Below are 547716 nucleotides of genomic sequence, written 5' to 3'. Positions count from 1 at the left end.
GAGGAAACCGGGGTACCCGAAAAAAAACCTGATGCAGACTTGGGGAGAGCATACAAACTACACACAGAAAGACCCCGGCAGAACCAGGAAGCTTCTTGCTGTGAGACGACAGTGCTACTGAATAACCTCGACTCCCTTCATCCCAATCAATGTTTCAATGTTTAATTTTAAATTACTCAGATTAAATCGAGATTAAACACCCAAATGTAGAAGACTTCTATAAAGTAAATCATCTTTTAAATCACTTTTCTTGAAAAGCATCAGGATTTACCCACTGAGCCCAGCAATCATTACCTACATAAGTTCATTATATTATATTTACATCTTACTTTAGGAGAAGCAAAGATGTAAATAATTAGAATGTATCAGTTCATTTATAATCTGTACTCTTTCATAACAGCAGATACAACATTTTCAGAATGGCATTTTCATATTCAAACTGTTGTTTATTTAATTAATCCTGTGATTTATAGGATTAGTATCACTTATTGATTTGCATATGTATTTCATGTTTGAATGCACAGCTGCTTCTTGCACAGATTTATAAAGATAGAAATGACAGAACATTTGTATTGGATGAGACAATACTGTTATATTGTGCAACTACACTTGATGAGAAGTGACAGACTGAAGTGGTCAAAGCTCGAAAAAAAACGAACTGACACTACAGAACTCTACAGAACTCTGTAAGTCAAACCAGTGGAAGTTAATCTGTAAAAGGAATAGTTCTGTGTTTTGAGAGGAAATGCGTTGAAATCACCAGTGTCAGCAGGAAACCAGAAACAACAAGGTTAAAGATGTAGGTCATGCAATTTGCGATAAATAATGTGAGAGCAGTAAAGGTCTAATTTCTATGAGGAACTAATGATCCTTGTGTCACCTGCTGGAGGAGAAAGCTGAAGTTGAATCCAGGAAAAAAGACATTTGCTCGTTTTCGCATCCACATGGTAGAAAATATATATTTGATACCCACACACCAAAAAAAATCTAATATAAATGAATTAAAAGTCCCATTTCTAACTACCTTAAATACAAACAGAAATTCAGCAGTGCAGAAAGTCAACCACAGGTTCCTTTTATTCAATAATATTAAGGTAAAAGTTTTAAGTTGGTGCATGTTAAATGTAAAATCAATTGGACTAATTGTTTGAAACAAGCTGCCTTTACAGGTTGTATCCCATGGAAGTATCAATCCACTGCAGTTTCTCGGATTTGAATGTTACTGTATATATTCACACATATAAGGTCATCTGTCATTACACTTCCTGTTTTATCTGTGTTTTCTCTCTGCCTTTGAGAACAGAACTCTCAACACATGATCACTGTACTTCCCTGACTGGAAACCCCACATTGCAGGAGTGCAGCCCCACCACTGTAATCGGCTGTAACGTGCCACTGATATGAGCAGCAGCAGCCTGACTGCTGGGATTCCCATGAGCCCATTTAGTGACAGCTGAGATAAAGCAGCTAAACAAACACTGGCAGCAAAGGAGGCACTTTCTGCATCGCTGGGCCTCTGCCTTGCTCTACGCCCAGTCAGCCCAGCCTCTATCTACTGTGTGTGTTTGTCTCAGTGACAGGAAATAAACACAGACGGGTTTGAGGGGATGAGTGGGTGTGGGGGAGATGTGCATTTATTACCATCAGCAGCTGCTGACTCAGCTGTCTGAGGAGGCAACTGTCACCCTTCAGCTCTGGCTGCAGCCAATCAATCTGGAGAATCAATGAAATTGTGTGTGTGTGTGTGTGTGTGTGTGTGTGTGTGTGCGTATGTGTGTGTGTGTGTGTGTGCGTGTGTGTGTGTGTGTGCGTATGTGTGTGTGTGTGTGCTGATATAAATGAGGGCCCTTTTGACATGGATGTTGTGAAATGAAGTCATTTATTTCTCAGATTTCAGTCACCATCATTCAAAAGATACTCTGGACTATTTGTGACAAATCAATGGTCACAGGTCAAACACAATCGTCACAATCATTTTATGAGTCAGATATTTTTATTTGCTATGAACAATTAGAAATAACCTGTCTATTATGTGGATTTGAATTCTGCTACGTGTGATAAATAAGGGGACATAGACACAACAGGGACAATAAAGAGGAAACAATCAACATGAGGTCACATGGTGTCTGTTGCCCTTTTACTTGTGTTTTGTTTTGTCCCCAGCAGCAATATCTGACTCTCTTTATTTCATTTGCTGGACGTGCCTCAGGCACACAATGTCCTCTAGTTTATTCGGCCACCTCCCCCACCCATCCCTCTCCCCCCCTTGCATCCCACCTGATAAGGGAGAGACTGAAGGGAAATGGGAAAAAAAAACCATTAATTACATTTAAAAATAACAAATTTTCCCATGCTCCATTAAGCGTTGTTTTTCATGAAATCCAGAAGGGGTCGCTGTTGTCCAGATTGAGAGCGACTTGTTGGGTTGTTGGAGATTAAACTGAATCGAATCGACCTGTGTGCACAGAATCAGAATCAGAATTGGGTTTTAATGCCAAGCAGGTTTACACATACAAGGAATTTGCTGTGGTGTATTTGTGCAGAGTAAGTATAAAATACATCAATCAATTTAAATTTGATAAGAATGTATGTAGTCATTGATCATATCATATTATTGATTTATCTAAAGCAGCAGTGGTGAATCACTTTTGTTTTTAGTGGCTGTGGCTCTTCTTGCATGTGTGTCAACATATGTGTGGCAACATAGTAGCCTATCGCTCAAAACAAAGTCAGATTCAACACATCCTACAGAGGCTACATAATAAAAACAACAATATAAAAATTTGATTAAACAAAGTAAAGTGAAATAAAATAAAGTAAAGTAAAGTAAAGTAAAGTAAAGTAAAGTAAATACAATTTAAATTAAGTTAAATTAAATTAAATTAAAACAACTAAATAAAAAAATAAAAATTAGTAAAGTAAAATAAAGTAACGTACTGTAACGTAAAGTAGCGAAAAGTAAAATAAATAGTTTTTGAAATTAGCAGACCGTCTTTCTGACAGAGAGAGAGAGAGAGAGACGCCGGAAGTGGGCGGTTTGTCAGAGAGAGAGAGCGAGAGAGGGAGAGAGAGCGAGCAGTGAACTGCTGGAAAACTGACTGACAGAGAGAGAGAGAGAGAGAGAGAGAGAGAGGTTCCTGTCGTGGGTCGGTATCGTCGCTGCAGCCTCTGCCCTCGTTTTATGAGAAAAGCAGCGCAGCTCCCGTCGCTCCTCAGAGGTAAGCTTGACATGCTGTGTGTGTGTCAGTGCGTGTGTGTGAGTGTGTGTGTGAGTGTGCGTGTGTGTGTGTGTCAACGTCTCTCGTCTTGTCCCACTCACTGTCCCTCCACCGGTTGCGAAAGAATATTCTGACAGCGCTTTGTAAACAAACTGCGAGTGTGTGTGTGTGCGCAGCGTGCGCAGGAGCCTCACACACACACACACACACACACACACAGATGGATAAACCCATTTGTGTAGAAATGTAGTTTCTTCCCCTGGTGTCATGAAACGCTGCTGGATCAACAGGCAGCTCCACATGCAGCGGGACCCATCTGACGCACACAGGCTGCTGGTTGGAGCTGCAGAAGTTTGGCAGGTGATCGTGGGACTTGCTGCTCCACCTGAGCTGCTCCTCTCTGTGTGGATGCAGACACCTCTCCCCTCACCTGCACTTTGTACTTGATGACATCTGTCTGACTGCTGTTGTTACCTAGAAGATAAAGATTCCCATGCAAATGTTATCTAGCAGTTTATAAAGTGGTGCCATGCCTGTAGGACCCAGCTGCAGCATTTCAAATGTTGTATATGTCAACATAAACACAGTGTTTTTGTGTTTGAATTAGAATTTACTGCAGCCTGACTGATTTTGGGCTGATGCAAATATTAAAAAAACAGATATAACAGCTGATATTGTATATTTTATAGTAAAACAATAGGTTTTTATTAGAAATAACTATAAATCGAAAGATAAACATATATAAAAACTAATATTGTTTGTTTGAGAGAGTAAACAAAAAAACACACAAAACAAACACGAATTAAAATGATTCCTAAACACTAATATCGATTTGTTTGTGAAAAGCTCATATCAGCCGCCTTTTACCGGTCGACCGATAATTTCCATCGGGCTCCACACTTTACTATTGACACTTCTGGAATTTATACACATTTAGTTTAATTCCAGTAAAAGATTTGACTGCTTGACTCTGTTGATCTGTACACGACAAACAGCAGCTACAGTGATAACATCATCAGACATTTTACAGGAATAATAGACAGATTTCTTAAACAAAAGATGTTTTCAGGTACGTCACGCTGCAGATACCGTGAAGGTTACATTTGAAAGGTGCTGAACGAGTGTGAGTGCAACAGGAGCATGTTGTTCCATCGCGATCAGCTCTGGTCCATCTAACGTTATCTCACCTAATTGTGCGTTACTGTGAAACAGAGTTTGTTTGCATTTGCCTGTTGATATGTGAAATGAAGAAGCATGAAGGGGGAGGTTCATTGAGGTCAGTGCAAAGGCGGCTCTCGAACACTTCAGAACCAAGACCCCGGTGTTTGCGATTGCTTACAAACAGAACCTGAAATTTCACCCACATGCTGTACGTGTGTGTTAGCATGTCCTTGTGTGTTTGTGAGTGCGCAGATAAACTTTCTCTACATGCATCCTGTGTCATTTGCTGAACACTTTGATAAGTCTTTGGTTGTTTACCTTTGGAAGATTTCATCTCTATACCCACAGTCAAGCTGGCAGAGACTTCGCCCCCCCGTAGCTGCTGGTAATTGAGAATTACATGTTGTGACAATAATGTCCTCCGCCTACTGTGATAATTTTCCCCCTTGAGGCTGCAGTGTGAAAAGTTTGGATGTGGGCTACGGCTACTCTCCGAGTCCTTTTCTCTCCACACGGCAATGGAAACGATTTGTTCGCGACACCTTTGTGTTTTGCTCTCAGCGGTGCTCCAAATAGTTGGTCAAAAGTCAACAATAATTTTGATAATTGACTCATCATTTGCTGCTGCAGTTTCATATGTTTAGAAATCGAACAGCTGGGTTTCGGACTAAGTCATCTTAAGACATCACAGTGAGCGAAGAGGCGACAGGGCATTTTCTTGACGTTTTGCAGACTGGATTCTTAATTCTTCATTCGAGATTCTTCCTTCTCTGTTTATCTTTTTTATTTTCTCACTAATTTTTGCACATCTGCTCTTTCTATCAGCAAAACATTTCAAGCAGGAAACAATGGTCGGAGTCAGCATTTAACCCTGTTGGCAAGCCACCATGTTACCCTGCATGCTCCCTCTGTCACTGCTGTGCAGGGTGCACTTGAAGGGAACGTTTTCCCTGGTTTCTGTGAAAAAGAGGTTCTCTGGTGTTGGCAAGGGAACATGGCGTTGCTGGCTTGGCATGAATTGGTTGGCACAGTGTGCCCCTTTCAGAAAGGCCCCCGATGCAGGAGCTGTAGCAGCAGGGGAGACCAGAGAAAGCAATGTTTTATCCAGGGTTCCTGCAGCTTAAGGCAAGTCAGATTTAAGACGTTTAAAGTTGCTTTCAGTGCCACTTGGAATACAATTTCAGACCTTCGGGGGCATTGCATGGACTGAGTCTCCTACTCCGTCACTAGACCTGTGTGATGATTTGATTTGTCACTGTGATCAGTCACCAACCGTGCATAAGCGCACACTCAAATGTATTCTGGAGATCTGAATCTGCTTCTCCTGGTGTTGGTGCTAAAGATGGGGGGTGGAGACTTGGTGGAGACTTGGCCGTTTTTTGATTCTCACTCTGCATGAGGGATTCCACTGCCTTGATTCCCATTGTGCAGAGTCTGAAACACTTCCTGTACAAAATGCACAGTGTCTTGTATCCTGCACATTTCCTGGTGCTGATTTCAGCCATTTTGCAGTGTATTGGTTGACTTGCAGAGGCACACCCAGTGTTTGCTTTAAATTACTTTGACCTTGGCGCCCTGCAGGAATACAAGTTAACCTGATTGATGTTCAAGTATGACTGTGACGCTTCACTCTTTAATCAAAGCTGTAAGACACAAAAGGAAGGTAGAGTTCTTGCATAGTGTGCGGGGCTTTATACAACTTGCGTAGCGGACATGTAGCGTGAGCTTAACATCACTAGCTAGCTGGTAGTACAATTGCTCTGAGAATCTCGGCCACAATATGAGTGTTGTTGGTTCCACTGTCCTGATCTGTGTGACCTTAATGCTAAAGGCTTTCAGAAAATTTCAATGCCAGAAAAAAATAAGGATTCCTTAAAATCTGACTTGCCATGTCTCGGAAAGACTGATTCAAGACCTTTAAATACCAAATCAATCCAAATCCTATTTTTAGATTCATGAATTAAATGGATCCGCAGGATCCCTGTTATCCGACAAGCCTGCGGTGCCATGTGCTCACAGCATGGCGTGTCCTTAAGCTTGTCTGTGCGTCTCACGTTTTCACTCGCCGCTGCCAGACAAGTGTAGGGTTCACTGAACTGGGAAAGGCTGATGAGAAAATTTGAGTACTGAAAGTATAGGGTGCAGGGGGAAAGGTTAGTAGGGAAGGACCGCACAGGAGACATGTTCTCAGTTCTGACATCATGAGGCGATTAGAAATGTGGTTTTGAGCTGAGTGAGCAATGAGTCAAAGGTGTCAGCATCACTTACGCACTAATGACTGTGCTCATCACAGGGCTTCCTGTTGCTCTGAACAGAGGAGGAGAGCATGAATGGATGAAAGAGGTTTAAAAGAAGAAAAGAAAGCATATCTTGAGATTCCTGGTCTCTGCTCTTTAGTGCAAATAACATACAGTACTGTACAACGAACAGTATAAAACTTATAAGTGTGAAAAGCAAACAGGGGCGAGTGTCAGAAAAAGGGAAATTCAAAGGGAAGTGATCAGGAAGCATGTGGTGACATGCACTCTAACCTCCTCCCCCTGTCAGTTGGGCTAACGCTAATCCACTGGTCACGTGACCATGAGCTTTTAGCCTGGTCTTGGCCAGTAGCTCTCTGATCCATCTGTCGAATAGCGTTGCTGATTGTTGGCATCCACAGCGTTTACTTCAGTCCCATGATCACTGCCTGCTCGACACAAGACTCAAATTTGATGCCATCAGGGAGTTTCTCCTGCAGGGTTTCATCTGCAGTTTCATGAGACGTTCCCTGTCTGTGGCTGTAAATTTCCCATGATCCTTTATTCTGCCTCTGTCTTTCTCATTGTCTTTTCTCATATTTCTCTTCTTGTCATTGCTGTGAGTAAGTGGGAGGGAAGACAGTCGAGCTTTGCGGACACTGAGAAGCATGATAAAGCCTTGGGTTATTATCTCAGTGACACAACAGCCAGACTAAGTTTGCGCTGAGCCATCTGAAGGAAGTCGCAAATCAAGAGAGGAGAGTATACGCTTGAAATCCGATTGATGTCGCCAAGGGTGCTTCCATTTTTGGTTGCTATGATTTTAACTTGTGTAAGGAGCCATCGGAAAGAGGTCAGCGCAGAATAGGCTAAGAATTGAAATTCGTGGTCTGGATTAATCATTTTCTCATGTTTACACAATATTCCCCTGCAGGCCTAAACACACAGCTGTTGCATTTTGCCGCCGAGGGAATGTTGCACCAAGCCTGACCCATAAAGCTCAAAATACCATACTTTATTTTCATCTGGAGGCTACTTTCTATTAATCAGAAGCATTCATGACTTCAAATGGTGCCAAGGCTCAGCGATATGAATAATCTGCATAGTTTTATCTTGTTAATTTGTGAAAACTGATTTCAACTTTATCGCTCAATCTATGGCATGATCCAGGTTGCTATGCTCACACCCAGCTGAGGATCGGGAGCTCATAGGTTACTGAAAGCCAGCTTGTGAGCCACTGGCAGGCCGTCTTTTCTTTTCAATTCCCAGAGTCGAGGAGCCTGAGTGAGAAAAAGAGGAGCAGTGAGCGCTTTCTGCAGGAATCCTAACCTCTAAATTACTCCAAGAGAAGCTCAGTGACCGACAACCTTGGCTGTGCCTTCAAACTCAGGAATGTGGTGATATTTATGAGAGTTTAATAAAAGTATGGCTTAGTGTAGAATCTTGGATTTGTCATTTAGTGAATTATTAATCTCCAACTTCCTTTTTAATAGTCGTGTTGGAAAGTTACACCTCGCAACTGCTTATGTTTTTTATCAATGCCTCAGGCCATGAGTCATGCTTGAACTCTCATGCATGAATTATGTGAATGAATGGCTTCAACAAGGCCTTGAAGGAAATTGTATCATGTGAAGTCTTGAATTTGAAAATGTGGGAAACCTATTTTGTTTGTTAAGTACAGAAAATGTGGATGTCATATTGCTGGCACTAGTGGAATTATCAGTCCCCATTTGACACTTAAGTGCAGGAGTGTAAGTCAGAAAGTAATGCAGTTGCAAGACGTACAAGCGGGAACTTATTGTTTTCTTGTGATTTGGGCCATGTTTGGCATATCTGGCACGTGACTTTTTGGAGTTCATCTTTGCAAATTGTGCAAGTTATTCAAGGGTTTTTCCACATTTTGCTAACATTGTTTTAATCATTAAGCCTGTTAAGTGTCTCTGTCCCAGTGCATCGCTACATGTATCAGCAAGATTAAATCTCCATGCCTGAGAATAAGTTCTTTCCAAAAACTACCTCATGTTAGTTCTGGTAGGTGTTGTACATTATAAATGTGCCCATAGACACAGGATTATGCAGGGTTATAACAACAGGTTTCAATGTGACACCAAAGTCTAACCTTATGTAGCGTTACCTGCTGGCCTACTCATGAAGTCAGTGCACTTCATCACCCATGGAGTGACCTGGAAGCTGCATTAAGAGAGCACTGCCATCTGACAGGGAGTTTCACTTTGACTGCAGCACTTACAGTAACACTGACACTGTGACATTAACCATATTTCAAGCAATAGCACCATTTAGAGCAATTAAGAAAGTAAGAGGTATTTTATCTTCTATCTAATCATAAAACTGCAAACTCTCAGGCTGCAAACTTTATCCACTTGTCCTTAAATGTTCCCTCTGAACCATGCTCTGAACCCATATATCTTGTTGGAATGAAGTCAGGAATGTGATCCTGTGCATGTGATTTATTTACATTCCTAAATGTAAGGTTTACACTACGGCTATATGAAGCACAAACAGTCTGTGTTACAAAGTACATACAGTGATACAGTAACCAAAGTTTGCACTATACATAATGCAGGTACTACAGCTGAGAGTATGAATCAAATATAAAACTCAAGCTTCTCTGTGGCTTTGCACACCAGGTGCATGGTCCCCAGGAAGGGAGGGGCTGTTTTGGTGTCGACCCAGCGTGAACTGACTGAAACAGTATGTCCTGACAACACAGATACAGATGAATCAGCAGCAGGTAGACAGGAGGGATCCCATAGCTTTACTCTCCATATGTTTGACAGCCTAATACTCTGTTTTAATGAGTGTAACCTTGGATAAAGTAACTGTTTGACTACTGCAGGTGGAGAAGAGGCAGAGAGCAGATACAACAGAAGCACACGAATCTGCCAGATCTCACTTTGTTGTCAAACAAGATTACTTTCATCACATTTCTGCTTTTTGACCCAACATATCCTACAAGACTCCACAGGAATTAAAAGGGTCAAGGCAATTCTCAAGGTCAGTGCTTAGATTAACAGTTAGAACTTAATAGTTAATGAGGAGCCGGTGTGCAGGCAGGTGACTCATCAGGAAGGCACTCATGTGATCAGGGGAGGAAAACTCAAAGAGGATGACGGAAGTGGGTGTGTATTCATTGGTGGACCTGATGGTCAGGTCAAACTAATGGAACACAATCCCATAATGTGAAATATTTAGGGGGTTCTCAGCGGGATAGTCGCTGATAATGACCAACAAAGGAGTGACTATAAGGGCAGTCGTAGAAAAACTATTCATTGTTTATCCAGATCTGGCTTCTTCCTTGGATCATGCCCCACCCCTCTACAACATTTTATTGAAACCGGTTCGGTAGTTTTTGCGTTGATGAAAACACATACCTTCAGGGTGCAGGTAAATACGCACTCAGGCAGGCATGGTTCTTTCCTTATTGTATGACCTGTGACATTTTTACTTTATTACATAAGATATTTTTTACTCATCCCCTCCCCCGTTGTGCATGAACAATTGGTAATCTACAATAGCAGGAAGGTGTCTCTCCACCAAGGCCCAACAGTCTCATTACATTTAATCGAGCTGCTATAGATATGAGTCCCCTAAATACGCCTGTTATTTTTCATCAAGATCCATGAATTATTCCCATGGAAATTGGTTAAAATGTCAAAAAAATTCCTATCTCACTACAGACAGTGAGAGAATGTGTTCTTCCCTGACCAAAACCATATCCTTCGATCCAAGTTTTCTTTTTTTTCTCCATCCTGCCAACATAGAAAAACAAAAGAAAACATAACCTCCATGTTGGAGGTAAATATACACATAACACATTACAACCATCTGGAAAACAATGGTCCAGGTTTATGGTAAAGCTCACCATATAATACATTTGTAATGCCCTGTGATTAACAACACATCTAAGCTGCTTACAAAACCAAAACATGGGGTTTATGCCAGACTGGTATTATTTCTCTGCAGTACTTTTTTCTTTTTTCTTTGAAGGGATATAGCCTACTGTGTATATACTGATGAATGTCACAATACATTTCCTCAAAAGTCAAAAAAATAATGGATATCTGACGCCAATATTGGTTTATTATCTATTTTGTCTGATGTGTTTGAACATAAAATACCTCACAATATAATCCATGCAGGACACAGTACATTTTAATTCGTAAGCTTGTAAATCAACCAACAAACTCTGTTTCCCAAATGACCTTGAGCGTATGTTTGGCATTTCAGTTCTGCAGTTATTGTACCGTGTCAGAGTCTGTGTCCCACCTCCACCCTCCTGCTGACCTGCTCACTTTACACTTCGCCAATGAACACCAACACTAATCACAAGTTATTAGGATCTGAGCAGTGCTGATGTTAAACTTTCAGTTTGTTTGATTCGCTCCAGAGTTTATGTTATTATGAGCATGTGTAATATAAAAACATTGGACATAAAGTCCAACATTTAGTGTGCATGCAACACACACAAGATGAGAATCGCACAGCCAGAACATCAGTGTTTAAGTGACCGGAAAGATTCTGATTCATTCATGATCCAACATCATTGATTGATAACTAAATAAATGTGATCGTAAGTTTTTGTTTGTGAAGAGAGACAAGCAGAAACACACACACACACACATAGGCACAAACACACATAGGCACAAACACACACACACACACACGCACACACACCTAGAGGAAACGCAGGAATACTAACCTAATACAATACAAAGCTAAAAACTAATCTAAATCATAACCGTCCCATTCTGTTTACTGAGCTGGTCACGTATATCCTGTGCCAAATGTTGAATATTTATTCAACAGAGCCAGAGAGTCCATTCTATTTATTATTTTGGTTGAGTGTGGTTTATTTATTTAGGATATTTTGACATTTTTGATTCAAATTCAAATGTCTAAAAGTTCATACCTCTTTAAAAGGGTTTACTTGCATGATTATCCTATGATATTATCATTATACCAATGGTATAAAATGGTTTCAAAATGATGACAAAAACATAATTTATCACAATAATTTCTGGAACAAAATATAGTCCAACAAAATGTATTGTCATGACAGTCCTACCTTAGTATTTTTAATAATGCGTCAAGTTAAAAGTACACAGTGCACAGTTTCAAGCCTTATTTCTCTGAGAATCTTGTTCATATCCAAGCAGAAATTGCATTGTACGATGAAATACCTTACCTGAATTGATATCGAATCAGAAATTGAATCTAGACCTTGTGAATCTGAATCAAATCGTTTTGGGAAATCAGTGGCGATACCCAGCCCCACTTAAGAAATCACCAATGTACATGTGAACTGTCAAGAAACAGTATAATAGATGAATTATTGCGATGCCAAAAGACGCAGTGAAAAATTGTAGGCGCACCTAAATTATGTGCTGGTGCACCTGAATGAAAAAGTTAGTCTGGAGCCCTGCAGCCTTGTTGAAGCTGAGCACGTCAGCCTTCCTGACTTATTCGTCAGGATGTAATTTCCTCAAATGCAATTTCATTTTGCATGAACTTCTTGAAGGAGCAGAATTTGTAAGATTGTTTGAAGACAGAGATGACAAGGGCTGTGGTGATATAGGGTCACGCACAAGGTTAACACAAATCTTAAGTTCTCTTCATTGTTATTTTTTTGATAGAGGACAGGAAGGTTACATGATGTAGATGTCAGTTTAGGGCCAGACTTTTAACCAACACCAGTTCTGCTGTTATTTTTGCATAACAGCATTGTAGCTAAAAGCAGTCTTGCTGTAGAGTCTGCATAGAGACACTTGCGTTTTAATTGAGCCGGATGAGAGGTAGCTGCTGCATGCTCCCACTGCTTTGCTCAAGCCTATTACAGGCTTACAACAAATGAGACGGGCTGGAAATGGATAGCCCACCGATAAATAAATATCTCTGTTTACAGACAGAGATCGGGGTAAAGATAGTGGCTCTAAAAACAGACAAACATGCGCTCAGTAAATTCAATAATGCCTCTATATGTACCTACACTACAAGGAGCTCTGTGTATGCACATGGGACGGAGAACATAAACAACTTTGCTCTGCTGTTTGTGCGGCCATTATTCATGACCCTTAAAATTAAAATGCATGTGTGTGTAACATGTAAGAATGTGTTTTGTTTAGCTAGATTTAGGTCATGAATGCTCCTTTGTGTCTGCTGAACATCTGTGTAAGATTAATGTAAGGAGCATTTGATGAAAAAATAATTATGAAGACTTACAGTTCTCAATTATTGATACTTATGTCGCTTATGTTTTACGCTGGATTAGAGAAGAAATAGGGCTAAAGGATCAAATGTGCAAACAAACACCTTATTTCTTTTAGAAGGGTGTGTGACGTTTTGCACGCTTCATCATCTTCAGTAAAAGAACCCCACAGGGACGTGGTGCTCTCTATCTGTCTCCTGCTTGCTCACAGAGGCACTGGCGGAATAATACGAAGTCAGTGTTTGGATTTGTGGAGCTGTTATCCCATATTGATCCAGTGAGCTCATCTGTGCCCTCGGCAGCATCTTCGAACAAGCCCACCACTCCCACAACAAAACAACAAAACCCTTTTTATTTGCTATGTTTAAACAGAAATAAAATATTTGCAAATAATCCACATTCAGTGCTTTCTAGATGGTTGTCATGGTGCCAGATGTTTGCTTCCCATTTTCTCATTTTTTGTGCCTTAGTTATAAAGCATAGCATAAATACACAGGTCTATGATGTGGTCTGAGTGTCTGAGTGAAGGATGTGTCAGACATACAGTTACATTAGGGATCCCTCTCTGCATCTTTGACAATTAGATCCCATCTGTTGCTCCGTTCACTGCCTCTTGCTACCGCTGAGGCATGTGAAGCTGTGTGAAGCTGTTTTCTGACATAACCTGCGGGTAAAATCTGAAGAATTGGTGACGGAGTTTACCCGCAGTCTGCCTTTCACACATGCACAACACAGCGGGTTCTCTGCACAGACGCTTTCACAACAGCAACAAATCCTCTGCATTATTCAGGCGAGAGGAGGAGCAGCTGTGCAGCAGGCAGTGACAGGAAGTGACGTATCAACTCTGCTGCAGAGATCACGTGATTTTCTTGACAACGCACACGATGTCGGCTTTTATCACCACAAACTCTCTTGACATCTTCGTCAGTGTCTTCTACATGTGACGCCGCCCTTATGGCGATATTTGTTTTCTTTTACTTTTTTTTTCATTTGTGCATCTGTCGAGCGTCATCAACACCCCCACACGGCCGTGGTGATTCCAGCGGGGGATCCCCCGTTGTGTTCGCACTCAACTTCTCCCGGATTTCTGCTGGATTTCTACGGACACTATATATGCACCTCTGGATAAAATACGGAGAAACTGCAGGGTTCATGCATGTCTGAAAGCAGCTTGGGTCAATCACATGTACAGTTAAATATATGCTGGGGCAAACATTGTTTGCATTTGTTGTGTAAATAGCCTGTGTAGCATCTCCATGGCTCCGTGGTGTGTGGGATTACCATCAAACCTCATTAGACACATTTTCCACTTTCACATGATCTGATGCCGCTGCTCTTTGTTTTGCTCACAGCAAGACGTGAGGCAGCATGTGAAGAGACTGGTGAATTATGAATGAATTGAAACTGAAGTAAAAAGCACAGTATGGTTTGTCTTGTTGTTTTTCAAAGGGGGCATGTTTTTTTGAGCTGCAAAATAAAGGATGGATATTAAAGATTTGTGGGGCAGAGGTGGTTAGCAGCATCACCTCACAGCAAGAAGGCTCCTGATTCTGTTCCCAGTTCAGCTGTGGTTTTCAGGTGTGGAGTTTGCAGTGTCTGTAGGCTACTGTATATTAGCCCCTGCAATCTTCTGGTGAACTCACTCTTCCTTTGACCCTCAAGAGGAGAGATTGATTTTGATTTTTGAATCCAAGAATATCTGTTTTTTCTCTGATGTAATATTTTATTCATATCGATTCATTCCTAACTCTTGGCTACAAAAGTTGCTAATTTTTGTTGTTTCCCAATTCAGGGGTTGCATCCTGTGAACCTGAAAATGGAACTGAAATGAGACGGTCTGGACGGTCTATTTGCATCACCAGCTTGTGGTGCACTTACTCGGCTGCCCATATAGTTAGCTTGTTAGCCTCCGAAAGGTGCAGCCCCTGAGTTGGGACAGAATGCAAATGCTATTCTATTCTATTCTGATCTATTCTATACATGAGGATTCAATTGTACTATGTCTATTAGCAACCATTAAGAATGAAAAATTTAATTTTGCTCAAAAAGCACTACCAGCTGGATTAGAACAGTATCTCAATCAGGGAGAAGCAGGAGAATTAGGGACGAGGCTGTAGCACGCTGTGTTACTTTAGTGTTTCACCCTCACTTTATCCCTGTGCTACCCCATAACTACACACTCTACCATGCATGCAGCATCATTAGGTTGATGCCTTATGCCCCCTTTTCTTTGTTTGGTGTGGCAGTTTCTCTGCTTCTGAAGGATGGCCCCTCTATCATGATCAGCTTTTTTTTCTATTTTTATTATTTTTGTTTTCCTAGGTAAAATTGCAGAAAGTAGGCATATCTAGAGAACTAATATCAATGAGTGTGAAATTTGGTGCAGCTTTATTGAATTTAAGTGGACTGGCATTGGAGAGTTCCACAGAGTTCGATTTGCTTTTATTTTTTAATATTTTTTAACTCTGAAGCAACTGTTGATAATCATGCTCATGAAATTATATAGTCTCTTCTTTGTTTATTGAACTTTCTATGGCTTCAAGCAAAAATGGGGATTTTCTGTAATGCTCATGAAGGAAATGAAAGAGAAAATAACTTGTATGAACAAACCCAGGCATGATTTCATTTTAGCTTTATAAGCCACAGAAAAGACTAAAATATTCAAATACTGTAGTTTTATCAAGGAGGTTACTTGATGCTCTAACTTTAAGGCTTTTTAATTCTAAAATAATTACTTTCCTGATGAAAAAGTGTACCCAGGTTCCCAGCACTCAGCTCTGGTCACTGTTAACGAAACCAACCCCAACTGTCAGAAGGTGGGTGGTGCTGTTTTCTCTGGGGTAAAGGTGGAGTTGACCTTTAGCTTGAAGCACTGAGCTGGCCATGACGGGAGGGGGAGACATGGAAAGGGGAGCAGCAGGGCAGGGAGCAGGGAGGAGGTGGGTCCAGAGCTCCAGTGACTGTGTTAGAGACTGTGTGTGAGAAACTGCAGCTTTCTGACCTCTGACACATGTCAAGCTGGGAAGATCAAAATGGCATGGCTCTCAAAAGCGGCCTGCATTGGTGTCAGGAGCAATGTCGAAGGAAAAGAAGGAAAGAGGAAGAGTTAAGTGAAGACAAGGTTTGAATTTAGAGACGCTAAATTAAAATGAAAACGCAAAAAAATGATACCTGAAATACTTTCCAGTTTATAGCAATAAAACGTGAAGAACACTCAGGCAGCGCATACCTCTTACAAGGCCCAACAGTCCCCTAATGAAAGCACATTTAAATTCACTAGCTCCATATTATTTATTTGGATCTTTTTTTCCCATCAAGATCCATGAATAGTTATTTGAGAAATCTAATAAATGTTGAAAAATGGCATTTTTCACAATGTTATAGCAATAGAGAAACCATTCCTGGATCCTCCCCCTAAACTGGATCTGCACCAAACGTTTACGTGTTCTTTCCTGACACAACCGACTTATAAACAAATGAATGAAGACAAAACACAAATCTCCTTGGCGGCAGTAACAGCATGCTCTTTCACTGTTGCATGTTGCATGTCACTTCAGTCATAAGACCGGTTTAAAGATGTTTAAACAATACATAACCCTTATTTGCCAGAGCACCATCCTTTCCATTGACACGAATGAAACACACACACACACACACATACACTCTCCTCACAGTCTCACACCATATTGCCTGTGGCAGCATGACTGAGAGAGGAGATGGATGATTCCTTTAGATTAGGGTTAATAGGGTTATGACCTTCTAAAACAAATGAATTAGGTGTAACTTTGAAAAGATTTCTCATGATAACTATGTTAGAGTTAGGCTAATTCATGTAATCACATGCACAAGTGACTGGCGCCAGTCAACTAATATAGCTGCACATCCCCTTTTTTCCAGCTGATGAAAGGCATTGATTGGATGGCCTGAATGTGATTGTTCTTCTTATGGGTGTGAGCTCACGCAGGGCATATAGTCGACTCCTCCCGACTCCTGCATGCAGCAGGACGGCTAAGTCCACACCAGCCAGGGGTATATGCAGCAAGATCCTCTTACCATATATCTGCAGGGAGGTGACTGTTGCTATAACCCCCTGACACTAAGATACAAAGAGCAGAAAGAACAGAGATGACCTGCCAGATGAACGAGATTAAAAAGGAGTGACCTCGTCAGCATTAGACTGACCTCCTGACCTCCTGACATAAAAATACAGTAACATTGCAGTCTGTCAGCCGGCAGATCAACAATGATCCGTCTTTTCATCCTCACAGTCACCACCGACAGATACTATAGCTGCAAGTCTGCAGATGCACATTTGAGAAGTGTGTTTTTTATTAACTCCACCACAGGACAGGCGAAGTCTTGCTCTGAAATCTGCCCCCGGCTATTTCTTTAGCCCCTGTGTCTGCAGGGCCGGCTCCTCTGAAGCTCAGTGAACTCAGCTTAAGGTCGGTTTGTAGTCGTTTCTGCTCAAGCTGAGTTACTATTGAAAACCCTTCAGGAAGTGTTCAGCTGTGATTGGACAAGTTGTGAACAGGGAGACATGGGAAGTGTGCAGTGTCTTTAAGACTGCACAAAATTATTTAAATGCAAACAGAAATATATATATATATATATATATATATAATTATTCTATTATGACACGGAAATGTATTTAAGGCTTTAATTTAACAGTTAAACCATAAACTTTATTATAAATAGCTTTATAAACACAAATACAACCAAATATATAGAATTTTAATACAACAAAATTAACCTAATTGTAATGCAAAATGAAAAATGTTCATTCATTGTTTATTCAAGTCAGGCTCTATCATGCATAGACATATTTACATAAAGCACATTTTTGAATTGCCAGTCACAAATTTGTTATTAAATATTGTCATTATTTCCAATTAAAAATTGTTCATTTAGTGTGCACACATATATGTAGCTTTTTACACTGGAATGCCAAAGGCCCACCCATGAAGGTTCATGTCTGCCTGCTTACTTTCAGATCCAGTTCATTTTCTAAGTTCCATCTCCTCCTCTCTCTTACAGCTATTTAAAAAACCCTGGGCTTACATTCTGCAAGCCTGGGGTTCTTAAGGGCCTCCACGTTTGCCATACCACAGAAATATGTAAACAACATCCTCATCCGGGGCCTCATTACAACTGCTTATTGCCTGCCCCCAGAGACCCCCGACATCCCCTTCTATACAGCTTCTGTGTGGGTTTCCCCCAGCCCGATGGTCTCAGTTGGAGACACGGGGGAGGCCCCTGTGATGTTTGTTCACTTGTCAGATGTCGTTTAACACGCTGTTTGGGAAGACAACAAGGACGGCGTAGGAGCGATGGGGTGAAGTGACGGGGAGATGCAGGGAGGTCCGATGGTTCAGAATCAATGAGGATGTTTTCAAAATGAAATGAACCCAAGAAGGTCAACATATCCACACTCTCTTGGGGACCAGACTATAATTCATCGTTTAATCAATATCATGTATCACGAAACGTAGTGTAGAGTGATTCTGTCTGCTAGCTTTTAACTCAAACACTTTTAACCGCAGGAGTAAAGGAGAATATACATTATGTCATCTTATATTCCACCTCATAGGCTATGGTCGGACTAGATTGAGTTGACCAAATACTTGATGTTCTCTGGCAAATGACACCATGTGGCAGAAGTGTTGCACCATGAAAGGCTAAAGGTGCTTCTGCTGGGTAAGGTCTAACTATTCCGTGTACTATAACAAAAACTAACATCAAGGGATGTGATGTTTAACAATTCTGCATTGTCCCTCTCATGTGATGAGCCTCTATAACAGTTCAAACTCACCAAGATTTTTTATTCTTTAATTCAGCGCAGATGTATTTTAACCTGTTTTTCAATTAATTAGCATTAATCCAATAGTTGGTTACTTTAAATCACTGCTGTGCCCGGTTTTAAAATGATGATGATAAAATAGGTCCCTGATGTTTTTGAACTTTGCTTCAAGAATCAATTTTTTCAATTTTTTAAAATCTGTGTTTGTGATGTATTACAAAGATTCTACAATCAATACCAATAGAATAAAGTGTGGTATGGGATTCTTTTGCAATGTTATGTTGTTGTATAAATTAGTTTCGTACAATTGACATTGTATACTCTCATCTTTGGATTGCACATTATTATGTACCCAGACTCATAAAGATATCAGGAAGACTTCTTTAAGAGTCCAATTTTTATATGAATTACTAGAGACGGAACCTTTATGACCTCCTGATTTCACAAAATCTTTCCTTCAATTGATTTGCACAAAGCCAGTATAATGTTTTCGCTATGAATCTGACTATACCACATATTTTATGACAAAGGAATACAAGTGTTTTTCTTCTGTGTGTCCCCTGCTGTGTGTGTGCGTGCGTGTGCGTGCGTGCATGCGCACCAGGTACTAATCTGTCTTGGTCTCCTCTTCAGAGGCCTCTAAAAACGAGTGGTGGCAGGGGGCTGTGGGGTCCCTGCAGCAGGGCCTGACTCTGAACAATAGCTTCGGTGCTAATGCTTTGCTCTGCTTCACTAGCTCATGAAAATAATTTCAACCCAATTAGAGATAAACATGTGTGATCTGGCATAAATAATATTGCAGAAAATTTTTGTTTTGTCTTCCTGTGTCGATTGAAGATTCAACTATTGTATGGTCAGAAAAAATAAGAAATGCAGACTTTTCTCTTCATCCACTCCACTGAAAGTGGCTTGATTATATTCAGTGAAATTCTAATATTGAGAGATACGTATAGATTCTTTAATCTTTGCAGAGGACATGCAGAAACATCCAGTCATGCTGCATGTGGAAAGGACACAGCAGAAGAGGTTTCAAACCATCGTGTTGCCAAAGGTCTGTGCAGATTAGAGTTCCCACTGTAACTGTTTGGTTAAGAAGAGGGACGGGATGTTACAACAGTTACCCCAAATGCCCTCAACTAGCACATGGACTGGTGAACTTATTTGTCTGGCTCCGTCGCATGTTCTTTGTTTCCTATTCATGCCGTATGTAGGTTAAGCTGCTTGTCGGGTGATTATTTTGTGAGGGTTTTTTTTTTTTCTGTTTTACCAACAAGCCTCTAGCCTTCTGCTTGTTGCCTGTTGTCATCCCAGAGTTTGTTATTCAGATGGAGGAGCTTCTCTGTTGGTTATTTATTACATAACAAACAACAACAAATGTTTTGTCAATCAAGATGTTTGCCTGGAAAACATTCATTTAGGATCGCAGCAGCCGGATGAATCTTGTCTTGTTGGGACAAGTTTTGATGTGATGATGATGTGATGTCTTCAGAGACATATTTTGAAACTGTTTCACGATGATATTTCTGTAAAGGAGCACACTGTTAATCATTCATCAGGCAGGCCAAGGGCTGGCCCTTTGTTTGTTCTTGTTCACACTACAAAAACAATGTCAAGTAAGTACTGAATGTCTCTGGGTTTTGGCGCTTTTGGTTTCCCAAAGTGAAACGTTTGATGAAGTCATGTTGGGTACTTAACTCTTTCACTGTTTTAGAGCCAATGATTCATCAAGAAAAGAGTTGGAAGATGAATTATCACAAGTTTAGAGGAAAGTGTCTCTGTGCTGCAGTGATGAAAGAGTCAGGTGTCTGTTTTTAACGTGCAGGGAATTGTTAAACCTATTATGTTGCATTGCAATGGGCAGTTTAGATGGTAATATAGAGAGAAATTATGTAGCTCATCATTATTTTATTATAGATATTATAGTTATCTTTAGTAAATGGTTTAAATATCATAGTTAAAAATACAGGAATTGTGTACAACCTCTTCAATCACTGGTGTCATTGAGATCCATCTCTTGCTGCTTTATATAAAAGCGCCACTCCTTCTATCCAGTCTAGGTTGAATTTACTTGGTTGAACTTAAAATCAAACAATGAGCATTTTGATTTAGAAGATGAAAATGCATCCTGACAGGTTATTCTGACAGCACATGGCTGCTGTCTGGTGGTTGTACAGTAAAAAGTAGCAGGTTGAGCTTAAGTCTGTTTTCACAAGTGGACTAACACTATCTTGAGCTGATGTCTGATTATAGCAGACTGCCGGACAGTGACAACTGGCTACCCGGCTATCCTCTCTGTATGTATCTCTGCTCGCTGGGTTTTTCTGGCTGCAGGCCTGTGCCCCATAGTGGCTCCACTCCAGCAAGCCGGCATTCCTGCTGCCGCGGACTTGAGCTTGCAAGCCATATCCACATTTAACACTCCCTCTGGGCCCCCACATTATATAATGTCACCCACTGGTCCTCTGTAGTTGACACCAACACGCACGGATGCACATCAATGTGTGGACGCACATTATCAAATACACACACACAGACGTGCACTGTCGACCAATCCTTGTGCATGCATGAATGCAGAAATGTGTCATAGGCCAAATTCTATATCCAGAAGCGAACAGAGAAGCTCAGTGTGTTGTCAATGTTACAGACAAGGCAGACAGAGATGAGACATATACAGAAGTCGATTATTTGGGGGGATTTGTCATTAATCTTGAAAAATAATGACTTCTGAATTTCACCAGATATATGTGGCTTTTAATGTCTGCAGCTTCAACTGATAAAAAGAAAGAAGTTAAACAGTTTTTTTTACCTCCTCAGTCCTAAGGGGAAGTGTGGACGAACTGTGTGAAGCAAATCATTAGCACTACCTTTGTGTTTTTCATGTATGCCGACATGAAAAGGAAACACACTGGAGATAATAAATCTGCTTTATTTTCCTTCCTAATTACAAATTCTGATTAAAACCTCTTTTCGGGTGCGTTCTAGGACACTGTATCTGAACTTTTGACAGAGGAAGCAAGCAGAAGGAATGACAATAACAGTTTGACAAATATAGTGTTAATTGTAGTGTGAGTGCAGTGGAGGGCCCATCTCTGCTTGTTTGCAGACAAAATCATGAGCCATAACAAACACCGTGTTCATATTTATCAAAAAAGATTCACTGTAGCCAGGTTCATTTGTAGTAGTACAGCTGTGCTCCTTCTGTCCAATATGAATGTTGCGCTGCACTTGAACAAACAAAAGAGATCCAGCCTCACATCTGAAAGTATTTAAAAACTTGACAGTTTCCTCTTCTCATATAGGCTGCAGCCTTTCTCACCTCAAATAGCCTGACTTTCTCTCAGCGTCCAGATGGTTGGAGAGCGTGAGCCGCGGGAATAAAGCAGATCATTGGCTGGTCGAGCTGGCTGGAAGAGGTTTAGGGCGGGGTGGTTCAGAGGCTAGCGGGCCAGCTGAGCACAATGAGGTCACACTGCCAGGGACTCAGCGAGTGCACAGAGTACAGCAATAGCGATCTGCAAGCGGCATTAATTCCCTCCTCCCTGTGAAGCGCTGATAGACACTGCACAGTGTGTTTATCTAACCATGTTGTAAATTAATGAGACATTTCAGTGCAATGAATTCAGGAATACTTACTTATTATACTGTTTTATTCAAAACTACCAAATGTGGCACATTTGCTGAAGTATTCTTGGTATGTGTGTTATAAATGAAAAAGTATGTTTTGAGTGATTCTTCTAAACTCATAAAAAGTCAGTCTTGAGTTTAAACTGTAGATTACAATGAAATAATAAAAAGATATTTTAACCTCTCTACCAGGCCAACTTCTTTAAATAGGTTGTTGCTCCCCCAAGGTTGTAAAAGGCCACCATTGCGACATGTCATCACCAGTGAACTAAGGTGTCTCTGTTACCTAAATAACACTCAAAGAGCTCCTGCAGAGAGTTGCATGAAGGGACGACCGTGTGCAAAAATGCCTGACTTGTGAGTCCCAGGCTGCGTCGCACCAGAGTGCTTGTCAGTGATGACACAAATGGTTGTTTTTCAGGCTGGGCAGCAGCTTCGGGAGGGTTGCTGTCACCTGCAGTATATTATGACTCCCTGATTGATCCCACCTTATACTGACTGCAGCTCAATTACTCACACACACAGTTCCAGCCAGTGACAGAGAAATAGAATATTGTTACGCTCTGGTGTTTCAGGCAAGGGGAGGTACAATAGGAGGAAAGCGGAGGCACCGCAGTTGGTCCACTGTGATTGAGACAAAGATTTTCCAATTCAACCCAAGTAACTTTCATTTGTCACCCTCCCCCTCTGTGTAGTTTACTCCCCAATAGACTGTAAACAAAGATGGACGATGCGTCTCCACTTCCTCCTACTGGCCAGAAATAAAGCCAAAATATCCTGGGTTCAAATTCATGCATCTTGCGCTGATGGTGTCATTTAGAGTCAGAGCTTGAACATGTAGGGATTGGGTGACGGAGCTCCTTAGTTACTTTTTTTAAAGCATGAGAGCAAGCAACACATTTCAGATGGGTCATTTCTATTTGTTGCAGCGTAGTAAACAAAACCAGGATTTCCCTCTGCGTTTTGTTTGTGTGCTCCCTCTGACAGTTTAAACAGTCTCACCATAATAACGTGTAAGTCCTACAACCCCAGGGAAGTTACTGTGAGGCTGTGATTGATAATTATTTTCTCTCAGGAATGGGCTACTAGCACTGCACTGACGACTTTTTACTGTGTGCCGCTCAAACATTTGTACACGCGTGGAATTTAAATTATCTGCGGTCATATCTCCCTGGCCATCAGCTCATCCTCTCGTCTGTCAGTACCTGGTCACGGCAGTGCAGAGGTTTTCAAACTGTGAGGCCCACTCATTTGTCTCACTCATCAGAACATGGTCTGCAGTTGCAGCTGCAGTAACGGCTACAACAAGTACCTTCAGCTACTTGTTGCCAGAACGTGCACAGGCCATTTGCTCAGCCTGTGCTAATGCTGGTTGCGGCCTTCTTCAACAGTTTCCCCACATAATTTGGTGGAAGGATGGGAAATGGGCCAAGAAAAGTTTACATTACTGATACTGATATCAACAAGTATGTGCAATTTGGTGATTGAATTTAAAGTGACTTTTGAGCCTTGGCGGAGGTACAGTATGTGCTCTACCATTCTAGTTTAGTTTGTTTTCCTCCAAATCAGAGCAATCCAGGGATGCTAATCTCTGAATCAATTGGAATGTTGCAAATAGGAATATCATCTGGAATAAAATAAATGGTCCCCATTGGCCAAAACAAGCTAAACAAGTTGTGAGATCAGCACACTGCTTCTTTGGCTTTGAGTGATTTAAGGTGAAGGGAATACTCTGAGTGTTTTGAGACTTTCAGACATTCATATCAACACAACAACCCCCCACAGGCCTTGGATCACCTGTGTGAAAACGGCCATATAATCATGTCTGAGAAGGTCTTTTATTTGCAGGGGCTCATCATCACAGCCAGAAAACAAACAGTAACCTCACACCCCCGCTGCAGCACTGCGGGTAACTGGCTCCCTGGAGGCATATGTCAGCCACTCTTAGGTCTTTGGACAATTACATTTGGTCTGTCAGTCTGAGGAGTGTCTCTGGGTCTTTTTATGTGTGTGTCTAAGAGAAGAACACTAACGGCTAAATTAGAGCTCTATACTGCAGAAGTGAACATAATAACAGAGGGATTGTCACGTTGCTGTGACTGACTGAGGTGGGCTGTTCAGTCTGAAACAAGGGGTGATTTTTATTTAGTTACTTGTTTGTTTTTTTAAATGACATTTTAAAACCATTAACAACTGCTGATGAAGTTAATATATTGGGCACAAATTAGTTTTTAATTTCAGTTACTTATCATTTTGGTTGTCGGCCTGTGCTTTTAATTTCAAAGAACTTGCATCATGTCAAAAGTTGCCCATGCAAAGACGCAAATGTTGACTCAATTAATGGTTTAATTAGTTTTATTTTTCACTTCATTATTAGAAATATATATATATATTGACTGGCATCCGTAATACTACAGTCCAAGTGGACTGCTATCAGGTCAGGTTGACAGTGGCTCTTGTGCTACACTGTTTTGTCCTGCATCAAACTGATAAGCAACACTCTCTGTCCATTTACACCCTCAGCCCTCTGGCCCTGGTCCTTTTTAACACATTTTTCTGTTTGCTTTTCAAAGATCATTAACAACAAGACTCTTAGAAAATATACTGTAGCTGTAGGCAGATGTTCTTTTTCATGAAATGTGTTTTTGTAAGTGGCAAATTTTCATTCATTTATCTCACTGCCACTTCTCTTTTTGTTCCCCTTGGTTATTTTCCTCTTTTAGTGGCATGAGAATGTGCACATGCGCACGTTTTTTTTCTGGCTCGCCTTCAGCATTTACTCAATGAGTCTGTCTGCTGTGAAAAAAGTATGCACTCTCGAGTCCTCTCAGCTCCATAAATCTGTGTGGTCATTGGACTTTAGCATTGAATCAGTGACGTGTGGTGCACCAGATTCCCCTCAGTTTGTTTTGTCAAGTTCAGTTACAGATTTCCTGAATGTTTCAGAATTGCTTCAGTCCAGAACCTGTCAAATCATATTTTTTACGCATCTGCAATTTACATTCTTTTATTTGTGATTAAAAAAATTATATTTGTAATTATGTAACCCTGTAACAATGTTAACTGTCAGACAGTGGACTTAAGAGAATCACTCATGCTCTTGAACGTCAAATGTCACATGTTTGTCATGTAGTTTCTTTTAAGAGCAGGGGAAATCAAGAGGCTCATAGCTCACATGCTGTATCTAAAGTGACCAAATACACACACACTCACACAGTCACATTCTGCCCGATGATGGCTGTCGGTCTGCATGCACAGTCTTGATCGATTCTGGCCTTCGTGACAGTGGTGGCACAAGAAGTAGCTCATCTATCTAATGTGAGGATGTGACGGTGACAGCAGGTCGTGTTTGGCGTGTTGTGCAGGGAAATCACGACAGGAGCTGACGCTGATCGCAGAGGCCTGCAGGGCAGAGTTCAGCTCTAAATGCGATTTTGCCATCAAATGTGTTTCGTTTTTTAGTGTTAATTTAGTCTTGTGAGCCATATTTAATTAAAGTTTTCCACATTAGTACGTGAGACAAGATGCGAGCCGTGTGGCACCACCTGCACACGCCAACATAATATCCGCACACACATACACAGACACAGACTAATGAGCGATCTTCCTCACGTTGACAGCGTGATGGGATGTGGGTTGGAGCATAGCAACAGGACCTCGGGCAGGTTTGAAAGCACAAAGACACTCTTGTAGCTGTCTGTCCCTCCCTTTCAGCTCCTGGCACATTCGCTTGTCATGCGCTCCTCTGTGACAACGAGTCTCCCCTGTCTTTTTTTTCCCCATCATTCTTTGATTTCATGCGTTTAACGTGAATTGTTTGTCACATTTGCTCGACTGTCTCCTCTCTGCCATTATGATCTCCACTTCTACACGAGAGGCTGAGGAACAGGTCAGTAAAGGCTCCAACCTTTGTGTGCGGTGAGAGACAAACTAAAGTGCAGGTAGATGTTTCACAACTGGTCTAGCTGCTACTTTTTATTGAGATAGAATCGGTTGTGAACATGTTCCTTAAACCTTTGTGGAAGTAAATATGAAATTCAAATAATCCCATGTGTGATTCTCTATTGGAGAAGTTGACTAGTTGTCGATACCCAGCCTGTAGTGTTTGCATGCAGGGGGCAGTTGTCCAGATCTGTGATGGTGATGTAATGTGGATGTTTGTCCTGTCTGGGATAATGTGTTGCGTCCTGACTGCCGGTCTGCACTCCAGCGCATCTCCAGGTTTGGTTGTACCCCTGTTCCTGCTCGGCCTCTTGACCCCACCTCGTCTCTCCAAACCCCCGTCCTGATGTTTAAACCCCGCTCAAACATGGTCCCTGTCTTGTTCCTGCTGCTTGGGTGTTGGTGTGTTTTCTCTCTGCAGATTTCACGTTTTTTTAGATGCCACCACGTGGGCATGGACATAACACAGGAAGTGAGATAAGGGCTTGATTTTACACTGAGATGTTATTTATATATGCTGCCTCAGAGAGGGTGTGATAAGGCATTGCCTCTGTCATGGAGCAGCTGGACTGTGAGAGAGACTGAGGGCATGGAAGTGTAATAGCTGGGAGGCAGGGGAGAGGGCAGACAGTGGAGTCACTTGTTTATTTTAGGTGCCCTTTATTTAGACATATTTATGCTATTATTCGCAAATTGTGTTTTTCCCTGCTGCTGATCTCGCAGGGCAGGATATGTCCTGTTTCTTAGCCAAACTTCTCATTTCTTTCCAAACCATTTTTCAAAATAAATCCTTACAAATGCCAACAGTAAGCCCTGAGACTTAATTATTGACACTGTGAACTAATCAGAATGATGTCAAGCTTCAGGCTCCAACTTATTCGATTTCAGATAAGCACACACACAACTCAGTCACAAAAAATACAAAATCTGTCTTTGTATTATATTGATTTTTGCATGAACAGATAATGCAGCAATACATGCTCTTTGCCCTGTAAAAACCTGTAAACTATGTTCCTTAATTAAGTTATTGTTTGTTGCACACACAGTCTACTTACAATTTACAGGAAAATCAAGGCATCAATGAGCTGCGTAACACCAGTAACAACTTCCTCATTTTATTAAATGTTTTGCATGTCATTGCCAATTTTATGACACTCTGTCTATAAGCAGTATTTCTACCTTTCACATAGCACTTAAAATAGTTGGACACCCCACACAGACCAGCCTATTTCCACTAACACATGTACAAACTATATTGACAGCCATAAAAGAGCACAGACAGTATCGCATGGACCTACTGAATGGACAACACGCAATGACAGAGGTTGCCAACCCCCTGAACACAAAGTATTATGATGGACTGCACCAAAACACAAAAGATGATCCGCCAGGTTCTCTGTCTTCCTTGTTTATCCTGTATTACATGGACAGACAAAATTGGTGAAAAGTGGTGGAAGGAGAGATAAACACAATAAACTCTGCCAAAGAAAAAATACCAGGATAACCAGGTCTCATGTCCAGTCACACAATTCCAGTGAGAACGACATGAGGCGACCAGTCCGAGTATAAATTGCGAATCACCCCCCACAGTTTTACCTCTTGACTGTCAACAGCAGCTGGCTCAGTCTAGAATAGACTTGAAGTGACTCAATAAAAAAAAAAAAAAATTACTGATATCTGATTTAATTCCAAAGTAGTGGGCCAAACTGTTGCATGGAATGCAGATGTTTAAACAGGATCACTTCATGTCAGTATAATATGAAAATCAACTCTCACAGACTTGATGATCGCCGTATGAAATGAAGTTATGAAGATAGCTCTGAATCTTCCGGATGATTCACTACCACCATCTGAAAACATCTGACAGGTATCACGTCCACAAGCCACAGTATGAGATGTGCATACGTGAAATTAAAGCAAAAAAAATGTTAGTGTATCATAACGCTAGTCTGCACAGTTACTGCAGCACTTAATTATAACTTCAACGAAGACCTTAGAGTGGCTAAATGTTTGTAGTGGTACATTTTGTCTATTTCAAGTAAGGTTTAAAGCAGTAAAATTCAATTCAACCAAAATGCCAAACACAAGTTTAAAACTAGGTATTTAATATCCAGTTGATTGACAAGTCTGTTGATTTAATCTAATTTATTAGTCATTAATGTCTCAATTTATGTCAGTAATGTTCTTAAACCATCATCAGCCTTTCACAGACACATATAATGTCACATAATACTTCACTCTATTTCTATTTGTTTTGTTGTGGGTTTTTTTGTATCTATAGTTATTTATAATCAAGTTGGTGGTTTACTTTTAAAATATCACGCCTGATAAATTAGCTGCTATATCGCTTCAGAAATGTTTCTCTCCCAAGTTAGGCCATCAGCATCGGCCCTCGAACATCCATATTAGTTGAGCTCCATAAAAGTCTTCAGACATACTGTGATGTTCGAAGGCTGCGGTTGTCTGCAGTGTTAAGCACAAATTTGAATGAAACATGCAAAGACCCAATGAAATCATAGCTGCAGCATCACACCACGTGTTGTTTATAAGTGCCCTGTTGATTCTGGTGTAGGCAGGGTTTTGCTGTAAAGGGGAACAGGGAGGTTGGTTTGAATGGTGGGTGGCACTTGGGTTTCCTGCTTACGTTGATGAATGACAGTTTTTTTTTTTTTTTTTTTTCAGAGGAAAGAGTGGGTGACACGCGTTTGTGTTTAATCTGCTTTGCTTGTGCAGGAGAATGGGCTTGGGTATTTTGAGACCGAGCTGGGCTTTAAAACACACTCTTCACAGGCTGCAAATACCAAGTTGTGATTGCCGCTAGTTAAATGAAGACAACAGAGACTGTGATTAGTCAGAGTTCCTGGGGCACACACACACTCCATGTCTTGATGACTTCAGAGGACATTACAATGACTTACATGGAACCCCTGGAGATTACTCTAACCCAAACCATATAGTTACTACTGATTTACCCTAATTCTAACCATAACACAACCCTAACCAAATTTGACCTTAAGCTAACCATAAACCAAAGAATGGAAGTTCCCATAAAGTGACTGTAAAAACGGATTTACGTCTCCACAACATTAGTAATACCTGAACGACACATACAAGCACAAACATGCACATACACATCTTCTCCCTGTTTCATAGTTTACTGAATTCTCTGTATCATTCACATGCAGAATAATCCACAGAGGGTTAAAAAAAAAATGGAATTTCTTCATGTCGGTTTGTCCAAATTCAGTGCAGGAGGTCTTTTTCTTATCTGTGAGGATTTGACTCATAGAAAAACTGGTTTTCAGTCGGCTCCAGGAACCAATGAGATGACAGATCCAGTGCTTCGACAGCCATCTGTGTGTCAGTGTATCAAAGCTTGTTCAGAGTAGAGTCACAGTTTACACACTAATTTTCCATTCAGGCAATTGAAGCCTCCCTCTAGTCACTCAACAGTTGCTCAATATGAATTTTTCTGCTTTTTAAGGACGACGATAGCGAGTGAACCGCTCAAGATGAAGGTTTGAGTCGCTTATTCTGGTTCCACGTCAACTGCACACATACAGAGAATGTTACAGATAGGCTGCATTTTTGAAGCTGTGCCATTGATAACACGGAGGGATTTGTTTCCTCAAGAAAGCATGGGGATCAAGTTCACTTGGTGTGAACTGGATTGGACCTCCGCCATTGATGTTATGTTTTCATCTGTGATTTATTTGTTTGTCTGTTATTAAGCAGGATTATGCAAAAAAAAAAAAAAAAAAAAAACCTCCTGGACAGATTAGCATGGAACTTGGGGAGGGGTGTGGTTTGGGACAGGAGAGAACACATTACATTTTGCAGCAGTTCCAGGAATGTTTTCACATTTTTTTCAACATCGTGATCTAGTGCTCTTTTTTCTTACATTTTCATTGATTTCTCACATAATAATTCCTGGTTCTTGATGAAAAAACGTACTGATATTTATGAGTGTGTGCAATTTGTTGCAGATCCAAATAAAAATCGTGTTCTTGTGGTTTCATATGGGGACTGTTGTTGGGCCTGGGCGGAGGTATGTGCTCTTCTGAGTGCCATTTAGCATAGTTTTAAGTTTTCTAAGCTTTAGTTTGGGAAATGAGTGAAAATGAAGCAATGGTCTTTACTGTCACTCTCTCTGGGATAGTAAGGAGAACCCTGTGCAGCCTGAATTAGGACAGGGGTTTGGATTAGTTTGTTTTTAACTGTTGTGTAATGTTAGCTGGAACCCACTCTCCTGTTTTCAGACCCAGACATTCTCCACTCATAAATATGCCATCTTCCTGCACAGTGGGCGAAAAAGAAAACCAGCGCAGTTGTTCCCTGCATCTCTGCCAACGCTGTGTAAAAGGGGGCTGAAGGGAGAAAACTTTTTTTTTTTTAACCTAATGATGAACTGTGTGTTGTTCGGCAGCTGAGAAAATTAGACTCAAAACACAACGTGGATTAATTTCTTTAATTGACTGACTGAATGACTAAGTGACTGAGTGACTGACTGACTGACTGATGTGTTGGCAGTGTATATGTGAGTGTGAGAACAGCTTTGGAGATGCAGCCAAGGTCTTCTCTCCCTCTTTTGGAACAGAATGGCAATAAAGATAAAGGAGAACAACAGTTGATGATCTCTGAAGGGCGAGTCGAGGTAAAAGTCAAAGTTTGTGTGTGAGAGACAGAGAGTGGAGAAAATACCAGCAGCGCCTTCCAGAGTGCTGTGATCCGACCAGAAACGAAGGTCTGACAAACACAGGGTTGAGTCATCAGCTCTTTGACAACTGAACATTATATACTTCACAAATGCAGCGTTTACAGGAGGGCGGTCGTATTTAATTGCGTCATATTGCACCATTATTCTGCTCATCTTGGTCTTCTGAGAAGATGTGAAGACGAGAGAGTTGTCCAGCTGAGATAAAAACCTCCTGTGTGGAGTCGGAAGGCTTTTCCTTTCAAGCAGCATCACTCTGTTTCCCGAAAGCTAAGCCAAACGCTCCTCATATAGTTTGAGTTATGGAAGGAGGAACACATTAGGCATCAGTAAACCTCAGTGAGGATGGTGCACTTCTGGCAGGTCACTGGCGTTTGATTGTGTGTCATGGCTTTTTATAGATGGTAACTTTCACTGCTGATATCAACTATAGCCCGACCCATTTTGGCTGATCGGACGATGTGAGCCTTTCACACGTGTCGTTCGTGGCGTTTATGTTTAGTGATATGCAATTTTATTTTACTGAATAAACTATGCAGAAAAGAATTGCATTTATGTTTACATTTTAAGCATAAGAATATGTTTATTTTCTTCTTTATTTTTCATATTCTCTATATTAAGTTGTATCTGTTATTTAATTGTATTCATTGTTATTAACAATAAGATTTATTTTCCTATTTGTGTTGTACAATATCAATCCTCAATTACATTTCTTAGTCATAAGTCATATGTTTGAGCATCTCGGGGATTAGCAATTATATTATTAAATTGTTATTACTATTCTTAGAGAGAGAGACCATGCGATCAATATCAGATTTATTGCCCGATATATATATATATAAATATATAAATGGCAATGGCTCTTTAGATGGCATTATCAAACCCTTATGACAAAGAAACAATTGAGGCTTCACAGTTTACTGTTTAACCATAAAGGAAACACAAGTACAATAAAGTATGTACAACTTGAATTAAGAAAATAAACATCCATATCAGGCCCATATCAGATGATATTATCAGCCAACTGGTATATCTATATAAATTGAGTGATATATTATCGGAAATATTTACTCCTAATATTAATATTGGCATCAGCCTCCAAAAATCTATTTTGGCCGGTCTCTGGTATCAACACATTTTTTGATCGACTGAACAGTAAATTTTTCCTTTCCCCGTATTATGTGTTTACTCTCTATTTGTTTTGTGAAAGTTGAGTCACAATATCATCAAGCAGGTCATATTTTGGTTTGAAATGAGCCGTGGGTTGATGTGGGCTCTATATAAGCAGTGTGACCTTGGAGCTGCTGTGGAGGTCATAGGCAGTGAGACACAGACAGCACCGTGACAAATTCTAGACACAACCTCTAAACTTTTAGATTAAATTCTTTCTCTGTTGGGATTTGCTGGGGAAAAAAAGGCAGTGCATAGCTTGTCAGTTTTTTTTAAGGAAGCAAAAGAGTTAAACCGAACAAACAGAGCGGCATGGCAGAGAAAAGTAGGATTGAGCCAAGGAAGACGGATCCAGACAGCAAAATAAAGATACTCACATATTTGTCTGGAGATTTCTGCCAGCATGTGGGTTCCTGATGTTCTGTTTCTCCAGGGTCCAGCCAAGACTGAGAGCTTTTTCAATGACAATAAGACTAACTTCAGAGACTTTGTGTGTATGGGGATGACAGCAATGGCGTTTTGTCTGGCTGTTCAAACCATGACGCTTTCCAGTCTCTCAATCCAGCCAAACACTTTCTGTGTCCTTAAAACAAGCATGGGAAACAGAGCAGGAGGAATTAGTGTAACAAAACATATATTACTCACTTGATACAGACCTCTGCTTTTATTTGGACATTCCTTTTACTCCACATATGTTTTTCTCAGATACATTATGAGAAAAAAAAAGGCTTTTCTTATTTTAGTTCTCTTGTTTGTGCCAGTACTGTACTTACCAAGAGGTCATGTGGTTACTTTGCTAATGGGGTAAGAAACCATGATTGTCACCCTCTTCTGCCAAACTTATTTAAAAGAGAAAATGAGAGAAAATAAAAATGTTTTTACCTAAATTGTTTGTTATTAGCCTTCACCACAGTTGGACGGTTTAACTTAGGATCTGTTTCTATTGAAACGTCTGACAGTGAGAAGAGTATGAAATAATTATTTAAAAACTGTGGTGCAAATGATACCCGTTAATCAAGGGTCATTCCCCATTTGCTGTGTTCATAAAACATTATTTCTTGTTTGTGACTAAATCAAGATGAATACAGGGGGATGAAAAGGAGATGGGCTGTGTGTTCACAAAAAAGCGATTGATTAGAGAAGGCTGGAGATGGCAGAAAGATTTTCTTAGTGTGTGAACATCTGAAACATAGACTGTAAATAAAGATGGACGACACATCTCCACTTCCTCCCATTCTATGAAATTGTAAAATATATCCCAGCTATGTGTGCTGTCATCTCAGGCTGGTGATGTCATTCAGATTCTCGACCAATTGCAAGTCAGTCTCTGCTGTCAATCATGACCTTTCACCTTGTTTTTTTAGCATCAAATAAAAAATTAAAACCACTTAAAAATGAATATATATCAGCGTGATAAGAACCTAGAATTCATTTGTCACATTCATTTTGTCGACTTTTTAAATCTGTCCATCCGCTAACATGGAAGAGGGTTTTTATGTGCTGTGGCCAGCCAGCAGGAGGCGATCAAGATGTTTTGGCTTCCCGTTCAGGGAGTTTCCATGTCGTCCATCTTTGTTTAAAAACAACAAGCAGTGTTTTAAGAATTATTATCTCTTCCACTTTGGATAAGCTTTGATTATGGGTGAGAACATCGCTGGCTTAGAGAGGACACAGGGCTGAAACAGATATAAATTTGATTGTAACCAACCTAATATGAATTCAACTTTTGACCCTCAGTACTTGCTGTAATTTTACACAATCACATCTATGTTTTGTCTAGATGTCCATGTTTGTCTATGTTAAGTTTTTTTTTAACATAATAATGTAGAATATCTGTTCAGGTATTTATTGCTTTTAGAGTCCTAACAGCAATTCTTTTCCAAAGAATGGCTCTTTAATTGCAGCAGATCTTCCCAGATCTCTGCATATCATCACCAAGAGAGCGTTGCCTATTTACTAATCACTGAGGAACGCATGGGAATTATTTGTCCATCCTCATAAATTATGTTATTTTATTGACGTTTCCAAGACTGCAGGAATAAAGAGAAATCTGTTCAGTGGACTTTCCCTTTCACCCTATCAGCTCGCCTTCAATCTCTTGGGCTTTGTGTCAATGCACTGGTCCTTGCCTCAGAAGTACCTAATTTTGACTCACTTCCTCCTTCTGCTTTCTCCCTCATGCTTTCTCTCTCACTCTCTGTCTGTCTGTCTCAGGTCTGTGGTGCTCCTCTTTAGAGTTTCCTGCTGTTACATGGTAACACAGAGCTGAAAACAAGAGGTAAGCTGGATTTTTTTTTTGTTGGCGGTACTGCTATTGGTAAAATGGATTACGTGGTGAAGAGAGAAAAGCGTCAGAGAAAAAGGACTCTTTAGTTTTCACGGCATATCTCAGGTTCATGCCTGGATGTTTGGATGTTGTGGTTAGCCACAGTGAAACAGATGTTGGAAGCATCTCCTTCTCCCGGTGGAGGTGACAACGGAGGCGTTAATGGCGGCAAGCCTGGATCCTTCACCCTTGAGAGCTGTTATGGAGACAGACAGATTTGTTAACACACAGTTTCTCTGTCCGTCTTTTGGCTGCACAACATACTCTTTAGCTCCCAGCATGCCCTGAGTGCGTTGTTTGTATGTCTGCATAAAAGGGGGATGGCACAGACAGACAATCCAGCACCGGCCGTGATTGTCACAGAAAGAGGTTTTATGCTCTTCCTGTTTAGTTCCTCCTCCAATCAGCTGATGATCTCACAGATAATGAACTGGTGAAAAACACTCCACTTTCTGTTGTTTTGCGTGTAAGCAAAATTACATAAAAACAAACAGACCAGGCTTGGGTTAGGGTTAGGGTTAGCTTGATGCAATTTACGAGTACTGTTTGGCCTTTGCAGAATATGCTCTCTATTGAGCATCCAGTTGTCTTTTGACTATGGTGTCTTATGTCTGTAATTTGACTCATTCTAAAAACAATCTGCATACTTACTCAACTGCAAAGATAAATGAGCATTACATATATTTTTCAGTTTTTTGTATCAGTCAACTCGGTAACTAATTTACTAATGTGATTAAATTATAACCTTAACTAATGGCTTTCTCAACACAAGATGCTTAATGACCATGTCTGTGCAAAGTGACTTTTACTGGTGACCGTCACAAGTCATCGGCCATGCAGTCAACACACAGTTTACCAAAACCACCTGTCAGGATTTATGGAGCAAAGCTTGTTGTCTGTGGAGAAGTGAGCCGCTCATACAACTAATAACAGTTCACTGAAGTCTGTGCGTGAGTTCTTCAGTGGATAAGAAGAAGCTGGGAGGTCAAAGGGTGAAGTTAACACTCAGTGTGATAGTAGGGGCATTAGCAAGGGCTGATAGGATTCAGTGTCTAAGGACGTGAATACCATGGAGTGGAATTATCGTTCTGAGCTCATCTCACCTAGACACACACATATACAACTCAGCAGAGTGCATACCTCTGCCAAGGCCCAACAGTCCCCTTAAATATAATCAAGCTGCATCGAATTGCACATGCACCTTCAGAGATAACTCATCAAGATCCAACAATTATTCCCTGGGTAAAAAAAAACCTGGCTTGCAATGTTAAAGAAGGTGAAAAAAAAAAATCTAAAGATTCTTCCTTACCCATACCACATCCTTCCACCATGGTTTGTGCTAATCTGTCTTTTGTTTTTTGTTGAATCCCTCAGACTAACTATCCCTCCAAATAAACAAGGCCCAACAGCCCCCTCATAAAACAGCATTTAAATTCACAAAATCTAAATATTTCTTTGGATCTGCACCAAACTGCATACACTCATAAATATCAGTTGCCAAAACACGCCTGATTTTCATCAAGATCCATGAATTATTTTCTGTGAAAAAAAAAAAAAAATCAATCTTTGAATGTTAAAGAAAGTGAAAAAACTAATCCTGGAACCCACGACACATCCTTCCATGAAGTCTCTTGGAAATCCACCTAATCTTGCTAACTACCAAACAAACACAAACAAAGGCAGATGAAAACATAACCTACTAGGCTGAGGTGAATAACGTGGGTGTACTCACATGCACACAGCTATGAGGGCATGAGTTCTTTGACATGACACGCACACATGCATCTGCTCTGTCTGGTGACCAGATGAAAAGGAAGGTAATGACAAGGTTTTGAGGTTTTCATTAAATTGATTTATTATGCAGCATCATTAGACAGATAACTAAAGCTATTCTGTGCAAGTCATGGGATCCGCTTTGATGCCATGCAGTTTCTTTCAGAGCAGGGCAGCAGTTTTCCTGTTTCATGCAAGACCCACTACAATATCCCAGATAACTGTAAACTGCTGTTACTGACTAGCTTAGAGAGGAAATGCATGTTTAAAATAGGAAAAAGGAAACATCCTTCCTAGATTGACAATGTATAGAATGCCTTTTGGGTATCGTGGATATTATAAACTGGAGTTATGATGAGTGTATGAAATGAGCCACAGAGAGAGAGAAGGAGAGAAAGAGAATAAGAGATGAAATAAGAGGCAGACAAAAGAGATAAAGTAGATCAACTTTCTTTTTACTGTCTGTGCTGCTACGTGTTGACACACAAAAGACACACACACTGTCACACAGAACAATGTACACAAGCGCCTACAATTACACACATGCACGTACATACACTAACCACACACACGCACACACATATAAACACATTCACCGCAAACTTCCCGCGTACTCTTTTCACTCAGTCTTTTACTGACAGTGACTGTGCCCCTTTTCAGAAAGAGTGAGTGGGTGTGTTGACTGGAAACAGGCAGCAGTGACCCAACAACACACAGCCACACACAATGTACAGCAATTGTTTGACATGTTGAGAGGAAAGACGCACCAGCTCAACCGCTGCAGTCATGGAGATGAAACCTGAATTATCCGTATGTTGTAGGTTTCGTTTCCCCAAAGTGTGTATGCTACGTAAGCCTGTAGTGGTTTGTCACAGAGTCTGCTTTAGTTATTTATGGATTCATTGTTGATTCGTCAATTTGAAGTTTCCTTCAAATTAAACTGTCAGTTACTTCTGTTTTTTTTTTTTTTTTTTTTAACATTTCTCACGGTGAATCAGTTGACTGTTTGCTGAGTTCTGCTTCCGTGTCATGCTTCATGTTCACACAAATCCAGTTTACCAGTCCAGCAGTCCCCTTATGCAACCCCATTGAAGTTCACTAGATCTAGATTTTTATTTGGATCTGCAGCAAATTGCTCCTACTCATAGATAGAAGTCCCCTAACATACTTGATTTCCTTCATCAAGATGCACTCATTATTCTCTGAGAAAATTAAATGGGTTCTTTCACCAACTTTTATGATAACCCATCCAGTAGTTTTTGCATAATCCTGCTAAGTAACTGACAAATAAACGCCAGGGAAAACATGGCGGCAGATTTAGCACTTCAAATGCCTGGTCATTTTTTTAAACAATAGAAAAAACTAAGAAAAACACTCAAACTGAGTATTTTATTATATAATAAGCATGTTTGGATATCTTTGTTTGTGGTTTGCGTTTTTGAATATGGTACTCTTTGTGAGTGAAAAATCTAGAGTGAGGAGGACTAACCAATGTGTTTGTAAGGTAATGCATTGGCATGCTTAATGTTGGCTACGGTTACCGGAGTGTAAACCTACCCCAGTCTAATAAAGATCAGGACAGAGCTGCTAATGTTACCCCAGACTCTCACAGCATTCAGGACTGGCCTCCAATTTAAAAAAAAAAAAAAAATGATGGACTCTTCTTCATATGTTACACATTTTACAATGGTCATCTTTTCAATTATACAATAACATTGTGCTTTGAAAAGCAAATAAGAGACAAGTGTTGAAAAGGTGTTGAGGCGTCACGCAGGTCCCCTCAGTATATTGTCAAGGAAGGGTTGCCAGATATGCTTAAACCTACTTGCTTTCCCTGAGATCTCATATCGGGCTCCATATATAAAGCACCAGAGAGCTGTGTGAGAAAGATTTCAAAACATGGGGACATCTCCTTGTTCCAGACATGAAGAATGACCATCTTTCCAATGACCATTTCATACTTTATCGACAGAGTTTGCAGTTTTTAACTGTTGTGACCAGCCTAGAATGTCTGTGTTTGTGGATTGGGAGGAAGATCGTTCCCATAGACATCTGAGTAGCAATGAAAAACTTCAATAGAGAACTTGTGGAGTCTGCTGCAGAACCAAAACATGTGAGCCAGGGTTCTATTAGATTGTTTGCATTAGAATGGAGATGAGGATGGGTGGAATGAGTTTAATTTAACCCGTGAATAATGGAGTCTGTGTATGACCTTATATTGAATTAACTGATGTCTCGAGTTAATTCAGCAAGAGTGTAGGCTAATGACATTTCCACTTGCATGTTAATCTCAGATGCTGCATTGATAGAGCAGTCTGACCGGAGTACACATTTACAAACTTATAGAGACCAGTCTTTTGGTATCAGGTTCAGCTGTCAGTGAGGTGCATCAGGAGAATTATAAGTTTCCAAGTTTGAAATATTTCCTCTGGCATAGTTCCTGATTTGCATATACCTGAAACAATCTGATGACAGCAGTATAAATTTGGCTTTAAGCTGTGCCAATGAGGAGAATACATTGTTCGTATACAAGTCACTGATGGTAGAAAGCATCTAGTTGTGAAGTAAGAAATGCATACTGATAACAAATAGGGGATAAAGTAAAAGTGTTTGGAAAATTTTAATCAAACTGTTATTCTACAAATTTATTTCAGTTGAAAAATCACATGTTCCCTATGATGCTTGAGCAAGCTAGTTTTTAAACCATTCACTCATACCCACAAAAATCTTTGGATATCAGGCATCTCTTTTTATGTAGGCAGCTTCAACAGGTGGAGAAATCTCAGTCTGTGAAACTTACATCATTTTTTCACATTCTGGGGCTTTGATTCCTTCCTCATCCCCTTTCATTGCATCTCTTCCTTCAAACTTCATTCCCTGCTCTCTGATTTATAGCCAACCCCCTTTTCCGCCCTCAGGGTGTTGAAGATGGCAGTGTGGATCCAGGCCCAGCAGCTCCAGGGAGATGCTCTGCACCAGATGCAGTCTCTCTATGGTCAGCACTTCCCCATCGAGGTGCGGCATTATCTGTCCCAGTGGATAGAGGGCCAGCTCTGGTGAGTTGCTCCTCAGTGCAAACAGAATGTGTCTGCACAGTTATGCCCACATATGCCCCAACAAATATTTGTGTTGTGTGTTTGTCCATGATAGCGTATTCGGACAGTCCTATTTTTTTTCTTGTCCACTTCTGTTTGTTCTTTTCAACACATCAGAGTCACTCACTATGTGCATGCAGTTATACATGTCTGCATGGCTTGTATGTGTCTCTTAGGGATGTCATAGACCTGGAGAACCCGCAGGAGGAGTTAAAGGCCAAGCGCCTGCTGGACAGTCTTATACAGGAGCTGCAGAACAAGGCTGAACACCAGGTGGGAGAAGATGGCTTCCTCCTCAAAATCAAACTTGGACACTACGCCAACCAGCTCAAGGTGTGTCTCTTAAAAATATGTCTCAAACACCATCAGAACTATACTGCACAACCAGCAATATTTATAGCACCTTGCTAGATTTATCTTTTGGCTCAATGCCATTTGCCAGTGAGCGGAAAAAAATGCCACTGTGTCCTGTTCATACACAGTGTTTGACCGAGAGGCTTTTTACCTTTTGTTTGCAGTTAGGTAGGAAAACTGAATTTTGAAAAATACCAAACTCTGCTCTTAGGTTTTGTCAGATTTATCAGTAAAGGATAAATTCCCTGGCTCTTGAAAAACAAATCTGTTAAAAATATCATTTGATGGGTCTTTGAAAAATGAAAACAATGGAACATCAAGCACCTAGAGTTCACAAACCAGAAGCAGCTCCAGAGGGATATTTAAAGAAATGAGATCATCTCAGGCTGTTGTTGTGGTTTCAGCAAAACACTTTTGATTGTTTACAACGTGACAAGATGTTAAGCAAGTGGATGGAAGGCACAGCTGCTCGGTTCAGACGCCTCCCTTGTCATGGTTCTGAGGAAAAGCACACAGTGAACGAAATGTTTTAAGAACAGGTTGTATCCACCATGAAAAAAACAAGAGGACAGCTCAAGTGAGGGCCTTGGTAGCCGGCCAGCACTGCTATTTATGATCAAGCTCCCCGTTCACAGACCTGTTTGTCTTCTCCCATCTGCCCAAACACCAGCCAGAGAAACAGGGTGAGAGGGCTGCTGAGCACAATGAAACTGCATCCTGAATTCCTACCAGATAGCTTTTTTTTTTGTTTTCATCTATGGTAGTTTATATCACTTTCCAAATGCTGGCGATCCACTCTTGCCTTAAAAACTCCTAATAATGCAGGAGAGCAAATACTGTTGATGCTTAGTCATCTTTGTCTCATAACTGTGGTGTCACCTTTTAAAACGTTATGATTATTAGATTTGTAGTGCAACTTAATTTTTTCACTTGAAGCAGGAAACAACAAGAATAACTGACACCAACGGTATTTTATTAAAAACTGAAAGTGAAACTGTTATTTAAAAAATCTTACTATCACACATAAACCACTCGACTCTGGTGTGTGTGTGCGCCTGCTTGTGAGAGAGACAATGTGTGTGTATTTTAATGAGTCATGTCTCTCTATAAAGTGTGTTGAGCTTGAGAGATGGGTCTCATTAGGCTCATTTAATGGGTTTTAGTGTGCCTGCGCCACTGGCTCCAGAACTCAGCGAGCTTCCTTGATGTGACTAAATTGGCGAGTCCTGTTTGCAGCGGCCGCTCCACTCTTCAGGGGCTAACCGGCCTTAACACGGCACATGTGCTCCTTGTCTTTCAGAGCACGTATGACCGCTGTCCTCTGGAGTTGGTCCGATGCATCAAACACATCCTCTACACGGAGCAGAGGCTCGTCAGAGAGGCCACGAACGTGAGTATGGTGCATGTGTACGCTGTGAAATAAAGGCTGACACCTGCATGCACACTTCTGCCAATCGGTCCCCGCGCAGACATCCTCACTGAAATATGAACTTGCCAACACCTTTGGCTTCGTCGTGCATTATTCATTTCATAGCCCGCAAAAAGCCTGCTAACACAAACACAAGCTCCAGCATATAATGGTAACTGATTCAGAGAGTGGGTGATTGTGTAACTACCCTCTGTTTCCCCCATTTATCTCCAAAAATCTGCAGATTCCCTCAGATTATTATAAATGTGATATCTACAGACACTCCCACTTACTCAATCATGCTGGAAAATGGCCTTGTAAAAGCGGCCCTTTGTATTTCTCCTGTGCAAACGCAGCAATATGGAGGGAAATCGAATATTTCATGGTTATAACAAGCACTGAGTTATAAAACCATAAAGCCAGCAGTGCGTAAAACATCTGACTCTCAGCAGCTCCTGGGGTGAATTGATTTCCAGTCACAACATGCCTTTTCTATTAGTGGAATGCATATTTGGGCTGATTGAATTCCACCCTGTTAGCTCTGAACCTTAAGACACCACAGTGCTCTTGTTCAGAGCTTTAACTGACCATGCATTCTGCCTCAGTATGATAAGCAAATGCATTTCCTCCCTCTCTATTTGCAGTGTTCTCACTTTGCTTGTGGCCACTGGGGATTTTACAGTCAAATAGCACCACTGCCACGCACAGGGGTCAATCCATCATGTCGAGCAAAATTTTGTTTCCCTACTCCATCCCCCACCGACGAGCTTAGCTTTCTCCTCAACAGCCATTTCCCTGAACAACCATCATAAAAATACGATGACAGTCAATTCAGACAATTTACAGCTGATGGAGAACCAACCTTATCAATTTCTGTGCCCTATCTCGTCATTTCCTCTACCTCTCCCCCTCCGCTAGCTTGTTTCTCAATCACGTTTTGTAATTGACAGTCGAGCTCTCCGGTGGGCGGGATGATGGACAGCATGTCTCAGAAATACCAGCAGATAAACCAGGCCTTTGAGGAGCTTCGTCTGATGACCCAGGACACGGAGAATGATCTGCGCAAGCTCCAGCACAACCAAGAGTATTTCATCATCCAGTATCAGGAGAGCCTCCGCATTCAGGGTGAGACTAGAGGACTAATCATCGAATAGTCATCAAACATTATTTAGCAAAGTCATTTACCACACATGCCAAACAATTACTGCCTTTTCAAATCTGGATTTTTTTTAATCTGTTTTGCCTCAATGTAACTTGATTTTCACTATTGTGAGCTAGATTGAATAATTGATTGATATCCCTTTGTCAAGACCCAACAGTTCCTTTAATTCAATCAAGCAGCACCACATTTTTCACATAGATGCAGTTCCCTAAATAGCACAGATTTCTTTTTCATTAAGATCCATGAATTACTCCCTGGGAAAATGTTGAAAAACTTCCTATCTTGCAATTTTACAGAAAGTGAAAAAGAAATTCCTGGACGCCCCCACTGATCCAGATCCACACTTAAATTTAATTGGTTCTTCCCTGACTCATCTTTTCATCAAGTTACATGGAAATCCATTTTGTTGATTTCGTGTGATCTCACTTACAAACAAATCAACATACAAATAGAGGGGAAAACATAACCTCCTTGACCAAAAATAGTTGAAGTCGTCAGTGATTGGTGTTCAGCTCACTGACACAGTGTGACGGTGCCATGCTGCTTCATGCAAAAATGATTTTAAATAAATCTTTGAGATATCAAGGTGTAAAATAGTATGAAAAGAATTCTTCATCCATTTGACAGCTCTCTGAACAGTAGAGTAGCTAGAGCTTCCATAACAGAGCGGCCTGCATCTTATGTGGCTTCACTCAGAACACAGCACCTCGCTGTCGGCTGCATTATCCTTAAAAAGAAATGTTCTCCTGAGGAAATCATTCTTCCTCTAAGGGGATAGTGAAACATGTATGTGCACAGATTAGAGATTTTTACTTCCTGTCATCCATGTCTCACTTTTCCCCACCCTTCCCCCCTTTGGGTGACATGAACCCCACCCCCCAAACCCTCCACAGCTCAGCTGACTAGCCTGGCCACACTGCCCCCTGCTGACCGACAGCTACGGGAGCCCGCCCTCCTCAGCAAGAGAGCCACTGTGGAGGCATGGCTGACCAGAGAAGCCAACACACTACAGAAGTACAGACTGGTATGACATGAAGTTCATGTGTATAAGTGCATATGTTTAATGACCGTTTTTGATTGGATGTCAGCCTCTCCACAGAGTACAATAAACCTTCACAGTGGTTCTGAGGCTGTGCGTTTTCGTCGCTCTGTGCGCAGGACCTTGCAGAGAAGCACCAGAAAACGCTGCAGCTGTTGAGGAAGCAACAGACCATCATTCTGGATGACGAGCTAATCCAGTGGAAGAGACGGCAACAGCTGGCAGGCAACGGGGGTCCGCCGGAGGGAGGCCTGGACATCCTGCAGTCCTGGTGAGTTTCTTTTCCACCTCCCACCAAGATCACAGCCACAAGATTCCCTCACAAAACAAAAGGTCACAGGTTTACAAGCTTGAAATTGACTACCACTGGGTTTATTTGGCTCCTAATAAGAGAGAGACAGGCAGACATGCGCTGACATCTTGTAATCCCTTATTATCCACCGACTGTTCATCTGCTTATTTATCCATTCAGGGATTTCATTGGTGCTTTAAACTATCCTGAGCTATTTATGGACATGAACACCGGAGACCGTCCGCACAATGTGGTCCAGACTTTCTCTTGAGTTTGCCGTTCATACATGATCAATGCAGCGAGAGATTCTCCGCTCAAATGTGTTCACAGCAACGCAGATATATGTTGAGGGTGAGGGGTGGTGCAGCATAAAGGGAGCAGGAAGTAACATATTAATTCTGCTGCTGAGATCACATGTTTTTGTTTACAGCACATCACCAAAAGCTCTCGGATCTCACTGTCTCTCCCAGTTTACATATTCGTTGGTCTTCTACAGCGTCACTTTTTCAACCTGAGATATGAATGTTCTATTATTTTGACATGCATCTGTAGCTTGTTTGCGTGTCCCATGCCCACCTGCTCACTGTGAATCCTGCGGAGAGTCTCGCACTGTTTTCTCACATGGGCTCATTCAGACATTCTCCAGAGTTTTTACTAGGGGGCTGGCCGGAGAAACTCCAGAGGGAGTACGGAGCCTAAGCTGCTGTGTTTCATTTGAATTGATACTGTTATTGTTGACCTTCTGCTGTAAAATTCTTTGTTGAGGCCTAATTCCTATGTGTGTGTCTCAGGTGTGAGAAGCTGGCAGAAACTATCTGGCAGAACAGGCAGCAGATTCGGAGAGCAGAGCACCTCAGACAACAACTACCAATTCCTGGCCCCATTGAAGAGCTGCTCAACGAACTCAACAGCACTATCACAGATATCATTTCAGCATTGGTCACCAGGTATGTGTGTGTGTGTGTGTGATTGTGTGTGATTGTGTGTGTGTGTGTTTAAATCAATCTATACATCTGAAAGACAAAGAAATATTTAAAATTAGAGTAAGCAGATTTGGGGAAAAGACTGTGTTCAGCATCTTGCGGTGGCAGCGAGGTCCTGTTGATACACATGCTCGACCAATTTTGAGTCAATTATGACATTTCACCCCGTTTTTTACAACATCAAAGAACAAATTCAAAACAAACTTACCAGAAAAACATTGTAACATAGGTATTGGTGTGATGAGAACTACGAAAAATGACAGAAACCATCTTTGAGAAAAAGTTATTTAACGTGTGCTATGATCTTTTTTTTTTTTTACCTTGTCCAATTCAGACAGGGTTTATGACCTCTGCTGGAGTTAGTCACCAGGGGGCAATTGAGACCCTTTGGCTTCACTTTTTTGGGGGCTTTCATGTCATCCAGCTTTATAAACAGTCCATGTTTGAACTCAACAGCAAAACAATTCCCCCCAACTCCCTCAGAAGCTCCACACCTGGAATTTATGGATGCTTATTGCCATGGCGACGCCACTGGGCTAGCAAAACAGCAAAAGAGAAATATGTCAGAATCTTATACGTTTTGGGATTAGAGATTGTTTCTCAGGTCGTGAGAAGATACTCACAGACTTTAAGAAGAAGCTGTATTGGATTATAATCACTGTCTATACATATGTTTGAGTGGGTGTGTTATAAACATTGAGGCATTGCCCTTTCTTGCAATCAGTGCTGGCCTTTAAGGAAGCAAATCTGATTCACTCAACTTTTTTGCATTTGGAAGCAACAGAGCGAGAGATATGATCTGTTGCTAAAATATATGAGCAGCGAGGAACTTTCCTTTAGATTAAGAGCTGTCAAAGTTTTGAGATATTTCAGTCCTGCTGGATTTGGGAACAGCCAGCGCAAGTTATTTCTAATTCAAAAAAAGAGCATCTTTTTTTTTTTTAGATAGAACAGAGGAGCAACTGGTGCACAGTTACTGTTTACTGTGTAGCCAAACAAACATTGCTTCTGTTGAAGTCAGTCAGAAATAATGGCGAGCACAATCTGATTTCATGCTGTGCGTGGTGTGAGTAATTTTCCATGCAGCAGCAGCAGTGCACATGGAGGTTTGCTGATGACTTGAAGGTGTGCGCGCACCCTGTTGCCTGCAGCACTTCATCTAACAGCTCGATGTGGCTAATCCTTCTTTTCTCTTTGCTCCCTTTGATATTTGTCTTCTTTTGCAGACACAGTTTTCATGAACAATAACTTAGATATTGTTGTTTTCTGTGTGCTATACAATGAAAGCTTTTCATTTTGGCTGATTTTATGTGAAGCAATGGCAGTAGGATATGTTTGGTTTGCATTAGCAGTGTTTAAATTAAGCTATGTTTTAGTGTTTAGATCCAGTGTTTAGAGCATAAATCATGAAGAGTGAGGCTGTTATTTTGTGCTTTACATGCTGCATCGTTTCCTGTGCGTGTCAATGCAGTTATTGTCCAGCACGCGGATGGCTTTCCCCACCACTAACAATGAAACCTACCACTATTATCTGCAATGAAGATCTCATTAAAAAAAATAAGATGAAACAGAATTTTCTTTATTATTGTTCACTGAAATTGTTCATTGATAAAATTGAATGATTTCCGACGAGTTCAGAGATCTGTTAAGCAATCGACACATGATCAGACCCAAGTTCACATTTTTTCAAAATAAAAGATAATTTAGCTCAACAAATGTTGTGGTTTTACTCTAAAGACAAAAGGAAGTGATTCTTTGAATGTTGTTGCAATGACAGAAATCAGCACCTGTTTTGTGTCCGTGTCAGTCCGATATGGTGAAATAGCAGCACACTGCCAGACCCCACTGACTGCAACTGTGTGCTGGTCGCTTTTATTATCTTCTATGTCAAAATGGCACTGCACTGCACTTCTCTGGGCAAAATACAAATACACATGCCAATTGTGAATTCAGAACTGAATGTAAATGTGCCCCCGAAGCAAAGGATGGTGGTTTGATGCACCGAGAGGAATCTGCAGAGACGCAGAACATGCTGTGTGCCAGAGATTAAAATAAAGTGAAGCAGAACCATCCAAAAGCTAACATGCAGTTGTCTCCCTGCATCATTTCTGGACCCAGTGGCACATCTGCCAAGGTCTTTAAGCCTTCCACCGTCTCTGAACAGGAAGTAATCTGAGGTTTCTAACAGCATCCTCTCCCACTCTCGAAGAAGATTGCCCCTCTGTGGACCCATAAGATATTGAGAAGCCGTGTCACTGTCACAGCGATTTTTTTATTGGCTGCAGACGGGCCTGTGACTAGACAGTAATGCACCGCTATCACGCACCGAACCAGGTCTTCTCAACAAAATCCTCCATATATTCTGCTGAGGTCTCGGTAGGTTTCAGGCAGGGAATGTGAGAGTGTTGTCTCCTCAACACCACTTAGTCCAGCTGCAGACGAGAGGGCTTGAAGGGCTCATAACAACAGAGTGCGTTTGTTTCTGAGCTACCTCTGAGCCTGCAGGCTTAATTATTAGGTTGCGTCTGCTGTTATCTTGCTTCATGCTCTTTGTCTGCTAATGTGGAAATCAGAAGACGGTGAAGCAAACCAGCATCATCAGAAGAAAATATCTTTTTACTCTGGTAGTTTGCTGAACAGTGATTACTTTCATGTCATTCCGCTTACACACATGGTTAAGGTCATTTTGAAAGGCAAATGTTCAAAGACTCAAATGTGGAGGTGATGAGACATTAAAAGAACCCTGGGTTTTTCATCTGTAGCGATCAGAAATGTGTCATTCAACATTTCACACCAAAATGACTGCATCTCAATGGTGTACTTGTTTTTCTATATTGTAAACATACATTGTTTGCATTCAGTTTGCAGCCCTTTGTTGTAGGGCTGCAAACAACCAATATCAATAATTATCACAATGTATTTCACATCAAAAGATATAAAACTTAAGCTTTAGCGGCAAAACCACAACCTTCATTCAGGAGCAAACATGAGACTTTACACAATTTTTGGCCACGTTGCCCAGAACTATTCTGCAGTCTTAAGTAAAATTCAGTCGTTATTTAATCCCAGTTTGATTTTGAAATATGTGCAACACTGTCTTTAGCTAATATCTACCACAAAAAAAGAATCAAATAAGCTTTTAACTATATTATTATGCATATTTTAATCTGCATTTCATTAGTTTCTGAGTTATGGAAGGCAAGATGACATTCAACAGGGTATCATGGCAAGAGTTCAACTTACCATGTAATATAATGTGCACTTAAACTAAATGACCCTCCAACACACCCGATCAACATGTCTTTCTTCTGTCTACTTCACCTTTGTGTCTCCACAGCACCTTCATTATCGAGAAACAGCCTCCACAGGTGTTAAAAACCCAAACTAAGTTTGCCGCTACAGTACGACTCTTGGTGGGGGGGAAGTTGAACGTGCACATGAACCCTCCACAGGTCAAGGCCACCATCATCAGTGAACAGCAAGCCAAGGCCCTGCTGAAGAACGAGAACACAAGGAAGTAAGTCCACTGCTTTGAAAACAGAAAACATTAGTAACGATTGCAAAGGACACTTTGTAATCGACAATTTTCTGACTCATTCATCTGCTACTTGGCGATATTAGCAACATGGTTTATTTGATACAGAAAATCAGTTCTGAAGCCGATTTCAGCCGTTTCAGGGAGTCATGCATGTGCTTTCACATTGTAGAGGCAGCATGTGATCTATCTGTTTCCCTTTCTTTGTATGAACATTTCTTTTTAGTATCCCCGCTTCCTTTAGTTGGGACACTGCATTGATTTCCCATGGTGCCATTAAGACAAGAATTCTCAGTTTTCTGCAAAGATGATTGGATCCCAGGATGAACTCTGGCCCAGTGGGTTTCCAAACCTCACCGCAGAGACATTGCTGGAACTTGAATACTTTCTCAGAGGAATCTATGGCGTGGATGCAGAATCCACATTTAGCCTGCTCCGCAGCCTCGGTCCACATTCCTCCTGGCTAATAGAAACCTTCCAAGACTGTAGGTCAATCTGACAGCAAGTGGTTAAATAAGGGAGCAATTCAACAGCTCTGCCATCATCTGCTGTTTGTCATCTGAAGCACTTGGTGCAGCACAGTTCCACAGCCTAGACACATATGCCTTCTGTTTTGTCATGTAGAGAAGATAAAGAAGGTGGTTGTTAAACTCTCCATTTATATGAAAAAAGGAGAATTAACATCTTTCCTGTGCCCAGTGTGGTTTTTCATTCTGCTCCTGGCGTCTAAATGAGAATCACTTTGTTTTAATTTGTTCTGGAATGAATGTAATTCTCAGCACACGGAGTGCGTCACAGCAGACAGTGCAGCTTATTGACTATTTGATTGCCTTTCTCTTTCAGTGACAGCAGCGGGGAGATTCTCAACAATAACTGTGTGATGGAGTACCATCAGACCACCGGCACTCTCAGTGCCCACTTCAGGAACATGGTGAGTGTCTGCAGCCAGCAGAGGAGTTTATTCTTCCAGATGCAACAGCAAATGAAATGACTTCTCTGTCCTTCAAACAGCAGAAAGTGGCTGAAGAATTAATTTTAAATTATATCAATGCATAAATATTATATTATAGCCTTGTCCCTGTGTGACAGAGTTTGAGAACACCTTAAATGTTCTAGTTTTCTTTTAGATTTAAAGTTTAAGAATTACAGGTCTGCTGAATAATCTTGAACTGGGGGTTAAAAAAGGTTCAGGTCAACAAAATCATAAAAATCTTTGGGGAATAAAGAAATTATCGTACAGCTTTTCAATTCAGACAGGTTACCTAACTTGTTGATTAACTGGACAAACTCTGTCACTTTCTATAGATGCACTATTAGGACTGTATATGGAGCAGGACTCAGTACGATTGCATTGATCAGAATGGTGAGAAAAAGGTAGTAAAAGGAAGACAGGCTGGCTGGTCAGGGGTTCATCCTAAAGCAAGATAAAGCCCCAAACTTAGGAAAACAGCAGGATGGTGGATTCCTGTGATGGAAAGAGAAGCTATGTCTCCAGACCAGACTGAAACACCGTGGTGCTAGTTTGGGATGAAATGAAAAATTAAATTTATATCAACAAGATGAGTCAGTGATTCCTTTATTTAAAAGCTGCAATCGTTTATTTGCTCTATCCTTTAATTTCCCGGAATCCTGAGACATTGAATAGTGTAAAACTGAATAAAAAAAGTTAAATTTCCTTGGGCATGGAAGATGTAAAGTAGGTCACTGTTAAGTGAGGCAATTACCGACCATTATGTTATTCAGTGTTATGGAAATGTATGGCAAAATGGTCTTGTAGCTACAAATTATATAAAATGTTTTGGTACAATAAACTAGAATGGCTCTGAGTAGAGTGTATACCTCTCACAAGGTCCAACTGTCCCCTTATGAAACAGTTTAATTCACTCCTTTCAGATTTTTATTTGGATCTGCACTAAATTGCAGTCTCCTAAACATGCCTGATTTTATTTTCATCAAGACTCATGGATTATTCTCTGGGAAATAGATAAAAAATGGTGAAAAAACTCCTGGATCCGCCCCCTGATCTGGATCCACACAAAAATTTAACGGATTCTTTCCTGACCCATTCTACATCCTTCCACCAAATTTAGTGGTAATCCATCCAGTAGATTTTTACATAATCCTGCTATCTGATAGAGGTTATCAAAATGTATCCACTTAATGAAATATCTGTATTTTGGATTTTTACAATAAAGTGATTAATCTACTGGGATCTTGCAGGATTTAGAAGCAACACTCTTAAGATGCACTGCACCACCCAGTGTCATTATCTCGTGATAGTGCAGTGTGGGTATTGCAGTACAGTATGTGCTGCACATACACATAGTAACTCAGCAGTTCTTTTAGAGGATCAGTGTACAGCATCTGTAGAGCATCTCTGTACATCACACAACTTGTTTACAACAATCTCCTGAGCCCTCCATGGATTATTTACATGTCAGCCCAACTGTGAAGTGAATTATGCATGTGTGTACCATACTGATTGATGTGTGTTTTATCAGCCTAACTGCACAGGCAAAATGCGCAGTATAAACCTGAATGTTACACATGTCATCTTTCATGTAGTCTTTAAAGAGGATCAAGCGATCAGACAGGCGAGGGGCAGAATCTGTCACAGAGGAGAAGTTCACCATCCTGTTCGAGTCCCAGTTTAGTGTTGGAGGCAATGAGCTTGTCTTTCAAGTGAAGGTAAGAGGTTCCAGACAGACGGGGTGGAAGAAACAACTATCCGAACCTTGACACACACAAACATACAATCTGTTCGTGCTCCTGCAATAACAGGAATCTGTACGAATCTCTCTCTCTCTCTGAACAGACGTTATCACTTCCTGTGGTGGTGATAGTTCACGGTAGCCAAGACAATAATGCCACGGCAACAGTGTTGTGGGACAATGCTTTTGCAGAGCCGGTGAGAAAATAATTGTTTGCTTAATTGTGTCTGTGTTCACAATTTTATTTACATGTGTCTAATGAAACACCATTAGTTGTTGTGCATGGCTTTATACATAAATATTGTACATTTACAAAATAATTTGTGTGGTGCTGAGCTACGATGATAAAAAATGAATGAAAATATCAAATATAAATTCCAAATATAATATATATATATATATATATATATATATACGTATATATATATAATATATTCCTGTATCTCAATGTTTTTTAGGTACTAATGGCCCCAGAAAATAATAATAATAAATCTTTAATATAGCAATTAAGTTATATAAAATTTTTCAAAAAAGTTACAAAGTGCTTCACTTATAAATACACTGTTTATCTCTGACGTTGTTTTCATCTTCTGCTGCTGCCTTGCTCCCGACACTGAAGCTCGTGTAAATCCTCCGCTGTCTCCCTTGTGTCCGCAGGGAAGGGTGCCTTTCCTTGTGCCAGACAAGGTGCTCTGGCCTCAGCTGTGTGATGCCATCAACATGAAGTACAAGGCTGAGGTGCAGAGCAACCGAGGCCTGTCCGAAGAGAACCTGGTCTTCCTGGCTCAGAAGGCCTTCAGCAGCTCGAGCAACAACCCCGATGACTACCGCAGCATAACCATGACCTGGTCACAGTTTAACAGGGTCAGTTCCAGTGTCTTTTTCACTCGTGGCTCTCCACAGCTTCTCTTCCTTGAATGCAAACACACAGCTTGTATGAGGATCATTCTATCTGCGATCATCACTTTTAATGAATGGGGTTTTATCATGCTGCACTTAGAATGTGGTTTTCTCTATGCATTTTTAAAATACCAACAGGCCGGTTTTAGTAAACCACTCTCACCGCTGCGCATGTTCTCGACAGAATGATTTACTATTGGTGGATTATTCACATATAGAGATATTTCTTGCTCCATTTACGTTGCCCTGCTGCCCTGTTCTGCAGATGCTGCAGTCGAATTGAGTGAGAACGCCTCATTGGCAGCCATGTCTTTATCTTAATGGACCTGTTTGTCCACACACTGAAAGGCTGGAGGCCTCATTTTCTGGCTCAAAGCAGCTGGCGATGGCGGAAAACGCACTCACATTCACTACACACCATCAGTCTCATTAGATTACAGGAACATCAAGTTTCAAGCGCTTCACAGACTTGTGGCTACACACACACACATGTTCACTCAGTTAAACCATAAATACAACTAGGATGAGGACATTTTTGTTTTTCTCTGTATTTCTGGACTGGGTGGACATAATATCGTCTAAACACGTCTGTACGCTTTTAGTAATATTTTTCCCCCCAATTCCCCTTTTCTTCTACAGGAAAGCTTGCCAGGGAGGAACTTCACATTTTGGCAGTGGTTTGATGGTGTGATGGAACTCACAAAAAAGCATCTTAAACCACACTGGAATGACGGGTAAGGAAACTGCAGAGTTTTTTTTTTCGTCTTGTCAGTTTCAGTATTTGGCTGAAACGTGAGTCAGAACAGAAAAATAAAAGCACTACCTCTCTTTTTTCATTTTGACAGCTGGACTGCATGCTCTGTGAAAGTATTTTTTTCTCCTGTCCCCATTTTGTCAGTCATGAAAAACGCAGGCAATGTTTCACTTGCATGATTTTCCACGGCACCCTGGGGAGCCGCCTAGCCACTCTCGCCAGTAAACTTGGATTGAAACGCGCTGAGGGGGAAGCACAAGATCATTTTTCTATATGTCTCTCCCTTCTCCTTTTTCAGGGCCATCTTGGGCTTCGTGAACAAGCAGCAGGCTCAGGATATGCTGATGTCCAAACCCAACGGTACTTTCCTTCTGCGCTTTAGTGACTCTGAGATCGGAGGAATTACAATAGCCTGGGTGGCAGAAAATCCTAATAAAGCAGGTATGATATGCAAATGCTTGTTATAAATTTGAGTCAAGTTTATTTATAGATAAAAATATAAGATAAAATAAAATAATGCTGAGAACACTCAAAAGCCTGTGAGAACATGAGGGTCTTCAATTTAGTCTTAAATATGTTTACAAATGGGAACCCTTACTTGTACAATGCCACAGCAAAACTTGAGAGGTCATTTTCTAACTAAATCAACTGTCACAATCTGTCAACCATCTTTTGGCTAAATTAAAGCTGCATTAGGCAATTTTTGGCCACTAGAGGGCAGTGAGATAAACTGTAACAGTAACAGAGTATCGCAGATGTCGCCCTGTGTTTATCTTATTGAACTCATCTCTTTTACACCAGAAGAAGATAACTGTAATAACTCCTCACCTAAGTAGTTTAAAGTAATGAGAAATAGAATGGCCCGACATTCCCCTTCAATCCTGCACCAAATCTGTCATGTTCATTTAAGTATATGTCTGAAACTGTGAAAGAAACATATAAACTGTTGATTCCTGACTGAACATTATCTCAGCTACACATTGGTGGTAGTTAGAAGTGTCTTGTCCTGTTTGTTACAGTGTAGCAGCTGAAAACCCTAAACCCCCCCATGAAAGCAAATTTTATTGAATTTAAATCAGCTAGATCCCCTTAATATGCCCTATTTATTTTTTGTTTTTCATCAAGCTGGATGCATTATTCCCTGTGAAATTGACCCAAAATGTATTGGGTTATTTATTGGCCCATGTCTCATCGTTCCAAAAGGTTTTGTGGAAATGTGCTGTTTCATTTTTGCATAATCCTGCTGACAAACTAACGGACAGGGGTGAAAACATAACTTGCTCGGAGGAAACACCACTGCAGTAAAACTGGAGAAACAGTTTGCTGGAGGGACATCAAGATTGTGTTACTATACTATATTATACTGACTCTGTGGTGGGGGCGCTGTGCTTCTCCAGGTGAGAGAATGGTTTGGAACCTCATGCCCTACACAACCAAAGACTTCTCCATTCGCTCTCTGGCTGACCGCATCAGCGATCTCAATCACCTCCTGTTCCTCTACCCCGACAGACCTAAGGATGAGGTGTTCTCCAAATATTACACCCCACCCCTCTGTAAGATACCCTCTGTTTGCATTGGCTGTTTTACTCTCAAAATTTCATATCACGGGTGCAAGACCCCCATTGTGAAGAGATGTCTTCACTGATGTAGAGTAACTGCTCTGAGCTGTCAGTCACTCTCTCTCCCTGTGCTTGTTTGTTTTAAAGCCAAAGCAGTGGACGGCTACGTGAAGCCGCAGATCAAACAAGTGGTGCCCGAGTGAGTATCAAGCTTCCTGTTCGTCTTTCCTCCTGCTCCCCCTCTTTTTATTTCTCTCTCGAACCCCCAGTGTTTTTTTTCTCTCTGTGGCAACATTTAGAGTTAATCACTCAATATTGGAGCCTGAATTCAGATCAGCTATTAGTCAGCTGTTACAGTTGGAGGAGGCCAATTAAGGGTGGCCAAGGTTCCTGAGAGAGCTTGTCTTCCGCTCATCATTAGAGTTAGGCTTGTTAGTTAGCGAGCCCTGCTCCGTGCCTTTCTCCATGGTTGCTTCATCCGCACCACAGAGAACGGCCATAATGATGCAGCGGGGCCTGGAAAACACGCTGAGGTTAGTTGCTTTGGCAACTGATGAACATAGACTTATCGTGAGTGTGTGTGTGTTTGTGTGTGTGTGTGTGCAGGTTTGCAACAGCCAATCCAGACCCAGCAATTGGGAACCAAACCTACATGGATCACGGTGCATCGCCAGCACCTGTCAGTCACCCTCACACCTATGGCATATACCCACCTATGTGAGTCCCTCTATGAACTGCTGTGTGTGAGCGTCTTTGTGTCATTTGTCTTGGTAAAGAGCGAATTGTTGCTTTTGCTCTTTTTTTTTTGGTGATGTGCTGCCAGCGTGTCTGAATGTGGGTGACTCCTCTCTGTGTCCTGTGGCAGGAGCGACTCTATGCTGGACGCGGACGGAGACTTCGACCTGGACGACACCATGGATGTGGCGAGACACGTGGAGGAGCTGCTCCGGCGGCCCGTAGAGAGCCAGTGGGGCGGCCAACAGTCATGACCCTCGGACCTTTTTAACCTGCGACAACACCAAACGAACCCTGCCTCCCAACTTGCCCCACTCGCATTGACATCTCTCATGGTTTAATTCCATCCACTGCTCTTTTGTTTCTGATAGCTATAATGTGAAATGTTAATAATGGTTGTGATCTATTTTTTTTTTTCTTTTCAGCATGAGAGCATGCACGTCAGTGACTTATCTTAGTTTTATTTGTGTCCGTTAGTGTTTGTAAAACAGACTAGGTATAAATGCAAAACCTACAATGTTACAATATTGTGAAAACAGAAAAAGAAGAAATAATGTTCATTCACATTGTGCATGCATTTCCAGTTGATTTTGAACAGATTTAAACAATATGCTACTGTATGAAGTCATTTTAACAGCTGAATGTTTTTATTTTGTTATATTTTCTTCTTTGTAAATGGGTTATCAGTATTTTGATAGTGACAAGGAACTTGCCCTTTGACAAAAAAGAAACTAGTGAAGAAGTTTCACTCTAAACAACATGATCTGAGTCACTGCTCTGCAGAGTTAGTCAGTTTTTCAAATCTGTATGCACTAACCTAAAGGCAGAGTCACTCTCATAGCGACTGACAGCACACACATCAGCATAGCATGGTGTGCACACACATACACATACACATGGGTTGAGTGTATAATGTGTTTTTTGTTCTGATTTCTTCACCAGCTGAAATGCAGGAGGGAGGTTTACGCTCCTCCCTCGCTCTCACAGGGCTATCTATCTTCTGTTTGTACACAGAAATGCAAATTGAAGCATTTACCCGCCGCTGCCTGCTCGTCCTCTCAGGTCCCTCTGTTCCTCTCATCAATGCTACCTCGCATCACTCTACTGACAGTCGTTGTTACTTTCCGTTGTTGTTTCTGCACCACATCCACACCAGCAGGTACGGTCATTGGTTTTTTTTTTTGATTTTGTCATTTGAATTGGCTTGCGTGAAGACGTTCCCTCGCTGACTGTTGGCTGGTTGTTGTTTTATTTGGTTTTGTTTTTATGCTTGAAACCACTTACCTGAAGAAAGTGTCATGTCCGGTCGGCATGTTTGACTACCAGGAGGCAGTGCTGCTCCCTTCTGACTTCTCTGCCTCTCCGTCCGCTTGGTCCTGTAGTTCCACGTCTCTGTGCGGCCTCTGCCGCCAGCAGCTGAAGACGCGAGGCATAGATAGATGGATGGGCACAGGCTTTGGATGCTTGCACACTCTCACCAGGCCACATTTAGAACACGAGCCTGTCCAGTTGAGTCAGTCTGCCTCTTCGTCTGGCTTTTGTTTTTCGAGATTTCCAGATCAGTTTTCATTGTGCATCACCTGTTTGTGCTACACACTAAAGATAACAAGTAAATTAGTGTGGTAGAGAATGCTGAGACTATTACCCCACTGCCTCCACTTGATACAAACATATTCACACACAGAACACTCACTAGATTACTTGTCATTGATAAAAGCCTTGCACCTCAGGAATAAATCGCTTTGCTCAGCTGATGTATAAGCCAAATAGAAAAAGATCTATGTGCACAGAATATATGAATTTATTTTCTCTTTCATAATTCTATGTTATTATTGTTTCTCTGGCACTGCCCTTATGAATGTAACCCCTTTGCATGACCCTGCTGAGGATTTACATACAAACAACCCCCCCCCCCCCTCCGTCTGAGCAGAAGTTCCGTGTTGCCAGAAGTACCAGTTGAAAACAGGACAAAGAGCAACTGGAAATTTGAGAAGAATTGACGACGTACTTTGTTTTTGTCCGACAGACATTACATCACAGTATTTAAAGATATTCCCTCATGCTATTTCTTTTTCTATCTCCTCCTCTGTTTTTCAAATCTCAGCCTGCACAGGCCGTCTCGTGATATATCCTTATTACCATAATTCGTCATTCATTTTTTTCTTTCGAGCTTTGTTCCACTATAGACTGTGTACTTTTTCAATGACGTAGATGGCGCTGTGTGCTGTTTGATGTATGTACCATGTTTCGTGGGTCGGGTTTATCACTTGGAGGTTTTCCAAGAGAAACAGCTGTTGAGTTGAAAAAGAAGAAAATAAAGTTTTATAAATAATTTCAACAAAGCCTGTAGAAGTACGGACGATCTTGATGTCACTACAAAATAAATGCTTTTTTTATGTGTGCAGTCACCATCCACAGATTGAAAGGGTTGTGTGTTTCCATGCCAACACTTATATATACATCATATATACATTAGAAAGGCATAGCTGACTTTCACCATATATAAAATGACACAGGGATTTTATGACTTGACATATTACAAATTTCACTTATGGTACAATGTACTATATGAGAGTTTTCATATCATAAATTGTTGTGCTATTGGTTGAAGGAAATCTCTTTTACAGTTTCTCATTTTGCAGAGAAACCCTCTGTACCATCCCTTCAACACATCCAAAATATAATTGATGGGGAGTTTATTGTTATAGGGTTACCTTAAAGGAATATGTCACCAGTTTTTTCAGCACAGCAGACTTATCTTTTTAAATCATGCCACCTGATATCTCCTCTGCTGTCAGTCACTGGTTTCCTGCCACTTATGCACAAAATGAAGACCCACTTGCAGATGACGGATGTCTCATGACAGGTAATGGAGAGGAAATAATAGAAATGAATGTCAAGCAAAGTTTTATTTTGTCAAAGTTAGTTATTTCTCAGCATTGCAAGTGTTCATGTGCAGGTGGAAAACTGACATTTGAGATTTTTGACATTTGGATTTGTGTTAAGCTAAAAGTGCCCACAAATGTGATATTCACTTCTGAATACTTAACTTTCTAATTTATGCATTTACACACAAAGCATCTGCAATCATTTTTGCATCATCCAATAATCATGGTGGATTTTCATAGAGCACTAATGTAAATTTAGTCAGTGGTTTTACAAGGATCATGAAAACTGCGTCTGACTCTGCTGGATGTGTCTCCCAGTTTATGAGAGTTTTTTCTCTCCACAGTTTCCAAAGTGCTGCTCATTGTTGGAACTGTTTGGTTTCTCTATAAATTTTATGCTCCCGATCTTAATATGTTATGATTTGGCTCTTAAAATTGAACCGAATTGAATACCTTTTGTTTTAGTCCGTCCATTTTTTGCTATGGATTTTGTGAAGCATAAAAACATAAGATCACGGCATAATTGATATCACATGTAGTAAATGATACAAGCTGAACATTCAAAACAAAATGTTTGTTCAAACCAGGCAGCTGTAATATCTAAGTGTAAGAGAAGTATTTGGCAAATTAGCAAAGTAATGATGCTTATATATGTAGAAAGGCAAAATGAGAGAGCACGTCTGTTTGGAAATAGGTTTTAAAAATGCCTCAATGTGCTCCATTGTTAAGAGTTTCTGTTTTTTACCACATTCAGTAGCAGCACTTTTCACTGTTACGAATTGTCTTACTAAGCTCATTTTTGCCATCTAGTGGAGATAAGAAGCACGACAGGTTTTTTGTGAGCTGTAGTTTACAGTGACCTCCACTTATCTGCTCTGTGTCATGCCTGGGAAAGATGATAAGAAAATCTAATTTGCATAAAATACAACAGTCATTCCTTATATGATTTTCATTATCAGATTATACCTCAAGAAATCAATTGGCTGCTTTCTCAAGAGGCACACAAAAGAATAATTGCAGTTGAGTCAAATGTACTGGATATTTTTTAATAATTCACATTTTACGTATAGACTTTTATGTCAAACACAAAAAATATGCACAAGTCAATGATTCTAATCCAGCAGATCCAGCTCCTATAGGTCAGTGGTGGGTTGTTGTGAGGAAACTAAACCTGCATTTATTGCAAGAGCTTTAACAGGGAGGTGAAGCATGAGCGCTGTAGCTTCCATCTGAAGTGATAATCAACTCAAACAAAGGTTTTCCTGCAGCAATTGCACAATACAAGCCAGGTAACGTACACAAACCAATAAAATACAATATATACAGTGGATATATGTAATTGAAATGAAGAGAACCATGGAAGAAAAGCTATAAAAGGGATTGTGAAGATCAGTGCAGTTTGTGTTGTATATCAAATGTTTCAGTGTCGTACATTTCCTTCTACTCGGTTGTAATCTGGTTGATCCACACTGTGTAAAGGTTGTGATAAGGCTTTGTATTGTTTGAGCGTTATCGCAGCCTCATCACCACATTTGTTTCACCGGCATCTCCTCTCACAAACAGAGCTGTGTGATGGTGAGAGCTGGTCGCTAGTTTGAGAATCTCATTTCTCTTTTTGGCTCCTTATTTAAGGCAGAAAAAATCAACATAGTTTAAATATTAAAATTTAGAGATTCAAAGATCCCAATCCCTGTCAGGAGAATCTGCAACAATCAACAACATTTATTTCATACTGAGCAACAGGCCATAATAAAAAAAAAATCATCACTATAACCCAATGATTATGTTTCCAGCTAAAAGATGCCCAATGCCTTCAGTGTCTGTTTTGTATTTTTATCTAATGTATTTCACCACAAGGTGTCAGTGAAGTCCAATGGATCAGCTTCTACATGGGCAGACATAATGGTTTACATTTTATGAAAGAAACAAAATCAAAGAATTAAGAATGTAAAGTAAGTTGTTATGTGTACGCTCTATTTTGATTTTCAACTTGCAGCCTGTTGCTAACACATAAGCCTGAGGTGCCTGATGTCCTGCTCGTATAGAACAGAAAAGACCATTGTCCTGCACATTGATGATATATGTTAAATGTGTAAAATGTTTGCTTTCATAACCATTCATTAAGTCTGTGAACCATTTAATAATGTCTAGAAATTTTAGGTTTCTTCTGAATTTGCCAATCAATTCAACAAGAATTAAACGTTTCAGTTACACATGCTTGATTGGAGTTAAACCCATAAGGTACGGATGCAAAATCAGCATCCTGCAATGATGCACGTCTTTGTTAGTCAAAATTTTAAAATGAAGGCTGAGGAACAAATCCTCGATAGCATCGCGAAACATTCATCAGATCTCGTTTATGCTAAATTTAATAATTAGTCCGCGTGACTAAAAAAGAGCAACAAAAGCAGAATTAGACTCTAAGTCATACTCATATACATGAAAAGTGCTTGTGGGGAAGGATTTTACGTACGGTTTCTGTTCCTGTTGGACTGATGATCACATGGGGCGGCACAGGAAGTGCGGTGGCAGAGCTCAGGAAGACACACCCATCTGCTTCCCAGCTGTGAGCAGTGGGGACTTCCTTTACATTCAGATTCAAATCAGTTCCACATGAATCAGTCAGATGCACATCTGGTTCTTCTTCTATTTTTTCCCCTGTGGTCAACTGGGATTTGGTGACTTGATCAATCATCAGCTGTCATTAATACAATGACCTGGCTTCTGTGGAAGTACCCTGCATTGTGGGAGGAGGAGGAGCCATCAGAGGCCTGAAAGTATGCTGACAGAGATCCGTTGGTCTCAGACCGTCGCCTCCTGCAGCAGGAGGGAGCGGTGCATCACTCTACACACACATCCTGCCACTGGAAACTATAGCAGCCCTCAATGAGAACAAAGGGTTGTTATTTTAGAGTGTCGTTGCCATTTGAGTGCTCAAGAGCTCTGATGCAGCCCACACTCTCTCGCTCACTGTTCTATTTTATCTCTTTTTAGCCTCAGTGGAAGAAAAGTTATGTTTATGTTGTTACATCAATGGTGATCCAGTGACTCATCAGGCCCTTCGCTGAGTCAAGAAAAGTTCTTCAGTGCAGCAGATCACACAGTGTATGTGGGTGCATCATGGAGAGAAGCCCCTTTAATGAGGCAGACTGCGGTCACATCTTGTGTCCTAACGTGAACCAGTCTGATCCCCCCCCCGCCTCCTTTAGTTTGAGTCCACGTGGAGCTGATGTTTGTGTCTGTTCATCAGATGCCTTTTCACATTAAAGCGAGACAGCTCGGCCGATCGAGAAGGCTTTTAAAGACAGAACTTTTGCTAAATTATTTCTCAGAATGCATAATGCATAACCCTGAGAGATCATGGGAGGAAGAGGAAGAGGAGGGTGTGTGTTCATCTCTCCAGCCTCCTTTTTCTGGACATTTACTGTCTCACAGCAAGTCCTACATCCCCTTTTCATCTTTCTCCTCTATCGCAACAAACATACAGAGATTTCCGTCACTTCTGTTGACTGTGCGGCCCGTCCTTGGGCTGGGACACCACACACATGTCCATAAGCCCCTCAAATTCACAAGATTGGATGTGATTAAGAGACGCTGTGTTTTGTTTGCAGATTAAACCAATTACTACCACCAAGGTCAATGGACAATGCCGGCCCCCTCAAATGAGACCCTGAACTTCTGTCCTACTCTCACACATACAAGTTTACAAAGTACAGAACGACTTTCCTACAAATTGGCGGTGATTTAATTTGCCTCATCATTGGGTTATAAATGTGGTTGCATTATCCCAGCTTATTGGCCATGTCCCGTCTAATGATGTGAGTTGATCTGATTTCAAACGTTTCGCCCTCAGAGGCTCAAGCAGATGCTGAGGTTTATGGTGAATGAAAAGAGGGTGCCGAGGTTAGGTGCCACGCAGTGATGTGGCACAAGTGCAGTCTTTTCAACTATCTCTGAATACAAGGATGTATATTTTGCAGACTCTTCTTTTTTGTCTTTCCTCCTGTTGATATGTCTTCAATACGTAAGCGTGGTTAAGTGACGGAAGAGCATCCCTGTATCTTTGATAACAAAGTGATACTGCGAGATTACAGAGTCAGTTTATCTGCTCTCCTTTGGTTGCAACGTCTCCTCTGAACACGTGGCAGATGAAAACCTTTTAAAACATATTCTACTGACAGATACATGCTTTATTATAAGCATTTGTCTCTTCTGTGCCCATTAAGGTCAAACAAAGATGAAACTGCATCTACGGTTATCATTACAAGAAATGTGTTCTCTCAAATCTCAAAGATAAAGCTGCTGAGTTTGTACTGTGAACTTTTTAAAGATGCAATAAATGAAGTTAAATTAATAATTTTTCTGTAAAATTCTGCTCTAAATCACCTGGAGGCTGCAAAGCACCTGCCAACGTGCAGCTTCAGACCTGCAAACACAGACAAGCATGTTCCAGTCCAGCCTGCGGTGACTTTAAGTACCAGCTGCACCAAGCTTAACACTTGTGCTGCTTGCAGGCAAAAACTCGTACAACTTCGAAGTTTTTTTTAGCTCATTTCGTTTTGTAGATTTTGGTTTTAAGTTGTATTCAACCTTAACTGAGGGCAAACCATACGTCTTAAAATACTAGGAGTGCACAAGCCAGAGGCAAAAGAATGCAATGAATGAAATACAAAACACGCACATATCTGTCCTTCATTGGTTTATTGATTGGTCTAGACATGTTGCCTCCAATAAAGATGATTAATTATATATGTGCTTGTATGATGGTCAGAGGGTTTGTGTTGGGTCATATTTGTCTAGAAAGTGAAAAACAAACTCAGCTAGAATAGCACACATACGAGTGCATACCTCTGCCAATGGCCCAACAGTCCCCGCACACATTTTCAAAAACTCATAGATATCAGTCCCGTGATGAAGCCTGATTTTCCTCATCTAGAACCACAAATTATTTGCTGGGGAAAAGAAAAAAACAAAAACATAAATGCCTTGTCTCTCAATGTTAAAGAGAGTTAAAAAAAAAATCCTTGTTCTGCTCTCTGATTCGAATCTGGGCTGAAATGTAATGGGTTCCTCTCTGATCCATTCCATATCCTTCCGTCAAGGTTCATGATAATCTATCATGTAGATTTTGTGTAATGCTGGTAAGTAACGAACAACAAAATATAATACTGATTAAAATGAAGGTAATGATTTGACACAGAGTGTAACACACTTTACCTGCAGGTGGCGTGTGAAAATTGCAGCAGCAGTCTGTACTTGACAGCAGGGGGGTGCAGAGCTTAACTACTACTGCTGCTGCTCTTACAGCAACATTTTGTTTCTTCCCAGGAGGACACTGGATTTTGTCTTAGTCGTAAAACTAGTTGAATATTCTTCAGACAACAGATTTCTATGCAGATTTGTTTGAAGTGTTTGAGTCCACAAACAATTTTGGAGTTTCAGGGGTAAACAGTGTTTCAGCCAAGGCCACCCTCTTCTTCAGACATAACAAAACAAAAGAAAGAAACATAACAGCAACTGGGGACAAATGCCTCCGTACTGCGTCTGTGGTGAAATGAAGTGTTCCCAAGCTGTGACTTTCAGATTTGACTCGAAACTACTAGAATTTTAAATTTCTCAGACTTAAAAAAACTTAAATTCTCACAACTCTTTCTGTAGGCCTCCTCCAGCTCCCTCTTGCGGGGAGCCCACTGTCTGCTGAACAGTTCATAAGCTGCACTTTACATTATAGATAATGTTGATATTTTCTATAGCAAAACTGCAGAGGCAAAAAAAGGTGAAATACTTGACTTAAACTCAGCCACACTTCCAAATATAGTCGGTTTGCGTGGGATTGCGCGCCCCGGAGAGTGGTTTTGATTGTGCACGCACGCGCCGGTGTGTGCACACGCGCTTGCCGGTTCTTTGCGATTGCGCCCTCACAGTCTTGAATTTGTCCCGCGGATGCACGACAGAGAGAGAGAGAGAGAGAGAAAGATAGAGTGTATGAGAGAGAGAGGGAGAGAGAAAGGGGGAGAGAGAGGAAGCTCTGCAAAAGTGTTGGAGACGCGAGGAGATGCGCGCAGCGGAGAGTCCACAGAGAAGGACGCGGTGAGACAGACACGTTTTTCGAGGACAAGCAGACGACAGCTCGACCTGTGAGCAGCAAACCTTCATCTCCACTCAGCGTTTCCACTGTTTTTTCTCTTCGATCCGAGCTCACCCCTCCAGAGAAGCTCCTCGGAGAAGGTGGGACGCCTCAATGTGACCGCCCGCTGCCCGGCTCCAAACTCGACCAGTCCGTGCGCTCCCCGGCGGTGATGGGCAAACTGTGGTGAATCCGGCGAAGGAGACGAGCTTGCCCCGGACACCAGCGAGTCCGCCGAGCCGTGCCGTGAGAAAATGGGCTGTTTTTACTCCGCGGAGGGGAGGGCTTTGCTGTAACACCGGCGGAAACATGGCAGGGGTACACACTTCAGATGCTGTGTCGGGACATTTTTTGGAGCATGCCCCGCCAGCTCAGGGTGCTACCAACGCGGCGGGGATCACCGGCGACGCCACCGCACTTCCTCCCGCCGGTACCCGCGCGTACTTGGAGGTGTCTGCCGCTGCCCAGGGCTGCGGGGCCGAGGGAGTTTACACCAACGGACGGTACAGGGAGCTGGGCAGTCCGCGGATCGGGAGTGGCAGCCGCGATCATTCCGCCGAGAGGAGTCAGGGAGCTGGAAACGCACCTTGCGGCATCATGAAGGTTGGTAGATTGAAACACTTCATTCTTCCTGTCAAAGATTCTCAAGGTGACAAGAGACTGAGCCACAACAGAGCAACACTGAGCAGTAAATAAAACCTGCAGTGACCCAAACCAGGCTCCAGACACTTTCACCCCAGAAATATGACAATAAATCTTTTATTCTAACAACTCTCCACAGAAGTTATAAGAGCATTAGCCAGAATTAGACTTGATGAGTCCACGGTGACAGAAATAGACCATAATGCACTAATCAAGTAATGAAGGATTCAGCAAATCCACTTTATTTGGGCTTCACATGTGGACCATCCCATGAAACTCACTGATGAGCTGAACACTTTGGCATGATGTGAACCAGATGTGCTGCAACAATCATCCAGAAGACTGAGTTATTAAAGTTCCTGAACTCTGCAGACAAGCATCTTAACTGCCAGTGTAACAGCAGCGTGGTTAAATGAAGCCTGGCAGGTCACTGCACCTCTTTCTCTGTATATAATACAGTTACACTGCAGAAGAAGAGAGCTGTAGTGTTTCTGCTCTTACAGTGAGAGTTTAAAGGGACAAATGTCATCAGTTAAAATATTTTTTATAGATTTAGTGAAATTGTCTGTGGTGAGAGTTGAGTTTAAACACCCAGAGTCACATTTTTAACTCTAAAAGAAGAAGTGGGTCTTGGTGAAATGAGGAAAACAGATTTTGGTGTGTGCTTTGAAACTCAAGCCTCATATAAACCTGATTTGTGGACCGTCTCTCTCCATACAGCTCTATCAGTAATGGCCAGTGTGATTATCAAGCCCAAATTATGGCCCCCATTAATGGAGGTTAAGTGACTGGTCTTCCACATACTGACACAAGGAACATGGCACATTTTTCTTATTGGATTTAATGTCCTGTTTTGGGGCCTTTTAATGCACAGGAACAGATTGTTTGTACATCACGCCGTGCAATCTGTCAGCGTTACTGCCTGCATCATGGGGTCCTTGGTTGGAGACAGAAGTGTTGCGTAGGTGCGACGCACTGGAGACCTGCGTTGTGTCAAATCAGAAACTAGTTTGCTTAGCAACCGACACAACCCCCCCCACCCCCCCACCTTATTGGATTCCCTGTGGATGTGAGCAAAAGCACTGCACTCTCCCACCAACAACGTTTACATACATGGATGCACAGTCTGCAGTGTTGACAGCTCAGTGGAATCCCCATTCACAGTTTTCCTCCCGAGGCTTTTCCTTGGCATTTACTAATACGAGTAGCCTTTGTTATTCATATTAAAAAATAAATAACCCCCCCCCCCCCCCCTCTCCCCACAAAACAATCAGTCCACCTCTGCCAGGCTCATGAGCAGAACATGACAAGGAGGCTGGAGGGGATTGTTCTGTCTAAATGTGATTGAAAACAAGTCTCCTCAGAATGCTGTGTTCATACGCTGTTAGAAAGTGATCCCACAAAGTCTCTTATCCTTGAATAACCAGAGACGGCACAGCTCCAAACATGAATTCATCAGTCTATGTCCACAAAGAAAACCCAGTACTGTACCTGCAGCTATAGTTTCTGTTGCTGATCGTACCACACTGGAGGGAACTCACCTGTGAGATATATTTGGAATTTTAACAAATCAGCCTCCTGCAGGTATTTGAGCGTCTTCTCACCTCGTGTCTCTTGAGTGTGTCTCTCTACACTTGTGTGTAATGGTGAGACGTTATTCTTTCTTTTGAGAGGTGCAACCACATCCGCGAGGCTCTTCCAACTAATAAAGTGAAAGCTTGGTTATTTAGAAGACTGATGAGGCACAGGAAACTCTTTTTGCACAGTTTCTGGAATCCTCTTATTTTATGTTTCCGCTCTTTAAGCAACACTGAGAGCTATAAAAAACTTTTTAACTGCCAGTTTTTGTTTGAATCTTAATCCACTCCTCAACATCCCTCCCTTCTCAGTGAAGGTTATGTGAATAAAACTCCCTTGGCCATATCCAGTTTGCAAATGTCGCTGTAGTTTATTTGTCTAATGTTAATCACATGATGGTCTCGTAGAACAAGCTTGAGCATTAAACACAACGCCCCTGCAGTCACGACAAACACCAAGTTCAAAACAGAGCCTGGTGGGAAACTGGGTCAGTCCTTATGCAGACCTGGGTTCATGCTCAAGCACCAGTACATGCACGTACCCTTGAGAAGCACTTTGCAATGTGTGCGTGTTTTGCAATGTGTGCGTGTTTTGCAATGTGTGCGTATTTTGCAATGTGTGCGTGTTTTGAGTGGAGCTTTAAAAGGGGAAGGGGCTTAGGGTCCAAGTGATTGGAGAAGCAAAGGAGCAAACACACCGCTGCATTACCTCGTCACTTGGCCCTCAAATCTTGCAAGAGATGAATTTGTACGTCCGTCCCTTCAGCGGCCATCCAACCTTGTTCTCTGGTCATTTCCTCATTGGGGTGACAGTGTCGTGATGGAGAGCCCGCAGAGTGGCTAGAGGGGGGGTTGTTTGTGAAGCAGCCTTGTTATGTAATGCTGGACTGTGGACAGCTGCAAGGCCGGCTCCAGCCTGGCTGCTGGGTGGAGGGAAGTGACAACCAGCATAACTAGAGAAACTGGAGCAAACACATTTTTTACCAAAAATTTAAGGTTTTAACAATTTCCCACCTAAACAGATTCTCTAAGGATTTGCCCCTCTTTGCATTTGTCCTTTTTCCTTTGTCTTCTTTGGTCTGTGTAGTCCTTAACCTCAGCTGCAGTCGAAACAGCCAAGCTTTTATTTTCAGAGTTCTGCTAAAAAAAAAATAGAGGTCATGGTTGTGTTAAAATGAGTTTAAAAGTCAGTGTTGCCTCAGTGATATAACATTGTTAATGGCCATTGGGGATGAGGATCAATAAAGATCACATGCTCTTCAATTCACCTCTGCACTCCTCCTCAGTGATTGGCATGATATCAATTCACCCTCTCATTCATGACCTCATATAATAGATTTGAGCTAGTGTGACCCAGTGTGACCCCTCATCAGCTCAGGAATGTACATGGATGCTTATTAAGGGGCTGACACGAACAAATGGCTCCTACTGGAGTGAATCCTGTCGACAGAGAGCGAAAAACCTCTTTGAGCCAGTGAAAATGAGAACATCTGAGAGGAGGAAATTAGTATAGGTGATACTTTGCCTTTTGAGGTTTTGCTCTTCAGGTTGTGATTCTTAGATTTAGTTCTGGCATCTGAAGTGTGAAGGAGAGTTTGTGAAGCCCGCCCTGTTTCCTGGTGGAGAGAAAATCCTGGCTTTAATAGCAGAAATCAGATGTGATTGTGGTTCACTTGCATCTTCTGTTCAGCCTCTGGTAACATGAAGCGTTCTGCCACATCCAAACTGGCCACAAACTGTGATGTCAGATTAGCACAGGCACTGAAATGGTTCCAATCTGAAAGTCATCCTCTCTGAAAAACAGCTCAGTATGACCACCTCTGGCCCTGATAACAGCAGCAACAGAGGTCCGCTTTAACAAAGGGACACTGTAGGTTCCCTTTGTTAAAGCTGACTAGTGAACACACACGCATGACTGACTTTGGTTAATGGGTGAATAGTCCTTTTTATGGTGGATTCAAGTTCATCCCACTCGGGGTTCATTAACATTGATATCTTGGATGATGACCAGGCCATTAATGTCTTTTTATGTTCCAGGGATCATTCCAGGATGGTTCTTGCACTGTGACAACTTTCATTGTCTTCTTGAGAATCTGTCCCCCCGGGTGTTATGGTGACTGAGGGTCCACTTTGTCATAAAAGCATTAATGCTAAAGATTTGGCCACCAATTTGAACCATGACGTTAACTGTCTGTTTATACTTTTCTCCAAACTCACGTGAGTTCTTTCTTCACATGCATAAAAAGTATGTAAACGTCTGTATGCGTCTGTGTATGTACTCACATACAGACATGTGCAAACAGAAGCTGAGAGCCGACTTCTTCTGCCGGGCATGTTGTTTGACTTTCAATGCAGAATTCAAATCTCCTTCATGAGCCCCTGGGTGTAGTAGAAACTGCTCACAGTGATCACGTCTGTGCGGGTCACATTAAGGGATAGACGATAGTTATGTGCTGTTAAATTCCCAAAATGAGGAGAAAACTAGCTCAAAACTAACTCACTTAGCCACAATGAGCGCTGGGAGGAAAGGCACATGCATTGTACACACACACACACGCACGCACACAGTGAACTTGGAGAGCAGGCAGGGACAGTCGTTGCACACTGTGACAGTCGAGAAACCTTGTACAAATAAGAGGCTAAGCGTGTTACAGCTTGCTCTAGTAAGCTTACAGCCATTGTCGATTTTTTCCTCCTCATATGTCGTCATGAATAAAAATATCCCAAATGAACACTGTGAGCACACAACACGACTCTATAAGGAGAGTATTTAAACTTCACATATATAGAAATGATTCTGTCCCAAGCTTTTTGATCACTCAGTGTTTAAACTCACTTGATGTGGAAATACTTTGTCTTTAAAGAACACATAAGCTGATGGTTAAGTTAATTTTGCTTGGAAAGATTGGCAGATGTGCAGAATCTGAAACATCCATCATTTACAGCCTCTAAATTCATTCCGACGTGTTGTTGCTCTGTATTTTTTAGGCTGTTTTTGTTTTAGGGCTACAACTAACAAACGTCTGGTGAACTGAAAAACTGTAAAATATGCCCAACACAAGACCCTAGAGCACAAGGTAGTATATTTTATAAATAAACACATTAAAAACATTTACAAACTGCATTTAAACAGTGTCAAGTATTTTTTATCTTACGCAGCAATTCAGCAGAAATAAACAGATTAAAGATCAAAACTACCATTATATGCAATTTGTATAAAATGCAATTTGCAGTACAACAAGACTAATTTTTTCTGGTGCAGACATTGGTTTGTACTTCTAGGCCTTCTATTCAAAAGTCCTAATTTGCGATGCTTCTCTGTGGTATTTCAAAGGTTTGCTTGAAACCTGTCTGACACCTGGATAGAGATTCGGCTTCAGGGGATCTGTCAGACATAAGCACAGATTTCTGCCCTCTGATGGATCCCTGTCAGGCTGCCTCTGCTCCTGGCTGTTGTTTCCCTAAAGTAAGATTTGGCTGATCCCCCTCGAGGACTGAGGACGCTGCAGTACAAGCCTGAACAAATAACGCTGATTACATGTTGTGGGATTGTCACAGTTGATGATGATGATGACGATGTGGTGGTGATGAGAATTGGAATAAGGGCCTATTCACACCTCACTGCTCTCATCACAGGCTTCATGCAAAGTAAGAGCTCCCTCCAGAAATTTAATATAAGGTAATGGATCATGGGTAGAGATCACCGAAGTTTAGTTAAATTGCACTTCTGTTTTAAGAATTTTTAAGAGCACAAGTGATTCCCATTTCTCCTGCAGCAGCATACTGCTGCATGCTCTGATATTTTTGGAAAACAGAGATCTGCACTGCGTTGAAAAGGAGGCAGCAGAAGATGTGAAGTAGTGATTACAGGCGTCTGGGGCTGCTGAATCATCGCTTGCTCTCTTGGCTGATTCTCTCAAAGCAGCAATCTGCAAAATACAAACATCTCGAAGAGGCCTCGTTGTGTTTGAATCCACAGCTCAATGTCGAACGGACAGCAGACACCATCGATACTTTCATTAAGGTCAATCACCCACAGAGAGACACTGAGCTCAAGAGCCCCAAAAGCATTCCTAGAACAACTGATCAGCATCTAAATAAAGAAGAGCTGTGAGCTTTGCATTTTTTTAATGTATTTGTTTAGCTTTTTATTTCAAGGTTATTTTATAGACTCTCTCTTGTCTCTCGAAGATGTGTTTTCAACTCAAGGCTGAATCACAGATGGAAAAGACAAAGAATCTGGGGAGAGGGAAAAGTCAAAAACATCAGAATCATACTTTGAGTGTTTATTAGAGATATGGAAAATCTGAGTTTTTGGGAGATTAATTTTAAACACATTCTGCAAAAATAGACAAGTAACAGAATTTTCTCTCTTTATTCTACATCATGTACAATATCAATCATAATCAGACTACAATAATAGTAGCACAATGATAAAAGAAACTGTAATAATATCATAAACAATGTATAAATAATTTAAACTATGTAATACAATAATAGATCAATTAAAAACAAGTTAAAATATAAAAGTTTTGCTACCATCGACTGTATATAAAAAGGGACGTAGTTTGCGAGTCCGGAAAGTGAGGCCAATGCGGAAGTGCTGGAACCCTGTCTAATGACCAGCAGAGGGCAAATCCACTGGTGACAAACTAATTTTGTAAATTATGGTCTCATTTAAAGCCAAATAACAAAACAATAAAACACTGTATGCATTGGGGCATGGATACTATGTAACTGACAGCTAGTACCGTCCAATGGGTGTAGGTCGCAGGTGTAGGTGGGTGTGCAGCGTCCTCGTGCTCTCAGTCAGGCTCAACCCTGGCTCCTCAAAGGAAGATTACCAGGTCCAGAACATTAAGTTTGAGTGCTTCCCAGATCATCTTTATTCTATCAACTAGTGACTCCAGCCAGTCCACAGAGCAAGTGTTGAATAAAGATGTCAAATATAAGACCAATAGTTGGAGAAACTTTAGCAAACAGCAAAGTACTCCCACAGCTCTGTCAAGGATTTGGTGTAATTGACTTTCCCCACAGACCAATAGAGTTTACTTTGTCCTTGCGGCTTTCCATCTGCTGTTTCATGGGGGTGGCATTTACCAAGGCTGCCTCCAAGTCCTTCATCCTCCTTTATTCCCTTAAAGGATAACGACTTGAGCTGGAACCTCAATTAGCCATGTGTCAAATTGGGCCCCAGTCAAAAAGAGTTCCTTGAAACAAGAACAATTGATTTGATTGGACAACACCAGGGTGTATTTTGGGTAATGCCTTATCTTGATGATCCTTGCGGGAGGGGTGCAGCAGTGATGGCACTGCAGTGTGTGTGTGTGTGTGTGTGTGTGTGTGTGTGTGTGTGTGTGTGTGTGTGTGTGTGTGTGTGTGTGTGTGTGTGTGTGTGTGTGTGTGTGTGTGTGTGTGTGTGTGTGTGTGTGTGTGTGTGTGTGTGTGTGTGTGTGGTCCTCGTGACAGGGACAAATATTTGAGCACAATAGCCTGGTCAGGACTTTGGTTTGAACAAGCGATGACACAGTATTCAGAGTCTTGTGTGATGAACTTGCCTCTCCCAGAAGAGCTGTTGTCATCTCAAGGACATAAGTAAGGTGAGTAATATTCAGATTTGTCAGGCTGGATGTTTCCTAGGTTCATGTCAGCCCTGGGAACAGGGGTCTGATTGATGAACAGAACAATATGTCAGTGACAGCCGCTTCACCTGGCTTTGCTCTGACATGTTTTTACTGTCTGTAAAACACGAGTCATTTTTTTCCCTTTATCGATGCGCAGTGAGACAGGAAATGGATGTAACCATGCAGTCAGAGGAGCGCTGTGTGACTAAGGGTGATGAAACATTTTGAAATCATGACAAAGAAATGAAAAAGTTTCTTGTACATTTGAATTCTGTGTCACAACTTGATTGTACATCCTGTCTGAATGACACAGGATGGAATATTTCCAGGGATCTTTATTTCCTGACCACTCATAATTTGGGGTGTGCAATTTTCATAAGCCTTTCCACAACTTCAGACAGTCTCAATTTAAATAATAGCTCATTATTCAAATCATCCAAAAGATTTCTCAGGTCTCTGTTACTGTAATATCCCTATCTGAGATGCATCAGCCCATCTAATGCAGTGACAGGAATCTTAAGCTTGAGTGCCATAAAACTGTTCCTGAGTCAGTAAATCAGTTCATTTACAAACCCGGGGAATAAACAACTATAGTGGTAAAACTTCCAGTAATACAAGATAATCTTCAGTACACTCACTGAATGCTTTCCAGCATGACTGATAACAGAATATATCTCAGCAACATGAACTTATAGTCCTTTCAGAGACTGTTAGCTCTTCTCCAAACTCACTCACCGTACGTGTACAGAATCTGTAAACATCAGAACAAATGAATCATCAGCAGCAGCAAACATTACATTTTTTGCTTCTGCACAGTCATATTCGTGTTCACTTTTCAACCGTCTTGTAAAGAAAAAAAGAGAAATTTTTTTTTTTTTGCAAACTTACTCATCCGAAGTGGAGAACGGCTCCACCAGAAAACGAGCGAGTCACTCAATCAGAAACTCTTTCTGCCTCATGTTTTGCTCTCCTGTCATTTTTCGCTGGAGCACTTCTCACGTCATTTAGAACTGAAAAGTCACGGTGTCACCTATTGATTTTAGTGTGTGAACATTTTCCCCTATAGGCTGCACTTGTATAGGGTGGGGTTGATGCAGGTGGTAGGCACAGTTGCATTACAGCAAGAAGGTTTCTGGTTCAAATCCCTGTTTGCATATTCTCCCTGTGTTTGTGTAAGTTTTCTCTGGGTAATCTGACTTCCTCCTATATGCAGATTGGGGTTAGGTTAATTGAAGATGTTTTAAAGTGTAAGTGTGAGCTTGAATGGTTGTTTCTCTTTGTATGTCGGCCCCGTTATACTGGAGACCTGCCCAGGGTGTACAACGCCTCCCACCCAATGTCAGCTGGGATTGGCTCCATTTCCCCAAAGACCCTCAAAGGAGAGACGGCACCGATAATGGATGGATGGTATAAAGTGGGATTGGGAACTCTTTCTCTGAGCCTCAGGTTTCAAATCTTGATACATTACAGACATCACAGTGAATCCCTTGTCTTCCCCTAATCCCACTGATGGGAAAGCAAGGAGCCAAGTTTGTCTCTTTTAAATTTCTTTTAAAATGCATCTTAAATCAAAAGAGTAAAAAAGGTAGGAAGACGTGTAATCTCCTCTACAGTCTTTTGTTATTTCCTCAAACAGACAGTCTGTTAGTCTTGACCCTGCAGGAGGGAGCCCACTGTCTTCATGTCCATATAATTTCTTTCTTCTGTTCCTCCTCCTGCTGCCAGGGTGGTCTGGTGCAGTTATCTCTGTGCCTGAGATCTGTACAAGGAGAGAACAATTAAAGAAGGAACAGTGTGATGGATGGATAAGGACTGTGTGTGTGTGTGTGTGTGTGTGTGTGTGTGTGTGTGTGTGTGTGTGTGTGTGTGTGTGTGTGTGTGTGTGTGTGTGTGTGTGTGTGTGTGTGTGTGTGTGTGTGTGTGTGTGTGTGTGTGTGTGTGTGTGTGGTTATTTTCAGTCGCAGCCTCTACGGTATAGAAAGTGACAGTAGTGAATGTTAATGCTGAATAAATATAGCAGCCTCCATTGGACAGCACCATAGCAGCTTTCCTCACTGAAACCCCTTGACAACTGCGTCCTGAGAGAATATGAGGCCAGAGAACTGCAGGAAGAAGGAAGGAAGGGATGCACTTTCTGACCATCTGACCTTGTGGGTGGATTTGCATCGAGGCATGTCAGAGCTGGTGAGATGTTAACCCATCACAGACATTATTAGGTGATGCAGTATTTGTGCGTGTTGCATATTCTGCAAGGTTTGCTCTGTAACTACACACGTACTGCTGCACTTTTTGGTCATATATCACCACAGGTCAAATTCAGTGGTTATGCAAGAGCAGTGTATGAGGTTGTGTTTGGAGGTTCGAATTCCCATAGACTCGAGCAGAGACTTTTCTTTTAGAGCTACTGGAGAGAAAAAAACTCTGGTTATCTTGCACTTTGTGGTTTCTACATTTTTCCTCCCATGCCAGAGTGGTTGCCGGTGTTGTTTCAGGGCTCTTGCTGCTCCCTCTTGCTGAATTTGCTTTCATCTTTTCATTGTGTGCTTTCCACGCTTGTGTTCCGTGTAACCTTGCACTGCGTCAAGATGCTGTCATCCACCAAGCTCAACCTACTTATACTTTTTGTAATCGTGGGCTCAATTCATCATTCTCCCACTGTGAATGATGTATACACCCACTCTGAATGACAAACAACACACAATCCTGTTTTTTGCTCCAAGGTATTAAAAATCAGAAAAAAAACCTGCAGCATTTTCACGTTGCTGTTGATCTCATGAGATTAAAATATGATCACGTTGCCGTTTTCAGTCACATAACAAGTAGAGATGCGTATTTTCTAACTGTAACAACGTCCATTGAAATTATTTAAATAGTATTGTCGGCATTGAATGTCTGCTTTTATTTGTCATCATTTTTTTTTTTAGGTTTGTGTTGTCAGTTAAATTTAAGCTTTTTAAGTGATAATCCACAGAAAGAAGGAGCACGTTCATGGGCACTATTTTCTTCTTAGTCAAGGCTTTATATCAGAATGCTCATGCTAAACTGAGATGGTGATCACTGTAAATCATGAGGACTTTAGCATGGTCACTTCTGGCATTTTACCAGGCTGACTTCCTGTTTTGGCTCTGAGCATTGCTGTAGTGAAGTGAAGCCTCACAGACACAAGCTTGGCTCAGACTGGTGCAAAGTGATGCAAAGTGCATGATGCATTGTGCAAAAGTCATCCTGAGAAATCTTGCTGCAAAAATGTGATGACATGATGAACTTTCTAATGTGTGGCTGCAGCAACAAGATCTGAATGAACTTCTAACTATATTCTTTTTTTAAAGTTCTATTGTGACTGAAACCGTAGATCATATCATGGATATGAATGAACGCCTTGGGCCAGTGTGCATGAAGAGGCTTGTTGTCTGCAGGGCTATTCTGTATTTCTTTTTGCCACTATGGTTGATTGTAGCCAATGCTGATCCACAGATGGTGTCATTTTTCTCCTTGGCCTGGCACAGATGGCAGGAGATGAGGAAATTTTGGGCTGTTAGCTCATGAGCTGAGTATGTAGCCTACAATACAACAATTAAATTGTCATGTCTGGTTCAATGACTGACTGATAATATTTTACTAATAATAAAAGATATGTGGGTTAACCTTCTACATACATGCATTGGGTTTTATTTTTAAATTTTCAGTTTCTGTCTACCATTAGTTGCAGTTTTGCTAGTCCATCATCTTCTCGGACATGAATGCACCACAGGGTTGTCAGTTTGGTGTTTATCTGCAGTGGCTGCACACACCTCATGCACCTTTATTGATGAGCCGTTCTTAAATCACGACACCTGAACTTGACATGGAACCAAAAAGACCCCAGACTTCTCACTTTCCTTCTCCATATGAGCAACTGTTGATCTCAAATCCTGCACAGATGTGACTGAGGCCATCTGCTTGTTTTAAAGATGTCAAGCTGCTTGTCGTGCCATTGTGTCCTCATTCATGCTGCCTGTGACCTAGTGTGCATTGCCGCAGGGTGTCTTTCTGCAGGTTACAGTACAAGCACGGACATGTCACTCACACATTCCACTAATACTGTAAACTCATGCACGCGCACTCACTCCTAGAATGTCCTATGCATGTTGGCACAGAGATAGCTTTATGTGTGTGTGTCAGTGTCATTTGTGTTGTGTGTTCATCTCTTGTGGACACTGCACGTGTCTACATGGTCTCTCTACTGTATGTTTGCAGCACAGCACAGTACGTGAAGTTACTGACAAAGGATGGCTTTTACTCAGCTTATGGAAGAAGATCTGCGTTTTGGGGTCTGGAGGATTTGTCGCACGGGTCTCATGAAATCCCAGTTTTCTATCTGCTCTGTGCCTTGGCTCTGCCAGAGCCCAGCAAGTTGAATGTTCTGTCTATCAGTTTGTATATTTATGTCTTCTCTGGAGGGGGAACCAGGCTGGGCTTTGCTGTGACTTTGAAATGAGGGATTTCATGTGTGTTCTTTGTAGGGGTCTTGAGAGAGACAGAACCTGATTTTACACTGTGGAATGTGATACTGTGCTATCAGCTCTCCCCTGGAGCTAGGAAAATAAGGGAGGGAGAAATGCATTAGACCGTGATAACAGAGGTGGAGGTCACGATGTAGATTTTCTAGATAAAAATTAAGTGTAGTCAAATTCCAAGTTTGGAAATACCCATTTTCTTAAAGTTGAACCTTCATCATATTTAATTGTATCTATTTTACAGAGTAATGCAAAAGTTGCTTCAGGTAGTAGCTTAACTAAATAGCAAATATGGAATAAAATAAAAAGTTGAATAAAAAAAAGTTTGGCCCTCCATATGAATGCATCTGCAATTACTGATATAATAACAAAAGCAAACATTTTAAAATGTGCATACACCAGAATTTACTACAAAAACTGAAATGTAAGATTTGTAGCTAGTGCTGTCAGTCAATAAAAATAACCTCCCAAATCCAGCCTCTGCAACCATATGAGCTTTGTATGTGAGCAACCCAGTGTGACAGTTGATCCTGGCCAATGCTGAACTATAAGTGAATATTATTTCCACCTACTCATGTTCATTTCTGATTCTGTGGCAGCTGCAGCTCCAGCTGAGCCTCTCAGCGAGAAGAAAGCACCTTCACAACACAGACGGAGGGAAAATAAGTCAGGAGGAGTCGATAAAGTCAAAGCAGTTACAAAACAAGTGCTGAAAAGCCCACATCCTCTCAGCACAGTAGAATTCATGTGGTTCAACTTGCACATCCCTTTGAAAAACAGAACTATTAGTTTCTTTATGTTTAGTTTGTACTAGACTGCCAGTCGTTTTTGATAACATGTCCGTCGTTTCATGCCTTTGATTGGCCAAGGACTATGCTGACTCCAAGTTTGGTTGTCATCCTGTGGTAGGACCTGTCCTGGATGGTCAGCTGAAGGATACTCTGACATATGACCTCTTAAAGTCTTGATGTAAGATTTTTTCAATCTAATCGGCAGCTGATATACATTTATATTTTAAAAACAGCCACTGACACAACTTCATCTGGAATTAAAAAAACATTGAAAGCACAAAAAGCAAAAGTTTTTAAATAATAATAATTATAATGATAATCATAACTTTATTTGTATAGCCCTTTTCAAAAACAATTAACCAAGTTCTTTACAACAAACAAAAAATACAATTATTAATAATTATAATTATAATAATAGAAATAAAGATATAGATTATTAAAGCAAGAGACATCACATGGTAAAAACCTTTTTGAAAATATATGTCTTAATAAGTGAGATAAAACGGGTAAGCTTAAGTCTATGTCCTTTCTATTTCACCACCTTATTTCTTATTAATGCTATTGTATGTGTAATGGTAGATTCCAATTAGCCTGAACAGACAGAGCAGGTCAGTCTGAGTGAGTGGGTACAACTTCTAAGCCCAGGGTGACCCAGTTGTCAACACCTCTCGCAGGGTGTGTGAGAGGAGCACTCGTTATCAGGAGCCCTTTTTTAGATGGAGGCAGAAGTGTGTTCACTCACAGTCTCTAAAACTAGAATCCAATTTTATTTTCTCTTGATGTGTGAGATTCTTTTTAAAGTCCTGGTGGCTGAATACACACTAACCAACAAGATTTACGTCCCCATGGGTCCAGGTTGCTTTTTGAAGGTTAAGGCCATGTTCGAGGATTTAGGTTACATTTAGAGCAGAGTTCAAATAAGACATTTAGCCCACTTAGTTGTCCACACGGGGATAGAGGGAAAAATGTGCATGTCTGTGTGCATGCTTGTCTCTGAGCGGTAGTCCTTACTCTGAGTGCATGATTTGTATGAATGTGTGAAAAGGTTAGACATGCGACTGGAAGGTCGGTTTGGTAATCAAGGAGAATCGAGGTCAGTGTGTGCGAATGTGATTGTCAGCAGGTTGGTGGTTGCCAAGAGGTGTGGGTGGAACACAGCACGCTCCGAAAATAAACACAAGAATCTCAATTAAACTAATTCAGAGCTTACAACAGAGATTGTGGATTCCGAAAGCATCACATCCGAAACGTTTATAGCTGTTAAAGTTGGATTGTGTTTTTAAATTCAAGCGTGACACTGAAAACTTCAAGTTAATTCTTGGTAGACGACAGTTTGTTTATAAATAAGGCTTCTCAAAGGAGAAGATTTTGTTGAGCTGTCCGCTCTTGAGGTGTTCTTTTAAATAAGAAAACTAATTTAGATAATTAAGAAGAGAATGAGTCTTTAGTTTGGGTATTTTTTGCGAAACAAGCTTGTTCGTTGCTAGTTACAGGAGAACAAAATTCAGCACTTATATCATAGATCACATCTACAGGACATTCATGGTCACAAAAATGACTTATTGATCTTTTTAGACCCTGTGGGTAATAAGGGATATGGATGTTTGGGGGCCGATGCGGGAAAAATATTTCCAATACCAGAGGAGGGCTCCAGGAAAATGTTTTTTTTTAAACTTTGTTTTATATTGTCATTGTCATGATTGGCGTTTTTCAACATATTTCGGTGACTGACATTTATGAGCCATATAAACAATTCAATCTTGTGAATTTAAATGAGGTGTCATAAAGGGCCTTGGAGGAGGTATGCACTCTACTTAGTGTGGCATTCTAGTGATAAATAATATCTCTTTTTAAACTTATATAATTTGACCTTATTTACATAAATATTTTTTTACATGGATACATATCTTTTCTGTATGAATTGTTCTGTAAAAATTGTCAGGCTCTAGCCCTTGCAGCACTTGGACATATCTCTCACTAAATACTGCCTATTGTCCTGGATGTTAAATGCCCCGTGCTGGACCAGCAGTTTGGGAATAACATACAGATCAATGTCCATGTTGCTCACCAGTGGAAAGATAAGAAAAGTGAGAGAAGAGGAGAAAATCAGTCGGAGAGGGTGAGAAGTCTGAAAAGGCAGAGCTGGACAGAGATGGCGGAATTAGCTGAAGTGAAAGGACACTGTCTGTTCTGCAGCCAAACACCATTAGCACCTTCAGCTGGCTGTAATGCTGAACAGGCTTCTCCCACCAGCTCAGTCACGAAGCAGGGAGGATGCAGGCAGAGTCGGGGAAGTGAGGCGCGGATGAAGAGAGAGAGAGAGAGAGAGAGAGAGCGAAACCATACATTTTGCATGCACATGCCTCAGTGAAGCCACAAGGGTGCTCCTCTTCCTGCCTGCCTGTCCTCGTTTCAGGTCTTGTCTCTCCATCCATGAGAGGTTTGAAATGACAGAGGCGGATTTTCCACCAGATGTTTTCAGACTAAAAAATAGTACTTGTGTAAGGACTGGGTGGATCCTTTGCCTTGACAGTGTGAGTTTTTGTTTTTTTTGCAGCAGTTGTTGTGTGCCATCTTGAAACTACTATGTAATAAGTGGTCCATCAGACAAAACATAACAGATTGAGATCAGTCACAGGGATTGTTTTGAGCCGTGTGTGTTAGTGTGTGTGTTTTATTTTCTTAATAAGTGACACTATTGATTACTTTTATTTCCAATTTAAGTGTCAATTATTTCTTTATGGAATAATTGCTGCTTCCAGAGTTCCAGAGACCTAGATGACATCAATGCTAATGGTTTGATTGGTCTACCAACTAAAAAAAAAAGGTTAAGTTATATAAAGACAAGTAAGTAAGACATTCATTGATTAGTATTAACTGATTATTAAAATATTTGCTGATTCAATTTTTATCGATTGACTAATTATTGGACAAATTGAGTTTGAAATAGCGAAGCAAATAAAACAACTAATGAAATATCAAATATTTCTTGTCTTACCACTCCTAGGGACTAGTTGATGAAGAAACCAGTTTGTGTTTCGCTTTCTGCTTGTGCTTTCAGGAATCCTAGTCTCACTTCTCTTTTTTTACCCCGTCATTTGATTTTCTGTTTTATTCAAGTCACACGCTTTACCCTCATTGTTTACCCAACAGGCAGAGTGAATATCCACAACCAATTAGAAGCCAGATCAGCAGAACTCCCCTTCTCTCCACGGACTCCATGAATTTACACAGACCGATGCTAAAATGACACGATCTTCATAAAATTGGCCGTTATATCATATTCTTATTCTACAGCATAGTGCAAGCAGCAGTGGACATTATAGGCAGATAACTGGACAGAGTACACACAGTATGTGAGTGCACCCTTATCTCTCTGTATCAGCCATTTTCTAAGAATTTCTATAAATGTATCAGGTGTTCATGTTTATCTAAAACCATTGATTTATTCAGTTCGGAATTGTGAGTGTGTGTGCTCAGTGGTGTGACTGCAGATGAGCGAAATAATCACAACTGTTGTTACCAACTGAAGTTCAGGCTCTGTGAAAAATAGGGGATATTTCCAGGAAACTACTGAATCTGGTAAACAAAGAAAAACAGAGCAGGCTCATCTAATGCATTTCATTCATCCCGTCACCCCGGGTGGTCAGTATTCACACTGTATTTCCAAACACCTAATTCTGAGACTGATGTGTGTGTGTTAAAGTGCTGGAAACAGGTGCACATCTCCTGATTTGCCCATCTTCGTTTACATAGCTTGTGTGTGTGTATTGTTTAAACTGGGCGAAATAGTGGTGCTGGCGAAAATGTCTGCCCCCATGGTGCAGCCTCTCTCTTACCTGCCTTAACACCGCAGACTCCAAAGACCCATAGACCCATAATGTGTGCCTGTGTGCTTGCTTCGATTTGTGGAGCCACCTGCTATCGTAGACAGAGCAGATGCCAAAAAAAACAGTGGAGATGAAAGGATGAGAAACAGAGGTCTGATGAAAGCAGGGGGGGGGGGGGGGGCAGGTGATGGCGGAGATAGAGAATCAAAGAGAGAGAGATAGTTGACATAAGCCTGGATAGGTCAAGGTGAAAGCTGTAGGGAGTGAGGGATGCTGTACAAGACAGAGCGTGATACAGTTGGATGATGGGAGAACACAAATGGACAAGACGAGGAGGAGGAGAAGAACTTCAGGGAGGAGTTGGACGGTTGACGTGATGGTCAGCTAAATCTTGAGGCTGGCCGGGTGCCATTAGATTAGTAGATAACTGCACAGCAATCCAATTAGAGGCTAGTTTATCAAACAGTGATGCTTGAAGCACTGGAGTGGAACATAGGTGAAGGCCAAACCTGCACATCCCAGGGCAATTTCAGGCTACAAGCACAATCATACATTTAGCTACACTCACACACATACATTGAACGTGCGCTGTTTGCTAATGTTGTTGAATGCATGTCCTTGTAACAGGATGTGCCACTCCTCCCTCTTCTCCTGCTCAGCCCCTCCCGGTCTCGCTGCCAGACAAGAAGGAGACAGATAGAGGAGGAGAGAGGATCACATTTCCTACAGTCAACGCTGTATAGGTGATGTAGGAACCTGGCAGCCGGGTATCAGTCAAGAGCATCTTCCAGCCACCACCAGTCACCTCCACAATCTCCTCCTCTACCTCACGTATTGATTTTCAGACTGACAGGAGCTGTGATCGCCAGCGGAGATGCAGTGGCATGGTTTCCCTGCCCTGCGTTGTGATATACCTCTGTATGTCATGGCTGTCATGTATGTAGGGCCATTAGCGTGCTTGTGGTATCAGGTCAATTGCTACATCTCCTATTGATAGAGCCCTTGACTGGAAATAAATTGAAACAGATGCCTGCACTGTGGAAATGTTATTGACCAAGCTGGGGCTGTATTGTTAAGTATATATCCCAGCAGCCCCTGTACAGTGGTGGTGGTGGTGGGGGCATGCACACCTAGGGGACCCTGGCTTTCAGCAATGCAAAATATCAGCACCACAAACCCTGTGTGACTGACATTAAATCCTACTCGACACACCACGCAGCAAATGTATAATGTGAATGCCAGCAAAAGACACCACTACACTGATAAACAGGTTGAAAATACACGACAGTTAGTCCCAGAAATGACACAATAAACAATTAAAGGTAGAATCCATGGCCAAACCTCCTAAAATAACAATGTGTGGAATGGAAAATCCTGTCAGCTGTAAAAATTGCAGGCCATCACATGATAACGGGTCACTATTAACTTAATAGCCCACTCACAGCTGAATAAGTGGGTCCTTTCCGTCTGGCAAAGTATAAATATAAACCTGCAGCACCTGGCAGTTTATCATTCGCTTAGAACCTTTCCCTCGGTGATGCAACATCTGTCCAGATGATGCAGTTTACTTTGGTAACGTTGGCGGATTTCTAATTTTTTTAATTAGTCAGACAGCAGTTGATGAAAGCGGCTTCTCATGTCTCACCCACGACTGTTTGCCAGCTGAAACGACAACTGTTGGTGGCAGATTTTAGTAGATTGTTAATTAAGCTTTAGAGTTATTGTTTTTTTTTTAAATTTAATTTTGTTTTTCTTTCTGGCATTTTAGCTTTTACTAGTGCAGTACCTTTTCTCAACATGCCTGTTTGGAATGGGCTGTTTGCTGGTTGCAGCTTTTCTCTCTGAAACTGAAAAAGCGACCTGCAGTAATTGAGCTGCGGCGAGTAAACACAGATTTCTGAAGCTGCACCATTTCTGCTGCACAAAGAGCAGCTCGCTCCCAAACTGGAGAATCAGCTGTGGTTGCCATGAACGCGTTTGTTGTCACAAGCAACAACATCACTTTTGGTATTTTTTTCTTATTGATGGGTCCCAGAGGCTGCTGTAGAGTGCTGGTCACCTGTTTATTCAAAATGTATTAATAATGAATGCATTGCGCGTTGAAATTCCACAAAATCCGACCCCTAAAAATACACATGCCAAGTGTGAGGCTGATAAGATGAACGGATATGTGTTCTTCCACAGACAGACAGATATTTCTGGAAATAGTAGACAGATAAAAACAGTTCAGGTCCAAGGCTTTGTCTTAAAATTATAGTTCTGCAAAAGGGATCTTGTATAGTAGATATTTAAAAGCAGCTGCACATACTGTGTTGTGTATAGGTTGGTATAAATGACACCCACGGGGAAATCTTAAGGCCACATTCTCGCCTGCTGCATATCAATGAGAGTCATCTCTCCAATGTCTTCACATTCGCAAGGTGTTTGATGGAGGAGACACATAATCTCATGCCTCTGGTCAAACATTTTCATACCCAGAAGGCAGACTGGCAGTGCCACCTGACTGCTTCACCCACTGATCTTCCATCAAAATCTATCGCACTGCCAATGGAAGCATCTGCATCAAGCATCAGCTGTGGCGTGTGCCAAACTGTATCGTCACTCTTATCTGTGGTGAAAAATTAACCCGTAACTATGCCCACGAGCTTTGTCAGTTCTCAACCAGTCATACTTGCAAAGAGACTCCCACACGCTCTTAATGACAGGTAACAGGCCATTAAATTAAAAATAGCGTTGTGTAGTCAGGCTCTACTGAAACTGTACAAGCTGAGGGTTTCATGTATTTCAATATGAATTATATGTTTTTAATAAATGGAATAAGTTTAAAATTCACTTTGAAATGTAACCCTGTTTAATCAGCTGAGTGCGTGGTAACAGGTAGGGATACATTTATGACAATAAACAATTCAGAAGAGTCACCACAATAGTATTCAGTTTGGCTGTTTTGTTTAACTATAGAGTCACGGCTTTGTCTGCTTCAAGAGCATATGACTGAAAGTGAAAGAGGATGTGTGACTGGAAATGGTTTTCTCTTCACTTTTGAAAAGCAGAAGCCAAAAGACATACAATCAGCTGGAAAAAGTGGCGAGTCGGCTGTACTTGTTAGTGCATGCTTTGTCTGAGCCACACAGAAGTCTGGACATCTGTGAGGTGATTTTTCTTTTGGAGGGATGAGGGACCCTGCTTGGAAGGGAGAGGGGAAACTAAGAGACATGTGGACCTGGGACCCAGGTCTTCAAGTGAAGGTGAACGATATGCATGCTCTGAGTCTAAACACGGGTCAGATGGCAGCACTGTGGTGCAGTGGTTGGGCAGCTGTGACTTCTGTGCGGAGTTTCTATGTTCTGCCTCTGTCTTTGTTTGTTTTCTCTGGGTACTCCATCTTCCTGCACAGTTCATGCAGTTAGGTTAATTGGAGAATTTAAATTGGATGTAGGCTTGAATATGAGCATGTCTGTCTTTGTATTCCTGTTGTCAGACATGCACTGAACTCCAGGTAATCTCCTGATGTTTATGTGACAATGCAAATGTCCGAGATAGAGGTTAGAGGTACATTCTCTCGAGTTTCTCCTGCCAGCCCCCTAGTAAAGACTCTGGATAATGTCTGGGTGAAGTCATGTGAAAAAACGGCAGGAGATCCTCCACAGGAGTGAGTGGGAATGTTGATGAGACAAAACTGAATGAAGAAAACAAATATCTCAGGATAAGGATCGTTTTTGTACCACAAATGCAGATACACTGACGTCTTGTACCCCTTCTCTCGTCCAGTGTCAATCGGGATTTGCTCCAACATCCGGTGACCCTCAAAGAACTAGTGCTATAGATAATGGAATGTTTTTTTTTACCAACTTTTGTGATATGGTGTAGGCTTTGGTGAATATTTCCACCTTGCATGCTAGCATCATGCTGACTCAGCATTCTGAGACAGACAGAGAGAAACAGAGACGGTCTGTGAGTGCACTAATGGAAGCTCCTTCCTCCCTGCATCCTCACTCATGTAAAAGATAGAATTTAAAATGGATCTTGACAGACTGTCGAGAACATCAAGTGAGTGAGGAAAAAGGTGCGATTTAAAAACATTATTTAATTTCTTTTCCAACTCTGCTCCAGCTCGGACCCTTCTGCACTCCCATCATCTGAACTTTCACTCATGTCTGAATTAGCGACTGTTACACAACAAAGAGGCAAAACACCCACAGCTTCACCTACCTTCTCTCACATCCCATCAACCTTTGTATTGATTCCTCTCTGCATTTTCTCTCAGTTTATGCAGAGGTAAAGCAGGATGATTCATGTCCATTGTTTTCCTTCATGCGTCGCTGGTACACACTGACACCGCTGTCCTTCAGACCACCTCTGCACTGCTCAGGAACTGAATGTACGAAAATCAGTGAGTGGTGAGCTGGGCCTCTGTCTCACCCACATCTTTTTACCTTATCATGATCATCATAAATCTAGCATAGAGACTGTAGAACAAATGATTAATTTAGTTTAAGCCTATTCATTTAGAATTTCTATACTGTTGTGAATAACAGAATTCAAGTTTTGCTTAAAGCCTGTGTCAACTATTGAAATGTTTGAGGGACATTCATCTCAGTGACATTTAACCTGGTTTAATAGATAGACCTTAGAAACCTTAGTAACCATTAATCTCTTCATTATCTATACCACTTGTGCTTAGAGGGTTGCAGGGAGGCCAGAGCCAATCCCAGCTGACCTTGGTTCAGAGACAAAAAAAAATCATGTTCACATTCACACCTAGAGATATTTTAGTCTCCAATTAACCTGCATGTCTGTGGACTGTGACCCAGAAGCCCAGATAAAAAGAAAACTTCACACAGAGATGCGTTGTTTGGCCATCAGGTTCAAACTCAGAACCTTCTTGCTGCAAAGCGACAGTGCTAACCACTATACCTCCATACCGCCGCCTCAGTATCAAGCCATATAATTCAGTAGGACCAGAGACTACAAACTATTGTGTAGGGGCACAGATATGCAGATATGTACATAAAATATGCTTGTCAGTATTTGCTTGGTCACAGATCTGATAGAAAATGTATTTGTGTCATTTAAGTGGTACAGACCTGGACCAGTAGTGGTTGCTACTAGCAACAGGCTGTTCAGTTGACTCATCACTCCCCCTCCCTCTGCACCCTATATAACAGACTCTCAATAGTGAGAAGTAAATTACAATTTCATTATCATTTGGTGACAGCTGCAGAGACACAGCAGTTTCAACATGTGTAAAATGAAATTTCAGTTTATCCACTGAATTATTAGTACAGAAGTGAATAAGAAAACAAAGCAGTGATTTCAGACACAGAGAAAGAATCCACACACTCACATTAAATGGTGGACAGCAAATTTAATGGGCCATATTGTCAATAAGAAGTGATTTCAAACGCGCCCCAGCTCATGATGGACAAATAAACCAGCTCTTATAATATTCACTTCTTTCTTATGACTGCAGTTCATTTAGCAAGATGGTTATATACTGTGTATTTACAGCATTATGTACAGTATATATAGCAAAAATTTTAAACCAAATATGATTAATCCCTTTCAAGGGTTTATCAGTCTCTCGCACTGTTTTGGTTTAAAGGTGACAGTAATATGTTCCTCTCACTAAAAATTTTACTTTGTAATTATTATTTACTATTTTTATTAAAAATAAAATTCGATAGTTTTTCAATATATTACCAGTGATATGATTATTTTGTACTTTTAAATAGATATTATTAATATAGTTTTTTAATATAGATATTTTTTAAATGTTTGAGAATAGCTACTTCTTATGTGCTCAGAATAAGTGGACCAGCTCTACCTTGCTGCTAAGTGTATTTAATTAAAACCATCTAAACTGCATCAGCAGGGTATTTCAGATGAGTTGTTCTTTTCATTTCTTGCTCTGAGTTGCTGTTTCAACAGATGACCTACTGTAGGACAGCATGTAAATGGTCCTCAACTGCGTCGACATGACGCAGAAGCATAAACTAGGCTTAACTTGAATCCACTGCTCTCGTAACCTTAGCCATGGCCTATAACATTGCAAAGGAGCTGCACATTGCAGGTTCTGCCATCGACATCTTCAGCTCAGCCATGGACTGCAAACGAAGATGAATAACATGTCCCCACTTCCTCCCACTGTAGACAAAGGAACCCACAGTAATGCAGATATGGGTGCTGCCATCTTGCGCTGATGACATAATTTGGAGCCAGAACGATCATGTGGTGATAACGTGGTATCAAGGTCTCATCGATACATGTGCTCGACTTGTGGCATTTCAGATCAGCTGTCAATCATGAAGTTTCACCCTCTTTTTTGTGGCATCAAATCAGTAGCTAAAAGAAGAACAAACTAAAATAACAGAAACCAAAATTAATTTGACTTCTCCTTTGACTTTTTAGTTTTGTGCATTCCCCATCCACCAACATGGAGGAGGTAGGGTATATGACATATACTGCAGCCAGCCACCAGGGGATGATTGAGATATTTTGGCTTGACTTTTATGTCATCGATCATGTACAGACTATGAGCAAATTCAGCTCTTAATCAAATCATCAAATAACCTTGTTACACAGAAATATAATTTCTATGATAATGCCACATGTTTCGATGTAAAGGTTCTTCCTGATTTCTCCAAAAACCAGCACTGAGCCACTTTAATTTGTTAACGCTATCTGCAAGTGTTGTTATTCCTGGGAAAACAAATAATGTGGGAGGTATAATAATAAAGAAAGACTGAACAATCATTTATTTAAGTATGTTGTAATTACAAAATGGAAAATTTGTAAATCAACACTCCAGTACTCGGATGTTGTTCTAGGCTCTAAAGAGAAGAGTGAAATATTTACTTTAGGTGAATAAAAGGATGCTGAGTCCAGTTTCACATTATTTGGGAAGGTGTGGGGGTGTCGTCTTAGCCTACACAGATCATGTAAGCTCTTAAGCTGTTACAATGAATAGTTGTATGAACATCAGTAGGCTAAGCTTCCTCAAGAAAGGAACAACAAAAGCTTTATCTCGACAGGCTCCTCTCTTCTCGTGACAGAGGGAAGCAGATCAGGCCACTTTAGTGCCTTCTTCACCCTTCTACTTAGCTCATCTCCAGTTTCATAAGGGTTCACGGTTAGTTAGCATGTACTGTGTATTTGAATTGGCCTTGTGATGTCTGAATTCAGGCTTTGATGGGTGTAGTCAGACGCTGAGATTCTCCAAATTGAGTGACCTTGTACAGTAGTTTGTGGAGTCAAAAGAATAACCCTCATACGCAGCATATTCGATTGAGTCTCTTTTGCTAAATGTATTTTTAAAATGCTCTCTTGTCTGAAACGTCACTTTACCGTGAGATTAAAACCTTGTAACACAAACACACAGTCTGTCGACATACCTGCATTATTGTACATGTATCAAAGTGTTTTTCAATCATCACCTGAGGAGTTCTGTTATCTGCCACACCTCTGAACTCCATTAGCCCAGAAAATCATATGGGAATCTCCCTCTATTTCTGACATTATCATTTAATTAATGTGTTGACAACATGCAAAAGAGAGAGAGAGAGAGAGAACTTTCTTTATTAGGTTTGTCTCGTTTCCTTTTCCTCGCTCATAATTTCCCTGTTATCTGTTACAGACAGGTTTGTGAATAAGATAAAACGCTGGATTTCAGCTATGCCCAGTTTCCCAGAAGAAAGGTCACCTCTGATGAATTTCAATTACTTGTGCGGCAGAAATTGGCAGTTGATTGTAATCTTGGTTCAAACATAGTCAAACGCATTTTCATTGATAACATTATCTATGAAATATTTTTAAAAATCAGGGTCTGAAGGACAGGATGCAGAGGAAGCTGGTTAGGGTGTAGGTACAGCTCAGGAGGCCTCTCTGAGTTTGCACGATCCCTCTGCTACTCCGGGGTGAAGCGCTGTATGGAGTGAATGTGTATGTGGTAGTTTGCTTCCTGTTTTTCTTGAAAGGAACAAATCCCTAGTCTCATCTTCCCAGAGTCCTGCTTTAACATAATGTTTGCTCACTGATGACAATCTTAGAGGATTATGCAGATGGTTGTTTTTTTCTGGCTTCTTTGTGTTTGATCAGATTAGCTGTTGAGCATTTGCATTTGTTGTGTGTGCGATCTAGGTGTTACTTATGTTGTGGGGACCTAAATCTGTTTACACAATCACTTCATGAGGACTTGCCTTCTTTTCTTTCCCAGAAGAGCCTTTTAAGAAGATAATTAAATAGTAAAGTTAGAGTGGGTGTAGTTCACTTACCAGAAGGTCAGTGGCTCTATCCCTGGCTCCCTCATTCCACGTGCAGAAGTGTCCTTGGGCAAGTTAACCAAAATTGCCCCTGACAGCTGGGTGAGTGATGTGTGGCAGAGAAAGTGTTTCATATAGATGCACTGTATGACTATGTGTGTGTATGGCCAAACTGTTGTGTCATCAAGACTTGAGAAGTGCTATATAAATACAGAGCATTTTACATTTACCATATAAACGTGTCAGTCCCCGCAAGACCCCATTAAGTGAATCCTATTTTATTTATTTATTTATTTAAATTTATTTATTTAAAATTAAAACTATGAACCTAATACATCTCTCAGAGTCTTTGGTAAAGTAAATCTAATGTCCTCTGAAGTCTAATGTCTGCATGTCTGTCAGATGACCTCACAATGCAAACCTAAAGGGAAGAAGAGAAATAAAAGAGAAGCATTAGAAGGAGGCCTTAAATTCTTCCTCCTCAGGTTCACTGCAACCATCATGTTGTAAAACTTGGTGTGGTATTATTATCAGCTTGCTGCAGTGTTACAATACTGTTAAATACCTCCTGCACACTAAGCCCACGTAGTGGAATAGTGCAGAGCTGGTGTTCTCCTTAATGAGTGTGGTAAATCAGCCTGGATGCTCACAGATGCAGCATGTTAAATCACAATAAGACAGAGGAGCCTTCACCTGCACAGCCCAGTAATTGAACAACTTATATTAAAAAGTGTGTCTGAAGAGAAATAACATGAACACAAGAAAAATAATGGTCTTATTTAGGAGAGCATGATATCTATGTTTTTCCAACACATCTGCCGATATGTATATATTTTTTAAAAGGCCATGATTATTAAAATGTAATTAAGGTTTGTTATTTTACAGTTTAACCATAAACTAACAGTACATAAAAGGAAAGAAAATTAACCAAATATAAAGAGCTTGAATTAGGAAAATAGACAGTTTGGGGTCAAATGCAATTATAAATAGTCACCCTTTCTGCAAAGGTTTATTTTGCAAAATAAAATGTTGGATGGATTGAAAGCAGATGGAAGATCTCACTAGTTGTATCATTAATGTATGAGTGGTCACCACCCCTAAAAACCCTCTGCACTCGAACACTGAGGTTTTTTTTCAAGCTAACATTGGAATTCCATTCACATTGTGTGTAAGCATACAGTACATATCTTTTTCTTATGGCAAAATAATTGTCTCCCATTGTTAAATGCACAATTGCTGTTTTCAGCCATAATTGAGCTTGTCACTGGAGAGAGGAAATAGTTTATTCTAATGAATAGAGCTTTGAGTTGTGTTTCTCTGTATTTCTGCATCCACTGAACCCACTCCCCCTGCCCCCAAGCCCTGAGCAGCTGTTCTGACCCTGGTTTCCCTCCTCGATGCCCTTGCAACTCCCACACACACCCACACCATTGGCCCCTCACCTCCATAATTAAGCAGATGCCCAACAAAAAACGTTTTTGTCCTTGAAGATATGGGTCATGCTTTGACTTTGGTCATTGTGTTTACCTTTGAATAAGGTGTCTGTGGGCTCAATTGGATTTCACATTCCATCTTTAAAGGGACTCAACGTAAATGTTAGTGCAGAATGGCTAAGGGGTGCAGGGCAGCTGGTGGTTGGGGCTAAAGTTTTCCTCAAGGCAGTCTTTGGTCAACAGGTCTTTTTGCTACCTAAAGAGAACATTAGTGATGGCTGCCGAGAGCTCTGCAATGCCAGGTCCTCCCTTAAAACACTGATGTGGTTCTCCTATTCAAACTGATGCTTCTGTGGCTGCTGCCAGAAGGCACACAATGATTTTTGGGCTCCGCAGGGAGCTGTAAAGTCAACCACATGAGGAGATAACACAACAGAGAACCAAAATAGCCAAATGATGCTCCGCTCACTTATCGCTTAGTGCTTCCTCCCTTTGATACAGACTTCAGTTTCTCTCTGAAGCACTCAGAGCGCAGTGTAGTCATGTTGAGACGATCATTTCCAAGACAGTTTTACAACTCAGAATGCAGACAAACATGTAATTGTAATAAATAACCTCTGACACTGACTCTATTTGGCACAGCCAAAAAAGGCAATAAACAATTATTTACCATAAAGAGACTGCATGATAACAAAGTCTCTCTGAAAGAAAATTGAGATGGGGATCTGATGGAGCCTTGCCCAGATAGGATTGAGACAGTCCGCAGATTGAATTCTACATTCCTGAAAGCCCCGATCAGAAAGAGTGCCTGTTGCAGGTTTTATTTTTTGTAGTTGTTATTAGGTAACCACTGAGTCATCGGTTCTCAACTGTGGTTTTGTTGTAGGTGGTTTGAAGTAAACTCTCACATGTTTTTTTTTAATAAGCATAAGGAATTAAGTGCACTTGATCTGCATCTAAGGGTGAAAGGCTGTTCATGTTCTTCAAAGCAAAGGTCTGCCTTTATAGCACTTGCAAATATGTTAGGTGATCCAAGTGCCCAATTCATGAGGACCTTGGGGTGTGCAAAACGCCTACTGCCTATAGAAAACAAAAGATGCCTCCCGCTGCAAAAACTAAACTGTATTTGTGACCTTACACAGCAGTTTTTATACAAAACAACGGTGGATCGTGTTGTATAAGATTATATGTTCCGGTTGTTTTCTGCTTACAGCATCCCCACAAACTGAGAATAACAATCTGACCTAAGGAATAGAAATGAAAGAGTGAGACACTGTACAGAACTTAATTTAGAAAAAAACAGCAAAAGAGTTAACACCCCAGATTAATGGCAGCATCTAGATATCTCCACTCGTCCTCAATCTCCTACCCTTTGTCACCTTCACATGACCTTTAGCACAAGAACACATTCTTGCAAGGAGAGATGAGTCCGTGTGGGACATGGTGTTCTTTGTTTTTTTTTGTTAAAACTTGGTCAGCTTGCACCAAGGCCTGCATATCAGCAAGGTTTTCTTATGCATCCTCATCAGATTCACCTCCTCTCCTGCTGTGCAGTTCTCTCTTAGGGAATCCTCGCCCCCCCCCTTCTCAGGGAAGGAGTAAGGCCAGACCTAAAAATAGGAACTGCTGTTCTCCTTCCTCTTAACCTGCATGCCAACCGTCTTCTTTCTTCTAGATGCATGCGACCTCCCCAGTTTTGTACCCATATTATTCCTCTGCCAATCCATCATTAGTATCAGTCCACCATGCCAGTGCAAGATGGAGCTGATTCTCTTCACTGCATCGCTGCCAGTCAGGATTTCCAGGCAAATGCCAAGGTCACCTTCACCCAGAGCTCTTGTGCAAAGTGAAGCACTCTGCTCCTGTGTCCTCCACCCTCCCTTCACTTCACTTTGCATTTACACAAACACACCCTCTTCCTCCGGGTCCTACATTTGTCTCCAGTACTGCAAGAAAAAAGCTAATGAAACTCATGTCAGCAGCAGCTCTCCACTCATGCTAATTATTGCTAGTCAGCGTTAATGCTGGAAGACAAGTTCAAATCCACATGTGTAGAGAAATTACACATCAAAGAAATACATGATTAAATTCCTGCATTCAAAGTACACATAATGTGAAGTGGCCCATGATACTGTTGACTTCATTATTTTACATGACATTGGATTGTTATTACTGATGCAAAAATGGGTAAGCAGCATTTTAGTGTGTAGTCTAGCCAGTGGGGGTGGAGCTATTTCTCACTATGTATATTTGTAGGTACTATTCAAGCTTATTGCTGTATTTTTACATTTTAATTTGTATTGTACATGTGATCACCAAATTAATAGTATGAAATTTAAAAAAAGGATTTCGCAAAAACTACTGTATAGATTTCCAATAAACTTGATAGAAGAATGGAACATGGGCCGAGCAAGACCCCATTGCATTTCTGTCTGGATCAGTACAAAGGGACAGACCTTTTTTTTTAACCACTTTCTTTAACTTAGCTAAAAAACATTGCATTTTTTGATATTTTCAATTTTACTAGGGAACAATTCTTTGACCTTGAGGAAAAAAAGGCATGTGTAGGAGGCTGATACCTAAGGGTTCGTGCAATTTAGTGCGGATTAAAATAAAAATCTGAATCTAGGAGATTTGAACTTTTTGTCCTCTTTTGGAGGTATGCACTCTACTGAGAGTCATTCTATCTGAAATGTAGAGTAGAAATTTAGAATACTGTAATGTGGATATACTCAAGTAAAGTGTAACTCAGTGAACTGTTACCTTTCACAAATAATTTGGTCCAAATATACTTAGCCAGTGAAGCTTATTTGTAAATGTTTATGTAATAGAAAAGCAGAAGAATGGAGCTGCATAAGAAGGCTCATAATGCTGCAGATCAGAGCGAGTGCAGATACCACGCACGAGTTCTCTTTTCTTTTTTCGTCCATTGGCACTGGATCAGCCCACGAGTCGGTTTGCCAACCTCTTGACGAGACAGAAGGAGCGCAGCCAACGATCGGGCTCACAGGGATTATTTATAGAGTTGAGTGGGCTTCGCGGACACAGTCGTGGAATGTGTCAGAGAGAAAATGCATCATTGATCGAAAACCTGCTCAGAGATGTTAGCCATATTTTTGCTGAACGCAGAGCGGAGACGGGGTTTGGGAGAAAACAATCACCTTAAACCAAAGGCTCTGTGTGTGCTGTGCTATAGTAAGCTTGCCTGCTCTTCTACCCACACACAGGTGACTGGACTGAACACGTGCCAATTTTCTCCTCCTTCTTTTCTCTACTCCAGCTTCTACATTGTTTCTCAGCTCTGGTGGGTGTATGGGCAGTGAGTGTGCTGCACATGGAGGCAGGTGTGCACCTCCACAAAATTATTAGGGTTTGACAGCAAAGCGGTGGGTGTGTAGGTGCACATGAGGAGGTGTCTAATAACAAAAAAACCTTTTCTTTTAGATTGTGACACTAGAAGTGTGGGTGTTGATTACAGTTTGTACCAATTGTGAATTAATGTAAACCTTAGAGGAGATGGAGACAGACGCAGTATCACATTCAAGGACAGGTTGTGGTTGTGTATATGTGTTTGTGTGATGATCTGTGAATAGCACCAGGCACATCTGTCAGAGGACAGTTCAGAATACTGCCCCCCATTTGTCCCCCCCTCTCTGGTCCCACTGAGGGAGTATAGAGGAGTGGTGAGGTGTAGCCATGGTGGAGGAGGGGAGGGGAGTGCAGCAGAGGTGTCCTGTACTGCAGCAGCAGCACAGCTCTCTGGTGGCACCCACAGGCACATGTCTCTCCCCTGCCATTCACTGCAATGCAGACGGCAGTCAAGGTTATGCCTGTATGGCCACGTTATAGGATGGGAGTATTGAGGATGCCGGTGCTGGCGATTCTACGCTCAGCAATTCAGCTCCAGGAAAGTTGTGGCCTCTATTTTGGGTAATGACGATTCCTGAATCAACTTTTTTCTTTCTGGATCTATAAAATTTAAATAAAGTTGTTTCGTTTGCTTCCTATTGCATAGGCAAGGTGGAAAGAGCTGCTTTCTTATGTGTCATCATGTTTCAGGAAAATAAAAAGCAGATGCAAGAAAGGAGAAAATGGCAGACGGTCCAATGATCTGACCTCCACCCTCACATTTGAAAGTTTGGAATAAGATCTTATGTTCGGCTATTTATTGTTTTCTGGTGACACCTAAAAATAAAATAAATCAAACTCAGAAGACTGAATGTGATGTGATTGGTTTTTGGAAAATATAACTCATGATATACAGTTCTTACAAGTGTTTGATTAAATATGGTCTAAAAAGGCATACAAAAATTAATCAATTAATCATAATTTTGAATCACAATACATACCGTATCACCCAAGTATTGTAATAGTATTAAAATAGGAGATAAGCATCACATCCCAGCAACATCTGGCTTATTTTTTGCTTCTATATTTAATTGTGTGAAGCACCTTGTAACTGGTTTTGAAAGGCGCAATAGAAATAAAATTAATCTTTATCATAACTGATAACATCACTCATATATTCATCTTTATAGCAGTTACCTTGGACTCATGTGGCAAGCTGTCATTTCCTACAATCATTGTGTCTGAGGTTGGGGTAAACTCTGCAGAGATTTGTGGCACAGGAACAGCATGGTGACATTTGTTGTTAACCAGCCTCCCGCTCATCCTTAGCTTCCTCTGCCTGGCTATAAAAAATCTGTCAGTCTCAGCTACACTGCTGCGCTGCGGGCCACAGGCTGTAAATATGGTCACTGCTTCAGAGAAGTCCCATACAAAGTTTTTGGTTGGAAGGATCACATCTGGCGGCGCTACCACTACAACATTCTCACATCTTGTTCAAAGTGAGCTGCAGTCTTAAGCAGACATATTGAGAAGAAACCAAAGAGGAATGCCAAACTCCCACATCCTGTACATATCTGTGTGTATGCTTGTGTACTCCAACAAATTCCTCTGGCTTCTCCTTTTGTTGCGCCTGACGTTCAGGCAGACCATTCATCGTGGGCAGGTTCAAAGCAGCTGCCCCTGTCAGATGTTATTGAGGAAGTGATAGATCATTTCCCACAGGGTGGAAACGTCCAGCACGCTACTAGTCTGACCTTAATTGGTTTCCTGTATCAATATCATCTCTTTATTAGTGTTGTAGGCCTATATACGTCAAGAAACAGACAGAGAGAGCAAGACAAAAATAATAATATCAGGTGCCGAAAGACTCAAAGGTTGAATGACAGAGAGGGAGACAAAGTGGGAGAGCAAACAATAGCGAGAGAGTAAAAGAACAAGCAATACACAGAGAGGAGAGGAGTGATGACAAGACCCTGGTGTCAATGTGCCATTGTCAACGATTATCCTTTCACCAGCATCGGTTTTGCAAACACACTGTCGTCCCCTCAACATCCTTTATATCTTTGTTAAACACAGCCAAGATCCGCTGCTTGTGGCTGGAGACCATTTTGGACAAATGAGACGACACTGTGGTAATGAATGTAATGAGAGGAATGCTCTGAAACAAGACAGCGCTGTTTAATTAAAGCAGTGCAGACCATGGTGGAGTATTAAACATAGTTACGTCTCAATGAGTGCCTCCAGCAGTGATGGCTGTGAGAGGCTTGGCACAGAGCTGTCAGCTTGTTAGCATACAGCCGTTATCGGATAAAAAAAAAACCTGCATCTGAAATTTGAATGACTTTTTAGATTTTATTTGATTTGGAAGATAAAATAGCTGTGTGTGCTGTGAGATTCAGTCAGTCTTTGGCTCAGAGAAAGCAGTACACTGGGCTTGGCTTTAGAAAAGACTACAGACACCCATGAGTAAGAGCTACCTGAAAGCATTTCTTGGCTTATTCTCCATTAGGCTACTTTGCCTTATCTTGAATTATGTAGAAGTTTGATATTCCTTCTGTCGCGCTTGACATAAATCTTCTTATTTTATTCATTTTGGCCTTAAACAGTCTTAAATTTAACTTGTTGAAAACTGCAGCAACTCTGATTGTATGATATTGAAAATGCAAACCAGCCTCACTTATCTATCACTTATGCCCAGTCTCAGTTCCTCTCCTTTGGCCCTACCCCTAGATACGAAGTGGCCTTCCAAACGCAGCCACAAGGGAGAGGGCTAGAAAATCGTCCCTTAGGAATTGGAAATCAATCGCTACATCATCAACAGCCAACGTTATTACAGTGACAAACACTATCAAGTAACCATATTATATTAATAACTGTTATCAACCAACATTATAATAGTGACACATCTGACAACTGCAGGACAGATGGGAGGAATTGATTTATTGATCAGTACACAGTCAGTCAGCACATTTATATCAATGTAAGATTAGTCCTGTCCATAGGAAGTTCTGCCCCACACTGAAAATGTTATAACATGAGCAGGAACGTTTTTTCAAATCTCATATACGGGACACGAGAGTAACGTGTGTAACTCGTTACTCTCACTCGGACTGTTTACATGCTGGTTTTGATGGCCTTCTTGTGTCTTCAGTGTAAAGTGATCAAGGAACAGCTAATCTGCTTATTATGAGTTTTTTTCTTTTTAAACTTTCAAGCTTTTTCTCCATCACTCAGAGATCGAAACACCACTGTGCAGTGGGTCAGAGTGCAGCTTTGATGCTTTGAGAGATAAAGATTTTGCATTTGACAGCAGTGGCCAGGGATGCCATTTTGTGAAGGGTCTTATGCAATGTGTCTGACAGCAGCTGCATGCATTTTTAGATGTCCGGGTGCACCGAGAGAGAACTGAACCCCATCGTCTCGGCTTGTTTTTTGCACACTCAGGGGGCGCCGGAGTCTTTAGAGAGATGGAATCACAGACTGTATTAAATAGTTGGATGATATAACAGCTCCCATAAGTGGGGCCAAATCATCTTTAAGGACTTGGCCATAATCCTCGCCTCCTCTATGTTAGTGGATCTGACATGGGCCAAAATAAAAATAACACATTAATTACATTTTTCAAAGATGTTAATTTTTCAGTGGAACCACAATACCACAGCTCCATACCAAGATTACTGTGTAGACTGTGCAATATGGTGGCAACCAACATCCAGCATCTTTTTGCCAAATTTTGTACAGTAAGCGGAAGTGAATATGCATTGTCCATCTTTGTATACATTCTATGTTTGGATTAGTCAGAGGAGGAGATGTAAGGTAGGACTCCTTCAGATGAAAGAACCTTTTAACATCCTCAGTTAACTCCAGGGAAACAATGAACAGTAGATTTGCCCCTTCCTGCCAGACCCCTCTAGGTACAAGGATTATTTTGTTAGAATTTAACACAGCTTCTACAGAATTACCAACATGACCTGACAGGAACACAATCACTCGGAGAGAGTGGAGGCTGAGATTAACAGTGGACACCTTCACTATGGAATAGCTTGGCTACAGGCTGATAAGACAGCAATCTCACTAGAAGTGGATGTGACTTGACCGTGCAAAAGAGACTCCCACTGACTCTATCTGTCACCAAGCATGCACTTGAGCTCACATGAGCCTAACCTGCAGAAACTCACCTGAACAGAGCTTATGAAATAGGATCTGCGTGAAATAATTGGCCCCGATGGTGACATCGAGGTTATGGAAAGCATGAGGAGAGCAGCTGGGGACAATGAGGTTAGCGTGATAGAGAGGCCACAGGAGAGCCTGACAAGTGTGTGTGTGCATTTGTGCATTCAAATGTGTGTTGAACTCAGGTAGATTAGTGATTTGATTTATGACCCAACCCGTAGATACTGAACGTATTGATCGCATTCCATGATTAGTTTTCGAAATAAATGTACTTTAAACATAAATGCTTTGTGATTAAAGTATCTACACTGGACTATAGCACTTGGTGCTTTTTCCCCTGGTTCCACAGCTCGATAACATTGACCTCTCCTCTCTGTGGGCCAGTAATTAGTGAGAGTGTTTGGTGCTCTTTGTTTTTTTGTTTTTTTCGAGTCCTCTCAGGGATTTCCACTTATAATATGAGCACAGGAAGCAAGTTAACACCAGAGCTGGGGCTTTACATTTGAGGCCCAGCGATTGTTGTGCACAATGTACCACCTGGATGAAAATGTAAATCCAGTCGCTCGCCGGAACAAACACACAGCGTGTCTGCACACACTCGATTCAAGCATCTCACATTCCCTCTCAGACCTTCGATTTTCTCGCCTATTCACACATTATGTTCGTGTTCTGCAAAACCCGCACTAAGATGGTGCGATGAGTTGCACGATATGCGGCTGAGACGAGTGCTGTGGGAATTTAAGCAGTCGCCCACATGAGAGATTACTGTGACAAACGATGACAGGCCCGGCTTCTCTCTCCCTCTGACTCTCTTTCCCTTGTCTGCCTCACTTTATTCTCTACATCCCTCCCTTGACTCCTCTATTTCCAAAATCTGCATTCACTTTGAAGATGCTTTATTGGCTTGACAGATAACAATGCCTTGTTGCCAAGGCAAAATGTTACTGGCATCGCATTTATCTCTCCTTCCTTCTTTCCCATATGTAAATTTAGTTCCTCAATTCAGTTGAATTTGCTTCATTGGCATTAAGGTTGCACAGCATTGCCAAATCCTCTAAACAAATTAGGGCAACATTAAACTCATTAAACATAGCGTCTTTTTCAAGTTCTATCAATCACGCCTTCTATCTTTCTTTCTTGAGACTGCACAACCTTAGCATAAATCCACTTTACCTCTTTCTCTCCCTTTCTTTTTCATCCTTTTGCATCCCTCCATGCAGTTTTGAGTAGAGTCTGTTAGAGACTGAATGACGTCTGCCCTGAGCTGTGTGGCAGGATTCAGATGTCAGTTTGTGTAACCATCTTGGATGCGGGAAGGACGAGGCAGTGTCGTGCCTCGGGGTGGTGGTGGGCAGCCTAGACTTTTGGAGAGGAGAGGGGTGGGGGTGGGTTGTTCTCATGGTGACCTCACACATACCTCATCCTCATGTAGACCAGGGCTTACTGAGCTATGACGTCCTTCAAGGCAAAAGCCAGAGATCTCAGATTAGTCATGTCGAGGGCTTCTGCGGAGAATGGTGTTTTTGTGCATCTTCACTTGACTTTCGCTTGAATCTTGCCCTACCTTGTTTGGGAATATTTAAGGAATGCAAGGCACACTGATGTGTAATAATGAATATAGGATATTCATCACAGAAATGATTTGACCTTGGCACAGTAAATTATTGCTCCATATTTTAACCAAATAGACCAAATTTACAGTACAGCCTAAATCATAATGTTATTACTTCTGCCAAGAAATAATGACAGATTTTCACTGCTGTTAGCAGGATTTGGCCAAATTTACGCAACCGATTTTATTGAAACTTGGTGGAAGTGTGAGGTATGGGTCAAGCAAGAACCCATTAACTTTTGGAGAGGATTTGATAAAGAGCGCAGATCCAGGAACTTCTTTTCACTTTCTTTAACATTAATGAAAAGTCTTTTTTGGAGGGAGTGATTCTATTTATTACTGACATTAATGTCAGTAGTTTGCAGAAAACTTGAGATAGAGTAACACCTCACCATCAAAACAAGGTAAACAGGCTCTGTGACTGTGGGGTTTGATTTCTCTATATTTTTCATGTCATCATGTGCATTGATGTGGCTTATCTGTGACTCCCTGTCTGCCAGGATGTTCTGTGTGTTTGTAGACATTGATCCTATGATCCTCCAGGACACATACACACACTATGACTCACATTTGGAGAGTTTCTCATCAAGAAGGCCTTGCCTTGCCTTGCCCTGTTCTGTTCTGTTCTGTTCTGTTCTGTTCTGTTCTGTCTTCACTCCCCATTACCCATGGTCCCCGGTTGCTTTATTCACCGATTCACATTGCACACACACAAATGAAACAGTAGCTCTGTAGGCGAGAGCAACTGAGCCGTGCCTGAGTTACTTTCTGCAGACCCGTTTTAGAGTTGAGATATGATAGGAGCAAGGAGTAGCGAGTGGCAGGCCGCCAGCAGCACAGCCGTGACGTGGAGTTGGGATGGTTGGAGGTTTTGGTGGAATGGGGAGGAAGTGGGTCAGGGTAGTGAAAGAGGCAGTATGTCTGGGGTCCCACAGGAAAAGAGAGTCATCCTCCATGTGTTCAGAATCAGGTTGAGTAGCTCAGCACTCTGGTCATACAAACATTTGATAGTCCTGTGAGACACAGACACTCTTTTTAGCCCTGAAATGTTGAGCTACAGTGTGTAACATTATGTTCTCACATTCACTCATGCAGTCATTTTAGAGTCTCTGATTAACCTTCCCCCGGTTTTCATGTCTTTGGGAGTAGCTGGAGTACCCAGAGAAAGCCTAAACAGACCCAGGGAGAACATGCAAACAGAAAACCACTGTGCCGCCTAGATTTAACCATACTATGGAACCATGGAAATATAGTTATCCTAGAACTATACAAAATAGGAAGTCTATAAAAGAACCCTTACCATTTTAAAGCATTATTGTTTTTGCAGACTCCACTCAGTGGGGCACTACAGTGCAACAGGCAACCTGAGAGCTCATGTTGTATTAATTGCGTCCCCAGAGTTGAGTTCTTCACGTCTTGCGTTGCCCAGCCTCAGGTGTGACAACAGCGACGGGAGGTAGAGTGTGTGAGACATACCTCTGCCCTTCAGAGGATATTGGGGGTCTTGTTTCACAGCCTGCCTGGCCCCAGCAGTTTCCCCCTACCATCAGGGAGTGTTTGACCCAGCCTGGGGCGGCCAGCGACACGACAGGAAAGGGGATGGGGGTGTGGAGGATCACCAAAATACCCTCACATCACCGCGGCAACAGCAGCAACAGGCAGCTGAGCCAGAGGCACACACACACACACACACACACACACACACACACACACACACACACACACACACACACACACACACACAGGAATACTGACATCTCTACCAGGAAAGACCCCAGGGGCTGTGAAACAATGGTGAGAGCGTGTGACCAAAGCATCCTTAATCAAGGGAAAAGTGACAGCGATATATATATATATATAGATGCTATATTTTAAATAAAATAAGAAAGAAAAGTGTTACAAAATTTAAATAAAATAATCATCAGGACTAATTAATTTTTGTACCTCTAGGTCACCGACCTTATGATTATACATTTAAATTTAAATAGTGTGTGAAATGAGCCCTATCAAACCCACAGTTTGCCTGCTTGGTTATGATGGAGGGGCTGAGGATAGCAGTATGTTGTCTTGCCTGGACATCCGACTAATTGTAACAGTGAATACTATTGCCGTGTCTGCAGAGCCTGCAGAGCTTTCTACACGTCCCCACTACCCTAGTTTGTGTTCATGTCCATCTGGCTGATATTACAAATCAGAGATCAAATGAGTTTTTGTTCTGTTTTTAAAAATAGACCCCTTAAGAGATGTGTTACCTTGGTTTCTAGGTTACCTCTCTTCTCACACAGCAGCCCTTTTGACAAAGGTAGTCCCAGCACCACTGGACACAAAACAGCATCTTGCAAGATCAGTAAAGGCCCTAACTGAAATTCTCAGAAGGGATTCTCATCCCTATATATCTCTGAAGAATTATGTGGATGTGGATTACGTGACATGAAAATTATGACAGCGAGTACTTATGTGTGAGGTAAAGAGATAGAGGTCATAAAACAAGGGCAAAAGCAGATAGTGATGATCATGTCATTTCTTCAGCTTTGTATGAAGTGGCGCTCATTAATTGTGATGAGGTGCCAGGCGTCATCTGCCTCTGACCGTCAGGTGGAAGACAGATGGCCCTGAGGTGTTTCAATGTGGCTAGTGTTGAACCACGCTCTGGAGAGATCCATCAAACCTGTACAGGCAGTCACTGTCTACAGGGGAAGACATGCTCTCTCCTTCATAGCCCTGGGGGCCCTTTGCACTTTTTATTCTTCTCTTTCTTTGATACTAAGAAAAGATCAGGAGGTGTGGAACAAGAAAGAGTATCAAGATTACTCCGCTTTGCTTACATTTATTTCATATTGTAATCAGACATAACCACTTTCATGTCACCATTGTAAAAGAGTTTCATGACAGTCTCACACACTTTGTGTTTTAAGTGTAACAGTAATTTGTGGAAAGGTTTAGAATTTATGTTTATGTAGTGTTCTCTGTGGTATGTATTCAACAAGCCCATGTTCCAAGCCCAGAACCAGATCATCTGCATTTATGCTATGTAGCTAACCACAGACTTGTGTGGAAATAAGACAGCACTGTCTGTCTTCTTTCTGCCAACTCAGCTCACAGAAGATCAGCCATGTCATGGCAGGTGGTGTTATGAGCATCTGTTTTAATACTTTCACCAGTTTGGCTCTCGTCTGGGTTGTTGTAGAGAGACGGTCTCCTCGGAGTTTCAACAAACACTTCAATGACCCTGGAATTGGCTAGCAAGCAATTCATGTTTCCCACATTGGGTCTCCCACATGATGAATATTAATCCAGAAAATCTTATTTGCAATTTTGAGGTGACATGAAACCGGTTTTGAAGTTCCTAAAACTGCTGATGACACTGCTGTGAGTTCAGCCAAACCAAGACAGAATCTCTAGTTTTGTACCCTATCATTACAGCAGTCCTGTTCTAAAAAGAAACAGGCGTCATGCAGTATACTGTGATTTGTCTCAAGGGAATACCCCAGAAATTCCCTGCCTTCACATGAAGTTATGCAATTTTGACTATAAGCAGAATAATTAGACAAGGAGATGTACATTTGAAATAAACATGCAATTATGCCTGAGGCCATCGGCCTGCGATGAATATATTATGGAAAAAAACTGATCGTCTTTACAATTTCAATAGATAAATGTCAAAGAAGACGCCACATGGTGCCCACTCACCACATGGTGCCCACTCACCACATGGTGCCCACTCACCACTGCTAATGGTTATAATATAGCACCTTTCAAAACAGTATTGCAGTGCTTAACAAAGGCAAATTGAAATAAAAACAAAGCCACACCACCATTAAAACATCCAGCATATATAGGATAAAAGCAGGAAAATAAACAAATAAGACATTGTGCAAGATGAAAAATAAAACTAACATTTATAAAAGGCCTTTTTAAAAAGGAAGTGATTTAAAACATTTTACTGATTCTGTGAGTCTTACAGCCTCAGACTTGGAGCTTCAGAGCTCAGGGCCCCTGAGTGCCAAAGCTAGGTCACCTTTAATCTTTACACTTGAGAACATCCAGAAGGCCCCTGCCTCAAGACGCAAAGATGCACACTGGTTCATAAGAGAGCAGCAGTTCACCGATTCAGTCTGTCAGTAGTCATTGAAGATAGCTAAAACAGGAGTGATATGATGTATGGTTATACAAGTAGTTGCATTTTGTACAAGTGCCATAGCTGTTTGCTCTAGCTATATATTTTTATTTATTACAACAGTATATTAGCAGCATAATAGCTTGTATTTGGATGTAGGGTTTTCTGTAACAATTTAATGTACCTGTCTTGCTGTAAAGCTGCTCTCTAATATAATTCTGAATAATTTTTTAAGCTGCTATTTCTTAAAATTCAGATACAATTTTAAGTCTAATCAAGAACTATTTCTCTTCTCCCCCCCCCCCCCATCCCATTTTGTTTCCAGGATGGTTCCAAACAGAGGCAGGTTAGGAAGAAAACGGTGTCCTTTAGTTCAATGCCAAGTGACCGCAAGATCAACAGCACAGCTGCTTGCATGGCCTTCATGATGGAGGGCTGTGAGATGAAGAAGGTGCGCTCCAACTCACGCATGTACAACCGATACTTCCTGCTGGACCCAGACATGCACTGGCTCCGCTGGGAGCCATCCAAGAAGGATTCAGAGAAAGCCAAACTGGAGATCAAGAGCATTAAGGAGGTCCGTTTGGGGAAGAAAACTCCTGTTCTGCGCAGTAATGGTCTCTCAGATCAGTTCCCTGATGAATGCGCCTTCTCAATCATCTATGGGGATAACTATGAGTCGTTAGATTTGGTAGCCAGTACGGCAGACGTTGTAAGCACCTGGGTTATGGGCCTGAGGTATCTGGTGTCTTATGGCCGCCACACTGTGGACATGGTGGAGCCCAGCCAACCGAGTCTGCGAACATCATGGATTGGCTCAGTATTTGAGCTTGCAGATATGGAAAAGGATGGACAAATAGACATGTTTAGGGCCACCCAGATAATCAAGGGACTCAACCCTGGAATGAAAGAGTCTAGGATAGAGCTGAAGTTCAAGGAACTCCAGAAAGCTAAAGACCAATATGGAGAGGCAATAAACATGGACACCTTTGTGGAGGCCTACTGTGAGCTCTGCACACGGCCAGAGATTTTTTTCCTACTGGTGCAGTTCTCGAGTAACAAGGAGTATCTGGACAGTAAAGATCTGATGCTATTTGTCGAGGTGGAGCAGGGTGTGGAAGGTGTAACGGAGGACATGTGCAGGGATATTGTTCATAAATTTGAGCCATCCGCTGAAGGCAGAGAAAGGAGCTACCTCTCCATTGATGGTTTTACACACTACCTCCTCTCCTCCGAATGCCACATCTTTGACCCCCAGCACAAACGTGTGTGCCAGGATATGACCCAACCTCTGTCCCATTACTACATCAACTCCTCGCATAATGCCTCACTTCTGGAAGACCATTTCTGGGGTTCATCAGACATCAGCAGCTACATCCGAGCTCTAAGGATGGGCTGTCGCAGCATTGAGGTCATTGTATGGGACGGCCCTGATAATGAACCTGTGGTGTATGTGGGTAGTTCTGTTGCCTCACAGCTAGCTTTCTCTAAAGTCCTAGATATTATAAACCAATACGCTTTTGAGAGCTCTGAGTATCCCCTAATTCTCTGCCTGGTGACCCACTGCTGCCTCCCCCAGCAAAAGGTCATGGCACAGCATGTGAAGAAGATTCTTGGCGATAAGCTGTATGTTGAACACCCCAACAAGGAAGAAAACTACCTACCCTCCCCTGAGAAACTCAAAGGCAAAATTCTACTCAAGGGTAAGAGGTTGCCGCCCAGCTGCACTGATGCAGAGGGGGATGTGACAGATGAAGAGGAGGGTCTGGAAATGTCGCGAAGACTTGGGTCTGATGAGAGGGACCAGATAAATGGCTTGTGCTTCAAGAGACTTAGACTGTGCAGGGAGCTGTCTGATCTTGTATCTCTCTGCAAGTCTGTCCAGTTCAGGGACTTTGATATCTCTAAGAGGGACCAAAAATACTGGGAGATTTGCTCCTTCAATGAGGTAGATGCAAACAGGTTTGCCAATGAGTTCCCAGAAGAATTTGTCTGTTATAACAAGCGCTTTCTCTCCAGGGTGTATCCCACACCTATGAGAATTGATGCCAGCAACATGAACCCCCAGGATTTCTGGAAGTGTGGCTGCCAGATTGTGGCCATGAACTACCAAACCCCAGGTTTAATGATGGACCTCAACCTTGGTTGGTTTAGACAAAATGGCAACTGTGGGTATGTTTTGCGACCAGCCATCATGAGAGAGGAGGTGTCGTACTTCAGTGCCAATGCCCGGGACTCCCTGCCTGGGGTGTCTGCCCAACTTCTTCACATTAAGGTCATCAGTGGGCAGAATCTGCCCAAGCCTCGCGGCTCTGCTGCAAAGGGTGACGTGGTGGAGCCCTATATATATGTGGAGATCCATGGCATCCCAGCTGACTGTGCTGAGCAAAGAACCAAGACTGTATCCCAGAACGGCGATAATCCTATTTTTGATGAGAGTTTTGAATTCCAGATCAATTTACCAGAACTTGCAGTACTGCGCTTTGTGGTGCTGGATGACGACTACATTGGAGACGAGTTCATTGGCCAGTACACCATCCCATTTGAGTGCCTGCAGCCAGGCTACAGACATGTCCCTCTGCAGTCTCTCACGGGAGAGTTCCTACCGAACACCACCCTGTTTGTCCATGTAGCCATCACCAACAGGCGAGGTGGAGGAAAGGCACATAAGAGGGGTCTGTCTGTCAGGAAAGGTAGGAAGGCGCGGGAGTACACCACCACCAAGACCACAGGGATCAAAGTTGTAGATGAGCTCTTCAGGGCATCCACCCAGCCCCTCAGGGAGGCCACAGACCTCAGAGAGAATGTGCAGGTAAGGAACTACAGAGTGTATTCATGAGACATTGACACAAAATCATTCCTGATATTTTTTCTGTTACACTGGGTTACATGGAATAGGAGTTTTATTTTAACCTTTTTCCTTTTGATTGCCCTGATCTGCTTTGTGATGATAGGGTTTGTGTTGGCATAACTGGCCTGCTCTATTAAGCTTTCATTGACACCCATTTCCTACATTTGTGTATTTAGTTTGAAGTTCGAATTTGAAAAAGCAGAGGTGCTTTTGCCACTATATAAAACTATATAAAAATATTATGTTTGTTGAACAGTTCCAAGCTGATGTAACTCTTTCTGATTGGACTAATTTCCCTTGCTCTTGTGGATAGGGGCTTGTCTCTAATTGTGCTCTATTAATGTTGCAGGAGAGAGCTGTAATAAAGTGGCATTGCTGTACAATTATAAGGTTTATGAATAGTGTAATCATTAATGAGGGACAATTACTGCCCCGGGGAGATGACTGGGTTGCTAGGCACTTAGTGCTCTACTCCTCTAGATGAGCAAATGAAGATTAGTAACCATGGAGAATCTTTGGCACATTTGAAGAATCAGAAGTCTTTCAGAGCAGTTTATTATTTAGTTTGTGATGACTGAAGGATGTGATGCAAAGCTTTTTTCATTTTCTCACCCTACAAATTAGGGTTAGGGAGCGTTTTTCATGGCCCTTTGTGTTACTTGGTTGTCAGAGTGGCAGGCTTGGTCTTGCACTGATAGTTTTCTAAATAAAAATAATTTTGCAGTGTTCACTTTGAACTGTTGACAAAAATGCTCTGTCTACTCAGGGAAAAATGTGTCAACACAATCACGTTGTATGTAAATGAGATCAAAAGTAAATAAAAGTCTTCATTTTGAAGATGTTACTTAAGACGTGGGTAAATCTGCTTTGATCCAACAGTCAAATCCTCAAACAAGCCTTTTTCTTACTTATTTAAGAACATAACAGTCCTCTCATAAAACATTTCAAAATACATAATTGCTAATGTGCAAGTATCATAAAATAAAAAAATGTCACAGTAGTGTAAAAGAATGAAGTAGGAGATCATAATTTATTTTACCTAAAGACTGATAAAAAAACAATAGTGAAATATAAAAACATTACTTCACAATGCTGAGCAGACAAATGCATATGAAGTTATTTCTCATTAATATAAAAAACCTTTTCATGTATTAAAGGTACAGTGTGTAGAAGTTTGTGATATCTAGTGTTGAAATTGCATGTTGCAGCTAAACACCCCTCACCTCACCCTCCCCTTCTAAACATGAAAACGAACCTGTGGTAGCCTTCAGTTATTGTTAAAACCCAATAGGTGTTTAGTTTGTCCAGTCTGGACTATTGTAAAAAAACAGTCGAGGGGACCCTCTGTAGAGAGGGTCTCTGTAGAGAGGGTCCCCTCGATGTAAATATAAAGTATTTGAATAGAAAGGGCCTTCTCTGGGGTAGAAAAAACAACAATTCATACAATTTAGATGAAATGAACTACTGAAAACATCATGAGGATTATTCCACAAAGGATTTCTGCCAATAGTTAAATCTTAGACACTGAACCTTTAATGGAACACGTGTCTTACTTAAATGTATGTGGTAATGAATAATTGACAAACCCCTGATACCTCACCAGTTACCTGCTGTCTTATGAATGTTTGACTGACACAGGTATGCAATCAAACAAATGTTAATGTTGCATATAATGAGACATCAAATTAGACTCAGAATCCATGTATAACTTTCTTTTTATTAATCTAAGTCATAAATACCAAGCTGTCCATCTGTCTTTATTGAGTGGTAACTTCAGTCTAATGGCACAGCAAACAAAAGACCAAACTCAATGAGATGTGATTAGAGAAACTGCGGCATGTTGTCAAGCCTTTTCTAGCCATTGAAATGGGCATGTTATAATCATTTTACACCCCAAGACAGAGGGAAACATCCATGTGTTCTGAAGGGGAAATTGATCCTGTAGCATTCAGAAGAGTAATATTTTCAAATCACACTCAGATTAGACTCTAAGAAGAAGCTAATGTGAGAATAACCATTCGAAATAAAAGTGTGAATAAGAACAACTAATGAATAATCCTTATGAAAGATAATGCTGTGGTATTTTCTGGCTGAGCCAAAATTATTCCTATTGAATAATTCTTAATTTGTGACAAATGGGCACCATAGCAGTTTGATATCAGATCCCAATCTTTGCTTGGATGTGATTCAGCACAGGAACATTTAATGAATAAGACATGAAACATGGCTCACTGTGAAGACAGCCCTATAAATCTGACACAGACTAATCAAAAACATCCTAACTTCTGTAAAACTCAAGTCAACTAACTCTTATTTAAAATGGAAATAATCAGACATGTCATGTTTCACAGGCTTTGAATTGTCTCTCATAATAAATGGCTTTAGAATTCAATACATAGACCTTGATGAATAATGTCATTGGGTGGACAGATGATTGAATGTGAATCAGTGTTTTTAACCTGATCAAACAGCATTGATTCCAAACCACACCATCCTCAGGTTTGAAATGGAAATGTTTCTTTTTGAAATGAAGAGATCAAAGTTGAAGGAATAAATGAAAGAGGTGAAGTTATGAGGAAGGCTATGAAAGGGATGAATAAAGGTGGAATAAGGCCTTTGCCTTTTAAATGTATAAAATGAACAGTTGTGAAGGCTTTGTGGAGGCTATTTGTGGGGAGTCTGGTGCTGTGGTCAGTAACACGGCTTGAGGCCAACAACCCACAAGGTAGCAACCAGATCGGAAGCTTCTAAATCTCCTGACTTAAAGCCAAGATTCGCTGTTAACAAGAGATAGGAATATCTTTCATACCCATCCATCTGTTCATCTAGCCATCCATCCATTACAGCTTAAACTTTGAGGGTTTGGGTGGGATGCAGCCAATCCGAGCTGACATTGGGCGAGAGGCAAGGCAGGACAATATGCCAGCATATTGCAGGGTTATATTTATATGGCAAGTAACCATTTACACCTAAGGGCAATAGGGCTGCAAGTCTTTGACTGCGGGAGGAAGCTGCAGTACGCAGGAGAAAACCCACACACACGGGGAGAACAAACTCCACACTGCCTGGTTGGCCGACAGGTTCAAACCATAGGCTATATTTAGAGATTGACAACACATCTCCACTTCCTCCCACTATATAGAAATTAAGCCAAATAGACAGAGACAAACCTTGCCATCTTGTGCATTTGGAGCCAGAGTCTGCGCATTAAGGGATCGACCATTGAGGTCCTACCAGTAAACACCCTCAACCAATCATGAGTCAGTCTCTGCTGTCAGTACTGACCACTGCATCACCATGCCACCCATCTTTTGTACGCTTGGTCACTTACACTCACACACACTTTAGATGTTGCCGTCAAAGCATGATTTCACCTCACAAAGCTCTTTTATGATTCCTTTTATCCTCAAACAGCAAAGCATCCAGGTGACATGCTTTGAATTATCACTGGAAGAAGAAGTCCATTTGATTGTCAAAAAGATTAAGGAAATCCATGAACACTCAATAGTGGGCAGACATGATTGGTTGCCATGGCTCATATGTAGAACTCCAAAACAAATCAATTATTTCTGTGGGAGATTGTGTGCTGCCGCCCGTGGACCTCATAAAGCGTGAATGGAGCTAGGGGAGAGTTGACCGCCTGAAATTTCTTTTTTATTTTCTGTAATGTGTGTTTGTGCCATCATGGGCCCATTCTGCACAACTCAACGCTGTAGGGAGAGAGAGAGAGAGGTACACAGATAGAAGCAGAAAGAAAGAGAAAGAGAGGGGCAAAGAGAAACAAAAGCAGTGTTGTAACCGGACACAGAGCTCTCATTTGGGAATGTTGGAAGGGGAGTAAAGTGGGGGGAAGGGAGTAATTAAAAACACAAGCCTCTCATTGGCTTTTGTAACGCCATGGGTTGGAAACAATATGGCTTTTATGCCGCAAAAACATTTATGCATGTGGTTCCTCACACACATGCATGCAATTATACGAAGCACAATGAATGCTAATGACTTCAGCTCAGACCACACTGAGACATAAACACATACATGCTCACATTTCGCACATGGCCATAGTCACACCGGCATGTATTCCAGAGCCTCAGAGCTGTTCCGCGTCCACCATTGTGTTCCAGCGCGGCCGTGCTCAACTGCCCCAAGAGGTGTTAACTGTAGCTGAGGTTCAGCATACAGATGATGACCGTATCCCCTGGCCACCCTCTCGGTCTACAGGAAGGTCAAGCCTCACTATGACATCCTCTCAGGTAGAGAGAGGGCGGTGGAGGGAGATTTTTCTGCAGACCTGGAGGTCTAGCCCAGGGAGACGGCTGGTTCCCACACTGCAGAGTGTGTGGACTGTTTCCCAAAAACCAACAATGGCTTTTACTCTCTTGTTCTGTCCCATTTCTCTCTCATAATCGTTTTATGATTTCTTACCTGACCTCATGTTTCCTCATCATCACATGCACTCTTCCTAAGTCCCTGCATTTCTGTCTTATTCCAGATTTCTCTTTTCCACCTTTTTTTTTCTTTCTCCGTCCCTTTCTCTTCTCCCAGCCTTGCTCTGTCACACTTGTTTTTTCATGCTGTCACTTAACCAAAGTGTACAGCTTAAATTCCCATGCTGGCAGAAGAATGAAACACTGTGTGGGACAGTTGCCTGGTTGCTGGAGCAGCAGTCTTTGAACCCAGACGCGCAGAGACTCTAGCCGTGTTGGGGCTGGAAAACAGACAGCAAAGGCGGAGACTGAGCCAGAGACAGAGAGAAAAACTGAGGCTGGCTGCACAGTTGAGATTAAATTGAGTCAAGGCGGATACATTCTGTTGAATATGGTGAACTGACAGTACAGTCATTTAAGTTCATCCAAGTTTTGTCGATCAAATAGCCATGTTACCATAGTGTTTGTGGGCAAATGCAGTTAGAAGTTAAAAATTGGAAGGGACAAGTTGTTGTGAACAAATTTCAGCTTGTTACATGGCAGTGATGACATGAAATACTACTGGACTGGAATAAATGAAAGACATAAACAATTGGCACATATATAAGATGAGATAATCGTTTATTGAATCTCATGGGGGAAACAATTGAAGAAAGTAATGCGATACTAAAATATTAGGCAGTGCAAATGCAATAGACAATATATTATAAATAGCCTATGGTACAATAATATAAAAGTATATACCACTGGCATATGTCTTCACTGTCATTCATTATATTAATTTGGCAGATGCCTTAGTCCAAAGTGATTCATACGCCATATACATGTATATACCTTAACATGTGGAGAGGAAGAGCTCGAGGTTTGAATCACTTTCCTTGTGACTGATGGTAGATTTTCTCTACTAAGCTACAGCTGCATCCGAGGAGAGAAAAGATTTGCTTTCTGTCAGGGCTCCATACCTTCTTTTCTTTGAGTCAAAATGTACCTACCACCCCTGTCTGTTTGTTTGTATGTTAATGGTTGGTTTATTTACACAAACTATACCGATTTCCAGCAAACTTGGTGGAGGGATGAGGTCTGGGCCAAGAAAGAATCTATTACATTTGGGTGCAGATGCAGATTACTAGGCAGATCCAGGATTTTATTTATTTATTTGCATTTTCAATTTCTTTACTAAGTGTTATGACAAGTAAAACATTTTGATTATCAGGCCCCTCCCTTGTTACTGTTACATTTCTACTAAAAGAATGACAATCATGTGTAGAATTGTTCAGCCTTGGCTCTACTGAGTGCCATTCTAGTTTTATTCTCTGTTACGTATTCTACTTAATTCTTACTCATGTGTTACTTTTTAACCATAATTTAGGGGAGTATCATGAGCACTCTGATTAAATCTCATTCACAATACTTGTCATTCCTTTAGAACCACAATCACTTCATTTACCAAGTACTATAACTCTACGGGAAAACAGACACATTTTTAATATTTATGTCAATATAAGCCAGGTTTCAACCACAGGAGCTTTCCACAGGAACTAGGAAGCTTTGCAGGAACTAGGCATTTCCACCACAGGGACCAGAGTCTAAATTTAGTTCCAGGGAAATCTTATTATCATATCCTTTTATCCACAAAAAAAGTTCCTGCCCAGTGGGTTGTAGTTTACAAAAGTACAGGAACCTTTGGGGTGGGGCTTGGAGCACTGAAGATGCCTGGTTGGTCAAGTGCTCCAGTGTTTATTCAGCCAATCAATCTCTGCAATAGCTCGTAAAATCTGTTCCTTCCTTTAAGTCTTGCATGTCAGGTGTTTAGACTACGCTTTGTTACTAGTGCTCATGGCTTTTCTGATCAACAACAGCCCATTTTACGTCTCCTCCATGTTTACAGTTGTTACAGTTATTCATTTAAACTGGAATATTTGAAATGTCTCTTTACTTGTGCAGTTTTTTTCACTGCTAGTGTTTTCTTCCCAGAATGCCATGGTGTCCTTCAAGGAGCTGTGTGGCCTGACCCCCGCAGCCAACATGAAGCAGTGCATCCTCACAGTGTCGAGCTGGCTGATGAACAGTGAGCGGTCACTGAGGGTAACGGTGGACCTGAGTGAGACCTACCCCACCATGGAGGCTCAGGGCCCTGTACCTGAACTGCTGCGCAAAGTGCTCAACGCCTATGACATGGTAAGTGACTTGCACACAGGAGAGGGTTGTACCAGCACATAGAAATGTTAGTTCTACAGTGCAAAGGTTTGTGTGGATAAATATGAATTTCATAGTTGACATGAATAGACCTTAAACAGCATGTTATTTTAGGGCTGATGCTGGTAGCTATAATAATGTAAATAATTACAGAAATACCAACTGATATATACATATATATATATCAGGAAAATATATATATATATATATATATATATATAGAGAGAGAGAGAGAGAGAGAGAGAGAGAGAGAGAGAGAGAGAGAGAGAGACATCTGCTCTTGAGTGGGGAGCATGCCACCAAGCCACTCTTTGGGAAGCAAACACAAACCCATGAATCCAAACATACCCAAGCCTCAGGACCGGACCTGTGGTTTAATGTACGTGCATCATTTTATTAACTGCAATATTACCCAGTGATACCACAAACCAGAGAACAAGAGTTTCCTGTCTAGTAGTTTTTGCATGTGTTTGTGTTGAAGTGGTTAACTTTAAGTACATGCAGTACACATATTGCTGATGTTGAAGAGGAACCAAGTGCAGACAAACAGGAAGGCTGATGCAACAAGCAGATAAGTGGATATGCACGCAGGCAGTAGGTAACAGACAGCAGACAAGTAGCAAGCAAGGCAGGGAGGAGAGGTTACAGCATGAAGAACACACAGGGGACATTAGCAAATGAAGGAAATTAGAAACGGTTCCAGTGATCGGGAATCAGGTAAGCAGGTGGGTCTGGGAACAGAAAGACAGTCTGGGGACGTGTGGTGCGTGGGTGGAGCATGACAGAAGACAGGACTGTGACAGGAATCATGAATATTACACAGCTCTTCCTTTGAGACAATAACACTCTTGTTATAGTGTTTAGTATCTCACTAAATATCTACTTCAGATAAAGATAAAAAAGCACTCAGGCTTTCAAGTATGATATCAGAGGCCGTCCTGTCCCATGATGCTGTGATAAGCACTTCCTGCTATGTGCAGATTTCTATAGGTGCTGTGCGTACAAACAGAAAACAGAATAAACCCACAAAACAGATGGTTGTCTTGCTCCCTCCCTTATTGGTGTATTGTTTAACATTTGATTTGCTGGATGTCTTTTTAAACACGTCTCAAACCACCTATTTGATCAGTCAGATTGTCACGCTGAGACTTCTCATTGTATAATTTCACACGTCCCTCTCCATCCTGCCTCCTCTCTTACATGAACACTGCATTTTTCACCACTTGACATTGGCACGGCCCAAAAGTGCCTTGGAGGACTCTGTCTGTAATTAGTTATCACCCACTGTTTCTACTCCCCTCTCCTCCCCCTCGGTGAGGCTTGATGGGAACTGTTGTAGTGGGCCACGAGAGAGGGCGCGAGGTTGCTGCGCCCGCGCTACTCTTTCTGCCGTCGACACCTACAGAGGTGCTCTGACATCAACAGCGACGCAGCATGCGGCTCCCAAAACGGATCTGCTTGGGCTTTTATGAGGCCCTAACCATGCAGGAGGCTTCCTGGCACTGTCAGAGCAACTCTCACGCTTCAGTCCACAGTACACGCTTTCTGGGGACAAACTGAACTTCACACCCGGAAATGAGAACATCCCATTCTACCCACATACCAACCCTTTAACCCCCCCAAAATCACTTGTTGTCCATTTTACCTGATTGGACATGGGTACTTAATTAATAAGAATGATTAATAGTCTGTTTTGTAAGCTAATGAATAAGGACATCACAAAAATGTCAGACAAGCAACTAAATCTTTACTAGAAAATGTTTTTTCAGGTCTTGTCGCTTTCCCCTGTCTGTTCATTTCGCTGTCCATGATAATATCCCTGCATCTTGTTCTCTGGTTTGTGGTATCACTGGGTAATATTGCAGTTAATAAAATGATGCACGTACATTAAACCATAGGTCCGGTCCTGAGGCTTGGGTATGTTTGGATTCATGGGTTTGTGTTTGCTTTCCAAAGACTGGCTTGGTGGCATGCTCCCCACTCAAGAACAGATGACTCTCTCTCTCTCTCTCTGTCTCTCTGTGTGTGTGTGTGTGTGTGTGTGTGTGTGTGTGTGTGTGTGTGTGTGTGTGTGTGTGTGTGTGTGTGTGTGTGTGTGTGTGTGTGTGTGTGTGTGTGTGTGTGTGTGTGTGTGTGTGTGGACGCTAGTGACCTCATAGCAACATTTCTGCCAACACCAGGCCATTTACTGTAGTGTGCAATCAGTGTGCTATGTGTGTCCTTAGTCCCCTAAGGACACACATAGCACACTCCTGTCCTTAGCAGCTGTTCATGTACATGATAATTCTTTGTCCATTTTGTCCATTAATTTGTACTCTTCCTATGGATAACTGAGGTGGACAATGCAATGCACCATACTTTAATATTTAGAGAATACAACCAGAAGGACAGCGAGAGCATACCTCCAACAAGGACCAGTAGAAACCACATTAAAATTCATTAGATCTGGATATGTATTTGGGTCAGTATCAAATTTTATCCGTTCTGTGGTTTTTGTGTCACACCTGCTAAATAACACACAAACAAACAAACACAAACCTAGAAAAAAAAATATAACGTCCTTGGCAGAGGTAAAAAAGAGCTTGGACATCTTTGTAGACTCATCATTTGCAGCAGCCGCATAGAAAGAAATCCTCTACAGTGTAGGCAGACGTGACCAGACTGCAGCGTCGCTTCAAGACAAGTTGCATTCAAGAGTCTTTTTATTAATAATCTTTTTTTTATTTGCCATTCATTTTACTTCAACTACTGCTCCCACAACACTCACCTACGCATTCATCTCACAATACTGACGTCCATTCTCTGGAGGTTAGTGAAGAGATTCATGGAAATGTAGATTCAGCAGATTCTTAATGCATTAAACATCAGAGCTTCTGCATTTTTATGATTTTACTTGAGGTTTCAAACGTCCCCTTGAGGAACGGACCATCTAAACTGAGCTCACTTTACAAAACTGTCTGCACTGAGACCAACTCTCATTAGGATAGCAGAACAAGAAAAGGCACACACACACACACACACACACACACACACACACACAGTATGTGCAGAGTCCATTTCCTGTCTCCCTGTAAACGGGAGTGTGAAACTTCATTAGTTTCCTCCTTGGCGCTGCAGGGCTGGTCCAGATGCTTCTCCTCAGCCTGTGGGATGATGTTTAGGGCACAAACTACATCACACTGGGATGGTCAGATACAAATGTGGAGGTGAAAATAGGGAGGAGCATCTCTCCCACTCTTCCCTTTTTTCACTTGTGGTACCAATACATGTCAATTCAGTGCAGATATACCTGGAGTCAGCTATAAATCTCCATCCATGTTGACAAGCTCTCAGCACATGTACAAATGAGCAAAGGAAAGAGATACAGACATGCACATGTACAGATACATGCATGTAAAAACACACTCAAACATACAGATTTGTTATGCAGGAAGGAGATGGAAAGCAATCAAGCCAGATTGTTACTGTGTACAGGCTTGTGATGCAAGTATATAAGTATAAAACCACTTCTGTATGTTGAGTATATCCTTATTCATACAATATTTATTCCAGCATCTTCACTCTCTGGTAAAGCCGACTGATTTACCGACTGACCTATATGAGCCTTTCACATATATAGCATTTATGTTTGCTGATATAAAGTAATTTTAGAGAGTAAATGTCCATGTTCTTCGTGTTGTATATATTTATTTGAATTTGTGTTTTATTTTTATTCATAGTTAATTTTAATAAAGTGTATAAAAATATAAAAAGGATTTTATAATGAAAAAGAAAAAGGAAGCAGTTTATATTTGGTACATTGGTATTGGTAACATTTTGTTTCCTCTTTTGTTTCTAGTTTGTTCCCTAAACAATCCATATTGGTTGAGCTTTGATATGTATGGTATATATTATCACTTATTATCAATGGCTTAATTGGATAAGAAATCACATAAAGACATATACGTAACAACAACCTTTGCTGTTAAACCTGAGCCAAGCCAAAATGAGGCCTGCCCTGTGTTTGGCTCGACCTCTGCTTTGCTTTCAAATTTACTGGTGCAATGCTGAGATGCAAACTAATCAAATGCAAACCTTTTTTATAGATGATCCAAACCAGCAGAACACTGATCGAGTCGGCTGATGTGGTCTACTCCAAACTCACACAAGCACAACGGGCAGGTACGTTTCCTCACTCAACACCAATGCTCCTCAGCTGCAACTTCCCACCCATCACTAGTGTCATTCAGAACTGGATGCCTAATCCAAGCAGATAATCTTTGGTATTTATTCAAATGATATAAAGGTTTGATCTTTTTCTGTTTTAGAATCTCTTATTTTATGACATTTCAGAAAATCAGCAGCATCAGTGTGAGACAAGGCAGGATAATGTAGATCTGTCTGCTAATGTGCCCAAGATGACTCACAATACAAGGAAAAGATTTGTGTCTAACAAATGAAATGATCTCCCTCACTGGCATTTCTTACTTATTTGTTTAAGTGAAAAATAAGATCATAAGACACAAAGCAACATAAAATCAGTTGAGGAGTCAAATATTTTCAGCTCCTCTGTTTTAAGATCAGAGTGAACTGTCTGCTATTAGTGTGTAAATCTTTTTAAACGTGTAACGCACCACGTCTTCTTGCCAAATTAGAATGAGTGCAGTGTATCCGCTCCTTCAGCATCTCCATCAAAAACAGTGGCTGCGGCTGATCAAGCGGGAGTTTGCACTATGTAGCCAGCCACAGATGCAACATCCACACTACTACATTTTTGTTTAAAAATGCATCAACTCCGCTATGGATATGCCTTGCGTCCACACTACTCCAGAGTAGTTTCCCTCTTTCATGCCCGACCAGGGCAATAAAGCATTTCTTAATTATTTAAAAATGTTTTAAATGGTGTCTGGTGTAAAAAGTCTGGCCTTTTAGAAAAAAGGATACAATTCACTATAATAATAATAATAATAATCATTAAGACAGAGAGAAAATCATGAAATCCTGTGGCTCGTCTTCCCAAGCCTCTTTTGCATTCAGCACTAGTTCTTCCTCATTTGCTTTGCTTCTTTGCCACACATCAGTGCCTCCGCTGAAGAACTCCTCAAATAGGAGTACATACGTTGAATACTTACATCTTCATTTTGCATGGTTGTGCCTCATTGTAATGCTGTAGGCAAATAATATGAAACTGACAGATTCGGGCCCATAATAGACCTCACAGCAGGCTGTGTAAACCCAGGAAGCCATTTGTAGTTTGTGTGTGTTGTTGCTTTGCATGATAAACCCAAAGTAGGCAGGGGAGGCTTGCTCTGTGGCACATGCCAACCCAATATCCTGAGGCTGATAAGCCAATTTAAACTCACTTTGGCCAGCTTTATTCCCCGGCTTCACACAGAGGCAAGCATATGCATCGCTCCCCCTCCACCCCACCACTACCATCCTAGCTGATATTCGTGCTGTGTGGTTACCCAGGGATGTGGGTTGAGCCACAGGGGCTTCCATCACAGAGCTGTCCCCCTGGCTCCAAGGTTCCCGAGCTCGGAGCTGGAGGCATCTTCAAACGCAATGACTGCAGAGTTAAGCTCAAACCCCACACGCTCGGCAGTAGCTGGATACCAGAGGCAGTTGCTTGGCTAACTGCTGCCATCAGGTGAATACTGAATGTCAACAATTTAGGAACAGCAGTTGGAAAATCAAACTGCGAGCTGTAATTAAATGTTTTATGAAAGGATTTTTAAAGCCCAAGGGTTGAAGTATTTTCTGGAGGAGCCTTATCCTCCAACAGAAGCAAAAACATGGCAATTCCTAAATCTCAAGTTACCACAAGAGCAGCAGCATTATGTAAGAGCGATACAATGAGACGGAGGGCTGCAGCGACAGCCCTGAGGGGCCTCAGCTGCATGCCAAACATAGCACTTTCCATATCGCCTACTCCCACTCCCCTGCCCCTGGCACTAACACGCAAGCCTCGGTCCAAACCGCCGCCATTCTCAAATATACACAACTTCCATGTCCGCTCATTCATGCTTCCAGATATCCACTGTAGTTTTGATAGTGATAAGTCAGGCAGAAAAAAAATATGAAAGTAAAACTATCATGCACAGATAGCTGCCGTTTCTCTGACATAATGTCGCATTACAGCTAACTGCCAGAAGAGCAGATGCCCCAACACTGTTTGCCAAATTCCAATTACTTACCTCTTCATTAAAAGAGCTATGAAATGTGACCTATCACCTCAAATCAAAATCGTGAAATAACATTTTTAAACTTTAAATTAAATTTAACCTTGTAGGCCTCAGGGAATATACGTTCTGAATTAATATTGGCTCATAATACAGAACAGAGTCAGTCTAAAAGCAGTTTTCATCACATAATTACACAGCGTTTTGAGGCTCATGCACAATTGTCTCAACTCAGAACTGCCATCATTTTACCAGGCTAATATTCACCAACTACATCGTCACATGGAGCACTAAGTATAGAATATTGTTTACGAATAAATAGGTATCTTTGCTTGTGATGCATGAATCACATTTAAGAGGATTTCAAGATGGAAGAAGTACTTGATGGGGGAAATTATGACGCCTAATACCGCTTCCATATGTCAACATTTTTAGATCTACGATAATAATCTTCCGTCTGCTCTATTACACCTAATACATGCAATTATTTTGCGATATGAATGCCAACACTTGTGTCCTGCTTTTCCACTCAGCATGCTCTTTGTCCTCTCCATCTGCTTCCTGTCCCATCAGGTCCCCGTTGTCTCTGTATGTGCTGCTGCTTTTGCTAGCAGATATATTTCACAATTTATTCAATTGTAGTTATGTTCTTCAAATGGAAAATAAATATAATATCTCTATCTAGCAATCAGTATTTTTATTGGGTTATGTACATTTTAAATAACTGCTAAACTTCTAGAGACCGTGAATTATTAATTGTGACATTGCTTTAACTTGACCTCCATGTTGCTGAATGTGTGACAGATAGAAAGGTTGAGAGGGTTGAGGAAAGCCACTTCAATCTAATTTTACAATCAAAGTCAGTGGATCTAATAAGATGATATCCAGATCCACCTGTTTCCCTGCTCAAAGGCAACAGCACTAGCCATCCTCTTTAAATGGGTTTTCTCCCTTTTTTCTCTCATCTCTGTCTTGTTTAGCCTGTGTCTCAGTTCATTATGAGCGTTTTTCATCCTCTGGAGAACGGGTGAAAAGCCACCGAGGACATTTGGATGAACTCGTTGCTCCCCGTCAAAACACTGCATCATTCTTGGCAGCTCAGGAGGCATGAATTTACCTCTTTTGACAGACTGACAAGCTCTGAATGCTCCCATCAGAAGCCGATTCGCAAGCCCCACGAATTTGTACAAACTGACGTTGACAATAGCAACAAGCCTGAATCACAGACAGTAATCGGCGAGTGGGAAAAAAAATATGAGGCGCGAGATGGAGGATTTGCATGGAATTGAAGGTTTTGTCTCTATGATCGATCTGAAAGCCAAAAGGTATAATTTTAATGGAATGACTGTGTGAGAAGTTGAAAAAGGTGCTATTAGAGGACATTATCAGAGAGAGAATGTGTGTGTGTGTGTGTGTGTGTGTGTGTGTGTGTGTGTGTGTGTGTGTGTGTGTGTGTGTGTGCGTGTGCGTGCACTGAATCTAAGCTTAATTTAAGGCCTTTGTTTGAACCTGACACTTTAGCCCCAGTTAAAAATGTTCTGTGCTCATCAGCTAAATGCTGTTGTGACAAAGCCATAATCAAAATGACACTCTGCTGGCAGTTTGAAACGAGGGACCTGAACTAACCTCTTCCATCCCAACTTGCCTCTCATTCTCAATATGAGCAATGTGAAAATGACTGGCACGTCGGCAGATTCATCGCTCGTACCGTAGCATTGCTTGAAAATGTTGATGGATAGTTATGGACTGCTGTTTTTTTCTTTTCCTAGCTGCCTCTGTTTCCTAGTTTCCTTCCCGTGTTTAGTTTATGCCCAGTCATTATTGCAGCTAATCAGTTTAATTTGGGCAGTAAGGCTGACGTGTTGATGAGGATGGAGAGGTGCTTGATGAACCCCCCCCCGCGGGCACTATTGATGGCTCTGCATCACACACACCACTAATAGGGGGCCAGATAGACAGCTGGGATGCACACACTGGCACCTCCAGATGCTACCACTGTGTGGGTGTGCGTGTGTGTGTACAGTACACTCGACAATGGCTTATGCGTATGCACACAGATCAAATCTATTTGTGCATGGAGAGAACAACTCCCACTCCAGCCTCTGCTGCACTGACTTCTTCAGCGTTCACTGGATTTCCTTAAGTAAGCGTGTCTGTCATCAGAAAGACTGAGTTTAGCTGCAAGTAGAACAGAGGCTATAGAGCCTTAGAGACGGGCAATTACTTAATTAAGCCATTTATACAACATCTCTGTGCTCCTCTCTGAGCATCTCTTTGTGTTCAGCATCTATGCTGTGAGAGGGTTGGTTACCGAAATCCTTTCCTAAACGGCTGGTACCTACAGTATACTGGCCCTAATCACAATGCAGATTTCTGGGCCTTATTTCAGTGCCTGAGCTATTCCCTGCAGGCAACATAAACATTGCAGCATGTGCATTGTTAACAACACACTCTCTACATGGCTCTGGCAGCACTAGCCTCCAGCTACCTAGTAGCTACCTGAAACTCGAGTTGACACAACAGCAAAAAGCCTAAAGCTAAAAGGTCAAAAGTGCTTCCAAACTTCATGCAAAAGAATTCCAATAGCCGAGAGCAGGGAGCACCAGCTTGTAGATTTGGTGGTGGTTTGCAACTTGTTGTTTGCGATCTGCCAGTAAGAGAAGAAGAATAAGAAGGAAGGGAGGAACACGACAAACTTAATGAAGAAACTGGTGATGCACAGGACACATTTGGATACAGAGGGATGCACCATGTTTGACTATTTGTGTAATTTTCGTGACACTATGCCAAGCACATCAGCCACAAGGGGGGTGTCCCTGGCCCCACCACTGCTGTATGAAGAAAGTACAAACTGTTATTCAGGGTTAAATTATTGAGGTGGGGTAGGTTTTTTTAATAATTGTGTGAATTTGTTATGTAAAGTTGTTAAGAGTTTTGCAGTTCTTTGTATATTCCAACGAGGTTTACTTTAAACTATTACAGTAACAGTAAATATTTTCAGTTTCAACTTTACAATTTGCCTAGCAATAAAAGACCCATTCTTATTGATGATCATTTGTTTTGGGCTTTTTTAAGGAATACATTTTTTTGGCACCGTAAAGGCAACGGAACCGTTGTAAAAGTAACTATTTAGCGTCAACCCCAGCTGTGCAGGCGTTCAGGGGTCCAGTTTGAACGTGGCTCTGCATCCAGCCATGCTAAAACAGGGCAAATCCACCTGGTTTTAGAGCTGCTGCCTCCCTGCAAACCTGACTGTGCTTATTTATTGATGCGCAGACCCCCCAACTGACCACTGTGTTAGGTATATGGTTTGAGGCTGCACCGTTCCATTACCATTGAAATCCAGGGGATGAAGACACCTCCCTCCCTTCATTCCTCCTTGGCTATATAGAGTCACTGTTGGCCCGGCTCCTCCGCAGCTGGAAATCCCCCCTCTCTATTTGCAGCTATGATATTCTGCTTAGGCTTTGCAGTGTGTATGACTCGACATATATTAATGAAACACTGATCCAACTATATCTCCCTCTCACCTTCTCTTGTCTTTGGTTTCATCAGATCCAGCTTTGAGATTCTGTTTGATTTTATTTATTTTTTCATTTATTTACCTTTCTCTCTCTCTTTATCTGAGCATTGTGTTTGGAGTAAAAGAGTTGCAGCAGCAGCTGTCATTACAAAGCCAAAGCCCCTCTCTGCTCTATGCAGACACTGTAAGCCTTTACTGGGGCTTTGTGTGTGTGTGTGTGTGTGTGTGTGTGTGCGCTCAGAGGGGACATATTGTTGTCCCCTTTGTCTTTTTGTTGATCTAAGCACCAATTTTTCTCTCTCCCTGTAGTGTTGAATGTGCTACGGGGGCTGAATTCTGTTTATTCTGTTTATTAACTCAAAGTTCAGTTTTAGTGACAGTAAAGAAAAGCAATCAGTGGACTGTTGCAGGGAGGAAATGCTCAATAATTGGGAAATTAAAAGCTTGAAGAGGCTGTAAAGCCGCCTCTAGCTAATTTCATCCCTCATTCAGCTCTGCGCAGGCCTCACTCCCCAAGTCCTGGGATCACAAACCTGCCTTGACTCGGCTCTGCACCAGCAGTGGCCTATACACAGGATTATTAGATCAAATCAGCCCTAAACCCCGTTAACACAACTTTCAGACTCAGAAACAGATATTCTGCACTGGATCCACATCATCATTTATATGGAAATGAGAGCAACCCGGCGACTGGGGGCCAGAGAGGGTGTTTTTTGAATTCACTGGTTGACCTCCTGATCTGTTTAATCGCTCTGCAGATTATTGGGGGAAATTCTTTCTCGTAGTTTCAAACATACAGTTATGTTAAGTTCCAGAGGGAGGGTGGGCGGCAGAACATGGATGAAGAGTTGCAGCCAAATCAGATACAATTGGAGTCAATCGCGACCTCTTCTTCAGACGTAATAAAACAACAGAAAAATGTAACATGCCTCCATACTGCTCGTTTGGTGTCATCAAAGGGTCCGCAAGCCCCGACATTCGTATTAGACTCATCATTTACACCATGTTTTTAGCCTAAATGTCTGCTGATATCTTACGAGATTCATTCTGTCGAATACCCTTTAAGTGATTATTTGACATTCCATCAGCCCCCTAATTTTTCTCTGCCAATGAGGTTTGTTTGTTTGCCTGTTAGCTGGCAGGATTCTGCAAAATCTAGACAGATTACCACAGAACTTGGGGGAAGGATGTGTTATGGATCACAAAAGAACCCATGAGATTTTTGTGCAGATCAGAATCAGGGTGCAGTTCCAGGAAAAAAATTGTTGTACTTTCTTCACATTTTAACATTTCCGTTGATAACTCGCTCCAATATTTATGAGTGTGTGGTATTTGCAGAACCAAATAAAAATCTTGATCTAGTTTAAACGTGGTTTTATAATGGGTTGGGCCTTGGCAGAGGTAGGCGCCATTCTAGTTAGATATGAAACTGCCAATCAGCAACACCCTTCCTGATTATTCCTGCCTACTTTGTTTGTTTTGTGGAGTAGGAGACAGTGTGACCGCATCAGTAAACAGAGAGAGCATGGCGTACTAGCACTAAATATTAAACCAACACATTTTTTTGTTCAGTATAATATAGCTATTTAAATTAGGATCTTGAGGTATTTTGAGACAGTTTGCCTCTGAACTGAGGTCATTGAAAATGTTTAATTAAAGACCTAAGTGTAGTTGAGGTGCAGTAAACTTCAGCTGGCAGTTTATTAGGAACACATAGGAAGGGTGGGAGCAAGTGTGAAACGTACCTGAAAAGCTCTTAGACTTTCAGAGGGGGGGGATTAAACTGTGTGAACATTTTTGATGCTGCACGTGTTGTATTGTACAGAGGCAACAGACAGAAGCTGAGTTCTAAAGAGTGACCAACCTCTAATGGCGGTCCTTTTTGTAAATGGCAGCGTATTGTGTTTTGTCAGTTTCTACAGTGATTCAAAGCTGCGGCGGTGTCAGGTCAGTTGTCAGGGACAGACTGACAAGCTGGCAGAGACTTACAGCTTTAGGAGGAGTATGTTCTTAAAGCACTGAGGATTAGTAATGGGCTGCCCAGGATAAATGAAGCTAGACCTACACAGATTAATTAGAGGTTACCCTGCATTGCACTGCCTTGATCTGACCCCCTTATTGTAATTCAACATGTTGAATTGCGTGAAATTATCCTAAAGAATTAGCTCAGTGCCTTTTGCTCTGCTGGCTTTTGTGTTGCAATTCATTTCTATTTAATGATTAACTACTGTAGTTAATGTACTGGAAGTTTTTTAGATTTTATGAAATAGCAAATAAAAATGACTTTTTATACTATTTGACATTTTACTTACAACAAGAAAAGCAACCACTTTAAAAAGATTATATAAATGCCTAACTCTTCTAATAAGGTTTAAACTGTGTTTTTTTATATATATATATAGTTATTATAGTCGCATTTTTAATGTGATATTTCTGAAATATATTTTCTATTAAAGTTCTATTTTACATATATATGTTATGCGTGTCTGTGTCCAGGTCTGGATTTCCATGAGGACCTGCATCGCATCGGAGCAAAGGAAGGTCTGAAAGGCCGCAAACTCCAGAAAGCCATGGAGAGCTACGCGTGGAACATCACTGTGCTCAAGGTGAGACAAAATAAACCATGCACTCGCTGGTGGTCTTCAGCACAACAAAGACCCCCACATAGTACTTTATCTCCAGTGTGTGTAATACCTTTGATTGATGTCAACATGTGAGATTGTATCGCAGACTGTAACGAGCTGGATAAGCAATCCTCAACCCTGAGATTAAACTACATGGTGTCTTAAAAAAGCTCCCTGGGCTAATAGTGTTTTCCTCCTCTGTAATCCCTAATCCCTTAATTAATTGCTGCTGATTCCAAGTACTGTTTTATTTATTGCTTATGTAACCATCTTGACAAGATACCATACGACTGCTCACACAGACGTTGCTCAGCAGGATGCATTCTTGTCTCTGCCTGTCCCATGACACGGGAGATAAGGTTGCCTACTGCCTTCTTCTTATTGGTTCTATGTAGTGGGACCAGAGTTGCGCTGTGGGCCTGTCCTGCTAAGTAAGGAAAGAGCAGCCGGGATATTTTTATCTCATCTCATCACCCTGAAATCATTGGGTATTGAAAGAGGAAGCTCCCAATTGGCTGAGCTTTCCACTGGAGTGTCAGGTACACGTTTGATTGCTTTGTTCATTTTTCATGATGGCCTCATCAGAAAGCACCTAAAGCGAAGATTTATGGGAGCAACTCTCATTTTCTGTTCAAAAACAATTACTCTGTTCTATCGTAATCCTCCCCTATTTTGATTAAATGATTAATAGTTTAGATATTTGGGAGGCTGTAAATGACAAACACCCAACTTTATTGGTTTTTAAATGCATAATCAAACTTTTTAACATTTTAAATGTTATGGCCATTATACTTGTAGATCAGTATTAAGTTCTGTCTTCTTGTTATTCTGGAAATATTACAGTCACTTTGTGTGCACCAGCCAGATTAATTTTAATTAAGTAGCATAGCAGGTGGACACCGGAACCTAATCCCCATGTCCCCCTAACTCCCATGACTCCCAAACCTCCCCCGTGTCCAAAAACACACATGTCCCCCTGTTGTGCTTCTAATTTTTTCAACTCTCTACACGAAGGCATCTTGGCGTCCATATAACTCCTCCTCCTCCTCATCTTCCTCCTGCAATTCACAGTTGTAATCTGTGTCTCACAGTGAACATTTGGTGGGAGCCTGTCGCCTGATTGCCAAGACTGGCAGCCGTGCCCGTTATTTCACCTGTTAGTGTCTCCAGATCCTCAGCGGGCGGGGAAGCGCTTGCTGCTATGATAGTGAGACGCTGAGAGGAAGAGAATCTGAGAGTCACGTCTTCTCTCTGTCACCAGACGGCACCAGACGTTGACAGTTACAGTTTCAGATCAGAGCTGTCATGGTGAATGAGGGTGTTTTGCCCAGTGATACCGCCCCGTCACACAATGAACCTTCCTGTCATGAGAAACAAAAGTCAGATAAACAGGATGAGGCTTTGAAGCAAATGTCTCTTAACAGTTACAAGCATCAAAAGGTTTTGCTTTCTCCCAAATCAACCCCAAGTGTGGTTTTTATTTTAACCAGAACGTGACTCAGAGCACAAATTCTGTGAGCTCAAATTGAATCAATCTGCACCAAATTGCACATACTCATATCAATCCTGTAAATATGTCTGGGTTTTTTTCATCGAGATCCATTAATTATTATTATTATCAAAAATGCAAGTTTACTGGGTTCCTTTTTGACCCATGTCCCTTCAGTCCACCAAATCGTGGAAATCCATTCTGTATTTTTTGCGTAGGTTGAAAAACAAACAACCGCACGATCAACAAAGAAACAAAAAAACGGACATGACCTTGGCAGAGGTAGTTAACAGTTGTTTGGGGCACATAATTAATTCTACATAATGAATCATCTCTTGCTGAAATAGCTCCGATTTTGCTGTGGGAACTCTTTGCATCACATAGCTGGCCAAAGCCTTGCAAAGGGAACTCTGGCCTCATTTTGTTTTACCATCTCTCATTTTCTGATGCTTCTTTTTTGTGTTCCAGTGAAACCATGAATACAACTGTCCGCTGGAGATGCATTTTTCTCAGTTTCACTTATGATCCACCATCAAACATCTTTCTCCGTCTACATCCTTAAAATAATTTACTCAAGGCAAATCATTTACAAACCAGGGGAGATTATAGGCTTGAGTTTAATGAGGTTATAGTGGGGGCATTTGGTGGTAAGCCCCCCCACTGTGAATAGCTTTTAGGCCAGTACTGGTAAATATACTTGAATTCCAGTCCCGTCCGAATTTTCAGCTCAGGAAGCAAAAAACAAGCTTCTCCTGATCTTATTTTAGGCCTGGTGAGTCATGACTTACATAATTTTTTTTCCCCATGTGTTCGTGGTTTGCGTTCTGGAGTGGCTCAGGTAAAAATGCCACTTGCAGTTATAAGCAATCACCAGGGGGTAGAGCATTGAGTGTTGATTTCGGTGCAGCACCTCCACTCATCACACAGTATGTCAGACACGTTGTGCCTGCCTTGCTGCTCCGGGATCTTCGCCCCCTTGCACCGCGAACACTTTGGTCTGGTGCAGTACAGGTCATCCTTTGCCTCCTGTCGGGAATGTTGGCCCAATGAGCTGTCACAGCGGGTCAGAGAGTCCAGAGTGAAGTTCGGTGGGAGGGAGGGAAATATATGCAGATGCACAGATGTGAAGGCAACTGCTGTCAAGTTGCTTTGGGAGCAGATGTTGGAGGAGTGCTGATGTACAGAAAGTGTTGGAGCTGAAGTGCAGGAGAAGAGGCCTGAGAGAGTTTGTAAAAGCATGTGGTTGCATTTCTTCTTTTTTCTTTTTCTTTTCACAGTTCTAATAATATAAGTACCTCACACATTGAAATAACCGCCACGTTCCCACATGGCAGAGACAGCAAGCCTAAGGAGGGAGGCAGGCAGCGATGGCAGCAGTCCAGACGGACTTGACAGTGCTGTATAGCGAGATGCCTGCCCCGACCACTTCCTCCACATATGGCGGAGACTCATCTCTGAGTGCTCCCAAATAAATTACAGAAATGTAGTATAACATTATCACCATATGAAATCACTTTTCGCCAGAAGAGTGAAGCAGTTGGAAGAGCTGGCATGCAACCAAAGGCCTTCATTTAGTGGCTTTATACTGCCCCCTTCTGCCACTTGCTAGGTAATGCTCTTTGGACAAAATAGTCCTCAATCCTTTTTTATTAGTGTTTTTCGAGGCCTAATCTTCAATTTGGTAACACATCTGCCCAACAGGCCAAACAGTCTCCTTATAAAACCACATTTAAATTCAATAGATCCAGATTTTTATACCAATTTGCACACAATCATAAATGTCAGTTACTTTTTTTCTTCAAGATCCATGAATTACCTTAGAAAATTGTGCAATTTTGAAAAAACAATTCCTGTGTCTGCACCAAAATTGAATGGGCTTTTCCCTGACCCATACTGCATCCTGCCACCAAGATTAATTAAAATTGTTTAACTGTTTTTGTGTAATCCTGCTTACAGACAAACAAACAAGTGGACAGGAGTGAAAACATAACTTCCCTAGGGAAGTTCTACAAAGTAGGAAAGAGCTGGAAATCAAAGACATGTCCTGATGCTTTTCCTGCCTTAAATCTTGTATGGCATGTTATTCACCAAGCTGTCTGTCTCTTTCTTTCTGTCTCCCTCTGTCTCAACCTCAGGGCCAGGCCGACCTGCTGAAACATGCTAAGATCGAGGCCCTGGACACGCTGCGTCAGATCCATTGTGCAGCTCAGTCTTGCGGCCTCAGTAAAAACGGAGCAGTTTCCCCCCAGCTCCAGCATCATCCTCACCACCACCCACTTCAACAGTTCCAGATACAGCAGCAGCCTCAGGCCAAGCCCCATCCACAGCCTCCACCACTGCACCAGCCCCAAACCCAGCCCCAGGTCGCACCTCAGGCTTACCTCCATCCCCTTCCTCAGCCACACCCCCAGCCACCAGCCCTCCCCCTGGTTCAAACTGTTTCAAAACCGCCAGCCTACCCTCAACCCCCACCCCTACCTCAGCTTCCGTTTCAGTTCCAGTGCCAGCAGCAGACGGTGGCGGGACCTCTTGAAGCCACCCCTGAGAAAGAGACCGTCTGCGACAATCCCGCGGGATCCTGCTGACCCGCAGCCTGTGCCCACAGAGAATCTTTCCCAAAGAGAGACAGAGAGGGCGAGACAGAGGCAGAGATGCAGAAAGGTGTAGGAGAAAAGCAGGAGGCCGGTAACAAAAGAGAGATGGAGGAAGTAATGGAAAGGGTTAAAGAGATGATGATGATGACGAGGAAGACTCGTCGTGTTAGGAGCGAGACACAAGTCTGAGAGGAGGGAGGGAAGAAGAGACCTGACACTGGAAAGGTGATGTTTATTTTTCTTTTCCATCTGAGCCAGATGGTTTTGGTCTCTTCTGTTTTTCTCTCTTGTCAAAAGGATTGTGTTCCCACATTGGAATGCATTCAGTAAATGTAACAGTAGGTTGGATATCCTTGTCTCTCTCTGGGCAGTGCTAGTTACATGCCCCTCCACTATGTACTCTAGCTCTGTGGGTACAGGCTTTACCTCACATTGGCGTTTTAATGTCACAAATTTGCCTTTTTTTCATTTCTGGAGACTCCTCGCATGTCTTTCAGCTTTTTGTTTCTTCATGCTCCTTCTTCTCCATCTTAGACACAAAGCTGCAAGAGATCCCTCACTACCATCAGTGAAGAGGATGCCACTTTCATTTGAAGTGCACAAGGTAGAGCACCTTCTCTAGGCCGAGCTCTGTAGGAGTCACACATGACAGTTTCAGCACAACCAAGGGAGTTGTGGAACTAAAATAGAAATAAACAACGTGCAGCTGTGTAGATGCTCCGCTCACGTCCCCTGCTGGTGTAAACCTCCATAAATCCCCACACACCTCCAGTATCATTCCTTAAGATTTTCATTTTCATTTAATTGCTGGACTCCCACCCACCCCTCCCCCGACAGGGTCTCCTCGTCTTCTCCCCAGGGGCTGTGTGTGTGTGACGTTACGTGAGTTGGTGTTTTGGTCCCCGGGGTGGAGCTAGCCCGCATCCTTGAGCCAATCACAACTGGAATATGTGACCCTTGCCTGTTAGAGGTCAAAGGTCAACAGCAACATGGTACTGCTGTTAATAAAAACACAAGATAAAGTAAATATAGATGTAAACTGTATGTAAAATGTACGAAGGGAAAAATATATTGCTATAATAACTCTCGCAGACACAGCCATTAATGATTGATATTATAATAATTGTTGTTAGTTCTATTGATATGCTGATTCTTTTGTAACATTACCTCCACATATACAGTGATCTGACACATGCTGTTGTGTGGTGCACATTAGGACAACCGGTGCATGTGGGCCTGGAATGAGGGATTACGGGCCAGTGCCACATCACCAGTGTCAAACAATAACCTGACATGTGTATCACTGCAAAGTGAGTGTGGATTCTGTAAGAGTTCTTTTGAGTGGCCCATTAAAACTGGCTTCATTGTTTATCCTGTCTCCTCTTGTTCATTACTAATGGGAAAACACCCAAATGTTTTGTATACTGGGATCTTAAATAATTGACCTGAATTTGAGCAATGTATCAATCTACAAATATTTCCTGGAAATTGTTGTTTGAGAGTGACAGTCATCTCGACATCACTTGATCTCGAGAGCCTTTTGAAAGCAACTTTCACATTGAATGTAAAGCAATTAGAAGCAATCAATAAAGCTTTCCAAAGCCCTATTGATTGCTTCTGATGCACTGTTAATTCCCTCGATATAAAATTCCCTTTCCTATCAATAAACAAGGAATGGGCTATTTTTTAGTACTATTCAGTTTGTCTATTTATAGCAGTGCTTCCTTTTGGCTGGGAGGATGGCAAGATGAAAAGAGGAATCTTAAGTCAGTCAGTAACTGCTTTCAAGGGATTTTTGTTGTTATGTCTTTTCTACTTATGATAGTATTTTCTGGTTAATAAACAGGCTGAGCTGGGGGCTACTGGCCTCCTGGATTAATATTAACAAGGGCCCTTCTCTTAGCAGTCATTCCTAGCCGTGGGTCTGTATATTCATCCATCCATGATTTAAACGGCTTATCCTTTGAGGGTCGTGGGGGCCTTGAGCCAATCCTAGCTGACATTGGGCGAGAGGTGGGGTACACCCGGTCACAGGACTGACCTATAGAGAAAACAACCAGAGTGATCTCAACTCCAGGCAACTGACCTGACTTGCATGTTCTTTAATTGTGGAAGGAAGCTGGAGAAAACCACAGACAGACACATTGGGAACATGCAAACTGTTCAGGTTCGAACCAAGAACCTTCTTGCTGTGTGGTGAGAGTTCTAACTGTGCCCCGTATATTCCTCAACTTGTTTGTGTAAGAACTAGAAAATTCACAAAATTGTTCTTGATGTGTCAGAATGGCACCTTTTGTATAAGGGAGAATAAATAGTAGAAGCTCATTAGCATGACTTTTGAATGGGCTCGTTATTAGAACTGAGTAAAGGGCATCAGGGCTTTTTATGTATCTGTATGATATTTTAGAGCTCATTGGTCGCATTAGCTAATTGACTTCGATCCCTCACTACTCACTCTAATGGCATGTCTTAATAAACCTTTGGCACGCGGCCACAAAGACATACCTGTTGTTCATCGGTGGTCCAGAGGTGTGCCCTGGAGATGAGACTAATTACTGGAAGCGAGCTTGACAGCAGCCCTCTAAATGAACAAGCGGCTGAAACAAGGGAATTGGAGGGTTTTGTGTTTGGCCTGTATGACGTCCAGACAGGGATGACGACTTGAACAGCACAGAGCAATATAAGAGACACGTGTTCTTCCCCTTGGGGTGATAAGAAGATCAGATGACTCCCCCTCACACTAACCAGAAGATGTCGTGGTCTTCCCTCAACCTCCAGAAGGCTGCTGGGATGGACACGTCTAACAGGGTAAGACTGATGAGATTTTGTCTGAAATTGATGAAAATAAGTTGCTGTGTTGATTGCGTTGTTTAAAGTTGCATCAGAATTTTTACTCATTTACCAAGAAACTGAATGATTAGAGTTCAAAATGTTCACCATGTTCAAATGGTGAAACCACAGTGCTTTGGTTGTATAGTATCAAAACTTGGACATTGGAAATAGTAGAAACAGTTTATTGGAAGTAGTCATGGTCATCAATGTCTTTTTTTTCCATTTTATTTTATGTTAATCAATGTAATTTGTATTTTCTATTTCTTGTTTTTGTTTATTTATTAATTATTAATTAACCATATCTGCATCTATTGTCATGCATCTGTTCATTCCAAAAAATAATAATGTTAATGAAATAAATAAAAACACAAAAATAGCTAATCAAAGATATAGGCAAACTGTTGAGCAATGACTGTACCTTTGTAATCACCATAAGCTAAACTTTACAAAATAAAAATGCTTTCTATTAGATTTCATTATCTTTATTTATGCAATGTAATTTTATGTAACCACAGTTAAATCCTGAATATACTGGGGTTATTCTTTCTTATGCTCACACTGCATATTTACGCTTATGCCTACATTTTGCCCACCAAAGCTGCTGCACATGCTGCATATATACTGTTTATTTTGCATATATATTGACATAATCATATCCTTACTGTTATTTATTTGTTTATATCAAAACATATGTACATTATTCTGCACTTCTACTGCTTTCCTTGACAAATAAAATCTAATCTAATAACAATTTGATTCAGAATACATTTCATATCCATTATGTGCAGATAAAGGTTTGAGGACAGTACCATTATCCCAGTCATTGACGACGATGATGATTTTCTATGTATTCTTGACTACAGGTCAGGGCTTATGTATGTTATGTAAATGTCAGCATCGTCTTATGGCAGATTCAGTGATTCATATTCATCATTTGGATTTCTTGTGAAAAGTGAATAATTTTACCAATAAAATGACTGAAGAAAATATAATGTTATAATTCAAATGCACATGGGAAAAATAATCACTTCAGTGTAAACAAATCTCTATCACCCCGCAGAAAGTCCTAGTGCTGGTCTTGATGCTGCTGCTGTCTCAACTGACATGTGACGCTCACAGCATGTCTGAGTGCTGCAGACAACCATCTCGCTCCTGTCGCCTCTACGTGCTGCTGTGCCGCTCCGGTAGCAGTACCACGGGGGGATCCCACACTGGAGATGCTGCTGCTGGCATCCTCACCCTGGGCAAACGGAAGGAGGATGAGCATCGCTTGCACAGCCGACTCCACCACCTACTGCAGGTCTCCAGGAACCAGGCAGCAGGGATCCTGACCATGGGGAAGAGGACAGAGGAGAGGGCCGCAGAGCTGTACATGGACTGGATGGCTCGGTCAGGAACCACCATCACAACACCCCACCCTGGGTGAAGGCATACTTATATCTCATGGTATAAATATACTGGGACACTGTTCAAATGTAGGTAGTAAAATCACACTTATTTTGTGAGTGGTATTTAATAAAATGTATATTTTATTGCTCATGGGGAATGTTGTTTTTTTTTCATGTGCCTTTTGAAAGTGATATGATTCGCATTGGCCTGTCAGAGAATATTAAGGCATTGTACAATAAAAAAACAAAGCTGAAACATGTCTATCGTCATTATTTTCGGTCGGCACCCTAACAATGTTATCCAAGCAGGTCAGTACTTTGCTCACCTGAGATTTACAAAAAATTTCATAATGAATTATTCAAATTAACATAAAACTGAAACCTAAAATACAATATTCTCCAGAATTTTCTAATGTGACTCCAACAATAGTTTTCCCAGGACCAAAGCTGAAGATACTTATTTATGACTTAAGAAATATTTTAAAAATCTTTCTGCATACATTCTATCTAAAGAAAGAAACAGCTGGGATTGAAATAACTCCAGAATCATGGGAACAGTATTTTCTATGACCTTCAAAAAAAAAAACCACTCAGTGTGAATAAATATTCACACTGACCATCCAACTAAAATGAAAAACTATCTTGCTAGATCAGGATTTACTGCACAAGTGAGAAGAAGACAGAATATCTGATATATTGTTTTGTTTCAAATACTATGACACTGGGAGAAAAAAAACACTGACTTTTTTCATAATATGCACTAAGAAGCACAACAAAGTGCAGGAAAGAAGAGCGCCACAAGATGGTGCTGATGCTTTTAAAAGAGAATAAATATAGAGGCGATGTCATTAAATAATGTAATTATCCAACAGGATGACTCAAAGCATTGGTGTCTACTGTAACTTTGGTTTACCTTGATGAAGATATGAGTCTCTGATCCAGTATAACACTGCACGAATTAAAAATGTTTCACTAGCATATTTTTTGACCAAGATGAGTGACGAACAATTATATTTGTTATATGTCTATGGATAATTTGCAGGGCTCAATATGTAGCACTTTGGAAACCAGAAAGCCGCATCATCTTGCAACTATTCATTTCTTTCCCCCCCAAGTTATTTCTAAGCAACTCAACACTTCACTCAATTTTCATTCCTGGGTCAACTATCCCTATTGGATGTATTCAGATTTCCTGTTCACTCAGGGACACCAGCTTCTGTTCCTCTTGCCTCTACTTGTGCAAAGTGTGTGGATAATAAAAATAACCATATTTCCTGTCTTCATTCTGACATAAAAAACTGATCCGATCACTGTATCAGTATTCAACACCAACACCTTCTTTGACTTCCTGAGTAATTTCTGTGTGTGGGATTGCTGTTGCCATTGGAGACATTTATCATCGTACTCTTAACCTTAGCAAACACAGATCGTCTACATTATGCACACAAACATACATATATACAGGTCTGTAAGTTACTTATGGGGACATTTCATTAATTTGCCTTTTCTTCAGTTTCACCACTTTATAGTGTTTGTAATTGCAGTGCACACAGAGCGGGGGCAAGCAGCTGTGTGATTAGTCAATCATTTGGCACCTGAAACTGGTCCTCTAATTTGACACATGGTGGAGAAACCACAGAGAAAAAAGAGGGAAACATTAAAGAACAAATGCTGCTCTTACACCACAATTCGTTTCCTGCTTGTGTGGTTTATAAAAGATGATTTCAATCTATTGAATGGATATATGTATATATTGGCCCATATAAAAATACCTTTCAATATTATAAGCCAACATAAGCCATTTTAATTGGCTGTATTGCTTTGTGACCTTTTCATGGATATGAAGGTAGGCAATAATGAAATGTCAGGTCTCACTGGGTTAGTGATTATCCACAGCAGCTTGACTATATGAAGACCCACTATACAAAGAACATGGGTATGTTCTAAAATGCATTGGCTTGTACTATAAAGCAGCAACTATGTGTGTATATAGGGTGCTTGTTCATGTACATGTTGCAAAGACAACGTGATACAGCTTCGGGTGATTCAGATCACCGCCTGATAGATCCTCCATTGTAGCATCTTAGAGCCAGACAGTGAACCATCCGGAGCTGTGACCTCTGACCTCCATGTGTCCATAGAATGGTGAGCAACAAAAACAAAAGCTCAATACAGACACCAAATAAGTGTAATCCTCTTCTTGTCCTCTCATGTTCCAGAATATCCACAACAACCATCTGTAATCTCAAGCATTTTGTAACTGCCAAAACTGATTTCCAGAATAGGCACAGTGGAGAGGCAGAGCGAGAGGAGAGAGATAAAGAAAGTGATTTCTAGCAACTTCTCTTGGGAGTGAGAAGTAGGAGGACTAATATATTGACAGTGTGTGGAAGAGGAAGAGGGAGGGACGGAGAGAGAGAGAGAGGAAGGGGAGTCAGGGATGGCAGGAACCATGGTGAGTGGAGTTAGACTGTCTGAAGAGAAGCTGAGGCTGTGACACTGGGAGCAGAGCCGGGAGCAGAGCCGAGAGCAGAGCGATGTGCAGCTGAACCTGAAAGTTCCTGAATCAATACTGAGAGAGAAGCTTTGAAGAGAAGTCCTGCAACAACAAAAAGATGTCAGTGGTCTCCTTTCAACCGCATAGGATGGAAAGAACACACTGCACTCACACACTCCGATAGAACCTCACAGAAGAGCCACTGTGGTTCTCTTTGGGTAATGCTGACAAACTACTGGAAACTACTGACTCTTAGCCCAAGATGCCTGTGATGAAGGGCCTCCTCGCTCCACAAAACACCTTCCTGGAAAGCATTGCGAACCATTTTGATGGCACGCGTAAGTATATTTTGGATCTTTCTATAATAACTCTTTATTCAGTGACGTTAACAAGAAAATTCTATCTCAGAATGCCTTTCATTACTTGTAAATGTAAACCTTGGACTTCTTTTGGAATACTGTATCACTATGCTGCAATCAGTGTGTCTAACTTTTCTCTGGGGACACCTACATTAAAAAATGAAAACTGTGTTGCTTGCAAATCTTTTCTGAGGATGCAATTCTAACAGTTATGCCTCTATCATCAAGGTAACATAGCTTGTGGTATTTATTTAATCCACTTTAATGTCGTGACTGACACTGAAAAACATTGCTTTCAACAAATGTGTCCAACAGTGGTGACATCCAATTATAATGCTGCGAGTCACGACAGCAAACCAGAGCTTGAAAAGGAGGACAGTGCAAAGCTGAGGAGCTGCTGGTTGAGCCATTGTGTTGCTTGTGAGGATTATTCAACGCTGAAATGTATGCATCACACAGTCGAGGTGCTTCTTGTACTTTGCTGTCTGTGCTAAAGGAAATCCTTCAACAAAACTGTGTATCTAGCGCTCATCATATTCTTTTCAGTGTGAAGCTGTACATAATTCAGGGCTCTGTTGTCACGGCACAGACAGACAATTGTGATATATGTTCGCATTTACCCCGACCCCACCTTTACATTTTCTTTGCCAATCATTTTTTGCTCTTTTGAGTGTAAATGTCGCAGGACAGGTGCAATAACATTGGAGACAAATGCAAATAAGGCTAAGGAGATATTTTGGTGAAAATTGGCTTATTGATGCTACTGAATGTTTGATATCTCAGCGGACACATTATATCTTTAATTTAACAGGTCTTTTGAAAATAATTGATGGGATTGTGGAATTATGTTGATAGTTAGAAAAATAACTTAATAATCTGCAATCAGCAGAAACATTACGGCTGATGACATCGCTTCACTGACAAAATTATACTTTTTTGAACTTTTATTCTTTATTTTATTCCTTTATTTTTTACATTCATTGAGTTCTAACTTAAATGTTGTTTTACACATCTAAAACATTATGTGTTTCAAACCCTGAGACAGAAATTAATATCTTGTCAGTTATTTTAGCTACCACATGGAGACCATAACTAGTGGTGGTTTATAAAGTATTTCATCCCCCTCACATCCTTTTTGCACCTGGAACACATCACCACTCACTTATGCACATGAGTTTGCTGGTGTTTGCTTTCGCATCATTAAAATGCAGAGTGTGGATGTTTATTTTCAAGCTTAGACAATGATGTCCCATCCATTGTGGGCAATTGTTTGGTTGGTTCCTGCTCTGCTAGTCCCATTATTGATCCATAGAGAATTAAAAATCATCAACAGACACTAGAACATAATGTGAAAGACTGTGAATGGGTCAGACTGTCCTTCACATCACACGTTAGCAAATCCACAAGTTCACTGCGATGACACTATCTCCGTCTGGTCCTCCCCCATCACACAGATGCATCCTCCAGTCCCCTTTTTCACATCATCCTGCCCTTTCATACACTCTTTGACCTGCACACACATACACACACAACACCCAGTACCTCAGTATCAGATTTGCAAATGAACCGATTGACTGAGTAGCTGAGTGGGAAGTGAAGCCTCTAACTGACAAGATGTGGCCTTGGAGCACGATTCTAGTCTGAGGACTGCCTCAAATGTGTCTCAGTGGAATCGAAAGCTTTTTCTGTGTGACAGCGTCTCTTTTGAGGACGAGGGGGTAGCTGCTGAAACTCTTATTTCAACTCATGTCTCTGAAGAGATAATAAATACTGTACAAATGCCCCCCGGTTTGACTGTGAACCGAGGCTGGGCTCAGGGGAATGGAGCTGATATTCACATGACCCTGACATGTGAGATGGAAAATTAATTGAGATAAATTATGCAGAGGGGCAATCAAATATCGTCAGGGGTCCTGCTCAGTCATCCTCTTTGAAATCCGAGACATGTCTATTCATATAATCAATCACCACCTTCAAATATAGGTAATTAACGACGAATAATATTTGCATTCTGTAGACATCAGGGTCAAATGAATCATAAATCTAGATATGAAATTGCTTTACTGTCATAATTGTACAGTAGCAGGCATAGAACGCTTTTTTTTCTGTCCACAGTCTCTTCTGCTAATTGCTCGGCTAAGTGTTTGAATAGCACGTTTCTCCTCTTCACACTTCTGTAGTCAATAATTGGCGGATGATCATTGCTTTACAGTGATTGCAATTTAACCTAAAGGAAGCTAATGCATGCAGGTTATCAACAAATAGAGCAGAAGAAGCAATGATAAGAAATTACAATCCTCCTGTAATTACCCACCTCATCTGCGCCTCATTTTCTAATCCTCGACATGAACCTTTCTTGACAAGAAATCACTGGAGTTTCACTGCCAGTCAGACTTCGGTACCTGTCAACGCGACCGAATAATACTTTATTTGTATATATAATCATCTATACCCTTTAAGTTGCTACACTTTTATATGTATTTTCATTATATTCCTACAATTTTTTTATATTTCTAAACCATTTTCCAGAGTTCAGGGAGTGCCAACGCAGCAACTTTCAAACAATAAAGAATCTTGAGTCTCTTGAAGCAGAAGAGTTTGATTCAACCAAGATTTAACTTCTTTCCTGAGGATTACACTTGACAATAATCTGCTTGATTTCCATGGTAAACCTGATGAGTCTGAACAGTTTATATTGAAGATAAATCAGCACAGGGGGCTCAGAGACTGACGAGTTATTTTATCTTTACCGAATCGTCCACTGTATCTGCAGCTATGCCGATCCTTCACTGGATACATCTGTGTTTCAGGGGACACGGTATCTTGGTAACCTCGCAGATGCAAACTGCAGCACTGCCATCTATTCTCTGCAAATTGCTATGGCAACACAAGCATGGAAAGATCTCATTTAGTTTCTTGTGAGATTTACTGTACACATATCAGGAATTATACATCTGCACGTCTCTAATTGCATTTTTTTTTGCCTCAGGAACAATTAAAACACATCAGGTGAGACTATAGCTGCGTGCATCTGAACCAAACATCAGTCTGTGTTTACTCTCTGAGCTTTGGAGGGAGCACAAAGCATCACTTATTAAAACTCGCCACAGCACAGATGTCCAGCATTGTCCTCTCACCTAAAACATCATCATTGTAGTGTTGTGCGGTATGTTTAAACAAATATTTTAGTTTGACATTTGCTTGTGCTCAATGATCAACAGAATGAATAAGTGAAAGGAAACACCGCTCAGTGGACGGGACCTCTCCCTTGTGAAGTGAATTAGTGAGCAAAGGATGGTGAAATCATTATTTCTCTTCACAGTCGACAAGAAGGGGAGTGGACCTGTATCATTTATTATTTTTACACATCACTCTGCAGCACATAAGGAAGTTTAAAAATGGGAAAGAAGATGAACTTTATTTCTCTGCTCTATGCATTCTCTTTTTGATACACAGCAGCTTGTCAAGAGGACCCTGTGGCTCACAATAGAATATGTCTAGCTTCAATAGATAAAATACATGTACATCAATCTGTTCTCTGAACTCTAATAGTTCTCATAGTACATGACAGAGGTAGGTTCTCTCTATTCACATCTCTTACAGCCATCCTCGTGTTGCTTTTTGATTATTCTGTATTATACTGAATTGTACATTATGCCTCAGTTTGAATAAATGCTTTCTTTAAATGCAGGGTTTTATGATTATTCTTTTACCACCTACACATCCTGCCCTAAAATGACTCCTCAGTGTTCCAGGAGTTAGCAATAATATTGACTGTGTTGTTTATTGCCCAAAGGATTTCACTGTTAAGAATTTATATTTAAGAATTAATAGTCTTTACACTGTTGTTCCATTTTTAACTAGTCAGATCTGATACCTGATGGCGCCCAAGTGTCCCCGGTCTTTCTCTCACCTACTTCCCCCTCCCCACTATCCCTCTCTCTTCTCTCCCCTCTTTTCAAACCCCTCTCTCATCTCCTTCCCCCCGTTTTCTTTGCTCACCCAAACCGGTCGAGGCAGATGATCGCCCGCATTGAGTCTGGTTCTGCTAGAGGTTTCTCCCTGTTAATGAGGGAGTTTTTCCTCTCCACAGTCGCCAACGTGCTTGCTCATTGTGGGAACTGTTGGGTTTCTTTATATTTTAATTTTAAGGTCCTGACCTTCTATGCAAAGTGCCTTGAGATAATGTATATTATGATTTGGCGCTATACAAATAAGATTGAATTGAATTGAATTGAATTTGACTGAATGGATTCTTCACCTCCACCCATTAAAATAATTCTTTAGACCTAGAAACTCTCTTGCACTGTTATATAAACACTACACATTAACATTTTAAGTCAACTGCACTCGGAAGCTGTGTTAGAGAGAAAAATGCAATTATTTTATTTATGGTGGGCATTGTGAAAAGAAGCAACCTTAATCTTAAGTATCAGCCTTTTGACTTTCCAAATAATTGTCCAAAACTATTTTCAATATAAAGCTATCACAAATAAATTGTTTTTATAATGAAACTTGTGTAGAACAACTTTTCTTCTGGCATGTGTTTGAATTAGATTGACTTCGAGTTATCCAAATTTTTTAGACAAAACCAAGAAGAGACAAGAGAGGACCAAGAAGAAACAATACAAGACCAAGACAAGACCATGAAGAGGCAAGACAAGACCAAGGACAAGACAAAACCAAGTCAAGACCATGAAGAGACATGACCAAATAGAGACAAGACAACACCAAGAAGAGACAAGACAAGACCAAAAAGAGACAAGACGAGACCAAGGACAAGAAAAAAACAAGTTAAGACCATGAAGAGACAAGACCAAGAGGAGACAAGACAACTCCAAGAAGAGACAGGAGAGGACCAAGACAATACAATGTAGAGGCAAGACAAGAGAAAAAAGAGACAAGACCAAAAAGAGACAAGACAAGACCAAGGACAAGACAAAACCAAGTCGAGACCAAGACGAGACCAAGTCAAGACCAAGACAAGGCCAAGACAAGGACATGTAAAAGATGAACCCAAGACCAAGGAAAAGATAAGACCAGGAATAATTATTAGGCCAAGACCATGAACAAGATCGAAGACAAAACCTTTCCTCAGTTATATAAATCATCCGCTTTACCTCCATCCCTGTTTTATATTTTTCTTGCAGACAGTAACTTTCTACTGGGAAATGCTCAGGGTCGCCATGGTTACCCCATTGTGTACTGCTCTGATGGGTTTTGCGAGCTGACCGGCTTTGTTCGGAGTGAGGTAATGCAGAAAACCTGTACCTGCAGCTTCCTCCACGGGGTTGAGACCAATGAAAGTGCAATCCAACAACTGGACAAAGCTCTGGAGGGACAGCGGGAGTACCAGGGAGAAGTCTGCTTCTACCGGAAAAATGGTGAGGACTCATCTGTTTTACCATGGTCATGCATTCTGAAACACAGACTTTAATTATTCAAAATGTATTCTTAACCTGACCTGAAGAGTGTTTGTTTGTGGTGTTTTCAGTCATGTCCCTGGTCTTCATACAGACGATAAGCAGGGAGTGCAAGAAAAATAGAAAACAATGTTACTCCAGAATCAATAGGAATGCAATCATCATTTTGGGGTATAAACTGTAGATTAAATGTATTTATGGATACGCACATTAATAACTTCTTTAATATTCTTAGGAAACCCATTTTGGTGCCTCCTGGATATTGTTCCAATTAAAAATGAGAAAAGTGAGGTGGTGCTGTTCCTGTTATCCTTCAAAGACGTCACTGAATCGCATGGGAAAAGCTATCACTACGGCCAAGGAGAAGGTGACACCTGGTTTTGTGAAGTTAACAGTCCCATTTTAATTAAGACTACTTCAACTTTTAAATGTTATGCTGCCGCTGCTTGTTTTTTTAATAGTTCAAAGCTAAGTGGAATATTTCTCAATTTACATTTAATCTGTGGCTATTATGGCTTCGCTCATAGGTACGTCAGAGGCTGCTTACCAAAGCAGGAAAAGCAACCAATCTCACTTTTCCCAAGCTCGGGAGAGGGGACGGACCATTCTGCACCACCTCACCAAGAGGGGCAATAGGAAACTGACTGATGTGAGTGCAAACCTTAGCGTCAACATAATTAAGTCTACAATATACATGTCAGTCTCAATATTTCATTGTTCATTCTTACAGAGGGATGTGTGGGTGCTTTTCTTTAAATAGTATTTGCAAATGACCATTAATTCTATAATTGTTTCTAAGGACATGTTGTTTTCATTTAGTTTCCTGATATGCTTTGAAGCCAGGTTTTATTTAATTTACCAAGTACGTAAATACTTTACTTAAAGGTATGGTTGTTAAGTTAAGTTGTTTCTGAAACACTTTTTATCTCATTTTTTGAACTTCTCCCCAAGTCCCAAGGCACCATTAAATAAAGAAAAAAGAAAAAGGTTGTTGTCTATGGCCCTCGCAGGACTATAATAAACACGACAACATGAAATCATTGGCTGGCAGTACTGCCTGAGAGACTGAAGCAGAGACAATAGTCACAAGTTAGCCAGCGAGTCACGGAAAAGTCGGCTTCTAGCAGTTGTCAGACCGTGCATGTTCATGTGTTTTGCGGGCGAGAGGGTCGATGGGTGGGGGGCGGGATGTATCAGTTGCACATTTTCAAAGGGGAGCCTGCTAGTTTTTCCTGGCGTACCAACCCTAGCTTTATATAAAAGTACATTAAATAGAAAACCAAAATGTACTCAAGTAAAAGCAAAGGTGCCACATTAACTTTTCTACTTGAGAAAAGTAAGGAAGTACTTGCTTTTAAATATACTTAAAGTTTGAAAGGTAAAAGTACTGTAGCCTTTTCCCTAATGCAATGGTCTACGTCATTATGGTTGAATCTGCTGCTGCTGCTGCACGTGCACTTGCTCTCGTTAAAAGAGGCGGGATCTAGTGTTTCCTGCCCGCTCTGATTGGATCATTGGACCAATTCTCCTCTAATTATTGACTTCTTTAGAAAATTGAAAAACAAAGTGAACATGTAACACAATCCTTTGCAATTTTTGGTGAATTAAAAGTACACATATTTCCTAATATACGTAGTAAAGTAAAAGGGAAAATTAACTGATATTAATAAAGTAAATGTACTTTGTTAAACCCCATTGTTGGTATATGGTGAGTGTTAACCTCACATTTTTGTTCCATAATTATGTTTTTAATGTTACTAACACAAGACATTCAAAAAGCTCAAACTCTCTTTCACACCACACACACACACTTATTTTATACATCTTTAAACCACTGGTGCCTATAATTTCCTTATTCAAGTATATTCAAAATTGATTACAAATCTTCTAAGATTAATGAAAATAGATAATCACTGGCTGCTTTACCAGCCTCCCTCAGTGCTTCGTGCTGAGCTTATTACTGTATCTAGACACTGCCTCAAAAGGCACTGCGGGGAAAATTTATTTTCTCATCCTGTTTCATTTTCAGATTTGGTTTCATTTATCCAAAGGATTCATTATTTCTCGGGGTTTAAGGTGGCCATAAACATAATGCTGGGACTTCAGGTTCTTGAGCCTGAGTTCATCAAACAAGCTTCCTCTCTCCAACTGAGACCACTCCATTCCCACCACAACAGGATGTCAATGAGAGCCAGATTATACATTTTGACCTAATGACTTCCACCTTCCACAGATTTAATTTTCCTTTGGTCCTTTCAGAGTGTGTTCCAGAAGCCGTCTCTACCTGAGTACAAAGTTGCGGCCGTGAAGAAGTCACGTTTCATCCTGCTGCACTATAGCATCTCCAAGGCCCTGTGGGATTGGCTCATTCTACTGGCGACCTTCTACGTTGCTGTCACTGTGCCTTACGACGTCTGCTTTGCCAGTCACGACGAGGGCAGCGACCATCACTCGCTCGGCAATCACAGCACTAAAGGCAGTGACATAGCCGTGGAGGTGCTCTTCATACTTGGTAATGATGCATTTATATTTGATAAAACTATTGCAATCATCAGTTTTTGGTCCTTGAAAATAATATCATTAATTTTAAATATTTTTTGACAAAATTCAAACTTCCAATAAACAAGCACGTAACTCCTGATACATGGCAATTGTAGTCTAAATTCTTTCACTGGGATAATTGGTAGATTGAACCACTATATTTGATCTTTTACAGTGATCACATGCTGTGTACGAGCAGACCTTTGTGGTAAAGCATCTTGAGCGGCATTATGAAGCGATAACAATGCCGTGTTTAAATCAAGAACTGTATTTTCCAGTGCAGCTGCAGTGGTTACCCTGGCAATAGCTTCCACATGAACCCCCTACCTTTCCTCGCCCACTCAGGGCGTCTCTGTTGCCCCAGGTTACGAATCATAATGAGATTTCTCTCACTTTGTTCCACCTTTCCTCTAAAGGAAGTGTGATAGCACATCTGTTGTGAGGTTCTCTGACTTCTCTCTCTCTCTCTCCCTCTCTCACACTCTCTCTCTCTCTCTCAACACGTTTGGGGACAGACAGACAGTCAGTGATAAATGTTTTCAAAATTAGCTCACCTGGTATCACATGCTGGCACTCACTCTTTCATTTACTTACTTTTTGTGAAAGTGAATAATTTTCCTGCAAATCTCATTGGAGATATCAAATATAAAATGGCAATCTAACATTGGAATATGCTTCCAGCTGAGTTTACAGACTTTCACTCTTTTCCCTGTGGAGTAAAAAAAAAGATTTTTAGGAATAAGTCATGCCAACATTAATCTGATTCAGATTTTTAATTGTGTTGAATTTGTCCTAAATTTTGAATGAATGTGCTGGTATATGTCGATGTGTTATCATAGATTTGTTTGTATAACTGTTTGTGTGATAGAGTCTTTGATGGTGTTGTATGTAAATCAATGCTTTTGTATATGGTGCGTTTTAGATTTAGTGTGTATCTGCCCAAGGGCTGCAGATGGAAATTAGCTGAGAGATAAATCAGGGATAAATGATCTCTTCTCATTTTGAGACTAATGTTTTTGTGTGTATTGTCCTTGTTTGATTAAATCAAGTAAAAAAAAAAGTTTTTAAATTTAAGCATTGCTCAATATTAAAGGCCTGTCCCTGAACCAGTTTCATTTAAACACTCTCTCCATTGAGCCTTGCTGCAAGAAATAAATCTCTCCAAGTAAAAATATAGTGCCAAGCATGTATCATGTAAATTACCATAGTATTGCAATTCTCCTTATACTAATTTGCACAAACAGGTAAAAAGAAATTTCCATAATGTCAACCCTCAATCAACTGTGTTGTCTAGTCATTAATGTCGAGCTGGTATAGACTTGCCTTAGCTGTTAACAGCGCAATAGTGTTTCTCCTGGGTCTCCCTTTATTCTTTGTTCTCAAATTATGAAAACTTGTAAAACAGACTATACTGCAATATTAAAACTAATTTTAACAGTTTAGTATTAACATTTTATATTGTTTATGGATGGAGTGGTTTAAAATATGTACAGGGCCCCCTTTTATTAATAGTCTTACTAAACCCAACAATTATCCATCCAAGTATAATATTATGTTTAGTTGTGGTACAATCTAAACACTGAGAGTGTAATTGTTTAGAGATTTTATGTTAAATAAACCCAGAGAGGAAAAAAACAGTTATTAGTTCCAGAGTTCTTTCATCAAAGTTTCACATCTCAAACGTGCTGTGAAAAGATCGTCCACGAACATGCCAATGTCCATTTTTTGATAAATGTGTCTTACAATCCTGAATTTATAATTTTTTTATGTATTACTTTGTGCTTCTGTTGACCCTCAGATATTATCCTGAATTTCCGCACCACTTACGTGAGTCAGTCAGGTCAGGTGGTGTACGACGCCCGATCCATCTACCTCCATTACTGCACCACCTGGTTCTTCGTGGATCTGATTGCAGCTTTGCCCTTCGACCTCCTCTATGCTTTCAACATCACTGTGGTAAGATGAGCGGCACCACTGTCTGCCCCCAGGTTTTATAACTTTCTGTCTCTTTAAATGCACAAACTTTAAGACTAGCGTTGTTTTTGTGTCGTTCCTTCAGAGCAGTGGACTGGAGGTGATTATCCACATTCACTTCACTGAGCTTTCCCGCTTTAGTTTTATCCTCTAAGAGGAACACTGGTACTTCCTGTGGATTAGTCCTACTTTGCCAGAGGCCTCAGCTGACTCATAAAGACATCTCTCTGACTCTGGTTGAAAAAAACTAATGCTATTATTTACAATAAACTAGACTCACATAGATGCTATTGAAAGATACCAAATTTTAGTTAGATGTGAGGTTGGGTCACACCATATGTTATATTAATAAATACTGAAAAACGTTGCCTATTTCAACAGTGAGATGTATTAATGCCATTAAGATGGTAACATTGACTTGGTTTCTATTCATTTTTCATTAAATCCCATGTGAGCATCCTTCAATCCTACTTTAAGAAGTTAGACTATCTTGCTTCATATGTTCTAGTATAAGTACATGGAATTTATGGAAAGCATTTAAGTAAAGGAAGGAGCGAGGGTGATAAATAAGTCAATAAGTAACTTAACACTTCCCCAGTTTAAATGGTATTATCAAGCTGGTCATTTGCACATTTTTTCCTTTACGGTGTGGTTGCCCCCCATGGTAGCAACCTGGAAGAAATGCCTGCTTGATGACAGGTTGATCAGCCCTCCTGCAAGCAGTCATGCCTCCCAGCTCTCCCTAATAGCACAACAAAAATTCAAAAGACCTCTATGAGAACAATAACCCGATAATCCAGAACTTCTTAAAAGTTTGGTGTATGGTGTTGTCTATAATGAAAGCCCCAAATTTGTATCTGGATACTGTTTTCCACTCAGTTTCCAAAACATAAAGAGTGAAGGGTATAATTTATATAATATATAATTTTAAGAGATTTCTGTATTAATGACCATCTCTGCAGCACAAGTTTCCACTTCCGTCTGCTAATTTTTTCAGTTTTCTTCAACTCCGACATTTTTAGGGCCTCATGTCCCAAACGTATGGATCTTAAGACTATATTGAACCATATACTAAAGGCACTGTTTCTTCGAAATTGAAATATTCTATTATCAAATTAATTCAGAAAAAGGTGGGAAGTAAAACACCTGCTATGGAATGTAGAAATCTTTTTTTGAAAATATTCACATTAGTTCTATGAATGCCAAGCATGCTTTTATACAGTTTAGCATTCAGACTGCAAATGTGTCCTAAAAGACTGCAGAAGATATTCAAAGATATTCAACCCCCCTGTGTGATCAATAGATCAAGGGACTTTGATTAATCTGATCCAGCTTATATTTCCTGTTTTCCCTCTCCTCAACTTTAGACCTCGCTTGTGCATTTGTTGAAGACGGTCCGTCTGCTGCGCCTGCTGCGCCTCTTGCAGAAATTGGATCGCTACTCTCAGTACAGCGCCGTGGTCCTGACCCTGCTCATGTCTGTGTTTGCTCTGCTGGCTCACTGGATGGCTTGTGTCTGGTACGTCATCGGACGCAAAGAGATAGAGAGTAGTGACCCCGTTACCTGGGACATAGGTAAGCGCATGTGTATGTTTGTGTTTGATAGGTCTCACAAAAAAATATTCAAGAGTGTAATGTTGTTCCTCACTTGTCTGGCATTGCACAACCTTTTTTAATGCCTCCCCAGTGGGCTAGTTCTGCACAGCTCTTGTCATGCTTGAATGCCTGAAAGCTGCAGCATCATTTCAACAACTAGCTTGTCCACGCAGAGGAAGTAAAGGTCACTGAGTAATACCATTACATCACCAGGATGAGTTATAAAACTTCACATTATATCACCTACCGAAGGAGAGATGGTCATCTGTTGAAGCAGATTTCTAAAACACAAACATTTAGTTTCCATTCAATTTTTCTATTGTAGTGGCACATTTTTCATAACTCTCACTGAGGGTTAAAGGCAGAGGATCTCGCAACCAATTAAAATGAATTCATTGATTAATTGATTGAAATCATAACATACAAAATTTCAAGGCTCTCTACATAGTAAGGTTGAGACCCTAAAATGATGGAGAAAAAAAAAATCTCTGCCATCTGCCTCGACCAGTTGGGGTGAGCAGAGGAAAATGGAGGAGAGAAGGGAGAAGTGGGTGAAAAAGAGGGGAGAGAAGAGAGGGAGTTGCAATATGAAAGTACAACCTTCATATTAAACTGTCAGAATAGTCACCTATTCACCTTAGTCACCTAAGATCCAACAATGTTCTGACCTCATCCACCAGGCTGGCTTCAGGAGTTAGGAAAGCGTCTGGAGACCCCATACGTCAACAGCACCATGGGTGGTCCCTCCATGCCGAGTGCCTATATCGCCTCGCTCTACTTCACCCTCAGCAGCCTCACAAGTGTCGGTTTTGGCAACGTGTGTGCCAATACGGATGCCGAGAAAGTCTTCTCCATCTGCATCATGCTCATGGGTGGTGGGTTCACAGAAAAAATTCACCAAATTAATTTAATGTTCTGAGAACACCAAAACGTCAGCCGCTCTCTCTCCCACCTGCAGCCCTGATGCATGCAGTGGTCTTCGGCAATGTGACAGCCATCATCCAGCGCATGTACTCGCGGCGCTCGCTCTACCACACCCGAATGAAGGATCTGAAGGACTTCATCCGTGTGCATCGGTTACCTCAGCAGCTGAAGCAGAGGATGCTGGAGTACTTTCAGGCCACCTGGTCAGTCAACAATGGCATCAACGCCAATGAGGTGAGTGACAGAAAGTAGCAGTGTAGTGTGGTTTAAACAAATATTTTGGCCCAAATAGGAAGTTTAATAACTTTTTGAATAAGTAACTTAACTCTATATGAGCTGATGACTGCGTGGGCTGCAGTAATGTCTTTTTGTGTGGGTGCTAGAATCTTGAAATGTGGGTCATCTCAAAAATTCTCTGGAGTCTTATTCCATTTTCTAAAGTTGATGACACATCAGTAACAATAGCAGCACCAATCTAGGAGAAGTACCCTGTAATTACAAGGGTAGGAGTTGATATATAGATAGTACTCATTAACGCCCTCGCTATCGCCATCTGTAGGTAATTTATTCACTGTTGAAGGTAGCAGACACTGTGACTGGTTTCTGAGAACTTGTTGGTTTTAACACCTCATGTCTGTTTTTACTTAGCGGCTTGACACATCCCACGAGTGCATCAAACCACTATGGTTTTTGTTTTGGTGCATGGGCTTAGGGGCATTGGAAGTATTCAAGTATTCAGTGGACCTGTTGGACTGTCAGAAGCATTGCAAAGGTGTATACAGACTTGACACATTCTTTTTCCTGTGTTGTGTTTCAGTTGCTGCATGACTTCCCAGACGAGCTGCGAGCTGACATCGCCATGCATCTTAACAAAGACATCCTGCAGCTGCCTGTGTTTGAGCGAGCAAGCAGAGGGTGTCTGCGCTCCCTTTCCCTGCACATCAAGACCTCCTTCTGTGCACCAGGAGAATACCTCATCCGCCACGGAGATGCCCTACAAGCCAACTATTTCGTCTGCTCGGGTTCCCTGGAGGTTCTGAAAGACGGCATGGTCATAGCCATTCTGGGTCAGTGTGCAAGCAAACTTGGGATATATCCTCTGTTGCTTGTTTTTGCTTCTTTGGCTTTGTTGTATCTCCTTCGCTTAACCCCACAATCTCTGTAGGCAAAGGTGACCTTATCGGGGCTGATCTCCCGGAACGTGACCAGGTGATCAAGACAAATGCAGATGTGAAGGCACTGACCTACTGCGACTTGCAGTACATCAGTGTCAAGGCTTTGATGGAGGTCCTCAGGCTGTACCCAGAGTACGGCAGCCGCTTCAGCTCTGACATCCACCACAACCTCACCTACAATTTGAGAGAGGGCAGCAAAACTGATGTAAGACATCTGATGTTTTGTGGAGAATACTGCATAGAGAGACAGAATTCAATTTTATAGTTCCTGCTCTACTGAAAAATGCCTTTGGCTACTTTACTACTAAATATAGAATATAAAGGTGTAATTAATTGTTATTTTTATTATTTATATCTCCAGGGAGTAGCAAGGTTCCCATGGACACCCAGATTGTCTCAGGTATGTGTTCCTCACTAAGCTTATTATTTCAGCTTTGATCTGATCCTGTTACATCTGGCAGTCAGTTTCAGTACGAACTGTGTTCACATCATAAGACATCGGTCTGCTTCACTGAAAACCTGTTATGGTTAATATTGAAAACAGCACACAGCTGAGATAAAAGAGAAAAAAGCAAATGAAAGACACAGCACAGAGGCCACAGGTACATGAGCTATACTGGCAACATATAGAACTAAAAGGAAGGGCATAAGCTAACTAAAGGATTCTACAAGAGGAAATCAAGTCTGTGTGACGCTTGAAGACCCTAGTTTATGATAAAAGGAAAAGACGTCTTTGCAACCTTTGTTACCTCTGGAGGTTATGTTTTCACGTTGGTTTGTTTGTTTGTTGGTTGGTTTGTTTGTTTATAAGATTACGCAACACTACAGGACCAATTTCCACAAAACTTAGTGAAAGCACTGATTTTTTCAAAGAATAATTAGTGGATCTTGATGGGAAAAAATCTGACATGTAAGGAGACTATTAATGAGTGGGCAATTGGTGCCGAACCAAATAAGAATTTGGATCTAGTGAACTTGAATGTAGTTTCATTAGGGGACTGTTGGGCCTTGGCAGAGTTCTGCTGTACCCAGTGACTTTCTTGTTAATTTAGTTTTTTGTGCACACTTCATTATGCACCAGGTATGAGACATCTTACTGTTGCCCCCAGTGAGATTGTTTTTCAGAAATTTAACATTGCGGGGTAACTTGAATTCTGATATAAAGAGAATAGAGATGAAAGGTAATATCTGCTAATTTACACTAGAGATTCATTTTGTCAACAGTAAATGTGATGCCATACTTTATGTTGAAGCCCTGGTGGTACAGTGACATGATGGTTGTGTTACCCATGAAAAAACTGACTCCAGGAGCTTCAAATCATTTCCACAACTTCCCCCTCTCTTCAGAGTCATGTATCTGTGGACCACAAGCTACCGTTTATCATTGAGGCAGATGATGCAGAACACGAGGATGGTATGAGACACTCTCAGCAGAGAATAGTGCCTCTGCTGCAGGGAATGGGCAGCCCCGTCCATCAGCCCTGTCTCAGCACCATGTTGGGGGAGGAGCTCCGCCACATTAACGCACTCCACCTCTGTCGGTCACCCATCCAAGGCAGCAGAGGCAGCCCCTCTCCTCAGGCATACAAAGAGAGAGAGGAGCTCTCTTTCTCTCCCTTGCCAAGTCTTACCACTGACACAGACTCGAACCATCGGCCTGCCCAGCTGCTAATGCCATCCTTACCTTGTGTTAGTCCACTGGACCTTAGCCCCAGGTAACCTGGCCATCCTGCTACATCCAAATATAAATCAATATTCAGTTTGCATCTATTCAAAGTGATTTAACATTGATTTGTGTCTGTTCAGGGTCGTGGATGGAATTGAGGACAATAGTTTCGCATTTCAGTTTAATGTTGAGCAGAGTGAAGCCAAGACGAATGTAACAGGTAAAGTCTTGAAAAGTGAACTACACACTATGATATTTAATATAAGTACAAACTCATTTTTTTGCTTTTTCAGACCGGTTACAAGCGAGTGCTAACCTGCTTCTGGAAACAGAGGAAGTGAGACAAAACATAAGCAAGCTGAATAAAGAGGTAAGCTCAAAATTAGACAAACATGATTACATGAAAACAGAAAAACTTACATTATCTTGTATGCACTTCATCAACACATTCATTTTTTAGATTACAAAATTTTTACTGTATAAAATATATGTTGCTTCTTCACATCTGATAATGCACAGTATTAACAGACCCTGCTCTTTTGAAATTCATCACCTCCACCAAGGATGTTTTGTTATCACTCCTGCCCATTTGTCTGTTTGTAAGCAAGACATTTGGTGGGAGGATGTGGTATAAAGGAAGAACTCATCCTGCGTCCAGGATTTTTTTTCCCACTTTAATGTTGCATTTTTCAAAATTGTTGTTGATTTCTTAGAGAATAATACATGGATCCTAATGAAAAATCTGGCATGTTTATAGTGGACTGTATGTTCTCAACAACTAGACTTTTATCTTTTCCTTTCAGGTATATCTCTGTTTTTATCTTTGATAAACTACATAAAAACATTAAACTTCACATATGCCCCAAGACAACTTTCTATTACTTCTGCTTTTTAGGTGAATAACTTGAACCAAGATGTCTCCAGCCTCGCCAAGGAGCTCCATGACATAATGAATTACCTACAGTCTCATATGGCCATGCTCCATTACACCTCTCCAGGCTCTTCACACTCCTGTGGAATACAGATGGCTCCCAGTCCTAATGTTACTGCTTCCAGTGAGTGGCAGCCCCACATCCCTTTAAACATTGCCACTGGACTGCACCTCCATCATGAAGCAATTAGTCACCCTACCAGCAGCGTGTGGGGCTGCACTGGGATGGCCTCCCAGGCTAGAAGTCCCACCTTGCTGCACTCATCGAGCCGCATGCCATCCTGTCTACACTTGTGCTGCTCTGACAGAGAAGCGGCCTCAGCTCACAGGCTGCAGAGCCAGTGTAGCCCCTTCCAAACCTCCAGAACAACTCCAAACTCTCCTTACATGAACCACTCACATGGCCAAAGATGTCCGTCCCTGTTGGGCCTCAGCTCTGCCTTCAGTAGCTTCCCGGTGGTTTGTCAGGCCCCACATGCGGCCTACAATGCCTCTGTTCCCACAATGAGCAACACTCTTCCCATATGTTCCCCAGTAAATTCTGGCTACACCCATCCTTCTCTGGGTGTTCAAACAGCCTCTGACCCTACACATAATCAGACCAGGTCCCAGACACCCATCCATTCCTCTATCACCCCCACCAGTCAGCCTCAGTATCACACTGCCTTCAGCTCTCTCAACCCCTCAGGAGTCCACACATCAATATGCACAGGGCACATCCTGAGCTCTGTCAATAGTCCCAGACAAAATGACCCAGTAGGATCCGTCCACCACACACAGCAGGACATTGCATGTTCTCTGCTGAACCAGGTAGCCGACAGGGGTTCCAGAGCTTCACTGTATCAAGAGAGGACAGACAATGTAGAAACCTATGACAGCGAATGAGTACTCCTACTCTAGAAGTTCAACCACCTCTCTTAGACATGGAGGGAATACAAAACCGACACTGATGACGCCAGTATCTTGTTGTGTTTTTGTGTGACAATGATAACTTTATTTTACATTTTGGTGTGAAGTTCCCATTTGTTGAATACTCTAGGCCCACATGCATGAACAACTGTTGAAAGTCTCAACTGAATAAAACATTTTCTTAATGGTTTTTACCATAATAACATTTTTTGTGAATTTTGGTTGTGCATTCATATTATCAGATACACTGCAAGACATTAGCATGTGTACATGTACAGTTAATATTTCCACTACTGTTAAGATAATTTTACCAATAGAGTATCTGGGTCTGTCAAGCAAGCTATGGGTATGCAGCACCACCCAGTGGTGACAAGTGGTTACAAAATGAAAGGCTGATAATTCACTCTGAACACAGAGGAACAACCCTGATTAACTTTTTACTACATTGCATTTAATTATTATTATTATTATTGTTATTATTATTATGATTATTATTATTATTATTATTATCATTATTATTATAGTTATTATAATTATTATAATTATTATTCAGCATCCTTGGGAACAAACATGTCCCCTCATCTCCACTAAAACTTTTATACATATTATTTTATTTTTAACTTTCAATTATCTGATTTTAATCAATATCAGTCCTGAGTCATTTTCAGTAGTTTAACCCTTTTAATGCCAGTTTTTAAAATGATGCGTCTGTCTTTGTTTGTTACCTGCCTAGGGCCGACAGATGTAAATAAGCATTCTAGCTTGAATCTGGCATGTTTACATGTGGTGTTTTAAAACTGCTAAGCATGCTATGTCACTATAAAATAATTAAATAAAATGTAATACCACAATAAAAAAAAACACACCATTATTTTCTATGATGATCGGAATTTATTATGGTTAACAAAACCTTACATAAGCCATTGATTGGCGGCAGCACTGACTTTTATGCATTATCAGTTTTTGTGTAGTGCCAAATTAGAGAAATAATACTCTACTGTTACCATGTTAGGGAGAAAACCTGCTAAAAAACATTTTATTTATGAATATTGTTTGACTTTTAATGATTTATTTTTTCCAAACAAACAACTGTCTTGATCATAAGTACCAAATATTCATTGATTTTTAGAACTGTACCTTTTAAAAAATTTGTTTGCATAATTCAGGCTTTTTCATATGGAAAAGAACATGAACAGCATTAATACTTTTGAATGATAATTTTTTTTGTGTAGAGTCACATTCAAAGGAAAAAATAACTTTCCTCTCAGCATCTTAGGGACAAAAATATACCATCCCTAAAACTGCTATAAAACACTACATATATTAAGGCAGTTTTATTTATAAAGATAGATAGATAGATAGATAGATAGATAGATAGATAGATAGATAATGCTGTCTCTCCCATCAGTGACAGAGATTCTCAAACATTGACAGAGATTCTTCAACGAAATGAAAAGGATTAAAAGAAAGTAAAAGAAAGTTTAGAAGGAAATTGAAAGAGACTGATCAGTAAAAATAATACAGATATAAAAGAACTGTATTGCTTTTCAATCTCTATTCATTTTCACCACCATCAGTGCTGATCATTGGACACATTCATTCATGTTCAGTATTCTAGTCTTTATAGGGGATTGTGAGCACAAGACGTGGAATATGATGGAATATTTTATTAGAATACATTCAGTACACGATCTCAGTGTTTTTGTCCCACGGAGGTAAATTCACTTCAGAGCTGCTTTGCTGCAGAGTGGATGATCGTCGTGTTTCTGTGCAGAATGCAGCTTTTTCATTGGTCACACAGCTGCTGACAAAGAGTGGGAGGTTCCCGGAAAAATTGCTAACCGGAAGGGAAGGCCAGAGCCCAAGAAGAAGAAGAAGAGGAGGAGGGCGAACAAGAAGAAGAAGACGAAGAAGAAGAGGACAAGGACAGCGGCAGCCGATGAGACCAGAAAAAAGACGAGAAAGTACTGTAAGTAAGTGAGACAAGTTGTACTGAGGAAACATGGAGGTAAAGAGGAACTCTGGACGTGTGTTAGTCCTCTCTGTCGACGAGCTGTTTACCGTATTCACATCCCCTCTGTCAAATTCACCCGAACCGATCAGCCGAGTCCGGGCTCAGGCTGGATCGAGACGGGGCAGACCGCAGGAACATGTCCAAAAACCAGCCATGGGAGGAATATTACCGAGGAGCCGTTTTACAGCCGCAGCTGACACCATAACAAGCCCGTGTCCCCGAGTTTGTCAAACGTCAAACAGCTGACGTAGTGCGGGGAGAAAAGGAAAGTTACCCACTGACGTTTCGGACTCTTGGCTGTAGATGCTAACTTAGCTAATGCTATCACAATTCTGTCAAAATTCATTTCCACAACCAAGCAGTTTTCAACTTATGCTAACAGGCTAGTGCTAGGTGTTTGTATTTGCTATTACCTGCTGATGCTATGTGGTCGTCTGGTCGAGGCTAGTGTAGTTAGCCGACTGCCCTGTGCAACGACAAGTTAATGGCATGCTAGCAGTAGTTAACGATACTGACTGGTTATCACACCTTATCAGAGCCTACCTTTATTATCCCATATAGTTAGCTACATTGTGGTTAGCTACCGTGTCAGTTCAATGATATTCTCACCGTGAAGCAGCCACTGAGTTAGCATGTCACTCTGTTCAAGCTAGCTGCACCCGGACAGAGGTAAACTTACCTTCTAGTTAGCATCTTTTTCTTGAGACCTAAATAATATCGATAACATTTACATGAGTTTCACGATTCTCAGGAATCGCTGGCATCTTAGACCTCGAAGCTCCCAGGATTCACAGATCATTTAGCCACTTGATTCTTTCCAGTAGACGAACTTTTACAATTTAAATGCACCCAGCAGGTCTCATGACAGCTTTTATATCATCTCTGTCACGCCACCTGTGTTTATAACATACATCGACTCACACTTTGACATTGACTTGAAGCTTTGACAGAAAAACTAATCTGAGGAAGTTAATGTTTCAGTAAATGCCTGCACGGTGGTACTTTCTGGGTACTGTATCACAGTGCCTGTCACAAAGATGTCATTACTCCTGACAGTGTATGTGTCGTAATACTGTCAGTTTACACTTTGAGGCCATCATGTGTCTGCGTGCGTCTCCTCTAACACGTAATACCAAATTTAAGCTTGCATCCTATTAATGACGTATTAAGGACAGCAGAGCTTGGACCTTTGAGACGGAGAGGGATCTTTACAGTTAACATGCTGGAGCTCTTGTTATGTTTATGATGTGTGAACCTTGTCCTGCCAAAGTGATGACACATCTTGACAAACCTTTCCCTGAAACAAGGAACTGTGAATCTATCCCCACAAAGTATCCACACTGTTTGTGTTTATGTTCTTTAAGGATGCTCCTCACTGTTTCAGCGCTGTCTGAATCTGAAGGTCAGTAAAGCTGAACTTGGCCTGGTAGTTATATTTTCCTAAAGTGTGCCTTCCATCAAAAACACTTTAACTTACATTTTAGTGTATTTTCCTTTGTCTTATTCCTGCTGAAGGGAGCACATTTTAAAGCTTTTGTAAGGTGCAGGAAAGGTTTTTATTACACCAGTGGGTGTATTGTGATCAGTGGCGTCAAGGCAATAACTCAGATAGTTTTCCTCAAATTTAAACTTGTCAAGTTGTTTTGTGGGTAGGGGTCAGGATGAGTGTTTAAGATGCCTAAAAAAATTTATTTAAGGTCAAGGCCACAGCATGGGATCAACATTTTACCTAATGCATGGGAAATACATTGAAAGCACATATAAATACACATACTATTCAAATAGTCTTTAATTCAGGTAAAAAATGAATAGATAAATATATATACATATGTTCCTCAGTGATAATAAAGTAACTTGTGAGTGAAAATAATGGGAAGAATAGAAAAAAGGCAGCTTGGGTGTAGCATCAGTCTGTATGCGTTTTGTTTGCAACTATTATGTAAATTAATACTTGTACTTTTACTTCATGCAAATACAAAGCAGTATAAGACCTTATTACTTAGTAAATTATCTAACTTGGTACCTGAAGAGCTGCTGTTGTATATTTTGTTTCTATGTGATAAATGTTTTGATAATAATTGCATAGTTTAAATGTAATTTCATTGGTTGGTGCTGATTTGAAATCTGGGTTTGGTCACTGAGCCTTTACACAGAAGGCACAAGAAAAGGAAGTGCCTGTGATTTCCAGTTGTCCTTGGACACCGACAGTGATGAGTATCCTGTTAGTCTGTGAAGATTCTCAGCCATGAAGGAGTATTTCTAGGTTATTCTTCAGTTTTCAGAAGTGGAGAACCTCTCAGCCTTTGGGACGAGCAGTTAAACATCTTTAAGTTGCCTTCCAATAGAAGTTAGTTTGTCTGTCATTGTTTTCCTATTTGCTTTTCCTCAGTTATGTCACCAGTTTCCCATCCAAACTGTCACTTTTTCCAAAGCCATTCTTTATTAGAAACCTGAACTGAAGAAGGCTTTACCTTGGATAAAGAGTATTTCCTGTTTCATTTTAGATCTCAGTGATTGTTCTCCTTTTTTGTATTTTTACCTACGAAAACTCTTTGCCCACACAGCTCAGTTTTTCAAGTCATGTTGTTCCTGGTGAGAGTCAGACTATTTGGTGTAGTAGACAAAAGAGGATGGCACGGCACCTCCTCATATCAGACACCACCAGTTATTCCAGGCCACCACCCTTCACATTAAGGGAACAGGACAAGTTCCTGCTTGCTTTTTTGTAACCACTACAATCAGCCGTTAAGGTTGTTGGACTACTACTTAAATGGAATGTGACCGACTTCACTGATTACCTGTTCACACACTCTTAAGTATACTACAATTTATAGGTTTTATTTTGTGTAAACAATAACTGTTTAGTTAAAGTCATCCTATAATGCGCAGGTAATCTTTTTCTTCTTTTGTGTGGTTATTGCAAAAGGGGGCTTAAACTGCAATCCCTTTCTGTCAAAAACTGCATTTAAACTTCCATATTTTGTTCATGTCAAGTATGAAGGAATTAATCCAAACTTTGACTTTATTTATGCCACAACAGTTTGACACTGACATGTATTCCTTGAATACAACTGCACAAAAACTTTCATAGAAATAGCATCTGTCTATTTTCAGTTTTTGATGCTGGTTTTTGGTTTGAATAACATCATTAGTAAGGCATGTTTTTTTAATCTGTGCACACGTTCTCATATTTAGGTTTTCTGTGCACTGCAATCCCTGAGCTGTGCTTGGATATCACGCTGGCAGCAGAGCATGCAGGAGGCCACAATGAATATTTCACAGGCCTTCCCTCTAGTCTGCTTCTTCTCCTGCCTTTTCTCCTCCCCCTTTCTCTGACCCATGTCCCACTGTCTCTCTCTGACCCACTTCCCTGTGGAGGTCTTCAGAGCCTATTAGGGATGCCATCAAAGCATTTGTCAAAGGCTGCTTAAGAACTGTGTAGGCCAGGTACAGTTTGCTGTACATATGCATCTGTGCTATTCGTTTGGCAATAAACTCTTAGTACATTGTCAATTAGTAGGTAGCGTGTTGTGCGCATAAAACTTTATGCTGTAATTGATTGTCTCCTGTTGATGCTCATAAAATCTTCAAATCTTCACCTGCTAAGACACAAAGGGTTTTGGCTCCTAAGGTCTCTTTATGTTTCCCTAACCCTCCTGTGTAAATGGCAGCAGCGCCACATTTTTTTATTCAGGAAATAATTTAAAATGTTTGTCATATAAACAAACCAACCAACAAATAAATGGATGAGGTTGCTGATTTCCAGCAACTGTAATTCTATAAACACCAATGCTTGCTAGTGAAAGGGCATTGAGGAAGAGGAGGCCAGCAACATATTTGCTTTAATACATGCATGTACGTGTACCTCGCAAACCCTGCGTCTATTTTGTGCATTGGTCATGCACATGCGTCTGCAAGATGCAACATGCACAGGAACAGTATGGGCAGTATGTAACCTCCAATGTTTTTTATTTATGCAATGGAAATCCAGATGTTCTCCATAGGCTGAGTTCTGTGGTGTGCCCTCTAGTGGAATACTCCAGTAACATGCATAATAAACAGCGAGTATATGAACATTAGTGCTCACAACGCATCTGGTTGTCTCTGTGAACGCGTGGCTAAAAAGGAAGTACAACCCCTGTCCTTAGGAGAGAAGATCTTTTGCCTTCAGCTTAATTTTCAGCTTAATTTTTCCAGAGTTATATTACTGGTTAGGGTTATATTACTGGTTAGGGTTAAGACAGACAAGGTAATCTTCACCGCTCTAATGTGAGATCAAGCAGGACTCCTGCACTGGATTGCCTCATATTTGTTATTAGTTCCTGGTAATTAAGTAAGCTCTTTTTTCCCAAAATGTCCTCCCACTCATCCTCTGTTCAAGAAGCTTCGATCTTTGCTTCCTCCAGTGAGCACTACAAACAGGTGAGGGTTTAGATCTGCAGTTCGCAATCAAATAAGTACAGGCTGACTATTTGACTCAGTGAACAGAGTGCCTTTATTCTGCTGCCGCTGCTGTGAAGGAACCCCACTGCTCTTTCATCCTTGTGTTGCGGGGCTATGTCTGCTAGTTGAAGAGTCCAGAGACCTTTAATTCACTGCTGACGATGTGTATGGGTTTTATATCTGTGCAGCTCGTTGAAGATGGATAGTCTGTCTTAAATCTAACACATGTAATGTGTGTTATTATATATAGTTATGTTTAAGACAAAGGGGAAACCCAATGTGTTTTTTCAGCCTAAAGTGTGAGTGCTAAAATTAAACTAATGCTGCAAAGCGTCATGGAAGAAATAACTGTAATGTATGTTGCATAGTTGGTCCATTGTCAAATACAACATGTCACTTTTGAATATTTTACCACGAAGCCCAGTCCAGCTACGACTTTGGGAGAAGCTCAGATCAACTAAACTCTATAGAATATCAGCAGTGACATCTATATTTCCCTGGCCTCTCTCTAAGGAACAGTCAAACCCACGCATTGTGCTTCTGTGTCAAGTTGTCCCAGTGACAAAGCTGAGGCACATCCCATGCTTTCAATGTGCTCAGCAGTAAAATGTGTTCTGCAATCTTCACTTCCTGCTTTGAGCTGAGTTGTGTTTCCTGTCTTTTGACCAAGCAGAAGCTGGCTGACCTCATGTGCATCACTCAACTGAAAAAAAAGAAAAAGGATTAGGCAAGGTTTACTTACTCGGTACAAATCCCCGTTTTGGTTTGCAGTTATCACCTGTAGAGGTTTAGTTTATTTATGACAATTTATGCTGGTTTAATTTTTTTTTTAAACGTTCTTTCTTTTGAAAATAAAGATCTGTACTACAACTTCCTCTTGGTACCGATCATCCACTGGATAATACAAGAAGACTGAGTGAAGAAACATGGTTTACATTTAAAATTTGCGGTTTGTTCCCTGGCAGACAAATTGTTGTTACAGGTTGTTGTTAAATAATGTTTTATTTTTCACTTGATTTATCTTAATGTTCCATATTGAGTTTATTATCTGATGTTTTTTTTCTGTTGCTTCATAAAAACTGCCTCAAAGATCTTATATGGTTCTGAATATGGGGAGACTTCAGTTAAGAGATCAGTCACAGGAACAAATGTGTTTTTAATGCATGAGATAGTGTGTGGGCAGGACTTCATTCAGATTTCTATGCTATATTTATACACACACACACACACACACACATATATATATATATATATATATATGCAAAATATATTCATGATTTTACATGTGTACCATAATTTCTCCATGTCCTCATCATTTTATTTATTAATTTATTCTGTGTATTCTCTAAAGCAGTTAAATTAACGCAAAGTAGAAGCAAGAAGTTCATTCTGTGGTGTCAATATGACATCACGTTAAAAAAACCAGTAGGTTGACCTGCAGGAGCAAAACAGTGCTGTGTTTCCAATTAAACTCTCAAGTGACTGTTTATAGTTAACATGGTTCAGTAACAATAAGGCAGCGTGCCGCACTGATGCAGGTTTAGACTTCAGATTGTCTGATTATTATTTGGACGAACAGAAAATAGTTTAAGGTTAATTGCTTTTTTTGAAATTACCAAAAGGTACATGTTTGTTTTTTTCATTAATCACCTCACTGGCTTTTGACTAAAATATTGACAAAGCTGTTTAAATGGAAATTGTGGTTTCAGTTTGGAGTGGCTCCTAACCCACTGTATACCTTTTGTTTTTCAGCTCCCACTGGTGAGGTCTCTTCTTCCTCTGGCTCATCTACCTGCCTAAACTGAACTCACCCAACCCTCACGAGCTCGGCCTCACCCAGCCCCTGCACCAAGCCCAAGCCTCAGCCACACTCCCTCCCTCTCCTCCCGGCTTCCTCTACTTTTTTCTCCTACATTCTTTTTTTAACGCTGCATTATGGCAGGGAGAGGCGGACCAGCACGGACCAACGGTACCGCTGCAAGCAACAAGATCTGCCAGTTTAAGCTTGTGCTCTTGGGGGAGTCGGCAGTGGGAAAGTCCAGCTTGGTGCTTCGCTTCGTCAAAGGCCAGTTCCACGAGTACCAGGAGAGCACCATCGGAGGTGAGGGCTTCTTTTTCGATTCCTAGAATTGTCCGTGCTATGAGTCATGTTTTATTGGCTGATTATCTCAGTCAGTCAAGGGTAAGACTGTTTTGCCCTGTAGCTGTGCTGTGTTAAAAACTGTTGCTGTACAACTTAAGATAAAAAGTCTGATATTTAAAGGTTATGAATTAACAAACTATTTAAAACTTAATTTAATACACAATGAGCTGCTCATTTCCAACTGAAATAGAATTATTGCACAAATCCTACAATTTTTCATCCTGGCTTTGTATTTAACAAAAGTAAAGGTCTCTTGTGTACATTCAGTGGACTTGACATGAGCGCTAGAGTAGAAGAAAACAAGCCCTTGCCAGTAAAGAGGAGCTGCTTTCTTGCAGGGCTTAATCTTTTCTGTAATGCTCGTCCAGGAGATGGAGCGGCAGAACCAGTTCCATGCCGCTGATCACCTGACTCACCAAGCTCCTCACACACGCACATGAGACAAATATGTGGATTATTGTGGAAATTAGGTAACATTTCAGAACAGTTTTCAACAGCAATGAGAGTAAGATGTAAAAGAAAATAACTTGAGACCAGATACTGTAAACAGCAGCTCTCAGACAGCAGAGGAGTAAAGCTTTACAGTAAAGCAGGAAGGAATCAAGACAACAATGGGGATTTCCTGAGGCTCCTGTAGATGAGTGAAGCTGATAGAATTTAAGTTTTAAATAAGAAGAATATGAGACACAGATATGTGATCTCTTTGCAAAGGGCTGCGTTTTAAATGTTTTGGCTGCATTATGGTGTATTCAGCCTGAGGTCATAGGTGTGTTAGTGCAAATCCTCAATCCAGCCAGAAAACAACAGAGACAGGTTTCTTATTTTGTCTGCATGCTGGGTTTGACAGGGGTGTGTTAGTAAATACATACGTAGAGTCGCTAATGATGACTTTATTATAATTTGCTATTAAGAACTGAAATGACAACTATATTAACCAAAAATTAAAGGAATAGGTGGGAATAGGATATATAAGATATTTGTGGTTCTGTTGGTTTCATCGATGCATGTTTTTTTATGTTGAACAGAGAAATTTAGGATGGATGGATGCTGCTGCTTTTATCACTGCTCGCTCCATTATCATCCTTTTGTATATGTATCATAGGCTTTACAGCGAGTGAGGTTGTACACACAGCACACCTTTGACCACATGTTTTCAGATAGGAACAGCCTGTTTTACTTTCACTTGACTTCAGAACATGTTGTCTGCAACCCTTGTCATTAACTTCTGGTATAATGTGAGTTAGACCATCCACTGTAATGTGAGGAAGACATAATCGTATTTATCAGCAACAGAGCTTCTTTGGGTGTCACTACGCTTTATGCTAAATTTAAGCTTTTATGTTAAATATTTTTTTTTTTTTTTTTTTTTTTTTCCTCCACAAAATTCCTTTATCAGTCTGCTCCTGAGTAGAGATGGCTTTAGAGAAGCCGTATTAATTTGGTACAGAAATATCAATAAGCTTCTGAACAAACTGTTGTTTCCAATACAGCCCGCCACTGCTAAATTAATACCTCCACTGTCTTCAATATCAGGGCAGACTAGCTTTAGGTCCAGTCACCTTTTACCCTACGATACAATAAATAACAACACTAATCACAAGTTATTAGTACTCGTAGCCTTTAAACACATTTAGGCAAAAGAAGTCCCAACATTTTGTGCTTTTGCACCCAACTCAGTTCATCTGCCACACGAGACACGCTCAGCCGGGACACCGGGGTTAAAGTGCCTGGAATGATGCCGAGTCATGATCCAAACTTCATCCAAGAATAACAAAATAAATGTGATCCTCAGTTTGTGACTGAAGAACATCAGAGGTGCACTCAGGAGAGAGCTTCTTCCCACAGATTATCACAGATCACAGTGTTCATTTTAACTTCATTGTGGCAGAATAAGTGACATCCCGCTAATCCAGGAACAAAAATATTAATTTACAAGGTTATTGTAATGATCTGCTCTAGGTGTGTGCGTGACTAGAAAAGAGCAGCGACACATGTTGACTGGCACAGAGAAATGTGCCTCGGGGCAGTGGTGCAGGTTTAGCTTCAGGACACAAACCGAAACTGAACCATGTCAGTGTGGAGGGCATCAGAGCTATAGAGCAATATCAATAAGAGTATTGACAAGTATTGGTATTGATAAAATACCCATCTGTATTCCTACACATGAGTAATGTGTCTGAAGGATGTAGGGACAGGATGCTAAGTGCTTACGCTAACCAAAGACTCAGGACGAGTCAGCGTTTTTTCTGAAGCTGCGGTCAGCTGCACGCCTGGTCAAACATTGCTAAGCTTTAAAGTATGCGCTCTGCTTGTGAGTGCTCTTTTTTTCCCTCTGTCATGTGACGCTCAGCTGAGTTGTGTCTCTCTATGAAGAACACAGGATATGATTTTCTTTTCTTTTTAACTGTAGTATTTTCTCTTCTGACGTGTTTTTTTTTTCAATTGAGTAATTCCAGATCTGAAGCGGTAAAATAGTTTCCAGTACAGTATCTCACCAAATCTAATTTAAATCAAATGTGTTTGTCTTTTTATAATTCCACAGACTCTGAGTTTCACCTGAGCTTTAATCTTTTATAGACTAAATATTCAACTTCGCCCTCCAGATGTGATTATCTTGCTCGCTACATACCTTCTCACAATAAAAAAAAAAAAAAAAAAAAGCTAAATATCTAATATATTTTTTCCCAGCTGCCTTCCTCACACAGACGGTATGTTTGGATGACACAACAGTCAAGTTTGAGATCTGGGACACTGCAGGACAGGAACGGTATCACAGCTTGGCACCGATGTACTACAGGGGAGCCCAGGCTGCCATCGTGGTCTACGACATCACCAACACAGTAAGTTATCTGGACCATGACAGGATATTAGTCAGGACGCTAACAAGTCATTTGTCTGCTGCTCTGACCTTTGTCCTCCCGCCCGAGTTGATGATTGTTTGATTCAGCAAACGACAACAGACCTTTGCTCTTTTAACTCCTAAAGCCAAATGTGACATTAAAAACCAGAGATTAAAAGTTTTGTTTTGTTTTTTTTCTCTTCAAGGATACATTCACACGTGCAAAGAACTGGGTGAAGGAGCTCCAGCGACAAGCCAGCCCGAATATTGTTATTGCACTGGCAGGGAACAAAGCAGACCTGGCCAACAAGAGGGCTGTAGACTTCCAGGTAATAAAGACACAGAAGTTTTAAAATCTGTAATTAAAGTGTTCTAAAATGAATCTAAGCTGAATATCTGTGTTTCATTTATTGTTTAGGAAGCACAAGCATATGCAGATGACAACAGTTTGCTCTTCATGGAGACGTCAGCCAAGACTGCTATGAATGTCAATGAGATTTTTATGGCTATAGGTGAGTGAACCCCAGACACAGACACAAGTTACTGTGATGTAGAGCTGCAACAGTTAGTTCATCAAATGGAAGAAAGATGATGCTTAAGTTCAGGGCAGCAGCTAACAGTGGATTCTTTTTTTATCTTCTTGATTAAACCCCTGAATGAGTTGATTCATCTTTTCAGTCATTTCTCGCTCAGAATCTAAAAGAGCGTTTTGTGGTTCCGGGATTTTAAATGTGAGAGTTTGCTGCTTTTTCTTTGGGCCGTTGGGTCACAAGATGTCTTGGGACGTCACCTGAGGCTATGGAATATCGCAGGTCGATTTAGGAGACAGAATTTGTTGCTAGTTGCTAGTCGTCGTTATCACAGTGCAGACATTAATGGATGATGCTCTTACCCCCATAACAGCCAAGAAGCTTCCTAAGAACGAGCCTCAGGGCGGAGCGGGCGCTGGTGGACGGGCCAGAGGCGGCGTGGACTTGCAGGAAGCTGCACCACAGGGCAGAAGTGGCCAGTGCTGTGGAGGCGGGAACTAACAAACCATGTCAGCTGATCCAACCAATCTAACAGCTCCGATCAACCAGACCAGATATTAGCCAGCTGTCAAACAATGTCCCAAAACTACAACCGACCAAAATCACAACTGTGTGTTGAAAACATATTGCTGTATTTGTATCAGACTTTTCAAGTTTATAATCAATCTGTAGTTATCGTCCAATATCTTCCCAATCTCTACATGATGTTTTGTCAACCTTAATTATTTTGTGTTTTTTTTTTTTTTTTTATTGTCTTAATTTTTTTTCTGAAGATCTATGGTATTAAATGCACTGGTCCTGTCTTATCATCTTTTCATGAATTGAGATGTTATCGTCATCCTTTGCTTTTTTTTTTTTTTGTGTCTTTTCTTTGTCGTTCCTCTTCACATCAGGGAGGGATTCCTGTCAACAGTGTTGTCATCCTGCTATGGCATCAACAACTAGCACAACAATACCTGCACAGCAGCCACCGCTGTTAGTAGGGGGGGTTAATGGGGAGGCTGGAAGCTCGGGTCAGGGGTCAAGAAGGAAGAAAAAGAAAAAAAAGTATAATTTTACGAATAAACAAAGGGAAGATGTCTTTTTTTGTATTCCTGTTTTAATTAATCATTTAATTTTCAAACCAGTTTTTACAAATCAAATCAAGAATGAGCACTGACTGGCAGCCAAAATATAACATCCAGCATCCCCACAGTTTTTCTACCACAGCAGAGGTTCATGTTCAGTAGGAGTCATTTTAGAAATATGCCTTTAAACCAAACTGTTTTCATTTTCTTGGCAAAAATGTACAACACCAGACACATTCAGTTTCCTGGGAGGTTTTATGGTGATATCTGAAATATTTTAAATATATTTGTTACCAACTTGACCATGAAAATCTGAGACCAATTTTCGTTATTACTGTAAAACTAAAAATTGTACTTCTTGTTCTTTTTCCTACTTTAACTTAATGAATTCTTTTGAAATATATATATATATATATATAAATAACGCTGACAAATGTAATACCAAGTTTTAAAAGTTAACCAATCCCAGCTCTTGAGTTTAAATTAATCAAATTCTCACCCATAAAATCTAGATGAATCATTTAAAATAAATATAAATGTACCACTTTGATTCAGATTGTATTAGTGATCAACACTTAAATATTTGTATGAATTAATACTTAATGTAAAAAAAAACAAAAAAACACCTACATTGGCTATTATCACCACATAGAGTGTGTGTTGCTTTCAAAGCCTTTGCTGGTGTTGTTCAACACCTGTGTGACATGTTGGGTCATGACTCTGTTATACTGTGACAGTTTATTTCAAACCATTATATGTTGAAAGGCAATTCATTGTTTGATGAGAGAATGGACGTCACTGATACAGAAATTATTTTTAGCACTAATTGTTAACTGCAAACACTAAATATCAGTCAGTCTTATTCCCACTGAAGGATGAGCAGCTTCTGTCAGTAACAGTGGCCACTAAAGTACAATTTACAAAACAATGGTATGATTATTTATGAAGTTACGTTTCATTGCTTCAGATACTTCAGATACTAACTTGTGTCCACTTAAACATTTATTAACGTCAGTTTGACGTGTATGTGTTTCTAACTATCTCCACTAGGGGGCAAGAAGATTGATTTCCTCCTGACCCCTCGTGGTCACAGTGAGTAACTGCACCCCTAATCTCCTAATTATAATTATAATTATTATTATCATTATTAATATAATTACAATACTACTACTACTAATAATAATAATACTAATACTAATACGCTGAACCATTTCAAAACAGTAAGAGGTGTAGTTAGGCGCTACGGCCACTGGAGGGCACTAAACGAGATTATTCAGTGTGATCCATAGACTGTATATAAAGAGGTGTGATCTGATGGACTCACATATTCAGACAGACCTCAACAGCACTTCCTGTAAAAACATTCCAAAATAAAAGTGAAAACAGGCAGAATTTAAGAATTGCGCAGCGACTTTAATGTGTAAAGGTGATTCTGCTTGACGCAGATGGAGAGAAGTCTGTTTAATAGCGGCATTTTGTAATATTGAAACATGTAGTCGGTGCATTTTGGTGTTAAAGTGCTGCTTTGAAAGTTTGATACCATGTAAGATAATCTGCTCGAATCTTAATCACTAGTGTGTAATCTCTGTGTTTTTGCTTTGTGGTTGACGTGTTTTTTTGTAATGGAAATAAATGGAGGGAAAAAAGGCATTTCCACTTTAAACACTGCAGCGGAGTCCAGTTTTCCGACAGCCAGTAAAGGCAGCGCCGGGGCTCCACGGGAGCAGAGGACGAGTCTCGCAGTGTGGACATGTCGGATCCGGCTCAGGCCTTACAGCCCCGGCTTCTCCAAGCCCATTCCGCGGGCTCCGCTGGCTCCAGCACCGCCGCCACAGGCTCCGGGCCCGGGAACAGTGACCCGGCAAGACCGGGACTGAGCCAGCAGCAGCGTGCCAGCCAGAAGAAAGCCCAAGTCCGAGCTTTCCCACGGGCGAAAAAGCTTGAGAAACTTGGCGTATTCTCCGCATGCAAGGTAGCTAGCCCCAGCTAGCCTTAGCTAGCCCAAAGTTCACAACAACAAAGCACTGACCGGCTAATGTTAGCATCTGAGGGGGGGAGCCAGTGTTAGCACAGCGAACACACAGCTCACAAACACATAAACAAATAGTTTAACGAGCTAGACGAGCGGAACGAGTCGTGTTAACTTCTGAAGCTAGCTAACCAGTCTGGTGTTGTTCACATGAAATCTGTCCATGAATCATCTGCTGCCTTTATTCTTAAATCTTCCACTGACACACACAAGCATCGGTTGAGTCGCAGTTCGAGCTGCTTTACTCGGTGTTCATCATTTTCTACCTGTTCTCAGGCGAGTGACACATGCAAGTGCAATGGATGGAAAAACCCCAATCCCCCATCGGCCACACGTTTGGACCTGCAGCAGCAAGCAGCCAGCCTGAGCGAGCCGTGCCGCAGCTGTGGACATGCCCTGGGTACAAACACCTTCCACATACACCCCCCCCCCCACTGAAATACACCACACAACCAATGTCTGCACATGATATAGCCATGGGTATGTTTGATTCCATCCCTTGTCTGCAGCCGATCATGTGTCCCACCTGGAGAATGTCTCTGAGGATGAGATTAACAGGCTGTTGGGGATGGTGGTGGACGTGGAGAACCTTTTCATGTCTGTGCACAAAGAGGAGGACACTGATACCAAGCAGGTCTACTTTTACCTGTTTAAGGTAAGCAAGCGGGTGTCACAGGAAGATCAATCACTGCGTCCATTTGCAAGATGCTGATGATACACTGGCCCACAGGTCCAGGGAAGCGTTCAGCTGTCAACACTGTATGTCATTTCTACCCTCTTCCTCTTAGCTGCTAAGGAAATGCATCCTGCAGATGAGCCAGCCAGTCGTAGAGGGGTCCCTCGGAAGTCCGCCTTTCGAAAAGCCCAACATTGAGCAGGTGAACATGAAATTAAAAACTTTTTCAGTTCGTTTTCATTTATTTAGCAGCAGCTGAAAGAGCGACAGGATTATATCTTTTAAAAAAACAAACCTGCTTCTCATATCTTCCTTTATTTAGTTTGTTACCATCACATTTCACATTGGTCTAACTATTTGTTCTGATTGTGCTTCGTTAAATTTCACAGGGGGTTCTGAATTTCGTTCAGTATAAATTCAGCCACCTGGCACCGAAGGAAAGGCAGACCATGTTTGAGCTGTCAAAGATGTTCCTCTTGTGCCTCAATTACTGGAAGCTGGAGACGCCGACCCAGTATCGCCAGCGCACACAGAAAGACGATGGGACAGCGTACAAAGTAGACTACACCAGGTGGGTGCATGTGTTGCTATTTAATAAAGCGGTACATCATGCAATTAACTAATTTCTATCTTTAATAACCAGTGTTTAGACTGGTAGATGCTTTTATTTGCTATATTCCTTTATATTCCTTTGCTTATGACCCCCAGGTGGCTGTGCTACTGCCATGTCCCCCAGAGTAACGACAGCCTGCCGCGCTATGAAACCACTCAGGTGTTCGGCCGCAGTTTGCTCAAGTCCATCTTCACCGTGACCCGACGCCAGCTCCTGGAGAAGTTCCGAGTGGAGAAGGATAAACTGCTGCCAGAGAAACGCACACTCATCCTCACACACTTCCCCAAGTAAGAGCAGATTTTTGAAATGGTGCCTCTGATGCTGAACTTTTAATGTCAAAGAAACTGTTGAAAAATATTTAGATTCAGTGAATCATCCCTTGTCATCTTTTGATCCTGTTCTGTGGTGTGTGAGCTATGTTAAAATTGGGACAGTTGTGTTGTGGTGCAGTCTGTCTTAGTTACAATTGCACGTGTGTCATCAGGTTTCTGTCCATGCTGGAGGAGGAAATATATGGTGAGAATTCACCCATCTGGGAAGCTGACTTCACCATGCCTGCCTCCGATGGCACACAGCTGGGGCATCAAACAGGTGAGGAGGGTGTACAGCCGGGTGGGATCTTTGTAGTGGAAACAGGATCACATTGTGAACATATTTTGTGAGTCAGATTTCAACAGCCATAAACAATAAGTTCTGTTCTGTAATCATCAGTAGGATCATTTGTCCTAGGAAATGAAAGGAATCACAAACGATGCTAAGTTAAACTCTTCAAAAAATTATTCCTCTCTGTGGTTAAAAATAAAAAAGAAGTGAAGCAAATGAGAATTCAAAGCAATAACATACACCGCACATTATAGAGTACACCCAGCCTGTGGCCATAATTTCATATATCATACTTGTGTATGCAGAAATTAATCTAGTTGTGTAACAGAAAACCTTGTTAGACTTGAGCATGTTAAAAGATAAAATGTAAATATGTATAATAGTAAATCCTGTGCACAGCTGATGTCACAGTTCCTGTTTCACAGTTTGTGATCATGTCTGTCCATTGCAGTGATCAGTCCTGCTGCGGTGTCTGGCTCCCCTGCTCTTTCTAAAGGCCTGAGCAGCATCTCCTCTCTGGGCAGCATCGACACTGGATGTTCGGAGCCCATCACAGGTCCGTGACCTCTGCACTGCTCTTATTTATTTTTTAAATTACCTTTCTTCCCGAATCACATATGTTGACTGATTATATGTAGGATTGTTTAACACTAATAACTGGTATAAAACACCCAACGCACACCTACATACTTACATGCACACCCACCAAGCACTTGATTATGAACACGATGGTAATACTTTATAGGTATTTACCCTCTTTGCTCTAAAAATATGGTTTCAGGCTTTGCTTTGTGACTTTGTGTATTATGCTAGAAGTAGTCATTAGAAGATGCTAAACTAAATCCATGAATAGGCAGGTGTATGTTGTCTGACAAACATCCTTGATTTGTGCTTTTTTGTGCTTATTAACAATCATAAGAGTAACTATTATTGTCAATGAAAACACTGACGGTCCTACAATCACTATCAGCTTTGTCTTTTCGTTGATTTGACTTGGGTATTGACTCCGTCTGCTCAGGCGAGAAACGTAAACTTCCGGAGGCCTTGACCCTGGAGGATGCTAAGCGAATACGTGTGATGGGAGACATTCCTATGGAGCTGGTCAATGAAGTTATGATGACAATCACTGACCCTGCTGCTATGCTCGGACCAGAGGTGAGTCACTTAATCTGCATCTTAAAGGTGAACACAATCTTTCATTTTGTTACTGATGGTGTATATGTTGTGTTCTGTGTTGTATTTCTAGACTAATCTGCTTACACCAAACGCTGCTCGTGATGAGACTGCCCGGCTGGAGGAGCGGCGGGGCATTATAGAGTTCCACGTCATTGGAAACTCGCTTTCCCAGAAGTCCAACAAGAAGATCCTGATGTGGCTGGTCGGCCTGCAAAACGTCTTCTCTCATCAGTTACCTCGCATGCCCAAAGAGTACATCACACGGCTGGTGTTTGACCCGTGAGTAGATGTTCTCTCTACCGCATGTCGGATGTTGCCGTTGCGCCGACCTGACATCTCTTACTTTCACAGGAAGCACAAGACCTTAGCCCTTATCAAAGATGGCCGCGTCATCGGAGGCATCTGTTTTAGGATGTTTCCCACTCAGGGCTTCACAGAGATCGTCTTCTGTGCTGTCACATCCAATGAACAAGTGAAGGTACGCAATTATCATTTACTTTGAGATGCAGTAATTACAGAGATGGACTATTAAGATGGTTGTTCACATTCATCCATTTGTAGCAGCTGCAAAAACATAGCTCAGAAAAAGGCTCCTGACCTCTCATTTGATGCTTCTTATTGTGAGTGGGACTATGACCCTGTGCCGTGGCAGCAGTGGCCGGACAAAATGTTTTTCTGGTTGTTTGTGTGATTCTTGTGAATGTGACGTCACCGGACCGCTGAGGGATTTTCTCTAAATTTTGATTCAAGATTAAAGTGTTTAGAACTGGTTGGTCAGGGTGTGCAGCTGCAAGACCACAATCCTAAACTAAAAATTGGTAAAGATAGAAACGCTAAAGTACTGCTAAAACAGTGTTTTTCCAGGTTAGCCTTTTTTCCATCAACCTTGCAGCCACTCTACCTGACCTTATATTAGAATTACATCAGTATTGAGATACCTATTGCAAAATTCCAGTATTTCTGATTGTCTTCTCTGGTTTGTTGAACAAAAGGGCTATGGTACCCACCTGATGAACCACCTGAAGGAGTACCACATCAAACACAACATTCTCTATTTCCTCACTTACGCTGACGAGTACGCCATTGGCTACTTCAAAAAGCAGGTACAAGAGGCCCGACCTTTACATTACCCCTGTCACGTCCTCTCCTGCGATCTCGTCTGCTCAGTAATTTGCTCTTCCCTCGCAGGGCTTTTCCAAAGACATCAAAGTGCCGAAGAGTCGATACCTGGGATACATCAAAGACTACGAAGGAGCGACGCTCATGGAGTGTGAGCTGAACCCGAGAATCCCCTACACTGAGCTCTCGCACATCATCAAAAGACAGAAAGAGGTTTGTGAGGCCGTGGTGTGTTCTCATTAAAATGCTTTCAGCTGCTAATCTCTGGGTTTTAATATCACATGAACTTTTATATTGTTGCATTAGATTATTAAGAAGCTGATTGAGAGAAAGCAGAGCCAGATTAGAAAAGTTTACCCAGGACTGACCTGCTTCAAAGAGGGAGTCCGACAGATCCCAGTGGAGAGCATTCCAGGCATAAGTAAGTGTTTGTGTATAATGAAGAAAAAATATTTAAAAGACTGGTAATATCATATTACTTACACGTGTTTTTCTTCCAGGAGAGACAGGCTGGAAACCCAGTAACAAGGACAAAGGGTAAACTTGTTAAATATAATTTTTAAATCAGCGTTGTCTTGTCTAGATGCGTGTGCACGTGTTGCTGTAGTAATCAGGTGTTCTAGAGGAGCTTCATATTTACCAGGCTGTCTTTGAGATGTGGTCATTTTCCTTGAGTTATCTCGGTGAAAGGCACAGTCCTGAGAAGCTGCACAATAAAAGCATAGTGGATAAAGCAACACATGAAGGAAAAGCCCCTTTTATGTGATAATGGGGGAAAGTTACAAATCTTCATCATGAAAAGTCAGACGTCTTTCAAATTCTACACCCAGTAGCACTAAAAAGGAAATTTTGCTTGTTGAGTGTAACCCTAACTGTCAACTACTTTAAAGTAAATAAGTACAGCTGTAGGAAGCTGTGCATAACAACACAGAACACCCAAACCACAAAATTCATAAGTCACAAAATACCATCACAGTAACGCTGATGTATTTTCTAACCCGGACAACTTTTAACAAGACACATATTTAGTACATAACTATAAAAAGTATATAAAAACTCATCTTGAATATAAGACTCTGAGATGGTAAATCCACAAGTAAATGCTACCAGTCCCAAACTTAAAATGGGATACACATTACTTGAAATGTTATTGATGTTTTGTTTTACTCTGCATATGCTATGCAAGTATTTAAAAGTCTCAAAATAGTTTTTTCCCTACTTGTCAGTATTCTTCTTATTCATCATTTTTACATGTTTTGTAGGAAAGAGGTGAAGGACCCTGACGTGTTGTACAACATGCTGAAGAACCTCCTGGCCCAGATAAAGGTAGGACTCTCTTGTTGATGCCAGACAGGAACAGACACACACTCCAGCGGTAACAGGAACAGAGGCTTCATCCACACTAATACATGTTAGTTTTAAAATGCATCACTTGCTACACATATGGGTGAGGGTCAATAATCTCCTGACATTCTCCCGAGGGGCTGTATTTGAGAACGCAAATGTCAGAGTCTTTGGAGTTTCTCTGGCCAGCTCCCTAGTACAAAACTATTAAGATATAGATATAATGTCTCAGGATGAAAAGGTGGTGACACACATGTAGGAGATGCCGATAATGTCAAGAGAGTTTTTGGTGATGAGACCCAACGCTGGTGCAGATATGCTGTAAACAAAAACATTTGATCTTAACAGTGGAATTGACACATTAAATCCTGCCTCTGTTTGCTGCAACACCCCACGTCTGAACGCTCCGGAGATTTCTATGTTGTTGTGAACGCATCTGAGCAGAGAATCTCCGGCTGTGTTCATGTGTGAAAGGCAACCTCCAGAGAAAGTCCGGACCCAATTGTGCGGACATTCTCCAGAGTTTGTGTCTGGAAAAGGGTAATGTTAGTATGGACAGATTCTTTCTGATGAAGCGCTGAAACACTCGCCTGGAGATCATTTTCATTTAAAGTTACAGTTTTAAACTGAAACATATCGTAACTGGAGGCTAAAGGACTTTTTCTCACCAGACCCACCCTGATGCCTGGCCTTTCATGGAACCAGTGAAGAAATCTGAGGCTCCAGATTACTATGAAATCATCCGCTTTCCCATCGGTGAGCGAGCGTCACTTTACTTCTACAACTCCTCTACCTCATTGCCTTCACTGTTTATGTCAAGCAAACTATACATTTGTCAATTTACCTTAATTGTCCCCACAGACCTGAAAACTATGACGGAGCGATTGAAGAACAGGTACTATGTGACCAAGAAGCTTTTCATTGCCGACCTGCAGCGAATCATCACCAACTGCCGTGAGTACAACCCCCCGGACAGTGAATACTGCAAGTGTGCCAACACCTTGGAGAAGTTCTTCTACTTCAAATTAAAAGACGGAGGCCTGATCGAGAAATGATCTCAGCTGCAGAATAATCAACAGAGGACGAGCGACCGACACAGCTGCCACACACCAAGACGAAGCAGATCACGAGGAAACTATCGCTAGCTATTGTCATATCTGAGTTATTTAAAGGGTATGTACACGACTGACACATTTCACAAGGGAATATTTGGACTCTGACAAACATGAACATGATGGTTGTTTGGAAATATCAGAGCCAGTTGAGCACAGTGTCTAAATGGCATTAACTTTTCTCCATAAAGTTATCTTGTCATTTTTTTCTCTTCCAGTACTCACAGGGGGTTAACAATCCTAATACACGTTTCATTAAGTGTACCAAAGTTATAGGTCCAAGTTAAAATCCTAACAATGCCACTCTTTCTACTGTTATTTATTGTGTGAATCCGCTCATTATGTTGCGTTTAATAACATTTGTTCATTCCAGTTTGCTCAAAACTCGAATGTAGTGTTGAGTTCTTTGACAGAAAACTGGACCTCGGGACCTAAAGCCACGTTGCCTTCCGTTACTGACAGACACTTGAACATCCCGGTCATTTTCATGGGTATAAAGATAAATGTTTTCTCAGAGGTGAAGTCCTAAAAACACTGAATTATGAAAAAAAAAATGGGTGGTATTCTGACTGTTGAAAAGTGCAGGAATTGTTGGATCAGTAGTTTGCGAATAATCACAATAGGTGAGGTTGTTAATTAACCTTCCTCTTGTGTTAGGGTCGGCACCGACCCATTTTAGTTTTTAACCCTTGGATGCATGAACGACCAATACCTACACTCTTCTGGGGTCAAAAATGACCCCAATTAGAATCAATGTGTTTTTGCAATGAATTAAAAAAATGTCTTTAATTTTGGTTAAAGGTGATTATATTTATTATATTTGGGTCAACAAAAGACTGATTTTACATTTAACATGTTTATTTATAACTTTTTATAACATTTTTTCACAAGAAGTAACATCAAAAATCTTCAAAAATTATTGTTAGTATGTCCATCTGTCTGGAGGACCACAATCTGGATCCTCTACATCTGAGATGTCAGATCCCGAGTCAATCCCACCGATGGGCTCCTCATCCCATCCGTTCAGGATCAAATCTCTAGCAAGGTCTTCGGGTATCCTAGCTGGCCTCCAAGTAGCCATGATAGTCTAGATGAGAAAACATAAAACAGGCAATGTTTGAATGACACACAAAACTATAAATCAATATGTAGCTATCTAACTAAATGTCTGTGCATTTATATGACAGTAAAGGCACAGACATGCATGTGTGTACACACACATACACACACACACACACCAATCAATATTCAATAATCATATAATAGGTTACCTAACAGGTTAGCTTTTATTATAAGGAATTATGAATACAGTGAGTCTCTACACAACAAATTCAGTAATATCAGCTGGTTTACTAAGCTAGTGTAATGTTAGCTAGCTTAGTAAGCCAGCTAACAGAGTACTAACATACTACTAACATTATTTTGTAGTTAGCTAACTAGTGTCTACTTTGTTGACCAACATGATACTCTATCACAGAAAAGTCATGGAGATGATAAATGAAGATAATACTTACATGTATGCTGCTGTGTCAAACTGACCTCCTGGTGGTGAGACTGCAGGCATCAGATGTGTAAGTGGGACAGAAAATGTATCCTGACAGTCACAGTTAGTAAGAATCAAAGGTTCCCAAAGCAAACCCATGAGATTCTGTAGGAAATGCTTGGGATCATTTTTGACCCCACTTATGAAAAACTGGGGTAGTGACACAAAAACTGCAATTTCTTAAAATGTATAAAAACAATAAAAAAAATTCAAATGGCCTCAAGTCGCAAACATGTTTTATGAGGAATACCTGGAATATGGAAGTGTAAAAACTTTTAATTTCAGAGATTTTGAAGAATAACAACCCTCGGGATCATTTTTGACCCCACTTGTGCATCTAAGGGTTAAATGCATAAAAGAACCACATACATTTCTTCATTACAACAAGGCTTTCTGACTTTGTCAGAAACCTCTATTTCAATAAAATAAAACAAAAAAATTTTTTCACTAAATTATAAAATGCTCTGGTTGAAATTATGACCTTTGTGTTGTTAGGGTCGGTTTCGACCCAGTTATAAAAAATCAGTTTATAAAGTAATAATTAGAGCCAAGACTGAAATCATGTGCATTATCAGCCAACACACTGACAGCCAGCTCCTCTCCCAATCGTGTGAGCTTTAGGGGATTCTCATTTTGCCTCGTTATCCAGTATACCTGCACAAAAATAAAACAAACAAAGACGGGTATGTCCAGACATGTGAGGTCAATTCAGTTTAGAGTTGGTGACTTGCAGAGTGCACATCTCCAATTTGCAGCATGCAAAAATGAAAAGAAAAATTTCAGTGAGACAAGTTCTAGATAATACAGTACTTTTGGTGAAAATGAGGGAGATGACACAGAGCAGCATAGCGATACAGATGAGAAGGCTTCTGAGGAGGAAGACAATGTGGAGTATCATCCAGAAGACAGACACATCTGATGAGGAGGTCACCGGATCTGTTGGAGCTCAGTTCCTCATGATGTACATGGCAGGGCAGCTGCTGCAAATGTTATCAAAATGACCCCTGGAATCATAAGGTTTGCTGTGACGAGAGTCAGTGACAAGATATGTTTTGAGCTATTTATGCCATTGTCACTAAAAAGAGTCATCATTGCTATGACAAACCTCAAAGGAAAAAAAGTCCATTGGCGACATGTGGAACGACATTGATGAGGAATACCTGGATGCTTATATTGGTGTTCTTATTACTGGAGTATACAGATCCTGCAATGAGGCCACCAATAGTCTCTGGGATGCATCGACAGGTAGAAATATTTTATGGGCAACAATGTCACTTCAGACCCTTCAAATGATATCAAGAGTCCTCAGATTTGACAACAGAGATACCAGAGCAAGATCTGACAAGTTTGCCCCCATCAGGGATGTCTGGGACAGATGGGTGCAGCTCCTTCCACTGATGTTCAACTCAGGGCCAGAGGTGACAGTGGATGAAAGTCTTGTCTTTAGCCTTTTTCTTGAAGTAAATATATATGGGTCGAAATTGACCCGTAACACCATAGATGTTACTATAGTTAATAATATTAAAATGAAAAAATAAATAAAACAAATGTATTTAAGAGATGTGTTTTAATACCCCTCAGTAATAGTCAGGTAATACAACAACCGTTTATTTATTTATATGATTCTCTTGAGGTTAATTTTACCATTTTTAAAATTGAAATCGAGGGGTATACTGACAAAAAAAAGGCCCAGAGGCCCACACCAAAAATATTAAAACCAATATTTTCATGGATAAGGAAGCCTAAGAAGGTAACCAAGAGATGAGAAACAAATTGGATGATAATTGTTTTTAGTGTATCTTAAAGCTGATTCAAGACATGGGTCAAAACCGACCCGTTAACATAAGAGATGGTAACAGAAAGCTAACACAAGAGGAAGGTTAAATTAAATTACCCACATTTGTTTGTAGTGGTGCCTCAAAAGTGAGAGTTTGTTTTTCTCTTTTCATTCCATTGATTGTTAGGATAGTTAGTTTTTGACTTTTGGTCAGAATAAAAGGCAGTTACCATTTAGGATCTAGATATCCGCCTTCTACACCGGTAGCCCCAAAATATTGTCCGTTGCCTCTAGAGGCTAATTCCTCTTCAAACGACAGCCAATGGGCTCCGAGACTGTGCAATCATGATTCACCCTGAATTTTTGTCATCAAGACCCATTGGAATAATCCTGCTGACAAACGGACGTGAGGTGAAAACATAACCTTCTTGGTGCCGTGGCAGAGGTACTCCTGACCAGACAGAATAAGATCATTTCCCAAATTGTTGCCTTCAAAAAAACACTCAACTTCTTTATACAGTAAATCTAAATCACACTGTTTATGCACCGTTCTCCACTGGCAGGGTTTTATTCCAAATCATTTAGCATGAGGTCGTACGTTAGCATAGCTTTACCATGCTTGCAGGTGATAATTGTAGCTGTTGGCACTGATTTGTTCTGTAGTACACTCACATCCACACAAACGCAAAGTAAGTAGTCTGTTATGTGTTCAGCCACATGTTTGATGTGGTGTCACAAGTTTACCGCATATTTGCCCACCAACCTGGTGGGGGGGGGGGGGGGCCTAACCAGCAGCCCAAGGACAGAAGGTGACTCACACGTTACACAATCTGTAGTAGGTGCTCATGCATGGCGGACAGTTTACAATTAGCATTGACAAAAACTATCCAACTTTAAGCCTTTTCTTGTTGCAGGTTTTTCTTTTTACAGTGTCACAAACATTGTAATGAAATATTGGAAAGCACCCACTTCTCTACTGGGAAGTAAGTGTCCAATGCTTGTTGAGCCTGCTCACTGAATGTTTCATTGTTTGTCCGTGTGTGAGTGGATGTTTATTTTGTACTTGAATCATGACTAGCCTGAATTACTCAAGTGATGTCAGTGTTGCATTATTCAGGGTTGTCAGTTGCGTACTTCTTCCTCAGTCTACCTATGCTGCATTTCAGATTTTCTTATTGAAAGATCAGTCTGAGGGGACTTTTCACCAGTTTGAGGATGGCTACTGTCTCTAGTTATGGTAGATATGCCATTTACTGTAACAACAATACTGTTCATGACAATAAAGTTTTTTATAAATGATTTGTGAATGTGCAGGTGATTCCTAAGCTGTGAGTAAACATCACAAACATCAGTTTGTATCTGCTTCAGTGTAAAGTGATTGTAATTTATTTATGTTCTCAGTCCAGACTGTAACACTGGATTTATATATCAGGATTTATATTCACTATATATGCTACATTTATGTGGTTGTTATGTGTTTCCAACATTGGTGAAGAAAAGCATGATAAGCTGGTGTGTTCCCTGAACAAAAAAGGCCTGTGTCATAAATCTGTAACTAATATTATCAGGGATACATTTTATAGTTAGAAAGTGCATTCATGGCCAAATAGGAGCCAGGCTGTAGGTTTCACTTTCCTGAGAAATAGAAATCCAAAGACAGGGCTCAGTTACAGTTTCACAGTATGCAAAACCTGATTTGGTTTGCAGATGCCTCTCTTTGGCTTATAAAAAAACGTATATGTAAGCCACCTATTGCGATTATAAAATCATCCATGTGCAGATTGTACAGGGTTAGCGACAGACTTGCTGTCAGAGAAGTTCAGGCTTGATCTGTTACTACACAGCAGAGCCTGTTCTGTTGTTCTCCAAAGCCTCACTCAGTAGAACGCCATTCTGCAGATGGAGGGAGAGCTGGAAGGTTTTATCCTGTGATTCTCCTTGCCAGCTTTTTACCCTGAATGTATCGTGATCTAAAGATGTATTTTTCCTGATTATGTAAGCATATGAATATTTTGGGGTTTGTTATTATAGAAGCTGATAATTTTTATTGAGGTTTAATGATGAGGAAATCATCTTTGATTGGATAACCCTGTTTATCTGGTTGCCACTTTAAAGTGCTCCTGCTGTTTTTCCTTCAAGCTATAATACTTGCTATTTTCTTTAATATTTATCCTTGTGCATTGTCAGTATGGCTTAAGTCTACTTTCAGTTCCTGCAAAACAATGACTTGCAGCTGAAATGAAAAATTGCAAAAAACAAAACTAAAACTTAAAACAGCCAGGTGTATTTCATGCAACACCAACACCAATGGGCTGTAGGTTTTGCTTTCCTGACGTGATGAGGAACAGATAGGGCCCTGTGAGGGTGCATGCATATCATCATCAACAACAGAACCTGTAGGCTATAAGCTGCTAATAGAGTAAACACCATAGATGAATATATAAACAATAGGTGTGGATATGGCTTTATTAAAAAATGATTATAAAATAAATGTTATAGGACAGCGTAGTTAAACTTTTCTGTGTCACTGCACAATGGTGACTCTGTTGGCCCTCTAGAGCCTCCCTCAGTGGGGCCCAATCGTCAGATTCAAGAGGGTTTTACTTTCGTTTCCTGCGTCCTCACACAGCTGATGACAACACAATATAAAAAGCCCCACCATCTAAACAATGTGTAGTGGACCAGGAAAAGCTGGGAACACCACACACCTCTTCTCAGCTGACTGGTGAGTAAATAAATAGTCCAGCTTCTTTCCTAGCAGATGACAGATACGTTATAGAGTGGCTCATTTATCCAGCATATATCTCCCACAGAATGTTTTCTTGCAGCAACTTTACTCAGATGTAGTCAGACTGCGGTGTCATTGATCCAAACACTGTCAATGTATAATCCAGTGTACTTTACTTCCCTGCAGTATCTTGGGGATGATTGTATGATTCTGATGTGTTGTCAAACAGGACTAAAGTGCAGGATGGCAGAGTTGGGACTGTATTCATACCAACAGGAAGTGGTTGAAAGGGCTATTAAGGGAGAGAATGTGATTATCTGGTTGCCGACCGGAGGTGGAAAGACCCGAGCTGCTGTGTATGTGGCCAAGAGACACCTGGAAACCACACAGCATGCCAAGGTGGTGGTCCTGGTCAACAAGGTACCCAGAATACACCAAACGGACAAGATGAACACAGTATTTATCCACCAGTGTGGCTAGAGGCAGAACAAATTCAGTAGGTTTTATGTATTGTGTGCTGCAGGTTCACCTTGTAGACCAACATTACACCAAAGAGTTCAAGCCTCATCTGGGCTCCAACTACACCCTGGTGCCAGTGAGTGGAGAGAGCGAGTTGAAGGACCTCTTCGGAAAAGTGGTGCAGGACTCGGACGTGGTCATCTGCACAGCGCAGATCTTATACAACGCTCTGACCAACAGTGAGGAAACCAAACACGTTGAGCTCTCGGGTCAGTGAAAGCTAGTTTAACAGCCTTGATTGTGATTTCGTAATGAGCATGGTCAACTGAGTCTTTGTGGTTACTCACAGATATCACTCTACTTATATTTGATGAGTGTCACCACACCCACAAGGGGGGGGTCTACAACCAGATCATGAAGTGCTACGTGGAGAAAAAGTTGAAAGGAGAGCGCCGGTTGCCGCAGATCCTGGGTCTCACTGCATCGCCGGGGACGGGGGGCGCTAGGATCCTGGAGAAGGCTGTGGAGCACGTCCTGCAGGTCAGGGTCTCTCATGAGCTGTCTGTGTGATGTTCCACATCTCTCTTCTTCTTGTTTAAGGAAGGAAAATCTTCTGCACTGTTTTTGATCAAAGATGGCTGAATGTCTAAATAGTATTCCCAGTGGTAAATAAAAACGATTTACTTCATGTGCCCCAGTTGCCCTTCTGTGATTTTGGTCCAACAGTCAAACCAAAAAGCTTTAAGTACAGAACATCCAAATATTACACCACATGGTGAAGATCAAGTCCGGATCACTAGAAGTCATGCCAGGATTTTTTATCTTCATGAGGATGGAGACTGTCTCAATGTCTTATCCCATTGGACAGGATGGAAACTCCCAGCACAAAACACAAAACGTCATATTTAATCTGGTCAACCATCTGTGTTTTGGTCAAGGATAATATTTGTCATACACAATATAAAAGCTCTTGAAAATATGAATTAGTCACAAATACTGACAATCTTCCTCTCTCCATCTCAGATTTGTGCCAACCTGGACTCATCCATAGTTTCAACCAGGCTCTATGCCCCTGAGTTGAAGAAGAAGGTGCCTAGACCCATCAAGACATTTGACATTGTCGAGACCAGGCCTGAGGTAAAGAAAAACATTAGGTTCAATGTCTTTTGGGAACCGCCCCATCCAGATTCTATCATATTTAAACAATTTGAATGATATTTTGTTCTTTTAGGATCCGTTTGGGAATCATCTGAAGCGGATGATGCAGATGATCCAAGACTACATGAACTTACCAACTTCAGACTTCAGACTGAGAGAGTGTGGCACGCAGGAGTATGAGGCAGATGTGGTGATTTTAGAGCAGCGAGGTATGTTTTGTTTTTCGTCCTGTAATTTAATCCTGTTTTAATGTCTATGTCACCCATACCTTATCTGTGCATTTGAATGGATTAGGGATAAGAGAGGACAACAGACGGCTTGCACAATGTGCTCTCCACCTCAGACAGTACAACGATGCCCTGCTCATCAACGACACCTTGCTTATGATGGATGCTTACCGCAACCTGGAGGAGTTCTACATCTCTAAGTCCACCAGAGCCATTGACAAAACAGACTTCTTCCTGGTGGGAATTTTCCAAGGTGGGAATACAGAAATTTTCTTTATTTGAATTTATGTTGTATCTCACACACATGTTGGCAAACCAAAGCTGCTTTCAGACATGGACCGAACTCTGGCAATTCTCTGCATTTTCTCCAGAGGAGATGTTTGTGTGAACGCAAATGTCCAAGTGAGAGCCTCCGGATTAAAGTCAGGAAGTCAGAAGAATCCCATGTGATAATGCTTCTAAGACACGACAGACACAATAATGAAAAAAAAAAAGAAACATATCTCAGAGAGAACCTCCCGCTGCATTGTACATGTGTCAAACTACAGGTTAAGTCTCCTGACTTAAAGGTCCAGTGTGTAAGATTTAGTTGAAAGGGATCTGTCGAAACTGAATATATAAAAAATCCCAGTGATGTTTTCACTAGTGTGTTTCCTCTAAATTGTTTTTTTTACCCTAGAATGTCCCCTATATATTTAAACATCTGGAGGAGGTCCTCTCTACGGAGGCTGCCCTATTTTTTTACAGTCGTCCAAAGCGGACAAACTGAACACCTTTTTAGTTTTTATGACAACTGAAGGCTACCACAGGTTCTCTTTCATGTTTGGAAGGGGAGGGTGAGGTGAGGGGTGTTCAGATGGAACATGCAACTTCACCACTAGATGTCACTAAATTATACATACTGAACCTTTAATTTGCAGGTCACTGAAAATGGCGTTTGAAAACCACTGTTTTTGTTACGCAGATAATCAGGCGGATTTGATGAAAGTTGCAAGAGATTCTCGCTATGAGAACCCAAAGATGGCCAAACTTGAGAGCGTTCTGCTGAAACAGTTCAGTTCGGGTTTGCAGTCCAAGGGAATCCTCTTCAGCAAAACACGTAAAAGCATCCACTGCCTGAATGAATGGGTCCTCAACAACAGAGCCCTACAGGAAGCTGGCGTCAAGTCAGCCATCCTGACTGGGGCTGGCAACGGCATCACTTACATGACACAGGTGTGCTGATGTATTATGAGTATAAATCATCCCAATTTATGTGCAACGTCTCTGTGGATATGTGTTTGTGTTTTGTGTGATCTAACATGCTTTTCTTACACTTCCCTTGCAGCACGAGCAGGCTGACACGATCTGCCGTTTCCGCCAGGGCACTCTCAACCTGCTAATCTCCACCAGCGTGGCTGAGGAGGGCCTTGACATTCCTGAATGCAACCTGGTGGTGCGCTACGGCCTGCTTACAAATGAGATCGCCCAGCAGCAGGCCAGCGGACGCGCCAGAGCACAAGACAGCCAGTATTCAGTGGTCGCCTTGAAAGGGGGTCGAGAGGAGCGCAGAGAGATCACCAACGAATATCTGGAGGAGCTGACAGCGAAAGCCATCGCTCAGGTCCAAGATATGAGCATCAGAGAGTTTCAAAGAAAGGTGAGGCTGCAGCACTCCGTTCATTCTTATTCTGTGCTCCCAGTTCTCAGTTTTCTTACCTTTTATTTTTCTTTGGTTCCAGATAACTGAATTACAGACACAAGCAGTCATTAAAAGTAGAATTGAAGAGAGCTGCAAAATGCAGAAGAGGAGTCGCTACACCGCTTCTAGTATCCAGCTCCTGTGTCGAAACTGTTTCAAGTCTGTGGCCTCCGGCAGCGACATTAAACTCATCGACAATGTGCACCATGTCAATGTCAATCCTGCCTTTGAGTGAGTTGAATTCCTTTGGGTGTAAGAGTTAATCTGAATGCACATTCATGCCCAAGTCTTTACACTACATCTTCACTGCTCTAATCTTGTCTCTGTTCTCAGGAAACACTACAAAGTGGGAGGGCAGGTGATTTTACCAAAGATGTTTGACGACTGGGAGCCTGGGCGGATTATCAGCTGCAATAACGGCAACTGCAACAAGGTACGTTGGACTTTATGCCGAATATTTGATTCGAGACCCAGACCGAAACTTTCCTGCTTGCATGGCGGGGTCTGAGTGTTATTCTTATGTAAATTCACAGGAATGGGGATTTGAGATGAAGTACAAGGAGATCGCCTTGCTGCCCAATCTAGCCATTAAGCATTTGTTCCTGCAGACACCTGACGGCAGGATGACTGTGAAGAAGTGGAAGGATGTCCCTTTCACTGTGGACAACTTCAGCTTTGAAGAATACTGCCAAGATAACTTCCCTGACCTCTTAGACTGAGGATCCAACAACAGAGCTCTGTGTGTTTCATTTCTTACTGTACGTCCCTTTTTATCTTTATTTTTATTCCAGTCTGTCTGTGTTTGCGAGTCAGAGATCATTTAGAGAAACCACCACTGTGCAGTTTGAGATGCTTTATACAGGAACACAAGCTACTGTAAAATGCACTCCACACGTGCTTGTACTTATTTATGCTGCAGGGCCAATGAGGCAGCAGCAGTGTGCTAAAGCCCATTACACATCGATCATGCTTGAAATTAGCATGACAGCTTTGTTTATGCCCACGGTCCTTGGTGGCTTTGCATGGTTCTGTGTGTATTTTCCGTGCTTCATCTCAAGCGCAGAAACAAAAGCGCAACACTTGACATGACGAGTTGAATGTGCTTCTTTTAAATGCTTTTTATTGGAAATAATTTTTTATGCAGTAATGTGTGTGAAATATGCAGCAGTGGGATGAAACAAAGTACATTTACTTTTTTCTGTACTCAAGTAATTTTTTCATGTATCTGCACTTTACCTTTGATTTACTTTAGTTGATTTATCTTTGGGTATACTACACCTTTACTCATCTACATATATCAAATATGTCTACTCAACTACAGTACTTTGCGTATCATGTTACACTGTTTTTTTAAAAATATTTTCTAAAAGTAATCAATAGCTAGAGGGGGAATAATTATCCAATCCTGCATCACTGGTGAAGAAAAGAAAACCTGAAATGGATTCCGAGGCAGTCACTGAGACTCAACAATAATGATGTCGTAGACCTTTGTATTAGGGAACTGAATTACTTTTACTCGAAACGTTTATGTCGTACTTTTACTTGAGTACATTTTTGTTTATTTATTTGTACTTCAATCAGATGTTTGAGCACTTCCTCCACCACTGGTAATATGATAATATATCCATATGAATGATCTCACATAACACATGTAATTATTCTAATGTTTTCATTTGAGGTTATTTTTAACAATATAACAATATTTTAACAAAATTGAAATACAGACTGTAGTATTAGTTTATTTCCTTATTTCCATGTTTTCCTCTTGAAGTGCTTAACAGATTTTAAATTAATTTGCCTCTTTAAACCACTAGGTGTCACTGTTGGTTAGCCAAATGCCCAAACAAATTCACACACTTTTGTCATCTACTTTTGTAACCTCCAATAAATTGTGTGAGTAAAACCGGAATATACATTTTACCTGTTGATTCTTAAACTGAAAGCAATGAGCTGATGACGTGCAGAGACTCTGATTCCACAGGAGAGAGAGTGTGGGACCTGAGATGTGTTGTGACGAATATGAGTGCGCAATTCTCTGTTTTAGACTTTGCTGATTAACACCTGAGTAGGGCACTCCATTTCCAAACTGCTTCAGTGGAGTGTCCTCTGGGCCGCTGTTGCAAGACTGCCTCCAAAATGTGTGTATGCAACACCTGGAAAAGAGGAAATTCATTATTTCAGTGCATAACTTTGATGCTTTGAGTTCTGATATGAACAGTGTAGGTGTTTCTTTATAAGTGTTGCATCCAGCAAAGGAAATCCTAGAAACCTCAATGCCTGCGAGAGCTTTTCTTTGAAGGTGTTTTGAAATGAGTACGCTGTGTACGCTGCTCATGCATCTCTGGATCAATACACCATCTGAACAGTCTGCACAGAGGAACAGATTTATTAGACTTGCAAATGATCGTTTAACACGCTGCCTTCAAAGATACACAACCTCCACTTTTTTTCCCTTCCCAGAACCCACACAGCTTGATTTTAGCAATCCCCAAAGGACACATTCAGACAGCTAATCATTTACAGTTTCATTTTGCCGCTGCTTTGTTTACACACACAAATCAATCTTAACATGCAGCAGCGAGAAGTCTCAGCTGTAATGAGCAGTTTCCAAAACAAACCCCAGATTAGGAAACTGTAAAAACGACCGGAGAGGAAATCATTCATTTCAGACTGGCAGCTGTATTGGGGTAGGTTCATTTTTGTGCCGCAAAACATCTTCACGTGCATCTGCGAGCCAGACACGAATAGGTCAGCCTCACAGTGTCACATGTGTCGTAATCCCTTCAGATCTGGCAGAGAGCTGGAGTCAGTGGTGCCGCCATGTACGTAATCACACTAAAAACAGGCTCTGTTCCGGTGTCATGGCTCACTCAGACTCAAGCGAGAGGAGACGTACACTGTGTGATTTACTCTGATCAGGCTCAGGCTCTATAATCAACGCTGATTGCTTCCTTTTGCTTTCCAGCTCAACACCCCATGCATCTTAATTGCAATTAGCTCTCTCCTGAAATTAAAGCAGCTTGGAGTAGGTGAGCCAAGGATGATAACGTGGTGTGAGTGCGTGTGGATTTTGATGATGCCACTCAACAACAGGGTCCTCCTCATTTGTATCCAGGACATGTCTGCCTACTGTAAATCTATCTAATGCATGAGCATGACTATTACCTTGGTTAAATGAGGAGAGTTGCATTTTAGCTGAGCGACCGATGTTAACCAGGGTCTGAAATTCCCAATATATTACATATTTTAAAAAAAAAAGTGATTTGCAATAATAACATATGCATTTATCCAATTAATATGTAAAATTCAATTTAAAATGCAAGATGGAGCTTATTTGCAAATGTTAGAGATTTTTTAAATAAGGAACTGGAATGAATTGTCAATTTAACATTTAGCTGATCAATAGAAACATTTATTTTATAATCTTTTAACAATTTTAATCATTTTTCAAACACTAGAATGGCACTCAGCAGAGCGCATATCTCTGCAAAGGCCAAACAGTCATTTAGCTTAGATTCAATTAAGCTGCAACAAATTTCACACACTCATAGATACAGTATCTGTTCATATATCATACACTGCTTTATCTATTTTACACTATTCTAGTTTGCACTACAATCATATACTGCAGTTCACCCTGTGCCTTTTTGACTGCATACTTACATCTGCTTGTGTGCTTTTATATTGTGTAACTCAAATGTTGTTGTCTATGTCCTGAACATGATGCACAATTGACAACAAAGATCCATGAATTATTCCTTGAAAAAAAGGTGAAAATGTTTCCTATCTTATAGTTTTTTGCATCTTTCCCCAAAAATTCAATGCATTCTTCCCAGACCCACACAACATCTTTCCATCAGGTTTATATTGTTGTGTATTCTTGCTTACAAACAAACAAACCTCTAATATCCATACTAGTGTGTGTGTGTATATATATATATAGTGTATATGGCTACTTTTGTATATGTCACCTGAGGCTTTTACAAGTTGTTTACTACTTTATTTTTATTTTAATATATAGAAAATGATCGGCAGAGTAATAATAACTAAAAACAATCACTTTTACCATTGAAATTAAACATTTTCCTCACTGCTTTACTTCCGGGTATTTTGTCATCGGCAGGAAAAACTCCAAACATGGACACCCCCCCAGTTCATTAACCCAATTAGCTGTGCGTAACGGATGCCAGGTGAGCTCTGTCTGTTTGACTGTGGCTGTCTGTAGAGTACCTGCTTCTCTTTTACAGAGAAGTCCAGAGAAAGTTGCTGTTTTGTTTTTTTATGTTCTGCGGATGTTTCAGCAGCTCCACACAAAACACACGGAGCCAGTAAAGAAGATTGAACACAGGACGCGGCGCAGCGTGGCACCGCCATTGTTGGCACGTGGCTGAGCGCAGTAAGTGTTTCCAAATTACCTGCGAAGTGGCAGCTCCATTTGTTACCTACACATATTTTACTTTTATAGCTGTACCCATGGGCGCACTCGTAACGTTAAACAGCTTGTTGGTGCTGTTAAATTAACACATACCTCTTCAAACACACACACACACACAGAGTTGTGTGCGGAGAGCAGCACAGACCTCGTTGTGTTGGGTGGCTTCAGTGCGCGCTGGTGGAGCAGGTGGACTCTCAGGGTCGTACTGATGACAGGTTGTGCTCTCAGCTGTCAACACAAACTGAGGTGTCATGTCGGACTGGACAGCATCGAGCTGCCCGCATTGTTTGACGCTCATCTGCCTGACGTTCCAGTCACAGTCCTGTTGGGTTTGTTGCTGAATGAATGAAGGGAGGGAGGTGGACGAAGCTGTTAATAGGGCCCCTGGGTAGTGACGTGTTCAACTCAGCTTAATTTAGATATTGATGTTTTAGGATATTTTATTTAGTTGATCAAAAGATGCTGACACACTAGGTTTGAGATGGAGTAAGCAACAGCTGCTCTAAACTGAAGCCAAAACATCTTGATTGCCCCCTGGTGTCTAGTTAAAGTATAATCAAAGCTAAGCACTTTTTGCTACATTTATTTATTCATTTGACCAAATATGGTTTCCATCATTGAAATTTACTTTTATCACACTGATGTACATTCAAGAGTTTATTTCTTGGAGAGTTTAGTTTTATTTAGTTAGTTGATGCTATTAATAAACAGCCTGTGTATTGACTCCACTCCACCATTACTACTGTGCAGTGGCTCCAAATGATCATCAGCTTAAGATGGCAGAATATTTTGGCTTCATTTTCCTTCAGTGAGAGGAGGTAGGGAGACGTGTCTATATATGATTGGGGCCCTTGGAGTCCCACTTTGCACTGTTAGCACTAAACACAAAGTACAGATGTGGCTCTTGGGAAAGTCATTAGTTTTACAGATATAAATAAACCAGACTGAACTTGTTGAGATCACTTGAAACCCCATTTAAACGGATCCCAAGTGGGGACTCATTACAGCAATTCACTGTTTGTATTGAAATGAAACATAAATAAAACATATCTTGACTTAATTTAAAGGAAATACTGTTTGAATTATCTGCATTAAATCAAAGTTAGACAATGTAAGCACGGACTACCCTGGCTGCAGACAGACGCCACACCTGTCAGTGTCAGTGTCAGGCGGTCTGACACACCGCAATACATTCACGCTGTCAACACATGCACGCTGTCAACACATGCTTGTTTTCTGCTTGTGTCGTCTTCACACATTCTCTCTGCAGGACTCACACAGGACACAGACAGAGACAATGACAGACACAAATAACTTGTAGAGTACAGTGAGCCGGTCACCAGGACGGACCATTTCCTCTGGGACCGGTCTGCTTGTCAGCCAGCTGCTCGTGCTGTCTGAGAGTTTGCTGTGCTGCTCATTGGCCTTTGAGCAGAGGTGGTGGGACTCCATCATCTCTATACTCATGGTAACAGTCAAGGATCAGGTTACCTTCGCTGACAAGGAAGTGACTGACCTCCATCATTGTCCTATGTGTTGTCACATATATATATTACCTGTGTTATTTGTAGTTCAGAGTGGTTATCAAGCTGCTGCTCATGTAAAAACACGCAGTTAGACAATACACTATTGGAGAACACATTGTCAATTTGATGAAAGCGCCACAAATAGAAAACAAGCACAGCATGTTATCATATGATCCCAATGTTAAATAATCAGCACAAAATATGTTATATTATGTTTTACCTAATTGAAAGACAGTCAACTTCAACAAGTAACTTCTCAAGTCGCAAACCATGTAACAAGTTGCTGTGATCTGTTGTTGTATTGTGAGTGTTTGGTCATATTGTGAGTATGTGGTTGTTTTGAGTGTTTGCAGTGCATTTTCATTTTGCTGCATATATATACACACTATATATGTATGTATGTATATATATATATATATATATATATATATATATATATATATATATATATATATATATACTATATATGTATGTATGTATGTATGTATATATATGTATATGTGTCTATTTGCTTGTGTTTTCTTAAGCTGCAGTGTGTTTAGCTCTCAGGGCCTCTCTACCTTTTGAGACTGTAATGCCTTAGCTACCTGATCTTGAGCAAATTCAAGATGGGGGAGTATTTTGAATTTTCTACATAACATTTTGCATTTTAATTTCATGGTACGTTCCTTTTTAAACCCAGGTTGGAAATAAGCATGTTTGTGTGTATTCCCAGGGCAACATAAAAGCAATTATAGCCCGCAAACGGTGCATCTCTGTCGTCACACATCTCCTTTGATTGAGGATGTCACTCTCTGAAGTGGATTGGAACTCTAGTGCTGGTGCCAGCGTTGGGAGTTAACAAGGCTATTTCATGCTTTATTATAGCTTGCATGAAAGAGACACTTGTCTTTGCTGGCTGCCACTTTGTGGCCTGGCTTGTGTCTGTTCTTCACTGTCTTGTCCCTTTTCTGCTGCCTTCTTTCTGAGAGATCTGCTAAATTATAATACTAGAAACTCAAGAATGAACTGCTAATAAGTTCTTTATCAGGATCTTTGACAACCCCCTCCCCCAAAGATGGTTCAGCAGTTTCAATGGTAAAATAATTCACTCAAGTTCAGCTGTCTGTGTTTTAGTCCAGAAAACATTGTGACATATCAGCAGTACAAATATTAACGCTCACGTCAAAATGTCTGGGAGAAGCAGTGACATCTTATGCTGTTGTGTCATTTTAGTGCCTCAGATAATTGTGTGCCCACTCATGTACGTATCTATGTTCATTGTTTTAGTTTGGACTATAATAAATAGATTGCGTTCTTCTTGCCTTCTTTTTACTCTGCAGTTATTGTGTCCTTATTAATCCACGTTGAGTCACTTTATATCATTCAGGCTGGTGAGGATTATTGACCTAATTTTGTATTCACTCCTCTCTATGCCGATCACTGGGGGATGATCGTGTGTTTGTGACAATTTTATTGATTAATCAAGAAAATAATCAGAGGATTGATCTACAATGAACATAATCAATATTTGTAGCTTTAGTTGTAGTTCATTAATCAATTATGTAAATTGTAACACAATGATGTAGATTTTGCCAGTAACCAATAATTTTTATAAAATATTTGTATTTTCATTGTTTTTACATCATTGTAAAAATGTTATTTTTAATGATGGACAAAAAACACAAAATGTGTTTTTTTCGTTTCTAGAAACTTGATATTCTTTTCACTATTTTACTTTTAGTGACAAAATGAAAGGTAAATCGATGGAAATAATTGTTGCCAATAAGGCAACTGCTGAGTGCTAAATGCATTGGTATGTTTGTGTTTGAGCGAAAGACTGTGTGTGTGTCTCTACTCTTAAGGTGTGACGGCAGGTGCTTTCATGGTCTGAAATAGTTGTACACACAAAAGGTACCCAAAAGCATTTGACTGAAATGGGCGATCCCTGAGGTCTGTGGTGAGGGTATCGATTATGCCATGAAAACCTCACCCGCATTTAAAGCAGTTAAGGCTCAGACATGCTAGCTTTGTTATTTCCAATTTCTTCCTTGAAAATTAAATATTTGCAAAATGCGAGATGATTATTGATAATTGGTGGGAAACTAAGGACAGACAGATTAAGGCAGATGAGGGGGAAAGCTATGAATATCCATCTCTATATCTATCTATCTATCTATCTATCTAGTGCGGGAAAAAGGAAGGTTGAAACAGAGGAAGAGCAGCGTATGTCTTGGAGGAAGAACAGTGGTGTACAAAAGTGAAGTCATTCACCATCTGTAACCTTGCCAGGACACGGCACAGACTACCCAGAAACCTGATGTAAACAGAGAGAGACGACAACACAATCTCAAAGGACCGGTTGATAAACACTGTTACGATCCCCGAGCAGCCCAGTCAAACTGAAGCCTTGTTTCCCTGGAGCAGTTGGAGCCGGAGATAAGCGGAGGGCTCATATCGCATAAAAAGATTTCTACAGATTCATGAGGCTCTGGCACAGTGAGCTATTGATCCCTCTCCTCCGTCTGTGCGAGGAGAGTGGAGGATACTGCAAACCTCACAATGGTTAAAGCTTTCTTTTTTAGGTTGCGTGTTGTGCTAATGTCAGAATGACTTACTTTAAGGGCAACATCACGATTAGAAATGTAGAAAATAAATTAACAGTGTCTGTAGATCATCTTGAAGAACAGGACGTTGTGTGTGAAAGAGTTATTGTTGCTCAGTCTGTGAATCATTGGAGAAATGCAAACAAACTTCTATTTACTTGTCTTGGTGTAGCTGGGGATTGAGTGTAATTTAATCAAGTGTTTTGTTTGTTTTAGATGGAAATTTATGTAAACTGATGATTTAAAACAATTGTTTGTGTTTGGCAAATGTTAGCGCCTCTGTCCTGCTCCATTGGCCTTCGTGCAAATTTACTCTAAAGCCACCAGAGCCAAACTCGTTATCCTAGATGACATTAGGTTCCCAAACATGCTGGCTAATCCTCATCCTGAAAGGCTGTGGCTGCACAGACAAACATGATGGAAGTTATGTGCTCTACAGATTTGTACGTTTAAACTTTTAATATTAGAACAAACATGTAGTAATGTCAGTAATGGTAAGATCTAATAACTGCAGAACAAGACAAACGTGTTTCTGTTTGTCCATATCTTCTGGATGCGAACTTTCTATCTGGGATATAAAGCTTTTGAATTTAGTGTTTTAGTGTGACTACTGCAGTGCCTCTTCTGGCTGTGTTTTGCTTGTGGATGCAGCTTTTCTTTCTGAAATGGTAAAAGTGACCTACAATAATTGAACCGCGGACTCAGGACTCAGCCCAGAGAACCATGAAGCTGCACCACCACTGCTGCACAAAGAGCTGTTCACCTGTTTATTCAAAGTATGGTGAACTTTCCCGTTTTTTCAGATAAAAACTCACAGCCTTTGTCCTCACGTGGTTTCTGTTTTGGGTCTTCGCCTGATTCTTGTCGTGACACCTTTTTCCCTTTTCATATTTCTAGTATAATGAATGAGCCAATCATGTGAAGGATTGTTGGCCTTGGCAGAGCTATGTGCACTTCTGTGCCATTCTAGTTGTAAATTACACTGTGCCACGCAAGAACAGGAAGCTTGACACATGTAGCAACAGTAGCTGCAGGGAGTGCTGGCAGTGAAGGTCAGCTGACAACATGAGACCACAAGTGACGGCAGAGTGGAGCGTGTGGTTCAGCGCCACAACATCTTGCCAATAAAAGTGAAAAGATAGAACTATCGTCAACATCATTAATGCCATCATTGCCATCAATGGCATCACCAAAGTAAAGAACAGCAGCAACAACAGGAAAACAACAAATGGAGCCATCAATCACATGAGGAGAGCTGCAGGTCACTGGGCTGCAGCTTTGCTTAATAGAGGCACTACATTAACTGCTGCCGAGTTTTGACAGATCCAATTAGAATGAGCTCCATACCTCTGCCACCGCCCTGCCCTCCAAACTACTCTCACACGTGCAGCTATGAGGCAGCATGGCGTCCGCACTTCTCCAACTCATCCATAGTTTCTTCGGGCTTCATTCAGTGCATCGCTGCAGCAGTAGACCTAGAATAAACTGGAGCCACCATCCAAACATAAATTCTTGTTTGTTGTTTTTATTTTGGATTTTCTACTCACAATAATCACACACTCTTTATATACAGTATTTATTACTGGGAAACTTGTGCTTCCCAGCTGAATACTTTTCATGCTGCCACCACACGCCCTTTTTCCACATCCCTCAAAATGTCTATTCCTGACTTTGGTAAAGCTGCTTTTCTCTCATCTATCCACAAATGTCCAAATGATAGGTTTTGTGTCTGAGGAGAAAAGGGAGTCATGCTTCACAAGACGGGAGCACAGCAAAACGTCTGACTCCTGCCAAGGAGAGGAAACAAAGGGGGCTCTTTTTTTTTTTGTTGCAAAATCTATTCTTTTGTCTGTCTGCTTTCTTTGTGTACCCTTCACTCAAGCTCCAGCCGCAGTCCTGCCTCTCAATTATTCCTGAGAACCAACGTGCTTGTCAATCTTTTCTTTTTCAATAGCTAATAGTCCATCTATCCCTCTCTGCCCATCAGTCAAACCAATTAATTCGATCAAGCTGTTGAAAGTCATTTTCAGCCGCAGCGGGAGGGAAGTGCCAGAATGACAGCGCTGGCTCACAATATTCATTGTTAAGAGACAAACAACACAGAATAAACCAATGTAAATTAGCCTGAATGTATCCAGAAGTAATTTTATATCCATACCATTCAATTATATTTTTGTTTGCAGCATTTCCCTTTTATTTCTTCGTTGTCACTACGTGTGTGTGTCTGCACATGGATTTTGGAGTCACACTCCGTACAAAACACATGGTTAGATTATGGCATGAGTGTCTCGTCAGTGTAAAAACCCTCAAGACTGTGAGCAATGCTGTTTCCAGTCAGCATGGCCTCGACATGAGGGCAAGTCGTCTATTCGCAGGTGTTATACTAACCTGTGTTCCTTTCATAGAAATGGATCAGGCCTTTGGAACCTTTCAGTCTTCAGGTACATGCTGTCTGAGTAGGTTTTCTTTCACTTCCTCAGAGGGAAACCTCTGACAAGACGAAGCCTCTGTCGTAACGACGAAGACTTGTCCAAATGCTGCTGGACAAGAATTGTGTGTGAATTATTATTTTTGCTCTGCTGATGCAAGCTATCTAACCCTTCACGCAGGTCTTTTGATGTAGCTCCTCGTTGTCTTGCAGAGCTGCAGGAAATTGAAAGGGAAGATCGGGGGAGTGTTAGCGAAGGGGAAGAAGAGGTGGGGGGGCGGGAGTGACGCACGTCACGTTAGGGTTTTCTGGGACACGGTACACGGAAATGAACTAGCCTTGCATGACCTGCAGGAGAAGTGCGAGGAGGATGCACGGTGCAGCGAGGCAAGATCAGTTGTTTTAGAAAACACGGGAGATCAAATAAGTGATTTTTGTTTTTTCTCCCTCAACTAAAAGACTCAGGGCACAAATCCAGGTTTAATATTTCTGCTGCATCCTTCATTCACCCTGCGCTGCCTCTCACCACTGCATGCAACGCTCCATTCTAATTCAGAGAAAAGACTAAACCTTGGGAGAATCACACAGAACACACTTGCTCAGTCTCCCTCGAGTGTTGAAAGAGTAAAGTTTTAATGTGACCGGAATTTGATTTGAAGCTCTCAGAGACTTGAAGACGGGAGTGAGGCTGCTTTTCCTCTCGACTGTCATTCTCTTCTACACTGTAAGTGCTTTCTCTCCGTCTGTCAATGAACACACGCGTTTCTATATTTTTTCCCCTGCTGATAAATTATAATGACGGACAGGGTGTTTCAGGTTGGGGAGTACAAAGTGGTTTAGGGCAAAGTTAATAAGTCAATTTCTGCTCTTTTGTGAGCCCTGGGAAGTGGAATTAGCATTTTTATTTTAACAATGCTGTTGCATATTTTTGTGATTATATTAGAATATTTCAAGACATGATTAATATAACTTTATTTGTCCACGAGGGACTGTAAGTCATGAAAAAGTCACACATTGTTATATTTCTTGAACCTACCTTTAAACTAGAAAGAGATATTGTATTTAGGAGGTAGTGTGTTGTCTTCTAACCATTTGTCCTAATAAATATAAATGTTTGTCCTGGAAATAGGTTTTTATTTACAGCATGTTTTTTTATTGTGAGTCGGCAGCTTGGTGCATGAATGAGAGTAATTTCATATGAAAGCCAAGCGTCTCCCTCATGAGTCTCGGTTGTTTAAATGAAGATGAACACAGAGGACCATGGCAACAGTCCGTTATATCAAAATGACAGATAAGCAATGAGCGGGCGCAGTCATATACCCCCCCCCCCCCCCCCCCCTTCACCATTGTGCTCAGGTAGTGCAGAGAAGGAGGTGGGAAGTGTGATGTGTAACGTGGCAGGTCAGACGCGGGAAAGTGGGTTTGCTCTGGCGGGAAATGGCTATTTACGTAGCTGAAAATGGAGTGGGCCTTTCTGACATTTTCATAGCCCTGAAGGCAAGAGTAACCTTCAGCAGAAAACAGAACGATTAAAGGAACGAAAGGGGGGGAGGCGGACGTGCGAGAGCCAGAGCGAGAGGTGGGGCAGAAAGCAGGGGAAGTGATTGCATGGGAGAGTTAAAAATGATTGGAACTGAATTTGGAGAAGCGACAGTGAGAGGAAAATGAAGATGGACAGAAATAGACAAAAATTATTCCGAGGTCAATGAAAGGTGTGAGAGGAGAATGCAGAGTATAGAGATTGATAGGTAGAAAATTAAGAAAATAAAGGAGCGTAATGCAGGGCAAGGTTAACAAATTACTTTGCATCTAATAATCACGAATAATGGTCAGTAAATAACACATTACATTCTTTTCCTAACACCTTTACACCTTGTTGCACCACTTAAGCACTGCTATCAAACCATGCAAATCAGTCAGCCTTGAAATATCGGTACTGATGTGACATGACAGAGAAATGATGCATGTATAAAGCATAATAGCCACTCACAACAGCTCTAGTTAATATTTTAGTCTTCAATAAACTTTACATGATAATGTGCACCATAAAGGCTCCTCTTCCCTATTATTGTCTTGTCTGAGTGAAGAACTGAAAACAACCAGTTATTTTCTGTCACTCCAACTTTCAGCCGGAGCAGATTTCTGCGGCCCAGCATGTCAGACAAGGAATCTTTAGTTTTCATTCAAACAAAGCAATAAAATCAACATAAACATATGATATTTAGTAATTAACTGAATATATTAATACTGAACTATAAAACGAGGCAATTGGGTTGGTGCAAGTGGCCACACTCATAATAAATAATAATAAAATACATGTTTTTGAAAAAAAATAAATGTTCTCACGACCAGATATATATATATATTTTTATTAGTATTAAATAAGTTCATGGAGAGACTTGAAGTCTGGTGTCTTCATGTGTCTATGCATTGTTACCACCACCAAAGAGGTTATGTTTTCACCCCTGTCCATTTTTCTGTCTGTTTATTTGTATTTCTGCAGGATTACGCAACAACTGCAGAATGGATTTTTACAAAACTTGGAGTAATGGGCCAAGAAAGAACACATACAATTTTGAAATGGATCAAGACAAAGGTGTAGAACCAGGATTTTTTTCACTTTTTTTTTACATCGTGAGATAAGCTTTTATTTGAGATTTTCATCTATTTTGGGAACTGAGTGTCTGCAACTGGTGTAGCTTGATTGGATTTAAGGAGACTGTTGGGGTTTGGTGGAAGGTGTGGGCTCTACTGAGTGCCTTTTGTAGTTTAAATAGCAAGGGCTCATCTGGACGATCTTCAAATGAACTGTGACTGTGCTCGGGTTTACCAACAGGCAGATGTTCATGGAGCCTTACGTAGCTAAAAAGCTGGATAACACCCCTGAAAAAACTAAAATTGCATTAATTGGTTTGAAATGCAATTGCCTGTGGTTTGCATGTTCTATACTCACCTCTCCTCTCCTGATATAATTGTGCATGACGCCATTATAGTTTTTACTATACAAAATCCCTGCATGAGAGCTTATCACCTGATCGTTCTTCAGAATTCAGGAGAAAACTGTGAGATGAAGTCAATTGTTTCCATGTGACTGTGTTGCCAAAGTAGGACCGATTGTATCAGTAGATGCATTTAATAGACCCTGATTATGAGCAGCCTCATTTCCTACAAATGACTCCTCTGCTGAGCCCTGTGCACTGCAAGAATATATTATATTTCTTTTAGGCACATCTTTCTTTTGTGGTGTAACAATGTGAGCATAATGGGGAAATTTGGTAAAGAGATAAATGTATGAAACTGACCGATGCATTTTCTTTCCTATAAATCTGTGTCCCTGTGTAATTAAGTGGAGGAGCGGTTTTGTGTGCTTTGACCGTTTCATTACTTTTGAATAGGCCAAGATGGGCTGATATAGGTTAAAATGAGATATCAATATGTACAATATTACTTGAGCCTTTATTAATTTTATTCTATTATGCTTATTCAGTATTCTGCCTATGGCTGATTTCCATCATTTGGTTATTCACTGACATCCGTTGATGACAAATTATTTAAATCCTTGCCCAAGAGTTAATGTTGGCAAAGTATGAAATATCAAGAATTGTCTTTATTGTGAAAATATAAAATGTTTCATGTTGTTGAAATCAAATAACAGGTATCTAATAACAGACACGAGTATGAAGTGTTTTCTGATTTATTGCTCCATTGGGAGTCCTAAAGTTCTGAACTTTTCTTCCCACCAGTGCCTCACAAAGCCACATAGAGAAGAGGTGTGAAGATGGCTCCCACACGTCACTTTGATGGATAATCCTGCTGAGACCCAGTCAGCAATCATCTATAATGTAGGTTCAAGAGTAGAAAAACCTCAGTTTCTATCCCATCAAGTGCTTTTCTAGAATCTCATGCAGGGTCATTGCCACGACCCAGAAGATGAGCGATTCTCATCAGCGTTTAGATTATTATTCCCAGGACACTTCTCCCAATAAACAGTCTCTTCGAGGTGGTCCACAGAAATATGCTCGCGTACTGTGAGCCGTACAGAGGATGAGCATCTTGGTAAACTGACAGTGGCTCAGCTCCGCGGCAGATGTCTCAGAGTAAAAGGTGTGGGAATAGGCATTTCTACTTATTAATATGTATAGCTTCTGCTTCCTCTTCCTCCCTGTGGAATAAATATCTGATAGTGTGTCTCAGTGGTGCGAGAGCTCCGAGGCTTTGTACCTCTACTGGTGTCGTGCGTCAACCTCACAAGGGAAAAGTGCCATGAAAGTCACCAACAGCTCTGGGAGGTTAATTGCCAAGTTATAAAGACTGTTAGGCTGTGGGTGCTGTTAGCATATGGCGTCACTTCCTCTGGTTATAGAAAAAAGACTGTTCCACAATATGTTGGGTTTGTTACTTATATTAATACTCACTTTGATTTCTCATATTCCAGCTAAATGGAGCTCGAGTTATTTCAGTCACGATGACATCCTTGTTTGAGACGTTAAGGTCTGTAGTGTGCATACTAAACTAATCAGTGGTAGCGTTTGATTTTACATATTGAACAGTAAATGACAAGATAATAAATAAGTTGCCTCTCAGTGCACTGTACATGAAGTAATGCTACAATTTCACATGCATAAATATTATGGCTAAGATGATAAAACACAAAACTAATTAAATTAAATGAAGTAATTATAAATAATAACTCAATCAATGATAACAAATTACAACTGCCTGTGAAACTATTTCAGAGAAAATTGAGACTTATACAAATGATTTTTTGATCTGATGTAGAATTTCAAAGTAAAAGCCCCAAGAGGAAGATTCTTATGGCACTTTACAAAGATGATGTCATTGAAAAGATGGCAGAGGGCATTGAGTTACTATGCCGCCTACTTGTTTACTAGTCTGGTAACCGTTACATAAATAAAAGGGTTAGCCTACAAAATTAGAGGTCTGCTGCTTTGCGAGAAATGGGTGGCCTGGAAAAAAGTCAAATTCCCGGCCTGAATTATTTCCCAGTCCACACCTGTCAGCTGTCGATCATGACATCCCACACGGTTTTTTATACACCAGTGTGATTTTGGGACAGATTTTTAACTTCTTTAGACTTTTGGAGGCAGGGTTTATGAACTTTTTTGCATCCAGCCACAATAGTATGACTTAGCTTCACTCTTGGGGAGCAGTCATCTTGTCCATCTCTATATACAGTCTATGATAACAATGATCATATTATGATAATTATGTAATTCTTCATGTTGGGTAGCATTTTGTCCATCAGCTATTTTCACTATTTGTTTAGCTGTAGGGAAAAGTTGCTGAAACACTTTAATATTAAGTCTTAATTGATAAAAGCATCACCTAAATATTAAAGTCAAAGCTCAAAACTCAAATAAAATGAAATCCAGCAATGACGGACCAATATTTGATTTTGATGAAATGCCAACATTTAATATACAGTGTCTTATATTATTATTGGATCTTTTAGTTTATAATTTTCTGTACTTTAATTATATCAAAGGAGCAGCCTTCTCCCCTCCTCATCTGTAGCTGTTACTGTTCATTTGGTATCTGTCAGTCATGTATGAATCTGTCCCACTGCAGGCATCTGGATGATTGATTTAGCCTTGATGGACATCTGAAGTCTAACTGACAGCGTGTGCGGTTGAGATTATCAAACAATTTCTCTGCAGTATGTCAATAATTGTCTGAGGAAATAGCAACAAAGTGTCTCCTCCACTGAAACTTGTTTATTTTTGATGCGCCAAGTTCATCCTCTCACCAAAGTCAGCGTGCTGCCCTTTCAGTTGTTCCCTTTTTTATTTAGCCATTACTGCCTCAATGGCCTGCCAACATAATGAGCTCAGTGGTAATCACACTTGACCCTTCTAATTAAAACCAGTGCCAAGGGCAAGCGACCATGAACGGGGAGGCAGCCTTCCCTTTCTGTGTGGAGAGCAAAAGTAAACCACAAATCATTTTACACTGGTTTATGGGATCTTAAGTGACCTTGCACATCTTTTATACTGAGCACATTCAATTCATGACTTATTTCCTGGAGAGTTCTGTGTCATTACTGTGCAGCAGGCAGGTAGACAACAGTCACACGAAAGTGGCACTTTACTCAAAACCTTGAAATACCCCTATTGAGAAATAGCTTCATTTAGAAGTAACAGGATTGAATGTGTTTAAATAGTGCTCCTTGTTGAAAATACTTTTCTAAGAAGAGGGAAAAAAATCTTCTCGTTAATGATGTCAAAGAAACACACATAACACAGCATGGAATGATTCCAGAGTGAGTGTTTGCTTTAAGTTACATGTGTGAATGAAATGACCTCGTCAGATGGAGTTTGCACTTTCAAACGGAATGATGTGAAAATGTCTCTTTTTCTCAAGATACAGTATGATTGTGTGAGTTTTAATATACACTCTGTAGCCGCACTTCATTTTACAGCCTTCTCAGAGGTTTGCGAATGTGTGCATAACTCCAGAGGAAATGTTGGATCTAAGCGGAGCCCCTGAGAGGATTTTACCTCCATGCATCTCTTCCCCTTATCCAAGTCATCATTTCCATATTCCTTTTTCTTTCCTTCCTACATGCCACTCTGGCTGCACTCACGCTGAAGTTAATCAACTGCCTCAAGTGCCATCATTCCGAGGCCCGCTCTCTTTTTGTTTTGCTCATTTTATAACTCCACTCGCTCGGGTCCATCAAAGGCTCCATTTAAAGACGGGTTTTAAAACTCACGTTGAATGGACACAGCTTGCCACTTCAGTTGCTGTGGAAACCAGGCTGACACACGGACAGGTTGTTTGAGAGCATTGTGAGTGGGAGTTTGAGAGGCTATAAAGAGATTTATGGATTTACTGTAAAGATCTACAGACCTGGATGCAGTTTCCCCACCAGGGGGGGAAATATTATATACCATGTTTGAATGCAGATACAGAATACACAATAATAAACAAAAGTCCAGACCAAATGCATAAATACTACTAATTCAGTTTTGCTAAATATAATCATCTGCTGATATAAATCTGTATGACAAGACATTAGGATGCACATAATATAATCGAGCCAGATACACCTTGAAAAATTCATCAGTGTATCATGGGGCTGAGGGACAAACAACTATTCACACCTAAAATAAATTTAGTTAACTATGTTGGACTTGCCCTCCAGAATATCCACGCAAGCTAAGTGAGAACATAACTCCACACAAAAAGGACAATTGCAGGTTTGAAGCTATAATCAAATTGCTCTGAGGCCACGATGCTAACCGCTGTACCACATGCTGCCCACATAATTTGATTTATTACATACTATTAGAGGACTTTAAAAGAGTGATTTTGAAATTTAGTTCAGATTTCAGTCTATAGTCTGCATGAATGTGGATCTACAAATAGCAGCTGGCTAACTAAGCTCAGCACAGTTTAGAAACAGGGAGAAACAGCCCAAAGGTAACATACTCCACCTTCCAGCACCTCTAAAGATCATTAATCGAACAAATGTTATCTTTGTTAAATTTGTACAAAAATCTAAGTGTAAAAATCTGCTGCTGGACATCCAGAGGTGACCGCGGTCCATAATCCCCAACAAAACTGCAAATTACTAAAAAGTATTTTTGTGGTGGGATATAAAGGTGCTTGTATCGGTAGACTTTGCTAATGTTGCTATTTAGGCAGAGCCAAGCTAGCTGCCGTTTTGCCCTGTTTCTAGTCGCAGTGCCAAGCTTCTCTTCTAATTCTTAGAGAGAAAGTTAATAAACTTTATAGGCTAGTAGTTGTTGCTTTCCCGTTGACCATTGGACAAAGGTCACGGTAAACCAGTCTCTATTCACCCCTATAAGCATTCTATAATCAGCACTGTCAGCACCAAAGGTTAAGTTGCATGTGCAGTCTGGAACCTTTTGATGAGGCAGGTGCACTCTGATTTGATGGAGTGTAGAGTTGGAACCATGACCAGCCAAATACCTCTTAAGTCTCTGAATTTGGCTCACACCCTGCCCTTTAGCCATTAGAGGCTCAGCAGGCAGAAGACTCAACTCAATAAATGGTTAAAAAGGAGCCATGCTTCTGGCGCATTTAATTCGTATCAGATTGTACACCACCAATCAAAAAAAAAAAAAAAAAGATCTACAATCGATGAATTGAAGACTTGTAGAGGGCGTCTTAGTCAGAGGTGAGAGCCAGTGTTGGCGGGGTGAGATGCCGGTGTTGGGTTTCATTCACTATGCTCCCCATGTTCTTGACTGTGGGTTATTTTTATGATCACTGCTTGTTTGAGTGCCAGCACATTTGCATGGAGGAGGACATAAATAGGAGAGCCAACAGTGTCCATCACCCTGCTGGTGACAAAGAGTCCTGCTCCTGTGCAGGGACCCTTCATGCTGAAATCAGGGCAGTTTCTACTAATCACGCCAGATTAAAATCGGTGTTCAAACCAGTAGGAAAATAGAATTTAATGGTGCAAGTGAACTATAAAAAGCCCCTCAACCTGGTATTTAAATCGTGTCATCAGCAAACTGCATGTAGAGACTAAACAATGTTTTTCTTGGATAAAGCGAACAAGGCTGGCACTGTGGTTTGTTTATTGTTCCTGCTGTAACTATTTTGGAGTCTGGGAAACTGTTCAAATCTGCCAGTATAAGCATCCCATCGAGTGAACAATACACTGTATGTCACATTGTAGTTTTCCAGTAGTATTCATTGTAAAGGCGGATCAACATGCCAAAGCTTCAAATGCTACTGTCAATAAGGGACATTCCAAGCCATTAAAAAAAACAAAAGAAATATCAAAATGAAGGAGAACATGTGACAGAATATAGATGAATAAGATTAATTATATTAAATTAATTGATTAAATAAAAAAGAAATTCAGAGAATATCTACATAATACCTCACTACACACGCTGTTATAAGATAATTATCAAGTCTGTTATGTCAAATCAAATATACTTTATTGTCGCAGAGGGAAATTTGTCTTGGGCCAAAGCACTACAGCAGCTGCAGAAGAGTACATTGTACAACCACAAAAAAAAAACAGTACACAAGGACATATAACACAAGACCAAGAATAATGATAATGCAGAATAAAAGTGAGTTAAATATTACACCTGCCCTAAAAACACATAAAATGATTAAAAAAAAAAAAAACTGTAAAAGGATATAACAAGATAAGCAAGATGAAAAACAGAAACTGGCATTAAAACTTAAAAACCAAAGTTTGAAATGTGCTAGACAAAGTGCAATAGTTGTTGAGATACATGACAGTATCAACATGTCTCCTCATTGAGTAGTGTAGATCAATGAGAGCTTGATGTGGTTGGTTTTACACTTATAGGCTCTGTAACACCTGCCTGATGGTAACCGGTCACATTCAGGGAACAGTATGTGTGACGGGTCATTAAGGATCCTGTGTGCCAGTCTGACCACAGAACCTTAGATGGCTTGAAGGGGATAGTCCTTTTTACCCATCGCCTTCATAGCCATTTTTACCATGCTCTCAATTTTTGATTTTAGCTGGATTGTGAGAGTGCCGAACCATGCATCCATTACATATCTAATTATGCTTTCAAGCACAGCAGCATAAAATATCGACATGACATCGGTGCTCACACCGAACAGTTTAAGTCTGCGTAGGAAGTGTAGCCTTTGAGCAGACTTCCCACACAGAAAGTCTACATGGGCACTTTATTTCAGATTACAGTCCAGCTGTATGCCCCAGATATTTAAAAGTGCTAACCTGCTCAATAACTTTGTCACTGATTATCACTGGGTCATGGACTCTCACTTCTCTGGGGTCAAATATCTCTTCCTCTCTTTTTGATGTTGAAAATTAGATGATGACTGTCACACCAGTCTTTAAAGGTGTAAATCTCATCCAGGTACATTGCAGGTCAGTCATCCTGGTGCAACAGGCGGTGTCATCAGAAAATTTGATAATGTGATTATTTGGTAGGCTTATCCTGCATTCATTAGTTCACTTTGTGTAGAGGAATGGAGAGCTTGCATGTGGTTCACCTGTGCTACAATATTTGACACTGGAAAGTGAGCTATTTACCTTCACCTGCTGGGATCTGTTGGTTAATGAAGAATAAAACCATTTTATAATAAAAGGATTTACATGCATGTCGTTTAACATCTGGACTAGTAAGTAAGTGAAGTATATGGTGTACAACAATATAAATATGAGTATAACAATAAAAATTGTATATGCTATATTTTAATAGCATCAAATATATGAATATAGAAATATCTCTCTCTATATATATAGAGAGAGATATTGCTCTTAGTTAAGTCAGTATGTTAGAAACCAGAAAAGACTAGAAAGCTTTGTCATTCCAAAAAAAACACACAAAAAAACCAAACATGCATACACACATTCCCTCACACACATCTGTCTACGTTCATAATTAATAAATAAATAACAGAATAAACCTTAAAGTATTCTATCATACACACGGAGAACTGTAAAATAAACATTGCACACTTGTAACCAGTGGATTCCTTTTCACAATAAATGGTCTGTGATTTCTTCCTGAGATATTATGATGAGGCAGAGGTGGTGGCAGTTTTTTTTTTTGGGTGGGTATTAGAGTTCAATTCAATGGTGGCTTGCAGGAAGAAGCTGTCCATATTTTTTAAATTAAAATTTTCTCTTTATTTATTAGAAAATTGCGTTATTGGGTCATGAAGTCGGTTAGAAACAGCTGGTACACATACATGTTGAGCTTTTGTTTTTTAAATTTATTTTCATGTATATATATTTGTACAATACAGAGGTCAACTTTAACAAGTGATAAACCTAACCTTAACAAAAAAAACAATAAGTCAAACAGCTTCTTAAATTTGTTTTGATCTCAAAGGGTTTATCAAACCTCACAGCTATTTCTCCACCGATGTGGAACCATTCGGTACTTTTATTGCGAAAAGACGTTTCCTGCCTCGAGTTTGCCTCGCTGCCTCTGTCTTGACTGAACCGCAGAACTGGACGGAGCAGCTTTTTGCGTTGGCAGCGGTTGGCCGTCGGTCCACAGACCTCCAATCTGTCTCCACTGTCGCTGAGCGCGGACCAAACGGAGCGGGACCGGTAAGACAGAGCGCCTCGTCTCCTCTTCTGTTGTGGATCAATTCCGTCATGTGCAAAAAGTTTTTATTTGGCTGTGCTGACACGATAGTTTCTTATAGACATGGGGTGAATTAAACATGTGTTGTAAAGTTTGATTGCGCTCATTGCTTGGATTGGTGAATGAACCGAGCTTTGGGGAAATTGATAATGGAGTTTATGCTTAATTGCGCATCAGCAGCGCGGGACCTCCAACCCCCTTTTCTGCACACTTGTCATCCCGTAGGAAAATATACTTTAAACGGGATAATGAGGCGTATATTGATACGTTGCTCAGTTGATATGAGTAATGGATAAACAAATAAAAATCAACAAAATGCAAAGGTAGAATTAACGAAATAAGAAAAAAGCACCATAAAGTCACTGTATGTTTGGATGCTGTATCATAGATTTTGGTGTTTTTAGTTTAAATATCAAACCAACAGAAGATGTCTACTAAAGTTACATGTTCTCGTTCGGCTGCAGGTCGATATCGGAAGCATTTCCTTCCCTCATGTGCTCCATCTCTGCCCTCATCTTATTTAATAGTGTTTTCCACTGAAAATGGTCAATAAGTTCTCCTCCTCCTGCACTTTCTGCTCCGCACTGCTGCCTATTGATATGACATTGTGTGTCATTATAGCAAATTAAATATTCACTTTTCTCTCCAGGAAAATCAGACATTGACAGTTTCTTTGTACATACCTAAGTATATGGACACTTATACTTTTGACCTCATCAGACTTGTGAGTTTTTTTTCACCTTTGTATAGTTGATGAAATAATATTTATTAAAGATGTTCCCTGTGGTTTATATTGACATGTGATGAACTTATATCATAGCTGACTGGTCACAGGTTCACCCCTCTGGTATTGGAAAACTTTGCTTACAATACCTGGGACACGTAAGATGCATTTTGTGATGAATATCATTTCTGCCCATACATACTTAGATATATTTTGTAATATGGCCAATAATGACAGAATTTAACAGCCTTCAGCCACTGAAGGAATTCTTGAACATGCACTTGAAATTTTCTCCAGTGTTATGTTACTGTTTGTGAAATTGTCCTGTGCGTGTATTGTCTAGTGTCATTTTGTAGTCTCACTTCAGTGTTGGTCGATTTGTTGGTAAATTTTCATGTATATGTGAGATTTTAGATTGTTGTGCAGTCAAATAGTTCCACCAACTTGGTTGTGTGGTCATTAATAAATGATACTGATTCTGTTTCATCAAAACATTTATGTGATGAGAGTAAGAGGTGTTTCCGTCTAGATGTTGGCATCAGTCAGGCTTCCTAAAGCAAGCAGGTTCATGGTGAAGCATGTGAAAATCTGAAGCAGAAATATCTCAGGTCGACTAAGAGGAATTGACGTATTGCAGCTGCTCTGTGCATGTGACTTTATTTATGTACAGCACCTTTTAGAGTTGGCTTCTCCTTCTGCATGGCCCTGGCTGATAAATGCTGCAATCCGTCTTGCTGTTGCAGTAAGTTTCTCTCAGTCATTTGTCTTTTATTGTTGTTTATTTATTTACTCACCTTTTCCTAGAGGGAGTTTGGCGTTTTAGAGCTTTTACCTTGACTAGAGGAGAGAGGTGCTGTGTGATGGTGCACATATTTGTCATGAGCTGTCACAGAATGTTTGGTTTCAGGATTACAATGAAAGCAGTATTGACATCCTGTCTGGAAGTGCGCGGAGAACTCTGGCGTTGTGTCAGTTGCTGGCTGTTACTTAAAAACCATCCTACCCAGGTCAAGTGAGCTAAATTATTATGGTGAACACACATGAGAGAAGAGAGGCGGCAAATATGGAAAAAACTTCTTTTTTTTCATTTAGTTTGGGAATGTAATGGTTTCCTAAGAAATTCTAACAACAGAGTAGTAGTTCCCTTAGAGTAGTAGTTCCGTCAGACCATGAAGTTTTTGAGTCTCACTAAATGTGAACTTCAATGTGTTGGTGTCCGACATTGAGATGAAAATTGAGGTGAAATTGAATTTAACTGAGAAAGTTATTAGGCTGCATATTGCTCTCAATATTTTTTAATTTGTATTCAGCAGAACATAGGAAGCAGCAGCTCAGACTGAAGTTCAAACTGTGGTGCAGTAAAATTTCCATTGGTGAAGTATTTAAAAAAAATTGCATTTTCATTTTAAAAAAAAACATTCAAACCAATTAATAAATTATCTAATTTTGTAGTCGATTATCAATCGATTAATTATTGCAGCTCTGAACACTATTATCAAGTCTGGGTTGGATGTTCAACAAAGAAAAATTGTTTGTGACAGAAGGAGAAACAGACAGAACAGACAGACTCTTATTATGATATAAAAATGAGCAGCTGAGAGAGGAGCTACATTTCAACATTGACAGTAAAAGTCCATGTTTTCATGATCTTTCATCATCTCATCTACAACTCTTCATTTGAACCACCACAGTATTCCACAATAATGCACCCAAACCTACGTCCTCATGGGTGTACGTAACAGTTTCAATATAAGAGTGCTGCTTTTACTTCTATCGTGAGTTTAGGTCTGTTTAATATTGTTTTATGTCAACGTTTTTCAGAATAAATAGCTTCAGGCTCCTTGTAGTGTTGACTGACACAACATCATTGTATCTTGAGGAATTTCTGCCTCATCACTGCTTCTGTTTGTCAAATCTCAGTGTAGAGACATGCATGTGCGAGGCATCTTATCCAAAACCAGGGTTCTTTGTTTTACTGTCAGCCGCTTTGTTCTCACGTCGCTGCCTCTCAACTAGTAATTTCCTCTGTGTTTTTGCTTATCTGCTGCTGAAGTGGCCTCTCACTATTTCACTTTCACTTTCAATTGATGCTCCTTCTTACTGCTGCTTTCTATGGTATCATCACCTGCTGAGCCAAGGTGACCAGGCTGCTCACGCTGAGCAACACGCTCACAGCTGGAACCCACAGGTCCCAACACATTTTGGATGTTTTGTCGACCTCTCTCACTCTCCTCCTCTCTGTGCGGCCACTCGGTACGATTTCATCCTGCGCTGAAAACGATCGCAGTAGCTCAGTGACCTTTAGCTGGATTGTCTGAAAAGTTTAGTACTTAAACTGTGATGTGTACTTGCTGGCTGTGTTTTCCCTTGCCAATACAAACAGACAGTTCATTCCCAATTAGCTGGTGGGAGACTTGGCACTGGTGGACATCGCTGTTCTGTCATCACCAAGTAGAGCAACACTGTCATATCTAATACTTGCATAGCACCACAACTTCATTAAATATACAGAAACAAGTAAATATATGATATGTGTTTGTTGTTGATGTGTTGCACACAAATTATTAATTTAAATATACAAATATTTGCTTTTGTGCATTAGGCATTTAGATATGAGTTGTGCATTCTTACATCACAACAATTTTTTTAATCTTTGTGCAATATATTTCCTCCAAGTCATCCAAGTCATTACTCAACATGGCCTCTGGGGGATGCAAATCAAAAATGCAAAAACATCCCCACAGTTCACGTCTACTCAGATTTTGTGTCATAAATGACTTTAACAAGTAAACTTGATGAATTATATGTACCCACCACACTCCAGGGGGGAAATAAAAAGGAAAAATCTCTATTAAAATGAATGACACATGACAAAGTGGTGATGCCCTTCGACCTCTGAGCCCCTCCACTGTCTGTCCTGGACTGATTCCTGCGTTATGCTCGAGGTGGCATAGACACAGTGGGAGTTGACTGGGTGGGGGTCACAGATTCTGACAGCTGCACGGAGCGTGCCTCAGGCCTCTGCCCTTTTTCATCTCCCCTCCCCCAGCCCCCTGTCTGCCTGGCTGTCTGGCACACCTTACCGGAGGTGCTCGGCCTGGGGATAGACTCAGCAGTGGCCGCCTGCTCCTCGGTCCCGTGGGGAAACCGAGTGTGGAGACATTGTGTAACTCCCCTCCCGTTCTCTCATAACACCTTTTACACTTCACCTCTAAGCCCCGTGTCCAAAACAGTAGGTGATCTGAGAGCGAGGAATTAGAGAATATAGTAGAAAAAGGAATGAAGGTAGATCCACCTACAGTAGAGTCACAGAATCCTCTTTTCCATTCAGCATCTGCACTGAGCTGCAGTTGATCTCCTTTTGATTGGTTGTTATGAAATCATTATCCTCATTAACAGAAAGCACCCGAAATTGGACTCACTGCCACGAGCCATAGATACACTAGTGACTCACACTGACACTGGCCCCAGTGTTAGCGCTGCACATTCATTTACACAAACACACGTGTGCACACAGTGGTGCGTTTATGCTGCTGAGCTGCTGGTGAGTGACGGAGCTCTGGCGCGGAACACTGGCTCAGTGTATTTGGCCAGGTAAACCTGCGCAGCCACTCCACACAACAACAACAAACACTAAATAGACCACTTGTTTGCAGCCAGCTGCCCTCAGCAGGACCAGGAAGGGTGGAGGCTGGAATCATTTGATCAGAAACATGCTATTATGGACAGCTTTATGAATATTCATATTGTTTGCTTACTCTGCACATACGTGTGGGATTTATTTGTTTTTGTATGGCTTTTTTTTTTCTGGTAGCGACGCCCATTCAGGTGTTCATTCAGTTACACACGTTAATCTCTGGCACAATCACAGTCATTCAGTGGAGCTCTGACGAACCTGCTGTGGGTTAATTGCCTTGCTCAAGGGCATAATACTCACCATTGATGACAAAGTGTCCTCATCACTTGTCCACTGTCAGGATTATGATCGCAGTACTCACGTGATAAGTGATGAGATTTTGTTTTTTTACTGTGAAATCCCAGGCGGTGCTGCGGTGAGGAACAATACTCTCGCTCATAACAGGCTCACTCTCGTTCTGTGGCTAAATCTGAACGACAATGCATTAGTTTAAGTAAAAGATATTTAGTTGATAGGGATTATTCAGAGGCTAAATTTCAGAATCACCCTGCACTCTAAAAGCTTTTGAATGATATTGTGCTTTTTAGAACAATCCGGCCATTACGCCACTTTGGCTTTTGTCTACATTAATCTAGTTTGTTTTTTTTCCTAGCAAAGGGCTATGAGTTTAAATGGATAGTTCACCCAAAAATAAAAATTCACTCATTAGCTACTTGACACTATGCCGGTGGAGCGGTGGGTGAAGACTTTGAGTCCACAACACTTCTGGAGTTTTAGGGGTAAACAGCATCCTCTGATAGCCTCCTCTGGAATTGCATTCACGTGTGGATCACAGGGAACATTTAGTCTAAAAACTTGGTGTGAATGATGGCGTTTCTATCAGCATGAACGCATTTTATGTTTTTTTCCTGTTGCTTTTTATGTTTGAAGAATCAGTCACCATTTACTTCAATTGTTTTGGATTTAAACAGTTTACCCCTGAGACTCAAACACTGTCGTATACTGTCAATACACATTGTCGTTTGCTGCATAGGGTGAATAAAACCTCCATGAGCATGATTTGCACCTGAGTGATCAGGTAGTTTGTCATCGGCGATGTTGGTGAAGGCAACTCTCATGATCCCACGCTGCTTCACAACATTATCAAAGTATAGCTTTTTTGTTGTTGTTGTTATTAAAAGACGCCCAGCTGCCAAAGTTGCACGTTGTCCATTTAACTACCAGGTAATTAAAATACCTACTGAGATTATTGCTTCCAATTATCTGTCTTGTCCATTTCTCTGGTCTGTTGCACGGCTTAGTAGAGGTGCACAGTACAGGAGATAAAGCTAAGAATAGAAATTTCTATTGTGACATACATGTTTTAGCAGTGTAGAAGGTTTCTGAGAAAATAACATAATCTGAAAAGACCATTATTAGGCAGCAGGCTGAAGACATTTTGCTATCACCTAAATGTGAAATAGCAGCAAATGATGAATATGTAGCACAGGGAGCATGTACAACAGGCACCCCGCAGATATGTGTCATCTGTTTTACACTCAAATATGGAGTGTACCTGTCTGTACCAGTGAGCCCTGTCATTCCATCACAATAACACATTTCCAGTGTGTATCATTTATGAAAACTGTTGAATGAAAAGAAGCCCTAAATCCTTTTTTAAATCTGTAAGTGTGAAATGTAAACAGCTGCCATTGTCGAGTATGAGCTCTGACACAACATGATTAAGTTTGAAGAGCTCTTTGTGAGGCAGAACTGCTTCATACCTGTGCCATTAAGTGGATGTGTGATTCTCAACAGTCGCACCGATCTTACACTCGACCTGCTGCGTCTTTTTGAAGCAGCAAAGCAGCAGTAAATCTGTTAGTGCTGCTTCTCCAACAGTTATACTCAGAAAATGAATTGTATCAGGGAAACTAGAATTTCTCCCATTAGAGTCCCCTTGTGAATGAGACATAAAGCCTCTGTGTTTCTGTGGATTTTCTGTCTGTGGTTTTTCAGCTTACATCCATGCTCCCGTCCTTCAGGAGCAGGATCTGTTTTATCTCCCGCACAGCAAACAGCTCCTCTCCTGCCTCCCACAGCAATAGATATCAGCTATCAGAGTCATTACAGCCTGCAGGAGGTGGTGCCAAAGCTTCCTCCACCCCACCAAGCCACAAACCCCCCCTGCCAGCCTCCATCTCTCATTGATCAGGCCAGAAAGACATCTAATCCATGCTGATCACAGTAACCTCCACCGTCTGGAGGGCTGGATCTGAGGCACGCGCTCCATTTTTACAGTGTGCCTCTCAGTGAACCACACAGGCTGTGAGGAGAGGAGGCTGATGTCGAAGAGGGTGTGACCCAGGTCGCCCCAGTAGCCTGATAGCTTTGGTGATGCTGAAGACTGAGCTTGTGATGCCACCATTGACGTAGTGTCTGACTCAGAGTTGCTCATACCATTCAGCCCCACTCTTTCATCCGGGTCTGCCACCTCCTCACAATGAACTGGGGCTTAGCAAATCTATCAGTGGTGGCCTGGCCTTTGATTAAAAGTCAGATTATCACTCTCTTACCATATGGACTAAGCAGCTTTTGGAAACAGTGCTTGTTTATTCTTTCCTCGTCACAGTTTTCATTTTGTGTGTATATGTTTTTTTTTTCCCCGCGGTATCTTCCTCTATCTTTCTGCTCTCATTTATAGCTGAGGTGTTTTTCATTTCTCCTGCTGCATGAGCATGTGTGGGTGATGTGCCTTTGCACTCTGCTTGGGGCCTCTTATCATCTGTGTCAAACTGGTGGGCTGAGAGTGGATGAAGCAAGAAAGGCCAGCTCTCTAGTCTTCAAGATTGCACATTAACACCACTTCCTCCTGTTTAAAATCCCTCTTAGCCCTGCAGCAGCAGCAGCCCAGACAGCGGTTCCTCACTCACACAGCTGATGCATACATCGACTCGCTGATCTTCTAAAATCTCGTCTGTTAACTGCATTGATTCTCCTTTTGTCTTCTACATCTGCCCTATCCAGAGTTGACTGGCAAGGTTGACGAGTACCTCTACTACCTTTCACAGTTAAATTGGAACTCTGTTCGTTTTTGTTTGTGTGTGCCATTCTGAGCGCACTTCACATCTACCTTGTTTGGCCGTCTGACTTTTCTGTTTAGTCTGAACACAATAACAGGTGTGAAAGGTTTTATTGGACCACAGTCTGGACCAACGGAGCAAAATGTAGTCTGACCAATGAAAAGAATAAATAAACCATGTTCAAATCTTTTGCAGTCCGTGATCATTTTTTCCAGACTTTTTTTCCTTTCAGACTAATAGTCAGAAGTTGAGACGGCATCAAACATAAAAAAAAGGAAAAAGAAGTTGATGTGGCTCACATTGCTTGTAGTCTTCGCCTCCAATGATAATGTTTGAATGATGAGAAAGTTAATTTGGCCGGCAGTAATATCTGTAATTTCTGTGCATTTTCTTAAAAATTTTTCCCCAAACTGCCACTGACTGCTGTGCCAAAGTGTTGAGTGTGTATGATAGAGAAAGATGCACTGTATGAATGTGTGAATGGCAAAACTGTACTTTAAAGAGCCTTTAATGTCCTCTCTGTAACTTACAGTATGAAACCAAAGCAAATGGAAACAATATAACAAAGACATGATCCATGGTTTGGACCATGGTTCAGACTTCCAGGTGTGAAAACGTCCCGAGATTTTGAAAAAGCTATGCATAGTGAAGGAGGCAGCAGACGCTGAACCCACAAAGGTCTCCACCTGTGCTACATTAGTTATCAGCCAGCTCCGTTTAGGCTATCACAAACTCATAGTGGCTTGACAGAACCTATAATTGAACCATATATTATTTTCCTCTCCGTAAATAGAAGGGTCATCTTTCAGTGCTCTTATCCTGGGAGCATTATTGCTGACAAACTGGGGGCTGCTGGGGTTGGGTTAACAATCGTAATGGCACCACTGTCAGAGAGGGGGCATGACAGAAGATGAAGAGAGTGGAGAGATGAATGCACCTGCTCTCTGGAAGAGCATATAAACAACTCTCAGTTTGTTCAACCAAAGCTCTGGAAGAAAGAGTGAGTGGAGAGGAAAGTACAGATGACTTTAGATCCAGATATTCCAGGTCTGCTTTGTACATTTGTGCTGCACTCTTGATCCAAGCTTTATACAGCCGCTCTATTTAAAAAGATGCATATCTTGCAGTAATGGAACCAGTTTGACTGAAAATATTTGTACCAGTTTATTTTAAAGACCTTTATTTCTTATATTTAGTTGTTATAGTTGTCAGGCTGGCATACAGAATGCCAAAAAAAATCAGAGTAACATGAGGGTGGGTTGTTTGTTGTCCTTAATACTCCCTGCTGTGTGAACAGGGTGGCACAGGATCTGCGGCACAGTGACGCCTCAGTGACTGTGTTCTAAGAAATAACGAAAGGATCAGAACAAGTCACTCTTTTTTCTTCAAAGCCAAATTGAACCACGAAAGTCTGAAGGAAATCAATAGCTAGATCGCTGTGCTGAAAGAGAACACACTCGCTCTGGGCTCTGGGTAATGTTTTCCGATGGCGAACTTAGAGGGAGAAAACACAGGAGGGAATGTCTGAACAAGAGAACCTCAGGGCTACAGATCACTTCTTGTGTTGTCTCACTTTGTCTTTTACTCTCATAAATGCAAATGTACTTGGAGACATACGGACTCGGGTGTGATTTAATTAAAATATATCCCAGAATATGTTCACCTTCGTTTAAGTGGAGAAATCTCCATGCCAATACATTTCCTGTGCAGCACTAGTAATTAAGTGCTCTATATTTAAGCCCTTTCAATGAGCTGATCCTTGATGAGTAATCAGGGCTTTTGTCATCCTGAATAATGATTCAGGATGACAAATCCATAAAATCTCAATCAGTCCTTTGAGTATTTTAAGTAATGCAAACTGAGAAAAGAATAAAATATACACAGGGCTAGACATAGTATAGTCATACCAAATATTGATAGGTTAAGAACAATAAATGTTATTTGTATATGGTCCATTTATAGTTATGAGGAAACGAATACAACTATTATATCTGTCCATTAGATATAACATCAACTAGATATAGCTAAGATAACCAGCTGTTGTTGGTAGTGTTTTATAAGGATTGAAATGCCATGTTGCTTTATTTTGCAGTCTCGTTACATTATCTTGAGCACATTTTACATAATTACATGTTTTGACACACTATATCACAAAATATGCATGCAGATTACATTTTGGATTGCATCATTTGAGCAGTCAGTCTCATCAAGACATCTCTAAAATGCCAGGGCAATCATAGAAGGACAATATCAACTTTTCTGATGCCAGTCACACGAGAGCATTTCATTAGTTTGCTCAAAATCCTGCTGCCAGCAGGACGGAAACATGTCGCAAGTGCTAGGAATCACTTTTATATTCTTAACACTGTGCTCAGTCATTGCCTCTGCTGGACCCTGACAGGCTGCCCACTTCACAGCCTATATCAAGGTACTCCTCCTTCACTGTAAACTTTCCTGTGGCACAAGAACACACAGCCCTGGACTAAAATCTAACACCTAATGCATACACTGAAGGTTGCCTGCAGGGAGACCAACCCCGCACAAGGTAGGGAAAGCACAGAGCACAGTCCTGTTCCCCCTCTGGCCCAGGAGGCAGGGGCACACTGGAGCATTTAGAGGGGGGAAGGCAGAAAGATGGGATTGGTGGGAAGGGCATACATTGGAGCTCTGTATTTAACTTCCTCCTCCACCTCTCTCTGGCACAACCTTCTCTGTGCTCCATCTCGCTTCCCCCCTGTCCACACATACACCTTTGAGACCCTTAGTCCTAGTTTCTGATTTTGGACCCTGCTACACCTCCTTCTCTCTTGCCTGTTTTTCTTGTCCACTCTGTGATCTCCTAAGCCCCAAACTTCTTGCCAAATCAGTCCAACTTCCTTGGTACCCAACAGCCTGGACATACACTACTTTAATATATCCGAGACAGAGCCAGTTAGATGTGAGAGGAGGCCTGTCTTTCAAAGAGACGAGTAATGGGCCCAGAGGGCACTTCTAAGTCCTTGCATTTCTACATGCTAAGAGAGGTGTTGCATAAATGACAGAATATTCTCGATTGCCACTTTTTGTATGCTAAAAGCCTTCTCCCAGGTTGATGTTTATGTTAATGACTGTAGTCAGGGGTTTGAAGAGCCTGCATGATGAGCAGCTAGCCTAAAACGGAAGGAGTAGCTGTGACCTTGTCCCACTTCAGGGAAATGCTCTGGTTTCTGACTAATAGAGTATGCCCTATTCTTTCTCCCACAACATGCACTCAAAATAGCTCTGGCATGGCCCATTAAGCAGCATTTTAATTGTTAACACGGCATACTCTGTCCTTGGCACACATTAACTACTTCATTTAAATGTCAATCCCAATTAAAGGAGGACTGAGGAGATGATTGTTTTAACAGGGAAAGAGTGTGATGCTGCAACCATGATCGCCATCATTAGAGTGCAACCTCAAATATCATCAGTTTTTTGGTCCTCACCTGATGACTGACAGATTGCTCAGGGGAACCACTCATAAATAGATTAATTAGGGGCAACTCTACCAATTTTACACGTCAAGATCAGCTTACTAGTCACGTGGCGTACCTGCCTGTAGAATTTTTTTTTTTATGTCTTCAGTGACTGAAGAACAGAAAGCCTGTGTTAGCCTAGCCTAGGTAAAGAGGCACCAAGGGCTGGAGCAAACTCAGAAGTCGTTTGTACATTGTGCTATCAGACCATGTCTCTCCTAGAAGGCATTGATAGTCCTTGCATTTAGTGGTTCAAACAAAAAAAATGATCATAAAAAAATAAATAAATCTTTCACTCCATGCAGCTAACTAAAGACTTTGCAAAGAGGCCATGAATGTCAAAGGCTACATTCACACTAGTGTGTTAATGCTACATTGTTTTTACCTTTGCTTGATGTCCACATTATTTTTCAATGTTTTCATAGTTTTCAAGCCCCTATAATGGAGAATTTTGGAAAACATGATAGAGACACTTGCAGTTGCTCACATTTAGTCATTAATCAACTACCAGCGGTGGTAGTGAAATTTTCTAATAACTCTTTCACCCCAAAGAAATGCCTGGTCCTTCTTTTCACCATTGCTTTTCCTGATTCACAGTTGTTTCTGCCACTAAGCAACCAACTGTAGAGTAGACAATTTGCTTCCTGTTTACACTGGCAGGAGCAGTGTTTGTGAATGGTCAAGAGATTATTTCTGACATGGAGGTAAAAAACTTAAAAAAGCTATTGGAGATTAGAGATCTTCAGTTTTGAAAAGTTACAGAATTTGTGCAGACCCTCATCTGCTGTCACAGAGGTTTGATGGTAGTTGGTCTCCAAAGCTGTTCAGCCATTCAACTGATACTTCTGTTGTCCTCTTTATAAAGGGACACTTAAGTGTTCACCTAATGAGAAGCTAGAGGATCCCGGCATTTTGAAACTTGACCCTTACCTAAGTCAGGAACAGCTCGACCATTAAAATTAGTCTCTTTGTGATTTCCTCATTGCAGTACAATAGTAGATAAGTGAAATATTTTCTTTAAGGGAGACAGGGGACCATTGGGCAAATACGGTCTAATAAATGTCAATATGAAATGTACTGTTCTAGGCTGTCACAGTACTTGGCTATTGGAAAAGACATGCTTGTATTTGTTTGAATGCTGTGACACAGCAGAAGTCTGTGACTGATGTTTGTTTCTTGGTGTGCACAGTTCCTCCCTTCCTTCCTCTCACTGTTGCCATAGGCGTTACCCTGAGTGAAAACTTCCATGATTGGCAAACTCCTTTTGCATCCCTTTGGATTTAGCCTCCATGGTCCCCCCCTTCAGCCTGGAGCCTGCTCAGCTGTACTGGGATACAAGCCCCATTTCCCTTGGGGAGCAATAACGCTAGCATTAGTTTCTGCACAGAGTGGTGCCTGCCCAGGGGCCTGGCATGCAATCGTCCACTGCTGCAAACAGAAGCATGCACGCACACACACACACACACACACACACACACACACACACCCACACACAGAATCCATTCCCCAGCAGTGCAGTACCAGATGGATGGCAAACCGGGATGCTCACAGGCCCAAATCACCTCCTGCAGCTGGGTGATAGAGTCTCACTGCGAGGAAAGGGTGCAGGCAGGGATTGGGACCTATTGCGTCTATTTTGTTGTATAAAACTCCCATTAACTGCCAAGGGTCTTTTTATGCAGTCTAAATTTTGGATTGGCACCACAGTCATGTTTTGTTTTTAGAGCGTGTTTGTGTTGCTTTGTTGTTTGAGTGTGAGGGTCTAGCTGTTTATTGTGCACCATCTGATGATGGGTAATGCATCAGTGTCTGCCTGCCTAATGACTTAGATAGGTAGAGGTGCTCAAATTGGCAAGTGTTTGTAGTGTTGTCATGGGGATGATGTGTGGGCCTCTCCTCCTCTACTGGAGTGAACCAGTCAGCGGTGCTTGACTGCCCACCACCCAAAGGTGCAGAAACCCATACCACACATCCTTCCACACACAAGTACACATGTAAGAGTACCAACATTGCTGTCCTTGCAGAGTGGATGAATCAGTGAACCATCTAGCATTAAGAAGAGGAGGAGGAGGAGGAGGAGGAGAAGGGGTTGTCTAGATTGAGTTAGTCACAAAGCACAAGCAACAATGAATCACAGTGTTGCCTCAATTTTAATCAGCACACTTAGGGTACAAATGACTCACTTGTGGAAATGTGCATCATTTGCATTACTGGCTGTTTGCTATTTTCATGCTAATGTGTTATCCAGTGCCCACCAGCCTGCTTGAACACACTCCATCATTCAGTTTGTTTTCCTTTTATTGCATCTAACGCTCTGTACCTGTCTGCCTCTCATTCTGTCAACCTCCTTCACCCACCCACCAACCGTTCCTCTCCTGTCCCACAGCCCCCATTTCTGTCTGCTGCCACACTCCCATGTCTCCCATTAGGGAAGGAAATGAGGCGAGGTACCCATGCAAATATCTTGGACCCCTCGCTGCTCCCTGACTCATCTCCCTGCGATAGAAACAAGGATGGAGGGAAGGGAGGGAGGAAGAGGTGGAAGGGGCACCGAGATTAAACAGAAAAACAGACTTAGCTGATTGGTACACAATGGGAAAAGATTGGGGAAAGTGTCTACCACTGTGGAGCTTTGAAGTTAATTATCATGCATAAAGTGTTCTCTGGCAATGTAGAACAATACAGAAGATAAACCTCTAAACATGGCACTATTTCTCTTTTCCTCTATCAATTCCTGTTGTTTTTTCATGGTGCAGCTATGCTATCATTCTGCCTGCAGTGCGTTTTCAGCTCTTGTGAAAGGTTGCTCCTTTTCCCTGCTCTTCTGTCTTGTCCATCTTAAGGATACTTGATAGATTTAAAGAGTAAAGTGCTCAACAAGTAAGAAATCAGTTATTATTCTTTAATATCTCACTCTGTAGTATTATTATGTTCTTAAGAGAAGAGAATTTAGATTATTGCACTTTTAAAGCTGGGTATATGTGCTTTTCTATTACCGTGCAGTTCATGTGTTTGAAGCAGGTGTGCGAAACATAAAAATGTAAAACATAAAAATGTATTTAATGCCACAGTTGCAACATAACTGGCATCTTACACACACAGTAAAGTGTTGTCATCTTCAGCTCCACCAACAAGCTGTCGCTGGAAGATGATTCAGCACCTTCTGGGATGAGAAGCTGCTATTGCCACAGTATTCAGTCAGGATTTGAAAACTTTAATGTTCTGCTCTGGGATGTTAGTGGCCACTCTCCTTATCTGCAGGATTATGGAAATGAGGGAGGTTATTACTGTCTTCTATTCACATCCAGAATAGTAGCTGTATAAAGAAAACTGACGGTCTAAGGACAAATGGTGTCATAATGCTTGAGGCAAGTTTAGGATACTGAATTGTAAAAAATTCAACTTGACATTTTATATGTGTGCATATAATGAGGTGGATGGGCAAAATGAGGTGGATTAAGAGAGAATTTAACAAATAATGGCCTTGATCTGAAAAAAGGAGTGATCTAGGATTTTTTTTACTTTCTTTAACAGTGTGCTATAGGGTGTTTTATGACATTTTTTTTCCATTTTATCAGAATAATTCACGGATCTTGATGACAAGACATCAGGCATGTTTAGGGTCTAATATCTATATATTGGTGTGGCTTGATGGACGTTATGACTATTGTGTTTTGGTTGGTTGCTCTACTGAGTGACTTGTTTTTGTTGTTAAAACTTTCCTGAAGTTTATAATGATTTTTTTCCTTTTATTTTCTTTTAAAATTATTATAAAACAGAGAAAAATAGTATTTTAAATAGTTGTTGATGGATTTTCACGAAAGTAAGAAAATAAATGTATAAAATCCAGTAGGTGTGCTTCTCTATCCAAACCAGCAATCTGCGGTGAGCCATTTCCAAATCTCACCAGTGTCTCCAGCTCTGTTGTTCTTTCAGTTTGTTGTAAGTGGAGATTCATGACTGAGCCACAGCCATTTTCAAACCTATCTTTAATTCATGTCAAAAACAACCACTTCTTTCTTCGACCTCTTAACCTACAACATCTTTCACTAGGACATCAGAGCTCACCTGAGAGCCTACAGCTCAATAGTTTGTGTGTGTCTGTGTTGCTCATGCTGCTGCTGACAGGATTTTCAAAGTAAAATCATGTCAGACATTAACAAATAAAAGCTTGTCAAGCTGTGTCTAATTTATTAATATTATAATGATGTTTATGTCTAAATGAACAAATTAAAAAAAATGCTGTATTAACACTGCTCATAGGGAGATAGCATTTAATTATAAAAAATCTTTGCAGTCAATTTAAAGAAGGTTAATATCCCAGGAGTCATAGTCGTTATAATGTGGACATGTCTTAGGGTCAGTATAGGAGAATCACTGTTTGGACGAGACCACATTTTTAAAGGAAAATGAAATCTTCCCTCAGGTTTTGCTTTTCGTTCAATAAAAAGACAAGGCAGCACCATGTGAAGACATTTGTCCCAGTGGGGCTGCTGTCCCACAAAGCTTGACCATGGCTCCCGCATGACAGTTTTGCTTTTATGACATGGGGTGTCCAATGATTTGAAGAGAGCACAGTGGAATCCTAATGAGTGAAATGATTATCTCTGTGGCCAGCTGAGCCATTTGCCCAGCTGGACTCTGGCTTTGCTGGAGCTCCTGCACCGTTCATGCTGTTTGACAAGCTGTAAACGAACATGGAGGAGAACATTTCTCTTTGTGAGGGAAAAAAAAGGAGCTGGAGCGAAAAACATTGTCTTTTCTTTTGCATTGTCTCCTGGGATCCCAATGTGTGTGTGTGTAGGTGTGTACGTTTCTGTGCTTATCCATCCTGTGGTTGTCTGCACTACACTTTATCTCAAGTGTCAACTCCAATCATGTTGCCTGCTCCAATATGTCCTTTGAATCCTTTCATTCTGTGTCACTCTATCTCTCTTTTTAGTACTTCTAATATTTCTTTTCTAATTGCTGTGTGTGAGTACAAACTAAAAAGCTAAACAGGCTGCTAATTTTTACTTAAACACAAGAAGTAAAGACCGATTTTCTATCACAGTAACAGGGCCCACACCCTCAACTCCCACCCAGACCCGTGCAGTGCTGTTTTAGACCTCTTACATACTCCCACTACCAAAATATCTCAAGACCTTATTTATTCACCTCAAGAATCTGTTGGTTTAATTGTTTGATCTATTTTCACGTGTTGGCTCAGGGAGGGCCCACTAAAAGTGTACACAAAGGAAATGGTTGCTGGATTCAGAGAAATGTGTGGATGATTATATCTCACCACTGCAAATAGAATGTAGCAGCGACCACCCACTTTTAGAAAGCCTCTGGTTCCGGAGGTAAATTTCCCTTTTTCGGCCAAATCGTGGCTGACGTGATTTTTTGCAGTTGTGGTTATCACCATGGTGACAACGAGTTCCACGTCACTATTACAGCTGAGGATTGAAGGTAGTGTAGTACTTCTCCTTGACATTGCAAAATAAAACAGAGTTGGTATCATATAGACTTGTGGTTTCCACAGGAGCAAATAACATCATGTCACAATGTCGTAGCTTCTGGTCAGTATACCTTGGATGGTATAAATATTACGGCTGATAATCAAAATCTCTAATCAGAAAATTAATGGGATAAAAACCTCAGAGTGGAGATTCAGTGCAGGATTTTCACACCAGTCGACTTCTCATTGCAAAGAAATCTTGTTAAAATCCTTCCTGCCTTGAGGTTTTACACTGCATTTCTTTTTTCGCTGAATGTTCTTTTCCTCTGCCTCTCATGAGTACAGCCAGAGTGAGCAAATTAAGTCCTAGCTTATTAAACAAGTGAGCCTTAAAATTACAACAGACTGGCCTTGCATGCATGGGTGACTATCAAAGCCCTTTCCCCTCCACCTCCAGCGAAAAACCCCAAACACGAAAAGGAGGGGCTGCACTTCTCTGTCCCTGGTGTTTCATTCACGGAGTGGCCCGATCTAACACCGATGTTTTTAGGGTGATGAAGGGGCGATTTAGCATGATGCTGATGGACTAGTGTGAGTAGTATGTGTGTGTTTGTGTATTTTTGTTTGTTTCATTAGGGAGAGGATAATGGAACTGAATACTGATGCTGTTTCCTTTATGCAGGAGAGAGTGGTTTTTGTTTGGCTTGAATTTTTACAAAAGTTGAAGCCTACTATTTGTCTTCCCTGAGTCACTGATTGCTGTCTGTGTGTGTGGAAGGGAGATTGTGGTGTCTGAAATTGTTTTATCTTTAACCGCACGCTCACAGGATGTAGCAGTAAACAGAGTTTTGTTTTTGTTGAATATTGGACGTGCTGAGTCTTGTGTATATTTTGGTCTCATTTATGTTCTGGATTTAGAGCAGACTTTGGAGACTTTGATCATGAAATCAGGGCTGATAACGCCTCAATAATGAGCATCTTTTACAGAAATTCATGTGACCCCCATTAACCACAGCATTCCCCCATCATTGCCTCTTGTACTTTTGCCAAGCATCCACTAACATCTGCTGTAAAAGTAACAGCAAGTGCATCACGACATCTCTCTTTTCGTATCTATAATTGTCGATAAGTCATTTCAGCAGAATCGTGGCACATTTGTGGTCATCAGGTCACAGAGCAGTGAACACAGTGTGTACATCATTTTGTACAAATTATACCTGTCAGTGGGTTTAATGAGTTTGGATCTCTATAGCAGCTCCTGCAAAACACACATCGTGATTCATGCTGAGTAATAAGACTTTTACAAAGCTCACCTGGGAAAATGTTCAAGATTCTTGAAAGTGTTCTGAGTCCCCTGAGGTTGGTAACAACTTTTGGCACTGTAGGTGGGTTTTGGAGCACTTTGTTTTGACAGTCAAGCGTGGGTTGATTCTGTGGAGTGTTTCTGTCTAATTTGAAAAAAGAGCAGGGACTCAGGAGGAGAATTTGTGTGGGAGTGGAAGAACAGGCCCTCAGGTCTGCCCTGCACCCTCAGACTCCTGGGGGTTGAGGCCAGCAGTCGAAGGACATGTGCATGTTCCACCTGTGACACCTGATTCAGTCGTAGCTGTCAATCATAATGTTTCTTTCTTTATAGCAGCAAATAACAAATTAAAAACAATTACTAAATTGTATTTGTAACATATCTTCATTGCAATATAAGATCTAAAATGACAGAAGCCATCTATTTGATAATTGTTTCATAATGTGTACTTTTACATTTTATCATGGCCCATGTCCCATCCACCAACATAGAGGCGGTGGGCTTTATGACATATACTGCAGCTGGCCATCAGGGGTTGATCAAGACACTTTGGCCTTTACTTTTGGGGAACTGTCATGTCGTCTATCTATATACATTGATTTGATAATTTAAAGGTGAAATGACCTCAAGGAGTATGTGTTAAATCTGAGCAAAATTCATCTCCAAAGGGAAATTATGGCAAGTTAAAGGGAAATATAACCGTTGAAGTATTGTTACTATGAGGATACTTTATCCTGGTGTAGTACATATTAAGAATATACCAAAATCATGTTACCTGTAAATTCTGTTTCCATCATGTCCTCTTTTAATTTTTATTTTCCACATGTTAGCTTACCAAATGATTTATAAACATCTTTCAGCACATGTTTTAGGTTATGTATACATAAATCATGACTCTCTTAATGCACTTCAAACCAGTTTCACATTTTAATATTAGTAACTTTATAACCCCATGCCCCTTCAGAACTCAGAATACTAGACTGAAACACTCAGACATGACATCATCTGTTATTTGTTTACTTAAGGACAAAAAATGTCAAACACCCCACTCACTGCCACACTTGAATTCAGTTTATTTTTTTGGGTAGCACCTATTCACAACATATTATCTCACTTCTCTTCCCTCGTTGCCATTTCTACAAGAGGCCAGTCTTCAGCTCTGTAGCCTGTGGTGAGAGTGTCAGAGCAAACTGCCCTGTTAAAGAAAAATAAGGTTGGGTGTATGACACACGTCTGACTCAGGGTTGGGGTTGCATTGGTATTGACTTCACACAGCTAAGAATGCAAAAAACACGAAAAGCTTTAAGACGTGCTGAACTCCGGATATTCTCCTGAAACTATTCGGAGGGGATATATGCAAACGTCAGAGTCAGTTGCTCCAGACTTTCTCTGTAGTTTCTCTCTCCCATTAGTAAAAACTCTGAAAAAATGTCTGAATGATTTCATGTGAGAATACAATGTTTGATGGAACACAGTTCTGTTCTGTTGTTTAATTTAATAATGTCAAATCAAATTATGAGCTCCTGTGAATGTAAAACAACACATTGTTAATAGATGAGTGGACGAGCATTAAAGCAAAATAATCCAGATCTGTGTATGCACTCAGTTTTCCCTCCACCCCATATTTAGACACATTCATGTCTGAATACTGACGTCTGTCATGCTTGTCGTGTTGGTACAGTGTGGGCCGTATTACAAGCAATTACCTTTTGACCTTTTCTTATTATTATTTTTTCCATCCTCTATTATGTCAAAGGACGATGAGCTGTAGGGTCATGCTGCCCCTAAGCCTCCATACTGAAGATGAAAAGAAAGCTGAGCCCACAGAAACAGATTGGAGGAGGCTCTGCCCGGGGAAGCTGTGACCAATTTCCAAGAAAGTCTGTCCCATCTTGTATGAAGGATAATCACTGGCTGGAGCACATATAGTATAGATATATATATAGAGAGAGAGACCATTCATATAATAAAACCAACATACAGCTTCCTAAAATACATCCAAGCTCATCCGGGAATGCCAGCGTGGCTCATGGAGTCTGACGTTGTGCTTGGATTCTATCTGATTCACTCTCAGACTGTAATAACTTTTGAAAATGATTGCAGTGATGCACTCCTTATTTAATCTCGTATGTCTGTGTGTGTGTTCGTGTGTGTGTGTGTGTGCGCGAGGGTGTGTGAACTAAAAGCCAGAGTAATCCACCAGAAAATGCTTGGCTGCAGGGGTTTGGGGTTGGACAGTGGAGGAGTTGAGTATCCATGAGGCACAGATGATGTAGGTGGTGTCCTAAATACTGTAAATGCTCAGTATTTGATCTTTTATAAGTATATGATTAAGTCTGCTGCTGTGTCAGATGATATTGTTTATAAAAAAACCGGACTTCTATTATCAGATGTGAAACATTTATTATTACAGCCCAAACGTTGACATAGGCTATCTTATGGATTTACACCTGTGTGTGTCACTGTTTCTGATTAGCATCCCTCCACACTGACGGCCTAGTCAGTGCTGCGGGGGCCCACCCCATTGACTGGCATGTTAATCATGTGGGATTAGACCTCAAGTAAGTACAAATGTGATGGAAAATGGTTTGAATTACAGGCTAAGCCCCCACTGGCCTGTAATCCACTGCCCTTCACTTGGAAAAGTCATCGACAGGGTGAAGTGTGTGTGTGAGCCCCACGCTCCTCACCCCACGAATCCTAATCACTTTCAATCTTTCATTTTATGCCCTCGTACCGACTTTACCTGATTATTCTGGCTCCTCCTGAACAGACGCATTAGTTCACAACAGCGGGAGCATAACTGATCTGAGGAGGGATAGAGGGAGTGCCAAAATAAGGAAAAGATGGAGGGAGGGATGGTCTGACGGGCTCGAGGCGTTGCTTGTTTTTTTGAGCGACGTCTAATCAACGTGTTTGTCCCCCCTGAGCCACAGACGGCCTAGATGAAGATAGCCTCACCGCCAAAGTTATAGATCAGTATCTCAAGGACAGTTTACACCCACACCCATCACACAGGCAACAGACAACAGACCACTGGCTTTGGGACAGTTGTTTGTACCCTTTTCCCTGCCGCTCACTTCTCATACTATCTCTTAACCTTACCTAACAAAGTGTGGTTTGAAAACAAAAACATCTCTCTGACCCTTCCCCCCTTGTTGCTTATTGTCTCTGCACCAGGTGGTTGAGGTTATGCTATCATCTTTAGTAACAGATGGTAAATAATCTGCACTGAGGAGTAAAATCCCTCCAGTGGATGGTGGGAAAGATGAAAAGTCCTGATTCATTCCCACAGAACTTGGTGGACGGAAGCAGCATGGTCAGGAAAAAACCATTAAATATATAAATGTATGTATTTACTTTTTTTTAAATTGCAAGATAGGAAATAAAGATTTTCCTTTATTTCTTAGAGAATAATTCATGGCACATTTAAGGGACTATTATTTAAGAGTGTGTGCAAAAAAAAAGCAGATACGAATAAAAACTTGATCTTTTGAATTTTAATATGGTTTCACAAAGTGAACGTTGGTCCTTGGATAAAGGTATTCACTCTCTAAGTGCCATTCTATTTAGCTACTTTGAACTGCTGCTCAACTGCTGCTCGGTCGCTGGCTAATGTGTCCCCACCATCGTCTGACACCGTCTTTGCTCTAGAATGGAAAGACATGTCTTTCTGTCAGGTTCCAAATAATCTTTGAAATGGGACAAATTATCCAAGAAGAGTTGAATCATGGGCAGCTGTACTTGGTTGTAGATACATGCAATTCTAAATATGATAAAAATGTAATAATTCTTTTGTTCTGTGCAGGTTTTGACATACCAGTCTCAGATCAGTTGTGCACTTAAGTGGAGACGAATAGAATTTATCGACAAACAAACCTGGAAAAAATTGTGTGTCTTTACAGAAACATCCTGGTTCACTACGATGACAGTTTTAGGGACTGTTGCCTTTGAGTATCTAAATTAACTATTTTTTATGCAGAACGGGAAACGCGGCTTTCTTAAAACCTTGGCACCCAAAGCTCTCTGAATTAAGAACGTGATATCTTGTAATTTGGGTGAACTGACCCTTTAAGAATTTCTGTAATGATACAGATATGTAGCAGTTGATTGCTGGAATAGAGCAGCTGTGGACTTCCCCTGAATAAATAAAGGTCCAAAAGATGTATTGTCTCAAGCCAAGATACAGATCTTTCAGTAGAGTGTGTGTGTATGTGTGAGAGTGTGTGTTGTGTGGACATTTGTGTTGTCCACCCTGGAGATGCATCAAGGCAGATATGTGCAAGAGACTTGAACACACACACTGATGTACAGATGCTTCATGAATAGATAGTAGTGTGATTTGAAATAAGTGTCGTCCATATGACAAGCAGAGTGACTGTCCTTCCATGGAGGAGAGGCGTAATTCTCTTTCACGCATCATTACCTCTCCTCATGTCTGTGTGTTTGTGTGTGTATTCGTGTGTATGTGTGTGTTCGGCGTCTGTCGCAGCCAGTCAGGGCTGTTCATCAGTCTCGGACCACTCGAGCTCCACATCAGTGTACGATGGCATCTCATTTATGTCTCCTCCTGTGCTGGGACCAGTCCTCGTTTCTACATTGTTCTCGTTTTATCTTTTTCTCATCATCTCATCAGTCTCTCTCTCTCCTCTCACCGCCTCTTTCTCGCAGTGACAGACGGACACAATCAGAGTCGCTCCTTGTTTTTAGTGTCAGAAATGTGATTCAATCTTTCTCCTCATTCTGCAACCTCAGCTGCTGTTGTCATTTGTCGTGTGAAACATTGAATACATGAGCACAGGGCTGATGAGGGCGTAACTAGTAGATGAAGTAGTTAGTGTCATCATCATTATCATCATCTTAGCTATTACTCTGACAGCCAAAGAAATCATAATTATTAATGTGTCAGTAGTGACACACCATAACCTAAATGCTTCTATTGTTCTCTATGGATGAATATTTATTCTGTTATTTTTATGCCTCCTTAGCAGCGACAGTCAGTAGACAGAAATATTGTGTTTTCAGGTTGTCAGTTCATCTGTCCCATTCTTGTAAACATGATGTCTCAAGAATTTAAGACATTTGTTCATATTTGATCCAAACACTCAGTTGGACTCCAGATGAACTTTGACTCTGTGGTAGCATCAGCCATTTTCTACAGAGTGGTCTGCTGGGGAGAGCCTGGACAGACAGTCCTGGGATACTTTCTTGACCCAGGGGAGATGATGGGGCAGAGGAGAATGAGAGCGACGCTGTCATCTCTTTTGGAGAACCAGTCCCACCCCCCTGCAGGACACCATCACACGTTATCGCAGGTCGTTCCCTCCTGCTGCTGTTACAATGGGCTCCTTGTTGGCCACATGCACCTCATATCTTTCTGAGTCAGGTTTTCAACAAATTTTCTGTAGCATACATGCAATACTGTTAATGTTTTGTTTACATTGTACAAATATATATTTCTTTTATAGTTCCTTTTGTTTCATTGTATTTTTTTACTTATTTATTGACTGTGTATTTCACTATTTCCTTTTGCTTCTGTAACACGGTACATTTCTCCATAGTGGGAGTTATAAAGGACTATCTCATCTTACAACCGTTCACTTGGTGTTGAAGATATAACTGATTAGATTTGGTTTGTCAAAGGTCAAAAGTCAAGGTCAAGGTGGCCTCACAAACCATGTTTTGGCCTCTTGAACATGACGTCTGTAGTCTGCATTTAAGGACTTTCTTCAACCTGAGCTGGACTCAAACAGAACCGATTCGATTTCAAAGGTCAAACGTCATGGTGATCTCATATGAGTCTGGAGAAAATGTAGACTGAATCTGCACTGGTTGGTTGAGGCGCACAACTGCAGGGTGATAATTATTGATACTAATAAATAGAGTGATCACTGCACTTCTCCACTCCATGTAAACATTTCTAATTAGAAATAAATGAAATTGGTACTTTGATTAGTACTATTTAACTTGACTCTGTCAGCTTAGGAGAAGAAGTCACAGGCAGAAGTGAGTCCTCAGTGGCATGTTTAAACAAATTTCTATGTTGTCCCCATAACTACGCTGCTGCCCCAGATATGGAAATGGGCCATGGCTAAAAATGATCTGCCCCTTGGCGCTGAATGGCTGTTAGACTGTTAGCATGAGCATCTTTTGCTGATGAAGTCAGTGGAGAAGCTTATTTAAAAAAGGATATTAGACAGCAGGTGGAGAAATGGTTGGATTCCATTTTATTTGGCGGGGTACAGAGGTGGTGGATGATGTCATATTCCTGCTGAATTTCCCGATCAAACATCTGGAGGGCCAAAAGACTCATTTTGATGACGGCTTTAAAAACAACCCACACATGCTGTCATATTTCCCTTGAGACATAAATTTAGTGGGATGGATGATGTAGACTTTATGACTAAGTAACCCCACAGAGAGATCCTGGATGCTGTTAAACCAGCTCTACTATTTTTGTTAGTTCTCCTCAGGGCATGTGTTGAAGTTCTCAAGCTTTGCTCTTCTTCTTCATGAATATACCAACAGCAGCTCTAGCAAACACACAGAGCCATACAGGAGCAGTCTAGCTCTGCTGGAATGCCATCCATGCCAGGTGGCCTGGAGATTTTTAACTTCAGGGGTTGTGGTTGTACCAGGGAGTGAGCCGCTTCACCCTCTTATCTCTGTGTGTCTCACCGCCAGGGCATAATTCAAATACTAACAATTGGCTTTTCAAGCAAAACCCCCAAATAGTAGAGCGAGACAAGCTGCACGGCAGGGAAGCATATTTGCTAATTGATTTAAAAGAGTTTAGCTGCTACAGATTTTTGGAGTCGTAATCATTGGTGGTCCAGGCGACAGTGGTACGTCAAGGCCAATGTTCAGAATGACATTACAGACATATATCAAACAGAACCTAAGTATAGCACCGCCGTGACACCCCCTGACGTTCTCACTTGTCGCCACTGTGTCCACTGACCCATCACACTATTCTAAGAGTGTATCCTGTATAATATCCAGCGTAGAACAACAAAAACAACAGCAGCTCATCATTGGGTCACACTGACCCAATAGATCTGGTCAAATGTTTCCCAATTACAAATGGTTGTTCCTATCTCACTGTCCTGCTTGAGATGTACTTAGTAGTATAAAGGGATTTCTCATAGCTGTAACTATTTTTGTGAATGTCTTTTGTCAACTTACTCTATTGGCAGCTTATTTTGTTTTGGTTTAAAAAATTTAAACATATCTTGAGAATAATTTATTCTCTTTTATATATAATAATAGCAATAATTCATCAATCACAAAACGTAATAAAGGTTCAGTATAAGTCACCACTCAGCATGGCAAGGAGGTATAACACATCATCGATCAACCTCTGATTTGTGAAATGTTTTGCTGTATATCGTGTTGATTATAATTATCGATATCAACTCATTTGAGAAGTTTTATCTTAATAGAAAATTTACATCTTACTGGAAACATTTTCTCTTGAGTTTAAAAACGACTTTGATCATTGTAGATTTTAGTGATCAGTCTTCTCTAACTTTAGCAAACTTAAAGGGAATTTCCAACATTTCTATCTTTCCAGCCACTGTTCATCCTTTGAGGGTTGCGGAGGTTAACTGAAGTAATATGTTTGTTATTTCTGCAGATGAGTATATTCTTATTGTATCATTCCATCTTGTGCTTTTTCCTGGACACTGTATCATATATTTCTTAAATAACAGTTGTGATTGCAAAATTAGCACAATTACTGTATAGAACAGCTTAAATTGTGACAGCAACACCCATGTTTGAAATCTTTGCAAGTTCTCTGAGAAACCTTTGGGCACGTTGGGATGAATATCAGTTTAGACAGATCTACTCTAGGATAGATATTTGTCAAATATTTGTCATTTGATGATGTTTTGATGAAGTATGGAAATCTGTAATCGTACAGGGCTGCATAATTATCCTCATGTGCTCAGCATCAGACCACCTGCTACTTAAAATGTATTTTAACTACGTCTCTCTAAACCATTTTGTGTTAAACTAAACATTTGTGCCCTCATGACAAACTTGCTCATCAACACCTCTCTCAGCTACTGGAAGTTGATCCCCTGCTTCTACATAGCTGTTAGTATGTTAATGCCTCTGCAGCGGGTTAGCCTGAGATCGATGAGCACCAGTTGGCTCTGTCACTATACCACTAAGACAGTGATGGAGGGGGCCCTTGATCCGAGGTGTTGTCCCAAAATACATTAGGAAGCAGCACAGAATTGTCTGAACAGCCGTAAAGGGCATGCAAATTCTGTTTACTGCCAAGTGCTGAATAATTGATATGGTGATGGAAACTCTTTTCCTACAGCAGTTATGGCTGTTGTGGAGGCAACTACGCAGTGTTTTGTTATTAATAGCTCAGTAATTGTGAGTGGCAACTCGACTGATCCACTTCACTTCCTTAGAGAGCAATCGACGACACAGACATTATCGTCATACACAATCATGCAATTATGTGATTTCTTTCACGTGCTTATTTCTTGCCCACTCACACACACTTTCTCAGTTTTAAAAGTGTCTGCTACGTAATTAGCCTAGTTTAAGAGTGTTAATAGGTTCCTCTGGGTCTTTATGAGCTGATAGAAAAAGGGGGAGCGATTGCAAAGCGAATTGTAGTGGTTGCGTTTAGGTGTGCTTTTGTACAGCTGGTACTTTTAGCGCTATATCATTTTATTACACACATACACACACACGCTGCAAAATGTTCCTCTTGAGCGTACCCTGACCTCAGTCTTAGCAGGTCCCTTGACCTTCTCACATCAGACAGCAAATTGGCAACACGTTCAAACAAGGCTCAGTGAGGTTATTGTGCACCGTGCCAAGTGAAGGGTAGGACATGATGTTTAGCGGTCGAGAGACGGATCTGGTCCCAGTGCAGAGAGGAATGTTCAGAGGTAACTTAATTGGTCCACAGAGTTCAAAGGTCAGTATTTTGTGGCAAAATGGCAGATCGGATGTCTATAGACATCAACATGAGGACTAGAACAACGTCTGGGTTTTTGTGTGTGAGTGAGTGTGTGTGCGCACTGCTCACTCTGTCAGTCATGGCACGACCACAGTCCGTCCCAGAGCATGTGACCCTAGATACCACATAGATGTTGTTGCAAACTGATCTGTGAATGTGTGTCTATTAATTTGCCTCCTCACTTTAGCTCGTCAGCTCTGTCTGAGCTTCGTCTGCTTCTCAGAAGTTTTTGGGAAAAACTCCAAGTATCGAATGGATCTGTTTCCTTCCTGTCAGAGGGTTGAATCAGATCCTCATCAGACTCTTGGGATGGATTGTGCAGATTAACAAGAGCTGTGGCGGTGGAGTGCAGCCTCGCTCTGATTGCTGCGACTTTGTCGATCACAGCGAGGGTGCCACATTAGAGGCACAGGCTTGTTCTCTGCCATGCATATGCAGCAGAAACAGAATAGAAATAGAAACACAAATTGTAATTTTGTGAAGGTCTCAGTCACTGAAAGCCTCACTTAAAAATGGATTTAAAAGAGGTTCAGGTGCGTTGAATAATGACTGCTCTTTTTCTGAAATATAAATCAACTCCTTTAACTGAGTTTTTCTTTATTCATGCTAATTCTTTGCCGAAAACAAGCTGCTTCAGCCAGCGTGTCGTTTTTCACACTTTAACTCTAATATATCCACTTTACTAACAACTTGTTGACAAAAATGAGGCAAACTAGATTTGATTATTAGATCAGATGAAATCAGAGACACAGACAATATGTTTTATGAACATTAGGCCCATAGTGAGTGACACACAGCTGTGACTGCGTAATAGCAGGGACTTGCATATGGCCGTTTGTGTGAGGTGCATGTTGATATACAACACTGTGTGCGGCTGAAATGAACTCAGCAGGGACTGTATGCGTCACCACATTATATTCACTTTATATTCACTGTGTCAGTCTTTTTAAAGCAATCTTTGTTATGGGGTGGTTCTTTGTTGGACCCCAAAGCAGACACTGAGAATAGTTACAATGTTAATGAAAAGTTTATTTTCACCAAAAACAAAAACGGGCAGGCTGTGGAGGCAGGGTGCTGGCTGGCCAAACTATCCACCGGACAACAAGCACGAGGGAAAACAAAAACTGAAGAGCAGCAACAAGGCACACCGAGGAGTCTGTGTAGAAAAAGAAAATAAAACGGGTTAAATGCAAAACACACAAAGAAAACGAGAAGCAAGAATCCACGGTTGGCATTGCTTTACGCTACCGGACTAGACGGAATTAACTGGCAGAGTAGTGGAGTCAGGACCAGGCTTTTATGGAGGGGATGATGGGTGAATGATTGCAGGTGTGCCTTGTTAGCTGCAGCCAGCCACACCCCCTGCCACACACACCACCTGCAGGATCAGAACAGAAGGGGGAGACAAACACAACACACCAACACCAGAATCACCACAGTACCCCCCCCTCAAGGGACACCTCCTGGTGGCCTACCAGGCTTGTCCGGGAACTGAGAATAAAAGTCATGGAGGAGTGTGGGGTCCAGAATGAGGGAGCGGGAAATCCACTGCCGCTCCTCCGGCCCATAACCCTCCCAATCCACCAGATACTGAAACCCCCTGCCTCGCCGACGTACGTCCAATATCTTAGTTACCGTATAGGCAGGGTGGTCATCAATACTCCGGGTGGGTGGCGGGGGCTCGGCCGGAGGGCTTAGCGGGCTGGTAGACACTGGCTTGAGGAGAGAGACATGGAAAGCTGGGTGGATATTAAGTGAGGGGGGAAGCTTAAGCCTCATAACACAGGGGTTGATGACCCGGTCAATCTCGTACGGGCCAATAAATTTGGGTGTCAGTTTCCGGGATTCTGTTTGAAGTGGTAAGTCCCGGGAAGATAACCATACTCTCTGACCAGGCTGGTAATTAGGGGCCGGGGTGCGATGACGGTCCGCTACTCTCTGATTGCGAGCAGCGGTACGGATGAGGGCTGCCCGGGCCTCACGCCAGACTCGACGAGCACGCCGGAGATGACCCTGCACCGAGGGTACCGCCACGTCCGTCTCCTGAGCTGGGAAGAGTGGAGGTTGGTATCCGTTAGCAGCCATAAACGGGGACATACCTGTGGCGGAGCAGACCAGGGAGTTGTGGGCGTATTCTACCCAGGGGAGGTGGGTGGACCAGGAAGCCGGATGGCAGGATGAGACGCAACGCAGGGCCGCCCCTAGGTCCTGATTTGCCCGTTCCGTCTGACCGTTCGTCTGAGGGTGGTAACCAGACGATAGGCTGGCCGACGCCCCCAATGCCTGGCAAAAGGCTCTCCATACACGGGCGGAGAACTGCGGACCCCTGTCCGATACAATGTCCACCGGGATGCCGTGGAGACGGAACACATGCTGGACCAGAAGAATGGCCGTCTCGAGGGCGGATGGCAGCTTAGACAGGGGAATGAAATGTGCCGCCTTGGAGAAGCGGTCGACGATGGTAAGTACAACAGTGTTCCCCTCCGAAGGCGGCAGGCCTGTGATGAAGTCCACCGCGATGTGGGACCATGGCCGGTGGGGAATGGGCAGGGGACGGAGCAGGCCGGCAGGAGCCTGATGGGAAGCCTTACTCCGGGCGCAGACAGAACAGGCGGAAACAAACAGCTTGGTGTCTGCAGCCATCGAGGGCCACCAAAAACGTTGTTGTATGAGGGTCAGAGTCCGGTGGGAACCAGGGTGGCATGAAATCCTGGAGGAATGCCCCCATTGGAGAACTGAGGATCTGGCAGCTGGAGGAACAAACAGACGGTTGGGTGGACACCCATGAGGAACTGGTTGGTCCTTCTGGGCTCCCTGGACCACTCCCTCGATCTCCCACCCAGCTGCTCCGACCACACAGGAGGAAGGCAAGATGGTACTCCCCGCAGAATCCTCCACCGGAGGGGCGAACTGACGGGACAAGGCATCCGGTTTGATGTTCCTGGTGCCGGGTCTGAAGGTGAGAGTGAAGTTAAAACGTCCCAGGAACAGGGCCCACCGAGCCTGGCGTGAGTTAAGCCTACGGGCAGAGCGGAGGTATGAGAGATTCTTATGGTCAGACCAGACTATAAATGGGTGAATAGAGCCCTCAAGCCAGTGCCTCCACTCCTGGAGGGCCAGGACGACCGCTAAAAGCTCCCGGTTTCCAACATCATAATTCTTCTCCGCAGAGGAGAGCTGGCGGGAGAAAAAGGCACAGGGGTGCAGCTTCTGGTCGGAGGCGGTTCGCTGGGAAAGAACCGCCCCCACACCGGAGTCCGAAGCATCCACCTCCACCACGAACTGAACTGCAGAGTCAGGATGTATTAGTACAGGTGCAGAGGAAAACAAAAATTTCAGTCTCGAAAACGCTGCCTCTGCTGCCGGTGACCATTCAAAAGGGATCTTGACTGAAGTCAACTTGGTCAGAGGTGTGGCAACTTTGCTATAGTCCCGGATAAATCTACGGTAAAAATTAGCAAATCCTAAAAACCTCTGAAGTTGCTTCCTAGATGTAGGAGTGGGCCATTCGGCCACTGCCTGAACCTTGGCAGGGTCGGTCTTAATTTGTCCCTTCTCCACAATAAAACCCAGAAAACTTACTGATGGAACATGGAAGGTACATTTTTCTGCCTTAACATACAGCTTGTTCTCCAGTAGTCTTTTCAGCACCAGTGCTACGTGCTGAACATGTTCCTTGATATTGCGTGAGAAAATCAAAATGTCATCCAGATAAACAAAAACAAACCTATTCAACATATCCCGCAATACATCATTAATAAGTGTTTGGAAAACAGCAGGTGCGTTTGTAAGACCGAAAGGCATAACCAGATACTCGAAATGTCCTAAAGGAGTGTTAAAACCGGTCTTCCACTCATCCCCCTCCTTGACTCTGACCAAATGATATGCATTACGAAGATCCAATTTTGTGAAGATGGTCGCTTCGTGTAAGGGCCCGAAGGCTGAGTCAATCAGAGGGAGGGGATATTTATTCTTGATAGTTATGTCATTTAACCCTCGATAGTCAATACAGGGGCGGAGCGACTTGTCCTTCTTGGCTACGAAGAAGAAGCCAGCTCCCATTGGTGAAGAGGAGGGTCGAATGAGACCGGTCTTGAGAGAATCCGTGATATATGCCTCCATGGCATCTCTCTCCGGTTTAGACAAATTGTACAGTTTGCTGGACGGATAGGGGGCACCAGAAAGCAAATTGATACTGCAATCATAGGGTCTATGAGGGGGAAGGGACAAGGCATGATCCTTATTAAATACATCTTGGAGATGATGGTAAACAGAGGGAACAGAGGTAAGATCGACCGGCTTGGGTGGAGATGGTGTGGTTGCTCCTCTGGAGGGAATGGCAGAATGTAAACAATGGGAGTGACAAAAAAGACTCCAATTGGTTATGGAGGAGGTAGACCAGTCAATGTGTGGGTTATGGAGTTTTAGCCAGGGGAGACCTAACACTAGCGGAGACGTGGGAGATGGGATAATGTAAAGGGATATAGTTTCGTGATGGTTACCGGAGAGTAGTAGTGACATGGAAACAGTGCGGTGAGTGACACGAGCCAGGAGCCTACCATCAAGTGCAAACACATCCTTAGGCTGAGGAAGGGGCTCAGAAGGAATGTTGGATTGAATCATAAAGTCAGAGTCGATAAAATTGTCATCTGCACCGGAGTCAATAAGGACAGACAGGGGTAAGGAAACCTGCGACCATGAAACAGTGCCCTTAAGTAGCAGGCGAGGAGGAGACAACATAACAGATGAGTGGCTCACCAGCGCTCCTCCTGTGGCTGATGAGCCCCCCCTTTTGGCAAAACAGGGCAATGAGCCATCTGATGATCCCCCTGACCACAGTACATGCAGAGCCTCTGGAGGCGACGACGCTGACGTTCCGTCTGAGTGAGCCTCATCCGCCCCAGTTGCATGGGCTCCTCGGGGCAGAGAGGAGAAGAGGTTGTCCGCGGAGGAGTCCCGTGGGGAGGAGATGGCGGGCGAGAAGATTCCGGAGAACCCCGATGGTGAGAGCTCATTGTCTGTCTCACGGGAGGTGCGTGTCTCTCTCTCTCTGATCTCTCCCTACGTCTCTCACGGAGCCGACTATCTAAGCGAATGGCTAAAGAAATTAAGTCATCCAGAGAGGCGGTCTCGTCCCGAACCGCTAATTCATCCCTTAACTCCTCCCGCAAACCCCGGAGGAAAACCGCCTGTAGGGCTCGCTCATCCCACCCGCTCTCGATTGCGAGAATGCGGAAATCGATGGAATGAGTCGCGACTGAATTCTGTCCTTGGCGTAGCGAAAGGAGCCGACTACTAGCCTCCTTGCTACGTAGGGGATGGTCGAAGACCCTGAGAAATTCGGCGGAGAATGACTGAAAGGAATCGCAGATGGGTGAGTTAGCGTGTGAAATGGCAACAGACCAAGCCGCGGCGCGCTCCGACAGGAGACTCATTACAAAGGCGGTCCGCGACTGGTCTGAGGAATATGTGAGTGGTTGCTGATCAAAAACAAGACTGCACTGGTGAAGAAACTGTCTACATGACCCTAATTCTCCTGAATACCTGACGGGCGTGGGGATGAAGGGTTCCCGGGGTTGTGCAGAATGAGCGATGGGAAGTGGTGGTGGTGCTGGAACTGGAGCTGGAACCGGAGCTGGAGTGTGGACGGGAACCGTCGTCGTGGCGAGGTGAGTAGACAGCTGGTCCAAGCGGCCACCGACTTGTGCCATATTGGAGGAGAGATTCTGGAGCGCCTCCATAATCTCTTTTAGAGCTGTCTCGTGCTGACCCATGCGAACTCCTTGGTTCGAAAGAGCCTGTTTAACTTTCTCAGCATCTGCGGGGTCCATATTGGCCAGTTAATTCTGTTATGGGGTGGTTCTTTGTTGGACCCCAAAGCAGACACTGAGAATAGTTACAATGTTAATGAAAAGTTTATTTTCACCAAAAACAAAAACGGGCAGGCTGTGGAGGCAGGGTGCTGGCTGGCCAAACTATCCACCGGACAACAAGCACGAGGGAAAACAAAAACTGAAGAGCAGCAACAAGGCACACCGAGGAGTCTGTGTAGAAAAAGAAAATAAAACGGGTTAAATGCAAAACACACAAAGAAAACGAGAAGCAAGAATCCACGGTTGGCATTGCTTTACGCTACCGGACTAGACGGAATTAACTGGCAGAGTAGTGGAGTCAGGACCAGGCTTTTATGGAGGGGATGATGGGTGAATGATTGCAGGTGTGCCTTGTTAGCTGCAGCCAGCCACACCCCCTGCCACACACACCACCTGCAGGATCAGAACAGAAGGGGGAGACAAACACAACACACCAACACCAGAATCACCACAATCTTCCCCTTTCACCTGATGTTCTCTCTTCTTATGATGCTCCTCAAACAGGCACTTCAAGTCTTACTTTCCTTATTATGATATTAATTATCTTTTCGAGCACCGTTGACTTTTCATTACGTTTAAGTTGTATGAAGAGAAAACTGTGCTATGACAGTTATAACAATGTTCTTTTTGTTAATCTGGTTAAAGGCACAGTCTTTTTTTCAAAAACTATCTAAGAATGATTTTATATTATTGAAATCTAGATGGTTTGGATGAGATCTTCAACAAGATAAGTGAGGAAATCCAATATTTTCTACACAGTTCTGTTTTTATCATCTCAAGTTATAAATACACTCATGTCAGAGGAATAAACACGTTTCCAGCTACAGTATGTGATGCAGTGGAGACTCCTACCAGCATGACAGTGTGAAATGAAAGTGTTGAGAGTCGTGTAAATTAGTAACAGTACATTTTTTTAAATACCTATATTTGAATTGGCAATGATTCCTAAGATGTCATCATCAAACCTTTGTGATAAATAAATGTAATGAAGGCTTGTTATTTTACAGTTAACCACAATCTTTATTGTAAAAATTATATAAAAAGAAAACACAAATACAACCAAATATATAGAACTTGAATTAAGAAAATTTGAAATGCACATCTTTTTTTATTGCTTATTTTCTACATTAAAACAGCAAACTTAAATGCTGGTACCAGTCTGTCGGTTAAAGGATTGTATCTGCAATTTGATAAATCTGTCGGACTCTTGTGTGAATCTCTGCCTCACCTACTTGCTGGTGAAAGTTCTCATCAAGCAGGTCTTCTTTGTTGCCATGCTTTAAGATTGTATTTAGAGTTTAATGCAGAACTTCATAACTTTCTTTGTCGTTTGATGTTGCTATCTTTAAGGTCAGATATTTTTGCAGTGATCTTTATTCTTATATTCTGCTGATCACAAGATATTGTGAAGACATCTGATTAAAACATTCACCAAACAATGTTTCTCTATAATGTCAAAGCGGGTGCTCATAATAAACCAGTGGATTATCATCCCCCAACTCCCATTTTCCATCAGCTCTTTGAGATCATTTTTAAGTTCTTTTTATTTGATTCTATTGGTTTTCTGGCCTGCATCCCTGCTCTCTTCAGCCCTGTATCGAGGCAGCAGCAGCTCTTTCCAGTGAAAGAGCTCTGACAAAACCACCTGTGCACAACTTGCCCTGCTTGCACCATATGGCAGACGGACACAGTTAGAAACTGTCATGTGAACATGACGGAACACTTAGTGGCTAAAATGCCAGACATTTTCATCAGGAGTTGGTGAAGCTGAAAAAAGCTGAAAGGAGTTATCAAGTGGCCAGAAACATGACTTCACATGAACTCTGATTTATTTATGCTGTATGCCGTGTAAACCTTTCCAAGTGTTCGTTAACTCGTTACATCGCCCTCAAGTGGCCAGAAATTTGTGAAAAGGCTCGAGCATCTTTTGCTTTTTTCGTTGGATGCTATCAGTCCATGCATGCATGTATAGAAGGATATTTCTTGCAGTGTAATTCCTACCATCACTCACTGTACTCATCTACCCTTCTAAATATATTTATATCATTTATCTCCTCGTCTCTGTGTGTCCTTCTGAGAATCACAGCGACAAAAATATCGCGTGTCCTCGCTCCTCACCTAGTAATCCTTCCCTCTTGTCGGAGCTGGCATTGGGAGTGCGTCAGGGACTGATGGATCTCGGGGAAACTTTTTGGCAAGGACAGCTTTGAATGCCAGTGTCAACACCGTAGCTGATCCCGGGATAATACAGTTGGACACTCACTGTTTGATACAACAACACACACACGCACGCACAGAGATGCACATGTGCAGCTGAATCACACTCTCTTTTCTAAATGCTGAAACAGCAGTTCTGTGTCAGCACTAGCAGCTTTTGGGAGAGCTCTGCTTTTGGGGTTTCCTGTGAGACCACTTCCAGCAGCTGTGATGTTGTGTGTGAATGTGCGTATAGTTTGTTTAGTTTCTACTTGTCTTATTTATCTTCTCTGTTTTAAGATGCTCAGTTTTTCTTTCCCTTTTTCTTCAATTCAACATTTGATGCCAGATGCTTAAAGATGCAGTTACTCGTTCGCTTGCTGCATAAATACACCCTGCACTAAATTACACGTGTTTACAATGGAGGCAATTTGTCAGCGTGTCTATGTGAGGGAGCCCAACCCAGCTCTCTGTGTCTAATGAATTTCCTCCCTGTCATTAACGACAGGTAGCAATGAGGCTAATGCAATCAAATCCTTGCAGTGTAATCACAACTCTCCGCAGTGGCCGAGCCCAGGTAGGCACATACTGTAGATGAAAAGAAGCAGCTCATTAGGAGTTCTTGTAAATGTTGGCATCATCAGAGAGATCCAGTGAGACAGGTTGAATCTGGCAGCTCTAGAGTCAGTTGTTTTTATTTTCATTTGGCAAAATATACTGTTGGTGTCTGTAGCCAGTTATTGTCTTACTCTCCCTTCGAGGTGGACACTGTATGTTTGTGCTGATCTCCCACCTGTTAAGGTGAATTTTGGCAGGTTCAGAAGAGTTCTTACTATAATCAATGAAAGACTAGAATGAAGAAAAAAAACATAGAAAACAAACAAAATCAACATTCAGATTAGGCTTTTTTTAGAACTCCCATAAAACAGATCACAGCATACATGGAAGTGAAATGCCATTCTCTCACATTTAAAAACAAAATAAGACACTTAGAAGCATTATCCATCTAACATAGAAACATATTACAAATAAAGTTTAAGTTGTACCTTATTCATTTATTTTATGTTTTCTTATTGATGAATGTTGACATGAATTCCATCAGGGCGTTTGAGTTAATCTTCTTTGTGACTCCATCAAAATGTAAAAGTACATGACTTCAACATCCATCTTGAATTACATCACAAGTGATTTCAGTCTGATGACACAAATCATTATTAAATCAGTACAACAACACATTCACGCATTGACATTATATGAATGTAGACAGATTAAACCTATGTTTCCTATGAAGGAATATTCTGGAATAGTAATATTTAAACTACCATTGGGCCTTTCTGCCTCCTCTGTATGGTAAATTTATATGGATTTATTTGAATGAGAATAAAATAAGAGCATTGAAATAAAGGATAAAACCGTTTATATACATAGCAAAGATATATAAATACACATCACTGACTTTTCTCATGAACATGTTTCAAATTACACCCGTGTGACGTTTCTGTTTAAAGTAGAATAAATTCACTTTTTTCACACAGTCTATTTTATCAAAGTAAAGTAAATGTTCACATCAAAAAGTTTTAAGTTGTATTATTCGAATAACACAATTTTGCAAAATGAAACATCTGAAGCCTTCAAGGTATGATGCTGTCAGCAAAGTTTGTACTATGAAAGCATCATAGTGGCAGTTTTTCAAATGTGCTGTGACAGATTTAAAGCAAAGCAATGACTTGTGTGCTGATGTGTTGAGAGAAAAGACGAACATGATTATATTAATGTCACGACAGCAGGAGCCCTGAACTTTCTCCCCTCTCTCTCTTCCAGCTGTTGGAATCTGTATTGGTCAATCTTGTCTAAATAGTGTGCAGTCAAAGCAGCAGACATTCCTCAAATATACATTGGACTGTGTTAGAGACTGCATCTGCTGTACAAATCTTCTCCGCCCCTTGGTCACAAGCTATTCCCATTCGCAGATGTCAGCTGATTCACTGTAGTGTACTTTTTATTTATGGAATTACAATCATCTACCCACATTTAAAAAATATAAGCAGAACAACTTTTATACACTGAGGGAGCAGGTATCTGCAAGCAGGGAAGGAAGTTCCTTAGGAAATAGTTCTCAGCATGAATAACCTGCACCTACACCCAACTTCCATCCCTCCTCCTCTCTTCAGTCTGTTCTTCACATCTCCATTAGTCCTCCTATTCTGGCTGGAGCTCCCTCTCCACTGCTCGTTTGGGGAGTGCATGCAATACCTGTTTGTCACACAAGCTGTGTGGGGAAAATGACATAGTTCTGTCACTGCGTTGTGGGCTCGGGAGATAACTATTGGAGCGTATTAGACAGTAATTGCATTGGTGTTTAGAGAAGGAGATGAGTTGATAGAGGCACATCATTCTTACTTAGCCTGTTTCATCCTTTTTAAATATACACTGGATTAAAGTCTCTTATCTGAGAGTGAAAATCCATCGACTCTCTCTCTGCAAAAATCTCTGTCCAGTCAGCGCTGAATTAATCCCGCTCCCCAGACATCTGAAGAAGCACACAACACTGTCTGAATCTTATACAACAGATTTGTAATTAAACGATTGAAAGACTACCCTAGAGTCGTTCCCTGGAGGTGGCAAACTTCCTTATTTCAGCCATAATTTACTGTAAAGTTGAGTGAAGGGTAAGACAGCGATTCTCTGAGCCATGAATGTTTAAGCCAGAGGTGGCAAATGTCCCTGATGCTATTTCTGAATCCTGTCGTCAGGGAACCTCCGTGTACGCCAGTCACCGATGGTGCGACTCTGCCAGCGTTTTTGTGTAACCCCCCACCCTCAGCCAGCAGATTCCTTCAGGGCTACAGACGGTCACTCGTTATGAAATTAATTGGATTTATTTGTGGTTGAGGACAGATTCAACATGTCTCCCAGATATTTCTCATTACTGTCGGGATGATGCTGTGTTGCTTTAGATGCTGATGATTGTGTCGGATGTTTTTGCTGAAGCAGGCAGAACTTGACAGGAGGCTGACAGCACCGGGCAAAGCAGATAGTAAAATCAACACCTGTTAGGCCTTTGGACAAATTGCCATCCAAAATGTCTGCCCTGCAGGATGTGAGAATAATGATTGTGTCCCCTCATCCTTGTGTGTGTGTGTAGTTGGTTGATTGTGCAATGTGTGTTTTGTGACTGTGGTTGAGCCTGGGCTTGTCTGTGTCTACGTATATCTTGTGTTGTATGGAACTGCTCCCACTGTCTGTGGTTACTCTTACTGGGCAGTTCCCCCAGTTGAGTTTGTGGTGAAATGTGAACAAGGCAAATATAGGCTTGTTTTTCCCGTACAAATCTAACTTTAGCTTTCTTGAGACAGACGAATGTTTGAATAGTTGTGCAAAAACTGGGCTGGGCTGTTCAGTTTTTTTTTTTTGTGGTTGAAAAACGAATTGGGCCACAACAGATGGACTCGGCCTATTCACTGCAGTGGTTGTGTGCTTCTTTGCAAGTTGTAAATCTTGGTATTTGGCATCACATTCTCATGTTGGGCTTGATTGGGTGCATTACCCAAGCACAGGAAGAGGAGGCAAGAGAAATATGTCATTTAATAACAAGCCAGTAGAAAGAGGCAGGGGACAGAACTACTGAGGTGCAGGCTGCAGAGCAAGAGTCACAGACATACATGTACAGTGTGCTATGAAATCATAGTTACAATGCAAGAAACAAAAACCTCCATTTATGATTAAAGCCCAATCAAGCCTCAATAACATTTCTTAGGAATTAACAATAAAAAAAATACGTATGTATTGGCCAATATTTACACCTTAACATTGGTATTGGCATCTGGCCCCAAAATATCCATATCAATCAGGCTCTGTTGATGCACATTTGTTCCTATTTATTTATGTTTGCCAAACAGGGACAAACACATTAAAATCAGCAGATATTCCTCCTCATCTTTAAGAGACACATTATTAAATATCATACTCATCTTTACGTGCACATGATTCATATGTTTACTGTGCCATAATTTGTCATGAGAAAAATGACAGGACCTTTGACCTCAGACAGGTTGGACATCTCTCTACTTCAGTTTGTCTTGAGGCAAGAATTCAGTCATTTTGGAGGTTTTCCATCACAACATGATTTAAATTGGTGTGAAGAATCTATGTGTTTGGTTGTTGAATCATCTGTGCTTTCTCTATCGCCTTATATTTTAAATCATAAGTCACTGTTTTATCTATCTATCTCCTTCTCTTCTTTGCACTAAATTGTTCTCTTATTTTTATCTCTTCCAATACTCTCTGTCCGATATATACCTGTGCAGGTTTACACACACACACACACACACACACATGCAAGAGACACACACTCCCGCATGCACACTAATTCAATGTCACCACAGCGATAGAATCAGTGTGAGGCTGTATGTCCCCAAGTAAACGACACACTGGCACATACAAGGGCAAGCTAACACATGCACGCAAGTAAAAACACACACACACACACACACACACACACAGGGAATAGACCCCCCCCCCCGTGCACCAGTAGAGAACCGCTGCAAACAAAGATTAGAGAAAACACTTTTATGTGCCTCTGCTTTTTATTTACTCTCGGCTGTGGTTGCAGGCTCAGCGTGACGGGAACTGCACACACTCTGTCCGAGCTTGAGACTTCCGATTGAAACGCACCGGCTGTAGTTGAAGCTTCTTTTCTAATAAGCACAGTAGTATTTGGTTTATAATTACACTCATTAGGGAACTGTAGCCTGGACTTTCCATAATCAACACTGATGCGCTGGACACAAAGACACAGAGCTTCAAAGACCTCAGGCCCGTTCTGTAGTTGCAGTAACGACAATACAGCAGTAATGACAGTAATGATACTTTGATGATGCCAATTATACATCGCCCTTAGTCTCCCTTCACCATCTCTCCCTTCCTCTCCCTCTCACTTATGAGGCTCGTGTTGTCTCCTACCGAACTTATAAATGCCCTGATTGGAAATCATATCTATATTGTAGTTATATGCTCTGGGTCATGAGATGTTGCAAGTCATCCACTCACCAGAAGGTTGGTGGTTAAATCCCCAGCTCCTCCAACTTACATTCTGAAGTGGGCTTGGGTAAGATACTGAAACCCAAATTGCCCCTGAAGGATGTGTGTGAATGGTGGGGTAAAAAGGTGCTGCACTAGATGAATGTGTACAAGAATGGGTGATTGTGTCTTGTTCTGTAAAGCACTTTGAGAGGTTGATGACTGGACAAGTCCTATATACTGTATAAATACACTCCATTGAGTCCATTTACATGTGTACGATGAATCTTTAAACAATCACGTTGTTTCTTGACAAACTATCAATCATAGCCCAAAATTACCAATTACTACTTTACTCTTCTACAACTTGGAATATTACGACCTTATTATTGTAATCTTACTGGCCCTAATATGTCATGAACAAAACATCCTCATCGCCCACAGTCCTTACTGTCAGAGCTGCTTAAAAGTCAGGAATCCTAACAACTGGTCATTTTGCACCTCTTCTTTTTCTCTGGCTACCTTCTCCATTTGTCTGTCTCTTCAGAGACAGTGTGTGCATAATATGTATGTGTGTTCTGACTCCTGTGATTTTTGTCTGCTTATTTTGAATTTCATATTTGGTGATAGTGTCTGTTTGCATATCTGAGGTCAGTCAATGTTCTCTGGGCGACAGAGGATATATTTAGTCCCGTCAAAATGCTTCTGTTTACTTGTGCATGTTTGCAGAATTGCGTGGTCCTTGTTTACAGAATCAGAGGCAGCCCGTGCTTGTAGCTGCACACATGGCTGCGTGTGTGTGAACAGTCCACACATGTGCTGAAGTATCTGTAGTATATGTGGTAATGTGATGTGTGTGCACTTTACAGTGTCCACCCTCCCTCATCAGTATGATTTAGAAGCTGCTAACATGCTTGCAGTGTTTGTACTGGTCCATCTGGAAGCCAATTTCTGGCCGCACCAGGAAGAACCGACGCCCTCATGCCAACTGTGGGGCCACAGTGGATGGGTGGGGGGTCCTCCAGTGGTTGGAGCTAGTTTGAACTGGGGGAAAGTGCTATAGTATTTCAGGATGGGTGAGCAGGAGGCACAAGATCATAAATAGAGTTTTTATTGCTGAGCCACGAGGGTCAGTGAGCCGGGGTCTTCCCGCAAGATCTCAGCAGTGATTGATGGTTCCCATGAGGCGAGGGAGGAGGTTGTGCAGCGCAGGCGTGTGTGGGTTGGTGGTTGGATATAGGGGCACATGAGACAGCAGAAACGGTAGACATGGCAAGGCTGGGAGAGCCTCCCGCCCTCCCTCCCTCTTCTCCCTCCAGGGGTTACCCCCTGACAGTCTCCCGGCCCATGTCATCCCACAGATCTCTGTGAGCGCACACAGCGTGGGCTCTTGTCTCGCACAGCTTCTACCAAGAGCTGAAAGAATCTTGAAAGTCTCTGCAGGACATTCAGTACAAACACACTCAGATACGTGCATGAGAGCAATGAAAACCTTTGGTCTTGGTGAGCCTCCAAACAGCAGGGGGATTCACAGCCACTGTACTTACAAGTAGCTTGTGCTTCAGAAACCTGAAGTGCAGGACATCCAGGGTATTGGTTTATAGAAACACCCTCAGACAGGATATCAATTTCTTTCTCTGTCCAACAACACTGCTGCAACTTTTATTAAAGAGCTATTAGAAAGCACCTTTAGAGAGAACCACATCTATTTTTAAACATTATATATTCATGAAGAGAAAAATCAAAGTAGCAAAACATTATTTATTAAAAGTTTAAAACTCTTCTTAATTCTCGAATCTGAAATAACCTAAACTCGATGCTTGAATCGGCCACTAAGATAAGCTTTATTTATTTAAATTGCACCAAAAAACGATCAACTGTCAGCATCTTGAGCGCAATGTTGTCAGGTCTGTGCCAGGCTGGTCTCCATGTTAATGGTCATGCCTGCTCTGCAGAAAGCTTAACCTTATCACAAAATTGCCAACAAGAGGTCAAGACCAAAACTATGAATAATGTCGACTCTTCATTACAGAGGGATGTGAGGGATGCTCTGTATGTTATGTTCTGTAGGTCTTCAATAGGGAGTTTGTTTTTACAAAGATTCTAATTTGGGGTGCGTTACTGAGTAGTTTGGCAGGCGTTTGCGGAGGCTGCGTGGTCGAGGACCACAGAGATTTTTTTCATTCGGTGCCAGAGAGCAGCGTTGCTCAAAGCTTTTGAGAAAACATCTGATGGAGCCTCTTGAGTGCTCCCAGATTGGCAACATGAATAGCAGCTTTCATAGAGGCTGCTTGCCCTAATGTGTTTTTTAACTGTGTGTGTGTGTGTGAGACAGAGAGTATTTTCATGCATGTAGGTATGTATGCATCACAGACTCCACTTCACTTCATTTTGGTCTCTCTATGTGCTTGCGTGCATGTGTGTGCGTGAGTGTGTGTGAGTGGCTTCAGTATTTACGTAAATAACTTGAGGCGGAGGCAATAAGCCAGCAGCAGAAATGCACAGCTGGGTGTATTTCAGGGACTTTTTTTTCAGTGCTGATGTCTCAATCCTTCACAGTGCCACTGTGGACCCACCTTTCCATTATTTATAGAGACAGTAGCTGCATATGAAACAAACTGCTCCTCTTTGTGACAACGTCTGTCCTTTGAAGGCTTCCTCCTCCAACCTCATGAGCTCTGCTGAAAAACTGAGGTGTTCAAGCTGCAGCTTTTGACAGAAATGTGTTTGCTTCCTGTTGACCCCCCTCATATCCATCACTCAGGTCTTTATAGTTGTGCAAACATAATGGAAGAGAGAGGTTTTCATTTGCTGCTACTCACTTGCTTCTGTATTTTAGCTGATCTAATTTGAACTTTAATGCCTGCCAACATCCTCTGGGCTTCTTCACGTGTTATATACTCCTTGTTGTGTTCTTGTTTATCCACTTGATCCTCCACAAAGGCTGCACAGCTACTGCGGGAGCAAGCATGGAGTAAAGTGAAGCGGCTTGACAGAGGGGCCTCACTGGTCCTCAGAGAGCCACACTGCAGCCCTCTGTCTCCCCCAAGTGGCGCTTGATCACACCCCAGGACCACCACCACTTGGGCTGCACCCACTGTGCAGTGGGGACATGTATGCAGTGGTGCCCAGCACTGTCCTCTTCTGATGCCTCTTGAGCACGTGTGTGTGTGTGGAGAGGAGGTGCCACTGTGTTTGAAGAGCGATGACAAGCACGACTTGCTTCAGACAGGAGAGGGGTCAGATTCCACACACTCTACAAAGCTTTGGGAATCAGGGGTATTTTTTCCAGTGTGTCCCCGGTGGCTATCAAGTTTGAACAGGGCGGCTTTGTATGCTGGGTGAGTCTGGTCGGGCCACGCTGGGGAAAACGATATACCTCCATCAGTACACATGGCCTCACTCCTCCTTCTCACTGAGTTGCACATGCAAATGCAGGGATGCCTTGGAAAGGGAGAGAGAGCGTCTGATGTATACTCCAGAGAAAACTTGTGGTTTGACGCCTTAACTGTAAAATGAACCTGTATTATATAGAGATATAAATCTGTCCTCCTGTTAAGTATGTCGTGTCTCTCTCTCTATATAGCTGCCTCATGAATTTTTGTTGTGCTACTCCTCTTCTTCTATCACAGGTATGAAACGTCCATTCAGCCCATCAGCTCTGCCCAACACCGACCTGGACAGGAGGGGGTTTGGTGCAGTGCTGGGAGGTCAGATGGATGTGGAGCCTTGCTGCGAAACCCAGGATGAGGGTGCAGTACCGGACGAGCACTCACCGGGGGGCGCCCTGCCTGCTGCACTCTGCAGACCCAAAAGGGAGAGGAAGCTGCGCAGCTACACGCTGTGTGAGGTCTGCAACATCCAGCTCAACTCAGCTGCACAGGCCCAAATTCACTACAATGGCAAATCCCACCAGAAGAGACTCAAGCAGATCAGCAATGGCAAGGTGCCAAGCACCACAGGTAGGCAGTGCTGTTTGACCGACCGTTTGTTTGTTCATTGTTTTCACAATTAGATATGTACGCAGAACATTGGATAAAGTGCTCTGCAGCTGGATTGGTAACACTGTGTAGCACAAGAGGACCGTGCAGATTAACAGAATCCCACACACTGTTCACAGCACACTGTCACCAGCCTCTGTGTGCCAATTCCCACGACTTGTATTCAATAGAAGTTAAACAAATTGGATTCTATTTGCTGAAATGTGTTCAGACAGAGCCTTGGGCTGTGGACACACTGTGGAACAGAACTGAATGAAGTCAGAAAGTGAGACGCTAATTAAGTGCCGGTTGTGTTTGATGGTTGTGCTCCTGGAAGTAATGCGGCTATAGAGTGAGTTTGGACATTTTTTCATTCCAGTCACAGCCTCGATTAGGACTGTACTGCAGGGGAATCATTCAGTTGCGTTTGACTCGCTCAGACTCCTGCCCTCTCTCTTTTTTTTGCTTTTTCAGCCTTGCCAAAAGGATGCAAACCAAACAAAACACTTACAAAATTCAAGAAAAACACACTGTCATACCACAAGCTCGAACACCCCACTAAAATTATATATATAGAAGTTAAAAAATACTTTGAGAGACCAGTTCAGGTTGTTAATTGTCATGGATGAGTGGATCTTTATAGTACAAGTCGCCTGAAGGCTGAGGGGGTCACAGTAGGTGGCTGCTCATTTTGTTTTCGATACTGGGAAACAAGGAGACTGTCTCAGTATAACAAGTTTTGGAGCCGCAAGGCGTTTGTCAGAATTAACCAATCACGTGGCCAATACCTGCCCCACTGTCAACAGCCAGCAGGGTCTCATAGATAATTTGTCAAGACACAGTTTGTTCTTTAGTGTGCATTTAAATAGGTGTGTGTGTGTGTTTTTGCAGTCCTCCTGCCAACATTTAAAACAGGTATTTTCTCACATTAGCATATTGAATTTCTGAAAGGAAGAGGAATAATCTAACAATATTGTTAAATGTTACGTCCTGAAAATATATTTCTAAGGTGGACCTCAAATAACTAGGCTTGTATAACAGTGTAATTTTTAAGACAGCTCTGGGAGTTTACGTAAACAATCCTTGACCAAGACACTTAATGACCAAACACTCCAACATGCTCATTGAACAACAGTAAGTGTTTATTCTTGCAGTATTTACTCTATTTCTAATAATGTTCTGCTAAATAAAAAGGAGTACAATAAATACTAAAATTTGCTTTTGCCTACGTCTGTGCAAAGCTATTTTTTAAGTAGAGCTAGTAGTGTGAGCTTCTGGAGCGGTCGCATGATATCTGAGATACAGTTAATAATAACAATCATATAATAATTAAATTCTGTAGCACTTTTCAAGTTATGTAGTGCTTTACAAGATAAAACAATAAAACATCAATAAAAAAGCATGTCTCCTCTATTCACCAGTCAGGCTCTGGGAAATACCATTAGACTGTCAGCTGATCTCATAGGAAGTAAATAAGTACTTGATATACACAGGGGCCTGGTTGCGTAAAGCTTTCAAAGTCAGTAATAAAATCTTAAAATCAACGTTAAAACATACAGGAAGCCAGTGCAGCGAGCCTAGAATCGGTCATGTTTTCTTTAACCAGTAATAATCTATAGCAGCAGCATCCTGTACCAATCGGAAGCAGCCATACCTGTACAGGATGTAACAGAAATCTAGCCAGGTATAGAAAATTATGTGTACGTCCTCAAATAATAAGGATTTAATCTTTGAAATGAACTGGAGTTGGAAAAAGCAGGATTGGACAACATTTTACTAAGCACATGATTTGTTTAGGAAAGTAAATGAGATGATTATTTCTAGTTGTTAAAACAATATTAAGATCATTGAATTTTCCGCTTTACTCACTTTAGTCTGTGGCTACATGGAGAGGGTGAAAAGAGCTGTTTTGCGTTAAGTTTAGATTTGATTATATTGTGTGAGGTTGTTTTTGGTCTGTTGTTATGAGTCGGGTGAGACGGGTGGCATATTGCTGGTGTCAGACGTAGTTGTAGGAAATGTTTCATTGCACTACGTGAGAACACTGTAATTCAGTTTACTTATAATCACACGTCATCATCCGCTTGGCATCAGTTAAGCTTCGGCTTTGTTTATCTACTCTCCATAACGGTTTTAGTCACAGTTATCTGTCTATATGTGTAGATCAAATTGGGATTATTTGATTAAGGACGACTCACCTAGAGCTCAAGTTTGCAAATATCTGAAGCCTCTCCAAAATCTACCTGAACCTTTATTTCAGAAGCACTAAAAATATGTCCTTAAAAAACTCTTTGTTCATACACTATGTGCAGTATTACTTTTTTCATGTCCCATATTACTGTTTAGCATCATACTATGTTTAATATCATGTGCATTATTACTTCCATGTGAATTACTCCTATTATCATTGGCATCACTTCAGTTCAGTATTGGTTTACTGACTCATGTAACTTATTCAAGCTCATAATATCGACAACATCATTCTGACTAGTTCAAACTCAACTTAAGGTATCTTGATTTGAGGTGAATTTAAGATATCTTGAACCTATTGCAGATTGTCTGTAATAAATATATAATATATATACATATATATATATATACAAAACATTGTACAAGAAGTTTGGAATATTTTTTTCTAATAAACTGCTAGAAAGGATACAATGTAGCTTTTGTCTTTTAATCTGATTAATAATCGATTCATGAAAAGAAAAGATTGACAGATTAATGGATTATCAAAATGGTTGTTGGCTCAAGCCCAAATCTGAACCATTTGTAGTCGTTTTTCAGCAGAGGATGTCAACTTGTTAAGGTAGTTGATGAAAACAGGACCCATGTCATACAAAAGTCTTTAGTTTGACCCCTAAATTACAATGTAAAACCTAAACTAACCAGATGAAATGTTAGAAATGTTACTTTCAGGTGTAAAAAACGCCAAGACAAGAGAAGTGCTATATAAATACTGTAAATGTACTATTATCATCTGACTTTTTATAAACATAGCCAACACATAGTAGAGAGTATAAAATATTTATTCGATGATGGAGTTCTGTTCAGTGCCTTCTTTGTTATGTAGCAGTTATGAAGATGGATCAAATCACTATTCTAGTTTTGCTTAATCTGACAACAGAGAAACAAACAAAGACAACAAGTGGCTCTTGTGAAGCAGAAATGTAGTGACCATAGGGGAGAGGAGTACGTCATCTGCTTTTGTTTGTCTGAAGTTTAAATTATGCATTTTTTAGAGAGGAGGAAAAAATGACATTCGGGTACTTTTCTCAATGTGGGCAGTAAAACTGAAAAATATGTTCTGAAAATGCCAGTGTTGACAGAAAACTTTCAACTGTAAACATTTCAGATTTATCTCCAGGCCTGAGATCAGCACATAAGACTGACACATACGTAGCTGAAATGGGGTTTTAGTGTGTATACACAAAGCACTTATACACCTGACTTTTTGCTGAGAAGACGGATGTTTTAATGCAAAATGTGTTATATGTCTTCTTCCGTGTGTGCTTGTGTTTTCCTTCTGTCTGTCTTTCTTTGTGTGTAGCATGATAACATGGAACATATGATTATAATAATAATTTTTATTATTATTGTCTAACTATATTATTTTCTCAGAATTAAGCCGCCCCTTGTTAAAACAGATTTACAGTGGCAGAAAAATGGTCAGCTGCTTTGTTTTTGTTTGTCTCTTCTCACTGCTGGATCCTTGGATAACAAACTGAACAAGTGGTCACTTATTTCTCCTTATGGCGGAACAACACAGAACAACACATGTGCTTGTCAAATCAAATCAAATCAAATCAAATCAAAGTTTATTGTCACATGCACCAAATAACTTAGCGTCATCAGAGCAGTGAAATTCTTGTGACATGGCAGGCAACATCTACGCAGTAGACGGGAAATACAAGATAAAAATAAAAAATATAAAATGAAAAATAAAATAAAAAATATAAAATGAAAAATAAAATAAAATAAAAAAATATTAAAAAAAAAAAAAAAAAAAAAAATAAAAAAAAAAAAATAAAATAAAAATAAAAAAAAAAAAAAAAAAAAAAAATAAAAATAAAAAAAAAATAAAAAAATAAAAATAAAAAAAAAAATAAAAAATAAAAAAAATATATATAATAACATATGACATATAACATAGTAACATATAACATTTAACATAACACATTTAACATAACACATTTAACATAACATTTAACATTAACCTAGTAAATAACATTTAACATAACATTTAACATTAACCTAGTAAATAACATTTAACATAACATTTAACATATAACCTAGTGACATATAACATTTAACATAACATTTAACATTTAACATACAACATAGTAACAACATATAACTTTTAACATATAACATAGTACAACAGTTTAAATTTGAATTTAAATGAGGGGCTAGCAGCAGTTTACAGGGTGAAGGAGTGCGGGATATTAAATTAAGTATTAAATTAAATAATATATGTGTAGTAAGTGTAGTTGTATGAATGAGGGAGCAGAATGTACATGGTGATGCGACTGTTCAGTGGGTTAGTGTTGCTGGTTCAGAAGCCTTACGGCCTGGGGGAAAAAGCTGTTTGTGAGTCTGGTAGTCCGTGCTCGGATGCTCCGGTAACGTCTTCCAGACGGCAGCAGTGTGAGGATTCCATAGCCTGGGTGGCTGTGGTCCTTTATGATGTTCCGTGCTTTTCTCAGGCATCTTGTGTTGTAGATGCCTTGCACGGAAGGGAGATGGCAGCCGATGATACGCTCCGCTGTCTTCACCACCCTCTGCAGGGCCTTACGATCAGCAGCGGAGCAGCTACCATACCAGGCAGTAATGCAGCCTGAGAGGATGCTCTCAATGGTGCATCTGTAGAAATTTGTTAAAGTTTTGGCAGACATGCCAAACTTCTTGAGTCTCCTCAGGAAGTACAGGCGTTTTTGGGAGGTTTTGACCGCCGAGTCCGCTTGTCTGGACCAGGTAAGGTCATCCTTGATGAACACACCGAGGAATTTGAAGTCGGAGACTCTCTCCACTACAGCTCCCTCGATGTGTATGGGATCGTGACCCCCCCTCTGCAGCTTCCTGAAGTCCACGATCATCTCCTTGGTCTTGCAGACGTTGAGAGACAGGTTGTTGACTTGGCACCATGTTACCAAGCCCCTTACCTCATCTCTATAAGCGCTCTCATCGTTGTTAGAGATGAGACCCAGGATGGTAGTGTCGTCCGCAAATTTCAGGATGATGTTAGAACTGTGTGTTGCTACACAGTCCTGCGTGTACAGGGAGTACAGGAGGGGACTGAGTACGCAGCCCTGAGGGGCCCCGGTACTCAGGGTCAGTGAAGAGGAGGTGTGGTTGCCCATTCTCACCACCTGGGGTCTGCTCGTCAGGAAGTCCAGGATCCAGTTACACAAGGGGGTTTTAAGACCCAGGCTCCTGAGCTTGGGGACGAGCTTGGCAGGCACAATCGTGTTGAACGCTGAGCTGTAATCCACAAACAGCATCCTCACATAAGTGTTCGCCTTTTCCAGATGGGAGAGGGTGGTATGTGTTGTGAGGGCGATAGCATCATCCGTGGACCTGTTTGTCAGCGGTCAGGTTGCTTCCAGGTCTAGTCTGCTCTGCTGCATGTGCAAGTGCAGCTCGTAACTGAAAACACGAGTTGATGCTGTTTGATCATTCACCCGTTGTCATCTTTGAGGTGGGTTTGGTGGTTTCAGGGTGAAGGAGACCAGAGAGCATGAAAAAGAAAAACGTAATCAATTCTGTAATGAATAAGAAACTTGAGTTGTATGCAACAGAGCATCCGTCGTCTAAATTCTCTGTTTTGGTTCACTGCTGCAGGTGATGTGAACCACATACATGAAAGTTTTGTGGGTGTGTGTTTGTTCGCCATGTTGTGTTTTGCAGTGCAGTGCTGTGCTGTGCTGAACTGTTGTGGTGTGCAGATTCTCCCTGACATGCAGTCACAATCACACAGCCTTATCTCTGCTCACCTTCTGCTGACTCCCTCAGGCAGCCAGCCCTGCTGTGTCCTCAGCTTCACCACAGCTTCGCTGCCGTGTGCGTGTGTGTGACTGTGTGCGTGCTTCCGTCTGTATATATGTGTGCATCCTGCATGTCTCGATATTTTTAGAAAATTAAAATGCTGCAGAGTCTCTAACTTGTGCTTTGGAAAACTAAAATACGTGCTTCGGTGCATCTGTGTTTACATCGGCCGACATATGTACAGTACAAGACATCTGTCTCTCGTATGGATGTTCGTAGGTTTAAAGACTCAGTGAATGAAGAAAAGAAACGTTTTTCCACAAAGTGTGTGTGTGTGTGTGTGTGTGTGTGTGTGTGTGTGTCTCCCAGCGAATCGTCTCCATGTCGGCGAGCGTTGCCCTCCCTCTCTGCTTCACTGAGCTGACAGTCGGTCCAGGCTCTTTTTTTTCTCCCTCTCTATCCTGTCTTCCTTCCTTCCTCTCTCCTCTTCCTCTCCTCTCTTTCCTTCTGGCATTGATGTCAGACATGTGGTGCAGCCAGTCCGCCGAAAAGATGAATGTGCCTGTTATTAAGTTATTTTACTCTGTCATCCGTAGAATACTACGTGGAGAAGAAAGTGTAGAGGAAGGATCTAGATGTTTGGATGACAATGTGAGCTTACTTGCTAATTTATTCAGTGTATGGCCTTTTTCTGAATCATATATAATGTTTCACAAAAGATGATAATAAAAATTAGACGTGAACACCAGGAGCCGACTCTCTTTGTTATACAATCATTTTCAAAGGAAGGTGGTTGGATGCAGATTATGTTTTCCACCACGAGGCTGAAGCAAAAAGAGTTTCCTGGAGATAAAATAAAGCTGCTTTAGAAAACAAAAACTTAACAAAAGAAGAACTTTAAGTATTTTTTCAGTTGTGATGGTTCTTTTATACCTGCTAATGTTGGCAATATTTCATCCTGTCAAGAAAGAAAAACTGTGGCAACACTTGCAATCTTTCAATGCCACTGCAAAAAAAACCAAAAAAAAACCTCAAGCAGAACAGGGATTGCTGGTGGGTCGATGTTTTACCAGTGCACAGATTATAGACGATTAACATCCATCAAAACAAATCTGCCTTTGTTCAGTAGTTTTGTTGCATATTATTGTTATTAATTTCATTATTAGCATAAAAAACCAAGGGAGCCAACGCAGGTGACATGAATGAGTGACGTGTAGCTTCCTCTTGAAAACAGAAATCGAGTCCAGATGCAATTTCTTTTTCTCCTTATCTCATTACATCCGTCTCTCTGGGAAACGTCTTGCACACCATTACGCCTTCACAGCACCAATGTCTGTGCATCACACGTGTGGTGCGAGGCTATATGGTGCACCCACACATTCACACGGAGACGTATGTTTACAACACACTTTCAAAAGACTTGTGACGAGGTTGTTTGCTGTCGTCTTGATTTGTCATATCAGCTACATCTGAGAAGTTTGATTGCTTGAATGTGTTATAGCTGTGGCTTTGTTTTTTCACTGATCTGCTTCCTCACAGGCTATATGTAGTTTGCATCTAAAAGTGGAGCCAAATGTTCTTTATTATAATCATTTAGCTGATGCTTTTATCCAAAGCGACTTCCAACAAGTGCATTCAACCATGAGGGTACAAACTCAAAACAGCAAGAACCATTTAAGTACATTAGCTTCAAAGAAAGCCAAACCACTAAGTGCTACATGTAAGTGCAACTTGACTTAGACCATCGTCTTAGCCAAGGTAAGGTCTTGATCGCCCCCTTACGGGTGGCTTCAGTGAGGGTACTAAACCTGAGCTCCTCCATGCTTACAAATGGGAAAAAGTCAGGTAAAAAGTCAAAGAACATACATTAAATAAATGTGTTTTTCTCAAAGACGATGTCTGTCATTTAGGTAGCTCTAGTCACGATCATGTTTGGAACCTGAGGCTGACTCGCGATTGGTCGAACAGATGTATTGTAGGGATCTCACTACCATGGCTCCACACCCCAATCCCAAATGCCAATCCAAATGACATCAAAAGTGGAGATCCAACCAAAGATCGTGAAGCGTGTCGTCCATCTCTATGTTTAATCCATGGTCTCTATATATATGAACATCTGATTATAGGAAACTCTATAAATAGCAGGCGACTCTAAGACAGATAGATGTGTCTTGATCTTCATTGTTCTCTTGTGTGTGTTTGTTAGGGAGTGAACATATACAGGTACTTCCATCCTCCTTCAGTTCGCGCTGTCCTCAGTGGTGAGTCCTCTGACTTCCTCTGACCCACCAATAAGCAGCAGAGACACCCGTCTTCTGAAGGAGATGGGCAGTAATCCCCTATAATTGTTATTCATTTTGGCCATAGTCACACAGCCAGACATGCCAAAAAAGGTGAGAGATGAATAAATAAAACAGACCGCACCCCTGACTGAAATGCCTTGTGGACATGCAAATAACGCACACGGCTTAATAGTGCAGAACAATAAATCATCTCCCGTTTTTAGAGCAGAAGATCAAATGATGATAGAAGGATGTGGAGAGAGAGAAGAGGCATAGGAGAATGAACAGCAGCCTGGTTTGCTGTGGCTCAGATTGTCGATCTATAAATCTAACAGACCGACTGCACACTGTTTGCCTGTGTGGCTGTTTGTATTTTCTATTGAGCTAATCTTCTGCAGCTTTGTGAGGAGGCATAAATGTGACATGTTCCGATGTGTTTTCAGAGAGAGAGAGAGAGAGAGAGAGAGAGAATTTGCATTTTTTGACATGGTCCTCCATTCCCTACTTTCCTTTGATTTGTGCACATTTTTTTGAAGTGTGTTTGTGTAATGTGAGCCTCCTCTTCATCGTTAGTCCTGTCTGATTCTATCTCCCTGGCTCTGTTTTAATAAAGCGTGCAGAATTGGATTAAAGGCAAGGATTTTCTGCATGAATGCTTTGGCGCATCTGCGTTTTATTTTTGTGCTGCATCGCCATTTTCCCTATATTTTTTTCCCCCCAGCGAAGTGAAATGACTTCTCTCCTCCCCACACCTTTGGACATACATGCGCATAGATTGTTGGTGTGCGTCTCCTCTGATCTCTCTGGTTGGTCTGTTTGATCAGTTGCTATGAAAGCCTATATGGAGTGCATCTGCTGGTTGATGGCAAGTATATTTGCAGGAAATATACTTGCTTCCGCATGATGTCAATTTAAACTGTAGGCAAACATTAACATTTGTAATAGTGGTAGTAGCATCTATAGTAATAATTCAAAAACATTTGGAATACAATATTAGGGGTATCATACTCTATTAGGTTAAATATGGTTTTGCAGTGGCTTATTTAATATCTCTTTGAATTAAAAACTCTTAGAATAGCATGTTTTCTCTGTGCTGTCTTTGTCTGCAGTGGGCAGGTGTGCACATCTCCTGAAATGCAATGTGGCTGTGGAGTCCTGCACTTTGTCCCCACCCCTCCGCCCCAGATCCCCCTGCTCACTGTCCTTTCTCTCTCCCTGCTCTCCGCTTTGCCCCAGGGAGAGCCCCCTCCATGACGGCAGTTCAAACTCTGGGAAAAGGTCGGCAAAGCATGCGAGGTTGACACACAGGGCCCAGTGGAGCGAGAAACACGAGGAGCGGCGCTCATAAGGCCACAGGGAGAAGGGGCGCGTCTCTCAAAAATCAGCCGATGTCTGTGTTTACCCGGGCTCTGACAGGTCGACTGGCTCTGTCTGTGGTTAAGGCCAAGCGGAGCTCACTATCAGCCCTTATCTGGCCTGTGTGCGCAGAGCCACAGAGCCAGAGCCGCCTCAGATGTATCTGCTAAATGAAATGAACTGTTTGCCAGTGTTTTAAATGTCATTAAATATCAGTCATTTTCAACAGTATTTTTGGCAGCTGGGTCACCGATCACAGACGACCCTTTTCTCTTTCTCGCTCACAGTTGACCTCATTTGCTATCACTGTGCCCTTTTGTTATTCTCAATCTCCAAATAGAGTTGAACTCCTTTCATTTGCATTCAATCAGTATGTGTTTGAATTAGAGCCCAAATAATATGGATTTTTTTAGCGGAGAATAAATATTATTATTACTATATAGAGTAAAACATTGGAATCCTAATAAATTAGCCCATATATACATTAAAATAAGAGAAATTAACAATGATCAAAATTCTCAAACTTACTTGCATTAAAATAACAATGCATAAAATATGAATTGATTCATCAGTAAACAACATTTTCCAACAATATTAGAACTGATTTAACATAACCATTGAGTATAAATTACATTTATGCAGAACAACCCAGAAGGAGATTCTCTGTTCAGACGATTTAACAACAAAACAGAAATCTCCAGAGCGTTCAGGTGAGGGGTGGTGCAGCATGAAGGGAGCAGGATGAGTGAAAATCACATGTTTTTGTTTACAACACCTGTATCACTATAAAAGCTCTCAAATCTCACTTTCATTCTAAATCGACTTCTTCGTAGATACCCTCTAAGTGTATGGTACCTCTCTCTCCTGAGTTATTTGTTTTCTTTTTGCCTTTTTCCTTTTTGCATCTGTCGCATGTTAGAAATGTTATCAACATATATATCCTGCTGTGTTCTCACATGGATCCATTCAGACATTATCCAGGGTTATTATGGGGGATGGCAGGAGAAACTCCAGAGAAAATCCTGGGCCTCTGATTCAGACATTTGTGTTCTCACATAGAGCCCCTCCGGATAATATCAGGAGATTATCTGGAGTCTTGTGCATATCTGAAAGCAGTTTTATCGAAAGTCTGTACTTTCCAGTTCCTCCAATACATACTGACGGTATCAGTATGGATTTTAAATGATCTTATAGAAAACAACAAAGGTAATTTGTGAGTGACCTGCAGACCATCCATCTGTCTCTTTCTCTCTGTTTGGGCCAATTTTGCTCTCTTCCCCCAGTGGCACATTGCAAAAAATCCCATAAAAGGCTTTTCTTTCTGGCCATGGAAGAGTCCCTTTAAACTCCCCCTCCCATCCATCCACCCCCAACCCAATCTAACCTCCACCTTAGCCATCCTCTGAGCCCCATCATTACAGTCCTTTAAAAGGGCAAAATTACAGCAGAGTGACTTATTACCAGTTGTATCCAGGGATGGGATGGAGGTTAGAGGGAGAAAAAGGTAGGCAGGAATAAAAGGGGGAGATAAATCAGATGAGGTACTGGAACAAGAAAGATAGAGGTTCTAAGAGGGGAAGGATCACATCAGCAGGACGGAGATAGAGGGATGAAGGGAAGGGGTAAAGATTAGAGAGGAGACTGAAAGGCTGGATTGAATAGAGAGAGTGGGAGGGAGAAAGAGCAAGAAGCAGACGCAGACAAACACAGTCATTTACCGAGCAAGGATGGCCTGTCTGCTAATGGACACATAATATATGGTCCCTGAAAGTTTGCTCTGCCTCGCAGTTCCCAAAGTTCACATACCTCTCATCCTTCACATCCACTGCCTTGCCAACGGAAGTGATGCACCATGGGATGTAATAGCCGTTTCTTGCGGGTCACAGAGTTTTTTTTGTCCGTCTGCATGGGGATGTTAAAGCATCTTTTTTTGTTTGATCTAATCCCCTTGAGAGCCTTTGTATCACATTGAATGAGCGTATTCAGCGGCAAAGTATTCTGACAGTGTTGGAACGTTTGCTTAGTGTGACGCGTGGCGAACCTCCAGAGACCCTCGCCGTGTTGTACATGAAACTGAAGTAGACAGGCTTTAGTAAACAGATGTAAACTCAGCGGAAAGGGACGAGAGTGGGAGTGGGAGGAGGGCATGTATGATGTGCTAACAAACACAGAAATGGACATCGATGACAACCAACACTCTCAGAGGCAGAACACAAACCATCACCTTCTTATTTTTCTGTGCTTTCATTTCACTCGAGGAAACAATCACATCTGCATTTCTACCCAATACAACCTAAATCACACGATACTGGAAATTAATAGAAAACTTAACCATCTTTATTCATCATAGTAATATATACAGTAAGTGGCTTATGATGATTGAGGAAATGCAGGTTTATTTTCATCACACATTTCAAAAGTAAAGGTAACGTCAATTGTTTAACACAAGGCAAAGACATTGCATTAATAAGCAAAATGAAGACGAGGACAGAAAACAAAAGAAGAAGAGTCATTTAAGTAGTCATGTAAGCTTTAGTCTTACAGCCTCCAAATCACTATAATTTATCAGAGGTTTTACAGTCTGCACTACAATATACATGAACCCTAGTTTCCTTGAATCTTCAATTTGAAAAATTGAATAAAAGCACACTAAAATAATAAAAGGAAAAACATTTTCAGTGTGTGCATGTAAAGTGCATTAATGTCCCAAATCAATCAAATACACAGGAAAACAAAGGGGACATGCTTTTTCAGTGTGTCCTTCCTGTAGTGTGTTAAAAGTTTAGTTGTGAACATAAATGGTCTGCAAAGTTAAAAAGTTCACAGCAAGGGAGCTCCTCTCCTCCACAGAAAACACTGCTCCTGAAGCTCCTTAAACTCCTCATCAGTAGTCCGTACCATACTTCTGGGGAATTGTGATTTGATGTGACACGTTCCCCTACATTTGCATAATGCACACCTAGCAGCTATTCTAACAACAGCGGAAAACATGCAGAAGCAGTTGACCAATCACAACAGAGTAGACCAGCTGACCAATCAGAGCATATAAAACCTTTCAAGTAATAACCCACATAAATGATGACCCTCAATATGAGCTTTATATGGTTCCTTAAAAGGGCTAAAAACATACTTTAAAAAAATTATAGACTTTGGACTTAGTTTGAGAATGGCAGTTATAGAGTTCATACATCCACTAAGGCCCAACAGTCCCCTTATGAAACCACATTTAATTATCTAGATCCAGATTTTTATTTGAATCCACACCAAATTGGACACACTCATAATCTATGAATTATTCACAGAGAAATCTGCCTCTTCATCTTGATCTGCAACTAAATGTATTGTGTTCCTCCTGAACCTTTACCACATCCCTCCACCTTCTTATCCATCCAATAGTATTTATGTTATCTTGCTTACAAACAAATAAACCAAGCTACAAAAAAACAGACAGGGATGAAAACATAACCTCCTTGGCCGAGGTAATGGTAATTTTTTTATATCAGTATATGGGATGTAACATTTCTGGCCTTGAACTTGTTTGTGTCCCAACAGCCACCTGACTTCTGATCTGACCAACTGTAGTGCAGGTATGCCACTTCTTAGAGGTTTTATGCAAATACACTCCGTTCCCTGGTGAGCAGAGCCGAAAGAGACTACTAGAGCTCGTCCTAACTCTCTCTCACACACACACACACACACACACACACACACACACACACACACACCATGCCATTTAGAGAGCGAGCGAGGCAACTAATGGATGATTTTCATTGTTATTCATGTATTAATTTATTCGCTCATAGCAGACGTGAAACAGGGCTGTAATATGCAGATGTGGGTTTGTTTCTCGATGGGAATTTTCCGGTCCACTGCCTCTAGCTGCCACTAATAATAAAGACAGGCAAGAGAAGTGGAGGAAGAAAAAGAGAAGGGGGTATGGAGAGAGAGAGAGAGAGAGCAAGAGAGTGGGAGTTTGAGAGGGAAGGTCGGAGTTGTCAAGATGCCTCCAGTCATACTCCAGCTCTTAAACAAATTCCCCCACACACACACGCAGGCAGTGACCAGGTGTGTTCTCGCTGTGAATGATCTTGTCCTTGACATGAAGGTGAGCGTGTACAGTCCTCCTCTCTCTATTGTTGACAAGACACCTGAACAGCTGCAGGCTGTTGCTCAACTGTCTTTACATCAGCAGCAGAGGCTAATTTTAAATTGTGGTTAATGTGACAACACAAGAAAATTGTTGTAACATTACCAACCGCGGGACAAGTGAAAATCAATCCGTAAGTCTTTCAGTCAACTTTATTTGTACAGTATAATAATTACAATTGCAAATATATACTGCACTTGAATTTCCTTCGGGATCAATAAAGTATCTATCTGTCTATCTATGTATAGGAGATCCATCCATCCATTATCTATACCTCTTTTCCTTTGAGGGTCATGGGGGGCTGGAGCCAATCCCAGTTGACACCCTGTTCAGGTCACCAGTGTGCATTCACACCTACAGAACATTTAGAGTCTCCTGTTAACATTACCCCAATCTGCATGAGAAATCCCACACAGACACGGGGAGAAGTGCAAACTCCACACAGAAAGATCTTAGCTGAACTGGGATTTGAACAGTGAACCTTCTTGCTGAGTCAAAGACCAAACCGATGGGGTTGGTGTGGATTTAAAGAAGTGGGACTTAAAAAAGCGCTGGTAAAAGGCATGTAAATATGTGCCTTTATTTCTCTGCTCTTAAAAACAAATACCCCTGTTATGCAGCTGTTAATACATATTCATGGCCTGCTTGACTAAAATGCTCGCTTTAAGTAGTCCAGTCTTGGTGAGAAAATAAGCAGTTGAACAAACTGATTGTGTCATCGCCTGAGACATAAATAGCCGTGGACTGCAGGCAACTGGCTGTGAGACATGTTGTTTTCTGTGTGCGCTGCCATGGCACTGGGGTTAGTTCCTGCAGGAAGGTCAGAGGCGTGAGATACTGCCATGCCGCAGGAGTAACAATGTCATGAAGGACAAGATGCTAAACAGGCAGCAAAGGATTTGTTCTGTTTTCCTCTACCCTTCTGGATTCATAAGGGATATTAACCCCCACTTGTCTGTGTGATTGAGTGGTGGAATGGCAGCTTGAGGAGAGGAAGGGGAGCGAGAGGCCCCATGAGAGTTTGCATAGAGAGGGATGAAAGTCAAACACAACACTGACTTTAAAGAGGAAGGAAAGGAGAGGACAGTCTGCTGGAAAAAAAAACAAGCGGGCCAATCACAGCTCTTGTGGTCTGCATCGCTTCAACACAACAGAGCTCTGCGTAGGATACACGTCTACTAATAGGCTATGATGTAGCTTTGATGCAGAAGTATGAATTGAACTTGAGGCCTAATAATCCCCTTATAAAACCACATTTAAATCCACTAGCTTCACATTTGTTTTTGGATCTACACCTAATTAAACACACTTGTTGATTTTTTTTATCAAGATCCATGAATTATTCTCTGAGAGACCATGAAAATGTTGAAATATGCACTCACATTGTTAAAGAAAGTAAAAAAAATAAAACCTGATCCACAGCAACATTTAATGAGTTCTTCCCTGACTCATACCACATCCTCCCACCAAGTTTCCTGGTAATCTGTCAAGTAGTTTTTTTTATAATACTGCAAAATAACAGACAAACAAAAGCAGACAAAATATAACCTCCTTGGCAGAGAAAAACAGCAGCAATAATGTGTTCTTTGTTGCTGGCATTTGTGCATATGCATCAACTCTAATAACATTTTTTCAATATCACAATTGGTTGTGAAAAGCTTTGCCATACATCTGGGTAAAAATGCAGAGATATTAAGAGTGTTTCAAAATTAAATAATGCAGTAGAATGACCCCTGAAGAGTTATTACTGGATGATTATTATAGATGCATAAACATATCTTCCTTTGAAATGTTATGGAGTAGAAGTAAGCACTAGCAGAAATTGGTTATAATCAAGCAAAGCACAAGAGAGGATTGTGCCTCAGTTGAGTCTCATGCCAATGTTACGAGCACACACCTCACAGCGTCCATCATGCAAGCTGGCGTCTTGTTCCCCTCAGATTTGTACATGCACACACACGTGCACGTGGCTATCTGGAGCCGAAGCCCACAGGCATGCACCCAGGCCAGAGTCCAAGCCGTGTCAAATCAGCAGAGTCTTCACCAGAGGCCAAATCTGTAGCGTATAATTAGCTTTTAATCAGCACCCTCATTCAGGCGAGCAGTAAAGATTAGCCCAGCTTGGGCTCTGCTTAAAATAAGCATTCATAAATGCGTGTGAAAGCCTCTGACCCATCGCATCCAATCAGACACACAATATCAAGCTCCCTCCCTGCCGTCCTCTCCCTCTTTTCACTTTCCCCGCTTATGCCTGCAAAGCTGCTCTTTATTTTCCCTTCTCTCATCCTGTCTCCTCTATGAATTTGTGAACATTTTCCAGGTTTTTGTCTGCACATCTTCATATTCAGAGAAAAAGAAAAGGAGCAGAAACCTATGCTGTCATGATCCAGAGCATCGTTTGCCGAAGTACAACACACATGCCTACACATACCACAGCGAGCCCGACCTTCGTGACACCTTCTGCGCCAGAGGGTCTATTTGGATAATCCAATATGTCGAATTTAAAGTGGGAGTCTTTATTAAACAGGCTGCTGGGGTTCGAGAGTGTAACATTTTAGATGAGCTCATCTCGACTAATCCCTGCCTCTCTCTGGGCTGAGCCGCAGCATTTATGACAGTAATGAAGTGCAGTGAGATGAAAGCGTTTTTAATGGGATTTAGTTAAACTGGGACACAAACCAGAAAGTCAGGGAGAGGGGAGGAAAACACTTCCTCGTCAACGCAATCAACGTCATTGTTATTTCTGCTCTCATGCATGACTGGCATGCACTGTGGGATTGTTAAATGAATATGTGTGTCACCACTCATGCCTATTGGTTATGAGCAGTGTCAGTCACAAACCTCTTGTTGTAGTGTTGTATTCATGTTGCTCTTACGATTTTTCTTTTTCGACGTAGTCATTTTCCCTCTTCCTCACTCTTCTCTCACGTCTCATCCTCTTATGGTTTACAGTAACAATGAGCTACTGCAGTGTGTGTTACATGCCGAGTTGACACATAAAGTGTGTGTGTGTGTGTGTGTGTGTGTGTGTGTGTGTGTGTGTGTCTGTGTGCATGTGCATCCTGTACTATACTGTATCTGTATCAAGGTGTGATGTTGTGTGCAGAAGAAAGGATCCCTTGCTGGAAGTTGAGACACAAAGCAAAGCAGCCCCAGGCGGTGTCTTTCTTCTATGATCTAAAGAAACCGACACACACATACACACACACACACACACACAGTCACACAGGAAGACAGCGCCTCACATCTTTATTAAGATCTTTTACGCAAAATTAACAGGTATACGTGGTTTTTTAAACGTGGTTAAACTACCCAAAAAGGCATTTGACTCTATTCCCACTGTTAGTAGTTTGCCTCTGTATTTTTTGTTTTCTACCCTGGTGAGTCATGTTTGATAGCACACTCTTGTATCGCTGTCGTGCCAGCTGCATGTTAGTAAAATGCTATTCACCAACTTCTTTTCAATAAAGTGCAGGAAAAAAATATAGTGCACAAACGTTCATTGCTATTTACGCACCATAGCCTGGAAGGTCAATGCACGTCATAACGTCTGTCGCTGGAGTCTAGACTGCCAAAATAAAGAAGCTGATAAAACCTGTTGAGAGACATTTAATCCGGGAGGGAATTCCGATTGTATCCGTTCCAATTGTAGATAAAAAACATGTTAGCAGTTTTTCTTCATATGAAAAAGCAAAACATCTAAAGTTCATGTCTGAAAGTGGCATAAGTTAAACATGCAGGTTGTTGAACACTGCCCCAACTAGTGGGTTGTTGGGGTTCTGTGAGTCAACGTGTCAATGAATGGGTATGGATGAATATTTTATAGCTGTCCAGGAGAAAAGAAGTTTGTTTTTGTCTAAAGTTCTAATCTTTTGCCTACTTGTCCAGTCGTTCCATGGGTTAGACTGTTTGTTCTTTCTTGTGTCTTTGTTTTTTTCAGTTTTATGGCTGGAATTTTAAAAGGCTGAAAAACTATGATTCTAAATATACTTTCAGTTTTCTGAATTCATTCACCTAGATGCAGACATTGTCGTCTACGTGTTGGTTGTTGTGTTGTTTAATGTGTTTACCTTCCTAAGCATCCAGACTGAAAAACCTCTGTGTTGGTGGATGTCAGTGGTTATGTATGTGGTGTCTGAACTCTGTATATATATTTTTTATATGCTTTGGGTCTATTCCCGGCTTAATAAATACCACACTCTACATCCTCTGACGGTGCAGACAAAACAAAAAGAGGTGCACATACCGGGAAACAAATCACTTTGAACCACTGTCGCATGAGGCACTCTGCCTTCGAGAGCCAGTGTGTGTGACCGGCGCGGAGTCCGGCTCGCATCTGCCAGCCAGCGATCCTGCTGCTGCTGTGATGAGTTTGGCTCATGACCTCCTCGGGGCCGCGCTGCATTATTGGCCCCCCGCTTATTGTTCTGTCAACAGCATCTGTTGGGCCTGATAACAGGATTAGACCAGCCCCCTATAGGTCTGCTGGAGCTAGCCCGGATTAGCCAGCATGACCTATCTTTTCGTATGTGTGTGTGTGTGTGTGTCTGTGCGTGTCTGTGCGTGCATGCGCACTGGTGTCTGTTTGTGTCTGTAATTTTCTGTCAGAGTCAGTCCTTTCTATCTGGTCGTAGAACCAACACCGCAGCAGAAGAGGTCTGACTCCAGCTCTCATCCTTTCTCTCATCCAGCAGATAAACCAGAATTTCATCCTTCCCACTAGATAGTTTTTCCTCCATCAACACTTCTCCAGATGTCCCATAGTGCACACACCCTATTTTATGGGTTCAGCGCAAGGACAGAAATTTGTATTGAGAATGAGATGTGTAGTGCAAAGTGAATTGAGCTTAATTATCCCAACCAATAAACTGAAGGTCATGTCAAGGTCCAGTGGTGTGTTGCTCATGAATATTACATTTTTCTCCCTCTGCTTCATTACACGCTTTCCTGGTCATGAAGAGTTTCCTGGGTAAGAGAAGAGCATGTGTAGTGATTATACCTGGATCAAATCTTATAAAAACTCAGGCACTATGATCTGTGATGATAAAACCATTGTCTTGTTTGCTTTCCAGAGTAGTTCAGGTTAAAATCAGCACACAGGGCTAAAATAGTTCTTAATGGCTCCTGGTGGGGATTTGAAAGCCTCACATCAAGAGCTCAATCCCAGAATATACAGTGGAAATATCACAGGAGTCCGGCAACAACATCCCCATGCTCCTCTGCTTCATGTACTTCCCTCTCCTCATGTTTTCCCCCACTGAGAACATACCTGCCAACACATGCTCCTGTGACATTCCTGCCAAGTCCCTCACCGGCCGGTCAGTTTGGTTCCACTTGATCCATGGAATTTGTCAGCATTTAGGTTTAAAAGCGGAGGAGAGGTTCTCCGCTGCATGCGAGACCTGGCTGGCACGCAAGATCATGTGTTCTTCCCATGTCGGTGTGTATTGTGTCAAACAAACAGGTCAGACTCTAAGGAAAAAACCGAGAGCTGCCCTCAGCGGCTCAGTACAGAGAAGTGAAGGAAAAGGGAAGAGTAAATAAATGAGTTGTCAGTCATCAACCACTTCCCATCCTCTCTTCGCCACTCTCTCTCTCTCTCTCTAATCTCTGTCCCACTCTCCTTCCTGAACTTGAATCAGCGACGGACTTCCAGCTACCCCCCCCCCTTTCCTTTCCAGCCACCATCTTTCCCCGCACAAACTGACATGCCCGTTGCCATGAAAATGATTTGTGACATATCACAGAAAAGCGGCTTTGCTCATTTCCTCCTCCATCGCAGCTTGTCAAGCGTTACATTTAAAATGGCTGGCAGATGCCACGCTGCGCTGTGGTGATTGTTGCCGTGTCTGCCGTGTCACCGCGACTCGCTGTGTCAGGCTGCACCATTCATTTCCAACCAGTCAGATTAATCAGACACTTCTCAGAAGAGGCCACTGGTCACCGCGCCTTCGCCTCACGCTTTCTAACAGAAGCGAAGCTGAGGGATGGACTGAGAAACTGGAGGGATGGAGTTTTAATCTCTCCTGCTCGCCCTCAGGCCGACCAGTGGCTTTTCACATCAAACACATACTGTCTTTGCGCTATATATATAAACCTAAACCTATCTATCACTGTCTATCTGCCTTTAGCTCACATATCTCAAGAACTATTCATCTTATAACTTCACACTTGGCATGTGTATTGTTAAGGGCATCAGGAGTCAGTACCAAATTTGGTGCGATACGTTAAATAATTATCAACGTTGATAAACCGGCAAACAGCGCTCTGTAGCAGCACCTCATCAAAGTAAGTAAAATTGTAGATTATTAGAACAGTGCGTTCAAGACAACTAAAACTGATACTCCTGTTTGGGTTTCTGCGTACTGAGTGAACAGGTGAACAACTCTCTGTGCAGCAACAGTGGTGCAGCTTCAGGGTTTTGTGAAACTGCACCTTTGGAGTCCTGCAGCAGGTCTTTATTTGCTGTGGCTCAATTAGTGCAAGTCACTTTTACAGTTTCAGAAAGAGAAGCTACAACCAGCATCACCACAGGCCAAGCCATAGCCCATTCCATACAGAGCGGGCATTGCAGCATAAAACATCAATTCTCATTTTATAAAATAAGTCGTAAAAGATGCGTTTAAGAAGTGTTTAAGATATTTTTATTCAAACACCATGTGGTTTTGGATCTTTGATCAGATTCTGTCTCATGGATCCTCATCTGAGAAGGATGTTGTGGATGTTTTTTCAAACGGACCAACTAGGGCAGGGAAGGAAGTGTGAAGTTTTAAGGTTGTGCACTGCCTCTGATAAGACCACTAATCAAATGCTTATGTTTCAAATGAGGATTGACGTCTTACAATGTGGTCAGAAGCCCAATTGTATCCTGTATCCTAATAGTTGCCTCCGCCAAGATGTTTTCATATTTGTTGTTATTTGGACCGATTTCCATGAAACATGGCAAGATAGGACATTAGCCTTGGTGGGGTTGTGCACTCTCTGAGCGTCCTCCTAGTGTTATGTGGTACGGTTCCACAGCTTGTGATTTATGTCCCGTTCCAACAAAAACGGGGGTGTGTGGCTGCTGTTGGACATTTGTGTCAGAAGTTTATTTAACCTCAATCTTACCTAAGTGTTTTATTTTCCCTGTGTATCTAAGAAGTTTAGGATAATTTTGATCACTTTACTGTAGCTGACAGAGATGGCAGGAAATGAGGTGCGAGAGAGATGCAACAGAGATCCCAGGGGGAGAAGGTCCACTCCCCTGCAACCCTAAACAGTCCTGATCATTTTATTAAGTATGCTCATCTTAGATTAGACTTTGGTTTCTCAGCGGCTCAGTGGCACCTCTCAGGGTCTCTGGCTCTGGATGACTCTGGAAAATTTTAAGTTGCTCTTTCGGAAAATGGAGTTTGAGCAATGACTTTCTCTGTCTCTGAAAATATTTAGATCTCTGTACCCAAAGAACTTCAATATGAAGACAAGAGGAAATGAGAGGAGATGAACAGCAACAATGCTGGGATCCATCGATATCTAAAACTGGTTCACCAGGGGTCTGTGATAGATGGGATCATTTGAAACTCAAGTCAAGAGGGATCAGCCATGCATGTTTGATAAGATGGTTTTCATGAAATATTCAGGATTTATTTCTCATAGAGAAATGTGCACGACAACGTGTTTAGACTATAAATTCTGGGGTATTACCTGTAACAAAATAAAGAATAAACAGTAGAAAAAACAGGACTAATAGAGTGAAAATAGGATGGATAAATGGAGGGAATGCAGGGAATAGATAAGGGAAAGCACTTCCAGCATAAGGTGTTTAACTCCTCAGCCTGTGAGGTAGAACTGAGGAAAGGCTCTGAGGTGATAGTAAGAGTGAAAAATAATCAATGTTGACCATCCAACATCATTCTGTCCTCTCTTCCAGCCAGTTAATCAATAATCAATAATATGGACTTAGAGGGTGTGAAATGGTCATGGTGACTAAAGTGAGCTCTCACTCTCTCTGATTCCTTCATTCCAGTGTGGTGAGGAGATTATTGTAAGAGCACATAGAGCTTCAGATGCTCCGTTTGTGACTTTGAACAAAAAGCCACTGTCCCTCTCCCCAACAGAACCTGTCTGTCTGTCTATTGTCTCACCATCCCATTGACTCCCTGTCACTGCCTCTATCTATTATTTGAACTCTGTCAAGTCTCTCCCGCGCCCTCCTCCTCTCTGCACTGTTACCCTGTTTCTGTCAAACTGTTTATCATTCCGTCTCTTCTTGTCGGGCCCCGACTCTTTGTCCCGACACTTGCTCGTCTCTTTTAACAGCCATTTTATCATGTATAACCACATCTGTCAGATGTGCACACACCCCGGCTGTGTGTCTGCCCTGGGTCTTTGTCTTCATGATGAGTGCGCACAAGTGCAGACGCAGACACTCACATCATACATGGTCCACGTCAGCATGCACAAACACACATGCTCGCAGTCACACACATATACACAGATGGTGTGCAGGTGTAGATGGGACATAGTCCAGATAACAGGCCGTCGCCTCCTCCACTCCTCATTGCAATATGAAGCAGCCGAGGCTGGATTCCTGTAAAACAGCTCATTCTCTCTCACAGCACTGTCCCTGTGTGTTTGGCGCTATTAGTTTTTTTTTTATCACTTAGACAAATTGGAAGTTGAAATTCGACATATCTAACCCTTATTTCAAAGTATACTTAACACAAATAAGTGCAGAATAAATGTACATAACAAAATCACATCATCATTAAAACCTAACCCAACTACAATAATTTAACAATGAATAACAGTTTCAGTGCTTAATACAGCAAAATACTCCAGCTGCAAACTCGTCATCACTTGTCTCCACACCACCGGGGCCAGGACACCCTCACTACCGGCTGATGTGCTCGGCACGAGGTCACAGTCAAACACAAAGCATCCCTCTGCTTTCAAATGCACATGAGTTGCCAAGCACTGCATTATGTTTGTCATGTTCCTCCCTTTACACAGAGTTGTCTTCAAACATTTGCTGGAATCCTTTCACGTGGAATACAGCCACACTTGCGAATGTTTAACTTTAGCCATTTTGTTGTCATGTTAACTCAAGTTTGAGGTAGCTATAAGCTAACGTTACGTGCTGCCAGAGACATGTAGAAAATGTGTTGCCACTAGAGTTAGGTGTAATGTTAACCAGCATGTGTGGTGATTCATCACATACTGAAGCTCAGGCACCGAAATGAGTCACCAAAATCTGCATTGTGATTCAGTCCAGTTGGGATTGGTCATGTAGGAACCAATGGCTGATTGGTACATGGTTTCAGCACCGAAGACTTAGAATGAGCTTTCTGCTGTCCATGGTGATCGTCAGTGATATTTTTGACCCATAGCATATATAAGTATATCTTTATAGTAGTAAATCATAACTACTTCCACAAAGCCACACAGCCAGTTTTATAAAGCACCGTTATGCCTCCTGGTATGACTCATACTTCTACTGTAGTGACACAGTTATGCATGCATACACTCTGGATTTGAACAGCGGTATTGTGTGGTCTGTTATCTACAGTATGTGTTTGTTTATTTGTGCGTATGTGTGTTTGTCAGCGGGGGAGGGGGTGCCAGATTGTGCTCGGTCCAGTAGACCCCTCCCAGTCAGACTAGAGCTGTCTCAGCTCGTCAACATTGGACTCGCGCGGCACCCTGATCCGCCCTGACAGTCAGCCGCAGGAAATGATGGGACGCAAAACTGCCCACAGCACCCATGTGAGTGGACGTGCGGGAGGGTGGGTGGTCTGCGGGGGTGGGAGGTTGTTAGATGGGATGGGGGAGAAAACAGGAAGTCAGCGAGGGTACGTGTCCTCATAATAGCAGAGTCAGAAAGCATAGCCCTTTTGTGCAGATAGGACACACTACACGCAAAAACACACACACATTTACAAATAGAAACACAGACAGACTCGCACACAGGGTGACAGTGGGTGCAGGCTGCGGCTGCTGTGATATTTTACCCTGTTAAATGGCAGTGAAATGAATCTCAGCATGCCTGGCTCTAGACCTTTAGGATTGTGCCATCGTCTTTCGCTCAACATACCTCAGTTGCTTTAGCCAAACACAGTCACAAACATGGAGACAAATACACACACAGTGGGTCCAAACTGGTTATGAAACACTTTTCAGAGCAATGAGATGCAGAGCAACTCATTCATCTAAAAACCACATGCTCTTTCAGCAATACATTTTATTTTTGTTTGTCTTGCGCCAGCAACAGCATAATGTCCATTTCATCCATCCATCCATCCACATGTCTGTCCCATTGTCCTGAACATAATGTCTCAAAAACAATGTGAGAAAATGTCTTCACTTGGACTGAAAGGCTTAAGGTCACTGTGACCTCACAAAATAAATTTTGGCGTAAATCAAGAATACAGAGACAAGGTATAAAATATGTCCAACTAAAATCATTATTCTTTCTATTGGACGTGTGTGCCTATCAGATGTAAAAGAAAAGTTAAGTTATTTATTAAGTGGGTAACTGTTTTCTGTTTCTATTTCATGTCGAGTAATTCCTTCCAGTCGGCCTTCACAGACAAACGGAGTGAGGTTATGGGCCGGGTGCGGCTGTAACTTGGCTTTGGTGTAAAGAGAGAGGACAGAGAGATACAGCACGCACATACACAAGGTTTTTCCAAACCTCAAACCCTATAGCCTTTCACATTTACGGGCCCATTTACAGATTTTCCAGGCCAACCAACAGGTGCGTCAGACCACTGTCATATTTCCAGAGCAGAACGAAAAGCCTGGTGTTTCCATTGGGCCATTCCTGGCTCTGTGCATACCTCTCAGTGGATTTCTTTCCCCTCTCACCTTCAATATTCTCTCTCATCCTTTTTAGATTGAACCGCATCTCAAGTCATCGCCGTTTCTCCACTGCCTGCCTCTCTTTCCATCCTCTGTATGATGGTCTACTTCCACACTGTCATGTTGTGTAAATCTGATTGAAAATGCCAGAGAACTCCTTTGCTTTTTTGTGTCATTTTGAGCAGTGGTGCACAGTAACCGCAGTGCATTCATAATGGCTCTTCTGTGATGGTTTTCCAACTAGTTTCTATGCACTGATGCTCCTCTGAAACACAAAGCCCTGCTCAACATAGTGCTCATGGAAACCACTGCAACGTAACGCTCATCCCACCAGTAAACAAATACAAATCTTAAGCGTATCCAGCTACAAGTGGTTTAGCTGTTACAGATGTGTTTACCTCATACTGCTCCTTCCTTATGTTAACTGTACTGAGATAAATTCTAACTTGACCTCCCTCAATGTGAGTGTAGCCACTGGCCACATTTATAATGTGAAGCCCTTTGCTTTCAACTCTGAAAAGCCTTATCTTCAGTGTACAAAGCAGCATTCTGCCACTGCAATGTCTCTCCTTTATGTGAGTCAACAAGCACGCTCGCATCCTCTGACTGCCTCATTGTATTATAGACACACACTCTTTCGAGGTGAGTAACACCCAAATGAAAAAAATAAAAATTCTGAGTGCTGAGCTCGAATGTAGTCGTTTGTCACTATTCATTTTCCAGTGCATGTACACAACCAAAATGTACTATGTGTTGTTTTTATCTTAGTTTTATGGATTACTATATCAAAATTAAAGGTTTTTTTTAATTTGTAGCATTAAGGCAGTAAAGGTTAGAAAATTTGACAGTAAATATTTAGATTTATACATCATAGACCAGGGTATTCTCATCATTGTGGACTTGAGCAACCCTGCAAAAACAAGACAGCAGGAGTCTAATATGTGGTAGTACACAGCCCGGAGCGGCTCAACTGATAATGCATAATGATTTTTGGCCTCATGTAGTATTTGTGTTGTATAGCCAATTGGCAACCCACGATGACATCACCCATTGGTTTGTGTTGAATAACTATTTAAAGTGTTGAGTTTGGTATTGTCTCCAGCGCTTTTTTGAAACCAGAAATAACCACATTTGGAGAAGCAGGAGATGAGCCTGACTGAGAGCATGAGGACACTGCATGGCCACCTACACATGCATCATGCTCCCACTGGACAGTTCTGATTGTCAATCACACAGTATTAGAGCTGCAAAGCATAATGTGCTTTATCCTCTATTTGACTCCATAATTTACAATTTTCTGTATTGAAGACGACTTGAAACTAGAATTTGAGACCATAAACTCCTAATGAAGATGTTTAGTGACGTTATAAATCAAGTGAGATTTAAGACACCCTCTGCAGGTCATTCAAGAGTATACAGGCTTCAGTCACCTCTGCATTGGCTTCACTTTCTGTACCCGTCTTTCTTCATTTTTACATTGAACTTTTGTTATAGCTCTGAACCATATGATTGTTTTTGTGAGTCAATATTACATCTTGGTTTTTTTTGAAATGGCAAACATAGGAGCTCCACAGGATGATGCCAATACAGAGTTAACCCTATCTCCCATTTCTGCCTTTAAGAAATATTCAGAAATACGTTTAAAGACATGTCTTAACCATACAAAACATAAAACAATTCCATAACAAAGTGAACATTTTCCATCAAACTATTTGTTATGTGAGAGGGGGACAGCTTAAGTTGCTCTAAAAACATGTTAGAAGTGTATAATCCCCTTTAATTTCCATTTGGAGATCAAACCAGCATTAGTCACTTATTGTACAATGTTAGTCACTCTCTATAGGTAGGTAGGGAGAGAGTGAAGGTTGCAATCTAACACACTGAGTCAAAGATAAAAAAAAAAAATTAAAAAAAATAAAATAATAATGCACACTTGAGGTTAATTTATAGTTGTGTATTAAAGGGTTTTACCTTGCCGCACCTATAGCTGCTGTAACTTAGATGACATGCTCTTCCTCAAAAATGTAACCAAACTACAGTTGCAGCTATGATGGCATTATCTGTTAGTCAGAATCTTCTGTGTGTTCTCTCCTGCATTTTTCAGAGACTTGTAGAGATTGGTAGAAGTAAAGGCAACATGACCTCAGTTGGAAAAAGGTTTTTCCACTGCAAACCACAATCTCACCATGACTCCAGAATAAAAAGACTGACTGCAGAGAATCATCTGATTCAGTATTGTTAACAACATTACAATGTGCAGTGGGGGGTACAGGATGCAAACTGATCTCACAAAAGATACGTATAACCCCTGTGTTAGCCCAGCTTTAGTATAAACTGTCAGTAATCAAAAACATGCAGTGTGTTTTGAGAACGAGTGCAGTGCCCATGTTTAACCTTTCTGTTTGGAACAGCTATTCACCTTCAAAGTTCAACTCTATACAGAACCCTAAACTGAAGAATCAGTTGTTCCTGTTGTCATGATCGACAGCGTCACTTACATGCGTCACAACTGCTGCTGCTACAGATCGCTTGTCGCCTGTTCATTCAAAGTTTGTTTTCATATCATGTCCAAATCCCACCAAATTCAACACTGTACTTTCATGGGCCATTGTCTCAGCAACGTTCATCTCCCAACAGTGAATGTATTAATGAGTTTAATTGAAAGTCGGTGGTTAGATTTGAGTTGAAAATGTTGTGAATGTTTAAATGTAAGCAAATGTCCCCAGAACCCAGGCATGTTTTTTCCTCAAGACACATGGTCAAGTGAGATGATGAATATTCATAACAAACTATGGCAAAATGAATGACTCTGTACAAAAAACTCAATATATCACATCTGTGCATCATCATAACCCTCAGAGAAAAGAAACAGAGTTTGTCAAAATGTCAAAACTTTAGTTGATAGTATTTCAAAGGTAAAATCACACAGGCTAAACTACATCCAAATTTGCGTGGACTTGTTTATATGTAATCGCGTTCATGATCCTTCGGCTAAAGTGTTTGGTTATTCTTGGCACCAATTACGTCAGTTTGACTGCAGGCGCTCTTGTGTTTTCTATTCCACTTGAAGCACAAAGCAGACATCAGGATTCCCACCTGCCGCTCATTCCCCCCTCAGCCAGCAGTTTCCTTCTCCACCTCATCTCTTTCACTCTCCCTCACCTCTTCTTCCTCATCCTCCTGCTCCTCCTCCCCTGTTTCTCTCCTTCCTCCTCCACTTGTAAACCCAGCCAAGGCAGCACATTGATGATTTATTTATGTTAGGGAACATCATCCCTTCTTTTCTTACAACTCTATCTCTCCCTCTCTCTCTCTCTCTTACACACACATACACGCGCAGAATTATTCTGTCTCTGTGTTTGTCTGTCTGTGAAACTGTATGTGACAGTGATGCTAAACGGGGCGTTGTGATGAGATGGACTGTGCAGGTGGCACAGCTTGCAAACACAATACACACGCGCGCACACCAACACACACACTCTCTTTTCTGTGGTGTCATGCTGAGATGTCTGCATCTCCCGGTTCTGCAGTAAACTCATGTCACCAGGGGTGAGCGATCGAATGATTTTATACTGTAATCGAGTTTCATCAACTCCAGTGAATCACTGAAATTGTGACATTTCATGTCATTTACACTCAATCTACCAAATTGTGGATGTGCGCTACGTTCACAAAGGAAATGATTGAGATAGCTGTGCATTATTGGCCAAAGAGGAAGCAGAGGAAGTTTGCTTATAAAAAGAAAAAATATAATAATATTTGTGCATGTAAAATCATACAAAAACTGACAGGCCTGGCCAAGTGTAGTGTAAAGTTAAGCACTGTAAAATGACATTTTTCAAGGCATTACAAGCAGTTCAATTAAGTTGTAACTAATGGATTTACAAATGCTTCATAGATCATATATTAGTATATTACAGGACAATTTTAAGAATAACCTTTGCCATATTGTGATAAATCCTTTATCCTCTGTGATCCTCCTCAGCATATCTTGCTTTGTCGTTTTATACAGCTCTTTAATTCATCAGTGTGATGGATTTACCCTGTGTAAAGTAGCTGCGGGGCATCGACCAAAAATACTTTTATTAACAATTTATTGCCACAACATTTACAACTGCACATGTGATGGATTATTTAAACCTGAGAAAAATATTGCAGTGACAAGTTGATAATAAATGAGCTTTTGTTATATATATATATATATATATACACACACACACGCGAAATTGTGTTTGTCAAATGTTGCTTAAAAAAGGAAATATTGAATCGGTTAAAGTAGACATTAGATTGTTTCTTTAATACCACTCTCATTCTGACATATGAAGTTATTGTTGTCTGGGAGATTTTGAATGAGGCTTTTTTTATTTCCTAAACTGTTGTGACATTTGAGATATAATATGCAACAATATCTTAATTTCAGTGTCTGAAAATGACTAAGCCTATATTATATTTGCTGACTTGTGTACTTACATTAAAAGAAATCCCCAATTTAGTCGCCTTCTATTTGAGTCCAATCTGCTTTTTTCCGAAGCACTCCCAGTGCAACAAAGCAGACAAATACGATTATGGGAAAAGAGATGGTGGAGAAGACAACAGGTCCCATGATCCCACACTGTTTCACGATGTCATCAAACTAAACTTTGTTAGGGTTTTGATTGAGAGACCTTCCAGCAGCCTACGTTCAATGATAGGAAAGATGCTCATCATTGAAACAATGGTGGTTTCATCTTTTCACTCAAATCAGTAAATACTAAACACTAAGCGATCTATCAGCCTGAGAGTCTCATGGGTAAGTTGACCCACAAACAATCACTTAATATACAGTACATGGTGAGAGCTGCAGGCTTCAGGTAGTTTTGTGGGGCTGGGAATCTTCCACTGTCACCCATCAGCATCTATCTGTCCTGACTGCCAATCTTCAAATTACTTCAGTGCCTCACAGTCGACCCTCTCAGTGCTCCTCCAATCTCCTGTCAGTCTTTCTGTCACTCTGTTAGTAAGTCTCTCCGTCAGTTACTCCGGTAGCTGGCCGGGCCGTCACGCTCCGAAGGTGTTCCCTCCCAACACTCTTCAATTCATTTGTTTGTTTGTCAGAGAAGGAAGGTTAGAGAGTAGCGCGGGGGGGGAGACAAGGATTTGGTCCAGTGAGAGAGGCTGAAGAAGAGAGAGAAATATGCCAATAAAGTGGGGCAAAGTGATAAAGTTATGGAGGGGTGAGGTAGAGAGATGTCAATTTAGAGGGTGAGAGCTCAGTGTCAGGCTGTGTGAGACAGAGGACTGAAGGAGAGAATGTCCACGGTTTACTTAAAAGAGATGATGGTTTAGAGGGGGGAGTAAAAGCTGTTAGTTTAAAAAGAGAGAGAGAGAGGAGTGACTGGGAGGGCGAGAAAGAAAATTGTTTAGTTTGGAAAGAGTAGGAGAGAGTTGGTGAGAGGGATACGGCTGTTTGCCTCCTCTGCTGCCAGTCATTACCCAGTCTCAGCAGCAGTTTGTCAGAGCGAGCTCTAATTGAGGAGGTCGGCAGCTCGGAAACAGCAGAGAGAGAGAGAGAGAGAGAGAGGGAGAGAGAGAGGCAGGCAAGGCTAGCTTCCCTTGTTGCTCGTTCATAAATTAGCCTGTCACTCATTATGTCCTGGCATGTGGTTGGGATCAGAAAACACAATTTCCAAACACATTTGCATTTGTCACAAGTTCCTCACTCTATTGAGCAGAGGATTATAAAGCCTGGCTGTGGACATACTGAATATTTTCTTATTGGTGAATACCATACACATACATTCTGAACTTTTTCTTTACAACAGATGTTTCCTGCTGAATAAAGATCGTCTGCAGCCAGGCATCAAAATTTTATCAACACTCATTGCCTGAATGAGTGTTGATAAAATTTGTCTTGGTTAGTAACCCACTCAACTCCCAAACCCTATTGGACAGATGCCGACTCTCACCTCTTTCTCTGACACTCAATCTGACAATGTCCTAAACTGTCCACCGGCTGGAGTTTAATTTTTAAGACACTTTCTGATATTTTCAGGGTGGCCTTCTAGGCAGATCCCATGATGGTCATTTTTTGTGTTCTGGGTGGAGAAAATCTTTCTGAATCTAAACTCAGAATAATGAGATTTGTCACCTTGTTAGCAGGGAGACTGAATTCAGATATATTTTCTCAGGAGATGGTGCATGAGTGGATCCATCTTATCAGGATTTATTGTGTGCTGTGTCAAAGCATGCTAACATGCTAGCTACATGGGTGGCTGAGGGCGTGACAGGCTGGTGGTGGAATTAGGAAATCTTCCATCGACCAAACTCACTTTGGTTCAGCCTTTGTGGTCTACATGGTCAAAGAAGGCGACAAGGAGACCGAGTCCTCTGAAGGACTGGGCTGAATTGGGAACAGCTACAGACAGGGGACCCAGGAAGTAATCCAAAACAAAAGTAAGAGTCCATAAATCTGGCACATTCAAACACCCACCATAATAGCTCTGTCACTCTGGTTACACTCTTGCATGCCCGCTGCAGATTAGAAAACAAACAGGTGGACAGTACAAGGCTGTCACACATTGACAGGTATTGATTAGGCTGCTCCTGACAGACAGATAAATGATCTTCACATCACCAGAGAGAAGCTTTCTGTGGAGTTCTGGCCATATGCAGCTCGGGGATGTGTTGGGGAATAGAGATGCCCAGGGGCTAAAAAGATGTCACATGGTATTAGGCTCGCACAGCACCGCACGCCACTGTCATCTCCTCAGGTGACAGCAGCTATCTCCATATTTCACACTGCCGCCCATCCCCACCCCACAGCTGATCCACCCTGAACCAACTCATCCCGCTGCGGTGACAGTGCCGGCATGCTTCAACGCTCACACAGGCCGAACGATAATAACGAGCCGCTCACCTCCTCGGTCGCTTCCACCTTACCTTCACCTCCTCAAAATCACACAAAGTAAACAGACAGCAGTGCACATCAAATGCTCCTATTCAACTACCACTACATGACTAGATTTTTCCGTATAGTGATTTATATTCAATTTAAAAAAATAAAAGAATCTGAAACCATTTGTACACAGACAAGTGCTTCCTTCTGTTTGGCACATTCCAACTCATTCTACCAGCACTGGAGTTGAAGACAACACTATTTTGTTAGACTGGAGCGTGACAGCCTGACCTTCTCCTCTCTTCAGGCTCCGTCACTCATCACCACAGAGACTCGGCTCTCGGCAACCGGGTAAATACCATTAGTATCAACAAAGTCCACCAGTGTTAACTGCAGATCCAGCGTCCATGCACTAATGAAGAGAAACAATCACGTCATTATTTGACCCGTCCCAACAAACTACATTAATTACTCAACCACAAAATAAGCTCTGCTCCCCTGTCAGTGCCGTCCCAATCAGTTGATCCTTCCGTTTACATTTATTTCTTCTTTATTACTGTGTTTGCTTTATTTATGAACAGACTACCTGTTTATATATTTTTTTCTATTTCCATAGATGGTATGTTTGTGTTATTGCCGGTGCAAAGAGGGAGAGAAAAAAGTCTGACCCTAGAATCGCCCCTGCATGGTACAGTCCGTAGAGAGAACCTGCTCCCGGAAACAACAATTTGTACAATTTAGATGATTACACATCAGTGAAAACATCCGTAGGATTATTTTATATTCAAATTCTGCCAATAGATCCCTTTCACCTTACTTTTTACACACTGGACCTTGAAATTAAAGATTATGTGTTCACGTGGAGGACAACATAATTAGCTAGACATGTTTTTCAATAACTTAAATATAGGAAATATTTCACTAAAATTAGCAGTTTTTAACAGTCTGACTCCTCCCGTTACATGTGTTCTTATTGCATTGGAGTCACCAACTTTTAACATATAAAACAAATAGGCTAGAACAAATCCTCTTGGCCGAGGCTGACTGATGTGAAGCTTGGATCCAGTCCCGTGTTTGTAATTAGCCTCAGCTCTTTCGTGCCAGCCAGTAGGCCGATGGTTGGCATGAGACAGCAGGACAGCCCAGCTGCCCCTGTGTCCTCCCCTCTTTCCCAGAGGAGAGTTTCTGGGTCCACTGCTTCCTCTGTGAACAGAGAGGAAAAGAAACCTGGATTGCAGGGGACGGGAAGCTCACACCATACTTCCCACTCTGTCAGAGGCAATATCTCATGTTAAAGGGGAACTCTCCATCAGCAATCTGATCTCTACCACCTCTCTGCTGCTATACGCTCCACATCCACACTTCCATTATCACAGTGTGGAACTGCACCGCCACAAAGTGATGGATCAACAGCATTAATCATGGATGCATTGATGATATCCAGGTATGAAATGAGACAATTAGATTAAACAGGTGCATTTTTACTATTTCTGCTTTTGCAGTAAATTTCAGGGATGATCGAGACACATATTTAACAACGAATACTCAAAAACAGCAGCAGCAGGCATTTCTGCCAAACAAGCAAGTGCAAGAAAATAGAGAAAGAAGCAACAAGAGATTGAGGCAGAGAAAGAAAACGAGAAAGCAGAAGGGGTGAGAAAGTGGGAAAAAGCGGGAAGTGAACTGGGAGCTGGAGAGCGGCAGAGAGGGAGCAATTTAATGCTGTAATTAAGTTCCTGATAGCACCCTGGGAGATGTGCTTTGGCGTAGATCCAGGACTGCTTAGCTTTGCACTGAGGCTCTTCAACCCACAATATATGCTGTCACACACACTAAACCACACACACACACACACCATTTGAACAAACAGATATTTAATATGAGCAGGCTCTCCACACTCTCGAGCCAATTCCGAATCCCAGAATATGTGTCAACCTCACCAAATGATGCATCGACAAGAAGAGACACAAAGGAGGAGAAGACTGGCGAGAGACATAGCTGCGAGAGAAACCATCACTTGCAGTCACTCTCCCGTCGCTCTCACTAACACACTGTTGAGCTCACAAGGCAGCTGCCTTGACAAGTGCACACAAATCATCCTTATGGGTGCATGAATGGAAATGTGTCTGAGAAAATATTCTGTTCTCTAAATGTTTACAGTGCTCCTATCACACATCTGCTACCCAGAGCTTTTCAGTGCCTTCTGCTGCACCTCATGCTTTTTCATTTCCCCTTTTCCCATCATCTTCTTTTGGCTTCATAGGGGGATGCACAGGTGTGAGTGAAACCTATCACTTATAGTGCCGACCTGCAATAAGTTTGACAAGTAGGCTAATGTGGAGCCAAGCAGCTATTTCCACATCTGTGCGTTCCTGTCAAGTTAAGATGTATTCAGTGATGGGAGGAGGAGAGAGAAAGAGGTCGGACCACGGAGAGGAAAGGATGACAGAGACAGACAGACAGACAGAGAGAGGGAGAGAGAGAGAGAGCAGGCAATTACAGCCAGCTCCTCTCCAGCACTCCCAATTCCTCGCCTCCTTCAGGCCAAGCGAAGCGGCAGTACGCGCGATAGGATTTTAAGCTGTGGACAACGCGCATCAGTAGGATCGGAGATTTCCCGCGGATTGGTCGCCAAAGACGTGGGAGAAAAAGAGGATACACTTCTGCAAAGAATCAGCACAGAGACTACAGAGTTGTGTGTGTGAGGGGGGGAGAAACGAGTCGGTTCCTGCAGGTTTCGAGGCTCTTTCTGGTACAGGACGCCTCCGGATCGCACCTGTGCGTCGTGCATGCCCCCCTCCCTCTCTCTCTCCCTTTCTCTCTGGGGATAAAAGTGCGTACATTTTTTTAACCGTTTTTACGCACGGTTATACGCCGAGCTGGAGACACGCGGATTCGGTCCTGGACGCACGATGCTGATCGGTAAGTGTTGAAAACCTTCAGAGAAACACTCTTTACCGGTGATAACGTGGCTGCGCTGAGTGTGGCGCAATCCTGTGGCGAGGGGACCAGGAACATTACGCATCGACACCATGTGGATGTTTTACAAATGATGCGGCGATGCTATTATAGACACTATAATCCAAAGTATGTTAATATTACCCCCAATTACATTGGGAAGAGGAACAGACGCGCTGAAAGTGGCTGTCAGGAATATTAGAGATGCAGAGGTTTCTAAGTAAAGAGTCGTTGAAATACACGTGGAATTTATCACCAGCTCGATCATCTACTCGTTTCAAAGTCGTTTGCAGTCACTGCTGCGGCAACAGAATAAAAAATATACATCGATCAAGTTCAGTGGAGTTCATCCCTGAAAACCAAACGCGTGCGTCCTCAGTGGAGGAGGGTTATAATGGACACTTCAGCCTCCTTACTCTGTGTGGAAGTTGCAGAAAAAGTCTTGTTATGGAAAAAGATTTTAAATGTATTTATTAGATGATTAATGGTTTGCTTGTTTTTTTTTTACCTTTTCTTTGTGTTAAAAAATAGCCCCATCGTTAATTTACCTTTCACGATGAGCAAAATTAAAAAAAAACCTCAACCAGCAAATAATCGGAAGCAAAAATTTCGTTCAAATTGAATGTTCTGGAATTATTGTCTATTTGTAAACCAATATTAATCAGATTGTCTGGAAAGGGTAATGTGAGGTTATGTTCATATTATTAAATGTAAAGCACAGGGTCTCTATATAATTATACAAATATTATTCCGATCTGAGTGACATATGTATCCAAAATAATCAATACACATTTATTTTCAGAATTCCCACTGAGCCTTAGGGCAATTACTCCACTTGTTCTTATTGATTGAAAATTACAATCTCCTCTCCAATCAATTTGTGGATTTCTAAAACTTTTAAAGGTTGGAAGAAGCATAAAAACTATATTTGATTATTATTAATGTGACAGAACGAAAAGACTGACAGAGTTAATACAGAATAGAGAATTTCTTAACTGTATTTTGCATATTGAACTCCATCTCATTTCTGATTATATCAGAGAATAATGATGCACTTGTTTTGTGTGTGGGCTGAGCTGAGTGATAACTAATGGACCTGCGCCTCTTAGTTCCAGTGATTCACCTGGAAAACACTGATTCATAGAAACGGCTCAATCTTCTCTTTTCTTTACCAAATATGAGCAATTTTTTGGATGGATAAACATTTGAGTCCTTCCTTCCATTTCAGACAGGACAAAATGGAAAATGTATTTGAAGGAATAAGATTATTACAAACATTCAAATAAAATTGTTGTTTACTGTTTTCGAAGTTTACGGTTACACAGGCACACCAGGCCGCTGGAGGTCTCGCTCTAAGTTAGGTTGTGGGTTGCAGTGAGATCTCAGTGCTCTTAAAATGGCTTCAGTACATGGGCCAATGACACATGAAAATGGATGCCACATTAGCATTTCTTCCGATTTTTACTTCCGCCCTCCAAATTCCACCTCTTAATCCCTCCACCAGAGAGGATGGATGCACACGAGGCACCAAAGTCTTCAGCGTGTGAGGTGTTTGACTGAAATGATGTCCTCTTCTCTTTCGTGTCAGGGTTCACTCCCCCTCGGCCTTTTAGTCAGCTCATAAAAGAACAGATCTACTGTCAAGTTGAGCCCTAACTGCCCGGCCCTTTGTCTTTATGCTGTTTTCACCTTGACCATTATTCCGTCTTGAAAGTGGGTCACAGGGGAACTCTGTGGCTGCTGCGGCTTCTTCTCAGCACCAGATAAAGGATGGCCGACATCGCTTACTGTGTTGTCGTCCTCTCATAGGTGGCTGCTGTTTCCTCTCAGCAATTTTTGGAAGAGTTGAGGTGGAAAATAGGTTGGGGGCTCAGCCTTGTCTCTTGTCTGCCATCCATCAGCAACCCCCTGCCGTCCCCTCGAGCAGGGGACAGGTTGTGGGGCTGTTTGAGTGCTGATTATAGGCCTGTCCCTCTGGGAGTGGGTGCCATTCTTCCTCTTCCACTCCTTTTTTATCTGCAGGATCTGAGGAGCGGGGGTGGGAATGCATGGGAAGCAGGGTTAATCTGTGCTAAACAGAGTGGAAGCTCGATCAGGGCTAATTACGTGGGGTTAGGGTTACACTCTGTGACGACTTAATGGGGGTTGGCGCACCTGGAAAGCAAGGCTATGATAGACTCACAAAAAAAGAACATTTTTAAGAGCTATGTTTTTTCCCCATCACTAGAATGAGAAGCACATTCCCACATTTGGAAACATCAGCTGAAACTATTGTCTAACTGACAGTGCATTCCTTGACCTTGAGATTTGTGTGTCCACTTGCCCTTGGTTGCGGTTTTAACGTGTAAAGGCTGGAAGGGGTTCCCAAGCAACAGTAGCACATCTGTTTGAAGTGGTTGTGCAGTGGAGGGGGGGGTGTAAATGAGGACGTTAATGAAAAGGCAGCGCCGGTGGATTGTGGGCTTCGGTCCACTTCTTACCAACTCCATATCTGCAGCATTATCAAACCATCAAGTCTCTTCCTCCAGTGTGCGCTGTGCTAAACGTGCTTTTTTTTGGTTAAAAGCAGCTGTGGGCTTTTGTCTTGCCTGACCGAGTGTGTGTGCGTGTGTGCATGTGTGCGTGTGTGCGTGTGTGTGTGTGTGTGTGTGTGTGTGAGTGAAGCAAAGCTTGAGAGGCAAAGAGACATTATGATGGATGGATCTCCCAAGCCTCCTTTCTCCACGTTCATCCCTCGTGGGCCAGAGGGATGAAGGTGGCTGCTCTCCAGCTCCTGCTCAACCCACTTCTGCCATCATTCACACAGCAGAGACAAATAACCCACCGCTCTATTAGCTCAACAAACAGCCAACCTCAAATGACAAATCTGCAGTCAAACTGACTTTATTTTTAATTACCTCAGTCCCTATTAGTCTGTGTCATCTCTGTAAAGACTCGTGGGGGAATGAAATGACAGTCTGGCACCACCACAAACAGAAATATATATTAGTTCATGTTCATTGTTTCTCATCTTACCGCATTTTATTTGATGCCAGTCTGCCATCTCCCAACTAACAGGAACAATGGGATGTGTTATCGCTCCAAAACTGTCTTTGCATATTTATTTATTTTATTCTTGTTGTAGCCATTATTCTCAATCTTTTCATTATTATTTTTTTAAATCTTTCCCAGTAGATCAGTCCAGGAGGTGATGTGAGTTAAAAGACAGATTCTATTCGCGGAAATGCTCACAAGCTCACATGTCATCAACCTCTGATGTTCAGTGCTTTTCAGGAGTCGATTTGTGATGAAATGTTGGCGCTCAAGAGTGAATCACACATTCTACTCATAATAGAATGTGTCTAGGTAGCACACACTCTGGTCTTTTAAGGCTATTGTTGGAACATAAGATTATGTGACTCCTCTATGATGGATTTCTTTCCGTGTGACTGCAACATTTTAAAGGGCAACTCCACCAATTTTCCAACTTGGAAATTGGTGCAGCCTGTTCCTTTATGTCTGCTTGAGGCTAGAGGCTCGAGGCTACCAAGAATAACATGCTTGCAGCTCAGACCTCCAAATTCTTAAAAGTTGAGCTGCATTGTGGGTATTAGGGGTGCAAGTTTCTGACTAGCAATAAAAAAAGATGGTGTTTGTTTTGCTGCATTTAATACCTCCACCCAGGATGTTTTGATCCATGTCTGTTTGATTTTATAAGATTACACAAAATGTATTAGACAGATTACCATGAACCTTGGAAGAAGGATGTAGAGTGGGTCAGGAAAGAACTCCAAAGATTTTGGTGCAGATCTGGATCGAGAATAATTGTTTTCCACGTTCTTGTGAAAAACTTTCGGTTCTTTTTACATTTTCAGAGAATAATTTATGGGTCTTGTTGAAAGAAATAGGCATTTTCAGGGAACATATATTTATGAGTGTGTGCAATTTGGTGCGATCCACATATGGACTAGTGAATTTGGTAGAAGTATACACTCTACACACTGACACTCAGTTGAGTTTTAGTTCCTTTCCAGTACTCCTCAAGTATGGAACAAAGTTTTTTATTTTAATCTGAAGGACTGACACCAAAGCAAACACTTTCCATGTATGTTGCTTTCATTTTCAGGGTTTTATTCCTGCATTTGGAAAATTGGGAAACCCCAAAAAATAAGTTGTTGGTCTTCTCCTGCTTTATCTCTCACAAAATGTAAATGTAGCTGAATATATACAGGGATAAATCACATCATACATCAAAGTGAGATGGTCACATTTGTATGTAAATGTATTTGGAGTGGATTTTTCATGCGTGGATTGTAGTGAGAAGCGGTTGTGGAGCAGGGTGAGTGGGTGGACTGTGGCAGCAACAATAATTAGACCTGTCCACATGGGCCTGCAGGCACCTTTCAGACACGTCAAAGGTCATACAGGAGCAGAGGTGGAGAAGGCAGTGGAGATAGGGGAATATTAACCATTCCACGTTCATGAGATCTTTCCTTTGTATATTTACACACACTTGTACACAATTACATTACGTCATAAACTCCCCACATTAATAATGTGTCTGCTTTCACACATATGACATTTATATGCATGGTTCATATGCTCTCGGAGCCCCCCTGTGGGGAAAAAAAAGCATATCTGCAAGTGACAGTTCATATCATTTCACTGAAGTGACAGCATGGGTTAGATGTGCCCGTCTGCTGTAGTGATAGCTTCAGGATGCTGAGAGTTGTAGACATATGTGAGGCCCAGCAGGAGCTCTTGACAACATGAGAAATGGTCCCATGCTGCAGTCTGCACCAAAACCCTTCCCACTTAGCCTCCCATTCTCCGGATGCCGGGGCTAAAGATGGAGACCTTGAAAAGAAATGGCAACACATCACCTCCCAGTGAGTGTAAGTGTAAGTGTGTGTGTGTGTGTGTGTGTGTGTGTGTGTGTGTGTGTGTGTGTGTATTCGTGTGTGTTCGTGTGTGTGTGATGTATGTTCTCTGCACTTATGAATTCATCATTCTTCAGCTGGTAAGACAGCTTTCAACTGAAGTGGATGACTAGTCCTCTACTTGATGGTCCGACCTTGAGAGAAAAGTTAAAGGCCTCAGAGAACAACACACTGGAGGACGAAAAACACAGATAAAGAAAATAGAGAGTGTGAAGAGAGAAAGAGCTAGAAACCGAGACAGGTGTGAAGAGAGAGGATTGAAACATGAAGGGAATATAACCCTACAAAAAGGACATATCTCTCCTGTGCTTCTCAAATCTCTTTGTCTCAAGTGTATTTCTGAGTCATCTAACCAATCTGTCTGTGTAACCGCCGCAGCTTTCTGAGCACAAGGATCAGCGGCCAAGAAAGTAACAGGCTATCGATTTTACAGTCAGTGCCAGCCATCAGAACCTGGTGCCTTGAGCACCGATCTGCAATACTCCAGGGTCCAATGTGTGTTATAGAGAGCAACTAGTGGATAAATGGTGGTGAGTGTAAACAGAAGACGTTAAGATCCAGCTCCAATTGTTGTCTCTGCTCCAGCTCTTGTTGTTGGCCATCAGGATGTTGACCTCCACCTGTACTGCATGCCGTATCATGAGCGTCTAACAGCCCATCACTCCAGACTTATTAAAGTGGCTGGAAATTAATATCCATCCATTGTCCTAGATGCACATACGCACAAGCACAAATTATACGAGAAGTAATGGATGTACACAACAGACTGCATGCATACACAAAAAAACAAAGAGCGACCTCTTCAAACTCTTCGAACATATGTAGATTGTGCATGACAGGCAGAGAAGCACGGTGAAAACATTTACAAGGAATAAAAAACACTTTATGGATGTTTTTACCAGTCCACCAGGATTTGTCCCAATATGCCCAGCTGCCAGTCTGACTATGAATGAGAACAGACGGAAGGAAGCTGGAATGTTGCAGCTCACAATTAATTAATTCACAAAAACATTATGTATAAAAATGCCAATCAGATGTAATTACTTATTGATAGAAGGTGCTGGTAAACTGTCCCGCATCATTTTGGCACTTTGTATAAATCAACTGATATCTGTAATTTTCAAAACGTGTGTGTGTGTGTGTGTGTGCGCGCGCGCTGGTTTGCATCTCTGTGAAAAATTGGCATTCTTTTTTCTTTTCGTCAGCCCTGAGCCACTGTGCGGAGTCTGACTGGGAATGATCAGCTCTAATGATTTTATGAGAGTGTACATGATTAATGTTTTGTGAACAGACCTCTCTCTCTCTCTCTTTTATATCTTTATTTCTTTTTCTCCCTCGCCCCTCTCCTCTTCATTCCCCCCTACGCCGCCCTTCCTCCCTCTTCTCAGAGGGACTCAGAGGGAATATCCAGTCTCAGTGTGTGCTGATTTCTGTGGCGCTTGCTGCCGTTGCTGCCACATTAGTGTGTGACAATGGGCCCCTTTGAAGTGGGTTATTCTAGCGCCGCTCACAGCCCAGCGCAGCAGAGAAGATGTGCCAGCTCGCTGCGCAGACAGGGCCAGCTACAAGCACATGGAGAGACAGGAGGCATAGACACGCATGTGCACGCCCGCATAGACGAAATAGTGGGGTCAAAACAATAGCTTTCAAACCCACATTCTCTAAATACAGATTATGTAAGTACTTCCATTGCAGACAAAAGCCGCGCAGTCCTCCTCTGCATGCCTCAAAACACAGCACCAAACAACAGCCTGCGTCGTCCGCCCATCACTTTCATCAGCAATCCACCCATCTATCATCCACCCGCCTGCCCGTCCATCCTCTCCCTCTGTTTTTTCCCATCCTCCTCTGTTCCCTCTGTAGGCCCAGTCCAATCTGAAAGCTTAGTTGAGCTCCGTCTCCCTCGGCTTATCTCCAAAAGCTGCCTCTTTCATTTGAGTAAATGCCTTCATTCCCAGCTCCTCTATGAGGAAGCTGATAAGGGATGTCTTTTATCCACAGCAGATAGGCTTTTCCCCCCAAGCCCAGTGTGGGTGCTAGCGTGTATTTATACGCCTGCATGGCATATGCAAAATTATGTGCGAGAGATTATATTTCTTGAGTCTGGAGTCAATTTTTCCGAAATATTTTTTTTTTTCTGAGCGTTATATGAATAGTTTTCATATGTATGAGAATAGCTGATGATTCCATGGTATAAATATGCATCATGTTAGGAGCCATCATCTCATGCTGCTTATCATTCAAATGTGACATTTCTATGATTACACATAATCAACACAAGACTGTTGCAACCTTGCAGGTGTCCTTAATAGGAAGTGATTAAGTGGGACGAGCTAATCATCACAGTGTGTGTGTGTGTGTGTGTGTGTGTGTGTGTGTGTGTGTGTGTGTGTGTGTGTGTGTGTGTGTGTGTGTGTGTGTGTGTTCAAGAAGAGTCTGTCTAACGAATTGATTAGGGCTGCAGAGTGGATTTGTTGCCAGGCATGGAGAGATTAGTTTTGTCTGTGTTTGACTCAGTCTAAGCCGTTGCCAAATGCTGCACTTCTGTCTCGGGTCTAACACAATGAATGTATCGATCGGCCTCTGATGCTCCAAAATGTCGACGCTTCATGTATATGTTGTTTTTTTTTTCATAGTGTTAAGAATCAAATAAGTGGCTCTCGGCCATCAAGTTTTTTAAAATCTGCTCTGTTTCCTCTAAATTATAATCCTCCTTCTGTGTCTTGCTCACTGTCATTTTGCTCCTGTCTCTCTCTCGTACATTTGCATTGGTCACAGTCCTGCTGTGCCTATGTTAACAGAGCACAGAGTGGTGCAGCAAGTGATAGTAAAGGTGTTATGCTGCTTTTCTCTGAAACTCTCTCTTCCTGAGGTAGTTTGGGGTCAGAGGAACTTCCCCAGCTCTTCTTCAAGACACAGCTCGTCTCTTCAGATCTGCATTTCAGTAGTCGCCCTGCCCATTTTGTAGCTCCTGCCCTCCCCCTCGAGCTCCACCAACACTGCAGCCATCCCCTCAGGGGACATATGAATGAAATTTGTATAGCTACTGGAGTGAGCACGAGAAAAATACTCCTCACTGGTCCCTGCAGAGCTCCAACCTCATTGACTTGGGTTTGTTTGCTGGAAGTCAACGATTGTGTTTGGGCTGAACTTAGCAAAATGGCAAGCTCACAGTCAATAAGAATGATACATTAGCAGCTCTGCATCTATTAAAGCAGCTTGCTGTGATTGAAGCCAGGCACCACTTTGCAGGGATTTATCAAGCCGCTTACCAAAGAGAGGTGATTGAATTCATTTGCTTACTAATGAGGTGGTATTGCGAATTTTACACTTCCCCAGCCACGGGTGGAACCTTTTAAAACCATTTGCTTATTACTGCAATCAAATCCAATGTTCACAGGTTGTTACAATCATAGCACCTCATCAGCTGCCTTTGTTCCGTTTTGGATGAAACCCTTTTCACCTGTGTTGTTTATGTCGGCTTGTGTCAGTGAGGCTCAGAACTGCCTTTTTACAGCTAAATGAGCAGCACAATTTGAGTCTTGTGCCACTGTCACCTTCAGTTTTTGAATGACATTTTTGAATATTCATGTTTTTTTAAATGTTTTTCTTGAAACAAATCAAATTATCTTGCAAAGAAGCAGAATATACTGGGTAGTAACATGCTTACGGACTTGAGTCACAATAGGGTGGAATTAGCTGGAGCCACGATAATATTTCTTCAATCAATTTAAATCATTTATTGTGGTGATATATGTTCTTTTGTGTGAACCTTATACAAAACAATCAATTATAATCAAGTCCAATCAAATAACTGTGTCAGCTCTCTTTCTCTCAGTCAATCAACAAAATTGATTTTATTAGAGGTAATTGTTCCTGGTTTGATGTTCATGATGTCTTGATTAGTTCTATTCTCTGGAGTGCTGTTGTGGAGAGTATGCTCTCCTGCTGTTGTTAAAGCCAGATTAACGTTAAATCCTCTTTGTCTCTGCAGACACAAGCAGACACACTGAAGTGGGTTAGCGGAGGCCGGCATAGTCAGATGGGCTTTTGGTATGTTAGCCAAAGGTCACAGAAGCCTCCAGTTACATCAGAGTTATATCATCTGCATCAGCTGTATAGAGAGGACACCCGTGGAAGTTGTCTCTATAAATGTGGGATTGATCCCGATGATAGCACTGATGTAACCATTTGGTAACATGATGATGTGGTCCCAGCCTATGCTGACCACATCATTCATTTCATACATTCCTTTCCATTTTAAAAATATCCAAATTAAGATTCAAGCAAATCATGGCTAAATAAACAGGATCAATCCAAGACACGGTGTATGTTGTAACCTTGAATGAGAGGCTAAGTAGTGAGGTGGGTCAGCGTGGGGCCATTTCTCATGTTGTCAGAGCTCCTGCTGGGCCTCACATATGCCTGTGACTCTCAGCATCCTGAATCCCGTCAGCCAACAGCCACACTGAAATTAAGATCCAAATTTCCAGCACGGATTTCATTACAAATATATTTCATGATTTAAATGAAAAGAAATGTAATATTTGTGCTATATAACATAACAATCCCATCGTAGTGTAAATACTACAAAAATATTAATATTATTGCTCATGAGCGGGAAGATTAATCTACAGAAGCAAATCTGTGGGACTTAATTTACGGGTCACAGAACTATTCATATTATTTGTATTTTTATATAATGTATAAATTTGGACATGTGATACAAATAACCAGCGCTAAAACCAGCGCTCCGTAGAAGTGGCCTGGACAAATCAACATGAGTTGTCAACAGCGTCTTCATGACGATGGATAAAACAAAGGACTCTCCAGTTTGGGGTTCAGTGTACTGAGTCGAACTTCACCGAACTTTGACTAAACAGGTGAACAGCTCCTCTACAGCAGCGGGATTTCATCAGAATTCATCGTATCGTGCAACTTGTTCAACGTTTACTTAAGCTAAAAGTTGTGCCTCACAAAATACTACATTACAAGTAAACATGCTGTATTAAAAGTATAATTTAAGCAAAAATACTTGCTGTTAGCTACAGAATGTACCTAAAATTGTAAAGAATTACAGTCATTATAGTATTAAAATATTGATTTATTAATGATGCATTGCTGTATAAGGAGCCTTTTAATGAACTGCATGGTGGAGGTATATCTAACTTTTTACTGTTGGTTAGATTAATCTGTAATGTGCATTTTCACCAGTAAATATTTAAAAATCAGAGTCAAAATGAGAAAAATGACTATAGCATGATTATACTGAACAGTCATGAATAACTCCAACAGTCTGATCAGGCAGTGGAGTTGCTAACTGGTAATGAGGCCACGTTAAAAATATGTTTTATGTGAGAGTTTACTTTCAACAGCCACAACTGTGATCCTGGAAACATCATGATTCATGCAGTTGTTGCAGCAGCAGCAGTCCGAGTCTTACCACAGACTGACTGGGAAGATGTCTGTTAAATCAAGATTTCACTTGATGAGGGCTTAATCTAGTGTGCACGCACTTTACAGCACCGGCCGCTCTGTGGGAGTTAGACCATCCCAAATGACCCCAGAGCTCTTTTTCTGTCTCGTCTTTGGATCGCCTCCACTGCTCTCTCTCAATAAGTAGCAACGCTTTGACGCTTGAGGACACTTCAGCAACTTTCAATCGAGATTAATCTGTCTTTGAGATCTGCCAAGGTCTCTGTGGATGTACAGCCGAGAGAACGGGCGGGAGAAAGCGATGGGCCTTTTGTAGCGGCTGTCTCGGAGACATGGTTCCAATCCCACTTCACAACCAGAGGGGACAGCTCACTATATCATTCAGCCGTTTGTTATTTTGTCTGAAGCAGGAGTTGGCTGATGGGTAGAAATGTCTGTCTCTTTCACCCAGTTGCCTGAAGGTGAAACCCATGCATCATTCTGCAGAGAGCGTCCACGCTGTTTGGTTTCACATGCATTCTGTGTATGTGTGTGTGTGTGTGTGTGTGTGTGTGTGTGTGTGTGTGTGTGTGTGTGTGTGTGTGTGTGTGTGAGAGTGTGTGTTCATGCAGATGTCCACATCAATATGTCGGCATAAATGAGAGGCTTATTCTTAAGCTATCAGGTGTCAGAAACCATTATTCAGGCTGAGTAAACCAGATTGAATTCCTGTGATTCAGTTTGGAATTTTATCTGTGTTAAACTAAACAAACCCGACGGGTTGCCTGGGTTTTTTTTTTTTGACAACATATGCGTATTTCCAGCCTCTGCTCTCTCTATTTATCTACCTCAGCCTGTTGCTCCTGCTTTCAGCTTCTCTTCTTCTCTTTTTGCCGTCATGTCTCTCTCTGCTATTTTGTCTCATTTGTGCTCTCACATCGATATAAATGTTTTCTTACAGCTGATGCTCACCAGAGCTAGAACCTAGTTAATATGTGACTTCTCGGTTGACTCAGGTGATCCATTTGCAATTCCCAGCGATTCCCAGTGAATCTCAGTGATCCATGTATGTTGCTTTTTCTGCGCCGGTTATTAAAAGCCAGGGGAAAGGTTACAGTAAATGCCACTCAGCTGATGTACAGCTCAAGCTTAGCAGTCCCCATGCTACCCTGAGTTTCACTCCTAACATTTTGGGGAACGTTAATTTTTACCCTATCCTCTCAAAATTGGTGACCGCAGCACCGTGCTCCCCCCACAAAACTATTGCGTGCAGCCTCGCCTGAAAGTCTGTAAAACGCACTCTTCCCTGCCTCTGAGTTAAAATTAAAAAGCATGAAAAGCAAAAGCTGCCACAAACCTGCTGCAAGCACCTGAGTCTGACACATTGGCAGGTTCCTCTGAATCCTCTCTCTCCTCCTGTATCTCCGCCGCTGTCCCTCCAAGCCGCCAACCCTCCCACCCCTTCTTCCCTTGTCGCCATGCACTTCTCCCAGACACCCTGGGCACTCATCACAGAGGTCACGCACCTGTCGCCTGCTGTAAACAGGAAATGAATAATTCAGGAGTCCGCGCTGGTTGACTGCAACAGCTGATGGTCTACCCGTGACGAGCAAAGATTTATCCCAAGGATTCGCATTACAATCCTCAGCTGGAATCACACTAATGAAAAACGCTCTCTGGAGAGCCTGAGGACCCACTCTGAGCCAGACTGCACGTCCTTGACCTCTGTGGCTGATAAAGTTAGTTTGAAATGACAGCCTGTAGTGGCACGAGACACTTGTCCTCTGTGCACTGCTTTGCATTTTTAGATTATGATGACATACAGTAAAAGAAAGTTCACTCTTAACTGGGCAAACTGTAAACAAAAGAGCATCTCTCTTGGCATTTGGTAATACCTTCCTCATCCTTTCCTCTCCACATCCACATCCACATCCTCTCCTCATCCACATCCTCATCCTCATCCTCATCCTCATCCTTTCCTCTTCCTCATCCTCATCCTCATCCTCTCCTCTCCACTCCTCTCCTCTCTTCTATTCTCTTCTCTTCTCCTCTCCTCTCCTCTCCTCTCCTCTCCTCTCCTCTCCTCTCCTCTCCTCATCCACATCCTCTTCTCATTCTCATCCTCATCCTCATCCTCTCCTCTCCTCTCCTCTCTTCTATTCTCTTCTCCTCTCCTCTCCTCATCCACATCCTTTTCTCATTCTCATCCTCATCCTCATCCTCTCCTCTCCTAAACAAGCCCGCAAAGGGAGCTGACCTATAACAGAAAACAAGTAATGTTTAGGAGAAATTACCAGAGTAGCAGGTTGAGAGGCAGCAAGATGCCAGTTGGGTCTGCCTGGTAGCTGAAGTGATTGCTTTTCGCTCCTTATCGCCACACCAGCAGGTGTCTGAGACGTGCTGTATACTGCGGTGCTCCGAGGGGATTCACAATAATAACGCCCTGGCCATTCGCCCACCCACCACCACTGCATACACAACTCCCATCCCCATCTCTGTCCGTGCTTCCTTTCTTCCTCTTCTCTCAATGAGTGAAGTCCTGCCGGCTATAGTAACTTAGGAATTCTGTTATGGCCTTGCTCCACCAAACACCTGCTCACACTCTGATAAGAATCCTTATCTCCTCGCCCCAATGTCTCCTCTTGCACCCAGGAAGGGCAGAAGTTGGAGTGGAAGGTATACATGTATAACACCACCATTGGCGGGAACATTGATTATCTTTCAACCCCATTATCCTGTGTGTCATGCAGGGAAAGTGTATGGAAAGCAGTGTAGAAGGAGGCAGCCGTGGCAGAGGACCGAGGTGCTAAATCCTTTGCTATGAAGTTTTCCCTATTTAAAACGATGCCGGCTGCTGGACTCCGGTGTGCCGCCTGCAGTACAATGCCTCATATAAAGAGCCACCCCTTCATGTCGCTCTACCGTCTTTGTAATTACACATGAGGAATGAGAGAAGACATCTGCATGCCCACACTCTGAGGAGAGGAGGAAGGAGAAAACAAAGGGCAGAGCAGCTTCTCACAAAGACTTTCCAATTTGCAGCTTGCAGCTGTTTCTCTTCAGAGAGCTTGTCGAGCGGCCCGTCCTTTCTCAGAACCCAAAGTGGCTCACAATCCAAATGCTGATTTCTCCGCCGCTGCTGATTGGGGGCTGACGTTTGGCACAGGATGACACTTTTCCTCCTTTTGTTGAAGTTTTGTTGACTGCGTCTGAGCTTGACTCTTCTCCACCATTAGCAGGTGTTTAGAAGTGGACATGGTAAGAGACGGATCATTTGGGGTGGAGATGGTTAATGGGATGACAGCTGTGCTCTGTGATGTGTATTATGTCTGCACAGTGAGGTGAAAAAACAAAACACATCACCGACGGTTCAGGAACATTGGTCTTCATGTATTTACAGGTGACTGTGTATAAACACAGAGCAGTTTGTGCGTTGTGTTTGCTTGTTTCCTTTGTGTTCGCCTGCCGTAGTTTCACCTTTGTTTAGTTGCATATGTTGCGCAGGATTGAAAACCAAATGAGTCTAATGGATCCACAAGGCATGGCACTGTGACCCGTAAATTAAGTCCCACAGATGTGCTTCTGTAGATTAATCTTCCCGCTCATGAGCAATTATTCTGGCGGCGACGCTGAGGCATGAGGCTGATTTGAAACAATTACAGCCCAGGTTGGGCAAAATTAGCTCGTTCATTTCCCCAGGCTGCCGCTGAACGGGAGAGAGGGCATTTTAAAAAGCTACCAAGGGGTAATTGGTTTTTAACACTGGCATGTCCTTCAGCCCACTTTCTAACCTGATCACGGCCGCTTCAGGGTTAATTCTCTCTCACTCAACAAAGATATAAGTCAGGATTTTGTACACCTAATTAAAATTATCTCAGAATTGTGACTGTTTGTTTTTTCTTGAAACGTTATCTACATTAAAGGATGTGAATTAATTTATGCAGTACCACTGTGCTAACCTTCACAGCTGAAGGAGTTTTATTACCACCGTTGTTCCTTAGCCGTAACTCTCATGCAACTGCAATTCTGTTCCACACATGATATACGAGCTGTGTCCCTCTTCCCCACAACGTGTTAAAAGGTAGAGGGGAAAAAAAATATTTGGCCCTACAGCGAGGACAGGAAAGCTTTGCCTTTTTATAGCCAGTACACATTTCCATTAAGAGTTTTAATTGGCCACAGACACGAGCCCCAGAGCGGAGCTGAAATTAGGTTTGTTATAAGATAAGTCTAAAACAAAGAAACTGGAATAAGGGAGCGAGTGAGGAAAAAGACATTTTGTGCAAAAAAAACAATTTCAGGTGGAATGGGAGTAGACGATCAGCAGGCCTATTTGAAGGCAAAAAAAAAAATCAGCTCAGGAAAGGCAATTTGCTGGCTTGCTGCAAATACAACTTGCTTAGCAGGAGCTCTTTTGCATAACAATAAATGTAATAATACACAAGTAATGTACAGTACAATTCTCTCTGCAAGCAGTTTGCTAGTGTCGTTTATATAAATAAAGCAAATGGTCCAGCATGCAATACAGAAGAATTTCAGTTTATTTGCAAGTGTGTAAATGAGTCATTAATTGTGAAGAGCTTTTCTCCTGTGTGTGTGTGTGTGTGTGTGTGTGTGCGTGTGCGTGCGTGCGTGCATGTGCTGTGTGACTGTGTTCGTCTCTGGTGAGAGATCCAAGAGAGGATACTTCCACTGCCATCAACTACAACCACAACTTCATTTTCATTTCACATTCGTCACAGCCTCATAAGCACCTTTGCGTCTGCCACCCGGTGTCTTTGCGAGCGTTTTCATCTCTCGCTCCTCTCATCTCATCAGCTGAGGAGCTAAAATTAGAAAGCAACCTCTGTCTCGTACTTTTTTTTCCTGTAAATCGCATCCTACCTTCATTGAAGATCCAATCGGCCCCAGCTCGACCACCATATCTAATCAGTTTGTAATGAGTTGTCACAGTTGGCATGATGGCTGGCGTGACGCTTGGTTGACGAGCCTGATATTTATTCATGTAAAAAACGATGTCGCACTTATTGCCACTTCCACAAATGACTCAATTTGCCAAGGAAATGAACCTCATCTGAGTTCCTGTCAATCTTGTCGAATTCCTAACCCCCGGGAGTTTTGCGTATGTGAGCACGCCACAACTTTGTATTAGTTTATCCAGACTTTTATTTTTCGACACAGCACCTGCAAAATGGCAGCACTAGGCCTGATAATGAAGTTGGAGACAAGGCCACTGACCTGTCCCTCAAACTGATTTTTAAATTGTTTGTCATATGTTGTCTTTGATATTTTCCCTTTTCAACATCGTCTGTGTCATAAAATTTATTTGGTTTCCACTGACTGAAAAAGGTCCAACAGCTGTCATCATTATGAAAGCTGCACACCCTTAGGCTTGGAAGAAAAAAAAACAGTACTTTTCTGATTCTTTTTCCCCTTTTTGCTGTTTATTGTCATGCTGAGGTTCAGTGTACAGCTGCTGCAGAGTGATGACTGGCCATCGGCACCATCTGCATAGATTAATGTGTTTGATATTTCCCTTTTCCACCTCCTTTTTTCCTGGTGAGCATCGGGAATCGCTAGCATCTCCGTTGCCCGCCCATAGCTGGCTGCCTCGTAGGGCTTCACAGTGGGGAAGCTGAGCAATTTGTTTCTGGATGGCTCCAGGCTTATCGTCTCCGCTTGACAGATGGGCTTTGCCTCAGCTCAGGTTGGGTTTGGTAGCAGTGCAATGCTCGCCACTTGCCTGACAGAACTCATTATGGACACTCCCTGGGAGAAGAAGCATCTCCGCAAGGTCCTGTTACCATCACCGGACTGCTACAACTCACCACTGAGCTAGATGTCCAAACACAATGAAATGATTAGCTCAAACCTGCTTTAACCCAGCGACCATGCACTATTTCTTACCTTTCATGTAAAAAAAATACTGCTTTTGAGAAAATGAACAAAAAAAATTATTAAACAAAGATAATTTCAGGATGGTACTGACCTCACTTCTTTTATTCTTCTTCTCATAATTGAATTTGAGCCCTAACCTTGTTGTTTGTCAATGCCAGAAACACAGGTAAAGGTTGATATCTTTTTATGATGAGACAATGGTCGCTTCTGAAGCTGGAGGCTGTATATTGATCTTATGTAAACCTCATTATCCGCTCATGTTTTATTTATTGGCTCTGAATTAGCCTCTGTATATACCTTTTTCCACACTGAAAGAGTCTAAATCTCCTTATAAATCTCATGCACACATCATACTTCTTTTACTTTTTTGTTCTGTAATTAAACTCCAAAACACCCTCAATTAGAATGGCACAGTAGAGCGCATAGCTTCACAAAGGTCAAACAATCACTTTATGAAAAGAAATTACACACAGTCATAAATATCAGTCACCTAAATATGTCAGATTATTTTCCTGGATCTGCCCTTCGATCAGGACCGTCACCAAAATGTAATTGTTTCTTGCCTGACCCATGCCACATTCTTCCACCAAGGTTAATTATAATCCATCAAGTCCATTCTTTGCGTAATCTTGCTTACAAACAGACAGTGGTGAAAACATAACCTCTTTGGTGGAGGTAATCTATGCATCTGAACAAGAAACACCATTTTTTTTATTGCTGGTCAGATCCTTGCACCTATAATAGCCACAATGCAACTCAACTATCAACAACTGGGAGGCCAGAGCTGCAGGTGTGTTAATCTAGTTGTGGTGGCCTCGAGTCGTTAGCCTAAAGTAAAGATAAAGAAATGGGCTGCAAATTGGTGGAGTTGCTCCATTCTGAGAAATTAAGGAAATTGTTGAAATAGCCTCTTTAGATAACAATTGTATGCAACTGACTGAGTAGTGCAGGTGAGGTTTTAGGGTTTGACAGAGATGTAAATTCAACTGATTCACTGTCATACTTTGTACAATTCCTCTTAAACTGCCATGACAGAAAACTTAAGAAATCCTCTCCCTTCCTGAGAGCACTCTATTTTCAGTCGTGGGTCAAACTGTGCTTAGCCTTGCATATAATCATGCCACATGGAGCAGTGTGCCACCTTCTTCAATCCAGGGAAAAGAAGTAGAAAGGAGGGCATGTCTACATATGAGATATTTTGATGAGAGGAAGTTACTCAGCTGAGATTAAATATAATCCTCATAAGTAAAATCTTCACAACCTTATTAGAGCTTGACTCCATGTGTCGCTGCTGCAAATATCTCCCCTCCCTTCACGTGAACACACAAACCAGAGAGGAAAGACACACAACCATTTGCGTGGTGGACAAGCATACGCCGACATCAAACAGGGTAAAGCTCTGTTCTTACATATTCCTCCCACAGATTTGCTGCATAAACTGTATCCGCCTGCCACACACACAGGAATACAAATTGTCACGTGTCACACACACAGTCTTACACACTTCAGTACACAATATACAGTCGCAGTGCACCCAGCATGGCATGGCGAGTGACCCAGAAAGAAGAGTGAAAATGTAATTCAAATAAACAACTTTAAAAGGCTTTAAGGTAAGGTGAGGAAATGGAAGGCAGGGAGGATGAGGCATAAAATGGAAGGGCTCTTTGTAGAAATTTTAAATTGCGTGTTTTTCAAAGTAGTTTATGAAAGAGGAAAGTGGCCCACAGACATAAGTCTCCAAAAAAGGTCGATTTGACGGTAAAAAGCAGCAGGAGTCGTACATTTATTTGGCTGCTCTCCCAGTTTGCATCTCTTATTTAGAATAAAGCCGTATTCGTTTTGACGAGATCGTACCTGTGTCTGCGAGGAAGCATATAACGTACTTATAGCCTGTTACATTCCACCAAATGTATCAAATTGTCTTAATTAATAGCTAATTTAAGTTCCTCCATCATCTCTGTGTGCACTGTTTAATCTAATCAGTCCAGTCATAAGGACTTAAAGTCAGGTTTGCACATTTTCATCGCACTTGAAGGAGTGGAGAAAAGAAGTGAGGGAGGACGGGCTGGGGATCGAGAGGACTAAAAACCGTCAGTCTTTTTAAACTGTGCTTAATGTTCTTCGTCCATGCTGTAATGGTTCCCACTGTGGCCCTCCGACCACCTTCTGATCAAGCATATGCTAATTGGCTGTTATGACTCACTTTTCTATCTCTCTCTGTGTCTCTTTGTGTCTCTCTGTCTCACCGAGGAGTAGATTTGGACATCCAGAGACAGCGTTATGTCATTTAATGCCCTCAAATGGCTCTGAGCCCCTAATACACCATGAGGCCAATTTACAATTTCCAGACGCAGTTTGTGTGAGAGAGTAATTTGTATGCATGGTGTATATTGGCTAATTTAATACCTACGTTTAAAAAATAGGTTCTGTTGGTTGTAACTAAAAAGCTGCAGCTCTACATTTTTGTGTAAAAGTTGTAGTTCCTGTGCTGTCACATCCAGTCCCATCAGCCCGTGGTATGAGGCGGTGCAGCCCTGCCGGGAGGTTTGCAGGGCAACTGGGGGGATGGTGAAACAGCCTGGCAACACTGAGGCAGATGCACAATTAGCAGCATCGTGTTATGACTCTGAATGTGTGTGTCAGGCCTCGACAGCGTGCACATTTGTGATGGCCAAACTCATTGACTGGCATATGAGGACTGTGCTAAACATCATCAAAAATAGAGCTTATTGTACGCGCTTGGCAGCTGACAAAAGAACCATCCACATGGTGCTGAGTAATTATGCTCATATCGTGCCTGCACTTTTTTCTCATCGTTTCAGCAGTCAGCAATTTTCCCCTCGTAGCTTCTCGCTCATAACATTCAAGAAATTCATTATCACAGCTGGGTATACAGATCAGAAGCCTGATGGCAAAGGTCTAACCGACAGTGCAACTGTTATACAGCAGGCGGTCTCAGCTGAGCAGCAGAATCAACAAAGACCATATTTTCTTAATCAAGATTATTCTCTGAGAAATCCATGGAAATGTTGAAAAACAACTTTATCTCGCAATGTTATAGAAAGTGATCTCTGTTAATCCGTCAAGCAGTTTTTGAGTAATGCTGCTAACTAACAGACAAACGGATGCAGACAAAAACAAAGCCTCCTTGGCAGAAGTAATAATGCACAAGGTTCAGATTGCTGAACAATATAGTCCTAAATAATAAAAAAAGTGTATTTCACTTAATTTAGCTGACGCTTTTATCCAAAGTGACTTACAATAAGTGCATTCAACCATGAGGGTACAAACCCAGAACGACAAGAATCAAGTAAGTACAATTTGCTTCATAAAAAATCCAAACTACAAAGTGATACATGTAAATTCCACACAAGTGCAAAATTTTTATTTCTTGATCCAAGGTTTAGTCGAAAGAGATTTTAGTCTGCGGCATAAGATGTGTAGACTAGTGTTTTGAAATGTATGCAGGCAGCCATTGATAATCAATGAATGGTGTGAAGTTGCTCAGAGACAGCAAGGAGGGCAGTCTCAGTTGAGTGGCCTGCCATGGATCCAGATTGGTGAAGATCAAGAAGGTTGTTATGGTGGATATAGGAAGAGAGTTGATTTTAGAGAGCTCGCTAAAGAGCTTTGGAAAGAAGAGAAACAGGTCTGTAGTTGATTACTTCAGGCGAGTTGAGGATGGGTTTCTTCAGGTTGAGGGTTAACTCTTGCCTGCTTCAGAGTTAGAGAAACAGCCAGTTGACAGGGAAGTGTTAATGATAATGGTACAAGCTTGTAAACTTGAACACACTCATGTCTAAAGGAGAAAAAGAGGCTTTCTGTCCTTCTCAGCCAAGTTGCAGAGGCATTTGAGCAGCAGCAGCAGGTTCTCCTGAAGTCTTACTGGAGCAGTGGTCATTACGAGCTTCTTCAGAGTCTCTGGGTTGTTGTAGTTCACTGGATGAGCACTGTGTTCTCCAGACTTCCCATTCAGGAGCCCATAAGAGTTAACGATAAATTCAGAGAATTGAGGGTGAAGTGTCTTTTTGTACCCGAGCTGATTCAACTGTTCCATGAGGTCAGCATACCTCTGAGTGAGGTAAAGCTGATAGCCTTTATCTACCTTCCCTGTCAGTGGATTTGTGCTAACCTACAAGAGAGGTAGAGAAGCTTGTGAGTTTGGAATGCTTTGTTTTTCTAAATTAACTGATGAGATAATTTACGATTGAAGCTTTGTTGAGATTTGATGTCTTGTAGACTAATATGTCAAAAAGGATAAAAGTCTTAATTTAAACACAAATTACATTGAAGGGGCTTATTACCTCTACGATCTTGTTTGGTATATTCTGCAATGTGAAACCATAATGCCTCTTGCTTCCCTGGAAGATATAGGACAGAATCCTCCTGTCCAGTTGGTAAGCAATCTCTCCCAGGATTGTGTCTGCAACAGTGATAATTTAATTAATTAATGATTCATTTTTTGGTAACACTACTATTGCTTAAACTTCTCCAATTAAGCATCACTCACCTTTGTCCTCAAGCTCCACATCAGCCTGGCAGCTTTGAGATGTAGACTCATGTAGGTCTGTGTGAGCAGAGTTTTGTTTGAAAGACCTGGAGTGGGTCGGGGACGAGGTTCGACATTCATTTTGGAGTCTGGTCTGTTCCAAGTGATTTGAGAACTGCTTCTCATCGAGGGTGGTTGTGGAATGTTTTCTTCCTGACGGGAAGCAAACTGACAACAAGAATTCCAGAAATTATTATTGTCTTGTCTGAAGTAAACAGGAGTGCAATTACATCATTTTTAGACTTTCTGTTGATGATATAAAAAGGGGTTCCCTACACCAGTGTTCACACTGCATGTACTACATTGAATATTATGGCTTAAACTATATTAATTCTGTACAATTTACCAAATTTGAGCAGTAAATCCCTGTAACTGTATGGAATATTTACTGACATTGATAATTGTACATTATGCAAGAAAAACAACACAGTACTAATGCATAATGTATATCTAAAAAACAGAGAGAAGATAAAAATCTATATGATAAATATAGGTTTAGTAGACAGATATAAATATAGAAATGGTTGCTTGATTTGATTAAAATCCCTCCTTAATGATTATATTTCTGAAATCAAGTCAAGGGATTTCATTTTGACAATCTGAATCTCTGTTGAAAGGGAAAACAGTTCATGTTCATGCTTATATTACTTAAATGGCAGAGAGAAAGGAAATCTTGTGAATTAAAGAACTGCAAAATGCAAATATCCTTTTTGAAAACAAAGGTAACCAGAAATCTTTTCCCCATTAAACTCACAATTGTATTTTTTGTAATTTTTGTTCCTGTTTTAAAGGTCCAGTGTGTAAGATTTAGGTGAAAGGAAACGATTGGCAGAAATTTAACGTAAAATAATCCTCATGATGTTTTCACTAGTTCATTTCATCTAAATTGTATGAATTGTAGTTTTCTTTACCGTAGAAAAGGTCCTTTATATTTAAATATTTTATATTTACATCGAGGGGGTCTTCTCTACAAAGGCCGTCATGTTTTTTACATTAGTCCAGACTGAACAAACTAAAGACCTTTTGAGTTTTTATGACAGCTGAAGCTACCACAGGTTATTTTTCATGTTTCGAAGGGGAGGGTGAGGTGAGGGGTATTCAGCTGCAACATACAATTTTAACACTAGATATCACAAAATTCTACACACTGTACCTTTAACTTAATTTCATTCCATTTCTTTGACAGTAGACAAAAACTCTGAACTGCACTTTAGCTGTCCTCTATTGAGAAGAACATCAGCAATACCTGTAGGCGCCTCCAGAGTATTATTGTTGAGGAGCTGCAACCTGGATTTCAGTTCCGAGTTTTCCCTAACCACAGTAAACAGAAACCTCAACTGTTCATTCTCTTGTCCAAGTTGTTCATTTTGTGACTGCAACACAGTAATTGTTTGCTCCATATCCATTTTGAGGTTCCCAGTTCAAGAGCTGCAGCGACAAGCACAAAATTCTTCTTTTTCTTTGTTCGGTTTAATGACTTGTGGCACGCAGATTTATTGGCAGGTGGCAACCAACATCAAAGGTGAAAGGTCAGATCATATGTTCTACATCAGAGGAGAACCCTTTTCCATAAAGGTCTTTCCTATTTCTCAGACAAATGATGTCCTTTGAACTGTGTTTGATGTTTTGGATAGCAAGGCATTGGTAGCAGTCTTAATTCAGACACTGCTATAGGTTTTTGGGTGAGCGAAGGACATCATTGGTTACTCTAAGCAGGAAGCTAATCCTGCTTTCTTCCATTACCCACAGCTGATCTTCCTTTTCTCTATGCTCAACCATTTTAAGGTTCAAAGGTTTTATTGTCATCTGCACAACAAATACAGCGTACATGTTTGCAATGAAAATCTTAAATCTCAGGCACCTCAAGCAACTCTACATTCAAGTGTCATAAAATAAAAAAGAGTAACTAAAAATACAATAACATACACTAGTGCAAATGTCAGTACTAGTGCAAAAAAAAGTTAAGTAAGGATTGTAAGGTGCAAAAAAATTAAATAAACATAAACATTATAATAAAATAATAAAACATTTTAAGGTGCTAAATGAGATATGTACATGTCAGACTTAATTTAGCAGCAGTTATGGGGAGGAACAGACAGATAAGAATTATTGCTCTCTATATTTTTATATTGATAGGAAATATGATGAATAGAAACGCAGTGACAGAATGAGAATTATTGTAAACTAAATAAATAAATATCAATTATTGCTAATGAATATTATAATGTGAAAATAACTATGTTGTGAAAAGAACTTTGTTGTTTTAAAAGGATGTGTAGTGACTTCCACAGAGTTCAGGAGTTTCATCTACTGCCCGTCTTACTTGAGTGACAGCCTTTGCAAATCTTTATGCCTCTTTCTGACGCTGGATATCGAGGACTCCCAATTTTTGCTGCTCTGAAGGAGTTGCCTCGTTCCACAGTGGCCTACTCAGACCTAGGCCCAAACCTCCTCTTCCCTGTTGAACATGGCCCGCAATTTCAGCATGTTGGAGCGCTGCTATGCATGTTGAGTTGCTCTCTTTTGATGTCCATTTCCTGTTGTCGGTGATGGTCCAACAGTGTGTAAAGAAGTGTCTTAGGACTCTGAGAGGGTCATCTTTTGCCTTGTCTTGGTGCATTTAAACTTTTCTACAAGACTTCAGATTGGCCGCCCGAGGATGCTGTGCCCATACAGGACAATGTTGGTCATGCTTCATAGAGTGCAATGAAAGCAAAGCATTGCACACACAGGGAATATAAGGCTCGTATTTAAACAATAAAGCCATGTGAGTTATTTTCGAGATTAGAGGTCTCGTGTCTTTTTTATGTTATGCAAGCAGTTCACAGCTGAACAGACAGAGAAAATGATCTTTCAGCACAGTTTCAAACTTTATCTGTCCAGTATGTCATGAACATAAATGTTTGTGACATATCCTGTAGGCTACCGTTTTCAAAATAATAGTACTCCAGGGTTTCTTTTAACTTAATCTATTGAGGCTTTTATTGTGAAATATTTGCAGGAGCAGAAAATGCACAGCTTCATACTATATAGTACTGGTATCTATTTGAGTACACATGAACAAATTTCAAACAAGGATATAAACTTTAGGAAGGATGTAGTTATATTAAGTTACATGAAGAACTTCAGGTGAGGGGAAGTAGTCTCTCTCTCCTTCTCTCTCGCTCTCTCACAAACTCAATCACTCGCACATTTATGATCATTTTCAGTGTAAACCCAGAAACCCGTTTAAAGTGCTGATACTAATAAAATTAGGTATCGTAACGTTTATATCAGCAGGGTATCGCGATACCTATCTAGTATCGATATGCCCTTGTTGTCAGCTTTCCTGTTCATAGTGGTCACTGGATGCATCATTTTAGAATATAGGACAAGATAGTGAATATCCTTTGTATGTTTGAAGGTCTTCTGCACAATTTAGGTTACCAAGTAGCAGTAGATCTTAAAAGGTGAACGTTAGGGACATAACTTCAGTTGTGTGCCTTAGTGTCAAAGAGTATTTTGGCCTTGTAGTCAACAATACAGGCCGAACTCAAGGGTACGCTAAGGCTAAAGGTAAATCTGCCTGGCTTGTATGGCAGCAATATGAAAGCCATGTGGCCTGCTCAGTAGATCAGACATCCTTAACTCGATGCCTTTTTAAACCAAACACTGTCCAATTTTAGAACATAGGATGGAGAATATCCCTTGTATGTTTTATTGCACTAATTAATGCATACCACCAATTGATGTAATTGGATGTTAGAGACATGTCTTCAGTTGTGTGCTTAACTCACACAATCAGTCTGTAAGTAATTTTAAACATCTGCTGCTTTGTCACTTTTTGGCATTCTACACAACCGAGTCAACACGCACACCATTACTGTCAATGATCTGTTGTACAGTCTACCTGACATTGCAGCTGTTCAAACTATGTTCACACAAAGTAAAATCTGTCTTTGGGAGGTTAGACAACAACGGGAAGAAGGAAAAAAAGAACGTGGTGTTTCATTCACCAAACTCCAAAGACCGAAGACCCTGCTGTGCCGGTATCTATCCCACATAATTACACAAATAGAAAGTTTGCTCTCCTCCCTCCCGGACCCTCTCCCTCTCTCCTTCCTGTGGCATTCAGCAGCAGTTTGCAGTGATATGCAATCCACTAGGGGAGCGGGATAGGGGTATTTAGAACTGAGGAGAGGCAACTTGTCAAACCAAAATGAGCACCAGAGTGAAGACAAGAGAATTACAGTAGGAGGAATAAAGCGCTGTGAAGCTATTTCTGTGGTATTGGAAGAGGAATGAGGAGGGAAGGTTTAGTTTGTTTGCTTGTGTATGCTGGAATCCATAATTTTATCAGATGAGCAAGTAGAAAATAATTGAAAAATCGATGTTTGAATTCTACTGCTCGCATGCACCTCCCTGCACAAATACACACACATTGGAGTGGATGCGATGTGACTTTGGCTGTTGTGTAACCCAGCCCAGTGAGTCATAACAGGGTGGGATGCGTTGTTGTGGTGGTTAGAGGAAGAGGAGGAAGCCTGCCTGGGGTAGATCTGTGAGCAAAGTCATCCAGGGGAGAGATAGGGAGAGATTTGCCTTTCGCCAGTGGTCTCGACTGTGGTCCACAAGTGAGGCGTAAATAAACATGAGCCTTGACGCACACATGACTCTTGACAAAATGAACATATGTGCTCATGATGAAAACACTGTACATATGTGCACACACACGTGACATTAATTAAGTGGAAAATGACAGAGTGATAGAAGGTTATCAGGGGCCGCAGGCGAAAATATATCAACCATCTTTACACACGCACATAAAAATACAAAAATCATGTTTGAACACTAATAAATGTATGTTTATTTGCTTTACGGTGTAATTCTATAGACTCAAACACAATATGTGATACGTGTACAATTAAACCATTTGTAATTTTTTGTTTGTGTGTGCGTGTTGCTGTGTGTTTATCGACATCTCCCTCAACCCTCTTCTGTGCCGTTCAGCAGCCGTTTGCAGGGATATGCAGAACCCATGGGGGGCAGGGGGTATTTAGATGTGAGAAAAGGCAATTTGTCAAAGACCTAAGGGAGCACTGGAGTGATGACAGGAGAATTACAGTAGAAGGACTAAAGGGTTGAACAGCTAATGCGGTGATAGCGGAAGAGGAATGAGGAATGAAGGCTCAGTATGTTTGCTTGCGTACGTCCTGGGAGCTATTTGTTGTCAGAAGTGCGTAGGCTGCTTTGTTTGTTTGTTTGTCTGTCTGTGCGTGTGTGTGCGTGTGATACTTGTCTGGTACACGCCAGCCGAGCGTGCGCACACTCCTTCACTCGTTGTCGTACATGCCTGGATCCAGGCCCTGCCTACGCAGCGGCGTTATCATCCAAAGAGGCAAACAGCTAGCCCCTGATTTAATAAGCTGCCTCGGGAGTCACAGAGAGGTGTGGAACCACTATCAGCTGATAACTGTTTTCCCTGCAAGCCCAGCTTTTCCCTATGATATCCTTTCCAAGAGTAGACTCGGCTTCTCGTTTTCTGTGTGATTGTGTCTGTATATTTGTGTGTGTTTGCGTGTGCATGTGTGCGTGCATGAGTGTGTGAGCGTTCCCCCGCCGGCTGCTGCCCACGTGTCTGCAGGCTGTGTCCGTCCTGTGTTGCCTCTCTCTGGGTGTCAGACAGACAGCAGAGGAGAGCCCACACATGGCAAAGGCAGGCCTGAGACCACAGTGTTTAGAAGCATATGCCCCCCGCCCACTCGCAGACCACACACACCCCACATCATGGCTGCCACTCCTGCCAAACCACAAAAAAAGCCATGGGCCAGACTACTGGCAAATTCCACATCTATCACCATGTTCTGAGCTTCACAGGCCTTAAAGCAGCATTGTCATCATCCTCATAGCACAACCTTGAAACCGATGCTAAGAAGAAGAAAAATTACCACAATAAAGAAAAATAAAACCACCACAAATTTTCAGAGAGCAACTGCTCCGCTTTACTTTGACAGTTTCTGTTATTCTGGTAACTGTGGCCTTGTAGCCATGTTTCAGCTGTCTGTTGGTGAACTGTTAGTGGAATAACTTTTAAGGAGTCGTGCTCAGAGCCAGAGGAGAAACGAGTGTGTGTGTGTTATAATTAAGTGATTAATAGTAATGCTAATAATAACAATAAAAATGATAATGATGTGTTGGTGGCTGGGTTAATGCTGTAGTTTGAGTTTATGTTGCAGACCAACAATTTGTTTTTTCTTAACCATGACTGTGATCTTTTCTTAAGCTTAACTGTTTAAGCCAATAAAGTGAATCATTTATAAAAGCTTTGAATACTTAACAACCTTTTTATTGAAAATGTATCCAGGATTTAGTCAAATCTACAATCTTTTTTGTCTAGACCTCCATCTATCTTTGAATTTCATAATTCCATGCACAACTCAGCTAATCATTTGAGAGTAGTGGCATTGAATTTTTTCTTTTTGCGATGGAGATTAAGTCATAGTATTATTATTAACAGTAAAATTGTGCTGCATAGTACACAGAGTAGTACCCCCCCCCCCCCCCGAGAAGCTGCTATTTTTTGGGGGGTGGCGAAGTCGCTGGTATTATTATAAGGTCAGTGATTGCTTTTTTTTTCTTTCTGTGGTGTGCATTATCACACGCAGACGTTACCACCTCACGTTGTATGTGTGTGCGGCAAGGCGGCTCACATGATAGGCATAGTATGGGGTGGCCACAGTGACCTGCAGCTGACACTGATGATTGATCCTGGTGCTGGGATAAGTGCCTGCGCACCGCTGAGCGCACGGGTCCACTGAAACGCAGCCAGGTGGAAAATTAGAAATCTCTTCATCCCTGGTCCATTTGAAATCCGATATCTCCTATCTTTCCTGTGCGCAGGCACCTTTCCTCAGCCAATACATCAGTAATTAAATGATGTGTGTGTGTGTGTGTGTGTGTGTGGGTGTACATGAGGGGGCAGGTGCATGTCCTTCGGGGGCTGTTGGGGTAATGGGGATATTAAGTCTCCAGTAAAACTGCCCAACCCCCTGAAACACGTGTTCATAGTGTCTGCATAAAAACAGTAACCATACCCATGTACAAACATCCACATACACTTGAGTTGTATGATGTGTGCTGGGTGTCAGGTGGAGGCGTAACAGTGCCTCTGGCGTGGAATAAATCAAAGTCAGGCCTCCTCTGTGCGCTGTACCTCACCTCTTGGAAGCCATCAGTGCAGGTCCACAGGAACAGTAACAACCCAGCTACACCATGTTAACATACTGTTGTTTCTTAGCTTCTAACATCCATCTCTTTTTGTTGTCCAGGTACGTCGGCCCAGGGTAGCTCCCTCCTCGCTTCCCTCCCCATCCCAGGACGGCCTCTTCAGCCTCAACTCGACCTCAAACACCTCCTGCCATTCAGGCTCAATGGATCCTCCCCCCTTAGCCTCTTCCCTAACTTTAATACGGTGAGCCTGATGTCATTAAAGCCGTTTTCACTCTGGAGAATGTTTGCACTGTTGGGTCTGGAAATTTTCTGGAATTTGCCTTTTACAGCAGAACGCAGCAGTCAGACACATTCACAACAACAGGAAAGTCTCCGATGCATTCAGGCGAGAAGTGGCACCTGGCTGGAGCATGCAGGAGGCAGGATATGTGGCTGCAGTATTGAAATGTTTTTGTTTACAGCACAACACTGGCGTTGGCCCTCATCGCCAAAAGCTCTCGAATTTCATTGCCTTTCCAAGTTGACGCCTATGTCTTTGATGACGTCTTTTTCATTCTGAGATATTTGTATTCTTTTAGTTTCTTTAGTTTTGCATCCATCACATGAGAAACCTCATTAATGCTCCCACTCAATCATGGTGAATCTTCAGACATAAACCTGCTTAATTCTCACATGGGCTCACTTGAACATTCTACTCGACATTCGAGTTTTAACTAGGGCGCTGGCAGGACAAACTCCAGATAATGTCCGCAGCACCTGCCTCAGACCACATGCACATACAGGAGATAATCCAGAGTTTAGGGCAGCAAAATAAAAGTAGAACCAATGAATTTATAACTTATTTCAACAATAAACGTCTCTAGCTGACCCCAAAATGGCCTGTAAATAATAAGGTACCTAATTAGATCCAGCAGAAATACCATGTGAAGAGGTGGCTCATCTCTCTGCGGAAAAATATTGTGATTACCCTGTTTGATGACATGCATACATACATTTTCAAGCTTGAGAGCTTGAAAATGTATTTTAACATTCTCGTCTCATGCACTCCTTGAAAGTGCAATTTGTTAGGAAATATATGAGGCAGGGGGAATGAAAGCGAAGGATCTAAGCACCTATTGATTACAAAAGCCCCAGCAGACGTATTAGCATTATTTTGTACTCTGGGGCAGCAAGCAGCCTTTATGGTGTAAGGGGCGGGGTTATGATTCACATACTTAATAAATTTTGCGTCCCCTCATGCTGATCGGCTTGTTTTTATATTGGTGAGTGGTATAAAGAGAGACAGGTCTATAAAAGTGTGTGCTTGATGGTAGCCACCCTGTTTTTCACTATATCATTATCTTCCCAGCCAGACCTCATCCTGCAGTGCTGTGCGGCCGCCTCACCTCAGGCTCAGGGTGCTAATCTTTATTCGAGCGTCGTTTCACCCCTCGGCAATACTGCTGTCGCCTCTGTATCAGCATCTCTGTAGATGAGAGCATTATTACTTTGTTTCGAACGTCAGCAACAAACTGTTCGGTCTTACAGCAGCATGGATGCTCACCTTGCTGCGCTGCCCGGAATTAAAAGCTTGTATCTTTGATCCTTTACCTACCAGAGAGCTACACCCATTGTCATTTTGTGTGTGTGTGTGTATGTATGTGTGCAGGCACTTCCGATTTCTTTTGATCCTGTGTGCATGTGTGTGTGTGTTCACTCCCCTTATCGCACACTGTGAAACCATTTCAAGTTCTGTGGTCTGCAAAAAACACATAAGCCAGAGCTCTTGCTCCACCATACGCTTTGCACCTTTTTTAAACTAAACGAAAAAACAAAGGATGAGAGACAGAGAAAGAGACATCTGGCAGTAGAGGACATGTTTGAGGGGGTGGATGAGACATAAACCTAAGTTGTGTGATGTGCGCATATAGTAGGAGGTGGGAGGTGGGGGGTCTCCTGCCTACTATATATGAACACAAGTTTATTCATTTGTTCAGCCACCAACCACTTTGGGTCATGAGGTCGCCCATGGAGGATTGAGCACACTCAGCAGCGGAGGAAGCACAAAAAAACAATCGTTCCTCAAACATCCTCATGTGTTTATATTAGTGGTGGAGGGAGTATAGCAAGTCTCTGTTCAGTGTTTTGTCTGTCTTGGTTATGAATCATTGAGAAAATGTTTTTCTTTTCTTCTGTTTAAGCCTTCATTCTGTTTAATGAAAATAATCTATAGGCTTAACTGATAGTCACGTGGCCTGTACACCATGTGTGTAAAATGTTTATTATCGGCTCTGCCTCCAAAGGCACTAATTGAAATATGACAGCGATGAACTCGCTAATTTGGCAAAACAGTGAGGTGAGAGAGTGCCTCATTTTTCGGTGTGTTTGTGACGTCGAACAGGATGCACCAGGAGAAAAATCACAAAGGTCTCAGCTCTGCCCCTCTGCTGCCAATTGAAATGGAGCCAATTGCCTTTTAAAAACCTGCGTACACGCTCTTATTTGAAAAAAGGTATTGGTTTCTACCTTGAAACTTTGTCTGTGCTGCCTGGTTAAAGATGCATGTGAAGCATCAATATATTAGAATTTTCAATTTCTTTGCAGTGAAAACGATAATTCTTTTTCAACCTTTGTTTATTCAATGTATTTGTACTTATAAACCGAGGAGCACAGTCTGATTTGCTGGTCACTGTACTGGTGTGGGTTGAGGCCTTGCTCAAGGTTAACTACAGAGTCATTCCTACCAGTCCAAGGATGGAACCAGAGACCTTTTGCCTGCTGCTCCAACCTTTAGGCCCCCACTGACTCGCATGTCTGCTGTCATGACTACAACTTTGTGTTGTGTGAAAATCTGCTTTCTTTATCCAAACATGTGAACACATACAAGGAATTTGACACTTTTCTGTTTCTCTCACTGATGTAAACTGTAACTTGTCTGTTTGGCAGAGACAAATGGCCTCAAGGCAGTAATCCTAGTTTTCACACATTATGTTAGTTAAAAAAATTAAGAGTCATATAATTAACGGTAATTGTACAAGAAGAAGGCATTCGATTAATAATGAATGCAGGGAGCTGCCACACAGGAAATAGTGTTTACCGAGTCGCAGTGAAATTCAAACAGAATACAACCGGCAGTACGAACATGGAATCTACCACAACCAGAATGCAGAAATTATGATAACCATGAAAAAAACATCAAATCAGTGTCGTTTCAGTCCCGGAAGGAGATAATTAGCCTCCATAACACACAGTCTGACAGTGCAGCTGTGGCATTAATCACAAAGTCCTTTCAACATGGAGCCCCAGGTTCTCCAGGACCTGATAAGGCACAGGTTGTCTCGGATGTGTACAGAAAAGATGAATGCACCTGTCTCCAGAACTAAATATCCCTCAGGTCCCCTTGTGTCCCCTCCTCTACCCCCAACCTTCCAACCCCTGCTTCATCTCTCTGTGTGCTCTCTGTGTCTCTCTCCCCCTCTCTCTCTCTCTCTACCTTCCCTGAAACCCCATCACGGACTCATCGGCCCCATGCTAGATAACTTCTGTCTGTACTAGGATGGCGGGGGAGGACGGAGGGCCTGGACAAAAGATGCTTTTATAGCAGTTGGTTCTGGATGGCTGCGGACAGACAATGGGCACATTCTTCAACTAAAACAAATAGCTGTGTGCAGCCCGCCCCACTAAGGTGGACAGAGGGCGACAAGAGTGGGAGAGCTGGGTTTCCATGGCCAGGTTTTGGCTGGTGAAGGGAAAAGTCAGTTGAGTCATGTAGAGGAAACCAAAATAAATCAGCAGAGGCAAAGATAGCCCTGAGAGAAAGATACACCTCCTGCATGGAGGTTTCAGTGTCAGGTGTGTTTATATTCCCTCTCACACTTGTCTGTGAAGAATCTATAGTAAACAGACTCCATTCTTGCAGAGGAGTTAGGTCAGAGAACAATGCTCTCCGCACCCTCTCCCATGTGTGCAGAGGAATGGACTAGGCCAGGCCCTGTGCCAGGCCTGGGGAGAGATCCAAGGTGATTGTTATATGTGATACCACGCTGAAGGGTGCCGCAATGAAATCAGCTGTCATTGTGGAATTCCAACCTTCTAATGAATCCTCGCCTTTCGCTCTGCTCTTTATAGTATGCCTATCTGGGAGTCTTTTCAGAGTATTAGTCCCTAATACACTTCCCTATCCAGAAACACTTGTATGCCCGGCTGCAATGACCCATAATGTATTTGACACGTGTCACGTGTTTTGGATGACAATGGACTTTTAACTGCATTAAAATACCAGCTGGAGTGAGGGTTGTAACAACAGGGCATAACAAACTTATCCTACAGAGTCTTTGTAGAGAGAAAAGTGGAGGCTAAAGATGGATTTATTGTGAGCGCAGGGGGTCAATGGGAAACCCCAACACAAATACTGATGACATAGGTTTTGATTTATAGTTGAATGTCAAATGACCCTAATAATATTCCCACCATAATGCTACATACATTTATAATACATGTTTAAGCTGCTTCAATGACACCGGAACTGTCTTTTTATGTCATTACCTCCACCAAGGACCTTTTCATTGTTTCATTGTCAATCAAAATCTCTCAAGAGTTACATCATGTTTTCCTTATTATAGCAGTGAGAAAACTTTTAGGAGCCACAATTTCAGTATGACCCCAAATCTCTCAGTACAGCACAGACGCCAACTTGGATGTTAAATTAAAAAGGGTCTTTGAAAAGACAAAGTGGACCGGCACTCATTATTTATATATATTACAGCAAATGTCTTCTGTCTGTGGTGTCTATAGGTAAAACAATGATTAGAAAGATACCAATACACAAAATTAAGAGACAGAAAGACACAAATCAAAAATGAAAATATTTTTTCCTTGCAGCTTTACTCTGTTACACAGAAGTGCTCATTTGCACAAATGGTTAGAATTAGAACCAATAGCAAACATTGCAGTCGCTCAGACTTCCATCAGTGTTCATGGTTTCAGGTCAGGTATGCTGCTGGCATTACCTCAGACACAGGAAGTTAAAAACGGAAAAAGCAAAAAACCATATAAGGAAATATCACAATTATCTGTGATAATCAGAAAAAAGGTCATTGAGAGGTGGTGTCATATTGAAACTGGTTGCATGTTTAGGTTTCACATTAAAAAGGTCTATAAATAGATTTAATTTGAAAAAGTTAAAGGCTCTGCACACCCACATATCAGGCATGAAAGTTGTAGAAAAGAAAATATGTCTTCTTGACAAATCAGGGAAGTGTTGAGTAGGAGGAGATAGTTTTTGTGTTTTGTCAAGAAAGAGCGTAATAATCTCAGGAGCATCTCGAGTGTCGCTGTGCAAACCTGTGACATCTTGAGTTACCCAAAAAATTATTTGTGTCGTCTGAAGCTCATTTTTCTTTCTTGTTTCAAGTTCCTCTTTGGAGTTTGGTTACATAGTGTGTACTGAATATCTTTGCTGTTGGAGTAATAACCCATGCAACTTAATTGGACTGAGGATTCATTGACTGCACCTTTACCTGGTATTTTAAGTGCCTCTGATGAAAGTTGATCACTGGTGTGCTGCAATAACACAGCATGGAAAAAACACTTTTTAGCTGTGAGACTATATTTTAATACAGTTTTTTTCCCTATGTTGTTTGCCAGTAACCTTTACAGTTACACCCACTTAATGGCAGAATGTTGTGACACATGAAAACCACCTTGATTAATCTAGTCTCTACTGTTTCCTCAAGGCCTTTAGAAGCAGTATAGAAAGAAGTAACGCGCACTCACTATGCATTTCATTAGGAACACGTGCACATCTGACTATTCATGCACCAAACTGTCAATCTTGTGGCAGCTTAGAGGTCAGGAGCTTTCACATCGAAAATAACTTGGAATCTGCCGCGTGTGACAGTGACGTTCATGGAACGAATTCTGTGCGAAAAGTTGCAGAGTAAGTGAAACAAAATTCCTGTGTCAGCTAATTCATTTAGATCCAAACCAAAATTGAATGGGTTCATTCCGATACTGCATCCTTCCACCAGGTTTCACGGTAATCCGTCCAGTAGCTTTTTGCGTAGTGCTGCTACAAGACACAGACAAACTAAGTGAAAACAAAACCTCCTTTGCAGAGCCATAAGAGCCATAACCAGTACTATAAAAACGCAGGTATAGAATCAACAAAGGTATGTTTGTTGACATCTTTTGGAATCTGTGGCACAAAAAACTTGAGGGCTATTTGAGAAAGAGGGAGGGCCTGCACAGTATTAATATGCTGTTCCTCATAAAGTGTTTGGAGAGCGTACTGTTGTTAAGCATTTTAAATAGCCTGAATTTATTTACTCTTACTTATTATAGTCGCACTAAAATGGGACATTGTGATAGTTCAATAGCAACACAAGTACATTATTTAGTGAGCATGAACCGGATAAAGTAAGTCTCCCCGCTGGTGCCTCGTCATCTTATCTTCTCAGTCCACCCTCATCTTGTTCATTGATGCACTTCCACTCTTCCCCATGCCATAAAAGCAGCTGCGATAAGGCCACTGGCAACATATCTCTGTACACATGGATGAAACAGCCATTGATGTCGGGAAAAGTCACGTCCTTGCACATGCGGAGAAATGGAAACATTCGTCTCACATCTTCAAGGTCATGCGACCTCACTCAGTGATGTTTTCATTTGTTCCAGATTTATGTCAAAAACCTGCTCAGCCATCACAGATGCTCTCTGCTTGTCCCTGCTTCTTTATTTTTATCCACTTTTTTATCTGGATAGATTAACATGTGAGGAGTGTGTTCTCTTCACGCCTTCTGCTTGCATGCAGGGGGGGGAGGGGGGCACAGATTGTGGCACCACTGGAGCAGAAATAGGCTACGTTCAAATCATATTATCTCTGATGTTCAGTGTGTTTCAGTGGTTATTTGCTTTTTTTCCACAGTGACATTCAACAACCTTATAGAAAGGATATTTTGCTTTATTGTCACATTGCTGTTCCTTATTATTGAGTTTAATGCATCTGTTGGTGTTGAGGTATAGTATTCATAGTATAAATGGGAGATATGGGGGTTTGTGCAGGAGGAAGCCACTACAGGACTGCTTATTGTTGAAATAAGAGTCTCAGCTGTGGCCCAGGAATTAGAGCGGGTCGTCCACAAGCCAGAGGGTCGGTGGTTAAATCCCAATCTGGAACATTTTCGCGTTTCAGGTTTTGACTGAGAGTTTGGCAGGAAGTAACAAAAATTATATCATAAACAATAATTGTCTGTTGTGAATGATGACTGGGGAAACACAGCCCAGTTGATTGTCAGTAATACAGTTTAAAATAAAATATCAATTAGTTTATCAAATGAATTAACAACAACAAATTACTCCATTATTCAAGTCACGCATTTATATCACCTCCATTATACATATACCTGAAGGTGGAGGTGTGCTTTTACCAACACAAAAAAACCTTTATAACACACTAGAGGAAAGAAACAGTGAAAAAGCATTATATGTCTCCTCTAACCACCTCCATGAACTGTGTTTCTCAGCCCAAATTAGCAACTAAACCAAAACAACTTGTAGTTGTGTCCTTCTTGCAGCATCTGTACCACATGTCTCCCCCTCTGTGTCCCCATCCTCCCCTACCTTCACCTCCCCTGCACTCAGGTGACAACACACTTTGAAAACCTCCATATTAGAGGATGTTTTGTAACAAATGCGGCAACACCGAAGATTAAGCCTTATCTTGCAGGGGAATAAGTTGCTCTGCTGTACAGAAATTTCTCAATTGGGGAAAAATAAAATCATATAGCCCTAATGTTTTTTATGTATTGGCCTTTTTTTCTATCTGTCTCTCAGATGGACCCTGTCCAGAAGGCAGTGATCAACCACACGTTCGGTGTCCCTCAGCCCCTCAAGAAGAAACAGATTATCTCCTGCAACATTTGCCACCTGCGCTTTAACTCGACGGTAAGAGAGGCTTCAGTGGTTTTATGCTGTCAAAAGAGAGGTCAGGGCACAATAAAGACTTGCAGGTGAAATTGGCTATTGAGTTTACCTGAATTTTGCCTTTCACACATGCACAATGCTGCGGGACCTTCTCTACACAGACGTGTTCACAACAGCAACAAATCCTCCGCATTATTCAGGCGAGAGGTGGAGCAGCCAGGTGCAGCAGACCGAGGCAGGAAGTGACATATTACCTCTGCTGCATAGATCACATGATCTGGACAGTGTCATCAGCTCTTATCACCACAAGCTTTCTTGACACTTTCATGTGTCTGTCGCCGCCTTTTCACTGGGGCATATTTGTTTTCTTCTTGTTTTTATTATTTTTGCGTCTGCAGAAACTGTGGATACTCTCACTCACACATGCACCTCCTGAGCAGAAAACACGGAGGACCTGCAGAGTTCAGTGCATGTCTGAAAGCAGCTTAAGAGAGAGAAATGTCATTTCTAAAGTAAAAGCAATCTGTAGAGATAAAGTAAGTTTAGCCTCAGAGAACATATCTTTCGGCCTCACTGACTTAATATCTTAGTGTGTGTATGCTCTTGGTGTAGCATCTTCATGCAAATTTATGTAGCTTCAAATCAAAAGTTGGTCATTTTGTGTTTTTCTCATTATGTAGCGAAATCTGTATGTGTCTTTGTGTGTGTTGTTTTGGTATGAGGGATTAGACAGCAGGGAGAGCTGCCGTTTATCAGCGAAGAGCAGAAACAATCAGCAGCCCCAGCAGGAAGCGGCGTTCTCGGCTCCTCATTCATTTCTCCAATTCTTGCCACCCTGCACGTGCACACGCATACACACACAAACAAATACACACATTCTATACACGTGCAAACATTCACACGCGGAATACAAACAGACAAATATCCCCATGACATTTTATGCATATTCACATAAACAAATAAATAATAATCCTGAAAGCCTTAAGACTTTTCAGGTCTGGGCACAGGAAAACACACACACACACACACTGGCACATATTTTTTCTCGCCTCCATTTTCAAAGAAGGGTTGAGGCACAGGAGACGGGGAGTTGAAGGGGGAGAGGGGATGCGGACGTGCTCTTCACACACTAGAGCAAATCCCATTCCCTGCTTTCACACACCGACTTAAACAGGAGTGCCAGGTCTGACTGTAGCTTTATCTGTCTCTCTTACAGCATCAGTACGTTCCTCACACTCCCATGCACCCTCCTGAGAGTGGGCCGACATGTAATACCAACTTATCTTTCGGCCTAATGCTGAAAGGGAGAAATATGTAAACCTCATCTACAGCTCAATAAAGAGTAACTTAACACTGGATCATGGTTTTGGGGACCTCCTGTGGTTTAGCTTCTCACCTGGCTACAGTGATGCAGAGGTGCATTTCAGGATGTGTATTGACGTCACTTGCCAGATTAGATGCTTCCTTCTCGCTATGTTAACAGGCTGCTGGAGGTGGCTTTAAAGCGATGGTGCAACATATTTCCCAAAAGGAAAGGTCACACATAAAGGAACACTGTGTTCTGTGGTTGTTCAGGTGCTCTGTCTGTGTTCATGTCAGCCTACTTGTCCCAAAAAAAAGCAGATATTTCAAACAGCATGATTCGACTCAGTGCTACTGTTACAGCATTTTTCCATGCTGATGTATGTTTCTGTTATATTTCTTATTACCTCCCGTTTGTTTGCTTGATAGTTTAGTGAGGAAAAACTCACTAAACTATCAAGCAAACAAACCAAAACAAACCAAACTACTAGCAAAAAAACTACTGGTAGGAGTCAATGACATTTTGGTGCAGATTTGGTTCAGGGGGTCAGGTCATTTTCATTTACATTTCAAACAATTCATGGATCTTGATGAAAAAAATCTGACATGGTTTGGGGGACCGATAAATATGTATGTAAGTTGGTGCAGATCCAAAGGGGACTGCCATGGTGGAGGTGTGGACTCTGCAGTTTGTTGTTTGTTTTCATTTCCATTAGAGGTCATCACAGTGCCTTTATTACTTCATACTCCTTTAATACTGGTAGATGTGTTTTATAGAAAGTAAATATAATCTAAAATGACCACATAATATTATGTTAATTTTTGAAAACTGACTCTAAAATGAAGCATTCACTAACAGAGTTGCATAATAGTATTTTCAGAGTGTATTAGCATCTTTTATTCCAGCTGTTTAAACCATGTAAATATTGACAATTTGTGCATCATTTTTTGCCTTTGCTCCTGTTTACACTGTCATAATACTGTATATTAGAACACAATTGGGCTGCATGTATTTATAGCACAGTGTAATATCACAGACACAACTGTGACTTGCAGTTTTGATAATAAAATCTGTTTCTTCACATTCGCCCGATCACCTGAGCATTGACGTGAGGGGAAACTACAGTTCAATTCATCGGCCTCTTAATCAAGAGTCACTGCAGTTTTTAAGTCTGTTATTATGTTTGCTACCAGCGAGGTATTATTTAGGATTCAGCTTGAAGTCAAAGCTATGGGGGAACACGATCCACACCCACTGAGCATATGTCTCTTCACCAGATATAGTCCAGTGTTTACTTATAGCCTGGGGATTGCTCAATCGCAAAGGCAATCAGGACTCCCCCTGGAAGAACACTGTATCTCCGTGTAGTCATGCTGGCTGGGGCGGCGATGTGAAAAACCAAAGCTCGTTTCACACCTTGTTCCTTTGCCTCCGTGGAGACTCAATTGGATGGAGAGACTAGTGGCGGGGAAGGCATCACATCGCACTAATCTCTGAAGCCTCGTCACGGTAGATCAGTCAAATAGTATTCAAGGCATTTTTACAGATGCTTTGACAGTCACATTATTTATAGGCCACTGCAGCAGTACATCACACCTTCATGATAGCTGTACATGTTTAAATCCATAACCAGAGTTCCAGTGTTTACATAGAGCTACCACATGAGACTGGGGATGGTGCGTGCGTGCGTGCGTGCGTGCGTGCGTGCGTGCGTGCGTGCGTGTGTGCGTGCGTGCGTGCGTGCGTGCGTGCATGCGTGCTTGCTTGCCTATAACCTTGTATTTTGGCACTAATACAGTGCAAAATTGTATTGCTTATGGGACGTAATGTTTTGTTGACGCTCATGCAGTAAGAGAAATCCACATTTAACTCCCGATATGAAAGGCTTTCAGTGTTTGCACATCTCTGAGTCACTTGTGCATGTGTTTATTCGAGTCCTTCAAAGTAAAGCCCAGCCTCTTTCCTGACGTTCTTTGGAGTCTGAGGATTTACATGATTAATTTCTGGAGGAAGTAAACCTGGATGAGAGCTCTTGGAGGACTACACCTTACCTTGATCCACTTGTCAAAACACAGAAGGAGAAAAAGGCAATTTTACACTTAATCCATTTTGGGGACATTTAAGTTTTCCATTCTTTGCATATAATTTGAAAAAAAAACTTTTAATATACTTATAGTTTTACTTTGAATTTAGTTAAAATTTTAGTCTATAATGAGTATGTGTTCTTGCTCCTACCCTCTATAACTCTGTATATTCAGGCCTGGAGCTACTGAGGGCTCATCCCTCAGAGATTGTTTTAACTTTTAATGAGTAATCTCTGTATTGATTTCTCTACTATCCCTATGTATTCACGCTTGCTCCGACAACGGGAGCTTTGTTCTCGGATTGTGCTGGGCCGTGAGAATAGTGGAAAATGTGAAGGTAAATCGTGATCCGCCCGGTGGGAAATTTACTCGTTTATTGCTGCGTCACAGTCAGTAAAAATGTGATCTACGTTCGGATTTGTGTTTGCGGGTTTGCATGAGTGCTCAAATGTGTGTGACGCTGGTATGTATTTCCACATGTCTCTACGATTTCCAGAGGTTGACTCTCACAGTGCACATTAATAGGGTAGTTGTGGAGATGGGATCCTCTCTCTTGTTACATATTACACATGCAATTAAACCTCTGGCCTCCCAATGTGCCAGCGCTGTTATCAGGTAGAAACAGACTTCCCTCCTTGCAGCCCGTGCATGCCTGCAAGAGAGCGAATATTCAGGCGTGCATTTTAACATTTATTGCACATGGGCTCCAGTCTCTCCAGCAGATAATGCAACGAATTCCCTCGGCTTGTCCTTTCTCTCATTTCTCTGCAGAACCAAGCGGAAGCCCACTATAAGGGCCACAAACACGCCCGCAAACTCAAAGCCATGGAGGCCCAGAAGAACAGGCAGCGGCGATCTGGAGAGGCCTCATTCGCAGGGAGGGAGAGAGACAGAGACCGGGAGAGAGACAGAGACCGGGAGCGAGACAGGAGCAAGACGACGTCCGAGGCAACTCTGCCTGCGCTCATGGATACAAGCTTGCTGGAGGGAACAGGTATGTGAACAGATGGAAAGATGGGAAGAAGGCAACGGCAAGAGTTTGCTTTTTGTAAGAGATCCTTCTCCACCTGTCTCCGTCTTCTTGATGATCACTCTATCACGCTTTGGTTCCTCTAATTCCCACTTCTACTCCATTTCATCTCTCCGTACCCCCCTCACCAGTCCCGTTCTCACATCACTGACTGCCTCCTCCTCTTCCTCCTCCTCCTCCTCCTCCTCCTCCTCCTCCTCCTCCTCCATGCCTTGGCTTCACTTATCTCTTTCCTTCTGCTCTCTACACCTTATCCTTCACCATCCCTCCCTCCTGTCCCCTCTGTGTTTCTGTGCATTCAAACCTCAGCAGTTTCCTCCCTCAAAAACCTGTCTGACCTGGCTCTATGTCCCTGTGCCTTGTGATGGATGGAAGGCTCCAAAGCTGTGGGATTGTGGGATGTCTTGGAGCAAGAGATGTTGTGTAAATAAAGGGGCTGGCTGAGATCGATCCGAGCCTCACTGGGGTCATTTTCACCCCCTTTGCCTCTTAATTTCCATTGCTACTTCTCCTCTGGGCTCCCTCCTGCTCTCTCCCATCCATCTGGGTTAGATAGAAAAGGTGGTTGCAGAAACAGAGTCTGTTTATCTGTGCAGGAGGAAATGAGTGACGCACAGTGCAGGGTGAGCAAAGACGGAGCTAAATAGAGGTGTGGGTTTTCGTGCAAGGGGATATCAAGTTGAAAAATCAAAACCACTCATCTGCCTTTACAGAAGGTTCAAATGTTTTTCATTTGTGCTGTAAATACAGACATTTAATATTTTCATAAAAAAAAGGAGTGAGTGCCTTGGTTTTCTTTAAGCACGCTTTTATGCGAGATGTGGCTGCAACATTAGTTAGGCGACCATGAATTGCTCGGATGGCATTTCGACTGCAGAGCGAGCCCATTTAGCATCTCATGTTGCACTCACCTGGGCCCACACTTTTCATTTATCCTTCCAACAGAGTGCAGGAGCGGCAGAACAGTTTTTCCTCTTACTTCATCCTCCCCCTCCACTCCCCCCCCTGCCCTGGAGAAGATCCATATCTGAGCAGAATTTCAAAATGCTCTTGGATGCTAGTTGAAATATCAGAGAGGAGATGTGACGGTTTGGGGAGAGAAGGGAGACAGGTTATACTTCATCTCCCCTCAAGACAAACTCATGCAGACATGGGCTCTCACACACATTTCCTTTTTTTTGCCTTGAGCAGAAGAAGTCTCCTCCAGAAAGGAGAAAGTGGACAAAAGACCGGGAGCCTGATAATGCTCTCATCAAATCTCATTTTAATATTCTGCTGTTGCAAAGGAGAGCTCTGAAAGAGGGAAGCAGCGGCGGAGACTAAATGAGATGATGAGCTGAAAATGAAAGATAAGATGAAATGAATGAAGGAGATGGAAAGAAAGAGAGCGTGGAGGGGTAGGGGGGTCAGTGGAGAGAGAAAGTACATAATCACAGCTAGTTCTAATGCTGAGAATAATTTTACAGTTCCAAAGCAATTTTGTGAGGAGGAACACTCTTTAATAAGCCCAATTGTGTGATTGTCCTAATGTGAAATTGAAATGCAGCAGTGCGAGCCAGTGGTGGCACGCACTACAATGCCAACCTGTAATGGAATAACGCTCCAAATTAACACTCTATGAAATGAGTTATGTCTGCCATGAAAGTAAAAGCTGGCGGGGAGCTGTCTGCGAGGGTGACACTCACATTGTCTGCCGCCAGTAACCAATAACACACCTGTCGGCTGATCTGCCAGTCAGTGAGTGTGTGGCTCAGAACAAACAGACATTCCTCCAGAGCCACAAGGTCATCCTCTTCAGCTCCATTAGAATAAACACTAATGCACACTTGGACGCAGGAAGCCATTCACATTTCACCCTAGGAGGTGCTGGGAGATGTTTGCGTTTTCTCAAATGAGGGGTCTCGAATTTCTTTACAATTATATTTGGTCCAGTGCCAAAGTGGAATGAATCAGGAAATTAAAATGTAGGCCTTGTCGCCTCATAATTATGAGTTATTGCAAAACACTCTGTAATGCGGTTTTACATGCTCAGGACCTTAAAGTGTCAGCACAACCTCTATTCCGATGAGGGCATCATATATATATATATATAAAAAAAACAAAAACTAATCTGCCCTGAAGGAGGAATAACAAAGAAATTATAGCTTTTGTCCGTTGGCAGCAAAAAAGGAAATAGAGAAATGTTCTTAGAGAAGTTTGCAGGTAGGAGGACTTTAATGATGTTTGCTTCCTACTGACAGTCAATGTTTTACCCACGACCTGATGGCCGGCTGGGCCCTTTCTGTGTCTGCATGGGTTTTCTCTCCAACTTCCTCCCACTCTCCAAAGACATGCAGTTTATCCGGAGACTCTATTGCCTCTAGACATGAATATTAGATTAATATGAGCGTGAATGGTTGATTGTCTCTATATGTCAGCCCTGCGATGCCATGGCAACCTGCCTGACTGTCAGAGGAAAAGCGTAATTCTCATTCTCAACAGACTATTGGGCCGCGACTCAAAAAGGCCAGGAACCAGTGATTTTAAGGCACCATAGTGTTCATTTATTCGTACATACAGGAGGGACACGAGGAAACATCTTGTATGAGAAATGGAATGATGCTTATAAAACACGTCCCAGACCAGTGGGCGAGTGAGCAAGTGAGAGAGCAGCAGGCGGGTGCCTCGGAGGACCTGCATCAGCCGAGACGAACATCAATCACCCCCAACTTTGATTGACTCGGCTGTTGCAACCGTCTTCGCAGGGACTCGTGTCTGTCATCAAAGTAATGATGATTTAAAGCGAGCATTTTTCCCAGGGGAAGTTGTTTATGTTCTGAGGCTACACTTTACTAAACCAAGCGCTTAGTGTCTGCTTGTGTTTGTATGTGAGCATGAGTCCAATATTCACATTCATTGGCTTGTTTGGCCGTGGTTAAAGTTCTCAGCGGATCAGTGTGCTGAACAGAGCTCTCTTCAAATGTGTTTACACTCTAAAAGCCTGTCAGATTTAATTGGATTGTTAAAACATGGATTAATTGTTGATTGCCTGCATAACATTGACCCAAATATCTATAATTTTCTGCTGTGTAACTCCACTCCACAGAGGCCCTGCTGGCACTGCCAATACGCTGGCCTTTGGTCTGACAGGTCGCCAATGTTGGTCGAAGTCTCTGCTATCTTGTAGATTGTAAGAGGGCGAACAGGGCAACTCACAAATGGGCAGATAGGCGTTTTCTTCGGAAAGAGGGCAGGAGAGTCTTTGTGTTTATCAAAATCTTTTCATCAGTTTAACAGGACTTTTTGACCCAATCTCTGCTGCTGCAGAAAAAAACAAAGCCCAGCTCTTTTAACAGCTTCTCATCAGGGCTGCAAATAACGATGATTTCTATTTTTGACTCATCTCTGAGTTATTTTTTTTACAGCCCCTTCAGTTTATAAAATTAATATAATTCCGTCCATCACAATTTGTCAGAGGTGTCATCTTGAAGTGAAGTTAGACAGGATACTAACAAAAATATAGATAGAAGTAGTTATGTTAAAAATAAAAACATCAAAATCAGGGATACGACTTAAGTGAGATAGAAAATATTTATGAAGCCAAAAGTCAGAATTATGAGATAAAGTGTGAAATTACTTATCACAACTTACTGTTTCTTCCTTTTCATCTTTACCTCCATCATGATTATGTTGTCACCCTAGTTGGTGTGTTTGTTGGTTGGTTTGTATGTTTGTATGTTAGCAAGGTAAGGATGTGTTATGGGTTCATGGAAAAACCCTTAAAATGTTGGTGAGTTTCTGGATCAGGGCACAGATGCAGGATTTAGTTTCCCTTTTTAACATTGCAACACTTTACCTTTTTTCCCTGGGAACAATTCATGAATCTTAATGAAAATAATCAGGCACAGTACGAGAGTGTTAAATTCGGTGAAGTTTGAATTTAAGGGGACTGAGGTGCGCTCTGCTGAGTCTGGTTTTTTTTCTTTGACTGACAGAAATGTACTTTCATAAGAAGTAAAGTGCACAGACCAACATCACAGCTTTATAAATGACAGAACATTTACTGGTGATTAACTTCGGATTCAGCTCCACTTTCTCTAGAAGCAGTTTGAGCTTTTTAAAAATAATAAGGATACCTGAAACCGGGCCAGGATATCTGAAATGATTCTCTGCTGAATGAGGTCATTCACGATCAGAGCTTTTGGATTCTTAGACGGCTTTGGTTTCCATCAGCCTCCGCGTAAAGGTTCCTGCTAAATCCATTGATCAGTATCGCTCTCCTCTTGAGAATTCTCAGGTGGCCCTATCCTTCACATAAGCTCAGGATCATACCTGCCCCCACCTCACCCACACAGGAGTGCAAATTCCTCAGGGGTCACTCTCATTACAGCGAGGGGACGATCTAATCTTGCTCCGATATAGGCTCTTTTTCTTTTGCGGGAATGAGAGAGGAAGACCCTTATCTCCAATAATGAATTTACTCTTGGAAGTAAAAAAGAAAATCAATTGAGCACAGTTGCTTTGAGGGGAGCTGCGAGTGTGTGCGCTTGTGTGTGCTGGGAGAAAGTGCACTAAATGAAATGGAGATATCCAGTGAGCGTAACACACAGTTCTCTGGGGTGGAGTGTGTGTCTCCCTCGGGAGGGCCACGGGGTGAAGGGGAGACGTGTAATAGAACTCCAGTGACTTATTGTTGTGGTCTGGCAGTCGATGTGTTTGTTTATATTGACTGAGACTCTGGGTCCACCTGATAATATTTAAATAGTAGGAGCTAGCACTTGAAAAAATTTTTTTTTTTGCCTCCAATACAGTAACTGATAGAGAAACTGTTATATGAAGATTAATTGGGCAGACTTTATATTTTTCACCCCAAACAATTCAGTCTGAAAGAGATTTTTCTGGTTGAGACAATTTATTCAGGCTTATTGTTTGTTTATTTTTTCATCCTTTGTTGGGGTTATTTTAACTGTGATGGGAAAATCTTATAATCCATGTTGAACAATGTAAGAAAAATACAGGAAAACTGATTATGTACTAGACAAAAAAGTTATTATATTACTGTAGTTACATCAGCATAAAACTGTCAAAGATTCCTTTCATCACCTCTGATTCTGTGTTCAAAGTTTTCACATACAAAGTCAATGCAAAGATGAAAATTTCATGTCACAGGGACAGGGCAATACAAATGTCGTTAATAGTGCAGCACGGTAGATGATTCAGTTTTTCGAGATTAAATATTTGAGCTTGACTGAAGAGACTCGTGCGACGGAATGTTGCAAATGCCAATTAGCTCATAGTGAAGTTTAAAGGAGACATTGTGCTCATATTCAGGCTCATAGTTTTAATTTCTGTCATTACTTGAAAAGGTTTCCATGCTGTAATGTTCAGGAAACACATCACTGTCCATTGCTGCAGCTTAAATATAGGCTTACAGAAGGTGTCTCTAGCATTAGTGAGCCTGCCAGGAACAGATAAATTACCTGGGTGGGTGGGTGTCTAGCCCCTGCCCCAATATAACAACGAACCTCTGTCATCTTTGAGAAACTGATAATCTGGTGGTAAATAGTTTGCTGATGTTTTCCTCTATTTCTACCTTTAATGCAGGTCTTCAAGCTGATCTAGAACCAGCCAACCTGGAGGTGAAGCTCGAGGAGAGTCCCCGGAGCTCTGCGATGCTGACGCCAGTATCAGAGGTTTCCTCTGTTGACTTGGTCACCCTTTCCCCTCCTCAGATCTCGCCTTCCTCACAGCTCTCTGAAACTGCCTCAGATACCAGCGCCACAGAGGCCCTGGAGGCCCCGGAGGCCCCGGAGGCCACAGAGGCCAGCGGCCTGACTGCTGAGTCATGCAGCCATGCCGACACGTCTAGCACAAACGGGGAGACCAATACAGATGAGGACAAGGAGCCAAAGAAGAGCAAGGCTCACCTCCATTGTCCTGTTTGTAAAGTGACAGTCAACTCCATCTCTCAACTGGAAGCACACAACAGCGGTAAACGGCTTTCTGAGCATCACATGAATTTCTGTTAATTATTTTCTACCACAACAGACCACAGTCAACTCTTTACTCTCCACTAGGTACAAAGCACAAACTGATGCTGGAAGGTCAGAGTGTTGTGCCCCGACGCCGGGGCAAAGTGGTGGCAGCTCGCGCCGGGTGCAAGAGCAAGCGGCTGGGAAGCAAAGGCAGCATCGGGGTGCCCAGCAAGAACTTCCAGTGTGAAGTGTGTGAGATATTTGTGAACTCTGAGACCCAGCTGAGCCAAGTAAGATTTATTGCTGAAGTTATAATTGCACATCATTGCATTGTAGAAGACTCTAAATTGACCGTAGGTGCAAATGTGAGTGCGAATGGTCGTTTGTCTCTGTATGTTGGCCCTGACATAAACCCTGTACCCTGCCTCTCTCCCTACCCCAATGTCAGCTGGGATCGGCTCCAGCGACCCTTAAAGGATAAGCGGTATTGATAATGGATGGTTTGATGGATGCATAGTCGAATCATCAATCATTTATATTGTGAATTATGCCTTTTTCCATTGTGTGAGAGAAACTGGCCAATTTAAAGTGTTTGGAAATGAATAGATGTTGAGGAATTGCCCACATATATAATCGCTGCATGGTTTAATTTGACTGAGTGGATAAAAGGATGGACAGAAATGTGTGTGACAACATGTCAAACTAATGGATCATTTATTACATTTTTTCACCACAAGAGACCCTGAGAAGATCTTGGCTGTAAAGTAGCAGAGTAGGAGGGAAAACTGCAGGAGTTATCACTCTGGGACTTCACTATCCGTCATGTGCATGTGTGAAATGAAAGATGAGGAGGGAAGCTGCGGCTTGGAGGAGTCCTGCCGATTTGTTAAAGCATACTAAGTGAGAGTGTTGCTAACCGGATAGGATTTTTGTTCAAAAGGCCACAGACGTAGTGTTGACTCTGTAGGGAAAAGCTCTCTGGCCAAATCAAGCCAGACAGTGGAGAAAACTGTGCATATAATTCCCTCACCTCCACAGACAGACGACGTGGCCACAGAATTAATCAGAGAGCGGAACTGCCTGTGCATACTTAGTTATTACCTCACACATCATGAGTCTGATATTACACACTGAACTTAGACCATACTGACCTGTAAGATCTCTATTATTAAAAAACTGGCACGAATGATGTGTATTAAAATGCTAAATATGAATGATGGTCCTTTAAAGACCATTTTAACATCACTTTGATTGAGGACTGGTGTGTGTGGGCTTTAATCAAAGCAGCACTTTCATTTAGAGCCACATGAATGGAGCCATTGAAAAGCAGGTTGTGAGTGCAGACTACAGCAGCTATTTTTCCACATTAGACAGATATCATCTGATGCTATAACCGACTGCAAAGCTCTTCACTGAGCAGGGATTTATTTGCCACTCATTATTGCGAGCTACTAATGCCTCCTGTATTTAATTTTCTAGTTACACTGACATCAAACGAGGTTTCAGGAAGTCATTTCTGTCCTTTTGATGTTCATTAAACACCACGTCTGAGCGAAGGGATTGTCAGGGAAACTTTCAGCGAGGCTTGAGTGGAATGTGAAAAAGATACAGCACCCACGCTGCCTCAGCACCTCTATGCCTTAAATACGCTCCACTGGTTTTATACAAACATCCCATGGAGGACATGAGCCAGGGAAGGAGAAACTTTTTTTCCCTTTAATTAAAAAGAATTGCCTTCCTTGGGATCAATAAAGTCATCTGAATCTGAAGAATACAAATTTACAAAAAAAGCAGACTTACTTTTTACATATGCAAATTTTCCTTTTTTTGTGGAATGAAATGAATTATACAGCATAAACAACTTAAGAATAAAATCAAAGTAATTGTTGTTGAAATTAAAATTCGTAATTACATTCTTGCTCTCAATTTAAATTGCATTATTATTTTTACACAATATATATTTTTTTAAATGAAACAAATAGAAGTTTTAATATTTACATTGATAAACAATACAAGAAAGATTTGGTTCCATGTTACAAAAACTACTTGTGCAGTTACTAGTATAATTTGGTGAAATATATACTGCATAAAGTTTGATGTGTTTCTTCTTTGATGTGTGGTAAGAGCCCTGCCCTCTGCCTAACAACAGCATCAAAAATGTTTTCTTTGCTTCTTTCGAGAAATGAATTGCATTTTTATCATTTTAATTTTCATAATGTTAATAGCAATTACTTTATCTTAATTTTCATTGGATGGATTGAACCAGCAGGGAATGGAGAAGGAGATACTGTGGCAGTGCTAGAGAGTAATGTGGTGTAATTCCTGTGCACTTTGGTCATAATTGATGTGTATCCATTGTTAATTCAGCAGATGAAATTTCAAGTTGTTCCGCTGCGGTACAGCAGATGCTTGTTAGCTCGCTAATGTTGTTTTCTTGCTGGTCTCGGCAGCACATGAACAGCAGACGGCACAAGGATCGGCTGGCCGGAAAACCACCCAAGCCCAAATTTACCCCCCACAGCAAGAGCCAGCCAAGCTCCAGCTTAGCGGTAAGTCTCAGCATAAAGACACTGACAAACAAAACACTGCCACACTGCTATGTACACACACACACACACACACACACACACACACACACACACACACACACACACACACACACACACACACACACATACACAACATAATTGCCTTTCTCTTAGCTCAGATATGCTTCAACATGCTGTAGAAATGTGCCAAAACTGGAATACATTCAGCCTAGCTTGTGAACTAATGCATTTTTAAACAATGCTTTTAATTTATTTTTCGATGCAGTTAACTGATTTGACTCCTGCCCCGACAGACGCACAGTTGAAACACTCACACACCCACCCACACACACACACACATAGATCTCATTACATTGTGCTTAGGGGCTTCTATGTCCCGGTGAGGCAGTGTGCTTGTGTGCCCGTACTGTCTGAGAGGTTAAGCACACAGTTGTACTCTGTGAGTCCCCTACCCCTGAGACAGGTCTAAAATAGTCCCGCTCCCCCCCCGCCACTGACCAGCTCTGACAACAACAGCCTGAATCAGCACTCCAGATTAATCACTCCTCTACTCCTGTCCTATACACACCTCCCATGTCTCAAATCTTTTCCCTCCTTCTTTTCTGCCTCCGTCCTACAGAACATGAGATGGAGTGGCTATGCAGGCGTGGCTGTGTCTGCCATGAAGAAAGCATTCAGCCAGTACAACCTCACCTCCCTCTCCTCCCTCTCCTCGCAGGTCAGTGGCAGGAGAGACAGAGTCTGGGGTTTGATTTGAGGGCGGGAGCTTCACCTGGCTGGACTTTAGGCCTGGCCAGGGTCAGGGGACTGAGCAGAGATGATGAAGATACCATGTCAATAATACAGGGATGGTTCTGCTTTTTTTTATACGAGGTGCCACTCTTTTTACTCCCTTGGTGGTCGTGAAGTGGGAGGTGCTTTTCCTTTCTTTCCATATAGGTAGATTCAAGACTCAAGTTTCATGATGTAAATTCGTAAGACCTTTTATACATTACAAATACAGTACTTAAGTGGGTAATAAGTAAAGAGAATGGCATTCAGTAGAACGCATACCTGCGGAAAGACCCAACAGTTCCCTTACATTCAATCAAGCTGCATCAAATTTCACACAATCGTAGATATCAGCTCCCTACATTCTTTTCATTGAGTTCAATGCATTATTCCGGGGGACAAAAATGCATCTGGCAATGCTGAAGAAATGAAAAAAAAATAACTTCCTTGGCAGAGGTAACTGCATTTGCTAAATAATAGAATAAAACATGTCAGTGGTTTTGTTGGTCCTGAGTCTCTTCTGGGTTAAATAATCATTACAAAATATTTACAACTGGTTCTTGAAGTTGAAGGTACAAGCCGGTGAGCCCAAAGATTTTGGCAGAAAGGTTAACTATGATTTCCAAGATGCATTTCAATCATGACAAATTCCCAATTGTTAAGTTTTTCTGGAATTTTTTGTATTTCTGTATTTAGTAATATTTCGAATATCTGTCAAAGACATTTCACATATGGAAATATAGAAGAGTGAAAAACTCTTGATCTTCCCACTTTGCAACTTTAAGGACAAACATTAGCTCAGTGGAGGTCTTGTGGAAAATGTATAAAAATATTCTCAACACAGTTAACACTGACACTGTCCATGAGAAAATCTGCAATATTTGAAGTGAATTTCTTGAGGCTTTAATACTTCTATAGATATTAAACTATCTTGTTTTTTAATGGTCCCATGGAGAATGGTCTCATCTTTACTGAGTCACATACTTTACTCTACAGCAGCTGTGGGCAGATCTGACATTGGATTACAAAATCAAGAATATATTTATATTTTAAAAAAAACTTCACCTTTATGTATTTTCAAAATATGCTCCTAATAATTACAGTATTGCTTTGCCAATAAATTGCTAAATAGAAGCCCCTATATATAGTGCTGTATTTACCAACTCTGTTAAGACACTACTTTCATCGTCCAACATTAAATCGGCTTTTGAGGCTTCAGGTGGTGAGTATTTGATTTTAAAAACATGAGAGCCGCAATATGGTTTGATTTTTTTTTTTTTTTTTTTTTTTAGCTCAGTGGGATACCTCTATCTGCAGGATCTTAGCAAATCTCATCTGAGCTGTGCATGTGCCTGAGCTGTGTACCACTGAGCAAAGCATTTCATCTTAAAATCAAATCAAATCCAAACTATCCTTTAACATCGCAGAGCTTTGGAATAAATGTCTTTTAACCGTTGTCCTGACTGAAATAGGCTAAAGTGTGTCAGTACTGTAGTGCTAGCATTAGCCTGAGGAGTGAATTATGGAACATCAGGAATCCAGCTGTCTGGTATTTAGTGGGAACGTGAGTTCCTCTACTGCAGCTATGTGTACAAACCATGTTCCGTATATAAAGATGGACAACATCATAGCTCCCCTCACGTGAAAGCTGCAGCATTGATCATAAACCCCACCTCCTCCGTGTCAACAGATGGGATGTGGACCAAACTAGAAAGTCAAAGTCGGCTGATACACATTGTTCCCAAATATGGTTTCTCTCAGTTAAGGTAGATGGATGACATGCTTGCCTCCCCTGAGGACAAATTATTTTGATCTCCCTCTAGTGGCTGCCTGCAGGTCATTAACGCAGCCTCCTCCATGTTAGCAGATGGAACGTAGGTCTATAATTTTTCTATCAATTTTTCCCAAAGATGGGTTAAGTAGATGATCAGTTAATATAGATGGATGACACGGTTGCTTCCTTCAAAGGAGGACAATGATCTTCATTGCCCCCTGGTGGCTGGCTGCAGTATAGGTCACAAACCTTGCCTCCTCCATTTCAGCAGATAGGATGTGGGTCAAACTTAAAAGTCAAAGTAAACGTTAAATTAGTTTTTCCCCAAAGATGTTAGGTAGTTCTTCTCACACTGATGTATATCAAAGTAATTCGTTATATAATGCTGTGGTCGACTGCATGAATAAGCGGGACTCGATAGCTCCAAATGACGTCAAAAGCGCAAGTTAGCAGCCACCGTGTCCATTATATTTTGTCTTTACTCTTGTACAATGGGAGGAGGTGTTGTTTATCTTCATATACAGTCTATGCTTGCAAACAAGTGTCTGGGAAACATGTTTGTCCACTAAACATGCTGCACCCTCACTGTGTTCTTCTCTCACTTCTCACCGTCCCCCCTCCTGTCTTCTCCAGACCAAACTGGCCTTGCAGAAGCAGCTGACCAAGAGCTTGACAACTGGCTTCCTGCCCAGCCCCCTCACCCCGCCAACTCTGTGCACAGTGGCAACTAACCCACTGGCCCTGCGCCACCCAATGGGCGCCACCACCTTCATCCAGACCCCATTCCTGGGCCCTGCACTGTTTCGGCCTGCCCCGGGTCCGCTGCGGGCCACACACACGCCCATCATCTTCTCCCCCTACTAAAGACGTAACCCACCCTCCCACGTGAACTCCTCCCTTGTCCCCTTTACCGAACCCCAGGCCAACTTCAGTGTGACCCACATGACAAAAAGGTCACATGCAAACTATGCAGCACGCCTGACTTAAGTTGGAAACTGTGCACAAGTCCTGACGCTCGGTAGGCCTCAAGGCCTGAGATGTGTTCCTATCATAAAGGCCAAGATTCCCTATCATGCCTTCTTTCTGCTCCTCTTATCATGACCTACGGAGCAGGACAGGCCTCCAGACAGTGACTGGTACACAGAGGCCGCCTTTATAGCCATTTCATGGGTCAACATGGTTTGGAATCTGGATATAATTGTGTAATTTATTAGAAAACAAATATAGACAAGTCTAGATGTATGTTTAGTGTGGTTGCCACAAAATATGGTCCCTTTACTTGATGCTCTTTTAAACTGTTTTTAACTTATTGGTTTTGGGGGGTTTTATGAAAGGCCAGATGATCATACAGTAGGTCATTAAATCAGCTGTAACTGGTCTATGACTGGAGCCAGTCTCATTGATCTCTATACTCTACGGTCACATTGCATCCTGGATATGGCCATTACCAAACAACTGTCGGAACAAGTACTCCCTCTCAACGTTACACTTTTAAACATGAGTCCTGTATGTGGATCTATAACTACATACTGTATAGCCATGTGCTAAAGCCCTGCTAGCACCATTGTGTACCTCCTTTAAAACAGTTTCCCTGAGACCTTAAAAACATTTCCTGAACTCATTTCTTTCTGAGTCACCGTCTTATAGTCAGTACCCTCCAGATTTGTTTTCCTCCCCTGTATCCGCAGGATAAGCACTCATTAAGGTCCAGGAAAGGTCAGCTTGTCAACTTGACTTTGTTTCATTTTGCAAATCTGTCCTCAGAATGATTCCATATTTTTCTTCTTTGGTCCAGTGCATCATCCACGCGATGCAGCGTCAACATTATGTTCTCGCTAAGCTATAGCAGCATGAAAACCTTTTTTCTGCAGCTGTGGATGTCTGACATCGTAGAACACCATAATTTGTTTCCCCCTCATGACTGCTCTTTGTCTTTGCCTCCCTCTTTCAACCCCGCTGTCATCACCTCTCCACTGCCCTTGATTTTCTCTGACATTATCTCAGCATGAGATGATTGGGAGCTCCCCCTCTCACACACACACACACACACATCATGAAAACACAGCGGATAACTTGAAGAGTTGATGGGATTATTTCACCGTTCGGCAAAAAGTTTCGATGACAGTGGGTGGGGAAGCTGCTCAGACAGCAGGCCGCTTGATTGACATCCCATTGCAGTGTATGCATACGGCGTGGGTGGGAAAAAGAACAGTGCCATGGCAACCACATTAAAAGCACCTTAATACTGATTTACTTACAAAAGCAATGAAATTTGTGTTGATATTCAGCTCTTTTAATCTTCGTGTGTGTTTTTACAATCCCATGTCGATTTCAGTGAGAATTTTGCTTTGGAAAAGAAAAAAAACAATCAGGTGAGAATGATCACTTTGTGGTTCATCCATGACAAGTCTCACATTTTAAAGCAATACATTCGGTATGTTTATGTTTATGCTGTGTTTTTAGTGTGTCAGTGGCTTTATCTATTCTATACTGTACACACCTGTAATAATGTATTATGGATGCAGCCAAGGGCCAGCTCTGAATTGTCAGTGACGAGTCATTGGAAACGATGGTTCGTCCTGGCAGTGCTGCCCTTGACGCTCGATGCTCATGGTCGCTCTTCACATGGTTTGACTCTGGGGCTAAGCCGTTCCATTTATAGCTGCTCTAGCTCTGCGGAGAGGGGGTGCTTCGGCGCCACATGACATTGCTGTTTCACTTTCCAGCTGAGCAGGGGAACTTCTGGAATGACTTCCACTGAGCAAAACAACGGTACGTCAGAAGTGTTTGGGATGAGTGTCACAAGTGCAACATCAACTGTCATATTGCTGTTCATGCTCGTGTGCTGTCCTCATCCTCCACCCTCCCACCCCGGCTGTCGACAAAACACTGAACACTCAACTTTTTTTTTTTTGCCAAAGCGGACTGGCAAGGCCTCCTAAGGACTTGGGAGTGCACGTGTCGTCCTTCCCTGCAACACTCGTACCAAATCTTGTTCTCGTAAAAATTACAGTAATGGAGCAAATCCTATGCATTTCTCATTGTGCAATATGTATAGTTGTCTGTGATGCAGCAGTGCCATCTGTCGTGAAAACCCCGTAATTGCAATCCAGTACTAGTGCTTCTAAGAGACCTCTGATCCCATGTGCATTTCTGTTCAAGGAACCCCAAGTCTTTCTGGGTAAGCAAGGCCGCCGGGTCTCTGCGCCATAACGATGTGATTCTCCCCAGTCGCACTACTCAGTGAACCAGCCAGCCTTTAATCTTCACTGTTTCTTTGTTTGTTTCTATCGCTCATTGGGAAATGGTGAACTAAAGAACGGTGACTAAAGAACATAAAAGAATCTAGAGAAGGTAAATTATATGTAGAAATCATAGAGTAACTATAGAAATTTTTATCAGAGTTGTTATTGTTATCTGTATCACAATGAACTGCTATCATAGAAGAGAGTAGATTATGTTATTGTAGGCTCGGTACAGCATACAGGGAAAGGGAAAATGCTTTGCTTTCTTTTTTGTTTGTTTGTTTATTTACATGATTTTACCAATATGTTTTTTTAAAGTACAAGAGAAAATATTTAAAAGAAAAAATTTTTGAGTGAGCTTTTTTTTTTCTCCTCCTTGTTGACGGTGTCTGAGTTAATAAAGTTGTTCAAGGCCTTTTTAGACAATATCCTAAAGTCACGTTAGCCAGGCCTTCTCAGGGGTGACAGGTTGAGCAAATGCTAAAAAGACCATCCATTCAGGGTATCCCTCCATAGCTCAAGAGAGCAGGAAACACTGTACACATGGATGGAGTGATTTAGAAAATAAAATAAACTATAAGACCTACAGTGCTGTACATGAGAGGACGAGGGGCGGATTTTGGAAAATAAAGCTTTTAGAACTTGTAAAAATGCTTTTAATTTGTGTATCTATGTGTGTGCGTCATGAATTGGAAAACAGCAGTAGCCTTGAAGGTAATACTTTTATCACCCTGATATTTTAGCAATAATAATAAGTGTATGGGTCTGTGAGGAGAACAAAACAAACTGCTAATGAATAAACAGGGACAACATGAAGGATTCACAGAGATGCTTGAAATTTCTTTTGTTAGAATTATTTTTTGGTTCAATCAAACCAGAATATATAAAAAGCTAAAAAGATGTTTTTGATGCACTAGTCATTTATCACTTAATTAAACCTGAGCCCTGAGCTAGGATATGTCCATCTTACACAAACACACACACACGCACACACACACACACAAATATTGTATATTTGATCCAGAGTTTGCAGACGCAGGTTTCAGCCCCATAACAGCTTTATAGCTTCTGCTCCTGTGTCAACACACTGTTTGTTTCCAAGCAAGCAAATAAAAGAGACACATTTCAATCCAGGTGGGAGCACAATGTGCACGAGCTACCACAGGAAAATACAGTCATGCACATAACCCACAATGCTGTGCAAATCGCGGTAACTAACTGTTAAAATATTTTATGGAATTTGTACTGTGTATTTTGTGGTGTTAACTGTAAAAAATACAGCAAAGGTTAACAGTGCACACATTTAAACCATCACATTAAAGAATAAGGAATAAATATGATTAAATCAAAAATTAATCATGCCAATAAAATAAAACATTATTACATAAAACCAAAAAGAATGATTTTAATTATGTATATAGTAATAGATAATAATAGCAAATTGAAGGAATATGTTAAAGGAATACAAATATGATAAAATGGTAAATTAAAACCATCACTGGTAGCAATGAGCAGAGAGAAATAGGGGAGAGAGCAGAGGTGGGTTGAAAGAAGTGGGGAGAGAAGATAAAGAAACAGTTGAGTTCAGTCAGACTTAGTCAGATTGGTTGTTATAATGAAAATAATGGTAGTGATACTTGCAGATGTAATAATGTTTTTAATGCAGCACCAGGTAAAAGCAATAATAACAACAATAGTCAAATAATTCAGGACTCATCTCCTTCATCTTCAGATTATTCTTCAAAAATATGACTGTACAGTACATTTTACTGCACGTGGATTACATTTCTAATCAGCAAACAATGAATCCTCCTGGGCTGTGGAGCTCTCTGCTATTCAACAATGTGTTTATTGACATGATGAAGTGATTTGTCCTTCTGCATCATCCCTTGAGACGACTTCAGTCCAGTGACACCTCAGTGCTTTTATCTATCACACCAGGTAAATATGTACTTAGACCTCAGTTCGCTGTGTATACAAATGCAATTAATTTTCATTTGAAGTCGAGCCCTTGGTGTTTTTCCTCAGCCTCTCAGGCCACTGCGTCAGCTCATCCTTTGTGGAAGCAGGAGATAAGCATGGCATCAAGTCCAGCACCTCCCGTGGTGCCAATCAAAGGAGAGCGGTCAGATCCCCAGCACCTACGGAAGCCAGTGATACAACAGAAGGACGTGATGACCTTGCTGAGCGGTGACACCGGTGTGTATCCTCAGTACTGCTCCATTATCTTATCTGATCGCTCTCCATGGAGAAGGTGACACCCTTATCTCCTGCTGCTGAGGTCAGCCCCCCACTCATTCACTCAAGAGTCACCCCCTATAAACATATATAGCTTGTGTACATGTGTGTGTGCAAACAAAGATTCTGATAAACTGAAAGCAAGTGGGTCACTATAACTGATTTGTAGGGTTTTTAAAGCTTTTCCTTTACTGTTATTATTCAAAGGGGCAGCAACAAAGATATGAAAGGACTTTGGAAACATGGCGTACGAGAAGCATCCTCAACAATAAGACACCTGTGATTTATATGATGCACGTAAATTGTGAAGACTAATAATCTATCATACAGTAGTGGAATCAAGGTAAAAAAAAAACACATTTGATAAATATATTTATACGACTTAACTGTTTTTCATGTACTCTCTTCGTCTTACAAACAGTTGTTAATTTATTTGTAACTAATACCGGCCGAATAAATGCAAGAGTATTATAAACCCATTTAATTTAAATTTATAAAAAATATTATTTTTATCATACACATTATACATAATCTTTTCAGTATTTTTATTTGTGATAAGAATTCATTGTAAATGGAAAAACAATGTCTGTCTAATTAAATTCATAATACAATTTGATTATTTTTGCTACCTACCACAGGTATTTATCATTTTTATTCAGGTAAAATTATCAAGCAAATACTTGAGCTACTGACATAATGTTCATCATAAAGATAATGCAGGGTGACTAGGCCTACTGTAAAATAAAGACACATAAATATGGCAAAGTTACTTCAAGGCAAAATAAAGCAAGACAGAGGCTTGCTTCAGGTGAACTCTTACACTGTCTTTATTTAGCCTCTTTATTGAGCTTTAATTGTCTTCCTGTTGACTGGTGGGAGACAACGTGTCAACATGTCCCGCTGGATAATGTCAAAGGTGTCAAACTTTTTTATCATAACCCCTGAATCCACACACACACACACACACACACACACACACACACACACACACAGACACACACACAGTGATTCAGGAACAAACCAAGCATTAACTATAAGGTCCCAGTTTTGCACGGTTCAGGGTGCCTTAAGCATGACTTATCCCGGATGAAATCACCCTGTGCAAATGATCCATCTCAGATGCTCATGGGCAGCCAGCATAACAACAAACATTTGACACAACTGACGGCTTGAGGGCAGCTGATATTTCCATCACACAGAAGAAAAGAAGGCCTGATAGCTCCGAGTATAAAGGTGACGCTGCCATTTACACTGTGCTCACAGCTGTGTGGAATTGTTTTTGATATTCTGCCGCTTCATGAAGGGAACTGTGAAAAGAGGGTCAGAGCAGCAGCTTCTAGGGTTGAAGTGTATTTTCTCTTCACAATGAAAAAAAAAAAGAAGAAAAACAAGGGGGAATAAAACGCTCTCTATTTTATGGGCCCTTTGGGGGAGCTGAATGCTCAGCTGCACTCATGAGACACACTGTCATGCAACAGTAAAAGAGTATTACTGGTTGCAACACGAGCACATTGCCTTGTTGCCCTGTGACAAGCAAGTGAAGGTTTTTCTTTTGTGGTCAGTTCAGTTTAAAGGAAGAACTGAGATTCATAAATCACACAGGGAAGTGACAAATCGATCGTGCACTCTGCCAGTGTTTCACATTTTGTATTGGGAATCCTCTTTTTCTGTTTGTATCTAGGTCAATACAGAGACAGAGACCCAGACAGAGAAAGGCTCTGACATGGGGAAGCATTGGCAACTAAAGGAGTCTCTTTGTCACTGTTTGATGCTGGGGACATAAAATTAACACCACTGTATACTGCCTTAGTCGCAAATGTAACATCAGTGCATTGGGTCAATTCTAGTCATTAAAACGAACATGATTGAAATGAGATTGTACATGATGGCGCCCTCTGGGAAAACTAAGGTGGGCATATAATATAATTTCATAAATGTTCCACTTGAGGTTTTCTCATTATCTTGCGTTAACCTCTCCAGTCGGCACTCCCGTGTGGAACCATCATATCATTTCCTCCGCTGTAACATCCCTGACCTCATCTGACTGGTTGTTTTCACCGACTCCTGCACAACAATTCATACATGCGACTTTTCAGCAGAAATAAAATACTGAGCTAATTAATTTTCCAGGAACATTAGTTTTCAACCAATTTTCTTAATTTGCAGAATTCACAGTCTGAAGAGCAGCAGTACCCAGATCACCATGGATACCTGACGGCTGTCGTTTTGAGAGTGAATAGGAATTAGTAGTCATCACAAACCACATCCCAGACTTTCCATTAATTGCTGAATCACTGGCACAGTGGGTGATCAATTTTCCTGAACATACTTGTCATGAATATTTTCTCATTTGCATTTTGATTGCTTAAAAAATCATCACATACACTGAAGGAGGTTCATTGCATGACACTTGACAATTTAGTCTGCTCTAGGATGTTCATTCTATTTATTTAAAACTGGTAAGAATCAATAAGAATTTAATAATTCGTGTTATTTAAGGTGAATTAGGGAATAGTTTTCAGACAGAATGGCACAGTAGAACACATTCTTCCACCAAGGTCCAACTGTACCCTGAAATTCAGTCAAGCAGCATCAAATTACACACACTCACCCTAAACATGGCAGATTTTTTTCATCAAGCTCCCCTTGGAAAACGATGAAAATGTTGAAAATGCAATGTTAAAGAAAAAGATTCATCCCCTTAACCAGATCATTACCAAAATTCAATAGGTCCTTCCTTGACCCATATAGCCTCCTTCCACCAAGTTTTGTAGAAATCTGCTGAGTTTTTTTTGAGTATGCCTACCAACAAAATAATCAGCTAATAAACAGAGAGCTTGTAAATTCTTTTTCAGAATAAACAGAATGCTTGTGCTCAGAATACATATTTAAATGGTATTGAATATTATATACTTTTTTGGCAGAGGCCTTTGTCCAAAACACCGAGTGGATTTAACCTCCAGTGGAACAAGTGGTGAATGTCATCAAACGTTGTTCCTCTCTATGACCACCGGAGGGGAGTGAACGCTCATGACTCTCTGCAATATCATTGTCTTGCTAAACAATATACAGCTTTTGTGTTATTCTTACAAAGAATAGCAGTAAAAATCAATATCATTGTTGTTGTTGATGTACAACGTATAGCAACAGTATTCTACTTCTATATACAGTGATTATACAAAATATTTTTTATTTGTAATATATTTTAAAGTTCTCTCTGTTCACTCAAATTCAATCAGGCTATACAACAACAAACATCCTTACCACTGATTAGATGGAATTGAATCATCATTACCAGGGATTAGTTATGGTCTAATGCAGTGAACCTAAAATACTGAATTTAATTAACATCCACATTTCTCTTGAAATGAAACTGTCAGAAACTACATTCTTAGGATCACTTCAAAGTTTCAGTGGAAGGTCAGAGACATCTACTGGCCATGAAACAAACTACACGTGACATTAACCATACACATAAAACAATTCTGATCAGGCCTAGGAAAAAAATCTTTTAATTTGTTTACATGCAAACAAATATCAAGTGACCACAGTTCAGGGAAAACTTGAATGTTCGATGTTAACAAAAAGGTTGAATGACACATTGGGTTGACAGAATATGATACATGAATATTAAAGACAGCAGAAGCAGCAGATTTGCCCTTTTCAGTAAAACAAATAATAAAAGCTGCACATATTTGACCTTGTGTTGCCTCCTGAATGAACAGGTCAGGAAATGTCTAAAGGGTTTTAATCTACCGCTCAGTACAAACACTCTAGCTTTAACTTCAGCACTGACTGTAACTGATGAGTCACATTGTTAAAGATGACATTTTACTATATATACCCATGTTTTAAATGTGTGGTCAAGATGGAAAAGTTGCACCTGAGCCTGCAGAAACTGCCTTTCATCTGAACATCTTTTATCTCATATTCATATTTCTAACGCCTGTACAGAAGGCCATATGTGGTAAGGAATGTCAATCATTACAACATCCAACAGTGAATCATTTACAGAATTTACTGTATATAGTGTAACAAATCTCCAGAGCAAGACAAACAGCACACTGTACATCATCAATAAATCTATTCACCTTTGATACTTTTTATAACACAATGATATTAAAGCAACATTTAAAATTGATGCGGGTTATGATTCAGTCTGTGTGTACATGTACATAAAATAATAGCCAGTGTACATGTGTTCTGGATCCAAATTCATCTATACAGTGAGAACAATTCATCTGTAACCATCAAATGCTGATTGTCAGTGATTCAAGTACCACATTTTTTTTTATCAGCTATAGTGGTTACAAGACTGTGGATAAACACAATTCAGCCTGATCAAATAGAAGTGACAAACAAAACACCTTAAATTCATAGATTTTTCTTTTGCTGATATGGCACATTGGATAAAAAGATCACCATTTTCACTCATTCATGATTAAAGTTGTATTTCACCAAAACATCAGATATGGATCCTATACCAATACCTACAGAGCTCACTGTATATAAATATCCATACATTCATTCTGCCTTTCCTCTTCTTCACATTCTCAAACTTCTACTACCTCAGTCCTTCATGACATCAAAGCTGATCCTCTTGTAAAACATGGTTCCCTTCAAAACACCTTTTCTCCCTTTTTCAAAACTCAGCTGCCAGGCTTTTAACAGGAGTGATCACACCACTCCTCTTTAAGCCTCTTTGCACAAGCTCCCTGTACGTTTTTGAATTGATCATAAGATTTTAGTGAAGTTAAAAAAAGGTGACAGAACCTTTGCAGTAATGGCCCCAAGGCGCTGGAATGATCTGTCAGAGGAAATATGGTCGGTTAACTCAGTCCATACTTTATCATTGACCTTTCCTGCTTCTACTTGAATTTTAAATTTCTTTAAACTGTCTTTTAAGTGTTGTAACTATTCTCTTTGTGTCTCATGATTATATGACTTGTTTTAATTGTTGCCTTGTGAAGCAATTTATAATCTAAATTTTGAAAGTGCTCTATAAATAAAGGTCATTGTTATTCCTCCCTCTTGAACATGAAAACAGTGTTTGGTCATTTAACTGTCTGTAGAACCACTTCCCTTATTCTTGTTGCGACTGAGAGGGAAGGTGGACTTGCTCTGTGGCTGGGTCATTTTGCTGGCCAGGTAGACGAAGGGCTCAATAAGCGTGTGTCTGTCCACCACCGACACCTCCCACAGACGGACCTTCTCATTCTTTGCCCAGTTCTGAGCCATGTTGGAGTCAACTCTTCTTTCCTCCTGCTTGTCCAGCTTGTTACCCAGCACAACAATGGTCACCTGCAGATCAGGATAATCAGGTTAAGTATAATGTGTGGCACTGCCAACATCAATGCACGTCACTCCATCTGCTGTATTTCGAGTTGTAGCTATGGTAGGAAACATCTTTCTAGTTCATCATTTATAGATCTAATTCCACAGCATATCAACCAATGACAAACACAATGTGATGCCTTTAAATGCCAGAAATCCTCAAATTTGTTGAGTCACAAATTTATAAAATCTAATATTTAAGAAACTAAATTGTGTCCCTCTTGGACTACATGCTACTGTCACCCAAAATCAAAATCAAGATAACAGCAGTGACTGACAATCTGATTACTACTGTTGGATTAGAACAATTTGGTGACGCAAATTGACGCATCCAGCTTTTTTAAAGAATCAGTTCCCATATGAAGCTAATAGAGTATATAAATTTGTGCGGTCCTCACCTCTTTCTTGTCTCTATGACGGTCTATGTCCTTTTTGAGAGCCTCCATTCGCTTAAAGGACTCTTTGCTGTCGATGCTGTACACAAGTATGAAGCCATCTGCAAAACTGTAGTAATGTCGAGGGAACTCCATTCCGTCCCGGAGTCCGCGGGTGTCATAGAAGCGCACCTGCTCTCGTGTACCACGGTCCGTCTCTACGGAGCCGATGTAGATATCCTCCAGAGTCTCCATGGGCTCTGAACCTGACAATGGATAATTACAAAGGAGTGTGTCATGTGGTGTGATGTACTGTCCAAGGCCCTTGCTGAAAAAAAAACTGCATGATAAAAAAATTAAATTAACAAGTTGATTATTTATTGTAATTACCTTGGCTTGTATTTAGAAACACAGTTTCTATGTACAATTGCTTCTGCAAAGATTGCAATTATTGAACAGCTGTTAGGATATCCCATTCTACCAGGAAGAGTTCATGGCAATTACTGTACCGTATATTGAAATATGTAATGCTACTAATTACACATTAACTCCTGACAAATTGTAATCGCAACACATACAACACGGTTATGTCTGTTCAGCAGTCTGCATGCCATGTAGAAACTACTGATCACTCAGCAGTGCAAAAGAGTGGACAACATATAATGCAGTGAAGTGAAAACAGTATACCTGCAACATGGTTGGCATACAGCAGTTGCTCCAAAACAGCCGTTTTACCCACTGCACCCTGGCCACAAACCACCACCTTGCAGCTTTTGCCCATAACTGTTTCTCAGGAAATCTGAAGGGATACAAAACTCACGTGAGAAGTGTTTGATTACAACTTTACAAAGCACTGTAACAACGTAGCTGCGATGCTATTGTTAAATCAGTTTGACACATTAAAGTATCATAGAAGCAATACGTAGCTTGCTAGCATACATAGTAAGTCATTATGATAATTGAAGGCGAAACGACGTCTGCTAAAGTCGTGACAGTCTACAGTACATGACAATAACAAATAGCTTAGCATTAGCTTTTGGAGAGACGACCTAACACGCACGGTCCTAAACGTCGTGTAAACCTCTCTGACTCGACTACACTGTTTCCCACTGACTCGTATAATCAAATACAGACGTTGTTGTTTGAGAGCTATGAGAATATCCGCAGAGTTTTGGGGGTTTATTCTTATTTACGAGCTCAGCTAGCTGCTCTTACCCTCGCGGACGACTTCCTGTTTACAGTTTACGTAACCGACTGCAGTAATGTGGCCCCGCCCCCTCTCAGTCCACGGCAAAATGGCGACGGAGACCTGTGATGCTGTGAACATGGACCCTGACATGGACCTGCTCAGCGACGAGGAATTAGAAAGGTGCGACACGCGAGGACCGTGGTGTCAGCGGCCGGAGCGCGTCTACCACACGCGTGTGGTTGACACGCGCGGTGACACGGTCCCTGCCATGTCCGTTTTCATGTCGCTAACTGAAAGCTAACACGGCTAACTGTGGCCCTGGGTAACGTTCCCACTGGCCGGGAGCTGCTGCGCTGGATTTCTGGGCTGTAACATATGTGAACAAATCTGCGCTTGCGAGTCAAACGTAAAAGTGGATCTGTTTTGTTGTGCGCTGCTTTCACGTCACTGCTTTATTCGCAGAATTGTCAATGGCTGGCTCACGAGTTACTGACAGCGTTCACTCACTGTGTGGTCGTGATGTGAAGGGCTTCCAAAAAAAGTAACGGCCGGCATGGCAGGGTCGCTCAGCATGGTGTCATATGTTCCTGGCCCTGCCTCACTGAATAACTACGTGTTTGACTGGTGTGGACACTTGTGCCCTGCTGCTTTGGCTCTTTCTATGTTTAGCCAACTCGGGCCAGCAGCAGAGTCTCGGTCATTCACAATATCCTGTGCATGCTCCCATTGTCAGCTGATCAGGAATGTGACGTTCATGCTTGAGGGTTTTGCACTGTGAAGATTTAGGTGTGAAGCAAACACCCAAAGTAGTTCTGCTCTGTTTTCATTCTTAGTCTTCATTCCATTTAAGCCTTTTCTTGTCCTCTGTCCACTTTGACACAGGGACGCCGAGGTCTTCAAGGAGCAAGGCAATGCCTTCTATATCAAAAAGGATTATGCAGAAGCCTTCAATTATTACACCAAGGCAATAGGTAACTATCCCCTAAATAGTACAGATGAAGCTTCCTTTTGTTTGGATATAATGTTGGCCTTTTTTATTGGATAGGCAGCAATAGTTAGAGTTCTGTCTGATGCTGGGTGTGAAATAACTTGTGCTGGAATTATACTTTCTCTTTCTTTCATCTTTTTTAACCTCTTTACTTCTTTTATTATTTTATTATTATTATTCTTATTCTTTTAAATTGATTTATTTTCATTTTGTCTCTCTGTTGTTTTTAATGTCCCTGTACAGCACAGTGAATCTACCTCTGTGTATGAAATGTGTTTTATATATAAAACTGCCTTGTCTTGTGTTTTATCCAGACATGTGTCCAAAGAATGCGAGTTACTACGGAAACCGGGCTGCCACATTAATGATGTTGTGCCGGTATAGAGAGGCTTTAGAGGACTCCCAGCAAGCAGTGCGACTAGATAACGCCTTCATGAAGGTAGGTTGTGGAGAAGAAGATGTTAATTCAAAATTGGAAATCTTGTCTTACATATATTCAGCTAGCGATAGCTTTAAAACAGAATCTACATGGGAATTTATAACTTGAACCTTGGACATTGTTTTTACACAAATTTGAATGTAGTTGTTTACAACATTGCAGAGCTACAGTATCCACTTGTTTTAAATTATATAATCTTGTTTGCCGACTCAGGCGAAAGATTGGCTACCTTTCTGTAGACAGAATCATCTTTCCCATGTCTTGTAGAAAAGGGTTGTTGAGGCAGTTTAATGTCAGTCGTAGACTACTGTAATGTAATATGTAGGCATGCATCAGACTCCATTTATCACTCCGCCTTGAGATTGATCACCGGTGATGCTAATGGAACTCATCATTGCACTCTATACAGTAACGTCAGGTGGGCTTGTCAGCAAGAAAGATTCTCACTGATAATTCTTTATTTATAAAGCTCTGACTGGAAAACTACCAGACTATCTATCAGTATTACTGCAAAAATCAGATAAACCTTTCAACTTCCAGTTGTAATTGTTTTAGAAAACTGTGATTTCATTTTGCATTTTGGGCTTACATATTTAAACTGTAATGTCTCACATAAATGTATTTTCTTTGGCATTTTACAGTTGCAGAGGACTTAACATTTTGATCATCTTGATTCCTCTAATTGTGCTAATCCAACATTTTTTCATTTAGGTTAATGGTGAATTTGTTTATTTTTATGAATGCCCCTTCGTTCATCTTGCTTTTTTCTACTCTCTTTCTGTGACTGTAATTTAACATGGTTTCAGTGCAAATTAGGTCAACCGCCTATAATAATATTATGTGGCTCTTCAGTACATAAGCTATACCACATCCCTTTAAAAACTGTCAATCAAATTTAATTTGTATCCGTGTGTAGTAGATAGGCTGTGTCACATTTGTGAAGTAAGTTAAAGATAGCAATGGTTTAGTTTCAATCACACATTGTCCAGCTGGTTTTAACAAGGGGGGGAATTGAGACAGGCTATTTAGTTTGTGAACTCTAAGTCCTTTGCCCACAGGGCCATCTGCGAGAGGGCAAGTGCCACCTGTCTCTTGGCAATGCTATGGCTGCCAGCCGCTGTTTCCAGAGGGTTCTGGAGCTGGAGCCAGATAACAGCCAAGCCCAGCAGGAAGTGAGTTGGCCTCTGTGTCAGAGAGCATGATTTGACAAATTGCATATCCCTTATCATATCAGCTTTCATCAAGCCAGTGTAGATACAGTGAAAAACTGAGCAGTTTAGGAGGAGGTCAGCCAGAAATACCATCAATGAAAGTTGGAGGTTATTCATGCAACTACTGGTTACACTGACCCAAAGTTTATGTAGTAATTAGTAATAGCTGCAGAGCATTGAAGTCACCTGACTACTAGAGGTATTTTTCATTGTCACTGAATACCACAAATTCCTTTGGCAGGTGAAGATTGCAGATTCCATCCTTGAATATGAGAGAATGGCAGAGATTGGATTTGACAAGCGGGACTTCAGGATGGTAAGCTGCTCAGTGGTTACAGAGTCACTTCATTTTCTCATTTGAATGTCACTAGAAACCTTTCCGTCACACAGACTGCAAATATGCCTTGATTGTTTTTAGGTTGTCTTTTGCATGGACCGTGCCTTGGAGTCTGCCTCAGCCTGTCACAGGTTCAAGATACTGAAAGCAGAGTGCTTAGCCCTGCTGGGACGCTACCCAGAAGCTCAGTCTGTAGCCAGGTAAGAGTTCCTTCATGACACTTGGTAATTCACTTATTTTTGCATTATTATTGGATTAACTGGGTGAAGTAAAATAAGACTGACCATGTCATACCTAATGCCTTAATTTGCTTTGAAAAGATTCTCTAAAGCTGAACTCCGGAAAATATCGGAAAAATTGTGTGTGAACATTTTCCGGAGTTTGCCTTTCACATATGAAGAATGCAGCAGGAGATTGTCCGGGTCAGACGTGTTCACACCGACAGGAACATTTCCAGAACATTGAGGAGAGGGGTAGCGCCTGGGTAGAGCATGCAGGAGGCAGGACATGACATATAAATTCCACTGTGGTTAGTGTTTTTGTTTACAGCATTTCGACACAGGTGTTGGTCCCAATCACTTAAAGCTCTCTAATCTTGTCTTTCAAAATTACATCTTGAGTCTTCTATGTCTATTACGCCTCTTTTTTTATCCTGAGGAATTTCTATTCTTCAATTTTTGCGTCTGTCTTGTGTTAGAAAGATCATCAATGCACCAACGCCCTCACCGGAACTTTCTGTACATGTTCCTGCTGTATTCTTACATAGGCTCATCCTGACATTTTCCGGACTTTTTACTAGGGGCCTGACAGGGAATGTTCCAGGAACTTTGTCAGAAATTAACTCAGAATATAGCATTCTCACATACAGGCCCTTTGGAAAATGTCAGAAAAACAAATCTGTACTGCAGTGCATGTGTGATTGCAGCCTTCGGTTCTCTGGGGATCACCTCCAGAAACTGTAGGGAAGCCATTCTCACAGAATTAAGCTATGGCTGCCCTCGTCAATTAAAGGCATGTCTGTTACCACGTTCATATTTCAGTTTCTACACCGCTGCATTCTTGAACACGGTCTCATCACTGATAGTATGATTACATTCCACATTTAATCGTATTTGATTAGATTATAACAAGATGTCTCTTTTAAATTTGTTTGTTTTCTTTTAACATTAATATTGATTATTTGTTTACGTTCAGTGATATTCTGCGAATGGACTCCACTAATGCGGATGCTCTGTACGTGCGTGGTCTTTGTCTCTACTATGAAGACTGCATTGACAAAGCCGTCCAGTTCTTTGTACAGGCTCTGCGCATGGCTCCTGACCACGATAAGGCCCGGCTCGCATGCAGAGTGAGTAATTCAGTAGACAAGTTTTATGAAACAGTTAAACCGCTTATTATAAATGTAGCAAAAAAAAATTTGCTTTTGTCAGAAGAAATAGCTTAAGAAGATATGACAGTGTGGTTTCCTTTGATCCATTTTAAGTCTGATTGACTTCTACTTTCTTATCTGTCTTTCACCTAGAATGCCAAAGCACTAAAAGCCAAGAAGGAGGAAGGGAACAAGGCGTTCAAGGAGGGGAACTTTGAAGCGGCCTATGAGCTGTACTCTGCGGCACTAACGATAGACCCCAACAACATCAAGACTAATGCCAAACTGTTCTGTAATAGGGCCACTGTTGGATCTAAGGTGAGGAACATGCACAGGAGAGGAGATGCCACTGGTTGGATCAGTATAAACACGTGAACAGCCCTAAACAAACAAAACAAGTAGCCAATAAGGACAGAGTGAGATGTGTCTATTGGATAAATGAGATAACCACAAGCAAACAAAACCCAAGACTGTCACTCCTGAATATGCTAGACCTCCATAAATAAATGCTAGGCTTGTTACAGACTTGCAGTGATGTAATTTCATGCAATAGAACAACACACACAAGTCCTCTTTCAGTTAGTCAAACATTAAAGGTTAGCAGAGACACAGACTTTAATAAAAGTATAGACATTAAAATAAAGTTTTTTGGGTATCTCTGCTATGTTGTACTTTCTAATTTCAAATCAAGAGAACCGAATCACTGATTTTGTATCTTAAACGCTGCTTTGCGTGTGTTTTCTTTCTTTTTTCTTTGAAAGCTGAAAAAACTAGATCAGGCCATTGAAGACTGCACAAAGGCCATTAAACTGGATGAGACCTACATCAAGGCCTATTTACGGAGAGCACAGTGGTATGTCGAAGATACGTAACTCTGTAGTTAATAGAGATCACAAGTTATATTTGATTATCGATTCAATTACTGACTCTCCTGCAGCTACATGGACACAGAGCTGTATGAAGAGGCAGTGCGAGACTATGAGAAAGTTTACCAGACAGAGAAGACAAAAGGTGAGAATCAGACTCATACATTCAGCACAGATACTGTATTTTCTCTTTGTTTTTTAATTCATGGTACTTAAACATTATTCACTGGCTTTGTTTGCTTCCTTCTGCCATTTAAATAATATTGCTCCTACTTGTGTTTATTGACCTGTTCTTTCTTTCTTTTTCTTTATTCCACAGAACATAAGCACCTCCTGAAAAATGCGCAGCTGGAGTTGAAGAAAAGCAAGCGAAAAGATTACTACAAAGTGCTTGGGGTGGATAAGAACGCCACAGAAGAAGAGATCAAGAAAGCTTACCGCAAACGGGCCCTTTTACATCATCCAGGTTCTTTATCACAGAAAAAAAACTAATTTCATACAGAAAGAAACCATCTTATGTGTCGTTCACAGACATGTTTTCTTTTCCTTTGATTAGACCGCCACAGTGGAGCAAGTCCTGAGGTGCAGAAAGAAGAGGAAAAGAAGTTCAAGGAGGTGGGCGAGGCTTTCAGCGTGCTTTCAGACCCAAAGAAGAAATCTCGCTATGACAGCGGTCAGGATCTGGAGGACGACGGCATGAACATGGGAGGTCAGAACCCGGGCAAGCCTTGGGGTGGGAGGTCTCGAGGGTGAACAGATTTAAATACAAATTGTGTTTGAGCCAACTCCACCTTCTTATTGTAAAGCAACTGTTTGTTTTAAAGTTAGAAAATTAAACGTGGAAAAGTTCTGTGTCGATGATGATTCTTACGTGTATTTTTTTCTCTCTCTCAGATTTTGATGCCAACAACATTTTCAAGGCTTTCTTTGGAGGCCCAGGGGGTTTTAGTTTTGAAGGTATTTATCTTCCTATTTGTTTAGAAAACCCTGTGAGAAGCAATGTTTTCTGTCAAATGTTAAAAATAAAGTACATTTATTTCAGTTATTGAAATATGTTTCTTTTTTCAGCATCTGGACCAGGAAATTTCTTCTTCCAGTTTGGTTAATTGGAGAATATGTCCACCCGAACAAAGACTACCACAGGATTTTTCAACAATGTCAACCCCCAGACCTACCCTCCATATTTAATTACTGACTGATTGCAAGGGAGATTCTTTTCTATGCCATTGACTGAATGAATGCAACCCAATGACCACATGCAGCAAATGTTTAAATGCCTGTATATCAAGGACGCCATGATGGCTCAGACTGAGTGGATAGTGTTACTGGTTTTGGATTTGGTTTTCTTCCTTGTAGAATGAAACAAACTTGAAAGTCAGTAATGGCTAACAACACCGCTACAAATGATGTAACAGTGTTTTAGATTGTGCAGCTATTCTATCTGTGCTTTAATGGTTCTGTACAGGAAGTGACATCCTGGGGAAACTCCTGAGATGCAACAGAGCATTGAACAAGCTATCATACAGCTCATGTGAACTTATTGCTGAGGGGCTTTCCTCTGCATGAAATTTAATTGCTGGGCAAGCAGCACCTCCCCCCTTTTGAAGAATGTCAGTCAGACAGTCGGCTGCTACAAGTCCTCACTGAAAACTGTCAAGCCAATAGCATCACTTGAGCTTTTTTTTTTTTTAAACACACAACAGCTGGACCCTAGACCCACACACACAGAGTACAGCCGAAGCACACTTAAGAAAGATGGCAGTGGAGACCACTGCGCCGGCTTTATTGCCAACTAAGTCCCTCCCTCTTGTTCTCACAGGTTTTGTGTTTGATGTTGCCATTCACAGATTGCTGCATTGTACATTTTACTGGAATGTAAAGTGTTGATTTGTGATATTTGATTATCTTTTTCCTTTTTTAATTTTGTTATGTATATTTATTGTAAATTTCCTGTCTGATAGAATCATTGGTGAGGAAAGTTGGCACCTATCGCGAGCATCCCTTTGACACAAATTCAGGAAGATGGTCTGCATGAAATGCACAGAAAAACATGCTCTTTATGTTCCCTGACAGTTCTCCAAACTGAAAAGGCATTTTTATAATACCATATGTTAATATTACTCAATGCAGCACATAAGCATAGGAATAGAATAATGGCGCGATATGCAGAAAGTCAGGCACGGTATGATGGTGAAACCTAGTGATGTTCAGTTGCTTCCTGATGAGTGTGTTGTTCTTTTGGTGCACTTACTGGAGAAAAGAAAAGCCTCATCTTTGCTGTTATTGTTTTTGCCCTTAAGGTGAAACCATCCTCTCTTTACGCTTGAAAAGTTACAGCCATGTCAATAAAGTTGGCCTCCTCTGGATTTACCCAAAACAACATTTTGTGTCCTTTTGTTTTGGTAGAGTAATGTCTGTATATATTATTACCTCCGCCAAGGAGGTTATGTTTTCATCGGTGTTTGTCTGTGTTTTAATTAGCAGGATTACACAAAACTACTGGACCGATTACCTAGAAATGTGATGGAAGGATGCTGTGTGCGTCTGGTCAAGAACCCGTAAAATTTCAATGCTGATCCAGGATTTACCTTTCACTTTTTTCTTCCACATTTTTATTGATTTCACAGAATAATTCACGGATCTTCATGCAAAAAATCAGGCATGTTTAAGGGACTGACATTTGTAAGTTAGAAAATAGATTTCAACAATTTACGAGTGGTGTTACAAGGGTGCTGCATTAAATGGGCAACAGATGGCGATGTTTGCCCTGCTTCTGGTTTGTTGGTTGTTGCTAGGATACCAGAGACATTGAAGTGTTTACATACCTTCTAAAGTTAAACTGTCTTAGTGTTGCACTGTTTGAAGTGAATGAAAATGTCTGACACGAATGGAGACAGCAAAGGCCAAAAGTCCAGGGATGTGTTTAGTGATTTAATGGACTTGGGGAATGTTCTGTTCCACAGAGGAGACTGGGAAAAGGCTGCAGAGAGCTTCACAACGGTGAGTAACTACCAACCATAAGGAAACCATAATCTTCTGCGCTGTGTCATCCACAAACCTTGATCTAACTATCAAATACTCTTTGGATCTGGTTATACAGCAACTCTCAAATAGTAACCAGCTCTACAAAAAATATCGGTGTCAGCCTCATTACTCAATACTAAATATATATATATATATATATATATATATATATATATATGACCAATACTATACATTTTCTCCCTATTGTAATGCAAGAGTCTACCTTTTCATCTCATTGATCTTGTTAATGAAGCCAACCATTATAAGTGGGTTTGTTTGTATGGAATCCTATTTACACCGCTTAATAACTGAAAAAAATGACTGACATACATATGTGTTTTATCTCAGAATCTCGATTCATCATTCTTTTTAGGTATCTGTAATTTTTCCTCTTATTTTGTCTGGTCGATCACCCAGATACAGTGATTTGCATTTCAAGTCGATCTGCTTTTCAAGAATACACTGCAAGTAAATTTCAGTACATCTTTGAAATGTGTATTACACTTTGTTTTTGGTCTTTGTTCAGGCACTGACTCTGAAACCTGGTGAGAAGAATTGCCTTGTTTGTCGGTCCAGATGTTACCTGCACATGGGGCAATTTGAAAACGCTTTAAGAGATGCAGAAGCTTCACTCCAAGACGACAAGACTTGTTGTGAGGTAAACAGCAGGACTAGACAAAGAAAACAAAATGAATGAGAGAAGCCTTGGTATTTATTTTATCATACTTTTTAGGGACTGTACCAGAAGGCAGAGGCTTTGTACCACATGGGAGAACTTGAATATGCGCTGGTGTTTTACCACAGAGGACAAAAGCTGCGTCCACAGATGCAGGAGTTCAGACTGGGTATCCAAAAAGCACAGGACGGCATCGTAAACTGTATAAACAGTAAGTAATTCAAAGGCCCAGTCTGTAAGATTTAGTTGAAAGGGATCTATTGGCAGAATATGAAATAATCCTACTGATGTTTTCACCACGGAGGCGGCCATATTTTTTTACAGTAGTCCAAACTGGACAAACCTTTTTAGTTTTTATGACAACTGAAGGCTACCACAGGTTATCTTTCATGTTTGGAAGGGGAGGGTGAAGTGAGGGGTATTCAGCTGCAACATGTAACTTCACCACTAGATATCACTAATTTCTACACACTGAACCTTTAACTAAGTTAAATTGTAATGGCAGCATATGAATGTCCTCCTCACAACTTATGCTTAAAATCTAAATCATTCCGTCTTCTCTGCTGTCTCACAGACCACACCTCCGTAAAACCAAAAATTAATGAAGGGGCATCATTTCTTCAAAAAGATGAGGTGAGTCTTACAGTCACTTTCGCCTTCAGTAACCCAGTGTTTAAGAAGCATGCACGCATACAGCCACCAATTCATTTTACTGTGTCGCAACCAGGATTGATTCTCCAATCTCTGGGCTAGCAGAGACTTTACAGTTTTCTAATGTTCAACACATCCTCCTTCTGAAGCACAATATTATGTTTCTGAATGACTAACCTGTACAGAAGGCACAGCCAAGTATTTCTATTCAGCATCTGACCGAGGAGAACAAAGACCAGACCCAGAAGACTCCCAAAAGTGAGAAGTTTACCAGGCAGGTGTTTGGAGAGTTTTACAGTGACAAGAAATATCTTGAAAACCTGCTGAAAGTTGAAGGTACTGTGTGATTCATATTTGCCTAATAATAGGATTTTTTTTTTGTCTCTATGTCTTATATTTGAAACTATCAGATAAAATAAACACTACATTTGCTGTCACTTTCAAATCAGGCTTGGTAAATGGAAAAACAAAGGGTGGGGAAAACCTGCAGGACGTCATTCAGACCTCCCTGAAATATCTTGACACTTGCACCGACCTCTTTAACCAGAAGAAACCTGGGAAACGGGAAAGGCAGAGTAAGCGCACGGGGAAAAAATGTAGCAAGCAGCCTTCTCAAGCTCCCCGTGAACCTGCTCGTTTTCTGCTGAAGAGCCTGGATGTCATTGATGCAGGTAAATCAGGCTTCTGGCTAGACTTTTTCCTTCGCATAAAAATGTTAAATGTATGTTTGTTGTCTCAGAGTTGACCTCGGGAAATGCGGAGGGTAGTCTCAAGAAGGCAAAAGAAGTCATGGAGGAGGTGCAGAGATGGTCTGAGAAAGAGGTACCCGACAAGAAAGATGTTTTGGGCAGCCTGCACAGTTACATTGGGAATGCCTTGATCGAGCTTGGAGATATGGACAACGCCTTAGAACATCACCAAAAAGACTTGGAGTTGGCTAAACAGTGGTGAGAATCAGAAGAAACAGCACAAGTGTATAGATATAGACAGTATAGAACAAAAAATGCTCAACAATTTTTTCTCTTCCACAGCAATCACCCAGAGGCAATGTCCCGGGCACTGGACAACATTGGCAGAGTCTATGCCCAAATTGGAGACTTCACACAGGCCATTGAGTTGTATGAAAATTATAAAAACAAACAAATGCAAAACACATGTAAAAATATATACGCAACATATAGTCACACCTTTCTTTCACAAGCAATGCTTTGCATCGAACAATGGTGACAATAGATGATTTGTTTATCTGTGACATTTTTTTTTAACCTAATTTTCTTATCTGTGTGTTTATAATTTAGCTGGGAAAAGAAGATCCCCCTGCTATGCGGTGGTGTAGAGAAGACCTGGTTATTTCACGAGATTGGTCGGTGTTACCTGGAGCTCGGTCTCTACAAAGAAGCCAGAGACTACGGCATCCGTTCTCTCACTGCAGCTGATGAAATTGCTGATGACCAATGGCATATAAATGCCAATGTGTTGTTGGCGCAATCAGAAAGTAATTCTTAGTCTGAATTTGAATACTTCATGTGATAAACAGTGATATTATTTGCTTTTTGAAGCTGTTGTCACTGAACAACTTATTGTTCTGATCTCTAATAGTACTTTCTCCACTTTTTTAACATCAGTGAAACTTGGAAATATTGAATCCTGCGTCGCCAGCTTTGAGAGAGCTTTGACCCATGCCAAACTGCAAGAAGACGACTTCCTCACAAATGCAATTCAGAAGGTTCCCACTCTGTTGTTGTCTGCTTCCCTTTCCCAATCAGCTGAGCATTTAAAGTATATTTTTGTTGGCTGATATTTGTCATTCAACCTTCCAGGCTCTTGATGAAGCAAAACAACAACCACGATGAAGATGTATCCAGTTACGACTGAGGGGACAAAAAAAGTCAGAAGAGGACAAGTGTTTTCATGTGCACATACATCAGTTTGCAAGTTGTAATTAACTGGCAACAGCATTTGGCAATTGCTTCAGTTATCTATGTCTGTAATTATGTTCCACAGAGCAGTAACAGCAGGGGACGTCTTTTATGTTGGCAAAACATGACCGATGCCATCACTAAAACTCAAACAAAAAACAATACAGTGCACTCACACACACTTTTTGTTCCTTAGTTGATATTGTGGGTTTTATTATACTTTAGCTTTCTTTCAATAAAAACCTTCAAACTTAGATGTATGTTTACTTAATTTACAAAATAATGAGTATTGCCAACCTCTGGTGCATAGAACTCCAAAATACTTCAACCTTCACAAGCTATCTGTGCACTGTAGTCACAGCAGCAATGCAGTCCACTGGCTGGGATGTAGCGAGGGGGGAGAAGCTGAGCTCCAGCTGCTGCCATGCAGGATGCTTATCATCACCATCAACCCACCTTGACGGGGTTTGTTGGCTTCCAACGGTTGCCTAGTTGCTGCTCCGCAGATAAATACAGGAGAAAGGCTTCACTGGAATGTAAAACTTGAGGGGGAGAGCTAGGATCTGTAAATCCACTTTCCTCTACACAGCCTTTTGAAATTTGTCGCTGGCTCCAATGTGTATGTCCTAGTTAAACAAGAGATGGTATGGTATTGGGTATATGTAATAACCAGTCATTAGTTTCAAATGTAAACCATTTTAATATAATATTTGTTCACTGGTTTGACTGAGAGCTACGAGCTTGTTGTGTTTGTAAAAGTTTGGTATACTGTACTTTTATTTAACTTAAACCTTGTATAGTGCTGTCTTGAACTAATTGTTTGCTAATCTCTATCCCCTATTATATAAACTTGTTGTTAGACTTATTAGGGTTATGGTGTACTAAATAAAAAGCAATATTTTAATCAAAAGACAACTGAGGAGACAGCCCAACAAAGGACAGCCTGTTCACAGGCAGGAGTAACTCCACCAAGTTGAGATGGGAAATAGTATTAATTTGAGGGCTTGTATAATGCCTGTATATTGTGAACGGTTGTAGAGACAGTCATTATTCCTAATAATTATCTTTTTGAGGTGAAAGTGCAGAACTTGTCATATGTTTTTGTTTTGCTCTTGGACATGGACCTTCCTCCACCTCTTCTTCCAGGATGTCAACTGCAACGATGCATATTACTGTGACTGTTTAATATTCATGGGATATCTTGTTATTTTGAAAACTGTCCTGGCTAATAACTTATAAAGAGGTACAGGTACTTATACCATTAATGTATAGTGATGTTTGTGTATCTAACTCTACAAGGCCCGTCAGACATGCAGTCGTCTTGATGTTTGAAAGCTAAGAAGGCAGGTATGTATAATGTAGCTGATGTGCTAATATATGTGAAAATTATTAAACTATCAATTCTCCCCTGTAATAGGGAGACCTAAAGTAAAAATAAGGTTAAAGATAAGGTTAAAAACAGGTTTAAATGTAACCTGTTTTTATGTTTATCAATTTTTATTAACCATTATTGAGTAGTGTTTTTCAATTCCATTTGTATGAGGATGGAGTAAATATTGTACCCACCTTCAAGAACCCAGTACATTTAAACAGCATTAGGGACTGCAGCTGACAAATAATAAATCAAATTGTTTTAAATATCAAGTATAGATTTAATACAATGTGGAACTACATTCATTTGTTATGTAGGTGTATGCTTTGGTTCCATGTTTTACATCGTTGTCCTTATGAAAAAAATGTTTTCTGCAGAATAAGTTCATATATATCCTTTGTGATCTCCATAATCACATATGCTCCAAGCAGTTTAAGGGCTGTTGCAGTCGCAGTTTCTCCAGTTTCTTTTAAGCGCTCCAGTGAGGTACATTGACTGATGGATAGTTTTTCTTGTCAACTTCCGGCAACCTGATGAACTGTTGTTTGCTTCTTCCCTGCACAGTTCCCGGTTCCCTTTGCACTGAGCACTGTTTGGAATCGCATTTATGATGGCTGAATACCCTGTGCAGTCATCAGGCAGGATTTTATTTCCAGGCCGTCATCACCAAGATGAACCTAAAAAAAACTAAAACCTAAAACAGCCTGATCTACTTCTTATTCTTCTTTGTTTGTTTTATTGGTGTGTGGCAGCCAACATCAAAGTGCATTACCGCCATTTACTCGATCTGTTTCTTCCTATACAGTCTATGATCATCTATCAGAATACAAAGATCAAAGACACACACCCTTATAATGTAAGAACATTCCAAAGAATAAAATAATAAAAGGAATTAAACTGACCTTGATCATTGCAGTACCTCCAGGAACAGTGCAACAACAAATATCGGCTATCAGCACTACAATAACAATCGCTAATATGTCTTCTGATGAAGACTGTGAAGGCCAAAGGTTCTGTAATTTATTGACCACAGGGACTCAGCTATACCTTAAAGGAGAGGATGAAAAGGCTGTGGAGAACTTCACAGCAGTAAGTAACTGCTAACCTATCCTCAGTCATGACAATAAATGTTGAATTTGTATTGAATAAATTTGTTTTAGACAAAAAGAAATACCAGTACAGTAGTGCAGCAAAAACAATTACCAAGTACTGTGTCATCAACCTCCATCTTAACTGACAAATACACTGTGGATCAGATTGTATTTATACAGCAATGATCAATTTGTAACCACCTTTACATTTCTACATTCTTTCACTGGTGGGAACGGGCCTCCATACAAGTGAAAAAACAATTTTTTCACAAGGTATCTGTCATGTCCTGTCATTCTTCGTGGTTGATCACCCAGATAAAGTGACTTGCATTTCAAACCGATCTGCTATCCATGAATATGAACATTTCAGTACAACTTGAATGCGTATAACACTTTGCTTTTGGTCTTTGTTCAGGCGCTGGCTCTCAATCCGGATGAGAAGAATCGCCTTGTTTGTCGGTCGAGATGTTACATGCGCATGGGGCAATTTGAAAAAGCTCTAAGAGATGCAGAAGCTTCACTCAAAGATGATAAGACTTTTTGTGAGGTAAACAGCAGGACTAGAAAAAAAACCTTCATGTATGAAAGAGGTCTTCGTATTTATTTTGTCATTATTTTATAGGGACTGTACCAGAAGGCAGAGGCTTTGTTCTACATGGGAGAACTTGAATATGCACTGATGTATTACCACCGAGGACACAAGCTGCGTCCACAGATGAAGGATTTCAAACTGGGTATCCTAAAGGCACAGAAAGACATAATAAACTGTATTAACAGTAAGTAATTTAACACAGTTTTGTAGTTATGTAGTAATGGCAGCATATGGATATCCTCTTCACAACTCATGCTTGAAATCTAAATAATTGGGTCATGCTGTCTCACAGACCACATATCAGAAAGAAGGAAATGAATGTGTATGTATCATTTCTCCAAAAAGATGCGGAAATGAGTCTTATAGATATTTTCTGGGCTAACACAGACTTAACAGTTTTTCTATATGTAATATTCAACCCAACCTCGCTTCTGAAGCACAATATTATGTTTCTGAGTGACTAACCTGTATGGAAGGCACAGCCAAGTACTTCTATTCAGCATCTGACTGAGGAGAATAAAGAACAATGTGGACAATGCCTTAGAACCTTACCAAGGTGTTTATAATTCAGCAGGGAAAACAAGATCCCTCTCCTCCACGGCGGTGTAGAGAAGACCTGGTTATTTCACGAGATTGGTCCGTGTTACCTGGAGTTCGGTCTCCACAAAGAAGCCAGAGACTACGCCGTCCATTCTCAATCAACTTACCAGGCTCTTTATGAAGCACAACAACAACTACCACAATGAGGATGTATCCAGTTACGTCTGAGTGGACCAAAAAAGTCAGAAGAGGATAAATGTTTTCATCCTCTTCTGACACCAGCACTCTCGCCTGAGGACCTCTCACCTTTGGAGCCATGGGTCCTACTACTGCGCATGTTGGACCATGAGGGAGGCAGGGGTGCCCCAGGGGGACCCCCACACCCTTGGAAGTCCATGCGAACGTCCATGTGGAGATTCCCGGGCTGGATTCAAGGCCATGACACCCCCCCCCCCCCCCCCCCCCCCCCCTTTATTTCCTTTTGTTCTTTCTCTATCACCCCAACCGGTCCTGGCAGAGGCCATCCACACCAAGCCCGGTTCTGCCGGAGGTTTTTTCCACCTGGGGGTTTTTCCTCCCCGCTGTTGCTCATGCTTGCTCGGTGTGGAACAAGTTGGATTTGGTGTTTCTTAAGATCTTGGACTTTTCTGCAAAACCCTGAGACAACTGTTTGTTGTGATACCGTGCTATATAAATCAATTTGATTGATTGAATTTGATGTTTTCACGTACACATACATCAGTTTGCACTCTTAATTATTGTCTGTTAATATGTGCACTCTCTGGATTCCTTCTAAGTCTATGTATCTTTCTATCTTTCTATCTATAAAATATAAAGATATATGAAATAATTTATGAAAAAAATCCTTTTTTTAAATTTAAGTTGAAGCATGTAGTAGTGGCCACCAGCGGATGTTAGGGATATACCTTCAGTTGTGCGCCTTACCGTCATGAAGTCATCAGCCTTCTAATCAACGATACAGGCCAAACTTGAGGGTATGCTGAGGCTAAAGGTAAATCTGACTTGCTACTGGTTTGTAAGACACTGCCATATGGCTGCAAAATCTGGCGTCGTGAAGCAGAATTGCAGATCTTCAAAGTAGACTCTAATCAAATTTGCTCTGGTACTTTGAAGAAGTCAAAAGCAGCCCAGAGGACACTATATGGTGCTGAACCAAATGCATTTGTGAGGTCAAGGAAGATGACATGTAGATCTTTCTTTTCACTTTTCAGAGATCATGCTAAACATCATGTGTTCTAAACATGCAGAGAACCCTGGGATTCCAGCTTTTAGACCAATGTATCCACCAGCTGGTTTTTTTACCAGATAACTTGTCAGCCTTTGGGCTATGACACTAAAGAAGATCTTGCTTAATACATTGAGGAGACTGATGGGCACAATTGGCTGATGTTTGAGCAGTCCTCCTCTTTTGGTATCATTCTCCTCCAGCTCTGCCCCAGGCTTTGGATATTGTTTGCTTCACCCATGCCGCTCTGATTAATTTCCACAAGAAAGTGTAGAACATCAGGAGTATTCTTGCATACCCTGTACGGGACAACATTTGTGCCTGGGGCTGATGACGCTCTTGCCCGCCACCCTGTGTTCTTCACTTCTTTCCATTTCAGAGGGCTCACATCCATTTGGTGTTCTGGCTGCTCAAATGGTGGGATATCAGATGGAATAGCTAACGGATCATGCCTTTTTTGGATCAGATTCCAGGGGCTCCCCTATGTCCTGTTTTAAGGTCTTCAGGGTTCCTCCCTTCTTTGTGGTGATGAGACATTTCATGAACTTGAAGGGGTTTTTAAAGAAACAAGTTATTTCTCATTCTTTTATTTTTCAAGCTGTTCTTTGGTGCTTTACTCTCCTTAAGGTTGTCAGTCAGCCCTTGACGCTTCCTGCAGCATAATTCCCCCTCTCTGCTCTACTGAGGCTCTTTTCCACTGCTTTTTAAGCTGACTCATCTCCTGTATCAAGCGTTCCAGTTGCCTTCTGGACTTGGTTTCCATTGTTGATGTTATCCGTTCTTTCTGTGTCACTCCAAAATGTAATGCTCCGTAGTCATAGATGATGTTACTCAACCTTTCAAGCTTCCTCTCAACTGCGTCCTTTTACTTTACAAGGATAGTGCTTAGGTTTGCATTTTTTTTCATGCAATAGTGAAAAATTGCATGTTAAAAACATGGTGGCCTTCATAGAGAGGTCCCCCTCGATGTAGATATTAAGTGATTATGTTTCAGTTGTCAGAGGTTACAATGACCTTTATATGAATCTGCAAAAGACGTATGTAGAAATATGCAGTTTGCACATGGAGGCATAAAACCGCAGTGCCGTCATTCTAGTTTGACTTATTTCAATGTCCATATCATGTCCTATTTCAAATATCAGTACAAATAAAGTTTAAAAATGTTAAATAAAAATACATTTTAAACTTGGAGAAATGTTGCAGCGGTATAAAAAAAAAAGTTTAAGGTTGTTTTGATTCAAAAAAGAAATATATACAGAATCAATAAAAAAAATCTATAGGCTACAAACATAACACAGAAAATGATCAAATATATACAGCACATTATGTAAAATGATAAAATTGTATTGTATGGTAGGATAGATAGATTCACTGTAGATGTGAGAAGAGTAAAAAAAAAGATTTTTATATCGCTTTAATAAAAAAAAAAGAATATCTCTCCAGTGCTCTTCTTCCGCTACTCAGGGGTGTGTCCGTGACCACGCCCAGTTGCGCGTTCCCGGGATTTTTTTGTGCCTCGTCCTCTTGAAGAGCGGAGCGCGTGCCTGCGCGCCCAGGACTTGCCTTGTCATTGTACCCGGAGAGAGACGCGTGGTCAGCGGCGCCACAGACACCCACAGCCCCTCTGCAGCAGCGCCCTGGTAAGATGGCACCTCCGCCAACAAAAGCCCGTCACTCTCACCGCCTCGACTCCTCCATTGTTCTTTCGTTTCATTCCTACTGCGAACCGTCTGAGTAAGTCGCTCCAGTTTTATGCGAAGTGACTCGTTTCTCGCACATTAACGTGGTGAGGGCATGGCGGCTGCTCACGTTTAATCCACATTGTCATCGCGCAGGCTTGTTTTTGTGAGGCGCGTCGCTGCCCGCCTCGCCACATTGTGCTGTTTGTAAAATGTTGCGTTCAGATTCAAAACATCTCAGCGTCACGCTCGACTCTTTATCTAGTTAACGTGCGGAACGATGAGTTAAAACTTCAACACAAACAACAGGAAACAGGAAGAAGTTTGATCGAACGTGTTGATGTCGCCTTTAACTCTGCAGGTTGGTTTTTCGGTCACGTTACCTTTTAGTGTGTCACCACATTGGGTTGGGTTGTGAGCGCTTCCCCTTTTTTTGTCAGGGCAGGATGAGATTTAACACATCTGGTGCCATCCACCGTTTGTTCACAAACAGAAATGATATTTCGTCAAATGAGATCCTGCCACACGGAGGAGGTCGCTGTAGTCTGATTTAATTCCACTTTTCTGCGGTGCCCCATTTTTCCTTACTACCCTTTGTCTGTGTTTGCAGGGATGATGTGGCTCTGTTCATGTTTCCCTAAGATCTTTTCACAACATATCTTTGCTTGTGTCTCTGTCTAATTGGACTATTGAATACATATTCTCAACACAAAAAATCAAAGTAAGATTTAATGTAATTGCAACAGCATTTTGTCCCCACCCACCATATGTGCACCATGACACAACAATACCACTGAACCAACTCCAAAATTACAGTGTTGTTGGACTCTCAAGTTATGCATATCCTATATTAAAAAAAGATTGCCCCCTCTACAATACAACTCGTATTGTAAATGTATGTAAATCGTGGATGTTGAGTGTATGAGACATTATGGGAAATGGATTGCATTTAAAAACGTCAGGGGCAATTTGTGGTTCAGTATCTAACCAAGAACACTTTGACATGTGGATTGTGTGAGCTGAGAATCCAACCACTAGCCTTCTGATTAGTGGACAACCCACTCTACCGCCTGAGCCACATCCTGATCAACCTGGCTTCTAAAAGGTCCTGTGGTCCAAAAACCCAGTCAGTGTTGTGCTGTTGTACATTTTTTTAAATGAAAATGTATCAGTCGTTATTGATTTCTCTTCTTTTGCTCCGTTTTTCTGGCATAAACAAAAATATTGTGCCGGCTGAGAAACTATTGTCAAGTTTCTGAGAATTTATCATCAATAATGGGACAATCTTATGTCATCACTGCTTTGATTTAACTGTTTCTCTTTCATTTAAGGTACTTGGTGGTGTAGAAAAGGAAACTGTAAGCTAGACATGGATACTGAAAGGAGCAGTGAGGTTTTGGATGCATCTCCACAGCAAGAGGAGGTTGTAATGGAAAAAGAGGCTGTGTCAAAACTAGAGGCGCCAGAAGAGTCCACAGAGCCTGAGAAGCCACCAGCTGCTGCTGAAGAGACAGAGCAGCTGGCAGTAAACGGCCATGATACAGAAGTCATAAACTTTAAAGAAACAGAGGAGCTGATTGTGACAGAAAATGTGGCGCTGTCCGAGCAGAAAGCAGATGGTGACGGCTCACCCAAAGATGCATCTGACCTGGAGTCAGCACCCATTGTAGAGGCTTCACCAGAACCAGATGAGTCATCTGAAAAGATCTCTGACCCAGTTGCAGCTTTCGAGGCAGAACCAGAAAAATTAGAGCCTGAACAGGAGCCTGTGCCAGAGAAAGACCCAGAACCTCTGCCCGTGAAAGCAACTCTGGCAGAGAGTGTCTCTGTGCCAGAGCCAGAGAAATTGACAGAATCGGAACCAGAAGCTGAGGTAGAAGAGCAAACATTACCTGAACCAGTCACGCTGCAGCAGCCAGTAGATGCACAACCAGCCGGCGAAGAAGAGATTGTGCCAGAACAAGTGGAGACCAAAGCAGAACTGCAGGCAATGGATTTGGGGGCAGAAATTGCCAAAGAGGAGGAGGCAGAAAACAATGTGGCAGCTGAGCCTCTAAATGAGGTGCAAGAAGAAAAATCAGCGGACACAGAGAAGGCTGCCGAGATGCTTTTAGTGACAGAAGTTGCCTCAGAAAAGCCAACAGAGGCTGTGCCATTGAAGGAGGAAGATTCAGCTGAAGTTGAAGAGGAAAAATCTGCAGAGGACAAGAAGGAAGCTGAACCTGAAAAAGCAGAGCCTGAAACTCTGAAGGAAGCCGAAGCAGTAGCAGCAGAAGTCGTTGAGTCTGAGCAGAACAATCCTGAGCTTGTAAAAGAAGAAGATACTGTCCCTGCATCTGGCTCCCTGTCCTTTGCCCTCCTGGAACGAGAGCAGACCAAAGACGCCCTCCGCACCTCTCGCACCTTAATTGTCCTCCGAGGCCTGCCAGGGAGTGGGAAAAGCTTCTTGGCGCGTGCCATAGCTGATGCCTACAAAGACCACTGCTCTGTCATCTGTGCTGACGACCACAGTGTAAAGCCAGAGAATCCAGAATCGTCTGCAAGTGGATACAAGGCTCTCGACGAGGCCGTGGTGAGCTGTTGCACTGCAGGAAAAACTTTGCCTGTGCTCATAGTGGTGGACGACACCAACCACAGCCAGGACAGGCTGGGCCGCATGGGGGAGATTGCTGAGGAACATCATCTTGTGGCTATCTTCTTGGAGCCGCAAACGGCATGGAGCTGCGATGTAGCACAGCTGACAACGAAGAACAGCCGAGGACTAGAGGAGGCCCAGCTGGATGCCATGAAGGGTCCACTTGAGGAAATGTCAATCCCTTTTTACTTTGGCTTCTTTCTTCTCTCGTCCGTCCAGGACAAAATTCGGTGCACATCCATGGACTTCCTTAAAACACTGGACACCTTGGAGGCCTTCAAGACACACATGCTGGACTGTGAGTGGTTTTTTAAATGTCATTCCTAAAAGTCAAATGCATCATTGAGTACTGTATCTAAGCCGATGAGTCTCTCATCTTTGCATAACCAAGATGCCACCGAACTTGTGTTTTTGTTTACAGTCACTGGTAAAGCTGATAAAGAGGTGGATCTGGAGCAGTACTTTAAAACCAAAGGAACCCTCCACTGCACTACCAAATTCTGCAACTATGGGAAAGCTGAGGGTGCCAAAGAGTATGCACAGAAGCAAGTAAGGCCTGTCAATTCATTCTTTGTTTATGAAAACTGAAAGCAACATATTCAAATTATAAGCCGCACTGTTAAGTAAACATTTCTCATTAACATCGTAGCAGTGTAATAAATGTTTGAATCAAACTGAATCTTATTTAATATTTCCCTCTTCTCCTGCTCTCTAGGCTGTTAAAGATTTATATGGTTCCACATTCGAGCTAGCACTGAGCGCTCTCTTTGTCACTCCTCGCACCGTCGGTGCCAGAGTGTCCCTCACCGAGGAGCAGCTCCTGCTGTGGCCGGATGATGCCGAAAAGGAGGCAGAGTCTGCTGTCCCTGCAGCTGCCTCCCTGCCTTTGGGGAGCCGCGCCCATGTCACTCTAGGGTGTGCTGATGGCGTAGAGTCCGTTCAAACAGGCCTGGATCTCCTGGACATCCTGGCTCTACAGCAGGAGGGCCAGAAGGGGGAGGTGGATGTGGAGATGGAGCTTGGCTTGCTGACCTATTACGGTGAGGGAAGGTGGCTGCTCAGCCTCAGGCAGCCCATCTGCGCCCCGGCCTGCTTCTCCAGCTTCTACAGGCGCAAGGAGCCGGAGTTGACCAAAAAAGAACCAGAGAAGAAAAAGAAGTCCAAGTGCATTATTCTGTAAATGGCAAAACACGGGGATGTGTGGCTGGGATGGCTGGTGAATTAAAACTTAGGCGTACTCTGTGCGAGCTTTGTGTGTTTGTGCAGGGTATAGGGATATCGTAATAGCCACCCTAATAACCACGAGCTGTGTGCCTTTACTGTTACTTTGCACCACAACCCGAGATGCCTTCAGTTGGGTTAGGCTTGTTGTTGTTGTCAGTGTTCAGTGTCTTGTCTCACACATCGGTGCCAGAGTTGCAGTACCTGCCGATTTGCTGAGATTTCGTTAGCTGCAGTTATAGCTAGTATAGCCTCCTCACTCAGTTCCACAGTTACCTGAAACTTTACATTTCCTCTACTATACATGTTGGTGTTTCTCAGTATTCAGACGTGAAAGTTAATTAGGTACTTTGCATGCATCTCGGTAACAGTAGCAACGTATTAACACATTTCTGAAAAGAAGTAGCTCCGCCTCTCCAACAGAATTGTCTGGCGTTTCTTTTGGCTTAGTTGAAATTTCTCAAATAAACAGTTATTTTCATGCAAGTGTGCATGTGTGCAGCCTAGGAAGCAATGTTATGCATTAGACTGAATGTAACTTATAGAGGATCTTCTATGTAAATCTTTGCACTGTCTATAGTTTAAAAGGGAGTTTGTTGATGAGTTTGGCATCTGTCTCAGCAGCTTGTTCTAGCACTCAAATGCTGTGAAAAGAATTTCATGTTTTGCAATCTTTTCTACTGTGCAAGACTGCACCATTGATCCCGTTTATCCCCTGAGAACAGCCCTTCATGTATTGCATTTCAATTTGTGTCCCATGTCAAGGTAATTTCTGAAGGGCAACCCCTACTCTTTGTAGCTCTTATGAATCACTATTTTTGCACTTGTTTTCTAAACTTAATAAAGAAAAGAACTTGCTTTGCTCCAGTAATTCAGTTTCACTGTGTGTTCAGTTCTGTCAGTGCACGTTTATGACATGCAGCATGCAGGCTGATATCTTGGACAGCTTATCGGCACATGGCAGTTTTCTCATGGCATCTAGGTGTAACATTTGACTATAAACCACCAGAGGGCGCTCAGTAATTGCACTGTCTGCTCTAGGGCTTTGTGGCAAAGTATGACACACCCACGATGACTCCCCAAATACTGTATTTTTAAACATTGAACCACAGACTGGATTGCTTCATTTGTCCGCTCTTCCTTTGAGTCTGGTAAAGTGTAACTGACCATTACCCAGAGAGCTGCCTGTGAGCCAGTGTTCAGCTGAAATCTCTTGTGTCAACTATTTGCATTAACACATTTAAACTTACTCTTAACCAGCAACCTGTTCTTATTTTATCATGCTTATAAATATTGTTAGGGTTAGCATCTGACTTAGAAAACAGCCCTTGACCTAAAAGAAGTTATAGCTCATTTGAAATTCTCATTATCGTAAGACGGGAATCAGGAAAAACAGTTAATACATCGTCCACCTGCCCCTTACTCATAATTTGTATCTGAATTAGTTCTTAGCAATGACAAAATATTATAGTAGGTGATTTTAACAGTCATGTGGACGTTGCTAATGACAGCCTTGGTTCTGCATTTAATGCACTATTAGACATTTGGTTTTAAATTGGTTTTCATTTAACATGTAATTAAATGACTCAATCACGCTCTTGATTTTGTTCTGACACTGCAGAGAAATTGAAAATGTTATTTTTCACCAAACCATTGTTTCTGTCTGACCAATTGAATATACAATTATCATCTACACTGATTTAAAACAAATCTATTTTAGTCTGTGTTGATCAGATAATAAACTAAACAAAGTAAAGGAGGTATTATTTTGATATTTACTCCACAGCCTTGTGTCAGCACAAAACTTTAAAATTTATAACCAACTCTACACAAAGGCAGTGGACACTGTAAAAGGAAGATACATTAGATTTTAAATAGTGTTGATGAGAAGGAAACTTTCTGTTTTCATCAATAAAATAACGACACTTAAGTCAGTGCTTTTATACTGCACTGCACTCTCTGAGCCAAAAAATAGGCCAAGATCAGGTGAGAGAACCTTGGCCCCCACATGTCACACAGTCCACCTCAGTCTGTGCAATGGTGAGTGTGCAAGATCAACTCATTCTATCATTGGCTGCTGATGAGATAAAGAATAACGGCAGCCAATCAGCATCGGCGGGTAAATGCCCTGTTGTCTCTCGAGTGGTGCGTGTGTGAGGGAGCTGCTGAAGAAACCTGTGCTGCCTTCACGTACCTCCAGGAAACGGTTGACTCGATTTGGACCGCATATCTGACATGGAACTGTTGGGAAATTGATGTGATTTTAATCGGAGGAAAAAAAGAATACAATTCTGACATATTCTGTTTCAGTACTCACATCATGTAATTAGGGAAAATAGCAAAACCACAATATAAAAAATACATATAATATAATATAATAATTGTGAAAGTTTTTAAGTAACATTGGGAAAGGTTTTTAGAAAAATAATCTAGGCCCTATGCTATCACTATTATTATAATTATAATAGATGATTCACTAATTTAGCACTTCACTGTAGTAGTTGGTTGAGGTTGTGTCAATTTAAACTATTTCCTATACTGTACATGCTGTTCATCTAGAACAACTCACTGTTTGTATAAGCTTGTTGTGTAGTTTGTATATTTAGATTTTTGAAAATAGATAGATAGATAGTTTTTTATTGATCCCCAATTGTAGTGCTTCTGAACTGTAGTGGATTACATGTGTATAAACTTGCATGGAAATGCCAAAGTAGTGCAAGTGCAAGTATCTCAGATTTTTCTTAAGAGTAAATGTCCATCAAAAATCAAATTTCTACCTGGACAGGATAGGGATGTAGACCACAAGAAGGCATTGCTGAAATGAATGTGAGCCTAAAGTGGTCCACTTGTTAAATAGAAAATGTGGCCCATATATGTAATCCAGTTGGTGAAATGTAGTCCAACTCTGGCACTTTTGGCTGACGTGCGGTATTGCAATGGCTTACTTGTGGCCCAGATATTTGGTAAACGGATAATATTCCACATGTGGGCAGAATGACAGTGTGAGCCGAATCTGGGCTAAAACAATTTCACTATGTGGGCATGAATATATAATTTCAAATATCCACAGGTTGATATATCTTCTTAAGTCATACAAATCTGATGTCAAAAATTAAAACCAAAAGACAAACAAATGGTTTTCTGCTGCAAACATTTTATTGAATTTCCAGCAGTCCCTGAAGGTAGCAATAGAGCATGGTGCGGAACGAGCCAATCAGAGGCCACGAAACATCAGCCAACCTATCGGCAGATGGGCGATGGAGACAAAACTCCCAGGAAGCTGCAGCCTCCGGCACCACCGGTCTCCTGCACTGCCAGTCGGCCAGAGAGAAGCAGCTGCACCGCGGAGAGAAGTCCTTCATCCGGCCTTAAAAACACACTTCTACCGCTGTCTGAGGCAAATCTAAAGCGAGGTAAACAATGACTTAAGTGTTTATTTTGTGTTTAACTTCCTGTAACTCTGTCTTGTGTCAGATTCTAAAAGATCAGGAGATATAAAAACAAGTTGAGCAGCTCAGCCCACGTTGAACCTGAACTCTTGTTACATCATAGTTATCAGGAGGTGTGAATAAGAGTTTTCACTGAGTGGTGATTCTCTCACACTGAGACAGGAGCACTGCTGTCTGACCGGTTTGTGAATGAATGAATGAAAGAATGAAACAGAACCGACTCAGCAGGTTTTTTGTCTAAATGATTAAAAATAATTTTATGTAATTAGTTGAAAGTGAACATGAAGATACAAATATAATCTTTTGCAGCATTTTTGAGTTGATTTAGATCTGTAGAGATGATCTGATTTTTCCCTTGGAGATACTGATGATAACTGGACTTTGTGTAATTGCAGATTCCCAGTAAAGACCTGATACCATCTTGTAAAAGATCACAACTTGTATATCGTATTCAATAGGAGTGGAATTCAGAGGGTAATTGACTATATGCGATACATGGCTCGCGATTACAATAATATCATGATGCAAAGATTGTGTGATAATCATAATACCGATACATCAAGATCTCTAACTGAAGAACATGAAATGCCCCTAAAGAGGTACAGTGCAGAATTTGTGTTTTTATTCACTGCCATACTATATATATTTATAAATTCTGAGAAATATCTAGATTTGATGCCAGCATATCAATAATTGTATCTCATGAGTCAGAACGATGATATATTGCTGAACTTATGTTTTGTCCCACCCCTTTTGCCTAATACCTATGTTTAACTATACCTTGTATGGAAGTGATGATTTCTGTCATTGTCAGGTTAAACCCTTTGAAAAACAAATGCGTACAGAGACTGAAGTCTTAATTGAAAAGAAACAAACACATTTCGGGATACACAACAACTACTTTCTTTTAAATAGCTGTTAGAGAGCAGCCACAGTTTGAAAATAAAAACAAAAGATCTTTCAAGTAAGTAAATACAGTAATAGTATGAAACAGTGCAGCAGCAACTTCAAGACTAAATAAATTCCTTTAAAGAAAATGTTTATCACTATGATATGGTTCTTTAAATGCTTTGTGAGATTGCTAATATTGTAATTGTCCACAATGGTGAGACACCTCTAAAACATATGCTATGTGTTGCTGTTTTACATGTGGGACTTAAATATTGCCCAATTGCTGATATTTAAGCTAGTTCTGGCATCTGGATCAGATATCACTTTTTATTTGCCGCTATGAAACCAGTACTAACCAGTGAGGGTACAGCACAACTTCTGTTTTAGAGTGCCATGAAGAAAATTGCATTTTTATCTGCGTAAAAAGAATATACTTGATATCGGGTCGGTACATTGTAACTGAGGTATTTCTGATGATGGTATTGATATTGGAACATCCATAATCTCTCTGTCATCTCCTGTTGGATGTGTTTTCTTTTTTTATGTGACTGCATCATCTGAACCGGTGTGTTTATTAGTGTTTGTGGATATTTAGCACCACCACAGACAGGTACGTTTGCGCAGAGCAAGTGGATGATACATGGGCAGAGGATGGGCTCTGGATGAGCCATGTCGGCCTGGTCTGGAACTAGCGCCGTGATGACTCAGGGACAACGATGATCAATAGTGAGAAAGGTCCACGACAGTCCCATTAATCCATTTAAGGAACGGCTGCCAGGGCCGCAGCGTAGAGAGGGGGGGGTCCAGTTTGAGGGGACATCAGGGCTCTCAGCTTAATGAGAGGAACAGTCAGTGCAGGTGCTTTGTCCCTGCAAGGTTACACAGTGCTCAGTGGTTGTCAGGCTTTGAGAGGTGGTAATTAGGGAAGGCCTTGGTGTATCAAAGCCTTAATGGGCCATGTTTTTGTACTCTGGTGTCCTGGTATTAACCAACATTCTGTTTGGGCATCCTGTCCTATAAAATGTCAGAGAATGCTCATCAGAGTTTATGAAAATGAATTGTACTAGTACAACACACAAGGCAACACATCCTCACAAATGAAAACAAGAAAGCAGGCCATGTTTGGCATTTTTGTTTGGAAAAATGATTGGGACCATTAATTGACCTTCAACATACACATTTCTGTCAATCAACTTGACTTGAATGAACTTATACATCTTCTAAGTAAAACAATGAGGGCTAAAAGAGGCAAAAGCCATTTTAGGCAAGAACAATGTTATTTTCTTGATCGTGACAGCTACAAGCTACTGGATTTCAGTTTGGGATCGAATGTGATACTTTCTCTTGTTTTTAAGATAATAAGGTTTATTTATTTATTTAGCACGTTAAAAAACAGGGATTGAGCCAAAGTGTTTACCAATCATGGCAGAGGAAGGCAACATGAGCACATATAAAAGATGAGACAGTGTTAGAAATAAAATTTGTAGAAAAGAACAACAGCAAAAGTCAAAGAAGATATGTGAAAATAATGATAGGCATGAACAGAATCATTAGACAGACTCAAGATGCATTAAAATCAAGATTAAACCGTTCACATTTTAAATTACATGGAAAATGATCAATAGTAGGGCGAGACCTGATGTGGACAGGTGACAGCACACACAGGTCTGTGATCTGGATACTGGCTCCAACATATTTTTGCAAGTGCTTGTTTAACCTCTTCAGTTCTTTTTCGGATCTTGGTTCTGCCATTGAACAGAAACAATTCCTTGTTACATGTTATGTGTCTCATCTGTACAGAAAATGAGAAAAGAAGTAAAGAAAATAGTTAAAGACGTTATTGTTTGGAGATAAGTGAGATGAGCGACTATCCCAAATGATGCTGTGAAAACTTCCACGTGTCCTGTGTGTGATCCGTGTGTGGGAACATGACATCACTGTGTAAATCCAAAGGATAAAGGTCATAGCTCCGCCCTATAGCAGTAAAATATACAGATGCCATTACAGGTTATTAAGTTTCTTGCTTTCTCTCACGTTCTGCCACTCAAATCAAAGAAATCCTTGCACCTTACAAATCAATTTCTTATCACTTGATGTGTCTGGGTTTTTTATAGATACAATCTATGGCCTGGGCTGATTTCCAGCTCTGATGATAACGATAATGGGTCACGTCAGATAAAGCTGAGGCTGAAGTCCCACACTGTGATGTAACTCCAGCAAGAATCTGATTGTTTGAGTGCAACACGTGCCCATTACCAGATAAAAAAAACCCTGAGGCCAATTATGTTGGATTTAGCTTCCCAGGCTTCCTTGTCTGTGCCACAGAAGATGTGACAGATGCCTGAATATGCAGTTTGTATGTAATTAGGTTTTCTAGCCTCTATCTCTTTCATTTCTGTGCAGTAACATTTCATTATGTTACAGTTTCTTTTCGTCAGTTTGTTTTTTTTATATCTCATGGGAATACAAACGCAGAGCTGTCTCTCAAAAACATTTCTTGACAGATCTGACAGCAGACATTTTTTTTTAACTCCGCCAAGCAGGTCATGTTTTCGCCCCTGTCAGTTTGTTTGTTTATTCGCAGGATTACGCAAAAACTACTGAATGGATTTCCATGCAAACTTGTTAGAAGGATGGGAAATGGGCCAAGACAAAGCCCATTAAATTTTGGCACATATTCCAGGGATTTTTTTCAGCTTTGTTATTGAGAGAGAGAGAGAGCGAGAGAGAGAGCCTTTTGGACACTTGCATCAATTTCCCAGGGAATAATGAATGGTTCCTGATTGGAAAAAACTTTTTTTTAGGGGACTGATATCTATGACTGAAGGAAATGAATGCTTGTCATTTTAAACTGTTTTTCTGTTTGTTATTTATTGCTTCTTTTCCATATCCATCCATCCACACACATATCTATATTAATCAATCTCCCATCTCATCTCTCTTTGCCTCTCTTTCCTCTATGACCAGTCTAGACGAATTAGTCATGTCAGCCAAAGCCATCTCCGAGCAGACAGGAAAAGAGTTCCTGTACAAGTACATCTGCACATCGGCAGCTGTCCAGAACAGATTCCGTTATGCCCAAGTGACGCCTGAGACCGACTTTGCCCGACTGGTGCAGGACCACCCATGGCTGCTCACAGAGGTAAGACCAAAGAATCAGTCGTGATGGGGAAAAAGTGTGTTCACATAAAATGTTCTTTACCTGCAAGGACAGTTGTTATATTATAAAATTACAGCCCACAAATGCCACTGAAGCACAATCTCCTCGTGGAGAATGATCTCCTCTAGTAGAGACATTTACTTAGGCTCGCAGGAGATCGGCCTCTTGATGCTTGTCAGCTGACGTCACAGACGGCAACGTCATCCAGCAGAGAAGAGAGCAAAAACAGGAAATGTGGAGAAATTCTCACAATTCACTCACGGAGATCAGCAAAGATAGTATTTTCTATGCAAACATAGGGAGGTGTTCTGGTTTTTGGTCCCAACCTTGTGCTGCTCTTCATTGCAAAGTTGTAGCAGATAGACGCTCTGTAATAGAAGTTAATTGAATCACTCTGTGACTCATCTTTCAGGATACAACGTTACTTTCCCTCCGTCTCTCCATTCTAGTAAGAGGTTTTTTTTATCTGGAAGGTACGGGAGGATGAGGTGGGCAGATACACGGAGATATGTGCTCCCATTGAATTGATTGGGAAATCACATTAACTTTCACCCTCGGCCCTCTGTTCCATCGCTCACTGGCGAGCACCCAGATACTAATGGCTCCGCTGTCATAAGTCATTCGCTTTATCTGGCTTGCAAGTGAGAGGATGCAGGGCTTCGTTGGTGGTGGTGGTTTGATGAGTGAATTTTGCATCCGTGTCAGATAGAGGAATGACGTGTATAAGAGAGTCCTTCTTAAATAATGTGCAGCTCCGCTTTTAGGTGATAGATGCTATTTGGCAGCCTGGGATTTTAATGATGAGACCAGATATTTGAGTGATAAGATGATTAAATGAGCAAATATCTGTTGTCTCATGCAGTGAATTAAGATGACAAGCATGAACAAGCATAGCCGCACAATGTTTCAGTGCAATTTTTCAAATGCACACGATGGAACACAATGAATAATTCCTGATCAGTGACTGAATTTGAAGCATTGGCCTCACTCTAAAACTCATTAATTCATGTTTATTCAACTACTGATGTCTTTTAATTATTGTTGATGAATTGCTTAATTTGCTGCTTCATAAATTGTTGAAAAATATTGGAAGATGGTTCATCCCAACAAGAACAAGAAACCAAATCCCCTAAATTAGTATAGATTGTTTTGTAAAAGCCTGACCTGTTTGATTAATTTTGTGTTGATCGACCAATGGATTCATTAGCTAATCTTTCCAGCTCTAGTTGAATCTAAAGGCAACTAATTAAGAGCAATGGATGGTCTGATTTGAAATGTAATTAACAGCATTTTAACATAACAGCAACAGAAATCATCTCCTAAAACCTGTTTATTTGATATATTTATTTCAATGAGTTTGCACTCTAGAATAAATGATGTGAATGTAATAGAGTATAAATCCGACTACTGGTGATATCTGTTGGTCTTGTTTACATGCAGCATGTTTTTTGTCTTTTTTTCCCATCAGAGGCTGGTGGTGAAGCCGGACCAGCTGATCAAGAGACGAGGAAAGCTGGGCCTGGTCGGCGTCAACCTGGACCTGAATGGTGTCAGAGAGTGGCTGAAGTCCCGCCTAATGATGGAGACAACCGTACGTCACCAACCCTCTCCATTTCTGCTGATTCTCAGCCTATTACCCCCACTGACCTTTCTATTTGAGGGGGTGCACTTTGCTGAGCAGTCCTCCGATCAATATTTTCCAGTGCTTTATTCAGACCCTCCTCCTGCCCTCTCCTTCACCCTCCCTCTCACATTTTACATCGCTGCGTTTCTGTGTTGTTGTTTTTGTGCCCCATACCTAGATTGCTGAAGGGTTTAGTGTTAGTCTGCTGGTTGTAAATCAGTCCAGTCAGCTGAAGCAAGTGCTGCTAGTGAATAAACACGCTCCATCTCTCCCGTCAGCATAACCACCGCACAAAAGATCCATCACTGAGCCACAGAGACACCGCCTTGCCTCATAAACCAAGACACAAGTTCTGGAGAGACAAGGACGGTTCATAAAGTCTTGAAGAAGAGTAGTGTCTGTGTGTGTGCTGCAACACTGAGATTGCTTGGATGTATCGCCTCCCAGATGAAACTGTCAGCAGCTGCTGGTTGCAGTAAATAAGAATAAATGAAATCAGAGCAGACAGTGTCTCAGCTCACTTGGTTATGTCTGCTCCCTAAAACTGCTATATACTCATGTTATTTTTGTCTTTGACATAAATCTGTAAACTAATTAAACAATTTTAGTTGTAATAGATATGAAATCTTTACTCTTTACTGCGAGTTTGTTTAGTAGCTAGCATCTCTAAATGCTGCTACCATGAGTAATCACAGCTATCTGTAGCTGTGATTAATATTCATTTTGCATTGAAACACGTCCTGTCACCTATATTATCATTCGTATTGACAGGTTGCTGCAGTTCACCACATTGCTTCACTTCATATCTTGTGTAGTCATATTACCACAAGTGGTTAATCTGAGTCTCATGCATACAAATTGTATTCACAGTTTTGTTTCTCTGCGAGGCAGTAACAGTGGTGTTTATCTAAGTAGGTCTGAGTCCCCTGTGCCCTTTTCAATCAGATAGCCTTTCTGTTGTTTCCATCCATCATCAACCTGCTTTCTATGGCAACTCCCTCTCTTCCTCTTTTATTATTTATTTCTGTTTTCTCCAGCTGGCTGCACTCAGTCAGTCCCTGCTTACTGTTTGCCTTTTGACCTTTTAACAGTGACAGCTTCACCAAATGAGCTTGGTCTCTGCTAGTGAGACTGTGAGTCATGCATAACCACATTTTCTTTTCTTTTCCGTCCTGACGTGTCTCATGTATTCACTGGTGTCATGTGGTGGCTGTGTGTTTGGTAATAGTCAAGCCAAAGTATGATGTCTGAAAACAAAGAATGAATGTGTAACTATGGAATCGTCCACAATCTACAGACCATAGAGCAGCTGTAGTGTCCTTATTGTTTAAAATAAAGAAATAATTTTGCTTATGATCCTCAGGTTGGAAAAGCCAAGGGAATTCTCAAGAACTTCCTCATCGAGCCATTTGTCGCCCACAAGCAGGTAAACCATTCATCATACGTGTTATATTTAATGTGTGACTCAATCGTCCAACTAATAAATATGAAAAGTTCTGATGTATTAAATGTATGGTACAGTGACATTTATAAATTTACATCTTTGTGAATGTCCATTGCTCAGGAGGAGGAGTTCTACATGTGCATCTACGCCACCAGAGAGGGCGACTACGTCCTGTTTCACCACGAGGGAGGGGTGGATGTAGGAGACGTTGACGCCAAGGCAAGGAAGCTGCTAATTGGTGTGGATGAAAAGATCAGCGAAGACTCTGTGACGAAAGAGCTGCTGACCCACGTACCGAACGACAAGAGAAAGTGAGTTGGATACTGAAAGGAATTGAAGGGGAATTCTGTCAATGATGGAAACTAGTGAAATATAAGGTTCTGTCTAAGATTTGTTTATTCTCCACTGCAATTTTTGTTGCATGAATAATATGGTATCATAAGGATAGATTAATACAAACGGCCTCCTAAAAGTAGCATTTCATTTTCAAATTAGATGAGAATACATGATTTGTTTCAAACTGATAATAAATATATTTTATTTTGGAGGAGTAACTGAGTGTTAGCAAAAAAAGGCAGTTTCCAGTTCCACTACAACCTTTCTGCAGCACAGACATGGGTATAAATCTAAACTAAAAATGATTTGCTTTCCTAATAATAAACTACTTTCAAATGCAAAAAACCTCTGCATGATCCATTACGTTGTTAAACTCCTGACCAACGAACTAAAGCATGACTCAACTGACGTAAGGGAGAGAGCACTTCGATATTGGCAGTAAACGTTGGGGGAGCAGGAGGAGACGGGTGGAGGGGTTTCCATTACACAAATGACAAATTCCCTCCCCTGCGTCGCCTTTCTTCGATCAGCCTCCACCCCCAGGCTTTTTTACACTACCGCTGCTTTCAGAGCACGTTGCCATTTTATTTCTACGATACAGTGGCTCCCCCTCCTCCCCTCCAACCCCACTCCCATCCATCTCTCCTCTGGCGCTCCTGTTATGGCCGGCTCTGGCCGGACTGGCTGTCTTGGCTGACATTGAAGAAGTCGCCCAAGGAATCGCTCTGCCAACCACCATCTCACCCCCTCACCTCACCCCTTACACTCTATCTCCTCGTCCTCCCTTCAGACTGAAAACAAGAGCAGCACTCTGACGTTTTTTTTCACATCCCTCCCGTCAGAATCAGACACGGGAAGCTGAGTCACTCTGGGTCTGGGTCAGAGTTTTCTCCCAGGGGCCAGTCTGAGTCCTGACAACAGGCCGCCGTGGTCACAAAAGGCTCCCGGCTGCCTCAACAATTGACAGAGGAGAGAAAAATACTGCCTACCTCCTCCACCTCTACCCCCTCTTCCTCCTGCAGTAACAACCCCCCTCCCCACTCCTCACGGATCTGTTTTGACATTTGAAGGAGGAAACAAATTAGATTTTCCTTCATCTTAAATCATTGTCTCTGCAGCTAATTTACAGGTACACTGTTTCCTGTCCAGCTCAGCCTCAACAATCCCTCAATGATATTGCCTGTTATTTGTCATGGTTTGAATTATGTGGAAAATATAATGGCCACACTGTACAGCTGCCCGCTCATCTGCACAGGGACATTCTATTGCATACAACAGCACATCTGACATGTTCTGTCCATAGACTATATAAAAAGGCTCTGTCATGTAAGAGACATCCTGTGACACTTAAAGAACTAAAAATTTAGTTTTCAGATCAGTTAAAAATATAAAAATATCAATTAGAAATATTGAAATGCATATATTTAGTAAGAATATTTAAAAACAATAGTATGATATTTGACAATTTAAATGCCTATGCTTTTCCAGAAGCTTTCTAAGCATAAAAATATGACTTAGACATATTGAAATGTTTATTTAATATAAAAAAATAACTACTTACTTGATGATTTAAATACGTATGACTTTAACTTCGTTTTTATTTTGCAAATAAGTAAGAAATGTACAACATGAATTAGAACTGTTGAAATGAATATCAATGAAAATCCCAAAAATAATTTACTCCAAACCAAACATTCATAACATTGCATATATCAAAAAGATTGTGTTGTGAATGTTTAGTCAGTCTGGAGATAATTAAATGGGTTATTGTGTATTCACTTAGATACACAACATAGGGTTAAAACTATTTTTCGTATGAATAATCATTTAACTCAATTCACAGAATGTCAGAGAATCTGAATTCTCATGTTCTCAGATTGCTTGTTTTGTCTAATGAACAAAATCCCATAAATATTCAAATCACAATCATATAAACAGAAGATACTCATATTTAAGAAAGTTGTACAAGTACATGTTTGGCACATTAGACAAATAGACAATAATCATTGCTGAAGATTCATTTTCTGTTGATTGACTCATTATTCCAGCTCTAATGTGATTATAACATTTGATAATGCAATGCAAGTCACCAGACATCCTAAGAAAAAATGTTGCTTCCCTGCAGGGTCCTGGCCAGTTTCATCGTTGGACTCTTCAACCTGTATGAAGACCTGTTCTTCACATACCTAGAGATCAACCCATTGGGTAGGTGTTTCTTATTTTTACTAAAATCTGTAGTAACATGACAAGCTATGTCTTCAGAGGCAATCGGGATGATGATGAATTCACATTTGATTCCAACAAAGATTCATAACTGTCTCATCAGATTATGGAATTGGAAATGGATCATAATAAGAAGACATCAATGCACTATAAAAACATCATCTTGATGTTGATTCTGCAATATTTTAACATTGAGGGAGGAAATTAGTGAATAATTCATGCACTTGCTGTTTGATGAAGGCAGCTTGTTTATAATGGAGTAATTGGGCACCAGTACATGGCCCCTGGCAGCTGGTGCTGAGGATGTGGTTGGGGACCCTGAGACTAGCTCGCCATGCTTTGATGTCGCACCACCTACTCCCCATCTTCACTTCCCTTCCTCCTCCTGCACCGACAGCAGGAAGGTTGTGGGTCGCTTGTGCCCGACCACAGTCCTCTCCAGTTTTGCCTTGTCCTATTTAAAGTTCAGTCCCTGTGCTAACATCAGCTGCCTTTGAGATATGCACTGAACTCTGGATATTCTCCTGAAATTATCCAGAGAGGCTGTATGTGAGAGCGCAAATGTCCGAGCTTTTACTGCCAGCCCCCCTGGTAAAAAAGTGCAGAGAGTGTCTGAGTGAAATAACAGGATATCGTGCGGAGAATTCACTACGAGCAATGGGGGACATACATGACATTTCTAACATGTATAAGAAAAAGAAAACAAATATCTCAGGTTGGAAAAGATGTGCAGTACAAGTAGAGGACACTGAAGAAGATGTCAGCTAGGGGGGACGAGACTTATGTGAAAGGCAAAGTCTGTATAAAACCAGGACCCACTTATCCGGGGTTCATGTTTGCAAAAATACAGATCCTCACATGTTTTCTTTCGTCTCCTCAGTGCTCACAAAAGATGGTGTGTACGTGCTGGACATGGCGGCCAAGATTGATGCCACAGCAGATTACATCTGCAAGGCCAAATGGGGCGATGTGGAGTTCCCTCCACCTTTCGGCAGGGAGGCCTATCCTGAGGTGAGGGACGGCTGGAGACAAACCTCCAGCAGTGCATCAGATTTCAATCTGTCAGCATCAAAGAGCTGGAGTTGTCGTCCACTGAGGAAATATAGTTGGCTGTGGAGTGGATGTAAAATGACCAATATTAGAAGTAACTTAACATAATTTTTTTCATTCAGAATTTCATTCTCATTAAATATACAGTAAAAGAAAGTGGATTTAATTATTTAACATCTGTTAAATAAAACTATGACACAGACTATATGCAGAGCCTCTCACTGAGACCTACATTGAAATCACCTGAGATTATGAATGTTTCATTCTGGGAATTTGACTTCGTAAAGATTTGTGTTTCTTCTTTAAGAAGAATTAATAATAACTTCAGTGAGTTTACCTTCCACTCCTGCTCTGTAGCAGCCTGCACTGTCCCCGCTGCCACATGTTGACTTAATGAGGAAGGGCTGTATGAACAGACAGGTGGTGTAATAGTCGAGCGACGTCTGTTAGAGACCTGTACATATTAATGCCACCTCTTATATTGGTACAGTTTTGTAATTATTTAGAAACGAGAGTAACTTAAGAGTAAATAAAATTGAAAACCCCTGCTAGTTAGCGTTGAATCACCTGCATCACAATAACAATAATAATGTGTTTCAAATGTTGTGTATACAGGAAATCCTTTTCTAGTTCTGGCTGACGTGTAGGAGCTTGTTTGGAAGACGGTCTGTCTGTGGAGCAGACGGGCTGCTCTAATTGGTTCGCTGTGAGACAGTGGAGATGTGACACTGCGGGTGTCTTTGATTAGGAGCTTTTTTTACCCTCAGCCACCAGCTGTGGCCCTGATGTACAACACATCCTCCATCGCAGTTAATATTTATTCAGTTTTTCCACTGACTGGCTCTTCAACATTGGCGCAAGCACAAGCAATGAATTGAAGTAGTGCTTATGAAGCCCTGCTCTGATTAACCTCCCAGCTTTTCAGCCTTCATGTAACCATTCTCTCTCCTCTTCACTGACCTTTTCTCTTGACTTTGGCAGGAGGCCTACATCGCTGACCTGGATGCCAAGAGCGGTGCCAGCCTTAAGCTCACCCTGCTCAATCCCCGAGGCAGAATCTGGACCATGGTGGCAGGAGGAGGTGCCTCAGTCGTGTACAGGTACCCACTTAAAACTATTTTACACTGAAATTTCAGCGTATATGTGGGTTTTTAAAGAAAGGTAAACCCACTAAAAGAAAGCAATCAACTCCCATTTCCAGTAGATTTTTTTCCCCAGTGCCTCATGTTATTAACGCATTCATCTAGGTGTTGGGTTTCTATCACTGCCGAACGGAGCCGATTAAAACCCTGCGCCTGCTGCAGGATTATTTGAACTGGGAGTGAATGCATTCCCATTGCAGACAAAAGCCAGAGCAGCCTATCCGGGTACTCCGCCCGTTTTTGGGGTTATTGCACTGGCGGCAAGTACTAATTCCGAGGTGTTTGCTAGTTTAACAGCATAAAATAAGAAATCTGTATTTATTTTTAGGTAGTAGGAGCCGAAGTCATATGAATAGGAGGCAAATATTTAAATTATGTTGTTGCATATTAATGATTAGTGTTGTTGCATAGGAAAATGAAGGAAATGGGGGTTGCTGAGTGTCCCTTTAGTCTAATCAATCAATAATCACTATATTGTTTTTCAAGTTTATAACTGTTTCCTTTAACTTCATTAACTAACCCGTGATGAAATCTTTGCTACAGATGTACATTTGACCACATGAACTAAAGCAACACATCTGTTTCTTTATGTCTTTGCGGAGGCAAGGAAAAACGTAAACTGCGCTTTTTTAAATCATTATTTGAACACTTTCAAAGCGTAGTTTTTAGCCCAAAAGGGGGCGTGGTCGTTCTGGAACCACGAAAGTGGCGTATGCCTGCTTCCATCTATGCTAAATAAATAAGACACCAGTAACCATGTGTCAGTTATAATTCAATGCTGTTTTTCCTTGTTGCTTAAGTCGTCCCCTGACTTTTCCTCATTATATTGATTACACTACGCATAATTGGGTTTTGCATTAGGGGACGATACCAGCAGTGCTGTTGTGAGACTGATGGTGCAGCAGCTCCGACTCTCCCCGTTCAGCTGAAATCTCAAATGGATTCTGAGATGCTGCTGAGAGTCGGGAGGGTTGAGCTCAGCCGTCTGTCGTGGGTGTAAAGCGTGACTTGCAGACACATCAGCCATGACTAATTATTCCCTTTGTGCAATTTAAGTTGTTGTTTCAGTTAACAGTGCAGTTATAAATCAAAATAAATGGCGCACTAAGTGCACTCTGAAGTTTTATCTTTTTTCAGTTTATTGTTGGTGCTGGAAAGACTGTCCCAGCCGAGCTGATAGTACAGCAGATTTTGCTTATTCTGCTGTATGTGTGACCAGTGTAAACTTCTCTGTAGTGACACAATCTGTGACCTGGGTGGCGTCGACGAGCTGGCCAATTATGGAGAGTATTCAGGAGCACCCAGCGAACAGCAGACCTACGACTACGCCAAAACCATCCTGTCGCTGATGACCAGAGAGAAGCACCCTGATGGTAGGAAAACTGCTGTGTCAGATTTTTACTGTATAATAAAAGTTAATGTTTTTTCCCCTTATAATAATGGTTCAATGAATTAATATTTTCCAGGAAAGGTTTTAATCATTGGAGGAAGCATTGCAAACTTCACAAATGTTGCAGCAACATTTAAGGTATAGTTTCATATGATTTCTGTAGCCTTATTTTACTGTGTGCATGTCAAGTTAATTACAGTGTTTATCCTTGTCTTTGCCAGGGGATTGTCAGAGCCATCAGGGACTACCAGGTGCCTCTAAAGGAGCATGAGGTCACCATTTTTGTCCGTCGTGGAGGCCCCAACTACCAGGAAGGTCTCAGAGTGATGGGAGAAGTTGGTACGTTGCACAGTAGATTCTTCTAAATCTCAAGGCAGTATGTCTTAAGAGTATTACACTTAATTCTCTTCTGCCCGCTCTCCTCAGGCAAGACCACTGGAATCCCCATTCATGTCTTTGGCACAGAAACCCACATGACAGCCATTGTTGGCATGGCACTGGGCCACAGGCCAATCCCCAACCAGCCTCCTGTTGCAGCCCACACTGCCAACTTCCTGCTCAACTCCAGCGGCAGCACATCGGTATGGCACTAACTGGCTCCACGGACACAAACAGGCCTTCGTGTTGTCCTGTTGGCTCACTGTGCAGCGAATTTACATGATCAGATCCACTAATAGTGAGGAGCTTTGTGGAGGCAGAGTGAGCAGAAGACTTCCATGTCTCTCTTTCAGTCATCACTGTCCTTTTAGTGAACTAGAGTATCAGAAGCCCAATGGCTCCTTTTGTGTAAGAGCATTGCAATAGTGGTGAGACACAGTTACACGCTGCGACTGCCTCGAGGCATCCATTAAGAGTGCAATGCGTGGGCTTTCAGCAAGGAGTGCGTGTGCCCTCACATGTGTGCACACCATTTACTTCAAAAGCAGAATTAGATGTATAGAAGACAAGGAGATTGAATATCATACATGTATAATACAGATGATTGCATAGTATTACAAAAAAAAGTGATTGTTTTGCTCTTTCGTGTCATGTCCAGACTCCAGCATCCAGCAGAACCGCATCTTTCTCGGAAAACAGAAATGGTGTAGAGAGCTCGCCAGCAAAGAAGGCCAAAAGCGGAGCTCCCATTGGTTAGGACACACACACACACACACACACACACACACACACACACACACACACACACACACACACACACACACACACACACACATTACTGCATTGGAAAATCTTGCACTGTACTCTGAGGACTTTGTGTTCTGACACAGTATAAATGGTAGAAGCCCTGTGATCATGCTTGGTTCAAGGTATTATAGCTCCCTCTCTGGACAGCAGGAGGACACTGCAGTCCAAATTTAATAAAACTGAAATGGACAGTTTGCGTCCTGAGCTTTGTAGTGATCATAATTCTTGTCTTCCTCTTGTCGTCACTTTCTGTCTGTAACAACTTTCCTTTCCCTGTAGCCAAGGCAACGACCCTCTTCAGCAAACACACCAAGTCCATAGTGTGGGGTATGCAGACTCGGGCAGTGCAAGGCATGCTGGACTTTGATTACGTCTGCTCCAGAAATGAGCCGTCTGTAGCAGCTATGGTCTACCCATTCACGTAAGCATCTTCTGTCTGTTTCCTTAACTGTCAAGCTTCACTATGTGACTAATCACTTTCTACCTGGCTGTTTTTCCAGTGGAGACCACAAGCAGAAGTTCTATTGGGGCCATAAAGAGATCCTCATCCCTGTGTATAAGAACATGGGAGACGCCATGAAGAAGCACCCAGATGTGGACGTGCTCATCAGCTTTGCATCTCTGCGTTCTGCCTTTGACAGCACCATGGAGACCATGCAGTACCCACAGGTAAATACAATTCTTTACCATCTGGAAACTAAAAATATGCAAACTTCAAACGTTAACCATTTATTTCCAACTACTTCCAGATTCACACCATTGCCATCATTGCTGAGGGCATCCCCGAAGCTCATACCAGGAAGATCATCAAGGCAGCAGATGAGAAGGGCGTCACAATCATCGGACCAGCAACTGTAAGACTCGCCTTAGTTTTCACAAGAGTGCTCAAGATTTCTCCTCTGTTTTCTCTCCTCTCAGCAAATCCCTGTTTTTTCAGGTTGGGGGAATCAAGCCTGGCTGTTTCAAAATCGGTAACACAGGGGGCATGCTGGATAACATCCTTGCCTCCAAACTCTATCGTCCAGGCAGCGTGGCCTATGTGTCTCGCTCGGGCGGCATGTCCAACGAACTCAACAACATCATCTCCCGTACCACTGACGGCGTTTTTGAAGGAGTGGCGATCGGCGGCGACAGGTATGTGACTTCTACCTTGAGCAGGTAGGAGCCTGTGATTTTAAATTGGTGTGTAACTCTGGACTCTTCTGCAGATACCCAGGATCTGTGTTTACTGACCATGTGCTTCGCTACCAAGACACTCCTGGAGTAAAAATGATTGTTGTCCTGGGAGAGGTAAGGAAAGAATGTAATGTAATGTAAACACGTGCTGCCGAAGCTTAAGACAGTTATTGATTTTTTCCAGCTACATCTAGTATCTGTTGCTGTCTTCCACAGATCGGAGGCACAGAGGAGTACAAGATCTGCCAGGCTATTAAACAGGGCAGGATCACAAAGCCAGTGGTCTGCTGGTGTATTGGCACCTGTGCCACCATGTTCTCCTCAGAGGTGAGAGGACATAATGAGAGATTTTAAGGAATACATGTTTAATGACATTTCTGACCCATGCTGCACTTTTCGCTCCCCCACAGGTTCAGTTCGGCCATGCAGGAGCCTGTGCCAACCAGGCCTCTGAGACGGCAGTGGCTAAGAACAACGCTCTGAAAGAAGCTGGTGCCTTCGTCCCGAAAGGCTTTGATGAGCTGGGCGAGATAATCAAGTCCGTGCACAGTCATACTGATAACTTGAGTTCTTCATACTAAAATTATAATTCACCAGTACATGATTTTTCCATTGTTAAATATTTTTTTCCATCTATGTAGATCTGTTTATGACGACCTTGTTGCCAAAGGAGTTATCCTGCCAGCTGAAGAGATGCCTCCTCCCACTGTGCCAATGGATTACTCCTGGGCACGAGTGAGTATATCTAGTTCGTTTTTTTTAGCTTACTAAGTTTTTATTGTCAACATACTTAAAATGGAGAAACACTTGACCAACACATATCTTACTAAATTAGGAATTACGAATGGCATGGTTCTGTTAAGGGCCCAAGAGAGTGCAGTGTCAAACATCAGCATGTTCTTGACAATGACAACTGATTTTCCAATTCAGGGTTTTGTTTACTGAGTCAGGCTTGACTGAACTTTGAATAAACAGGTGAACGGCAGAGGTGGCGGGGCCTCTTGAGTCCAGCAGCAGGTCTTTACTCACCACAGCTCAATTACTACAGCTCACTTTTACAGGTTCAGAAAGAAAAGCTGCAACCAGCATCACCACAGGCCAAACAAACAGCCCATTCCCACCTGGTTCACAACGGACACTGCACTAGTCCTTAAAATGCAAAACCTTTGACAGAATCATATTGTTTGAAATTGCAACACAGCATAAACTATGACTGCATGAAGTGATGTTTTCTTTTTCCTCTTTGTGTCTTTTGCCCTGCAGGAGCTCGGTCTTATCCGAAAGCCCGCCTCCTTCATGACCAGCATCTGTGACGAGAGAGGTCAGGAGCTTATCTACGCGGGCATGCCCATCACTGAGGTCTTCAAGGCAGAAATAGGCCTGGGAGGAACTCTGGGTCTGCTGTGGTTCCAGAGGAGGTCGGCCTCTTAACTTATAAACAAATGCTTTAAAAATCCTTGAACCACAATATCATGTGTAGTTTCCTTCTCTTTGTTTGCAGGTTGCCGAGGTACGCCTGCCAGTTCATTGAGATGTGCCTGATGGTGACTGCAGATCACGGCCCGGCTGTTTCTGGTGCCCACAATACTATTGTCTGTGCGCGAGCTGGCAAAGATCTCATCTCCAGCCTTACCTCTGGGCTCCTCACCATCGTAAGATCCTGCTCCTGGTGATGCATGTCCTGCATAAAGTGAATATACATTTATTTGATTTCTTGTTGTCCCCTTAGGGTGACCGCTTCGGAGGCGCTCTGGACGCTGCAGCAAAGCAGTTCAGCAAGGCTTTTGACAGCGGCATGCTGCCGATGGAGTTCGTCAACAAGATGAAAAAGGACGGAAAGCTGATCATGGGCATTGGACACAGAGTCAAGTCGGTGAGTGTCACAGCTCCCAAGAATGTGCACATCCATTGTGGACAGCAGCAGAATTATATATTAACTCTAGGAAGTTTTCATGAATTCTCTATCAATCAAGAAGCTTTGAGGCCAGAACCAATTTAAGCATGAGAATGAGAGAAATAAATGTATTTTGCTGTTATTATTTCTTGACAATAAAGAGGGATTGTGCGTTTCCTCAGATTAACAATCCAGACATGAGAGTCCAGATCTTGAAGGACTTTGTGAAGCAGCACTTCCCCTCCACCCAGCTGCTGGACTACGCTCTAGATGTAGAGAAGATCACCACATCCAAGGTAAGATGATTTATTTCATCATCTCGCTAGAATAATTATTTATACACAGTTTTTAAATAACATGACCCTCTTTTTTTTCTGCTTCGTGGAATTAGAAACCCAACCTGATCTTGAATGTGGACGGCTTCATCGGTGTGGCCTTTGTGGACTTGCTCAGGACATGTGGTGGTTTTACAAGGTGAGCTAAAATAAACTTATACACTGGATGGCCTACAAGTGCAAGGCTTATTTGTACCATTGCAGAATTAATGGTTGGGAAGGAATTCTCAGACTAATAGGAGTCATTAGACAGAAATAATTGGTCGTACATAAAAGTATTTCATTCGGAATCACTTCACCAATATGGATAAAAGAAGTACAGTTATGCAGTCGTCTTTACTAAAGATATAATATGTAACAATTCATGGATTTGTCTGTCTCTGCTTTAACTTCCATGGCAAATGACGAAGTATCCTTGACATGAAGGAAAAACTGCTAACAAGTTAGCTGATTAGCTAGTGGGCGGTTTTCCTTCCACTGTTTGTATTGATCACTTGTAATGGATCATGATTATTCATTGCTGTTTGCTGTGTAACGAGAATAAAACTTTAATACATTGCATGAATTGCAGCGTAGTTGCCTCAGGTAGACTTTCATCTGCAATGGCAGATACAACTACACCCATGATCTCTGCTTCATGACTTCATCAAATTAGTTCTATTGGTACAACTTTGATTGAGACCCCCCCTAATGGCTAAAGTTTTGTATTCAACCCTTTTTCTTGTTGTCCGTTCTGTCTCTACAGAGATGAAGCTGATGAGTTTGTGGAGATTGGCGCTCTGAACGGCATCTTTGTCCTGGGACGCAGCATGGGATTCATTGGTGAGTCAATGTCCAGACATACTATTCTGGTCTTTTTTACTTTATATATATCAATCAATGCTTCTGTCTCATCAGGACACTACCTGGACCAGAAGAGGCTGAGGCAGGGTCTGTACCGCCACCCCTGGGACGACATCTCCTATGTGCTCCCTGAACACATGTCCATGTAACTGGAGGGAACAAATCCAGCTTCCTGTCTGCAGTGTCTCCTAACCCCAGCTAATTAATCCTACCCATGCTGTGATCCATCATCAGTGGCGTAACATAGGGAATACATTCCTAATAATGTAGTTGTATAAAAACAGGTACTGAAAATAAGAATTTTATGTTTTTTGTTTTGTAAACCAGTTTGTGCTGCAGTTCTGTGAACACCCGTAAAAGCCGCTGAACTGTGAAGCTCCAGTCAAACAGAGTCGGGGTTTCTGACTTTGTGTTTGGGGGAATTGATGATGAATCAGGGGACAGAGGTACAGTGGATTATTTAAGTGTTGACCACCACCACTTGCTCACTGAACAACACTGAAGTACTGATATTTAGCCCTGAATATAATATTGTTGTATTAACCCAGCATGTGTGTCTGAACCTCTGTGCAGCTCTATTGATTGTGCCATTTAAAAACCATGAGCTTGCTACAGAGGATGAACATGTAGTGCAATAATGCCTTTAAATATAAGAGTACACTGTAGATCAGAGCTTTATTTATATAGAGATTCATCCACAACTAACAGGTACAGGAGTGTTTCAGTTTTGACTGTCTTGTTTATTGAGCAGTCTGCTTATTGTGGAGAACAATTTTAGGAATCAGGTCTGGCAGGTGGCAGTCTCTCTCTCAGCTGGTGCAAATGTTGGAGTATTTTCTACAAGGTCTCAATGGAACTCGAGAGTTGTTAATCATAAGAGCGAAAAATAAATATGTAAGTTATTTTCACAGCAAGTTTAATAATTAGGGCATTTTGACAGATCCCACAATGATCCCATTAATTAGGTTATTTTAGTTTATGTATTTATTAGATTTGCTCTGTGTTAATAATGTACTTGTTCCATTACAAAGTTAATGCCATTATTATATTTTTGTGTCAGCAATATTCGACAGCAGTTAATTCTAGTTAAATACTAATATATATTTTATATTTTCATGATTAATTTGGTAGATTAATTCAATTTCAATTAATTAATTAATCCATCCTGTTGTTTAATTTTTGTGAAAGAGAAAGATTTTTAAGGTTATTTCATGCCCAGTATTAAGTATTGCCCAATCTATTATCTTGACTTGAAATAAATTAATATGACAAAAACAAAAGTGTCACCTTTAGATCATTTTTCCCATTTTCCACATCGCTGTTTCTGTTTCCAGTTTCTTGGACAAGATCAAAAGAAAATATGTGGCAGCCATCACCAGTGTCATCTTTTATGTGAATGTTACAAAATTGTAGAAAGGTTCTGCAGACAACCAGAAACCTCAGCTGTGTTGTCAGTGTTTGTTTGTTTCCAACTGTTTCATTGTGAACTCTGTGCCTCGGTACTTACCTGTCGTATGTTGACAACTGTGTAATTGAGTAAAATAAAATGTAACTGATGTAATGTAATAAAACAGTATAATTTCATTCTCGTGTTGTGTCTGTACAGTGTTGTCTTTTGTTAACGTTTTTTTAAGATGCAATTTGGAACAGTACCTTTGAAAACTGAATTAGAGTACAGGATACATGAGCAATTAGTTTAAAATCTGAATTCTGAATCATGGTTGTAACCAGTAACATGACAGTTAAAGGTGTGTCCATGACAAGAATAGGCTTTTGTTCGTTTTGTCTAGGTGACACATTTTACTGACATACCTAATCACAGTCGTTATATTTGTAATGGAGACTGTGCTATCCCTGTTATTACAAGTTGATAGTAACTTCTGCCCCTAAATTGATTAGAATATTATATGAGAGTAAAAACTTCACCTTGAAAATTATGGTCAGTTTTGGACTTTTAGTTCCTTTTGGGGTCAAACTGACTTGAGTTTTTGAGGTTACATTTTAAAGAATAAAATAGAAAAGTCTTTATTGTCACCGTACAGGGGGAAGCAGTACAACAAAATTAATGTTAGAAATTTGTCTCTGCTAGATCACATTGAAAAATGGAAGTGTCATTTGTGCCATCATGTGTGTTTCTGTGTGTGTACGCGGGTTAAATGAACTGAAACATTTATGAAGGTCAACAGGTAATAAGTCTGAAGCCCCTGAAGTCCCAAAAGATATTTTATTTTTATCTTATATGCACAAGTTATTATTCCGTGGGAACAAGTTGTGCAAACAGGTGATATCTGCTTAGTAAAGACATGACTGGCTGATACCTTGAAACACTAAGTTGCGTTTAAAGCTAAGTTTTGGTCCTTCCAATGACTGAGCCTGTTATCTTTTAGTTTGCACAGTGACATTCGCAAGTAAAAATTAAACTTCAATATTCTTCTCCATGCCAGGGTACAAATCTGGTGGCTGTGTGCAGTGATTAAAACCATAGACTGCATGTAAAGATTAGATTAAAACACACTAATTAAGAATATTCAGATATTTATCACACAGAATAAACCAAGGTCATGGTGTTTAAATTAATTATTGAATTATAATATCTGGGCCTGGTCACTCACCACATGAAGACATGAGTTCCTCTCATGAGCAAAGATCTGCTCTGGATCTGCCGACGTCGACATCTCCTCTCACCCACTGCGCATGTCACTAGTTCTGTCTGTTTACCGATGTGAAGTCAGTTTCTTAATCGATGCTTCCTATTGCTACCGTTACTGACTCCCTAACGGTCATTTTTAGCCTGTGTGATAACTGTTGCCTGATTTTAAATAAAACGGAGTCGTTCAGCCTTGTTATTGAACAGAAATAATAACCACACAGAATCTAACGTGTTGTAAATCTGACATCATGTGTGTTCCCCTTTAACTCGCTCGACGTGAAACGCCGAAGAAGAAACGCGCTTCCGGGTTCGTCTGTGTTTTGACTCCATGTATGTGTGGCTGCGTATGTCGCCTCCTCTCCGCCTCTAGTCCACTTATCTCCCCAGCACTGCTCTCCTCCAGCGCCGGCAGCGCAATGGCAGCGGCGGCCCCCAACCCGGAGGACACTACCAGAAGCGGTGGCGGCGGCGGCGGCAGCAGCAGCGGCAGCAGCGGCACACCCAGCGCCCTCGCTGGAGACGGAGACGCGGAAGAGGCCGAGGACTTCAGCTCCTCCTCGCACTGCTCGGAGCTGTCGCGGCGGCAGAACGAGCAGAGGAAGCAGGGCTTGTTCTGCGACGTGACGCTGGCCTTCAGCAGCGGGGCGGCCACCGGGAGCGTCCAGAGCTGCGAGTTCTCTGCCCACAGGTCCGTCCTGGCCGCGGCCACCGACTACTTCACCCCCCTGCTGGGAGGACAGTTCTCCGAGTCTTTGACCGGTCGAGTGGAGATGAAGGAATGGAGCTCAGAGCTGGGGCCCGACCCGGAGACTGTGGAGAGCGTCATCCAGTACATGTACACCGGGGAAATACGCGTCAGCACCTGTAATGTACATGAAGTGTTGGAGCTAGCTGACAGGTATGATGTTTACAGTGCGTGTGCGTGCGTACGTGCGTGTGTGAACGCGCCCTAACCAGGCAGATCAGAATAGTATTATCTACTTATGGTCCCTGTTGTGTTTCTCTCTGTTGGTTCCATGTTAGGTTCCTGCTGCTGCAACTGAAGGATTTCTGCGGGGAGTTCCTGAAGAAGAAGCTGAGCTTGACCAACTGTGTGGCCGTGCACAGTCTGGCCCACATGTACACCCTGGACCAGCTGGCTCTGAGGGCTGCAGACATGATCCGGCGCAACTTCCACAAGGTAATCCAGGATGAGGAGTTTTACACGCTGCCCTTTCACCTGGTCCGTGACTGGCTGTCTGACGCGGAGATCACTGTGGACTCCGAGGAGGTGCTGTTCGAGGCGGTGGTGAAGTGGGTGCAGAAGAACGCCGATGACAGAAACCGCTACTTTGAGGAGCTGTTCCGCCTCCTGAGGCTGCCCCAAATCAAGCCTACCTACCTGACCAGGGTGGTGAAGAATGAGCGCCTGGTGGCCGCCAACGAGGCCTGTCTCCGGCTGGTGTCCGAGGCAGTGGAGGGCCACGCTATTCGTTTTGAAAACCTCAAGTCAGCTGATATGGAGCTCTGGTCTTCCCACATGGCCTCCTTTCAGCCTCGCTTTGGCCAGAACATGGACGTTATCATGGTCGTAGGTGGCGTGTCAGAAGGGGGGGACTACTTGAGCGAGTGCGTCGGCTACTTCATTTACGAGGACCGTTGGGTCAACCTGCCGCACATCCACAACCACCTGGACGGTCACGCCATCGCTGCCACAGAGACCCACGTCTACGTAGCCGGTTCTATGGAGCCGGGCTTTGCCAAGACAGTGGAGCGTTACAATCCCAATCGTAACACCTGGGAGCAGGTGAGCAACTTGACCACACGCAAACATTCCTTTGGCCTCACCTGCATCAAGGATATCCTGTACAGCATTGGTGGCCATGGCAACTTCAGTCCAGGTTTCAAAGATGTCAGTGTGTACGAGCCCGAACAAGACAAGTGGCACAATCTGGAATCTGCCCCGAAAATTCTGCGGGATGTGAAGGCGGTGAGTGTGGAGGACCGCTATGTGTATGTCACGGCACGTACACCTGTCGATACGGATAATGAGGATGGACTGAAGACGGTGACAACACGTTATGACACAGAGAGCCGCCAGTGGCAAGATGTTGACTCCCTGCCTCTTATTGACAACTACTGCATCTTCCAGATGGCTGTGGCCTCCACTAACTTCTACCACACGGCCTCCTGCTGCCCCAAGAGCTACACAGAGCGGGATGAGGTTGCCAAGCAGAAGATCAGTGTGCGCATCTCTGATGAGATCCTGGAGAGCCTGCCACCAGAGGTTACCAGCATCGAGGGTGCTGCCATCTGCCACTTTGATGAGGACGTCTTCATCATCGGAGGCTGGAAGAACAGCGACGACGTGGACAAGCAGTACCGCAAAGAGGCTTACCGCTACTGTGCCGAGAGGAAGCGCTGGATGCTGTTGCCGCCCATGCCCCAGCCTCGCTGCCGAGCCACCGCTTGCCATGTCCGCATCCCCTACCGTTTCCTGTACGGCTGCCAGCGTTACCCCATGCCCCAGAACTTGGCCCGCCAGCGAGATCGTATGCAGCAGATGCAGCAGCTTCACCGACGCACCCTCACCCTGCGCCGGCAGCTCCAGTCGCAGATTGAGTGTTGAGCAGGTCCACGTCTGCTGCTCCATCTAAGAACGTCCCGGTTCTGTCTGAAGATTCACTACAAACCAACCATCAAGCCATTCTCTCGCAACCATCGACCCTCCATTTGTACATTGCACGCCGCAGCGGGTCTTTTGTCATCATCAGCATTTCATGGTTTTAAACTCTGTCCATCCGCTCTCATACTGTGTTGTGTAAATGGCTGATTTGTAGAAAGCCATGGAATATGCAGGCAGGCATGTGCCGACCAGCTGGTGGTCTGTGAAGAGGGATACGCGGATGTAAACATGTGAATAAGAGTGTTATATAACAGCCAACAACTAAATATCTTTTTGTCAAGTATGTTTGTATAGATGCTGTTTAATAGTATAAAGCTGTATATGTAAACATTTATATGGATATTTTACATTCCTGTACTTGGAAGGCTATGTGACATAAGTAATTACTGCGTTCCTGCATTCAGTCCTAAGTCGCTTAATGAAGTCTCATTCCACTGTAACACTGTGACAATCTCCTCATCAGTCTTACTTAAATCATAGTTGCTCTACTAGAATGGCTCCGCTTGTTGCTGTGCAGCCTGGACAACTAAACATAATATGATTCCGAGAGGCTGTTGATCTTTAAGTCCTGTAGACTAGTTTGTTGTTAGATTGCAGTTTCTCTTCAACTGTACAGAATCTATTTCAGTCATTTCTGTTGCTCTTCTAACACATGAACACTACAAGTGTCTCTCCAGGTTTCAGAAGCGGTGAAATGACGAGAGAACTGTCGTGAAAAGATGTGATTAAATCATTCCTTTGAGTTACCGCAAAACTGAAACATGATAGTTGGCCTCTGCATTAAGCACTAGTTATTATCAATGGCTTTATCGTTACTTTTGTTTGCACTTTGAAAGTTCATTAATTGGTGTGTTCTCATTCATTCAAGAAAGGTACATGGAAAACGTGTATGTGTGAGTGCAGAGGGTGTGTATTGTGTATGATATGTGGGGTGTTCAAATGTCGCCCTGCAGAGAACAGCAAGAGCTTCTCTCGAACTGCACTTTTCGACATATAATTGTTCAAGTCTTACAGAAGCGTAGGGATTTAGGTTGCCACTGCACTTTGACTTTGCTTGTTTCATTTGTTTCATATCAGACAAGGTGATTGTATTTTGAAAATGTTTTAGCCATCTTTCAGCCAGTAAAGGTTTGATTTTGTATTTGAAAGAAGAAAAAGAAAACATGTTATTATTTGCAGATTTGTTCCCTACATTAAATGTATTGCACAACCTTGTGTTCTTGTACTTCAATACCAGCTGAGTGTAAATCAGAGATCCACTCTGTTCTGTCCTGTCCTGTGGTCTCCCTTTACCCGCCAAAGAAAAGAGACTTTAAAACAAAAATCTAAATTACAGGCATAAAAAAGTAGGAAATATAGGAATGTGTTGTGACTGACACAGGTTTCCACTGTCAATGCAGCGTCTATTACAGAATGGAGCTTACAGAGTGAAGAAATGATATTCATTTCCACGTCATGACCAACACAAATAGCACTGCAACCATTGAGTGGTATAGGCTGTTTAATTTACTTTGCATGTGATAAGTCTGACATTGTGCCCTTAATATTGGATGTAAGAAATGCTAATGTCATCACTTGCAAATAAAGTTGTTTTGTAAGACAGACGGCTGCGCATATAGTGTATTATTGCTTTCTTAGTAGTAAATCTATAAATTATACATGCTAAAACACAGTTAAATGATTTAAGTCCCACAGTTTCAGCTGTAATAATGGAAGCTTCCTACTACTCTGTGGTATAAATGACTAGAGACAGTTTTTGTTCCATTACCAGTGTTATTACATGGTCCCGGAGAGAAAGGAGCAAGTAGGAACCTTGTATCTTCGGCTTTGCCTCGAGGGGGAAGAGTTCAGACCGTCCCACCCTCAAGTTATCTAAGTAGTAGTGCTGCCTTCCAGTGCTCCTCGTTGGCTCGGAAACTTTAGTAAAAACACAAACTGAAGTCAATACAATGCGTTTTTGTCCGTGCCGAAACAAGTGCCGCCTTCATTTTTTTTGTAAGTCATAACCTATAAATTATCCGTAGTAAAATAATTTTCAAGACTATTTAACGCTTTATTTTGCCAATGAGTCACACGTTTTCCCGAGTGTACGGGAAGGAAGCTTAGCCGTTGAGGCACAGGCTCCACATCAACGAGGGCTCACCGCCGATGACGAGCTCTCAGTCAAACTAAGCTTTCACGGATCGAAAACACAACTCAACAAAATGGTAAAAACCTCCAGTAAAGTTTCTGTGTCACTGTGAATATCCAGGATTGACCACGCTGCTCCTCGTACATGTTTACCAGCTAGCTAAAGTGTGTTGACTTACTGTATGGAGGTTAGCTAGGTGGTTTGTCTTTGTTTGCTAGCTGTATGCGACAGCTAACACACTGAAATATTTATTATATTATAAGTACTATTGTGTCGTGTGTTTTTGCGCTTGGGAGTGTATTGTACGCAGGAAGTAAGCTAGCTAAAATAGTGTGCTAGTCAGTCTGATGCTAACGCCTGACTGATCAGTTAGCATGATGCAAAAATGAATTCCAATGTGACACGTTTTGTAATCACTGTCTCATGTTCTCTCATTAAGATCCCGGAGTTGTCCAACCCCTCGGTGTGCATGAGGGACCCAGAGAGGGTGCAGGAGATCCTAGAGTCCATGATGAAGGCTGGCTCCAACACGGTGCAGGTACACACACCCTGTTCCCTGAAAAGGAATCTGTCCATTAGAGAAAACATGAAAGCATTTTTTATAATATAATCTTTCGTCTGAAAAACACAGGTGATCTCAGATTTTGACATGACCCTAACACGGTTTGCACACAATGGCAAAAGGTGCCCTACGTGTCACAGTAAGTCCAGTTGTGGGTTTTAGGGGGGGGGGGGTGGGGGGTCTTCTTGCATACAAAAGTTGGTGTGTGGCTGAACTGTGTTTGATTTATTTGCAGATATTCTTGACAACAGCATGCTTATCTCAGAGGACTGCAAAAAACAGGTAAGATCGAAGCAGGATTTCTATTGATTGGACTAAGCTTGCACGGAACATGTAGTGGCATCAATGTAACGTTATAATGTGTGTGTCACAAACTGAAGAGTTGTGTTTACATGTGTCATTGAGCCATGCATATGTTGCAATACCGAGCAATGTTTCACAGAAGATAAGGTTTTTATAACATACAATTTACTGCATAAAGGACACAGCCTATAGAACAGCCCATTTTAGAATATAGTCTTTAAAAAGTGGAACAGGTCATGCTTCGTTGTGTAATGGCATGTTGGTGAAACACTCCCCACTCCAGGACTTTTCCAAAACTATTATATTTTGGAAATTTCCTCTAAATTAATGCTTAAATGTCCAGTGTGTAGAATCATGTGGTTAACAATCTAGTGGTGAAGTTGTATATTGCAGCTGGATACCCCTCACCTCATGGTAGCCTTCAGTTGAAATGTATTTAGTTTGTCCAGTCTGGGCTTCTGTAAAAAACATGGCAGCCTCCCTACAGAAGACCCACTCCTGATGTAAATAGTATTTAAATATGAACAAATCAATTATCAAACAATAGTACAAGTGAGATATTTTAATGATTTGTATCAGTGACATATTGCTTAATGTATTAAAATTGCAATAATTTAATATGTAATATAAAGTATTAAAATATAAAGGGCCATTCTAGGGTAAAGAAAACAACTGAGATGAAACACACTAGTGAAAACATCACTGAGACTATCTTGTATTCAATTTCTGCCATTAGACCCCTTTCGCCTAAATCTAACACACTTCACCATTAAATATAAGCTATTGTTAATGATACATGTGTACAATCAATTCATTGTATAATTAATTTACATGTTTGATTATTTCATTATTAGACATTAAGCATTACATCACTGATACATACCATTAAAATACCTCACTATTTTTGTTTTGACAATTTGTTGTCATACCATTTTCTACTGCCCTCTAGTGAATGATAGATGGAATGGCAAACTCTGCCCTTACAACAGTCTTGCTGTTGAATCTTTCTGATTCAAGTGGCAGATTTTTCAGTAAGGCCAGGAATCTTCTGAGCATTACATTTTTTAAAAGATTGTCTGGAACAAGTCACCATTGTTGCCACTGACAAATTCAATGTACTTAGGACATTATCATATGTCTGAACATGTGATATAATATGACAAGAAATCGTCAACTGAAGATTACTTCACTTTTTGAGTGGTTTTCTGAATCTTTACACGTCTCCTGTAGCTGAAGGATCTGCTCAACAAATACTACCCCATAGAGATAGATTCTTCACTGTCAATAGAGGTGAAGTTGCCCCTCATGGTGGAGTGGTGAGTATCTTAAAACGACTTTTAACTTAAATATAATCTTCTGCAATTTCATGCCTTCATAAAACTGTTCTGCTTTTGTCTCTGACAGGTGGACTAAAGCCCATGAACTCCTTGTACAGCAGGAGATCAAGAAGGACAAGTTGGCCATTGTGGTGCGGGAGTCTGATGCCATGCTGAGGTCAGTAAACTTGCCTCCTCTTAGTCCATTTTGTAGTTTTTAGTTAAAAATATATAATAAGACCTTTTGAACTGTAATAGTTACTTGATGTTTTCACAGGGACGGCTTCCAGCTCTTCTTTGATCACCTGCATGAGCACAGCATCCCTCTGCTCATCTTCTCTGCCGGAATAGGAGACGTCCTGGAGGAGGTGATTCGCCAGGCCGGGGTCTTCCACCCCAACGTCAAAGTCTTCTCCAACTACATGGACTTCGATGAATGTGTGAGTAGCGACACCACATTCAAACAATTCAACCCCCACACGGCAACGATGAGGCCTAGGATGATGGAGACTTTGTATTTGTGTGCTTACACAGGGAGTACTGAAAGCCTTCAAGGGAGTGCTGATCCACATCTACAATAAAAGGGAAGGCGCTCTGCTCAACACCGGCCACTTCCAGGAGCTGCGGACACGGCCTAATGTGGTGCTGATGGGAGACTCTCTGGGAGATCTGACCATGGCTGACGGGGTGCAGGACATGGAGAACATCCTCAAGATCGGGTTCCTCAATGATAAGGTAAATAAAAAAACCACAAACACTCATCAAAGTGACTGGAAAACAGTATTTTGTATCTGTCAGCTTTAGATGAAGTGCATATGAATATGTTCCAGTCCACCCTCAAATAGCTGATGAAACATTTTACCATGGTGAAGCCATATACCTCCTTTTTCACCAAAATTAGCTGGAATATGCAGGTTTTTTTAAACGCAAGTAAACATGCAAAGATGATTTAGTCCTTTTGCATTGCCAGTAAAAGAGTTTGCCTTTCTGTTTTGTGTCATGTTCCGTGTTTGACGTCATGAATGCACCGAGGCACTATCTCACCCCGCTGTCTGGTCAAATTAGCGCGCTCACCCAGGTGTCATGTTTCCATCACTGCCGATCGGAGCAGATTAAAACCCATATCTACTGCAGAGTCAGTTGACCTGTGAGTGAATGCCGATAGCATCCATTCCCATTGATGACTAAAGCCAGATCTTAGTGGGTTTTAGAGGGTTTGACCAGTCTTTCTAATACACACTTGTTTGTTTTCCAGGTGGAGGAGAGGAAGCAGTCATACTTGGACTCGTATGACATTGTGCTGATAAAAGATGAAACCCTGGAAGTCCCTAACGCCGTACTGCTCTACCTCACTGGCAACAAATGAACTGAGAACTGAGTGTTCATTGTTGGCTGGCCTTTGGGGGCTCTCTGTTGCAAGACATAGAAGCCCATCTCCAGATGTTATCGACAAACCAACTAAGAATGGTTTTAGTATTTTTTACTTTGCTAAAGGTAACACACTTTTGTGAATGAGTCTGGGAACGCACAGATTGCTCTATGAATCCAGTTTTACCACAACTGACAACAGCATGTCACCCTTTATATTCTTGTCCTTTGACTTTCCTCTCATGTTTATACCTATACTTCTTTTCGAACATACTATTTATAAATATTTGGTGGAAGCTAGAATGGCACTGTCTACCCACTGTGCAGCATGTTAAGTGTGTGTTAGGTGATGGGGGCTGTTCTCTACTTGTTTGAAGGACGATTGGTTGTCTTCTGGTTTTCATATAGGAAATAATAAGGGAAAGAAAAACATGCACACAGTAACAGTGTTAAACATCTGGCTTGAAACTGATATCCAGCCTCCTGCAAAAAAACTATTTTCAGCTCATTTTAACCTGAAACTTGATGCTTTTTAAATATTCCATGTTTAGTCTCAGCCACGTCTTGTAGGTTCTGGTTATATAGTCTAATATACAATACAGGTTGTAATTGTAATTGTTTAACACTGAACGACACCACAGTGCTGGCACATGGTTCACTATGATATTATTATAGGGGAGCTGAAATATCCAGATTTTATAATATTTAATGTCTGAACTCAACAATTATTTGTGAGAACTGCTACCTCCACAAAAGCATTAAACATTTTTAGTCGTTTTTGGCTGCACATGATTTCATCTTTAAACTGTAAAGAAAGGACACCTTTTTGCACTCCAACAAAAAGTTTTGTAAAACCTTTTTAACATTCTAGAGTCGAGAACACAACAGTCAACAAAGACAGACTTTGTTTTTCTGTCATTTGTGCCACAACTCTTCCGTTATTTTGTCTAAACTCATTTGTTTGAAATAAAATGTAATTTCATCTGTTTCGGTTTCATGTTTTCTTAAGAGGCTACAAGATTGAACTGATTCACCGGTGCATGAACAGGGTGAGTGGAAAGAAGAAAGCTGTCTTTTGTTTTTTATAAAACTGTTTATTTTATGTTCCACAAGGCAATCTGTAATATAAATGTCTATTTTACAATTTCTATTACTATACAAACTAGCAACAAGTTTCCAAACAACCTGTACAACCAGTGGTTTTAATCATTTTTATATCAAGGAAATGATAGGCACAATACTGGCTACAAATTTACTTAAAAGTTTTGCCCCTCCCAAATGTTTGTTGGGTAGTTTTGAAAGTAAAGTAGGACATTTTCTTTATAGATATTTATGTCTTTCACATTTTTAAATACATCTGTCATGAGCGTGACATACTGACGCTGTAAACTCTAAATATTTTCTCGTGCTGTGAATGTGGTTCTGCTGCAGTAGCTGTGAGATGTCATTCATGTGTTTAACGAGAATCAATTAAAGCAAACTTTGTCCGCCTTAAGGATGAAAAGTGTTTCATAATCCGAAACATCCTTAAAAACAACGGCACAACAGCTGCCAAGACAACAGTGTGACCCCAGGCCTCTTACCACCACTCAAAATACTGAATGTTCCTTTTAAAGCTCATCTCGTCTCACTTGTTCCTCCACCTGCTCATTCAGCTCGTCTTCTACGATCTTCCCATCTGAGTTTCGGTCCTGGTTGTTGAACATGTCCTTAATGATGCTGGCCGTGTCGACCCCTGGTCGGAGTCGACCCTTGCCCTCTTTAACTTGTATCATAATGAAGGATGTGAACTGGAGAAAATGAGAGTGAGAATTATTTATCTGTTTGTTAAAATAATTTGTTGTCTGCTGATACCTATTGAGGGTAAATTCAGCATTTAAATTGTTAGACTGAACCTTGCTTGTCTGCGTACCTCCTCTAGAGGGACCTCTTTGTCACCGTTGAGGTCCATAGCAGGAAAGAGGGGGTCGGGCCCGTCTCCTAGCCACACGAACATGTAGCCCTCGGGCACTCCTTTCTGCAGCTCCACCAGCTCCAGCTCAAAGAAGAGCACAGCGCTCCTGGGGACTCCTCCGGCTGGAGACCACAAGACAGAGGATAGAAACTGAGACTCAGGGTGAAAAGCAAATGTGTGTGCAGGGTGTGATCTACACAGATCCAATGACTGACCTCCATCTTCACCGTGCCCCCAGTGGGGAGGAATGACCACCTCCCTCCTTTCACCCACGCACATGCCACTCAAACCTTCCTCCAGACCAAGAATCACCTTGCTTGCTCCGAGAGTCGTGGTGGAAGGTGAGTCGTACTGATCCCTGGAAAGTGACGTGTAACATGTTACCAATGATTTCCACATTAAAACTAAATATAAAAACTTTCCCACGTATCAAAACCTTGAGTCATGCAAGCCTACGTGCTGTTGCCATGGATACGTATGATATTTGAAGTTCTGAAGCCACTGAAATGGGCAGACAAGGGAGCCAGCAATGATTACATGCATGAACCAGGCGAAGGAGGATGCAGTGTAGCAGAGTGAACAGCAGAGGGGTCTCACGAGGAGTACAGCAGGGTGCCGTCCATCAGGGAGCAGTTGTAACGATACTGAATCAGGTCGTCAGTTTCAGTCATCACATTGCAGTCCCGAGGCTTGTGGGTAACTTTAATCTTAACCAGGTCTTTGGGATTGTGGAAATCGATGACGTGAATTTCAAAGACCAGCACGGCAGAGCCAGGGATCAGGTCTCCTACAGGCAGAGGAATAAATAAATAAACAGGGCAGTGTTACAAACCTATATCAGTGGTTTGTTGTTCCAGTCTGAAATCCTGCATCAAACTCACCAACTCCATCTTCGCCGTACGCCATGTGAGGAGGAACTGTTATCCTCCGTTTCTCTCCCATGCACAGCCCCTGCAGTGCTTTGTCCATCCCTCGGATCACATATCCCATCCCAACGTACGTGTTATAAGTGCTGTTCCTCTGGTAGCTGCCACGAGAAGAGTGACAGTAAGCTTTCATTTTTACTTACGCCTCCATCGCTTTCTGACAGCAGAGAAATCCCAGCTGGTTTACCTGGAGTCGAAGGCCGTGCCGTCCTGGAAGGTGCCGTTGTAGTGGTAGCGGATGTAATCGCCCTTCACCGTCCTGCGGGTACAGGCCACAGGCACCTCCTTCACCTCCACTATCAGGTCGTCCTTGGGGTTGAACAAGTCAACCAGCAGCACCTCAAACACCAGCGTGGCCTGGGGGGGCACCGCAATTCCTGTTAGGGCAAAACAAAGCAAAGAGCTGCAGGTCTGTACTTGTCAAATATGCTTAAAATAGCTGTACAAAGATGAAGTGAAACGAGTGGCTGCGTCAGAGGAAGGAGAATCAATCAGTGTCCAGTGTGCTTTGGATGATGAAGAGCAGAATTTAAACATTTATTTGACTGTGGTTAATCAGCCAAAATGTGCCAAACCCACAGCTTCTTTAAAAGTATATTACAGAACTTTGGCCTTTCATATTACTTATGATTAAAGCAACACTGTGCAACTTTTACAGAGCAACAGCGACACATGCAGCCACACAGTTATTAATTCTGTAGAGCTCCGTGTCGGCTTCATTAACTCTAACTACGTGGTTACACTCACTGAGCTGATGGAGGATATTCCTTATGATCCCCGACATCTTGAACCAGAAGTGGTGCCGCTGTAAAAAAAATACACCAAACTCTGTTCAGAATTTTGGATTTTTTACGATGGTGTTTAACGACTTCCCAGTCTTTTTAACTGATCTAATGTTCAGCATTACTCTTGAACTTGCTGCTGTGACTGTCAGTCACACACTTCCTGCAGGAGATCTTACCTGATCACACTCATTTGAAGCTGCTTTTTTCAGGCTAAAAAGTTGTATAGTGTTGCTTTAAGAAGGCTTTGAATCCACCATTACCACCCAACATGTGCAAAAGCCAGATCCTTGTCAAAGTCTGTTGAAACATGAATTAATTCAAAATTGTAGTTATTGTATGTAAATGTAAACATCTAAAATCAAAAGCAGTACTTTAACAGATTAGTATGGCCTCTAAAATGATTCTTAGAAGGTTAAATAAAGATGTTCAGACACAAGCCACAGCAATATTTAATATCATTATTTAGTACCCGAGCCGTTCTCTCCATACGCCAGGAAGGGTGGGACGATGATGAGCCGTCTCTCAGCAACACACATGCCCAGGAGACCCTCCTCCATACCTGTGATGAGGTCGCCCTGTCCTAAGTAGGTGTCATAGGTTGTATTCCTCGAGTAACTGGATCAAACACAGGTCAAAGTTGTTGAGAAAAGCACAGACGCTGACAGGACGTAACTGTTAGCGCAAGACGTGTTTGGTCTCACCTGGAGTCAAAGGCCTCACCGGACAGCAGGGTGCCGTTATAGTGGTAACGGACAAAGTCGGATGCCACAGTTGTGCGGTTGCAGCTCGCGGGTTTGTGGAGGGTGCGGATCACGACCTTGTCCTCAGTGTTCCATATGTCCAGCAGAAGAACGTCATACACCAACACAGCATCAGCAGGGATTACACCACCTGTCAAGACAAGCAAGCGCAGATCGTCATTAGAACAGGTAAAGGTCAACAGGAAAGTGCAGCGACGGCATCTGCAGTCGTCTATGTCCCACCTGTTCCTACACTCCCAAAGGCCAGGTGCGGGGGGATTGTGATTTTCCTGCGTTCGTTGACGCACATGCCCTGAAGGCCGCGGTCCATCCCTGTGATGAGTCTGCCCAGGCCGACCTGGCTGATGAAGGCTTTGCCTCGGTCATGACTGTGGATGGTAAAGGGAGAGGTTGGTGAGAAACAATGTAAGGTAGAAATATCAAAACAGTTTGAATCCTGGGAAAAAAGACTGCAATCGTTGTTCTTCTGGCTCAATGACATGATGCCAAGAACTTTTTATATAACCTTTAAGTCAGCATCCAATGTTCCATCCACACCAACCACATCTCATAACTTGAGGGGATTTGATGTCTAAAGATCGCTCCTGAAAATCCTTTATACATCTTTTATTGAGTCAGAACAGAATCAGCATGAACTTGAATAACCTCGGCCATGTTTATACAGTTTGTGCCAGACAGGAAAGGCCACTCAACACACACTTAACCCAGAGTTTTGTGTCCTTTCATCAGGGAGGAGGTTCACCTTCCTTAGGGGGAAAACAATCTAACAGATACTTCAGATCCTTGGTCCCATCAGCTGGTGAGTTTTAATACAAGCTCTAGGTCAACTTGATATTAGGACAATTGTTTTTAGGGGTATTTCACAGACATGAAAACTTGTATTGTACAGAATAAACAATGCTGTGGTTATAGTTTACTTAAAAAATTACAGTTCTGTATATTTGGTTGAATTAAGTTTTTTTAATTTATTTATTATTGTTAAACTGTAAAATGTCAAGCATCAATTACATTTCTTTGTCATAAGGGTTTGATAACAACATTTTGTTATGCAATCATGCAATTCTTATATATATCAGCAGATATACTGGTATTCGAATTTTGACTCGCCCTGAGCATAAGCTCCCCAAAACACCACATGTAGAGGCTTGTTTGTCACTAGGTCACACATTTCTACAATCTTAACAAAACTACCCACAATTAATTTGTGAACAAAACCAAAGTCAAGCATTTATGTTAATCTTAGGTGACATCAGGTTGGACTGATGTATAGTAGTACTGTCACAGATAAATGAATCCATGTTTCTGACACGTCTGCAGCTGTTATCTCAGCTGCAGTGAATTGTGTCTGAACTTACATCCATCACAGTTTTAAGGCTGAGCATGCCTGTGTTTACCGCAGCTTGTTCATCCATGACGCTTGACGAAATTCTATACTGTGCATTTTAATTTGCACTGGAAACTATTTCTGTAAGAGTGACAGTTCATATCAATACATGAAACTGAAGCGGTACTTTTGCGTTATTTAGTTGCTTTGATGTTCCTTTGAAGCGTTACAGTTACTGCTCCTGAATTCAAACATTCATCGAAAAAAAACACGCAGAGCAAGTTTAAAATTATTAATGAAAGAATTCTGTACTGAGTTGTATTAAATGACGCATTCTCACCTGGAGTCAAACTTCTTCCCGTCCGCAAATAAAGTGCCGTTAAAGTGATAACGGATGAAATCCTCTGTTTCAACCTCCCTAGGACAAACCCGGGGAATGTAGTACCGATCCACTACAACGTCCACTAATATCTCAGGGCTGCAGTTCACAGAGACGACGTGGAGGAGGAACAACACCGAGGGTCTGATCAGATCCATACGGAAAAAGTGACGGTGGCTGCGGAAGCTCGCACGGCTCAGGGCTCGTCTGCCAGCGAGGGGGATGAGGCTGAAGTGCAGAGAGAGGAACCAGTTTTGGGACGTTCGTCTTAAGTGAAGTGCGCTGGAAAAAGATAAAGTACTTCTGGTTACCGGTTACAAAATAAAAGCCATTCTTTTATGTAGCTTAGGAAAATATGTATAAAAAGATTATTGTAGTGTTTAAAATGCCACAAAAATTAAAGAAGATTTTATAAGATAAAATCTCTTGATCCCATACTGGGAAATTGAGCCAAGGAAATGCATGAATAAAACATAAAAGATAACACCAAATACTATGTATATTATACATAAATTAAGCATAAACTAAAATAAAAAACCGAGTATAACAAAGAATTAAATGCATCAACAATTAATAATAAAGCAAGAATGTATGGAAGTTGCAATAAACGATTAGTATCACAGAAGTTCCAATTAAGGGAATAGGATTTTTTTTCACAAATTTCAGTGGTTCAAAATATGACTATTTATTGTGGTGGCAAGTGAAATATTTTCAGGGGCACAAAGAAGTTGCACTCTTGAATGGAACAGAATATGTCAAACAAATTCAATTTTGTCAGGCTATGCAGTATAAACTCTCAGCATTGAGCAGCAGAACAATTATTAGGTTTTTTTAATAATAATAATTATAACTTTATATAACACTTACAAAGGGCTTCACAAAATCCATGGCAAAAAAATGTATCAATCAGAATAAAAGATATTAAATTCAGTTCAATTTTAAGAGAAACCCAACAATTCCCACATTTTTTCTATATTGAACTCTTTTATATTTATTTAAATTTAAACTTTTCCTTACTTTGAATTCTCTGTGATTTTGCTCTTATGGCATTGCTCAGCTGACCTGTTCCTCTCATCCAGCCCTTTGTATTGTACAGTTGACCCTGTGTAAACTTACAAGTACAACTTTTTCTGATGGTACGTAAAGGTCCAGTGTGTAAGATTTAGGTGAAAGGGAACAATTGGCAGAAATTTAATGTAGAATAATCCTCATGATGTTTTCACTAGTTCGTTTCATCTAAATTGTATGAATTGTAGTTTTCTTTACCCCAGAAAAGACCCCTCATATCTAAATACTTTATATTTACATTGAGGGGGTCCTCTCTACGGAGGCCTCCATGTTTTTTACATTAGCCCAGACTGCAAAAACTAAACACCTTTTGAGTTTTTATGACAACTGAAGGATTCCACAGGTTGTTTTTCATGTTTGGAAGGGGAGGGTGAGGTGAGGGGTGTTCAGCTGCAACATGCAACTTAACATCTAGATATCACTAAATTCTACACACTGTACCTTTAATAGAAATTACTTTTTCTTTGCTGCAGTAACTGTCAAGTATTTATTCTTTATGCTCATATTATATTCATACCCATTTACCACATTTAGTTATATTTATATTTAATCATGTCAATTACTGCAATTTTGCACCTTGTCTTTTGTGTCTTACTCTCTGTGAATGTTGAACTGCTGCTGTGACGCAACAATTTTCCAACTGGGATCAATAAAGTTCATCTATCTATTTTTATTGTGCTTTTATTTTGAACGAGAAAAGGACTGAACTTCCGGCCTTGTTCCGCCTCTCTTGGGTCATGTAGTCCACAGAGCTGCAGCAGGAGCAGGAGAAGGAGGAGGAAGATGAGGAGGAGGAGGAGGAGTGGCCCCTGGGCCCCCACCCACTTTCTAATGGAATTCTGCAAACGTGTAAAGCCTGGGCTACAGGCCTGGACCCATGATTTCACTCACGTATGAGAATCATAATGTGTCTCACCATCATCTGAAGTGATCCTTTCAGTGTCAGTCTCTCATACACGAATCCTCTTTCTATTCCTCATGTGCAACTCTGATATCCTATAAAACATCTTTTCAGAAGAGGCCACCATCAGAGCCATGCCACATAGATACGAAATGTGCAGAGTCAGGGATTAGATATTAGATTTGCCCAGAAGTGATGAAAAAGCCAAGTCTCAGCTTGTCACAAGTCCTTGGAATGTCGGTGCAAATTCTAACCAGGTTGAAAAAACATGAGTTCTTCACACATCCAGTGAATTTAATGCAAGTTCTATTTCCAGTTTGAGAGCTGGAGTCAAACAGTCATGAATACAAACGATGACAAGAATTAGATCAGACAGGAATAACGACGATGGAAAACACTGAGGAGAAACTGGACCTCTTGAAGTCTGAACTCACGGTGACGTTTCTGTCAAGAAAACCAGAGTGAACACCATTAATACCGGAAGTACAGGCTTGTGACTTCAAAGTAATAGTCAGACGGTGTTGACTGACAGCTGAAGCTGCAGATAACAATTAACTTGCACAGTTGCACCATTCAAATTTTTTTTTCTATATATGAAAAATACTGAAATTTGCTTGATGTTATAGCTTTGTTCGTCTAATATATACAGAAACAACATAATTAAATGCACAATCATGATAAACCAGAGAAGCAACATGATCTTTAACCCTTAAATGTGCAAATTATTGTTTTCAAAGTCCATTAAGTCGAGGCTACTATATGTACAAATACATTGGTTGATGATTAGTATCAATATATTTTAGCACACATGATGTATTTAGCACAAATGTATGTATTTCCTTTGGTCAAACAAATCCCTGGTAATGCTTTTCACTGATGCAAGAAAAACAAATGTTCACGTGACATGATGTTCCCTGTGATTCAGTTCATTTCTAAATAATAATAATAATAATAAACAACAACAATAAGAAAAATACATTTGGTTCAGCCACCTACACCTACAATACATCATAAATGAACACATAATGTATAATAATTTAAGCATAAGATGTAAACACATTAATTTGCAACATAAGCAACATAAGAATAGTAATATCAATATTGACAAGATAAAAGCAATCAAATGCGTAAACGACTGTGTCTTTTATTTTGACAGTCGTGTCCAAAGTGTGTTGTTTTGTGCGTCCAGCTCACCACAGCTTTCACAGCCTACGTGCAGGCAGACATGAGCAGAGCCTGGTGAAGACAGAGGAAGCCTCCTGATCCATTCAAAACAACAACCAGTCTCCTGTCTGCCGGAGCCGGTGGAGGTGACGATGCTCCTGAGAAGCTTGTGCCTGGCCCTTCTCCTCCCGGCGCTGGCGGAGGCTCAGTATGAGAAGTACAGCTTTAAAAGTTTCCCCCAGAAGGACATCATGCCTCTGGACTCTGCGTACGGATACGCGCTGGAGCAGTACGGGGCGCAGAACTGGGGAGAGAGCGTCAAGTTCCTGGAGCTCAGCCTGCGGCTCCACCGGCTGCTGCGGGACAGCGAGACGTTCTGCAGCCGCAACTGCAGCTCGGTGAGCCGGGACAACGACACTCTGTTCGCAGACAACAGCCTGCGCGTCGTGCGCCACATCCTCCTGAGAGCTGCGTGCCTGAAGAAGTGCAAGGCGGGGTTTCCAGTGTTTAAACTCGCGTATCCACGAAGGGATTTATTGGAAACTTTCGACCAGAGGATTCCGTATCGATACATACAGTACGCGTACTTCCAGGTGAGATCCAAATATGTGCAGGGTTGTGCACAAAACTAAAGCGCGAGGTAAATGTAGGCCCAGACACTGAAATCAGAGGTTACTCCAAAACGACTTAAAACAATAAAATATGACATTGTAACTGTAAACCCATGACACACTCATAGGTATAGTCATGGTGTGATTGAAATGTACGCGAATAAAGTTATTGTTTTACTTATAAGAGAGTGATTTTCCAGTTATGAACTATTTTCAATGTGATAAAGCATTGGAGCATAGTGTTAATGCGCATTTTACGTCACTGCATCTGTGCGTAAAGGGCACAATCTCTCAGCCAAAGTGTCCTCAGCAGTTCCATCCATTCACATCCACTTTGTCTCACCGAGAGGAACATTTCAAGTGGGCGACCTGTGGAGGTTAAATCCACGGCTGCTTTGTTGCGCCCCCCTGCTGACCGAGCGGTAGTTGAGCATGTGCCACGTCTCTTTCAGTGTTCCCCTGAAACAATCCCCTTATTCTTCTCCATCACAGGCACAGAGATGAGGAGCAGCTGTGCCTACGAGGCAAATACGCTGGTTTTGTTTTGTTATAAACTTGAGCGTAAAATAGGTTTTGGTTTTGGGCCAAACCCGGTCCAGGGAGGTACAAACTCCAGGTTATTCTAGCATCAAGAAGAGTCATCCTATTGATGTGTTAAAAGAGAATTGCCCACTTGAGAAATCCCTTAACTCTGACCGTTTTGATCCTTTAAAACGTGGGTGTGTTACTGACTCTCATCACAAGGTATGTTGTCTGAAACCTTTAAATTAGAGGAGTCTGTAAATTTTTGTCTTGTTTATAGGATCTGGTAAATTAAAAGGTGAAACAAAGCTCTGCAGCTGCTGCTCCCTATCATACGATACGATTTAAAGCAGCCACACAGGAATTAAATGACTGTATTTGTATTAGGACCATGAAGATCTGCAATTATCAGTATCACTTCTTTCATGAGAGTTGACTGTATTTTACTAAATTCATCCTTTTGGCCAAAGCTGCAACGTTTAATTCATTCACCTCTTATTTCAAAGTGACACTGTCATTGTGTAAGAACCAGAACCCTGACATCTGCATATGGGGGGTGTAGGGGTCAGAGGTCATGTTGTCCTGTGATCAATGAAGATGACAGGAGACATTAAGAGAGACAGTGTTCCATATTTCTATAAATCCACCTAAAATACTGCCATATCCATTTTAACACTATCTCCTACACAGCTCAATAACGTGGAGAAGGCTGTGGCGGCCGCCCACACCTTCCTGAAGAAGAACCCGACTGACCCCTACTTGTCCAAGAACATGAACTACTACAAAACGCTGTCTGATGTGGAGGAATATCTCATCGACCACGAGGAGCAGCCTTACGAGGTTCGTTGCTCGATGCAGCCGCTGCTGCTGCTCCTTCTCTGGTTTGCCTGTTAAAGACATCCCATCGTCACTATTCTCTTTAATTGCATCTATTTGTTTTCCAGAGTGTTTTTCTGAAGAGTGTGACGCTCTACAACAGCGGAGACTTCAGCAGCAGCGCCCGAAACATGGAGCAGGCCATCACGCAGTACTTTGAAGTATACAGCCTCTGCTTAGCGGGCTGCGAGGGCTCGTATGAGATCTTGGAATACAAGGACTTCTACCCAACACTGGCAGGTGAGTAGAGCAGCAGTTAAAAGATTAGCTGCAGTTCAGCATCTTTTACATAAGAAAATAATCTTCTCACTGCTTCCCTCAGATCTCTACACTGATGTTCTGAAATGTAAGGTCAAATGTGAGGCACACCTGACGCCCAACGTCGGAGGATTCTTTGTGGAGAAGTTTGTGGCCACAATGTATCACTACCTCCAGTTTTCTTATTATAAATGTAAGCACCAAGACTCAGATCCAGGTTTTTGAGAGCGTGCTGTCAGTGTGATACCTTTATGTGGCTTAGATCATTTTGTGTTCCTCCACAGTGAATGATGTAAAGAACGCTGCTCCGTGTGCAGCCAGTTACATTCTGTTTGACCCCAACGACCAGGTGATGCAGCAGAACGTGGCTTATTATCATTTCTACCAGGAGCAGTGGGGCCTCGTGGATCGGGACTTTCTGCCTCGGCCTGTGAGTGAGGACCTCTGTATGTGGGGGGCAATATTATTTGTGTGCGTGTAGAGTTGTGTAACTGTAACTCAATCCGTGTTTGCATAATCAGATTTGAAAACATGATATAAATATGTAAACTTATAGTGAAATTTAAAAGTGTGTTGAGATTTGTGCATGGAGAGAAATCTGCAAGAATAATGCATGGATCTGTAAATGTGCAGACGCATTTCTACAAAGATATTAATTGATAAATGCAAGTCATCAGACAGGCTTTGCAATTAGCTTAGAATTTTCCATGTGATTTTTGCTGCACCTCTGCCGTGTACAATCTGCAAATATGTGCTACAACATTGGCCCCATATCTTTACTGTTAATCCATTTTGCACATCTCTGTCCTTAATGGTTAAACCAGGCTCAGCTGACGTAAGCAGGATTGTTTAGAGGCAACAGAGGGTTTATGCCGGCTATGCTAAACCAGAGCAGAGCAGCTATAGCATAAAGCGGTCTTAGCGTGAACATAAACACAACCTCAGGGTGGTAATTAGAAACTCATATACTCACATAAAGACAGACTACTTTTACCGTTCCTTATTGCTTTGTGGAGAGTTGGCAGCAGCTGCAGTGCACCAGCTTTGTTTGTAGCCAAATTGACTCATAAATGTAGTAGCTCCAATTTCAAAAAAATTTGTTCCCACAGTTAGAGTGACTTTAACCCTTCCAGACGGAGGAATGAAAACAGGCCAAACTGTTGTTGTTGTTGTTGCTCTGTGCAGTCAGTGTCTGCTACAAGCTGCTGCCACAGCACGAGAGCTGATGTGACATTTGTTTTTCAGGAGGCCCAGAGGTATTTTAACCAGACGACCAAACAGAAGGAGATGCTGGAGTTTGCACTGAACTACCTTCAAACAGACGACGAGGTGCGTTTCTACTGCTGCACATGCAAACACACAGGAAGGGTAGTAACCACGTAGCAGAAATCCTGTTTATTTTGTTATCAGACACAATGTCAAATAGTTTATTTTACTATTAAACGGGAGTTTCTGTGTTCAGGGACTTTTTCTGGCAAATGAAGGTTAAAAATAGGGGTTGCAATCATGAAACGAAAACAAAATTTACATATAAAATTCTTCTGTTTGGTTTCATGTTCTCATGTGCATCTTTTTGAACCTTCGCCTTCCGTTCCGCTCCGATCTGTGCGAGCGAAAAGGCCAATAAAACAAATGCTTTTCGGAGAGTTCAACTTTGGTGAACTTTGACCTATGATATTTGCTCGGATATGCATTGTGCGACCGGGTTCTGAGGATGGGGTCTGGTTCAGGAAAGAATTCGTTATATTTTGGTAAAGATTTTTGTAAAACATAGAGAGAATAGAGAACAATGCATTTTAAAGTCTGCTAATGTTGCCCGTCATTAGCTATGAATCACAACCAAAACCAGCGACAAAACCTTGTAAATTCAAGTTCATAATCTTTTACAGAAGCTAGTTACTCTTGATTTTAAAAGATTATAGTTTTATGACAATATATACAAATTACTGGTTAGAAGTAGACAGTCAGTGGATAAAACATAATCTCCATGGTGGAGGTAAAAATGACACATTCTAGATGGATTATGATGAGGTGTATCATATCTTTTTAATTACTCCATGTGGTATCGCTGTTCTAAATTTATATGATGAGGTTTCCAGATTTCTATCCCTGGGATTTTTTCTTTCAACTGCACAAACAACATCTATCATGCTGCGGTTGCACCAGAAGTTCAGAGACAGACTTCTCAAAACCTCAGGAGATAAAATCCAAACTGTCTGCATGACTAGACGACCCCACAGGTACATAGGTATGAAAACACATTTTGTAATCCGACACTTTAATGACTTAACTGGCTGATCAAGCTGGAGTAGATATGATTTCCTGTTTAGACCTTAACTTTGAAGGAGCAGACAAAATGAGATCTTCTGTTTGAGATTATTTGATTATGGGATGCAGAAAAGAAAAGGACAAAAGGCCCTAAGGATGAAAGGGGCAGACAGAGTGGTAAGGAAGAGAAAGCAAGAGGGGGGCTGTGTTTTCCGCCAGCAGCGTGTGGTATGTGGCTAGGAGGTGTCGGCCACTGAGGCTGTGCCACATCTATTTAACTCAGGTCAGCTCCTCCCAGCTTCGCACAAGGCCTGGACCAGAGAGGGGGGAGGACTGTGAGAGAGGGTAGGCTGAATAAGGCGGCTGCACAAGTGACAGATTTATAGGCACTGGAGGGAAAAAGTATCAATTTGGCCAGATGGAGTGGAGGTTAGAGAATGGAATACTTGCTTGACTGAGTGTTGTGTTTAACTTTCAGGACGTGGTGAGTCCAGAAGAAACAGGCGCCTCTCACTCGGAGAATCCCGACGCTGAGTTTGAGGGGATGGGAGACTATGAGGAGTCCTTCCTGGCCGAATGGTGGCAGGAACCCAAAACAAAGTGGGACGCAGGAGAGGTCATGGACTGACATCTGACCTCGTCCGTGAGAGGAGCGGCTCCCTCGTCCAGCTCTGTCCCACCTGTCATGACAACATACCAAAGACCGTTGACCTCCCCCCCGCAGACGGGTCGCAGAAAAAGGCTCAACTCTCTCTTTAACTCACACACACAGCTCTTCTCTCTGAGGACGGATTTATCCATCATGTTGATCAAGTTCAGAGATGAGATATTCTGTCATGGCTGTCATCAGCCTTTTTTAAAAAACTGTTTTGTGTGTCAGTGACGTTTCTACAGTTTTTATTTAATGAAAGCTGAATGCTTCAGTGTTCTTGTATAAGGAATCTGATGTGTAGTTTTTCTTATACCAAAAGGTTTTTCAATGGCCAACTGGGGAGTTGCTATAATAGTAATTTGAAATTAAATAATATTTTAATATACCTATTTTGTTTTTGTCAGTTCATATTAATAAGATGAAAAATCGGTTGATCAGTGTTAAAATGATCGGATATCAGGAGAAAATCTGAAAATATTTTCTTCTTTCTTCTGATTTATCTCATGAATATAAAAACCAGAGTTTTAGACGGATGCTGAGACAAAACAATCGATTTGAACAGTCAATGTTAGTGCTGGGAAATAGATTTTTCCTGTCATTTTGACTAGTAAAACAAAAATACATGAATTGAAAATAAAAATAAGCAATTACAGCCCTATAATTAATTCCAGGCAAAAATATTGTATGTATAGTTACAAAATTGTGTCTTTAATTTCTTTTTACTTTAATTTAACGTAAGATAAAGATATTAAAATGTTTTTTAAAGCAGAAAATCAAATAAAACCCCAAGTTAACAGCATAAAAAGCAAATACCAACATGGAACGATGGGGACATGCGAGAATAGGATTTGTGATTCAATGTTTTAGTATTTTATTTTCCCTTAATTTCCATCCATCTACTTTTCTTAGTTCATTTCATTATTCTCGTCTATATTCAAAAAGATAGTGTCTAAAAATATGGGGTGAGATGCATCTCATTTTCTTTTTTCTTTTTTTCCCCCTCAATTTCACGGATCAAAACAAAGATTGTATTTGATACCAACTCTGTACATATTGTAATATAACAATAGTGCATCTGCCATAGTGCAAAGCTCAAACAAACCAAACTGACCTCATAACACGTGTCAGACAAAGCTGCCTCTTGGACCCCAGTCTAGATCTCTTATATTAATCTCATTTACAACAGTGGGAATCTTACAAAGTCTCCAGGCGTGTGGCGTTCGCCCGTGGACCTTGGGGCTATCAACAAATGTACAAAAGATTCATGACATTTTAGTGATAGCTGGAATGATACGAGAGAGGGTGAGACGGCGGCCTCAGCTGTAAACGCCGCCTTTACAAATAAACAGTAGGCGCCTGACTAAAGAAGAGATCTTGCAGATGTGGGTCGTGTCGAGAGGCCGATAGCTATACGTTTGCTGAAACTAAATTTGAACATAGCTTTAAATAAATCTTCATACAGTGCAGTAACATTCAGTACATCTTGCACATATTTACAAAGTGGTGTGCATACAGTTGGCTAGTGCTCATTTTCTGTAGATACATGACATTAAAAACGGTTGGATTCCTTATTAATGTGCTGCGTTTGTTGCCATGGCTGCAGCGCACAACAGGTTGTAGAAATGAATGATCTTAAAGAGGTAAAAACCTGCCTCTCTATCTGTGACAGGAGTGTTCAAGATGTACATGGACACACAACTGTCCCTAACACTAATGTAAACACACATACATTCTTCCTTGTTCTTTAGAAATAACTCGCACCTGCACATTCGCTCGTGCAACAAACACACGCAGTAAACCTCCGTAAGCGTACAAGTGCGGCCTGAAACTGGTGAGCGCACACACACAGACGAGATTATCGTGGAATGTATGTCGGTTTGTCTGTGATAGGAAAACACTAAGTTGCGGTCTCTGCTGCTTCAAAGTTCAGTGTTTGAAAATGATCCCAAAACCATAACACACCTAACTTCCTTTTTTTTTTTTTGTACCTGAAAACTTGTGGTGGGAGGAGAGGGGAGGGATGTCTCTACATAAAGCACAATTAACAATGAAACATAAACTCCATTGTACTTCCTCAGTCTCTCTTTGGAAAACATGCAAACAACAGTCCAGTCTGGGATTTTGTCCACTGTGAGACGAAGTCGAGAAATCGAGGCGTTGCCTGGAGGAACTGAGCCTCAGGTCCTTTAAGAAAAAGGAAACTGTTCACTTCCTGTTACTTGAATTCAGTCTGTCGGACAACCAGTCAACTGGTCCAGTGTTTAACCAGGACCAAAGAGTGTGTGTAGACAGGCATTGGAAAGACGAGACTTAAATTGGGCCAACGTTGATATGTTCTTCATCAGCCTGTCTGAGATGTAAGAAAGGAGAGACGCAGACACTGCTGACATTCTTAGAGCCAACACACTGGAGAAAGACTCTCCTGCAGAGAGAGCCACCTCCTCGCCTCAGGTCGAGGCCCTGACGCCACCGTCAGTGGTCCGCTGGCCGCAGACACACTGATACGATTTGGCTGGTGAGAGATGAGAGGAGCTCTACGGGGCCCGGCTGGGGAGGATAGACAACAGGAGCAGACAGGGGGCATGTGGAGGACAAGGTAAACCAGAAGAGGTTTGGAGAGATTTTGGGTCAGGAGTGGAAGACTTTCTTTTTTTTTTTGTTCCCCTCTTCTCCAATGTGGAAATGACACAGTGCGAGGAGGAAGACAGGAGTAGACAGAACAATAGAGATGGACACAGAGACAGACGTCTTATCCGCCACCAGATCTGAAAGAAGTGAAAAAAGGGAAGTTATTAAGAGGAGGAAATACAGCAGATGGTTGCTTGAGTGACAGAAGATGAAGGTACGGGAAAAATGGAAGGAGTCGTTCAGCTTTGCAATGATGAAGTGAATTTGATGGGATTAGGGACGAGGATAGAGATTTTTAAAAAGCAAGATTTGATGTAAGATGAGAAGCAGTTGTTGGGGTTAAGCAAGGGATGATCAGATGGTGGATGAATGAGTAAGTAACCAAGCCGAGGAAAGGAGGGGTGGGATGGGATGTTTTACTCCATGGACAGGACACAGTCATGGTCCTACAGGGTTATACCTTCCTCTTCGAATGTTCCTGCATCCCAGGAGCACACGGTGAGAGAGAAAAGACAAAATGTTAATACATGGGAAATATTTTTGCATTCCCAATTTAGAGGTTAATAATTTTGTACTTGAGTTGCATATTTAAAACAAAACAGGACAGCTGCACAAGAAAAGGATCATTTTACAGATTTATTTTAAATGTGGACATAAAACAATCAGTGGTTGAATTTTTTTTTCTGGCTTTAGATTTTTAGAGCAAAAACATGAATCAAATCATGACTCAGTCATTGAATCTGTCAGTTATCTCCTCATTCATTTCCAAATCGTTTTCTTGCAGGGTTTAAGTGCTGACGTCACATGCAGTAGTAGCTATAGCACCGGACCTCTCAGCCCCAAAGGGTCTGACAGGGCGCTGCACCAGAAACTAGTCCATCGTCCCTCTACACCAGAGATCTGACTATAGGAAGAGGAAACTTCCTGATTACAGCTCATACACAGACACTTACCTCTGATCTTTAAAGGACTGACTGCATTTTTATTTTAATTAGGGTATTCAGTTAAACACATCTTTCTTGTTCATTTTAAGGTCCAGTTAAGACCTGGTATTAACATCCCTCCTTAGAGAGTCAACAAGTGTTCAGGGTTAAACTCATCTGGTCACACCTGGTGTTAGAGTGTGTCCTGAAATTGCGTCACATGCTCTACATACAATAATGAATTAATTGATGCTGTGCGTAGTTTTACTGAATTAATCGATGCAGTGCGTTGATCTGCTACAGGAATCAATGCTGGGCATAGATCAACTAAATCAATTGATGCATAGATCAACTGAATTAATCTGAATAAATGCTATGTGTAGAGCTACTATGAAAAAAGATTTGACACATTTGAAAATATATATGTCATTATGTGGTGGTCATTGATGATATTGTGACGGTGGCCACAAACAAATCAACGTATAACAGTGAGAAGCTAAAAAATATGTTTAAACTGTAGCAGGCCTGAGGATGGCAGCTTTCACACGGCTAAATAAATTGTTCCACATCTATGAATGTGGTCTGAGTGATTGGATCTCAGGATACATTTGGGCTCATTCAGACCTTTACATAGCGCTGACCACTTGTGATCGGATCACTCTGGACGGATGTTAACACCAGGGCTGAGAGAGAGTGAGGTGGGGAGGGCAGTCCTTTTAGGTCAGAGTTTAAAGAACAACAGCCAGCATGCACAGGAGGAGCAGTGCAGAAGATGCATAGCAGCGAGGGCATGTGGGGGTGCTGCCTACAGGGGAAGAACAGGATAATGCATGGTAAAACATTACAAAAAGTTTGCCCAAGTTTATCCACCGTAACCATGATGCCCTTCAATTCTACACATAGACTCAGGTAGGGGTGAAACTTCCAGATGTGGCACCAGTGGATAAAGCCACATTAGTTCTAGCAGTCATTAGAGAAGCTCTGCAATTGTTCCTGGCAGGAAAAAGAAACAAACTTTTCGGACGTGCCCTGTCACTACTACAAAAAAGGTAGGGCTAGTGAGGGGGGGAGAAAAATAGGAGCTCGGAGTTGATTACAGATTCGATCAAAGTGCGATATCTCATATGAAGCTAAAAGCAGTTCAAGCATTAGCACGTCTCAGACTCGACTTCCAATTTCCCCTCCCCGCGGGTTCGGGTGTCTACTTCAGAGGGGGTGAGAGTGGGAGGGGCAGTGTGTGTGTGTGTGGGGGGGTCCTTCGGGTAGAAGCAGACAGGTACACAAAGGCATGCCAGAACTCTTACTTAAATCCCCATCCTGTTCCCCCTAGGACTATAGCTGCCAGGAGAATAGCACCTGCGATGGACCCTATTATGATATTGGTGCCACTGGGACCTGCGCAGAGGAAGGAGGGGGAGGAGGAGGAGGAGGAGGAGGAGGGGCAGAAACAAAACAACACCACTAAAAAAAAAACCACACGTCAGAGGACAGCATCAACACGTTACATCAACGACATCAACTGGAGAGAGAGAGAGAGAGAGAGAGAGAGAGAGAGAGTGAGTGAGAGAGAGGAAAGATGGGAGGATACCTGCAGCAGAAAAAAGAGAGATGAGGGGAAAGAAGAGGAAACCAGCACGTGGGTGGGGTGGAGGTGGGAGAACAGGCGGGTGAGCGAGGGAGGTTAGGGAGACAACAGTTACAAAGAAAAAAAAGGGAAGCAGAGAGAGTTTTATTACTTTGTTCTCATTCCACCTCTCCTGCTCTCTCAGCTGGACACCCTCATGCTCAGGGTGGCTTTGGCTTTTTTTGTACCTATGAGAGCAGCTGCTCTTTATCTCTGTGTCATTGGCAGACTGCAAGAAAGTAAAGGAGACACTTGAAGATGGCAGCGCCTGCAAGACACACACACACACACGCACACACACGAACACACGAACACACACGAACACTAACATACTGTAAATGCACATATGCTCTTATCTATAAACGTGTCTTAACACACACCCACTCTCCCAACATTTAAACCAAAGGAAGAGAAACACTGTGAGGCCTCAATATTGATGTTAAGTTTCTCACAAAAATCTGGTGACTACTCTCCATGTTTGCGCTCTGCTCCGGTACATAAATAAGCTCCGGTGATGATGGGTAGAGACTATGAGGGGGGATATGAGGGGCAGACAGAAAAGAGCGACAGGGGCAGTTCGAGAGCTGCCATATGGACCTTTCTTCTCCGGGCCGGTTGGGACTGTCGGCTCTGGGATGGGGTCAAAGACGCTGCAGTCCTTCCCCGTGTAATCCCTGTCACAGATGCACTTCACCTCGTTGCTGCAGGTCTGTGAGAAAAAGCAGCAGAGACGGAAATCGAGCACAAAGATTACAGACGAAAGATGAGTCGAGTACAGAGGTGAAAGTTAAAACCTGCTGTTGGGCCTTAGTGGGGGTCTGCACTTTACTGAGTGTCACTCAAAGGTAAGGGAAGGTACAGGAAGGTACAGGTTCAAATATTCTTTTTACCCCGTGGTCAGAACAGATGCGGCCAAAGTTGGATCCAACACAGGTGCTGTGGTTGAACGCCGCCACAGGGAGGCAGCGCCGCTCCAAACACATCATGTTGGGACCACAGGGAGTGCCATCCTCCACATAGCCCAGATCAGAGCCGTCCTCCAGCAGAGCATGGCCGCCTCTGAGTGATACATCCAAATATGTCAGACAGGTGGTAGAGGTGGTGTTTTATTTCCTTGAAGCAGACTAAATGGCTGTGACACATGTACCTGCAGTCCAGGTACTTGTTCTGATGGTAGAGGGTGAAGCTGGTCACCTCACCCTGCAGGTCTCCGAACTTTGGCTTCATCGTCACATTGGCACAGAACAAGAAGCCACATAAAACATCCCTGAAACAGAAACAAAAGATGGAAGTGAATGACAGAGGACAAGTCACATCAAACTAAGGAAATGTTCACAATACATCAGTTCTTGTTTTAAAGTTAAAAAAGCTTCAACTTTTGAAACAACGATACATTCTTTGGTCTTCTAGTTGTAATAACGTTTTCAGAATACGCCAACATAACAGCTCATTGTAGTTCTTTTTTGTGTTTTTAATGATTTTTTGACACATGGTTGATACTGTGACTGCCCAGATGAGTGGTACTTTTTAGTGAGTGAATTTTGAGTGAATTTAAATCGATAAAAAGTTGTATCCTTTCAGGACACTCAGACTCAAATAGAAGCAGTTGCAACATCTGAATAAAAATTAGCTGACAGACATTTTCTTTGCACAAACAAAGGGAGCTCCAGTAAAAGGAATCAGGGATGCATAACTCACGGCTTGTTGCACTGCAGCCAGCCCTGGCCTTCAGGACCTGGACCGCAGTTGCCTTTTTCTGTCCCCTCAGCGTTCAGCTTCTCGTAGCAAAACCTGTCGGCTGAATCTGGGAGGGCAAACGTAGAAAGAAGGTGACGACATAATAAAAGTTCAAAATAAGTCTATGCAACATGCATTTCTCCTGGAGACAGACATGGCTGTGCTTTACATGTGTTTTATACGTACTATAACCCCACAGTCCTTTACACTGTCCATCACGAGTCCTGCATCGTCCACCATAACAGCGGCCCTGAGGACACGAGACAACAATCATCAAGTATAAGTCAGAGTGACCTGCAGAGAAAAATGCCACAAACCAGCTCTTACCTGACTGTTATCGCAAATGTAGCCGTCCAGCTTGTGGACATTATGAGGACACTGCAAAAGAAGAAAAGTACATAATGCACCTGATGCGCTTTGTTGATCTTACAATTTTCTTTCCACACACAGTCAACTCTACCTGGCTGGAGTCGCCAGTGCAGGTCTCTGGGATATCACAGTCGTTCACAGCGTCTCGGCACACCACGCCTCTCTGCTCGTACTGAGGGACAGCATCAAACGGTGTCAGGTTAAAAAGTCCAGCACTTCAGCAGTTAATCATGCAGGTGCATGCAGGTGCACTGACATGCTTTAGTAAAGCATGTCAGTGCAACAATCAGGCTGAAAATGAAAGCACCAGGCCGCTTGCAATTTCATTCTTAAAGTTGATGAAATATGTTGAGAGGAGCTGATTCCAAATGTGTCGATGATAATAATTCAATTTTGAGTTTCACAATGGAACAGGTGTTTTAGCTCAGCAGTCTTTCACATAAACTCATATTTCTTTGACTTGCTGTAACAAACTTTTTTTGCAGTTGAATGCCTTAGTGGTTTTTTTAACGGTGGAAAAGGGGCTGTCAACTCACTTTGCAGCCACTGCAGCAGAGTCCATTACTGCACATGGCATCATGGGTGAGCGTGCACTTTTTACAGCAGGCTCCTCCGCTCCGGGCACACTCCTGCAGCCACAGTCGAGAAAGCAAAGCCATGGACTTGTGTTTTCAGAAAACGCCGCACGCTCCGGTGCTCAAACAGAAACATAACATGGAGGTGTAGCTCGTCTGCAGCAGGTTAAAGAGCTGGATTTTACTCACCACCTGAGATCCACAGTCACACTCCTCCCCTGGCTCCACAAAGCCATTCCCACACTCTGGAGGATCCAACAGCTGAGACACACAGAACAGTCCAGATATGAGAACGAACTGTGGGACTCTAAAGTCTGAGAACACACTAAAAAGTGCAATATTTTTAGGCAAACATGGAAATAACCAAAAGGTTTATGGTTTTAGAAAGTTATAGCTTATGATGAACAGTCCCTGAGGAGAGCAAACCTTGAAGAGCACATTGACTAAAATGCATCAGCTATTTAATTAATCTGCATTCATATGCAGATAGTTGTTAATACAGATCAGTCAATATCTCATCTGGGCCTAAAACACCTACAAAAGTTTGTGTTTTGATTGAAGACAGATTCGACCTGTGTGATAAAAGAACTGTAAACAGTGTTCAGTGAATGGAAGATGAAGTCATGGCCTGGATATCCACTGTTTATAACAGAAGCCCCAAAATATTGTCTGGTGCCCCCAGAGGCTTAATCATCATCTGATGATACCCGAGCATGGTTTTCAAAATAAAATGAGTGTCTTGGAGTTTACTGTCTATGACAAAAAAAAAGAGTAATTTATTTAACTATAAATAAGTTATTTATTTATTAAATAAGAGGCTTCTGTTACCACTTCCCACATGGCCCTCACCTTGCTGGGCTTGTTGAAGAGACAGCTCCCGCCCCCTTGGAGCAGGAACTGGATGTACTCATCAACACTGCAGCGAGAAAACTTTCTGGGCAGATAGAATCTGTGTTCACACACACACACACACACACACACACACACACACACACACACACACACACACACACACACACACACACACACACACACACACACACACACACACACACACACACACACACACACACACACGATTGAGAGCAGGACATGAAAAAATAAAATAAAAAAAAACAGCAGAGTGCGTTTCAGTCAGGGAGCATTGCCAGATCTACTGTGGGTGTCTGTGCCATCACTTAGCAACCATACAGAAATGTTACCATCTGTAGTAAGATATAAGACAAGTGAATAATTTCAATCTGTAGTATTATATCTGGTGAAGACAGCCAGATCCAAATCACCATTTGTGATCATTTCATATAGACTCACACACTGATGTCTGATGTTTAATACAAGCTGGGATCAAAAGTCAAAGCCTCCTTCTGTTCCAGGTGTTTAATCCTCAACTTGAGTGAAATTAATTCAACAAATCACAGCTTGCTGGGGAACAATCCTGCTGTCGTGTCATTACAAAGAGAGAAGAAACGTTTGACAGGTGAGTTTTGTTTTGTGTGAGGTGGATCTGTACCCTGTGTCTTCCATGATGCAGCCCAGCCAGGCATCCGGACACCTGCAGTCTCCTGTGAAGAAGAGCAGATGGAACATAGATGACAGGTGAGAAAAGCGATGTAAAAAAAATAATAATAAGAAAGCATAATCTGAGATGTGATGCTTCACGTGCTGCAGCAAGAAGCAGATTTATGATGGAATAGAACTATCAACCTGTGGTTGTCTGCCTCTGCCAACCAGAGCAGTTTCAGTCGACAAACATTCTTTTCACACTCATATGACGTCACTGTGACCTTTGACCACTGAAATCCTATCACTTCATCTTTGACTCCAAGTGACAACTGGTCAAAATTTGAAGAAATTCCCAGAAGGCAGATTTGACATATCATGTTCGAGAGGCTAAAAACATGAGGCCACTGTAAACCTTGACCTTTGACCCTTGATCACCAAATAAGATCCCAGTGATAACTTGCTGTTGGACAGCAGTGTGGGACTCACTGTGCACTGAGCTCTGTCCTGTCATTGAGTAATGGACCTGATGGCTCTCAAACATTAATCACACAACCCATTGTTCAGTAGCAGCGATGATCTAACCACTGCCCCCTCCCTCTGAAGCTCAGGTGACTAATCACCTAATGGAGAAATCTAATTACAGAAGACAACCACTGGACCACCTAAACCCCCGCCCCACACAGCTATGAAACACCTCCCTAAGCTATTGTGCTCCGCCTCAATCTTTCCGGGTCTCTCAGTTTGTCTGTTACCTGCAGAGTTGCGGGCGTTGTTCCACCTCATCCCGATGTTCTGGCCAAGACTCTGGCACAGAGTGATGGCCATTGCACCGACATTCCCATACTGAAACAAAAACAGATAGAAACCACACATGAGAGCCTTATACTGAATATGAAAAGAACATACTGTAAACAATCTGCCAGATATGAAGAGGAAACAGCAAACCTAAAGAAACAAAACCTGAATAACAGCGGCAATAAAGTTCACAAATTAATATGTGACCTGTCGTTTGTTTAATCTGTACACAAAAAAAACATTAAAATCTGTTTTATGTGCAGTAAACTACTGTTAGGTGGATTTTATTATTTGGACAGATCCAGGAGAGCTGCTTCCCCAAGATTCCAGGGTTTATTCAAAGCTCAGCTCCAGCTCATACATAATACTCACAGAAGAGAGTAATTCTACTGCAGACAAGACTTTTAAAAATGCTACTTTACCTCCAATCTCAAATTTAAAATGACACTATATTCAAACATGAATAAGTAAAAATTTAGTTTAGTCATATTAAACCATGTTTAGCTAAACCATGATTAAGTTTTTGTTTAAATTCATCTCTGATGATGGAACAGCAAATTAAACCATTTCAGATTGTCCTCACCTCGTTGATTCCTCCGCCTCTCATCTGAGAGCACACCCCTCCCGTGTAGGCCATCCCACTGCGGCTACTGTGAAATGTGCGCCCTCTGAGGTGCACAGGAAAAAAGTAATAATGATTAAAAATAAAATTAGCATCCAAAACATCCAACAACAACTCTGTGGAAATTTGATTTCCTCTCACGAGAAAAGATGGACAACGTCGCTCTGCTCCTTGACGGTGTCCTTCCTGTACTTCATGAAGTTCTGCAGCGTTATCAATGGGTCCTCAACGACTGGCATCATATTTTTAGAGGTCCAGGTCTCCATGGCAACCAGAACGATCCTTGTGTTCAGCTGTTCCTTGTAGATCTGGGGACCCAAAAAAATGCCCATCAGTCACATGGACTGTAAATGGAGAACTGACACACATTTCTGCCAGGTGGCTGTGTGTGTGTGTGAGTGTGTGTGTGTGTGTGTGTGCGCAGAGTTTAGTAGGATTACAATCTGACAAACAAAGCTCTTACCGCGTCGGCCATGTTGACCACTGCTTTGGCAAAGTTCTTGGTTTGGCTGCTTGAGCTACGCAGCTGTACAAACTGTGAAGAGACAAAGACACACAGATGGCTCAAGAGATGGATCACATTTTCAAACACACACAAGAACACGTAAACACACATTTGTACTTTTACACTTAATTACGTAATCGATATCAAACAGAAATCTAACAGATCTTATTTCCATGTATTACTTACATCAGCAGCAGCTGACAGTGATGGCCAGAGTTCCGTTACAGAAATCTATGCACTGCGCTGTGCTGACTGCATTTCTGATAAATCATACATCTCCTACCTCTCATACAAAGTAAAACAAGTCCAACCACGATGAAATAAACGTTTTCACACTCTATGAAGGTCTGCAAGGTGGGGAAACTGTTTCATTGTCCTCTGATTCAACATGATGACTAAAAACCTAGTTCAACCACACATTTATAGACTTGATCTTAATCATTCTTCAGAGCTCTTGATCATTCAAATCCTTATTCACTCAGCATCCAGTCTTAAAAGGCAGCACTGGAGTTTATTTTGGTTTTATAGAGAATATTTTAATTTCAAGAGTAATATAATATATATAATTCATCCAGGAGCAACTCTATTCTACTGATGTTAAAGATGACAAGCACATTTTGTTTTGTTCTGGTTAATTGTTTGGGTAAGAAAATCATCCTTTTATTATATAATGTTGGCTTTATCTCTCACCATGTTTTACCTGCGTGCACGCTGTAGCTGACATATTGTATCAGCCTTTAAATTTGTTGACTATATAAACAATGCAAAAAGTAGTGCCTTTATTTTTAGATTTTTTTTTAAACATATTTATTTTCTCAATCAAATGGGGCTTTACAAGGTGCAACATCCTCTGTCCTTAACCCTCGACCAGGAACCTTCTTGCTGTAAGCCATATGTAGTCCAAAAATGTAACCACACATTTAGATTTTTAACTCACCATTTCATTGTCGTTGATCACCATCAACTCAATGTATTTGGTCTCGGTCTGGACAGAGGGCTTGCGAACAAATCTCTTGGCTCTTCTCAGGCCCCCGGACACCTGCTGCTCCCTCATTTGGTCTGATCTCGTGTCATCACCATCACCTCCTCTGCGATCCCACTCACTGTCCTCTGTACAGTCTGGACAGAGAGGCAGGAATGGCGACTTGACTTTTTTCAACAAGCAATTTACAGCAGCTTACTGTCTCATTTTCAGTCGAAAGGTTAGAGTTTCCAATCGAAAAAAGCTGTGACTGTAATTAACCCTGTTTGAACTGAAAAAAAACGACATCCCCTTCAATAATCCTGTTTGTTTTGTCTGAACTGTTCCGTCTCGTTAGTGTGAACAATTTCTGTCTTTTTGATTTTATTGTAAAATGAAATAAGAAAATAGTTATTCTGCATTCTAGAGTGTGCAGCTGCCTGTGTTGGAGGTTTATTGGACAGTAAGATAAGTTTGATGTGATTAAGATAAGAAGAGACTTGAAAGCAATATTATTCTGATGTGAATCAGTCGTAACTAGTAGTTACTAAGCACGTACGTACCCGTGCAGTGGGGGGAGAGTCTGATATCAGGCATCCTGCGGATTAAGTGAGCGCCATCATCCTAATAACAGAAAACATCCAGATGACATTCGACACAAAATCATCTTCCAGACTGAATTAAATTCATGCTGGACCGTTTAATAGAAGGACTGTTTACCTGACTGGTTCCATTGTTCAGGGGCTCGATCCCATAAGAGAAGAAGCCGTCAGAAAACATGCCACTGAGAACCAATCAGACGAGATGCAGAGCAGAAAGGGCAGAATTGATTTAAAAAAGAAAACAGAGCTATGATGAGAAATCAAGACATAATTATCTCCACCAAGGGGGTTATGTCCCCTGTCTGTTTGTTTGTTTGTAAGCAACATTACACAAAAACAACTGGATGGATTGCTACGAAACTTGATCTAGATTAGGGAGCAAGAGATCTAGGATTTTTTTAAATCACTTTCTTCAAGGCCAATTTTCAACATTTTCACTGATTACCCAGAGAATAATTCATGGATCTTTGTGAAAAAATCAGCCACATTTCCAGGACTGAATCTATGAGTGTGTGAAATTTGGTGCGGCTTGATTGAATGTAAGGCAACTGTTGGGCCTTGGTGGAGGGATGCATTCTACTGAGAGCGTGTTATGTATGTATAAAAAAACATAAGCAGTGCAACTTTACATCACCTGATTAGCATGCAAGGCTAACTGATAATTGATGTTGCAAATAAAAGTTAATATTCAGGCTCACCACAGGCCGTGGCAGGTGGAGACAGCAGCCCAGGACTCTGGTAAACCTCTTAACCTTCCCTGGTAGTAGCAGTGCTCCCCTCCCTGTGGACACAACGCAGCGCTCTTTCATCAAACAACCACTAGTGATGCTCTCATATACCTTCACCGGATATCGTGAGGGGTCAACTCAGAGGAGAAAACCTCTCACAACCTATGCATAAGTGACTCCCCTCTCCCTCTCACCCCCACTGTGGCGTTTATGGAACACTTTATGACCTACTTGTGCACTGTGCTCTACTCCACACTGCTCTGCTCTACTGACAACAGAGGTGGAAGTGGACCCAGCGCAGGGATCTTTTCAATAAATCAACACTCGTGTCACCCACACAGTAAGATCTGAGGATTTAACATGAGGCAGGGGCATAACTGTGCAGTGTGCACGCCGCAGCTGAAAGTCACAAGATGAAAGCGAAAAAGCATTTCTGCTCTGCTCCCTTTTTTTTGTCCTTTAACAACCTTGACTACCACAGCAGAGCTCCTGCAAGCACTCCCCCCAAAAAACGGGCACACAGAGATCACAGCGGTGAAGGTGAACCTCCAGGAAAAGTGAGACAAGTGAGAAACACTGGATCACCTGGATCTAATCAGGTTCGGCCCGGAGTCTCGGCCTCGCAACACCTCAGGCAAACAACACCTCTAGTGAAAATAGAAGTGCGTTGACGACAGGGACGAGACTGGTGACGTGCTGCCCTGAATGCATCACGCCTGCCCTATGTCCAGCAGCGACATCAGAGGCATCGCATGAGGCCTCCATCAAGCGGAGCGACAATCTGGCCTGACTGCAGGGTCTCCATCCCCTCCTCTCCCTCGCCAACCGCTCTGGGAACCAACGACCTCAAAGAGCACACACACGTCCGCAAAATTACTCCTCCCTGGTTCCAAAGCCTTTTGTGTTAACTGTCATCCTCCTCCTCTCTCACTGCTCTTCCCTCCCTCTTCTTTCATTCTCTTTGCTGCCAAGAACTTAATGACACTGCTGAGATAACTGGTTGCTATGGAAACAGGCTCACGATTGGTCAGGAGGACCGAGGGAGAGTTTGGAAGGATCGTGTGTGGGGGACATGAAGTGTTGGGTGGGTGGGTGGGTGGGTGTTGGGGGGCGGGTCAGCGAGTGGCACATTTGTTCAGAAAACAAAACAAAGAGAAACATCCCTCGTGGCGAGCAAATTACAGAGACATTCCTCCGGTCGGTCCTGATGAGCTCATTAGATGTCAAGGCTTTCATCCATTTACCCACTGTCTCTTCATGGCTCTCTCTCTGAGCTCGTGGTTTTACACCACAGGCATCCACTGCCTTTTTCTCTTTGCTCATCTGAAAAAGGCCACGGCTAAGAGGCACACGCCGCTGACATGCAAACCCACGTATGTGTAGGACGATAACATACATGATGTGAACAGTTACACGGCAGCCTAGTTTTGTAGCAGAGAGCACCCAACGCAGTTTCCATAAATAGATAAATGCAGGAGGACGAGATCAAACTGTATAAAGAATTCAGTATCACAATTACATAAAGGAATGAGCCGTAAAAAGATAAAAACTAAACAAAAGCATGTCGTTGGCCTCTACAATGAGATCACATGCCTTAAAATATACATGAGACATAAGCATTATGTTATGTAATGAGCTATAAACCATGTGAGAGATTGCATCTGACAGAGCAAAACTTTAAATTCTAAGGCTACATCCACGCTTTGTTTTCTCTGCTACAGACACACCTGACGTCCACAATACTCCGGAGTTTTAGAGCTACTAAAGCAGAGAAGTTTGGAAATGCTGCTTTCTCTGTTTTAGTTTAAAAAGTGCTTTTTTGTCTGGACGGGCAGAAACTGAGATATCAGGAAACTACATCATAGACACTCACAACCACTTGCTGTTTGGGGTCTTTTTGGTCACGATGTAGCCAACCCCTTTCTTGAAATGGCTGCCATTAGCCTTAGCTACTAGTGTTGAACGCAAAATGAATAATCAATTACAAGAGTTGCTGATGTTGTCTTTGCTAACAGCGGTTGAGCAGTTAAGTTCTGCATTTTATAATAATACAACTGCTAACATGAGCTGTTATTAAAAAATTCTGCAACTAACACGCACATGTCCTGTGTACGTGAGCCGTCACATGATACGCGTTATCAGGCATGTTAGAATGGACGGGGATAAATCCGTTTCAGTTTGAAAACATGCATGTAGCCTCATTTCTATGCTGCTTTGTAGAAGCCATAACACAAGTTCATGCACTAAAATCCTCTCTCACAAATAAAAAAATCTTACCGCAGACTCCAAGGGTCTGCCATTCTGGTTAAAGTGCCGTTCCACGTATTCTGAAGACAGGAGGTGACTGCAAACGGAGGAGAGACACTGTGATTATTTCTGACAGCGTCTTTTCTATCACCATTCAATCAAAAGGATCATTTCTACCACTTGCTCTCCACTTCAATGCGTTTCACAAAGAACGAACAAAACAAATTAACATGTGGCGCTAATGAAAATCAGTGGAAAACTCATGAACCTCCAGCTGTGTGAGTCTGAGTGTTGGTATTCCCCCATCTTGTCACGTAACACGATGGAGGTGCTAAGTGCATTTGCTTAAGTGTGTGGGAATGCTAATGAGAGCAGTTGAAATAAATGGAGAGCACCCGCTGATACAGGCGTGCAGGAAAAAAAGCACATCTCAGTGTTTTTGGATGGAGAAATACGAACTGGTTTAGCTCCAGGTCCAGAGTGAAGGTGTGTCCAAAGGCTTCCACTCGGAAACAGCTCTGGGCCAAGTGAAGAGGCTGTAAATAAAAACACAGCAGAGACATGTTGGACAGTTGATATATTAAAGTGTAACAAAACAATTGCAGTTAAGTGTGTTGCTCTTTCAAAACCACGCAGTGGATTTGATAAAGGTATCATGAATAATTCAGCGGAATCAATAGTGCGTACACTCTAAAAGCATCTCGGCTGCCGAAACCCTGTGATTGATAAAGTCCTCATTGATCGACATCGGCTGCCAGCGTTCGGGCGGGCGTGAGCGGTGGCTGTTTAAGAGCTCAAGCTGGAGTTTTGCGATGGAGATGGATGGAGAGGGGTTGACAGAAGGAGGGGAGAAGGAGGAGGAGAAACTTTCGTGGTATCGTCTATATTCGGCCAAGCTGTGCCAACGTCCCTTGTGGACAGCTGCCAGAGCTGGGGAGGTGAGGAGACAGCAGGGCCAGGAGAGAGAGAGCTTTACTGCAGACTAAACAGTGTGTCTCTTCGGCAGCTCTGACTGTGCCAGCGAGGATTGATCTCAGTCTGGAGGAAACAGGCTGCAGTGAATCACTGGGCTTTTACAATATAACACATCACTATCCAGGAATTATTCCCTTCACTGAGTAAGGACAACAGATTTCTCACTACTGTCTGGGCGAGGCTCGAGAATGGCGTCCACAAGTGCTGACAATGTTTCACCGCTGTTCTGATCGTTATATGTGACTGTTCTCACACGTGACAATCTGTATGTTCTTGTGCTTTTCGATCGTAATGCATGGCAAGTCTACAAATCTATGTACGTGATTAGATACCACGTCTTTAGTTTCACCCAGGTAAGACCGCAATTTAAAAAAAATGGAAAACACTTCTTCTTCACAGCTCCAAAACAGCAGTACTTTTTTTGATAGAGGTTAAGGAAAACTTCTTATTACTTTCTTTCTTCTTTTTATCCATTTATCTATCTATATATTATCTAAAAATAATAATAATAATGATACATTTTCAAAAAAAAGGGTAATGTGAAGCAGATTAAACTGCCGATTTGAGTGGGAACTGGTCTAACTTCTTTTCTCTATTGACTTATCCCAATATCTCAACTACTCACTAAACTCTGTTACATTTGTGACATGTGTAACTAGTATCATCGATATCAGACAATAGATATATTTTCACCGACCAACTAATGAAATAAATATCTGGAAATCTTCACCTCAGCTTGAGGACAAATGTCCAAAATTAAAAAGAAACAGACTCTGTGCAAAAAATATCACTGTCAATTTATAGGGAATCCAAAGTAAACACAACAAGTGATGAAAAACAAAAATGCTGCCTCATCTATTTTAAATGCAGCATGATGTGACTCATCCCCTGCTGGTTCTAAATTTATCTTGTCCGTAATTTCAAGCACCTTAAATATTTTTTTAAAAAGCGACAAGTATGGCAGCTGAAAAACTGAAACATTCTACACCTGAGAAGGGAAATTATCAGATTTTTTGTTATCATTTACTTTGTTGTTTTATGATATAGAATTCATCTAGACAGCTTCTCCTGCAGGGAAACAACATCCATCTCAACTGTAAATCCTGACACACGTGACTCTAGTGTGTGTAAGGAGTCTAATGTATTCCATCATAACAGTTATATGAACTACATTAGATCAGCATGACGGAGAGAGAGAGAGGATGGGGGGGTGTTGTAGCCTCTTGGACCATGTAGCACTTCTCACACAGGCCTGTTCCATGATTAATGGGGACATACTTCAACACACCACTGAATAATGAAGAAGTTGGGGGCTCGGCACAGGAGCAGGATGATCGGACGTGACGGCTGAATATTTCAGGAGCAGCTACACTTCGTCATGTGGAGACGAGGGCCACAACAAACGTGCACACAAACATTTACTCCGCCCGTTGATTCACTGTGCATTTACTACCAGTGTTTGCCAGATGTTTCAAATAGAATTATCAGAGTTAAACTTGGTTTGCTTCACATGACTTCACTTGACTTTGGACATTCAGAGGGATTCTCAAGGACTAAAAGTAGGTCAAAATTACAGGGAGCGAACACTGCTGCAAGACACCACCCTGCACTGTCATCCCTCTGTAGCAGGAGCTGCATGAGCAGCAGAGAGCTGAGCGCTGCGCTGTTTTACAGACAATGAGGTTTCCTTCAGCAGGACGAGTCTATCTTAGAACGGACACACCCCTTTATGTCCACACAGACTTGCTTCAGTTCCAACCACAGTAGTCTTCTCTAAGGATGCATGCTGAGCACTGGACCTTTAAGATTTTCTATGGGGTTGATTTACTCAAACATTAAGCTGCAGACTCACATTTTACATGATTTTGGTCCAAGATATTATGCACCCACTTATTTATCTGTAACATATGAGGTCATTTTCTGATTTATAAAAGTATCCTGAGACACTGCCCATCTGGAATACTTCCTACTTAATAAAATATAATGTGATTTATCCTTATAAGGGACCCCTGGGTGTCCCTGGCATCTAAATCAAAAGCACTGCTTTCAGAGTGGTTCAGTGTGAATGTAAAGACATTTTGAGTGAAACTGGTTTATTATCCAGACTCCAAACTTACCAGTGTGTCCCCAGTGCTGTTCTTCACCCTGGTATCCAGGTAGTCGTGACCCACTTCCTCCTCCGACTCGATCTGCTGCACCAGCCACTTCGGGTGGGTGATCTCGGTCGCCGTGTCCCTGCTGTCCGGCCGTCCTGCCGGGTTAAACCAGCCCCACATGCCTCCATCCTGCTCCGGGCTCCTGTCCAAACCTGCATGTACAGTACAACAACAGGGAAAGTCAACACAGGCCGGCTTGTGGTGCAGGAGAGGGGTTGGTGAGGCAGGGACTCACCTGAGCCTCCCTGAGGTTGACCTGGTTGTGTTTTTGTGAGGAAAGCCAAATGACAGAAATTGGAAAGAAGAGACATGTCAGTGTTTTTCTTTTTCTTTAAGATGATGGCATGGTGACCTAATTTATCAAGATTTTGCAATGTGCTGCTGTATTTTAAGAAATGCGGTTATTTTTAGTTTAGATGAAAAATAATACATCCACTCACTTGTCATCTATGGGCTATATACAAGACAGACGCCCATACAGTCTATACACAGGGCTTCACTCTCAGAAATCATCAATCAGGCTGCAAAACATTGTCTACAGTGGACATCTCAGAGCTTTTAGGTGTTTACTGGATAAAACGCAGTTGTAAATGGTTATGGGGATGTTGTATAAAGGCAATGGGGCTGCGGTGGAAATGTGTTGATGCAGCAAATCTACGCATCAGAGCGGGATGCTCTCGGGCAGGAGGTTGGAATTGGCACCGACACCTCGCCTCAATAAAACCGCAGTTTAGAAAAGTGCTGGTGGAAGTGGGGAAAAAAAATGTGGATGCAAAGGAAATGAAAAAGGGTGTTCCTCCTGTTCCCTCTCTCCCCCCCTCTTCCCTCTCCCTCTCTTACCTGAGACTGCAAGCCTCTCGCCCACTGCAGCAAAGACCATGAAGCACCACACCGCCCGCATGATCTTCACATATTCCCCCGGATCACACCATCGAGAGAGCCGCAGAGTGTCACGAACCCGGCCGATGGAGAGGAGACGGAGCGAGGGGCGCGCGGCTGGAGCGATGGCGAGGATCCAACGTGAATGTGTTACACGCCTGATGATGCGCGTCCACTCATCTCTCCCTCTCTTCCTCTCAGATCAGAATAATGAAAAATGAAGTATTGTCTACAGGCTCATGGAGGAGAGGATCGTTACAGGCCCGTGGATTGATCAGTGAGGGGGAAGAAACGGGAGAGCGCGCGCCGCGGATGCTGTACAGGCTTGGCGCGGGTGCGTATGTATGCGTGTATGAGCTTGTGCGCGTAGCCTGGGAAAAGGCGAAGAGAAACGCGTTGGGTCTGCGGTGGAGGAAGACACGTGGGACCGTGGTACCCTCCCTCATCCAGAGCAGCCTCCTCCTCCCGTTGCCATGCAGCGCAGCGAGGGGAGAGGATGGTGATGCTGTTGCTGGTTGTGGTGGTGGTGGTGGTGAGTGGAAGAAAACCCATTCAGAATGTTATTGGGATTAACAGTCGGTCCGTTGTCCCAGTGTAGTGGTATGAATATTGGAATAAATGTGCTGTGGCATTACAGGTCTGCAGAGATGAGACACAAATAGATGCTTTACTGTCACTAAACATCAGCTATGACCTTTGACCATGAGCTCACATTAACTAAGCATGTCAACACAGTGGCTCAGGAAACCTTCCAGGATCAGCATGTTTTCATTCAGAAGAAACATAGAGATTTTCATTCACGCCCGTGCATCTTGGTGTAAACAAAGGTATAAGAACAATTCTTTATGGACAAGTATAAGTTACTTGTTTCCTACATTTGAGATAAAATACTCTGAAATACTACAGTAATATTGCAAATGGGATTCTTCAGGATTTAGCCAACATGACATTTCAATGTCACACATTTGTTACTAAAATTACTTTTAATATCACTTTAAGAATGTTATGAATTAGAAAAAATACAGAAAAACTATCATTATCAGTTGGTCACAAAACACAGAAAGAGGATCACAATTAAGAGGAGGGGGTGTAATTTATTTTGGGGGTCATGAGCTGGAAAGATTTGGAACCCCTGATATATATAACACTAAATTACTTATAGATCCACTAGGACAGTATTAGCTAACAGCGATTTAGATACAGATGGCAGGTTGACTTATGCATCTCTAAAAGTGTCCCAACACATAATCCATTGGCTCCTCATTGATAAATACGGTCAAACAGTGAAAGTGACGTCCTGCACTTCTCTGTCAGTTACTGTCTCAGCCCTCTGTGACCTGCAGGCTTTGCTTCTTCGATGCAGTTAAGTCTCAGCATCCATCCAGCACATCCCTCTAATGGAGGCGCATTGTGCACTGACAGCCCCCACTGAATATTTCATCTACACAGAGACAGTGGGGAGCATGCTGCAGAAAACAGTAGACAACATCAAGGTTCCAAATATCCCTGCGCCCCCTCCATAAATATAAACGATGGCTGCCTCAAACTCAAAAACAGACATCAGATCAGCATGGATCAGCCATTCTCCTGTTAATGAGACTTCAAACATGATCATCAACAACGTCTCCTCTGTTCCCTGGAGTGGTTTTCAGCTGATGAAATGTAGAAAAGGCTACTCATCATCACACAGTGGTAACAGAGGCAGGCCATTAAGTATTCAACAGTGGTACAGCTGACTAACCAACTGCAATGAGAGCAGAGAGGAGTCAGGGCTGCAGAGAGGACGCTGACTTTGCTTCAAATGAAAGGTTATTAGGATCACATGTGATTTCTAGAGAGACTTAAATGATGCTATAGGTCACATAGCAGGACCAAGTCATGCATCATTACTTTTGTCCAGGGAAGAGAAAATTCAGATTCACAACACTGCACATTCACATTCAGCAGCTCTATAAACCACGGCCCATCAAACTAGAATTGCACTGAGCACATACTTCCACCGAGGCCCAACAATCATTTCATGAAACCATCTTTAAATTCCCTATATCTACTCAGATGTTTTGCATCCAGATGCTAAGAATTATTCTCTGAGAAATCCTATGTGTTAATCCTAAATTAAGTGATCTAAACTTTTATGGGTTCTTTCCTGACCCATACTGCATCCTCCCACCAAGTTTCACTGTCACTTCTCCAGTAGTTTTTGTGTAATTCTGCTAATCGACAATCAAGCAAACAAAATTAAAACACAACTTCCTTGATGCTGGTAATGATAACAATAATCCTAAAATTGAAAAATGAGAAAAAAATCTCGATATGAGCACCAAAATGGGGTTCTCTTCCGACCCATACCACATCCTTCCACAAAGTTTCACAGAAATCCGTAAAGTAGTTTTTGCGTTATCCTGCTAACTAACACACAAACAAACGAACAAACATAGACATCAACTTGTATCTGTGTCCTTAAACCCAAGTTTCAGTAGAGAAATAAAACCCACCTAATGACTGAGAGAGAAACATGTTATATTTTCTGCAGAGTGAAAAGACCTAATCATTTCACTATATCAGTCATAAAACAAATGTGAAAAGCCGAACAGTCAGTGATGTAAACCTCAGAGGCTGAGCCTGGTGAGACAGACACACACTACCCTCTACTGTGCAAACCAGAGTATAACGACGACACACAAATAGAGTTATCAGCATTATTTCCATCACATTTACCAAACTCAGGATAGATCTACACTACGGGACAGTTCTTGCATCGCAGCCATTTTGACATTAAAAAGCAATAAACATTCTGCTGTATTTAGATACAGAGCCTTCATTAATATTATTAGCAACTGGTGTTCACCTACTTTATCATGTCAGAACAGCTGTGAAGAAGATCTACTGTATAGGCTATGTTTGTCACTAAATTAACTAGTTCCCAATAAAATAGCTCCCACAGTATAGTAGTCAGGCCACATTTATTATAATTGAAACGTGGTTTCATCAGGGGACTGTTGGGCCTTGGTCTCTGCTCATTCAGGAAGATAAAACATCCAGGATCACACACAGATGAATGTTGTGTCATCAGGCCTATAAATGGTCTGTATTTATATAGCACTGTTCTAGTCTTGATGATCACTCATAGAGCTTTACAGTGAAGTTTATTGCCATTCACCAATTCACCCACATTCATACAGTGCAGCTATGGGCAGCACTTTTTTTAGGTTCTGTATCTTGCCAAAATTTAGGGCACTTTCGGTATGCAGATGGATCGAACCCCGATATTCTGGTTAGTGGACGACCGCTCTACTTTGTTGACTTCTCACAGAATAAGTCATGGATCTAGATGAAATAACAAGTACAAGTATGCGAAATGTAGTGCAGATTCAAATAATATGTATTAATAAGTATTTTTGATGCTTTGTAAATTATGTTCCACTAACTAGAAGGTCAGTCTCCCTCACTCTGTGTGCTCAAGTGTCTTAGAGCAAGATACTGAACCCCTAAGAGTGATTCAAAAGTGCTGCAAATAGATGCACTGTATGAATGTATGTGTGCAGAACTTTGACTGGTCATCGAGAAAAGTGCCATCTAATTGCAGACCATTTACCTGTATAGCACATTACACACAACTGGAGTTAAAGCTAATATGCGTTACAATCATTGCAAAAGAAGACAACACAAGATGAGATGCAGATAAAATCCTAAACAATGACGAAGTGTCCAAATCCTTCACATGTGTCGTTGCCTTTGTTTGCACACGGCAGATGTTCACAGTAATTAAGGTTAATTACTTTCTGCTTTGTTTCCTGACGGTGGCACCGGGTTGAACCAGTGATCCGGACGCTGCCAATTACACTAATGAAGCGCTCTCCAAACAGGCTATAAGACCGGCTGACTAAAGCGGCCGCTCCTCCATGAGAGACAAACATTACGCAGGAGAAGTGTTGAGATATCGGATGAAGATGGAGACTGTGCGAAATGAGAAACCTGCGAAGGCTCCACCGAGGCAGCAGCTGAAGTGCAGCCACCTCAACTGTGAGGCCACTTTCACCAGGCAATGGAAACTCAAGGAGCATGAGACGGTGCACACCGGAGAGGTAGGAGGACAACTCTGATACCTGGCAGCAGTGGTGCAGGAAGTACTCCAATATTTTACTCGAGTAAAAGTACAAATGAACAGAAGTACTCAAGTTAAAGTGGGTTTCAAATGTTACTTTTCCACTTGAGTAAAATACATTCAACACTTGCTTTAAAAAAAAACCGATTCCATAATGCATTTGTCTGTGTTTTCAGTGTAATACAATAATAATAAGATACTGCAGATGCTAATGAAAATACTTTTATTGTCATATTAATTAATGTCTGAGTCTAAGTACCAGACATAAATCTACTTAAGTGCATTTCCATTTGCAAATCCGATAACAAAGTAGAGAAATAAAAGTACTGCTTGGCCTGCCAGATCTGGTTAAGACAAGTGTGTGCGGTTTTTCTGAATTTGAAGGTTTGAGACGTGTCCTAACTTTACCCAAAATGTCCCCAGCGGCCGTGTCTGTGCTCAGTTGCAGGCTGTGGTCGACGCTTCTCGAGGAAATCTCACCTGAGCCGCCACATGCTGCAGCACAAAGGAGACCAAACATTCAAGTGAGTCACACGATGATGCATTTTTGTAAAATAAGCTCTCACTCTCCCTCTGTCACGACCTTTAACTTTACGTCCCTCAGGTGCATATTTGCGACCTGCACCAAGACTTTCGTCACCCCCAGCAAACTGAAAAGACACGTGGGTTGCGCCCATGCAGAGAAGAACAAGTTCTTCACGGTTAGTCTGAATTGCTCCACAAGATGGCGCCAACACAACGCGTTTTTATCCACCTGCTCTCTTGCCTTTGATGTTGAATAAGTTGTTTTTAAGTGTCATTTTAACCACTTGATGTTTTTCTCGTCCCACAGTGTAACCAGCCCAACTGCTCCTTAACCTTCAAAAAGCGCAGACTGCTGAAGCTGCACTTAAAGGGGCACGGTGTGTCTGTTGAGTTCAAGTACGTCTCTACAACACTGTTTATTCTTCCCTGCAGAGAAAATCCAGCCTGTAGCTTTGTCCTATGAGTTAATACAATGTCTGAAATCAATCCTGTCTGTAAAATATGTGCAGTTACCATTGTTAATGCATTAAACCTGTTTAATTCCCTGCAGTGCAGACTACAGCAGGAGATAACTAAATGGTTTAGTGGGTGTGGCCCCACTGAATTGATTGAATTTATTTTTACCTGTCTATTCCCTGTTGGGTTCAGGTGCACCAAGGACGGATGCGGCGCCACGTTCGTCTCCCACAGCGCCCGCAACGCTCATGAGAAGAAGCACACAGGTTGGTCTATTTCAATCCTGGCAGGGGTTCTTTCATCTTCCACCCCTGTCAAATTCCTTCATTAAAAAGAGGACCTGCGTTTCAATTTTACACGATGACTCTCTCAGGAAAAATATTATACGTGATGTGTGAAGGCAACTGTTAGTGATGGTCTTTATTTCCTGATGCACTCACTGACCGTGGTGTCGGGTGCCCTGCAGGTTACCGCTGCCCTCGTGCCGACTGCAAGGTGCTCGAACACACCTGGGGGAAGCTTCAGAAGCACTTGGCCAAACACCCAGGTTGTGATCATTGTGAAAATTCCATCCCAAATGTTTCTTTAAGCATAGCATTAACTAATTTACGGTTTTTAACCCAGTGTCCGATGGCAATGTTGGTTGATACTTCTGTCTTTTTAAAATGTGTTGCAGCCACCTTTGTGTGCCCAGTGTGTAAGAAGGCATTTAAGAAATCAGATACTCTGCGGAGGCACAAGTGGACCCATGCTTCCCACAAGCCTGTCCTGGTCTGTCCCAGGAAGGACTGCCAGGCCTACTTCTCCACGACCTTTAACCTGCAGCACCACATCCGCAAGGTTCACCTCGAGCTCCTCAAATACAAGTGCTCCTTCCCTGACTGCCCACGCAAGTTTGCTATGCGGGTACATAACATGTTTGCTGGTCCTTGTGAGGTGATATCCTTCTTGGATTACAAAACAATATCCTTTATTTATCTTGTGATTTGCTTATAATGAAGAACTGCCATCTAATAGAAATATTACAACTGAGACACTAATGAGCAAATTTCAGATTTCTGTGAAAAATGCAAAATCCAAATTTGAAGCAGATGAAACTGGGTGTAAACTTCAATGAGTGATGATTTCTGCACATTTCACAGCTTTTTGTATTTTTTCAAAGCTTCAGTATGTTATTCTCTATGATTTTTCTTCCACAGGAGAGTATGAATAGACACCTGCTTCACCATGACCCAAGTGCCACCACTCTGAAGGTAAGTCTGACGTCAATACTTCACACCTCAGATGAGGGCTAAATCATCCTGGTCAGATGATTGATTTTTGGATCCCTCTAGAACTTTTAAGATAACAAGTGGCTTTACAGAACCAAAGCAATGGCAAAAACAATATCCAAAAACTTCCAACTAAAATATGTTTATATTTTTAAATATCCCAACAGAAACGTCAGAGGGCCAAGAAATCTTGGCAGAAGCGTCTGAACGGAAACCATCAGCCCCTTGTGGAGCATAACCTACACCGCCTCTTCGCCCTGCGCATGCGCATCTCCAGACGTGCCAAAGTTGAAACCAACCTCTCAGGCCTCTTCAATGAACGCAAGATCCCACATTATGTCGACCCAGAGGTCAACCTGCGCAACCTGTTCGGCATCAAACAGTCCCGTCCTTCTGAGGAGAAACCGGAGGAAGCCCCACTGAAATGTTAAAGAAAAAAATGCATCTGCAGTTTGACTCTTAAATCTCTGCAAGCTTTGGACTGTTAATTTAATTTGAGAATTACAAAATTGGGGTCTCTTTGGTTTAAGTTTGCTAATGTAGCTGACATACATTAATATTTTAATTTGAAAGAATTTGTCACTTTAAACATTGATTAGCATGTGAAGTGTCTGAGAATATCAGATTGAATTCTTTGAAGACAACAGGTCTTCAGTGACATGCTTGTTGACCCAATAAAATGAGTTACATTTTTGATCAAAGTGTTTTTCATGCAGTCATCTTCTCATGTGAGTGTTTACATGACCACTGCCAGACGTCTGCCCTTCAGCAGCAGCAGCAGCAGCTGCTGGAGAGGTATCATCTCCGGGACCAAGATTTTTGCTCAGTCATTTAATTGCAATTGAAAGCATCTCTTTGTTCACACACTCGAGCAGCTGCTCTCCTCCAGCGACTCTTGAGCTCTTTTTGGCCACACAGATTGGTTGACATTTGCCGACCATGTTGGAGCTCATTAAATATGAACAAAGGGCTCAACATGAGTAAGAGCTGAGTCACAGGAAGTGTCGCTTTGGGGGCGGATTGAGACTTTGAAAATGAAGTATTCAAGACTCAACTGTCAGATCTGCTCAACTGAGGTAAAGCTGTTGGAGATAAGCTTTTGCCTTCGTGAACCTTTGGGGAACAGCAGTGTGTATGTGGTTAAACTGTTTGGGTTTTTTTAACCTTTATAGAGCTGAGTGATAGATCTGCAACTGTTTTCATCAATTAATCCACACTTTCTGATTATTCTGACAAATTTCCCTCAGGAGAATTTAATGGGGCTCATATTAAACTTTAACATGGTCCAAAAAATCTTATAAATATACTTGTGATGAAGATAAAACTTGTCGCTCCAGCTTCAAGACAAATGAGATATTGATGCTAAATTTACTGGAACCAAAGATCAATATGTTGCACTGACATCTACAGGGGAGGACAGAGGGTCAAAAGGAATAGAAGTTTAAGGCCCTAAAATCATGGGGAAAAAAATGCCATGAAATGTTTTAACCTTAATAGAAACTGCAGTTTAAAGGAAAAAAGCCTGTGTGACCCCATGTTGCCTCTAAAACTGCTCCAGCTCTTTGTGCAGTTTAAACAGTTTGTTCTCAGCATTAAGAAGTTAAACTAAAACATCAAGTCTGTCTAAATGCGTCACATTTTGCTTAACTTGAATTTAGGGTTGAATATACATTGAAACATTTATAATTGGGAGCTTGCTCAGCCTTGTACATGAAATACACCATCCCTACAATAGAAAACTTTAAAAGGTTTCAGAATCTGAAAGGTTCCTTTTTCTTTCAAGTGTTAAACAGTTTCTTTTTTGTGTCAAACAATTCATTTTCTTGTGGCTCAGTGGAGCGAAGCAGAGTTCATTTCAAAGCTTCAGCTTAGCTCTGTAACAGCCTGTCAGTTTGAGCTCAGACGGTGTCTCCACTGTTTTTCCTTTGCTCTGCCGAAGGTCATTCTCTTGGCTCTGCAGCCCCAGGCTTCCTCCCTCCCCTCACTGGTGGCCACGCTTCTTCTTTAGGTTCCATACATTTACCCATCCTACACCAGCTGACCTGCACACTCAGTCAAGCTGCAGGGACTGTGCACTGCTTCACACAGTGTCTGCTACTGTTCCAAGCCAGCAGCTATTGTATATCTCATTTCTTTGTAAATTGTCATTTATAAAATAAAGGCAAATAAAAGCATCAGTCAGCCTCTCCGTGCCTGTCTATCTTTTTTCCTGCAGTCTCAGGATGCAAACATGGTGGTCAGGACATGGTGCATCAGTACATGAAGGATGGGGAAGTGAGAATGCAGTACCTGAGCTCTCTGTTGCCTCTTCTCAAGAAGGCCACATCAAGAGAAGGGAACCGAGCTGGTCCTGGCCAGAGCACCAGAGCATCAGGCCGAGGGACAACGAAGCAAATCAGGAAGAAGCAGAGGGGCCTACTAATGAAACTAATACATGATGACATAAAGCTAAAGTACAATGTTTGGTTTCTGAGATTACCCATTACTAAGACCCCACTCAGAACCCCACTCAGCGCTTATTCAAAGAAGATAACAAAATAAAGAAAGAGCGAAAAAACCTGCATGAATATCTGGAGCCATTTCACTGGAATTTGCCTCTGGACCGAGCTGCAGGTTGTGGTGACCACACAGAGATAAGATACAATCTTCCTTAACGACAGTCACATGCACACTGTTGCAGCTGATTCTGGTCATTGAACAGGAGTTTCTGAGAATACAGAGGTTGTATTGTGTCAGCAGATAATGTTAAACTCTGTGGTGACTTATTCCAACTTTAGCAGTGCACCTTGGTGATACACGTGCATGAATCCAGAATCGCTGAATCCACCTTTAAGATTGTGATACTGCTTTGGACATTTTGCGAGGCTTTCAAAGTCGTTACGCTTCTCCCCCGAGTAGTTTCTATGGTGACGTGGTCGACACAGTAAACATCTTAGTCTTGCTTTGCGTCTTGTCAGCAGGGTTTTCAGGAGGTGGAAGTGGTTTGCAGGTGTTCAGCAGGTGTGGAAAGTACCGGAGTGATTAGATGTCCGTGTTGACTGCAAGGTTGATAATTGTTTTGTATTCCACTGGTGTCCCATGGGAGTGATGACGCTGCCTAGGGGCCGAGCTTATAGGCTGATACCAGCAACACTAAGAAAACACGTTAGACTGTTTAATCACAGCCTCACCATCACCCTGGCTCCCTGGAAAGGCCATGCCAATTATCTACACAGTGAGCATCACCTATCACGCAGAGCTCGCTCTTTTTTGTGTGTGTGTGCATCATGTGCTTTACAGAGCAGCACAAAGGAAAAACCACAATAAGACACTCACTCTACACTAATGAGCCACAGCTCTAAGGAAACATTGAATAGGTGATGGATGAATTTTAAAACATCTTAAAGGTACAGTGTGTAGAATTTTGTGATATCTAGTGTTGAAATTGCATGTTGCAGCTGAACACCCCTCACCTCACCCTCTCCTTCCAAACATGAAAAAGAACCAGTGGTGGTCTTTAGTTGTCATTAAAACTCAAAAGGTGTTTAGTTTGTCCAGTCTGGGCTAATGTAAAAATAAAGTAAAATAATGTAAATATAAAGTATTTGAATATAAAGGACCTTTTCTTGGGTAAAGAAAACTATAATTCATACAATTTAGATGAAATGAAAACATCATGAAGATTATTCTACATTAAAATCCTGCCAATAGATCCATTTCATCTAAATCTTACACACCGGACCTTTAATACGTTTGCTGTAGATCGCATTTCGTTTTCATGGACCAATGGAAATTAATCTTAAATCTGTTGCTAGGCAGGGAGTTTTTTTTTCCTGGACAAATAATGAGGTTATGTTTTCACTCCTGTCTGTTGGTTTGTTGGTTTATTGGTTTTTAAGCAGGATTACACAAACATTACAGAACAGATTATAAAGAAACTTGGTAGAAGGATGCAGTATGGTTCAGGACAGGAGCCATTGATTTTTGAAGCTCCAAATTAGGAAATGTAAGCACTTTCAGCTTTTTCATTGATTTTCTTGGAAAAAATTGTGTTGTGTTGGAAAAAGCAGCGATATCAAGGCAACTAATGTCTATAAGCCTGTGTGATTTGATGCAGCCATTCTGTTTCAACTAAATTTATTTTTCAATGTGATTACTGTAGTTAAATCAGTTTAATCATTTGTTTAGTTTTATGTGGCTCCTGCAGTAAAGACGATCCTCATAAATTCAAGGAAGTTTGAAAAGGCAGGCAAGTCTTTTTTTTTTTGACTGTGGCTGTCCACTAACCAGAAGATCAGAGGTTCGATCACCGGCTTCTCCTGTTATTGTGAAGTGTCCTTTGGAAAGATACTGAACACCAATTGCCCTTGATGGTTGTTCCGGATGACGTGTGATAGAAAATGCAGTAAGAAGCGCTGGATGATTTGGTTGAATGCACCTTGTACTGTAAAGTGCTTTGAGTGGCTGATAATACTAAATAGGCGCAATATAAATGCAGTCCATTCCATTCCATTAAAAAAGGAATGTATAGTATAGTATAAAACCAACAAGGTACAGTATGAACACATGCAGGGTCACAGTTTGTCTTAATCTTCTGATGCCTCTAAAAAGAAGTAAAAATATTAATTGACGATTTAGATGAATCTGTTGGATCCACAGTTTGTGATTATGGAAAAAAAACTATTTACATAAATCATTGTAGGTTTAATTACAGGTGCTGTTCATCTCCCTGACACTGCTTTGACCACTCAAGGGCAAAAACACACCAGTAAAACATTTTGATTGCGAATCATTCTCTGTCTCTGTGACGACAGCGTCTGGGTAAGATTTGCAGTGACCTACAGGAGCAAGTATCTGCAGAGTGGCTCCACGAGCAACAAAATGGTTCGACTATGTGTTTCAACTCCTAGATATTAGGTGCCCTGTAGTGGTCCAAAAAATTATTAAAAATCATATCGCGTAATATTAAATTACATAAATTACAACTAAAAGCATATATTTGATTAGTCTAATAGCAGGACAGCAAATATAATATAATTTATTACAGTAGCACTATAATAGAAACGTAATAGGCACTGATTCTTTTTTCCCTTTGACGATTTTCTCATTTGAGTATAAATCACTTTTCTATTTCGCAATCTCATTCAAAGAACACGCAGGAGACAAACCAGAGAGTCACTGACGGAGAAAAAATATTGCCTCAGTAAAACCCTGAAACAAGGAGATAAATTGAAGTAGGTTAACTATACAGTCGTCATGCCCTGATTTAGCCAGCTTCTTCCAGAATAGATGACCCAAAACCTCCACTCCCCTCCCTTTTCTCCCTTTTCCCATGGCCCTGTTTGAAGAGGGTGATTCATAGCTGCAACTACATGTCTGCTGAACTGATAGGATTAACAACGAGAGTCGTTTGCACGGGTGTAAACAGGCTCAGCTCTTCCACCAGCATGTGACACTGCAGCCTTATGGAAATGTATCCTATGTATTAGAATAAAACATCTCTTGAGCCCCCCAAAAAGTTCTACAAAATGGCAAAATCCTACAGCACACGAAACTTTGTTACACTGAATTGGGTGAGTTTAAAAAAATCTAAATTTTAAAAGTGGGTGAATGTTTTCGTGCATTTCAGTTAAGTGAGTCTGGATGCTTGTAAGGCCAGTGCCACAAGAAAGGCAGCAGAGAGAATGTCCAGACGGACACAGAGAGGGAAAGAATTCATTTCTCTTGTCCACACAAACTCATTTAGTTGACTAAGCTGTCTGTTGAAGCAAGCAGTCCCAGTTTCTTGTGCAGCAGGCGGAGCAGCAGCAGCAGCCAGGATGCTGAAAGTTGCCCAAAAATGTGTAGACTGATGACATTTTTAAAAAACCTTCAACCTTCTTTTCTTTATCATTAAATCACGTCACACCATACATCAAACCTCCCTTTCTTCTTCTCTGCTGTTTGTCTTCATGGCCGGGATCATTTTCATGGCAAAAAAATATTCACGTGTAAATCTTCAAGCATTCCCTTGCTCCCCCTCTGCGTTTTGCAATTTGTAATCCACGCAGGTTCCCTTTCTGTCGCTGTGAAAAAGTGTGCAAACATGAGTCCATGAGGAGGGGACAACAAGGTGACCGTATTTCTCCGTCGCAGGCACAGACAGTGTGGTATTTATCTCTCGTGCGTAACAACTCTCTTTGTGTCGGTACAGACCGTAGAGCAGTGTGCTGCAGATAGCTCAGCAGCACCAGATTAGAGCTTTGAGTCACATGCCCACAGGTCGACAATAGATTGATGCTGCAGGTTGAGAAAGCCCATATTGTTCCTGCACCGTGACAAGGATTTGCATAATACAGTCCTGAACGCGGAGAGAGTCATTCAATATGAGACACTGACATGATTTATTCTGGCAGACTTTCAGAGTCATTTAGATTAGATGTGATTTTGTTTCTTAGATGTTGCCTGAGATGAGACCTGATTACTGCAGAAGACAATTTAGGGTTGATTACACTTCCTTTTGTTGACATCCACATCACAACATCAATCCTTGTCCTGATTTCCTCATATTTACCGGGTTTGCCGCTTCATTAATCAAAGCCTGACTCCCTAATAAGTGCCCTGTGATCCAGTCAAGCTCCAGCAGTAATTTAAACTACCTTGTTTCACAACATCTTCAAAAGAGCCACCAAAAGTTCTGTCCCTTGTAATAATTTATCAAAGCTGCCAATTAGCGAGAACCTGATTAAACTCCTCTCCGCATCCTGCATGTCTCTATAGGGGATTTAAATTTGTCATTAGCTGCAGACTGTGTATATGAGTTTTGTCTATGTTTCATATCTGCGTGACACGTGTAAGGGGTCACCGATTGATTTGCGCATGCTGTTTAATTGTGAAATGCACAGAGCAGCAGGTAGGTCAGTGTTCAATTAACAGCCATGAAATCCAGAATGATTAGTTTACATTAGCTCAATATGAGGGGAGAGGGGGTGACATGAACCAGCAGTCTGAGAGAAAACTGTATTGATCCCATGGGAGGAAATCGAGTCATGGTAGTATCGGAGGTAATTCAGCAGGGAAGAAATTAAGTGGACATTACGGAACATGAATACAAAAACACTGGATATAAACTGTAAGAGAGTAATAGTATGCAAAATAACTAATCTCAGTTTTAGATCGTAGGCACAGATGGAAACTTTATACATTCCAATGTAAAAACAGAACTTTTCTTCTAAGATTGAATGGTACTGATTAGGATTTTAAGATTATTTTGTTTTTAGATTAGTTCTTGTTAAATGTGTCTTGATCACCCCCTGGTGGCTGGATGCAGTATAGGCCATAAACTGTGCCTCCTACATGTTAGCAGATGGGACAAAAATAAAATGGTGACATGTCAGGATTCATTGACAGGTAAGACTAACTCACGATTGGTCAAAGACCTCTATACCGCTGTTTCCTCCATGCTACTGACATAATCGGTGGAAGATGGCTGCGTCCACAGTGGAGACACATCGTCCATCTTTACACAGTTTATGTTTGGTTTGCTATTTCAACAGTTTTTTGATGTTAATGCTAATCTAAGCTAACACAACATCTTTGTATCTATCGGAAAGACATGAAAGATTTACACTATTATCACTACATCATCTAACTTGTGACAACCTGGATTTCACAACAGGACTGCTCTACTGGTTATGCATAGTAAAACACCCATGTCCCCACACAACCTGTCACAAACTGTCAACAACTAAGCAAATAAACTATCTTCCAAAACATTGCAGTTTTCCTTCACCTCTGTTGTAATTTTTGTCCTATGGGACCCAAGCTTCTTCCTTGGCTTGCAGCCACACCCCTCCACAAAATGTTTTGGCAAATCGGCTCGGTAATTTTTGAGTAATTGGCAATGGACACCTGCCCTAATTATTATTGAAGTAGGGAACATGGAGATCAGTTGGCCCACTGATATCTCAATGTTAAAAAAGGCCTTTTTAGCAGCGTGTATGTGGAAAAACATCTTCAGACAGACACTGAGGCTCTCAGTGTTTCTTTCTCTTCAGCAGGCACTCACAGTTTAATTTCTTCTGTTGACCAATGTGAAGGTCAGATGTGTAGAGAGGAGGATGTGAGTTGTTCACAATAACAGCTCATCTGTGTGAGTGTGTGTGTGTATGTTTGTGTACTGCAGCAGCTCTGGCTCATAAACCAGCACTACACTACTAGCGACGCCTCTGGTTGCAAACTCTTGGAGAGACAGAGAACAGCAACAAGTACGTGAGAGAGAAGGGTGCATGGGGCGAGTGAAGCTCATGTTTCATTAATAGAGCATATCATGCAGTCTGAGTGTGTGAGTGTGTTGGTGGAGGGTGCAGGGTCACAGTTGACTTTAATTAGCGCGAGAATGTATTAAACAAATGTAGGGCAATCACTGATACACAGGAGCGTGACGTCCATGTTAGTTTATCACTAACCTGCGCTGATCAGGGGCAGAGCACACCGGGGGGGCAGAGCCCGCTAATGGTATGAAGAAGAGGCTGATGAGTCAGTGGCCAGTTCGAAGCATTAGTCATCATTACTGACTGAGTGCTGAATCACAGTCAGACCAACATCTCCTGGTATCATTTTTCTGCCAGGGGGACGGTGGAGCTATCGGCCCCCTGGCAGTGCCCCCCTGCCTGTCAGTCTCATCCAATCATCATATCAGCAGTCACCTCTGGCTTCTGTCTGCTCATGGACTCACTGACATCACAGAACACCCATCTGTCTGTCTGTCTGTCTATCTGTCTGTGTGTCTGTGTGTCTGTCTATCTGTCTGTCTGTCTGTCTGGCTGTGTCTGTGTCTGTGTCTGTGTCTGTGTGTGTGTCTGTCTGTGTGTCTGTCTATGTGTCTGTCTGTGTGTCTGTCTGTGTGTCTGTCTATGTGTCTGTCTGTGTGTCTGTCTGTCTGTCTGTCTGTCTGTCTATCTGTGTGTCTATGTGTCTGTCTGTATGTCTGTCTGTCTTTCTGTCTGTGTGTCTGTCTGTCTGTGTGTCTATGTGTCTGTCTGTGTGTCTGTCTGTCTTTCTGTCTGTGTGTCTGTCTGTGTGTCTGTCTATCTGTCTGTCTGTCTGTGTGTCTGTGTCTGTGTGTCTGTCTGTCTGTCTGTGTGTCTATGTGTCTGTCTGTGTGTCTGTCTGTGTGTCTGTGTCTGTCTGTCTGTGTGTCTGTGTCTGTCTGTCTGTCTGCGTGTCTGTGTGTCTGTCTGTCTGCATGTCTGTCTGTCTGTCTGTGTCTGTCTGTCTGTGTCTGTCTGTCTGTCTGTCTGTGTGTCTGTGTCTGTGTGTCTGTCTGTCTATCTGTGTGTCTATGTGTCTGTCTGTATGTCTGTCTGTCTTTCTGTCTGTCTGTCTGTCTATCTGTGTGTCTATGTGTCTGTCTGTGTGTCTGTCTGTCTTTCTGTCTGTGTGTCTGTCTGTGTGTCTGTCTATCTGTCTGTCTGTGTGTCTATGTGTCTGTCTGTGTGTCTGTCTGTGTGTCTGTCTGTCTGTCTGTGTGTCTGTGTCTGTCTGTCTGCGTGTCTGTGTGTCTGTCTGTCTGCATGTCTGTCTTTCTGTCTGTGTCTGTCTGTCTGTCTGTCTGTCTGTCTGTCTGTCTGTCTGTCTGTCTAGCTGTAGGAGTTATTTTCTCATAAACAAAAGATCAGAAACAATCACAGCCACCCTCCATAGAATCGATGGTAGCCTTGTGAGCCCGACCAATTAATTGGTTAGAAAATAAATATTGGCCGATATAAGCTATTCACAGACATATGGGTGTCTATGTTTGCTGTTATGAAAACTTTTCCAGAATAAACAGTTTGGATGAGAGTTTATTTATGTTTACATTTTAAATAGAAATTCTGTTCTTTTTAAATTCAAGTTCTATATATTTGTGTATTCTTTTTATTTACAGTCATTTATGATAAGGTTTATGCAAAATATCAAGGCTTTATTACATTTCTTTCTCATTAAGGTTTGAAAGTGACATCATAGGGAGCCAAAGCAAATGAAAAAAAAAAAAAATAATAATAATAATAATTTCGCTAAAAGAACGTGCATCAGCGTCTGAATGGTGTAGTAATTTGCCTTTTATCATACATTTATTTGTATTTATCTATGTCCATGTACAATATTTCTACAATACTGTCATATTTAACATTTATATTTTATTGGTCTTTTGCCTACTTCTTTGTATTTCATTTAAAATGGCTTAATTTGAAATTACATAACCGAACATTTGACACTTACAGGATCTCTCAAGGGTCACGTTGGGTGTGAGGCGAGTTACATCCTGGACAGGTCCCCACTGGTGAGAGGAAGCCAGAGTACCTGGAAACGGGGGAGAACATGCAAACTCTGCACAAAAAGATCCAGTCAGAATCGAGATTCGATACGGGAACCTTCTTGCTGTAAGGCAACAGTGCCAACCACTGCCTGGAGGAAAGGAAACAAATAATGAAATATCCAACACTGTCCTCCAGTTCCATGTGCAAACATCCTACCAGAAATATGTGTGCAAAATATTTTTTAAAAATGCATCTGGAAGACGCTCTTATCCTTTAGCCGTTGACCTGAGCAGTCGCTCAATATGTTTCATGCTCAACTGTAAGCACTGTGACTAGCAGAGCAAACAATCTACCAGACACATGAGTGATGGTGTTTATTCTTTTTCTCTCTTAAAAGCAAAGTTGACCAGTGGTCCAGTCTCCCTCCCCCAAAACATCTGATTTATCCGTCTGATAGCTCTCTGGTGCTTTCTCACACAGCACTCCTTAATCCCAGATTTACACGCCACGTAACTGCAAAGAAATCCAGTATCATGTCTTCTACAAGCTTTGTTTTAAAGTGGTGAGGGAGAGAAAGAAGAGCATGATATATAGTCCTGGTTAAGACGGCCTGGATTTTGTTTATTTTCCAAATGTGTTCATTTTCTGGACTGGATGCACCTTAGCCTCGAGGTTGTCATCGTGGTTGTTTTATTAAACAAGTCTTTCCACTGTTGGCATTTGTCTCGCTTGGCTTTTCCTCCTCTGTCATGTGCGATACAGTGAGGAGACGAGAACAGAAGTGGAAGTGGGGATGTAAAGCAGCAGCGAGATGATAACTTCAAACCCGCCTCTGTGCCATGCGTTCTCCACATACATGTGACAGCATTGTAAATTGCTTTTTGTTTCTATTTCTCAGTCTGCCCATTCTGTATGTTTATTAACGTGTGTGTGTGTGTGTGTGACAGATACTGCGCTGCATTTGTTCCTGTGTGGGTGAAGTGAAAAAGGTAATGATATGTTGTATTCACAGCTGAAGAAATAATGCTTTATGTTCCTGTCAGCTGGTATCAGTGACCCATGTGTGCGTGTGTGTGGGTTTGTGTGTGTTTTACCAACCTGTGATTACCTGCTATTCTTAGAGGGACTATTCATTTAACCAGCTCTATTTTTGCGATTGGTTTCCCCTGACATCTGTTTTTGTCATTGTTTGCTTTGCTTCGATAATCGCTCGCTTCCACCCTCTAGAAACAGAACGTGTGAAAATTGCATATACTTATAAAAATAAATACCAGGGAGGGGAGAGCCTGAGTGTGTGAGTGTGTGTGAGCTTGTGCCTGTTTGTGTTCTGGTGGGTGGTGAATATGAAATATGTTTTGCTCAGGATTTTAAACGTGACCTACTTTATGTGGTTTACTTGCCATTTTTGTGAATTTACTTGGAAATCACTTTGACCAGATCTGTTGCTGATAATCATTACAGCTGTCCTCAAGTGTATTGAGAGTATTTGAGTGGGAAAAACACATTTTTTTATCTTAAAATGTAGGATTTTTGTATAAAAACTAAAAGTAAGCATTGAAAATACAGAATTAGTTACTTCTGGGGTGTTATGGCATTGAATGGGAGCCATTAGAATTGCACTAGCTATGAATTTTCCTGATTTTCCTATCTAGTGGTATAAATCATTTATTTAGGATACTGACCAGGCAGTCATGAGCTACAGTCAGTCCCACCCACTCCTGGCCATAAATATGGACAACGCAGCTCCACTTTGTCTCACAGAAAAAAATGAAGCCAAAATATCCTGGATGAAATCTCATGGTGCAAATATCTGATAACAGGGTATCTATGTCCTAATGATAGACATTCTTGCAAGTCATTGACAGCTGCCAATCGTGATGTTTCACATTTTTATAGCATACCAAACGTACAGTGAACATGAACTCTTGGACTCATATTACTGGGATAAGAACTGCCTAAAATGACAGAAACCATCTTTTGGTCCAAGTCTATTTAGTCTCAAATTTGCACACTTAAAAAAATCACATCCGTGCTTGTGCAAAACCAAGGGAGCATTTTTATTGTGCAAGTGCACAGAACCGTATCTGTGAGCGGAGAAGCAAACACGAGAGTGAGACAGTGGCTATCTATCAATCTGATCTTCTAACCCTCTTCCCTCTAACCTTTCTAAACTTCGTTGATCATAGATACCACTGCGGTCGACACAAAAATCCAGTCAGGGATTTGCTCACGTGTGCGCCTCTATGCTTAAGGATACTGTTCTGTGCACTTGCACAATAGAAATGCTTCCTCACAATTATGATTATAATTTTGAGACAAAATAAATGCAACACATGTCCCATTTGTTAACTTGGTGCTGGCAGGGTTTAGGATCTATACCGCAGGCAACCATTAGGGTTAAACTAAACCATTAGTTTTGGCTTCACTTTTGGGGCTGGCATGTCATAAGGTCATTGATCCAGCCCCAAACTTGATCACATTTATTCATCCAGTTGTGGAATCACTGGCACAGACATTGCAAAAACTGATGCTCGGGAAATTACATTTTTTCAATTAATGCAACAGATATCCTTATCAAAATCTGTGACTCATCACACCCTCTGTAATAACTCAGCGTTTACCCTGTCACCGTAAGATTTCCACTAGGAATCATTAAGAGACTGAACCTTTAACCAAGCTGCTCACAGCAGGGAGATATTGAGCCACTCTCTCACAGCTGTCAAGGAAAACTAGGTTTAGGTTGTTCCTTCTTCTCTTATAGAGATTCTCGTCCATACCCAGACCACACTGGAAGCTGCTGCCAAACACAGCACAAACAGCTTGACGTTAAACAGAAAGAACGGCACGGATGAGAGATAAAAGACGAGGAACACAATGTTCAGTGCAGCAGATGAAGCGCTCTCTTTCTCTCTCTCTTTTTCTCTCTCTTTCTCGCTCTCTTTTTCCTTTTTGTCTCTCTGTCTGACTATTGATGCTGCGGCCCTGTGTTCACCTGCACAGAAAGCACAGAGGCAGTTAGTCGTGACACTTTGCTCGAAGGCACCTCGAAAGGTCATGAGACACAATAATAACTGCTGGGGACGTTCTGAATAATGGCGGCGGACATTTATTTTACAGGAGTACAAGCGAAGCCCTGCAGGGTGTGTGGATGTGACGCGGGGCCAGATTTCAGAAATAACCACATTTACACCATCAGGCCTTCATTGCCTGCTCCCCCTCATCCTATTGCTTTATTAGAAAGTCGACATCATGGCCAAGCGGATTCCAGGCAGCCAGCAGAAATGAGACGTTACTAATAGGCCATTTCACTTTCAGCAGCTTTTCCATCTTTTCTTAGAAATCCAATCAGGTGAGGTGAGTGCAAACAGAGCATCCTCACCTCAACTTTAATTATAGATAATGTCAAAACAAGGGCTGAAGAAAAAGAGGAGAGCAAGTAGACAGCCAGTCCCTCGCGTGTTGCACCAGTGCAGCTCAGAGCCAGGCTTATGCAGGAAGAGAGACGTCCGCATGAAGCGACGACGGGAACTCAAGGGGAGAGAGGCAAGGGAGGAGAGCCAGAAGATTAAGAGAGACGGCGAGAGACAGAGGAGAGCGCCAGGGTCTGTGTCAACTTCTGTAGAGTAAGAGTTAGAAGGAGGCTGCGGGAGAGAGGCAGCCTGAGCCAGAGAAATGAAATGAGAGGATTGGAGGAGGGAGAGAAACATGGAACCGTTCAACAGAGCTCTGACACACTGGCAAAGTTTCAACAGCTTGAAAGGACTCACTGTGCTCTGAGTCACAGCAGATGGGCAGCTCTGTCAAGTGTTAATAGAGGTATGTAGCGGCGAATGTCGACGCCGAAACTCAACCGCTTCATTAGTCAAGTGGTGTTATTGTTTTCGTACGTTGGTGTTGAATTATACACCCAAAAATAAAATACGTGCAGTAGAGACTTCCTTAAAGGTACAGTGTTGAAATTGCATGTTGCAGCTGAACACCCCTCACCTCACCCTCTCCTTCCAAACATGAAAAAGGACCTGTGGGTAGCCATTAGTTGTCATAAAAACTCAAAAGGTGTTTAGTTTGTCCAGTCTGGACTAATGTAAAAAACATGGCGGCCTCCGTAGAGAGGGTCCCCTCGATGTAAATATAAAGTATTTAAATATAAAGGGCCTTTTCTGGGGTAAAGAAAACTACAATTCACACAATTTAAGAAAGCCTTGGTCTCACTTTTCACCTTCGCTGTCCCTTGTTTGAAAGCAAGATCACACAAAAACTACCCAAATTATTTTCACAAAACCTGGTGGAAGGATGTGAAATGGGCCAAGGAAGAACCCACAAAAGATTTCCAGGAATTCTATTCTACACTTTCTTTAACATTGTGTGATAGTTCACTTTGCAACATTTCTTGGAGAATGATTCATGGATCTTGTTGAAAAGAAGACGAACATTTATGAGTGTGTGCAATTTGGTGCAGATCTAAATAAGGATGCGGATGATTAGTGAATTTAAGTGGTTGCGTAAGGGGACTGTTGGGGCTTTGGGCGATGTACGTTCTCTTCTGAGGGCCATTTTTATCTTCAGTGTTTTCAATCTGCCTCCTGTTGTACAGACCTAGGTGATCAGCTGCGTGTTGTGTGACAGACTGCGTACATAAGAAGGGCAGAGAGAGTTTTGTAAAGATCTTTTATTTACTCTGGGCTTGGGAAAAACATCCTAACACATACTTGAAATGTTGAAATCCTATGTGACGTTTGCGTAAAACGAAGCGAAATGCAAGATAACAAAGTGTTTTTACAGGTAAAAATTTTTTATCCAGTTCTTCTCGGACACAAATTTTTTTCCAGTGATGTTTTTTGCTGCCATATAAAACATCAAACCACAATTTGACTTAAGAAGGAAGCTGCTATGAAGGAAATGACACAAAATAAAGTGTCATTGTCCTTATTACAAGAAGAGACGTTTATTTGTAACAGCCTCTAAGGGTCTTATATTGAATTGTAGATTAAAGGATGATCATATCAGCTGGATCTCTTTCATCTGGAAAAGAAGAGTTCAGTTATTCATATTTTGTGGTACCATCGTTTTACTTACACTCGGTGCTTGCATTTCACATTTTCCTAATGCTTGTGATCTTGTGCAGTTCCTCTCTCTGGAAAGAAATGCATCACATTTACTAATGAATTCATGAATCGCTAAAGAAGTCTACAAAACAACATCGAACATGCATGAAAAAAAATGCCTCCGCTTTATGTCAGAGCTGATCAGTCACATCACGATCAGGAGGAAGAGAGAGATGGAGACGACGGGCTGACATTTGATCAATGATGACTCGTGAACCCAAGGGTACAACACTACCTGCGTGCACACACTGACTCATAACACACTCACAACGTTCCACATCTTGCTGCATCTCCTACTGTCTCTGTTTTCCTGTGTCCTCCTCCAAGCTGTAAGCGGAACTTGTCCTCCTTGTCACAGCCAGAAACCTCTCTGTTGTTTTTATTTTAATTTTTTTTTCTCTCTCTGGCAGACTTTTGTTTCCTGTTGTTTGAACATGTAACGATGCTGTGCAACACTCTCTGTTGGTCTTCAGCAGGTCTCTGCAGGAACCGGCCTCCCTCCTTTTTTTATAACTGCCGTGCTCCTTTTGTGTGAAAACAGGGAAACGGCTTCTGCCACATGTAACCGCGACACTCGAGGAGTTTCACCTCCCTTCCTTCCTTTGTTGAAAACAAGACGATAAAATGAAAACCCTCGAAAAAACTGCTGTGTGACTCAATGTTTATTCCTCTATGGTTGAGTCATTCAAGAAAAAAAAGTTTCAGTTCCCAAGTCTGAGAGCTGTAAAGGGCAAAATTAGTTCTGCAAAAACGTTCTTAATTTCTTCCATTTGTTTTCCTCTGGAACACGGGGTCCTCTGGCTGATTTATGTTTAAAGGTGAAGATGCATTTTTCACACCATAATTTCATTGTAATTTCATCCTAAAAAAGTTGGGGGAGAAAAAAAGTTTTGAATTCCTTGTGAAAAGATCTTCACAGTGTCCAATTCTCCTTTGAAAATCTTCTAATTTCTGCACTCTCAAGTTGGCTGTTCACAAACAGGCTGACACTACAGAGGATTTTTTGCATTGTGTGTCCTCCTGGCAAACAAAAACTAACCTACTCTGGCTGGCAGTGGTCGTCCTTGGCCGGTTACATGTGCACCAGTTTGCACGAAGCTGATATCAATCCCTGGGGCCACATACCCTGACACGAGCGCACAGGGATGAGACATACAGAGTGGGTAGAAAGAAGAAAAGGACATTGACAGTAGCATCATGTTCCCATGACAGAACGGCACCTCCTCCCACATTGGTAGACGTCCTTTTTGATTAGGAAAAACAAAATCGGAACAAGCATCCAAGCAAATAGATGCAGAGCATTTTTGGCTTGTGCACACTTTGTCTGACTAAACATTGATTTATTTTTTGTGTGTTAACAGATAAACTGACAGCAGGAGAAGAGCTGAGAAACAGTCCCTTTGTAAAAGCAGGACTATGCTGCATAACTGTACAATTCATTATTAAAGACTAATAGCAAACCAACTCAACTGGAAACCATGTGTCCATCGGGGGCTGCGTTTCCAGGTCTTTGCAGAAGTGTATGTTTTCTGTCCAGGTTGGTCTCAGTCAGGACTGGCCAAAGAGGCCGCAGCTGTTTTAGTTTTTTTTGCAGAGAGGAGGTTGTGGAAGAAGTGGTGTTGGTAATAGTTTGAAGATGTGGTGGTGGGTAAAGTAGAAGTGGAAGGATGAAGCTCAGATCTCCTCTATGGAGTCAGCTGGGACCAGGCCTCTCTTCTTCCCACTGCTCAGCTTTAGAAACACCTCGCCGTCCTCTCGCTTCCCCACACAGATCTGAAGGGGAGGAGGCAGAGCTGGACTTTAGTCTGACAGAGATACCGGAAAATACTGGATACTGGATCTGGTTTATTTGAAGTGAGGACATTATAGTCAATGTTTTTCATAAAATGAAACTGAATTTGCTCTATTGCTCTTCATTTATAGTGGCTTATATGTAAGTGTGAATAATTTATTCCACTGGTATTGTTTTTTTAATAAATTGTATGCCGGCCATTTCAAAGGACGTGACGTGAAATATGAGTTACCACATACAGACAGACAGAAAGACAAAGACATTTGTGGAAGACGTCAGGATTAACTGAATAATTGGTTCTTGATGTAAAATACATGCAAACTGTTTTGCTTGGATTCAGATTAGGAATTAATCAGAAGGCCGATCTGACTCGCACTCTCAGCAGCTGTCAGGTTATGTTGAGAAAATAACCAACAATCATATTCAGTTGTCTGTTGAATATTGTGTGACTAAGTGTATTAATCGTTCTCTAAAATGTGTAAATGTGAACGGGTGCTGCCAGCAAAACTAATAAACATGCAGCTCATTTGCATTTGCACAATAAATGGATTTCATTAGCAGCTCATTTGTATCTTTTCTCATTTTTGTTCAAAATTTTCTGACTTGTGCTCAAGAGAAATATACAAGTTCTGGTTGTGTGAAAATGGAAAATTGGTATTAAGTGATATGAGATGACACAGAGACAATGTTTGAGGCCATGCTTTGATCACACTCTGATTGCAGCCTGAGCAGGATGTACCCTGCCTCTCAGCCAGTGAGTACTGGAACAGGCTGCAGCCTCCTGCAACCACAGGATAATACCACAAATAGAATCTTAAGATCTCGCACTGAGCGAGGTGACTACAGGTTCCCAAACTGTCAGTTTACGCCTTATGATTGTAACATATATGAAGAAATAAAGAACGCAAACACGCACAAAAAATAAATAAATTAAAATAATAGAACAGCATGATAATATTCTTGTACCTGGGATTCCCTGACGGCCATGTGTCCTCTCTCTCGGTTGGCGTTAACGCTCTGTACGACCCGCCACACTCTCTCTCCTGGACGGACCCTCTGCACAAAGTTGGCAGGGAAGAAACCGACTCTGTCGCCACTCTTTCCCTGGAACACACAGGAACAGCACACAGTTATCAACATAGATTAATTAGGTTAGTTTTGACAAAGGTGATTCTGAAATGGCTAAATGACACATTTTAGAACAGTTATTGTTGTTATTTAGTAATAGAACCAAATAGGCACCATTCTTACAGAAATAACAGTGATCATGTTTTGAAATGAAGAAAATAAATAATTTCAGCTACGTGTAAGATTGTTGTTACTTAGCTGACATTAGCATAAACAGCTGCTAACTTAACAAACCAATATGCTGCAACTTCAGCATCAAACTTAAGTCCTGTATTCTCCAAAGCTGTGGAAAGCAACACCTCAGTTGACTCTTGTTTTGCTTCGATCACCTATCTATTTCTATCACCTCTTCCCTTCCACTTCAAGTCTTCTTTGAATAGAGAGACACTGTAGTGCTGCACATGCGTCACAGTTTTCAAAGAAACTCTGCCCATTCCCTTTGAGTGTGGTGATGTCAGGCATTGCTGAACTGCACTCTGGTTCCGGTACGTTCGTGACTTCGACTCTTCAAGCGGCAGCACAAGCACCAGCCAATCAGATCTTGTTTAAACGAATACTAAAGCATCAGGCATGAGCCAATCAAATCATGTTAATAAGAATCCAGGTCATGATGTATGGACCTGCCAGTATTATTAGCACAATTATATTGTGTGTCCTGCTGCTGGAAACTGGTTGTTGTTGACGACTGCACCTCCACCAAGCTTTGCAGCAACGCATACGTTCGAGTGCTCCATAGCCTTGACTTGAACACACAACAATGGCTGAAGCTCTTGGCGAGCGATCATCAACGCCCACTTCTGCGAGAAACATCATCCGACAGCAGAGAAAACGTACACATAGCACAAGTAAAACTGGAATAAGAATATGAACCTACTCTGCCAAGGACGTTATATTTTCATCCGCTTTTCTTTGTTTGTTAGGATTTTGAATAATCAGGCCAGTTCCGGGCACCGATAATTATGTGTGCGTGTGCAATTTGGTGCAGATCCAAATAGAAACCTGGACTTAATGAATATAAATGTGGTTTCATAAGGGGACTCGGTCTTGGCACAGGTATGCACTCTACTGAATGACATCCTAGTTAGCTGGTGAAAGCTGATGGTGTTTCATTATGCAGCAATAATTCATTATTTATCGCCTTCGTCCTCAGGTGTTGGGTGTTTATTGAAGTGATTCATAAACTATTCATAGTTTAAATTTAAAGAACTGGAGTGTTGATTATTAATAAAGTGACTGCAGCTTCACTTTCACCCCGAAATACACATACTGTGCTCTTCAGTTAAGTGAGAGTGCTTCTTTTGTCTGAGACTGAAACCTACAGACACACAGCCACATTGAAGCACATTTGTTTCCATCGGGAGTGAGTGAAGCTCGTAACGGAACCATTAATAAGCTCTTTGAGGTTGCAACACGAGTCGAGTTCATTATGTTAAACTCTTTTGCTAATTTTCTGAGGAAATTGTGTTCTATTTCTGTCTGTGACTGCCTGCATGTTTATGACAGGATCAAATAGAGCAGGTGTCGAGAATTAAAGGCTTAATAAAGAATTGAATTAACACATGCGCACCATGCAGGCACATACACACACACACACACACATATCAGAAGTTTAAATACACAACATGTACTGAAGAAAACAAATCCATCAGCACATGCACACACAAACAAACAAACAAACAAACACACACACACACACACACACACACACACACACACACATTTCAGAGATTTAAATACACAATATGGACTGAAGAAAAGAAAAATCCATGAGCACAACCAATACAAACCAATGAGCACACAAAGACACACACACACACACACACACACACACACACACACGTGTTTGCAAATGATTTATTACCCACCTTCCACCACTCCTCATTGGAGTCGTCTGTGACCTGCACCCGATCCCCGGGACTACAAGAGATCAGACAAGAGAGGAGATGAAAAAGAGGAGGCATGAAGACGAGGTGATTGAGGTGGAGAGGAAAAGGGTACTTGGGGATGGGAGAGGGCGAGAGCGGTCACCAGGAAAAAGAAAATACAGAGACATGAGTGTGAGGACAAAAGATAACGTTATCAAACTCAAGTGGTGGTATCCACAGTTACAAAGCTGCGTAGAGGTCGAGGTGGACGAGTCTGTGTCCCTCAGCGGAGGTGACAGAGCGGCCGATACCAAAGTCATGAGGTCTACGTGAAATATGACTCTGTGGCGCCCTGCTGCAGTGGACAAGGCTGGACCGGATCTGTTGCCAACCTGGCCTGCATGCTAATCATGCTACCTGCTTTTGATGAAATGTCTACACACACACACACACACACACACACACACACACACACAGACACACAAGCACAGTTTTTATCCACTGTCCTAGATATACAGGGGGAAACTGCTGTCCCAATTGCAAATCTGTATGTTGTGTCCCTCAGATGCTTGCTCCCACAACTGCCCTATATGATCATCACACACACGCACGCGCCCTCATTTTTAGTTTAGTTTCCACATAGTTCACTTACCAATTAGAGTGAGACCCATATATCTGAAGTGTAATTACACTGCTCACTGATGTTTCTCCCAGGAGCAGGGCTTAAAACATGTGTATATTGTTTATTTTAAGTTCTTGATGATTTTAGATTAATTTTGTGCCTTTTCAGTTCTCCATGTGGAATTGTAAGGGTTAATGTTGGTGGGATTAGCCTAGCTACTTTATCCAACAACTTAAAACTGCAGGACAAAAGATTAAACAAGGTTCTGCGTTTTTATTAAGTGGGAAAAGTAACAGATTTCTGTCTTAATCAACCTCTAAAATCTGGCCCATGTGCACACACATATGCTGTGTTTCAGTTTATGTACTTCCAGACTCACACTTGCTGTTTTGAGTGCAGAAGTGCGTCCACACTGACAATAATGGCATGATGCAGTCCAAAATAAGAACATGGATGGTGCTAACAAAATGGTCAAGTTTTTTTCTAAACTAGTGAAAATGGTGGCAGAAGACGCGTTGTCGGTACAGATGGTGGAGTCATTTCCATGTTGCGTAAAAAAGGGGGCAACGTGACAAAGTAAAACCAAATTTCTAAATCTAGTGAGCAACTGGAAGATGTTTCAGCGGGCGACAATCATGTTTATCGTTTCCAGTGAGTGCACGTTAGATGTGATCAATTTGGGTCAGAGTTCACGCACCAACAAATCACAAACACTTTATAATCTTTCCAAATACAGACACATTTCTGAAGAAACTTCTGTCTGATCTTGACTGCAAATATTCTTACACAGTTGCACTTATCAAACTGACACAATCATCCTTTCTGGAGTTCATTTACTGTACACTGTAGAAAGCACAGATGGCTTTTAACAGTCTCACAGATGTACCTTTCTGCCACACACACACACACACACACACACACACACACACACACACACACACACACACACACACACACACACACACACACACACACACACACACACACACACACACACACCTGCCCTAATTTTTACTTCTCTGTCCTTTCTATCTTGTCTTTCTTCGTGCTCCTTCATGTTATAGAGACTACTTCTATATTTGCAATTTTCTTTTTTCTGCCAGGTTCTCTCTCTCTCTCTGCCTATGATAATCTTTACTTCTATGCCGTCTCCCCTCCTATGCCTGTCCGCCCTTTCATCTCTCAGTTATTCAGTGCCTTTTTATCCTCTTCCCTGCTGGGAACAAGGCTCAGTCGCTCCCTCTACGTGGGGGACGGTGATGGGCTCCGAGTTTATAATTAGTCATCCTTAAGGGTGCCCTGGTACCGTCCTCTGCAGATGGTGGGGACATTTTCATCCTGCAGGAACAACAGCCAGGGCAAAAACACAGACAAACCAAATGCACTCACACGCAAAATAGCAGAAAAAAAAAAAAAAGGAAAACCCCTCTGTGCACAAGGCTATGGAAATACTTGCACATTGGCAGTCTGTTTGGCTTTTACTCACTGTAGTTCCAGGTCATTCTGTTCCTGAGGCAGAAACTTGTAGAGCGCTACATAGGTGTGGATGGAGTGAACTTCAATGCGCTTGGGCACCTGGACACATTGAGATGCAGGGGGGCGGGGGATTAGTGAGACAGGTATACGCACTTGAGGAAGAAAACAAGAACAGGTGACGGTGTGCACAGGCGGATCAAACAGAGCTGTACCGTCACGTTGCTCTCTTCCACAGGAGTCTGAGTCTCGCCCGTGCTCTCGTCCTCCTCCTTCTCAAACTCAGGGTCTGGCACTGCTGCGTCTGAAGGTGGTGAGACATTTTCTTAGCACTCACACATATGCAATCAGGCATGTAATTTTTTTTTTTCACACGCAGACAGTAAATCTCTCACACACACACATGCACAAGTAAACACGACATATGCATGGACACACAGCAGCGTAGACACAGAGCGCATCCACATGGACGGAGACACGGACACACAGCGGCGTTTACCCCCTGTCTCCTGAGTTATCTCTTCCTCCATGCTGCACTGTCTCTGCTGCATCTCCTCACCTCCCTCCCCCTTATCAAAGGAGAAAAAAATAAAATAAAATGTTAGCCACAGGATGTCAAAGCTCCTGCTCTGAATAACCCACATCACACAGGAGGAGAACCTGCACTCCATGTATGAAAAAGATTTGCACACAGGCTCAACTCCACGTTTAATGAGGGAAACCAGTGCCATCCATTAGGCTTCTTATAGACGACACCCTGGTGCTCAATTATAACACTTCTTTACCATATGTGGAGGAGGGAGGATTTCAATCAAGTCGATCTCAGCAGGGAACTACTGTGACCTCAGAACAGAGACGGAGTTTTAAAGAGTCACTCATAACCCCCTGAAAATCTAGCTATGGTGACCTGGACAAACTTTTCACCCGGTCACGTCAAACTGTCCATCAATATATCTATCTTTATATATATATATATTTATATATATAGTTGACTTGACATGGATCAAACTATAAAGTCAAAGCACACGTCAAATCATTTTATCTCAAAGACGGTTTATTCTTATCACACTGATGTTTGTTTCAGTTTTCATGTTTCTGATAAGGTTTGACAGCTGAGACTGGTTGAGTGCGTGTAATGACAGAACCTCGCTGCCACGGCTTCATCCCCTGAACGCTACTGTGCAGACTCTGGTTCCTAATGTGCAACATGGCAGCACTCGTACTGGAAATATATTCTTAATCTACATAGTATAATCTATAGGAATGTGAATATAGTTTCCTGGAATAAATGTGTTGGTAAAACCTTTCTGATTTAGTTTTAAGTGTATTGACAAAACTTAATGTTTTGTGTTGCTGATAATTGACATCAGCTAATGTGGATAGACATAACATTCTGAATCTTAAATAAAACCAGTGGACCATCTTTAAAACTTTGTGTGTCTTAATCACACAGGGTCCAACTCTCCTCTCCACCCTCCTTCTGGGTGATGGTGTCATACCAGGCTGCGCGTCGGTGACTCTGAACTGCCAAAACTGGAGCGGGTCATCTGTGCCAAAGACGTCCCATAGCGCAAGGCAGCGTACACGGGGTCGACGCGTGTCCGCACAGCCTCTGAAACCACACACACACACATTCATAAGACTAACACACATACACACACGCTCATATCCACTTCATTTAAAAACGCACATATAAATGATTCATACTCCACACGCTCTATAATTATGGCTGCACATCATGATTGTTGTGCCTGTGCCAATCTGGAGGAGCCAGAGGTCTAAATATAACAGTCGTAACACCGTGAGTTCTGGACCAAAGTGACCCACTTTAGATCTGGGAGAGGACAGCAGCCAAAAGTTAAGGAGACATCAAGACATCCCAATAAATGTACACGCTTTGACTTACTTATTAATTCATTTATTGGCGAGGGATGTGTCTCCGTTTTAATAGCTGCAATATATCTGGAGTTGGAGTTGAGTAGAAAGGGAATGAGAGATGTGATTTAAAATATGGAAATCCTCAGAGAGCCTTCATCGGTACATTTCATGTAGATGGAAGTGCTGGAGGAGAATATTTCTGAAATCAGGAATTAAATTTTCTGCTCCCTTTTTTTTCTCCTACACCCAACTCAACACACTTTGAATGAAACCCTGAAATGATTTTAACTGCAAGGCCAGATGTTCTGCGAGTGTTTGTGTCTACGAGGGAGAAGCCTTAACAACTCGCTGCCTCGTATTGACGTCAGCGCCTCTGTGCCCCTGACAGATAAACAGAAATCTTGCAGTAAGTGTGACGATAGAAGAGGTATTTATTGGTAATGAAGCTAGTTTACACTTTAAATTAATTGTAGCAGTTTCAGTGGAGGATTTACTCCTGCACAGAGCAATTAATTGCACGGCAAGAGAGTAATCAGAGCCTTCTCTGCACAAATAATTATTTTCTACAGAAACAGTGACCCTTAGCATGGTTTTCAGAGCAAAAATGAGAACTCTATTGTAATATGGGTTCATAGCAGCTATACCATCATAAAATTTGCCATGTGACAAACACTTCTCTACGTTTCACAGAGCCTTTTGTCAGCATAATTACACAGACACTTTGCAATGGGAGATAGTGAGTTTTGGCAGGGTGCGGTCTGCCCTGGCAGAGTCCCAAGCATTGTGGTGCTGTGGGGTTACTCGAAAACTGAATCGTGGGTAGCACAAGGACGTTGGGAGATGTAGGAGCACGTCACCTACCTACACAGTTCATGATCCAGAGGTTCGGCAAAGTAAAACAAGCTCCAGTTCAGAGGAAGAACAAATTCAGATACATGTAAGGCAAGTGGATCTGACAGCAGAGTGTTTTAGTATCCAGAGACAATTAAATTAGAAGGAAATATCAGAATGATGGTGTATGGGGCCAATATTGTAATTGAATTTACTTGAGTGTGCATGTGGGGGGATTGTGTAACTGTATATGGATGTGTGCATAATCAGATTTGTAAATTAATAAATAAAATGTTGTAAATGTGCAATAAGATTTGCAAGTGTCTTGAGACTTGGAGAGAAATGTGTAAATGTGGGCACAGATCAGAAAATGTGAAGATAAATCTAGAAATGTGTACATAGATATTAATGGCTGAAGTGTTTTGCTCCTCGTAAGGGCGTGTCGCTCCTCTTTTAGTTGTTGGACTCAATGGGAGAGGTATGAGGTGTGGCCAGTGAGGCGGCCATTAATATCTAATTACACATTTAAAGATTTATCTACATGTATTCACAGATATAATCACACATTTACATATTTATCTGCACATGTACAAATCTCAATGCACATTTACAGATATTTTCCACATTTACAAATAAATTATGCGCATACAGATTCTAAATACACATTTACAGAATTCAGCACGCATTTGCAGATTCTTTTTCACGTTTACAAATCTGATTACACATACACAGATTGATATACAGCTGCACAACTCTCTCCATACACACACACACACCTTAATATTAGTGCTACAACACTGGCCCAATAGTCCTGCTTCTATGTATGTATATGTTTACAAAGCCTTAAAGGTGTGAGGCGTAGTGTCAGACGATGAATTACCATCCTCGGTCCAAGGATACATATACAATTCAAATCATAAACAAAGATATAAAAACATAAACATTAGAACTTATAAATATTTATTCACATACTTTCAGGGTGCCGAGTGTCCGTCAGCCTCCAAGAGAAGCTGAATTTGTTCTCCCTCTCTCTCTTTTTCCACTTCATGCTCCTCGGTTGTCAGGTGAGATGGAGACAGTTCTGGTTTTATTACAGCACACGCACAAGCATACACACACACACACACACACAAAACAAAACAAAAATCTAAAAATAAACCGAAAACGGCTGGGACAAGAGCAACAAGACGAAACGAAAGCACACGGGCGCAAACAAACCAAGTGCACATGTACACGAGCACAGACACTCAGAGTAATCTCACCTTGGCTCGGCTGAACTTCCTTGACGACAGCCAGTTGGTCATTGACAAGCATCGGCGAGCTGAAGTTACGCTTGAACGCTCCAGGCTAATGGAGGAGAGCAAAGAGAATAATGATTTTTGTTTTTATTTTCCAGCTTCCATTACTTCTTTTTTGATAGGTTGTGTTGGGGGGAGGTAGATTCCATGTATAGAGACATTAATGAAATACAAATGATTGAAACACATGGAAACACATAGGCAGGCACACATGCCGCAACTAAAGAGTTACAAATGGAGAAACAGTGTCAGCTCTCTTTGCTGCTAATTAAGAGCAATGTATTCACTCAGGCACTTACTTGTATGCACATGGCTTACACACAGGCATGTGATTCTGTGTGTGTGTTTGCACGATAGCAATTTCACACTGAATTAAGCACAGTAAGTGTTTCGGCTGGATATCGGTTTGCCTTTGCCTTGACTTGACTTGCAAATGAGCCATTCACTTTATCACATTAGGCTGAAGAGACAAACACTTTAAGGACCAAAGGTAATAAGTGGCTCCTTTTGGTCCCTGAAATGAAGCCCAGATTCTGGACAGATAACATTTTTACCTTTTCCCTTCCCTTATCATCCCCCCACCTCTCTCTCTCCCTCTCCCTCTTTGTGCTCCTCTATCAAACAGCACAGAGCCATCTTCAACAGTGCTTTGGGTCTAGCCACTTGCTGCATGCTAATGTTTCTGCACTGGAGGATAAAAACACAACCCCGGACGGAAATCTCTCCAAATTATCTGTCGGCTGCACACAAATGCCACGATGTAATGTCCAATGTAGAACATTACTCTGCCTTTAAAAGTTATATCGATAAAGGATTTATAATGTACTGTGATATCGATTTAGGATATAAGTTGTAAAAAATATGTTATACATTTATGGTCTTTAAACTGCTTTATATCCTCACTTCTTTGAACCTTTACATTTTTAGTGCTATTATTCTTTTAGAATATGGGAGAAAATTGTGTTAATTATTTTTACAGTGGTGTTTTATGTCCTATTTTCTATTATGATAAATAAGTTTTAATTGAATTGAATAGGCACCTGTTTTTACTCCCCCTGAGTTTTAACCAGCAAGCTTATGGAGTCCTAGGCTCAGATTCTAAACCTATAGGTGGTGTTGTTGGCTCTTTTTTTAAGAGAGAAAATCCCCCCTATAAATTTTAACTGGGTTTTTAGAGTGTGGCAGAGTTATTAAAAACCAGGCCTGGCCACGTTTACCTGTGGCCTATTTAGAAACAGTTCACTCTGAACAATCAGTTATGTGATCTTAGATTATTGTGTAGTATTCATATTATTTTTGATAACTGTAGGCCTTTATAAAGATAGACTTTGTACAAAAATGAAGCTAAAATAACCTAAATACAGGTATCACCATCTTGTGGTTTTTGGAGCCAGAGTCTGTACAGTAGTGATCGTTAGATGAAGCCGCTACACACACTTGACCAATCACATGTCAGTCTCAGGTGTTGATCGTGACATTTCACCTTATTTTTACAGCATCAAATAATAATACTAATTAAAACCATTATGAGAACTGATAAGATCTACTTAAAATGACAGAAACCCTCTTTTTTTGATGTAAACTTTTTGGTTTGGTCCACGTCCCATCCACTGACATGGAGGAGTTGGGGTTTATGACCTATACTGTAGCCAGCCATCAGGGGGTGATTGTTTGGCTTCACTTGAAGGGAACTGTAATGTCTTCCATCTTGCATGTGCCTCAGTGATACGACACAAGACTTATTCAACACTTTCATTTCACTTTCAGTAAATTTTTCCACCGTTAACAATGCAGTTAGGCTTTGCCCTCAAACATTAACAAATTAATTTCTAAGCACTGGTAAAAATCAAGGTTCAGTCACCATTGTAACTGCTAACTCCAGTTTCTGCTCAGATTATTCAAATGATTACTGTAAGACAAACTTAATGTTGCTGGTGTTTTTATTATGTGGCTTTTAAAACTGTGTCGGTAAAGAAGGAGTTCAGATTGAACACAGATATCCATAAGGACACATTTTCATTCTCTTAATCGCTGTAAAGAAATGATCCCACTTTCTCTTTTGAAGTAGAATTATCATTCTTCTAAGACTTTTTTGCAAGTTGTTTCTCCTTTCCTTACAATACAATTAATTTATCATCACAAATCTTATAATCTTCAGACGTTTCTAAAGGGTTAGGCGGGGTTCATTACCACTATAAAGACCTATAAAAACATTCTCCAGCGTGCAACCTCCCCTTAAATGGTTAAATATTGTTTTGACACTTTGGGTTTTGTGGAGATTGAAAAAAAAAAGAAGGTGTTAATTAACAAACTGTATTGATAGATACATATGAGCTGGGTTCAGGGGCTGCATCCTTCAGAGAACTCATTCTACTTGGTCAATGAAGATGTGGCCTCCGTAGGCTGAGTTGAGGCCGAGCTGAAGTCAAACGGTCCACGGAGGATTTCCTATTTGTATCACCGGCTTGTCCATCTCCTACTATGGCATCATTAACGACTTTGAGAGGCTGCATTTATGAATGCTCTGCCACCAAGTTGATGAATATACCCGTTGGATTCTTTGTTGCTCACAATACATTTGTCTGCAGCGTTTAAAGGAGCCTTTGAAATGGACAGCCCATTCTCACTGCTGTGATACAATCAATTTTTAAATGCAGCCTCTGAAGGATGGGGCCCCTGAATTGGGACACGTGCAACATTTGTGTTGGACAAAAAGTTTCAGCCACTGAGAGACAATATTGGACATTTAGTGATAAGTATTAAGAGATGTTTTCATTTTTGTCATTATGTTCTTCGATAATAAACCTCTTTCAATATACTTTCAGTTGAGGTGTTAACTCTACTCACCCCTAATTTTAAAAGAACCTGTGTAGCCTTTTGTGTAGCTTAAGAGTCCTGGGGCTCTCCATATCCCTAGGTGGCGTTGTTTTAAATGTTTTTCTCTTATATATTTAGTGGTTTCAAGCAGAAACCTTGTTCTGAGTTTTATTTAAGAACCAAAGCAAAAATGAATAGATATATAACCTAAGAGGACCCAGTCTGAAGTAAAGTGCAGTGTAGAAACACCACAGCAGTGATTACTTCGCACTAAAGAAGTTGCCAAATTATAGAAACAGCCAATTCACAGATGACAGATAAAAAGTTGAGAAAACCAAGACATTCGCTCAGTGACTATGATGAGAAAAATTACCAGTGTTACAAATGAGTGTTGTATTCAGTGTGTGTTTTCGCACCTTCCCCTGACACAGCTGCTGCGACAGTTCCGAGGTGCACCACAGGTGAGCGGCCATCTTGCACGTTTTACACCGCAGAGCTTGTTTGGAGTTTCCTGTGGAGAGGGACCAAGACGAGATAATAAGAGCAAAGACACGGACACAGAGGAATTAAAAAAGGAGGAAAAACCCAGCAGGCTGCAGAACAGACTGTTCCATCAAAACAAAGGGGCCTTCAGATCACACGAACAGGTTTCTCTCTGCTCAGGTAATCAAGCACTGTCCTAGTTTTATCAAGCACGTGCTGCTCACTGATCTGATATCAACGGCTTCATAACTAACAGCACCTCTCAAAAACGTCCTGGAGAGATTGGTAACCAACCTAGAGATATTTCAATCATATTCGATTTGGCATTGAGTCATCTCACCTTTTCGTCTCTGTTTTCAAGCGCCTGAGCAATTAAAAGCCTCTGAGCGCAGAGTTGTTCATGCTTGCTCATTTGTCATGTAATGACAAATCCTCTGTTGATTGTTGAATGTTTTGTAAGGATTAAGGGGTTGAGTTCCCTTTTTATCCTACACACAAAGGATAACAGATTTCTGGATTTGTTGGAGATGCGATTACACCGACTGATCTGATGTGGAGCTAGAACAACAATCGCATTAAACTGGATGGCGCAACCGAAACACTGCTTTCACTTTGGAAAAACACCGATTCTACTTCATCAGCCTAACGAGGAGACGGAGGCTGGACTGGAGTGTTTGGGGACTGCAGAGGAATGCAGATAGACCGAGGTGATGTATTACATAACTAAAACCACAAAGCATGCAAAAAAAATACCTGCATATGGGCATATAAAGAGGAGCAGGTTGGAGTCCGTAATTAATCATAGTGACAGGAAGTAGATTTGGCAGAAAAACTAGCATGCAGCAAATGAGGAATAAATGCACTTGTACATCTGCACCTCTTAATAATGTCATGTATTCTTCACAGCCATACACATTGTGAGAGCAGCATTGAAGTCAAACAGTCGAGTGAATCTCATTTTCAATAAATGAAGTAGAAAAACTCAGACAGTGAGGTTTGTTTCACACAAGTGATTCTATGATGTTTATGCTACATTAACTTCAGACATAGATCCCTGTCACAGTCTTTGTGCAAAGCTAAACTAACCTCTAATCCTATATTTGATGGATATAGAGCTCAACAGTGTGGTTCTGTGTAGTTTTATTCACATTGTCAAAGAGAAGTACTACATCTCCCATAATCCTCAGTGTAATAGTAATGTCTCTAATTGGTGGAACTCGCTGCTTCCACCAATCATGTCGGCTATGATCTGATGGTTCAGCGTTAGATAACATTTACCACAGAGAGACCATGATTTATCTTCTACCTTTGCCTTTTCCGTTTTGTGCTCTGAATCAAATGTTTTATGGTCACAATTCATCTTGTTGCTTGTTGGCCTTAAAACTCTTTATACAATGGTTTTCTGAAAATTGCCAGAAATCTCTTGAACCCTGCAGCTAAATCTAAACCTTGGCTTCACAACAGGAGGATGTATTGAGCACCTTACCCACTATCATGTGCTTGCAGTGCTGGCAGTTGGTGGGCTTGCGAAAGACGTGGTCTTGAAAACAGTGAGTGATCTGTGGTCTTGGAGGCTTGATGGGCAGCGATGGGGAAAGGCTGAGAGAGGGGGAGTGTGAGGCGATGGAGGGGTTGGGGCTGAGAGATGGCGAGATGGACGGCGAGCGCTCGCCGACAAGAGGCGAGCCAGGCAGCAGAGGGGGAGAAGGAGGAGGCGGGTCGGTGATGAAATCCGGCGGCAGGCGGGCGTCGCTGTAGGATCTCTGGAAGAAGTTCTCCACGCTCTTACTGCGCATGATGGTCTTGAAAGACAGTGAGCGTTTTAGCCTTTCGAGCTGCACACACACATTGACAGGGACAGAAGAGAAAGAGGGTACGCTACGATTAAACACAATATAAGCAAGAATGCTACGCCACATTTGGGAGTAATAACAAATGTCCTCTACGCCCTCAGGACAGCACAGGCAATAACCCAGCATCCATAAACGCAATGGTCTGATCTGTGATCTGCAGGGAAAGAGTGTGACTCATGAAATGCAATATCACTTCATAAGGAAACAACACATTGAGAGCAGAGTGTATGTCCAAGAAGATGGAGCGCATCTTTTACACGGCTGCAAATAAAACTGCTTGTGCTATTGGCCCATGGTTAAACAAGATAAGCCTTTTCTTTGTGAGCCCACCCACAGCCATACATTGAAGACCCCTGCATGTAAATGGCATTTCCATGGTTGTGGTGGCAGAGGGGCTATTGTGATGAAATGAAACAGGACAGTTTACACAGCCTTATCATGTATGAACAGCATATCCTCAGGGCTCTTAATCTGATGGAGCTTGCTCATTGAACTCATTGATTGCTCCACAGGCTTGCACAAAGCCCACAGAGCCAATGGATCCCTCCTTACAGGGGCCAAACTCACGTGGCCACCATATCAAATTGCATGTACCTGCACTTATAAATATCGACTTAACCATCCACGCTTGTATCTTACAAGCTGTATTGACCAAACAGTCTGTAATGATCGATGGCAGCTGTATTTCAAAAGCCCAACAATAAGGCGACAAAAACGTCACGTCAGCGGCCGTCACGTCTGTAAGATCTGTTCTCTGCAGCTATCTAACATTGATTGGCTAGATAAATGCATGTTTCCTGACATTTCCCTCCAGCTGCGTGGACAGATGATCATACTACTTTCCCAGAGGGAAGGGCGGTCATTTGTTACCCTGACGTGCAGCGGTGGCGGTAGAGCAGCATGAGGGTGTGGCCATGTCGCAGGGGGGAAAATGGATCAACGCAGACAGACGAGCAGTAGGATAATCAGTAGGCCACAGACACACCGTCCGTCTGCCTGTCTGCGCTCGTTCTGCTCAGCACCAAACATAATCCCTTTACAGGGACATGCTGTTTACAGCTCTGTGAGTCTGGGAATGGTTTGTCCATTTGTGTGTGTGTGTACATGGAGAGTTTTTACAGCGAGGTAAATAAGACAAACAAAGATGGACATGCATGAGGGCAAATTTTCACATTCTGTATGTTTCCTTGTGATTTCTCTTGATCAGACGTCATACGGAAAGACAAGCTATAGAGGAGACTAATGTAGTGCATTCTATTGCTGTTATAGCTTTGGGTGCACAGACTGGAGTACATGTCTGTGTATTGAGAACAGAGCAAGAATTTATCGCTTGTCTGACTCATGTCCTTGACTTTTTTTTTCAGTTTTAAGTCTCTGGAAGAAGACTCATTATTCCTCAGTGTAAACTAAACCACCACCAGCATTTAGTTAGCACAAAAATCTTTGTAACATGCAGGGGATCTGCAGCATGTCTTCAACTCCCCTTCTATAGCTGTTATATAAGTCACACATTAAAAATTGCTAAATTAAAATGAATGCAGCAGAATTTGAGATTTCCTCTTTTTTTATGCCACACGTTCCTCTTGCTAAACCCTGGTGACGACATTACCCACAAAGCAACTTTTCCACAGACAGCTCAGGTAGAGATTTGAGTTCCACGTCAGCTGGACGAACTCTTGGAAGGATTGTGTGATACATTTGAAAAGCTCCTGAAAGCCACAAATGCCTGAGTACATCAGATTGATTTGTGAACATTTATCAATACTTTATAATGTATTGATAAGATTCTACTCACATATGACTCTTTTTGATTCACCTTCTGTGATAAGGATGCGGGAGGATCAAGCCAAGCAGATTCATTTTTCCAATTTGGCAAACCAAATGTTGCTCTTGTTATTAAATTGTAAAGCATGAACGAATGATTCATTTTATGAGCCACTCTTAATGAATACCTTTTAAAAAACTGTTTAAAGTTGTTTTGATTATCTTTACTAATGATATGAAGAAGCTTCGACATCACAGTTTCGAGCTGCAGCTCTTTCAATCGGAGCAGATGAGCACTGGTATAACAGCTTCGACTAGGGCACGTCTCAATTACAGCTAATCGAATCATCTGTCAGTGTGCGGGCCTCAAAAGCATTCCTGTTAGCTTCCATTCGAAAATTAGCTGTACAATCCTGAGGCCATTTTACATGTAGGTCACGAGAGCATAAGGCATCTATCCGTGTGCATCAGCCTCGCATTAATTTTTTGTAACAGGTGAGATGCTGATGGCGACGGAGTCAGAGCGGAGCAAGCTTTGCTACACATGATACAGCTCGGATGTATGATCCGTTCCCATATGTGTTGTTGATTCCCCCGCAATATCATGACAACGCCTGTCAAGTGCCAATGGGAGCGCCTCAATCTCATCTCATCCCACTTCAGACAAAAAGCTCTGAGAACGCTTCTCTCCCCGATGAAACTTTTAGGTTAAACCTCGCTTGACGGTGTTTCTCTCCTCACAAATGATTTATGGGATTCACAAAGTGACTCATACTGCTTTGCAAAATGCATAACGTTGCCCACAGATATACACACACCTGCATTCAATACTCCTCAAGCAGAAGGGATCTCTCTGCTGCAGACCAGATTTTGACGAGATGCCTCAGCGGACCGGTAAAAGCCCATAATTCTACCGTCTTCGATCCTCCCACCGACACCCCAGCACTTCTCACATGTAGCCAACATAAATGTCCAAAATCAATGCTCCATGGAGGGAAAGCAGGGTTAGGGAGCACACAATTCAATGATAAAGCTTTTATTTCAAACCAATATGTTTTCTCTTCCTCGCTCCATGAGCATTTAATGGAGGCAGAGGCCATACTGAGATATATGCGGGATGCTCCCGTCTGTCCAGAGGTCAAGACTGAACAACAATGGCTTGGCCCCACTGGGAGCGTGATGATAAATTCAGCTTGTGGCCATTACATCCTTTAATGTTGCTGCACCCAGGGCAGAATATTTCAAGCCAGAAAAGCTAATCCAGTAACTGCAGCTGTCTTCTTTTAGAGTTGGCAAAGGTTAAAATAAATACCCTGCGATGTTTTAGCAGTCTGAAATGTGATGATGGGGTCCAATACACCATTACAGTCACATCGCTTTAAGTAAAGGTGTGTAAAACAAAACATTATTTTAGTTTTTTTCCTTAAGAGAGAAGAATGCTGTGGTCCAAACAGTATAAAAGTGAAGCCAAATCACTTAAATCACCCTCTGGTGGCTGCTACAGGTGAAGGATCATGATTGACAGCTGAGACTGACTTTTGATTGGTTGTGTGCGTGAGACCTCGTACCATGGTGTGACTTCACAATCACTATACTGTGCAGAATCTGGCTCCAAACATGCAAGATGGTGGCGACCGCATCCAGGATATTTTGGCTTCATTTTTTACAATGGGAGGATGTGGAGACGCTTTGTCCATCTTTGTCTGTGTGGCAGGTTTCAGCTTAAAAATCGGGATAAGATATTCATGATCACAGGCTTCTTCCATTCTTCTGTCCACAGATACGTCACAGATATATGCACACACACAGCCAATCACATGCCTGCTCGTACACACGCAGACACTTCCCCAGACAGACTTCACCCCTGTTTATTGAAGGGGAAACTCTGTGTGAACCACTGGTCTTAATTACATACACGTTCCTCACTGCGGCACAAATTCAACAAACCCTGCCGTGCAGCTTTGCCCTGGCAACTCGAAATCAACCCATTTTCATTCATCCAATCACTGTCCACGCACGCCAAACCCAAAGCACACTGCACAATGGCTGTCAGTCTCAGACCGAGGGGAGGAAATATAACTACCTCAGAGCGAGCATCACCAGTGACAAACAAACCTCCCATCACAGTTTTCTCCCTCGCATCAGCAACAGATACATCAAGTTTTCTTTTTTAAACTACTTGTAGCAGCATTTCAGCAGTTCACACCTCTCTCTGTAGTGTCACATCAATAAACATCGCAGCAGTGAAGGTGTTACATTAATTAATTAAGACCTTGGCCTACGTCAAGCTCCCTCTCTGAATCACTCCCGTCAGTGTGGCCAAGGCTGAAATATCACGAAACTACTGGATTTATTGTCATAACATTTAACAAAGTATTTTATGGTCTGGAGAAAAAAAAAAGAATCCCAATGATCTATCTTCTAGTGCCAATATGAGGTTGTGAAGGGAAATAGCTACACATGTATTGAGTATTTTGCAAGTTCAAGCCTCCTCAAGATGAGAAAAAAATGTAAAAACTTTGCTGATGTCTAAATTTTCTCTCCACTCAAGTGGTCGGATTGCGTTAAATGTATATCAGCAAATGACAATATCATTGTGTTAGCATTGTCTTTTTGAGCATGTTAGCTTATTGCTTACACTGTAAGACTTTTGACTTTTGATGAATCACGGCCATTAGTTAATTGTTCCTGAAAAGTAAACACCATTCATTACCTCAAAGACCAATGTGTAGCCTGGCTGATGGTTGAAATGAATGAATTAGACATTGCGACTATGTCTAAAAATGACGTTTCCAATATTGATGTGCATCATGTTTTGACTTTATGTTTTGTTTTGCTAATCTTTTTCTTTGTTGTGATTGATCACACGTGATTGCACAGCATCAGTTTGTAAAGTGATGCCATGGTAACATCACAATATGATGCACAAAAGAGAGAATGAATGATGATACTAAATTACTGCCCCATGCGCCAGTACTATTTTTTTGTCACCACCATGATTGATTTCCAGCTGAAGACCCCCCCCCCCCCCATGTCTATTTACACTGTCTACACTCTGTTCTTGGATAAAAATGCCAACGACTGGAAACCAACCAAAACAAAAAACGATTCACTCAACATAATGTGTTTTTCAAGCGCTAGAGTGAAAGATTTTTTTCACAAAAAAAAAATTGTCTGATGTTATGATCAGTTATGATCAATTTTGCTTTTGAGCAGGGACAAGTTCTTATTTCCAGCACGTCGGCTATGCCACACACCTTTTCCCACTCATTGAGTGCGTTTTTGTCCTCACTGGTTTACGATTGAATGAAGAAACCTGAGACACACGGGTGAACTGTTACGTATCATCACAAAGTGAGCAGGCTGACAGATGGACCAATCTCCCCTCAACATGTTGTAAACCATTATTCTAAGTGTTTATATCTCCGAGCTCAGAGGTTGTTATCTCGGAGACAAAAAGATTTACCTGTGCACTTCCATCATAGAGAAGCCTCTCAATGCATCAGCGGCCCTGACAGATCAAAGCCCTCTCAACAAAATAACCCAAAAGCTGCACAATAGAAGCCGATGGTTGCTACTCAGGCATCTCATCAGCTTGACTGACCTCTCACACTCTTGCCAGCCTTGGCAGTAAACCACAGACTAACTTGTTGGGAATACGGGAGAAAAAGTCCATGCTTCTCTTCTCCTTAATCCTCTGGCTCTGATTCCCTCTGTTTTTCATTTCTGGTATGTGAGAAATTTGCTGCCGGTGGATTTCAGGGAGCATCTGTTATCGGAAGCAGTCACCCCCCCCCCCCCCCCCCCCCCCCACACCGGAGACATGGCTGTGTGTCTGATTAGATTCCTTCAAAAATTATACCCTCTGGCAAATCTTTTAATTTAAGAAAGATGTCAATTAAATGTCTACCATACATACGTGTAGGTCTCCTGTGACTATATGTATCAGAGCTGAGCTTAAAGGGATAGTTTCCAGAAAAATGAAAATTCACTCATTATCTACTCAACACTACATGCCGACGGAGGAGTGGGTGAAGTGTTTGAGTCCACTAAACACTTCTGGAATCTCAGGGGCAGACAGTGTGACGTTGTTTCGAGGCGAATTTGAATGTCGGGGCTTATGGACACCTGGATGACCCTACAGGAGCAGTATGGTTTTTTCTGTTGTTTTATTACATCTGAGTAGACACCATTGACTTCAATTGATTCGGCTGCAACAGAGTTTACCCCTGAAACTCCAAAAGTGCTTTGTGAACTGTCCCTTTAATAGACCTCTGCATGGTTGCAAATTTACTCCGAAACCTTCAGTTGCTATTGGAACTACACATTTAAAGGAAGTTCAAAAGACATTATAATTGACCTTTCACCTGAACATGAAGTACCTACAGGCCGTGCAGGAGCCTGAGAGCTGAAGGTTAAAGTGAAATCTATTCCACACAGGGCCCTTTAATTCTACCAGCGCTGCCTCGATCGATTGGGAAAGCAGAGGCAGATGAAGTGCGGAGCTGGAGATTGAATGTCCAGCCTGATGAGTTTGTGGGGGAAATGGTTTTGATGTGGTAATGCTGGAGAAAAGATAACAATCAGATGGACCCCACCTGGCACAGGGTTGCACCAAATTCCCTTTTAGTAGCAGCTGGTAGGGGGGACAGGGGAGCTATAACTGCAGTGGGTCATGCACGCTGGGGTGAGCAGTGTAAAAAAATAAATAAATAAAAGACTTGCAACAAAGTCGACTTTCATGTTTTTCACAGAGGACATCAAATATTTAGAAGGAGCAGTCTGATGAAGTATCTCACTGTGTTGTGCGTGGAGTGTCACTTTGCTTCAAACATGTCAACGGCATGTGTGCTGAAGCTTCATCAAGTGTTTTGGGTTTTAATGAATCAATTGTTCTGAAAGCCCTCCAATGAAAACGCAGGTGTTGTGAAAGCTTTCACAGCTCATGCTCTTAGAGGCCGGCCCTTGAAATCGTTGTTTATACTGTCATGTCAACAGATTAAATGGAATCATAAGGAGACTTTGTAAGGACACTCGAAGCTCAGGCAGCCTTACACAGTAAAACAGCCTTCTACATATTAAACATAGTAATTCCACCAACGTGTGGCTTCACGCTTGCCATGTGTATTCTTAGTGGTCCAGGGAGGGACAGTGTTGAATTTGGTGTGATTTTACCTTCTAAATTTAGAAAATTTGAATAAACAGGCAGTGTGCCTTCAGTCTGTGGACTGAGTTTGACATGTCTTCTTCTTCGTCCTCTGATAAACTACAGCAGCGGTCCGCAACTGGGTCAAACCTCTGGTCAACATCGACGCCAGATGATTTCATTATTTTTATTTTACCATATCGGACTGACACAGACATCCGCAGGTGTCTTGGGTACCGAATGCAATCTTGACAGCAACATTCATAAAATAATTTCCTCTTCAGAGTAGAAATAACATTAGGTTTGTTGCTATAATGCTTTATATTGAGCAGAAGTACAGAGCTTTAATCTTGATAAGTAGTGAATTTAGGTCTGAAGATGTGTCGATTGCTTAATAAACCTCTGAACTTGCTGACATGCAATGTATTAAATAACAGCAGCTCAGTCAATCAGCGTATATAAGAATCACATACACAAACAGTAATGACTCATCACGCAATGTCCAGCACACAAACAATAAAAAAGTGACAATATATTGTAGAACCGTTTGAGGAGGATTCAGATATGACAAGGAATAATTCTGAAGTAGCTCCAGACCAAGCAAACAGCCCATTCTAAACAGTAAGTATAATGAACTGTGGCCATCCAGGCACATTTCAAAGAGTACAGCTGCGAGAGGAGCAAAGAGACAGGAATATGAAATTGTGAGAAAAACAATTCATGACAACGATGAATGAAAATTATCAATCAGGGCCATTTATTTTACGTTTGCTAAAAAATCATCTCTGTGAAGTGGGTTTGGAGACAGACAGAGACAGGGAGGGAGAGAATAAAGGGGGAGACAGTGACATCAGACCTTACGTCTGAGGTTCGTGACGCAGTCATGATGAATACAACTGCATTTGTGAAGTAGTGTCATGAATATTCCGCAAACCGTTTGAATAATGCAAGTGGGTGAAAACAAAAATGAACCAAACAGCAGGTAAAGAATGTAAAGTGTGTGTGTGTGGAGGAAAATGTTCTGCAAAGTTCATGCTTGAATCTGGATGTCTCAGAGTGCGAACTGTGGGGAAGGTCATTATAGGAGAGAGTCAACTTTACAATAGTTTCCTCAAACAAAGCTCAAAAGTGTCGGTACTTGCCTTGGATGTCATCGGCTGGATGGACATGGTGCTCGGGGAGCGCTGGAGCTGCGCCTCGCTGTCCACCTCGTTGATCTCGGTCATCGTGAGGGTGCAGCGCCGGACAGGCTGGTTCGAGACACAAAGCGATGAGAAGTTTTAACTCCGCAGACCGCGTCCTGTCGGTGGGGATCCTCCGGCTGTAGCCATACAACAGCTCCACACGGCGAGACGGATCCACATCAGAGGGACCGGTGCGCGCTGCGAGCAGGAGGACGCCCGATGGCCACACGCTCTCCGCGCACCAACTGCGAGTCTATGATGGAGCGATTCATAAACACACACTAACACTTATTTAGACAAGCTGTTTATGTCTCGTTCGTGCTTTGTGAGGACAAGGAGCATTCAGGAGTTGGCTGGACCATGGACCAGGATGGCCTATTGCGTCTTCCTTTGTCGCAAAAAACAGAAGCTCCAATGTGGCACAATTCCGTCCTCCTGTTGCAAAATGTACGATGCGAGAATATAAATTTTAAAAGATCAGATCCAAATTTTTACACCAGCTTCAGCTCTGGCAGCTGCTGTCGAGGTGTGAGATCCGAACTGTGCCCTTCACCGCTGCACAGACTTGAATTTAAGCGCAATCGGAGGCACGCCTTCCTGCGCGTCCGAGGCGCATGATTGGGGCAATTTTTACAACTCTGCCAGGATCCTTATAGACTAGAATCAGGATTCACGACCGTGGGCGGGGGCTTATTCTAAAACCGATGTGGAATTTGCCACTATAATTCGCAAACGCACAGATTATTGTCTCTGGGTGAGGGTTTGTAATAAAAGCAAGATTCTCTCTTAATTTTCTGCATTCATTTGAGTGTCCTCTGCACCATTTAAGTCATGTGCTGGGGTATAACAAGCTCAAATATAACTAGACATGCAACATAAACTCGATTGTGCCATGCAACTCTACAAATCCTATACCTGGGAGGGTCAGGGTCAAAGCCACCATAAACACCACAGGCATGCATAATGCAAAAAATAGGCCAATGGCTAAGGAATATCATATTAAACGCACCATCAGATGAAAATGCCACAATGATATTATAATACATTTCTGATTATTGTGAAAGTTATAGGAACAGGGTTGGCTCCAGGGGCTGAAGTGCTCTGAAGTGCCCCTGTCCTATCACAAGTCTTTACCAACAAAACAATACATTTGTAAAGAATTATTCTTATATCTTAAGTACACAATGTGCTTGATCAACTTAACAATTTTCCAATTTATGATCGATGTTATGTGGCTTTGCTCAAAGGTATATAGAGCTAACAGTAAACAAGGAATGGCTTCGTCCATGCTAGTATGTTTTCATTTGAAAATGCATCAACTCTACCGACACGCCCGGTGTCCACACTGCTCTTGGGTTTTAGAGCCGGTAAACTGAGAAGTTAAACTACACCGCTGGCCCCGTTTTAGTGTGAAAACTCCAGGACAGTGTTTTGGTCTGGACGAGCAGAAACAGACACTCACAACTGCTTTCTGATTACAAGCATTGCTGACCTTGTTGTCTTTGTTTACAGCTGTTCAGTTAAATTCTGCATTTTACAATGATACGAGCTCTTAGTCGAGCAATCTGTGAGAAATGCATGGCTTTCTGTTTACACTGGCAGACACACACCCAGTATATGTGAGTGGTCATGTGATGTGAGTTTACAGGCGTGTAAGTAAATGGACGGGGATTAAAACTGATACCGAGCCAAAATGCTTGTGTGGACAGAGTTTGAAAGAATAGTAGTATGGATGTTGCCTTATAAATGCGCACTTTACTGAATCAGGAATTGTGCATCGATGTTGGACATATAATTTGCCTCTCAGGTAAATTGTGGCCCTTTTATGGCCCCCGATTGAAATCCTACACAGTATAGAGACAGTGGGCGGAGGACATTATTGCAGAACTTTGTTGATGAAGCTGTGAGTCAGAGCAGTCATCTCCTCCTTCAGCAAAAAAATAAATAAAAATGACCCATATGGGATGAGCTGGACGACTTTCAGTTTGTCTCTGAGTTTTGGAGAAAATAGCCACAGTTTTTACTTTGCTATCAGTCATCCTGAGTCCATCTACGTGTGCCCTCTGAAGCACCGTGGACACTGCAGTTGCTGCCCTGTGGAGCCGCAGAGCCTCAGTTTGCTGTGATTTGTGTAAAGCAGCTGCAATAAGAGGCCGGAGGATAATTGGTACCTCTGATTTAAAATGCAATCTTCCATCCTCCTGGGGTTTTGATTTATTCATCCTTTTATGAAACACATGAACGATGGTAGAGTGATATGGTTGTGCTCACAGCTGCTGATTTCTGTATTAACTTGGTGAAGGCGCAGAACAGGAAAAGGTAACAAAATTGTATTTTCAAGTGAGTTTACTGCACCATTCAGAGTGCGATGCAAAGAGGAAATACTCCTCAAGTTGATGAAAGTGGTTTTTTTTCCTGAATCTGAACTGCAGCATTTCACGTAAGCCTGACATCAAAGTTTGCTCTAAGCTGCCAGAAAGACTTTGGTGTGGGTGTGTTAGAGAAACGAGACAGAAGAGAAGACGGCCTCTCTTTGTACGCGTCTGTTATCAGACTAATTATTGCTTCACTCAGAGCCAGGGCACTGCAGCAGATAGCAGAGTGAGTGACTGCTGAAAGGAAAACTGTGGAAAGGAGAGGAGGATAAAAAAAAAAGAGCACAAAAGAAGTCAAAAAAAAGTTTTTCTAGCGTATAGTAGGAGGATTTGCTGTCAAAAATAAACAGAAACACAATGTCTTGGTGGGGCGGTGTGCAGTGAGCTGTGATCTGATCTGTCCATGTTCAAAAAACACAAGCTGAACAGGAGAGTTGCTGAACCAGGGAAACAGACACACACACACTTAAATTTCTCCCTCTGAGCCACCCACCTCTCCTCCTCAGTGATACCCCAGGTGTCAGAACACGGCTGCTAGAAATGACCATTAAAACAGACCTGAAAACACATTGATCTCTCAGTGATTTGGAGACAGAAGAGGGGAGGGGGATAATGAGGAAGAGAGGAGCAAAATGAGTCCCACACGGCGGATGACAGATCCCGGCCTTGACAGCGGTCGTCATGGTGCGGCCACCAGAGCTGCTGCTCTTTCCACTGAGATAAATTGATGCTCACCATTCATCTGTGCTTCCACCTCAGACGTGTGTGTGTGTGTGTGTGTTTACGTAAGCACACACAAATATAGAAACCTGACTCTGCATGTGAGCTCCAACAGCCCATCATGTCACGTGTTTTTGGAGAAATTTCACTTCTGTTGTTTAGGACAGTGGTTCTAGATGATAACCAGATATCAAATTAAAATTTTAATGGGAACAGTTTAGTCATGATTGTTACAAAAGTACTTAAATCTGGAATAAATAGTGCCCATTGTGATTTTCTTGCTCAAATAAATATGCTTCAACCAACTGCAGAGATAATGGGGGTCGAAAGTCTCTGAAACTTTTATTTTTGGGGGTCAGAGGATGAAGTTTGGGATCCCCTGGTTGAGGGGGTATGGTGATAATAACGACTGAGTATTTATGTGACAGTAAATGACACATTTGTCTTTATTTCCTATAGAAAAACAGCACACTCAACTCAAGCCCAGTTGAGTGTTTGCTCAATTCGGTGACAAACTAAAGCAAAATCAAATGGATTCACTGAAAAGCTGATTCACAAGTCCTGCAACTCACTGATTACAACTGGCTCATTGCTGCCATCTACTGCACCAAGAAGGTTAATACGGGAACAAGTTCAACACCAGAGAAAACTAGGCAAGTCTTAATAATATAGGTATATATTTATTCATACGTACATATTCATTTATATCGGTTAATTGTAAAAAAAAGAAAAGGAAAAGATTTACAGTAATTATATGAACTACAGTCATTGTCAAAATTGTTTTTGAAATTTCTCTGTCAATCTACCATGAGCACACGCTGTAGATTCATCTGCTGCCCTCTGGATCCAGAGCGTGGACACTCGTCCTCTGTGTAAACTGGTGAGAGTGTGACGAAAGGACACAGAGGTGTTTGATAATGGGAGGAAAAGTCAGTGCGGTGTAGAGCAGTGTAGTGTATTTTGCACCACAAAGAGGCCGAAGAAAGGTTAGTTCCTTCCTTTTTTTACAGATACAACCATCCGGAGCAGGTTGAGTGGTATCAACTGTAATCCAGTCAAAGTGTTTGCCCTGAGAGCAGCTGTCAGCTGCACTGGTGACTCGGCTTGTGCCACACACAGCGAACCCTGATCGGGGCGAGCAGGTGTTACATCCAGGCTCAGCCTAAATCCTGTGACTTTTTCTTTCCAATTCTTAACCCCAAACCACAGTGACAAACTGCATTAGATGTCACCGCCATTTTGGCTCTTTGTTGTTAATCCTTCTGTAAAACTCCATTCAAACAAAACAGATCAGACTGGATTACATTGGATTCATCTCAGCTTGTATTATCTGGCCCGTTGTAGCTGACAAATCACCAACTGAATAGAATTCAGTGTTCTCGCCTGTTGGCACGAATCCTTCAAACCAGAGCGGGGACATTTGAGAGCGATCCACATTCCACAATGGGTTAACCAATTTATACCTTGATTGATGTATTTTGGGCCTGGTGCATTATGGGAGGGTGGTTTTTGGAAAAGCAAGCCATAAAAAAATAAAAGAGGAGAGGAAAAGCACATTTATGGGAGAAAAACCTTTTTCTGCAAGAGTGGCACACGATGCCTGAACAGCCATCTTGAGGACTTCTCTGTGATAGAAACATTCAATAAGCTACATCATACATACATACATGTCATCATCAACTCCCTCCTCGATTCACATAAAAATATCCAACTCACATTTAACATTTATTACAATTGCACTGGTGCCAACGCTTCCTCTGGACAAAGGCTACGCTCTGGACATTTAGTAACAAGAAACTCTTAATAAAAACACAAACTCCCTCAGATCAGAACTGAGGACTGGAAAGGGGCTCGAAAAAAAAAAACTCAACTTGGAGACACTGAACTAGTGACTTCAAACACAAAGCAGGCGCAATCCAAACCACACCAAAACAGAAAAATAGCAAAGAAAGAGGAAAGAGTAAGAGATCCAGAGGAAAGGGGAAAGAAAAGCAGTAAAAAGACACGTTTATAAAATGAAAAACGGGAAGAAAAGAGAGACAGAATAAAGCAGGTGCAAGTGCAGGAGGAGATATTCCATTAGAAAAGGCTTCAATACTTCATAGGGCGGGGGCTCAAGTTCATTATAGCCCTCTGTTGTGACAAAAATCATTCCATCATATCTGTCAGCAAGACAGAATTGTGCGCTCAAGATTCCACCGAATTCATCTCGCAGTGACTCCACCGGTCTGACCTGGTCGTCATCTCCGACAGAGTGACTGGTCCCAGACAGACGGTGGGGAGGGGAGGGAAGGGGGGGCGGGTCACAGGTGGCAGGGTTTTAAACACTGTCACTACGTACCCTGCAAGGCCTCATGGGAGTTGAGGAGTTGCTAATGCCACGCTGCCACTAGGGCACGTCCTCTTACCGCTTGCGTGTGGTTCACCAGTTCCTTGTCAACAGGAACCATCGCCGATGCAAAAACGAGAGCAAATAAACAAAATCGAAATGAAAATAGACTTTGATTGTTTTCAGTTGGCTTTATCTTTCCATTGTCCTATTCTGACAGCTTGAATTTTTGTAGTGTTATCTTCTTTTTTTTCTCTTCTGTCAAAAGACTGTCTTTAAAACCTTTCTGCCGTTGGCATGAGCTTTCACGGGTCAGCATCAGTTCATTTGTCCAACTCCAGAGTGAGATTCGGGTCCTTTTTACGCTCCGGCACGTATTCTCTCAGTTTCCTTGTTACCTCGGAAAGACCCATCAATGTTGAACTCTGTCCCGTCTCACATCATCATCTGTTGTGTAGCTGGCTTGACTCTCGGACTACCACGGTCCTCATATATGTACAATTAGATTTTAAAAAACTAGAGGTGTTACATGCAACATTTGGCATCTTCTCAAGTCCCCGCTTGTGAGTCTTAATTGGTGTCCATTTTTAGAAAAATATTAAAACTGTCTTTCTTTTCCCTCTTCATTATATTGAAGCTTCTGATTGTAACAGAGAGAGGCGAGGGTACAGGTGTGGCAAGCTCAGTGTATGCATTCAAGTGAGGATTTGGATTTGTGTGTGTTGTTAATATAATGTCTTAAATGGTGAGATTGTTGTCTTTTTGAAAGTGTCTCATAATTGCTTTACTGTAAGTGCAAAGAGCTGCAAATATATATTTTCTAAAATCACACGACAGGCTTTCGGCTGCATTATTGGGGGCTGCCCCCCTTTTTTTAAATGAACAGCCTGCAGAACAAAACTCACACAGTTCCTGTCTAGAGGTAGCGGTTAAATGACCTTCAGCACACAGGGGGAAATGCGTGCGAGGGGTTGAGTGAGGATCTTTCAGCCTATTTAAATATTCTGCTTGGAAGCTGTCGCTGTAATTTGTCTCAAAGTGCTAAGTAACTGAAGAGTCTGACCGCTGGAAAATAGAGGAAAGTGTTGAAAATTTTGTTGTGTAATTCTTTTAACAATTCTGTTCCACTTGACTTGATAATGGTGGTAATCATGATTGATTTTTACATAACCCTCTTTTTAATACTGGTTTGTCCATTGAATGCAGCCCAGGAATGTTCTGACATTCTTCTGAGAGTTAATCTCTGTGTACACGTGTCTGCATATCATCTTGCGTAGAAGGCAGTTTGTGTGTGTTTGTGTGTCTGTGGCTGTGTGTGTCTGTGTCTGTGTGTGTGTGTCTGTATGTGTGGTGGGGAGAGTTGGGAATGTTTTTGGGAGAGTTACCCAAGACCCTGTAGTGTTGCTTGGCTCTCTCCCTCCCTCTCTCTCTCTCTCTCTCTGCAGCTCCAAAAGGGGACACACCAGCATGTACTCTTTGACAAGGGGCCGGCATTGGGGTGGACAGCGGGTCGTGATGGGTCAAATGCAGGCTGCAGGGGTGCACGGGCACAGAGGAAGAGGGGTTGTTGTCTTTACATCATAGCAGGACACAGCAGCGGCAAAACCTCTGACGGCTGCCCCCAACCGAGGGGGGCGGAGTGACGGGAGCGAAGTACGCGTGCACTTTGATGTTAGGCAGATGGGTCTGTGGTGGAAAAGAACGACACAGACGGAAATATTAATGGTTCATACAAATACTTAAGCTACATGCATACTCCTACATTTTCATTTGAAACAACATTTTGTCCACATAAGTATTGTGGCATTGTAAAACAGCAGAACAGCTGTTGGGAAAGACAAGAAGGTAATTGATAATGATTATTATCATGTTGCCTTCTAAAACTGGTAGCTGAGGCTAGAGCTAATGTTGTTTTCTTCCGGAAGGGGGTCATGTGATAGGAGCCTGATGAATCAGCAAAAGCGACGTCTCGACCGAAAAGACAAGCAAGCAATTCTAAGTGTCGACGTCATTGTATCCAGCATTTCTGTTTCTGCCCGTCAAGACTAAAATACAGCCCTGAATTTTCAAACTCAACAGCTGTGGAAACCCAAGAAAGTGTAAATATTTATAATTTTCATATGAAAACATAGTAGTATGGATTTAGCTTCATACCATAGCTACACCAGTGGCAATAGTTTCTTCGACTTAAAGTATGATTACTATCGCAATAAAAGCCACTGATGCTCTATTTGTACGGAGTGTTCACTCGCTGCTCTCCAGGACACAGTTTGTGTTTCATATATTCATTTTGAGTCTTCATGTGTGGGTGGAGTGGTGACTCAAACATCAGAGCAAAAAAATGGAAAATCCATGGCATTTTAGCAAGAGGAGACAAAATGGTCCCTGTTTTGACCTTATTCAATAAGACAAATTCATGTTTTAAAGAAAAACTGTCTAAGTAGCTGTAAACTATCAAGAATATAACAGGTTGCATGGATTGTGATGGAGGTTCATCATTCTGCATATCACAGTGAGATCTAACTTTGTCTTCCGTTGCTCTACAACTGTTGCTCCACTTCTTTTTATGCTCAGTGTGGTAAGTGGTAACCAAAAGCTGCACTGTTGCAGTGTATATGCTCCTTGATCATTAATGTTATATACTGTCTTATTTTGCCTTCAGTGGTTGTGTGTGTTAAATAAACTAGACTCCTAAAAAGGTTGTGTTGTTGATATTTGTACAATGTCTTCCTCATTTAAACACAATTTAAGCTAATTGCTTATTTGCTGCAGATCAATACTCCTCTCAAGTATGCACAATAAATATGTCGCCTCACTTTGCTCAGCACAAAGATTGGAAATGGAGCAAAAAGAACAGAGCCAGGTTTCAACGTTTTCCTAGTTTCAGCTCCATATCTAACGACGCCTAACTCATGAAGAGTGGCACAGTTCATAAAATGTCAAACTAGATTTGCTGATTATGACCGGCCACACAGTCTATTTTATTTTTTGAAGATATTCAACTTCATTCTCAACTTCATTTTTGCTTATCGGTGTTGATCTGACACTGCAGTTTTATGGTGAAAGTGTCAAGAGAAGAGCATGACCCTGGCCGTAGTGACCGAGCCTGATGGGTATTGAGATTTTTATGCCCAAACAGCCTAACCCGTTGCCAATAAAGCAACATTACAAAACTTGTAATGTAATTATGAGGCGTGGGCCGTCACAGTTTGGGCCATCAAATGCTGCACACAACTTCAAGTGAGGCGGTTAAAGATCATGATCACGAGTTTATTACCTGATGGTTGTAGTGTAGGTTGACTAAACATAAACTAATACGATTGCTTAGTTAAGTGCATGGTTCTCTTACACCCAACACGTCAACAATTTGGCAGTCTCATCATATTAATCTGACTAAATTGTATATATTTATGAGACTATATTGAAGCATGATAAGTTTACAGCATTGGTGATTACAGTACATTCTGCATATGAATCATGGCTTACTTACTGCCATCAGCCCACACAACTCACCCTTAGTCTTTTGATACCAGCGCGGGTGATCTGCTGGCAGTCGTAGAGCTCGATGCGATCCAGACTATGGCAGTTCTTTAGGTGCTCCAGCGAAGCGTCTGTAATCAGGGGGCAGTTGTCCAGCTCGATCACCTCCAGACGGTCGTGAGCGCAAGGGCCGCTGCCGAGATGTCTGATGCCATCATCGGTGATCAGCTCACAGTGGGACAGACTCTACAGTAACACAGTGATACCAACGCAGGATCTCGATGACTCAACCATCTCTATGAACAAGCTGTGATTTGGTGCTACAGAAGTAAAATATGTTTAAAGGGACACTCACTAGGACTTGTAAACGAGGGCAGTAGATAGACAGCTGGATGAGTGTTCCATCTGTGATCTGATGCAAAGGTGGAAAAACAACAAGTGTCATAATTGAAGAAAATAATAGAAACATTATTTATGGAGCCAGATTGTTTATTTACCTGCACACATTCTTCCAAATCCATTTTCTCAAGCTCATGACAATTCTACAGCAGAAAAACAGAGACAGACGATGTGAATTAGTGTATTAAGCATTTTGTACCAAAATCTTGCAGCTCTCCTGACATCAAAAATTATCTCAACTTTAAAATGTTCAACTTCAAAGTCTGGTTGCTGTGTATGTGTATAGCTGCTTTCAGACATGCACAAGATAATCTCCTGACATTATCCAGAGATGCTGTGTTTAAGAACGCAAATGTCCGAGTGACAGGCCCCAGAATTTCTCCAGAGTTTCTCCCTCCAGGTCCCTTGTAAAAACTCCAGATAATGTCAGAATGAGCTCATTTAAGAAAAGAGCAAGACATCCTCCGGAGGATTCACCGTGAGAGAGTGGATGACATTTCTAACACACCACAAATACAAAACTGACAAACACAAAAAGAAAGGTGCCATAAACATAGAAGGCTGTGACGAAGATATCAAGCTTTAGGTGAAAAGGGCTGATGCCGGTGTCGATTCGCTGTTGACAAAAACATGTGATCTCCCCATCGAAATGAATACCTGCCTCCGCACCACCCCTCAACTGATTGCTCCAGAGATTTCTGTGTTTGACTGTGTGTGTACAACTCGTAGACACCATACTCACCCTTGCTAATGTAGTGAAACCCACATCTGTGAGCTGGGAGCAGCGGGCTACTTCTAATATTCTGAAAGGACAAGTAGAGAACAGAGTTGCACAATGGCAGCATCACTTTCTGAGTTCTTGTACTGAGAGCATAGACTGTACTTTAAAGTAAATAGATCTACAGCAGTAAGGCTTTAGAAAGCTTTACTGCAGAAAGACCCATATATTCATTTAATTTATTCATGATTTTCACTATTACTTCAATCGTAGCTGCAGGACTCCACTTAAAATGAGTCATGAAATCTATTTTTAAGCATTTCTTCCCAATTGTTTTTGCAAAATCTCAAAAAAGAAAAGCAAACACATTATGATTAAAAAATAAATACATTTCAAAACCATGGTGGAGAGTTAATATGACAACAAAGATCAAGACTCATTTTCAAACTAAATGGTTTTTAGCAGAGTCTAGGAGGTCAAGGCCAAAGTTAAGTTCAGTGTGTGTTTTTGTATGTGCGTGTTTGTGAATGTGCGTGTTTGTGTATGTATGTGCGTGCGTGCGTCAAGGTTTACCTGAGGCGAGGGCAGTTCTGTCCCAGGGCGTGAAGGATGGCGTCTGTGATGTTGGCACAGCCCGACACACACAGAGACTGCAGGCGGTGACAACCTCTGCAAATTGTGATGAGGCCCTCATCTGTGATCTGCTGCTCAGAGAAAGACAAAATGTGTTTTGTGAGGGGGGGGGGGTCTTCTACTGAAAATGTAAAATCATACCAACTTTTCCTGTGCTCACTGATGGGAATAAGCAATTTCTGTCTGCTGCATTTTTCTTTTAAAATGTTGCCAGAGAAAACTCTAGAGGACATTAGACAGAGGAAGAGGAGGTAAAAACAGACTGGGAAAGGCCAGAAAATGGACAGTAACAAAGAGGTGGAAGAGCTGGGACAAGATGAGATGGAGAGTTCCTGCGGTGTGAGATGAGATGGAGGGGAAAGATATAATTGAAAGAAGGGGAATGTTAAGAATGGGTAAAATCACAGCAAAATATCTGGATTGTGAAAGGAGGCCATGCAGACCTTTGGTTTTCTGTGTTGGATGGGTAGCTTTGACTTGAAGAGCACAGTGTGTACTTGGTGACCATCATAAATTCTCTGATTACATACGTTTTTTTGTCATTGTGACATTTCAACATAATAAAATGTGCCTACATTGAAAATGCAGAAGAATTGTGTTTTCCCTGATTAATTTGATTTGTCATCTTGCCATGTTGATGGTACTTACTGAACATGTCTGCAGGTTGAGTGTGACCAGCTCTGGACAGTGAGCCCCAATGTGCTTCAGAGCCTCATCTTCTAGCTGTGAAAGTCAGAGGAAAGACATTGGTCATTTGAAATCAAACAACACTGAAATACTGAGATAGTCCCTCAACACCTCTTGGTATAAGAAAATAAAATTTAACAAAACCACACAAACCACTATAGCGTCTACATCTACAGCCACTAAATAATCATGAAGTTGAGTCAAAACCCCTGGCAACTCAGTGCTTCCTCTATGTTGTGTTTTTTCTTTTCTTTTTCTTTTAAATTAATGATATTCTCAGAAATACATGGTGGCCTCTTCTCCCAGTAAAGTTGACTTTTGGTATAACAGAGTGGTACTATCTAGGGTTTTTATATTTCCTGTTTAATGTGTCTGCTACGTCTTTCCTCAGAAACATTATGTGCTGCACAGGAAGTCTCGCATTTTGTGTTTGTGGTACCACAAACACAAAATGTGTTATCCAGTTAAGTTATATACTAAATTTAATATTACTAGTACAGTGCCTGTTCTAAACATCTATTTCAGGTTTGTTCAGAAATTGAAACAAAATCATCAGACCCAAGTTCATAACTTTAACATAAAAGCTCTGTAATTCTGCTTGTTACAAAGTATTGCAACAATAAAACCAATGTTGTGCTTTTACTTTGTAGACAAAGCTTAAGTGTGAGTGAAATGAGTGTAAATGATCCGGCAGGCGAGACACTATTGCCACCAGTTGCTGACCACTGCTGTAGGTTATCCGAGTTCTGTTCAACTCGGTCCAAAGACCAAAGGCACACGGCCCAGGCCATGGTTTGTTTCTCCAGCAGTACCTGTGTGCAGCCTTTGAGGAAAAGGCCCTTTAGTCCAGGGCAGGAGCGCACCAGGGCCTGGATGCCATCCTTAGTGACCTGATCACACCAAGAGATGTTGAGCTGCTCCAGCAGGGGACAACCCTCACTTAGAGGAGAAAAAAGAAGAAAAAGACAGGAAAGACTTTAAACTGCGTTTTCTACAACCAATGTTTCAACTGTGTGAGAGGCTTTAAGTCTATATTCCCTCTAGCAATGCATAGAGTGGGGTCCAAAGGTCACACAGTGCAGAGCCTACACACCTGAGAGCTTTGAGTGAAAGGTTGGTGATTGAGGTACAGGAGGCAAGGTCCAGGTGCTTCAGCTTTGGACAGAACTTACTGAGGCTGTTACACGTGCTGCAGAGGAGAAAGACAGTGAGTGTTTCGAAGGGGAGATATTGCGTCCCGATTCATAAGCAGATGAGTTACATGAACCATGCGCATCACCTGTCAGTGATCTTGGTGCAGCCATTCAGACTGAGAAGCTCAATGTTCCTGCAGTTCTGTGAGAAAGTCCTACAGTAGAAAAAAAAACATTCGTTAAATGGCAGTCAAAATGAATATGCCTCTTTCTCTCTTTTAAGGGTTTGAACTAGAACAATCATTTCTGCGGGGTTACGTTCTCACCAAACTCACCTCAGGGCACTGTCACCCACACCCAGGCACCCCCGCAGGCTCAGCTTTCTGAGAAACCCCCCACATCGCTTTGAGATATTCTCCACTACCCGGCCCTGGAACAAAAACAATCCATTCAGCCTGCTGTACTGGCTTCGACACCTTGACTTTAAAGCTGGGGTTGATAAGCCTGGAAAAGCTAGCAAGAGCAGGCTACAATATGCATTGATACAGCCCACCTTCTCCTGTCGGTCCTCTCGTCTACGACCCTAAAACACATGAACGTGCACTGTCTGACAACTGCTGTAGCTGACTTCTCCTTGACTCTCTCCCTAACTTCCGGATATTGCCGCTTCTTCAGTGTTGTCTGTTTCTCCAGCGTGAAGTAATGTGTAGTTACAGCAGAGTTTTGCCTGCTTTAATTTCAATCATGTGAGCAACACAGACACCAGCTTTTTTCCTTTGACAACTTTATTTATTGATGGCTATCGGGATGTTAGTAAGATAAAAATGTTTCAGAAACCCTACCTTTAGAGCACTGAGAGATTAAGAGTGAAGATGCACTTAAAATACTTTAGTTGAAAGTTGAGAGTAAAGTAGATGGATGGGTAGATCAGAGTTGCTCACCTCAATGTCCCTCTGAAAGTCAAAGAGGTCAATTCTTTGCCAGTTGCTGCCGTCCAAGGCCAGAACATTCCAGGACTGAAAGCAGGGAGGGAGACACGAACAGTTAGGGTCAAGTATTCCTTTTCAGAAACTTACCCACTCACCCACTCACCCCCCCCACACATACAAACACACACACACACACAGGATACACACTGAAACAAACACACACAGTCACATACACATGCCTACACACACACCTTGTGAACACAGACTCACCCGTGAGACCTGGGCACAGCGACAGAGTGTCACCACATCCAGAAAGGAGAAGATTCTGGAAGACAGACAGGGGAGGTTTTAGAGACCCTGATCCCCGCTGCCAGAAGCTTCCTCTTTGCACTCGACTCTGCCGTCAAACTCAACCCTGCATCCGCTTCCTCTCACGGCACAGGGCCGTGAGTTAATCAGCTAATATTGTCAGCAGAATAAATGCGTTCACCCAGTTTGCAGGATAGATGTGTGTGGGGTCCTGGCAAGCAAGACACGCAATCTGCTTCTAATGAACAGAGCTGGAAACTTAATTCAGGATCCTACAATGCAGCAAAACTCTGTGTTAGTGTTGAAGCAGGGATGGGGTGAGTCCCAGTATAGCTTGCCAGCCTCACAAATCAGGGTCGCTGCACCTAGCAAGACAGCACAGAGTCAGCAGCCGCAGTACTGGCAGCTTGGCTGGCAAGGCCGAGGCTTGAGATATGGCCTTCATTTTCTGTTTGCTCAGGCACTCTTGAGTTTTTTTTTTCTGAAATCAATCACCATCAGTTTTTATTACAGCTTCTGCACTAGGGGAGCAGGGGAGGTGGGTACGGAGGGGAAATCTGCATCCGAGTGGTTAGTTCAGTGGCAATATTTGCTAAAGGCCAAGTGGGCATGCAGCATACGAGTGTGAGATGCACTTTATGTGTATAAAGTTATAAAGCAAATTGTGCCTGTTTGTATGATCTAATGTGCAGCAGGAGAGCAACGTCAGGCAGGTGAGTGCGACGCACGCTACATGCCGTTTTCATTCACAAAAAACATATGAACCCTGCAGTGAGTCTGACTGAAGGGGTTTCAAAATGACACTCACCGTAGCAACAGCTCCTTGGGCAGCTTCTTATTGATGACCGCCTCGTCACTGTTTGTGAACATCTGTAAGGATGCAATGGATAAAGTTAGTTCTGTCTCAGCATGGCTGCTTGGCCTCCATTCACTCTCATTACTCAGGGACGGCCCCAACACGTAACCAAGGATAAATGATAGTAATCTCAATAGCTGAGATAGTGTCAATGTCAAGTCTTTAAAAACACTGAGGACGAAGCAGACAGGAATCAGTGTCTTCTAAGGAGGTTGTACTGTTGACTGCAGAGCTGTAATGGCCTCTGCTTTCTTGTTATCTAGTCTGCAAGCATGTTCTTTCTTCATTTCCTGGATTGTTTACACTGTTGAGTTGGTCCCAGTGTCCAAATCAGCAATCTACACTTTTACAATATATCTCTTGTGACTCTCTGAGGAACCGATCCCGTTCCTATAACCAGCTAATGGATTTCCACACAAATAATTGCATCCTGTGTGAGCACAAATACTAGCCTATAACCTACAGTCAAGGCTGCAATAAACAAATACATTAGCATTTATTAAATATGCTCACTTACTGAGGCTTGCAGGGTTCCCATAACTTGTGATAAATTGTACTCTGCTAGACTGTAAAACACAAGATGCTGAGACAATGACGTTTGGGAGCATCCACTCAGCCACAACTAGGCGAATGAAGCAACATCTGGCCCAATCCTTTTTCCTCCGTAGATTTAGAAAGATAAATCTAAACTAGGGACAGGGTAATTGAAAGGTGGGGGCTTTGGTGTGTAAATAATAAAATGCAGGAAGGCATGTTATTTACAAGAGGCAAACATCTGTGACTAGATCAACAACGAATTTGCATTTCTTCCTTGTTTGCACTTCCTTACAGGTACAAAAACAAAACACCTGTGACCCAAGAATAAATGAACGTTTTAGTCGTTGTGCTAAACAAAAGAAGTAATTAACGTATTTTAGCGGAGGATACTGTGTGCCATTTTTAATTATGGGCGTTTATCCTAAAACCACATTCACAATAGCTCCAGATTGTGAGGGACTTGCACACTTAAGCAACCCTATTCATCAGCTTCACAATGAAAAAACTGGCAAGTCTGCCGATTGAAATTATTGACTGGATATTTAAAGAAAAACAGTCAGTTCTGGGTCAAAGCCTCTCCATGTCTCTCTGCTAAACATACAAACTCCACACACACACACACACACACAGCTGTCTACACAGGCGGTGCCTGCCAGCACAGACGTGTAAAATTCAGAGCGAGTAAGAAGGGACAGACTTTTGCCATTTGGATTTGGGGCAAATTGCCTCTGACAGCTCGCCTTCCACAGCACTACGCTCTAGCCAAATAATCCAGGGCCATTTACAAAGAACCAGATGCACATGGTCAACGGGCATACACTGTCCCCTTTTGTAATCCAAAATAAAATGAACCCAATGCTGCATGAATGTGAGCATTATGTTTTCTCCACTGGTCAGCTATAGTCTGTGATGCAGGCCCTGGCAGGAGGTAAAAGCTGGGCAAGCTGTTACCTCGAGCTACAGAGCAAAATAAAAAAAAGGTTAATATTTTTAGAAAAACATTCATGTGGTTTCCTGATAAGACCCCTTTCCTCAGACTAGACTTAGATTAATTTGATACTTGTAGATATGGTGTGTACCATAAATTGACATTAAATCAGTTACTAAACTGGGCTCAGATATTTAGTTTAACTTCCACTACACAGTTCAGGACTAATAGATGAATGAAATACCCAAGAGACAGATTCTTTTGTTGTTTAGTGCTAATCACAATATGCGATTTTTATTCATACACTCCTTTTTAACTAGGTTATGACGTTTTGAAGCATTCATGTGTCTTGTTTTCAGAGTGTTATGTTTTGTTAAGGGCTGGTATACAAGAGTTCAGTGTCTACTGCAGAGCATAGAAACCAGACAGAATATAAGAGAAAACAACTGACCATGCCTTTCAAAGTAAAACTCCTCATTGGCATATAAACAAATACCAATGATGTCTCACCAGTGGGTGTTTGTGATGGCATAGAGGAAAACAGTTCGAAATTTAGTGCCAATCATCTTAGTACTTAGCTGCCTAGTGCAGCTCCGCATTCAAAACATTAACACACATTAAAGTGTGCATAAATGGCCACAATTAGTTATATGTACTGATTGAAATGGGCTGTTCTAATGGCCTGAGCTACTTAAGAATTATTCTTTGTCATTAGTGAGTCCCCCTCAAACAGTTCTACAATATTCTGGCTTTTTTATTATTTGTGAGCTGGATGTTAAGTACAGAGATCTAAATGAATAGTATATGGTGCAGAGTGAAATTAGAAAACAATGTGTTCATCCTACCTGTTTATCTCCAGTAAAGATATTATAGTTAACCCTTTTCATAAAATGAAACTGAACTTGAATTATTCCTGTTCACATCTGGTGCTCATGCAAGTTGTAAGACACAAAGAGGAAATGTTCAACTCACAGACCGAAGCCACAATCCCCTGCCCCCCACACAGCACAGAGCACTGGCTGCCTCTTTATTTACTTTTAATTAATATATAGAACACATCACGTGTCCAAATTACAACCAAATTCACATTGCACTTCTCTGGGCCATTATCAAAGCACGTGTTGATAAAACGAACAGTTCACGAGATATGGGTACAACATACAGACAGGCAGGCATTTGTCCGATTAATAACATTGACATTTTAGAAGTCTTGAATACAGGTCGTTGTGAAGAGGATTGTGGCTTTGTGGATCGAAATACCACATCGAACATTCATTTTCACACAAGTTGGGCAACTTAATAATAAAAAAGGGATGATTTGCTATTTTTTCGCTTTTACTTTGAAAAACAAGGTAAGCCACTTCCGAGTGTCTCTATTGTCCCACGGCCCGTGAACCCCACACAGCGGCTCTGCTACAGCTGTCGGGCCAGAAGGCAGCGGCCTGGATCCTCTGAGTCGTCAGCTGTTGCTCCGTTAAAAATAAATAAAACCACGCACAAATCCCACGCTAGCCGGGGATTAAAGCACAGGCGACACGGGGCCAATGTCACCGGGCGAGTGTGCAGCGTTATTGTGCGAGCTCTGACCCCAAAATATTAATAAAAAAACAGTTACGCTTGCGTGGCTGCGACACAAAGTTTATGGTAAAAAAAACATTGGAACAAATAACCATTGTGTGTGTGTGTACAGGTGCTATCTGCTAGCATTATATACTGTGTTGTTGCATGTGTGCTAGCTTGGGCCTGCTTGCTCAAAGTTGTTTGCTAACACAGCGAGCGTGTAGCAGTCACAACCCGAGGCCCCCTGCATCCGCAGCGGCCATGGACTGGCACAACACTCCGGCTCGCTAGACAAGCATACAAAAGTCCCATAAGTAGATATGAAGACAAATATATAACAGCTTCCGGTTATTAGCAAAGTGAAGTCAGTGAATGTCTTCATTTTCTTATAAATACGTTAGTATCTACAGGGGCTGTCCTCGGCGTGCTCCGTAGCCTCATTGTCTTTGTTTTGACGGCGCAAATGGAAACGAGGACAACATTTTCTACACCTCATTTAAAGAAATGACTCAATGAACTGACGGACAACACGACAGGTTCTGCGGGGAAACACCGAGCTGTGTCCGGTGGGGTGACACGCCGGGCCTGGGCTGTGTCGTCTGAACAAAACAAGCGATTGACCTAATCCCAAACACCGACTGACTGCGGAAGCTGCACCAGCCCGTCGCCTTCACCATAAGCGCAGTTTTGCAATAAACACAGCGACGGTCCTCACGCAGGCCGAGAGCCCAACGTTAATAACAGCCGCTTGAATGTGAGTCAACGACTGTCAAGTTCATATCCATGGACGAAGAAAACTTAACACTCACCTCAAACCGGCTCCGGGAAACGCCATTTACCTCCTTCCCCATGTCGGGACGCTGGCGGCTACCGACTCAATGAATTCGGTGTAGGCGCAGTGAAAAGCAGACACGGGGCCTCTACCTGCGGAGTCCCCTCCACGACTATCATGCTACCGTCCTCTCGGTAGCTCCGGTGCCGCTGGTTTTCGGGCAGTAACGCAGACTGTGGGATCTCTGTGATAACACACGGGCTGCGGGAGGCTACTGGCACCAGCCAGCCAATGAGCCAGTGCTCGCTCTTCTGCTCGGTTCGTCCTCACCTCCTCCTCCCCCCTGTGCAGCCTTCATCTATCCACACAATAGATAAACAGGAATACGAGCTGGCTGACCAACATGGAGCTGGTACTACGCCTTCATGTCTTAGAAATAATACATATAATGACGCACTGGGGAACGAATAAGAGCTAATTCCCCCCAAACACATATTAATAAGGACACTGCATTACTTTGCCTACTTGTTGGCTGGTGTCACAATGAGACAGGGCCCAGCAACAAGCTCAGAAATAAATACAAACATTAAAATGTGTGTCATTAAAATGTCCATAGCATAAATAGGCGGATGAAGGCAACAGGAATTATTAATCGATTTTTAAATGAATCTGTTTAAATTTCAGACAGATCAGTTAGAACACTAGTGAGAATATACAGAGTTCTAATTCCCCTCCTTAAATCTAAAATAAAAACTAGCCTATCTTAAAATCTATGTACAATATTAACTGGTTTCCATGAAAGCCCTGTTATTCAAGGTTTCATAACTCGTGTACCGCTCATCTTAGTGCATAGAGACGACTACGGAAGCAGATGACTCGGTGTTTTATGATATATGAATCATATATATTTCAAATATATTATTTTGTGTCTATTTTATCATGTTTAATCTCCTCAAACAACTTTGTTATTTCTACGAGACGCCACTTCCTTGTTTCCTGATGACCACGCCCCGGGCAGACAGCAAATCCAATCAGCATCCTGGGTGGCTCTTCGTCACGCTACGTCATCACACCGGGAACACACGCTTGACAACAGGTCATTGGGTCTAAAGTGCAACATTTATGTATCTGGGTGGAGTTATTTTACATTTCTGAAACGTCCCACACGTTTCTTCCTCAACAGATGATAATAATAATAATCATAATAATAATGTACATGCACCAATGCACATTATATCAGTGCAGTTATAGATTAAACTGATGGAAATAATGACAACATGAAAAAAGAAAAATCAAATCCCCTGGTTAATAATTCTTAATGTGACTCACCTTCTCACTGAAACATGTTCATAACATTTCATAAGTTGAATTACTGGATGTACAAGGGCTTTAAGTTTATAAATCCTTCTTGAGTAAGTTACTTATTGAACCAGACTTGGTTACCAAAGCAGATTTTAGGTGAGCACAGTAAAGTTGTCTCCTTCACCAGAAAAAGATAAAATCCACCCTGCTCATATCAAACCATGAGCACATATCATCAGTGAAGGTCAATCATCTATGCAAAGTAGAACAACACACATTCCACGAACAAGGCTGGAATTTCAATGTTTTAAATCATTTTTTTTTATTTGAATAGAACAATGCAGAGAAACATTGTAACGAGTTGCAGGAACTTGAAACATGTGCTGCTATGAAGGATTTCAAGCCGAGGCTAATTTCCAATCCCGTTCCCTCGTTAGGCTTTTCTAATGAAAAAAAGATTACAATACATTCTAGAAAGTTATAAATTAACCTGACACACCCAAAAATGACTGCATCAAATGAGAAAAGGAAATAATAAATTTACAAAACATGGGTACAGCTGATAAATTAGCTTTTTCCTGTGCCATTAGAATGAGTTTCCCCATCCCATTATCCAGTGCACACACAGTGCAAACACCATAGATTTTGTCCTTGTAACGCAGTGTAGAGTCTGTGTTATTGTATGCAGTGCTAGAGAACCAGGTGTGGGAACTTGAGTTACACATGACGTGAACTGGTTTGACTGGAGTTACCATTGTTATACTTCCACTGTGAATTCTAGGCAGAAAGCCTTTGTGCACGGTGTGGTTTGATGCTGGATAAAAGACGCCCTGTTCTCAACATCATCATGGAGCAGGTCTGGGAAACCACGAAGAGACAAATACACCTACTACAGGAAATAAAACAAGGGATTCTCCAAATACAAATGTGCCAAAAGACAACGTGCAAGTGTACCTGAAGAATAAGTTCAGTTTTGTTAAGTTGCATTAGCAGAAACCAGTTGGCAACATAGACTGTACACCAAGCTTTTGGAGCCCTTATTGTTCTTGGGTAGTTGTATGTTTTGCCTGTTTGTAATTCAACCTTTGCCTGCATGAGTAAATATCCCATCCTTTGTTGCTGCTGCCTGTCTGTTAAAAATTCAAACCCACCGTGTCCATTTATTTTCCTGCCATACATGTTGTATTTTAATTCAGTGAAATGTGTCCCCTGCTATTTATTGACAAGTTAAGACAAATGTTTTACTCGATCGTATCCAAGCGTCTCTCGTCTCAGCATTTTTGCGTCAATGTCGCGCCATCGCCAACACTGTGGGCGGGCTCTTTGCAGCCATAGGCCGTTGCCGTGATACGCCTGAGATTGACAGCGTTCCTGCTTCCGGTTCACTCCGCCGTGCGCAGACGCTGCTAGTCAGGAGCCACAATGGCGTTTGTAGTCTCCTTCAGATAGGGCTGTGGATGATATTCAATCCACCAGCATCGCCCTAAATACAGGCCTGGTTGACTCCCAGAGCCATTGATAATAAACTGGAACATCTACTGCACACGAAAATATTATGATTTCTAATCAATATTGAATTTATAGGGGATAAAAGTTACATTAAAGGGAACATGTAAACAGAACCAACCGGGTCAAGTTTTCATTTTGGTCGAGCGTCTTTAAATGAAGACACTTGTTTCTGAACGCAAACAGCGTGATTCTGTGGAATAAAAAACTCCTTCACTTAACTAGGCACCGGACACGGACAGCTCTCACTGAGGGACTTTTTCTTTTTCTGCGAGTCAGCTCGGTAGCTGCTGAGCGTGAGCTAGCTGCCGAGCATTAGCTAGCGGTGCTAGCTAAATTGAGACGGAGACGACACCACAATGCTCCGATGTTCGCTCGGGATCTTTTTCATTCACTGACTAATTCCAAGTACAAACTTTACAGCACCGGAGAACCACGGTGGCCATTTTTTGTTCCTGCTTTGACGAGCTATGCTGGCGATCTGAATGGAGTGAAGTGTCGCTGAGGAGGACTGGACGTGAGCGGCCTGGTGTGTTTATTTCGTGTGTTTTCAGTCGCTGTTTCTGCTTAGTAACACTTTTGGTTTCGGGATATTTTTGGGAGAAGCTGATTCTCTCCTGTGAATGACCTGCCTGGACCGCCGAGGCCCAGTCGCAGGAGAGGCACCGAGGCCGGCGTGAGGGATGCCTGGGTCGGACCGACACCATGGGACCAAGAAGAAGTCGGAATCCGGCGTCAGCGGTGTGTCACACCAAACCCAGGCCCAGACTCGTACCTCTGCGGGAGACATGACGAGCAAAGGCGGCAAGGTGCAGTTAAAATCTTCAATGTCCTCTTCCTCTAAACGCAAACGACATAAATCTAACAAACATAATCGGGAATCGACGGCCCACGATGGGTTTAACCTCGGCGATACGGCGCCTCCTGGTGTCAACACGGTGAAGCCTCTGGTTGAGTACGATGATATCAGCTCCGACTCGGACACTTTCTCGGACCCGCTGTCCTCCAGGCCCTCAGAGAGGGGGGGCGGGGACCGGCTGGAGCTCTCGCCCGACTACGACAGGGACGAACTCGGAGGAGAAGGTGGCGATAGAGATAACAGGGAGCAGAAACACCCGAGGAAAAAGCCCAAGGACCCTAATAAACTCACAGAATCTGGGAATGGGGAGCGTGGGTACAAGAAAAAGAGCAGCAAAGACCACGAGAAGGGGGGGGCTGTGAAGAGCCGGGACAAGGCTGCCTCCTCGGCCTCCTCATCCAAACGCCTGGTCCAGCCAGAGGGGGACTCTAAACGCGGGGAGCTGATGCTCTCCTCCCACGTTCAGCCTGTAGCCAGTGTGGGCAGCACCACGTCCTCCACGTCCTCATCCCGCAGCAAGGAGAGCGGCCGCTCAGGGAAGACCCGCAAAGACAGGCAGCAGCGGAGGGAAGGCCGAGGGGAGGGCAGCCGCACCTCCTCCCAGAGGAGCCAGGGGAACAGGGGCCACCGGAAGTCCTCCAAGAGCCACAAGTCGAGCCCCAAGGGCAAGTCCTCAAGTCGGGGTAGCCCTCGTAGGAAGGGCACCAGCTCTGCTCTGTCGCCTAGTCCCAGGAGAGGAGCTGGCAGTGAGAGTCCACTGGGCAGCGGGTATGGGCAGCAGGGGGATGACAGCTACTCCAGGCGGAGGACAGCTCAGCAAAGTCCCAGTCCCTATGGGGACATGTCTCGCCGCAGCAGACAGAGATCCGACAGTCCCTATGGCAGCAGACACAGGTCCTCCAGCTACGAGAGGGACAGCAGCCCATACTCAAGAAGACGCTCCATCAGCCCTTACGGTACCCGCAGGTCCTCCAGCACCAGCCCCATGTCTCGGTGAGTACATGCTGCTGGGCACCCTGGAAATCTTGCATTATTCGTTGCAGATATATTTTGAAAAGTTAGATGGCTTACGCACGCACCTATATATATAAATACAGGAAGTGAACAAGGTCTTAGGCCACGTTGAACATTTCTCTCTGCTAGTCCTTAAACACCCGTTTAACTATTATGATCCAGGTTATTTTTTAACTGGCCATTCAATTTAACCATGTATTGTAAGTTTATAGTCAGACACACCTGTTGCACTTGGAGATCCATTCACCCTCCAGCAAACTATCTACTGTTAAAAGGAAGCTGGCTGCAAGAGTCACACTGGACTATTTGTTCTCCATGTTGAAATTGACCCTAAATCTCAAAAACATACAGATGACAGCTTTTCTATTTTTACATTGTTAAATGTCAGTAAACTATCATCTTTGGTTTCATTCCATGCTACTGCAGTAGATGTTCTTTTTAATTACATTTCACTTTTAAATTAGATATAAGCCAATTTTATCTTTAAAGGCAAATGGAAAATAGCTTTAAAAACATGGCACCTGTGAGCGAGATCCCGTAGCATTTTTTTTACAGATGTGTCCTCACATTGCACAAAGCCTGTCATAGTTGCAGTGTTGGTTTTAAGAAATTGACCGAAACATTAGTTAAAAAAGAACTGTGGACAGTTACCAGCAGAAAAATAGAGGTCTGCAAATGTTGTTATTTAATGTTATTAATTAACATCCCTGGCTATTCATTTTTTTCAGAGTACTTCTTTTTAGAAAAACAGTGGCAAATGTAAACTAGGAAGTTGGACAAGAAACTAACTGTACACCTTCAGTTCACTGTAAAGTTTTAGACCTATAATGTGTCTCTTCAACTGTTCCATTGTCAGCACATTTATATCTATTAACATCTGTTGCTCTCCAAATCGAAAGCCCTGCATGGTTTGGTTTGCATTATGTGATTAAGGGCTATTTTATGTTGTTATGATGTTGCTTCAGATGAATGACTCTACATTTGAAAGCATCATGCCTAATCCTATTGGGACTGCAGGAAGATTCAGTAGAATCTAAGATGTTTATGTAATTGTTCATGACATTTAAAGAAATGTATTTGTTTTCTGTAGACGCTCAGGCCGCTCCAGGAGTCGCTCCCCTCTGCACTACTCTTCTTCTCGTCGCTCCTCATCTCGCTCCCGCACTAAGAGGCATACATCCTCTGGAGCCGGGCCCAGTTCCCATAGCAGTCGGCCAGCTAGCCGCTCCCCTCCCACTTCCCGCCTGCCACTTAACTCCAGCCTGGGAGCAGAGCTGAGCCGTAGGAAGAAGGAACGCCAGGCTGCTGAGGCGGCCGCTCGGGCCAGTGGCGCTGCCTCCCCTCTTCCCCCAGCACGTAAATCTACAGTTGTCCCCTCCTCACGGCCAGCTAAAGTCGAGGCGCCACTGCTAGAAAGGGACTTAACTGCATCAGCAGAACCTCAGCCCACACCACCTGCACAACTACCCCAGGATGTTCCTAGTATTGAAGATCAAGTTTCTGCACCTCTCCCCTCTTCTTCCACCTCCTCTCCTGCACCTGCTCCTCCTCAACCCTCTCCTCCTGTGCCTCCTGGTTCAACCACCCAGATTCCACCCCCGCCACCTCAGGCAGAAATAAGTATTCAGCCACCTACACCCTCCACTACATCCCAGGCCAAATCGCCAGCTACAATTCCTACACGCAGCCCAGTCCGCCAGACCCAGCTCCACAAGACATCGACTCTGCCCCTGCTGCCTTTACCACCTGCACTGCTGGGAAATGCTCAGGACAGGTGAGGACTTCTGTGGCAAACCTGTTGGGTCATAATTACAAAATAGAGAGTAGAGAGATAACTGATCCCTAAACTTTGAATTCTATATGGATAAATCTGGTATGTGATTATTGTAGATATCTCAGATCTCAATTTCACAAGTTACAGATGATCACACGCACAGAACATCTGTGAATTTAAGCCTCTGCCATACCCTTTGAGTTGCATGGTTTTTCCTGCATTGTTGCTTTACCTTAAACGGTGACCTGGGTGACAAAATGGTGATCTGGGGGACACAATTGATAAGAGCACCTATTTAGATAAATGGGATTTCTGCTTCTTCTTTTTTCTCTTACAACTGTAGCATTCGTGTCTAAAACGTCTCTGTTTTTTTCCTTGTCAGTCCAAAGAAGTCCACCCCTCCTCAGAGGCCATCTAGAAAGGATAAGGAGAAAGAAGTTCGCAGCCGGCCATCACTCATCGACCTTCCTTTACCACCCACCTTAACTGGAGCTGACTCCTCACCCCCACAGTCCCCCATCCGCCAGGCTCCTCCGCTACCCCAGACAGCCCTTAAGAAGAGACCAAAGTCAGTTTCTGTTATGACTCCCTCATGTCCTATCTTTTTGTTCGGTTTATCCCACACAAAAGTCTGAACTGTTTTTCTTGTTGATGGTTCCCAGGATTTGCTGCCCGCGATATGGTGAGCGCAAACACACCCAGAGTGACTGGGGCAAACGCTGTGTAGATAAATTTGATATAATTGGCATCATAGGGGAAGGCACTTATGGTCAAGTGTACAAGGCCAAGGACAAAGACACTGGTAAGGAAATATTATCTGGGATTTAGTCACTATACCACTTAACATGTGTAACAGAACAAATTTTTATGTCTGGTTCTCTAAATGCCCAGGTGAGCTGGTAGCTCTGAAGAAAGTGCGTTTAGACAATGAAAAAGAGGGATTCCCGATCACAGCCATCAGAGAGATCAAGATCTTGCGGCAGCTCAAACACCGCAGCGTCGTCAACATGAAGGAGATCGTCACCGACAAGCAGGATGCACTCGACTTTAAAAAGGACAAAGGTAAGAATTAGGGATGCATGATATATATCTGTCCTAGGAACTTCTTTTTAATAAATGTGAAATTATTATCGGTATCGGTGCCATGTGAAGCATGTAATTATCGGTTATTGGTATCGGCCAGAAAAATCCACAGCGTGCATTCCTAGTTGTTTTACTTCTGGCTATAATCTGCGATTATACATGAAACTGCAGGTGTGACAAAATTGACCAGGTTGGTGGGCTCATAACGAATGAGCAAAATACATGTCATGCTGTCGTTGATATGGCAGTAGACGTTTTGGGTGGGTTAAATCTTTGTATACATATGTATTTAAGTTAAACTATTACAGCTGAGAAAAATTTGAAATGCATGTTCAATACCACAGACTCATGTGTTTGCCTTTCACACATGAAGAACAGCAACACCCGGTCAAACATGTTCACACATCACAAATATGTGGAGAGTTAAGTTGAAGGGTGGGGCAGAGGAAAGGCAAGAGATATTGATTACGCTGCAGAGATCACATGTTTGTTTACAGCACACGGACACTGGTGATCTTGATCTGGCTCCTCTTTTTCACCCTGAGATACATTCTCTTGACTTTTTAACTGACAGGAGAAACTCTGGAGAATGTCTGGAGCCTCTCACGCTGTCTTTTTGCATTCTCAGCCCTCCAGACAGACACACCCATAGTTAGGGCTCTGCAATAAAACGATAAAGATAATTATCGCCATTTTTTTTTTCCTTGATAGAAATACAAGACAAGGGCAATATAATGTTGATAGAACTCTTTCCAACCATGTTTTGACAAAACAAACAGCCATTGATAATGAGAATAGCGAACCAATCATGTGGCTGAAATAGAGTTATAGCCACGTCAGGTTAGGTTGAGGCACCCAGCACAGAGTGTAGGAGCAGCAGGACACATGCTAATGATTGGGCTCCTGCAGAGAGGTGGACGACTGCATTGGTGTAGTGACTGAACATAATCGATTCATGTTTTCCTCTACGTTCATTTCTTTTAATGGTTTTCCACCACTGAATAATTATAACCACAGCTGCTTCAGGACAGACGCACATTTAAGGTCCGGTCTCTGTCGGAGTCTGACTCCTCCTCTGACCTGCGCTCACTTTACACTTAAACAATAAATACCATCACTGATAACAAGTTATTTGGACACGGACAGGACTGACGTTTACTTTGTGTTATTTGCTTTGAGACACGTTTAAACCTGCTACACAACACGAGACATAACGTGACACGCACAGTCAGGACATCAGGGTTAAAGTGACTGGAATGATCTGGAGTCATGATCCGACATCATCGAATAATCACTAAATACATGTGATTAGGGGTGTAACGGTACACAGAAATCACAGTTCGGTACATACCTTGGCTTTGAGCTCATAGTTCGGTATGTTTCTGGTACAGTAGAAACAAGGAACAGAACACATTAAACTGATTTTTTAATTTATTTTTATTCAACCCTGGCTAACTATGGCTGTCTTTCTTACCCAAGTAATTTTACAAAAGTTGAATAACAAAATAAACATTCTCATAAGTAAATAAATAAAATGGTAAAATAAATATATATTAATGTGCAGCATGTAAAAAATGAACTGTACTTAAACTGCTCCGTTATTGTATGATTATCATTAGTAAATATATGTATTAAAAAATATTTTAAAATTAAAAATTATTAACTTGTCCACAGGGGTAGAAGCCCTGCTTGTACAAACAATGTCTTCACTGTGGACAGAGGTTTATAAAAGGCTGGTGTGACTTTCTGGCTGAAATGTGGACGAGAGGGAACTTCATAACGGTTTGTCCCTCGTTATTGCTTTACCAGGGTCTGAATTATTTGCAAGTGGCAACTTGAATGCTGTGGGGCGCAGGGTTTGCACAAAACTCGTTTCTTCCTTGTCCCACTAATGTTAGGTTTATTCCCAATGTTAGAGGGACATCACTCTGGTGATGCCGTTTCAAAGGAGTCGGCATGTTCGACGTGCTGAGCTACATAACCAATAGCAGTTGCACAATGTCGCCATAGGGCTTTTGTACAATCCACTTGTCTTTGTCCATCGTCATTATATTGACTGTGCGACTGAAGTGTTCCCACACAGCAAACTCATATGATAAGTCGCTATAACCACGAGCCTACAGCACATCCAGTCATTCACAAAAGTTGTCCCTCGGAATTTGAGACACACACAAACAAGTTCCGCGGTGTGCTCGCTGCATTAGTTGGGTACACGTGTGTACCCAACCAAAAGGCCTGTACCGGAAATTTGGTTACTGTTACTGTACATAGCAAGAGGGACAGAGACGAGCAGACAAACACACACGCACCTGCAGACAGAAGCTCCTCCCACAGATTATTACTGTTTTTTAACTTCATTGTTGCAAAAGAAGCGACACCCCGTTTATCCAGGAACATAGATATGAATTCAGCAGGTTTTTAATAAAGCTCAGTTCTAAATATGAGTGATTAGAAAACATCAGAGCAGCAGAATGTCTTGTTGACCTGCGCAGGGTAATGTGCCGCTGATTTGATTTATATTGCAATATATATCGATAGCGACTGATATGAAAAAGTAAGTATTGCGATAAGATTTTTTTCCTTATCACTCAGCCCTACCCATAGTATTTGCATGTAATTGAGGCGCTTGACTGATCCACAAAATATTTATTAGGTGTTTGATTTCTTGCATTTAAGAAGAAAAACACACAGGGCTGTGTATTTACTGTTTTGTACAAACACTGGCAAACATGTTGAGAATTGTAAGGTAAAATAGAATAGTGGTGGAACCTTTTAAGCTTACAGACAAAAACATTTAATATAAACGAGTAAAAAGCAATGTAAGCACTGCTTTATTTTGGCCTTAGATGAAATTGCTGTTGGCACAATGTTGCAGACGTGGTCAGCTTCATGTGATTTACCCTTTAAATTGAAATTAATTGTGGATTACATTAATATTGTAGCTTGCTGTTCACATATCAGATCAATAGTTACAGTAAAGTCCCTGTAGAGAGCGCTGAGAAACAAAGGTGAAGTAGGTGTACATTTTCTGGTCAAGGTTCATAGCAACCTTTGCACCACATGTCCACATTTCAAGCCTCCAGACTCCGTTATTGTGTGAATACTTCCCTCCAACAAGGAGGTTATATGTTCTTACTGTTTTGTCGATTACGCAAAACCTGATGTACAGATTTTTCTTTTAAACTTGGGTTATGGGCAAAGGAAGAGCTTGTTAACTTCTGATGCAGATGGTTTGTTTGTTTTCATTTTGCTTCACATTGTGCATTTTCACCAATTTCCCAGGGAAGAATTCATGGATCTTGATGGAAAAAGTCAGGCACATTTAGCGGACTGATACTTACAAGGGTCTAAAATTTCTTGTGGCTTGATTTGATTAAAGGGGTATGATGGGCCTTGGAGGAAATATGCATTCTGAGTACCATTCTAGTTGTGTTTTCTGATTTCTGGGTGCACATTCCCTCTGTTTCAGGTGCTTTTTACCTGGTATTTGAGTACATGGACCACGACCTGATGGGCCTGCTGGAGTCAGGCCTGGTCCAGTTCTCCCACGAGCATGTCCGCAGCTTCATGCGGCAGCTGATGGAGGGCCTGGACTACTGCCACAAGAACAACTTCCTGCACAGAGATATCAAATGCTCCAACATTCTGCTGAACAATAGGTGATGTGCACACACACCAGGAACAATGTGCTTTGTGAGGAGAAAGTGTTGACAAAGAAATTTGACAACTCATTTTTGCCTACAGGTTGTTTGACCTACTTTTGTTGCAGCATTACCCACCCCAGCTACTTAGAAATGTTCAAATGCAGCTGCAGTCAGTAACTCTGTAGTCTGCAAACTCAAGACCTTAAGCAGTCGATTGCCTGCTTAACTATATTATACCTATAATGATCGGATAATTGTTTTGAGGTGGATCAGCAGCAAAGCCAAATACAGTGCTTCTAATTTAATCATGTACAGCAATGTAGGAGCAAAGCAAGTTCTCACAGATGGTTGTTTAGTACAGTTCTGCATCCAAACTGCAAACATGACAGGATGCATGAGGAAAATTAGCTAAATGAGCTGCAGAAGCTAAAATGCAAATAAAGAAACAGAATAAAATGTGGGTTTTGGGTTCAATGGAGCATTTAGTGCCATGCTGTAGTTCTCATGTAATTACTGGCCTGTTTTTGTGCTGCACACAAGGTTTGGTCATTTACGATAAAAGATGTGGACAAAGTCGACAATTTATAATTTTTTGGGGCTTTTACCTTTAAGAGAGAGAGTTGAGAGATCGCCTCAGTTTTTGCTTTATGATGCACTAGGGTAAAAAATCAGAAGGTCAAACTCCCATTGGCAATGGGAAAGAAGTCAAATCACCATTTTATAGAGGATTTACCTGCATTTTAAAAACCTGCTTATTTTTAAAGTAAGTTAGCAGTAGCTACTTTGTGCTGTTGCTCCTTCTCAGGTTTTTAATACCTGTGTTTTCTTTGTCCAGAGGTCAGATCAAACTGGCTGACTTCGGTTTGGCCCGACTTTACAATTCAGAGGAAAGGTAAGACAAGACTTTTTTATCATTACTGTACAAACATGTATTTTTAGATGTATGCAACACACGGAGCCCTCATCTGCCTGAGACATTATAGTGAATGTGTGATTAAGTGTTGATGATCGAAGCAGTAATTGAACCTCATGAGCTTTTTTTACTTTTACAATGACTGCCCACTAGATAGTGCTGTTTACCCTTCAGAGAGGCCCTGGTTAATTAAAGCTGAGATGTTTAGGGGGCACAAGTGCTAATCAGTAGTCTCACTTAGGGACTGTGAAACATAAAAATAATTACAATATCATTTTTATCACTAGCATTATATCAAATGTTAGATATATATGTTGTGATATATTACTAATGCATTGTGTAGGCATAGTGAGGAGGTATAACACAATTGATCGACCTCAGATTTGTTAAATTTTTAGTTTATTTTTTTTATCAATTGTCTTTTTACTGCTCATAAAATAGTTTAAAACCAAAAACCCTCAGTCAGGAATGAAAATCTGTCTTTAACCCTTAAAGAAATGATGTGACATCTATTGTCATATCGACTAATTTGAATATTTTCATCTTGATGATTGAATTTTTGCCAAACGGCTTAGCAATGGTCTCACCTCCTCTCTCTTTCCTTGCACTCAGTCGGCCGTACACTAACAAAGTCATCACACTCTGGTACCGCCCCCCTGAACTGTTGCTGGGAGAGGAGAGGTACTCTCCAGCAATTGATGTTTGGAGCTGTGGGTGAGTATGACTGACACAGCTGAACGTCCATTCACTACTACTTTATTTCTTCTTTTACATGCACAGTTCTCTGTCTTCATGAACTCATATATTTCAGCTTCCTTTGGGAGTTATAGATTCTATATATATATACATTTGAATGTATTTTGGTGGGGCAATATTTCATTCAAATGAGTCAAATCTTTTTTTAATGTTATTTGACATGGAGATTATTTTATTATTTATTTCACTTTGCGATTTGAAATAATACTTTGCTATCAAAGAACAAATTAAATTAAAAAAAAATCTCTTTTTCACAATGAAGGTACATATGCAAACATTGAATGAATAAATGAAATAAAAAGATAATTAACTAGACTTATGAGGTCTGTTTATAGCAGTGAACCCTGAGTATAGATCTGATTGCAGAATGAGCTGTTAGGACCAAGTGTTGTCTGTAGTGAGTGAATGATGCAATATGATCAAATGGATGCTGGTCATCCCCAACATTTCTTATTTTATTAAATTGCACAATTAGGTTTGATTAATAGTGTTGCACTAAATAGAGGTCCAATACATTTCTCACCACCTCCACATATTATCTGTCATGGCTCAGGTGTATTCTGGGAGAGCTCTTCACAAAGAAGCCCATCTTCCAGGCCAACCAGGAACTTCTGCAGCTGGAGCTCATCAGGTCGGCTGACACGACATCTCCAGTAATATCTGTTCCAACTGTCACACCCCTATTTCTTAACCCCATATTTCTGTCCTGTCCTTCAGCCGTCTGTGTGGAAGCCCCTCTCCTGCAGTGTGGCCTGACGTCATCAAACTTCCCCTCTTCAACACCATGAAACCCAAGAAGCAGTACAGACGGCGACTGCGGGAGGAGTTCGCCTTGTATGTTACTGCGCTTCATTGATGTCGCTGCTGTGATCAACTCGCTTCCTGTTTCTGAAAAATTTTTAAATCTCTCCTCCTCTTCATAGTCTACCTAGTCCTGCCTTGGACCTGCTGGACCGAATGCTGACCCTTGACCCTGCAAGGCGCTGCACATCAGAACATGCACTCAACAGTGACTTCTTGTGTAATGTGGAGCCCAGCAGGATGCCACCACCAGAGTAAGTATCTCATGGTCTATGTCCTCATTATATCAGATTATCTCATCTTTCCCTTAGACCACATGAAATGCACATACTGACATGTGTTAATCTACATAGTATTAAATACATATTTGTACTGTGAATCCTTTTTGTTGCCTGTTCTATCATTTATAATAACTGTCTCTCTGTTCTTAGTCTTCCTCACCATCAGGACTGCCACGAGCTCTGGAGTAAGAAGAGACGGCGTGCGCGTCAGAGTGGGGTGCCTGAAGATGTGCCTGTGCCTAAAGTGCCCCGTAAAGATGCGTCAGGGACGTCTGGCGGAGAGAACAGTCGGTCGCAAACCAGCCCGGCTGGAGCCCCTCCGCCTCCGCCAGGAAAACCGCCCTCCACAGCTAACCTAGAGAGTGAGTTGTCAGGTAACGCATACCTTTCTGAAGAAATGCACTTAGTTGTTTGAAATGTATTAATAGTTGCTTAAAAAAACATGGGACTTTTTCAGTTCTGGGTAACATTGATAAAAAATTCCGCCATAAAGGAAATGTCGAGGTTCTATTCATATTAGGGCCACTTGATTTATCATTACAACACTGTCATCGTCATGTGAGCATGTCCAGTATTCACATTGCAGGATGTGCTAAGGCAAGTGACCTCATGCATGTCATGCTACAAATATTTTGCAGCTTGACAAGTCACATGTTTCTCATCCTTCACGACTAATCTAGTGTCAAGTGTGACAGACAAGCCATTATTTACTCCGATTTAAGGGTTCTGGGACCCTGTGTGTTGTTAGTGAGACGTGCAGACTGTGGATGAGCTGCAAACTATGTCATCACAATCAATCTTGGATCTCTTCATCAAACAAGTAAATCAGGTTTGGCCTCCACCAGTCATCGACCGGAAAATCAGCAAGGAACCGGAAAAGAAAAGGAACATCAGTTGTATGGAATTATTTCTGCTGTGGAAAAGATGATATTGATCAAAAACAGCATTTCAAATGGTCATGTGGTGAAATTTCTGTCATTCACAGAAAAAACATTCAATACCAGGTTTTTTTTCCCCCAATATCGTGCATAATTCTTTTTTAATATTTCAGGATTTTATGCCTTTATTGAAAATCAACAGTAGAGAAGATAGGGAATAAAGAGAAGAGAGGTGGGGGTCAAAGGTACCTGGCCAGATTTGACCTGGTGATTTTGTGGTTGGCATCACCCACCCCCCCAATCACAGCAGTACTTAGATTGTCCTATCATTCCTAAACTTTCTCAGCAAAGCTGCATCATGTTTATATACAGTAGAAAGAGGAGAGAACCCTGGCACTGCTGTTCACTGCTTGAACATGAAAAGTCATTTTGAATTATGTAAATTAAGTCTTAATGGACCTTTTTGTCGGCTCAGTGCTGCGTTGTCATATATGTATTGTGGCTGTGTGTTCAGGCCTGGGAGCTGTGGCAGAGCAGTTGAACCAGACAGAGTTGGCAGTACTGCTGAACCTCCTCCAGGGACAGACAGACCTCAGCCTCCCGCAGGTAGCCCAGCTCCTCAACCTCTCCAACCCAGAGACTCTCAGCCAGACGCTGTCTGCCCTCAGTGAGGCGTCCGACCACCAGGGGGCTCAAGAGGACCAGGCCCAGCCTGCAGCTAGGTCCCAGCCCCCGGAGCCGCCTCCCGAACCCCAGGAGCCCTCGCCGACATCCGGAGAGCCTCCACTCAGTCAGGAAGACCAAGCAAATCTGCTAGCTCTCATTTTGGGTCACATCATTAAGCCTCAAACCGAGGACGAAGGCGATGAGAGCAATGGCGTCCAATCAGAGGAGGCACTGTCGCGCGGTTCATCCGCCTCTACTACTGATCGCAAGGGCAAGTCTGGGTTTAGTCTTTAGAGGGTGGGAGAAAAGAAAGGGGTGACGCCAGGGTCAGGTGGAAATCACTGGGGACTGCAAGAATGAGGAGAACTGGGCAGTGAACTCAGAGAAGCTGACACTCAAGATTCCTATATACTCAGATTAATTATATTAGAATACCTGACGAAATCAAACAAAATAACCAAATGAATTGGCCTAATACATTTATTATGAATTTCCCTTCCCTTCCCTTTCTTCATCCCTGACATTCCTTAAAACACACCCACACACCATCGTCCCTCCCGACATGAAAGAAAACATGCAGATGAAAAAGCTGGTGAAATGTCTGTCTGGTGTTTATCTTCATGTGGCCCTGGTAACGAGTTAAAAGGTTTGGTGCACAGGGGCCATCTCTTCCTGGTGTACTGAATAAACCAGAAGAAAGTGTAGTTATCTTCATTTGAGTAAAAAGAAAGGTTCACACTGTATTTCTTCCCTCCACATCTCCCCCCCTTCCTCGTTGCTTCCTCACAGTCCTCGTTTCTGTATCTGTCCCATTTCCACGTGTTTTTTCTTCCTCACTTCATTTTCATTACGCAGCAGGTGTCATGGATCCTTCAGTCGAACATGTTGCTTTAAACAGTCTGTAATGTCAGCCTTTTTATGAAGAAAGTCTAATAAATTATCAAGTGACAAATAAATGCTTTGAATCTTTAGACTTCACCTGCATGTGTTTGTTTTACCTTTTGGTTTGTCACACATTTTTCTTTTTTTTTTCTCAACTGTTCACTCTGACTCAGATATTAATTCAAAACGTGTGATTAGTAAGTTGAATAAAACTGTTCACTCTGCTGCTGACACTCGAATGGTAATAGTCCTGTTTTCTTCTGGTTATTTATCCTCTCAAGGCCTCTGAACCCCTAACAGCCTTGGTTTACTCTGCTGTACTTTGTAAAAAAAAAAAAACACTAACTCGGTTTAATAATATTTCCCTGCCATTTTTAATTCTTAACATTCTCACAGACAAGTCACCCATCCTGTTTATCCAGCTGTATGTGCCCCTCCTAACGTTTTCTCACCTAGTTCCCATGTTTGAACTTTTCTTTTAAAGCAGCAGTGTCTGTTGATCATAAATAACATAGTAAAACAGGACCTTTTCCCATTATTGACACCAAGATTACTGTACCTGCAAAGTTGCCCGTCTCTACATCTTTCATATGGCAAATATATGAAAGTCGTTTTAAGATCTGAATATTTTCAGCATGTACCGTGCAAAATCTACACAGTGACTGTATGGTCACAAAATCAATGTAAGTCCTCATAATTGTATTGAAATGTGCTTGGTGTGAGGGTGCACTTAAAGCACTCTGACGTTCCTGCCTTCAACACAAGAGGCTCTTGTGTTGAAGGCAGGAACGTCCCTGCTTTACTTCAACTTCATGTCGGGCCTGTTGGACAAAAACACATTTTTACTTTTCATCAATTGAAAGTTGAGACATGATTAAATAGGTTTAATGTAAGACAATCCACATTTTGATATAACTCTTTATATTTCAAATATGCGTTAATACCTAACATATTTTCCTCTGTCCTGTTTGGTCCCTTCAGACGGTGCAGTGTCAAAAAGGAAACCGCTCGGTACCAAGCAGGTGCCTCAGCCTGGTGAGCCGCGTCCACCCTCTCCACCCGGGCCGCCTCCATCAGCTCTTCCCCTTGGAAACGCTCAGCAGGCCGGTTCAGAGACCCAATCTGGCCAGGACATCAGCCCCGCCGTGGCAGCCGCCTTGCTCCAGCTCATCTCTCAGCAGGACCCGGAAGCTGGGGCATCTCAGCGTGGCAAGGACCCCTCCCCAACTGTGGACGCCGTGGCCCGGGGACGGTCCTCTCCGCCCTGGGCTGCGGACTCTCCACGTAAGCCCTCTGCAGCAGCTGATGCCACTGGGGGACTGGTGACTGCTGCTCCCACCAATGCAGCACAGTTCCCCAAGGACCAGGACCTCCGCTTTTCCCACGGAGCCGCCCGCTGACCCTCAGACCCTCTCCAGTGAGACAGACCCAGGGATCATGGGATGGCTCCTGCAATCGTGACCCGAAGGGACAGACAGAGGGAAAGCGCAGGTAGTGGAAGCTGAATCAAAGATTCTGAATATGAATGTCTGACAGAAAGAGATTAAGGGCCTTTTCAGGTATGACCACGAACACCACTGCCCTGTGAACAAGCTGACAAGTTGTGGGAGTGCTCAGACCTGGGTGTGATCTGACCACCTGTAGTCCCTTGCTCTTTCCTCGCCACTGAAGGTCTTGACTTGAATGAAAGTTAAGCTTCCAAATTGAGTGCCATGCAGCTGGCACTCGACTTTGAAAGCAGCTGTGATATCTCCCCTCCCCCCCCCTTTAAACAAATGATTGTCGTGTCCACTGCAGTGCCCACTTTTAACAAGGTTATCAGTGTTTTGGGGAATCAAGTCATTGTCCGCTGCTCTGTGATAGAGCGGTGTATGTTGAAAATGAAACTAAAATAAAACGTTTGGGTAGATTTAAGGCTGTGAGGACCGTGTTTAACCTACATGCTGGCTGGCTCCCCCTGCTTTCAGCCTGTGCCTCCTTTAGTGACCCCCAGCGACCCCTGAATGATCTCGGCCTGTAGTGAGGAGGATGTTTTGGTTAAGATTCTGCTTTGGATGTCACCTACAACAGTGCACATCTGCAAGGCTGCACTTTTTTTTTCTCCCCCCCCCCCCAGTGACATCTTCCATCCACCTTCGATTTAGCTGAACTGCAACGTGTTCTCAGCCCACGTAAAGATTTTCCTTGTTTAACATACAGGAAACCTCTATGTCGTAACAAACCTAAGCCTGTAGTGACCATGTCAATGTCTAAAATATGAATTCAACCACTACATTTATATGGACTGCTCCACAATACACATGCTACTCTGCTAGTTGAAGTATAAAGTTAGAAACACACACTCAGAAACTGAATTTATCTGGTGGGCCCTGAAAGCCTGGTCTAACATGTCTGCCCCTCGCCTCCCAGCCAACGTGTGCAACAAAAGCTTTTTTTTTCTTCCTTTTTTTTGGTGCGATTATTTTCTACATTTAGAAAATGATACACGCCAAAAAAAAAATAATGGTCCATGTTTCTGTTTCCATATTTTGCTTTGGAAAAGGAAAGGGAGGAGAAAATGATTTCACATGTCTGTAAAAAGCAAAAAAATATTTTGTAATATGTGTATTCTTGGTTCGGTTTATTAAAGGAAGCTATGTGACCAGTTGAATCTTCTCTCCTAGCGTTTCTGAATGTTTTTTTCTGAAGCGGCCACTAGATGGTAGGCATTCACTCACGCTGCAGCTCGAGCTACTCAAAGTCCTCTCAGTTAAATCTGACTGAAGTGTAGAACTGCAGAAAGAGCCAAGATACACATCAGGTTTTCAGTATCTCTTATTACTCCTTAGATCTGGTAACTCATGTCTGCTCATTTTCACTTCACAGGAGACTCGGACTAAAGACATTAAGATCAAGGGAAATCATTGATCATACAAGAGGCCCAGGTAAATTAAATCTGAACGAAAAGTGCACATCACTCATGTCAGAAGTTTTAAAAAGCTAAGAGAAATCAAACAAAATTCTGCATAATTACCTATTAAACATGGAAATGGTTTAGTAAGGCTAATCAGACATTTAGTAGTTAGACATTTTGTTGTGTTTGTTTTGATTCATTCTTTGGTATTTGTATCAAAGGTGTTTTTTCCTTATTTAAGGTAAACAGTTAAAAAAGTGATTTAAACTGTTTAAAAGAACAAATGGTTGGCAGCTCACCTAAAAACAATACAGTCTCAGACTTAAATATACAGTTAGATTTTTAACGTGAAATGCAGTTGGGTTTATATTTGTTTCTTCCACACATCCTGGTATTTGAAGTATATTTCTGCAAGACGGATGGATGGACAGATAGATAAACTGCTCCCGAAGGAAATTTAGTAATATAGCTTGAGCCAGACAGTAACACAAAGTGCTTCCTGTGCGTCTGTCTCATTTGCGTCCATTCCTCCACCAGGCAGGTTGATCTCTTTATGAAGAAACCTGACAGGCAGACAAGGATCATAAACTTCAGATTGGCAAAGGCAGACTGGCTGTGTGTGCGTGCGCGTGTGTGTGTGTGCTTTTACGTGTGCGTTTTGTTAGGATTGGCCTCATGCACACCCAGACCAGTTCCTCACTTGGCAGCCTTACAGAGCCGCTTACCCCTCTGGCCCACCAAGCAGCTGAGCCCTCTGGGTGAGAGATCCTTTCAGAGTGGAGGCGGTGGGAGGCTCACCTGCCCTCTAGCACAGGCCCAGTGTGAATGAGATGAGATGCTGCAGTGTGTGTGTGTGTGTGTGTACATGTATGTTTCTGTCTGATGCTTGTGCCTGTCGGGACTCCAAATAATAGTGAATGTGCCCGGAGGGAATTTCCAAACGAGAAGTAGTGGGCAATGCCAGTGCCAAGTCACAGAGACGAGACGAATAAATCAGGACTGAGGAGTGAAGGGAGGGAGGTGCACGAGGCTGTGCCATCAATCAGAAAGGCACCTTATGGGGAATGCCCATAAATGTGCCACGCTGCCAGTGTGAAGCACGTACTCTCCATGGCAGAGACTGCATGGCGACATTCAAAAACGGAGCCTCCATTTTGGATGCCGTCGCTTGACTGTCAGCTACAGCGATTCTTGGTAGACGTCCAGACAAAGAGTAAATTGATTGACAGTCGGTTCCAGTCAGTTTTTGCCAGATTTTATTCATGAAAGTGTATTTTTATATCGCCGCTTGGTCCAATTATCTCAGTTCCTGTGCAAGCTGAAATTTTGGATTCTCTATACGTTACCTTGATCTCAACAGTTGGATTTTTTTTTTTTTTTTGATGTGAAATCTGGCGGCCCTGGAACAAATAGCAGCTCAGTTTAAAGATTGTGTAAAATGACGAACCCAGCTCTCATCACACAAAGGGGCGCTCAGGCTTGTGTATCCTTATGGTGAAATAAACAACCACCCACTAGACAAAATGCTGAAATATTCAGAGCAAAGGAAATGTGTCTGTTCCAGCACTCACTGTTGCCAGCAGTAAGTTATAGTTCATTTTCTCTTTCATCTAGGGATCTTTAAGATGCTCTTAAGTTCTCATTGTCGTTTTCATGCGTCTGTGCCGGCGACAGAAATAGCCGGAGGCATTTTGTTTTTCCCATACATCCATCTGTCTGTCCGTCATGAGGGAATCCCTTTAAATTTGGCAGGGACGTTGGCTCGGACTGAACTGGTTAGAGTCCGAGCCTTGCAGTCAAGGGTGAAGGTCACTGTGACCTCACAACACATGTTTTTGCCTATAACATAAAAAAATACTTCTACATATATAATGGGTCTGGGTGAGGCATGGATAATATATATATACATAACATGAGGAAGGAATCAAATCGGGCTGTATCATCGGGCGCCATGTTTTCATTTACAAACTCACTCAGGATGGAAAGAGACAAAGACGATCCTGGGCAAACTGAGATGAAGATGATGAGCGTGATGGACAGGAGGGGAAAACACAGTGGCGGTGAAAAATGCGATACTACATTTTAATTTCCAGTGTGAAGAAATATTTGAGTCAGTCAAACATTTACATACAAACAGTATTTTAGATAAAGATACTGATTTAGATTTATTAACTCATCACCGCGTTAACATTCCACAGTTGAGTACGATGTGACTGATGCAGACTTCTGCAGTCAAAAACATTAACTACGGGTTTGGCAGCTGAGGCACTCCATAAATTCCATCATTCACTTTTATTGTTTTTACAAGTTACTGAGATAAATTTCTTTATTTGATTTGAATGTAAAACAAAAACAGAATCCGTGTGAGTCTCTTAGTTAGTGAACTCTTTAAAACAAGTTGTGTTTCTTGCTCTAAATGCCCAGGTGTGTGTGTGTGTGTGTGTGTGTGTGTGTGTGTGTGTGTGTGTGTGTGTGTGTGTGTGTGTGTGTGTGTGTGTGTGTTAGCTCCTTTGTGCAGTGTAAATCTGGGCCGCTGCTGTCTCTCGGAGCCATGCTACGGTTTGATGTTGAGTTTGATGACTGAGGCTGTTTGATCAGTGACTATGTGTAAACTCCGCCAAGGGAGACTGGGACTCCCACAGTCCCACATCTAAGACACACACACACACACTCGGTGATCATTTAAAGCATGAATTGATATATGAGCATGTCCAATATCACATTAACAGTTAAAAATGTATATTTTGGTCCTTATAGTTTCTGTATTTCACCCTTCTAGTTGAGCCACTTATCACAGCAAAAAAAAAAAAGATTTAATTATGAATGCATCTTGGGTAGTGCAGCAAATTGTGCTGTCTTCATCAGATCCCTCCTTTGTCTTCTATCAAACAAAATTTAATGTCAGTCATTTCGTTTATTGCTACATCTTTATTTATGAAATATCTGAAAATTGATTGACTTTAGCCCAGCAGCTGATGTATGCTTTACTGCTGCAACAGCATGCTTTATTGATGCCATAACACCATCTCCATTTCTTCCCATTTTATAGTTTTGTGAGAAACTGCTGTCACACACACTCGTTATTTCTTGATTGCTCAACAGCAGTGAGACCAACCCAAGAGTTTTTTTTTATTTTAGGAGTCGGCCTGACGACACAGATGTGTGTTGGTTTTTATGTAAAGTCACTGGTGTCAGGTCATGAAATGAGAATAATGACTGTGTTGGTGTAAACTCCACCTGCGCTGAAGAGTTTGATTTGATCTGCACCTGTCAATAATCAATAATAGTGTAGGAGAGGCTCAAAGCGAAGGATGTGCTGACTTCTTAAAGAAAAATCTTTCTCTGACCTTTTCGCAGCCACAGACACATCACCCTCTCTGCATGATGCTGCACTTCTGTGAACCGAAGCACTTTTGCCAGGTCTCATCTCATTGCTGATTCAATTTGACGAGCTTCATGACCAAGGCAAGATTATTGTGTGTCTCTCTCTCCCTTTCTCTGTCTGTGTGTGTTGACGTTGCCGCTTTAAGGGCAGAGGGGCTGCTGGGAAAGCAGTCAGTGAGGGTGGAGGGGGTGGAGGAGGTGGGTGAGGAGGGGGGGCTGGTTGGCGGGAGAGGGGTGTGTGGTGGGGGGGGGTGGACGGGCCCTGCAGGACCATTTGTGCTGAAGCTCATTTGCGCAGCGACACTTAATTGGCTACAACAATTAATTAATGTGTTGGAAAGTTGGCACAAAAAGTTCATTTAAGAGGGTTTTAATAAGCAATTAGAGGAAAAGCAGCGAAGAGGGGGAATTGCTGGAGAGGAAAGAGAAAAGCAGGGAACGGAGCGAGCGTCTGGCCACTATGGGAGCGTGTGTATCCGTCCTGTGCCGCGGCCGCATGCACACAGAGCTTTGTCTCTCCCACTGACCCTTCACTTTTGAGGCGCTGATGAATGATTAGGCGTCATTACGCCGCCATTACATCTCTTTCTTACTGCTGTTCATAAGTGGACTTGAAAGCCGTGATGCCCTTATATTGTATACATATCAACCCCGGTGGCCCCCGCTGCCCCCCCCTCCTCTCCGCTCCTTCCTTCCCCTACCTCTTGTCCCAGCGCCCAGTGTAAAATATCGCATGACTAATGAGCGGAGCAGGTTGGAATCCTGGGGAAGATGTCCTTGGAAGACGAATGCATTTTCAGCAGAATAATTAACTTAATTAACAAATTCACATGCATATTCATCAGCCTATTAATGTCTGCTCCGCGCTGCTTGATGAGCAATGCAATAATAACCGTTTCATTTGCATATTTGCGTTCACACTCACACCCTTCTCCAAATAATTACAAAAAAGACAGTGTAGGAAACTTAGAAGACGAGCGAGTCACTTGGCGTCATGCTGCGTCTTTCAGCCACTTTGCACCTATACAACACAAACACAATTGTTGTACAGAGATATCTGTCTGTGGAGGAGGGCTGCAAAAATTAATCGACTGCTAAATTCTTCGACAACTATTTTTATAATTGATATACTATAAATACTCATTTTTTTTAATTGAAGAAAACTAAAAATTCTGATTAAATTATATACTTTCTGGTTTTCTTTGCTCCTCTAATGAAAGTAAAGTGAACATCTTTGGTTTGTGGACAAAACGAGACATTTGAGGAGGCCATCTTGGTGTTTGGGGTTTCACTAATCAACATTGTTTTACCATCATCTAACTTTTTATTGACTGAACAACTAATCGATTACTCAAGAAAATAATGGACAGATTTATCGACCATGAAAATAATCATTGGAGTGTGTTTCCTTCTTTGCTGTTGAGCTCAACTGAACTTAAACAAGACTGGAGATGTGTGTGACACACACTCGCTCTCTCTCCTGCACCTCCAGCCTCCTTCCAGAAATCACTTCCTCTCCGTCTCTCCTTCCTGTTTGCCTCTCTCTCTCTCTCTCTCTCTCTCTCTCTCTCTCTCTCTCTCTCTCCTTGTGTTATTTATTCATCCCTATCAGACTCGTCTTTAATTAATTTATTTCTTGCTTTTGAAGTTGGGCTCGCCTGCCTGTCAGTGTATGTGTGTTTTGCTGGGGAACTTGTATCCGTGCGGCTGCTTGTGTGAGCACTTGCTGACAGTTATGTTGTTATTATGGCGGGTTGGAAACTGAAGGAGCAGCTAGCAGGGACCGAAATAAACAAATACATGTGGAATGTTCATGTCCTTATCACTTCCTTGATTTCTGTTTATGTTTTTAGGGCTCATAGTTTGCGTTTTTCTTTCACACCGGATTTGTATTCTGAGTAACAGGGATGCTGCCTCTGTGTCTCTCAGCTACTGTCAATGATGTATGTGTGTGTGTGTCTGTGTGACTGTGGGAGTGTGTGTTTCCTGGGAGGCTGCGAGCATCTCAGTCTTTCATCACTGTGTGTGTATTTGTGTTTATCTCTTTGAATTCGACTTGTAGTGTGTCACTGATGTCCCTTGTATATGTTTGTGAGCTCCCTTCCAATATTTTAGATGACAGTGACGTGAAAGAGAAACGTCTGTGTTGCATTTCAACCGGATGAGGGGCGACTGTGTGGGTGTCTTTCATTGCTTATTTGGGCTGGGGTAGGAGGGGGGGGGGGGCACTGGTGCATTTGTGAAACCAAGAGTGTGTGTGTGTGTGTGTGTGTGTGTGTGTGTGTGTGTGTGTGTGTGTGTGTCTGTGTGTGTGTGTGTGTGTGTGTGTGTGTGTGTGTGTGTGTGTGTGCCGCCAGCTTGTGTTCAGACAGCAGCAGTTTGCGGAGCGAGAATTAAAAGTAGGGAGAGATGCCAAGTGAGTCCCTGGAGACAGATACAGGGGACAGAGAGAGAAGAAAGAGGAAATAAAAAGGATTTTACACACATGCACACACATACACACAGTCTGCACAAAGAAACCTAGCCTATAGTGGTTGTCCGTTACAAAGCAACACACACATTTAAAGAGGATTTTCATTGATGTGTCATGTAATAAAACGATGGTCTGTTTTCTTATCACTTACATCATCTGATCTCTCATGAAGTTCATCCCCATCATGAAGACATAATATGTTTCCTGATTTCGTAAAACCAATCTCAATCTGACTATAAACCTCAAACCAGCTCCTAATCCTACGAAGAAACCAACGAAGAAGTAAAGGCAGAGCCAAACATCCTCAAGGTCTAAAACGCAGATGTACAAACTTGCACACGCACGTTGAGTTTGATCTCTCACCTTTTTCCTCTGACTCCCTGTCCATTTTCTCACCCACTCCATCTCCCTCCCTCGCTCGCTCTCCCTCTCCCAGCCTGGTGAGGTGACACCCTGTGTGCTAGTGTGACACTGAGCTGTCACCTCCCACTCCCTGCATCACACCTCTGCCCCCTGCTGGGCCAACCCCATCACGGCACCCAGACACCCCGGACACCCATCCGGCCTCTCCTCCTCCTCCTCTTCCTCCTCTTCCTCCTACTCCTGGCATGAAAACTGGCAACACTTTAAATTCTCTCACTCATTCACTTGAACTTTTCTATATGTTACTGTGTTATTCTGGCTTTTCCTTCCCCCGAAAATCCCTCCTGCAGGAAATTCTCAGAGGAGGCTCTTGTTAGAGAGACTAGTTGAACACGAGCAGTTCCTCCTCCTCTCGTCTCTGGGGTTTCAAATACATCAATGTCACATTTTTGCTTAATTATACATGTTTATCCAATCAGTGATTTCCTCTCTCTAAACTTAATTTAAATATGCAAAGTTTATATATATATATATATATATATATATATATATATATATATATGTATATATGTGTGTATTCTTAAAAGATGAGGCTAAAATGATTCACTCTGCAGTATCATACTTATTAGATTTCTGTCCTATAGCAACACACAGCATGGAGGGAATTGGACAGATTGGCCTCTTTATTTCAGCTTTTTTGTTTACATAGTTTTTAATCATTATCATAACTATGACCAAAAACAAAAGAAAAGCTGAAACTGTCAGAAAGCAAAAAAAAAAAAAAAAAAAAAAATCTGATTGGATAGTTTTAATGTAAATTAAAATGTCATCCATCCACCCATCCATTATCTGTACTGCTTATTCTTTAAGGGTCAGGGATGACGGCTGCCACCAATATAATATAATGATAAATAACATTTTTAACTGAATGAAAAGTGGAAATTTAAATAACAAGAAAGCAAAATAGAAATAATCAGTTCATAAAACAGAGGAGAATAACATAACTTAAAATATCAAGAGGTTTTAAAGATACTAAGACGTTGTCTGCATGTGTCATCCATGACTGTTCCACAGTTTGGTGGCTCTGAGAGCAGAGACCCGGCCACCCTCAGTCACGAGCCAAGATCTGGGAATAACTAGTTATGAAAACATGATAAGAGGGAAAAATAATCAACTCGTGTTTGAACTGTTCACAGCCTGTAGACATATGCAACACATGTGATGTGGCTCTCGTGCAGATGCAGCTTCATTCTAAGCCAAGAAGTGAGGGAACCACAGCTCTGAGGGAACATTTTCAGTCATGGGTTTGTTTTATGAGTCATTCAGGAGAAAAATCCGGCAGATGAATCAACTGTTCCGTGGCATGTTGTTTTACACACAGGGACTTTGGTACCTTCAGGCTGCCGTCCACAAAGCAGCACGCTTGACTCTTCGAGCACAGTTAGCTGTGTTGCAGACTGAGCAGAAGAACAATCCAGCCTCACATCTGAAGAACTGAGCGTGATGTGTCGAGGTGACTCCAGATGAGCGCCCCTCGTCTCTCTAGTCACGCTCAGGTGCTTGTTTTGTGCACTTTTCTTCCTGCGTGTCTCTTGGCCCTCTGAGTCACTAAGGTGTGTGTGTGCGTGCGTGTCCGGCCAGGCAGGCCAGTGGCGAGCAGGGACGGAGCAATTGAGATATAGAGCATTAGTTGGTGTCAGGAGTAAATTAGAGGCCAGATCTGTTTTCTAATCAGAGCACAAGCACCGTGTTAGAGGAATTAGGGCGACAGCTGCTGGGAGCTTTTTATTCCTCTCTCTCTCTCAGCCAGAGACAGGCAGACCCCAGCTCAGGGACCACCTCTTTACCACAGCCACCTGTCAACACCGGAGCGTGTTTGTGTGTGTGTGCGCACATGCATGTTTCCCTCCCCCCAATGACATGCACACTCACATACATACATACATGCATACATGTGAGCACATCTACTACCATACGAGCCTGTACACATGCTTGCACACAGACACACAAACACCGTCTGCTACGCTGACCTCCCTCCATCTTTGAAATTAATGACAGTGCAGGTTCTGTGTGCATGCAGCCACGTACGTGGTGTGTTTATGTTTTCCGGCAAGTGTGAAAGGCCCTTATGAGATATCAAAATATAGATAAGGTGGAGCGGTGGGCGGCCTTGCATATGTCTGTTTACTATGAATCCCACTGAGGGCCTTAACGCCACATCAACGCACCAGATCTGCAAGTGAACACAATATTATAAGACTTTGGTAGAGACATCTGTGGCAAAACAAATGAAAACAATCCCTAATTGTTGGCTACACCTTAGAGAAGGTAACAGGATAAATGTGTCAAAGCAATGTGAGCAAATGATAAATATGACAAGGTCAGCGATGAGTAGTTCTCATTCTTTTGGGTCGCAATCCAAAAAACTGGCCTCAGGAAATGTACTTTTTCCCCACTTGATGATGTAAGTGATGTTAGAAAAGTATGACTGCTGATTCTGAGATTGATTGATGACAACAGGGATGAATGCATGGACGTCGTGAGCTGCTCTCTCTCGCTGGTTTTTACCCGGCAGAGTTCTCTCTCTTGTGGGCAGGATGGTGGGAGGGTGAGAGGTGTGGGAGGTGGCATCGAGATTCACACCGTGTCACACACTTGCTTCGGAAATGTCACCTCGTTTTTTTTTTTGTTTTTTTTTCAGATCTGCTGAATCTGAAACGTGTGAGTTTAGGTTAACATAGAGAATACATACAAAGTCTTTCATTGAATGAACGTGAGACACTATCATTTTAAGATTAAACTAAATTAATCTGACCATGAAAAAACTTAAATATCTGTTTATTTTTCAACAAAAATATTGAAACTGTTCTGTACTGTAAAAACCACCAATACCAACATATATATAACACATAGAAATACTTGATTTTGCATGTTCATGGGGGCCTTGGGGCACAAAGCTCCTTCTTTGCTCTTTTAAAGACGAGGCATTGTTTTCAATGAAGTGTAAGAAAATGTCTCTTTGTTTGCCCTTCATGTCTCTGGATTGAGGATTTTTGGACATTATAGTTACTGTAGCTTCAAATCTGATACGACATCCTTTAGTCTTCCTCCTCTCTAGCTGCCTCCTTTATCTTTGATAGCCACGTTCATCTCTCTGGAAGTCTTTTAAACAGGGGGGTGTAAAACTAAGAATATGATGAGCATCAATTCCCAAACCATGACATCAGTTTAACAGACTCATTTGGATTGTAAAACAACAGCAACAGGTTTGTTGGCCATATTATTTAAAGATAAATGTTAAATGATTTCAGCATCATGCACTGTTCTTACATCACAAGTTAAACTAGCTATTAACACAATATCCTTTCTTGTGATTGTCTGTCTTGTGGACAGTGTCCCACACTCCACCACTAACACTAACCACACTGTGTGAATAGTAACTTAAATAATCACGTCTTTGGTGGAAGAATTGGGCTTCGTCTTTCTTACTAACTTCAATTTAGGCGACAGTCTTGTGGCTTTGGAGGCTAATTTGCCATTGGCTGGAGACTAATAGGGGAACACATGCATATCCTCACCCACACACACACACACGCAAAGACAGACACACGCATAGTCCTCCTCTCACTCTTGCACATCCCACACATGTGCGCCGCCACACAGTGTCATAAATAGACAGACAGTGCCAATCTGAGGCCTGGACGGGAGCCAGCTCTGCAGCAGCTCAGTAGTTAAATTATTAACACCAACTGGGAGAGAGACAAAGAGAGGAGCGGATCAGGCAGCTCAGTGGAGAGGAGATCTGGAGAGGGGAAAAAGAGGAGGTGAATTGAGACAAGCCCAGACATCAGAGGGGCTGACGAGGTTAGATTCTGGGGTGGCGGAGGTATGTAGAGATGAGGTGACAGGAGGGGGGAAACTCAGCGAACGTGCAAATGTTTAAAAATATCTTTGATTTCAATGGGGTCCTGGTGTGTGTGTTTGTGTGTGTGTGTGAGTGTGTCTGATTGAGGGAGAGAGAGGGAGAGAGAGGAAGGTAGAGAGGTGGATGTTGAGGTTTTTCATGGATGGCAGTGGAATACTAAGTGAGTGTGTTGGTGTGTGTATTTAGCAGAGTGAGGGGAGGGGAAGAGAGATGGAGAGAGATCTGGGGATGTTGGTTCTGATCCAGAGAGTTAATGTTGCGCTCATTGATGGATAGAGTGCCAGCCATGAGACTCCATACCCACACAAGATGGATGGAGAACCGCTCTCTCCTCCTCTCTCTCTCTCTCTCTCTGTCTCTCATGATATCCTGCAATAGTCTGATGTCCCTTTTCCTATTTCTCTCTCTTTTTCAAAGCTAAATGGTGATCAGAGAACGCCGACACAAAGATGCTGTCTGATCCCAAACGGCATCAGCGTTTGCATTTATATCTACGGATTTTTTTTTTTTTTTTACTATTTCCCCGTCACGTCAGATGCTTCTTCAGCATGGCGTCTCATTTCTGATGAGCAAAAATATAGCAAAGTGTCATGTCTGCATTACAGTGAACAATCTGTGATCTAAATATAGATGGAGATGAAACATGAAAATTCAACATACAAGACAGGAACCTGTCCAAAATTCATAGGGCATGTCAATCCAGGGAACAATTGCTGGTATTTGAAATTACAAAATAGATTCTAAATCATGTTACTGGTGATGAAACTCTGTTAAAATAGGCCATGAATATACACAGGATTCAAACCAGATGCTTGCCTGTAAATGATATGGTCCAAAACGGATTGACCCTTTAACTAACTTTAATGTGTGACCAAGAGCAAGAGGGATGTGTGAGCATGTATGTTAACCAGAGACAGAGATACAAGTATGTTTTACCTAGAGCATGTGTGCGTTTTTGAGTGTGCGTGCTGAGATTCATCTACAGTATGTGTGTTGTTTTTTTTTTATTTACACAGAGAACCAAAATCCTGACTACTTTGTCTATAAAGCCCACTGCCGCCTTCACCATGCACACACACACACACACACACACACACACACACACACACACACACACACACACACACACACACACACACACACACACACACACACACATGCACACACATGCACACACACACATGCACCCTTTCCTCAGCTTCCTCCTTTCTGGCGGGGGCATCAGGGGATGAAGTGATCTGTGCGAAAGCCTCCTGTTCTGTGCACCGTGCGGCCGAGGCAGAGGGGGATTGTGGGTAGCTGCTGTCTGCAGGGGTGGGGGGGGGTGGGCGCGGGGTAGGCTAGAGTTAGCGAGGAGGGGAGGGGTGGATGGGTTGCCGGGGCGGGCGGCAGCAGATGGCGTGCCACACTGTGAGGGCCGTCGGCTGGCATCCAGAGGAGGAGGAGGAGGAGGGAGGGGACGATGGGAGGGGGTGGTGGTGGTGGGGTGGGGGGTTAGAGTCAGGGAAGTGGAGTAGGGTGGTGGGGGTACAGGGATTGGAGGGGCACTGCTCCCAAAGTGCCAGCAGGCATCAGGAGAGAGAGAGTGAGTGAGGGAGAGACAGAGGTGAGGGGCTTTGGTGCGGGGGACAGGCTGGTAGACAGGCAGACTGGAGGGAACCCACAGACTCTGAGATTAGAGCTTAAGCGGAGCTCGGGAGCAGGATTTTCGCTGCTAATTGCATCCACTGAAGAAGAAAACAAAACAACAGCTTTGCCTTTGAACCCGTAATTCACGAGCCACTTATGACCTCTTCCACTTCCAGTGGGCAGCGTCGCCGCCGCGGGATTCGCTAGGCCGGGCCAAGCAGAGGTCCCCCTGTTTGGCATATTGTTGTCTGAGAATTGCCACCGATGTAGCGTGAGGTTGGCGTGCGGAGGGCATCGGGTTGGCATATGTACTATGAGGAGTTGACACGGGGTCTGCCCCGATGTGACATAAGTTTGGCAGGCTTGGCGTCAAGGTGGCATAAGACTGGCACCAGGGTTAGTGAGGGGTGCTGAATGGATGGTGTCTGTCAAAGAGGTTGTGGACGAGTGTGAGAGTGTCTGTGTGTAAGCATTTTCCTAAATGTGCCAAATACATTTGATCTGAGAAATCAACACAAACACAAATGTTAAAGAAAATGAAAGGAAATTCCTGGACCTACCCCCGATCCAGATCCGCAGATCCCTTAATTGGCTCATGTCCCATCCTTTCACCAAGTTTTGTGTAAATCTGTTCAGTTGTTTCTGTGTACTCCTGCTTGACAAAGAAACCAACCAACAAACACACAAAATTTGTTTTACACACAAAATCTGCAAAGAACTGATTCGCTGCAGTGTTGAATTAATGCAGTGTAATAAAAAGTCCAGTTTTTAGTGGAAGAGTAGTTCAAAGTGACATTAAATGGAAGTTATAAGCAACAGTAACATTCAACAGTCTCCAGAACGATATAGTTTATGTATGTTTGGGATTTGATACTGTTGTCGTTCTCGCTCAGGAGGTGCCGCACAGGACCTAAATATTTCATCTCAAAAATCTTTGTCATTCCACATTCATACGTACACATGGCATGCTAATGCTAACCCACATCTCTGAGTGTCTTCTTCAAATCTGTGCTAGAAAGGCTGTGCTGAATGCACTCAGGCGTACCCGTGATCGCTAAGGACACACTCTTGAGCCATTCAGGTTGACCTAGTTGGTTCATCTGTTGCCCTGCTTCAGCCACACTCCTCAAATGATTCCCAATTGAACGTGATGGAAGAGTATGCTTTAATTTTATTGTGTCACTCGCTGCGAACTATGGTTTTGATCAGAGCTATTGAACTCCAGATGTAATTTGGGTCACGGTCCTGGGAGCAGAGGAGTCGCCGCTTTCAGAGATGAATGGGTTTGTGTTCGGTGTGAGCGCTCCACATTACCTGCAAGTATTGTCGAAAATGAGTCTCTGTCTCCTTCTAATTAAGGTGCGGGTAACAACCAGCGCCTTCAGCAGAGCATGCACATAATGCAGACAGACACACATGCGTACACACGACACATATGCACCCATACAGACACACATGAACACGCATGCACGCGTAACGCACACACATCACAACCCGCTGCTGCTACCACAGAGAAGGGTTGAACAGATGTTGAGGAATTTAAGATGCAAAGGGGAACTGGGACTCCCCCCCACTCCACACACACTCACACACACCCTGTGCCCCACCTTTGTGTACCCCCCCTCCCTTATATACACACACAAACCCACACACAACCACTTTTACACTCACACACACATCAATCTACATATTTTCCATCGAAAACTTGAAGATGCATCTTTCTTGTCTCTGCACCTTTTAGATATTTAGGGATGGTCATGCATACACATGTACGCACACGTGCATGCACAAAAGCAGACACAAGCGCACACACGTGCACATGCATTGTGGCCCATCTCAACCCCCTCCAGGCTGGCCCTGCTCATAAGGGGCACCATGTGGCACTCTATTCCCTCTGGCACACGGCACCGACTCTGCCAGCTCTGCATTGTCCTCTGCCCGCTGGAGAGCACGCGCCCAAACCGTGGCCCCTCTCTTCCTCCGTCTTTATCCCTGTCTCTCTCGTTCTCTCTTTCTTTCACCGCTTTTCCTCTTGTTTACCGTACACGAGCGGAGATGGATGCCATTTGCTTGCTTTAGGTCTCCAAAGTGCACGCAAACTTAAGATGAATGGGTGTAATGGAACACTGCAGGGAAATCATATTCCTAAGCCTCATTGTGTGCCTTTGTGTCCGGGCTAATCTACAACCTTTGTCCAACCAAAGTAATGAATATTGTAGGTGTTGGGGTTGGATCTCCTTCAAATAAAAGCCAAATAAATTCTACCACGACTAGTAACCAGCTCTTGATGGCTAAATAAATGATGCTCCATTTACTGCATGGTTGGACTAGTCCTCTAGATAGCCCTTCCATCTCAGTTAGATGAAAAAAGGTAGAAAGCACAAGATCGGTCATATTTAAGGATAAAATCATAAACTGCAATACAAAGCTCTGTCACCATTAAAATGAAGATGTGTGAAAGTTCACTTCCATGAATGTTACCCTAACGCTATGATAGGGTGGCACATAGCTGTGTTTGGCAAAACAGCGCGACCTGTCATTTGATGGAACCTAATCAGTGTAACTGCAAAGATCACATTATCTCATTAGGACCCAGATTGAGGGGAGCGATTGTTTTATATTCTGTCTTGTTTCCGGGTTTAATTGTATTTGATGTACATAAACTTTATTCTCCTGAGAAAATGATACTAATAAGATGTATTTGTAAAACACTTATTTTAACACAGTTACAAAGTGCTTCAAAAAAGGATAAAACAACCACAAAATGAACTAATTAAACAATAACATCTTAACAATGCAGATGCTATATTGGCTCACGAGTTGAAGCTCCTGTGGTGGAAATTAAACAAAAACCGAGTTGTCTTTTGAGTTTAATTCAAGACTTTGCAAATGGGTCAATCATTCAGCAGGTGTCTGAGCAGAAAGATAAAGGACGTGAGAACACAGAACCAGCTCAAAGTGGTCGGAGCGATTGAAGTTTTTCTCCCAGTTCCACTGTGCGAAGGTCACTCCGAGCTCAGTAGCTTCTTCTGTTTGATACAAAGCCAAAACAGGAGAAGAGCAGATAAGTTTCAGATAACATGATCACAGATGTTTCTCATTTAAATCATTATAGAACAAACATACATGACAATATAAAAATGTCCATTGCAGCACGCACCATGAAATCATGTTTGTTGATGATGTCTGGCTTCGGACATTTGCCTTTTGTCTTTCACCTTATTCTGTCTCCACTTATTTCCTTGTCATCTCTCTATTGTCAGCTATTGAATCAAGAAAAACCACCACAAATATATATATTTGTAATGTTCTGCAGCAGCAAGTTTATGTGGGATACTTTGAAAACAAAAGCAGAAGATTGGGAAAAATCTAAAGCATTAAGATAAAGATAAAGATCTGTATGCTGCTAAAGTTCTGACACACGCTCACTTTAAGGACTAAAGAGCAAAAGAAAAATATGAGATTGACATGTAAATCTTACGTCTGAAAATTGTGGTCTACACAGAGTGTGAAGAAGTTTGACTGTGTGTGAACTATATGCAGTTTGTGCTAATTAACAGAAAAATCATCAGCGCCATGGAGAGAAAGCTGTTTGAGTGATGCTTTGATTTTCTATCTCTTCTCCTCTGGTTCCTCAGAGGGAGGGGGCTCCATCCCTCCCTCCACCACACAGCTGCTCTGAGGAGAGCGGGGCTCCGCGGGGCTCTGGGTAGCCTGAGCGCTCTGTGCTTGGGTGAGAATTAGCCAGCTTTAGTGCTCGCCTTGCCTGGTAATCCCTTAATCTGGCGAGGCTGAGGAGGAAGGCTTTGGAGGAGAGATGGTGTGTCAATCCATGTCTTCACATCTCTCTTGGCACGCGCCGGAAAACATGGAAGAGTTTGCGGGGCTGAAGAGTTGTGCCGCGCCTCGGTGAATCAGACGTGTTATTCTGTGTGAGGTGTTTCATCTGCATTTTTTAAAACATCAATTCAATGATGCCAAATTCATGGTGACACCTCAGTGTAAAATGAGGGGAGGATTCCTAGCCTGTGTTTCACACTGTGGTGCTTTTGCATTTCTCAAATTTTCAATATGCCTTGTTGATTCTTAAACCTGAAATTACTTCTTTGGCTATTTCAGCAGAAATGTGAACACAGTATTTCTTCACTCTTAAATATGAGAAACCTGTAGTGTAGTCCCAGAGCAACATTATCATACATTTGGAGTCATGTTTCTGGCTTCAGAAAGTGTTTTGCAGACTCTATTGTGATTTAGATTTAATTGCAAAGTTAAAATATGTTTGTAGGCGTTTTTTCAGGTGTATAACTGAAATATCTCATTGCAGTACTTTGTAGAAGAAACATGATCTTTTGACTGCAATTGCAGCTCTGACTCTTCCTGGGTGAGTTCATCCCATTTATCCAGGAAGATCCTGTCAACCTCCGTCAGATTGGATGGGAAGAATCTCCACAGATGTTCTCTGGGAGTTTTACATCTGGGCTTTGAGTCGGTCACTCAAGGACAGACAGAGACTTGTCCCGAAGCCATTCCAGAGTTGTCTTGGTCATATGCTTGGGCATATGTTGGCAAAAATGTACATTTTATCTATTTGAAAATAAATCTACAGCAGAATTAAGCACACAAAGAGTAGATCAGTTATAGTTAGTTGTTTCCAAGGAAGACATGAGGCTCTGGCTTGCTGGGCTGGAGAGTTTTGCTCCTGTTTTAATTGTTGTGGCTTTTAACACAATATCTGGCTCTTTAGCTGCTAAATGCCTCACTGTGTGTTGAGCAGTATAGTGCACAGTGGATTTCTATAACTTACTTAAACCATCTGCCTCCTGCAAAGAGTGATGAGGATGAACCGAGCTGCTGGAGCTGCAGATTCAGATGATGATTCTGTAGAGGTTATTTTAATCGGCATGACCCTTGATACACTGCAATTATAAAAATATTGATTGTGTTTTGATTTTCCTTTTTTCTTTTTCACTGGAGGGTTAATGTTTAAAGATTTGTTTTTGTTTAGTTTCAAACTGAGTCCCTTCAGGAGGAGCTCAGTGAAAACACATATTACAGCGCGGTGAGCCTTTACACTCCCTCATTTCCACTCAGCTTCTTTTGGCTTACTGTGTTTTTAATTGGCAACTCAAATGGTGACTTGTTCCATTCCGGTGTCCGCGTGTATGATGACAAATATTTGCCCAAACAAGCTTCAAACCACAATACATACACAGATATTTTTTCTGGCTCTGCTGTGTTGTCTCTGAGAAATTTCTACCTTCCAGAAATAACTTTATGTAACTGGCTAAAAGTTGCCCTCTCTCCTCCAGACACAACCTCACACTGTCCGACTTGTTGTTTGGATGCCGATTAGGATGCGTTAATTATCGCAGGGCAATTCTGTTTTCTGACATGTTGGCGAAGAGATTTCAGCGCAGTGTAGCAGCCAGCTGTGGCTCACCAGCATTTTGGCTTCAACCGTGTTTGTTGTCAGCAGTTGAATACACTCACGTTTTATATGTTGGTGCTGAACCAATGTACTTCTTTTTAGTTCCTGGAAATGTTTTAGAAATGAAAGACGTGACAAATGTGTGCTAGTAATTGATATTTAACGAACAAAGCATCCTACCATGTTAACATTGTCATGAATGCAATAACACAGAGGGGAATAAGGGGCGGCCTGGTACTGATTGTGCAACCACACGGTGATGAATGGCTAATGTGCTGGTGCAGAGGAGACGTTAATGCCATCCTAATTCCCTTTTGCTCAGAGCAGGGCGCTGTGTCCTGAGCCTGTTAATCTGAACCCTTTAAACCTTTAATCTGGGGATCTGTCACACACACACACACACACACACACACACACACACACACACACACACACACACACACACACACACACCAATGTCTCAATGACTTTAAAGGACACTACATTGAATACCATTGATTTCCTGGTGATCTATCTAAATCTAAACATAATCTTATCCTAATCTAATCCTTATCTTGAATTTTAACGTAGCCTAACCTAACCTTGCCTAACCATAACTTTAACCTTAACTTAAATTTAAACCATAACCTATTCTTAATGCATGTCTTCACCTTAAAATGTAATGATTTACATAATAGGAACTTGGTTATTGTTCCCATAATGCAACTGTGTGAACAGATTTAGGTCCACCATCCCAAATAAATGACTAACCCTAATCCACTTTTACCTCAGTAGTATTTGTGAGGCCCAACCAAAATATCCTCTCCCAAAATGTCCTTGCTCCTTAACGTGTAACACACACACACACACACACACACACACACACACACACACACACACACACACACACACACACTAACACACACACACACACACACAGACAACCTGTCACCGCCTTGTAAAAAGCACTACACTGTACCTGCCACACCTCTCTCAGTCTCCCTCACTCTCCGTCTCTGAGACACATGTGACATATTGAGCGCCTGCAGCGAGATTCTTCCCCATGAGCGGCATTCCAGAGCAGGCTGTCCCAGGGGAGCGGAGAGAGTGGGGCCGGTGCAGTGGTGGGTCTGGGGGCGGTGGAAGTGGAGGGAGCGGTGGGGGCTTTGGGGGGTGAGTGCAGGGGGGCTTGTTGATACAAAGGTCTGGTTTGAATGATGAGAAGTGCTGTGCTGCTTCTACTGTTCACCCTCTTGGTCAGGAGTTGTGGAGCTGCAGCAGGACAGAGCGACGCTGTGGCCTCGTAACCAGACATCGCTGCCACGCTTCCTGTTCTACTTTGGTCATCCATGCATAGGGGAACCAAAGCAGGAATAACTAGAATGGCACTTCACCAAGGCCCAGCAGTCCCAGTAGTTTCAATCAATTGGTTTAGTAGTTTTTTCAAAAACCTACAAACAGCAATTATTACTTAACTTTTTTGCTGCTGGGTAACAAAGCAGACGGGTCATTATGAGCCCCATAGGAAAGATAAACTAACGCTACAACACTTGCATGTGCTCACAAATTCCAAGTGTGCTGTGCTCAGGAGGCCACTTATACAATAAGTCTGAAGACAAAATACACACTATCATTTCTTGACTAACTGATGAACTGTGGCTTTTGCATTGTAGCATTTGCAGTTAGCTTATGCATTTGTTTTGTGGCTTTTTTGTGTTGCGTGTGTGTTTCACAGTTGTGTTGTGGCTTTTACAGTGGCGTTGTGGCTTTTGCAATTCGCATTGTCGCTTTCACGTTGTGTGTTTTCTGGTAATGACTTGTGTGAGACGACTCTGCCTCTGTACAACACTTTTTAAACACAGTAAATACACCAAACAAGCACTGACCTTGGTGCAGAAGTGTGGTGACAAATTCTGAATGTTGTCTGCTGCTTGAAGTGTGAACTGATTTTTCAATTTTCACCATATGTTGTACATTCGGCGTATGATGCCGTGAATTCTGTTTGATGAGGATAAGCCCAGAAACATCCTTCTGTTTCCATGAAGCATCACCTGTCCTGAACCATTTTCACGTCTCTGTTCTTTCTCGCAGCGACTCATGCAGAGTGAAGTTTTCTAGGCCTCTGCACTGGTTGTGTCTCTCTCCTTAATTAGACAGGATGGAGACTTTGTGTGCGTGAGTGAAGACACTGTGCACGTGCATTTTTTGTCACATATTATCTTATCATTTTCCCTCTTTCTCTCCCTTTGTCCTCGCTCCTCTCATTCTCTCTGTCTGTTAGTTTAATATTTCATTTGCCTCCCCGTCGTAGCGGGCTGGTACATTAACCAGCGGTGCCAGTCGAGCTCTCTGCTTGTGGCTGGCTGTATAAAAATAAACACACTCTAGTTGTAATGAACAGATGTCACAGAATTTAAACGTGCACACAAACACACACACCCCTCCTCCACACAAACACTCACACACAAACACACTTCACCCTCCTCTCCCCCTCGTCCTCCTCCTCCTCCACCTCCTCATTCTTGCTCACGCATAAAGGCGCACATGCATGCATGCACACACAGCATGCAGTTCAGACTCCTGCATTCGCATGTGTTGAGCACAGAGAGCGAAGGAGCTGCAGGATCCAAACACTTGTCCACACGAGTGTATATTGAACACACACAGAAACTCTTCTACATGTATTCCCGTGTGAGCGTTTCCTGGCAGCGGGGGCAGCCATGGCAGACATTGTGCTGCTCTGCCAATCTCTTCCTCTCTTCCTCCATCTCTATTTTCCTCTCTCCCCTCCCTCCTTCCCTCCCTCTCTCTGTCTGTCTGCTAGTCTGACAGCAGGCTAACACCGTGGTCATTTTTACAGACTATTTTCATGAGGTCCTCCCATCCACTTCGCAGAACCAGCCTGTCATCCCACAATCCTCTGCGGCATCATCAGAACCCATTTTTGGTCCTGCGTGGAGGGGATGAGTGTATAACAGTGTGTGTGTGAGTGTGTATATGTGTGTGTGTGCACCCCCCCACCCCACCTTGTCACTCCCGCTCTTTTCCCACTGAGCGTGTGCCAGCTCTCTGTGTTTGCTGGCTGACAGGACCGAAGGAGAGACGATTGTTCTCTACTTACCCAGAGACCCTCCCCTGCCAAGTCTGGGATGAAATCCTTTCTATAGCGCTAACTCCTCACAGTCAGGCATCTCACAGCAAAACACACACCATTACTGCTCCGGGTGGGAGGGTGATACCACGCTAGAAGTCAGTCAGATCCACAGAGGTCTGTTAATATATAAAAATATTTGTTTTCCTTTAAATAAGTGTACCAGTCAGGTGAGGTGATTGTAAGCAAGGTTTTGCAAAAGAATCATCCTGAAATTAACCGGCTGTTTGTTGATCTGGGTGATCTGCTCAAATTTCATTACGATCAAGATGATTTATATGAAACGCTTCTATTTTCTGCCAGTTTGAGAATTGATTGAAATTGAGTATTTGCCTCATTTTAGGTGTATTTTGTATACCCTACCTGCCTAAATATCATAGTCTATATATGCATATATATATATATGTATATGTTTATTTAAAATCTCCTTACACAAAATGCATAAATAGTTTACATTTTCTTGTAATTACCTGTTACCCTACATTTCTCTTCAAACAATGTTTCTGTCATGAAAGGTGTATATTATCTACATATTGCCTTTTTTAATTCTCTCATCACATTCTTCCTCAAAGATAACTTTCCATTGATGCCTGCATTATTGGATAATAAAGTTTTGGATGTTGAATCTTGAATTGTTCAGATTTGGTTCAGGATTAAGGTTCCAGATGAAATGTGTTTGTTGGTAAAAATATGGACATTCCTGCATTCTCATCTTTATCAACGCAGATTAAGAACAATAGAACAACTTACTCAGGAAGAAGTTTATAGGTTAATATTGTGAAGGGGCTTCCCTTTAAGTTTGGAGAAGCAGTGAAAAGAGGATGTGATGGACCTAGCGGGTCGTCCCTGTGATGGCTAGAGGAGGCGGGCAACATGAGATTAAAGGTGATGGAGAGGAGGCGAGATGAAGGGTTGAGGAAGAAGAGGGGGGAAGATGAAAGGGAGAAAGGGGGAGAGGTGCGGAGGTCGTCCGGGGGGTGATCAGTGAGGTGCATGCGATGCCATCTGACAGGTCCAGCTGGGAGACTGCCCGCCCCCCAGCACTGCAAACTGGTCAATATGGAGGCCAATTACTGCTGCCCATGTGACCAGGGCATCATCCAACCCTATCATAACAAACGCACACGCACGCACGCATGCACACACGCCATCTGTGCAGACCAGCAATGACCCCCCACCACCCCATGCACGGCACCCACCCCTCACCCCCCTCTGATCCAGTTGCGTCCCTGTGCACGCTCCTACTTAACCTCCTAAACAGGGGCCAGCCACACCCCGCTGCCGGACCCTCCGGAGCATGCCGCGACTGGAGGGGTGAGGATGATGAAGAGTTGTCGGACAGGTCAAGAAGACTTTCTGCTCACACTCTGTAGTCTCTGAACAAACACCCCCTGCAAACACACACGTCAACATCTGGCACCAACCAAACCCCCATGCAAAGCCTGAATCTGGCCACCCGCCAAAGGCCTGAAACCTACCTGGCGCTCAACCGGATCTCCACCTCTGTCTTTTCAGTCCATCCTTTATCCGGTCCTCTCCTGCCCCTTTTACCTCCCCCCTCCAACCTCCAACCTCCTGCCCCCTCCTCCCCCCCTTCCTCCTCCTCCTCCTCCTGGAGCCCCCTCGTCTCTCCCTTGGCAGGACCTCCAGCAGTATAGCACACTCTCAGTTTAGGCTCCTGCCTCGTCTTCTGCCCCACTGCCCGTGCTGCACCGTGCCCCATTGTGTGATAACAAACAGATGTTGTGGAATTTCCTCTGAACGGCCTGCCAGTGACAGGCCTGCTCCCTTGTCTGCCAGTGTGTGTGTGTTTATTGGGGGGGGGGCACTGGCATATACAGTCTGGCACAGAGGCTGGCCGATGTGTGCACGATTGTTTCCTCTGTGCACATGCAGAAAATGTTAGTTTTCAAGTCAAAGTGTCGTGTTTGTGACGTTTTGTTGTGAATTTTAGTCAACTTAACTTCAAATGAATGTGAGTTTTTTTAAATAAGAGCTGCGTCCATTTCACCGGCATCTCCTCATGGTTTGTTTTTTAATCACCGACAGATTGCAAATGCTCACAAGCTCCTGACCAGATTATCTTTTCCCCCACTCTGCATCGAATCCAAAAACACTTTAATTCCTAACATGTTTTACATCCATACTTTCATCTGATAGCTGCATTTTGCACCAAAAAAACAAATCAAAAAAATACTTAAACACTAGGTTATTATTTTAGCTAGACGTTAATTGGAATTCACACCATAGTGCTTGTGACATTTTGATAATCGCACTATTGACTGTTATGTCGGACAAACACTCTACCAAGTTGAGTGAGAAAAAGAGTGGGCATGAACATGATAATTTAAACAGCGAGATTCATTCACTCACTTTTCATCCTGAGCACAGAGTGTCACTGGAAGTTTTTTTTTCTCTCCCTTTCATAAGCAAGACTGGCAAAGACAGACTGCAAATGCAAGTTAAGACCTTTATTTGCAAAAAATTACTGCAAATTATTAAAGGATTAATTCACACAAAAAGGGTGGGTGGGGGGGGGGGGGGGTGTAGAAATGTGCTAAATCAATTATTATTTGATTGGGAATGTGATTTAAAGAGACAACTGAGAACTCATTCATATTTCAACACAACATTTGAAATAAGTCATACACACACACACACACACTAAGATTAAGAACATAGAAAATACAGCTTATATAGAAATAAGTTTGCCATTCATTTATTGACATGTCACACACACAAACTGAGCATAACACTTCTTTTGTAGTATTTTATTTTAAAATGGCGTGTGTGTGTGTGTGTGTGTGTGTGTGTGTGTGTGTTTGTGTGTGTGTGTGTGTGTGTGTGTGTGTATAACAAGGTTACTACATCCAAGGCTTGTCAACAACCAGTTTAATTCTGATGGTGCAACACAGCCTCCTTCTTTCAATGCATGAGCTCGTGTACGACATAACATTAAGCGGGGAAGTATGCATATTCATCGGCCAACTCTCTCCTCACAAAAAATGCCTCAATGCCGTGCGTGTGTGAGTCTGTGCGTGTGCGTGTGAAGGGTTACTCGGGATGAGCGCTCTCGTTTTTAAACGTCCTGGATAATGAACAGATGCTGCAAAAATTAGGAAAGAAACATCGACTCCTCCCAGCAGTGCCACTTTGGCCCGGTGAACTGGCACACTGGCGCACGCACTGGGTTGCCCTCTCCGGAGCTCCTGGTGCTGCTGCTGGGGAACATTAAGGGACTTGGCACGGTTCTCCTCCGCCAGCCTGCCAGCCTCCATCTCCGTCTTCCTCTCTCTGGACTGTGGAGGGAAGAGGAAGAGGTGGTGGTGGTGTGGGAGGGTCGGGGAGTATTTTGATCGATGCCCTCTCCCAATGCTGCTTGGCTTCACTTTGGCATCGGCTTCCTCCAGAAATGCAATGCAACTTTCTTTTTTTTTTTTACTTTGCTGACGAAGCCAGAAAGAAAATAGAGGCCTAAATAAGTGTAACAGAGCAGCAGAGGGGCCCTCGGGGTTTTTATTCTGCGGTTTGGATTCCACAACCCGAGCCAGCACTGCTGGGCCGCAGGTTCGATTCCCACCAGGTGCTCAGACTTAACGAGTGCACTCACAGGGGGAGAAGTGTAGGCCCGCACCTGTCAAATGGAACATGTAGTGTGGTAGTTTTATTATGACCCTTTAAGACTGGACAGTGAAATTCATGAAACTAAAACATGCACAACATTAACGAAATACTGAAATTGTATCAGAATTTATTGCCTAATTAAGAATTCTTTTAAAAATAATATTTCACTCACTAAACCGTCATCCGTTTCTTCATTACCAAAAATAATAACCACAGTCTTACAACTAAAAACTAATACAGCCACAAGTGATAAACTAAAATCAAATATTTACAATTAAATTGAAGATGTTTGTGAAGATATATCATCTTAATTCAGATTATTTATATTTTTGTTCCTAATTATCCAGCATATAAACGCATTTTTTCGTTGGAAAACAATTTAGAGACTGTAATTAATTGCATAATAAACTCTGTAATTAACAGTATTTTCAGATATTACTATTATTTAATGCGTATTTGGTCTGTAAAAGAGTTTAATTTGCAGTTGTTTTTGATTAAAAGTTTAATTATTGGTTCAAAAACTCATTCTTCCTATTGGGTAAGGTTTTACGCACGAAAACGACTTGTTCCTTTAATAAATAGACCTTTTTTTTATTAATAACCAAACTTTCAAAGCTGCATATATTGGGAAACTTGATTCTTATAAAACAAGCTGGAAGAATTATTACTGGGAAATTATTAGTAGTTTGGTCATTTGCTCCAAATATGAAATGAATGATCCTCCTCGTCTTTTTTCCCTGTTGTTTAAAATAACATGTTTTATTTAATTGGCAATCTCTGGCGATCAATATTTAACCCACACCCAGGCCGTAAATCTCAGCTTTTTTAAAATAAATACGTTGGGAAATAATCTTGAATTAAGCTGTTACAAGTATTGGTGGAATATATTGGTCACCATCGCTCGCCATCCAAAGTGTGTGTGTGTGTGTGTGTGTGTGTGTGTGTGTGTGTGTGTGTCCGCATGCAGCAGAGAGCACCAGGGAATATTTGGGGAACATATGGGTCCCGGGGCAGAGCTCCAAACCCAGCCGGGGTGGCAACGACGGTGTGTGTGTGCGTGTGTGTGTGTGTGTGTGTGTGTGTGTGTGTGTGTGTGTGTGTGTGTGTGTGTGTGTGTGTGTGCATCATGTTGGTAGCATTTGATCATTGTATGTTAAAGAAAGATTATTATATAGACTAACCTTTCATATGTGGTCATTTAACGTGTGTGTGCGCGCCACGCCTGTACTGTTTACAATCCATCAATAAACATACAGATTTAATTGATTAAAACAGATAAACCCATGTATTTATAATGCCACATAAATCCGTTATTAACTGTATGACATAAATATGAGATGTGTATTCAAAGTTAAGAGGTGAAACTGTGAAAGGGGGGTCGACTCCATAATTTATATCTAATGTTTAATGCATTGTCAAAGCATGGCAATCAAACATACCATCTATATAAATGTACAAAACCTTTTTGTCAGTGGTGTTGTTATTTTATTCACAGGATTAAACTTACCCTTGCAAACTTTTCAACAAGTAGGGCTACAACTTAATTAGCCCTCCTGCCATGAATATATTAGGTATGTAAAAATATGTGTTAAAAAACTGAAGTTTTTCCTGTATTACTATTACGTCGTCTGTCTTTTTCTTTAAGAGGTCAAGGCTCCAATGACGAAATTTGGCGTGAAACCAACAGATCTGCAGAAAGTTTATGTTCCAGAGATGTTGGTGTATAATGTAAAATATGTTTTCCAGCCTCTGAAGTATTGTGATAAAGTGAATGATAAAGTATTGCAGTATTATCATCAGGGTTATTTGGGTTTTTCCAAATGTTTCTTCTCAGGACTGAGGAGCAGCTGCAGGAGCTCTCCACGGTACTCAAACACTTGTCCGCCTCACATCGTGTCTTAATGGTCAAGAAAACATGAAGAGGACAATATCATGATTAGAAATACCTCCCTGATCACCTTGTGAGTACAGTGATATTTTGTATTTATTTACCAGCTTGTCCAGAGTCTGACCAGTCTGATCCCTGGTCAAAATTTGCA

At 41.8% G+C, this 547716-nt stretch overlaps 23 protein-coding genes, 3 long non-coding RNA genes and 1 pseudogene across 49 annotated transcripts; 19 read left to right on the top strand and 8 right to left on the bottom strand.

Moving 5' to 3' along the window:
• The first annotated feature begins 38258 nt into the window (after nt 1-38258).
• LOC109634198 (uncharacterized) lies at nt 38259-76068 on the top strand (annotated as a pseudogene).
• A 7702-nt stretch (nt 76069-83770) lies between these two features.
• On the top strand, nt 83771-130867 carry LOC109634263 (inactive phospholipase C-like protein 2). The gene is made up of 6 exons (XM_069524387.1): nt 83771-83938; nt 103960-106446; nt 112884-113087; nt 117191-117266; nt 125286-125395; nt 129038-130867. The coding sequence occupies exons 1-6, from the start codon at nt 83864-83866 to the stop codon at nt 129485-129487; spliced, it is 3402 nt and encodes a 1133-aa protein (XP_069380488.1). The 5' UTR covers nt 83771-83863; the 3' UTR covers nt 129488-130867.
• Nucleotides 130868-131226: 359 nt separating this feature from the next.
• Nucleotides 131227-133972, top strand: hcrt (hypocretin (orexin) neuropeptide precursor). Its single transcript, XM_020094464.2, has 2 exons — nt 131227-132304; nt 133389-133972. The coding sequence occupies exons 1-2, from the start codon at nt 132221-132223 to the stop codon at nt 133752-133754; spliced, it is 450 nt and encodes a 149-aa protein (XP_019950023.1). The 5' UTR covers nt 131227-132220; the 3' UTR covers nt 133755-133972.
• Nucleotides 133973-135262: 1290 nt separating this feature from the next.
• Nucleotides 135263-153918, top strand: kcnh4a (potassium voltage-gated channel, subfamily H (eag-related), member 4a). Its single transcript, XM_020094252.2, has 16 exons — nt 135263-136551; nt 141723-141956; nt 142231-142362; nt 142523-142644; nt 144255-144507; nt 146335-146492; nt 147878-148085; nt 148787-148981; nt 149065-149264; nt 149848-150097; nt 150196-150410; nt 150567-150605; nt 151553-151920; nt 152012-152091; nt 152165-152241; nt 152767-153918. The coding sequence occupies exons 1-16, from the start codon at nt 136476-136478 to the stop codon at nt 153685-153687; spliced, it is 3528 nt and encodes a 1175-aa protein (XP_019949811.2). The 5' UTR covers nt 135263-136475; the 3' UTR covers nt 153688-153918.
• Nucleotides 153919-155526: 1608 nt separating this feature from the next.
• Nucleotides 155527-166761, top strand: rab5c (RAB5C, member RAS oncogene family). Of its 2 annotated transcripts, none has more exons than XM_020094335.2 (6): nt 155527-155680; nt 161921-162269; nt 165000-165151; nt 165357-165479; nt 165569-165662; nt 166054-166761. In XM_020094335.2, the coding sequence occupies exons 2-6, from the start codon at nt 162104-162106 to the stop codon at nt 166179-166181; spliced, it is 663 nt and encodes a 220-aa protein (XP_019949894.1). In that variant the 5' UTR covers nt 155527-155680; nt 161921-162103; the 3' UTR covers nt 166182-166761. The 2 variants fall into 2 exon arrangements, with proteins under 2 accessions (XP_019949894.1, XP_019949895.1); XM_020094336.2 differs by having other exon boundaries at nt 155528-155684.
• A 1330-nt stretch (nt 166762-168091) lies between these two features.
• On the top strand, nt 168092-180038 carry kat2a (K(lysine) acetyltransferase 2A). Its single transcript, XM_020094268.2, has 18 exons — nt 168092-168719; nt 169053-169176; nt 169286-169431; nt 169565-169654; nt 169842-170023; nt 170161-170352; nt 170550-170656; nt 171120-171224; nt 171687-171823; nt 171915-172123; nt 172196-172322; nt 172837-172947; nt 173033-173176; nt 173270-173384; nt 173464-173500; nt 174226-174289; nt 174979-175063; nt 175169-180038. Exons 1-18 carry the CDS (start codon nt 168498-168500, stop codon nt 175360-175362), a joined length of 2391 nt encoding a protein of 796 aa, XP_019949827.1. The 5' UTR covers nt 168092-168497; the 3' UTR covers nt 175363-180038.
• A 535-nt stretch (nt 180039-180573) lies between these two features.
• On the top strand, nt 180574-186901 carry dhx58 (DEXH (Asp-Glu-X-His) box polypeptide 58). Of its 2 annotated transcripts, XM_069524384.1 has the most exons (13): nt 180574-180734; nt 181369-181464; nt 181697-181887; nt 181991-182195; nt 182276-182466; nt 182950-183063; nt 183158-183293; nt 183379-183564; nt 184276-184526; nt 184639-184950; nt 185033-185223; nt 185326-185425; nt 185526-186901. In XM_069524384.1, exons 3-13 carry the CDS (start codon nt 181711-181713, stop codon nt 185709-185711), a joined length of 2049 nt encoding a protein of 682 aa, XP_069380485.1. In that variant the 5' UTR covers nt 180574-180734; nt 181369-181464; nt 181697-181710; the 3' UTR covers nt 185712-186901. The 2 variants fall into 2 exon arrangements, with proteins under 2 accessions (XP_069380485.1, XP_019949839.1); XM_020094280.2 differs by lacking the exon at nt 180574-180734 and having other exon boundaries at nt 181351-181464.
• LOC138407634 (uncharacterized) lies at nt 185759-190341 on the bottom strand. The gene is made up of 2 exons (XR_011240965.1): nt 189521-190341; nt 185759-187145 (listed from the first exon to the last, which is right to left on the bottom strand). It is a non-coding gene; the product is annotated as an uncharacterized lncRNA (long non-coding RNA).
• Nucleotides 189192-340895, top strand: znf385c (zinc finger protein 385C). 5 transcript variants are annotated; one of them, XM_020094287.2, is made up of 11 exons: nt 189194-189388; nt 199710-199808; nt 250450-250779; nt 313330-313472; nt 321044-321154; nt 325292-325514; nt 331134-331520; nt 331607-331794; nt 333955-334053; nt 334673-334771; nt 337232-340892. In XM_020094287.2, the coding sequence occupies exons 3-11, from the start codon at nt 250452-250454 to the stop codon at nt 337460-337462; spliced, it is 1809 nt and encodes a 602-aa protein (XP_019949846.2). In that variant the 5' UTR covers nt 189194-189388; nt 199710-199808; nt 250450-250451; the 3' UTR covers nt 337463-340892. The 5 variants fall into 5 exon arrangements, with proteins under 5 accessions (XP_019949851.2, XP_019949846.2, XP_019949850.2 ...); XM_020094292.2 differs by lacking the exon at nt 334673-334771 and having other exon boundaries at nt 189192-189388; nt 337232-340895; XM_020094291.2 differs by lacking the exon at nt 199710-199808.
• LOC109634065 (speriolin-like protein) lies at nt 304833-307523 on the bottom strand. The gene is made up of 4 exons (XM_020094330.2): nt 307269-307523; nt 305984-306190; nt 305778-305896; nt 304833-305605 (listed from the first exon to the last, which is right to left on the bottom strand). Exons 1-4 carry the CDS (start codon nt 307426-307428, stop codon nt 305273-305275), a joined length of 819 nt encoding a protein of 272 aa, XP_019949889.2. The 5' UTR covers nt 307429-307523; the 3' UTR covers nt 304833-305272.
• Nucleotides 307657-308806, top strand: LOC138407633 (uncharacterized). The gene is made up of 2 exons (XR_011240964.1): nt 307657-307807; nt 308314-308806. It is a non-coding gene; the product is annotated as an uncharacterized lncRNA (long non-coding RNA).
• Nucleotides 340896-345577: 4682 nt separating the features above from the next.
• Nucleotides 345578-349133, bottom strand: nkiras2 (NFKB inhibitor interacting Ras-like 2). 2 transcript variants are annotated; one of them, XM_020094339.2, is made up of 4 exons: nt 349005-349133; nt 348477-348588; nt 347814-348055; nt 345578-347382 (listed from the first exon to the last, which is right to left on the bottom strand). In XM_020094339.2, the coding sequence occupies exons 2-4, from the start codon at nt 348568-348570 to the stop codon at nt 347140-347142; spliced, it is 579 nt and encodes a 192-aa protein (XP_019949898.1). In that variant the 5' UTR covers nt 348571-348588; nt 349005-349133; the 3' UTR covers nt 345578-347139. The 2 variants fall into 2 exon arrangements, with proteins under 2 accessions (XP_019949898.1, XP_019949899.1); XM_020094340.2 differs by having other exon boundaries at nt 348924-349011.
• On the top strand, nt 349029-356568 carry dnajc7 (DnaJ (Hsp40) homolog, subfamily C, member 7). Its single transcript, XM_020094296.2, has 14 exons — nt 349029-349158; nt 349861-349949; nt 350281-350405; nt 351464-351577; nt 351858-351932; nt 352035-352153; nt 353148-353301; nt 353476-353640; nt 354084-354175; nt 354260-354333; nt 354508-354654; nt 354745-354897; nt 355083-355145; nt 355257-356568. The coding sequence occupies exons 1-14, from the start codon at nt 349052-349054 to the stop codon at nt 355292-355294; spliced, it is 1515 nt and encodes a 504-aa protein (XP_019949855.1). The 5' UTR covers nt 349029-349051; the 3' UTR covers nt 355295-356568.
• A 389-nt stretch (nt 356569-356957) lies between these two features.
• odad4 (outer dynein arm docking complex subunit 4) lies at nt 356958-360541 on the top strand. Of its 2 annotated transcripts, XM_020094297.2 has the most exons (11): nt 356959-357188; nt 357739-357870; nt 357946-358099; nt 358463-358521; nt 358725-358875; nt 358989-359210; nt 359279-359486; nt 359571-359657; nt 359838-360034; nt 360165-360265; nt 360360-360541. In XM_020094297.2, the coding sequence occupies exons 1-11, from the start codon at nt 357057-357059 to the stop codon at nt 360390-360392; spliced, it is 1476 nt and encodes a 491-aa protein (XP_019949856.2). In that variant the 5' UTR covers nt 356959-357056; the 3' UTR covers nt 360393-360541. The 2 variants fall into 2 exon arrangements, with proteins under 2 accessions (XP_069380483.1, XP_019949856.2); XM_069524382.1 differs by lacking the exon at nt 360360-360541 and having other exon boundaries at nt 356958-357188; nt 360165-360353.
• A 2186-nt stretch (nt 360542-362727) lies between these two features.
• LOC109634074 (outer dynein arm-docking complex subunit 4-like) lies at nt 362728-364353 on the top strand. Of its 2 annotated transcripts, none has more exons than XM_069524383.1 (4): nt 362728-362919; nt 363337-363468; nt 363544-363697; nt 364088-364353. In XM_069524383.1, the coding sequence occupies exons 1-4, from the start codon at nt 362809-362811 to the stop codon at nt 364120-364122; spliced, it is 432 nt and encodes a 143-aa protein (XP_069380484.1). In that variant the 5' UTR covers nt 362728-362808; the 3' UTR covers nt 364123-364353. The 2 variants fall into 2 exon arrangements, with proteins under 2 accessions (XP_069380484.1, XP_019949904.1); XM_020094345.2 differs by having other exon boundaries at nt 362729-362919; nt 364085-364353.
• A 2412-nt stretch (nt 364354-366765) lies between these two features.
• Nucleotides 366766-371705, top strand: cnp (2',3'-cyclic nucleotide 3' phosphodiesterase). Of its 3 annotated transcripts, none has more exons than XM_020094270.2 (4): nt 366766-366939; nt 368310-369911; nt 370035-370162; nt 370329-371705. In XM_020094270.2, the coding sequence occupies exons 2-4, from the start codon at nt 368348-368350 to the stop codon at nt 370791-370793; spliced, it is 2157 nt and encodes a 718-aa protein (XP_019949829.2). In that variant the 5' UTR covers nt 366766-366939; nt 368310-368347; the 3' UTR covers nt 370794-371705. The 3 variants fall into 3 exon arrangements, with proteins under 3 accessions (XP_019949829.2, XP_069380482.1, XP_019949830.2); XM_069524381.1 differs by having other exon boundaries at nt 366883-367033; XM_020094271.2 differs by having other exon boundaries at nt 366937-367339.
• Nucleotides 371706-374088: 2383 nt separating this feature from the next.
• aclya (ATP citrate lyase a) lies at nt 374089-394560 on the top strand. 2 transcript variants are annotated; one of them, XM_020094254.2, is made up of 28 exons: nt 374089-374247; nt 378142-378316; nt 379803-379925; nt 381322-381384; nt 381523-381713; nt 383864-383943; nt 384842-384972; nt 385993-386111; nt 387390-387526; nt 387620-387681; nt 387765-387882; nt 387970-388124; nt 388580-388673; nt 389008-389149; nt 389229-389397; nt 389478-389582; nt 389666-389862; nt 389937-390018; nt 390121-390231; nt 390315-390442; nt 390546-390639; nt 391168-391322; nt 391406-391556; nt 391634-391777; nt 391981-392094; nt 392190-392272; nt 392879-392955; nt 393031-394560. In XM_020094254.2, exons 2-28 carry the CDS (start codon nt 378158-378160, stop codon nt 393123-393125), a joined length of 3279 nt encoding a protein of 1092 aa, XP_019949813.2. In that variant the 5' UTR covers nt 374089-374247; nt 378142-378157; the 3' UTR covers nt 393126-394560. The 2 variants fall into 2 exon arrangements, with proteins under 2 accessions (XP_019949813.2, XP_019949814.2); XM_020094255.2 differs by having other exon boundaries at nt 374100-374247; nt 378147-378316.
• Nucleotides 394561-394605: 45 nt separating this feature from the next.
• On the top strand, nt 394606-399895 carry LOC109634036 (kelch-like protein 11). The gene is made up of 2 exons (XM_020094272.2): nt 394606-396524; nt 396650-399895. Exons 1-2 carry the CDS (start codon nt 395959-395961, stop codon nt 398232-398234), a joined length of 2151 nt encoding a protein of 716 aa, XP_019949831.2. The 5' UTR covers nt 394606-395958; the 3' UTR covers nt 398235-399895.
• Nucleotides 399896-400166: 271 nt separating this feature from the next.
• On the top strand, nt 400167-404957 carry LOC109634062 (cytosolic 5'-nucleotidase 3-like). Of its 2 annotated transcripts, XM_069524392.1 has the most exons (10): nt 400167-400498; nt 400862-400960; nt 401054-401123; nt 401220-401266; nt 402518-402603; nt 402692-402781; nt 402881-403043; nt 403138-403338; nt 403669-403750; nt 403859-404957. In XM_069524392.1, exons 1-9 carry the CDS (start codon nt 400496-400498, stop codon nt 403717-403719), a joined length of 810 nt encoding a protein of 269 aa, XP_069380493.1. In that variant the 5' UTR covers nt 400167-400495; the 3' UTR covers nt 403720-403750; nt 403859-404957. The 2 variants fall into 2 exon arrangements, with proteins under 2 accessions (XP_069380493.1, XP_019949885.1); XM_020094326.2 differs by lacking the exon at nt 403669-403750 and having other exon boundaries at nt 400175-400498.
• A 34-nt stretch (nt 404958-404991) lies between these two features.
• Nucleotides 404992-410576, bottom strand: fkbp10a (FKBP prolyl isomerase 10a). The gene is made up of 10 exons (XM_020094294.2): nt 410062-410576; nt 408620-408765; nt 408338-408527; nt 408106-408251; nt 407039-407228; nt 406807-406952; nt 406523-406712; nt 406141-406283; nt 405884-406047; nt 404992-405761 (listed from the first exon to the last, which is right to left on the bottom strand). The coding sequence occupies exons 1-10, from the start codon at nt 410256-410258 to the stop codon at nt 405582-405584; spliced, it is 1692 nt and encodes a 563-aa protein (XP_019949853.2). The 5' UTR covers nt 410259-410576; the 3' UTR covers nt 404992-405581.
• A 1766-nt stretch (nt 410577-412342) lies between these two features.
• LOC138407636 (uncharacterized) lies at nt 412343-413394 on the bottom strand. The gene is made up of 2 exons (XR_011240969.1): nt 413264-413394; nt 412343-412513 (listed from the first exon to the last, which is right to left on the bottom strand). It is a non-coding gene; the product is annotated as an uncharacterized lncRNA (long non-coding RNA).
• Nucleotides 413386-418805, top strand: p3h4 (prolyl 3-hydroxylase family member 4 (inactive)). Its single transcript, XM_020094311.2, has 7 exons — nt 413386-413826; nt 415057-415206; nt 415311-415482; nt 415565-415693; nt 415785-415930; nt 416746-416829; nt 418247-418805. The coding sequence occupies exons 1-7, from the start codon at nt 413386-413388 to the stop codon at nt 418394-418396; spliced, it is 1272 nt and encodes a 423-aa protein (XP_019949870.1). The 3' UTR covers nt 418397-418805.
• Nucleotides 418806-419267: 462 nt separating this feature from the next.
• Nucleotides 419268-438641, bottom strand: LOC109634030 (disintegrin and metalloproteinase domain-containing protein 11-like). Of its 8 annotated transcripts, none has more exons than XM_069524389.1 (27): nt 438211-438641; nt 437606-437626; nt 437332-437522; nt 434699-434775; nt 434270-434336; nt 431963-432045; nt 431383-431446; nt 431226-431286; nt 430639-430820; nt 429660-429731; nt 429338-429504; nt 429158-429242; nt 428532-428622; nt 427787-427838; nt 427126-427225; nt 426466-426537; nt 426238-426330; nt 425793-425873; nt 425660-425710; nt 425519-425582; nt 425294-425399; nt 424743-424862; nt 424486-424654; nt 424193-424304; nt 423276-423432; nt 421509-421526; nt 421032-421185 (listed from the first exon to the last, which is right to left on the bottom strand). In XM_069524389.1, exons 1-27 carry the CDS (start codon nt 438269-438271, stop codon nt 421170-421172), a joined length of 2433 nt encoding a protein of 810 aa, XP_069380490.1. In that variant the 5' UTR covers nt 438272-438641; the 3' UTR covers nt 421032-421169. The 8 variants fall into 8 exon arrangements, 7 of the variants coding, with proteins under 7 accessions (XP_019949820.2, XP_069380490.1, XP_019949823.2 ...); XM_020094264.2 differs by having other exon boundaries at nt 423276-423366; XR_011240967.1 differs by lacking the exon at nt 423276-423432 and adding an exon at nt 423708-423824 and having other exon boundaries at nt 421064-421185.
• Nucleotides 438642-442103: 3462 nt separating this feature from the next.
• On the top strand, nt 442104-445307 carry 42sp43 (P43 5S RNA-binding protein). Of its 2 annotated transcripts, none has more exons than XM_020094313.2 (9): nt 442104-442334; nt 442778-442878; nt 442959-443055; nt 443187-443275; nt 443528-443601; nt 443802-443882; nt 444012-444271; nt 444535-444588; nt 444774-445307. In XM_020094313.2, the coding sequence occupies exons 1-9, from the start codon at nt 442152-442154 to the stop codon at nt 445035-445037; spliced, it is 1203 nt and encodes a 400-aa protein (XP_019949872.1). In that variant the 5' UTR covers nt 442104-442151; the 3' UTR covers nt 445038-445307. The 2 variants fall into 2 exon arrangements, with proteins under 2 accessions (XP_019949872.1, XP_019949873.1); XM_020094314.2 differs by having other exon boundaries at nt 442107-442334; nt 444012-444241.
• A 14212-nt stretch (nt 445308-459519) lies between these two features.
• Nucleotides 459520-484530, bottom strand: LOC109634059 (SH3 and cysteine-rich domain-containing protein 2-like). Of its 2 annotated transcripts, XM_020094322.2 has the most exons (11): nt 484063-484530; nt 475644-475992; nt 474091-474185; nt 470822-470906; nt 468350-468462; nt 467350-467419; nt 467066-467154; nt 466864-466952; nt 464756-464807; nt 462729-462866; nt 461508-461743 (listed from the first exon to the last, which is right to left on the bottom strand). In XM_020094322.2, the coding sequence occupies exons 1-11, from the start codon at nt 484144-484146 to the stop codon at nt 461645-461647; spliced, it is 1263 nt and encodes a 420-aa protein (XP_019949881.2). In that variant the 5' UTR covers nt 484147-484530; the 3' UTR covers nt 461508-461644. The 2 variants fall into 2 exon arrangements, with proteins under 2 accessions (XP_019949879.2, XP_019949881.2); XM_020094320.2 differs by lacking the exons at nt 467350-467419; nt 468350-468462 and having other exon boundaries at nt 459520-461743.
• A 3329-nt stretch (nt 484531-487859) lies between these two features.
• On the bottom strand, nt 487860-502814 carry fbxl20 (F-box and leucine-rich repeat protein 20). The gene is made up of 15 exons (XM_020094310.2): nt 502507-502814; nt 498625-498686; nt 497778-497832; nt 497520-497594; nt 496914-497008; nt 496725-496793; nt 496539-496634; nt 496258-496384; nt 495407-495481; nt 494699-494829; nt 494150-494210; nt 493506-493550; nt 493364-493420; nt 493042-493254; nt 487860-491214 (listed from the first exon to the last, which is right to left on the bottom strand). Exons 1-15 carry the CDS (start codon nt 502546-502548, stop codon nt 491107-491109), a joined length of 1311 nt encoding a protein of 436 aa, XP_019949869.1. The 5' UTR covers nt 502549-502814; the 3' UTR covers nt 487860-491106.
• Nucleotides 502815-505169: 2355 nt separating this feature from the next.
• On the top strand, nt 505170-521478 carry cdk12 (cyclin dependent kinase 12). 2 transcript variants are annotated; one of them, XM_020094249.2, is made up of 14 exons: nt 505170-507129; nt 508241-508924; nt 509307-509492; nt 509587-509726; nt 509816-509986; nt 513477-513666; nt 514487-514543; nt 515177-515278; nt 515874-515951; nt 516038-516154; nt 516244-516375; nt 516553-516764; nt 517795-518217; nt 519810-521478. In XM_020094249.2, the coding sequence occupies exons 1-14, from the start codon at nt 505961-505963 to the stop codon at nt 520226-520228; spliced, it is 4080 nt and encodes a 1359-aa protein (XP_019949808.1). In that variant the 5' UTR covers nt 505170-505960; the 3' UTR covers nt 520229-521478. The 2 variants fall into 2 exon arrangements, with proteins under 2 accessions (XP_019949808.1, XP_019949807.1); XM_020094248.2 differs by having other exon boundaries at nt 516553-516776.
• Nucleotides 521479-547716: the final 26238 nt, after the last annotated feature.

Source organism: Paralichthys olivaceus, chromosome 5 (assembly GCF_024713975.1).
Source record: "Paralichthys olivaceus isolate ysfri-2021 chromosome 5, ASM2471397v2, whole genome shotgun sequence".
NCBI classification, from domain to species: Eukaryota; Metazoa; Chordata; class Actinopteri; order Pleuronectiformes; family Paralichthyidae; genus Paralichthys; species Paralichthys olivaceus.
Note: the sequence above shows the minus strand (reverse complement) of the source record. Positions and strands in the feature narration are given on the sequence as shown.

Coding starts and splice junctions, on each gene's coding strand:
- LOC109634263 (XM_069524387.1), top strand. CDS start 83,864: ATGAGGGACCCTGCTTGGAAGGGAGAGGGGAAACTAAGAGACATGTGG. Junction 113,088..117,190: donor TGCTCAACGCCTATGACATG/GTAAGTGACTTG, acceptor CCTTTTTTATAG/ATGATCCAAACCAGCAGAAC. Junction 125,396..129,037: donor GGAACATCACTGTGCTCAAG/GTGAGACAAAAT, acceptor TCTCAACCTCAG/GGCCAGGCCGACCTGCTGAA.
- hcrt (XM_020094464.2), top strand. CDS start 132,221: ATGACTCCCCCTCACACTAACCAGAAGATGTCGTGGTCTTCCCTCAAC. Junction 132,305..133,388: donor GGATGGACACGTCTAACAGG/GTAAGACTGATG, acceptor ATCACCCCGCAG/AAAGTCCTAGTGCTGGTCTT.
- kcnh4a (XM_020094252.2), top strand. CDS start 136,476: ATGCCTGTGATGAAGGGCCTCCTCGCTCCACAAAACACCTTCCTGGAA. Junction 144,508..146,334: donor GGAGGTGCTCTTCATACTTG/GTAATGATGCAT, acceptor GTTGACCCTCAG/ATATTATCCTGAATTTCCGC. Junction 148,086..148,786: donor CCCCGTTACCTGGGACATAG/GTAAGCGCATGT, acceptor CTCATCCACCAG/GCTGGCTTCAGGAGTTAGGA.
- rab5c (XM_020094335.2), top strand. CDS start 162,104: ATGGCAGGGAGAGGCGGACCAGCACGGACCAACGGTACCGCTGCAAGC. Junction 162,270..164,999: donor CCAGGAGAGCACCATCGGAG/GTGAGGGCTTCT, acceptor ATTTTTTCCCAG/CTGCCTTCCTCACACAGACG. Junction 165,152..165,356: donor TCTACGACATCACCAACACA/GTAAGTTATCTG, acceptor TTTCTCTTCAAG/GATACATTCACACGTGCAAA.
- kat2a (XM_020094268.2), top strand. CDS start 168,498: ATGTCGGATCCGGCTCAGGCCTTACAGCCCCGGCTTCTCCAAGCCCAT. Junction 170,657..171,119: donor ACAGCTGGGGCATCAAACAG/GTGAGGAGGGTG, acceptor TGTCCATTGCAG/TGATCAGTCCTGCTGCGGTG. Junction 172,124..172,195: donor ACACGGCTGGTGTTTGACCC/GTGAGTAGATGT, acceptor TTACTTTCACAG/GAAGCACAAGACCTTAGCCC.
- dhx58 (XM_069524384.1), top strand. CDS start 181,711: ATGGCAGAGTTGGGACTGTATTCATACCAACAGGAAGTGGTTGAAAGG. Junction 183,565..184,275: donor CCTGGTGGGAATTTTCCAAG/GTGGGAATACAG, acceptor TTTGTTACGCAG/ATAATCAGGCGGATTTGATG. Junction 185,426..185,525: donor ATAACGGCAACTGCAACAAG/GTACGTTGGACT, acceptor GTAAATTCACAG/GAATGGGGATTTGAGATGAA.
- znf385c (XM_020094291.2), top strand. CDS start 250,452: ATGAAACGTCCATTCAGCCCATCAGCTCTGCCCAACACCGACCTGGAC. Junction 313,473..321,043: donor TCTTCCCTAACTTTAATACG/GTGAGCCTGATG, acceptor TCTGTCTCTCAG/ATGGACCCTGTCCAGAAGGC. Junction 321,155..325,291: donor ACCTGCGCTTTAACTCGACG/GTAAGAGAGGCT, acceptor ATTTCTCTGCAG/AACCAAGCGGAAGCCCACTA.
- LOC109634065 (XM_020094330.2), bottom strand. CDS start 307,428: ATGGATATGGAGCAAACAATTACTGTGTTGCAGTCACAAAATGAACAA. Junction 306,191..307,268: donor TACTCTGGAGGCGCCTACAG/GTATTGCTGATG, acceptor TCTTGTTGTCAG/TTTGCTTCCCGTCAGGAAGA. Junction 305,897..305,983: donor TGTGGAGCTTGAGGACAAAG/GTGAGTGATGCT, acceptor TCACTGTTGCAG/ACACAATCCTGGGAGAGATT.
- nkiras2 (XM_020094339.2), bottom strand. CDS start 348,570: ATGGGCAAAAGCTGCAAGGTGGTGGTTTGTGGCCAGGGTGCAGTGGGT. Junction 348,056..348,476: donor GTATGCCAACCATGTTGCAG/GTATACTGTTTT, acceptor ATCCATTGTCAG/GTTCAGAGCCCATGGAGACT. Junction 347,383..347,813: donor GTCATAGAGACAAGAAAGAG/GTGAGGACCGCA, acceptor CCTGATCTGCAG/GTGACCATTGTTGTGCTGGG.
- dnajc7 (XM_020094296.2), top strand. CDS start 349,052: ATGTGGCCCCGCCCCCTCTCAGTCCACGGCAAAATGGCGACGGAGACC. Junction 352,154..353,147: donor GAAGCTCAGTCTGTAGCCAG/GTAAGAGTTCCT, acceptor GTTTACGTTCAG/TGATATTCTGCGAATGGACT. Junction 353,302..353,475: donor AGGCCCGGCTCGCATGCAGA/GTGAGTAATTCA, acceptor TCTTTCACCTAG/AATGCCAAAGCACTAAAAGC.
- odad4 (XM_069524382.1), top strand. CDS start 357,057: ATGAAAATGTCTGACACGAATGGAGACAGCAAAGGCCAAAAGTCCAGG. Junction 358,876..358,988: donor AAACCTGCTGAAAGTTGAAG/GTACTGTGTGAT, acceptor CTTTCAAATCAG/GCTTGGTAAATGGAAAAACA. Junction 359,658..359,837: donor TTCACACAGGCCATTGAGTT/GTATGAAAATTA, acceptor TTTATAATTTAG/CTGGGAAAAGAAGATCCCCC.
- LOC109634074 (XM_020094345.2), top strand. CDS start 362,809: ATGTCTTCTGATGAAGACTGTGAAGGCCAAAGGTTCTGTAATTTATTG. Junction 362,920..363,336: donor CTGTGGAGAACTTCACAGCA/GTAAGTAACTGC, acceptor GTCTTTGTTCAG/GCGCTGGCTCTCAATCCGGA. Junction 363,469..363,543: donor ATGATAAGACTTTTTGTGAG/GTAAACAGCAGG, acceptor ATTATTTTATAG/GGACTGTACCAGAAGGCAGA.
- cnp (XM_020094270.2), top strand. CDS start 368,348: ATGGATACTGAAAGGAGCAGTGAGGTTTTGGATGCATCTCCACAGCAA. Junction 369,912..370,034: donor CAAGACACACATGCTGGACT/GTGAGTGGTTTT, acceptor TTTTGTTTACAG/TCACTGGTAAAGCTGATAAA. Junction 370,163..370,328: donor AAGAGTATGCACAGAAGCAA/GTAAGGCCTGTC, acceptor CCTGCTCTCTAG/GCTGTTAAAGATTTATATGG.
- aclya (XM_020094254.2), top strand. CDS start 378,158: ATGTCAGCCAAAGCCATCTCCGAGCAGACAGGAAAAGAGTTCCTGTAC. Junction 388,674..389,007: donor CAAAAGCGGAGCTCCCATTG/GTTAGGACACAC, acceptor CTTTCCCTGTAG/CCAAGGCAACGACCCTCTTC. Junction 391,778..391,980: donor TTGGACACAGAGTCAAGTCG/GTGAGTGTCACA, acceptor GCGTTTCCTCAG/ATTAACAATCCAGACATGAG.
- LOC109634036 (XM_020094272.2), top strand. CDS start 395,959: ATGTGTGGCTGCGTATGTCGCCTCCTCTCCGCCTCTAGTCCACTTATC. Junction 396,525..396,649: donor GTGTTGGAGCTAGCTGACAG/GTATGATGTTTA, acceptor GTTCCATGTTAG/GTTCCTGCTGCTGCAACTGA.
- LOC109634062 (XM_020094326.2), top strand. Junction 401,267..402,517: donor CAGAGGACTGCAAAAAACAG/GTAAGATCGAAG, acceptor CGTCTCCTGTAG/CTGAAGGATCTGCTCAACAA. Junction 403,044..403,137: donor ACATGGACTTCGATGAATGT/GTGAGTAGCGAC, acceptor GTGCTTACACAG/GGAGTACTGAAAGCCTTCAA.
- fkbp10a (XM_020094294.2), bottom strand. CDS start 410,258: ATGGATCTGATCAGACCCTCGGTGTTGTTCCTCCTCCACGTCGTCTCT. Junction 408,252..408,337: donor GGTGAGGCCTTTGACTCCAG/GTGAGACCAAAC, acceptor TGTTTGATCCAG/TTACTCGAGGAATACAACCT. Junction 406,953..407,038: donor GGCACGGCCTTCGACTCCAG/GTAAACCAGCTG, acceptor TTCTCGTGGCAG/CTACCAGAGGAACAGCACTT.
- p3h4 (XM_020094311.2), top strand. CDS start 413,386: ATGCTCCTGAGAAGCTTGTGCCTGGCCCTTCTCCTCCCGGCGCTGGCG. Junction 413,827..415,056: donor TACAGTACGCGTACTTCCAG/GTGAGATCCAAA, acceptor TCTCCTACACAG/CTCAATAACGTGGAGAAGGC. Junction 415,207..415,310: donor ACGAGGAGCAGCCTTACGAG/GTTCGTTGCTCG, acceptor TTTGTTTTCCAG/AGTGTTTTTCTGAAGAGTGT.
- LOC109634030 (XM_069524389.1), bottom strand. CDS start 438,271: ATGCGGGCGGTGTGGTGCTTCATGGTCTTTGCTGCAGTGGGCGAGAGG. Junction 437,627..438,210: donor CGAGAGGCTTGCAGTCTCAG/GTAAGAGAGGGA, acceptor AAACACAACCAG/GTCAACCTCAGGGAGGCTCA. Junction 429,243..429,337: donor GACGTTGTCCATCTTTTCTC/GTGAGAGGAAAT, acceptor TGTGCACCTCAG/AGGGCGCACATTTCACAGTA.
- 42sp43 (XM_020094313.2), top strand. CDS start 442,152: ATGAGAGACAAACATTACGCAGGAGAAGTGTTGAGATATCGGATGAAG. Junction 443,883..444,011: donor GCACTTGGCCAAACACCCAG/GTTGTGATCATT, acceptor AATGTGTTGCAG/CCACCTTTGTGTGCCCAGTG. Junction 444,589..444,773: donor CAAGTGCCACCACTCTGAAG/GTAAGTCTGACG, acceptor ATATCCCAACAG/AAACGTCAGAGGGCCAAGAA.
- LOC109634059 (XM_020094322.2), bottom strand. CDS start 484,146: ATGACCGAGATCAACGAGGTGGACAGCGAGGCGCAGCTCCAGCGCTCC. Junction 474,186..475,643: donor CTGCAAGCACATGATAGTGG/GTAAGGTGCTCA, acceptor CCCTCTCCACAG/GAAACTCCAAACAAGCTCTG. Junction 462,867..464,755: donor CCAATGAGGAGTGGTGGAAG/GTGGGTAATAAA, acceptor TGTGTGTTCCAG/GGAAAGAGTGGCGACAGAGT.
- fbxl20 (XM_020094310.2), bottom strand. CDS start 502,548: ATGGGGAAGGAGGTAAATGGCGTTTCCCGGAGCCGGTTTGAG. Junction 496,794..496,913: donor GTGGGTGACAGTGCCCTGAG/GTGAGTTTGGTG, acceptor TTTCTACTGTAG/GACTTTCTCACAGAACTGCA. Junction 495,482..496,257: donor TCCTCAAAGGCTGCACACAG/GTACTGCTGGAG, acceptor TGACTTTCACAG/CTAGAAGATGAGGCTCTGAA.
- cdk12 (XM_020094248.2), top strand. CDS start 505,961: ATGCCTGGGTCGGACCGACACCATGGGACCAAGAAGAAGTCGGAATCC. Junction 515,279..515,873: donor ATTGATGTTTGGAGCTGTGG/GTGAGTATGACT, acceptor GTCATGGCTCAG/GTGTATTCTGGGAGAGCTCT. Junction 515,952..516,037: donor CTGCAGCTGGAGCTCATCAG/GTCGGCTGACAC, acceptor CCTGTCCTTCAG/CCGTCTGTGTGGAAGCCCCT.